Below are 442,145 nucleotides of genomic sequence, written 5' to 3'. Positions count from 1 at the left end.
AAAAGAGGAAGTGCATGTCCAACCACTGGACTTGTTAAAGAAATCTTTACATCCCTTGGGCAGCTTTAGATTTTTTTCCTTTTTTTGTCTATTTTTTCAAAAGTGGATTGACAGAGAAAGAACATAGAACTATGTAAATGATATTGTGAGTCTTACTGTGGTAGTGCAACTTGAAACGATATTGATGTACAGTATTTTTGAACTCTTGTTATTCCTTGTCTTACCTCTATTTTGTGGATTGGTCTAATCATACTCTAACTTTCAGAACTACAGTTCCGATAATGTCGGGTTCAGGACAGCCACAATTTGTAAGACATGACCAAAGTGTGAAGAGACAACAGGGGCTGTGTTGCGCAGATGTCTCCTGAAGTTAGCATGCTAGCAAGCTAACCCCAACCTGTCTCCTGATACCTGTAGTTTAGGATGGCAGCTATATGCTAGCTGTTAGCATAATAAATAAATTAAATAAACTCACAAAATATGAAGAAATGAGACACTCTTACTTTTATTTCCCTTACTTAACAGAAAAATACATCTGTACAACTTCTGAATTTACGTCCCTCTCTTTTTTTTTTTTTTACCAAACTTAAACAAGCTTAATTGCCTCATTAACTAGCTAAAACTGCTCAAACTTTACATAAACTAAATAAAATGCACCAACACGGTCTAAATTTGTCTTTCCACAATCCTCAATTTACAGAGCAAGATGTGAAATATTCCATCTCTATGCGCCATTTTCCCCAAGTGATCCAAGGCCCCAGGCTACAGCTGGGGCCACAGCTACTGAGCCATGAGCTAATTAGCTAACGGTGGCTAGCTACAGCCAAGGATAACTAGCAAAGACTGATGCTATATGTCATTTTAAAGCAATTTTAATGTCATCTGAGATATCACAAAACTAATCAGTTTTTGTCTTCGCTTTGCATTTATTTTTCTCCATCACAGATATAAAAAAAAAATACATCATGTAGGATTGCTTGCTAAACTTAACCCAGCCTTGTTTATGTGACAGATCAAAATAACAGGATATGAAGAAATCTCTCATCTCCAGTCATTAAAGAGACCAACATCGCTCACACTATCTGAAAAACTCAGCTGACGTTTGTGCTGACGGACGTCGGATGTTGTTTAATACTGTTACTCCTTATCTGCATCGTGTTCACATTATAGAGGCATGAGCAGGGAGAGAGGGAGGAGGCGAGTGGAAGGGGGGAGCAGATGTTTCTCCTCTGAGACTGGTTAATCCACTGTCTTCTTCCAGACAATCATGATAAGGTCATTAATGAATAAATTATACAAGGAATGAATTATTGATGGGAACGTGTTGGCAGTTGTGTGTACAGTATCCTTGAACATGGTGCACTATACCTCAAACTGCACAATTAATTAGAGAAATTAGTGAAGCGTGCGTTAAATGCTTCAGAAAGAGAAATCTGGCACTTCATTTCAGGAAGGTCGAAGTTTGGAGGATGTTCTTGATACATGAGGATGAGGATGATACGTATTTAACACTGCATCAGATAAAATGTTGTACCATGATATGTTTTCTCTTATACTCTCCCCACATTTGGCCAGTTTAATTATATTATAAAGTCATATTACTATTAGTATAAATGCTTTTGGTTGGAGTTTCACAGAAAAGACAAGAATCACAAAGCTTTACTGAACAATAAGGCATCTACTGCAGATGAAAGGTGACCATATTGAGAATAAATGATTAGTTACAGCACCAGATAGAGCCTTTCTCACAGCAGAAAGGTCAGACGTTTTAATTCATTACGGCATCAATGGCTGCTCCTCTCCTTTCAGATATACCCAGTGGACCTGCACACATAATATGAGGACCTGCAACAGGAACAGCTAATAGAGATACAGCCATTATTCATCTGTTTCTGAAAAGTCAATATGCCATGATAAAGGTTTGTTTGATTCCCTCTCAGGCTCATTGGCTCAGGTATCTCACCTGCAAACACTTGAGGTCGAAGTGACCGCAGTTTGTGCCTCTCATGTCTTCCTATTATATTTGAGTCACATTTGAGCGAAGCATCTTGATTTCCTGAAAAATGAATTACCCAGCGAGCTTTGAATAAAACCCAGAAGGTCGTTTTTACAACACGTGCTGCTGTTGTGAAGGACTTTTTTGATTGAAGACACGGTGAGAGTGGCCAGAGTGAACCAAAACAGTAAAGTTGTGGCTAAAGCTCCGTAAAGTAGCTGCAGATTCAACTCATGAGGTGTTTCTGCACAAATAAAGGATAAATGAATGTTGGTAACTTCATCTCCCTGTCATTCATAGTTTGTCCTTGTTCTTTTCCCTGTTGCCTTTGTGTTTTTCTATCAGCTTTAAGTCTTTTACAGATTCATCCCGCTCATTAGGACTCTGTTCACTACATGTGGTATCTGGCTGCACCTTCACCCATCTGTACAAACCCACAGTGTCCTGACAGCACGTTTAATCAACACCTGTGTGGGTGTGCCATGCGTTCGCAGAGACTTTAACTCTTTTCCCTTTAGTTAATGAATACATGTCTTCAGAAAAGTCAACATATTTTTCACACTGTTCAACAATACGAGCAGTTAAATACGATTGTATTCCCCTGGCTCTGAAGATATATAAAGATACATCACACTTTTATAATAAGTAAAATGTCCCGACTCTGTATGTTTTTGTTTTAAGGCCGTACCTTCAGATAGTAAATCCTGGGTGTTTTGTGAATCAGGCCATGCACGCCAAACTAACATGACAGATCTGATATGTTTGGAAAATCCTGAGACCTTGAGTGGAATTTAAAATAAAGTTCTGCTGGTTTGAACTCTGCTCGGCTGCATGATAATTGACTCATCAGGGGGGTCGAGGGTCCGTGTGGTTGAAAAGACTGAGCCGTACTAGATCATTGTCACGTACGCTGGACACAAAAATGGAGACGCTGCTAACAAGCAGATGTGTTGTCCGTTCTCTGGTGTACATATTTTCAGAGCTGGCCTTGCTAACTCAATAGCCTTGAGGTCCACATACTGTATGTGGGCTTTTCCATCAAACTGAAGTGTCTGTTTCATCTCAGCTGCGTTATTCATGGCCACCACCACAGTTCAGGAGCCATGTGCTCCAGCCCAGTTACAGAGTCGAGTCCTTGATCCCAGGTTGTGACCTCTGTCAAAGAGCTGGATCCTTCATTCCTGGTGACAGCTTTCAAGACCGAAGGGAGTGTTAACACAAACCAATGAAAATGGGGAACTCTGACATAGAATCATGTGTTTTAAAAATATTTGTGAGTGGAACATTTTGTTCTTGTCCTCTAGAAATCAAAAATCTCCCTAATCTTTCTCTGACAAAGACAAAGGAGGCTTGTTTAAACCTTCATTATTGCACTTCTGAGTGCAACCAGATGCTGGTTTGAAGAGATTCATAAGAGCGAAGATGGTCTAATCTTCTTAACCAGTGGAAGAGTGTGTAATCCTTAAATAACGCCGATGAGCATTACTGAGGTTATGAGATTTCAGCAGGATGACATTATTTTCTTATGGGCTCTTTCCCTCCGACTGATACATAGCCACTCTTTTTATCTGTAATAAGCTACTCTGTGGTGTCTTCTGAGGATTGTCCTCTGCAACTCCTGCAGAATTAGAGTCACTGAGTGAAAGCGACAGGGAATATGACCTGCTTGTTGAAAGTACTTGGTCCCAAGATTGCAGAGGATCTCAGTAAGAGAGCCACTAAGAAAATAATGTCATCCCTCGAAAATCTCAACCTCTTGTCTAATGCCCCTAGAGTGCGGACTCAAGGTCTTTCAGTCTATTTACAGCAAGGTTTCCAAGCAGAACATGAATTGTAAAGAGAAGGTCGCTGTTATTCGCTTCACCTCTTAGAGCTTTTTAATGTTTTGGCTGAACGGTGTATATTTTATTTCGACCATTAGCTCAGGGTCATACTTACTAGCTGACGTTACAAAACAACCAACAAAAGATCCATACCACGTAGGGTGGATGGCTAGCTGGCTAACCTTAGCTTAGCTTAGGTTAAAATTATTTTTTCTTTTCTTGCATTGCTCTTGGATAGTAGAAAGCAACTGTAACTTATACACCTTTGCTTTGTACTGTTACTGGGTTGTGACACTCCAAAAAATGTATCCACCGTTTTACAACTGCTTCTTTCACAATGTAAGCTTATGGGGAAAAGTCTTTTTGGGCCTCAGTGGCGTTGTAATTACACAGTTTGGCCATTATGAAAACTGGCTTCAAAGCCCGGGGCTCTTCCTGGGGGCTTGGTTAGCCCGATATCTGTAACTTAGCTATGCTGCATGGATCTGGCTTTGGTTGTTTCATAATGTTAACGGAGAATTTGCAAACAGTAAGCGAGCTAATTTAGGCAGCAGATAAAGTCAGGGAAGATCTCATTTTTTAGGTTACGTTTGAAATTGGCAATACAAAGAGATTAATACATGTAACTTGATTAATGCTCTTACACAGACATTAATGTCAAGAAACTAATGAAAGTGCACTGGGACCCCACTGGCTTCATGTATTGAAAGAAAATTAAACTCAATAACTTTTTGAGTTGGATGATTTTGTACTGTATAAGGGAAATGTTGCAGATAATAAGATGGCAGAACATATGACTGAAACTTACTTATTATAAATGATTACCTTGTTTTGAACCATCAAAATGACATGATCAGTATCTTTTATCTGAAAAAGAATTGTGAACAGAGAAAAACGATTCAGAAACCAACAAAGTTAACAACGGAAAGGCATTTGATTCCAGCTAATTTAGCTCATTAGTCTTTGAATCAGTAAATGTTGGCGGAAAAACATTTGATTGTCTACTGAAGTAATATGAAATTGATTAATAATGAAACACATGAAGAGACAACAAGCTGCTGTGTTGAGCTAGCTCTGCAATCAGCTTTTTCCATCGCCTATCTCTATGACTCTCTCTCTCTCTCTCTCTCTCTCTCTCTCTCTCTCACACACACACACACACACACACACACACACACACATCTTGATGATGACTCACGACCGTCTATGAAAACAGGAAGTTAATATCTGTTTTCTATCTGTGTGAGGTCAGCCCGTTGCACATAAACAAGGTTGCTTTTCACTTGTCCTTAATAGGAAAGCAGAATATACTAAGTCAAATGTATTACATCCGCCAAGAAGGTGATGTTCTCATCCATGTTCGTTTGTTGGTTGGTTTGTCAGCGCGGTTACACAAAAACTACTGAATGGATTTTCATGAAACTTTGGAGGATGGGGGATGGGTCTCAGCCCAGAATAGATCCCATTACCTCTTGGTGCGGATCCGGATAAAAAGGACGGATCCAGGAAATGTTTCCATTGTAATCATTTAAGTCTTCATGAAACAGAAGTCAGAGAAGTCATATTTAAATGTCTCCTATAAAAACGGTGTTTATAGTAGCCAATGGTGTTAGTGCTGAACATGACTTACGCTCCCCGCCATGCAGCTAGATGTCAAAGAAGTCGATTTGCACAACAGTGCGCTCCCAGGGATTCAGCCTTTTGTCTGATTATTGGAGAGATAATCCAATCGCTGATCAAATGAATTCATTCAATAGTGATATTTTTTTCTCTGATGCAAGAGTAATCTACAAAGTAACTAGTAACTAAAGTTAACAAATAAATGTAGAGGAGTAAAAAGTACAATATTTGTTGCCAAAATGTAGCGGAGTGACAGTATGAAGCAGCAGAAAATGGTACCTCAAAATTATACTGAAGCAGAGTACTTGAGTAGATATACTTAGTTACATTCCATCACCTGATTAGGTGATTAGAGGACTAAGATGGTTTTCTTGCCAGGTTTGGCTCCTGGCAACCCGAGGTCGAACGTTAGTCAGCTAATTGCAGCGCTAACGTGAGCTGCATGACTAAACAAGCAATCGCTAATATGTCTGAAGGCAGCTTAACTCCATAAACCACCCCAGTACTGGATTCCAGCCGGAATGGATTGGACAGTCGGTCTGTCCCGACACCAGCTGTGTTCGTTTGGAGCCCGGTACAGTTAGCTGCTGTTAGTGGTAACTTTAGCCAAAGGTAAAGCCATCTGTTTATCAGGAAACGCCATAAATCACAGAGGGCTCAGCCAGATCAGATGAAGGAAAACCAGAAAACTTTTTCTTAATAAAATATGATCCAGTTTTACCCAGATCAGCAAATAAAGTTAGAAAATTGTGTTTTGGTACAGTAATCAGTGAAGCCCACCCCCCAGAAAAGGTCAGCTTCAGCGGCGTCTTTCTGAAATGAAATCTCGGTTATGTGATTGGTTGAACGAGGTTGGTTCAATCTTATGTAAGCACACGTGATGTTTAGTTTTACAGGAAGAAGACATGATTGGGTTTTTATCACGAGAAAAACACAAAGAAATTGATTCTGTGTAATTTTTGGGACATATATTGTTAAATAGGTGCAACGTGTCCCTGTGGATGTGATCTAAATTTGCTGAAAAGGCATTTTTCATTTCAGCTTGAATTTTAAATTGTTTCTCTTTTTTATTCTTCCACATCACAATGGAGATTGTGATTCCATCTGTATTGTTTTGTTGTCCTAATGGTTGTCTGTTACAGATCGTTGATCATAAATTACGACCAACAGTTATGGGTGGTTTAAATGTTGGAGTGATACAGGGCTATCCAGTCTGATATTGAATTAGGCTTGATTAAATTAAAGGAGACTGTTTAGCCTCGGTGGAGGCGGAGATGCGCTCTACTGAGTGCCATTCTCGTTTTGCTATTTTCACACTTATTATTATACTTACTGTAAAGGCCTCGATTGAATTATCAGTCGTTTAAATGGTAACAGCAGATCGTAGATACTTGTCAAACCAACTCTCACCACAACCACTACACAGGAAAAAAAATTGCCAAGAAAACAAACAGCATTTTCTCCAATATGCACTGATCAGACCCTTTCTGACAGACGTCACCTCGGCTGCTCTCTCTTTGTCCCGATCCCCTCTGAAGCTCCAGCACTCTGATCATCAGCCCACACAGGACACTGGCTCTACTTCTGCACATCTCTACAAAGGTCCACCAGACCAGGGAGGTAAATGACTGCCTGCCTGCCTGCCTGCGTACTGCACCTCTGCTGGAGGTGAGGGAGGGGAGAAGAAAGACGAGGTCGAGGAGAGATGAGAGAGAGAGAGTGAGTGAGGGAAGAAAAGCAAAGAAGAACAATGTTAGGGCTTTTTTCCCCAATCTCCAACCAGATCCCGGTTAAGACCACTCTTTCTGCTAAAGAAGTCTTTTGTGAAATCATGACAAAGCTGCAGAAGCAGGCCTTTGTCGGGAAACAAAGACGAGTGTGTTTGTGTGCCTGCCATTGTACTTGTGTGTGTGTGAGTGTGTGTGTGTGTGTGTGTGCACATCAGAGAGTAAGATAGCATGTGTTAGTTTGAGAAATTACTTCTCTGAGTGTGAGGGAAGTGTGTAACAGATGCAGGCGTTGTGTGTGAGTGTGCGTTTGACAGAGTGTGTGTGTCTGCTTCATTTCCTTTGTGCTGAAGATTGGGTTGGGAAAAAAAAAAACAGAGATGGCCTCTGCTCATCTGGAAAATTCTCTAATGATCTCACGCGCACGCAACCACGTGCGTTAAAATGTGAAACGCACACTCACACACAAACGCACAGCCAGAAAATGTCACTCCCGTGTCGCCCTCGCCTTGTCCCCTCTGTCAACGGTCATCATCTCAAAGAAAATGAGGAGCGAAACGTGGCTGCTGTTACTGTCTATTTGAAAACACACTCAGACAGACACACACACGGACAAACATGCACAGACAGAGTGACGAATCAGCCTCTATAGCCACCTTGCTAATGGAAATCCTACCCAGCAGATGTGCCCTGTTGGAAGAACACATGGAGTGTGAAACAGGCTTATGTATGCACACAGGTAGTGAACCAGTAACCACAATCTGAGCAGCCCCCAGAGGATACTGTAGGTGTGTGTGTGGCTGGACCTTTGAGTCGGTGCTCAAAGAGACTCAATGAGAGCATGACATCAAAAAATTGGAGAGAGAAACATCTTGACACAGTTAAGCATGCAGGACACTGCCGCATCATCCAGACTGAATTCATACAGCAGACACTGTAGTTGAATATATACAGCAACCATTTGCATACATACTGTATGTGCGTGTGTGCCACTGGCTCTCAGCCTGAAGGCTTCTACGCCTAGTGTGCCCTCCTTTTTCCTGCCATACATAGAGCATAATTTTAGGGCAATTATTCTACTTTAAGGCCTGTAGGAAATAGAAATGGCTCTTTGTGAAACAGAATGAGGAGTATAAAGAAGAGAGGTAGGGGTGCGAATCACAGAGTACGTTACAATATAATTCACAACACGTTGTCCGTGATAACGATAGTATACAGTGAATTTATGGTAATCCTCACACTGCTACACAATGATACAGCACAATATCTCTCTAACTAAAGAATACAAAATACCCAGAAAAAGACAAATTGCAGGAATTGACCTTATCCACACGGCGGCCATTGTCAGGGTGGGAAACTTGAATGTCTGGATAATGTTATTGTTATGTTATTGTTGCAAATTGTACAAACGTAGGTAATCTGACAAATTGTTATCATTTTACAGGTTTCCAGTTAATCAGCAACTGAAAAGACAGTGGATAGTGAAAATCTGGAGGCCATATTTCAAAGTAAAACCACATATCTGAGAACCCATTAGCTTCCATTAGACAACAGCTAACACATTTATTTAAACCTGGATGTGAAACACACAGGGTGTAATCAAACGGTAATGTTAGCTAGGAAGTTGTTGAATGCTAATGTTAGCTAACTGTTATCGAATATGTTGTTTTATCTTGTATGTATGTGTATTATCTAAGTATGACCTGATGTCCTGATGTTTTTATTATCTGTCATCTTTTCAGTTGCTGATCAATCAGAAAGTGGTAAAATGATAATAATTTGTAAAACTTTGTACATTGCAACCAGGAACACAGCAGCATAACATTATCATAGCATTCAAGTTTCCCACTCTGAGTGTGACGTCCCCAATATATCAATATAAACTCAACTATGTTATTTTAATAATATTATTAACACACAATTAAAGCACTTGTGCCTCTATAGCCCTCAGTGGAACAGGATGCAGGTAGGCCTGCGGTACATGTGTGGGAATCTGAGTCTGTCGTTGTTGGCTGACCTCTAGTAATTAATTCAAAAGATATGTTCGACTTTTTTTTCTTCTTCTCCCATTGAATGCAGTAAAAGCACTTTTATAATCGTTACTACTCATCATTTTCTCTGCTCTGAATTACAGGTCGCTCTTTAGGTTAGCTACTGGTTAGCTGACATTTGCTAGCAAGCCACATTCACTAGTGTTGTGAGTGGTAAATGTAGTTTTCCTTAGCTGGCAGGGTGGTGGAGTGTTCTTAGCAGGGCTGCAGCACTACTTTTGTTTTGTCATGTAGTTCTCCCCTCCGAAGTGGAGTATTGCTGTCATGATAATTTGTCCCACCCCTAGAGGTGAAGTAAGGTTTGAAAAGTGAAAGAGGGGGACAGGCAAGGAGACTGGAGAAGGAGGCCGTGAGACAACTGTAGACGAAGAGACGAGTGTCAAGAGAATAATTGTGTGACGCTTAATGAGGAAACAAAGATACCTCAGGTACAAGGGACAGAGATAAGTGGGACAGATGGATGGTTTCTGAATATATAAACAGCCTCCGTCTGGAAGCCAGACTCCCTAAACCTGCTTCATCTGACTCTAAGTTGACCCCTTAACTGCACCCACAACATGCCCACCGGTATTTATTGCCACAGCATTCAGTATTTTCCACATTTAAATATCATTAAATATTAAAAACACACAAAACAAAACAAAAAAACACCCAGTTGTGTAGGTGCTGCTGTGCTCTGTATGAACCCATGCATGGATGGCTCCATGTTATTCAGCTTCAGCACCCTAACCAGAGAAGTCCCCGAGTGCGCATGCGCGGCTAGAGCGCGCTGCCGCAGACAGGGGGCGTCAACATGGCGCTGTCTTCTCGACGACTGCACTGACTGCAAGCTGCCAATGAGAGAGAGAGAGACAGGCAGAGACACAGGGAGAGAGAGAGAGAACAGCGTAGGCTATCATTCTGTCAAACCTCCATCCTTTTCGCCAGCCTTATGAATCCCTACACGTTTTCAGGAGGATAGGGTGATTTCTGAGGATTTAGTGTGTTTTTTTTTACAGCACCGCTCTCCCTTGTTTTTTTTCTTCCTGCGCAGTGGATGGTTTTTGTGCGGCAACAGACGCAGCTTGTAGAGCAGGTGTGAGAGACAGCGGCGACCGCTCCTCTCCTCCCTGTTTCCGAGGGGAAATGTCGAGCGAGAAGCCGGTTTCAGCACCACCGGGCTCTGCTTCTTCGCTCGCGGACACAGACCGAGACTCCCAACCGCCGCCGGGCTCCTCCGCGCAGCAGCAGCCGCCGCAGCAGCAGCAGGTCGCCGCGGGCGCTGGCTCCGGCGCCACCGGGGAAAGGATGGTGTCTTCAGCCGGCTCTATGGTCCTCCCGGCCGGGGTGATCAACCCCGCTGTCCCGATCAGGAATATCCAGATGAAATTCGCCGTGCTGGTGGGCCTGATCCAGGTCGGGGAGGTTAGCAACCGGGACATCGTGGAGACGGTGCTGAACCTGGTGAGTGGAGGATAAAGCAGTGTTAGAAAACAGAAAGGCAGCCATAGAGCAACAGCACAATCACAGACCTAACCCGCTATGTTTTATTTACGATGCCTCACTCTCCCGTGGTTGTGTGGCTTTCAGAGGATGATGTCATTTGTTTGTTCGGAGGATGTATGTGGGCTTTTTGCTTCCCTGCAGATGGAAAGCAGCACACATGAGGCTGTGTGTTGGGGGAATGAGATAAAGCTGTATTATTGTAAAGCCCGAGAGGAGCCTGAATGAAGCATGTGACCCCACCGAGGCATGGAGGGTATAATCACCAGCCATTGTTGACTAAATGACCCGTTTGCGGTGCAACAACGGAGAGACGTTTGCAGTCATAACTATGGTGGCCGGAGGAGGAGGGGGGGGGGAGTGTATGCAGGCTATTCTCCTGACCCCGATGTGTACCCTGAAGTGATGCATAGGCAGGTTGTAGCTACCAAACCGCGGATGGTCATGAATGTTGCGCACAAACACCCAAAGACCCAACCGGATTTAAAAATCGGTTTCCTAAAAAGCGAAATCGCGCAGGTGTGCACCTCTTTCGAGATCCGAAACAAAATCATCCCAACACGGACAAAGGCCGACTAGCATTATGCTACCCATCGACATATGTGTGTGCATGAGAATGGCTCAAAATTATGCACAGGCCTATTGTTGGAGGCAGGGCCCTGCATCCTGTGCGCAGAGGAGTGATGTATAGGTAGCTGTGACACGGTTAGTGCTTTATATTGCTGCTCTTCACAAAGCGATTATTTTATTTATGGATCAGATATAGGTTGCCTGCCCCCTCCTCCCAGCTTTACCCCTCCATCCGAGGGTTGTGTCGGCGATGCTGGGCCTACCCTACACATCAGAGGATTTAATCCAGCTGGGGGCTTTTTGACATGACTGGTGTTTCCTCGTTACGAAACAGATGAGCGAAATGTACAGCGAGACGTGGGTCTGGGGGACTAATGCGTTAGGAGGATATAGGACGTGTGTGTTGCTGGATGCTGCCAGGCTGTTTTCCCTCCTCCATGCATCAGACGATGGCGTGTGCTGCATGATATTACATATCTGCCATGAAAAGGGGGGCTGTGATCATTATTCATTTGCCACTGAGGAAGAATAATGTAGACATAATTTATAACCTGATTCCAGTGCAGTGCTTTCTGGAGGTTGACTATTTCAGGGTTTTCATGTAGCCAGTGGCCTATTTACTCTCTGGATGCTTGGAGCAGGACAGCCTACAGCTGGGCTAAACCATTTTCCTCTCAGTCAGACTGGTGAGCCGTCCCGATTCAGGTCGCCTCTCATCTCCCTATTGATTATTGGTACTACAAGGAAGAACTGGGGGGCTTTGCTCCTTTGCTTCTTTGCTTTCCTCACTGCCACCTTGTCTCCTTCCCTTACAACGCTGCACAGGCTGATAACCATACATCCTGTTCCCTGGCCTCCTCCTTCACTCTGGAGGGGCTGAGAGGAGTGATGCTGCCTGCATAGACTGGCCTGGCAGGGCAACGCCATGCATTTAAAAGCAGGTGGAGAGGAGGAGGAGGAGGAGGAGGAGGAGAGGGGGGTTGAGGGAGGGTGGGGGAGGAGAAGAGAGAGAGTGGAGGAGGAGGAGGATGAGGTGGTAGGATGCTGCAGTGGCTATGTGCTCAGAAATCACCAGCTGATGCAGCGGAAGAGGGAAGAGGACTCTGGATTGGTCCACATCAGATCAGTGAAAGCTCATCAGAGCGTTCAACTGAAATGTACTCTATTTTACATAAATACCTGCATTTAGGCCCCACTCTTTATTTATATTAACACACAAAGGCCTGCCACCCCTGACAAATTACAGCAGTATGTGTTAGCCATACAAAGCTTTACTTGCTAAATCCTGAATTGAACAATCAGTTCTGGTTGCGAAGCTGCCAATAGCTAAGCCTGTTAGGGAATTCTGTTGCCCAGCTCCTTAATTAAAAGAGTTGAAACAAAGAGGTGTGGAGGCAGGAACCTCAGTGGTCATGCTGCTGGTACAATGAGTCCACTGTGACCCAAAAGCTGATCCATTATTCCAGTCAATGTGGGAGACCACAGCGGCCACATTCTCCGTCCGCCGTGGCCGTATTGATCAGATCCCACTGCGGCCTGGGTGGACAGATGGCTTGTCTGCTGGATCAGATATGTTCCCCTTTTCTATACATAGAGATGCTGGCCCTGTGGCGAGTGATGAACTGTAGTGTCTCTGGAAAGAAAAGGAGAGAGAAGACAATAAAAATCAACTTGGACCAGAGTGCTGGCTGCACTGATGCTGATACAGAGACAAACAACAGAGCGGAATCAGTTTATCAGCACTGCTGCCTGTGTAGCAAGGATCATAACAGGCTTGCTGTTGTTTATAATAATGTAATAATATTGATTTTGAATGGAAGTGTACCTGCAGATATAGTACACGCAGTGCTCACATATAGAAACATGTACATTGTGTGTGTGTGTACGCGCGCGTGTGTGTGGGCTGCTGGCGGCGAGGTACTCAGCTATTATCATCAACAAGGCATCACAGTTGTCAAGGCAACACTGCTCTTTGACTGCCTGCCTCCAGACGCTCGACCACCTGGTGTTTCTATCCACTTCCGGACTTCTGTCACAGCACTCTGCCACAGCATCTCCCTCGCTCTCTCGCTCTCTTTCTTTGCCCTTTCTGTCTCTCTCCTTTTATGTGCTAATATTTTTACAGTTTGAGGAACTCTGGACCGAACCGCAACAGCAAGCTAGAAAGAATTGGATAACTGAGACGCACCAGCGCGGCTACATTTTAGAGGGAACCTGGAGTAATGGAGGGATGAGCACCACTGTTCCCAAAAGATATTCACAGATTGAACACAGATTTATCAGCCAAACATCGGTAATGGCTGATATTCACCTTGGTAACTGCGATTGGCTTATCGCAAATAAGATGACATGCACCAATGGCAGTGGGCGATGTTTATCTGTTGTGTCCCATCAATTCTGCGCTGGCACATTCATGAGCTACTGGCTCGTGACATCCCTGCCAACAGTTTGAAAGGCTATGTAAGTAGTGACAGCTTTAATGATTGATGATAGTTTTTTCCCCTATATGAATGACTTGAATGATGATTTCTTTGCTTCCCTGGCCAGAAAAGTGGGAATAAATAACAACAAAAATAAAATAAACAACAACCAAAATCTAGAGATCATCTTATGAAGTGAACACACCAGCAGAGATGCATGTAAACAAGTCAATAGTCCTTCCTACATTATTACATGAGTAGTCAGTACTTATGAGTCACACCACACCCATTCATTTTGATCTTAACTACACACCTGTGAGGTTTCATGACTGTATCGTGCATGGTTGTGACACAGTCTCTCCACAGACAGACGGATAAACCTGGCAAAATACTCAAAACTGCTTCCGTGTTAGTTCCGGCTACAAAATGTGTCTCCAGGAACACATTTTGTCATTATGACACACACACACACACAGACTCATAGGGTGAAAACATCACCAGCTGACACTGTCGCAGCTAGTAAACATCCGCTATTGACCAAATGGTTACTTTAAACACTGGTATCAGCCCAGAATTACACAATCGGTGCATCCCTATCATGTAGTTTATTTGATGATGGTAGTCGGAAGCATATCATCCAAAATCTCTTCTATCGAAGGTGTTGGCTGTGAAGATCATGTAGCACATGATTCATGTACTCATCAAACCGTATGGTTAGTCCACCATGGAGAAAGCTGCATTTGTCGTGTTTCTCTTCTCATTTATTCAATTTTTTCCACCTGTCTGTATGTTGGACTATATGGATGTAGGGGTTGAGATAAATCTGAGGGTTCATGAGATGATAAACGAAACAGGAGAGGGGAAAAACACCTATTTTTTCAGATATTCCACTAATATGTGCACCTTTTTCTTGAAAATTACAGAGTAGTTAAACATTTTAGGATGAAACTGGGTCATTCGTATGTGGGCATTGGTCAAAAGGGTTTGGACCACTGCTACAGATGACACATTACAAGACAGAATAGTTCCAGATGTTGTGATGGACCCAGTTACTGGTTGTGTCATCCCTTAAGAGGACTTCACTTTGTCTTCACTCCATTGGTTGGTCTGTAGGTTGAAACCTCAAATGTTTCTAGTAAATGGTCGGCCACTTCCACCCCAGGCTGTGAATGTTTGCTTAGACGTGTTGTGATGTTGGAGGCCAGGTGAGGAGAAATGTTTGTCGGCAGTAGAAAGAGGGTTGACATGTGATCTGTCTATCTGAACTGTACTGCCATATCTCTTCTTTATTTGCAATAGTGAAAGGTACATTTCAAATGCATCTGCAGGCGGTGCTGTCAGTCTTGCCTGAGCACAGCACCAGCTGTGCTTATTTATAGACAGCTTTATCTAGTTGTAATGCTTTTTTTGGGATCAAAACGTTGTGTTTGTCGGGCACAGAAAAATATCTGTGACACTCACTCTGGCTCGCTTTTGGTCTCCGTGCCTGCTCGTTGCTTTTTTATTCTCTCTTTCACCTTCCTACCTGGTCGGATGCAATATCTTCTGGCAGTGTCAGTCCCCACCTGAGTCCCTTTAGCGGTCCCATTGAGTCTCTGTTAGCAAACGTCTCATTATTCTTGTCCACACACTCCACAATCACCAAGGTCACCTGATACCACAGCCAGCAGTGCCAGAGTCAGCTCAACAGAATGAGTCTGTAACACACACAAAAATCCACCTAAAACATCATTAAGATGTTCATATGTTGACAGTCAGACACACAGCGAGACAATCGTTTGCACGCATGCAGCAGCAACCCACTGATGTTTCTCCCTTCTGAAGTATAAAACAAATGGTAAAAGTCAGATGAAGCTGAGGAAAAGGAAGGAAGGAAAGATGCGTCAGAAAAGATTTGTTTTGTCACGTGTTTAACACTGCTTGACCCTCTGTCTGGAGTGCAGTGACACTGGCGTGCTGATTTATACGGCGCGCATTTCCAAAGGAATAGGTCACCCGATCTCCAAACATATTATATGACATGCCCCGAGGTGGTTTGAAACTGCAGGAACAAAATTCAGTTTAATTTCACTGTTTTCCAAGTTTGCCCCGTAGCTGCGCACTCAGGGCAGAGGCTAACTGTTTCCCTGCAGCACTGTAATCTGCTTGCATGCCTGTGTGGGGGAATAACAATGCGTCATCGTGTGCTTGCACAGCCATGCGGATGACTCTCATAACAATGCCAGTGAGTGCAGAAAATCATCTTTATGTGGATTTCGGCATAAATACAATAGAAATTAAAAGTTTCTTTTTAGTTTTTTTATCCAGCTATGGGACATTCAGCACAGTTTCTGTTCTACTGTAGCTACAGCCCACAGTTAAAGGTGCAATATACAGCATCACTATTGTATTGTCAAATAAATTGTGGTGATGACTTTGTGTTTTTGCCATCGTCTAATGAGACCACGGTCAAGACGGCAGGCTCTGTGTCCCACTGAAACTGTGACCACTTCTCCAGTAACTCCCATTATGCAAAAAGGGTGTTGCTTGTGTCTGCATCATGTTCTTGTGTTGCTTTTCATTCATTTTGATGAAAATATCAATACTGTGAGTTTTTTGTCTTTATCTCTCCTTGTGTTGGAGCTGCAGTGGCCTTCTTCCTGGTTTTTGTCCAGGCAGTGTGACCTATTGTTGTAAAGTAAGTGTTTGGAGGCCAGTGGAGGTTGCCATTGAGCTCGGCAGTGGTCTTATCAGTCCATATATGATTATTATTGGAGTAGTATTACCATTGTAACATTGTAATTTAAACGTCGCTCATCCCCCTACCTCCTGACCACACCGACGTTGGGGTGCACCCTCCCCTTAGACACTCAGACAGGCTCCACAATTAACACCTGCAAAGCTCCAAATGCAGGTTGATTTTCCATTTAGTGAGTAAAATCTCTAATTACTGAAAATATTAGTTACTGGATGTAACTCTGTAAGTACCTTCGTAACCCTCTAACATGCTTTGTTGTTTGAGTCTACACCTAAATTATTGTACCTTCATATGAGCAGCTTTAAAGAAGGTACAGGGGATACAACTCACATTCTCACATTCAGCTTTTGTTTAAATAATCATTTGATTTTTAAAATGTCAGAAAATTCGTAAAAATTACTAGGGCTCTGCGATATATATCAGACAGGTAAATTACTGGCCCAATATTGGGAAATTTATATTATCAGCTTTTTATCATATCAGTAAAAGTCTGGCTGATAAATAGGGAAGACAGTTTGAAGCCAAATTGCTTTCATTGACTAAACCAGAGCAGCATTTACAAACTTTGATAGAGTAGGTTGCTGTTTGCACCTCGAAAGTTGGTTTATGATGATAAAGAAGAAGAAGAGGAGAAAGAGGAAGAATATAGAATATTAAATCATCCCTCTTTGCTCATTACATCTTAGCCTTTCTTCCTCTCAGATGTGCATAAACTACAAGTTAGGAAATTATTTTTAAAATACAAAAATGCAAAATGATCTGCGATGAGAAGCAGGTTAATATTGGTTGTTGGTATCAGCTGAAAAAAAAAATCCATATTGTGCATCCATAAGAATTACTCATCGCAATTATCTAAAATCTTATGTGAAATCTTCAAATGTTTTTTGAAGTAAGAAATTACTGAAACAATTAAAAGTAGTTGAATAGTCAATTCTGTTGATCAACTTATGGATTAACCGACTAGTTGTTTGTACTCTAAATGTCACACTACCTGAATTCTGGATACATTTCTGTACACTGCTGCTGTATCCTGTCTTCATGAAGAGGAGGGAACATTAGCCTCAGGCTAACACTGCAGCAAAGAGAAGAAAAGTGCCTGGTGAAACCCTGAAATCTCAACATGAAAACAGAAGAGAAGATGCACATTTTGTTTAGCGTTCACCAAGTGTTTTGCCGGCCTCTGTGAGACGATGTTGGGGGTTATTTTTGGGAAAGATTAACAGCCATACTGCTGCAGAGAAGCTTAGTCAGGGGCTACAGCCAGTGAGAAACGTTAGGTAACGGTGACAACTGTGCTGGTGCTGACCAAAGGAACAAAACAACAAGTCCAAATGTTATTATATGTGGTGAGGTGCTGCTTTAACCGCATGAACACACACATGCTTACGTGCTGTGGAAGAGGTGGAGGACAGAGGGTGTGGCTTCCACTGCAAGGTCATGAATGACTCTGCGATCTATCACACAGCTGGGTTGTCTTGACCCCTGCATGAGCCAGGGAGAGAGAGAGAGAGAGAGAGAGACGCAGAGAGCGTGAGAGAGAGGAGGAAAAAGATGATGTGGGGGAGGATTCTCATCTATACTGTAGAAAACAGTGACAGAGGGAGAAGGATGGGAAGCTGAAGGGAGAGAAATGAAGAGGAGAGTTTCAGAGGATGAAATGGAAAAGTCTGATTGTCCTTCAGGTGCTCTTTTCTTCTGGAGTATAACATAGGTCCAGCTGTACGACGTTCTGTGGGGGTCTGATGAGTTCCGGCCCCCCTGCGGAGCCTCATCACGCTCTGTGTATCACTGCTTCCTCGTCTCCTCTGCTCCTGGTGATGGAGGAGTGAAATACAGCAGGATTGCCATGGACATGAGTGAACGGGAGAGCCTGCAACACTTTTTGTATAAAGCAGGGAGCCTGTTAGAGATACCTTGACATTTTGAGTTTTAATTGGCCATTTTTCATCATCAGTCACTTGTCACATTGCGGGATTAGCCTCTGCTGGCTTGTTAGCATGGTTACTGTTCTGCTGTGAAAATCGGGGCTGCAGTTACAGCTTTCATGCTCCGTGGCATGCTGGACAAATCTAGAAACCATTTCCACGGCCCACAAATATGTGGGGAAAGAAAATTAACTCATTAAAAGTCGAAATGTCAAAGGTCTTAATCGTTGAAAGTGAGATTTCCTTGTCTGTTTTGATTAGAGTGCACGGTGTGTACCCAGAAACAGTTTCTTTAAATCCACAGTTTGTAATTTCTACCACTAGGGGTCTCTCAATCAAAACAAAACAAAAAAACATACGTAGCGTGAGATCATGGGAGTAGTTTTCGTCATTGTTGAACAACCACCATTGCCCGAGGAAAATCTGTTAACATGACTCAGGCAGGAGTGTTCATGGACGATGTAATGTTTTTAAATTTAATTCAGGTTTTGTTTGGCTATGCCACCGACTTCCTTCCTAACTTTTGACAAATTGAAACGCACCGTTAGTCATTTTTAGACATTTTTTAATCCAGAAAAGTTAAATATATCTTTAAAGGAGCCGTCAGGACTTCTGTAAAGTTGTGATGTCACAGATACAGTCATCGTCCCAGCACAGCCATGGTTGCAAAAACCTTGACAGAGCTGGTGTAGGAACATGGTGCTTGCTCAAGTCTGTGAGAGCTGACCAACCAGAGCAGACTGGGTTTTTCAGGAGGCGGGCCTTAAAAAGACAGACGCTAAAACGGAGCGTTCAGACAGAGGGAGAATAATGGTGCTGCAGCAATGGGCTGTCTGAGAAAAAAATATTTTTTTATACATTAAAGTATGTAAACATTTTGTACTAGACACCTGAAATAGTAGTATGGACCTCGAAATGAGCATAATATGGGACCTTTAATGAAATGAATCTTTTTAAGGTGCAATGCTGATTCTTCCTGGTTTCATCATAATTTCTTTCATATAATTATAACCCGATTTCTGCTTAATTCTTGCCCGTCTGCTTTGTATGTCTGTGAAAGTATGAGGCGTTAAGCATCCAGGCTAAACCGCTCACCTCTCCGTGTCTTAGAGCGCCTCAATTCTGCTCCACTTCTCTAAATTCCTCCTCATCCTTCGTTGGCTGCTATTTCCAGATGCTGGGATTTTGCAGAGGATAATCCGTGTCAGATTTTGGGCGAGGGCACCTTTTGGGAATGGGGAGAACACAGACAAAAAAATGTCCCATCCTTGCTTAACGACACCTTTTGTTACTTCTCTGCCGCTTCCTCTATCTTCTTCATTCTTTATCTGCTCTAAGCACATCCATCTTGTCCCTAACCCTCCGGTGTAATCTTGTCCCTCGCTCCCTGACTCCCTGGTCGGGTGAGGCGGCTGGTGGATGATGTGGATGATCCCTATTGTGTGGAGGTAATGGAGCTGTCTGCTGTGCCTTTCCTCTCTGGTTCCTTAACTTACTCACTCCAGTCATCTTTGCCACATTTCGAGCTTAGAAAGCCCGGAGGGAGACTATTTGCTGTTAACCATATGCCTGCCATCCCTTCTTATCTACTGTAGCTCTGCTTTTGTAAGTGTGGATGTAGAATTGAAGAGAAGGATGGAGGGAGATGACGGAGAGAACTTAGGCTCATTGAGAAAAGGAGACATGTGTGGAGAAGATGAGTGGGGATTCAGGATTCTTGACTCTTCTTTTTTGATAGAAGAGTATTATACAGCAGTAATTGCTTTTTGAAGCCCCAGGTTGTCATATGAATATACTATATTGTATTCTTGACCACTGTGACATGCGAACAGTATTACAGGGTCTTTTCTAACAGTGCTGTAACATTTCAGTTTGTCATCAGACGCCAGAAAGCATTTATAGATAAATTGCATTGATCTGCTACAGGAGTAGGTAATCTCAATTAAACATGAATATCATATTAAAGCATGAGCTCAGTGCCAACTATTGAACTATACGTTTAATCACAATTAATCAAACATTCACATCCCTCGCTATATTCTTTTGTCTTTTTTTTGAATATTTTTTTAATTTCAGTTCATTTTTTTTCATTTTCAGATTTATTTTAGCCATTTTACAGACCACAATACATCAAAGAAGCTCCTGTCTCTTTAAGCCCCCCCCCCCGAATACCCAATCTGCTCTGATTGGTCAGCTCACACACGCCTGACCCAGCACTGCTAACACCAACAGAGCAGCTGTTCTAAGTTAATTCTTACTAGCCAAACTAGCCGCGAGGCATTAATTATGCAAATGTGTGACATGGTGATGTAGTGTGATGTCACAAAGTCACAGAATTAAAGGCGAGAATACTGACGAGGCGTTTCAGGAGCAGTGTTTTCTGTGGGAGAGAGGAGTTTCTGTTGGTGTGGACTTTTTTAACTTTCAAGATCTTTTACAAGCACAAGAACCGATATAAAACACTGAAGGAAGGAAAAAAACAAAAACCTAATATGTATCCTTTAATTATTGATTTATCTGCCAACTATTTTCATATTAATCAATTACTCATTTAGTCTAGAAAATTTGAAATTATCATCACAATTTGTTTTTGTTTGATTTGATCAATGGATTACGAAAACACTTGGAATTTAACTGTCTTTCGATCAAGTAATTGATTAATCGACTAATCACTGCAGCTCAAATATACTCCTGAAATGCCAAATTTTCTAAGACTGTAAGAGATCTTTTCAAGAGAACTACAACTGTTCATTTCCAAAGGCCGTCAATGAGGAGAGGGGAATCAGATGTTCCATGTCAGTGCTATGCATTTCCTGGCCACAGGTAAAGCAATTTCCATAAATTTAATTTTGGAATTAGTTGAAGATCCGCTGACTCTTGTGAAATTCATCAGGATCTAATGGGAAGGTCACTCCTGTGAGGTGTCACAGAAGAGGAATTCAGCTTCGGATTAATGTCATTTCTGTGGGGTGAGGTACAGCTGATGGAGGAAATTATAGTGAACCATTCTGTCCCAGCCGGGCATGAACAGGAGCTGACAAACCGTCTTGACATAAATCTGACCAGAGCTGTTCATCAACTGTCAATTTGAGATCTGATTTCCATCTCTGTCTGCATCTGTGCAAACCTGGCAGGGCTTTCATCTTCAGTCACACGGCTCTCATTATCAATCTTACTGAAACTAGTGTTTAATTAACTTGTAATGCTCATTGGTTTAGGTTTGAGTCATTTACATTTTAATTGAATAGGGTGAAAATGTTCTAATATGCGTCACCATGAAACTTTCCCAGTATATTACACACATTAAGACGATTTTTTTAATTCATGTTTTCTGAAATTTTATGTTTAAATATGCAAGCAAGGCATTTTATAATATGTGCTGTGGTGGGTACATTTCCAGAACAGAAATCTAAACTTGAATAAACACCTACATTTGTATTTTGGATGTTTTCCTCCAACTAGTCTGAAAGAAGACATTTAAGACATTCAAAATAGCCTCTAGCATTCTGTTGGATAACACCGTTAAGGTCCTTTGGTGTTGAGGACTGATCAGAATATATTTAAGAGAAAGTGAAGATATAGATGGGGTTCAAAGAGTTTTTGATCATGCTGCGGATGAACCAGAATTCCTGTCATAAAAAAAATAAGATGAAACAGAACATTTTCACATGTTGTTTTAACCTGGAACTTTTTATTATTTATGTGTTTTTGTCTTATTTCTCCAGGGTTTATATGTCCAAAATGCATGAGGACATATTTCTAGATTGTTCTTTGAAACAAAACCTAAAATACTGAGCCCTATTAATAATTTACTTTCGAAAATGATGAAAGAAATCAAACAAAAATGTGACTAGAGCCCAAAGAAATTGCTTTGAACTGTCAAAATACTCATCTATAATGATATAATGATATGAACCAAATAAAAGTGTCTCTGTGAGTTTGTGGGACTGTAACCAGCTGGTCATAATTAGTTGTTTTATTTTTTTCACATACAGAAATGCATAACACATGAGGGGATTAAAAAATATTAAAAAGGGATGTTTTATACAAAGAATGATGAAGATTCTGAGCCTGTCTAGTTGTGTTATTATGTAATTGTGAGTTATTAAAGGTGCAATATGTAAGAACAGGTCACCTGGCGAATTCATACTTAAAACAAACAGTGGGCAGCATATAACCAGCGTAACCGCTAACTGCTGCTAACTGTAGCTGTTGTTAGCTAATTAGCTCAGTTAGCTGTGTGTCTAGTGGTCTATACAGGAAGCTCATAGCACCAGCAGATTGGTGATGTTTACAGGTCTTGGACGAGGATGGGACAGGGCTAGCTGGTTAGCATGCTAAATTCAGCAGTCAAAATAGTTATTTGTTCACTTTTTGTTGATCATTTATTTCGTTTTTAATGTTTTCAACTAAACTTATTGCACATTTAAAAATAATATCTAAAACTATAAGGTAAATCTGTAATCTTATAGCTCACTTTAAAAACAAAAAATAAAATATACAGCTTTGAAGAATATTGATGTCAAAAATAGTCAACACCTGCAAAATAAAAAAGAGAGGTGCACTTGGTACAATTAGTTTGGAAAAGGTTGCTAATCTAACAAACTGTTTCTGCAGCAGCAGCTTTTTGTACAGATGAAATGGAAAAGTACTCGCCCATATTACAGTATTTTAAATATAGATAAATTGTACTATAATATAATACTAATAACCATGTATTGTGTACAAAAACTCTTATTTTTCTAAGAATGACAAAAGATTTAGTGACCTGATTGCAGACAAGACCAACCTTTTCTCTCCAGGAGAGTTTGTCATCAATCAAAATACCTAAATAAAAACATGTTGATGAACTATGTAGTTTTTGGGAAGAATTTAAATCAGAAGATAGAAATCTTTATTGACTGATTTTCTTTTCTGCCTAAACACACTAAATAAACAAACTGTCTTTGTTTTCATAACTGAATAAACTGAATAAACAAACTGAACACAATTTCATACTGTTTTACTTTGTTTATATTTGGCGGACCCTGTCACATATAAACAGTGTTCTGCAGACCTTGCAGCTTGTTTATTCAGTTTTGGAAAAACATATTTTTTTCTGATTTTGTTTTATCACCTTTAAAATAACCTTAACCTGACCTTTCTGAGTTTCTGAATGACTTTTTAAAAAAAACAAACTACACAATGCACCGGCTTATTTGTAGAAGTTTGTGATTTTTTCTCGATAAATAAGTAAAACCATAAATGGGTTATTAGGGTGTTATGTAATTGATTTCCTGTTATTTCCCTCGTCTAGATGAATCATTTATTGCTGCACTAAAGACTATAGGAGGCTTGTTCTCTAAATTATTCTTGTTTTCATCCTCTATGCTCCTAGTTTCCACACCATTGTGTCTGGCTGGTTCATGCTATTGTGTCTGGCTCTTTTGTGTGTGTTTCTTTTTCTAAAACGTGTGCAGCGACGGGGGGGTTTGTGGGTTTGTGGGTGTCTATACAATCTTCATAGGGCATATTTGGATCAAAAACACTGTCGAAACACCGTCTTGTTGCCATGAGTGCATCTGTTTGCCTGCGCACGTGTGTGTGTCTCAGTCTGGCACCCCTACAATGCACTAATCTTCACATTATAACAAGCTGCATTGTTGGAATTACCAGGTGTTTGTGCGCTGGTGAGTGTGTGTTTGAGCCCCAACATCCCCCAGAGTTGATAAATGAGCATTCCTACAAACCCCCTCTGCTTTAGTCACCCACACCTTCATCTGCGCATTTTCTCCAGTAACACACACATGCACACTAAAAAAAAAAAAAATCACACACTGCTCCCTTCCTTCTTGTAGCCCACATCATTGCCTGGCAGGGGTGATTTTATATTCATGCTGGCCTACTTCGCCTTTCTCCCTTGGCTCCTCACATGCACATACGCACTCCTCACACACACACACACAAACACATCTGCTTCACTGTGAAGTATAGCTAACTGTGCAGCTATTCATCATGTATGCTGGATACTGCAGTGGCCGAAGGTTGGTTGATTATAGCAAAACTTTGTTGTGCGTTTGTGTGAGTGTAACTTCAGCGTCCAAGAGCTACTCCTGATGTTATTTTACACCATCTCCCTGCTTTGCTCCATACACCCCCTGCAGCATGAAAACACTGTCAGTAGTCGTAGCAAGTCATTTAACACCACATTAGACTGGTTAGTAGATCTGCACTGACTAACAAACCAAAACATTTTTCTACTTTAGTTTCTTCTGACTTCCATCTGCATTCTGCCCTGCCAACAGTGTATCAGGACTGCATGTTCTCCCCATGAAATAGACTTCACCAAGAGAATGCAGATGAGAGCCGCGATCCCTAAAGGATTTCATCTAATAAATCCAGTTCGGTAATGACAGAGAGCCGTAGACGAAGGGGGAGGTTTAAACAAGGATTTTGAAGCTTTCAGACGGGGATTTTTCATACGACAGCAGAGTGTGATGAGAGAAAAGGAGCTGGTAATATTTTGTACACTCCAAAGAGAACTAGTTAAACAGACAGACAGTGGCATAATATGCCCCTTTTATTGTGTTCCTGTTCTGTGGATGTGATACAGCCTGGATGGCACCACAGCTGCCTTGGTTTTAGCACACGTAATAAAGTCAGGTCTGTGTGCTCCGGTCCATGTCAGCGAGGGAAATAAGAACTGTATCCAAATCTACTGAGACGTTATTCAACAATAACAATCTGTACGAGAACTGGCTGTCATTTAGTACCTGCGTTTTGTGCTGGTACATAGTCTATAAAACTCTAAATGACTGCTGATTGGGACGTTAGATAACTGCTTACCAGAAGCAAGGAAAAACAAATGTGTTAACAAGTCATACACCTTTATCTCCACATAAATATCTAGATAAAGGGAAAATTCCACCCGAACAGCTCCATGTCCACAACAGCATGCAGAGCATTGCTAGAAATGAGGAAAGCACTAAAGGCTAACCTCATTATGCTAACATCCTCTCATAATGTCCTAATGCGAAGCAGGTGTAATGTTTCGAATGGGCCAGCTACACGACACACCGACTTCACTATATGACACACCAGCCTGAGATCTCTTCCTAACCATGACCAAGATGTTTGGTGCCTAAACCTAACCGTATGGAGGGTATATGATGTAGTCAGCGTGTCATGAAGCTACCTCCTTGATAATGTTGACCATGTTTACCATCTTTGTCTGCCGTGTAAGCATCCTACCATTTGGTAAACGCAAATTGTACCTGAGGCTGATGGAATTGGTATCGGTTTTGTACCTATTTGGTCATTTTGGTCAGTAAAATTGAATTTGGCCTCATGAGTTCTGATGATCCAGTAATTGTTGTGCACAAATGTGAACCTGCTTGTGGCATAAGAGCATACTTCAGAGGATCGTCAAAGTCAGTAGGCCACATCCTCTTGGCACCACAGTTAACTGTATCACAATTTTAATGGCTGTCAGTGTGATAGTTAAGATATTTCAGCCAGTACCAAAGCTGCTGTAAACTGTAAGCTGTTTTGAAAAACTTTAGTCAAGAAGGCCAGTTTTATATTGCTTTAAAGTGAAGAAATAAATTGAATACATCACATCTGAGGAACCCATTGGCTATTGTCTAATGACGATTTAGCCTCTGGGGGCGATTGCCAATGTTTTGGGGGCTTCCGGTATAGCCAGCAGATATCCAGATAATGGTTAATTGTCTATAGTCCGATTCGCAACTTGCGATTCAAGAATGGAGTCGGAGTTAAGACACTACTAATGTCTAAAAGTGTCTGCATATAGTTTCAGATAAATTAAATAAAAGCTAGTGAAAAGCTAAATGCTAAATATGTCCCTTTTGCTCTCCATGCGGAATGTTAAGATGCATTTGACCAGTCATGATGCAAACAAAATGATTGGTCAATACTACTCGGACTACAAAATGGACTACAAACGGAAACCAACTTCCGATACCAAAATCTTGTCCCTTGCCTCCAGATGCCATACATATGCAGATATCTGTTTATAGAGAATAAATCAAAATTCACATTTGTAAGTAGATTTTTCTTCTTTTTCTTTTTTTACCTGGATGATTGATGATATACTACTTTAGTAAGCGACTAAGACATTGCATTATATGAGTTTAGTTAGAAGTGGTGTGTTCATAGTTTTAAGTTTGAATGATTAGTGGGAGATAAGTTATTAATAAAATGTCACTGTCCACATATGTTATAGGTGATTATGAACAAAGCGACCCATCCCTAGAAGTTATCTGTGCTGGACTCATTACAGTATCAGGATTGATGCCCTGTAGCTTGGTGCCAGGTCTGGCCTCACCCCTCCTGTGAGCATTTTCACACTCGATGTAATTCTGGTGGTTAGAGGTTGAGGAAGAGGTTTTGCAGCCAACACCTGGCAATGTTGACTCGCTACATCACCCACCCGCTCCCTCCATCACACCGCTCCCGTCCTCGAACCTCACCCTGCCCCCCCCCCCCACCATTACATTCAGGCTCTGGTTCCAGGAGTTATTAGTTTGGAACAAAGCATCTGAATGCAGAGAGGCACCCTCTCATAATCAAGCTAATGTATGGATGCAAGGGGGTCTTGTGTTAGTTCATGTTACCGCAGGGGTCATATATGGAAATTTATGTTCATTCTCAGTTACACAATGGACTAAATTCGTGTTTGACTAATTTGCCATTGCTGTCATTGAACATGCACGTTAATTATTTGTATTTTTAACTGTATTCCAGTGCCTTTAGACATGACTGCGTTGCTTGCCTCAGGGATTGGATTTGCACGGGGGACTTTTTGCCCCCAGACTTAATATTTACGAGTTCTGAACTATCTGTATTTGTTTCTCAGAATTGACTCGCCCTCTTACCCCATCCCCGGACTTATTTCTTCTCATGATATTATTTTAGACTTTGCAAAAGCACATCAAGTACTTTTTTATAGACCTTAATCTTGCTATCCTTTTGAAACCAAATGTTTATTTTCTTTGCCAAGTGTTTGGCCTTCTCGAGGAAGAGTGTGAGCTCTCAAGGCTATGAGTGCATGCCGGCAATGGCCTGTGATATTTGAGAATGGATTCTTTGTTGATATGAACTTTTGATAGGAAATCGTGTGGTTTCTTTTTGTGTGTGTGAATTTTACATTTGACATCCTTATCTGAGCAGCCTGAGCAAGTACCTGGATAATATTCTGCACTTAAACTGTTTGTGTAGGTTTGTCATAATATTATACAATTGTAGTAATTTGTGTTATTTGGAAGTTTAACATTTCAATGGCCATCTGTACAGGAGTCCTGAGGGTCAAAACACAATGGTATCTCACAAAACAGAAGACACAACATTTCACAAAACACAACATTTCAGAAATGTAAAATGTTTTCCTTAACATTTCTGTTGTGTTTTCCAAAATGTTGTTATGTTTTGTGAAATGTTGTTGTGTTTTGACCCTCATGGCCACCATACATCTGACTAGCAGCAGCACTGGGCGATTTCACATTGATGACTTCACTAGCTCTGTTAGCCAATGAAAATGAAACATCCTGTGATCAGTGATCTGCTTTAAAGTCACCAATATTCCTCATGAATAATGGATATTTTTTGCAGATGTAAAGTATTTGAACCCTTACTTGAAATTGTCTTAATTCAGAGTTTTATACTTAATTATAGTTAAGCAGCTTAGTTTTAAAGTCTTACTTAGCTTACTCATATCTATGGGTTATCCATTAGAATCCATGAAAACATCCTCCAGGATGATGGCAATGTTTGTAAATTATTCCATCGTAATAGAAGCTGCGAGATAAAGTATTAATGCAGTAGATCCCCCAGAAGGCATGCAAATAAGGCAAACTTCTCAGTGTAAAAACAGAAGGAGCTGATGTGAAAAATATGGTTTATGTAAAAATGCAGCACTGGTCAAAATATGCAAAAGATTTGAATCTTAGTCGATCACCACAAATGCAATCTTCAAATGGTTCCCTTTCAAGGTTTTTACTTCCACAAAAACACAGGCTTCTGACAACTGCTACACTGTTACTGCTGTCTCTGCTGTACTTCAAACAACGCGAGCTTCAAACAGCTCGTCTCCACCACTGTCCAGTGTGGAGGACAAGTCTGAAGTAAAGCTGACGCACTGACAGGCCCGAAGCATTGGAAACACCTTGACAGAGAAGCAGTTGAAGTTTAGTGGTTGATTCTCTGGACCAAAATGTTCATTAAAACTGTGTTTAAAGTGTTTAAAATAATAACACGTTGAGAGGTGAGTGGAGCATTCTGGGTTTCTGAGTGTTTCCCTTTGTGCAGAATTTACAATATCTGGTTGTCTAACTTGAATTGTGATTATTTTGTGTGCACATTGTGTGTAAGTGTGTTCACTGTGTGTGGTCTTTTTGCACAACAACATACAGTACATCATGCTCCACTAACCTTTCCAACCCTACTTTGTATGTGTGTGCATGCGTGCGTGTGTCATTCCGACCCTGTCTTATGATGATGGATTACTGGGACTCATTGGAGCTGCTTGCTGCCTCTGTTATCCTCCATCAGCTGTGGCTCAATGGAACAGTACTCTCCATTGTTTTAGCGGATGGTGAACGCGTGCACAATTGTGTGTGTGTGTGTGTGTGTGTTTGTGTGTGAGTACTTACACACATGTATGCACACATCATATCTGCGGCTGTAGCACATACACTCAACCAAACCAAACAAACAGATTAGTGGTCCTGAATTGCCACCAGCCTGGCCTGAGTCAGGTCTGCGGGGCTTATCTGCTGACCTTAGAACTTAGCATCAGCTGGTCTACACCTGCCTCATCTCACAGGCACACACACATTGATGCATTCAATAAAAAGGCAGTTATTTTTACCCAGCAGACCATATTTTAATCCATTCACACACACTTGATACAGAAGACAGTTAATATTCTACGGTGTTCTTGCTCTGATCGACCATTCCTTGTAGGTGCACAGGTAGTAGGAGTTCATGGTGTCTTGTATCTCTCAGCTACCCTCTCTTTTCTTTATTTTCATCCCTGATAAGCCCACTGAGATGTGAGCAACACGCAGGATGCCCTGTAGGACTTCATTTCCTGTCAGCTCCTCTGAAACAAGGCAGGAGACGAGGCGCGAAGGCCTTGTTAACGTACCGTATCTCAGCCTTGAGTCCTTCCTTTCCGAAGCTCCCGTGACGTAACCTACAAGAATGCCCTCGTTACCGCCTGTCTCGAGGAAGACAATGAAAAGAGAGGAGAATTGAGTTGCCTCTTGTACTCGACAGCATCTGTTTTTTCCAAGTAGAAGAGGGCAAAGAAAGAAAAAAAAACTCGGAAAGACAACACCATAACACCCCCCTCCAACACCTCACCATTCAGCTCCTCTCTGCTCTTGTCTTGTGCCCTCTCAATCACCACCTCTCCTTGATGCTATTTTTTCTCTGCCTCTTTAATTCCTCTTATCGCTCTTTCTCTCTCTGTGCCTCGGCGCTTCAGATGTTTTCTTTTGCTTGCTCTCTTCTAGACCTCTTTGTCCCCTGGCAAGAGAAGTTCACTTTGTTCCTTTTCTATTAAACCATAAATGTTGAGTTCTTAACACATAACTCATAACAGCTTCAGGTCTGGTAAAGCCAAAGCGTTTTGAAGACATAGTGGAGGGGTTTTCTTGCTACCATCGCTTGTTTTTAGTCTATAAAGAGCATGGATCTTTGCTTGTCCAGTCGTTCATGCAGTGAAATATTAACACTTAGTCATCAAAGATCACAAAGTCTCTTTTTTTATTTTGTTGTCATACTTCAGTGGCAATTCTGGAGATTTTTTTGACTTAATGTGTAGGTGTGTGAAAAGGTTTTGCTTTGATGTTCAACAGATGAAGTCTGACTTTCTACAGTTTTCAGCGTCTCCACTGTTATCTGATCAATCATAGTGACTATCACTGCTCAAGCTGAAGTGTCTCATGCTTTGTATATTTATTGGATTTAAGCCTGCGAATTCCCTCCTATCATCTTCTTTTTCTTGGTAGGATCCAACTAACACTGGGTGACACTTGATGCACTGCAAAAACTCAATTGAAAAGACTATAGCTTGAATTTGTATTGTGTTTTATAAAGAAGAATGTAAATTTATTCATGAGAATGTGCGGTGGATTATTATTTTAGCCGGAAGGCATGATTCTTAGCAATTCTCCAACACTGCTAGTCTCAAGCATATACACTCTCATTAAATTGAAATGGTAAATTGCTTCTTTTACAGGGAGTATAGACATAGAATTTAAATTCAAATCTCCATCCCCCTCATGCTTTAAAAAAAGGCTTTTAATGGCAGAAATTCCAAATCCAGCTCACTACCAGACATTTCTTTTTACATTTCTCCTGACATTCAGCCAAATGGAAGGATACCTACGTTCCAAGTTCCCAAGTTCATATGTTCTGAGATACTATGTTCAAATGTCCTAAGTTACCAAGGTCTTATGTTCGAAAGTCTGAAGTTCCTATATTGCTATGCTCCAAGAGTTTCCATCGTCCTATGTTCCCCATGTCCTAAGTTCCTAAGGTCATATGTTCCCAGGATCCTATGTGCCCAGGCTTCTAAGTTACCAAGGTCCTATGTTCCCAGGGCCCCATGTTCCCCATGTCCTAAGTCCTATGTTCCAATATCCTATGTTCCCAGATTCATATATGCCCAGGCTGCTAAGTTCGCTAGGTCCTATGTTCCCCATGTCATAAATTCCCAAGGTCTAATGTTCCAATGTCCTATGTTCAAAGGTCCTAAGTTTTCTAAGGTCCAATGTCCCCCATGTTATATGTTCCTAAGGGCCTATGTTCCCATCGTCCAATATGCCCTGGCTTTTAAGTTTCCAAGGTCCTGTTTCCCATATCCTAAGTTCCCAAAGTCCTGTGCTCCCCATGTCCTATGTTCCCAAGGTCCTATGTTCAAAGGTCCTAAGTTCCCAGGGTCCTATGTGCCCAGGCTTCCAAGTTCCAAAGGTCATAAGTGTCCACAGTCCAAAGTTCAGATGGTCCAAGTTCCCAAGATCCCAACTTCCCTACTTCAGTGTTCTGTAAACACACAGTTACCCTCATTTTGTGTTCAAGTCTCATTTGACCATTTTCAAATTATTATCTTTTCTCATTGAACCAAGACTATAAGAAATCTACAGATAGGTGACAATTTAAACAAAAAAAAAACCCAACATAAATCTCCCTGTCTATAAGTGAAAAACACCATAAATTAGGATCTTTATGCAGATATTCTGATGCTGTTGGTAACTATGCAAATCCATCAACGTGTGCAATAACATGTGCATGTGTGTGAGAATATCACATTTGGTGTTCTGCAAGACAGAAAGAAAAAAATGTTTTATTTGTTGGCCAATAGCATGTGACAAGGCTTATTGCTAGATCCGTTACTAAGCCTCTTTGGCCAATCAGGTGGCAGACATTTTAAACTGCAGTTGGATGAAGTCAGAGTTGTGATCACTTGGCTGCGATCCTCAATCCATGTAATGTGTATGTGCATGTGTGTGTTTCTGACCTGGATTTTTTTTTCTCTGGGAATATCAGCCGTAAACAGTCGTGGTTCTGTCAGGCTGCGGTGCCTACAAACAGTGGAGCTCTCACAGCTTTGGATTTCATGTCAGAGTTGTATTTTGCTGTCACACACTTTCAGTCCTTGAAAACATTTGCAGCATTAATACAGCAATTAGTACAGTTGCAGTTTCGGCTGTTTGTCAATGAACTTTGCAGCCTTGGTGAAGGATTTCAAGCTTCTCTCTGTCAGTGTATCCAGAGAGAGCAGGAGCTGTCCATTGTGCTGAAAAAAGACTGCTGCTCTCCTTATCTGTCATTTCTCTCTCCAAGCAAACATTCACACCATTACTGCTGCTGCGCCTAAACTCTCTGGCCCGTTTGTGACGTCTGACCTCACTCTCTTGCTCCCACCTCCCTTTCTTCTCTTGATCTCTTCCTCTTTGCCATTGCTTCTTCTTCTCTGCTCTTTTTAAAGCTCCCTTGCCTCCCACTCCAGTAAACAGACTTTTGAAAAATTTGCTCACATGCCAATGAGATGGCGACTCATTATTATTGGATTATTTTGGGAAGATTCTTTGTATCCCCTTCCAGTTCTCTTGCTCTTCCTCCTTCTCCACTCCCCTCGGTGTGGACTCGAGGGGAGGATGCTGTCATTCATGTGAATCGCCGCTGCAGCTGTGTGAGTGTGTTGGTGACGAACTGAGTCAGAGTGTATGTGCCAATGACTAAGACCTACAAGGCTTTTTGCTATGAATTGTTTAAAAGGCTGTTGCCCTCTGAGTGCTGAGTGTGTGTGTATTTTGGCTGAGTTTGTCAATTGTGTGTGAGTGTTGGTGCGCACTTGTGTGTATGTGTGTACAGTATGTTTTAAGCTTGCACTCGACAAGCTTTGAGTCAGATGTTGGAGGCGGGAAAAGGCACAGTGAACTGGTCGGCAGTCAACTGGAGACTTTCTAGAGGCTTTCAGAAAGACAGATCTCAGTAGGTATTACTGTCTTTTCTCGCCCTCTCTCACTCCTCTTTTTATGCAGCGCTCCCCCTTTGGTTTCTGGCAGTGTTAATAGAAGCTGACAAGCCAATACATGGGAATGCTCAATAGCTTTGCTTTCCTTTGATGTACGTACAGAGGCACATTCATGGTTATTTTTGTGGAAAATGTGCCCAGGGTACAGCTCTTGGCAGTGAGAACACAAATGTCTGCATTTTAATCTAATGGAGGTGTAAAGTGTACACTTATTTGTTAAATTGGAGGCAGCGGTTGCTTGATTGGAATTCGTCACCTTCCCCACACAACTCCCTCGAAAGGATCAAACTGATTGGAAATGAGCCTGTTTATGCCCTTTGGTCCATGATGTTTATGCACACATGACTTCAGCATATGCCAAATTAAACCATGAAATGCTGCAGCCCTGCATCGCTCATTTTTCATACAGTGTGCATCATGGCTTATACATAAAATGTATTTTTAGCTCGTCATGTGGCTCCATTCTACATCAAATGTTTAATTTAGAATTTCCCTCAGATGCCTCACAATGTGCAAATCCATTCCTATTTAATTTTAAACTTCCCCAAGAGCTAAAAAATGCAAGAAGAAATGTATGATTGCTAACTCATAACTCACTGACTTTCAGATTTACTGTATTTTTCGATTATCTTCTATTTTATGCATTAATCCAAAACACAAATACGCATTGCATTTGCATGATAGTTGCTTGCAGTTATTCTCAATCCAAAATTTACTTATTAAAGGAACTGAACAAACAAAATTGTATGTGAAAAAAATGCAAATCCTGATCCAAGAGTACAGCAGAGACTGTAAGCACTCTAAACCAAACCTTAAACCTGGCTTATTTTCTCCCATTTCTTCTGTATTGGCTCTGTGATTGGATGGATCATGTGTGATAGAGAAGCGAGAGGGACAAGAACAGTGTTGATGTCAAAGAAGGAAGTGTGGTTGCTGCATAGAGCTGCTACATGTGGTTGACTTATCACCTTGTAATGAACTGCTATTTGCTCTCTCCGGGTGGGAAAATCCATTATGTGAATAGAAATGCAACGTGAATGCTGTGTGCCTTATTTTAGCATGTGTTGACTTTTGGAGGCCTCTCAAGGAGGTTTCTGACCTCGACGGTGTGGTGTAAGAGGAAAATTAAATGAGGTGCAATACAGACCCATCAGTCTCAGTCAAATCAGTGAGAGTGGTTTGATCAAGATCTGTCAGTTTCCCATGATCCATTAGCTTTTTCTTACACATGCAACCTAGGGCTAGGGCTATACCCAAGAGAGATAGTCATGCCAGCAGCTGTGTGAGGCTGAGCTAAATTCTGTTTTTTACAGTTTACAGATAACTATTCATCTTGTTTTAAACCAATTTCTGATAAAAAAAATAGTAGTTATTTATTTGCCCAATATTTTAATAGGGATTTTACTGTGCCACTGATAACTAACAAGTATCGACGACAATAAAGTGAAGTAACATCCTGTTGACCGGTGATCGGTTAGTGGTATCGGCTGGTACTGCTTCAAGTGATCGGTGATTGGCCCCAAGAATCCTGATTCGAGCACCCTTGATTTTGCATTATCTGTACATAATGTACAGTACAAGTACTTATACTGTCAGACACCGACACCAACACAGACACAGAGGCAGGCAGGTTGAATAACCAAAAACAAGCTTTAATGATAAGCTGATATCCAAAGTCCAAAATCAAAAAATGCAAATAACAAAAGGCAGGCAAAGGAAAGTCCAAGAAAAAAACTGAAGAGAAATTCAAAATTGAAGACGAACCAGAAGCCACAGCGAACAAAGCAGGAACACAGAGGACACACAAGGACCAGGAACACAAGAGACACAGGCGAACTAATGAAGGGAAAAGTAAAAACACAGACTTAAATACACAAGGGCTGATGAACAAATGAAACTCGAGTGCACACAGAAAAAGGGCTGTGGAAGGTAAAACATGACACGTGGATACAATTTCAACATAAAAGAAAATCCACTGAACTAAAACCTAGGACCATGACACTGACCGTGACTTACTGCAAATCTTTGCTCGTTGTCAGATTTTGCTAAATCAAATCACTTCCATGTCCCAGAGGAGACTCTCCTGCCTTCAAGAATCTGCATCATCGCTGTTGTCTTGTAGTGTGCCTGGCAGACTCAAGACATGTGCCTTTGTCACTAGATGTTAATGTTGTGACTCTGAGCAAGCTAGTTCACAGAACAGACTGAGATAGTGTTTGACAATGTAATGAGATTACACGTTCAACCACCTTGCAGTTCTGGCATTACATTATCGCCCCTCACCACGACCGCACATACACAAAAACCTGCCTTGCCTGTGCCGGCCTAAACTACCCTTATATCCCCAGTGTGGATTTACGTAATCATTGGTGTATTTTTGCAGTGTGTGTTGAAACATTGTTTTTTCCTCTGCATACATACTAAAGCTGCTCTGCTGTGATTTCTGCAGCATACTTGACTTCTCTCTGCTTTTGTGCCAGTGAAGTCTCAAGTGGAAGCCCTACACATGCAGAACAGCTCTTAGACAGTCCATACGCTCATGGTTGATAAGGTTTATTTTGCTGACTCGTGAGTGCACGTGTGTGTGTGTGATATTGTTGCACTGAATCAGGGTTTCATCAGTGGGGGCTGTGTCTCGTCCCATCTGCCATCTGTGCACACGCTGGTACAAAGGCCCATGGGAAATGCAGTCCGGGGGGCTCCCCCCCTCCTTCCTCTGTGTCTGGAGGCTGCAGTCAGTCAACATGTCATTGTTGATCACAATCACAGAGGGAGAGACACACACACTGCCATTTTCAAGTTGCAACTCCTCCTTTCACATTAACATTCACAGTGGTTCTCCAGAGTTAACCCAGGGCTCTAACTAATCCTTTTCTGTTATTATCCATTCATCTAATGAGGGTTTTTTGGCAATTGTTCTATTAATCATTTGGTTTATGAAATGTTAAAAGATAATAATCCATTATGAAGTCCAAGAGCTTCAGATTGCTCATTTTGTGCAACCAGGTTTTTAAAAATGAAGAAGAATACGTGGATTAAAAAAGGTGATATCTCTGGCTCTGCAGTATCAATTTTAATAATTTGTTTTTAAACTTTTCACAACCTGGCGCCTACATTACCCACAGTGCTTTTAGCCACTGAGTGACATAACTGGAGGCAATTTATCAGATAACATGCAGCTCCCTCTGGAGCCACAAATGGCTTTATACTACTCTATCACATGTGCATTAGTATTCCCCAAGACCAGTAAGCACACTTTACGGTGTTAAAATCGGTGGCGTTACCCTTTAAGGAGCTGTAAAGCCTGATTTGACATATTTAAAATGCTTGTTTGTCTGATCATCAGTCTGGAAGCCAAAGATATTAAGATTAGGTCCATGTGACGCAATGAAAAGTAGCAAATCCTCACTTATAAGAGGCTGGACCCAGGAAATGTTTGGCCGCTTTTGCAGAACAAATGACCTAAAATCTTCTGTGGATCGACCGAACGATTAATCGGCTTCTCGTTTCAGTGCCTCAATGTCTCTCACGAACACAGATATCGCCATTATTTATATTCATATCTTTGCTCTAAATATCCTGGTCGCCCAGATCCTCGACTTAAAACCTCAAGATTATGAGAAGTTTATCCCGAATCTGAATCTGAGCCAGTGATAAAATTAACCGCTGCTCTTATCAATGCTGTTTACGAAAAAAAAAATGAGGTCACGCAGGAAACAGAATGTGGATTATTGAGTGTTTAGTGGCCAGTTTAGTCCCAGTGTAATCCATATCTTTTTAGAGATTTGCTCTGGTCATCATCGGAGCACTAAACCCTCCACTGCACATTGTAAGGCTCTGGGCAATAAAATCGCTCTGCCGTCCTGATAAGAAAGCACAATAGCATTCAGCCGCCCTCATTTTCCTTTTTCGCTCCATCTCTCCTGTTCGCTCTCTCAAACACACACACACTTCCCCTCAACGCTGTTTTCACTTGTGCCCAATCTGCTTCCTCCTGCCCCTTTTTCTGCAGTCCACACCGTTCATTCTCTTGTTTGCCTTTCTCCCTTTCGTCTCCATTTTTCCCCCCCTTCGCTCTCCTTCAATTTTGCACTCCTGCGCTCCGTCGAGCCCTCTTGGCGAAGCGTTAAGTGTATAATCTGTGATCTCATGTCTAGATGGGCCTCTCGTCTCCTCGCTCGCCCGGCGCACAAAGGGACTGAATGGCCGCGGCTCCACTCAGGGGACACAAATGAGTAACGAGCCACACACACAAGCACACACCAAACCAAACAAACACACACACACATGCCCACACCTCTCCAGCACACTCCCAGGGGGCTTTGAAGTTGCATATTGATGATGCCAGCTCCAAAGGCTCAATTGAATGTGCAGAGGCAGAGGGGGTGGCTATTGACCGTCCACTCGCCCGTCTGACCTGTCATCTCTGACAGCCTTAATGAGCAACAGGTGCCTCTTTTTTGCCGGCTCTGCCCTTGAGAGTCATCCAATATTCAACAGTCAGTCACAGTAATCAGCCGGCGTAATGGCTCGTTTGATGTGCCATCGCAGCACTGCATAATGGACTGTGGTGGGTCTGTGAGAGATCGTTTTCAGTTAAATAATCATCATTTTAATGAATGTAGCACCTTTCAGAATACCGGTGAGAAAGTGGCGGTTTAAAGGCTAAAACGAATGAGAATAAAATCAGCAGAATATATAAAAGACGATAGATAACAAAATCATGGATAGGTAGAGCACCAATGATAAAACATGATTGGTAAAATGATCATTTTAGCATAGAGTGTCCGTCAATACAAGAATATTGTTAAAAAATAGGCCTATTATAAAGTGTCATTGTGAGAAAAGTACAGCTCAATCAAATTCCATTCACTTGCTTCTGTTTCAGGGTCCTTGATATGACTTTCTGGGACTTTTGAATAAAACTGAGCCATCGTTAATGTTTTTAGTAAAATCTGTGCTTTACCTAGGATACTTGAAAGGTTTTAAATGTTCTGTAATATGACAAGTTACCCTTTAAACACGTCCTTTCTCGTACAAACATACATAAATATTACAGATTATAATGTCTGGATGGTTGTATTTTGGCTGCATGGGATCGCCCCCAGGGAACTGAATGCTGATTTCCAACAGTCCGAATGAATTGCTGTACTTTTTCAGCCATACAGGATAAAGGAGACTGTCAGCAAACTAGGCCTGCATGATATGAGGAAAATCTGCAAGGTGCGATAACAATTGCGCTTGGAGGGTGTTAAATTCAGACCCTGTGGTGCAAGTAGATACAGTGTTTTTTTGTATTCTTCAGGTTTCAGGCAGTCTTTTGCGCATTTTCATATCGCGATGACAGTAATAAAAAATAAAGTATGTTTTATTGGTCTAAAATGCACAGTTAGTGTGACATTGAAAACCTCTTCCAGAAGAAGGTGAGAGCAACATCTTGCCTTTAAGGCAAGTCGTGCAACTCGGCAGCCATCTTGGCAAAGCCCATGGGCAGTTTTTTTGCATTCAAAAGACCAGGCAACTATCTGAATGAATGAGGAGACAGCCATAACTTCACTCTCAGTGGTCATCGGGATATAGAAACGAAATATATAGATTAACCAGTCAAATCTGATAAAAAATGCTTATAAAGTTTGGTTACTTGCTTCAAAATAAGGTTTAAAAAGCTTTTTTCCCACAGGTTGTATTTCTACTGCGTACTGTGACACTGTCTGCTCATCCTAGCAGAGCTCTTGAACAAATGTGAGAGTTTAATGTCTAATGGTTGAATCGCCGCACCTTCCTTGGTTATCATGTCATGAGGTTAATATCATCCTCTGAATATCACCCATGCCGAAGTAGAAGTCCGTCGACAGACACACCAAATCAGTTAAAACTGTTGTGAATCCTAACTGTGAGTTTGCACCAGTCCAACAACACGACTGGTTGATATGTTTCCCAGTTCAGCTGAGAGAAAGCTGATGTTTGGCTTTGGGGGGGGAGAGGTGGGATAAACGTTACTGTTCTGTTTTTCACTGTCAGCACTCTCATTGCGTTGTTTTTGGCCACAGCACACAGCTGTTTTCAGCGAAAAAGCTTTAAAAACCCGCTGTTTATTGTCTGCTTAGCACCGGAAAAAAAAGGAAAACTACTAGCTGGTGAACATAGTGGAGCATTTAGCTGCTATTGAGTCAGATATTTCCCGCAGGAGCTGGTAGAGACCAGAAAAGAGATAAAAGACAGTGAATACTGGAATTACATTCATCAGATGGACACAAACACAACTCCAGATGAATGCTAATGCTTCTCTAAGTCTGCTGGACGGAGTCTGGAACTGTTTACCATATCAACTTAGCCGATGATAGCTTGTTTTTGCAGCCAAAAATTCAGGATCAGCTACATTTGAGGTAGCCAACTCTCTTGAGCATAGCCAGACCTATCTTCATAGCGCTTGAGAAAGGTCTGGCTAGACCAATTCTCATTCTGGTATAGGGGGGAAAACAGTAGCTTCTTTGCATTTCTTTGACCCAATCACAATCGTCTTGGGCAGTGCTAAACCCGGGATGCAGCAGCAGCAGTGCCCTTGCCTGCAAAATAGAGTCAGCGGAACTGGTTTTGCACGTGGGAAGGTGAGCCCTGTGATTAAAATGGCTAAAACCCCACAAAAGACAGGGTAACAGCTGCTAGCCTTTTTAGGTTTGCACCGCTAACGACCAGGTTAGTGTTACAACAACTTGCTAGTTTCAGTGTGTAGGTTGCCAGCTTGAAGGTTGTTTGATTACAAGCAGATAGCGAAAGGAAGAGGCTAATATCGCCTGAAATTGGCGCCAAATAATAGGTTTTATATCAACAATCTACATCCGGTGAGTCAGAAGACATTTGAGTTGGCAGATAATTAAAAGCTCATATAATTCAAAATAAGCAGCTATATACAGTAGGTATTTTTTGAAGGCAATGACAAATGGTCTATTTGTATTTTGTCAGAATAACAGAATGTAGAATAGACCAATTTTCACAGCAGACATTGTGACTTGACGCAGGTGTTGCTAATAACATTAACGATGGCTCTGTTCTCTTCAAGTGTCCCAGTAAGCCGTGACAGTGAGCCAGCGTGCACGATGCCAGGCCCCTCAAACTGAAGCAGCTCAATGAAATTCAACCACCATTAATTTTATTATACGCACCTGTGTTTCTCCGACTGTGGCGTATCGAAATGTCTTCGCTGAAAAAGGCCCAGTGCCCTTGGAACAACTCAGGACTGTTTCTGAGCAGTGTGGCTGGCGAGAAAGGGTGAGACAGACAGAGGGATTGTTTGTTTTACCAACCTCTTATGAGAGCTGGTTTTGGCTGGTCGAGGTGCCTGCTCATATAAGCCCTTTGTGGTGTGAAGACGGATCTGGCACTGACCCCCCACCCTCCACAAACACCCACCTCCCCCGACACAGCCAGAGTGGTGCCAAGCTGAGTGCCAGCTTCCTCCAGGCTCTGAATGAGCAGAACTGCAAAGCTGGTCCGAATTAGAAATGTGGGAAGAGGGAGGAAAGGTAACGCGTAAGTGTGCAACGACAGAGCTGATACTTTACATGAAATATTCAAAAAATGACCCACAACTTTTATTATAACACAATTGGAGGGTGAAAAAGTGAGAACGAATGGTGTCTGGCAGACAGACAGACTCTAAAACCCATAAATACTCCACAATATGAGGAGATTAGTCATCAGTGATCAGTCCACTGAGAGATATTCTTACATTTCAGACTGCTACTGAAAGCATTTCAAGGTTAAACATATCACACTAAATGCTCTGAAGCAAGAAATGACGTTTTCTCTCTGCTCATAACACACGGGGAATATTAGATTTCAATATTGTGCAGACACACATTCAGATGCTTCAGCACTGAACAACATCCAGCCTCTGAATTACCTGTCAAACCGCCTGGAACATCGATGGTGGGAAAGAGGTTGTCACTTCCTTAGCAACCGCTTGACTCACCCGCTGGTTTTCTTGCTGCTTTTTTTTTTTTCTCTCCTTGCGAATGGAACATGAGTGCTGCACTTGGGGAGCAATCATTGTCATAATGCTGCCAAAACAAACGTCCTCGACCGGTTGCCAAGAAGACAGTGAGGTCAGTGCTCGCATTGCCTCGGAGGACGCAGGGGGTGGCACTGCCAAGCCCCTTTATCCTGAGGCGTGTGGCATAATGTGGGTCCCTGTTCATGTGTGTGCATCCTTTCACCGCCAGGGTACGTGTCGGGGTTGTAAAGGCCTCTTGTGCGTCCTCACTGATGTGCTTAGTCGCCCCTTTGTGAGAACTTCCCCGGTAGGGTGTGAACTGACATCGTGGACTCAGGGTGGGGGTGATGAGAGAGATCTGAGGTTACAAGTGTTTATGCAAAAGGAGCATGTTCCCTCATAAAACGAATTAGCAGCCTTTTGTCCGTGTGCACGGTGGCGACGATGATGGTGCTTAAGTGCGCTCGAGTGTGCTCCAAGCTGCTCGTGATCAACCTTGTTGCCATCGAAGCAGCATGTTTATTTATACATCAATTAAAAGCCCTTCTCGCGCTAATAACTGGTGTAGAAATGCTCAAGCATCTATCATTTTTATGGGAGCCACATGAAATGGAGAGCATATATTTGATGTTGAAGAATATTTCTGTTTGTCTGACTGGCCTCCTCTCTTCATGCCACCTGATGTCATTTGTCCAGGCCGGCTCTCCAGGCTCTTGGCAGTGTCGTCGAGGTTTTAGTCGCCTTTCCAGATGTTGCTTCTGGTGGAACACAGATAATAATTATCTGGGCACTTCCTTGTACCCCTCCTGCTCTCACCCTCCCTTTTTCTCTCTATTGTTGGTCACGAGACCCAATTTGTTGCTGTCGTTTGCATCACCCTTCTCATCTCGCTGTGATGTTCCGTACACGGGTGGGAAGCATGAGCGTAGAGGGATTATGCTCATGCTGCACATGTGTAGGTATGCCCACGGGGTGCATTTGTTTTTTTTTCGCGTTCAAGTTGCTGCGTATGTATGAGCGAGTTTCTACAAAGACTTTCTATGCTGTCTCCCTTTAAGCTTCCATTGCGTAGTATATCGAGCATCTTCAAACTGGCATTTATATAGATGTTGTAGGACGTGGTGGTCCCCAGCGAGCTCTATAATTGGGAACCTCAGAGGAGAGGGGAAAATTCGATGTGGGATGAATTAATTCTTCCTCCTTTTATTCCTTGCCTTGTTCAGGCGCCCTCCTCTAGTGCGTTCACAGAGTGCACTGGATCAATTCACTTCACAGGGAGAGAAAGAAGGACAGAGAAAGGGACGGAAGGAGAGTGAGAAAGGAGAGACGGTTAGTCCGTCAGAAGCAGGTCAGCGTGGATGTCGTACACTTGAATAGGAGGAGTTGTTTCAATGACAGATTCCCGAGCCTAAAACCTGATCAACCTCAAGGTGACATAAGTGAAACTTAAAGTAAGAAAGGAGACACAGCTAACAAGGCCTAACCCTTAATCTTAAACGTCTCACTGGGGCTGAAGTCTGTCGATGGGCCAACATGTAATAGATGTCGGTGGTGCTAATGATCGCTACAGCTAATGTTGCATTTCATGTCAATATTATACACGGCCACATCCGTCCATCTTGTCTGTTGTGGTGCTCCAGCATGCATCAGAGTTGGGGTCAGGTTTATTTCACTTAAATCCAAACATCTGGAGTTTCTATACAGCAAAACATGAGTAAGGTTTCCGTCCACATGTTGCACAATATTTAACCAAATTTTCATAAAACTGGCTAAATAGGAATGAATTTGCGATTCCATCCATTACAGTTATGTGAATATTTGGAGGGGAGCACAGTGTGATAAACAGCTGGTGGTGCTAATTGACAGAGCATTAAGCCATTGCAGTATAAATGTCTGCAGTGAGATGAGGTAATTAAAAGAGCTCGAGTCAAACCTCAAACAGTGGAAAACCATCTCTTAACGGTGATTGAAATAAGGCATTTATGTTCATCAGAAACAGCTAAAGTGCTACATTAGCTAACACTAGCTGCCCTAAGCTACTGGTCACACCAAAAAAACTCATAATTTGCCAGAAGAAGAATGTATTTCTTATTTGAGAACTTTCATAATCTCACTTTAACAGCATAATATGTGACATTTCTGCAGTAAAATGTCTTAAAACCAGATGTACCTATGCTGTATATTGGTTGAGTTGTGTACTGATATTATCCCAAATGTTTCCATCAATCCTCAAACCCAGTGAATTGTGTCATTTTATTCAAGTTAACACTGCGTCACCTGTCAGTGGCGTCATATAGCCTTTACCCCCGTAGTTGCTATAATGTCATGGGAAAGGCGGGAACGACAGATGTTACATCAGAGAGTGAGGAAAGAATCAGTGATCTAGCTAGTTGACAGACTAATATCCTGAATAAAAACTTTAAAACATGACCTCGTTTGTCAACATGATTTCTGCCTGAGTCACGTCGGATGGATTTTAATCGTCAGTGGTGGTTGTTTATTAATGAAGACAACAACTCCCATGATCCCACGCTACTTTTGATATTGTTTTGATAGAGAGACCCCTAATGTCAGAAATTACATACTATGCGTTTAATTTTCTAAAATACTTGTAGTACCTTGAATTAATATAATGAGATCAGTGTTATATCTATCTATCTTAATATCAATATTGAACAATATTGTCAGGATGACTGTTGATACTTTTACAAAATATTACCACAATGAGGTTTTTGATGAATTACATAATGTGGATATAATGACTAAGTGGGTCAAGGCAACTATTAGAACAAGTAGAACAATTGCGTCACTTTGCTGTAATGCAGCCTTTAAGACCAGGAACAGACAACACTTATACAATCATAATATAATGATATCCAAAATCTAAGACGATATATAGTGCCATATCGTGATAATGATAGAATATTGAATACTGGGCAGAGGAGGGCAATATCAACAATACAACTGTAAAATCGATTGAACATAATATTCTCCACTGAAGGCAATTACTAGCTTTTTTGAGAGTTTTCAACCTTTCCCAGTTTGCTCAACTGAAACAATTCAACAGAATGATGGAGAAAAGCCTTATGCAGACTCATTTTTAATTTTTGACTGATTGCACATGGACTCTGAGTTTATAGGGCTGGGTGACACAGTTAAAAAATGTATCACCGTGAAATGTTTCATTTCTGTTGATAGTGATAGCATTTGAGAATTTAGAGTGACCTAGACTTGAATTGAACAACTTTATTTTAAGTTTAACCTCCTGTCCCAGCTGTAGGTTGTTTCTTGATATGTAGCAGATGTAAGTTGTTACTGGTAACATGTTGAGTGGAAGGTGGGAAGCAGCTAATGGGATGAAATAATTTAGTTGTATTCCCAGTCTTGGTCAGGACGGTTTTCCTGCAGTTTCAACACAATGTTGTTCTGACATCAGCCAGACTTTAAAAAAAACATGTCACTCATAGCCCCCTCCATTATCAAGAGATAGGATGAGATGTTTTTGAGCCAGGCCATATTTGTTATGTGCTTTCATAGCAGTTCGGATATCTAAGTGAAACAACTGAATTTTCTTTTGAACAGAGTGTCATATATATATCACTATCCTTTTATCGCCCAGGCTGACCCGAGCCTGTCATTCACAGGCATGACACCTCTCTGATAGCAGTGTACGACACTGACTGTACTTTAGTCGTACATTCATTTCTTTCTCTCTGCCTGTGCAGAGACCACAGTCGCAGCCACCTTAATCCTTTTCTGCGTTTTCATTTCTGTCTTCAGTCTCTCGCTACCTTCTCATAACTTATCGCAGGTTCGTGTTCCATCGGATTTAATAACCTCCGTGGTGCTCTCTTAGCTTGTTGGTTGCCGTGGCGACCATTTCCTGGATAGTGTAGTGTGCTGAGGCTGAACTGCGTGGGGTATGCTTGTGCTCATGTGGTGCATGAGTGAGTGTGCGAGTGTGAGTGTGTGTGCGTGTGAGTCATAGCAATATGAAGCCTGTACTATCACAAGTAATAATAGTGCACCAGCCATTAAGAGACAGAACATTTGCACTCGATTTTAAAAAGTATGGTGTCCTCTGACTAATGCTCTCTGAGAGGACAGGGACTAAAATGTGTATTTATCAGTGTCTATGCATGCATCTGTGTGTGTTATGTGTGTGTCTGAGACAGTAGAGGGGGCCATTTTTATGCCTGCTGTACTTTGAGAGTGATTGTAGTTCAAAGAGGAGAGTGCTGCGCTCTTCACATTAGAGAGACAGCAGAGGAAGAGACGGCATTGTGTGCGCGTGTGTGCGCAGATGAAGGATGTTTGTTTGTTGCAGTATGTGCGGCCCCCGGCAGAAGAAATGCCTCCCTAACCACAATCAGCATCCATCAGAAGCCAGGCTTACCTCTCCTACAGACAAAAGGTTAAATGGTTCACTAAATCATTCTCTCTTTTTCTTCTCTCTCTCCTCACTCTGGCTTCATCGCCCCCTCCCCCCTTGTCCTCTCCCCCACATCCCAACACATCCACTTCCTGCCCTGTCCTGCCTCCCAAACTGTGCCCCTCCTCCCCCTCCTGTCCTCCTCTTCCTCCTCCTCCACCCTCTCCCTTACCCTCCTCCAGCTGGTGGGCGGCGAGTTTGACCTGGAGATGAACTTCATCATCCAGGAGGCGGAGAGCATTGGCTGCATGGTGGAGCTGCTGTCCCACTGCGAGGTGACGTGCCAGGCAGAGATCTGGAGTATGTTCACCGCCATCCTCCGCAAGAGCGTGCGAAACCTGCAGACCAGCACCGAGGTCGGCCTCATCCAGCAGGTGCTGCTCAAAATGAGCACAGTGGACGACATGATTGCAGGTAACTGAGTGTGAATGAGCATGTAGTTACGTACATACAGACAATGATGGACAATAGGTAGGGAGGAGTCATGAGTTGAAATTGGTATAAGGGACGTCTAAATTGCAGGGCCTACAAGTCTGTGTAAAACAATATTTATTTGGTACAGACTCTTTTTAAGAAACACAGAAAGAAGCGGTTCAGACCTGATATAAACATGCTTCTTGAGTGATCTGATCACATTTGGACAGCTATAAGTACAGGTGTGAACATCCCTGTGATGTATTGAGGACACGTTTGCGATCTGACAACAAGAAGCCACAACAACAGGCAGAATGGATTACACGTTATCTGATTTCCATGTGGTTCGTTGTAACGTAAATCACCTGTTTGGGCTCTCTTAAACTGCCAATGTTAGCAGCAGATGTTTTGAACACACTGTCTGTTTTAACGAAGTATTGAACCAGTAACCACAATATCCCCAGACGCCCGTAGAAAACAAGTGGTTTTGAGAATTGTTGAGTGAAAGTGGCTACAGCACATTATAAATCATTCATAGCTTAAAAGTTGTTTCTTTCCTTGTAAAAAGGCAGCAGTTTGTTGAGGCACCTCTGTACTAGCCTGTCTAAAGTGCATCTTACCTCCTAATTTCCAGCAGCTGTTTGAACACACGGTTTTAACTGGTTAATCATTTGTGCTACATTTATGAAAGAAACCATTTAATTGACGGTTAACATTTCAAATTTTACACCAGTATAGGCAACTTCTTTGACGCCTGCGGAGAAAGTCCCCAGACTCCCTTTGAAAATCGCTCAATTTTGTGAGTTGTTGAGTTATGAGAAACTCTGTCAAGAAAACATTTTTTAATATTTGGGCCTTCTTGTTAATTCGGCCAATGTTACAAAAGAAAGAAAAGTGTGAAAAGCGTCTCATCTGTTTGTCTCGGTGCTGTAAATGTTTATATAGATTGGATAAACGAGATCCAATCGCTTGAGACGGATGTTGAGACACATGTTATTGCCAGGCATTAACTGATGGACCTGGGGCTGCCCACTTATGATTGGATCCCTCAGGATGGATGTTAAAACTAGGTCTGAATTCCCTCAAAGACTCATTTTTACACTCACACCAGCACTGTGACATCCTCAGCATACTGTCTCATATCATTCTTTTATGGTGTTAAGTGAGTAAAAGGTGTGAGAATTTTTGTGCTGTACTGTGTGCGGCAATTAAGCTTTCCCTGCATGCTTGGCCTAGGTAGTGATTTTCTCAGTGCCTTTCAGAATCGCACAAAGAGCTCCTGTATTCGACAGTGGGTTGGATGTGTAGGTGGAAAAACAATTGTAATACCACAGAAAGGAAAGAGTCAGTGAAGCCACATGCCATGTTGAAAACACTGCATGTCTTCAGACTGCGAAGCTGCTTTTGTCTGTTTCAGTGGACATTTCTGACATTGAGCTCTATTGGAGCTGAACACATATTCTTTATTTTAGACTATTTGTTCTTGTGATTAAATAAAAGCTTTTATGTTGCATTTTATCTCAAAGCTCAGGTCCAACAGTTGAATATTTCCTTGACTGACCTCTGAATTTGTCTAACCACAGAAGTCATGTGTGTATGTATATTTGCCCTGCAGTCCAACATTCGTAACGGCAGTGGAGGCGGAGTAGTGACCTCAGTATGTTTGTGTGTGTGCTGCGGTTTGTACGGAGGGCTTGATTGCAAAACAACACATACAAAGCCGTCTCTTTTCATGATCAGATTGACCTTGACTTCCCTTTAATGATGCCTCAGGGTGGGTGTCCTGTCCTTCCCTCCCCCCAGTGTCCTCTCTGTCCTACCCACCGCCGCAGGATAATGTGCTTTATAACTTCTGTGACTTATTACTGCTCACCACAGCAGAGTACACGCTGCTTAAATCAATTTAATGCCAATTCTCACAGACTCCCTTTCATAACCACTATTCTAACACTTTTTACAAACTATTTAAAATGACCTACATGGATTGATCGTACCAAAAACAGAGCTTAGGGGTTTTGAATCTAGGACATTGTGTATTTTCCTCTCATACCAAGCACCTCAGTGAGCTAGCCTCCTGCTTTATTCCCTATCGCTTGGCTCTGGCTAATGAAATATTGTGGGAAGACTCTATTCATATCTGGCAGGCCTAATGGGAAAGAAGAGCCTTTGTAAGCAGATTGCCTCACTCTGAGAGGGCCTGCGCTGTACCTTTGCCATATCCTCACTGATCTGTCGTGGCTGTGTGAAGTGAAAGTCAATGAGGCAGGAAGGTCATTTCGACTACACGAATGTCTTTCAACACAATGTACTTTTTATTAAGTGCTAATATATTCAGAGGGAAATATTTTGAAGACTTGTTTATGTCAATTTTATGACAAACAAGTTCCTCCGCAGCATTAGTGAGGTGTTGAGAGGTTGTTATTGCTTGTTAAAAATGTGAGCAAATTAAAATGGACAGTTTGACATTTTTAGAAATCATATAGTTATATAGTTATATGAGACTATATGAATGTTAGATTTTAAATATCGTTAAATAGTGACATGTCAGAAAAGTGATCTCTGAACTTACCAGACTGTTAAACTTGTTCTAATAGTTGCTTTTACCAACCTAGTCATTATATCCACATTAGTGGTGATTAATAATCGTAAATCTCACCGTGTTAAAGCAAAATTATGTAGAAATCTGCATTTTGTGTGATCTGGTGCCCCCCACAGTGCAACACCACTGTCGTGAATACAAATCCCAGGTCTGTAACAGTTTGTCAGACGTAAAGTAGGTGCTACCTACAAACAAAACTCATTACGTCATAACAATTTTATGTGTTGAAAACTTGTATCAGAAACAAGTGACGGGGGGCGGAGTGGCTGAGACAGAGACACCATTCAGCCTGTTACAAGATACTGTAGCATCAACATGATTTTGAAGCTGTTACTTTAAGATAAAAAAAAAGTTACATAATGTTCCTTTAGTATTTTGTGAAAGTACCAATGATCATCTTATGTTAGCTTAGCATAAAGATCAGAAGCAGGGGGGAACAGTCACTGGCCTAGCCAAGAAATGTATTTTTTTATTTTTAGTGTTTTTGTACAAGGTGCTGGTAGGCAGATTTTACTTAGCCAGGCTAGCTGTTTCCTCCTGGTTCCAGCCCTTTTGCTAAGCTAAGCTAAGCTAATTGGGTGCTGGTGAAGCTTCATATTTAGCGGACAAACATGAGAGTGGTATATGTCAAAATCCGGATTTTTGAGTTTATTGAACAAAGAGTATAATAATAAATCATTACTGATTAACATTGCTCATGTACATGATGAATGAGCATGTCACTGCGAATTAGCTAATTAGGGAAATGATTACACGTCTCTTTGTTGAGCTATTAGCTGAGAGCGCTTTAAACTTTCTCAGTCTGTTTTTACTTGATGTAGATCAATACGTGACAATAAATTGCTTTGCTCTGCACACATTCACTTTATGAATCAATGCTGTGCGCCGCAAACTCCCTTGAGTTTCAAGGTTTTTGATTTTTTTGATTTTGTAAACAGTGGAGTAGCTCTGAGGACTTGAATGCAACACACTTGAATCTCTGTCTTGCGACCTCACCATATCTTATCAGAGAAGTGTCAGCAGAGGACCTTTCAAATGCCGACTCACTGACACCGACACACACACTTGGTCGCTTGCGCTCACTTTCTTCCTCCGTGTGTTTCCTCAGACCTCCTGGTGGACATGCTGGGGGTCATGGCCAGTTACAGCATCACAGTCAAGGAGCTGAAGCTGCTCTTCAGTATGCTGAGGGGAGACAACGGCATCTGGGTAAGTAAAACCTCTAAAGGAGGTGAACAGAGTTTTAAATTGTGTGTGTGCATCAGTGGGTGTTGTGATTGCAGTGATGTTTCTGCTTCACGGACACGTCTGTCAGTGCCTTGCAGGTTGTAAACAACAAAAACTGAAGATTGCGAAAAGTGGGACACAAATTATTAAATCATCATAATTATATGTTTTATGTATTTATCTCGTATTGACTGATATTTCACCAGAGCTGGGTTTAATGATTGGATTCATTAGTTATTTTGATTTACGATGCTATTGTTTACAGTTGTTGAATAAGAAGAAACATTTCACTTAAGATTAATGAGGTAGTGTCTAAATATATGATTATTGTGTCATTATAACCGTCTATATGTTTGACCCTAGTCTTGTTCTTGTTTTTAAAATCAAAAGAGGCTTAAAAAAGGAGATATTTAGCTTTTTCTAATATGCTATTATTCTACAATTAATAGCCCGAGAGGCTAAATTTATTTTGTAGCAGATTAATTATACAGCATGAGTTTGTTTATGTGTCATTACTCTGGATGTCACTTAATGGGATGGTTGTGCTAATAGAACAGAATAACAGAGGATGTGTCTATGTGTGTGTGTGTATCTATGTTTGAATTGATTTGTGCGTGTAAGTCAAGACAAGGGCAATTTAGCTTACGTTAAGCGTTTTTTTTTCTCTCTTGTAATCAACGTTATTAATTCAAAAGAGGTTTGACTCGCTGTGTTATTTTTGTTCGAGCAATAGAGCCACTGCGATAAAAAAAACAAAACAGCGACAGCCTAATCAGCTGTGAAGGTGAAACACTCATTTAAAGGCTGTGGATTCAGCATTGTTTTTCTCCAGGTGAATCCATTCAGCAACACCTCGCTATGTACTCACACTCTGTCCACGTTATGGATGGGAGGATGTCAGATTTTGTTGCAGATCGTAATAAAAACACTCAGGATAAGTTGCAGATTTCTTTTATTGGGGTGATTATGAAGCAGGATTATCATGAATATCTTCATGAGTGACTAGAAAACCTGTCTAGCTCTATAACATACAGTTCTATATAGGGTTGTAGTAATATGCCGGTTTCAAGGTGTACCACGGTTGAAATTAACAGTTATCGTACCATGCAATATTGAATTCTACTGTATTAGTAGATACAGTACTTAAGTACTTATTTTTAAAGTACATATAGTTTAGTTTATATCACGTTTTATGTCTGTCAGGACATACAAATAACAATAAAATATTTGTTAAACTCCAAAAATCCTTATTTTTTCTATAAAGTACAATATGAAACTTTCTCTACCTTTCTTTTGAACAACCAGCCAAGAAACTTTCTTGTTAGTACGTGCAGCAAACTGTGATAAACTTTTGTTATTGTCAGTGTGTGTAGGCAGACTGGTAAAGATTTTGTTTAGTATGTTTTCTCCTTCGCTAAAACATCAGCACGAACCTGCTTACTGACTGCTTCAGGCTGTCAGACTAACAAAAACAGAATTTTGCACAGTTTATTGTCAAATTTTGCCAATTCTGCTTAGAAAATGAGGGGAGAAATACACCATGCAGTTGCTAATTCATGCTTACTTTTAGAGCTCCGATGCCAAGTTTACTGTTGGTACGTGTTAATGAGATTAATTCAGAGTTGAGAGTCGGGAGTGCTTAGTACAAATTCCACTTACAGTGCTACTTGTTGTCATCGTCTTAACTGCTCCCTGTAGTTTGCTGATTGGCCCAGCTTCCCATCACAAAGACTGGATGCTTTAAAACCGAACTCTGGACTTTTAGGACGGTTTTTGTGAGGCTTAACCTTCCCTGCTCGCTGTAGCGCCAGAGATGACTGCGTGTGATACCTTGGCAGCTGCCGGCAGCCCTTCGCCATGTCAATATACCCTCGTCCCCTCTCGTCAATCTCCCCTCTACTCAGGCTCTGGGACAACCGCCATTAACAACCCCTGGTCACTGATCAGTGGTCCACAGCGAGGCCATCATCCATCCCTTCAGCCCTCTCCCCGAACCTCCTCTGTCCAATAACTATCACCACCTCATCCACCTCACCCCTATTTGCCTGTCTTTTCCAATTCCTCCTCCCCCCCAGCAGCCCTCTCCAGAGACAGATCGATTAAGGGTTGCCATGGTATTGATGAGGTGTTGTCGGGGGAGGGCGGAGGTGATTGAAGAGTTATCGATCCAGTGGGGTAGAGATGTGATGTCACACCATGTTTTTTTTTGATAGAGACTCTCCCCTGTGACTCTGATTGTCAGCATCTGTCACATAATAATGATCACTCTCTCCTCTCCTCTCCTCTCCTCTCCTCTCCTCTCCTCTCCTCTCCTCTCCTCTCCTCTCCTCTCCTCTCCTCTCCTCTCCAGCCAAGACATGCTATCAAGCTCTTGTCGGTGTTGAACCAGATGCCTCAGAGACATGGTCCTGATACTTTCTTCAACTTTCCAGGACGCAGTGCAGCGGTGAGTCGCACTAACATGCAAACACACAGAATAGGTTTAGATGCTCTAATGCTAAAAAAACATTTTACCCCCCCCCCCATGAATACCCAGTCTCCTCTGATTGGTCAGCTCACACACGCCTGACCCAGCACTGCTAACAACAACAAATGAATTCTTACGTGCCAAACTAGCTTTGTAGGCATTGAATTATGCAAATATATGACATGGTGATGTAGTGTGATGTCACAAAGTCACAGAACTAAAGGCCAGGTTACTGACGAGGCGTTTCAGGAGCAGTGCTTCCTGTGGGAGAGAGGAGCATCTATTTGTGCAGACTTTGATCTTTTTAACTTTCAAGATTTTTTACATGCGCAAGAACAAGAACACATTGAAGTACAGAAAAAAAAAACTAAAAAGCAGTATAGGTCTCCTTTAATTGGCACTTTGCTCCGTCAGTGCACAGAGCCGAGTGTTTAAAGGGAAGTAATGACTGAGCAAGTGACGTATTGATTCCTAAAAAACATTGACAAGAGATGATCTGATGTGTGTGTCCTCCCCCAGGCCATAGCGTTGCCGCCAATTGCCAAATGGCCTTACCAGAACGGATTCACTATCAACACGTGGTTCAGACAGGATCCACTCAACAACATCAATGTGGATAAAGACAAACCATACCTTTATTGGTAAGTAGGACGCCTTTTATCTGGTGTGTTACATAATGAAATTATATTCTTTGTAATGGGATTCTGGGGCTGAAAACATCATCACATCGTAAAACATGAAAGTACTTTTTTAAAATCCACTGTTCAACACTTCAGCACTCTCAGGATATCGGCCATGAATCTTTCATTTCTTTGCCCATTCTGTTGGCCTAATGACACATCCTCGATATTTTTGTGCCGGCGCAGTTACAGAGGAATTTAAAAGAAGAAAAGGAAGCAAGAACATCAGCGGCAAACATCGGATTTTTGTGTCAGTCCTTCAAGATCACAGAGGAACGGTTTTCTTAATAGACTCTCCATTTTCAACAGTCAAACAGAGAAGAAGAGACGCAGAAATGCCACCTTCTCTATTATGACAGTCGGCCTTAACACAGCACAGCTTTAAAATACTTTTACTGTTTATTGTAAGAAGTGAAAGTGACCGTCTCTCTTGTTTTTCCTCTACTGTTGATCCAAGCAAAGAAAAGCACACAGCTGAATAGAGCAGGTTCAGGCTCGTTCCTTCTGTGTGTCAAAAGGCATTTTGGTTCAAGAAAGAAGCGAGCTAACTGAAGTGAACATGAATGCTGAGAGTTGAAGGAGAGTACACTGTACTTAATGAGGAAGTATGAGAAAGCGCTCAATAGACTAAACAGGCTTTTGCTCAGGCCCAATAATATCCCACATTAGCTTTCAGCACAGTGCGAGCTAGAATATTGTATTCTCACATACAGGTAAGTTTTGTCTGCTGAGGAATTCTAGAGTTGTAACATTCAAAGGTTTTGTTTTTCAGGTGTTGGTTTAAAGGTTTATATTGATAATATTTTTATCTAGAGAAACCTTTTTCTTTTTTTAAATATTACATCTACAGAGCTTGTAGAAAGGCACAGAATAACAGTATCGCTTTTCCTTAACGATTGCGATTGTGAATCAGTAATTTCACAAAAATTGAATTGATATTCTATTTAAAGTTATATAAACTGAGGGAAAGTAACAAATCCTCACATTTGAGAGGCTCTAACCAGAAAATGTGCAGCGTTTGTGTTTAATAAATGACTTAAAGTTTCAATGTGTAAGATTTGACCACACAGGTCTGGTCTCGTAATACCACTTTGTACCTCAAGAGGCAATAGTCTGATAGTGTCCCATGTGTCTCATGTCAATAAAGCCCCTTTGAATTGAATTAAACAGTATAGCCCTCTCACAGTTTCAGCTAGGAGACGATAGTTAGCCACGTTTCACAAGCTAAAAAAATTAATAAACAAAATAAACTCACAAAATGTCAAGAATAGAAATATCTTGCAATATTCTTACAAGCGTACACCTTCTGAATTCAAGTTTTTCTCTTTTACCAAGGTTACACGAGATGAATTGCTTTGTTTCCTCAGGGTGAAACAAAATAAAACTCACCAAATACGTCTTTGTCCTTCCACTGACAACCACCTACTCTGGTGAGGTTCTCCTTGGGAATGTTTTGGTGTCCAGCTAGTTTCAATAAATCAGAGGTCTGCCTGCCGCAGACACACATGTGATCACATACAGTAGCTGAGTGCACCTTGTTAAAGGTAATACTTCAGCCTCTCTAAGAATTTCTGAACCAATCCCCTCTTTTCTGCAACTTCCTTCTGAGCAATAGATTCAGCATTACTTTAATTCAAGAGCGCTCCTCTGCTGAGTCACACCAGATGATAAACATTTAGCTCATTAGACTGAATGACAGGGACAGGAAGTTAATAGATAAACCGATAATGAATTAGAACATAACTTTAAATGTCAAGGCACGCCATTATGAGTGTGGTGCTGGTAGGATTCTGTCACCCGTCAGCGTGCAGCTTTGGACCTCGCTGGCCTCGACGTCAGTGTTGTAAGTGCACGCCGTTAGCCACTGTGAAGCTTCATTAGCTTTGACCTTTTATTTAATTGAACTCTTTTACTCTGCTGCTCGGCTTCTTCCCCCACCTCTCCACTCTGAAGAGAAAGGTTTTGCTAGTCTTCTACAGGAAGGATGACATACATTTGTATATTCTCCAGATACCATCGCAGAGATAAGTGTCAGGATGTAATCCTGTTTCCGTAGTAACCGTTTGTCAGGTTGTCATGGTAAGTGAGGAGTAAGAGAGGGGGGGAGCCCTCCTCTCCTCTGGCCCAGGTCTTATCATCCTCCCCCAGATGTGGCTGCTACTCCAGTCGCCTGTCTGATACAGGCCTCCACAGCTGCAGGAAGGCAGCACGCCGATAACACGCCGCACGCTCTCCTCAGGTGTACCAGGGAATCACTCGAGAGGGATTTATGTCTGCTTCCTGGCTCTGCTATGTGTGTGATCCTCGTGGGCCTATTTTAGATGTGAAATGTGTCTTGTTGTTTTGTGAAGAAGCTTAGCTGCGAGACTGGGCTTTACGTGGAGGTTATGAGTGCAGGAAAAGAAGCATTATGGGAGAAAAATGGAGGGGTAGGGGATTAGTAGTGTTTTTGCAAAAACCTGTGATCTGGGACCCCTGGTGCTGCTGCGAAGGAAATACTCTACTCACGCTTCTGAAAATCCTGATTTTGAAACAGAAATAGGCTTTAATAATCTCATGTGTAAGTGTGGAAGATATGAAAGCCCTGAGGGGCAAGTGAAGAAATGTTTTTTTCTAGGTGATCCATTTTCTAAGTCTGATCTAAATCGTTTTCTTTCCTGTGGTTATGACTTGAGAACTGGTGGGAAATTTTGAAAAAAAAAATGAAAAAAAGAAATCACATGTTTTGACTGATGGAAAAAAGAATTAAGAAACCTCACTGGCCCTTCAGGGCTTCCGTAGTACGGTGCTGAGCTTTTTGTACAATTGTGTCTGTATGTAGTTGACCTTTTGCAGTTACAGTAGTAGCTTGCAGAAACAAAAATCAAACCAGACAACATGGTTGGAATGAAATTTATTTGACAAATGTTTGCTTTTTTTTGTAGTTGTCAGTTTAAAAGTGTCATTCTTCAATGTAACTGATGTCTAATCTAATGTAACTCCATGTTGAACATGTAATTCAGTTACACAGAAACTGATGCCATACTGTCTCATGAGCACATGATTTCTCATGCTCAACAGAAACTTTATCATTGTTTTGTTTGTTTTTTTGTTTTGCCTTTGGGGCGCAGTAGATTTTTGACTTGACAAACTGAACTGAGCGTCACTCTGTCTGATTCTCCTGCAGTTTTCGCACCAGTAAAGGAATCGGTTACTCCGCTCACTTTGTGGGAAACTGTCTCATTGTGACATCGTTGAAGTCAAAAGGAAAAGGCTTTCAGCACTGTGTGAAATATGATTTCCAACCCCGCAAGGTAAGAAAACACACACACACACAGATGCAAATGAATAATTTTAAATGAGTGCAGAGTTTGGTACTCCAGTGCCACTTGTTAGATGAGAGAGCAGCAGGAGTGTGTCGCTGCTCTCCTTGTATCTACCCTCGCACTCACTCGGAGTGTTGATGAGGATAGATAAGGTCTGTCAATTAAGACCTGCACTGCCCCTTTACCGCGCTGTCAGCATTCTGCTATTGTCCTGCACGCAAACACACACACACCTTCGCATGCACACATAAACACACACGCATTCGCTTGATGAGATGGCCTTCCACGTTTTTTTGCTGACCCAGTTGAATCTCTGCGCTGCCTAACAAAGTTCCCAGTGGTTCCATTTGATCAATTTATAAGTGTGTGACCGTGTGCATGTGTTAATGTGTGTGTGCGTGTGTGCGTGCATGCATGTGTGGTATTGTCCACTCCCCAGCAGGTATGCATACACCAGCAAAAAATTCTAGCTTCCTCCCCTCCCCCGCCGTCTTCCCTCCAGGGAACCTGTGTGCATTGTCACCGGGGAAGATGCTTTCTAATCATCTCACACATACACACATGCACACTGTTAGCGGTATATAAAGGTGGGAAGAGAGTCTGGCGAATGAATGAGGTGAAGAGGTTGTAATCTTGTATGTTCGCCGACCCTTGTCCAGAGAGCTAATGCTGTTAGAAGGAAGACAAAACCAGACAAAACCATAATTTTTGTCGCTTTTTTTATCATTATTTACAGGAAGAATTACAGGTTGCCAACTAGATTTTTAATGTGCCATTCCCACCACCCCCTCCTCCTAATCGGAAAAAAACCTTGACACAAATATTTATTAATTGGTCGTAGAAAGAAAAATCTCCAATTAGTTATCGCACGGCAGGAGGCTTGTATTGAAAGTTTGGAAGTACAAAGGCGTAAAAACACATTCGGCTCACCTCAGGGTTCAACGAATCTTAGTCAAGTCAATAAATCCGGCCACCCACGGTGCGATGTAAAAGATAATATGCAAAGACATCATTAATAGGATAGATACCCGTAGGGGAGGCGATAACTGACAACACCTTTCAAACACAAATGGAATTCAAAGTGCTTCACAGAAGGTAAGGCAAATAATCAAAAGGAAAAAATCAATTAAAATACAGCTCTGTTTACTATAGACTGTGAAATCTGCTCTCTTTCTTCAGTTGGGTGTATTGCTGCACATGATTTTTTTTTATTTGTCGCCTCGTCTCTTTCTGAATGTGTTTTTTTGTTTCCAGTGGTACATGATCAGCATCGTCCACATCTACAACCGCTGGAGGAACTCTGAGATCCGCTGCTACGTCAACGGTCAGCTGGTGTCCTACGGCGACATGGCCTGGCACGTCAACACCAATGATGTAAGAGCCCCGACACAGACCTTTATGAAGATTTCAGAAAAACACACTCAAGAAACTGTGATGGAAGTATGGTGACGGTGATGGTGACTGAGTTTAACTGCTTCTTTTCTCTTGATATAAAAAAATGTTTTGTTGCTACCAGAAGTTTGAGAAGTCCAGTATGGGTCTGGCTCCGCTTACCCTTCCCCTCCTGCTGTGATATTGGCAAACGTTTGAGGTTTGCCCTCTGCATTCATCAGCTGGAGCAGAGTTGCCCTTGGGCCCCGTTCCAGCACAGCTCGCCCAAACTCCAACTTCAAACTTTTCCATTTAGCAGGGGACAGGTAGCCTGACCTCTCAGTGGCAGCACTGCACTTCTTTACTTTTTGGCTCTTGACATTGCTGCAATTACCAGGGGCTGGTGTTATTCTCTGTAAGAAATACCTTGGCCTAAACTATATTATAGTTCACTCGGCTCACCGAAACACTCGTAAGAAAAGAAGTACACTGTAAAAGAAGTGAAAGAACAGGTCTGAAAATGTGCCGATGCTATCAGGGTTTGTTTTGTCCCGAAGGCTGAAAGATAAAACTTATTTCATCACTTTGAAGAAGCAGAGGAGTAAAGATCTCAGAGTGATAAAGTGTATCAGAGGGATGGAGGAGATGAAAGGCAGGTGGACAGAAAGAATGTAATAGCAGGTGATGGCAGAAGTTGTAACGGATCGATTAGAAACGAGCAGCTATCAAAAGTTCATCTTTTTCTTTCTGCCATCTCCGTTCTTTGCTGCAGAACGCCATGAACTTATGACCACAGGTTGAAAGTGAATAATTAATTTACTCTTGAGATGTCTTAAAATGTGAAGATCAACAGACTTTAAACAAACATTTCCTCTCAAAGGTGTTAACATGTCATGAAACTGAAAAAAACACACAGTTGTGGCTGGCTTTCTTTAGTTTACGTGTCAAACAAAGAAGAATATATTGCTAGAAAGCTCTGAAAATGTGAAATATTTGAGTTGATGGCTAACTTTCTTTCGTCCTCTACCTTTTTTCAGAGCTATGACAAGTGTTTCCTGGGTTCATCAGAGACGGCGGACGCTAACAGGGTGTTTTGCGGTCAGCTGGGAGCCATTTACGTATTCAGTGAAGCTCTCAACCCAGCTCAGATCTTTGCCATTCACCAACTTGGCCCAGGATACAAGGTGAGACGGCGCCCACGTTCTACCCTATCTCCCGCTGTACTCTATATTCTCAGTACGCTTTGCATCAATGTCACGCACTGTTTGGCAGGCTGAATATCCCGGCAACCTGATGATTGCATTTACAATGTTATTTAATGCTGTCTTTGCCCGTTCACATTGTCAGCTAGAAGTAGCTGAGGCCATCGATCATTCTTGGGCTGTCAATCGTGGAATAGCTTGTACATTGGTGCCAGGGTGTCCTTGTGGTTGGTAGGTTGAGGGTTTTGTTGTCAGTTAATGTATACTGTATAAGTTTTGCATCATCTCCTGTCGTGCAGTCACGCAGGGGAAATGACTCTTAGATAACTAGGAGAACTGTTTAATTTAACTAGCATTTATCCATTATTTTTGGTTGGCTTTTTCAAGGGGTTATCCGTTAATATTTCACCATTTAAACAATATCTAATTTAACTTTATACCGACTGTTTGCTAACTGTTTTAACCATTTAGTCATTTCTTTTAGCTAAGTCTTACTTTAAGCTATTTCACCACTTATCTTAAAGCTAGCTAATTCACCTGTTTGTACACTCCTAGCTAACTATTTCAAACATTACCATCAGTCTTACTTTTAGATAGCCTATTTCACCAATTATCAAAAAGCTATCTATTTCACCTGTTTGTCTACTGTTAGCTAATGTTAACTAGTTCAACCATTGAGTCAGTACTGAAGCATTACTTTATGGCTAATTCACTGTTTGTGCACTTTCAGCTAACCATTCCAACCATTCTGACTTTTAGCTAACCATTACTTGTAGCCATTTCACCATTTGTCCATTATTTGTGGTTATCTATTTAAGTGTTTATCCGTTATATTTTAAAGCTTTATCCTTTAATTTTCAACAACTATTCTCATAGCCTACTTTTAGCTACCATTTATCCAATACTTTTAACTGCTGACTTCTTTGCTAGCTGTCTTGTTAACTTCAGTGTTCGTGGTGTTCAGGTGTTAGCTGACTTATATGGACATATTTTTTAAAAATCAAATCAAAATTGTTACTGTACAATCTGCCCACGTATCCTCTGGCAACATGTACCCCCTGGGGTACAAGTACCCCTGGCTGGGAATCGCTGGGCTGGAGTACATTACTAGATTCTTCCTTTCCTTTTTAGGATAACTGTACATTACAACATTTTGATGCTAAAAAGCAGCTATTCTTACATGTGTGAACTTCAGGCTAGTGGAGAGGAGGCGGAGGTAATCAAAGTGTAAAACTCACTGTCGCTTGACACTCATAACCTTGATGCAACAAGTTTTACTGTCCAAAAAGCAAGCTTTTGACAGGGGAGCTGTCTTCATCGAGGTAGTTGCAGGAATATTTGTCATTTTGAGTAATTCTGCTCCTGTCAGCCAGAACATCGCTGCTCTCAGTGTACGTTTCTAATTCAGTATTAAAAAAGTCACATATTCCAGAAGAGATGAGCAGTGAAGGGCATAGCTGCGAATACCACCACATTTTTTGAGAACTTGCTTGCTACATACACTTAAATGCTCAAACTTAAACTATTTTTTAAAGCTCACACACAAATTCTCTGGAGGGTTTAGAAACACATCCCTGCAAATGAAAGATAACACTATATAAAGTTACAACAGATAAAGCAGATTGAGAATAAAGGGGCACAATGAAAAGTAAATTACGACACTGTCGCTAAATACCTTCCGGGAAATCACAAATTGATGTCTGGACTTTGCAGTTTAAAGAATGGGTTTTGCCTTTAAACCCAGAGTCGTGATACAGAACTTTGCGTCCCGGTGGTAATAAAAAATATTCAAATGAGGCTTCACAATGTTGGGTGTCGAGCACAGATAACTCAAATCACCATATCTGTCTTTTGGCCTGGCTATCGGCGACAGCTAAGATGTCGCAACACCTTGCCAGCTGTCTGCGTCTTGTTTTGGCAGACTTGCGCGCCTCAGGCCACTTACAGCTTGTTTATGAAGGTGTCCAAAGCTGTCAAGATTTCCGCACCATGAGGCTGCACGGATATCTGAGGCTGCTGATGTTTTTTGCGAACAGCTGCTGGTATTTCAAGAGCTCCTTAGAAAAGGGTGTACTGTATACTGCATCGGAAATATGCTTTTGTTACCAAAATAAGGTCAAACTGATGGAGACAACGTCAGACAACACATGACCGACAACATGCAGAGTGCACGTTTGTAGATCGCGGGAGATCGAGCTTCGTCTCACACAGGAGCACTGACTCATACATGTCAGTTTCACGCCTTTGTCTTTCTATCATTATCACCCTCTCTCTCTCTCAACCTCTCCTTGTCACATCACGTAACATAAGGCACGTTTTAGACGAGAGTTCTCACTCCTAATGATCACATGCTCGGAGTTTTGCTGTTTCTCGGCCATGAATACTGATTCGGCGCTCTGTCACAGCCCACAGTTTCCTGGGGGTGATCAGTCAGATGATTGCCTCTCTGCATGCCGCAGAACGGGCTTCTCAGATGCCCAGAAGAGACCATTAAATGGCTCAGTTGTTTCAAAGCCGCTGGCCCCGGCGCCGGTATTGTGATGATGAGTTCACGGGTGTTTCGGTTGGCTAAAGGAGGACGCCACTGGGACTAGGCTTGTTTCACACAGCTTCCCCTCTTAATGTGAATATAGGCCTGTGCTCGCTCTCGTGGCTTCACACAGATGCCGCTGTGTAAAGATGACATGCTGCTCCTGGGGTTTTGCCTAATCGCTGGTGAACTGTATCTATACTGTACAGCGTATATGTGTGTAGCCTCGTGGTCTCATCCACTGTCAGTGCTACTGTTCAGTAATGAGCAGCAGAAAGCAGACAGACACTCTGCTCGCTCTGCTAAACAAGCCTTCAGCACAGTGAGGGTGTTCAAGGTCTTCTCGCTCGACGTGGCTCATGATGGCCGACACGCTGTGTGTACTGAATGTGTGTGTGTGTGCAGTTCAGCACTTCCATGCTCTCCTAATGACAGGAAGAAGATGGAACATAACATCTTGTTTTTCTGTGCGGAAAGAAAGCTCCAGTGTTTTTGTCTTTTTGTGTGTGTGTGTGTGTGTGTGTATGTGTCATTCACATGCTGTTGAGTGTGTGTCGCTGGTTGCACGACTCATCAGGAGTCCAGATGTCTCATTGCAGAGCACTGCCAACAATCTGGCCACAGTGTAATTAATGGACCATGTGAGTCTATCTGGACACCTGTATTGTCATGTCCCTGTGTGTGTCTGCATCTACATGTGTCTTGTGGGTTCATAATAAATTTAGCGAGGTTCTTTAAGTTTTGTGCATTTTAATATTAAACCTTAAAGGTGCACTACGTAGTTTTTTGGGAATCAGTTTTAATCAGATGAGAAAGATCTCCATTGACTGATTTTTTTAATGCCTGAAGACACTAAATAAACAAACTCTCTTTGTTTTCATGACTGAATAAACTGAATAAACAAACTGACCTTAAAGGACAATTTCATACTGTTTTAATTTGGCGGACCCTGCCACCTTTCTAGCTTCAAACCGTGTTTGTCCTCTGAGAACAGCTTGTTTATTCAGTTATGGAAAAAAGGAAATAAATATGTATGAGTTTGTATTATTACCTCATTAATATTGTAAATACTAAAATTCTGAGTTTCATTTAAAATGACATTGTGCCCCTTTAAGAGAATTATATTCCTTATAAACAGATTTGTTTTAAAGCCCCCTGAGGCAAAAAAAATAAAACTGACTTGACTTGACTTTTGCTGGGCTCAGTAATTGGTACACAATGATGTATGTCACTGAATTAACACCAAATATTGACGTCGTAAAAGCTAATTTTCTCTCACTTTGTTTAACGCTCTATGTCGATCTATGAGTGAGAACTGAAGGTGACTTGGCAGAGGTATGCGCTCTACTGAGTGCCATTCTAGTTAAGTATTTATTTATCTGATAACTAAACCAAAATAAGTTTTACAACATTTTAGTTGTATGTTGGAGAACTCATTCTGGAGGACTGCAAACTGTGTGGAGATGCACGGAGGCACGGATGTGTGTGTGTGTGTGTGTGTGTGTGTGTGTATGTGTGTGTTATCACTGCAGGCCAGTGTCGTATCTGCAGCTGTCAGGAGTGACTTGTCGCTTTCATTCTTCTGTGTGTGTGTGTGTAACCAGGTGAGGGACACACAAGTGTTTAAATCTTTACATATGTAAGAATTTGCTCTCTCCTCAGTTCTTGCGTGTTTCTCCCGCTGCCTGTCCGATGCCTCCGTGCATCCCTTAATACTTTAGAGAGTCAGCAAAGCTCTTTTACACCTTCAGCTACATGCTTCCAGCGTTTTGCACAGCAACATAAATACATATGCGCGAGTAGACACACACACACACACTTCATAAAAGCACCACAATAAATGGGCTTACACCGCATAAAATGTGCATCTTAATAAGCGTATTAATTTCACATTCAGGCTATTCAGTATTTTTTCCGTGCAGAGGGCCCACTAACCTTCAAAATAAACCAGAGAGCAATTTATTTGTGTTTGTGATTGATTATCCTTGCACATGGCTGCGGTATTCTCGGTTACTTTTAATGGATAAGCTGTTAAATATATAAGCTTTTTAACACTGGATCATCAGCTTTTGTATTTCACTAAACTATAAATGCTATAAAAACTATTAAAGTATAAACATGGGCAGGCTGTCATACTGTGTAATTACCATTAATTTCTGCCAGAAATAATGTTTTGCAAGCAAGAATGTGTGTGGAAATATGTGTGGATAGTGTGCCTCACATTCAGATAATATACAAGCAAGCTTTTTGTATCACAAGTGATTTAAAAGGGAGGAGAAAGTTAAGACTAACGCAGCGCTAGGAAACCACAGACTTGTGTTCAGCCCCTGGATGGAGATAAGGATGTTACACTGTGGAGGGGCCGTTTTCTTCAGACGCCTCCGTTGTGTAGTGCGCTCTTAACTTCACGGTGGAATTTTCTGCTGCATAGTTAAAACTGCTCAGGGCACATTTTCTACATCAGACATCAGATGAAAGGTTCAGAACAAGTCGGGCCTGCAGGTCTGTGAGCAGCCCGGGGCTTTCCTGTGCATTCAGGCTGAGCGAGGCACCTGGGGACCCAGCTGCTCGAAGGCGAGAGCGCCCCTTGCCTGGTGCTACTGCAAAAGGTGGCAGAGCATCCTGCTGGCCTTTCATCTGTGGGGCTTCATGAGTGTATCAACACAGCTGCAGGATATATGGACTCGCAGACCTGTGCAGACAGACAGATATAGACATTAGATGCAGACACACACACACACAAAGTGCAGCCTCCTACAATCTGCATTGACAAAACAGATTCATTTTTTCCTTAAGGTAGCAGAGAAGACTGTAATTGTCTGTTGAAACATGCTGAACAATTCTTTACAGTTCCTCCATCACAAATGTGTCAGATTTAAGGCAACATATCCATATTATTTCATTATGATATGAGACTCTATATGGATTTTGGAAATCGTTTTATCGTGATATGGCGTAAGTGTTGTCTTTTCCTGGTTTTAAAGGCTGCATTACAGTAAAGTGATGTCCTTTTCTGAAATTACCAGACTGTTCTACTTGTTCTAATATTTGCCTTTTCCCACATACTCATTATATCCACCAGGGGTAGACTGATTATTGACCCCTGCCGATTATCGGGCCGATATTCAGCATTTTCCGATTATCGGTAACTGTGATTTTTCTGTCAGATTGCCGGTAAAATAAACTAGTTTAAAAATGTGCTACTTTGGCTTCGATGCAGCATCCTCTCGCACAATGTCCCCCACACACAATATCTGATAGTAACACGTCACAATGAATAGCCTGTATACACTGAATAATCTGAATCTGCAAAGTAACTAGTAACCTCAAAAAGTATCTCAAAATTGGTACTCAGTAAAAGTACTTGAGTAAATTGTACCTAGGTTTATTTCATTAATGGTTGTTCGAAATTTTGACACAAAGAGTTTCAATTTTACTGCAAATGAGTATCAGTCCCAAATATTGGTTTTCAGTCTCCTTGATTTCTAATAATCGGTGTCGGTATCGGCCCCGAAAGAGCCAAATCAGTCGACCCCTAATATCCTCATTACTGATGATTATTTGTCAAAAATCTTTTAAAAGCACCAATAGTCATCCCTACAATATTGCCCAGTCCTAGTATTTATGAAGTGCTATTGAAGAGGTTTTAAAATACCGACATATATGATGTATCGGTTGGCCAATATTTTCTTGATGAGAAATGAGCCTATCACAGATAAATAGATCATGTTGTCCAAATATTCTTTTAAACTGTATAACTAATATCATGCCTCTGTTACACACTGTATCTTTGTCACAAGTGTTTGATAACCACATTTGAGGGATAAGTGCAACAAAAATTGTGTATATTGGTTGATCTATCAATATCGGGATTTTTTACTCCCTAATATCTGTATCCGCATCAGCTTTAAAAATTGGTCGGGCTCTACGTTAAAAATGTCAAAATATTATTAACTGTAGTGCCAGCACCACCCAGCCTTAGTCAGTTTGTATTTTGGCATCACTGTTTTTTGAATGGTAATTTCCTCTCAAGGATGAAAAATTATAAGAAAAAGTTTTGATTTTCAAGGTAAAAGCTTATTAACAAATACAACATAATACGCAGAAATTGAACAACATAAATTTATATGACTGTGTTCGTACTCTTTTGTGTGTTTTTCGTTGGTGTACGACAACGAGAGAAGATAAATTTGGAGCCCTGAGTGCCTTTCTCCCACACATCCGCTCGCCGGCTCCATCTCTTATTCTGGGCTAATTGAATTAGTGCCCGGGTTAGCACTGTGTTCATTAAGCTAATGCTGAGTTGTTTACACAAGGCTCATGCCGCAATTAAGCAGACTCCATTTTGGGTGTTGAGCTTGTACACGCAGACACACACTCACATTTTCTCAGTCACTTGTCTCCCTGATTCAACGTGTTTCTCACGCGACCTTTGATGTCTTCTTCTTCTCTCTTTCTCTCTCTCTCTATCTCCAGAGCACTTTCAAGTTCAAGTCAGAGAGCGACATCCACCTTGCCGAGCACCACAAGCAGGTGTTGTACGATGGCAAGCTGGCCAGCTCCATCTCCTTCACCTACAATGCCAAGGCGACGGATGCCCAGCTTTGCCTGGAGTCATCGCCCAGGGAAAACCCCTCCATCTTCGTCCACTCGCCACACGCACTTATGCTACAGGTCAGTGTGGTCAGATTCGTCAGAGCGGCTCTTCATCACTTCCAGACCTCTGCCTCTGCCACATCTCCTGATTAGTTCAGCAACTCATGTATGAATGATTGAAGCGAAATGAAAGGGCAGTTCAGCCTCATAATCAGGCTAGTTCATCACCCGGTGTCTCACAAACAACTCAGTTGCATTTGGGAAAAAATATAATATAATATATAATATAGGATAAGGACAGGTTAAAAAAAAAAATTACCAATGTCGCACAGTTCACAGTTTTGTATTTTTGGTGAGATTCAGCTGTTTATTAGTCTTTTTGAGGACATTCTTTTGTACTGCAAATATCTTTCCAAGTGTCCTCCATTCAAGGATGGTAAGACTGTGCTCTGCTAATGATTATTCTTCTTTGTATTTCTTCATAAAATGTACTCCTTTGCCTATTGTGAGAACAATGCACCAGCAATTCAGGCAGCAATTACATCACAAAGGCAGCGAGTGAATCAAATTGGATTAGTCATACAGTTATTTTAGTTATTTTAGTTTTTATGAGTTTAGTTTAGTCATTCATGACAGTATTAGGAAGCTTACACAGGTGCCATTTAAAGAGTTATAGAAATTAAGATTTGGCATTATATAATAATTGTTATTTTAAGATTATATAATTGTATTTTTTTCTCTCTGAAATCTGAATCTGTCGTGAAAATATCTTGTTTTTACATACATTATACCATTTACAAATCAGTAAGCTAACAGTTAACAGCAAAGAACAACATGTACATCCAATTTGAAATAAAGGGCTCAGTTGTATTTCTGACAAATGTGTTTTTTAGCTTCCATTAAAAACTGTGTTAATGTTGTATTTGAGACCAACAGTAGTCTGCATATAAGAGCTGTTAATATACCAGTGGCAGTGAGTTTGTATGATTTTATCTCTGTCTGTGTGTATTTACAGCAGAGTTTGTGTCTCTAACTGTCCATTTCCATCCCACAGGATGTAAAGGCCATCGTTACTCACTCCATCCACAGCGCCATACACTCTATAGGAGGCATCCAGGTCCTGTTCCCTCTCTTTGCTCAGCTGGACTACAAACAGCTCAATGATAGCAGCGTGGACACCACAGTCTGGTGAGCGGTCCACAAAGATAAATCCCGTCAGTAATGCAGTTTCAGTGATTTCTCATGCAGCGAATGGGCTCCAACATAAAAAGAATTGTGTGTTTTGTTTTGTTTTTAATATGCACTATTTACTGCAGCTGATCCTGGCATGGGCCCTGAAACAAAGGGGGGGAGAAGTGACAAAAAGAGACTTTAAGGGACATTAGATAAAGATGAATGTTATATGTGTGAAAGTAATCTTCAAACTTAAAGACCAACCTGAGATAATAATGCTGCAGGCTAGAAATAACTGATTATAGAGAGCAGGGTGTGTAAGTGTGAAAGGAGGAAGAGTTATGTGGTTGTCCCCGGAGCGATGAGCAGCTTTGTAGAGCGTCTGCGTTCTTCTCTCCCTAAGATTGTCCTGATACCACCCATCACATGAGCCCTAATGCAGTTACATTTCAGGCAGTATCTCCACATCATGTTAGCTGAAGTCAAGACTATTTGGAAGAGAATGATAACAAACAAAAATACAAGTGTTTATTAAAGATAAATGACAGAGACGGTGAAGCAAACCATGAGCAGATTTAGTGAATATCTAGAAAGATTTCCACGCAGCGTTACTGCAACATGTGTGTACGATGTGTGTGTTGCAGTGCGACTCTGCTGGCATTCCTGGTGGAGCTGTTGAAGAGCTCAGTGGCCATGCAGGAGCAGATGCTGGGAGGAAAAGGCTTCCTGGTGATTGGATATCTGCTGGAGAAGGTCAGTGAAAAGCCTCGACAATGACGAGCTTGTGTTTACATGTTCATGCACATGTTGTTGTTGGGTGAATCAGAAGAATAGCCTTGATTTTGTACCATGACCTCCACTGAGGTTCTCAAGGCTTTCAAGGCCTTCACTTTTCAAGTGTTTATTTAACTACACACCTATTTTATGCCTCTGTCATGGTTTATAGCTGTGGCCAGAGGCATTATGCTTTCAGGTTGTCTATCCATCTGTCCGTCCGTGCACGATATTTCTTCATATTTGTCACAAACATCCATTTGGACTTAAGGACCGGCTGATTAGAATTCGATGGCCAAAGGTCACTGTGACCTTAACTTCTGCCCCCTTCTCTTGAAGGCCATATCTCAGGAATGCATTAAGGGATTTTCCTCTAATTTGGGACAAAATGATTTGGTGATATTGGGCTACAGGTGATTGTTGTTGCAGCGTGTGAAGAGGCTCTGGGTCAGTTCTCTGTACTCCCCTGAAAAAACTGTCTCTACGTGAAGACAACGTGTTTCTCACTGGAAGTAATTTACTGGAAATGATTTCACCGAGGACTACATTAACATCTTCTTAAATTCCTTCGCTGCATAGGCTTTGTTATATATGTATATGTATAAGTGATTGTATATCTAGACAGACATGGATGTAAACTACAACATGACTGGTGCACGGAGACATAAACTCACAAGGTTGTAAATCTTGAAATATTGTGCATTATGTTTTAATAGCCATCAGACTTATGTTTATCTGCTGTACACTCAGTTGCCAATTTATTGGCTACAACTAATGTAGTCTAATACAACAGTCCTGCAATAAACCATTTCATGCTGGTGTTGATCCAACATGATAATTCAGATCATGATCATTTGTGCGTCTGTTGAACTGTATTTCCTCAAACAGACAGGTGCTTCCATTATTTTGTCCTTCCTATTTATACGAGGAAAGGGGATATAAGAAAAACAAATCACAGCACGGCACAAACTGCAGCCTCCAAAGTAATCATACAGTGGAATCAACACCTCTGTGCAACAACAACGACGTTTATTAATTTTGTATTTCTTCCGAAGCTGCCGCTGGAGCAGCATGCCACAAATGTGCGGAAAGGTTATGTGAAAGATGGAGAAAGAGGTCTAAGGAACTGCGTCACACATCTAGCTGCTGGTGTCAATCAATGACTTGAGCACCTGTTCACAAAGGCACCTCAGATTGTGCAGCACAACACATAATGCAGCAGATTATTTGTAGATCTTAATGAAACTAAACTCATTGCACTCTTGTGTCCTCTGCACGGCAAAATGTCAAACAGTAACTATGGCAACTAAGCATCTTGTGTAATGTATGGATGCAGGTATCATTTGTAACAGGTTAATGGAGCTAAGTCAAAACAGGGGTTTGCATGAACATTCAGTCTGTTTTAATCACAGCTTACATTTTCTTTCTTTTGTCCAGTCGTCACGTGTCCACATCACCAGAGCGGTACTTGAACAGTTCCTGTCTTTTGCGAAGTATCTGGATGGTTTACCTCATGGAGCGCCACTCCTGAAACAGCTCTGTGACCATGTCCTCTTCAACGCTGCCATCTGGATACACACCCCTGCCAAGGTCTGTTTATCTGTGTGTATCTACTGAATATGTGTGTGTGTGTGTGCGTGCGTGCATGTGTGCGTGTGTGTGTGTGTGTGGTTTCATGACCTTGCTGCAAAAAAACAGAGGATGATGGTCTGAGTAAGAGAATTAATGGGCTGATAGACTCCCAAACAGGTATGACAGAGAGAGGAAATAGCAAAAGAAAGGAAAAGAAAAGAAAGAAAGTTTTTTCCCCGAATGCAATTTGGACAAGCACGCAACATATAACAAAGAGGAAGGATGGACTGACATCTTCATGGCTGTTGCCCTTTACAATAACATCACAAAGGAGGTTGCAAGACGCAGAGGTAGGAGCTGGCACATCACGCAGGGAAAAGACAGAACATGCAAGCAAAGGAAACAGAGAGAAAAAGTGACATTTGAAAAGACCTGAGGGCTGGAGAGAGATGTGTAGTCCTTCTTCCTCTTACTCTGAACTAGATGTGAGTCTTCCTGGCGTTCCCGCAGGGCCAGTCAGCTCCAGCCTCCATTATTTTCAGAACTTCCTGACTCCCTGTCTTCTCCCCTCTGACCCTGAGATGTGATTGGCTCTTGGGTGTAGCAGCACCGCTTTTCAGGGCATGTTGGAGTTAAGATGTAAGAAATGCAGTTGAGCCGTTGCTGCTGCTGAGGAGAAAGTCAGAATCCAACACAGCATGAACATACCAACCTTAGCTGACTTGTGAAACAGTTCAAAGTGGCTCCATTATTCGATTTTTAACTGTAGTTGAGTGCCAATACAGAAAATTACAATAAATTAGCTTTACACATTCAGTAGGGCCATGGTGAGAAAAGGAGAGGCATAATAGATATACTGAGCAGCAACAAAAAGTGTTTTAATCCTTTAATCTTACGTTCACTCTGCCGTTCTGTCTCCCACTGAGCTTTATTATTTTCCACTTCTCAGGGTATTATTATCACCTTCATTATTGGCAAGAATAGCCTTGGTCACATTCAGGACTTAATGAAACACTTGAAGAAATCACATCCGAATCTCATCTCCCATCTCTCATAATGTCTCCCTCATGAATTCTCACTCAAAATAAAGAGCCTGTTTTCTTTACGAAGCACATAAACATGATCCCAGTCTACTGTTACAGCAATAATCTTCCACTGTTTTTAAAAATATGGCCACAGTATTCCTAATTTCATGTGGTAAACACCTTATTCTGTTTGGATATTCAGAACTAGGCCTTTTTCTGAAAGTAGCATTTTCCTATTAAGACATATGGGATATGAGGATATTAATCGAGTTTTAGCAGAATTTTTGATACAGTGCACTCAGAATATGCTTCTCAGTTGGGGTTTTTATCCCGGTTTGCGACACATGGTGTCCTCGTGGGTGCCTTCTACAAACCAACTAGCCAACAGGTTGCAAAGCTGGGGTAGAGATGCATGCCAAAAAGAACAACAGTATGAAAGACTTAGATATGAACAGGTTTTTGGATTTGCACAAATATCCCAATGCCTACCTTTTTACTAAGGGGCTTGAAGGAATTTAAGAGGGAGACTGACATCAGTGGCTGACGTGTTTGTAAGCTTTAAAAAAATCTTATTTTGACCTGGCTCCAGCTGTGCGATTTTGCCATATTTTGATGTAATAAACAGCATTTTAGGGCACGTTAAAGGGTAACTCCATTAAATTATACAAATCATTGTGCCACGATCAAGGAACTTCAGACTTGTCTCGAGCTGAAACCTGTTGTAAATCACATCAGATAAACACATGAGCTCAATGTGTGCAACAAAATGTAATAAAAACCATTTAAGTCAGCTGAGTGCACTCTCCATTCTCGATGATGAGCTATGTTGCGGTACACTCAGACCGTGGCGGCACTCAGCTAATTTCATCTGCTTAAACAGAGCTACCTCGTTAAGACTGGTCCTTGGCGTCATGGTCACTGTAATGAGCTCCGAGATTTGTGAGCAGCCGCTGCAGCAGACTTAAGTCTTTGTACCAACGATGGCAAGGATCCTTTAGAGGAATATTAAGAGAGGGAACAAGACGGGCACAGCAGGAGGCAGGGAAGGAGGGAAGAAGGAAATGAGCAATTGGAGAGCGCCCTGTTTAAATGTCAGGGCTGTGTAAGAAGCTCCTCAGATGCTTGACGGCTTCAGGCACAGAAAGATAAAAAATAACACAAAGCAGAAAACATCGGTGCTTTTGCTGGAGGGAAGTTTCCTATAATTCCCCTGTGGCTGCCTTTTCACAGTAAAACCTAATACACACAGATGACTTGTTTCTCGCCAGAAAGTGTATGACAGCTTGTATTTGTCCATCAACCTTTGTGTATGTGTTTATATCTACTGTATTATTGGATATGTGTGTATACAGGTCCAGCTATCCCTCTACACCTACCTGTCATCGGAGTTCATTGGCACCGCCACCATCTACACCACCATCCGCCGTGTGGGTACTGTCCTGCAGCTGATGCACACTCTGAAGTACTACTACTGGGCAATCAACCCGCTGGAGTGCAGCGGAATCACCCCCAAAGGTCTTGGTACGTTCACATGTGCACACAATTTGCACACAAAAGGCATGGTCGCTGTAAGAGGAGAGAACAAAAGATAAGGAACAGGAACAAGAACAATGACAGTCCCTTTCACACTCCTAATGAACCCCACTAGAGAGTTAAAGACACTATTCCTGACCTTGTTTATACTGTATATTACATACGTATATGGGCCTATAGTCTGTCTGCACAGTACTTGACATTCCCTCTCTACATTTCTGTCTCAAATTCTCCCACTTTGTACACAATCAATCCCTTCTTTTTTCTTCATCGTGCTAAATATGCTGTTATGGTTATCAAAATAGGACCCCAACGCAAGACACTAAGGCAGGCAGGAAGCAGAAACAAAGAATGAGCTTCAATAATGTAGAGCTGAAACCACAATAAATCAAAGGCAGGCAACAAAATTGACAAAAACAGGTTCGGGCAAATCAAAAAAACGAAAAAACACAAACTAGAATGAGGCTTGGGGAACACAGAAAACACGAGGAGCGAGCACAGAGACACCAGGAGCAAAACAGACGAACTGTCAACAAGTAAAGTTACGTGTGCACTGGTTGTCTATGTAGAAAGCTGTGCAATGCATTGTGGTAGCTGAGTATTGTGTTTCGAGAGACGAGCTGCTACTGTTACCAGCTCCTCATTTGCATAAAGTTGAATTCTGGCTACTTTATGCAAATCAGGGGCGTCTATCTCAACACAATGACTTTGGAAACTCTGAAAACTATAAAAACAAATTGTTGTCAAGTTAAAATGAAGACAGATCCTGCAACTGCTTTACTTATTTCTTGCCTAAAATGTCGCCAGACACACATTAGCTGCCCTGCTTTCATAATAAAAGAAAAAGTTTCCAAACAAGCTGCAAGTGGCGTTCATCCAATTGGGTGCAGCCAGTCGGTGTTTGCATGGTTGTCAGAGGGTGTAGCCTATTTTGTCCAAGCGTGCAAATCTGGTAAGTGTTGTGTGCCCTTGAGGGAAAACTTATTGGACTAAATATAGAAGGTGAACAGGAAAAAAAGTGGGAAAAAGACAAAGACAGGAAGTGTTAAGTAAAACGTGACACACGAGCATATAACCTACACAATAAAACAGGAAATTACTCAACCTAAAACCCAAACCATGACACATACTAAACAGTCTTTGTGATGCAACATTTTTACAGCATCCTCAAGTTATTTTATTGCATGGCGTTATGCCATTCATCTACACATGTAGTGGGGTAATGCAATACGTATTTACATTATCTGTCCAGCCGCCTGTCCATCCATCCATCTTCTATGACTTTATTAGGTCACAGGCAGCAGAAGCCTGTCACATTATGGTCAATGGAAAATTGACCTACATTTATATGGTGCTACAGATTCACACTTCACACTTGTATTCATTCACTGATAACAGAGGCTGCCATGCGAGGTGCTGACTTGTCAACCAAAGCGCCCCTTGATATTTCAATGCTCATCCATTCACACATACACTGACGCATCAATAGAACAGCCATTGGGGGCCATCGTGCTGCCGCAGCCTCAGACCGCTGACCTTGGATCAGTAAATGACCTCCTCTAACTCCTGAGTCACAGCTGCCAGACCTACCGCACAAAGACACAGTCAGTGTCACATTTACACCTGTGAGCAATTTAAGGTGTTGCCGGGTCAAACCCCTTCACACCTCTCTGATCTCAGAATTGAGGTGGCTGTGTCCGATTATTAACTTTCCGAAACTGACAATCCGACAATCATGCTGCCAAGTGTGGAGAGGTGAGAAAGCAAGCAGGGTTTGAACTTCTTTCTTGAGCTAGTTTTTTTCTCATTCATCATTCAACTATGCCTGGCCCTTTTTGTGTGTACAACTAAGTGCAGCTCTATGAATGCCTTTCAGTAGAGATTGCTCGAAAAGTGCTTGCCATTATTCTCAGTATGGCCGTAGGAAGCATGCCCCCCGCCCACTTAGAGAATAGTCTTCACCTGAACTGAGTGTCTTTGGACTATGGAGGGAAGGTAGTACTGTACATACAAACTCCCCCAAAAAGACCCACAGTAAGACTCTTTTATATGCAAAATGTTCATTTTTGCAGTTATATTCAGTCTAGTCTTCTGAAATGGGATTCCTGCGACGTTGTGTGTGATATCAGACCATACAAATAAACCTGGGTTGACTCAACTTGATACAAGGTTGCATTAAATCAGCTGCTCTCTTGAGGGTAGCTGCTGTCTCTCCATTAGTGCGATTGATAGATACGGTTACTAGATAGGGGCCTCCATTGATTAAAACATAGAGCGAAGGAGGTTTGCATATTTTAATGAGATTTTTCTTGGCAACAGTCACACTACGCCATACTGTTAATATCTTTCTGCTAAATCTACATTATTTCTGAGTCTACACATTAATCATCACTCTGACGCACTTGTTAAAGACTTCTTCCTTTTCCCCGATTGCTGTTAAAACAGCTGTTAAAAGTCTGTCTCCTGTGGAGCTCTGTCAGCTAACAAGTACATTTCATGCTTGTCATGAAGGCAGTTTATAGCCACCTGAGAAACATGAGATAATAATGAATTATGATACTGTCCTTCCACAGCAGTATGAAATATAAGTCATGACAAAAGTAGATGAGTTCCAACAGAAAATGATTAACTGTGATTGTTGTATTGTGTTTCATAACAGAAAGAACCTTTTCTTTGACAGCCATAGCATTTTTCATTGTTTTGATGAACTGTGACACTTTCTATTACCAATTTTCAACTTGATTTTTATTCAACCTTTATTCTGCAGGACCCCTAGTTAAATGCAGCAATTACTAATTGCTTTTAATTGTATGCAGTTGCCCAACGAGCAGTGATTACTTTGCGAAAAGATGAGCTTTTTAAGATGGGCTTAGAGGCTTAGCTCACAGCTGAAAACAACCTCATGAAAAACCCAAAGTAAACAACCAATGGGACTTGAATAGCTAACTGAAAGTGTAATTGCTTTGAATGGTTGTGCAGATTGGCAGAAACAGACACATGCATGTGTTTGGAGGTGTGATTGGGTAACTTTCCCTTCCCTTGTTCATGAGGCATGCTGAGCAGTTAATGTTTCTGTGTATTTGAGAGTGAATCAGACCTCTGCACAAAAAGAGAATGAATTATGCTTTCTTGTGGTAAAAAATGGTTTCTTCATTAGAATAACAGTGTTGCCTGTGTAATTATTTTTTTTCTATTTTGAATTGAAATGTTTGCACATCCTTTTGTGCTTCCCGTGAGATACAGTATATTTGGAAACAAAACTACAAAAGCGCACCGCAGAGTGACAAATCAGATTTTTATATATTTTCTTTTTTTGTAATTCAGCTGAGAACAGAGAGGTCAGAGCAGGCCTTTCACTTTAATCAACCTCTTCTTAAGCCCGGGACCCTCCACCGAGGATGAGTATGCATCCCCGCGTTGCTGTGGCAACAGACAGATGTGATTGGCAGATCCAAGGGAGCCGTTGGAATTTCTAATCAAGTGTCTGTCTGGCTTCCCTTTCTGTTTGGCGATATTGCTGTTTGACTGCTGGGATTTAGCCCAATAAAGAAGCACTGATAACGGTAGCAATTAGCCTCAGACACATACTAATGGCCGTTAAAAGCTATGGTTTGGAAGTCTGCATATGTGTCTACTTGACTATACTATAAGAGTGTGATATGCATTGATGGAATTAATTAGCATAGCAATGGGCAGATGTTTTGAACATACGATGGGCTTTGTGGGCAGGAATTTATTTAATTGTACAGTTTAAAGTAATGAGGTTGAATCCAAACAGCATCTTTTGTATGAGTATGTTTTTACCCTGAACCTGCTTTGAACATGGTTAAAAATATAAAGTTCCTCTCTGAGTTTTCCTCAGATTTTACGCTTTCAGGGCGACACAAAGGGAGAACCTGGTTTGTGCCTAATAACAACACCCCGAGCTCTTCGCACCAGTCAGGAATATTGCTTTTGAACCCAGCAGCTTAATTATAATAAGACCAAAACAGCGTCTAAATGGCTTCTATTGACTGAAACAAGAATGCGGCTTAAACAAATTAATGACATAAAAGTTCTGCCAGTTCTTAAAGCCTGTAAAACCTGACTGTAATATCATTTGATTGGTATCCAAAAGTAATTTTTAAGCGCAACAACAAATGAAAAAAACTGCAGATGTTCACAATATTTTTGAATCAAATAAACGTGTGTGTAGCTGTTCCGAGGCTCTAAAAGTCAAAACATACTCACGCACTAACAGACGCAGAATAAGTTCATTGAAATTAACTTCAATAAGTAAAAGATGATAACTAAAGCTGCCCCCTGAGAAGCAGTTCTGATGAAAATCAGCTTTGTTGAAATCCTATTAATAAGAGACCTGGTAGCACCTGGTGCATCCATGCTCTGGGTTGACAGAGAGTTGCTGCGTAACCATGATGGATGGTGAGTGTTGCCACTCCGCCGACATGTACCAGCTTGATGCGTAAGGATGATGGATCACAAGGGATCGCTACGGTGTCATGTTTTGGCTTCGTGCAGAGCAGGTGAACCGACTGAAACACGTACACACTCACATGATTGAAGGCCGGCAGAGCATGACGGAGATACGGAGGGAGAAGCCTTGTGTCTTCTTCCTTTCACACCCTCACTCTTTCATGTTTCTCTTAGGCCACTTCCGCTGGCTAAGCAGCTATGGGTCAGATATGGGTTAAGGTGCATTTCATTGAGCTCACAATAAACACTCCCTTTGTATCTCGCATTAAATAAGGCTGAATCCAAACGTCCTGACACAGCAAAGTGTGCAGTGGCAAATGCACACAAGCCGGACATCATAAATGTTTATTGTTGCCTCATAAAATTAAAAAACCTCTGTTGGGAATGTAGAGTGCTGATGAACACAGGTAGCCTGCAAGGTTTATTGTGTACTAACTGTTTTATCAAGTTATAAAGAACGAATAGGAAAGTGAGGGAGAAAAATTCATCTTGCATTTCTAAAAGGTGGGACTTATATCATTCTTGCTTTGATTTGAATCTATTCATCTTTTGGACTATTTGGCGCCATATTCCATTAGTCAGTTATTTGGCGGCCGTTTGGAGTCGATTCATCACATCCCTAAGCTTCTAGTGTATCTGGCGAATACATAAAACACCTCAATAATGGATGAAATATAATTTACAAGAGTAAAAAAATGCAATGCCAACATCTGAGTTGTCAGTTTTCTTCATAAACAAGTGCTGCTACGCCATAGTTTCAGATGTAATGAGCATTTTAAAGCCTGTTTAAGCTATATTTCAGAATGAACAAACACAGAAGTTGAAAACAGACTTGTGGCTCTTAAAGGAGATCTGTTATGCCTTTTTTTTATCCTTTCCTTCAGTGTGTTATATAGCTTCTTGTGCATTTAAAAGATCATGAAGGTTGAAAAGGATCAAAGTCTGCACTAACAGAAGCTCCTCTCTCCCACAGAAAACACTGCTCCTGAAACGCCTCGTCAGTAGTCCCACCTTTAATTCTGTGACTTTGTGACATCACACCACGTCACCATGTCATACATGTGAAACATTTACGCCTAGTGGCTAGTTTCTTGGCACTTTTGAATTGAATTGAATTGATTTACCACAGCTGCTCTGTTGATGTTAGCGGTGCTGGGTCAGGCATGTATGAGCTGACCAATCAGGAGACAGACTGGGTATTCTCAAAGAGCAGGAGCTAAAACAGAGCATCTGGTAGTAACCCAAAATAAAATTATGAACCTGAAAATGACCATTATATGTCTCCTGTTTGAAGGCAATTGAGGTCTGTGGAAGTTATGAATCACAGAAAAATGGAGTTAAGTGCTCCAAGACGTCACACCGTTTAGAAAGAGGCAATGACTTCACATGAGAAATTGCTCGTGTTATGCGTCAGATGCTTCTGTGTTTTTAGCTTGATTATTTCTTCACAGCAAAGCAATCAAACTGACGAGTGCCAGAGCTTTAAAGCAGATACAGTACAGTGGATTACAGCGCTTGTTTGGTTTGGATCATTCGGACCATCAATCAAATTTTTTGTAAATTGCCATGTCTTTGCTGTAATAAGTTGGATTAGTACAACTATAAAATATCCAGATTGCCAAAATGCCTCTGGAGTTAATGACAGTGATTTACAGTTCTATCATAGAGAGTGTGTGTGTGTGTGTGTGTGTATGTGTGTGTGTGTTAACATGTTTTTCTCTGCTCTCCAGGAAGCCTAATAAAAACCTGTTATCAGTAAACAGTAGGGCTCACTCAGACTGAGCTGCAGACATATTTAGCTGATCATTATCGTGCATAAAAATGGATTTTTAACAGGAAATTATTCTTTTGTTTGTGTGTTTTGTTTAGACGGACCACGACCATCCCAGAAGGAGATCATCTCGCTCAGAGCCTTCATGCTTCTCTTCCTCAAACAGCTCATACTGAAGGTACAGGATCCCTGGCGCGTGTGGAGAATCACATTATAGATCAGCAGACTGAAAGAAGCACTGTGGCTTTTGTGTTTGTGTGTGTGCTCATATTGATTTCCCGCGGTTACATTCGTGTGTCTGAGGTTGGTGCTGCTTCACGGTTAACAAGCATCAACAAAGAACAGGATTACTGAAGTCGTCTGAAGTTAATGAGATGTAAAAACAAACAAAGATCATGAGTGATTCAGTTAAAGGAGCATTTTGTGTGTTTCTTTCACAGGACCGGGGCGTTAAGGAGGATGAGCTGCAGAGTATCCTCAACTACCTATTGACCATGCATGAGGTAAATGCTTCCTGCAGTGCGAGCGGTTAAGTGGAGGCAAAAATGGTGGCAAAATGTGCGTTATGATTTGTGGGCTGGAGTTGGTCTACTTAAGTGAGCAAGAGTGTGAGTCAGCTTTGCCGCCGCAGCAGCATGAAAAACAGCGCAACAATGAACTGAACAGAATTTACTCTTCTGTAACAATTATATCTATTCTTGCTCTGAAATACCACCTGCTCCTCCGCAATCCCCTCCCCTCCTTCTCCACCCCTACACCTTTCTCTTTGTCCTCTTAACCTTCTGTTCTTCCATCCCAGCGGGCTTCCTCTCCCTCCTTCATTCACCTGTTGAACTTGCTTTCTTTTCTCTGCAGGATGAGAATATCCACGATGTGCTCCAGCTGTTGGTGGCTCTCATGTCTGAACACCCAGCATCCATGATCCCTGCGTTTGATCAGAGAAATGGAATAAGGTGATTGCTGCATACATATACACAGACGCACACATGAGAAGATATGATGCAAAAGCAGATCCGACACATATTATCTCACTTTATTAAATGTGATTTAAATCATTGTCTATCTGAACACATTTTTTTTTTTGCTGTTTATGTATTTTTGTTACATTACCAGAACAAATATACACCCAGTTCAATATTAATTACAATATATAGAGACATTAACTACTGAGTATTTTTAAACAAAAATAAGTTGTTTTTGTCCATGCGCTCATACACATGCTATACATGCATATACGTATACATGTATATACAAACACACACACACATACACACGTACGTATATACATATACATTCATTTCTTTCCCTTTTTTTCCATTTCCCCTGCTCCTACTCTCTGTTTTTACTCATTCAACTTTCATTGAAACTCAGAAATAAGAATAAGAAAGTTAAATATAAAATGGAAATGAAAAGTATAAATATTGAAAAGCCAAATTAGTAAAATAATAAAACCTAAAGAATAGATAAAGCAGTTACATTTCAAATGAATCAACTAAAAGAAGAATGCTGAAATAAAGTGAATTTATAAATGTAAATTGGGCTAAGGGTAAAAATAAGTGAAGCTTTAGATTGTTCTTTATGTTATTCCATGTTGCAGGTGCACAATGAGAAAAAAATGATTCTCCAAACTCAGTAAAAACAGCCGGCACATGAAACCAATCATTTGAGCATGTTTGATAATACAGAATTACACTCTCGGCCTGTATCTTTATTAGAGCCCAACCGATGGCTGTAGCTTTTTTTTTTTACAGCCAAGTACTTTACTTATTCACAATACATACTGTGAATAGATGATGCTACCTCATTTTATTTATCTTGCTTATTTATTTGTTTATTCATCTTGTTTTTAACTTTTCTTGTTTTCTTGTATTTTTATATTGCTGCTGGTCTCTGAGAGCTACCGAACAACATTTTGTACAAATATAGTGTGTCTTATATCTTTTATATATCAGAGTTTGTTGTTTCAGTGAACTGTGGTCATTTTAGACTGCAAATTTATTTTTTAAACTGTAAAATATCCTGCCTTCATTACACATCATTAATACAACAAAAATTTGTGGCATGATTTGTCTGATGAGAAATAAAAAACCTCAGTAAAACAATAAAATTGGTTTACTGTATGGTTTAGCCTTTGTTCAGTTAAAATACTGATGCTGTATACACAAAGGGTAATTTCAGCTTAGCAGTTTGTTTCTCAAAAATGGACTCCAACTGTGCTGCTTAGTCTCCAAGAGCACAACCACACATGGATGTTGCTGGTAAATGTTGTGTTACTCAGAGAACTGTTGTGTCTTACCATTTTTTTTTACCTTTATGCCCTCTGAGTTCCCTCCTTTGAAGAAAGACGCTGCAGTCAGCGCACATGTCTCGTTTTGAGCAGGTGTTTACTGAACTCCTTTTAACTTCCATGTTCGGTGTTTTAATCCCTTCATTGACGTGTAATCAGTTCGGCTGTGTGTTTGACATGTTACAGGGTGATCTGCAAGCTCCTGGCCTCAAAGAGCGAGAGTATCCGGGTCCAAGCCCTCAAAGTCCTAGGCTACTTCCTCAAGCACCTTGGTCACAAGTCAGTACCTCTTTGTCACTGTTTGTTCCTTTGTGTGGTGTCAGGAGCTCAGTAAAAATGGTGACTCACTGAAATAAGGGAGCACTTAAAGAACTTAATCTTCTTATTCCGTCACAAATAAAACTACTACAAATACTGCATCAGGTCACACTACCCCGAGTGTGAGAAAACACTCTGCAGTAAAAACTGAAAAACTACACCAGCCTCCAGTGAGCTTAGGAACGACTGTTTGTTTGTGTGTGCTCGCGAAGATAATGTCCTCATCATCAAGTCCAGGCGGAATAATCATTTCGACAGCGTGCACTGGCAGGGAGGTGGGACCTTGATGAGCAGCAATGAATGCTGGGGGATTTATTCGTCCCGTGTGACACCCACGCCTCTCGCAGCACGACACGGGAGCAGGCTGCCAAGCTGCACCTGAGCCCTCCACCTTCATACCTAACATCTGCTCAATGTGGGGCTGCCTCTTTAAGTTTACACATCACTACAATGCTTATGGAAATTTCATATGGATCCAAATTGTCATTGACTCACAACACAGCCAAGTGGTAACATTTTGAAGGACATTTCAAGATATTTTCAGAATGTTTTTTAATAATGCTTAGATAAATCAAACATAATCTATTTTCATTTGATTTACTGATTATCTGATGACTCATTGGCTTAAAAACAGGATAAAAAATAAGGGTTTGTGCTATTAGCCACTGACTCTGTTTTATGTCTTTATCGATCTCACAGATTAAAATGTCATGGTTTGGGTTCTTGGTTCAGTTATTTCCTGTTTTATTTTGTAGTTCTCGCCTCATGTGTCATGTTTTACTTTCTGCTTCCTTTCTTTGTGTTTCTTCCTGCCTTGGCTTCTAACTTTATTCTTTTTTTTTATTCCCTTATTTCTTGGATTTTCCCTTGCCTGCTTCATCTGTTTGTGCTTCCTTTTCTCACCAGCTTTGTGTGAACTTCCGTTTGCAACTTTCATTTTGGATTTTTGGGGATTTTGTGTTTGGACGTCAGCTCTGTTTTTGGAGCTCGCCTTTTGCTTTTACCAGCCAGCCTCCTCGTATCTTTTGTTTGGGTCCTTTTCTGTTGACCCTGACAAATAAAGCCGATGAGAGTCAATGTCATGTCTAAAAAAGAGCTGTTTTAAGATGTTAACTCATAAAAAACTACTTGCAATTTTCTCTTGGTTGTTGAGATAATCGTAATGAATTTTATTTCCTGCAGTATTATTATTAGAATTGTTGCTTTGCATGTGTACAGTATATGCATGTACAGTTTACATTTAGCCCCTTGTTCTCACATACTGATTGAAAGCAGAATGAATCAGGGCATCACTTAGTGAACAGAACGAGCTGTTGTGGATGAGGTTCTATCGATACAACAGTCCACCTGTCACAGTAGCAGAATGGTGAGGACCAAAGTGCAGAGAGAGGGAGATTGAAGACAAAAGTGAGCTTTAATGAAACTGGAAGTCCAATTACAAAAATATGAAATCCAAAAAATGAAATGCAAACAAGAAAGGCAGGCAAAGAAAAGTCCAAAAAGCAAAGGCAGGGAATCAAAACCCAGCAACAAAGCAACAACACAGGTGGGCACAAGTAGTACAGAGGACTGGGGGACAGGAGAGACGCGCAGGAAACACAGGGGCAAAACAGATCAACCAACAAAGAGAGAAAACACAAGCTTAAATACACAGGCGACAATTAACTGATGGAACACAGGTGAGGAGCAAAAAGTGGGAAAACAGAGGGGGGAAGTAGAAAGTGAGGATATAATTACCAAAAAAAATAGGAAATACAAAATGACGAATGACAAAAAATCCAAACGTGACACTTCCAACCTCCAACTGATGGAAGTCTTGAAGTTACTTCGACATCTGATTTAATGTTTTTTAATCTCAGTCATTGTGACATCTTATTATGGGCAAGATTTGTACACTTAATGCCTTAATTTCCATGTAAAATGTGCCTTCATACTCTCAGTAATATATTTTCTGTTCGCCCTTTTTTATTTAATTTGTTCAAATAGACAAGTGGGTTTGTCCAAAACAATTCACACTCTCTGTAAAATGTAATTATACTGTATTAAAAGGAAGTAAAATTGACTGATTGTCTAACTGACTGAAAAATTAATTAAAAACATGATGAGAGCTGAATTATTTGGTTAGAATTAAGATATTGTGCAAACTTTGCTGCTTTTCTCATTTCCAATGACCTGCTTATACTCAGGAATATGCTTTGAGCATTATTCATGTAATTCAGTTAAAAAAAAAATCACTCAAGTTAGTCAACCCTTATTTCTGAGCCTCTCAACTTAAAAGCCTCTTAGAGACACAATTTTCGCCCACCGGCAAGGTTAATAGCCAATCTTAATCATTTGCAGCCACATGAACGTTGCCCCAGCGACTCCTGCAGCGCTCCGTTAATGCCTCTTGTTAATTTCTCTTGTTGGTATTCGTCTCTTGTCCTCGCTGCTCCCGTCAAAGCTGACAGGGCCACATGGTGCCACCTGCCAATATCGGATCATCGTCAGGCCGGTGACAATCAATGTCAGTTCCGACTGTCATAAATTCTCTCATGAGTGGCAATCTGTCTGTGTGTGTATTTTCCTGCAGGAGGAAGGTGGAGATCATGCACACACACAGCCTGTTCACACTGCTGGGGGAGAGGCTGATGATGCACACCAACACCGTCTCCATCACCACCTACAACACTCTGTATGAGGTGAGTAATTGTTTGGCGGTCTTCGTGAAGGGATGCCCTTTCTGTCTGTTTTGAGTTGTGATCGTCGGGGCATTTAATCAGCGGCCATTCATCTTCTGTCTGTCTGTCTGTGCAGATTCTGACAGAGCAGGTCTGCACTCAGGTGGTTCACAAGCCCCACCCTGAGCCCGACTCCACCGTCAAGATCCAGAATCCCAGTAAGAACAAAAAAAACCCGCTGCAGCTTGAATAATCTGTCTGTCTCTCTATGTTCTTTGGTCTGCCAATAATGCAGTGTTGTTTTAATGCGAGTAAACAAACAACAAAGCCTGTTTTCAGACGCCGACACTGCTGCTGCCATCTCCCACTTATTGATCTACCTCGCACTCTCCTGTCCCTCACATTTATCGCTCTCTCTCCCTCCTCTGCCCATTCACTGATCTGTTTTTTTTCTCCCTTCCAGTGATTTTAAAGGTAGTGGCCACCCTGCTGAAGAACTCTTCTCCCAGTGCCGAGCTGATGGAAGTCAGGAGACTCTTTCTTTCCGACATGATAAAACTCTTCAGTAACAGCCGCGAAAACCGGCGGTAAGAGCACCTAAATGACCACACTTTCATTTACTCAACTACATGTCATTTGCTTCTTACAACTGTCGTGTTTTAAAATCAAGCGCGTGCAGCAGCCCAACTCACATGCATGGTTTGTGTTGTGTACCAGCTGCCTGCTGCAGTGCTCCGTGTGGCAGGACTGGATGTTCTCCCTCGGATACATCAACCCCAAGAACCCAGAGGAGCAGAAAATAACCGAGATGGTGTACAACATCTTTAGGATCCTGCTCTACCATGCTATCAAATACGAATGGGGAGGGTGGAGGGTCTGGGTTGATACCCTGTCCATCGCACACTCCAAGGTGAGAGCGGGATACACACTTGTCTTAATCATATTGTTAATAAATGGCTTGTGTACAGTATGTTGCACTTTACTGGTTTTAACTTTCTGTTTGGCGGTATGTTTCTCTCAGACTACTGGATCAATTGACAATGAAAGATTATAATTCATCCCATCTTTCTGCACTTACAACAATCATACATGAAGAAATTCATTAATGAAGAGATACAAATACCAATTTTCCCATCAGAAGGAGCCTTAATAGACTAGAATGCCATGCAGCCCATTTTTGCAATCAATTTTACTTTGAGAAGGGAAATTATGGATATCAGAAGATCTTGTCAAAGTAGAAGTACAAGTAGAAGTAGACAGGGAACGCTTATGGTGCTCAAAGCGCCAAAAGATACAACTTATTTTTTATTGTATTTCAGTGTTATCAGCATTTACACAATAATTACACTTGTGAGACAAACAAACAACAAAAAAACAGGAGGGTCAACTATGCCAGACAACACAGTCCTCTAAAACATCCTAGGTAGCATGTGTACAGGCACTGTGCTACTAGGTACACTTGAAAAACTTGACCGCAATGCCTCTTTCCAGAAATCATGATCCGGTTGCTCAAGATAATCCACAGAACTTGTTGTGAGCACTTTCATGCAGGAACTATTTTCTTCATTCCGAACTACACCTGCCAACTGTATCATGGCACAGAAGGAAGCATGCATCTACTCGTGGACGAAAGGCTATGTAACTAAGCTAACTAAGATTGCCAATCTTACAGCTCAGCCGAGGAGGACGCCAGTAATGTGCTGTCATGAGCATGAGCCTCTTGTCTATTAGTAGATGCACGCTTCCTTCTCCGTGCTGATATGGTTGGCGGGTTTGAAAGAAAATAGCTTATACATGAGACTGCTCACAACAAGGTCTGTGGGTTATTTTGAGTAACCGGGTCATGATTTCTGGAAAGAGTTTTTCAAATTTTTTTTGGTGGTTGGAGCACCGTGCCCCGCTGCCATCTAGCTTCGTTATTTTTGAAAGAAGGCAGAAATCTCTCCAAAATTCTTCAACTTACACCCAAACAAACCAGATGGATAAGTAGCACTACAGTGAAGAGGAAAAATATCTATTTTTGATTTTTAAGGTGAACTAAGAGCAATCACTTTATTTAAAATCCTTCGCACCAAAAATGAACACAAAGAAGTGATGTGATTCTAAAAGGCTTAAAAATCCTGAATTGATCGTAATTCTTTTTTCAGTGACCTGCGACGCCCAGATACAGCACCATGCTGACATATGACTCACATATTTCAATCGATACCATTTTCGATTCTGATCGCCTCTCTGCTCACTGGTGGAAGTTTAACTCACCCATTTTCTCATGGCAGTGATAAAGCGAGGGGACATTATGGATGAGGGTCTAATAGCCCCGTTAGGCTGGTGTCCCAGTTTTATCCATGTGGCATTTGGTATTGATGATCCATGAGCCCCATAAGGACTACCTAGTGAAGAAGTTCCTGATGTGAAGGTTAACTCTTGTCAGTGCTGTTGTTCTGATCACATCACTAATTAAAATCCCGGCCATCTGTCACAGGTAACCTACGAAGCCCATAAAGAGTACCTGGCGAAGATGTATGAAGAGTACCAGCGGCAGGAGGAGGAAAACATGAAGAAGGGGAAGAAAGGCTCAGTGTCCACCATCTCTGGGCTTTCTGCCACGCCCGCCCCTGTTGTCAACGGCAACCTGGAGATTGACGACAACTCGCAGACGCAGACACCTGAGAGCGAGGCCGAGTATAGCGAGGGCGCCGGCGGAGACTCGCGCAACCTCCTCGCTGAAGGCGCCGTGAAGAGACCCAACGGAGAGGCCCTGACGCCCGGGGAGCAGAACGCCGCTCCGGGGGTGAGGGTGGAGGTCCACGATCTGCTGGTAGATATTAAAGCAGAGAAGGTGGAGGCCACAGAAGTTAAGTTGGATGACTTGGACTTGTCTCCAGAAGGCCTTAGTGGAGGTGTAGGTGGTGGAGGTGGGGGTGGGATAGAGAACGGACCTCTGGTGGAGGTGGATTCTCTCCTGGACAGTGCTTACTGCACCGTAGTTCAAAACCTAAATGGGAATCTGGCGCCTAAAGATGACACGCCAGTCTCAGGGGTCGGGATGGGGTCAAGCCTCGGGCTTTCAGGAGTCACCCTGGAGGATGATGGAAACATGGGCCCGCTTATCACGTTGGCTGACGAGAAGGACAGCGTCCCGAGCAACAACGGATTTCTCTTCAGCAAGGTGGGATGTTTGCTGAAGATTATTAAAAATGTTCCCTTGCTGACCTAAAATATTGCACCACGATTCAGTCACAGTTACATCTCTAATACTTCTGAGACTTTCTCTTGTTGCTGCAGACTTCTCTGAATGTTCTTTTATGTTTTCATTACACCAAATTATCACTTCCAGGTTGACGAGAAGCTGCTTCCAGCTCTGGCAGCCACAGACCCCCTCGTGCTGCCGAGCCCAGACCAGCCCACTCCATCCGGCCCCGTCCCAGCTCACTCCACCACCAGCGCCAGTGATGACCTCAGCCTGCTGGCCCACATGACGAGCTGCGGCTCTGATTTAACACAGACCCAGAGCCACACTTCTGGGGAGCTTCCAGAGGACGGGCCCTTCAAGATCCAGAGCCCTCTCGCTGACATCAGCTCCATAGCTGAGGCTGAGAGCCAAACCCAGATCCAGGGAGCCTCGAGACCAGACTTCCCAGAGGGAGAGGGCACATCGGGGGCAGAGGGAGAGGCTGCAGGGCTAAAGACTGGAGGAGACACAGCCAGCACCACCTCTGATACAGAGAGGTCAGATGATGGGAAAGACAAGGACACAAAGAAGATCCAGACCACTGCGACCACTCAGGTGTGCTAATCGTGTACTTGTTGTACATACTGTAATGGTCTCATGCAGCTGCAATTCATACTGTATTTTAGAGAGAGAAATCATTTATTTTCCTATACTTCGTTATCAGAATTTATAAAGACACATGATAGTTAGCCAGTGGTGGAAGAAGTACTCATATATTTTACTTGTGAAAAGTATCAATACTACAGAGTAGAAAGACTCCTAAAGTCCTGCATTCAAAACCTTACTTGTGTAAAAGTACAAAAGTAACCACGTCAGAATATCCAGTACTTTAAGAACCAAAAGTGAAAGTATTCATTATGCAGAATGGTTCATTTCTTAATTAGACATGCATTCATGTTGTAGCTGAGCAGATTTTAATTACTTAATATATCACTGGGTTGCAAACAAATAATGAATCACCAATTATCAGTTTATTTTATTTATTTTATTTATTTATCCAGTGTATTTCTCAGGGTCAGTGCATATAAATGAACATTACTATAAACATTACAGAGAGACTAGTTTTCATCCGTAGTCCCTGGCGTTGGCAAACTAAAATCAACAAACAACTTCAAAATAACAATCACGATGTAAGGTTTGTCAGTTAAACTAAAATCAGGACAAAGACACGGGCAGCAATAAAAGCAGAGCGATTCACACTGCAGCGATGCAAAGACAAACAACACAACAACAAGCAAACACACACATGTCCAGCTTCACTCAAACAGACATATGCAAGGTCAGATAAGAGTTAAGACAAGCATGAGCAGACACTGATCTGAGAAACAACTCAACAGTAACACTTATTACACTAACACAGGGCAGTTGCACAGCGTGCAAGTTGTGTATTGACAGACATTTGCCAAATGATGAAGGTATCCAAACTAATGCTGATGATGTATGTTTTGTATTGATTGTCCTTCTCTGCAAAATAACGATCAACTAAAGCTTTCAAATAAATCTAGCGAAGTAAAAAGTCTGAGATGTAGTAGAATAGAAGTATGAAGTATCAAAAAATGGAAATACTCAAGCAAAGTAAAGTCTCAAGTACTTACTGTATAGTAAATGGTAAAATGTGCTTCTGAGATGCCCTGGCCTACAGATCTTGTTTTCCGAATGTAAGAAAACATGTTTGACATCAGTGGAGAAACTGCCTCGTACAAACACAGCCTGACCTGTCAGCCACTGACCTGACCTGGGGACAGTTTGTCTGAATAAACAAATCCCAGAGAGTTTTCTGTGGTCCCTCTAATGAAATTACATTTCAGAACTGTATGTATGCCAAGTTTCATATGACACTAGTACAAAATGTACTCTGCTGGCTGACCCAATCTCCCCCCTTTCCACCATGTTGCAGGCCCTGCACGGTCGCACTGCAGCCCAGCTGGAGCGGGACCTACGTGTAGATCTGGGTTTCAGGGGCATGCCCATGACCGAGGAGCAGCGCCGGCAGTTCAGCCCCGGCCCACGCACGACCATGTTCCGTATCCCAGAATTCAAGTGGTCTCCGATGCACCAGAGGCTGCTCACTGACCTGCTGTTCGCCCTGGAGACTGACGTGCACGTGTGGAGGAGGTGAGTCAGGGTGTTTGTGCGACTCTAGTTGATCATTTTTATACATTTAATTCTGATGATGAGACACACAACTCTCTACTTTGTATTTCTAATTGCCTCATCTTTTCTGCTATAAGCTGATACTAGATTAGACTGAAGATAATTGAAATGTGATTTCTCCGATATTAAATACTGTGTTTTTCCATCTTCATTCCAACTCTGATCTTCCATTTCAGCCACTCCACCAAATCAGTGATGGACTTTGTGAACAGCAACGAGAACATCATCTTCGTCCACAACACGATCCACCTCATTTCTCAGATGGTGGACAACATCATCATCGCCTGTGGAGGCATCCTGCCTCTTCTGTCTGCTGCCACCTCCCCTTCTGTAAGTGGCTCTACTCTGCCCCTCTGTGGTAGGAGGGAAACCTGCAGGTCAACAGCTGCTTTGTAGGCTTGTTGTAACACAGACTTTGATTTCCCCCTCATGCTCAGTGCAGCATTGATTTTGCATGATTGAATAGGTTTTTTTGAACCTATAAAATCATGATAGATCAAAAATGACATCATAATTCTTAATGTCTGAAGGTTATACTTGCAAAAGTTCTGTTTAGTTTGGCCTTGAATAAAAAAAAAAAATGGGTAAACTGATTAAAATTTCAAGAACATTTTCTGGATTCCTCTCATCTGTATCTCCATATATTTAACTGTCAATCTAACACTTCTTTGCACAGTATTTTAACCTTTATTTAATATTTGTTCTAATCCTTTTAATTAACACTCTATTTAATTTGATAGTTTGATGATCTATTTATTTTAATCATCTTCCTTTTTTTCTTTTCCTCTCTGTTTTGTGTATTCTGTGTATTTTCTTGTCTTTTCCGTCTCTGTTTTTGTCTGTTTTTTTGCATGTGCAGAGTTCTAAGAGTAGTGCCAACGCTGTAAGTTGCAGTTTCTTCCTCTCTTTCTATTCTACTAATCCTTTGTTCTGGTTTATTTACCATTGTGACTGACACTTAACCTTGCTTGTCTTGACATCCATAGTGTTTCTATTTGTTGTGCTCCTTTGCTGCTAATCAGTACTCCCCCTTATACTGTTTGTATCTACTGTGAGTATGCATTAATCTCTCTGCCACAGTGTATCTAGTTCGTACAGTTATTAGGACTAGATATATTGAACTAGATACACATTGTATAATATTCTAACACTTTCAGAATATTATACAAATAAGGGGGATTAAAATAGAGGTCAGGAGGAGGATTTACAAGAGAAATTAGAGTGAGAAGATACATTTAGTGGTGAAAATCGTATATTTTATGACAGTGAAAGCATGAGAGTTTTCCAAAAATCCTTGGGGGTTGCATCTGCTAAGCCTGTCCCATTTGTATCAACACTAAAGAAGGCAGGAGGAGCCGGACCCCAGAGGGGGTCAAAGGGAGAGGAGGTGACCCCTGTTCCTGGGGGAGGAGGCGCAGGGGGAGAGGTGCGTAAAGAGCCTGAGGCTCCCACCATCACCAGAAGAGCTAAGAGCACCAACCCAAGCCCTTCTGTCCTCACCTTGTGTGTCTGTTCTTCCCCCAAATGTCCGTGCTCACTCGCTCCGACGAGCCTTGCACTTTGTCGACTCTCCACAGCCCTGCACATCCTGCTTACTGAAGCAGAGACAACCCCTGCTATGCTGCCTGCAGATTTATTTTCAATACAGATAAACTGAAAATTTGTAAAGAAATACTCAGTTTTTTTGTGAACAAAAGGGGACTTTGTTAAATTTTCTACGAAATATATCACAGGCTAGCTGTACACTGCTACTGTTATTGCTAATAGGCCACACAGCTACTGTCACACTCCCACTGTTCCCATTACCTTTGTGTCATCAGGCTGTACCTCCTCTGTGTTGTGTAGAACACCTCATGTTGCCAGATCTCATCATATAAGTATGTATTTCACGTGACCAGCATGATACACAAAGGTTGCTTCTCCTGTTTGTTGGTACAACCAGCCATGACTGTTGCGGTCATGCTCATGTTATACACAGCTGCATACCTTTTTCATAGGTTACTTCTAGGGCTGGGCAATATATCAGTAATACTGTTTATTGTTATCATGATATGAGACTATATACCTTTTATTTTGGCTATATCATGACATGGCATAAGTGTTGTCTTTCCCTGGTTTTAAGGGCTATATTACAGTAAAGTCCTTTTCTAAACTTACCAGACTATTCTACTTGTTCTAGTATTAGTGGTATTATTATTTATCCAAAATCTCTCTTTGTTAATATTTTGTGAAAGTACCAATAGTTGCAATATTAATATTGAGGTATTGGGTCAAAAATGGTTGTGATATTGAATATAGTCTCCCAGTTCTGGCATTTATGAAGTTCTTTTTAGGAGATTTCAAAATATAACTATATAAATATATATAAATGTAAATATATAGCCAAAGAATATTGCAATATTATTTTATGGCCATATCGCCCAGCCCTAGTTACTTCTGTTGTTAAAAAAAATTAATAGAGCTGTATTTCTGGACCTTTCTAAAAACCAGTGAGAGGGCATCCAGTTCTTGTGTCCACATGCAAATTTTCACTGAATAACCTGCGAGCGTGTGTGTATTTTTCCCATCATTCCCAGACGGAGTTGGAGAACATCGAGGCGACACAGGGCATGTCCTCAGAGACGGCGGTGACCTTCCTGTCTCGCCTCATGGCCATGGTGGACGTACTGGTGTTTGCCAGCTCGCTCAACTTCAGCGAGATCGAAGCGGAGAAGAACATGTCGTCGGGCGGGTTGATGAGGCAGTGCCTCCGCCTGGGTGTGTGCTCGTTTGATGTATCCAGTCGTTTGCATTTTGACAGCTTTTGACAGCTTTTTTTCCCCCCAAAGATATACAAAGTCCAATGATATAAACCAGAGAAAAGCAGCAGTGTTTCACATTTAAACATAGGAATGCTGATGGAAACGAAGAATTTGCCATTTTTGCTGAATAAATGACTAAAAAAATTGTTGTAGGTTAACTTTCTGTCAATCATCCAGACGTGTGACTCATATTATGTAGTCAGAGTCTTAAGTAAGTCCCAAGTGGTTTTTTCCCAAGCAAGCAATGTCACATGTTGTGTCAAGTCGAGTCGTTAGTTATCCAAAAAACTGCAGTCTCACCTGTCTTTATAAGGAGAAAAGACAAGACGTCAGTACCCGTCTAGTACATCTACTCAAATTGCTATAATTAGAAGTATTTTTTCAAGTCTGTAATTTTACATAACTATGCATTACACCATTTAACCTGCAGTTACTTTTGAAATCATAACTTATTACTGAATTTGAATTAAAGCTGCTGTAAGCGTTAATTTCTTATTAAAATAAGTGATAAATATTCCAACGGTAATCACTGCTACTGTATATTGTGTTTGTAATTGAGTAATATATCAGTAATCTAACTGTACACGTACATAATTTCAGTACTGTTTCCACCACTGACAGTCGTCAATTGTTGCATCTTTTGATTTCTATTCCGTCTTTGCATTTGCAAACCTGCTTATCCTGTTCAGGCTTGCCAGTATATAACAGGGCTTTGTATAATTCATTTATATTGCATGTTCATATTTTGGTTATTGGTCTTGGAGGGACTGTACATACTCTTAAAACTAATCTGTGCATCTATAGTGAATAAAAGAAGCCCAAAAAACAGGCACCAATTAACAATATGCAGGATTTCTACCCACTTCAGCTTTCTTTTCATTTTTTTCTTCTTCTTTTAATCTATGTTAAAAGAAACAACACCCCTTTCAGTACATAATACTTACATGTTTTGATCTCCCTCTCTCTGTGTCCATCAGTATGCTGCGTGGCTGTGAGGAACTGCCTTGAGTGCAGACAGAGGCAGAGAGATCGGAGCTGCAAGTCCTCCTTAACCAGCAGCAAGTCACAGGACAGCCTCCATAGTGCCTCCACCACCAGCAAGGTACCACACACACACACAAACACACGCATGTGTCAAAAGCACATCCCGCAGACAACTCTCAAAATCTGACACAGAAACATGCATATGTATGACACAGCACATTTCTGCTTTCCATATATAGCAGGATCCAGACAGACTCCTGCAGGATGTAGACATCAATCGTCTTCGAGCTGTGGTTTTCAGAGATGTGGTAAGCATGTTTGTGTGTGTATATACAGTATGTAAATGGGCACAAGTGCAAAGAGTGTTTTTACTGAATTAATTCGTATGTTATTTTGCTGTAGGATGACAGTAAGCAGGCTCAGTTTCTGGCGCTGGCAGTCGTCTACTTTATCTCAGTCCTCATGGTGTCTAAGTACCGTGACATTTTGGAGCCCCAGCGGGAGATTGGCAGGTCCACCAGCCTATCAGGGAGAAGCATCCGCCATGAGATCAACTCTCCAACCAGTACAGGTGATTCTTGTTTTTCTCCTGTTGCAATATCCTCAATATGAGAGTGTAATCCTGGATGAGGCAGTGGTGAGTCATCATTGTAGCGCTGACATAGTGAATACAGGCCTCAGGCAAACAACAATACCTTTGTCAAGAATGTGAGATAATTAGAGGAAGAAGACAGACGAAGGAAGAAAGAAGGAATTAGTTGACAGGGAAATAAAAGCTTACAAGCATGAGGAAACATCTGAGAAAGATGATTGTAACAGACAATGTGTTGTGGAATTTCTTGCCGATGCTTTATACAAAAATAAATCATCCTTATGTTGTAGTTATATCACTGTTGATCATCCTAAAACCACACTGCATCCGTTGTTTTTCCCTCCAGAACACCCATCCTCAGCCTTCTCCGACCGCGATAAGCAGACCCCCACCCCAGTGGACGACTCTCCCCGAGCCGGCCTCCCCCACACAGACTCAGGCATTGGAGAGGAAGGCCACGTGGCCGGGTCCCTGAACGGCTCGGAGATGGGCCTGGGGCTCGGCCTCGGCCTGGTGGGGAGAGAGACAGACAGAGACAGAGACAGAGACATGGGAGGAGGTGGGGGAGGAGGCACAGATCTGTTGTGTAGCCTGTCGGACGTTAGAAGGTCACAGGAGAGTCTTCTGGATTCTCCCCACAACCCCGGCTCCACCTCCAACTCCAACCAAGGCCCACCTTCGTCTATCTCCAGCATCAGCCAAACAAACAAAGGCATCAATGTCAAGGTGGGTCGTTGTGACCCCCATCCCGACCTGGCTGCTTGTGACTACTAGTGATTGGATTACTTTCTAAATCCAGTTTGAAGTCTTTTAATACGTGAGAATGTATTTCTAGTCATAGAGAGAGGCCTGTGACCATAAAAATGTTATCAATTTATTGTACAGTATATATATCTCAGTTTTATTAACAATCACCTTAGTATATTTGGCCACCAGTTTAAGCATTTTATACTTTTTTTAATCCATCCTTGAGAATGACGCCATCCGCGATCAATTATTTAGTGAACTATCGACCCTCAGTCTTTCCCTCCCGTCTGCTGTCACTCTCACATTCTCTGCAGACAATTCCATCATCTGAGTCTTAAGAATTAAAAGTTAATTGCTCTTTAAAAGGATGTAATTACATTATTATGCTTTCATGTTACCATTGTATCATTGGTATATCGTCCAACAAAATAAAGTTATCATGACAGGCCTACAAAGAGACTCTACACTATTGAGGCCCTGTGAATCCTTGAGCACCTGGTTAACAACCACATCTGTATTGTTAGCTGTGAACGGGTCAAGATCTTTCCACATACGCTCCTTCTAGTGAGGTTGAATTAGGTCCTGTATCTTTAAAGCCTGCACACTTTTCTAACTCATTTACATTCATTCACTGCTGGAAAATGTGTTTTACAAACCCTACATAGAAAACAAAATGTATAATTTCATGGTCCCTTTTAAGAAGTTGAATAATAACCAAGAATTAGTCAAGCCCTTAAACGCCTCACAGCCTCAGCAGCTTGAGTGCTGCAGTCACCTGATGTTTTTTTTATACTCTGAAATGCAGGAGATCCTGAAGAGCCTTGTGGCGGCTCCTCTCGACGGTGGGGAGATGGGACAGGAGTCTGGGCCGACGCCCTATCACCCAGACCCTGCCCTGAAGACGCACCCGATGCTGCCCATGCAGTTCCACTCCTTCGACAGGTCAGTCCCAGTTAGTGTTTGACCTACAAGAGACAGAAAGACATAGACGGTGCAGCCTGACTCATCCATCAATTGAGATTTTTCTAGCTATTGCTGCAGAAGAGTACACTGCTATTTGTCATATATAACAAAGCTCTTTGGATGGTAACATTTACAGGATTTACAAGCAAACATAATGTGCTTCACTTGCCAGCAGTCACAATGTGTTTTTGTAGTTTGTTTTTTGGTAATTAAACTCCAATTATGCAGATAAGAGAAGCATAAAAATTGGAATTCAGCACAATGGCTTGTTTGCAGTTTCTTATATTTACTGTGCACCAAGTGATTGAGAAGTCAATATAAAAACCTAAAAGCTTTATTTGTTTTTAGTGCCACTGATACCATGATTATAAAACATTACGCAGTTTATAATATTTTTTCCCATTTTCGTCAAAAGTCTGATAGGGAAATAAATATGTTTGCTAAATTATAAACTTATTGGATGTGCCAGGACGTAAACAAAGTCTGAGCCGAGGCTATCTTCTCCAGACTCTTAACATGTAGACTCTCCGCTGAGTGATGACCTGCTTCTTTCTCGCGTGCATCACTTAGTCTCCTTGATCCTGCCCTGTGGCAGTCCTTGAGAGCTGAGTTATTGATTGAAGACGATATGCATAATGAATCATGGATGGCTCTATATCAATCCCCCAAGATGTCTTCCCGATGTATCAGTCTGTCTGACCCATGCAGACTGGCTTGATAAATCTGATCCATCCGCCCATAGAAATTAATGGCAAAAACATAACACAAAGAGTGTTTTCAAACAGTTTTTCTAAACAGTCACTGCTTTATTACTATGCTTTTGAGATCTGAACTCTCACCATCCCTTAATTTAACTTAGATCTTTGCATGTTGGCATTTTAGGCAATTAAATAAACTTCATTGTGCTTCATATTTATAACTATGCTTTAATGAGATGTCTTATAAAACGTTTTATTTACAGCTTAGAGTAATAATACCAGTCTTAAACCTTAACACCAGTTATAAACTGACCCATAGCCTTTGTGCATATACAGCGATAGTGTTGCAAAATGCAACATTTAACAGAGTTTCCCCAACTGACACCAAAAGGTTTAACAGCTGTAAAACACTTGAAGTTGCTCTTTGTATTGTTAGAGTCAACATGCTCGACTGAAGTCTACTGTACGTTCATCCTCTCAGATGTTCTCGCAGTGACCAACACACAGAGCCAAGATATCACTGAGGAGCGTTCAATAAAGAATCGTGTGTGTGTACACGTTTGTCTGATGCCTTTGTCTCCCATCTCTTACAGGAGCGTTGTGGTTCCTGTGAAAAAGCCGCCGCCTGGCAGTCTGTCAGTCAACACGGTGGGCACACCCACTACGAGTGGAGCAGCCACTGCCGGCAGCACACCCAACATCTTTGCTGCTGCGACAGCAACACCCAAGAGCATGATCAACACCACAGGTGAGAGATAGTACACTTTTAAAACCGTCTTCACACTTCACGCTAATAATTTCATTCCCAAACCGATTCCTTTGGATATTTTTGCCCTGATACATTTTAGCTCTGCATCTATTCAGTGTGTGTTTAAGGAGAGGCAGCAGACAGACACCTGCAGTATGACGAAGGTGTTGAAAGGCCTCCAGCGATTCAAAAGCTGCTCGATGAGGCAGGGCTGGATTTCTTCTCTTTTTACAGAAACTCTTTGATGCTTTCCTCTGCTGTCCTTTGACAGCCAGAACAAACTAGAATAGAAACAAACTGCACCAACAGAGCCTTTCATGATTACTTTTAGCCTGGTTCAAGGGCAGGAACCGGATCAATGCAGTAACGGAAAACACAGCGAGTGTATCAAGAAAGTTGAGTCGATTCCGCCTGTGCCGGACCATGCACCTTTCCCACAGCTCACATTTGATGCAGATGAAGAAATAAGCATGTATTTGACATTTTTTGACCCAGGAACGCTATTAAATAAGAACACATTGACAGTATAACAAGATAAGAATCAAATACACATCAGCTGACGTGCAAATCAGTGCTGTTTCTGTACTCAGCAGATCTATTGTAGCAGAGTGGATTTGTATTCAAGGCTCACACATATTGCACTGTATCATACATGCATAATGGACAAGGAAGGGATTTGTTCCCTGGAATGGATTCTGTATATTGATTGCAAAGCTATTTTCACAAACGGGGCCATTACCAGCAGACAAGCAGCAGCATGTCCAGTGAAATACTATCCAAATTGAATTTGGCCGCAGCAGATTGCGACATTAATACATTTCCTTTATTATTATCCCGCAAGCTAGTCTAGGTCACGCTTGATTCATGTTTCTGTAATGCATGTCTGATTTTTCATCACTCTGTCCTGCCGTCTAGGTGCCACAGACTCTGCCTCCTCGTCCTCCTCCTCTTCTTCGTCGTTTGTCAACGGCGCAACTAGTAAGAACCTGCCGGCGGTGCAGACGGTGGCACCCATGCCGGAGGACACAATGGAGAACATGAGGTCAGAGCTCTCAACATCACAAAGCTCTTTATCGCCTCGACCATTCACTCTCCTCCCGCTCTTTCTTTTTTTTCTCCCTCCTTTTGGCTTTTGTTTTCACGTTGATTTGTCTGTTTTTCTTGGGTGCCTGTCGTTTTTCCACTTCATTCCTGTCCCTCTTTCACTTCTCACGTAGGTCCTCATCGTTCCCAACAAATTCTCGCTAGACGTTCTCTCTCACTGTCATGATACTGATATTATATAGTAGGGTTAGATAAGTTTTCTCAGGAATTGGGAACATCTGGGGTGCACCTACATGCTTTTTGAGGCCTAGTTGACAATCTGACACTAGTCATTACAATTTTTTTTTTTATGTCAGCAGCAATATAAATGCAAATCAGTGTTCTGACATGTTAGAATGACCAACCACACTTGAAACTGATTTGACTGATTTGTCAAATAACGGTATTCATATGAAATGGCTTCAGCAGTACTAATAGCAGCATCTGAATTGCCAAAAGTCACGTCAGTATGCTGGCTGCTGTCAAAACAGTGTGTTCATTAGTTGAGAAGGGAAACATTCGGTTCACTGTTCACCGAAAATGTGCACGTTGCATGAGCGTTCTCTTTTAGCGTGTTTATGCACTGAAAAGGATACTGTTTCCGATATTGCTCTATGAAACTGATGTTAACTGATAATGTCAGGCTAGTAAGCTAGTAAAAGTACCTTATCCATGGTAACTGACACGCACAAATGCACGCATACCTCCCACACATCTCACTCACTCTACACGATGGTGCTCTTCATCCCTGACATGGCAACTGTGTTTTAATGTCACCCTTACGGTATAATGTAGAATATTACAATATCAACAGGATTCCAGAGTACGTATTTGAAAACATGTAAATAAAACTGTCATAAACCTAAATCTGTGTTTTAGTTGTGTTTCCATACTTTGTGTAGGCATCTGACAGTCACTAATAAGATATAAGATGACACTGTTAATAATTAGGACAAAGCATTACAGTAAGGCCTAATATATAAGTTTGTACTGTAACATTTCTTTCCATGCACTCTCTCTTTAGACATGTTAGGCCGTATGTTATGATCTGTGCAGTTGTGTGCTTCTAAATGTATGGAGTGGAGGCGTGCTTGCGTGTGCTCCTTAATCAGTGTGCGTGTCTGTGTGTTCGTATGTGTGTGTGTGGTTTGTATTGCAGTGCCTATTGTGAGGTGGCGCAGTGTGCGCTGCGCAGCGGTCAGACGCCCCCTGAGCTCAAGTCTTTTAGCTCTCTGGCAGGCTTCCAGGCAGCTCCCCGAGATGCAGGACAGTGTTTTAGGCAAGGAGATACTCTTCCTGTCCCCATGCACCCCCCCCACTCCTCCTCCTCCTTCCTCTCCTCCTCCTCTTCCTCCTCCTCCTCCTCCTCCTCTTCCTCTGCCCCACCTCCACCACACACCCTCTGCTATGCCCAGCCACTACTAAATGTTCCCAGAATGCCATGGGAGGAAGGACAGACATCTTTTTTGTTTCAGGCCAGCAGCTCATAACTTTATATTTACAATCACTTCCAGCATGGCCGTCTTCTCACACTAACCCAAAACCTCAAGATCAGACCTGAGTCCAACTGTGTTTGCAAATAACCTGTAGCAACAGTTTGCCTAAAGGGTAACTCCACCAGTTTTACACATCAAAGTGTGTTTACAGGTCTTGGGAAGTACTACTGCATATGTGAAAAAAAGAACTTTAAAGCCTTTTGTGGCTCCAGAGGAACGTCGTTATGTAGGCACCAGGTTTTGAAAACACTGTTGGACTCATTATGGACAGTTCAAAAGCAAACAATGAAAGTCAATACACCAGAACCAGAGATACAACGTTTCTTACTCCAGGCATTCTTCTTCCTTTTTCAAAACTTGGTGCCTACATTACCCACAATGCAACTTAGCCTCTGAGTGGCAGTTTATAATATTACATGCAGCTTCCTCTGGAGCCACAAAAGGATTTATACTACCTTTTTTTTTAACATATGTAGTAGTACTCTCCAAGACCTGTAAACACACTTTAATGTGTAAAATTGGTGGAGTTACCCTTTAAGTCAACTCAAATGTTTGTTTTAAATGTCACTCATCTGGTGCTCTAATCAAGTTAAAACGTTAAGGTTTGTAAACACTTGTTACACAGGTCTGTGTCAGAAATGACATGCATATAAGGCCAATAATATGCAATTCACTGCCATCATGGCTCCATACAGTAGTTTAGTCTGCTTTGCTGTTCTCTTCCTGCCTTTCTTTGTAGAAAAAATTTACTCTGCACATGATCTCACACACAATAATAATATGATATAAAAGTGAAGTCAAGATACAATATATACAATTTTCTCCAGTGCAGTTTGAAATAAGAGCAGTTTTTGGCAGGTTTAGCTTTTAATGCACTTCCAGCTTCACTCATCCCACAGTGCTAAGTTGATTAGCTCAACGATTAGTCTTAAAACCTTTCCTTAGCATTACTAACCCAGGCATAGTGCTCCCATACCAAACCATCACTACATCCTCTTTGATTCTGTAAGTTTTTTGTGTCTTCTGTGTCCATTTTTCTATTTCTTTCTCTTTACCGTCTCTTGGCTTGCCTTGCCTTCTCCTCCCCTGCGTCATTCGTCCTGTTGCCTCCCTTTTCCTCACCTATTGCTCCTCATTTCGCGCATGTTTTCCTTGCTCTCTTCCCCCTGAGAGTTTTACCCCACATGCACTTCTACCCTCATCTGTATGTTGCTTATTTTATCTTCTCTCCCACTCTTCTCCTTCATCTTCTCTCTCACTTATTTCCCGCCTCAGCATCACCACCAAGCTGGAGCGCGCTCTGGAGAAGGTGGCCCCCCTGCTGAGGGAGATCTTTGTGGACTTTGCCCCCTTCCTGTCCAGGACGCTGCTGGGTAGCCATGGGCAGGAACTGCTCATTGAAGGTACAGGTGCTGTACACGGCTCCTTTTTCTCTAACTGGCGTCTCTCTGTGGAGTCTCCCCATCACTGTCCCTCACCGCAATGTTTGTGTGCGAGAAGGACTGAGAGGAAATGCGTGAACGAGCGGGTGAATGAGTGAGTGTGTGCTGAGAGTGAGTGAGTGTCTTTGAGCTGGCTGCTTCACTCATTCGTCAAACAGGTATGAAGTCAGTATTTTGCACCATTTTCCGACAGCTAGCTAGATAATGTTTTTAATCAGATTATGTTCAGTTTGAGCGTTAATTGTGCTCCTATTCTAGATTGTACTAAATGTGATGCACTTTTCCCTCTGCCCACCTGCTTCCTGGCGTCCTGTTTTTGTGATCCACTGTCTCAATGTTGATTTCTCCCTCTCCTCACTTCCTGCTGCTTTCTCCCTCTCTCCCCCCTCCTCCTCCTCTCTCCTTACTCATCTTTTTCTCTCTGCTGTTTGTTCCTGTCTTCTCTGTGGCATGCTTTATATAAACTTGACTACACTGACTGTATACAATAGCAGAAAACACTGACACTACAGTGTCTTTTTTGATGATATTTTGGTGTCTTGCAGCGGTGTGTGTGTGTGTGTGTGTGTGTGTGTGTGTGTGTGTGTGTGTGTGTGTGTGTGTGTGTGTGTGTGTGTGTGTCAGAGAGAATGAAAGAGAGGCTCCTGACTGTGCTGTGTGTCTCTGTGCTGCAGGTCTGGTGTGTATGAAGTCGAGCACTTCAGTTGTGGAGCTTGTGATGCTGCTCTGTTCTCAGGTTGGTAACTCCTCACCTCTCTTCTCTGTCCTCACACATGAGATCCACATTGTCATCTCATTTCTAACCAGAGGTGGCAAAAGTACACACATTCTTTACTCACGGAGAAGTACAGATACTTGTGTAAAAAAAAGTACTGATTCAACTTCTTTCTAGCAGCCATTTCTGTGCAAAGCTAACTGAACCTCATGTCGTATTTATATAATTCAAAGACTATTAAACTCAAAGGTTGAATAAACCAGGATTTGTCCCAGCAGTCTATTAACACACCAGAAAGATAGTTGATTGTTGAGTCTCATTCCCAGGATAATGAAATACCGACATTTTGAGTTGGTAAAGCGTCCCAAGCACAGCAAAAATTGGGAAAATAAGAAAATCCAGGCAGAGGGCTGCAGATACGAGACACTAACACAGTTTCTCTCCCCCTTGCTACGTCTGCTGTGCGTGATATGCCCTGGATCAGTCTTGCGATGTTGGGAAGGCGCCGTACATGACGCAAAATAAAAAATCAGTGATAATTCCCCTCATGTGCATAAAAACTAAAGTAATAATCCTGTTTTGATAATGTAAGGAAAAAAGTAAAACGTTGGTAGTAAAAGTAAAAAGTAGCATATACCTGAAAAATCTACTTAAGTACAGCATTTGTACTTCATTACTTCCCACCTGTTTCTAACTCATTCTGAAAGTGTTTTTTCTTTTAGACCCTTAATAACTGCTGTAAAAGTGGCTTGCAGACAGGAAGCGATTGATCCGCCCTGTGAGGCAGGGTTGACCATGTCATGAGCGCATTGCGGATGTAATACAATCTCAACTTATATGCATCATCACACAATCAACATCAAGGACACAAAGATCATTTTTTACGTTAATCAGAGGCACGTAAACTTTTCTCGTCCTGGATTTACCTTTTAAAAATTAACTTAGATCATGAAGGCATCACAGCTCAATTCATTTAGACTGTTTCCGGTGTCTTTTCTCCAACTAAGATTCAAATCCAGTGTCTCTATTTTTCTGAATAACACTTAAAAGACAGAGTGACAACAATGAGGCACTTACCTCTACAGATGGAGAAGGTGACCAATCTTCTTTTTCTTCCATGTGATGAAGTTCCTCTCCCAGTTATTCCCTCTTTTTATTGGATTCTGTAGGAGTTCTTGTCCTTGAACGAACCCTTCAGCTCTTCCCTCCTGCTCTTCTTTATCTTCAACATTACCACCATGCTCCCTGCATTTTCTCTCCTTTTCTCTGCTCCATCTTTGCTCTCCTGCTCCATTTTAACTTGAGTGATCCAGTGGGCAACTGCTTTCATCTTCCACGGCTCTCCACACTGCCCTTTCCTCCCACCACTCCCTCGCCTCCCCCTCTGGCTGGCTGTTCGTCAGCATGTATAGTATTACCCGTGGCTCCGGCCTTGTCTGCCATTAGAGGCCCAGGAGAGAGAACCCTAGCCCAGATATCGATCCCCTGGATCGGGGGGGGGGGGGGGGGGGGGTGTAACAGGAGATGCTCCCACGTGTCCTTAACAGCCTTAAGAGCTAATGGAGCGCTGATAGTTTTGAGGCTTTCAGCAACACTCTCATGCTGCTCAGAAGTCTCCACTCTCGTATGCACAAACACATAAAACCCTCACATCCTCTTAGACGGATGCATCCACATTAGAAAGCTCTTTAGACGTTTCTCCATCCTTTTTTGAGCAGTTTTGTGGTAGTGTACCTTCACAGTGGTGATTAATAATAAAACTGAAGATTTCCTGTGTATTTTTCTTTCAAAATACGCTATTTTCCTCGCAATCTCAACCAGGGCTGACCGATGCAACTGTATATACTGGGCTACTGTTGTTTGTTGATTTATATGTAGAGTTGTTTTTCGGATCTCAATGCTTGCATTTATTAGTCATATTGAGGGCAGACTTTTTGAAAGCTAATGTGGATCCAATAAAGAATTTAAAAAAAAAATAATCTACTCTGAAACCAGAGAGATTTATGAGGGATTTTATGACTTAACTCTGGTAACCACACACAGTGTACATTAGCATATTGTGTTGCAAAGTGATTAGCAGGACTATATTATGTAAATATTGAATTTACAGCATTTTTGTGAGAAAGTACATTGATTTATTTTGGTATTTCATTCATAAGATTAGCCCAAAACAGACATTACAATCCGACTGTTTTATTTATTTTATCATTATCTATTAAAATCTCTTCAGACGATATGCATTAATTAATACATCACATTCATCATTTTTTCAATGTTTGTTTTTACTCTGAAACAAGTCAAAAATCATCCTAATAGTTGTTTTCTTTCGATGCATGTTATTTTGAAGGAGTTACATAAATGTCCGCTGCAGTGGACATCATGCATCAATGTTATAAAAAGTGATTCTTGAATAACTGTTAAATCTGTTATTCTTAGAAAACTGGACAGGTAAAATCAAAATGTTTTAGCTTTAATAGGAGGGACAAGAAATGTTAGAAATACTTTTAACCAGATTTTAATATTTTTTGTGTTATTCATAATTTTTCTGTGACTGAAAACACATCTGTCCTCTCTAGTGGACGTTATACATCTGTCACAGTTACACAGAAAGGACCCAAACGCAACACAGACAAAGACAGCGATGACCAAAGTCCAAAAATCCAACTAATTAAAGGGAAGGCAAAGGAAAACACTAAAGTAATACAAAAACTAAGGACAAACCAGAAAACCACAAGAAACAAACAGACCAGGGAACAGGCACAGGAGCACAGGAGACACGTGGACTGAAACAGTCAAAGCAACAAAGAGCGAGGGAACAACACAGGCTTAAATACAAACTAAACTAAGGAGGGGATGAGGTGCAGGTGGAGAGACACTGGGAACAGGGCAGTGCTAAAGTTGCTGATGTGAGACAGGTGTCGGGGGGGGGGGGGGGGGGGGTGAGCAGGAAGTTGGATAAACTGTAACTACATAATAAAACAAAATAATAAAAGGAATCAACAAACCAAAAAAACACAAACCATGACAGCATCAAAGCGTATAATCTAATGTTTGGAATATGAAGATAAAATTGATTAACACATAAAATAATGAGGCGGAAACAGGCAGAAGACACCCTTTGGTGTATTTTGTCCATGTGGAGTGGACAGATGTATTTTCAGTCACAAAAAATGTCCAAGAAAAATATTAGAAACATCTCTTATTTAGTTGAAAAATAGTTTCTTTTATCTGTCTGTTTTTTTCTGAGAATAAAAGGATTTAATCATTTTCCCAGAGGTACTGCATCTCCTCTTCCCTCCACCCTTTTGAATCTATGATGCCCCATCTCAAAATGATAATGAGATACAAAGAAAATAATCCACTGGAGTTGTAGACCAGAGTTTTGGGATCTGCCACCTGGTGATCGGGACATGGTACTGGTTAAAAATATCACACCACTGTAGTGGACACCTTGCATGAAAGGGTTAATCTATACCAGTATGAAAATGACACGTACAGTGATAGGTATAATCCATCACACACTCCCAACCACATTAACTGTGATGTGTCCTCTACACTCAGGAGTGGCAAAACTCCATTCAGAAGAACGCAGGACTGGCCTTCATTGAGCTCATCAACGAGGGAAGGTAATCCATCACACAGACTGATTATCACCCTCTGTGATTCACTCATTAACAGACACTGTTATCACTGCTTCACTACTAATGGCTGTGATAGAGCCCTAATGAGAACCTTGCCAGGATAAGTGCACGTTGCCATGTGTGTTCAGTTGGAGGTCGGATCATTAAAGTGCAATTAAGTTTACAGTTAATTTGGGCTGGTCTGTTCTCTCTCCCTGTAATCATGCTGTTTTATTTCACTCCAAACTGTTTATTGAACTTAAAGTACAATACAGAAAAGAAGAGGATGACATGCAATTACGCCTTTTTAAATATGAAGTTTACCATACATACAATAATATCATGGACAGAGGTGGAGGCGTTGATAATGTCTGTAATGTTTGTTGCTCTCTTCCACTTCCATGTTTCTCCTCCTCCACCAGACTTCTGTGCCACGCCATGAAGGATCATATTGTTCGCGTTGCCAACGAAGCAGAGTTCATCCTGAACAGACAGAGAGCGGAGGATGTGCACAAACACGCTGAGTTTGAGGTAAACACACAGAGCACCGCTAATGTATGTCGTGAAATGTGACACTGTCAAATCCTGCAGGTAAATTGATGTGAAGTGGCTAAAATGTAATGTTCTGCATTGTCAACAAATACCTGGATTATTTGTAAAATATCTACCTTCAGTTAATACATTTTAACTGATTTTAAACTGATTTTATGTTCTCATGTAGCTAGTTACTACATCGTTTTTCTGTCTTACTGCGAGTGGCAACCAGCGTCAGGGTGACATTACTACCACCCACTATGACAAAGTTAGAACAGAAAGAAGCAAAAGTGATTTAAGAAGTGCTGGATTATCATTTTTGATAATCCACACATGATTGTCAGCATCTTCTGGTGGATAAACTATGTAACGATGACATTTCTGTGCTGAAATTTCCTTCGACTTCAGCCGACATACATGCCAGCACCAATAATAGCAAAATATTATTTCAGTATATTTGTTCAAGTATTGTGCTTATGTACAATTTTGGAGTACTTGTACTTTAATTTTGTATTTTTATAACTTTACTTTTATTTACTTGAACACGATATTAGATATTAGTACTTATTACATCATGTGTGACTGCATAAGTAGATAACAATCGTTCATTCCACAATGTGATATTTGAACATCCTTTTCTAAAAACCAAAAGAGCTTTACATGTTTGTCTTATTTATCTTTAATATCTTACCAACAACTCAACAAACATACAGTACAGCTGCTGTTTCCTCATCTCCACCTTCTCATCGCCCCTTCGGTTTCTGTTTCTGCTCCCTGTTTTTCTCTTTACCTCCCGCTCTCCTCCAGTCTAACTGTGCCCAGTACGCTGCCGACCGGAGAGAGGAGGAGAAAATGTGCGATCACCTCATCAGTGCCGCTAAGCACAGAGATCATGTGACCGCTAACCAGCTGAAACAGAAGATCCTCAACATCCTGACCAATAAGCACGGAGCGTGGGGCACCATGTCACAGAGGTGAGCGGAAGATGCCGAGGAACTGTGTACAAGATTAGATTACACAGGACGTCATTCGATAGGAGCCACTGTGACACACTTCTTGCATGACATGAGAAAATTCTATCAGAATGAGTATTGATTATTAAGTCAGCTCTTTCCATTATGGTGCTCTATATCACTGTAACATATTGCATATAATGTTATTATGAATATATATGATATGTAGGATTCATTCAAGAATTAGAAGTCTTACTTAACATGAATTACTGTACATCTGCTCCATCACACACACACACAAACAATCCTGACATCATCCCCTTATTTAGCTCGCTGACATACAGCCATTAAATCAATGATTGCTTGTTATCCAGATCTGCCTCGAGGCTGGCAGCTACTGTGCAGACATGTGATTTAATCTGAGGACATGTGACACGTAACATCTGAAGCCCGTTTTCCTCATGTCACTGCTGATGAATTAAATTGAATACTGCGACGTGCATGCTGTTAATAGAAACCTCTTGCACTCAGATGAAAAACTAATTAAAGTTCAATTGCATCTGAAGTGCTCGGCCCCCCGGTGATATTTTTAACATTTGTTCACATTAGCATAATTCTTATTGTCAATCACAGCTGCCTGACTAAGCCTGACTGTTTCATCTGTTTTCTTCAGAGAACCTCTCGGCTGAAAAGGGTACACAGATCATTTTAATGTATTTTCTGTCAGCTTAAAGCCAGTTGTTGGTGTTTGCAGAATTGGAAAGGGTTGTTAAACTCACTCCTTTGATCAAAAGCTACCTTTCATCCCAATAAAGAGGAACCTTTTGACTTAGGAAAGTAGTTTTAGAACTTCTTAGCGTAAATGTCATCTGTAATTTCAACTTTCATTCACCTTTATCTTCACTGCTCCTGAAGGAAAGGTCCCAAAATGCACATGACTAAAATGACTATGTTTACTTACACACACCACGTTCAATTTATCGAACACAACAATATTTCGAATTACAGACAGGTCCTTATTATATAGTCTGGATTATGGATACCGATATGCCAGTATTATTCAGGATTTAGGAACTTCTTCTTTAGACATGCACACTGTGCTTTCAGAATATGTGTCTCAATTAGGCTTGGGCTGATATTAGATACAGTCTGATCAAATAACGCAATATTTTCCATCATATGCAATATTTTTCACAATATCGAACATTGAACAGCTGTTGCGGCATTTTGTGACTTTTATTTTGAAAAGAAAATGCGTGCAGAGCTGTCGTGGCAGTGGAGGCAACGTGCATTGATATTTAGGAGGTTACTGCAGGTTGATTGGCCTGATGTAGTGGCATGCACGCAGCGCTTTAACATACATACATTCTCTAAGAAGAGTGCCAGCTTGCCAAATTGGCATTTCAGGTTCAAGCTGGAGAAAATGTCGAGCCAAGGGATCTGAATGAGGCTACATGTCGTCTTTGTCGTGAGCAGGTGTTAACTAAACACAACACCACACATTTTGCAGTCTCACCTCAGAGTCCATCACATGCACCAAAGAAGAATCTGAGTATATGCAGCTGCATGTAAACTAGAGCCCAACCGATATTTTATTTTGGGGGGGGGGGTGATGCCGATACCAATATTGGGGACTAAACAGATTCTGATATCAATATATCTGTTATTCTAGTGGAATATTCATTTTTCTTTAACCAGGTGAACAGCTTAGTTTGTATGTTGTCTTTTCTGAAATTACTGCATAAAACCGAATATTTAATGCCAATGACTCCTCTTTGCTCCTCCCCTTTTTTGTCTCCAGCCAACTACACGACTTCTGGCGTCTAGACTACTGGGAGGACGACCTGAGGAGGAGACGGAGATTTGTGCGAAACGCCTTCGGATCCACTCACGCTGACGTGTCGCTCAAAGCTCTGGAGGACTACGGTCAGTGACGTGCACTAATGTTAAATTTGTATACTGGGTAAGAATCTGCTCGTTGCCTTTTGACACACACACACAACCCTCACATGCTCACTTCAAAACAAACAGGCACAGAGGAGGAGGAGGACGGGATGAAGTCGAAGAAGACTTTCCGTAGCCAATCGGTGGTCACCCAGAACCCCGAGGCGGAGTTAATGCTGGAGGGAGACGATGACGCTGTGAGCCTGCTGCAGGAAAAAGAGATTGATAACCTTGCAGGTAAGACACACACATAAAGACACACACACACACACGATGCTACAGTACATCTGAACAGTAAACTGTCTATGCCTCTTGTTTTTAGTACGTTTCCGTCCAAGACTTTTTACCTCCAAAGGCAAGTTGGAAGTTTTGCAGCAACACTAACCAGCTGATTTATTTGACTCAAGAAGATGATGTCATAATCTACTAAAAACTGATGCTGATGCAAATCAGACCTTATTTAATCCCGTGGATCCTGTTTGATTGACACACCTGATGGTGTAAAGGAGGCAAAGTAGAAGAAGAACAATGAACAATCAATCTGAACTAACATAAAATGACTCGATCACAGAATGTGTGCCATTTGATTTATCTGTTGTGTGTGATGATCGCTTGTAGCTGTTGTGTATCATGAGCCTCAGTCAGTGCCACAAATACCTAAAGAAGTAACCCTCCCTCCACCTTCAGGCCCGGTGGTTCTGAGCACTCCAGCTCAGTTGGTAGCTCCAGTGGTGGTGGCTCGAGGCACTCTGTCCATCACCACTACTGAGATCTACTTCGAGGTGGACGAGGAGGATCCCACATTCAAGAACACTGATGCTCAGGTAAAGACCAACTGTCTTTTTTTCATTATTGTTCAGTATAAGATTTCAACCACATTCTCTGGATAGGACAAATAGTTTTTGTTACATTTGTAAAGAGTCTGTCTTATGTAAAATGTTATTCTCAACAGGTTCTGGCCTACTCAGAGGGTCTGCACGGCAAATGGATGTTCAGTGAGATCCGAGCCGTCTTCTCCAGACGCTACCTGCTGCAGAATACTGGACTTGAGGTCTTCATGGCCAACAGAAGTACGTCTGCAGATTATTTATTATTTAACAACTGTTGGGAGAGTAACTTTTGAAATGTAATAGGTTACAGACTACTAGTTATTCTGTTAGATATTTGATAAGTAATGTAACTTATTACATCTGGGCAATATAGCTTATTTAAACATAAATATGTAGCCTACTGGATGGACACCAACAAAATGTATTTGAGCACGTAAATATCAGTCAAACAACCCAATAAAAATAGATTACAGTTACATTTATTTTTGTTTTCTAATTACATGTTTTTAGTTCTAGTTTCTAGTTTTTAGTTATTTCTAGTTTCCAGTAAGTCATGGTATACAAAAAAAGGACAGGGCACCAACATGTATAACACTGATACCAACAGTAGACTCAATAAAATTACTAATCTAAAACAGTCGAGACATCAGTCCCAGCGATAGCACAGTGCAGCTGATGTCAAGTAATGACTGAAATATTAATGAAACATTTCTCATTGCTATACAGTGTCCACAGTTTGTTACCAGTTCAACATGAGTTGTCATGGTGAGTGATTGACTTGTGGTCTATATGCTGACTATATCTTGTCTTTTGCTCTCTGCAGCGTCTGTGATGTTTAACTTCCCTGACCAGGCCACGGTCAAAAGGGTGGTCTACAGTCTCCCACGGGTGGGCGTAGGAACGAGTTACGGCCTGCCACAGGCCAGGTAGGTGCTGGTCCAACACACTTCTGGGTTTGAAAAGGATGGTGGTATGACAATATGCTTGAATGTGTGTGTGTGTGTCTGTGTTTCTTTGTGTATTTCAGGCGGATTTCCTTGGCAACCCCTCGTCAGCTCTTCAAGTCTTCCAACATGACTCAGCGCTGGCAGAGGAGAGAGATCTCCAATTTTGAGTACCTCATGTTCCTCAACACTATTGCAGGTAAAGTCCACTTTCAGTCACATTTCATGAGTCTGTTTTTGTGGCTCTCAGCCTCCAAATTAACTGTGGTCATTTGTGTTCAGACACACAACCATGTCTCATGTAGTTTGTAAACAAAACAATTGAATTAGTTCATGTTTTCCTGTATTTTCTCTCTTCCTACGGCGTGAAATGGACATTTTCTAGCTTATTTGCTGTGAAGATTTTACAAATACGACCTTATTTGGTTGTCCTCACAGTTCCCACCGTGCTGCATTGTTAAGAAATACCCATCACAGAATCCAGAAAATGCAGACTCGCCTCTTTCTTATTTATTTCTCTCCATGTGCATGAATAAAGAAGCCGGTGTATAAAAAGACTTTATTGAAGAGACTAGGTAAAGAACCTGAAGGATACAGCTTTGTCAGCTACAGCTCAGCTGCAGTTTGCATAATAACAGTCACCGGAGTGACCTGTAAATACATATATATTCATAAATATATGAATAATGCAGCACAGTGACAAAGGACAAAGAACAAAGTAATATGAATTCTATTTTAGTGTGTTTGTAAGTCCTATATGTGCGCGAAAATGTCAATTTATTTAAAGATAGACTATAATAAATCTAAATAAAACAAAGTCATATATATGTAAGCAATAAAACTGCAGAATAAGTTAAATGCTAGCCAGTGAAAATGTGTTTAAACTCTGAAGTAAAAGCTCAGTTTGTCAGCAGCTTGCTCTTTTCTGTCTCTGCTGGAGCGACTTTTAACACACTGACGTACAACCTCAGATGGTCTAATTGTAATGGTCTTTGTTTGCATCAGGAACTTAGTCTCATTGACTAAACGTTTGAGTGTGAGCCTGATTCATTAGGCGCAGGTTTTGAAGCTTGACAATTGGTTAATCAGTTTTTTAGATAAGCATATTATAGCATGTTTTAATCTGATAGTGTAAAACTTAAAGCAATGTAGTAATTCGCTGTAAGGCCAGTAAATATGTTGTGTCTCCATATTGTAGGCTGACACAGAAACACAGTTTGGGACTGTCTTTAGACAACTAATAATGTTGTATCTGTAAATCCTTTGTGATTTTCTCCAATCTGGTCCATCTTGTATCCCTGCAGGGAGGACCTATAACGATTTGAACCAGTACCCCATCTTCCCCTGGGTCTTGACCAACTACGACTCAGAGGAGCTCGATCTCACTCTACCTGGAAACTTCAGAGACCTCTCCAAGGTTAGAAACACAACACTTCATGCACGTTTCACAATCAACTGCGTGCGTGCTACTGAGAAGGCGGTATAAACCCAAAAATAAAGTGCAGCAGAGATGACGTCTTTTTGTGCAAAACACACCCGTTTCCTGAAGGGGGTTACTAAAGAATGCCATCTCCATCCTCTACTTCTACTTCTAATTCCTCTATTAAGCAGAAATAATGAGGATAAATTGAGTAAAACTATATTTATACATAAATGCTACACAGTGTATGACCTCTAGGGCTTTTATTGTGAAAGGTACAAAAACAGTAAGAGTTTGTCTGCAGTTGTGAGTGCAATAAAAGTTTGCCATATTGCTTCAGACTCATATTATAAGTACAGGTGCAACCTATATCCCTCAGCTACAGTATTTATGAACACGAAGATGTAGTTTTATAATCTTCTGTGACTAAATCAGCCCACAAATTCTGTATGAAGCATATTTGGATGTTCAACTTCCTCCAACTTCCTCCAACTTAATGATACTGACACATTTTGTTCAGTAAGATAATCTTGACAGATCAACGCTACTTTCATTGGGCGTGATGACGTTAAAGGTTCACTGACGACATCTGTAGTCTCGTTTAGCCACTTTTTTACACCTTTTTTAAGACAAATAAAAGCTTCAAATTACTTGAGTGGGGTGTTGACTGACGTATTTTAAAATGTTTTTAGCTTGTGCTAGCCGCAGACCTTATTTCAGGCATCTAACAAAAACCCTTTTGCAAAAGCCATTGACTCCAAGACCAGGAAACCAGAAGTGCAAAAATGCTAACTGATTTCTGGGTTTAAGGACTCCTGCTGCACTTTATGAATGGTTAACTACAGGTCAAGCAGTGTTACTCATATTTATTTGACAGATGTACGATACGCTCAGTCCGTCTGCATGTATCCATGACTTAAGCCGCATATTTCTCTCTGTTCTCCTCCAGCCAATCGGTGCACTAAATCCCAAGCGAGCAGCGTTTTACGCTGAGCGCTACGAGACGTGGGACGACGACAGCACATCTCCTCACCACTACACGACCCTTTACTCCACTGCTCATTCAACGCTGATGTGGATGCTCAGGATAGTAAGTACCTGCTCCACACACTTACAAACTTTAACCTTCAGCAGCCCTGTAAACACACGGCAGAGACTGAAGGCTTCCTTTCAAATGGATGTGTCTCTTCCTGTGCCTGTAGGAGCCCTTCACCACATTCTTCCTCAACGCTAACGATAGCAAGTTTGACCATCCGGAGAGAGCTTTCTCTGGCATCGGCTGCTCGTGGAGAAACTGCCAGAGGGACACGGCGGACGTCAAGGTAACAATCCTGATAACAATCCTGAGATCAGTCAGTACTGAGACATTTGAAGGTCTTTAAATGTACTTTAAGGCAGGCACACATTGTCTAAAAACATGGAAGGATTAAATATTAAGCAGATTTAGCTAAATTAATGATCATTTGCAATAAGTGATCATTTTGTTCAAATAAGCAATGTGTTTCTGTTGTGTCCATCAGGAGCTGATCCCAGAGTTCTACTACCTGCCTGAGATGTTCGTCAACAGTAACGAGTATGAGCTCGGAGTGCGTGAAGATGGCGTCCCCGTTTGCGACGTGGAGCTTCCTGTCTGGGCCAAGAAACCCGAAGACTTTGTCCGCATTAACCGGATGGTGAGAGAGAGACACAGACGGTCTTTTCTGAAATACTTAAAAACCACTGAACGTGTCCTTGACTCTCTTTACTTCTTCCTCTCTCTGCACCTGTGACTTTGACCAGGCGCTGGAGAGCGAGTTTGTGTCGTGCCAGCTGCACCAGTGGATTGATCTAATATTCGGCTACAAGCAGCGAGGGCCCGAAGCAGTCAGAGCGCTCAACGTGTTCGACTTCTTGTCCTACGAGGGTGCAGTCAACCTTGACAATCTAGATGCTGTGCAGCGTGAGGTTGGTTTCTATGACGACACATCGCTCTGGTTTGAGTCACAGATTGATTATTGCAGTGAAGAAATCTCCCACTCACGCGTTAATTGCATTACAACACTAGATATTTTAGATAGATGTTTTTTAATCCGAGGCATATTTAAGGAAAGTGAATTCATGCATATGTGGCTTCCTTGTTTTTACGTTGTTTCTGTGACCCTCCCCTTCCTCTCCCATGTTAACCCCATCTTTGTCTCCGCAGGTGATTGAGACCCAGATTCAGGCGTGTGGTCAGGTCCCCTCCCAGCTGCTTATCGAGCCACACCCACCTCGCTCCTCTGCCATGCACCTGGTGAGAACACCTCAGAAGACACATCTTACTTCACTTTTTAGTTTCATAGCAGTATTATCTGTTTAGTGAGAGGTTGTTATTAAGGAAATGTTCACTTTGGGAACAGGAAGCGTTTTTTCTAAGGTTGAAGGTTATTTTAAAGACATTCATTAAGACATTATGTGACACATTTGTGCATTCATTTTTCACATTTTTAAAGGTCCCATATTGTAGTGAGATTTCCTCTTTTTGGATGATAAGCAGGTCTAGGTGCTTCATAAATACTGTAAAAGTATCAAAACGCTTCAGAGAAAAGCAACTAGTCCATGATCGGAAAAACTTTTGCCGGTGCTTGCTCAGGCCTGGGAGCGCTGACCAATCACAGCAGACTGGGCTTTCTGCTTAAAGAGACAGACACTACAATGGAGCGTTCTAGAAAACCATCAGAATTCTTACACAGAGACAAACAAAACAATCATTTTGGACCCAACGAATGCTGTAAAATTATTGATTGTTTTTAAGGAAAAGAGATACTTAAGCTCTGTAGATGTATTGTTTTTTTAAAAAAAAAAGATTTGTCTACATAGAATTGTTCAATGTGACCTTTAAAGCATGTAAACATTTTCTAGTACACACCCAAAAAAAAGTGTCAGCCTGGAAATGAGCATAATATGGGACCTTTAACACATTTCAGCCTTAAACACCCATGAAGTCCATTGATATAAAAAACTGTATGGATTTTTCAGATATTACATACGAGTGTATGTAATGATGTTTTTCCAAAGCAAGTTCCTCCCTGGTTTTAGCCTCTCTGTCCTCCCTGCTACCCTCAGCAGCTCGAGGCCTCAGTGTCTCCACATCAGAGCCATCCATTTCAACCCAAACCTGTCAATCCTGAACCCCGACCAGCCAGTGCCTCCACCTCCTCTCCTCGGCCCAGAGCCACCCTCAGTGTGTGTACCTGCTCTGACCCTGTGCTCCCACTAATATACCTTTTCCCCTCCCTCCTCCTGTCCCATCTGTTCTGTCTCTCCCTCTACCTCCGTCTCCATTTCCCCCCCCACCCCTCCTCTCTCCCTCGACCTTCCCTCCTCGCTCTGCCCTTCTCTCCCTCGTTCTCTCTGTCCCTCTCTGTCTGTCTCACCAGTGTTTCCTTCCCCAGAGCCCTCTGATGTTTAAGGATCAGATGCAGCAGGACGTCATCATGGTCCTCAAGTTCCCCTCCAACTCCCCCGTCACTCACGTCGCAGCGAACACCCTCCCTCACCTCAGCATACCGGCAGCCGTCACCGTCACGTGTAGCCGGCTGTTTGCCGTCAACCGCTGGCACAACACAGTCGGTGAGTGTGTGTGTGTCATAGTGGTACCGTGAGTCGTTCATAAAAGAGATGAATTGATTAGTCGAGTAATGGACACCAAATGGCCTGCAAAATCTCAAGGCACACCTGTTTTCATATCCATGCAAAATACCCTCTATAACACGTTATCTAATCACTCTGTACACATTCATTTCTGGTCCCTGGAGGGTTTTTAAAGGATTTTGGATGGAATGAAAATATTTTCAGCAGCTATGTAATTAAACCTGCAGTGCTCCCCTTCTGGTGTTGACAGTAATTACACAAACACTGCTGATGTGCTCATCGAGCCATAGCTCTGACAAACCAATGTTTGCTAGTTGATGTTAGCCAAATACAGAGAGATTTATCTGGCGGTGACTGGCTTCAGGAGCATTGTAATACCCACACACTGCAGGTTAAGACTTTACTTATAGAAGCTTATAAACTCGATGAGATGTTAGTGGTAGTTATTGAGCTCATTGTTTTTGGTGTTGTTGTTTTGGATTATATCAGCGTTGACATTTATTTTGTCTACTCCCTGGATGTTGACATAGAAATATTTGTTAATTAAAGCCTCAATTAACCCCATTATTGCCCTCATTAGCACAGCAGGCCAGCCGTAATGAGGCTGGCTGGAATTAATAGTGCTAATGTTATTATGGAGGGTCATGAGGCAGCTTGTCTGACTTTTGCTATCGATTGAAACATCAAGCCTGCATCGAGCTTTCATCAGAGAGCAGTCAAACAGCGTGATTGTACTGTTTTATGATGTGTGTATGTACGTGTGTGTGTGACTGTCTGTAATGTTTGACCCCTCAGGCCTCCGTGGAGCTCCAGGATACTCGCTGGAACAAGCTCATCATCTACCGATTGAGATGGATCCTCTCATAGGTCAGTGCACAGAAATCTTCACTAAAGATAATAACTGGACATGAATGTGTGAGATAATGAGGGCAGCCAGGTCAGCAAGTGGGTCTGAAGTCAATATATCACATGATACACTAAGGGTTTATGTTCATGTATTGCATGAGACTGCAAAATCTGCCGAGTGATGAAGGTTAGAGTTCATCAGATAGCTCTTTGCCCTCATTAACCTGTTAACATCTCTGTGCTCCCATGTAGCAAACAACTCAGGCGTGAACAAGCGTCAGATCACTGACCTGGTGGACCAGAGCATCCAAATCAACACACACTGTTTTGTGGTTACCGCCGACAACCGCTACATCCTGGTCTGCGGCTTTTGGGACAAGAGCTTCCGTGTTTACTCCACTGAAACTGGTAGGTTGTGTGGTGGTAAGTCTTAGCTTTCAGGAGTTTCTTGCAATTTGTTATTCTGTCCTACTTTAAATGTGGATCATGGAAACTCATCGGAAAGCTCTTTTATACATATGCACCTGGGCGTAGAGTACATCGATGTATTGACTGCTCATTTAACCATTTAGTTTTAGAGAGCACACACTGACTTATCCATCCTCCTCCTTCATCTCCACAGGAAAGCTGACCCAGATAGTTTTTGGCCACTGGGATGTTGTGACGTGTCTGGCCAGGTCAGAGTCCTACATCGGAGGAGACTGCTACATCGTGTCGGGCTCCAGAGACGCCACTCTTCTTCTGTGGTACTGGAGTGGAAGACACCACATTATCGGGGACAACCCAAACAACAGTGAGTGCAAACAGCATGTGTGAATGAATGTTTACCTCCTGTGTCTCCACAGCTCCCTCAGGCGTGGGATGTTTCTAACCAGACTAACTTTGTTTCCTCTTTATCAGGTGACTACCCTGCTCCGAGGGCAGTACTGACAGGACATGACCACGAGGTGGTGTGTGTGTCTGTGTGTGCAGAGCTGGGATTGGTCATCAGTGGAGCTAAAGGTTTGTCTGTCTGTGCCTAAAAGAGATTTTACGTGTAGATTATTGAGATTATTTGCTAAGTAAATTAATGTCAGTAAATAAAACAAAATGTAAAAATCATTCCCACAAACTTTGTTCTCTGAATTCTTGCTTTGGTCTCGCTCCTCAGAGGGCCCGTGCCTGGTCCACACTATCACCGGGGACCTCCTCAGAGCCCTGGAGGGCCCAGAGCTGTGTCAGCGGCCCCGCCTCATCTCAGTGTCCAGCGAGGGCCACTGCATCATCTACTACGAGAGAGGCCGATTCTGCAACTTCAGCATAAACGGAAAACTGCTGGCACAAATGGAGGTCAACGACTCCACACGGGTGAGGCTGTAAACATACTGTCATTCTTTTTGTTTTATGTTTATGCATGAATACTTGCTTGTTTACTCTCAAGAAATCCAATGTACTGTTGTCCTACGCTCAGGAGCGTGTGGCCTCTGTTAACCTCTCTTTCTCCTCTTTTTCTCTCTCCAGGCAATCCTGTTGAGTAGCGACGGACAGAACCTGGTGACGGGAGGTGACAACGGGGTTGTTGAGGTGTGGCAGGCGTGTGACTTCAAACAGCTTTACATCTACCCAGGATGTGACGCAGGCATCCGTGCCATGGACCTCTCACATGACCAGAGGTGAAACAGACAGACTCTGATCATTATTTATCCATCTAGATCAATGTTTGTCAAACTGTTTACAACATGTACGGCCTCAGAAAATATTAAGCTCTCCAAGTAACACCGTTATGACTGACATCGAGCTGCTAACTGCTAACGTTTGCAGGTGCTATGAACGGTTCAGTAGCGCTGCTGTCATCAACTTCAGGGCTGCTTCAGATATTCTCCTCCTACAACACACCTGATGGTTCTCATTTTGAGCCACGTTTGTAGTTTCTTATTTATTTTTCCTTTTACCTCTGCTTACTATCATGCCATCACAGTTTGAGATTGGATGGTAATTAATCATGGATGATTTATGTGTGCGATACTCACATGAATGTGATTACGTAGCAGGCCGAAACTAAAATATTATAGGAAAGATGAACATTATTTTAAGGGTTTTCATTCCAAATTATGTAATATTTTATATAGTATTATATGTTTTTTAAATTAACTTATTTTGATTTAAAAAAATATTTCTGGGATTCCTCCGTGTACTACTAAAGGGAGTTCATACTAGAGTTTGAGAATAGTGGACCCAGATTGAGGCCGAGTCCACATACACAGGTATTTTTAAAAACACATTTTTTTCCTCCTCCAGTGCCAAAAAAAATCCCATCCACACCAGTGGTTTAAAAATGCAGGCTGTCAAGTGCACGCCAAAGCAACAGGTGGCGATATGACCTCTTCTGAAGGCCACATTGGCCAATCAGAAGCCTGAGTTTTCTAAAAGCTCTGTTTGCCTTCTCTTCAAAGTGCCCAAAAAATACAATTAAAACAGTCTTTCCAGAAATTATGACCCGGTTACTCAAGATAATCCACAGACCTTGTTGCAAATAGTTCACGTGGGGACTGTTTTCTTTCTGCACCCACCGACTGTATCAACGCACAGTAGGAAGTGTGGATCTACTCATGGACGAGAGGCTCTTGACAGCCCAGGATGTAAACATTAACAGTGTCCTCCTCAGCTGAGCTGTAACGTTAGCGTGATTAGCTAGCTAGGTTAGCTAGTGTCTCGTCCATACCTACATAACTTGGCATCCCCCAAGAAAACAATCTAGATGGGTAAATTGCACTACATGTTAGAGGAAAAATATGTATTTTGATGTTGGGATGAACTGCTCCTTTAAGGACTAATGTTGTTGGGGAAACTGGGTCACCTCAAAAGGGACAGCAGAGAATACAGAAGGATCATTAATGGGGAAGTTATTTATTCCCAAATGTCATATAATATCCCAGGGAAATATGCAGTGAATAATGAATGGAATAGTTTGATTTACAGATGTGACTCTCTGCCCTCAGGACTCTGATCACCGGCATGGCGTCTGGCAGCATCGTGGCGTTCAACATAGACTTCAACCGCTGGCACTACGAACACCAGAACAGGTACTGAGGTGGACAGCGTGAGGAAGAGGAGGATAGAGAGAGGAGAAAGGAACAAGAGGGAGAGGAGGTGATGCATTCTGCTGTGTATCTGCGACGCGGGGGAAACCACAGGTACCGAGGGGAAGGAATAACAAGTACCGGACCTTAGGCTGGTGAAGGTGACTTGATTTGAGGATGCGGCAGCGCTGGTGGAAACAACTTCCTCTGTGCACACGTGTATGTGTAACCACAGACACATATTACCCCGAAGATACACACCAAAACCTGCTAATAAAATAGACAGACTGCAGAATGGAGATAAAGAGCGAGTCAAGCAGACCTTGTAGAGGTCGATCATACCCGTACCACTCACAGGACTGGTTGCAGTTGCCGTTCCTGGTACGCTTAATGCTTCACAGACAAAGAACCTAAGTTTTGTTTTCCCTTAGATTTTTTCTTCTTTATCAGTTTTGTTCTCTACTGTTTGTTTGAGGGGAGTTCAGTTTGGGGATTATTTTGGACGGGCTATAAATTAAGACTCCTTCAATGTGTCTAACCTGATTAGAAAGCCCCACCCACTGTTCAGAAACCGGTGCTATTGGCTCGATCTTAAATTCACCCTTGATAAATTTGCCTGGGGTTATGATTTTATTTGATTTTATCCGGTTTTCTTTTCTTTTATAATGTTTTTTTCCTTTTACCTGCAGCAGGGTTAAATCGGATTTTTATGTAAATACGGCTCTGCCTCCGTCAGAGTCTACACGTGTTCTTTCACTATACAAACTGCGCTTATCACCTTTAATTTATTAATGACTTGCTGTATGTAAAATATTGTGTAATAATTATTATAATGTTGACAAGACTGATGGTAATAACGGCGGTGTCAAGGATGGTGATAATTTTGCCGGAGATGGTAACGATAAAGAGGTCTTACCAGTGCCACCAAGGATGACAAACCACAAGACTGACATGATTTCCTTTGTATATTTGGTGATTGTTTTGTCAAATATGTACATATAGTCTTGGTTCAGGCTTGGTGGAGACTTAATCAGCTGAATATGACTGAAAGCGCAAAGGAAACCTTCACTTACCCACATTTGTTGATTATTTAAAAAAAGAGAATCAAATCAATGTAAAAGTTTGTTTTGTATTTGCACTTTGCACCAATCACATATCATTATTTATTAGCTTGGTTCTTTCTGGTCGGCTGCCATTTTGTTTAGGTCCATTTTCCCGACGGGATTATTTGTGCATTGATGTTTGTATTTAAAAACGTTGAGCTCATGTGTGATTATTAGGTTTTACAACCTCACAGTTGTAAGCAATATCATGATTCTGTAGCTGATAGAGGTGGGGGAGGAGCGAGGAGAGGGGGTGAGATGTGAGATGTACTGTATGTGTGAAGCCATCTTGATCAAATGCGCACATGCACATACTCTATCGACAGGTTCAACTTACGTATCCAAAAAAAGGTTAAATATTTTTGGATCTATGAAACCCTAAAAACTATTGTATTCATGTTTTATTGCAAAGATGTAAAATATGACATGTGTGAGTTGAAAAAAAAAAAAATCATGATAAGAAAAATAAAATATGCAAAGAATTTGATGACTTGACTTTTCATTGGGCGCATTTTCTGTTTCGCTTAAGCTTTCTTTTTTGCTTCATGGCAGTAGAGCCGCAGAGGGAGTGAGACGTCAAGGTCGTCTTATTGTTGCATTCAATGAGACACAAGCTGAGAGAGAAATCTTCCCTCAAATGATTTCAAGAGACTCTTGAGTTAAAATGTTCTCTTGACACACTTGTTGAACTACCTGCTTTGCTGCGATTTTCTCATAGAGAGAATTATTAGTTTCAGAGTCCTGTTCTGCATATAATCCTACTTAAATCCACTAAAACAGCTGGAGCTCCCTTGTACTTGCATGCCACCAAAGTCCCCTGTGTGGAGCTTCGTCTGTTAAAATGTGCTTAAACTGAGCCTTTTATGGGTGTTAATTTGAATAATTGCACACCACAAGTTGCTGTAGATTTGCTCAGGTGCTCGAGTTAACAGGATATTATGCAGCAGACCTAGTAATCAAATACGGCTACAAAATAGGAATACCTTATGAGCATTAGAAAAAAGCAGCAGGTTCAATGTGCAAGAGGAGGAAATCATCAATCGACAGAAGTCAGATTTGCAGTCACAATACAGTAAATCAGTGTTCTTCAATCCTGCTCCTGGCGGCTCTCTGCTCCAACACACCTGATTCAGATGAATGGGTCGTCAGCTGGGCTTGATGACAAGCTGATCATGTGATTCAGGTGTGTTGGAGCAGAGAAACATCTAAAACGTGCAGGACAAGGCGCCACCAGGACCAGGGGTTGAAAATCACTGCAGTAAATCATACCAGGTAAGGTAAGGAATCAGTGTGAGTGTAGAGACACAGGCGACCCAAGTTGGAAAAGAAAGGAGTTTTAATCTTCACTGAACACTGTGTCTGTGTTTGCAAAATCAGCTCAAATTCAACTGGCAAAACAACAAAATCTGTACAGGTTTGATTTAACACCAGCAGACTAAAACAATGATTCTACTTTTTTTTGGTTAACTGGAAAGCAACGTGCATCTTTTGTGCTACATTAAACCAAAAGGTTCTGGACGTGATGAAATTTGATTGGTGTGCATACAGGTTCATCAACAGCTGAAATCTTGAACCCATTTTTTTTTTTTTTACTGGCAACAATGTCATTTTGAAGTGGATTGAAACTGTATTTGGAATTACAATTATTTTCTTTACAGGTCCTGTTTGTAAGAAAAGTTGATTTTTGACCATTCGTCAAATACTGATGCTTTGGGATGGAAGGTGACGAGTTGGAAATGAGACTCAAAAATCTACTTTTCTTCAAATAGGACCTTTTTTAAATGTGTGCTTTTACTTGTTTGGGTCCATCCACCTACATTCCCAAGGCAGTCATTTACAGAGTCTCTGTGACAGAGACAACCTTCACCTGATTACAAGAAACTGTACCATCAAATGATTTTCAAGCTGTTATTGTAAAGTGAAAAAGTTATATAATGTTGCTGTAATTCCTGGATTTGACTGCTTTTATCCTCCAATGTGTTTGGCTAAATGTACATAACAAACTCAAACAGTAAAGATCTACAATCTATAATCTAGTGTCTAGTTCTAACTCTGCCTAATAGAACAACGTTACAAAGAAGCTGGGACGTCGTGTAAATCAAAACAGAATGTGTTCCCGAGGAGTGATAGCCTTGATACAATTATGTTGAACCTCACCCCATCCTGGATGTGAATGACTGAGCTTTTCGAGGACCAGTTCACCCTTTCACCTGTTGAATGATCCAAACAGGTGTTGTTTCCCCTGTCCAGACTTCTTTGAAACATCTTGAAGGCATCAAATTCAAAATAATCACATATTTACACAAATCTATGAAGTTGATGCCGTAAAAAACACAAGATGTGTCGTCTTTGTGCTGTTTTCATTTGAGTCGGTGTCAAAAGATGATCAGCAAATAATCCCATTCTGTTTTATTTATGTTTTGCACAGCGTCCCATTTCTTTGGAATCAGGGTTGTACAGTAGATGCTGTGAGTAAACTTGGAGCAGAGCGAGGGTTTTCAAATATTATGTTCTGTGACTCCCTGTGCCAATTTTCATGATTTAAAGCTTTCCAGCAGACTCCAAACCAAAGAGTGTGGCTGATAGAGTACCATCACCTGAAAAGATTAACGTGAGAACAAAGAGGATTTGTGAAGAAGAACACAGGCAGATCTGACTCCTTGCAGTGCCATCACCACCGCTCTGTTATTGAATCTTGCGTTACAGAGATGAATGAGCCTCTTTCACATCATCCGTTCCGACTGTGCGCTGTATTTTTTGTTGCCACGTCAAAGAAGCTACATCGCTCACAGTATTAAAATAAAAAATGACGTCTTTTCCAAGCAGAGCCATCCGGCTGCTGCAGCTTTATCCCGGAGTACAGACACGGCTGACAGCTGCACGGAGCTCTCACGCTTCAGTCACTATGGAGACGGCGATCAGACGCCATGTGAGCCTGACAGGGAGGAGAGGGTAATCCTTTACGCTGGTAGACCTGTCTCTCAGGAGCAGAATTTCATCTTGTTGTTTTTGCCACTTCTGACCTGGTCTGTCAGAGGCTGACTTGCCTGTCAGCAGTGTAAGACACAACCCTCATTTCTTTCTCACCATTACATCCACAGCAAGGTGACTCGGGTAATCTCCTTTTTCCAGAGGAATCATGAAGAAATATTGTGCGAGTACAGTTTGTTGGAGTTACAGCATCCCAAAGCCTGACTGAACAGCCGAGGCAGAAGCATGCATATCTGTACAAAGTAAGGGTCTTTTAATAATATTGTAATTCAGAACTGGAATGAGACATGCTGGACGAAGCATCACACGAAAGCCGAAAGTCTATTTGTTCTACAATGAATATGACAAGTACAGCAAGAGATGAATGTTGAGGAAAGATAATAGCTCCTCATTGGACAGCAGTCACTCAGGTTCATTTGTTTTAACTGTTGAAAGAGGCCACAGAGTCTCCCTCACCCTTCAACACCTGTACATCACATTGTCTTTCTCAGTATAAGTGTGATGGCCTCACATCCCCCCCTCAGGTGGACAGCGAGGACATGGTGGACCTCTGAGACGAGATGCTGCAGATCTCCATGTTGGTGAAAGAGCTGCCTCCCTCGCTGCTGCAGTCGGGGACCGAGGAGGAGGAGGAGATGATGTTCTTCAGCCTGTGGAGGGAGATGATGAGCAGCGTCAGCAGGAACACCAGCAGGCCGAGGAAGAGCCACACGTAAACGTAGACGTTGCCCGGACGCCCAGGCGACGAGGCGGCCGCCGACGTCGAAGCAGAGGTCGGGGAGAAACGGAGGAAGGTCCCGTTGTCTACTGGAGGGAGCGCGGTGTCGTTATGGTCCACCAACAGGACGTCCATCCCCGACATCCTGGCTGATGTTTGGCGTAGATTTGCATGAGAGAGAAAAAGAAAGATGAGTGACTTGAGTTTATCTGGAAACTACAAAACTTCAACATCAATAATTCAAACGACCTGCAGGAGAAATTCTCTTTTGTCTGATGAAGCTCCCAGAGGTTCAGCTCGTCCCTCCAGGACGATTCAGACTGTCAGATCACTTGCTGACAAAAGAGCTTTCACCCACATCCTCAGCTTTGGCAGAGATTAAGAGGAAGACAGAGAGCAATTCTGCAAATTTGATTCAGGGCCAACAATTTACTTCAAGAGCCCTAGATGCAGAACAGACTTAATAATCATTTATTTTCGCCCCCTCGGCGCACCAGATGGGAGAGTTCAGGAAAATTAAGAACCTACAAATTGACTCAGAAATACAAAAGAAAATCTTTTTATTGCATTGCCCCAGATGGTTAACCTCGCATCTGGCATTAAACTGCAGAACACATTTCTGTTTAGGGCTGAGGAGATTATAAAAAGTAGTACATAACATGATTAAGGGTATTTCATAGACTGATGAATAAAGATGCACATTACACTATAAACAGAATATACTTGTGATCACTTAAAGTTAGTCTAAAGAGAAAATGTATGAGTTTTAAGGATGAATTTCTTGCCAATCACCAAATAACCCCATGGGCCCCGGTCCGTTGGGCTCATCAGCGTTATTAAAAGTCATTCACATGGCAAAGTCAGAGAGCTTGACAGATTCAGAGGGCCGCTCTGACCAGACTGTAATGAGGAGGAACAGCAGGGGGAGTGCTTGTCTCTTTGAATACCTGTCAGGCTTTTCGGCGCCTGCAGTCGCATATGCTCATAAATGAAGGCATCCTTATCTGATGAAATTAAAGTCCTCATAATCAGCTTTCACAAAGACAGCTGAGAGCCGGCCCTCCTCCACCGCATATTAAACTGCTAATAATCTTCCAGCGCAAATTACTGCATGACTGCAAGACGTGCCCGAGCATCGACAAGCGTTCGCGGTCCTGGTGAGAGACGGACTGGGGGCTGCTTTGTGTTCGGGTGATGCAGGCCTTGTGTCTTGACTTGATCTATGACAGCAGAGAAAGACACTTCAAAGGGAGGAATAACAGACCTTGACCAGGATGAAAGCTGGAGGTCAGCACATGGTCGTCGCCTCAGTGGTGTGTGCTCGTTTCTCTCTTATCCGCCTGCCCTCCTCTACTTCCTCTCCTTTTTATGGTAATGCATTTCACCATGGACCATATGTGTCCCAGGGCACATTAGGCTGCAGTCATGGGAGGCTATATTCGTTGTAGCCTACCTCCTCTGTGAGCCGTAATAACTACGTTATATTATATAAAGACTGGTTTAGAAAACACTACAATGTGCGTTAGAAGGCCCTCGTTTCAAAATTTGTAGTTGTGCAAATGTAGTCTGTAGCACTGTAGATATGTTCAGATCAATTTAAATACAGTATCAAAGTAGTAAAACTTTGATTTGGTTGGAAAGGTGTTTTCAGGCAGCGCTTGGGTATGTATGTGTGTTGGAACCAATGACAATTTGCAGATTGTACTGTACATGTTAGCGATTAGCAATTAGCTCAAGAAATTAACAATAAAGTGAAGGTGTTGTCATTAACAGTGGTTAAAATCACTGTTTTAACGTGATTAAAACAGTAAAATGTTGACACCTCCTTAACACTATAAACATTTGTTTGGGTTGTAAAGAAGCAAGGCTGGGATGTGTGTATGTGTTGTAGCCATTAGCGAATAGCAGACTATGTAGCTGTTAGCGATTAGCAATTAGCTTGAGCAATTAAATTTCAAAATCCCATGGACCCGGATCCGTTGTTAAATAAAGCCCAGGTAAATGTCTACTGAACACTATGAACACTTGTTTGGGTTAGAAAGAGCTAGGGACCGGGCCGCTAGCTGCACAGCTAACTGAGCTAACTACTGGCTAGCAGCTAGCTCTGGTGGTAAGCTGTCCAACCCTTATTTGTTAGGACAGATGGCCCATTCTTACACAGTAAAAGTCTTTCGCAGCACTGTTGAGGTGATATGTTACTCTCCCATATAATTAAATGTGTTGCACCAGTTTGGAGCCAGGATTTCATTGTGAGCCGCTAACGAACGTCAATGTCGGCACCGGTAACTTTTCTTGATCTCGTACTGAGTGAGGTAGCTTTTGAAGCTGAAGCAAGCCGCTCTGTCCCTTAACCCCCAGCTCATTCACTTCCTTTCATTCTCTTTCCCATTCTCTGCGTTTGTCTCTCTCTGGATGGCACATTTGACAAGAACCCTGCTCTCTTTAATTTACAGCCATCTGTACCTTTAGGGAGATACGGCATAATGAGAGGGGATGAGTTACGCAGCGCTCTCTTTCTGTGATTGCTCTCTTGCCCCGACTCTGTTTTCTTTCTAAAGGACTCCCAGTGGTCCTCCAGCCCAGCGAAAAAATGACTTTCCACTTTTGTTGACTTATATTGTCTCTTTGTCTGCAGAGACTTGTTGAGCTGAGGGATTAATATTCACTGCACATACAACGCTCTGCCCTCCTCCTCCTCTCCGTCTTCTATTTGTCTTTTCTATCTGGCTGTTTGTCGCCATTCTCACTCAATCAACGCTCATTTATTTAATTGCTGAGATAATGCGACACTAATGGATTTCATGTTTATTAGCAACATTTCCATGAGTGGGAAAAAAATCCACAGGTAATTTCTGCAGCTCCCAATCCCACCTCAATGTTTCTCTTTGTAATTTGTGCTCAAAATGCGTCAGTCATGAAGGTGACTCTGAACCCCTGCCTGCTCGCTCGCTCTACATCCCTCTGCTCGTGTTTCCTCTACTCTGCTGCCTCTTTCCTCATCTTATCCACTGTCCTGCTCCTGTCACTACCCTCCCACTCTTTCCTGCGCAGTATAGGTTGCTGTCGTTAATGATATGTTGTTTTGAAATCTGTGATGAAGCTTGTTCATTGTGAGCTGAAGAGGCTGATAATTGGGCTTAATGATGCTTTTTGTATCCAGGCAACAAGGTATGTTCGGTTCTTTTTTCAAGCTAATCTACTTTAAGAGGGCAGGCCACGCAGTCCCGCTGAGGCTGAAGAGGTCAGACGCACACACACCCGCCTACGTGCAATAAATACCCGTAGTTATTTTCTTTAGGAATAGCCAGAACTGTAATAGAGAGTACACCAAAGGCTAATTGGAAAAATGGTGTGCCTTTATTGAGGAAAATTAAAATGTTTAAAATGTCTTTTTTTTTTATGTGGTTGAGGTAGTAAGACAGAGATCTGAGTTTATTCTTGTCTCCATGTGAACAATCTTCTACATTGTACGTTTCCTTATGATCAACACATCCACATGGTTACTCTCTAGTTTGCCTCCATCAAGCTTTACCCAAAACCTTTGCCAACAAGTGTCACTGCCCTCTCTTATTGAAACTGTTAAGCCATTTTTCAAACATGTCCTCAACTACTGAATAGATCCACTGCCAATGCCTCCCAGAACAAATATAGAAACTAAGAGTAGAAGTGACGGGCGTACTGGACCTTTGTTGTACCGGACCTTCATAGTCCCAGATCTTCGTTGTACCAGACCTCCAGACCTTTGTAGTCCTGGATCTTTGTTGTACCGGACCTTCGTTGTACCAAATCTTTGTTGTACCGGACCCTCGTAGTATCGGGCCTCGGTAGTACTAGACCTTCATAGTACCGGCCCCTTCATAGTACCAGATCTTTGTTGTACCAGACCTTTGTCGTACCTAACTTTGGTTGTACTGGACCTTTTTCTATACCAGACATTCATAGTACCGGTGCTTTGTCGTACAGGACCTTTGCAGTACCGGACATTTGTTGTAACGGCCCTTCATAGTCCCGGCTCTCTGTTGTATTGGACCTTCGGAGTACTGGCCCTTTGTGTAGTACTGGACCTTTTGTCATAACAGACTTTAGTTGGACCTCTGTTGTCAAATGGTAAACATTGTGAAATGGTTCTGTATATTATTTGCTTTGAGTGACAGCTAGCCCTGAGCTAATCCCAGTCACTAATCTTGACCTCTCTACCATGTATGGTGTTGATGCCTTTTGAGAATTAATGCAAATATTGGACAAATAATATAGGTTGCTGCGTGGTTAATTGTACTAAAAGACAGGAGTGGAGGGACAGACGCTGGTGTTTTGGATTAACGAGCGACCCCGTTAACTGGCAGACAACTGCTGGAGCTGCTGAGCAGACAGCCCTGGGCAGAGCCCCGAGCTTCTTGAAAAAATAAACACATGAAGTCGGGGAGAGCATGGAGTTTATGTTTGAAACTTTCAGGATTAACAAGTAGATTTATCTTCAGTCTTGCTTTTCAGCTGGCTGCTGAAATCCACTGTAACAGTACTTATCTCTTATTTGACTACTTAACTTTACTATACTTAACTTCATGAAGTTACAGAAAGGAGATGGGGAGAAGATGAGACACTCAGTGTCTGATTTTGCTCACTATTTAACAGCTCATGAGGAGTTTGGGGTAACTCAGGTAACTCAAACTCATGCAAAAAGCGCAAGGAGCTTACAGCTGACCTTACAGTAGAGGTTATATCGCTACCTGTTGCTTTGGCGAACTTGACAGCATGCATTTTCATACCATAGGTGTGGACGGGATTTTTTTTTAAACAGGAGGAAGAAAAAGAATGTGTTTTAAAAATACCCTTGTTCGTGTGGACTAGGCCTTAGTAACCAGTTTGTATTTGGCTCGCCTCAGCTCCACCTCTTTGCCCATTTTCTATAAGCTGGAGTTAGGCAAAGTCGGGTTCTGCCAAGGTGGTGAAATCTGCAGTTGTTTAAAACAATAGCTGATATTGTAGCTTCCCACTGTTCTTTAAGGCTGAATAGACACCATGTACAGCTGCAACTTCCTCCTGTCATCCTCCATCTCACAGGAGCAAGGAGTCATGCTCAGCCTCAAACTTAATTGGGATGTCAGAGGCTCCTTCACTTCCCTCTGATGTTGGACAGGATGATAGAAGCTGCTGGTACCAGTCAGGGGCAAACACCTGACCGGTCCTCCAGAGTCGGCACCATTCCCTAAGATTGGACATCACCAGAGGCTCTTTGACTTGACTTACATCTCCTTCCTTCTTCAATAACTTAACACAGAAGCAGTTTCCTGTCCTCACTCCCAGTCAGGGCATGTGGAGTTCAGGCGTTTTGATACTGCAGCCTCCTTATTCTCCTGTTTCCTCCTGGGTCTCTGAGCCTGGAGCGTAGAAGTGCTCTCCCTCAGCTATGACTTTTCTCTGATTATGTATTTCAGCTTTTTCAATGGCAGCATTGCCCTCTCGGCTATGTCAAGAGCTTTTGATATATTCTCTACATCCTTGGCTATCTCAGCTGCACACTCCTAAGGCTGCCCAGAGCAAATTTCTCTTCTTGAGTTCCAAAGCATTCTCCACCTTTGCTTGTTTGGTCTTGACCTGAGCATATGTTTTGTCCTCCTCCAGTCTGTATCTATAGACATTGAGCCTTGACTCCCAAAGCTCCCCTTTGTCCTGATCAAACTCCATCCTGAGCTGCACAGTCTCCACACGTCACTCCTCAAACAATCTCCTCCTCTGCTGGTGGAGTTCGTTCAGCAAAACTCCTCCTGAGACATTGTGCCGTAAAGCTTCCTCTGCTCCACTTTCTCAATCTGTTTCTTACCCCCCCCACCCTCCTTCAATTTCTCATCATCGCCTTAATCTTCCTCACTGTCAGTGCCGTCAATGTATATTTGGCACAATTCGTCTCATAAAGCGTGTTCTGTCCACATAAATATCCTGCGCTCTTGTTGTCTACAGTGTCTTCGCACAGTCTTGTCACCTTATATGTACTTCTACAAAGTCTTTTGTATACTGTGGGTTTAAATACTGCCCGACATTTGTTCTGTTACCTCCGCCAAGGAGGTTATGTTTTGACCCGCGTCTGTTTGGTTGTTGTTTGGTTGGTTTGTCAGCAGGATTACAGAAAAACTACTGAACTGATTTCCACAAAACTTGGAAGGAGGATGGGTCTTGGCCCAGAAAAGACCTCATTAACCTTTTGGTGCGTACCGGATAAAGGGACAGAATTTTTCTCACTTTCTTTAATATTGTGAGATAAGTGAACAATGTAAGAGGGAATAATGCTTTGATCTTGATTTTTTTTTTTTTTTGTGAATCTGGTGTATTTAGGTGGCGGATCTAAATAAAATCCACATTTAGTGGATTTTAATGTTTTATTTGATATTGCATTAGGCTTGATTTTATTAAAGGGGACTGTTTGTGAACCTTGATGAAGTTATGCACTCTACTGAGTGCCGTTCTACTTTAAAAGAGACATAATTTTATTTTGGGTCACTACTAGAATGGGTTTACAAATATCCATCAGTTTTCTTGTCCTGTCCAGTCCGGCAGCACTGTCTCCTGTCTCTTGAAGGACCCCTCCTAATACCCAGTCTGCTCTCATTGGTCAGCTCACACAAGCCTGAGCCAGCATCCCTCCCCGTCTCTCCGGTCGGCTCTATCATGTTTTCACCTTCCGGTTAGCCTCACTTCTACTGTGAATATAGGCACAAGTTATGCAAATATGTGACAAGGCGACGTAGTGTGATGTCAAGAATTTGGAGAATTAAAGGCGGGACTACTAACGAGGCGTTTCAGGCACTTCAGGAGCAGTGTTTTCTGTGGGATAGAGGAGCGGCTGTAGGCGCGGACTTTGGGCTTTTTAATTTTCAGGACCTTTTACATGCACAAGAACTGGAAGGAAAGGAAAAAAACTGTAAAAGTATAATAGGTGTCCTTTAAATGATAGTCTTTGCTGCACACAGTTTAATGTTCTAAAGGTGCATAAATGTTATGAAAATATGTCAATAAAATCAAGAGTATAGTAATAACTGTTTGTTTTAAGAGATGAGGTTTTAGAGATTTGATGTTTGGTCGAGCTAAACCGCATTTAATCTATCCATGGATTTATTCAGAAGATCCAGGTCAGCCTGATTTTATGGCTTTGTTTGTAAAATGTATTATTTTTTTCATAAAGCTCTATTCAAAATTAACAATAACTAGTCCATTCACGGCCAAACATAGACAGCCTTGGACCTCTCTACTGTTTCTAATTAAAACCTTTGCGATCTCGTTCAGGGACAGAAAATACCCCTGGCCATTACTGGAATATTTACAGTCCATGCATGCAGCATATGCAAATATTTACCCAAGCCTTAACTTCCCAGAGAGACGCATTCTGTTGTGTGCTCCGTTCTGGTATTCGCTCCTCACTTCATGAATAATGGACACGAGCCACATGTGGCAAAATGTCATGGCATTTGGACATCTTTTGAATGTGTGTGTGTGTGTGTGTGTGTGTGTGTGTGTGTGTGTGTGTGTGTGTGTGTGTGTGTGTGTGTGTGTGTGTGTGTGTGTGTGTGTGTGCATACATTTTCCTCACTGTGTTCATAACACATGCCCGAACAGACGTGACGAGCTGAGCCAATGGCAGAAGTCATTCACATGCATACACATTTAAACACTACGCAAGACGAGCACACGTACAATTCCAGCTCCAACAAGAGATTGCCAGGAGATAAGAGCAGCCTGAATTTCAAATGTGCTAAATATCTCATATTCTGAGCCAGATCAGCTGAAAGCAGACCTGAGGCTCAACAGCGTGAATTCCAAATCTCCTCTGCAGCCCCAAATACCAAAGATAACCCTCATCGGGGTCATAGATATGCAGGAATGATGAAAGTATGAAGAAAGAGAAGTTTGCAATATGCGTCACAAGCTCTCAACCATTTTCCCAGTTTTTTCTTTTTTCATTTTTTTGGAGAGACCAAAAAAACCCTCTGCAGTTTGGATTGTTTCAACATTTACTTTAAAAGAAAAAAATACACATATAAATCCAAGTTCCTGTATGTATGCCAAGACTGCAAATTTAGATAAAGAGACGGAATTCAAATGAGTCTCCAAAACAATAAACTAATGTTTTTATTCATCGCCTTTACATTTGAATGACAAAATCTCACAGCGCACCTGAGAACACTCGAAGCTGCAGCAGGGGTCGAGCCCGCTGCCTGGTTGTCATCTCATTCTCTCAGATGTTCGGTGAGGATTTTCCAAAAAGCCAGATGGGGGCAAGTTCTCAAAGGTGCAACTGACAGGAAGGTGACCCGAGTTAAAACCTGAGCAGTAGTTATAATTATAAAAAAGGAAGTTTTGTGAGGTTTTTTGGTCAGTGGCCAGTGTAGATAATGAGCTCTTTTGCTTTGATGTCTGAGTGTGTGTGAGTGTGTGTGTGTGTGTGTGTGTGTGTGTGCGCCTTTCAGTTCATCCCTGTGGTGAAGTGTATTTTTACACCTCGTTCTCATATCTGTTAATTACTCCTGATACTTCTGAAAGCAGTTGCCAATAAATCCGATACTGTTTGTCTGCCTGCAGCTCGTGCCCACTCTGTGTCTGTGATGATGAACGGGGGTGAGTCATACATCATTTTTAAAACACAAACAACCCCTGCTCTTGTTCTCACTGCCCTGAAAGGACACTTTTTTTTACACCCTCCTCCCTTTTTTTCGGGTACAATTGCTTCACTCATCACTCTCTCCTTCCCTCTTTTTCTCAACCGCCACCCAGGAAGCCCCGCTTATTTCCCAAGTTGGTGAATGGCATGAATTCTTCCCCTCCCTACCTTTTATCCTTTCCGGCAAGTCTCAATTCTCTTCCTTCATTTTAGCACTTCATCTTCCCTCTCTGTAACTGTGTTTGTTCTCTCACTAGTGCTCTGCAGGCAGAGATAACGCACTGAATAAAGTTGCTGGCAACTAAAAAGAGAGATTTGAGGTCAGTAATAGCTCTTTGTATCCAGCAGGGATCCCCTCTCACAGATCAGATCCAAACCATCCCAGCTCTGTCTCTCTTAAAAACAATTTGAAAACAAGTCATTTAAATAAATACAAAATAAGCCTGAAGCATCAGCAGCACACATCTGAAATTGGTTGAAAAGGAAGGAATAGTTACAGACCTTTTTTGTGTGTGAGGCAGCTGTTCTTCCTCACCAGCGTTCACGTCATGCAGAAATCCATCCCGTTGTGTTTGGTCTTCCAGCCGAGCAAACCAGATCTGTTGCCCCCGAGATCTTCCCTCTGAGCCTGTCCGCTCTCTCTCTCTCTCTCTCTCTCTCTCTCTCTCTCTCTCCCCCCTCTCCCTCTATTCAGTGTGACACACACACTCAGACACACACCACGCAAGCACCACCACAGCTGGAGCAGACACAGTCAGATGTGGACTCTCTCTATGAATGGGCTCACATTCAAAGAGGAAACACATGCCACGCACAAGTTGTGTAACTGAGAGGCTGTGGCTGATGAATGACACTGATGTGGAGGCTTTGTTGGCTTGTACTTGAGAAGTGGTGAAGAGGAGAGGGTGTAGTGCTCACTCTAATCCCGTCCCCTCCCTCCGTCTCTGCCCTCCCACTTTTCTCTCTGCTGCTCATCACCTTTCAATAATGATCACATTAACAGTCAGGTCTATTCTCTCTCTTTTGTACTCTCATTTTCACTGGGCACATATTCCCCACAGCTAACAGGCTGCTCAATAGTGGGTTCGGACAGACAAATGGCTCGATCAATACAGTCAGACAAATGGTTTGATACACATGCAACCTTTTGTTCAGGTTGTCATCTCTGTGCTGTCAGCAGACTGCGTCAGTAGAAGGCATCCAGTGGAGAGCGATAACCCAGCTGCCGTCGCGCTGGCAGACAGAAATGCTCAGATGAGACCTCAGACGATTAGATGAATGAGAAAGTGCGGCCCGAGAAGAGACAAGCAGCCTTTAACACCACTCTGTTTTTTCTCAGCGCTGCTCTCCTCGCCTCTCTTCCTCTCCAAGCTTGTATTTCTCACCTCTCTCTCTCTTTCTCTCCCTCTGACTCCCCCTCTGAACATGATGTCTTGTAACAGCAGCTTAGCACATCTGTTCTTTAAAAGCACACAAATCAGAAAATGAACATTTGCACTTGAAACGAGCTTTTCTCCAAGATGCTTCCCATACTTTCTGGGAGGAATAAAAGCTGTCGAACTCAACAAAAGAGAGATGATTCTATTTTTAAATTCTAAACTGTTGTTGTGAGCAGAAGTCAACAGTAAGGACTCCTAATTAAAGGGTCAGTTCACCCAAATTATAGAAAAAAAAGACATTCTCACCCGCCTCCCCAACCTAACTCTTGAGAAACCCAGTTGTCAGAACACAATTTTGGCAGTTAATGTTTCTGCCAACCACTGTATATGTCATGTATATGTATATGTATCATATTGTTTTTATACAAAGCATGTCATATCATGTTCACATGACATACTTATGACAGGACTGTTATATCAGGGGGTGGAGGTGACAAGGCTGCTACGTTTCAACATTTGTAAGTGTGAAACCACTGGATATTTATATAATTTTCAGGTCAACTTACAGCCGTGATTGTGTGACAAAAAACTGATATTTTTGATGTGAAGTCAGGAAATCTCCAGTCGTGTTGGTGGCGACAAAAGCAGGTATTTTAAGCCATAACACGATCTTTTCCTAACCCTAACCAAGTGAGTTTTGTGCCTACGCCTAACCAGAGCATAAGCACAGCATTGCCACAACATGAAATAGAAGATTAATCCTAAAATAATGTGAAGTTGCAACATATCCATGGTTTACAACAACACACGTTGCTGACATTTATTGCCACATGGGTCAGGTATCTAACAATGCAGATAGTTTTGACAAGTTTTGACATTTAAATCTGCAATTCATGCCACTACCCAAATACAATGGAGCTGGAATTTATTTGTTCACATGCTGACGTGTGTTAATTATCTGTAAACACCAAGTACAGCCGAGCCTGATGGGAATGTCATTAGTTTTGCAGGTATTTGGTCATCTACCATCTTGACTTGATGATAGCGCTAGAAGAAACATCACCAAAGTTATTAGACTCCATCATCTGACAATCCATCAGGTAGGTGTTGAGATATTTCAGAATCAGAATCTCCTGTCAACTCTTTGTGTACTGACACAGAAATTGACATACAGCTAGAAACAAGGACAACAAAAAACAAAAAATAGCGACTGTTCTGGACCGTACTGTAAAATACAAGACAGTATACGATGGATATGTGCGTCAGAGGATCACCAAAATCACTGAATCGTGTCCTGGAAACCATAAACTTCTGTAAAACACCCCAAAAACAAACAAACAAAAAACTTTTCTTTGCAATCCATCCCATATTTGTCAAGATATTTCATTGGAACAAACTGGTGGACTCGCCGACAGACGGTCAACCAACAGACAAACAGGCCAACATTTCCTTCCATCCCTGGAGCCACGCCGCCAGCATGGCTAAAAAATTCAACAGTGCGATCTTGCAGGAACAGTGCTCATGTTAGTTTGGAGAATCCACAGAACACACTGTCGCTGCTTTTATAAAGACTATTTCTCTGGTAGAGAGGAGTTCAAGTTAAGAAAATGTTTTTATTAATTGGGTGAACACTCCAAATAAGTTTCCGTCGCTTTTGATCAAAAATAAATTTTGCACATGACCCTGAACTTCACACTCGAGCTTGTTAGCACCTTAATGGTATTCATGAAGATGTTAATTGTGAGGCAGATGACACCTGTCTCTGCTCTGTGAAGGGGAAAAAGGTGCCTCCTCTTCCACAGATGCCTCAGCCTGCCACCATCTGCCCGCTGACACCGGCACCAGAGGGGGAATGGCAGCGGCGGAGAACAGAGAGAGTTGAGATGAGAGGACGATGACTTTATTTCACATCCAAATCCAGCTTCAGCGAACATCACATGGCTGGTATGCATGTGTACTTCAGACAAAAATGTGACGGCTTATGTGAAAAGGCCTGGGATTCATCTGATGAGCATATATCCGTTTGTGAATATTTTCTTAATCTGAACGAGCCAAAAGGAGGGAAAAAGTGTTGATAAATATTTTAAATGAGATGCTCCAGGCTGGTTTACTGGTGTTGAGGGGGAAACCAAGGACAGAGGGACAGAACATTGCACATCATTTGATTATGCAATAATTATTCCTCCTGACCTCCACTCTGCTAATCACACTCTGCAAAACCATTCCTAAACCTATCACAGGGAATCCTTACACTCACACAATTCCTTCTTTTCCTAAAGCGGGAATGTGTTTGGCAAAACGAATCGTGTCCATGCGAGTACATGTGCTCGTCTCTGTGCTAACTCGAGCATCCTTGTGTGCATGGCCTGTGTGTGTTTGCGTGTGACAGAGAGAGGACTGAAGGATGGAGATAAGAGCTTTGGCCTCAGCAGGCTTTTGTCACTAATCCCAGAAGGCGTGGCCGCCAATTCCGTGTCATTCCCTGATATCCCAGCCCGTTCTGACTCCATGCCATCCCAGCGCTGTCCTTGCGAGGACACCACTCTCTGCACTGCATGATAATGAGGGGGAGACATGCAGCAACGAGGGGGGCTGTAAATGCATTTGGAGACTATTTTGGGTTTAAGTGAGTGTGTGTGTGTATGTTTGGGGATTTGACGAGCTCGTTCTGCTAAACTTCAAGCTAACAGACGGGAAAGTGTCAGGATATTAGTTGCAAATTTGTCAGTAGTTCAGTGTATTTCAGCTGCACTACCAGATATGCTTCACATCTCTCTGGTAATCTGAACCAATTTGAAAACTCCCCGCCGAGAGCGAGGATCACAAAAGTCAAATTCAAGACATGAGCGCAGGAGGGCGTCACTTGTCTTTGTCCTTGTTGCAGGAAAGAGTATCTATGCATCCCTAATCTTTGACAAGCTAAAGTTAAAGTCTAATATCTTTTGTGTCCGAGATATTCAGATCAAACTTCAGCCGATACACGTGCACCGACTCCATCTTTTCCTCTCATGGCAGTGTCGTGCCAGTCAAAATGAGCTGCACAGATCTGAGGCCACGGAGCTGAGAAAACATACTGAGGCATAACGGTGATACACACACACACACACACACACACACACACACAGGACAGCAGCCTGACAAGCGAGTACTTGTACAGAATAACAATGAGAGGAGATGGAAAGACGATATCGGCACCGTACCAAACACACCCTCCCACAAGTGGGAAAAAACTGGGCAACAACACCGATGTACAAGAACGCATGTTTGAGCAAGGAGCCCGTGAAGTGGCCTGAAACCTTTTGAAACCTCGTTCTGCTAAAACCTTTACCGCTAATAGTCTCAGGCAATTTTGCCCGAACCCTCTGAAGGGTGCACTCTAAATTCATGAAAGAGGAGAAGAAAGGAAAAAATGTCCTCAAAGTCAGATTCATTTGAATACATGAATAATTTAGCACAGCAAAAGATTTGGGGCCTCTTAAATTGCAAATATAAAAAAAATGCCCTTACTCTTCAGACATTCATAATTCATACGTAGCACGGCTCGGGCACGGAGAGACGGCGAGATATCCGATGCACCAGTTAGCATCAGAAGGTATAGACTAGAGGATACAAGGACAAAAGCAACACTTTGTCTGGCAGCATAATTACAGTCAGGTTATGAATTTGTACATTTCAGTCAGCCGTCCTCTGATTCGCTCAATAGTTAATGAATCGACGAAAAACGGCAGCGGACCCCAAAAAGTAAACAATTAAACTTTCATCAAAGGTTTTGTCGCATCATTATGGCTGTTCCCATATGCTGTGATATTCTATAAAGAGTTACCCGCTGGTTATGCATTGGTTAAACAGTGTGTGTGTGTGTGTGTGTGTGTGTGTGTGTGTGTGTGTGTGTGTGTGTTGTGGTATCCCGGTTAAAGCAGCATAATCATCCCACCGTCATAACAAGACAATAAGAGCTCTCAGTCTTGGTGTAACACCCCCTTTCCTCTCTCAGAGCTCATTTTCTTTTCATGCCCCTGGCTCATTACTGTGATGGGCCTTTTAATGGGGAAGATTGGCATCAAATTTCCACATCATATTCCTCAACAAAAGCCCCTTTGATCCACATTAGGATGATTAAATTAGGCAGTATTATAGCACGAAGAGTGGGCGACAAATGTGACCTTCAGACATTGAGAAATATAGATATTTTTAACTACTCCTCATATTTGATGTGGTTTGCTGGTGTTGTATCGGGGGAGTTTTGAGACTCTTCCCCTCCACATATTAAATGATTTTGCAGTTCTCTTCACTGAGGCCCCTGCAGTGTTTGGCACAGACGATTTGGCCTGTTCGGAGTTTTCTTAGTCTCATGTTGCTTTGAAAACTTTCATATAAGAACACTGACTGCCAGCCCTCTTAGAGAGCCAATAAATATTGCTAATTGGCCGTCAACCTAACATGACCTATCTTTGCAGCAGTTTTTGGAATTTTAACAACAATAACTGACGAGTTAAAGATGTTTTCCATTTTGCGTTATTTTTTCAAGAGATGTCAACCTATCAACATGTGAAAGACTGCGTGAAAACAGGCAGTAGTTGAAGTTCAAGAGATAAAAGTCGGGATATATCAGAGGACGTCACAATGCCTCTCCTGGCATCAGACGCTTAAAGGAACAGTTCACACAAAAATGAAAATTCAGTCATTACCTACAGTACTTACCCTCATGCTGATGGAAATTTGGATGAAGCTTGGCAGTCCATAAAACATTTCTGGAGCTTCACAGGAAAATGGCTTTGCAGCATTCTCCTAAACGACTGAAGTAGATGGGGACTTGTTTTAAAACGTGAAAACAATGTTTAAAAAAAAGTGAAAGTAAAAATAAAATGTAGCTCGTCCGATGTAATCAAAGTTTCAGAGTTCCCAAATTGATTTGTAAGACATTATTTACACCCTTGAGCCTGTGCACCCACTTCAGATGGGGTACACGCTATTAGCTTAGCAGCTACAGTACAGTGAAGATTTTGGCTTTAAAATGGGTGTTAACAACATCTTTTTAAATCATTTTGGTATCTTGGGGCTTCTGGAGACTTAGATTACTTCAGATGAGCTGTATGGGGCCATTCAAATTGTTTTCAGTTTTTTTCAGTCCCCATCTACTTCAGTTGTTTAGGAGAATGCTGCTGTTTTGCTCTGAAGCTCCAGAAATGTTGTCAGAACTTCAGAACTTCAAAACTTCATCCACCTTTCCATCGGCATGAGAGTGTATAGATAATGACAGAATGTTCATTTTTGGATGAACTGTTCCTTTAAGAGACTCAGTTCCTTTGAGAGACTATGTTTCTTAAATTCGACTGAATTGTGATCAGTTAATGAGCTTCTTGCTCTGCATAAGGTGACGGGAAAATCCATGTTCAACATGGATAAACCTCAGCAGATTAGGTCGCCTTTTCGTCTTTTTATCCGGTGAGTTAGAAGCCCGTTTTGGAACGAACACTGAGAACATTTTGTCTTGCTCAGGGTGAGAGACAATCTCAGCTGTGATCCCTCCCAACAGGGGTAACACCACTGGATGAGGGTGCAGCAGCTGAGAGATGAGACGCGCCCATCCTCATCTGGGAGGATTCTCCCCGGATGGCGCAGTATTTTAGAGGTGATGCTCAAACCCCCAGCCCATCTGGCCCGAGCCTGTCACCAGCAATACATCACGCTAATGAAATGGCAGCAGCCCAATGCTATCTGTCATAAGCAATCTGCATCTGCTTAGGGACTGAACGGAAATGAGGGAGAGGGATAAAAAGACAGAGGAAGACAGGGAGACTTTGTGTCCCCCGAGCAGGTGCAATGTTTTGGTGTTTTTGTGTGTAAGTATGTGTGTGTGTGTTTCCTCCTCTCAGCACGATGTGAACAGATATTGATTCTATTTCGAGAGGTGAAAATAGCCACAGCAGGCCACCATATCTCCCATCTCTACTGGACCAAATAGGTGAGGATATTTTATTGGTTCAGTGGTGGAACAAAGTTCCAATGCATCTTATCTGTCAGAGGCAATTACTCACTGTACCCTCTGTCTTTTCTCATCCTTCTTGTATTCTTCTTGCAACTCGTACTGATATCTATTTCAGCTCCACAGACTCAAATATTACATATAACTACAGACCCAATGAAAAAAATTCAAAAGCACTGAGTAAAATAACTTGCTTAGCTTTGATTTTATGATCTCCTGTCCAGATAGCAGCACATGTAATCTTCTAAAGATTGAATCCAAACGATTTATGCTATCGAGTCACGATGTTTGCCCTCTAAATAACTGATTCCAGGCAATATTGCCTAGCATGTCATTAAAAATAAATTTTCCTGCCCAAGGACCCCACTATTTGGAGATGTAGCAGATGGTATTGATGGACAGGGACATACCTACCTTCTTCAGATTCTATTTGCTGCCACTATCAAGTGTATTATGGCTCGACCCACATCCCCTTACTTGTAATTTGTAGAGGTCATATTATGCTTTTTGGGTTTTTGCCTTTCCAAGGAGGTAAAGTAAGACGCAACAAATTTTTAACATTGTTTTTTTCCTTTTTTAAAGCTGTTTACAGGACGCATAGCGATGAGGTAATGTCTGTATTTGTGGTATGTAGGATTGATAACTGTAATATGACGATGGTGCCCTGTTGTACCACCAGACTACAGAGCAGCATCTTTACTCAGGCTGTGAGACTCCCCAGTTCATCCTCAGCACTCCACTATAAAAAATAGTTTTAATTTCATGACTTATCCATTAAAGGGGCTCTATGCAGTTTTGAAGTAGAAATTCAAACTCAGAAATTTAGTATTAACAATATTAATTAGGAAATAATTACGGAAGCCCTAAAGGGCCATGCATTCATACATTTTATTTCCTCTGTTTTCCTGTGATAACGAGTTAATTTCATTTGTTTTCTCGAGATCTCGAGTTATTATCTCGAAATAACAACTGCCGTTTTCCCGAGATAACGGGATAATTTTCTCGAGATCTCGAGATAACGAAACTTTGTTTTCCCGAGATAACAATATAATTAATTTGAGATCTCGAGATAATGACTGTGATATGATAGGCCTGAGATTATGGAGACGCCGGGACCTCGTAGCTGGTCAGCTATGTAGTTAACGACGACATCAGGCTCACTTAGATTGCGCCGCCGATATAGCTGAAGGCCTGCTAACCGTAATCTAAAAAAAACATCTTTTTAGATTACGCACACTAATGTGTATATTATCTGTAATAGCAAGGCATAATGCTATTTCAGCCTGTGTCAGGCCTTGATTGAAAAGATATGTGACACGGTGATCGATATGCTCTTGCTCCTCTGACATTGCTACACTGAATGATGTTTCCTGCAATGATTTAATATACTACACTATCGTTTTGCTTTCTCAAGATCTCAAATTAATTATATTGTTATCTCGGGAAAACAAAGTTTCGTTATCTCGAGATCTCGAGAAAATTATCCCGTTATCTCGGGAAAACGGCAGTTGTTATTTCAAGATAATAACTCGAGATCTCGAGAAAACAAATGAAATTAACTCGTTATCACGGGAAAACGGAGGAAATAAAATGTATGAATGCATGGCCCTTTAGGGCTTCCATAATTATCTCGAGTTATTATCTCGAAATAACAACTGCCATCAAGGCCTGACACAGGCTGAAATAGCATTATGCCTTGCTATTACAGATAATATACACATTAGTGTGCGTAATCTAAAAAGACGGTTAGCAAGGCTTCAGCTATATCGGCAGCGCAATCTAAGTGAGCCTGATGTCGTCGTTAACTACATAGCTGACCAGCTACGAGGTCCCGGGCGTCTCCATAATCTCAGGCCTATCATATCACAGTCATTATCTCGAGATCTCAAATTAATTATATTGTTATCTCGGGAAAACAAAGTTTCGTTATCTCGAGAAAATTATCCCGTTATCTCGGGAAAACAAAGTTTCGTTATCTCGAGAAAATTATCCCGTTATCTCGGGAAAACGGCAGTTGTTATTTCGAGATAACAACTCGAGATCTCGAGAAAACAAATGAAATTAACTCGTTATCACGGGAAAACGGAGGAAATAAAATGTATGAATGCATGGCCCTTTAGGGCTTCCATAAATAATACAAACTCAGAAATATTTACCTTTTCCATAACTGAGTAAACAAGATGTTCTCAGAGGAAAATAAGGTCCAGAACACTGTTTGAAGCTGCAAAGGTGGCAGGGTCCGCCACATACAAACAAAGTAAAACAGAATGTAGGCTTAAAAGAAATCAGTTAATGAAGCTCTTTCTCTTCTGATCACAACTACACAGTGCACCTTTAACTGACTAACTACAGTATAATGATGAAATAGAATTAGACAATCTTCTCTCTGATGGTCTCAATTGCTTATGTAGGTCATATAGAGTGATCAGTATTGCATTGAGACTGTTTAATAAACAGTTAAAAGGAGTATTTCTAAGTCATACTCTCTCTTCTTAATATCATTGCGCTGTTAATGTAATAAGCATTATCACTGCAACTTTAACTGAGTGATTTTGTTGAGCAGTGATAAAATCTCAGAACAAAGGGTGTGTGTTTCAAGTGTCTAACGTGATAATGAAAAGAGATAAAGATGCTCCCCCTGTTGGGTCCGGAAAATGTCATCTATTAAAGTCATTAAACATGAAGTGTTCTGAGAGTTTCTGGGTTTCATTCTGAAAAAACAAAATGCTGCCAAATGTTGGAACCTGGCATTTCAAAGTTTTGCTCCTACCAGCCAACACTTTTCTGGCAGCAACTCGGATTAGTGCTTGATGAGAAAGTCTTTAGAGGGAAAACGTGGCCAGCTTTTTGATATTTGTTTTTCTGAAGATAAAGCATGTAGTGTTTGACCAGGGAGATTTCTTCAAGGACAGGTTGGAAAACAACATATTTACAGTAAGATGCAACTAAAATCAACTTAATTATCCCAAAAGAAAAAAGACATTTCATCATTCATCATTTGATTAGAGGTGAAACACACAGTAGTTGTCAAATATTACACAATTATAAATGCAGCAATTGCAAATGAGTCCTCCATTAAAGTCAGCGTCAGGACCATGTAGGTTTGAAGGTTCAAACAGCAGCCTTGTGACCAAAAGGTTGCAAATTGGAATCTTTAATCCCCTGTTGCTCCGCTGGAGCTCAGCAGCAGCATGACGAGCCTGTGGTAAGTGCTCCTGGGTCCTCCTAAATTCCCAAAGCTGGCTTTTTACTGCCTGAAGTCTTGCTGTGACCAAGATGTAATAATGATAATAATCATGATAACTATAATTATAATAATTTCAGGCATCTCTGCATGTAAACATCCACTCGGTTTTCACACATTAAAGATACATAGCACTTTGAGTAAAAGTCACTTTGGTGTTTTAATGAGCTGAATATTTCACTGCTTTGCACCATCTCCGTCCCTGAGGAGCCTGACTGAGCAAAGGCTCTGTGGTAATTTGTAAAATGAGATATAACAAGGTCACAGTGTCACAGGGTCGGTTATACATTTATCCAGACGTACTCCTCTTATATGACTTCTTGGGGTTGTAGCCTCGAGTTGTGGCTTTGCACCTACTCTGTCTACATAATCTAACATCTGCCTAAAATGTTAATTTCACATAACAACATGTCAAAAGTCTGTGTGATTTATTGCAGATGAAGAGCATCAGGCCTTTATTACTGAAGAGAAAGCCTGCCATCTGATGGACGACAATGAACTTGCACTAACTCTTCACTCATGTAGCTTTCTATACAGACTTTTTCTTCTTTTCAATAAGTATTTTTATTGTCCTCAAAAGACAAATGCTCTGATGTAACCCACACTTTGTTCAGTAGTCCGACCAAAGAGTGTAATCTCTACTGCGTTAACACTTACAGTGTGTGTCTGAGCACGTCCACAGGACAATACATCTCTGTGTTATCTATTGTGGATGTCGGTGTGTTATCCACTCTTGATCTTTGTTTTCTTCTGTCATCCTGTGCTGTCTGTACTTTGTAGCTATGGGATTAAAAAAACCATTGCCACTCCTCTGATGTGGGATGCAACCACGCGACAACAAAGGCAAAAACAGCAGCTAGCACGGTTAATAATGCAGTTCACAGTTTGACCGCAGCTGAGGCCGGATGGCTGTGTCCCCATTGTTACTCACCCTCAAACAACCTCTGTGATTTTTTTTTAGTGTATATAAAAAGAGGAGTACCAGGACAAAAGGGCAAGTTACCAACGTAAAGAGAAAATCCAGATTTGAGAGAAAATCCCAGTGACACACATGATGAACTGCTTTGCTGACATCAAGTACAAATCTTGGATCCAAATCCTGGAGCAGCTGCCAGTGATGGAGACAAACAGTGACCACGCTCGAGATTTGTGAAACAGACACGTCACAGATATAAACATATAACAAAAAGCAGCTGTTTTGCTGCTTGGGTTGACACAGTTTTGTACATCTGGAGATATGAGGCATTTCGAAACATCTTGATGAGAACCAGAAGCTTCACTTACAGATCCAACAAATTCCATTTTAATTATCCACATTTTGAAGACCATTTCCTGTCTTTCACACTGGTTTATTTATATATCACATATCCCAAATACAGCTTCCAGACAGACTATTTTATTATTGCACTATGTGTATAATTTTTAAAGCAACATTATGTAACTTTGTTTAACCTTATTTTAAACATACACAAATTTGGGGCACCAAATCGCACAAAATACCAATTTATATATAATGATGCTTAAACTATATTTTCCAAATAATTTAGGCACACAGACAGATCTCCTGTACTTTCACAAAATATCTGCACTGTAGTGTTCTCCACATGTTTCTTAACAACAAGCAGTTGAGTCAGAGTAGACTCTCTGTCACCACTGGACCAGCCCATGGCTTGTACTCAACACTTCTACTCTCTATCCTCTGAACATAATCCCATCTTGTCAGCACCTACTCCAACTGTGACGCTGCCATTCTTGTGGAACCTTTGTCATTTTATGACATGGTGACAACAGCTGTCTTCATCAGTGTGTCTAAAGGGACTCGCCATCCACACAATCCAAACGCACAGCTGATTTAAGCACATCCCACTGAGCAGAAACATATCCAAAAGACATCATTTCAATGTCTTTGACAGTGTTGAAAAGACATCCAGTGGAGTTTTTTAAGTCTTTTTTAGACGTCTTTTAATGTGTGACGTCCTTACAAGGTTCAAAATTAAAGTTTTTACAATGTAATTTTAGACATCTTTTCAACTTCAGTCACAGACGTCTAAAGAACTTCTTGTTGTTCAAAATTAATGTTTTAATGATGGCCAAATTTTACTCCGCGCAGCAAAAGGTACAGGATAGATTTGAACACCAAGCCTCAAACCTCATAGCCTGCAGGTTACAGTTTACCAGGTGAGCTATTCATCAGATTTATTGAGTACCATGTTTTGGTCATCCAACCTTCGTTAGGTAGGCTAATATTCCAAAGTTGGATGACCAAGATATGTTATTCATTAAAACTGATAAATAGCTTACCTGGCTTACTTGTTCTTGCAATCAAATCAGAGTGTCTTCCAACTGAAAAAATAGACTTTGATTTGATAATCAAAATAACCAAATATATCCAAATCTTTTTTTTTCTTCGAGTTTTTTTGTGATTGTTGCGGGCAAAAATCCTTGATTATGTGGCACATTTTCTTAAAAAATGCGATGGAATATGCGGGATATTTATGCAATTTTATGCGATGAAATTGCGGGAATTTGCAAAAATTGCGGGAACTTGCAAAAATTGCGGGAACTTGCAAAAACTGCTGTTTGATGAATAAGAAAAAAAAAAAGTGATTCCCCAACACTCTGTTACTAGGCTCACTAGGCTACTACCTTAATGTAAAGAGTCATTTCTAATGACTTCCTATGATAAGCAAGCATACTACATCACAGAAAGTGCTGGGGATAATTCAGTTCTCAGCTTTCCGATGACGTCACTTCATAACGTTCCCAAGGCAACAGGAAGAAAATGGCTGCTCTTGTGTGAAGTAAACGCAACATTTTTCAACTTTCTGCGAAGATATATGTGACTTTTTTGCAACGAAAATGCGGGGATTATGAAATCATGCAAGCCCCGCATATTTCGTGCATTTTGCGCGGAAATCGGCGATTTATGCGGCCAAAGTGCGGCGTCTTTGAAAAAATGCGGCCGCATAAATGCGCATAATCGCGTTTTTCTGGAGGGACTGCCACATACCGTTTGTCTTCTCCCTCAGTGTAAGCAGTGGACAGAAGGACACTGATTAATTTACATTTGTAGCTCAGGTCAGTGCAATGAGGGGATTCTTGACGTACGACGTCGCCAACTGTCAGCTGTCCCTGCGCGTAACTGGAGGAAACAGCTGATTCGTTCACAAGGCAACCTGCGGGAAAGAGACTAACGTCGGACATCCGTCAGCTGCTTTAGGTTTAGAGGTCGCTGTTCGCCTCAAAATAAGCAACAAATAAGAAAGTCAGTGGTTAATTTCTCTGTTTAGGTCTCTGGTGGAATGCAAAGCTTCTCTCCTGAACTTCCGTGTAACTTTAAACTACGCTGATCGTGATGATGGTGAGTTTCAGTCAGGAACAGATGAAAGTCTCTTTCAGATGTGAAAACTTAGAAACCATTGTTGATGTTGACATTGTTGACTAAGTGATGCACTTCGTTTGCAGCCGTGTTTTCTACCTTGTTTGTTTTAGTTTGTTGGATTAATGGACATTTTTCATTTCTTGTAACCATGGTAATGATGTTTCTGACATCTTCAGTGCGCCTGCGCGCAGGAGATATAGCTTTCAAACCTCAGACTTCACTGAAATATATTAAATGTTGACTGCTCGACTAAAAAGATATTTAAAGTTGGTTTTCCACATAACATTTAAAGGTGCACTCTGTAGTTTTGGGGAATACATTTTAATCTGAATAAACAAACTGACCTTAAAGGAGAACACAATTTCATACTGTTTTACTTTGTTTGTATTTGGCAGACCCTGCCACCTTTCTAGCCTCAATACGTCTGAGTTTGTATCATTACCTCATTAATATTGTAAATATTAAAATTCTGAGTTTGAATTTTCTTCTTCAAAACTACACAGTGCCCCTGTAACCCCATGTGAGACCACTGAGCGTTTTCTTGAAGTTTTTAGTAAAAGCTGATTTTGCAACGTCTTTTATTTCTTGTTTACAGATGAACCTCAGCACAAATGCCCACAGCAGCAGTCTCGCTGGCAAAGAAAACTTTCCATCTTCAAGCAAAACAGATGCACTGCAGGTCCAGCGGGCCAAGAAGCGCACGGTGCTCGGTGTGCTGTCAGAGAACGAGCAGCGTGGTCGACCCCTCAGCCAGGTGAGTGAGAGAGGGCCCAGTGGAGAGAATTCCACGTTGTGATTTTCAATTTCCCCTCATTTCCCCTCACAGTTAATGTCGCAATCATGTCGGCACATTTGTCTCCACAGGGGAGCCAATTTTCCAAACACAGTTCGATCTCAGACAGCTCCCGGCTCACCTTTCTGGGTTGTCCCTCCAGTTCCAGCTTCGATGTGTACGTCGAAGAGGCTTGTGAAGTCGTTCTCGCTGCCTCCGGTGAAGAAGTGGTCTCAGGCAACTATTACCTAGATGATGAAACTGCTGCCCTGCAAAATGAACATTTGAGACTCCTGCTGGAGCTGAGTTCAAGTGAGTTTTGCAAATAGAAAAACAGCTACCATTTTGTGTCCTGTTCCTCACACATCTGCTGCTCACCCTCGTAGGTTCGTGCCAGGATGCTTATATGAAGTCTCAGCCAGATGAATCCCTGATGTCAGAGGAGGTGCTGTGTGTCTCCCATTATGCAAAGGACATTCACCAGCACTTGAGGGAGAGTGAAGTGCGAAATTATCTGAACTATGAGCACTAATAAATTAATTAAGAAAATGAGCAACCGATTAATCGACAATGAAAATAATCACTAGTTGCAGTGTGTGTTTGCTCCTCAGTTCACTGGAAATACTTCATAATTCATTACCGGCTTTTGTTTCTGATGCCAGATGAGGTTCAGGCCGAGGCCAGGCTTTCTGGAGAATCATCCAGGGATCACAAACGGCATGCTTGTCATCCTGGTGGACTGGCTGGTGGAAGTCGTCCAGGAATACAAGCTTCGCTCGGAAACTCTGCACCTTGCTGTCAACTATTTGGACCGATTTCTCTCCTGCACAGCTTGTGTGAAGCGGGGCAAGCTGCAGCTGGTCGGCACAGCTGCATTACTGATTGCTGCGTAAGAATGTGTCTGTGTTTCTAAAGATCTGATACTTTTTCCAGCACTGTTAACAAACAGCAGGTTTTCACAGTAAATTCTACAGTAAACTACTGTAATTATGCTTTTACAAGGCATGAGGGTAATTATTTTGAATGTCTCACTAAACTGCTGTGAATTTGAATTTAAGTGACATTAGAAACAGTAGGAAAAAGTTAAAATGGTACATTAGTACATGGTTGGGTTGACACTACATTACTGTAATATTACAGTATTTTTTTTACTGTAATTCTGTACTTTTACAATAACTATAGATGCATATTACAGTATCATAATGTAATTTTGCATGGAAATACTGTATTTTCCCTGTAAAATTGTGCTTGGGTTACTGTAGAAACACAATATAGTCCTGTGATTTTCATCAATATTGCTATAAAGTAATTCCAGTATACTGTGAATTTTTTTGCAATTATTAACCAGTAATTTACTGTAAAACTACAGTAATAATCTTCACAGTGTGTCAAGTCCAAAACGTCGGAAGCCTGATGTCGCCTGATCTGTCCTCTTGTAGAAAATATGAGGAGATCTTCCCTCCAGACCTGAATGAGTTTGTGTTCACCACGGACAGCACCTACACCAAGAAGCAGTTAGTCCAGATGGAGCTCGTTTTACTGAGAGTGTTGGATTACAAGATGGCAGCCCCCACAACAAACCAGTTCCTTCACCTGTTCATGGCCATCCAGCCTGTGTCTGCCATCGCAGAGAACCTGGCCCTGGTGAGCAAAATCAATAACTCAAATGCCATCCAGACTATTGGTTTAGACCCACTGCCTTTGAACTCAGTTTTACATTTCCCTTTTTCATTTGGTGATGTGTTTATTTCTGCTTCCAGTATGTAGCAGAGTTAAGCCTGCTGGAAATTGAACCATTCCTACAGTACACCCCGTCTGTAGTGGCAGCTGGAGCCTACTGCCTTGCCACCTACACTGCAAGCAAGTCTCTCTGGGTAAGTTTGTTAAGATCGTTGTTTTAGAGTTCTTGAAGTCCCTTTTTAGCCAAAACATGACTCAATATGGCTCCTTTTTCATACTTTAGCCTGATTCTTTACACGCCTTTACTGGTTATACCATGGCTGAAATTGTGCCCTGCCTCACCGACCTCCACAAGCTTTATGTCAGCGCAGAGAGTCGCCCACAACAGGCCATCAGGGATAAGTACAAAAGCTCAAAGTAAGGTGTTCTTTACAGATTTCTTAAATATATATTAACAATTTTGTCAACAGCTCATGTAAACTGTAGTGTTAGAAAGTTTGAGATCTTTCATGTGTAGTTAGTAATGTGTCAGGTTTGTTCGAGCAACCAGGACATCTAAATGGATGTGTTCTATCTTTTCATTTACAGGTATTGTCGTGTGTCATTGATCGCCCCGCCTGCTTCTCTGCCTTTTGATGAATCACTGCTCCACCCGTTTTATGACGCTTCTGCCAGAGCTTGACTGGGAACAAAAACAAACATAGCTGACTCTACCACCAAGCCCAAACACACCATACCCTCAGGACAGATAATGATCTTGAGTAACTGATTTTTTTTTCTTATGGTTCATGTAAATATAATAAATCATTTTAAAATTTATGAGTGAAGAATTTTAAAACTTGCAGGTTTTAAAGCATAATGCTTCTAAAGCTGCTTGTAATTTATACGCTACTTTTATTTTGCTCTAATGTTGACTTTAAATGATGAATTACAGCATATTCAATATCTTTTACAGTGATCATAAAATATGTTTAGGGCTGCATAATGAATACAAAATATTACTGAATCATTTCAGATCTCCCTGTTTGCACTGTCCCTGAGATAAAATGTTATAGTGAATGGAAAATCAAATCTACACACTTAAAGTGTATTTTATTTAACTCAGCAAATAAACATAAATCAATATATAAGCAATAATACATAAGATAATGGTTGATATATTAAATTATATTTTGCAGGACATATTTGGTTATAAATTATATATATTTGTATGTTTGTATATATGTGTATATATATTACCTACATATTTTTTTATTTTTGTAAAAAAAAAGAAGTAAAAAGTATGTTCGAAATAAAGTTTTAAGAATCAAGCAAGCAAGCAAGCAATCAAATCCTTCAAAATAAAGGTTTTTATTTGAATTATTACTATTATAACGTATAGCCGTTGGGTTTTATTTTGAAAGTCTTCGTCGGAAGCCATTTGCGTCAGTCCGGGTGGTTTGACGTCGCGTTGAGCCGCTGAAGGAGCGTCAGGTTGAAGTAGAGGGAAGTTCAAGTCAACGTGTTTTGATGTGTGTACACATTTTCACGTCTATGGAAGAGAGGAAGAGCTGTCGACTGAATTGAGCTTTCACAACCACCTTTTTATTGTTCGTATTGTTTTATTTTTATTTTGTGGGGATATTAAAGTTCTTCTGTCAAGGTAAGACACATTCAACTTCTAACTTTATCATTTGTTGTCCAGTGGTAGTCTACATGTCTGAGAAGGTAACAGGTGACGTCGTTAGCTGTTTTAAACTCGTTGTTGAGACGAGGAACACTTGTGTGAACTGGTACTTTTAAATGTGAAACTAGAGAGTAACGTACATAAACGTACTTCTTGAGGTAGCTCACACGCAGGCTCGTTGTTTCAGGTAAAACCTGATGAGTCTGCTCGTAGCTCAGGTCATTAACAACCTGTGACAGCCGCCGACAACAATGACATGACAGAGATTTTTCTCACATCAGCTCATCTACTCTGTCGTTATACTCATGTACCTGTGTCAGTAAGGAATGCCACCAACTTTTCGTTTCCTTCTCACACCTGCTTTGTGTTTAATCATGTCGTTTTTAAAACTTTAATCCCTTCGGGCTCTCATCCAACTAACTGAAGTGTTTATAAAAAAAACTAGTCTGCTAATAACTCAATATTCAAGTGTATTAGAAGTTTTTCGTAAAGTTCTTATGTATAGATTAAAACAACAATAAACTCTCTCAATCATTCTTGTACAGTGATGAAATGTAACTAAATTTATTTACTTTTCTGCTACTCCATGCTTCTGCTCCACCACATTTTGTATTGTACCTTGGAGCAGGCTGTTAGTTACTTTGCAGATTACATGCTGCATCAGAGCCAGAGTAATGCATTTTAAAAGTCATTTATTTAATTGGCAATTAAATTAAAATAAACAAATGAAATAAAACACTGATTTTGTTAATTAGAAATCCGATAATCAGTCAACCCCAGTATACAATATATACAGTTACATATATTTAAGATTGACTTTTACATGTGCTTTTAAAACTTATTAAAATTACTTTTGATACTCAAATACATTCAGTATAATAGTATGTCTTTACTATTTATGTGTTGTAGACAAAAAGAAAACAAAAAAACAACAACCAATTAATCATTTTAAGCATTGCTTTGAATCACTGTATAACTTTTATTAGATTTGGAGATACAACTCTTGAGTTTCTCCTTTCTTTCCTTTTTAGTCTCTGTATCCCGTCCACTCCTCAGTATGGCTGAGCCTGCTGAGCTGCTGCTCATCAAGGACCAGTATGAGTTGGCGTTTCATTCTCTGAGCCGCGGGCTGGCTGCTGAAGAGGCTGGGAATAAAGAAAAGGCCCTGGAGTATTACAGGAAGGGTCGACAGCACCTTACCCAAGGAATGGAAGTCCCCACTGGGGGGGAGAGACAGCAGGGAGCGGTGTGGGACACGGCCAGGCAGTTTCAGCATAGGATGAGGGACACTCTGAAGACCGTCACCACCCACCTATCTGACCTGGAGACCTCTCAGCCCGCAACAGAATCTCAGAGGGGCCGCCTGTTGATGGATCTTCCTCCTAATCTTTATCCAGACCTGGCACCAAACAGTCAGCCTCCCGAAAGCTCTGTCCATCATCTCTACCCCAGCATACCTGCTACCACCCAGGACAAAACCCCAACCCCTACACCACCCCCTGCCAGGCCTCCTCCCCCTGCTGCTGTGAGCACACACACTGTCCCTGCAGCAGAAACTACAGCAATGGCTAACACAGGGGACCAGCCACCAGCATACACACCACAGCCAACAGTCGGCCACCGCAGCCTGGATTACGGTCCTACGACTGGAGCCAGAGGAGATGGAACCGAGCTGCTTTTCATCCCCTCGGGGGTGCAGATGTTTTTTGTGGCCCCGGGTGGACAGGTCAGCTCCCTGTCTCATCCAGGATACCTTCGCATCATAACATTTGACTCTCAGAACAAGGATGCCACTGCTGGAAGACCCTCTGCATTTCTACATGTAAGCATACAGTATGTTAAATTACACATCTGTATGTGTGTGGGTGTGGGTGTGGGTGTGGGTATTTTAGCAAAAACGGGTGTGTGCTCTGTAGGTGAGTAGGTGCGAACAGCAAGCTGCGTCAGTGAAACCACTAGACCAGTTGTATAACTGTGACTCATTATGTTGATGTATAGATTGTGTACTAGTCACATAGAAATGTTCTGCTAACAAATGATGGTGTTGTCTCTGTTATGTAATCTCATACGTGTATCAGTTGTCCACTTTGAGATTGACATAACATGCACATCTTATGATAAAAGGTGTTGAAACTGAGCTTTAAAAGTTTTTTTCTTTAAACGCCTTTTTTACTTTCCTAAACAGGGACTTCCCCGCCCCGTGCTCATTTGCACTGAATACTGAATTTGTTAAGTGGTTAAAGACATTTCAATTAGAGTTACAACTGATGATTATTTTCATTTGCGTTTAATATCAGATAATATTGAAAGACACCTGTCACAGTTTCTTAGTACCCAAGATAATGTCTACAAATGTCCAAAAAACAGACATTCTGTTGATAATGATATGAAACGGTGAAAAGCAGCAAATCCTCAAATTGTAGGAACAGAAATCAGTAAATATTGGGCATTTTAGCTTGAAAATGATGAATCAATTATCAAAATAGTTTCAGTCAAAAAACTATTTGAATGACTTATTATTTCAGCTATACTTCATCTGGTCTATAGCTAGACCAGATGCAAAACAGACATATTTTATAACAGACTAGAAATGTTTGAATATATTTGAGTAATGTGAATTTTAATATATTTGCAGTTTGAAGCAAAGATATTGAGCTCTCCCGTTGCAAATCTGTTGTATTTATGTTATGTAGTATTACTTTTCACTATGTCTCTATGCTATTAAATTGCCTAATCTCCATTTCGATAAATATAAAATAATGTGTTCTGGGACAACTACAAAGCGCGCATTATGCCGCGCTGCATATTGCACCACAACCCATGACTTGCTGCTCTCCTGTATTCTGGCCCTGCTTTGTTTCCCAACAAGACAATGGTCCCATTAACAGATGACTCTGCGCTTCTGTTGTGCCGCTGGTCAGTGCCCTGCGCCCTCACAGGGGTCATTCTGTCAGGCGGCATACCAGTGGCACCATGCAGCAGCATGTCTGTATCTGTCTGTATGGATGACTGAGCTGGGAGTGCTGTTGCCATGATGGGCTGTACTTGGTCAGGTGGTGCATGTCAAGGGGCAGCCACATGAATGCCAGGACCCAGGTTTCCCCTGCAGAATATTGCATTGTAACGGGATGATCAGTGTTATTCAAATCGCCTGTCAGGGGTTTTAATGTTCCCTGCAAGATGGAAAGTTTATGCAGCAGTCGTCCCTCCAAAACAGCCTTTCATTCGTGGCAATATCACCATCACTTCAACTTAAATAATGTGCAACACATGAACGTCTATGTTCAGTACAATTTATGTAACACAGTTACTCAACTTAAAATCTGAAAAACATACAAAGGAAAACAGCATCCCACATGTTGTAGAATACACACAGTACACCTGTACTTGTACTTTGACTTGACCAAATAATTGCTAAATTTGCTAAATGCATTGATTAATTGCGTTGAAAATGTTTGGGATGTTTAAAGAGAAAAAAGATTTGTGGAACTGAACCTCTTTGGTGAAGAAAGACAGTTGATGCGCTGTGACCTTAAGGCCTTCACCATCCAACTTATTTTGGTGTGTCTTTCTGTTTTCAAGGTGTGTGACTGGCTGTACCCGCTGACTACAGACACTCCAGTGCTATTGGCTAACTCTGGGATCTTCATGTTCCCTGACACCTTGGCAGAGACACCAGGGTCCTTTGTGGGCATAGTGCTGTCCTCTGAATTGCCTGCTGCACACCGAGAAACTTTTAAGGACCTCTTAACACAGCTCGCTGAGCTCAGGATCCAGGTCAGTCTTTACTGTCAGTCTGGAGCAAACACGACGTTGGGTGTGTATAAAAATCTGTTCCTTATGATGTAAGCAAGCCCTTCACACTTAACACATGATTGCTTCTGACGTACATTATGTGTCACTTTTCTCTTTTGACAATTCAGGAGGAACAAAATAGTTTTAATGTTGTGGGTAAAAACATTCTTAGACAGCTTAGTCATGGCTTACAGGAATGTAAGCTACCTGTTTGGGTGTATACACATTTTGAAAGCATCTTACTGTGTTCCCCTCCATGATAAATGTTGAATATATGTCTTAATGGATTCCTTGACAGGGTCCAGAGGGGGTTGGGTCAGAAATCATCAACCTGAGTGAGAAAATCCCCCTGGGTCCACCGAAAGAGCAAACTGGACTGACAGTGCTGACAGGAGAGAAGGAAAAACAACCACTTCCTGGATGGAGTGAGAAAGTGGCACAAGGAATCTTGTCAGGTGTGTTTGTTTGTATGAATCCCAATAAAGGAAATCAAAATATCACTACAGTGTTAGACACAGACTGTTTATACAGTAAATGTTGCTCTGTTCACAAAAATCCACACTAGAGGGCGTTGTTTAGCTTTGTAAAGTTTTCCAATCACATCTTCATTTACCTGTAGTATTTTGGAAACAAAGCAATGACATTGCCAATGTACATTAACCAACCTAAATATCTCTGTCTTTAGGAGCTGCTAAGTTTAGTGTAGAGTTTGTGAAAGGAGCAGAGGCCACCGGGAGGGCCATTCATAAAGGAGCAGCCAAGATCAGGGAACACATGACACCTGAGGAAACTCCCTCAGAGGTCAGCCCCCGTGTCACCAAAGGTCTGCACGTGGCTAAACAGGCCACAGGGGGCGCCGTGCGAGTCAGCCAGTTTTTGGGTAAGGACTTAAACAGTGTTGTAAAAAGTACCCAAAAGTCATACTTAAATAAAAGTAAAGATACTGTGTTCAAAAAATACTTCGGTAAGTACAAGTAAAAGTATGTTATACATATATTTACATGTCTGTACATCGTAAACTAAGGGTCGACCGACTATTGATTGGTCGATTATTGGATCACATATTCAGCATTTTTCTGATTATTGGAATAGGTGTTTTATTTTATTTTATTTTTTTATCCGATTGACGCTGAAATAAATTAATTTAGAAGTGCGCTGCTATGGCTCTGATGCAGCATACAATCTGCAAAGTCACTTGTAACTAAAATTATCAAAAAAATGTAGTGGAGTGAAAGTACAATATTTGTCTCCTAAATGTATTGACGTGGAAGTATAAAGTAACAAAAAATTTAGTTTAAGTACAAGTATGTCAAAATTGTACTTAAGCAGTATGAGTATATTTACTTGTTACATTACATCACTGGATAATATAGGAAGGACTTTAAATCATCCCACACAGGATATAATCATTCATACGAAAAGAACAAAGTCCAGAAATTAAGTTTCAGGAAACTCAGCCACAAGGAAGATGAAAAATATAAACTGCTTTTGGATGGTCAACAAATTTAATGCATAGCTGTAAAAAAAAAAACCTCTTAATTTTTTCTTTTTCCTGCAGTGCATTGCATTAGTCTATGTACCCCTGTGTATGCATCTACTATATAACTGTGTATATTTACAGTTAACGGAGTGAGTACGGTGGCAGGACACGTAGCAGAGAAGGTGGCACCTCATGTGAAGAAACATGGAGCTAAGCTGGTCCCAGAGTCTATGAAGAAGAGCAAAGATGGCGGCCCATCCAACCTTGATGGAGCCAAGTTTGTGGCAGCCAGCAGTGTACAAGGTGTGTACTAGTATACTGGAAATGTCAGGATCAAGCATAAAATTATAATAGAACTATCTAATCAGGCATGTTTTGGCATTTTAAGTATTTGCTTAAAGGTGCACTAGGCAACATTTTTAATTGTTTGCCTCTTTTATTGTTTTTATAAATGGAATCAAGGTCAACATACAAAAAACCTACAAAGCAAAATATTGACAAAAAATCTCAAAACTGTCAAAGTGAAAACGAAAAATATTTCTACATATAAAAATATATAATGCAAAATAAGTGATTGCATAAGTATTCACCACCTTCAAGTCAGTGTTTAGTAGATGCATCTTTGGCCTCAATCACAACACTGAGTCTGTGTTTTGTTGACACCCAGCCATACCTCAACAAAGACACCTAGTCCCCCTTTAAAGATTTGTAATCCAAGTATTTTTAGAGTTCTCAGCCATTATTTCATTTACATCCAAACCAGGTTTCTCTACAGTTTGGTCTAGTCTGGAGACGGGAGCAAAGCTTGTGGGCAAAAGTGTTACAAACGAGACTGTCCTGACAGTGACGCACAAGTAAGTTCTGACATTTCCTTTTTCTGCCTCTTTTATTTTCTGATCATTGTTATCTACTGTAGATCTTATTTCCAACCTTTTTTCTGAAGCAGTGGAACTGTTCTGGATGAGAAAAACCAGCCTTGCAGTTTCCTACTGTGCTACTTTCTTCTTGGTACATTGGGAAACTGATCTGATTTCACACCTTCTTCCTATCTATTTCAGATTTAGGGGCCTAGGGAATCTATTTAAGATCTCAAGAAACATATGACTGCACGGGGGAGGAAAGGCAAAGACTTGTGAACTAACAGCTGACCCTGCTCAACCCTTTCATGTACGCTCTTTTATTAACCCAGATAAAGTCAGAAAATAACCCTCAATAAGATATATAACAAATCTAACCACTAACACAGAGTTCTCTCACTTTAATTCGCTTATATGTTGAAATCGCGTGTCTGTCTGGGCTTGTCTACAGGTATGTTAACTACTGCTGCTTAATGTCTGCTTGTGTTGGGTGGTGCTGCTCTTGCTGTTCATACTATCTGTAGCCCCTTTAATGATTTGTTACTAATAAATCTGCTACAAAATGAAATGTGACTGTTTTTCTTGACCCTTTAGTGTGTTGATGTGAATGACAACATAAAATAATTCTGTACACACCCTCATTTATTTTCTTCACCGAATCCCTCTTCCCTAACTCCACCATATTATTCGTGGTGAAGGTATGGTGATGATGCAGGCCAAGCCACAGACACTGCTCTCAAGTCAGTGGTCAATGTTGGGGTCACCGCATACCACATTGACAATCTGGGCATTAAAGCCTTCCTGAAGACTGCAGGCAAGAAGACAGCCAAGGCCATAGTAAAAAGCCGGAGTGGACAGGCTGCAGAAGGTGAGGGGAAGGAGGAGCAGAAACTAGAACATCAAGCAGAGACAAATGTGAAGGAAGAGCAGAAGAAAGAGGAGGAAGAGCAGAAGAAAGAGGAGGAAGAGAAGAAGGAATAGGACGTTAATGTTTTGCCTGACAGAAAATATTTGAATAAGCTTTTAGGGAAAGTGCTATTTTATTTTATTTTATTTTATGTTTCTTATGCTACATGATTGTAAACCTTCCCCCAAAAAACCTACTTATTATTTTTTCATGGTGTTTTTTTTAGGCTTGTCATTGTATATTTGTGTATGAATATTCTGGTATGTTTTTGTGTATGATAAAACTTTCTGTATGTAGTAAAAGCTACTTGTATGTTGAGACCTGCATGAAAGTGGCAATAATAATGTAAAGCATGGTATGAATTGCACATTTTAAGTGTTATCGTTAGAGAAATGTTCTTATAATGACAAAAGCAAGCAAAATATATGCAAAATCTGATGTCTTTTGTTCACACACACACACACACACACACACACACACACACACACAAATGGATGTGCTGAGCTCGATTACATGTTGTTTTCACATTATAATTGAGACCCTGTGAGATAAATCAACCAGGCTTTACAGCCGTAAATGCTGGATGGTAAATTAAGTGGTCGGTTTACAAAGGAAGTCAATTTTCAGGCCTAATTACCCGCGTAATGAGCTTCATAAAATGGCTGCACGCAAAGCAATTTACTGTATGTGAAAAACACATCATTTAAGGGTTATTTATTCGTGTTGTGTCGTGTCAAACCGAGGAGGATGTTGTATGTTTATTTCTAAACCTCCCGCTAATCGGCGCCATTACGTCTGGTTGCCGCCTGAAGAACCCGGAAGTAGGCAGCGGTCTCCATGGAAACGCCGAGGGACAAACTTTGTGTTGAGTTTTTCAGAAACATGTCTGCGGATAGCGACTACAGCAAGTACGATCTGGCACGACTGCAGGCAGAACTCGAGCAGGAGAGAGAAATGAGGTAGGTTTGGTTAAAGTAAGTTTATTAAAGTTAACAAGGATGTTGTTTTCCACTGAAAAAATACATAACATAGCATCATTTGGCTTCTTGATTGTAGAGAAATGCTTGAAGAGTCAGTGTCTGACCTGCGGAGTACTATGTGTGAACTGCAGGAGAGACTGCACAGTGTTGATGGGGAAGGTAATGTAACTTTATGTGTTTTTTACAGTGTATAATAGCCTACATCTATAGTCATATAGGCCTACTGCTATCTGTCACCCTGAAGATGTTACCCAGCAAAGGTTTATCTCAGGCTAGCAGCTGATATAAACTGGTTTCTCATCACTGTTGTCTGTTTAATCTCATGTACCAGAAAATGAGTGGAAGACGAGGTATGAGACACAGATCGAACTAAATGGACAGTTGGAGAGACAGATGTCACTCATTCATGAGAGACTGGAGGACCTAAGAGGAAACCCCATGGGTGAGTTCACAGGCTAGTGCCAGCTCTGAATCAGTAAACTTAAATCAAGCCTTTCGATCAAGCAAGATGGAGGCTGACACATTTTCTAGCATGTAGGCTGTCATGGTGCTGCATCCTGGTCCTAGAGGAGGGGGTAACGTGTGCCACAATAGATGCACTGTAGAACACAGACCCCAATGTGAGAGGATATTGTCTTAAGGAAAAAGAATGATAGAAAAACATTTAAATAGATAAGATAAAACTTTATTGAGCCCTCACTGGGGAAGTTTACTTGTTACAGCAACTCAAGAGTCATAAGTCCTTTGCTCTGGACCCCCTACAATCCACTCAAGGACCCCTGTTGGCCAACAGACCCCAGTTTGAAAACCACTGTCCTAAACGGCACTGCATCAAGTGTTCTCCGCTTTAAGGGCACCCAAAGTGCGCTGCGCCACGTTTTCTTTACTGGAAGGGCACCCTAGAGAGCACTGCATATTTCTAGCACAGTGGGCCACCGTAGGGGACACTTTATCATGTTTTTCTACCATAGGGATGTCCAAGAGGGCGCTTTGGTTACATTTTTTTCTCAAGGAACTTACTACAAGGAAGGTTGCTTCATTCGAACGGCTGCTGTTTGACAACATGTACAGTATGCACCGCCCCTGAAGTGACTTAAAGTTAATCCTCACTTTCAACTCTATTAATGTGTAGTAGCAACTTTAGTGTAAAAAATGAAGAGGACAAAATCCTTTTGTGTTTTAATGCGTGCACACATAACGCTCACACACTCTCTCTTGTTTTTCACAGATCGATTGGCGTCCATCCGATCTTATGATGATATGCCAGTAGTGAGTGCAAACACATTCATTTTCTCGATGTGTTTCGTTGTGCTGCTGTTATTTAGTGAGTTTTTTCAACCAGCAGAGAGAGCCAGAGACACAGTGAGGAGAGGGAGAACAGACAGGACAGAGAGGATTGTACTGCCAGCTGCTCTCCATCCTCCAGTTGATGCAGGCTGAACAAACCAGAGTTTAATCACAGCACTGTAATCACGGGATTACAAACCATGGGAGAGTAATGCACACTAATTACAATGCTTTAACACACACACACACACACACACATGAATGCACACCATGCACTGAAATGTTGCAGAGTGCAGTCCAAATGTGTTTGCGTTTGTGTGCCTTAAGGCAGAACTAGCAGATGCTCATTAGTGTATCAGAGGAGTGACAGAAAGATTGCAGACTGAAGAGCTGTAGACAAACTGTGAGCGTGACAGTAAGCTAGACTGTGAGAAGAATATAGTTAGTTTGTGATTAGTGTAGTGAGTAAATATTTAGACCATGAGATTCTGAACATGTCAGAGTGTCGGCAGCTCCGGAGAAAGTAGCTTGACCTTTTCCCCGATACATTCTGTAGCATCAGTACGAGCACCGCTCCCACTTTTAATGACATGCGCTTTGGGATCACCCTTTGCTGTGAAGAAAAATGTCTCTGCTATGAAGAAGATTCACAGTCAGTGATCAGAATGGTTAAAATGAAAATGGGGTGGGAGATCTGGCCAATAATAATATCACAGTCTAGTTAATTGCAATCACGATCCACGATGTCAATTATCGGCACATTTCTCAGCCTTGAAATGCCGTGTACGCCTGTCGCTATAACTTCCAGGAGAGAACATGCCAGACATGACAACATGACATTAACAGATTTTCATCCGCAATGGTGGTTGTTTAACAATGAAGATTCCCATGATCCCACGTTATTTTGTTTTGTTTTGATTTAGAGACCCTTAGCAGCAAAAATTACATACCATGTGTTTAAGCCACAATTTTGCATGGAAAATAGTAACTATTTGGCACAGGCTAGTCATCCGCCATCAGAGCTACAGACCGATTTTAAAAAAAAACATTAGAATTGTGCTGAAAAACAATTTTTACCGTCTCAAAGTAAATGTAAACGGTTACAATCAAAAAGCTGTTTCTTTACTTTGTTATTATTTATTTTAAGTGTTAGTTAAAATATAGGCATCCAAAGTACTTTTACCTCCAAACTGTACGCAGCTGAAGTACTTCAGTACATTTATTTACAATTACATTTCATGTGTTGTCACATTGTCACATTTTGTTGACTGTTTAAAGCTTCATGTTCCTCTGAAAAGAAACTCTCTGTCCTGCCATGTGTTTAGCTCTGTTAGCTGTTAGCTCTTTTAGCCAAACACACGCCAGGTAAAAAATAGGCAGCGCCCCCCCATTGATAGTGAGTCTACTGCATCTTTTTGGATTTTAACACGTCATATTATTCTTATGTCTTACGCTATGCAGCCAGTCAATGATAGTAACTACAGTAACAACATGAGAAGTTGTGAGGGGACACTGTGGTCTGGAGCCCTGTCGAGCATGTTGCTAGCTAAAAATCACATTCATTTATCCAAGGAAGAACCACCTGAGGTCATTTGTGCAATCAGCATAGCCATCTAGTTTGCTACATCGCTCTTGGTTTATCACGTGGCATGGATCGGCTGATGATTGTTTAATTTTAGTTTTGGTGAGGTTTGGAAACAAAAGTATGAGGACATGGAATACTGCGATCTCTATAATTCACCTGAAAACTAAAAGGTTGTTCATGTCCTAAAATGGTCCAGTCACCCACCTGTAGTGTGTAAATAAACAGAATCAAAGCACACGCATTTATGCATTTGCCCAAATTCAAATGCACATGTTCATGTAACTGATTTTCATTAAAAAATAATATTATGCATAGATCATGCTGCGTCTTTAAAAACACTGATTACTCTGGGATTCATTAAAGCTGACTAGATTTGCTTGTTTTGGGAAACATCAAGAAGAAAGAAAGTGTCGCGAGTCTCACTGCTCTGCAAGAAATCTCGTGTAGTCTTCCCATGTAAGCTCAGCTGCTCTAATGTGTTTATCTGGTTATTGAATAATGTATGAGCCTAATCCATTGTTGTGCTCGTGTTTTCTGCATTAACTATTCTGTTATGGTTTGATCCTCGTAGAGTGTAACTCTCGTACAAATTGATCTGTAATTATACATCAGCAGCACAACACCTTTATACTTCAGGGCCTCTGTCTGTGTGCGTGTCGCTAATTAACGGAAATACTTGGCGGCAGGACACACTGAGACAGCGCCTGAAGCTCCTGACTGAGGAGAAGTCTGACCTGCAGAGCCAGCTGATGGACTGTCATCTCAGGATCGAACAGGAAGGAAAGGTGTGGATCTCGGCTGTTCGGTTCACAGAGCACATTCTGTGCAGAGGTTACGATGTCCGCTGGTCTAGTTTTAGAATTTCTAAGACAAGCTGCTTTAAAATTTTCAAGGAAATAAAATATTCTAGCTACAAATCACCTTCATTAGCAAAGGATTGAAAAAGATTTGTCTGAAAGGTTTGTTTTGCCTTCTTTATTTTTATGAACCACTGATGCAAACCCTTAACCTTCGTCCTTGTGCTGCTGCGACCAGGCCAACATGCTCTTAGTTTAGCGACTTGGTTCTTTGTTTATTGTTCTGCTCAGCAAACAGCGAGATATTAGTCGAATAAAGGTTTAACGTGCAGCATGTGCAGCCAGTAATCCACGTTCTAATCTGTTGCTCATTAACACTGAAGACCTCCTGAAATACGCTGCTAATACACAGTGCCAGCGAACACAGAACAAGCACTGCACCCACAAGCAGACTGATTATTACTGAGAGGGGAAAATGTCACAATATTGCCCTCCGTTTCTTTCAGGCATTTCATAAAACCAATGATGAGAGGCGGGCGTACCTTTCAGAAATTGCAAAGGTAAGCTTTTCCTTTCATTCATGTCAACAGTGGTGCTCGAGCTTCTCAAACCCACTGCCTGCTAATCATTGAATATTTATTACATGCCACAGTGAAGAATAGCTGTTGTGGTTAAGTGTGACAAAGGGACAACACAGTGTAGAGAGCAGAGTGATGCACTCTGAAGCGCTTCTCTTTCAGACCCAGTTATGATTTCTCATTCATCCTCTAGTGCTGTTCTACTTTGTTATATAATAGGTGAGCCTCTGATCAAGCAAAAATGTGAGTCAAGGACTTTCTGCCTTCTGCTGCAACAAATCCGCTTCCTGCAGGGCTGAAACGAACACAGCTGCAAGAAAACTCAACCACATTTCTCTCTCGAGACTTTACATTTGAATTAGCACGTGACAGCTTGTGACTGAATCCTGCCTGCTATGAACACTAAAGCACACGTCCATATGCACACAGTTAAACACAATGTTCACGTGTCCAGCTTTCATTTTTCTCATCAATTGTGTCCTCTGCCACAGCTTTCCTCCACCCTTGAAGGCCAAAGAAGACAGTACTCCACCCAGCCACAGAGGGCACCAGAGAGCAAGCAGAGGAGGTGAGTGAGGCACGCTGCCTCCAGGTGATGGACAAACTCATTTGAGTAATTGTGCAGTGAACAAACTATGACCTCAGACATGACTGCAGCTTTGAATTCATTCATTTTTGTAGTCTTTGAATACCAATTTGTTTTCGTTTTATTTGATTTATTGACAAGGGATCGTATACAATATTATATACGTATATATTTGAGGTATTTTACCTGAATTAGCAGAAGGCCAATTCAGTTCCCTCGTCTCAAAGTCAGTGATTTTTTTAAATCGGTTTTCGGTTAAATGCCTGAAATAAGTCTGTGGTTATCAAAGGCTTAAGATATTTACATGTTTTGTTCTGTGACATAAGATACATCATTAAACATGCCACAATATAATTATAAAGCGCTTACGCATCTTAAAAACAGCGGTTGCTAACAAGTGGCTTTACGAGACGACAGAAGTTGTCACGGACATTCAACGTCATCACACTGAACAGGAAGACTCATCTACTCACTAATCCAATGGCCGACTTTAACTTAACAAACTATTCTAACTTTAACTTTACAACTTGTAGATGTATCAATTTACAGAAAATGCGTATACACTAGTAATGGTGTAGTCAGACGCTTAGTGGTGGTGACGTTTAAGTCATGTGACCTCGCTCTAGTCTGTTTTTAGCCTAACGTTAGCTTTTTATTTATAGCGATTTAATTTACACTTTGAAAATCATAAAAGTGGTGTTCATCTGTGAAGACTATACTGCTGATCAAAACCTATAAGTATCATGAATAAAAGGTTTGCCACAGAGCTTATTTTCAGCCATATTACAAAATCCAATTAAAAAATCTCATAGGCTTTTTTAGGGAACCAGGACGATGCTAACTTTCAGGTTAGCTTACAAAAATACGTCATCGCTGCATAGAGAGCTGCATTGAGTGAAATGAAGTGCACAGAAGAGGACAGTTTACATGGAAGATATTGCGGGGGACCCTTTTTTTTTAACATTATATGCACAAGACCCAGAGAAATCAGTTTATAGACCTCCTTGACTCTTTGACCACATTTACTACATGACATACTGTAAGTAAGTATCATGTTGGAATTTCTGTAAAGGTGATTTGTATCGGTATCAGGCTTAGTAAGCAGTTAGTGTGCTAATTGCAGCTAATACAGTAATCATGCAGGACACATAACCTCAGAAGTAATCAATTGATTCATTTTAAGATGCATCTTCTCATTATGTTATAGTTGCAGGGTTTGAATTGACAAATCTGGTGTCATTTGAGCTCTCTGAAGCACTCAGATCGTCGTGTATCTGCTACATGGGTCTTGCTACGCTAATTATATTTTCTGATTGCATTAGAGGGAAGCAGGCCGGCAGGAAGGCAGAGGCTGACTCTACGAGAGGCAAAGAGAGAGAAGAAGATGGAGGAGGAGTGCGTGTGAAAGGAGGAGGTGGTGTCGGAGCAACAGCTGAGAGAAGAGAAGAGAAGAAATCGCAAAGGGGAAGCAGGTTACCCACCCTGAAGTACTACCTGAAACACAATCCCTAACCTCAGCCTGGTGTTATAGCCTGTTTTTTTATAAAGATGTTGCTCCATTGTACTTTCTATGTCCTTTCACCTTCCTGTGTCTTTGTTCACATTTCTTAACGGCTGGAAACAATTCACTTGGGATGTTTAATCAGTCTGGCATTAATATTTTTCGAATACGTTTCTTTGTTAGTTGCTAATGGTTCAATTTTTTGAATTTTTCAGGCACTGAGTGTTGTGAGGTCATCTCCTCATCTCCTCATGTGCCAGAAGCCTGCTGAGTCTGACATTTCTGGTGTCACTGCTATTTTCTTTCCAAAGCACCTCCTACGACTTGAATTACGTAAGCAGCACCACGTCCACAACTCGCTCCGTATGTGGTTCATCCACACAGCAACTAGTCACCCCCGTGCCACCCACTGACCGCCTTTCTGAGTGTAGGTGTAAGAAAACTGCATCCATATGAGATGCAGTAGTGAACAGAAAAGTGCCAGAAGCTTTTTCATTTGTGTTTGTGAAGAGGTGTGGAGGATGGGTTCGGTGGTTGTCAGCCTTAAAACAGTGAATTGAAACAATATCTCACAACACAGGACATGGTCTTATAGCATGAATTCATCTTTTTGTCTTGTCCCTTTAGCTTCATCCTTCTCGTTCACTGATTGGTCTCTAAGGGCTGTCACGTCATATTAATTAGCTCATGGATTTTGTCCTAAAACTAGGTTTTCAGACAAAGAGGTCACACGCAATGAGCAATTCATGAGAGAGAATTATGCAATACCTATCTACAGCGTTCGTGTCCAAGACCGGCACTGGCAGTGTGTTGTAGTGACAAGGGATCTGGCCCTTTAAGTAGAAGAGGGCAAAGATCGAGCCCTGATGCCAAGACGCATCGGACCAGCTGAAATGTCCTTGAGTAAGACACCCTGAGTTCTCAGCCACCTTCAGTTTGCTGTGAATAAAATGTCTTCACAGGAATTAATAGAAATATTCAGATATATGGGTTTGCAAGTACCTGATCTCAGTAATCCACCCAAAAAATTAACTTAGCTGTCCTATTGTGCTACCTTCTCAATGTGCTTAAAACAAGGCGGTAAATAATAAACTAATAAGCTTAAACTAATACCACACAAACAATTATATGTTTTCATGTTTTTATTGAACACATTCACAGTGCAGGGTGGAAAAAGTAAGTGAACCCTTGGATTTAATAACTGGTTGACCCTCCTTTGGCAGCAATAACCTCAACCAAACGTTTCCTGTAGTCCACGGTCAGGAGGAATTTTGGACCATTCCTCTTTACAAAACTGTTTCAGTTCAGCAATATTCTTGGGATGTCTGGTGTGAATCGCTCTCTTGAGGTCATGCCACAGCATCTCAATCGGGTTGAGGTCAGGACTCTGAGTGGGCCACTCCAGAAGGCGTATTTTCTTCTGTTGAAGCCATTCTGTTGTTGATTTACTTCTGTGCTTTGGGTCGTTGTCCTGTTGCATCACCCATCTTCTGTTGAGCTTCAATTGGTGGACAGATGGCCTTACGTTTTCCTGCAAAATGTCTTGATAAACTTGGGAATTCATTTTTCCGTCGATGATAGCAATCTGTCCAGGCCCTGAGGCAGCAAAGCAGCCCCAAACCATGATGCCCCCTCCACCATACTTCACAGTTGGGATGAGGTTTTGATGTTGGTGTGCTGTGCCTTTTTTTTCTCCACACATAGTGTTGTGTGTTCCTTCCAAACAACTCAGCTTTGGTTTCATCTGTCCACAGGATGTTTTGCCAGTAGTGCTGTGGAACATCCAAGTGCTCTTTTGCAAACTTCAAATGTGGAGCAATGTGTTTTTTTGGACAGCAGTGGCTTCCTCCGTGGTGTTCTCCCATGAACTCCATTCTTGTTAAGTGTTTTACATCTCAACAGAGATGTTAACATGTGCCAGAGATTTGTGTAAGTCTTTAGCTGACACTCTAGGATTCTTCTTCACCTCACTGAGCATTCTGCGCTGTGCTCTTGCAGTCATCTTTACAGGACAGCCACTTCTAGGGAGAGTAGCAACAGTGCTGAACTTTCTCCATTTATAGACAGTTTGTCTTACCGTGGACTGATGAACATCAAGGATTTTAGTGGTACTTTTGTAACCCTTTCCGGCTTCATGTAAGTCAACAATTCTTAATCGTAGGTCTTCTGAGAGCTCTTTTGTGCCAGGCATAGTTCACATCAGGCAATGCTTCTTGAGAATAGCAAACTCAAAACTGGTGTGTGTTTTTTATAGGGCAGGGCAGCTTTAGCCAACACCTCCAATCTCGTCTCATTGATTGTACTCCAGGTTGGCTGACTCCTGACTCCAATTAGCTCTTGGAGAAGTCATTAGCCTAGGGGTTCACATACTTTTTCCACCCTGCACTGTGAATGTTTACATGTTGTGTTCAATAAAAACATGAAAACATATAATTGTTTGTGTGGTATTAGTTTAAGCAGACTGTGTTTGTCTATTGTTGTGACTTAGATGAAGATCAGAACACATTTTATGACCAATTTATGCAGAAATCCAGGTAATTCCAAAGGGTTCACAAAGAGAAACAGAAACATGAAACTCAGACAAAATGATCATACTCAGGAAAATTAGACCCAATTAATAATAACTAAAAATAATGATGGAAATGAAATGCAGGGGATACGTAACATGTGGAAAATAAAACCCAATGAATAACAACGATAATGAAATAATAAAGTACATAGAGTGATAGAAATGAATGTAAAACATGAATGATGGATGTGAGGACGTATGATTCAATCCTTTAAGCTCTTTGTTTTAGTGTAATATAAACGTTCAGTACGTCAATTATCTCAGTCCAATCAATAAAAAACAAAAACCGTAGTTTGATGAGGTCGTGAAGTGGCGTGGGATCATGGGAGTTGTTTTCTTCATTGTTAAAGAGCCACCATTGCAGATGAAAGTGTATCTACGTGACTATGAGAGGCAGTGTTTCCCACATAGACTTTACTTGGGCTGGCCGCTCAGGTATATCTACAGCCGTCCAAGTATATTAGGTGACCCATTTTAACATTTTAGACTTTTTTGATGCCATTCGTGATGGATTAACAAGTGGACAAAACGTATTTTTAATGTTTGGTCTTGTTTGCACCGTTACCTTGAATAAAGTTATGGATTTCTCTGGGTTTGAACATTGTTGGGAGCATTTGGGAAAATCTTAGTACAACTCAACTAAATAGACAATAAAGTTCTTGTCGTTTTAGGCATTTTAATATATCTTTAAATATTCTGTCTCACATAGTCGTTATCGCTCCGTTCATTTAATACCAACTCATCAATCCAAATCCCAATGCTCTAATTTCCAGGTCCAGGAGACTTTTATTCGTGTTCGCTGGTATTGACTTTACTGTCTACAGTCATTGGTACAGCCCAGTGTGAAGTCTGTTTTAGTGTGTATTTTCCCTTTACAGGTCCACTCATATTTCTCATATGGCTGGCTGTGCAGTGACAGGTTGTTTGTCTTAGATTAATGACTTAATTTAAAGATAGCCATTGCCTGTTGCCTTATTGAAAGAGTGAGCACATTTACAGCTCTGCCTCTCCATTTCATGCACAAGCTCATATTAGCACAACTCACTGCATCCTGCCTGCCCATGAATCACACAGCGCAGAGTAACCAACCAGATGTCTTCAGCTGACAGGTGAACCATGGTAACAAATCACTACAGTATCTGTCAAAACACTTTGGATCGCACTGCTGCCGCGTGCCTACACTAACTCAGCTAGCTCTTCTCTCTTTACTCACCACGAGTATGCTGCAAACAGTCTAGTGTATGTCCAAAACAAGATGCAGCGATTACTGACAGAATGGAAATTATCTTTGTACAGCAGCATCTGTAATCATTCTGAGTGGGTGGGTTTTTTAATGGGCTGTGAAATTAAGATGGATTTAATTTTCGGAATTATTCCAGATGGGATTCGCCACAATGTGAATCACCAGCCCATCAATTCACTTCTTAATGAGCTCCTACTTTGTGTTTATTATCATTTACTTCATGGAAATGTGTTTTACTTTTGTCTTTTAGTGTCTTTTGTATTCAAAAAGTGGCACTGGGAGAAGGTGTCGGCATGAAAAACTAATCTCAATATTCTCTGTCATTTCTAAAGGATGGCAGATAATAAAACTGTCCAATCCACATTAAATGTGCTCTTTATGGTTTAGTTTACAAATAAAATAAAAAAGGACTCGCAAAGATGCTTTAAGAGCCTTAGTCACAAATGCCAAAATCCTCCATCTGTTTATATATGAGTCAATTGAATCTCAGGAAACTGCCGAGTCATGCTTCAGGAGTAAAGATGACCTCTATAAAGAACTGCACCCGTTTTATTGCTTGTACAATATTCCCAAGCCCGTATCATTCTGATGTTATTTAGGCCGGTCAGTGCAGTGCTGATACAAATGTGGATGCAAACAGTGAGTTGCATAAACTCATTTTTCCCTTGTTTACTTATTCAAATATACTGTATGTGGCCACTCACAAACATCAGATATGACTTGCAAATCCTTGGGCAATGAGAATGGAAATGAGACCACCGTCCTGCTTTAAAGTCCTTCACCGTGCCCTCCACCGTTCTTACGATGCTCTAAAGACACATCCATCCCCCACATGTGCTCTATTTTTAGATTAATTTGGACAGGAACACCTTGTCTGAACCTCAGTTTGTGACACACTTTGGGTCCTTGTCTGTGCGTCTCCCCAAAACAGAACAATCTGAGTTGGGGAAATTTGTTTTCTTGCTGTCACTGTGGCACATTCTGATGCGTTAATGTGCACGTAATCAAAGGAGCAGGTCTGTGCACAGAAGCAGCTGTAAAAAAACACAAACACATACTGTATTAGACCATTAAACTGTCTGATATATTCATGTAAATTCTGGATTACATTATCTGGACAGTATTATAATATATGACCTTTAAAAACAAACATTAAAGGTGCAATATGTAAGAACTTTAGTTCAAAACATTCAAAATTTAAAGGGGCACTATGTGGTTTTGGAGAAGAATTTCAAACTCTGTATTTTAATATTTACAATATTAATGAGGTAATAATAACAGCTCAGAAATATTTAATTTTTCCATGACTAAATAAAAAAGCTGTTCTGAGAGGAAAATAAGGTCCCCAGAACACTGTTTGAAGCTAGAAAGGTGGCAGGGTCCGCCACATATAAACAAAGTAAAACAGTATGAAATTGTGTTGTCCGTGTTGGTCAGTTTATTTATTCAGTTTATTCAGTCATGAAAACAAAGAGAGTTTGTTTATTTAGTTTGTTTAGGCATAAAAAAATCAGTTAATGAAGATCTTTCTCTTCTGATTAAATTTTCTTCCCCAAAACTACACAGAGCACCTTTAACTAAAATTAAGAGTATGAAGAAATAACAGTTTTGACCACATGTTAGAGACACCTAAGTCTTGTGTAACAGAGATATCTACTAAAGTTAGCATGCTAACCAGCTAGCCCTGAGCCACTTTGCACCCCAAGAAATGATAGAAAACAACATCAACACTCCCGTGATACTCCGAACTCCCAGTCCGAGCAGAATCAGCTAATACGAGTGCTAATTGCACAGCTAGCTGAACTAACAAGCTAACAGCAGCTACAGGCAGCAGTTAGCGATTAATATGCTGCCCCCTATTTGTTTGGAGTGTGAATTCAACACTGAGCCAATTCTTACATATTGCAGCTTTAAATTACTTTACATACCGAAAGCACTGACATGATCAGTCTTTAAAGGTGCAATACGTAAGAATTTTAGTTGTAAAAATTCAAAAAAATATAAAAAATGATCAACAAAACGTGAAGAAATAACAGTTCACATCATGACGTCTATATATTGAGTTGATATCTACTGAAGTTGGCAAACTAATCAGCTAGCACCAGCCTGTCAGCGTAAACACCGACACTGCTCTGGTGCTTTTAGCTCAGAGGCTGCACTGCTAACTGCATGGCTAACTGAGCTAACTAGCTAATGGCAGCTACAGCAATAACAGCATATAATTAGTAACTGAACTGAGCACCAGTTATTCTGGTGATATGCTGCCCCCCATTTGATTTGAGTATGAATTAGACAGGATGCCAATTCTTACATATTGCACCTTTAACCTGTTAAACCACTGCAAATACACTAACAAAAGCCAGAAGGACATTATTTTCAGAGACTGGGGCTGCAACTTTCACCATCACTGGCACAGATTAATGCTGGGTAACACACACACAGTCACATTCAGGCATATAGTTCATCAGGGAGTGGTGATGGAGCGGAATTGGGTGGTCTCCGGAGGGGAGGGATGTAGGTCAGTGGTCTTTATCTCTTCCACTGCTGGGAGAGAACATTTCCTGCTGCCACATACAAACAAACTTCAGTGCCTATAGGGGGAAACAAGCTTTTGATAATGAGACAGCAGCATCCTCTCCAGCCCTCAGTGCTCTTCCCCCGTGTTGCTGCTGCTAATTTAGCCTTCAAACAAGAAATAAATAAGGGAAACGGAGTAAGAATCATACTTGGATCACTGTGAAAGCTGCTCTGCATAGTTTGAATACTGCAGTTTAGGTTTTAGCTGCCTTGAGACCCCTGGTGTATAGGAGGGAGTGCGTTACTTAACATCCCACGTGCGAATATTCTCGTGGGTTAAAGATAATGCTGCTCTGAGCTTAAAGTCTCAAGGCTGTAATGTGTAGATTAACCCTTACACATGAAAATATAGACTATATTCCACATTCACAGACATGTAGCTATAAATCAGATGCGTTTGAATTGAAAATAGATCAATTAAAGTCTGAATTATGATTTTGGTGACGATAATGACCAGAGACATTTACAGAAATGTGTTTTTAGTGGTTGAAATGTTCAGAAATGAAAGAAAAATGTGATTTTTTCCCCCTTATTTCTGTTAATTAAGCATCACAGCATCACTCTTTCATTTTCAGCCCCCCTCTCAGCTAAAGCGTGTCTCCGGGGGCTGGATGGAGGGAGGGGGGCGTGCAGGACCAGCAGCATCCCACCCCCCCACCACCAGCAGCAGCAGCAGCAGCAGCACGGGTGAGAAGCGTGGGTCCACATCCTAATGAGGGGTGGGGGCGCTGAATGAAAATCACGACAGAGTGACGTGGAGGAGGAGGAGGAGGAGGAGGAGGAGGAGAGAGAATGGGAGGGGAAGCAGCTGCTGCCAAGTCCATTCCCAGTCCAGCTTCTCAACGCACACACACACACACACACACACACACTGGTGTTTGGTTATTGTTGCTGGTGGTGGTGGTGGAGCGCGTCAACCGGACAACAAAGGCACGCACAGTGGAGAGGGGGGCTCACTGCAGCCAGGACAGGCTCACAACACCATCCACTGTCAGCGACCAGCTCACTGAACTCTCTTTAATTTTTCTCCACATCTACTGGGATCTAAACCATCAGTCACTCTGGAGGTGACCGTCACAGAAGCGTTAATTGCTCGCGTGGGTAAGCCCTGTCAATTATCAACTCGTGTCTGAGTGCGTAATTCTTCAAACTGTCATGTGCGCCATTGTCTCCAGACACGTTTCTCATTGTTTGTTTACCATTCACGCCTCTGGATCTGAAGAGAAAGTATCAAAAACAAAACATACATCCCATGTTTTAATTATTAAGTGGTGTTATAGTGCATTTGTGTTATTGCGCAGCCACCCCCACCCCCCCCCCGTGAAGGCTGCTGTTGTGTGGAGCTTCTGAATATTTATCAAGAGGGGGATTAATAGGCTGTTATCGATTCGTGACTGGCGCTCTCTCTCCATCCATCTGCGCGTCACGGCGGCGCACTCTGACAGACAGTGTCGGGTCGTCATGAAGCATGCTGTCCGCTGCTCGGCTTAACAGCACTTAATCTGTCATTAGGGGTTTATTTTGAGACAGTACACCACCGAGAGAGAGACAGAGACGGAGACACCGGCTGGCTACTATTCTATCAGCCGTCCAAACCTCTCCTCGCTCGCTCTTCCTCTGCGCCTCTCCTTTTTTTTTTTGTTGTTTCTGTTGTCAAAACTTTTCACCGCATTCCTCCTCCTGTTTGCCTCCCTCCTGCAGACAGTACAGCCGTACTTGTGAGCCTCGGCAGCGAGATGGAGATGGAGCATTTCGACGAGCGGGACAAAGGTCAGAGACACGGCCGCTCCAGCGCCAGGATGAACGGGGTGCCGAGCCCGACGCACAGCGCCCACTGCAGCCTGTACCGGACCCGGACCCTGAAGACTCTGACCGCGGAGAAGAGGGCCAAGAAGGTCCGCTTCTACCGCAACGGAGACCGCTACTTCAACGGGATCGTGTACGCCATCTCCACGGACAGGTTCCGGACCTTCGACGCGCTGCTGGCGGACCTGACCCGCTCCCTGTCCGACAACGTCAACCTGCCCCAGGGCGTCCGGACCATCTACACCCTGGATGGCAACAAGAAGATCACTTGTATTGACCAGCTGGTAGAAGGTGGGTACACACAGCATTACGCTTAACTTAGAGGGCTAAACTTAAATGTGCTCACAGGACTGTTTCTAATCAACCTGGACTCAGCTGACCATCATCATCATTATCGTGATTAACCATCAATGTTAAGTCTATAAAATGTCCAAAGAAATGAGAAGAATGCTCAATACAGTCCAAATCAACAGTCCCAAACCCAAAGACTCTATCATGAACTAGGTACATGTTGCTATCATAAATGACAGAAAAGCTGAAAAATATTAACATTCAAGAAGCTGGAACAAGCAAATGTTTGACATTTTTGCCTGAACAATGACTGAAATGATTAATTATCTTCAGACTGGCTAATCGACCGGCTAACTAATCTAGTCGGACACCTTCCTGTTGTAACGAATTAAAGTAACAGACTTTAAAGAATGTAAAAATTACATTTACATTTACACGCCGGTTCAAAAAGAGACTCAACTACGTATTTTTATGGGCACTGTGCTACAAAAATGGCTAATCCTATTAAGCATACTGTAGATTATAGTATCTTGAGATTATAACACTTGTTTAATGGCCAGATGGTGATACAGACATGTGTTTCGGCTCAGATTAGCTCTCTCTTCTTCATCTGTTTTACTCTCTAAGAAGTGACATGGGATGAGCTTTAAGTTGGGCTTTCATTCGGTTGGGTTATTAGCTTGTAGGCTACATATGAAAAGGAGGAGGACAACAGTAACATTTTTTAGTTTTTAGTCTATTTATCAATGAGTAAACCTGCCTGCTGGTGCTAGAATAATAGTAACGTTGCCCAGAAAGTATCCTTCCTATGCTGCTCACTTCCTTTCTATCCCTCTCACCTCTTGTTTTTCTAAAGCTCATCTCATTTCTCCAAATGTTTCCGTCAGTGACCTTTCCTTTCCTTCCCTTTAACCCCAACAGGTGACAGCTATGTGTGCAGCTCCATCGAAGCTTACAAAAAGTTGGATTACACAAAAAACGTCAACCCCAACTGGTCGGTGAACGTCAAGGCCTCGGCGGCGGCCGCCCGCGGGCCTCCCTCCCTGGGCAGCGCCAAGGCCGGGGCCTCCGAGAGCCGCGAAATCAAGGACTTCATACGTCCGAAGCTGGTGACGGTGGTGCGGAGCGGAGTGAAGCCCCGCAAAGCCGTGAGGATCCTGCTGAACAAGAAAACGGCCCATTCCTACGAACAAGTCCTGACTGATATCACCGACGCCATCAAGCTGGACTCTGGAGTGGTGAAGAAGATCTACACGCTGGAGGGCAAACTGGTGAGAAATCCCCCCAAAGAATCATCCCGACATCATAGCAAAAGCATCACTTCAATGTCTTTTAATGGTTGTAGAGCAAAAGATTCCATTTTGTAAGCATTGATAGTGTTGTGGAGAGAAACAACACTTTTTTCGTGGTCTCAGAGGACATCAGACAGATCTTTCACTTGGTTTTATGATGGCTGATTGGATGGTGATGGAGCCCCTGGATACACGGGCCATGCATTCACACCATTTGGCCAATCAAATGAAGCCCCAGCTAGCTGTTAGCGATTGATGGCAAGTCGGTGACACTGCAAGGCTAGTTAGCACGTGACTAAGAAAGGAGAGAAGAGCTAATATGGGCACTTTAAAGGTGTTATTGATGAGTCAGCCACATGCTGCTATATCTGCCTCCTACGATTGCATTCACGTTACAACACTGCTGCTGTTCGAATCATCTGCCCCCTCAAGTGGTTGCCAGGTTGTGCACTAGGTAACGTTGCTAACACTAGCTATTGTTAGCTAGCAAACATCAATGTCGCTAACCAAGGATGTTACATTAAAATCTGGACACAGTGTTGGAGGCAGAGCCCTTTTCATTCCTATGAAAGCTGCTCAGTGGCACATGAAGCCAGAGTGGCTCGACTTCCCAGGTATTAAATTACCCGGATCTTCCGTGTTGCGAGGCTTCCGTAGACACCTCTGCCGACATAGCCGGCTAAATGGGGATAAAATAATTTAAACTTGTGGCTCTTCTATTTTTTCCAAAATTTCTTGGACAGTGGTTTAACTTCTGATAGTCAAACAAGTCATTTCGCGGGGGTTGTGATGCTCATAAGAAATTATCCACGGTTTTACAGACGCTTCTTTCACAATGTTAGCTTATGGAAAAAAGTATTTTTGGGCCCCAGTGCATCACGTGACGATGTAATTACACAGTTTGGCCACTATGACAGTTGGCTTCAAAGCCTGGGGGCTTGTTGCTAATGCTAACGTCGCTAAAGCTAAAAATGATTGTCTACATAAATATTTTATCAATATGACCTTGATATTTGATTATTTATTGCAAGTCATATCATCAATGTTATTGCACATTGCAGATTTTACTCATATAGAGATGATGTTTTGTTGCTGGACGTGAGTTGTACAGTTGAGTTAAACCAGAGCCTGAGGTAAGAGAGAGTTTCTTTTGCTGATTGGGACACTTTTCCTGAAGGTGGTTGTTTTGCATTCCTCGAAGAGAGAAAGTGTGGCTCAACAGGCTGATAGCAGAAGTGAAATGGCTAAATATTTTATGACCACACTCTCATTTTTCTTTCATGGGCCTTTTATGAATGAAGTGTCCCCGTGCACAGCCGGAGCTGCGACGAGGCAGAGCGACGCAGAGCCCGAAAGAGGTCGAGGGAAGGTAAAGATGAGAGAAATCTATGAATGGAGTCTGGGTTCCTCTCACCCACGCTGTAGTGAAGCAGCCAGAGCTGTGCCTCCGAACACGGAAATAAACCAGAGTCACAGCCCCCCTAGATAGTCCGCCCACCCCTTCGGCTCCCTCTCAAGGCTGTGGAGGTAGACGCTATAAAAAGAACAGGCCTTAAAGCGCATATTCTACACTACGGTGGTAAATGTATTGGGGGAATGGTGGTGAACTGAAGAGAGACAGATGACATCTCTGCCAGCGTGTCAGGGTGTCAGGATATATTTGTGACAGGTTTGAGCTCTCCGGTCTCTTCCTGTTTGTCTTCGTGTCATCCCTCATCATCATTCTGACTGTCTGTCTGTCTGCTGGCCTCTCTCTGCCTCTGTCCCGGTCACGTCGTAGCTTCAAGTTATTGAATGTAGCGACACATAACCACTTTTCCCTTGGCAGCAGCATCAGAATGACACCATTATTTTTGAAACAGATTGTGTTTGACGTCAAGGGCGTCCTGCCATTTTGTGTCGTACTGCAGAAATCATCTCCTAAATGGCCAATTTGTGACTCGTTCTCATGAATGTGCTCTTTGCCCTGTGGGCTTTTCATTCTTAATTGCCATCTTAGTGCTCTGTGTTACCATTTATCTCACTTCTAAAGATTAATCTTCGTGCGTTGGCTCTGGCATGTTGCAGCAGTCTATTTAATGATCCACTGTTAACCTAGTAGGAAGTCATTTCCAGATTTCCTGATCTGACCTGCTGCTAGATCCCAGCACCAGCCAATAAAATCCCAGGATCAGGTTTTCTTTGGGAAACCTCCTGCTGGGGATTAAATTCACGCTTTTGCACAATGCCCACTAACTCTGTGGTCGCCATTGCTTATGGAGATTACACAATAGATGCTGCTCTCACCTCTCTGAGTTTGGTATGGTTATGCTATTTTTAGACACTGTATTGATTGTGCCTGTAGGCATGGTAACACGCTCGCTGCCAAATTGGCTGGGCTGGGCTGAGTGCATCACTGTATGCGTGCGTGGGTTAATGCATGTGGGAGAGTTTGTGATTATTGTCAAGAAAAAGTGGAATATGAGGAAGGCCAGATGGGAAGTAACGATGAGCGAGCTGATTAGAAAGGAGTTGGTAGACTGGATCAGAGCACCTTCGCATAGAATTGAGTGTGTACTTCATGTATGAGAGGAAATCCTGGACAAGAGCTGAATAGGTGAAAGGTCTCAGAAAATACTAGAAAATCTTGTCGCAAATTTAAAACCCCTTATGAAATGTGGTTAATCCATGTGTACCATTACACACACACACACACACACACACAGAGGGAGAGATAATCAGGCTTAGTTTAACAGAAAATTAACCTAACAATCCTATAAAACTACATCCAGATAAACATCTGATTAAAAAAATGACAACCTGAATGAGTGAAGAGAGGAGGGGCTGCGTGTTAATGTCACTTCAATGTACAGTACTGAATATCAGGAGGTAATCACCTGAGTGCACACCAGGATAAGGTTACTGAAAGGGTTAAGCAGACTACTTGTGTGTGTCATGCGTGCATGTTCTTGTGTGTGTGGGTCGCTGCCACCAGCTGAGCCGTGTCAGTCACTGAGCCTGCAGCAGAAGTAGGTTTCTGGGCCTGGCTGCCAGTATAACGCTGAGTCCCAGCAGAGCGGCAGGGCCTAGAGAGAGAGAAAGCATCTGACAACCGGAGCTCAGGCTCTGTGCCTTCATTAACCCCAGTAATGAGGCCAGAGACAGTGGGGCAGGATGTATATGTACGTCCCCACAGCCCTACTCTTCTTCTTCTTCTTCTTCTCTTCTGCTCTTTTCTGCAATCGCTGTTCATTGATTTATTTTTAAAATTAATAATAACTATTTATTCTTTTGGTTTTTTGTTTTTTTTCAAAAGTTTTTTGAGAATTTGTGCCTCTTCATTTATGTGTGTGTTCATATGTATATATCTGTTTTACGTAATGCTTTCTATTAATGTCCTTGTAATAAGTGTTAGTTAATAGATAGTAAAGTGCTTACTAAGTCTTATAAGATGGTTATTAACATTATTATGTGTTAGTAAGACTATAAGTGTTAATAATAGCATCATAAAATCCTTTTATTGTTAGATCATTAGAAATGTATATGACCTTACAAGAAACCTATAAATAGTATATAAACTGGTTAAGTTTCTTAGAATTGTTCATAACTTTATAGATAGTATAGTTTGTATTAATTTTATAAAACTTCACTTTATAAAGATTAACACTTCTGTTATTATGCATTTATTACCAGTTAACTATGATTTTTCAGCTTCGGAATCTAAATTGAAAACAAATCCTAATTAAAGTTAGTAAGTTGGGAAAAACATCATTAATAAATGGTACATTTATAGTTAGTTAAACTTCAGTTAATAGTTATTTCACTGTTAACAAACAATGAAATGCCTTTTAAACCACTTATTAAGCATTTGTTGAGGTTTATATGCATCAGTTGCAATTTTATAATGGCCGTTCAATAATGTTTATAGATGATCAGTATTTATTAACAACTAACAAAGTATTGTAACTATCAGTTACAACATCACAATACACATTTACTTGAAGGGCTCTATATAACAAACATAAACAGCACAACACAGAGCCCCTTTAATACATGGTTTACATAACATTTCAGAACATTAATGTAGCGCGTCACCTCCTTTATTATTGTACAAAGGGACTCTTCAGTTCCCATCTGCAGTGTGTTTGCTATCAAACTGTGGTTGTGATGTCACAGCATTTCCTGTTTGTTGGTATTCTGGGAGAACAGATGATAATGAGATGGGTATGGAGAGCAGACGACGTGTGACAGGCTGCGTACAGGTCTGTGTGAGCATCTGATACGTGCCATTTATTCACTTTGCCCATGAGAGCTTACCCTGCTGTGATGGTTTTGGATATCTTTTATCCGTCTGTAACATGAGCAACTAAGTGGGAAAGAATATATCAGGTTCCTCCCCCACTGTGATATCGACTCTCTCACTGGCTCAGGTCTCCCTGTAGCTGATTGGTGGGTTTATTTTAGCTCCACCCCCTCTCCTTTTGAGTTACCACGACCCTTTTATTTCTCCGCAAGCTCTTCACCTTGGACACTTTCTATGATGATTTGATGTAGTTGCCTGGGAACCGGCTGTGATGTCATACAGTAGCATGGACGGATGGTGTAGCTGGGCCGGTCTGATCGAGAAGACAGACGAGTCATAAGTGGCTTAGGACACGGACATGGCTGGCCTATTAATACATCTAAGCTCTGTTTACACACACAGACACAGCACACACACACACACCGCTCGGACTGACCTCAGCTGCCGGCCTTGAGCCTCGCAAGACTACACGCACACTTAGGCACAGATAGTGACACACACTGGTTTTAATGGACTGATGTAGATTTCTGCTCATGCATCACTAGCCATTAACTGCAGGCAGTTATCAAGCAGAGCATGAAGCGATGCCACTTATTCATCTCTGAGGTTGGTCGCATTCAGTCTGGCTCATTAATGAGCTCTCTTCGTATGTAACTCATGGGCAAGAGGTACGACTCCCACAGTGAGCGTGTGCACTGGAATAATATAGATTTTTTTATTCATGAGCAGATATCTGCTGGCAAGCCCCAAAACTTTGGCCAGTCCAGGTGATGGGATCCGAGATTGCTTAATCACCATTGCAATCAATGCTACACAGGGAGGATTTCTTTAAGTAGGGGTCATGTCAGTTAACTGTCAAATATACACTATCATCATATCCTGTTGTGACTGGCGTTCTTGTTTTTAGCCATGTTAGCTGTGTGGCTCTGAGGACAGTGATGTTGTTCTGTCAGCTTGTCAGTTAGTTGGTCCACGATGGCATGAACGAATTTGGCGCAGACGTTCATGATCCCTGGAGGACGAATCCTACCAACTTCAGTGATCACCTGACTTTTGCTTTGACCACCAGCACGTCAACGTTTAATGTTTTCAGTGAAATATCTCGACAGCTTTTTCGAGAATTGCACTTTGTTTGGTTTTTGACGAAGAACTTGCTAAACTAATGACATTCCCATCAGTCTCATCTGTATCAGCAAATGTTAGCATGCTAACAATGGCAAACACGATACCGTCTTAAAGGAATAGTGTGTATAGTGAAGACCCCTCATCTCCCCTAACCTCACCAGTGGCCGCTAAAAACGCAAAAAATACAAAAAAATACTTAAAAGTCCTCTCTAGAGCCAGTGTGTGTCCATTCTGGGCTACTGTAGAAACACGGCGGTGCAACATGGCACAGGACCTGCCCCCTCTGTAGCTATAAGACACTGATGAAAACATTATTTTATACGTTATATTCTATTTCTGCCGCTAAGTCCTGCACACTCGACCTTTAACATCAGTACGTTAGCATTGTTAGCATGTCTTGCCCACCCCTCCCTTTTAAATATGGCCCTCATCATACTGTGGCATGGTTTCGTTCTCATTAAATGGCACTTGTTAAGCAGAGGTTACATGTAGGTGAAGAGTGTGGATGAGCCACTTGTTCACCATCTGCAGTGCAGCTCTCACTTCTCAAACCGCATTGTTGGCCTGTTCTTCTCCTTGTTGGCAAGGCTGAAGAGCTTTTAATATCCTTTTATCTTCTGTTTTTCTCTGCAGCCCTCCTTCGTCTCCCCACGTCTCCCGGTTTCTTTTCATATGCTTCCCACCCATTAATGCTTCTCTCTCCATATCAATTTTTATCCTCTTATATAATGTTTAGTTTTCTTCCTGTCAACAAATTATGCTGTCATGGCGTCGATCAGCCGCCCATGCTTCTGCTGATCTCCCTTCACTTTCCTCAGTCTGTCTGTCTCTCGCTGTCAATGGGCCATTGTTTTTACGGCTGTTTAGTCCTCATTTAATTAGCACACTCGGCATGCACCCCCAAATCCTAGAGCTGCAACATATGGCATCGCTCCCTCTTTCTGTCTCTGCCCCACTCCCTGTCTCTCCCTCTCTCCTCCCTCTGCCCACCTCCATTTATCATTTCTTTTCCTCAGTTTGCCTCTTTTTCTGAGTTTTGTCTCCTCCTCTCTCCTCGTTGGCCTGTATCCAGCTCTGCAGGGACTGTAGAGGGTGCTGCTGCGACGTCACTTAAAAATATTGCGTACCATGAAGTGCAGGGATTACGTTCAAAGCATTTAGCTGTTTGTTTGTTTTTTTCATCTTTATTTGACGGAGTGTACAGTGATGACGTCAATTTTTGTTCTGCAAAGGAGAAAAGTGAGATGCAAAGTCCATCTGCTCCTGCTGATCTGCTGAGTCACAGTTACTCAGCACAGCATCGTGTGTGTGTGACGAGGAGTGTGTGAAAGTGTGTCACGCACCTAGTAAATGGCGTATTTTCTACTGTAAAGTATATTTGACATTGATAATAAAAGGCTTTTAGAGCAATCCTCAGCAGTAATCCTGAGATTAAACCGCTGTTTTTGCATGTAAACAGGGGATTTACAACATGTTGTTTCAGATTGGTTTTCTTTCAGTTGACCTGTGTGTCTGTCTGCCAGCTGGGAGTGACTGAGGCACACTGGAGGTCTGTCTGTATTCAGAGGATCTGCTGCCAAATTAGAATCGATGGCAGACGTTTCCAGCAGCGGCAGACTGTTGAGAACCCCGTCACGCCACAACTTCATCACACAAACGCACACACTGCCTGACTCATGGGCTTCCTGACTCGCTCACTCTCTCAACCGAATCTGCATTTGAAAGACATTTGAGCTCCGTGCTGTTAGTCGCTTAAAGAGGCACTGACGTATCTCGACTGCCAGAGGTTTTGTGTAATCATGCCTCGCTGAGGGAGGCACTGAGAAGGCAGGTTGTAAACATTGGAAGGAACGATCTCCTCCAAGCCAGTTGGAAGGAGCATGTGTTGCGCTTTGCTCACAAAGGCCTTGATGATGTTGCACCAGCTTAAAATTAGAATTTAATGATGCAGTACAGATTCGTGCTGCTGTAGAGTTTACTGCCAATTACAGGTTTTTTCCGAGAATTTCTTGGTGTGTTTTCTGATTGCTGGACTATCATCAGAGCTAACACACCATTGTCATAAATAGCCCCTCCACAGTATGTATTTACCTTGTTTTGCACTTTCTTGCACTTTTTAAAAGATAATTCTTTTAGAGCATTTTCATTTTTATTGGACAGTGACAGTAAAGAAGTAGAGAGGAAATAGGTGTGAGAGAAAGCGAGAGTGGAGTATGACATGCAATAAAGGTCCCTGTCCAGAATTGAACCTTTCACGTTTCGGTTCAGAAGCATGTGCCACCCCAGTAGCTCGGTTGGTAGAGCGTGCCCACCTTGCTGCATGTCATTACCTCTTTCTCTCTCCTCCGTTTCCTGTCACTCTTCAGCTGTACTATCAAATAAAGCCACAAAAAATAACAACAAACAAAAGATATGACTTCATAGTCACTTAAGATTTAAATGCAATAAGATCTTGTTTGGCTTCCCTCGTTTTTTGCAGTTTAAGTATGCTGAAAGTTCTTTCTTCTCCACATTTCAGAGCTGACCTTTGCTGTACTGTTATTTGAGCTATATTAGTAATAAAAGATATAACAAGTAACAGTTTCTGCACTAAAATGGCTCAAAATGACTGGCCCCTTGTTATATATTTCGTTGAGTTGCGTATTTACATTATCCCAAATGTTTCCAACAATTTCCAGGCCCAGAAATCAGTCGTTTTATTCAAGGTAACGTTTCAGGCATTTAATTTCAAGAGAGAGTCGAGGCCCTCTCAGACACATTCAACAGCACCAATGCACTCTGGATAATAATAATGATAATACATTAAACTTAAATATGCATTCAGATGCCTTTAATTTATTTATTTGTCAACAGTCAGAAAATCAACCTTCCAACTTTTCTTGATAATTGATTACTCATTTCAGTAATTTCAATAACAAAACATTTGAAGGATAATCGGCAGCATAATGGATCATGAAGCTAATTGTTGGTTGCAGCCCTACGTCTTATATTGAGGTCATTTACCTAAACTAACAAACAAACGTGCTAACAAACTCCCTCACTCACCCTCCCTCTGCCGTCTCATACAGTATTAATAAGCTTCTCAATGCTCCCTCTAGTAACCCGTGTACGTACACGTTCAGCACACTCATAGTAGATTTGTATTCACACGCTCAAGCGTGCACACTCATCCTTGGAAATGGATTAAGGCCAACAGACTGAAGGGGGGGAGAGATCAATAAATAGGAGATGAAATAAACCAGTGAAGGTATGAGTTACTTGGGTTCGAGGAGAGAGAGAGAGAGAGTCAGAGAAAAGATGGAAAAATCAGATGTTGAGTTGCGACAAGAGAGATGAGGTTAAGATGAGGAGGATACCCTAAAAAGGCTTGGAAGAGGGGATGGAAGTTGATGCTGATGCCACGTGTGTCCCAGTTACATCCTTTTGGGAACAGCCCTGCTTTATTCCTTATTTTTCGATTCTGTTTCATGATTGCATAAAACTTATCTCCCTTCAGACTCATGAATGACAGGGAAAAGCACTAACAGTCTGAGAGAAATACAGCTCACAGATACACCAAAAGAAAGTTTGCGTTCCCCCCCAGCGGAGAGAGCAGAGGCTGTTGCATAAGTGGTTATGTAACAGAGCAGCCAGCCAGTCTGCTGCTGGTTTGAGGTGAACGCAGCAACACCGGTGCCAACTCAGCCCGCTGCAAAGTTTAATTGGCCTCAAGTCACCGCTGCTCTCTTTTCCTCTGGTTGCTTTCTAGCTCTTCCTGTCTTCCCTCGTTTTCCGGCTCTCTCAGTCATTTCCTGTCAGTCGCCTGATGAAACGGGTGCTGTGTGCTGCTGTTGGAGGCAGCGGGAGGTCATGTGAAGGCTCCCTCGGGGTGCATGTGGTTTAATCCCTCCCTCTCGCCTCTTTCAGATCGATTTCTGTCTACCTTTCCTCTTGTCAGTCGGCGTGGCTCTTTGCCTGTCTGCGTCTGCCCGAGAGGAGATTATTAAAATCCCCCCTGGAGAATAAGGAAATGCGTTTCGGCTGTTTCATTCTCAGAGTTAGAATGAGATTTTTTTTTCTGCAGATATATTAATATGCTATATATTCCTGACAGTCACGAGGGATTTGACCTTACGGTGCCTCCAGCACCAGCTGACAGCATATTTCGAGCACTGTACTGGGGTCAGCTTGGTCTTTGTGCTCTTAATTCGCCAATATGACTGTAATGAATATCTTTTGTAAAATGTAATCATTAGGGCTGCAAAGAACTCTAACATTCAATGACAACCAATCTGTTAATTATTTTCTTGATTAATCGAGGGGAATCAATACGACCCATGGGGAGATGGCACCCCATGTGAGTGGGCCTCCTGCGGACATGTTACATCATCAGAGGTCTTCACTCTGATTACTCGACGATGGTATAGATACCTTCGAAAAGGAAAACCCGTCTCTGTAGCAAATTATAAAAATAATATTGCTTAGTCTACAAAAATTGGACAAAAATCGACAGGATCAATCGATTATTCGTTTGGACTATAAAATGTGTGTGAAAAATGTCGATCGGCCCAAGATGCTGTCCTCAAATGTCTTGTTTTGTCCACAACGCAAACATTTCTGGCGTACTGTCACGGAGGAGTGAAGAAATTAAAATATTCACATTTAAGACGGTGGAATCAGTGAATGTTTACCTTTTCTTCTTAACGTGAAAACCGTCAACTCGACAAGGAAACAGACAACTGGATCATTTCCCCTTTCCTCAAAGTCCCAGCTACCAGCAACACAGGACGAAACATGAGTTTATTGATTCATTCAGTCTATAACAGAGAAGTAAGCGCAGATAGAAATGGTGCCAGGCTGCCAGCCTGGTGAGTAATTTATGGCTGACAACTAATGGATTAATCCTCGCAAGCAATAATAAATACAGGACAGTTCCATCGGACAGTAAACATACAGTATGTCAAACACTAGTAACTGTAGATATATCGACCTCACTGCTCATTTGTATGAAGCTACTGTCCTTCGCTGTTCCCCACAACATAAAACGTCCAGTTCTTTGCAAATGAATGTCAAACCTATAGAGTTATATTGATCCTGGTCCCACCCCTGGGCAACATGGATGTGATTTTGAAACAGGGATGAGATGTTGCAGCACCAGCAGACCGCTGTTGTGTCAGTCAGATTTCATTCCTTTGCTCCTTTTCCGTCCTCAGAGGCTCTGCATGTTTACAACCAACTCTTTGCCCTTTCTGCTCCTGTCTCCCCTTATCTTGTATCAATACGTCCATCTGTTACTCTGTCAATCAGTCCGCCTGTCCTACAGCATCCATCTGCCTGTCTGTTTGTCTATCTCTCCGTCTGTCTGTGGCAAATGTCTCAGAGCAGCGCGGCTGCAGCCCAGCTGCAGTAGATTCAGCACCGCGGACAGCTCCCCCGGGCTAATCTCCCCTGGCAGCGAGCAGCGACAGCACGTCCCCTTCAAAATGTGGTCTTTTCTCGAGGCAGGATAATGTTGACCTCACCACGTCCTCTGTGTAACCACTGTGAGTCTATTGTGGCGCAGGAGATTAGTGCTTGAGTCTTTTTTTCTCTCTTGTTTTTTTTTTTTCTGGCTATGTAGCCGTTGGATTGTTTAAGTCTCAGAAATACTTCTGTCTTATCAGAGAAAGACACACAATAGCTCAATTCAGTTATTATAAGTGTATTTTTTTCATTATCAGTGAGTATGTCAGTTATTTTTAGATAAATTGATTTGTTGTTTAGCCTATAAAATGTCCATCGCAAATTCCCAAAGCCAGTAGTGACGTCTTCAAATGTCCTGTTTTGTCAAACCAACAGTCCCAAACCCAAATATATTCAATCTAACATGATATAAATCAGAGATAAACAGCAAATCCTCATATTTGAGAGGCTAAAACCAGCTAAAAATGACATGCCACTTAATTGTCTGTTGATAAACTGATCTATTAATTTGTTTCAGCTTTAAATTAGCTCTCTATTGCTTATTGTCTGGAGGTAAACACACTTGCATGTGCCTTCCTTTCTTATCTCTGAGTGGCTGTCAGGAACTCCCACTAAGAAGCGAGGAGCTGACAGATGAGTCCTGAAATCTGACAGGAAGACAGAAATAGCTGATCTAAATGAGCAGAGTGAGCAGCGTTGTCACTGATCATTTGTTCCCAGCAGCTGATTCCCAGGAGCTGCTGACAGACTATCCGAAAGCAGAAAGTGAAGATTTTGCAGCACTAGGGGTGCACAGGAGGTGGCGCCTGTGTGTGTGGAGCTGTGTAATCCTTGAATACGTTTATGTACGGATGTGTGCCCACGTGTTAAGTGAGAAAAGATACGGTATGTGTTCATTTTCTTTCATTTACTGTCACAGCTTTTGGTCTCTTTCCACACGTTTCCCCCCCGTGTCCCCGAGCAGCCACAGCTCCACAGTCATCCCTCATGACAAACACCAAACAGAGATTTAAAATGTCTTAATCCGTCTGCCTCATGTGGTTTGAAGCCCCAGAGTGTTTCACATGTTGATTTTGGAGCTTTTATGTGGCAGAGAAAAGGTTCAGCGTCTTTTCGTGTGAGTCAAAAGCCGATACGTATTTCTTCCTCTGTTTGATCCTCGAATCCAGTTTTTGAGAGAAGTTGACCACTAGCTTGTGTATCACTGTCATGGTTTTAGTCATTTCCTGTTTTATTTTGTAATTATATCCTCCTGTGTCTTGTTGTCACGTTCTACTTCATGCTCACCAGTGTTCCCAGTGTCCTGTGTTCCTCCCAGGCGGGTGTTCCTGATTTGTTCCTTGTGGTTTCCTGGTTTGTCCTCAGTTTTTTATTGCTCTGTAGCATTTTTCCTTGGTCTTTCCTCAGCCTGTCTTCTGTTAGTGTTTTTTGGATTTTGGATTTCACATTGGACATGAGCTCATTAAAGCTCCCTTTTTGTTGTCTGCCTGCCTGCCTCTACTTCACTAGTGATGCTGTAGTTGAACTGTCATTGCGGGGAATGGCTTCTGAATCTCTCCTCATCATGTCGTTGTTAAACAGTGCCACCGTGTGGCGAAAGTGATTGCATGTTAGTTTGTGATCCACCTCTGCAGCGCTGTTGTGCAAACTCGCAGCACCCTATCTGACCAAAAGCAGCTGATTTCCTTAACGTGACTCGAATTTCACCTCGAGGAGGCAGAGGAAGAGAAGAAGAGCAAACAAGGGAAAGAAAGAAACGGACGCTGTAGGTGTCTGGTGTTTCAACACAAGGTGGCGTTGTGAGAACGTAAATGGATTTATTGAGAAACAGTCATTTGTTGCATAAGACATTTTCTGGAGGAGATGATGGACACATCTTTGGATACAGAGTAATATCTTTTTACACAAGCCTCTTTATGTAATACTTACTGTTGTTGTTACAGGATGGATACATCAATCAAATATCCTTCTCTCCTGTTTTGATCGCCATGATACAGTGGATGATAAACTGTCCTGTCAGTCATTCTGTGAGCGGACAACAAGGGAGGAGGATTTGGGGTTTGTCAGGCATGTGAGATGTGACATAACAGATACATCTGTCAACCCTCTGCCCTTCTACTGCAGCTCTGATTTCAGATTTTGTTTTGCTCTGAACCAAAATCCACTTGAATAAATAATCGATTATGGAGATTTAAACATCCTTTTTTTTCCACAAGCGCTTTGATCATCGTGACCCAGTCTTGTGGCCCCGGTTCTTACTTTAATAAAGTCGTGTGAAAGTTGATGGCAGGAATATGAAATCCCTCTGCTCCTCTCCTCATTGCCTTGTTTCGGTCCCTCTCCTCTCCTCTGTTTGTTTCTTCCTGTCCTTGTTTTAGCAGCACTGGTTGTTGTGTAACCGCGCTGGTTTCTCTGTGAGAGCCGAGCACCAGAGACATCAAAGCAGCTTGTTTTGTCGTTGGGCTCAGAGAAGGGCTCAGAGCAGCAGTCAGGAATAGATCTCCTCCTATACCGCTCGTTTCCCTCTGTCTGTCTGTTTGCTTCCTCTCTAACTCAGGGGATTTGGCGATCTCTTGACTGTTTTATGTTCTCATCTATTTTCACCTTTACCGGCTCCCTCCCGCTCCCCTCTCTCCCATCTCCATCACTCACCTGTCTTTCAGACAGCTCTTCTTCTTTCTCAGCATCATCTTTTCGACAGGAGTATCTCATTGTTAACCGGGCCATGTGCGGCTCGTATGTTCGTTTGTGTGTGGTTTTGTGTGAATGGCACAGTTCTGTCGAGTACCGTGCCCATAGTAGATAAAATATGAATGATGGTGCTCTCTATCACACTGTGCACATCGTATAGTCAGTGTGGCACGCACCAGCTATGCACCAATGCCTACAGGGCATCATCACCATGGCAACCATACTTTTTCACACCCCTCTCAAGGAGACGGTATGTGTTTGTGTGTTGCTCCATATATAGTTTACCCTCAGCTTAAAGGTGCCCTACATGAAGCCTGTCCCTGTTTTCCCCGTCTCTGTCCTCGTCACTCTCGATACATTCTGCACGTGTGTCCTCTCCTCCCTGTTTACCCAACATTTCTGGTGTGCTACAGTTTCTATCTCGGGATGAGCGGCTTGAAAAGGGCCTCATTCCAGCAACCTCCTCTCGGCTGACTCCAGCAGCGGCAGCAGCAGCAGCAGTCCTGGCCTGAGGACGAGGTCAGACTGCCTCAGAGCAGCAAACATACTTCCAGCTGCTCCCATCCGACAAAAAATCAGGAACAAAGCTTTCAAATGAGGACAAGCTTATAACTGGTGATATATATCCTGAAATGTAAAAATAAGAGTAATGGAATGATAACTTCTTTTTTAAACTGTCTGAAAACAGAGCCTGAGACCATGTTAAGGATGGAGCTCTATCACTGGTGAACCACGTGTGCTGGCGTGTTTCTCTTACTTCAAATGAGAAAACTACTTGGTTTAGTTTGAGGAAAAGATCATGATTTTGGTACATTAATTATGTAAGTTAAATCACGTACATAAGTACCAGCAAGCAAAGGACAGTGTAGGGAGGAGATGGGGATGAATGGATGGGTCAATCACAGGACCTTCACACAGGAGACCAGGGCTTGTTTCATCCGTGACATCAAGTCAATTTATCCAAAACCATGATTTCTTTCTCTTTTCCACATTTCTTAAATATCTAATACAATATGATATGATATGATATGATATATTATATAATAGCTAGCTCCTCATACCTAACAATAACAATAAATGTAACAGCTAGCCTGTAGTTGTAAGATACACGTAGTACTGAGTTACTATTCTCGTATAAAACTACCATACCTTCATACCTAAACAACAAATACGGTAGTTTCTCAGCACATCTCTGAACAATTATATTATTATTATCAGTTAATATAGTTTTGTCTTTAAAATATCTGAAAATAATAATTCCTTAGAGCCCAATGAGACATCTTCAATGGGTTCTGCAAGAGAGCCTGATTATGTGACAACAAATTCAAGCTGAGCCGAACACAGCCAGCAGCAGCGTTCGTCACAGTCTTTCAAGGCTTCACAACACACAACAGATACGATTGTTATGCAACAGCACGCAACTGAAAACCTGATGCAAGGATGAAAATAATGTGAAAATAAAGTACAATTAGAGGTGGAAGTGGGCACGGCCATCTATCAGCGCCGACACACTGGGGAAATGTTAACAGCACCGGCGTCTGTATCACAGCCATCTTGTTAGGAAGTGAAGCCGCTCGCCCCTGAAATAATCACCAACACACTATCAGGGGATCTCAGGGAACAAAGCAATATGCACTCTGTTATGAAACAGGAATAGCTCTACCTCACACACACATACGCACAAGTGTCCTTATGTGCCAGTGCTGAGACGTGTGTTTTCATGTGATGTGTGGCCAAACGTCTCACACACACACACACACACACACACACACACACACACACACACACACACACACACACACACACACCACACAGAAGCCGAGCCTTGATTTGAAAAGTTAACTGAAAACGATCCATACTCCACAGAGATTCTGTGACTGGGATTAAACTTATTTTTTGTCTTTTTTAGAGTCTGTGGGGGGTAAAGCAAGAGGACTCCCATCTCCACTAACTCACACATACACACACAATTTTTGTTGGGTGTTTTGTTGATAAGGCTGTTATATCAGCTGTGACTTTCTTTTGGGGTGTTGATTGGTGTCTAATAGGAATCTAAATGGATTCTTGGATGGTAATTGCCATGGAAATGCAATAACAGTAGCTTTGTGTTTATGCGTTAACTCCAGGCGGTGCTCGACACGCACGCAGCCCAAATTGTAATAGCTCTTAATAGGTTTTTGGTGGGAGATTCGTCATAGCGGATGAATGAACTGTTGTCTTCCCGTAACTCCCTCTCTGACTGTACCCTTGACTGTCGTGGAGTATAATTTGGGATATTGATTGCTCGGGATTGCGATGTGATGGTTGGCCTGTGGGGTGTAATTAAAGTTGTTTGAGTGAATCATGCAGAGTTGAGATCAGATATGGAATTAGCTGTCGACTAAATCAAATAGAAAATAATGAGTGGCAGCGTGTTTCCTGCCCTATTTGTCATAATAAACACCCCTGATGCAGAGCGAGGGCGAGTTTACAGACAGACCAAGTAACATCTGTCTTGTGCAGACTTTTTGAACAAGTCAGTGTGTTAATCAAAAAAACCCTTTCTTCTTTTAATGATCCAGCTCCTGTTGTGATGCATTCAGTGGCAGATTTTTTAAATCCGTCCCTGTCACCATGTATCTGGAGGATGGTATTATCTTCACAGTACGGAGTCTGTCAAAGAATGACAGTGACTCATCAGATATAAACTTTAACGCCAGCTCTCTACTTCTTCCCTCCGCCTCACACACACATCTCTCTGTAGCCTCGTGTAAGCACTTTCACATCTTAGTTTGTGACTTCAGTTAGTTCGGTTACTCATTACCATTCATAAGATGCCAGTCTTCAGGGAAGAGACCTGCTTGCTGCTCTGGATGTTCGCTGCACGTGCTGCAGCGGATTAGTGAGTCAGCAAGGCTTCTTTATAGGCGCTGATAGACTGATTATCTGCAGAATCAACTCAGCGCTGCGGCTCAGGGACGTGTCAGGCATGCGCACTGATACTCAGACGCCAGTGAGCATGCGAGCAAACAAAAACAAGCACGTACAAACAGACGTCTGGGGTGTTCCTTATCCTCCTCCTGGGGCTCAGTGCATGTGCGCACAGGAAGGGAAGGAAAGTTGGAAACGTGGGAAATTGTTCTAGGAAACTCTCTTTTCCATTAAAAAGTTGAGGCGACCCTGAAAAAGGCATTCAGCCCCTAACAGTAGAAACCTTGTCATTACATTTCTGTGAGTATCCAGTTGACCTGGATAATGAAGGATTCGGGAAAAATAATCACTGATCTCATCTCTTCCCTTCCAGGTGTCGTGTCTGCAAGACTTCTTCGGCGATGAGGACATTTTCGTGGCGTGTGGACCAGAGAAGTTCCGCTACCAAGACGACTTGATGCTGGATGAGAGCGGTGAGTCGATGAGCAGTCTTCCCTGCTGACACTCGATGTTCTGACTGTTCAGTGAGCCCCCTCGTCTGTTCCTCGCTAGCTTCCTTCCTTTCCTTCCTTGCGCCCAGCTGTGTTTTTGTGATTATTTACAAGTGTTTTTTTTGTGTGCTGTTTTCTAACGTTCAGCAATTTATCATTCAGTGCAATCAAATTATGACAGAATATGAGTTGTTGTGACACTTTATTCTAGTTATATTCTTAAAAAAAAAGGGTATCGTTTGTTTAATTTGATAGATTTTCATTTCAGTGAACGGAAGGAAATTTTGCTTATTTAAAAGTTATCCAACCAGGGCAAAAATGTAAACATCAGACTTCTCCAAAGATTCATCTAATCTATAGTATTCCATGTAACTGATTTCTGTGGCTGAATCCAACTAAGATTTACTACTTGCCACATGTTTATGATGTTAATTTAATTATTTAAATCTATATATTTATTTGTGCAGGCATGTAGCAAGCTGGCTGTTAACGATACTGCTAACGGTAAAAGCGCCGACGACTCTGAAAGTGTCGGGACATTTAAAGGTAATCTGGATACAGTGTTGGAGGAAGGGCCCCGTTCATTTTTCTAAATTAGCATTTTGTGTGATTTGGCGCCCCCCACAGTCTCCGAGTGCAACACCACTGTCGTAAACACAGATCTCAGGTCTGTAACAGTTTGTCAGACGTAACGTAGGTGCTAACTACAAACTAAATTCATTACATCATAACAATGTTATTAGTTGAAAACTTGTATGTTGAAGTAAACACGCTGTGATCCTACACTCTCACTGGGTAGTTACATAGTGCAGAAACAAGTGATGGGGGGCGGAGTGGCTGAGACAGAGACACCCTTCACCCTAATACAAGACACTGAACCATCAATATGATTCTGAAGCTGTTATTTTAAGGTAAAAACGTTACATAATGATGCTTTAAAATCACTACGACCTTGCTCCTCTGCGGCTTCACTAACTAGCAAACTGCAGGTATAGTCGTTAGCAGGTTGCGACCTCCTTGTTACAAGAGAAAAGGTCTGTGATGGAAGCCTCCCACTAATACTGTCGTCCCAGCCCTAACGACGAGGTACAACTCCCGAATAGACTTGCAGACTAAAACAAATTTGCTTGACTTTTCTCATCAAATAACAGTGTGGTTAGCTGTAAGGCTTCGGCCCTACGAATTTCACTACTAGCTAAGAATGAGATTATTCAACCTTCTTTCCACTTCCTGCTCAAGTTTCCACCATAATGTAATCTTTACGATGCTTGTGTGCAAGTAGTGTATTTTACATCCTCATCAATGCAGAAACTGGCTCCTCATTTTGTTCAATATACCTTCAAATTTGAACAGAACACATGGAAATGTGACTCACACTGGTGGACAAGTAAAAAAAGCTATATATATAGATATAACAATACACATTGTTATATCTATTATGTATTTCTCTTTTATGTATGCATTTACTGTGTTATAATGAATTATTTAGCTTCCTGTCACTTTATTTCTTCTCGTTTTTATTCAGGCATTTCATATCTTCCACACTCTCCTAGTTAACTCATAAAAAAAAATCAGTTTTCTTTCTTTCTTGTTTTCTGTCTTTCTCTGTGTTTTCCCCCATTCATCATATCTTTTCAGTTTCACTGCCCCCCTGTCTTCTCTTTATATGACACATCTCCCTGGTTCAGGTGACAGAGGACTGTGTAGGCTGTCAATTTCATTTCACTTATCGTCTCGCTGCTCCTCCATTCCTCTCCTCTCTCCTCTCGGAAGATCGGGTCCGCTGCACTTTCGAGCCATCGTCTAACCTATTACACCGCTGCTCCTCTTCTTCTTCCTCTCTGCCTGTCCCTCCGCGGCGGTCTGCTAAGGATACGTTCTGTCCTCACTTCACCCGTCCCTGTTCTCGCTGTCTGACTCCCTCTTCTGCATTGCTGTCTGAAGACTCCTGCCATTTAGCGCTCATCTGTATTCTCACCCTATCGTCGCTCTTCCTGTCTCCTACATGAATGAGTGTGCACTGGCTTTTGTTCAAAGGTTTATTCAATTCATTTGTTCCCCCTGTATCCCCTCAACCATTAAATAATACCCATCCCACCTGGGTCGCCAACCTCCTCCTCCTTCCCCCTTTTGTCTGTCTTTCTTCTTTTTCCTCTCTTTCTTCCCCACTACTCTCCTTTCATTTGCAAAATATAATATGGCTAGATGCTTCCATTATACAGTTTCTCTTTGGTAACCTCCTCTTGTCTTGAGAAATACTACAAAACAGCCTCCTACATGCAACAAGGCGTATCTGAAAATTCATTAGTTACCGATGAGCTGTTTGTCATAGTAACCAGCTATAAACAAAAAATGAAGCACCTCTTATGTTCTGCAAGATAATCTCAAATGATGTCACCCCCGTCTGCGTAGCCGCAGCAGTGTGTGCGGTATACATTTTGTTCTCTGCACATGTGTGAAGATGAACACCCTAAAGAGTGCGGTAAGCACTTCCACTGTTTCCCCTGCTGTTTGCGTCTGTGTGCCTTCTGGAGTGTTTGAGGGCGATTTAAAGTCTTTCAACTTAATGTCAGGATGAGTTATAATAAGGCCTTCTCATCTCAATGTGGCTGAAAAATGATCTTAATTCAGCGGAGAAGAGTGGTGTATCCTTTGTGGCACTTAGTTTTCCCATCATCAATTGCAATCAATTGCATGCTGGTCAGTTTTTTAAAGGGTTACTCCAGTTTTACACATTAAAGTGCGTTTACAGGTCTTAGGAGTACCACTGCATATGTGAAAAAAGTAGTATGAAGCCTTTTGTGTCTCCAGAGGATGCTGGCTAAGTTGCATTGTGGGTAATGTTGGCGCCATTGAAAAGCTAAGTCTGACATCAAAGAACGAGCTGTGACGAAGGCCAACTGTTGCATCGCCTCACGTCTTGACACCACTCTTGTTAACATAGCCACTTCTAATTGAGAATATTTCAGAAAAACATTCAAATGGCGCCGGCAAAGAGGCAGAGGAGAAGAAGAAGCTGTGCTAAATGGGTGAAATCATGGATGCAACTGATTCAAGGGACTTTCTCTTTCTTTTTCCGTTTCTGTTCCATGCCGGTTCTACTTGATGAATCGCCCAAAAAGCCGCCTACAAGGGCTGTCTAATGCCAACGATGCAGGACTAAAGCCTCCGGACACTCACCGACGGTCCCAACAACGTCGCCTTTAGACTAGCTGTGTGTTCATTTGCTGTCGGAATTATCAGAAAAATGTTTCACCGACTGGGAAAATCCATGTAATTGCCCACTCAAGTTGGAACAACTCGGAATGTCGGAGAAAATTTTGGTAAATAAGTAAAGAAAAAGTCAACATTAAATGGTTGAGGCTATAAAAATGTTTCCAAAGTCATATATTGTATAGTCATTGTATCGTTTCCTGTACTCTTTCATGTCACTCAAATACTGGAAACAGCTGTCAACATGTTGTTTAAATGAGTTGCGTATTTTTTTTGGCGTCCATGTTTCATGAATGACTTCCCAACTCGGGAAATGGGCCCATCAGAGGATCATGTGAATGCAGCATAAAATCTTGATGAGTAAAATGAGATGTCTGGAATTATGAGGTAATGTGATACAGTTGGAGACATCAGACGACCCTGCTCTACTGATTTTATTACAACGGATATGGAAGCCTTTAACAAAAACCAGATTTAATTAACTGCATGTAATTTTGGATAAATTAGCATAAAATTTGCATCAGACTAAGCTTTTCATCTGAATAAGCTAAATGCTGTGGCAATACTAATTTTGGCCGTGATCATTGATTTTTTAAAAAGATACTGTCTTTAAGTGTCTTTTCTTTCTTTAAATTAACTCTAAGTTTTCTTTATGTTGCAAAGAGGAAATTGATCATAACTTCTAACCCTCACTAAAGCGAAGCCTTCACCTGAACCCTAACCTAAATACTAAATCAGTTTTTCTCCCCATGTATATATGCATATGCACCATTTCTTCTCAGAGAACACAATATGACACCTCCTCGTGCCCTGGGAGACAGAGAGCAGGAGGCAAAGGGCAGAAATAGTCAGACGGGAAAGCAGAGCGACGAGCGAAACAGACGCGCCAGAGAGACAGTCGGAGTCAGAGCTGTAGACAGCTTCGCCTCCTCTCAGCATCACTATAATTATCGCCTCTGCCTCAGCTCTGGCACACTGTCATCATGTTAACACTCCACATTGTACATTAATCACTGGGCCACAACGACTGCCACACAAGCAAATAACACACATAAGCTCTTTCTACACACACACACACACGTGACAGAATGTGCATAATTTCTGCTTCCCCCTGGTCTAAAGTGGTAATGAGCTATAATGGGGCTGGGTTAATGAACAGAAGAGGAGCAAAGTTTTAGGGATGAAGGAGGCAGGGAGGGTGTGTGCGTACCATTACATGGCTCATTTACTGAGACCGTGTGTGTCTGTAAAATATCAGACCTCCGTGAGTCTTAGCTGTCACTCCGGAAACGGCACAATAATTGCGTTTGGAAAGCGAGCCCATTGAAGGTCAGAACTCATTTTTGCAGGGGACCTGAAGGTAAAACCAATTACAGCTGCATCGATACATTAGTGGCTTGGTGTTTTCTCGCGTAACCAAAGGTCAAAACCAATCAAAATATTAACAGTGGTTGGCCAGAAATCCTTGAAATTTGAATATCAGTCTAAAAAACACTGACATGTGTTTCAAAAGGCTCAGTTCTTATTGTGTTAGAGCTTTTGGAAAATGTGTGTGTGTTGCAAAATGCAATGTCACAGTGTCACACTCAGTTTTCAGCCTTTTGTGTGGTGAGAGTGTAGCAGCACTTCAGTTGCTTCCTCCCAGTCCAGTCAATCTGTGGTTTTGATCCAAATTCATGACGGAGTACGAAAGAGGGTATTGGGACCAATAAAACCTATGAAACATTGTCATTTCTCCTGGGTTGGGCCCTTTTTTCCGTGAGATTGACTGGACTATTATGGATTTTGGATTTTGACACTACCGAGATTTGACAACATGTAGACTCTTTCTCTGAAACATATCCACCTTATTCCTAGCCCTATGATAGCATGTGCAAATTATGGGCGCGGCTTCCAGCATTTTCCATGGTAACAGGACACTAACCTTCATTTTTTGCGACTTTATTGAGTTGATACTGCTAACACTATTGTCATTGCATAGCCCACTTAGCTAACAGGTGATATACTGGTAGTACCACCCATATTCGTTTCCCCAGGAAACTCCCGGATATCTTTTGGAGACCTATATATGAAAGAATTTATGATTTTGAACAGTGCCTGACATCTTCTGTCTGTCTTGTCTTTGTGTGCGCAGAGTGTCGCCTGGTGAAGTCGGTCAACTACGGGAAGATGTCTGGCTCTCTGATCCGTGGCTCCCCCAGGACCGTCGTCCAATCACGACGCAGCAAGTCCCCCGCATCCGGTAAGCCAGTAAAAAAGTTTCTTCCTCTTTTTTTTTTTTTGCTCCTCTGTTTATGCACTTTGACACAGCGCCATTGTCCCTTTAAGATGTCTGAGCGTGTGTCTGTGTGTTTGTGCATTAAGAGTGTGTGCAGTGTCTCAGACCTGATGGACACAGCTGGGAGTTGTTTTGTATCCTAATACTTCCTCTTGTGATTGCTTAGTATTTTCTAGCTCATTACTTAATCAGCGTCGCAGCAAATGAAAACAGTATGAATAAACACTGCAATGAAATCAGAGCTCTGCGGAGTGTCTGGCACTGTTTACCGTGTGCGTGTGTGCGTGTGTGTGAGAGAGAGAGAGAGCTGTGTCTAGTTGCATGCAGAATATGAATTCGAATGAGAATGATTTCACAAGGGAGTGGAGAAAAAGTGAAACAGGGATGAGAGAGGTAAAGAAGGGGGTGGGGAGCGGGAGCGAAGATGAGAGGGGAAGAAGAGGGTTGGTGACTCAATCTTGCAGCTCCCCACAAGCTCTTCACCTGACATACTAATGAAACGTAATGAAATGTGGTGAGAGCTCGCCCTGGTACCTGCTGCATCGTTTGCGCCTGATAATGAGCCTTCTATGAATGTCTCAAAACGAAATCCCCCTTTTGACGCACAAAAGTGTTCACAAGTAAAATTAACTAACAAGTGGATTGTAGTTTGCAGCTTTAACAAACATCAGCTCATTCTTGTCTCGTTTGCACGGTGTTAAACGCCCAGCTATGCAACAGCACACTTGAGTTTTCATCCTTTCTGGTATTATATTGTACATTTTCTATTTTATTTGAGACCTGTTGGGTCAGAGGGATGATTGGACGGCTGATGCAACATGCAGAAACTCCCCGACCAGAAGCCGTTCCACCTGCTGTTGAAGCAGACAGGCGTGCACAGACGCATTTAGCTGTTGTTGTTTATGTATTATTTACCTCAGAGCAGGCGTGTTGCACCGGAGAGCGGTTGTTTGTGTGTTTTTCGTCGAGCTGTGGAGGAAAAGGCGAGGCAGAGGGGAAAGGAAGAGAGAGAGAGAGAGAAAGCAGAGAAAGTTCTGGTTGCTGCAAACTTTGGGAAAAAGGTTATGAGAGTGAGTCATACGCTATCTGATCTCGTCTGGAGTGAAGGTGTATACTAATGTGTGTGTGTGTGTGTGTGTGTGTGTGAGAGAGAGAGAGAGAGAGAAAGAAAACAAGAGACTGAGACAGGAGGAAAAAAAACAGACTGACTCGTCTTGGTTGCCATGGAAACATGGCACAGTAGGAGCATGTAGCTACAGACACAATAGCCTGTGACAGCCATATAAGGCAGCGGCTTCCTGTGAAATGGCCTGCAGTGGAGAAGGGAGCGGACTGACGCTCAGCCCTCGCTGGAACCCCTGAGTCAGAGCGTCCCCGACGTTTTTCACTTCGGAGAAATGTTCCCCTTCTGGCGCTGCTTCTGCTACTTAACATCATCAAAATGTTCCCTGCTCGCTGGATTCACTCCCTAAAACATCATTAGTACGACCTGGAGAGTTTAGGGTGGAGCAGCAGGAGGAAATGAAACATAACTGACTGATGTGCTGTTTGACCCTGATGTTCACAGTCGATATTATCTTGTATTCAAGCTCACCATAACCCTCATCCCTTGACGACAATTTGTCTACAAATTATGCTAATAGGTAGTCAACACAGCTGATACTGCGCGCTGCACCACATGGCTTAAAGAGATGTGCACTCTGTTGTTATTCCACGTGTTCAGAAGAAGAGCTCATGTGCTGTCTCACCACTGATAATGACAAATTACAAGATAGGGATCAGATCCAGCAGAATATCTCGCACAAATTTGATTAGAGAGAAAGAAATGACATTTTCATAAATCCACTGTGTCATAATGGTTTTATGATTCAATGTGAGAAGGAGAACTTTATCTGTTATCAAGTTTAATAATTAAGAAGAAGTGATATGACAGTTGTCTTTTACCCGACCTTGAGTTTTTTGTTTACAGAATCAAATCAGACTATTCCAGATTAATAATTTATCAAGCACAAATGCCAAACAGTGATGATTTTATCTCCTCAAAAGTGAAGATTTGCTGCTTTTCTCAGTTTTTATAGAACTGTAAATTTAATATGTGCAGGTTTTGGACTGATGGACAAAACAAGTAATCTGAATATGTCGACGTTTGATCATGGTTGCACCAGCACATGATATGGTCACGCCGCTTTTTTTCATACTCATGTGTCACCAGTGTCTTTCTTCTTTTTTTTAACTTTATTAACAACACAGTAATATTGCATCATAAACTTTGCATCACTGGGTCCTCCTTGAGTATGCACATACACACCTCCACCTTGGTAAAGAAAGCTCAGACACAACTTGTCAAGGAGACTTTTGACGGCAAATTCCTGGGTCAAGCTCTTGTTAACTTTTACAGAGGAGGGATGGAAAGCATTCTGACTGGAAACATCTCAACCTGGCATGGTTCGTGCACGGCTCAGGACAGGAAGGCTCTGCAGCGGGTTATTAAAACCACCCAGAACATTTTCAGAGCGATCAGTGATATAGCTGAGGTGGGACTCACTCGCACCAGCCACAATCTGTTCACCCTGCTGCTGTCTGGCAAGAGATACAGAAGTATCTGCCGCTGTACCACCAGACTACAGAGCACAGAGTGTCCTCAGACTCCCCAATTCATCCTCCACACTCTACCACATATAATAGTTTTTGGTTTAGTGACTTATTATTTATTCATATAATTTATTTTGTGAGTAACATAAAAGGACTACAGCTAACACTGTCTTCGTTGTGCAACCCTGTGTTGTAGAATGACTAATAACTTACTTCTTGCATCTTTTTCTGACATAGAGGCTCAAATTACAGTCATGAAATATGATATGTCTTTCATCTTTATGTTGGCTAATGGCTAAAGTTAGTCTTGACCTTAATCTATGACACTCCAGTCTAATCTTCAGCTACAACAGTGCTATCTGGCTTGCATCTCTGTATAAGTGGTATTAAATATGATAATAATGTGAGGCTTTGAGCCCATTAACTCTGCAGAATAATGCATCCAGATGAAAGCTGATTAATAATTCAAAGTGTTACCTTATCACATCATACGCTGGTTATTTAATTGCAGCTACACTCCAAAACCTTTTAATCTGAGATCTTAGCAATGAAATAAAAAGAATGGACACCAGAAAGTCTATTTATTGATGTTTGGAAACCAGCTCTTTTTTATCATTTCTCATCCATTCTTACAGAGAGCACAACAAAGAAGGCCATTAATTTGAAACCACGCTGCAGGTCTTCGGGTGTTCTGAAAGCAGCCTTGAAGTCCCATATTCATTTTCCAGTCAGCCAACAGCGGCATTAATAACATTCCTTATCACATCTAATAATCTGGACCCAAAGAGCTGCACAGAGGAGATGTGAAGCATGAATTATGTGTGAGATAGTGAAAGAGAGAGGGACAGAGAGAGCACAACACATGTGCTGTCAAACACCACCTGGTGTCCCTCTGTCTTTGTGTGTGTGTGTGTCTGGCTGCTCCTCATTGTGTGTGTTTGAAGCTTAGACCTCGGCGCCAACGAGGAGAAGGAGAGTGTGTGAGGGATGGACAAACAGACTGGTGAGACAGACAGACAGACAGTTGCATAAAAAGAAGACAAACAGAGGATCTTATACTGTGAGATTGAATGTAACATTACATAACGTGTACAGTGCCTATAAAAAGTGGTCATGATGTAATGTTTCATGACGGTGGATCAAAGTTAGATTTAGTGCAACTTTGATCAACAAAAAAGATGTCTAAGTGAGAACGGATCTCTCAAAACTGATCAAATCATGATCATATCATAACATAAGTAGTCACCACTTTAATAAGACACATGTAAATCACTAACAGTGCAGCCAATTGATTATAGAAGTCGTGATTTATTAGGCGGGACAGGGGACACATTTCTTCACTCATCTAAACTCTTCATAATTGTGTCATAGGTGCTACAAAAAATAAAATAATGACATGAAAAGTGATATAATGCAAATTGTTGAATCCATAAACGGTATAAATGGTGAACGGAGCTTCTGGCTCGGAAAAGCAAAGCCATTTCCAAAGTGTCTGAAACCTGCTTTTTGACCAGCAAAACAACTACTGGCTTCCAAAACAAGTCTGATTGCATGTAAGCTTATGAGAAAATGACTTTAAAGTCTCCTTCAATACAGCGTGATGTTCATCTCGTAAATGAGGCTCCTATTTAGAGTGAAATGGATGATTTAGGGCGTGTAGCACAACTTGTCCTCGGGCTAATAGTCGGATCCAATTGAGGACAGAGGCGTAGCAATAGGTATTCTCACTAGCTCCATCTTTTCCAAATATTGGCACCTCCAGCTCCAAGAAAAACAAGATGGTGACAGCTGTAATGCCAAACTAGAGGTCGTACACGAACCGACGGGTGACACCATGTTGGGTTTACACTTTATTGAAATATTTCAACAAAAAACTAAGCAGTCACAGTCATTTGTTTTCTTGTGTTGTGCTGGGAGTACTCCTTCCCCTTTCCTGTATAATAGGGTTAGGCCATTCGATAATGGCATCGCCCATTGCTGATGGCTGACAGGCATCGACTACTGGACCGTGTGCCATTGTGACGTCGTGATTTAAACGGCGTGTAAACTGGCGTGTCCCCTCAGAGTTGCTGTGAGGCAGGAGCTGCTGTTGATCGTGACATGTGGGAGAGGAAATTAAAATAAGTTTGTTGCTGCTCGATGCACTAATGTTACGTCTCCATGTCTCCATGTCCTGTTCAATATTTCCTAATTAAACCTGCCCAGTCAGGAGAGCCCAAGACGCTCTGTGACATCGGTGGCAGATGTAGCTGATAGTGCGTTGCTCTCAACCATGCTGTTGTTATTCATGCTTTCTTAGCTTAGCTTCCTCAGTGTAGCTAGCCAAGTAACTGCGTTACATGCTTCTGAGGCTGAACACAGCTGAGTTATGGACACGTCATTCGGAGATACAGATACTTTTAAACCCGGCATGTGAGAGTTGATGTAATTCCCTTCGCTGGTGACGGCAGAAGGTTTTCTCACCCGAGTGAGATCAGAGCGACAGCAGTGACTACAGTAGTGTGATATTGAGCAAATCATGTCATGCCACCTTCTTGTGGACATTGTCATATGCCAGTTCACTGGACATCGCCCAACCCTACTGTATAATACAGATGTCTAAAATCCGATACTTGGTATATGTCCAAAATAGAGAAAAAAGGGTGTAAAATAAAACTTTTCTATTGCAAACTGTGGGCAAAACTCAAAAGCAGTGAGAAGCACTTGGAATGAAAAGGACTGTGAAAGTTTTTTTGTGCGATTTCTCTCTTCAGCTTTTTCTTTGTCAGACTAAACAAACACATTGTCTCGTCTCTTTCAAGAACACGAGCCTTCCGAGAAATATAATGGATCAATTGAGGAGTGCAGTAGTTACAAACAACTGATCGGACTGCTTCCCAGCACAGACAGAATATAACTCTCCCACCTTGTTCCCATTGAAACACATCAAAGCATAGAGACTTATGTCTCGTTGGCATGTTTGGTTGGTGAATCACACTGTTGTCTAATGTAGTCGATGAATCATAAGTCTTTATCTGATGCTTGCCTCTCATTACTAGGGGAAGACAAGGCAGGCTTATTTATATAGCACCATTCAGACACAAGGATTGTTTCGTGCATAAGAAACATTAAGATTAAGACGTGCAGTAATCAAATAACTTGGATATAAACGAGGAGCATACTCCAGCTGATTATAAGTTGTTGACTTTTTATGATCGACCTTTTAGGATTACTGATTAAATGTCAGTGTTACTTTGCAAATTCAAGATAATCTCACCTTGTTGGTGGAAATACCAGGTATCCACACTCGTATTGTGGAGGGTCTGATGCGGCGTTACACTCTCTCTTTTTTAAGTGTGTGCGTGTGGGCAGGTTGCTGCGTGTCAGCCTGACATTGTCATCACTCGAGCCCCTCTCTATGATGATCTCACAGCCCCAGCTGAGCGCCTATACACACACAGACCCAAAATAATGTGAGAAAACAATTTGCACTCAGACAGAGTTTCTCCCCCTGTCTCGCCATCTGCCCCTCCGCTCTCCTCTGATGCCTCATGTCAGCTAAAATTAACGGAGAACTGCAGATGGTGTCATCAAGCATCACTTCTGATACTTCAGGGTCTCACCTTTCTCTCGCTGTCATGAGCAAACGCCGCGTGACGGCAGAGGCTTTGCGGTGAAGTGTGCGGGGCGGCCGACCCACAGATAAATCCAGAGGATCAGCTGCCGGCTGTGACACTCTGAACTGTGAGTTCTGCAGCCTTCACCACTGTTCCTGCTTTAGAAATCATGGGTGAAGGGTACAAATATGCCTTCAGAAAAGAACAGAGTGTAACAAATAACAGAGGCTGCAAGAAAAACAGATGTATTGACATTTTGTACTAGAGGCAGGATAATGACATGCCTCCAGGCAGCATTGTGTTTATGAAACAGCATTGTATTGACACTCTTGTGTACTTTCAACAATCAGAAAGTTGTGGTGTTTGATTTTGCTTTGACTATTTTGTAGGCGCAATTATCCCAAAACATGTTTTTGTAGAGAAAGCTCTGATTTTGTGCGCCAGATTTCCCAGGATACATTGCGGCATGCACAAACGTCTTATGTTTATCAAGAGCCATATATGTTTGTCATTATACAGTTCATGTTCCATTCTAACCACACATGTATGATGAGGTGCGGTTCTTTAAAATAAAGGTGTGATGATGTACACACTCTTTCCCGACATGCAGAAGAAAAAGGAAATACCAGCACCCTGATTTTTTCCTTTGTCATTCTGATAACACTAAACAGAATCTCCTGGATATGTTTGTGTATTGACCCACTTAGCTTGTCATAGTTGTAGCTTTTGTTTTTGTTCACAGCTAATGTGTTGAGTGTGATGCTCGCCAGCAGCACTTTGTTTTCTCCCAGGAAAGGAGGCGCTGCAGCCAAACAATACAGTCCTGCTGGCACTGTCTGTGCATTGTTTTGCATATATTGACACCATGTTAAGTGTCATGACCATTAGGTGATTTGTTCGTTTTGAACACCCACCTCCCCCGTCTGTTAGAGAGTATTATAGCTCCTAAACGAAGCTGACAGAGCGGTGGGATTCAGAGAAGGAGAACAAAACTCAAAGGTCCAGAACACCATAATTTATAACTTGCTTTATGATTCAGTGCTATATACAATTTCTTATTCCCTGTGCCCTCAGTTCAGATTTAAGTGGGTATGTTTGCTCAACACATGCTTTGTCTGGTAGTGGCACTTCACATTGCATCTTTTTAATAATCACCATTGGACACTTGTGGTCCCCAGAAGATGCATTAAAATAACATTGGTCAACATGTTAAGTTGCCTAATGCTTTGGTTTGCAAAACTGATGACATTCCCATCAGCCTCAGATGTGCTTTGTGTTTAGCGCTACTGCTAATTAGCACAGCTGCGCCTTGTACATCCTCAGAGAGCTGCTAGCATGGCTGTAAACTCTTTTGTGTTGGTTTCTACTTTGGCTTGGATTGACTCATTCTGTCACTGTTACATCAACTGCATGTGAGCCTGAATAAAAATGAAAACATTAGAACAATTGGAGCTAATTTTAGCTGCATGTCTACTCGGTGTGTTTTTATAACACAATATGTAACCTGTGCATCATCCCACCGCTGGAGACAGGCAGACACATGAGGTGCTTCTCTGTATTCATAGCTGGCATTGTAGCTTCCTTGTGTAGTTTTGTGCAACCATTTAGTGTTGAACACAGCAGGTGTGAAAGAAGCTGAAACACGCCTTTTTTTTTTTTTTTTTTTGTTTTTTGGAGCTGCATTGCATTCTGGCATCTTCCTCTTCAACGGATCGTGACCAGCATACGTTACAGTCATCTCGCAGATGCTTTTGTCCAAAGCAACTTACACATTGTGCACATATTGGGAGTGAGTGAGGGTTCAACGTCTTGCTCATGGGTACTTTTTGACATGTGGAGAAGACTCGTCAGCCTTACAGTTGTAATGCCAGCTGGCTCGACCGCTATCTAGAGCTGAACAATTAATCTAAATGTTATCGTTTTCACAGTAAGGACAGGTGCTATACCCAAATCGCAGGAGGTGCACTATTTGATAAATGTAAAATGTGTCACAATTTGTGCCTAAAAACTATATTCTCTAGACATAAAAAACATGCTTTCAGCCCAAAATAACAATAATAATAATAATAGTAATAGTAATAATAATAAAAACTGTATCTGTATAGCACTTTATGAAACACACAGTGCTGCACATAAACAAATAAAGTGCACAAGTCAAAAACCCAGTGTACATCCATACCCCCAAAACATGCACCACTAATGCTTTTGTGGTGCACATTTCTCTGCCTTCAGTCAGCTGCGGCACTAAGAGAAGGCTGTTATGAAATTTCCGCACCGTTTGTTACTTGAGGATGTTTTGGACGAGGAACAAAAGAGTCTTCAGAGTCCATGTAGGACAGCCTGCCTGACCACCCAGTCCCCCTGAATGACTCTATCTGCACTCATCTCTACTCATTTCCTTATAAACGGCGCTCCACAATAAAACTACACAGGGTTTTTTCATCTCTCCCTCCCTCCCTCTCTCTCTGCCTCTCTCTGCCTCTCTCGCTCTCTCTCTCACTTGCTCTCTCTCTATCTCTCTCTATCTCTCTCTCTCTTCCCGGTGCGCGTCACAGTTGCGCAATCCTCCTCTCCTCCTCCTCCCTGTGTAGTACAGCGCTGCTCCGTCTCCATTCACCTCACTTTACTATCACACTCAGACGGAGAGCGTACACCGGTGCTGTCCTCCTTCTTCTCTTCGCCCCGCTCTTTGGATTATCACTGTGTTTTTTCATCATGCTGGAAGTGGAAGGTAGGAACCTGGAAACCATTTTATTCAGCCTTTAATTCAAACGATAAAAAGGCATTTTTTTCCCTCTCCTATCATTAACGTCGTAGTGTAAAAAAGCAGTGAGAGATGTCTTATAGCGTTCACGCTCACCGTTGTGTAACTGGGAGGAGTGTCTGTCCGTGTGCGTAACGCTGATGCTGACTTTCATCAATGAAAGATGTCCAGGAATCGCTCACACAAAAAGCCCCTGTCTTTAATTTCATCTTTTCGGGCGGGTTTGGAAAATTATGAATACTCGTCTAGTGCAGAGGCAGCCGGTGCTGTTTCAGTCTGCTGTGGGCTTTTTTACTCCTTTGTCTTGAATAATTCAGAAAGTTCTTTGATCTCGGCAGGGGAATAAACATTACAGAGTGAAGGTTGGACCACTTCCCTCCCGCAGGTTTCACTTGTCTCTGAAAATGTAATTACATGAAGAAGCAATAAGAAAAAGGGGCGGAAATGGCTGTTATTGATGATATTATGATGGAAAAAAGGCTGGAAAACTGCAGAAAATAATCATTTTGTTGATGTTTTTATTTTTTTCTATTAAAAAAAACTATGTAAGAGTCACATTAAATACCTGGAACTACCTTTAAAATCATAAAATTTGCTTTACAAGTTCAAGTTCAACCATCCAGATCATCTAAGCTGATTTCTTAAGCTCCTGATCAGCCTCCTGAAGGCACCAGGAGCTTCTCCCCCCCCCAAAAAATGATATATTACCTTCAGTTGGACTCACTGTTGACTCATTTTTTGAAAAAAAGTCCACACTTTCTGATTCCAGCTTCTGAAATGTGAATATTTTCAGTTTCCTTCACTCCTCTATGACAGCAAACTGAATATCTTTGGCTTGTGTTCAAAACAAGACATTTGAGGGCGTCATCTTGAGCTGATTGACAGTCACTGATTTTCACCATTTTATAGACCAAACAACTAATCCATTAATCAAGAAAATAGTCAACAAACTAGCCGACATTGAAAAGAATCATTATTTGCAGCCCTGATTTGTAGATCTGTGGGTCAGTTCTGGCAGTTTAGAGTTGACTCGAGGTGAGTCAGTGTGTTGTTGCCAAGAGACAATAAGCCATCTTTTTAGACAGACGGGCTGATGTGTTTTTCTGTGCAGGTTAATGACGCCGTGAGGCTGTTGTCGAGTCTGGCTTTTGCTCGACCGCACACAAGATCCGGGCGCAGCGTTGATTAATCCAATGTTCTTGTTTAATGAGGTGATGCTGCTGGCTTTCTGTGCTGTGCTGTGCTGCAGCTGGGGAAAGTAGACCGAGCTGAGGTCACAAGTGAAGGATCTGGTCGAAAAAAAATGAGGACAGTCTGGTGATGTATTGTGACTCCCAGCCTGGAACGTGCCGTGATGATTCGGTGCACATTTTGTTTTAAAGGGCTCGAGGGAGGGAACGAGGGAGAGTTGGAGCAACAGGATTTGTATTTTGGCTGGTGTGTAAAAAAAGAGCAGTGTTGACTTCGCTGCTCTTTTCCTCCCCCTCCTATCCTCCTCCTCCTCTGCCTCATTCATATGAATGGATGGATGCTGAGGGCGGAAGTGTGGGCCGCCGCTAGACACTCAAAAATATAACCGCTCTTATAGCATCATCTATTTCAACATGCCTCTCCGTCTCGGTCTCATCCTCCATGCTCCATTTTCTCCTTTTCTCCCCTCCAGTGAACGGGACGCCGGCCAGTCAGCTGTCCACTCCTCATTCGGGAAAATCTCCCAGCCCCTCCCCGACCAGCCCGGGCAGCATCAGCCAACGCCGGGTAAGACGAGAATGCACAAGCACACACGCACAAACACGCACAGTCAGCCATTACATTTAGCGATCTATAACACAATCCTTTTATGTTCTCAGGAAAAGGACAAAGCCGTGCCCGAGCATAGGCCGACCACATCTTAGAAACCACAACATCCCGACATCTTTAGTGTCTCAGAAGGGGGGCGTTGAGGCGTTGACCTTTGACCCTCGCGCAGTGCTGCTCTGCGATTCCAAGAATGGCAGGCTCATGTTAGGACCCTCTAATGTGACGACTCTAATCCAGTGTTAATAGTTTTCCAGGCCTCCTTTCATGATTTCATGATTTTCTGTCACGTCCCCACATATTCTGACCCGTAGTTCTTTGTTCCTCATGAAGAACTCGATCTGCCTTTGGTGGATAAACAATGAATGATGCTGCCGCTGACTTTTAAAGGTCTGTGAGTCAGTAATTTGTGCAATATCTGATCTTAAGACGAGACTGTCGGCTTTGAGAGCGGCCTGCTCCAAGCTTCAAGTCTGGTTTTATTCTGGAAAAAATTGGTTTGCATCCTCCCAATCCAGTGGCTGATCTAGGATCACTGTTTTTTTATATATATTTTTTGTGAAAAGACTTTAGAAACACATTTTATACTAGTAAATCTCATTATTTCAGCCATTGTTTCGTTTTGTCACGTATTCTGTCATTGGTCTGGGTTTCAAAAAATCCAAGTTCAAACATCTAAACTAAGAATCATCGTCTATTTTTCTGTAGCTAACGGGAGAAAAAGGATCTGAGATGCAAACACACTGTGTACACTGTAAAGCTGATAGTTAATATAGAGCAAACTGTGCAGAGAGGGAGCATGCAACTCAAACGGAAGAAGAAAAAAAACTCCACCTTCGAGAGTTCATATACAGGGTGTAGTGTGTGTGCATGACTGTTTGAGTGTGTGCGTTCAACATCAAAGTATTTGTTAATCCAGCCCTTGACAGTGATGATGGCGAGCTTTTAATATAAGCCTCAATCCTAATCAGGGCCTGTTTCCTCACAGCAGCTCTTTAATTTGCAGGGGCTCTATAAGCCTGCTGCTGATTTAGCTCCTTCTCGCTCGTAAACAAACGCTCGCACGCGCTCAGTTCGACTCGCTTTCACACACAGACGTAGCAAGTGTACACGAACCTGTCAAAGCTGCGTGTGTGCACCTGCCAGCAGCGGTGTAGCTATGATTTATTTGGTAATTATTGAGCTATTTATTGGCACAGGCGCGAAGGAATTTATCAGGACTAAAGGGCAAGAATGCTGGTTGGAGTTGACACAAATAAAATGGTTTGTGCATTATTTCTGTGCATGTATGAGTGACTCTGTATGCTAAAAGCAGCATCATAAAGAATTCATTTCTCAGGCTCAGAATAGCTTCAATCCCGATACATTTGTTGTGCCAGGGAACAATTGATGGACAGTGGAAATCTGGCCCTCAGGCTTCTGAATCCATCAGCGTTGAGGTTATATCGATGCGATATGAAGGTCGGGCAGAGCAGCAGGAGCAGATCAGATTTGGGTTGAAGCTGCTGAGAACAGAACAAGGTGCACCGGAGCTTCCACAATCATCTGTATAATGGAAGTGGGTCAGCGCAGATTTCAGTGTTGAAAGGGAAAGAGGTTGGCGAGTGCACACATTTACAAACTCTCTCTTCCTGCCTACTTCGCTCTGAATGAATACATGCGAGGCGTTTAAAGCAGACAATTACAGTGCTCAGTTTCTGCTGCTCTCTTCTCTCCCTCCCAGATAATTTCCACGGTGTCAGAGAGAGAGCCCCGAAAAAGTCGGGGGGGTGAAGGAGGGCTAACCAGATGTAATGAGGGAAAGGGAGGAAAATGTAACCACACTGCCTGTCTTTTTGCCTCCGTCCACTTTTCTCATCAAACATTAGCCTTCACAAATTAGATTTGCAGTGCAGCTCTGACCTCAGCGGCACCACAGTCCAACTCAAGTTTTACAGAGTTTTCACGAGTGTTTCTCGACGAGAGATTATTCTGCTCTTTGTGCCGGCTTACACTCTATGCTAAGCCTGCAACGGCTTGGCTCGGAGGAAGGGAGGAAGCCTCGCAGCCCATTATCTCTCCTCTCCACCCTGCAGCTCCACACTCTTCAGCTATATGACGATGTAATTCTCTCCTCCACTTCTTAACTGCTCTCCTCTCCGCCCTGTTAGAGATTCTCCCTCTGTCCCTTCCCTCTCTGACAGTTTCTAATTTCTCTGTCACCCCCACCCAGCTAGTCAGCCAGCTCCCCCATCCCCCCTCTCTCTTCCCCATATGAAAGGGTATTAACTTCACATGGAGTAAATTATATGCCATCATTTCCCTTGTAGATGAATTTCTAAGCGCTTTTGAGAAGTAGGCGCCAAGTTTCTGACACTATTTTTGCACATTTTCTCTCCGTCTATACCACCGCTGTGTGTATACGTGCATGAATAATCATAAATGTTGAGTACAGATGCACAAATCCTTTCATTGTTGTGCTTACAATGGCGAGCAGGTAATTTGCATAACCCATTTTAACCACATCATGACTGAAAAATGACCAGTTTCCTTTAAATGAGACCTGAATAAAAAAAAAAAAAAAAAACACCCGCGTCTAAAAAAGAAAGAGACCAAAAACTTTTGCAGATTTCAGCCAGTAAGAAATTGAAAGCTGAATCAGTTTCCCGAGCAACCACAGAGCCTCGCTGACCTACTACGAGTACTGCATTTAAATAGTTCACCTCGCTGGACCCTGCATTTAAACACTTCGAGGCACTTTGCTGCCTGATGTAGGTTGCTGGTACAGCTCAGACCATCATAACCTATTTCCCCAGGCAGAATATACAGACATGACATTGCACTGAGGCTTTTTCCTCTCCCCTTTCACACATGCCTGACTGCAAGCACACAGATCACTTACACGGTCATGTATGCTTCGGAATAAAACACTTTTATACATTAAATTTTCATTTCCATTTGTGCACCAGCAGTAGACGGTTAGCTTGATGCACGCATGCACATGTCTTCTATACATTAGGTGCACGCTACAGTGACCCATTTTTATGAACTGAAGCGTGACAGAATGGTCTACATTCATGAAGTCATCCATCCCCCTCTCCTCCTTTGCACTTCCAGTAGTCCCAACTAAGAGCACCCCAGCCTTCCATATTCAGTTGCTTTAATATTTTATATCAGACCTACTGCCTTTCCTGTCAGTACTCAATCTAAGGCACATACTGAGGAATCGAACACAGTGGCGGGGTCACAACTTTGTCTCTCAGTGTTTGTGGAAACACGGACATAAATCCTAAAAACATTTAATGCATAACATTTGATTTTTGCTGATATCTGGTATGTCGGTATTTTTCAACTCATTTTGGCTGATTGGAAAACACAATCTGATATTGTGTTAGTGTTGCTCCATAAACATCATAATTAATGTTGCTCCAGCACCGGTGTTGAAACTGACCAATCGTGTTATTGTAATGTCTTATCTTAATGACTCAGTGAAGGAGACCAAAAATACACAGGTGGGAGAAGTTATGCCTTCAAATGCGTATCTAACATTGTGAAAGCGTCTATTTTAACCCCAACCATGTTTTCCTAAACCTTACCAAGGAATTTGTTGCCAAAACCAAAGTCTTTTTTAGTTCCCAAAACCTAACCAAGTATTATTGTAGCAAAAATATTTTTAAAAAAGTATTTTAGTTCCCTTAACTGAACCCAGTATTTTTGTTGCCGAAACCTGAATCTTTTTGTTTCCTAAACTGAATCAAGTCTTTTTAGTTCCCTAAACCTAACCAAGTATTTTGTTTTAGTTCCCAAAAGCTAACCAAGTATTTTGTTGTTGTTCCCAAAACCTAACCAAGTATTGTTGTAGCAAAAATCCAAGTCTGTTAGTTCCCTTAACCAAACCCAGTATTTTTGTAGCTGAAGTCGAAATAATAAAACTAATTAGCCAGCGGTTCACCTCGACTCATAATTAAAGCATCATCTTATTGGCCCGATAAAGCCTTTGCTTTTCCGCGCATCCCGACTACAAAGCAGGACAGCACGTAGAGAGTAGTGACGACAGACAGAAAACAGAACAAACAGAAGGTCTTTGATACCAATACAGCAGCTGTGATACAGTCAGGTAGCTGTTGGTGTGTGTGAGAGTGTACGAGAGGAAGAAATTGGTAATTGTCGACCGTAGTATGTCACCTACATCCTCCTCTCACCATTGAGTCATTCACAATCCATTGAATTGCATGCTCCACCTCTTATTGTTACCGTCCATATTTTGTGTTGGGTGATTCATAATTAAATTATGTGTGTGTGTGTGTGTGTGTGTGTGTGAGAGAGAGAGAGAGAGAGAGAGTGTGACTGAGAGAGAGCAGACTGAAGGTGTTTATTATGAACTTGTTAATTATTGTCTCATCTCATCCATGTGAGTGTGTCGTTACTAAAAGTTGTATTTGTTATTTGGCTGTATTATATTTCTTATTTCATTGTTGTGTTGATGTCATTTAGACGGATTGTCCCTTTCTTTTGTTCCTGTACCTGCCACAAAGACTGGCTGCAGCACATGAGGAAACTAAAAGATGCAATTTTAAGTTTCTTGAACAGCTCAGATTGTTCACAAATGATTCCAATCAGCTGATATTTACATATCTTTCATACGTCAGAAAATCAGTCACGGCACAGTTTGCAGAAGGCCTCTGGATATTTATTTAAGCACTGCTATTTACAAACATGTAAGACATGTAAATATGGAAAATTGTCTGTGTTTTTTTCGCATTATATTTGATAACCTGGTCCATCATCCACTCGTTGTGATCTCGTCATGTTCGGCTGCCAGCTCTTTCTCGGCTCACTTGTTTCTGTTTGTATTTTCTTTGCTCGACGTACTCGTTTCCATTTATTGATGTCATCATTAAATTAATTTGTCATTTCATTTTCATTTTGTGTTTCCTCCTTCTTCTCGTGCTCCTCATTTGTGTTCATTAACATCATGTTCACCACACACAAACACAAACATTACCAGCAGATGCGGGATGAGTCATTTGAATGTACACGCTTATCTCCTTTGTTAAACTTGCGTCTGTATTCAACAGAGCAGAGAACAGATTACAACACAAACGCACTCCCGGAGGAACATTCGTCTCCCATGTCCCACTGCTTCTGTTCTGGATGGCTTGTGTATTTGTTGGGCGGGGCAGCCCACCCATTTTAAAATTTTCCCTGAAGCATTTAATCACGTTCTTGAGATTTCCCCGGGATTTGCTGTCCATAAGGATCGTGATTAGAAAACTTCCCTGTGTCCAACTGGCAGAGCTGAGACTCTGAATCCCCAAATGGTGTGGATCTCTTCAGATGAGAGTCAAGTAGATTATGTTTCCTCTCCGTCTAGACAACAAAATAAGAGCCAAGACATATTATCTCCTGTGTTCCTATGAAAGGCAGAGTGGGAACTTGGGACTAAATACAGTACCCTGCTTCCATCGTATCTTATTAGATTTCTGCAGCAGAGCAAACACCAATAAATCCTGCTTTTGCTGGATAATGCGTGACAGTGAATGTGACAAGAAATGCTGCTTGGAGGAGAGGTTTGGCTCTCTCAGACAGAGGGACGGAGAGAAAAAACAGGCCTAAGGAGGTGTTTCATAATCAGATTCAAACGTGGCTAGCATCACACGTGCGGTGGCATTTTTTTAAAGCTGAATGCTACAGTTGACGGCCTTCCTTTTCCACCAAGGCATAAATCACCATTTCTACTGCGTGCCTCAGAGATGACGCTCCACATTTAAGGTCAATCATGGACATCCTGTTTAATTCACATTTATGCGCTGATCAGTATTCAGCTGCTGAGTGTTGCCCTTGCGGGTTTGAGGAGCAGCGGCTGCAGCCATGATGTAAAAGGTTTGTCAGAGTGTTTTTTAGCGCTGTGAGTCATAGCCAGAGCAAAAGAGTAGAGATGTAGAGCTAGGAATAGTGTGTGCTGTGTTGTGCAACAGGGACAAAGCTGGACGGGCTAACAATAACAAGACAGCTGCTGCCAAATCTAATGATCAATACCAAGCGGACCAGACTCCATACATCTTTCTCTCCGTCTCACTCTGTCTGTCACTCCATCTGTCTCGTAGTTTTTCGCACAGGAAAGACAGACGCAATGTTCATAGAAGGTTGAGCCGGCCTCCCAGCCCGCAGACAGGAAATGGCCATATATAGGCTTCTGTCTCCACTCTGGATGTCTCATAAGCTGCCTCTCTCCTCTCCGCGAGCTGTTTCCACAGCAACAGTATTTTGTTTCCCTCGGTGGCAGGAAGAGAGAGATAGGAGTTCAAAATGAGAAAGCAGGGCTGGATGGGAGATAAGGGCAGGGGAAAGGGGAATATACGAGTCGGGGATGAGAAAATAAAAGAGCGGAAGAAGGGATGTTGTGCAGATAAAGCACAGGAGGGTCATCAGCTTTACAGGCATTAAGTGGGTTTTCTTGTTCCGGGATGAGTGCCCGACCAAAACAACATTACATAAACCAGAACGCAGTCTGACTCACAGCTACATTCACCTGGGTGGCTTTTAGGTCACAGCAGTAGAGATGAGTAAAAGAGCTGACAGCTACTCAGGCACAGATACAGCGCCGCTCCGCTCTGTAAATAGTTTTCAGATCTAATACGTTGGGTTGGCTTTTACTCTCTCTGCCAGGACAGAGAGCTCTCCAGGCTGCGTCTCAGTCTGAGGCCAGGGTGAACAACTGATAGCCAATGAAAAAATTCATGTTCTGGAACACTGTCGTCACTAGGCGTGGTCATAAAATCATATCGGTATATTTTTAGGCTATTTTGCACAATATGAATCTTGTTTTTCTGCTCAAAAGCACTTCATAAATGCTAGGATGTGGCGACATGATAAATATCACATTATATTTTGACCAAATGCCTCCATATTGATCTTGCCACAATATTGTAGGGGTGACTATAGTTACTTTCACAAGGAGATTTTTGGTAAATAATCATCAGTAATGTGGATTTAATGACTAAGTGGGTAAAGGCAAGTATTAGAACAAGTAGAACAGTCTGATAGATTCAGAAAATTACATCAGTTTCCTGTAATGCAGCCTTTAAAGGTGCACTATGTAGTTTTGGGAAAAAGTGTTAACCAGAACAAAAAAAACAGACAAAATAAACAAACTCAATTTGTTTTCACAACTGAATAAACTGAATAAAACTGACCTTAAAGGACAACACAATTTCATACTGTTTTACTTGTTTATATGTGGCGGACCCTGCCACCTTTCTAGTGTTCATTCGTTCATTAGCATCTGTGGCTCAAGTTAATAAATAATGATAAATAATACCGTTACTACAGTCTAATTTTGCTAGTTAGCTTTTCTTTCGTCTCGCAAATGCATCTTATCTGGATTCCAGAATTTGCAAAACAGCTTGGTGACCTCACTGAAAGGTGCAATATGTAAGAATTGGCCATCTTTGTAGTCATAAGAATAACCGTTACCTGCTGCTAACTGTAGCTGTTGTTAGCTAGTTAGCTCAGTTAGCAGTGCAGCAAGCAGTCCGGAGTGTTGATGTTTATACCACTAGCACAGGAGCTTTGGACCAGGATGGGCTGTTGCTAGCTGGTTAGCATGCTAACTTCAGTAGATATCTCTGCAACACAACATCTAGATATATAATAATTTTTTTTTTTCACATTCTGTTGATTTAGTACATTTTTGAATATTTTCAACTGGAAATCTTACGTATTGCACCTTAAATTTTGTTAAATTTTAACATGCTTTAATAATGCACTGCTAAAATTCCTCTCATGCCAGTGATTCCTGTGTTATTATCATAATAACAGTGGACGGCAACCATTAATCCAGCAACACGTTTTAGATCTCATCTCCTCCGAGGAGCCACGACTGATTGATTTGTGAATTATACTATGCGGTGTGAATTTGTCATGAGAGCGCGTCACAAATACTACACCTGCACTGAAATGAGACGTGAAAGAAAAAAATGTCTCATCAGCGAGACAACATTAGTCAGAGGTGGTCACCAGCAGGCTGCTGAGGCACTGCTCTGCAAGATTAACATGGGGATTGGCTCATGCATCACACACATAGTGCCGACCATTTACAGCTCAAACTGTGCTTGTTAATAATTCACATCGGCCAGCGGGCAATATTTTTTTTAGAGAAATTGTGATAGGGTCCACCTTCAGGTGCTGGCTACACCTTGGGTCTTTGAAATTGGGCTGCAACTAACGACTAAATTCACGTTTAATTGATTCTGATTCTTCATTTCCTATCATAAATGACAAAAAAGCACCAAATCCTTATATTTAACAAGCAAATGTTTGACATTTTTTGCTTAAAAAATGACTGAAACAAATAATCAATTATCAAAATAATTGTCAATTAATCTTCTTTTAACTAACTCAGTGATTAATCTGCTAGTCGTTGCAGCTCCAGCAAGTTCAAAACCCCTAAAACCACAAAGATATTTCAAGGATCGACTGTGAGGCAGGAGAGGGAATTGGAGCAGAGGGAAGACTAAGGCGAGGGAGACAGACAGTTAGATATTGAACACTTGAAAAATGTTCATCTTACAAATGAAGTGACTAGCCCTCCTGACAGGTGCCTGCAGAGACAAATGAAGCACAATCGAATTGTTCGGTTGTCGTAAAAGGATTGGAAGGCGAGGAGGAGGAGAGGAGGACGGGAAGATGGACAGGAGCAGCAGAAAAGACAGAAACACGAGAGGGGTAGATTCTCATTTACAGTCCCGACTAGATCCTCGCTCCCCGCCCTTGTTGCTTCCATGACAACCAGACAGAAGGTTAGGAGGTGGAGGGCGTAATGAGTTTTTGTCTTCAGATAGATGCAGACGCCGCATCTCAGCCACTCTCTCTTTTGCCTTAATGACCTCCTACTCACCAGCCAGATGAAAGGCAGCATTCATCCGACGTTATTAGTGTCATCAAAATCTGCGTTTCTGCGCTGTGTTAAAGGTAGTACAGGAGGTGCAATCAGATAGGAATTGCTTAACAGTTCTGCAAATGGAGAGAGCTTATTGGGATGCCAGTCGTCTTTCCCAATGTGGACACACACACCAGGTGCTTTGCTGAATAAGTAACCTGTATATATTCAGCTCAGTAGCTTAAGCAGATCTGTTCTGGCTCATTTTGTGAGCACACAGACATGCAAACACAAAGACAGACTTGAGGATGTTCTGAGGATGAGACGAGCCTCGCAATGTTCTTTTGTCTATTCTTGGACACTTGTTTCAGCTGGGACTGTCACAGAAGGGACTGTTTCATCACGCTTTGTTACAAACTATTCTGGGTTATAATGCAGATTTGAATAATTGTCTTCTCCCTGTTTTTTCTCGTCATCCTCTCATCAACCTCTCCCTCTCTGCAGGGGTCCCAGGGTTCTTCCGCCTCTCTGTCTTCCACTAAAGTCTCCAGCTCAGTGGAGGACGGGGATGGAGTTGTTACCGAAGGTGAGGAAAGTTAACGTTGCAAGACCGTCCCATCTGTCCGTCAGTGAGCGAAGGCGACGTGTTTGCAAATATCATGCGCGTCTGAATCACGTTCATGACCTTTGATGCCTCGCTCTCGCTCCCATCTCTCCTGTCTGTGCTCTGTTTCTGATTCGTTCGTCCTGTTCTCATCAGCTGGTTTTCTCGCAGCTTTCCCTTCCTCTGGTGTCTTTCTTCACTTCTCTCATCTATTAATGTATTATGTATTTGTAAATCCTTTCATTAATCTCATTGTTGGTCCTGTTTAATATCAATTAAATGGATTATGATTCATTACAGATGCTGTAAATGGTTTAAAAAGGCTTGTTAGGTCCTCTGTACATTAGAGTGAACAAGTGTAAACTGGTTTACATTATCGAGCCGTTCAGCTGCTCTAAACCTCGTGCTTCCTCCCTGCAGCTGAGGTTGTAGTCGACGAGGTTCCAGCTGTGCCGTCCTACATATCAGACCGCTACAAGGTGGGACGCACGTTGGGCGACGGGAACTTTGCGGTCGTCCGGGAATGTGTGGAACACTCCACAGGACGGGAGTACGCTCTGAAGATCATCAACAAGGGCAAATGCAGAGGCAAGGTAAGCTACAAACGAGGAATGACTCCTACTGTACAAGAGTATTCAAGTAGAAATACTTTTACTCATGTTTCTCTGTGTTGAAAACTGCTCAGGTACATGGATAAAAGTTGTTCCTTTAAAGAAGAAAACCAAGAAAAACAACCTTGTTTTAAGGAATAAGTTCACCCAAACATTAATAGTCATTATCTTCTCAACCTCGTGCCGATGGATGGTCAGCTGAAGTTTCGTAGTCCACAAAACATTTCTGCAGCTTCACAGCGAAACGGCGTTGCAGCATTCTCCTAAACAACTGAAGTAGATGGGAACTAAAACATAATATGGCTCCATACAGCTCGTACGGGATAATCCAAGTCTCTGAAAGTCCTAAAATCCCATATTGATTTGAAGAAGACATTATTTAAAGCCTTGTTTAACACAAAATGTTCACTGTAGCGGACGAGCTACAGCGTTAGCGTGCACTCTGTGTGACGCTGTTTTGCTGTGAACCTCCAGAAATGTTTTGCGGACAACGAAACTTCACCTGACTTTCTATCGACATGGGGGGGAGTAGATAATGAGTTAATTGTCATTTCTGGGTGAACTTATTCTTTAAGCTCTGTGCAACACATTGTGTCTTAGTATATAACAGAATCACATATTTTCACTCTGTTTTAATTGTTACTCCAGGAGCACATGATCCAGAACGAGGTGGCCATCCTCCGCCGGGTCAAACATCCAAATATCGTCCTGCTCATAGAGGAGGTGGACACTTACAACGAACTCTATCTGGTCATGGAGCTGGTCAAGGTGTGTTTGCATACTGTAATTACATGTTTATTTTAGTGTGTTAGTGCATCATCTGCTCTGCTTGTGGACAAACTGGAATATTTGGCCAAACTAAGATAATAGATTTATTCTTTATATACTGTGTTGGTGATCATTATCTCCAATTTAAGAGAGAGAAAGGAGCAGAGAGGCAGAAACAGTGACGGAGACGGACCGGGGAAGCAAATGATGAATCCAACCAGTCACAGTATGGGACCGAGAGAATCGGTCTGTGGCCCCGAGCGCTCGTGTGTTCACATTCTTTATTCCCCCCCGCTCCTTGAGTCGAGAAATGTTTGTGCATAATTCAGGAGCCAGAAATGTGATCCATCTGTTCGTGTTGTGGCGTAGAGTACTACAGAATATAGATGAGAGGCAATCTGTGGGAGAAACGCGTGCACGTTTGAGCGCATCCAAGGGGGGAGGATCGAGTGGAGGCTGCGGATGAATGAGGTGGAGAGAGTCGCTTTAAGGATGACAGGGACTGAGAGAGGGAGAGACAGATGGATGCATCGAGAGGGGATCGAAAGGGTAGGAGAGGGAGAGAGATGGTACAAATTATAGCCAAAAGTATGGCATTCACACATAGTTTGTGTCCGTTGGCCAGGTGCTGTTTCTGGGTGAGGTCCCTTTCAATTAATGGGAAACTGGCAACAGTTTTAGGGAGCAACATTTTGTGTTTCGGTCAGTGACAAAGCGAGGCCCAAAAAGATTTATTTTTTCCTAAGATAGTGTGGAAGAACTTAGCTGGCTTGTGAAGAAGCCTTAAATCCAGCCAGGTTTAAAACGCTTGTGAAAAGCCTCCAAAGAAGAACGGAGGATGTTCAACCCGATCGCCAGAATAAATTTTGGCAGTGTACGTTTCTGCAAATCAAAGATGAAGCTGAAACTTTATACTTCTTTATGATGCAACTTTATGTTACTTTAGGTTCAATTTTCAGTTTTATGTAGTGACAACGCTGTGCTTATGGTCTGGTCAGGTTTAGGCACAAAAACACTTGGGGTTAGGGTTAAGAAAAAATCATGCTTTGGCTCAAAAATAACCTGAATTGTTGACACAAACTGGCTGGAAATGTCCCAATGTTTTATCAAAAATATCCGGTTCTGTCGCCAAAAACATTGCTGGAAATACACCGATGACGAGTTCTGAAAAGTATGGATGTCTGATCCAAAATATACAGTTATTCCACCAAAAACATGGCTGGAAATGTGCTAATGTAGCATCGAAAAAGTCCGGTTCTGTCGCCAAAACATAGCTGGAAATATCCCAATGCCTCCATAAAATAGCCAGTGGTATCACTCAGGCTCGAAGAGTGATCTCTGGCCGATCTCTAACGCCGACCCCTTCCCCCTCACCTACCAACATGACAGTGAGCTCGAACGTATTTGTGGTTTGCAGATAACGAAAATGCCGGCATCTTATTCCCGGCCACTTGGCCGAAGATGTCGTCGCAGCACATTAGGGTTTATGCTTTCGCAATGATGTTCGACAATCAAATTTAAGTGTAACGCTCACATACTTTTGGCCATATAGTGAAGATAGAGAAGTGCAGATGCATTGGTTAGAGGCTGAGCTGTGGACTTAGACAGCTCTCGTGTTTAAATAACTGTTGCTGTGCAGGTCGGACCCTGACAGTGTGTCTAAGAGAGAGAGAGCGAGAGAGAGGGAGAGAGAGATTCAGCCCTATTTTAAGCTTCTGTTCCACTTAGTCCACTCAGGGAGAGAGACACAGAGAGGATAAGAGAGAGAGAGAGGTAAGACGTGGGTGAGATTCATACAGAGTGAAAAATATGAGAAACAGAGAAAAGAGGGAAAAGTTAGAATGGAAGGGGAAATATCAGGAAATCAACTCTCTGGCCGAGAAGTCTCAGCAGAAAAGATGAGCAACTGCGACACTTGGAAGTGAATCTGTCAGGTTCTGTGTGTGAAAACGGCAAACACAAACTCCCGTGACATGGTCCCTGATACTGACAACCGGCCTGTCCGTCCACTGTGATTTGTCCACAGGGTGGAGATCTGTTCGATGCCATCACCTCTGCCAACAGATACACGGAGAGAGACGCCAGCGGCATGCTCTACAATCTGGCCAATGCCATCAAATACCTCCACAGCCTCAACATAGTGCACAGAGACATCAAACCAGAAAACCTGCTGGTGAGTTCACACACAGGCTCTGCACGTGGTGGTGAGTTGGTCATATAACTTGCCGCAGTATATCCTCCCTCCTTTCTCAATGAACAGTGAAGTAATATCACTCACTCTGTAGATGAGATGACTCATCCCTGCTGCCCTCACACCTCCCGCACATTCCTTCTCCAGCCTCCCTCGTTTGTGCCTTCCCTCCCTCCTTCTCCCTTCTGTCGACCTCCTTGTCGTCTTCTCCTGCCTTTTCCCTCAACAGCTGTCGTTCATCCCCTCCTTTGCCCGCTTTCCACCACCCCGAGTCGCTCATTACGAGTGATGTTCGGGCCAGACTTTAGAAATGTTCTACTTTAAAGCTAGTTGTAGCCACATTCATCCCTACTGACATAAGATTGGGTCATAGCTTCTTTTTTTATGTCTCCACTTCTTGGCTTTAGAACAGTTTCAATTAAATAAGAAGTGCTGAGGCTGAGTGAGCCGCCCAGAGTGAAATGCTACACATCTGAGGGCTGGCTCTTTGTCACTCAGCTTCACAAAGTTGCCCTTTTCTTGATCTTTAAAGGTTAAATACACGTAGCAGGTGGATGCCCGACACTATGCTATGTTCTGAGAGGACTTTATGTAACTTTACAGTACATTTTTAAACCTTTAACTGACTTTTTTAGCCACTTGGGAGCACCACAACAAGCTAGCTTAGGACATGCTATCATATGTCCGAGCTAGCCTTATGAATCCAATACTTACTCTTCTTGTAGCTCCATTTTTGGTCTCCACCACCTCCTGAGCAACATATCTGGCTTTTTGGCCGCTGAATGAGTCTGTATGTGGTGTTTTTTTGTTTTTTTTTCTACCTGCCCAGGGATAACAGAAGCAAATTAGATGCAGGATAACTCAAGCTGCATGCTAGCTAACTGTGTTTACCAGCTTTTTGCTAACTTTGTCTGTCGTAGGTGTGTAGGTGGGTTTATTGAACCTTTTTCCTAAAAAAAACAGCAGTATGAAAGTGAGTGAAAGCAAAGTGGCGGGCCATAAATCCCAAACAGTGAGCTAAGAGATGCTGAAACGCTCCCTGGAGCTGAGGGGAACTGTGGGTTCAAAGCCACCATGTGTAGGATTTGAGCATTTCAAGACTTTGGTGTCCCCCAGTGGCACTTTAGGAGACAGCAATGCACACTGATACCCCCTAATGCCCCGCAGAAATTGACCTGGTGACGCTGAGACAGAAACAAATATTTTGAAAGATGCCACAGTCATTTAAAGAATATAAAAATGTACTGGAACACTGTGGATTACCATGAATGCAGCTGCAGAAAGAGGAGTCGTTATGCCTCACAGTCGGGATCATACTCATCTCATTGCAGCCATCCTACTTTTAACAGCATTTGTTCTTTATCCTTAGGTGTATGAGCATGCAGACGGCAGCAAAAGCCTGAAACTGGGAGACTTTGGTTTGGCAACTGTGGTGGACGGACCCCTCTACACTGTCTGCGGGACCCCGACATATGTAGCACCTGAAATCATTTCAGAAACAGGGTAAGAGCCTCTGAGCAGAACAGAGGTTACAAGAGAAGTGTTTTTCTTGAAATCTGGGAACAATATTGCACTGTTTTGCCGTAAAGTCGTAATATTTCTTTGTCTTGGTGCAGGTATGGCCTTAAGGTGGACATCTGGGCAGCTGGAGTCATCACCTACATCCTGCTGTGTGGTTTCCCACCCTTTAGAGGGTAAGAGAGCTGCTCCACCAAGTGAAATGTCACTTGTATTAACATTTTCTTGAGATAATAAGAGTTGTGTTTAAGACTCAAAAAAGTATTTACATTTTATTTGCAGGAGCAGTGATGATCAAGAAGTGCTTTTTGATCAGATACTAATGGGACAGCTAGAATTTCCTCTACCATACTGGGACAATGTGTCTGAGACAGCCAAGGTGAACATCTATATACAGTATCTGTTTGTTTGAGTGTGAACGGATCCAGATGTTTGGAGAATAAAAAATCACCAATATTTTTTTTTTGTGCTGCTGAAGGAGCTGATTCGATCCATGTTGGAGGTGGAGGTGGATCAGAGATACACTGCCCTCCAGGTGCTAGAGCATCCATGGGTCACTGTGAGTACAGCGTTAATTGAGCCCTTACAACGACGGCGTATAAGAAAAAAAGAAAATAGAGAGAGGGAATGAACACTGAATTTTTGTCCTCTCCTCCTTTGCTTGATACAGGATGAAGGTCTATGTGAGAACGATCATCAGCTGTCAGTAGCAGGGAAGATAAAGAAGCACTTCAACACCAGTCCCAAGGTCAGCGACACCACTGCAGGAGTGTCAGTCATTTCTGTAAGTCACTGCCACTAGAAACTACAGTGCCCATAGACCAACTGCTCTGATGGATAGTTAGCTTCATCTAAAGTTGTAGCTATCACACTAAGATGAATTGGTTTAGGCAAAGGTCTACAGTTAGACGTTCAGAGTGAAGTGTGTCCTTCTGTTTTCAAGTGAACTGGTGTTTGACTGTGCTGGTTTCTCTTTGTGTTCAGCTGGATGACAGCTTTTCTATGCAGAGATCTGGGTCGTTGGATTTCTACCAGCACCCGGCCATGTACTGGATAAGGTACGCCAGGTTTCCATAGAGACACGACCGGGTAGACGGTCAAAAAACCAGCGAGAAATGATTACAAACCAAAATAGTGTCTGAAATTGATGTCCTCCTCCTCCCTGCATGCAGCCCTGCTGACTGGCTGCTGCTGTGTTGCTTTGACAGCTTCATGCCGTCCCTGCTGCTTGTGCTTGGCTTTTTGCTCCTTTGCTTTCATCCCTTGTTCACTGTAAATGCATATCCTACACAGAATATGCATCGTTGTCGTCTGTCTTTAGCCCAAGCCTTGTCCTTGATGTGATGTCACTATATATCAGTGTCTCAGTGGACTTCTGGTGTGTGAATAAGGAACTGCAAGTTACCCCTGTGAATGTTTCTCCGTAATGTCTGTGTAAATGTACTAAAAGAACAATTTCCTTCATAGCAAAGTAAACAAACCGATGCTGCATATGTCACTTTTTGTTTAAACCATTTCTTTGTGAATGCTGCCTTCCAAAGAAACGACCCTGTCCCCCTGCCATCTGCAGTCATTTTCAGTGTTTTGTTGATTGATGTCATGCTCCCCGCCTGGCTGCCTCCCACTAACACCAGGCCTATTGAGCTCCCACTGCCAACTCCTGTTGTGTGACTTTATCCACATCTGATTTATGGAGGACCCAGAGTTGCATGCTTATAAAGGTTTATAGTTAAAAATTCACTGGGTGATATTTACAAGAATTGGACACTGACGAGAGAAAATCAATAACAGACTTGAATAAATTAATAACAAATGAATGCATACATAAGCACGACAATTGAATGTACTAATCCAGCATTAAAAAAAGACTGTAAATAAAATCAAATTGATGCAATTAATATATTTAGAGATAGATTCATTAATATTAAAATAATATTGTAACTCATTCATAGATTAATATAACAACATAGAAATTAGAATCTACTATAGTGGATTTTTATGAGCATGTTTTTTTCCATTTGGTTTTCTCTTCATTCATCTATCCGTTGTGATTATACTGAGGCTCCATGGGCCTTATTTTGGCAACATTTGGCTTACAAACCAGATCATCACAGTATAGAACTAACTGGCTATAGAGAGCCACAGGTTTTAAGGCATTGTGAGCCACCCTCACCCTCACACTTAATGTGATGAAACATAACGTAACAGTAATGTAACTCATCATAACGGAATGATATATAATGTACCTGGGCATAACATAACTCAGCATAACCTAACTAAGTGTAACATAACTAAGTGCAATGTAGTTCATCGTAACCTAACTCAAAGTAGCGCAACTCAACATAACGTAACTCAAAATAATGGAAGGGAAGGAATAGAAGCTACATGATGTAGCTTCACGTAACGTAAATCAACGTAATGAAACTTAATGTATCGTAACTCATCGTATCAGAACGGAATATAATGAAACTCAGCATAACAGAATGGAAGGAACTTAATGTAAGTTATCATAATGTAGCTTGATGTAATGTAAATCAACAGGAATATGGATGGTGAATGATTTAATTATAGTTTTGGCTTGTGTTAATCTACTGACTGTCCAATTAAACATCAATTAATAACTTCATGAACATGTGCAAGGCTCTCCTGGTCCTCCATATTCCATCATGCTCTCTGCTACTGGACCTATGTGTCAGACAATCTAACCGTAATGTTCCCGTCTCTCCCTGTTTCAGGCCACCTCTCTTGATAAGGAGGGGCAGGTTCTCAGACGAGGACGCCACCCGGATGTGAAGCCGCTGCCTTTGCAGATGATGCCAACGACGGTGACAACAATAACAACATCAACGACAAAAACACTATGGGCGGAGCCTCCCAGTAGCCTGCCCGTGGCCCCTCCCTCTCTGACCCCTGACGCTTGCTCTGACCCTTCCCCGAACCCCAGCCTCCCATCTGACTCTGATGACATCTCCATCAGCTCAGCCAGTAACACCTGCTCTCCCAGCTCGCCCTTCTAGAGGGGGGGCAGAGGGGGAGAAGGAGGAGGAAGCAGCGAGGAGGGAAAAATCCTCATCCAGCTCCTCCCTCTATATGGAGGAGGAGGAAGAGGAGCTTCCCCACAGCCTCTCATTTGGGGCCAGGGGTGAACTGTGGAGGGGGGAAAAAATCAGAGAGAACTTTTAGCTTTCCTGAATCCATCTTTCCAAATCCCGGTGGAGAGATCGATCTAAGGGTGGATAGAGTAAAAAAAAAAAAAAGAGTAGAGAGGTTGTGAAAGGACTATAAATGCAACAGAGATCGTGAGGAAGAGGAAAAAGGGGAAAAGACTTTTCATTTATTTCTTTTTAACGTTCTCTCATCTGAGCACATGTTACGGAGCTCAAGGAGCGCCAAAGGGGCGACAGCGCCGGTCACCCTTCAGTGATGATCTGGGCTCGACATGGAAACTTCCAAGTGGTGGAGCAGCTCGAAAAGGCAATATGAGAATATGGACCAACGTTCATGTTTTATTGAACCTTATTTATTCATTCTTTATTCACTGCATTTTTTTTATATGTATTTCCCTTTTTTCACAAAGGAGAACTCTGTGTTGACTTGTCCTTGGAGCTTGACGGAAAGGAAAAATAATGGAAATTGTGTAGAAGTAGAGCTCAGAAATGTTGAAGTAGGCTACCGCAGAACGGTGTTATTGTGCGAAGATGAGAGCCGAGGCGTGTAGAGAAGGAGTTTTCTTACAAATGTGTCTAAAACAGTGTTCATCGACAGAAGATAAGTGACAAAGACAGCACTTGTGCTCGAATTCTGTGCTCCTCACAGTTTTGGCGTTGCCTTCCTGTAATGTTGGATTGCAGTATTACAGTTTACATTTTACACAGACTGCTATTAAGACAACAATGGTGCATTTGATTCCACCTCGCAATTTTGTTAATCGCTTCATTCACGACATCTTGATACACAAAATTTCAGCAGCATTCGGGTGCTTGTGTAGCAGACTCAACATTTGAACAAATTTTCTCCTCGGTGCACACATTTCCACAATCATTCTGTATCGATATCATATTATTCTCCATCTTTTGTGATGCTCATGTACACATAGGAAGCCTTGTTTACATTTTTTCCAACACTAAAGACATATTTCATACACATATTCCAGCAGTAAAGAAAAGAATGATTGTCGCAGCCCAGGAGGTGGTATTTGTACACGATTTACAGTTTATGAGGGCTGCCTATTTGCACAAAGTACTGCAGTCTAGGTGCAGTCGAACAGGTCTGAGAGACAGTATGGAGGACGGAGAACCAGCAGCACTCTCGGAAAGACAGTGGAAGAGGATTTATTTCAGCTCTGTACAACCTCATTCATGGCTTCATTTGTTCAGATGAAAGCATGACAGACATACAGTAGCCTATTCTTATAATGAAAAAAAAAAAACAGTTTCGTGATGAAGTATTGTTTATATGTTATGTAAATAACATAATTTTATTTATTTTGATAGTTCACAATACAGTATATTTCTTTACTAGTAGTAAGTCTATGAGAACTGTAAAACAGTCATACACGTGTACCACAAAAAAAATAATCTAGAGGAGATCATCAGGTCGGAGTGAAGCAGAAGAAGACTATTCAGACCTGATGTTGTGGATCTACACAGACCAATCAGGAAGAAGGAAGTCTTTGCTTCCGGGTCAGACACTGGGAATGATGTCACTTCCTTAAAGGGATTTCCAGTACCTGATGTAAGATAAAAGCGAGGAGAAGCCAGATGAGTGACAGAAATGCAGAGCGATTTTCATTTTTTTAAAAGCGGATGATCTCCCTGCAGTCGTCACACTTGTCTGTAAGTTTCCTGTATTTACTCTCATCATCACACATAGACAGTAATGTGCCGCAAAAATTGACCGTATCAGTATGACTTTGTTGTGCTGTTGAAGTCCACACTCTCCAGCACATGTGGTTTACCAAAGTGCTCTCACAGCTGCACCACAGTGTTACAATCCGTTGCAATACCGATACCTGTACCTCTGTTCAACAATGGTCTATCAATAATAAAAGTACAAATAAAAAAATGTTTCAAAAAACAAATTGTCTGTGACGTCTGTAGAGCTTTAATGTGATAAAATGGGTTAAATTAGTGATATTAAAACTTCAGTTTAATGGATTTATTCCTGGTTAGATGCTTGATACAGTTTTTCAAATTAAGTGCACATCATCCCACTGAGACTTTTTTGGGTGCTGTTGTTAACTGTTATCTGCTGGGATGGCACTCAACTAGAGGGGTACTTGATGTTCTCATGAATCCCACAACAGTTGTGGCCAGAGGCGTGGGATCCAACATTTTCTGTACTCCACAGGCAGGGGCTCAGTGTGCAGGTGGTGTGATGGACTAAAGTGAGCTTCACAGTTTGGCTGTGGAAATTGATTACAGCGTCACCACAGTTACATAAGAAAACGATTAGATTATTAGATAAACAGTAAGAAAGTTAAGAATTAAGATGGATGTGTTAAAAACAGATAATTAAAATGTTCCTTCCCCCTGTGTCCTATATCCCCTTCCGAGGGAGAGTATATGCAGGTTTAATGAAAAAAGCATATAAGGAACTGAGTGCGTCATCCATTTCTGCCTGTTGCAGAGCAAATACTAGCTCCAGACAGCTGTCTCTGTCCTCCTCCTATGATCTCCACAGCCATGTTCCCAAAACCTTGACACTTTATATCTATTCTTACCTACAGGAACACTATACCAAGTGGAGACGAACACTTTCTGGTGACACTTTGGTACCTGTAAAGTATCTCTGCCTCCAGAAGAGCTGTCCATCTTTCTTTCAGCTCTCTCAGATGTTGCACTTTTGGAAACTCACACTGTCATTTTAGTGTCCTCTCAGCAAAGGCTGCTGGCAGTTTGATGAGCCGAAAGAACAAGCAGGCCCTTTGACCACGTCCTTAACAGCCAATTGGTATTGATTATTGGTTTGTAGTAGGAATAATTAAAACTCATCAATATCATGTAATATAATATGATATAAGAAGGGATGCGCAGTATAGATTTTTTCAGCATTGCAGCAGTTTGACATCATTAGCCTGACATCAGCATCATTCTTCTTCTTCTTCTTCTTCTTCTTCTTCTTCTTCTTCTTCTTCTTCTTCTTCTTCTCTGTTTTTATTGACAGATTGCAAAAATGTGTGGATACTGCACTTGTCAATGAAAGTAATATGGCTTCATATGATTAGCTCCATTTATCAGCTATAGTTTATACCAAATTTATACCGATATAACCGATACATTTCCAAATATTGGGCTTAAATTTATTGTGCATCACTAATTGTAATATAATATAATATAATATAACATAACATAATAATAATAATAATAATATCAAAATCAAGTCAAGTATGTGTACACAAACAAGGAATTTGACTCCGGTTAAGTTTGCTCTCAAAGTATAGGGAATAGTATAATAACCATTAAATCTAAATGGAAAAATAAATAATTGATGTAATCAGTAATATAATATAATATAATATAATATAATATGATCTAATGTAATATAATATAATATAATATAATATAATATAATATAATATAATATAATATGATCTAATGTAATATAATATAATATAATATAATATAATATAATATAATATAATATAATATAATATAACATAATATAACATCAGTCTAAAGGAGCACTTGTTATTTGGGCCACCAGGGGTCGTTCTAACACGTGGAAACAAAGCGGCGAAGAAGAACATCTCTGTTGTTGAAATACAGCGAAAGGCGACGCTGAAGTTGACATCCGAGTCACAGCTTCTTATTGCAATTTCCCAGTCCACCTTAAAAGCGGCATACCGCCTGTAGATGGCGTGGTTGAGTCATGTTCAAGTCAGTTCAAGGACTGAAAGTAATAAATATGGGGAGGATGAGATGAGAATAAATAACACAAAGAAACGGTAGTGATTTGGTTTACAATGGATCATTTTGGCTCTAGTATTTTTTTCTTACTGTCCTTGCTCGAGGGAAACTGATTTCCAGTCTCATTTCTATTCGTACCTCTGTTATACCTGCTCAGTATTAAAACGTCTCAAGAAACCAATACTCCAAAATGACACAGGGTTTGATAATCCTGACTAACTTTTATATATTCATACTGTCGCGTTTATCTCCTGCTCACCTAAAAACCTTTATTCTATTTGTGAAAATGCAACTAAAAAAGGCAAATTTTTGCATTTTCACAAATAGAATAAAGGTTTATAGGTGAACAGGAGATCAATGCTATAGTAAAAATAAATAAAAGTCAGGATTATCAAACCCTGTGTCTTTTTAACACTGAGCAGGTAGAACCACAGCAAATAGGCAGGAATAGAAATGAGGCTGAAAATCAGTTTACTATAAGCACGGACAGTAAGAGAAAATGCTAGAGCTACAATGATCAAAATGTATGCTTGTAAACAATTATAGAAAGTTTCATTGTTTTATTCTTTCCCCACTATTACTTTCAGTCCATGACCTGGCTTGAACATGACTGAACAGCGCCATCTACAGGCGGTATGCCACTTTTAAGGTGGACTGGGCAACTTCAACAACAAGCTGTGAATCGGACGTCAACTTCAGCCGTCGTGCGAAAGGCGAGCAGTGTCAGGCTAAACCAGACCCATGGAAGTATCACGTTAGCCGGCTGAAAATCCTCACACATGGTTTATTTGTGACACACAGCGTTCACAAAAAGAAAGAGACTAGGCGAATGTCCGCTGGTAGTTGCGTTAGCTAACTGAGCTTGCTTACGTGAGCTGACTGCTAACGGGATGCTAGTTAGCTAACCTAACTAGCTTGTCGCTGCTACACCGCGATCATGAGCGAAGATGACAACTCGGCATCGGCGAGCAAAGACAAAGACTCGACCCTCCTGCTCACTAAAGACGGGCAGAGGTACTACGTGAGTAAGAGCGGGGTGGTCGACAGCAGGAATGTGACGACGCCGCACGAACCGGAGCACAACGCCTCCTCCTACGACGCGGATGATCCGGACGAGGAGAGCGACGTCCTGGACACCTCGGATCCCAGAGACGGCGCCAATAGCCCGGAGGAGCTCAACGACGAGGAGACGTCGGAGGGCGACAACGCTCCCAAACAGTGCACCTATGAGGGATGCACGGAGACCTCGACGCAGGTGGCCAAGCAGAGGAAACCGTGGATGTGCAAAAAGCACCGCAACAAGATGTACAAAGACAAGTACAAGAAGAAGAAGAGTGACCAGGCCATGTCCAGTGGCAAACTTGATGTAAGATTAATCTTCATGGAGACTTGCCACAACCCTGTACAGCCCCTGTCTGCATGTGGATGACTGGGTGGAAAGGAATCTGGAGGGGTGTAACAAGGGCTGAACTTATTGGCTAATGTGGCTCCCTGCCCCTTCTTTCTCCAGACTTCACTGAACCACAAAACAAACACAACTCCCCCAGTTAATTGCGTGTTTATGCCTGTTTTTTTGTGTGTTAATCAGGAAAACTCAGAGGAGAGGCCGGTGTCTGTGAACAAACAGCGCCTGGGTGCCATGGGGGACCGGCCAGCCAGACCCTCCCTGATAGAGCAGGTCCTGAACCAGAAAAGACTGGTAAGTCATGATGCAGCTACATGTATTATTTGGTGGTGAAGTAGAAGAAAACACAACATAAATTGTCTTTTTAAGAGCCTCAACAAGGAGTAGTGGACCCATGCCATGCCAAGGAACCTAAAGAAGAAGGAAGTGTCATTATGTCACCGAATCACGCTTTGGGGCCACACTGTGATGACAGCTGTGTTGGAGTCAGTGAGAGTCAATGGGAGATGATGGAGAAACACACTTCAACCCAACATATCTACATCGTATGACTTCTGATGAAGTCATGCCTCCAGTAAATGAAAGACCACACTTCAGATGGAGGTTAACCGCTGATTTTTCTATCGACACGTTGTTCCTTTCCTCAAATGTATGTAGGAAAGGCTGCTGTTCAGGCTCTAATTGCAGTCTCATCAGCAGAAATCAGTCGACCTGCCTCCTTTAATCACAGAATTATAAGACCCGTCAGTCATTTGGGAGGGAATGAAGGGTTAACCTCCTCTCTGAAGTGTGTTCTTTTATTTTTTGGAGGCATTTCTTCATCAGAAGTCATACAAAGTGGAAATTTTGAGTTTTAGTGTGTTTCTCAATTCATCTCCCATTGACTTCAATACCGCCGACACCACAGTCTGGCCCCAAAGCAAGGTTCAGTGACGTAATGACCCTCCCTTCTTTCTTAGGTTCCTCGAGTCATGCCAGAAAAATACCTCCGACTTGTAAGAAATAGTGTGTCACCATTCTCCAAATCCAGGACTCCATTTGGACTATTGATTTTAGGTCGCTAGACTTCAACATCTGGATCTGTGAAGACATACATGACATTGCTTTTAAGCCCGGGCTGTCACTCACATTTTGCAAATTCCTCTTTAAAAAGATAGGAGTATTTCACAGCAACAGCTTGACTATATCCTGGAGGCTTTTGGTAGACTTAAGCAAGTTCGAATAATATTTTCCAAAAAAAAAGATTCCAGAGTTCAGCAAAAATACCACCCTTCAGAGATCCAGCAATAAACAATGAACTGAGATCTGTCCAGAGTAAACCCTCTTCCCAAACAATTCAATCAAGGATCTCTGGAAGTGTTATACGTGCTGTTCAGTTCTGCTGGGTTGAATTACGTGCATGCATCTGGAAAGTAACTTTTGTGTTGTGTCCTTCCACTCAGACTGGGAGGCATCAGTTTTTAAATTATAGAGAACTTGTCATTAAAAAAGCAGAAAAAGACAAGTAGGCTCTGTGCTATTTCAGTACTCTGAAATTTGAATGTGTGTGTGTCCTTCAGTCACTGCTGAGGAGTCCAGAGGTGATCAGCTTCCTGCAGCAGCAGCAGCAGCTCCTGGCTGCACAGGGCCGCAGCCAATCACAGCAGCAGTTCCAGGGCTGCTGACGCCAGTTGGTAGATGAGTTTGTGATGAATAAGAGAATCCTGAAGAAACACTGGTGCTTACTGCATAAATGGATGGCAACCGTACACTGTAAACATGAATTTCCCCAGCCAGCCAGACAGACAGACATGCTGCGGAAAGAATAACCTGGTAATCAAGGGATGTTTTTGAAAGTGCGGTGAGGCTGGTGGACTGAAGAAGGTTGAACAGATCTAAATCCCTCAAATGTGTGAATTCCTGAAGGAGCAGACTGACCATGAAATCAAACCATGCCTGGTGCTGTTTAGGAAATATAATGTCCTGAACAGAAGCCAACATTTATTTTCATGTATAGCCGATATGGGGGCGATACAGATATTAGGCAGTAAAAGGCTTCAGCTGCCAACTTTTGGCTGATAACGATTATTCTTAGATAGGCTACAATCGGTCGGGCCCCAGTTTACCTATTGTGAATTTAAATTATGGTTGCCCGCTCTGCCTGTAAGTTATTTTCCTTCATGTGGCAATAATGACAAATTATGATTGTCCTCAAAGCCTCTGTTTCATCCTCCTGTCTTTCCAGCAAGAACACCAGTTTCTTTGTGATACTTTTCTCCTAATAGACTAAAGGTCTTCTCTTTTTTCAAAGTTTTCTCTTCCTTAACATGTGTTGTCCCATGTGACAATCAGTTGTGTAGTGCATGTCTGCAGCCTCTTCTCAGTCCGGTGGGGCCTTCAGAACTTGTTTTTAACCCATTTTCTATCCCTGTATGAAGATAAAACAAATGTACGTTTGGTGGGATGAATATTGGTCATGCTAGCTGGTTGGTTTTGTGTCCGGACGAGGAAGTCACGTACTGTTTGTTGTTGCTGTGTTTTTAAGTTGAAGTGTGTATGCCCTGCTGTGAATATGAGAGTAAAATTCTGACATTAACATCGAGAAATATCTCAGACTGTGTGTGTTAATACTGAATGTGTAAGAGGAGGAAAAAATGTTTACACTTAAAGAAAAAAAAACTTTAATGGAACAAGTAGAAAGCAACCAGTACACAAAGTCAAACATTACATGGAAATACAGTACATACTACCATAATAACATTAACAACACATAAAACAAGTCTTTGAGTACCTATAAATATATCCCATTTTTTCTTGTCTTGGAGTGCAGATTAATGTCCCAAATGAAAATGTAGAGATAAATGCTTTATCTTGGATTATTTAACTACACAAGCTGTAAATTATCCACATACAACTCAGTCTTTCATGATGTGACACAGCTGTTTGTTTGAGATGTCATGAGCGGGACCGTAGGACAGAAAACCTGGACGCAGCAGAATATACAGAATCTACGACTACCTGTGTGAGCGCACACTCTCAAGTGTGTGTTTATGTTAGGACACCGAAGAAATGGGGTTGTGCGGGGAGCCCATCTGTGTGAGGACCTTGTCCAGCCACTGCAGGGGCCCGTGCAGATGTACCTCGATCCAGCAGGGGGTGCTGGTCACATCTTGACGGTGGTATTCGGCACCCCAGCCCTGAGGAGAGGAGACATAAATCTCAGCAGTTCAGTTAACGATTATAATGAATGGGTGCTAAGCAAACAAGTATAATCCCAGTTTGTGTGAGATCTGACTCAACAGCACGTCGAGGTCAAAATAAAAGCAACTGTGACTGGATATCCAACCAATCTGACACTACATGTCACATATTCCCAAATGTTTGATTTTAAAAGACAGCTCAGTACCTTTACAAAGCTCATGCGGATGGTACACATCTTGGTGAGCTCATAGACGACCTCAAAGCCGTGGTTGACGGACTGGGCGAGCAGCTGGGCAAACAGCTGGTTGTTAAAGATCTTGAGGCTGCAGCCGCTCGGGATCTTGCACACGGTCGTGGCGTGGAAGCCGTGCTGGAAGTTACAGTTGCGGCTCTGGACGAAGATGCTGCTGTCGCTCAGACACTCTGCGTACACCTCGCCGCCCACGTAGTACAGGTGTAAACCTGAGGAGGATGGAGAGGAAAATCAAATATAAGGTCAGGACCAAGTGAACCATAGACCATGTCACTCATGGTGGGAAGCAAACACGCTGGGATAATGTCATGTGCTGTGTGTCAGGTTGCAAGTCGTATGAAAGTTGGGAATCTGACGAGCTGTTATCATTTCACTGCTTCCAAATTGATCAGCGACTGAAAAGATGATGGATAGTGTAAATCTGGAGGGATAATGGGCCAGATTTCAAGGTAAAACAACATATTTGATATCCCGTTAGCGTTCAACCACTTCCTAGCCAACGTTACCATAAATGTGTCCAAGATGTGTGTTGTCATTTAGAATTATTTTGAGCATTTCCTATTGTATCATGTAACGAGTATCAAACAGTAATTTTAGCTAGGTAGTGATTAAATGCTAACATTCGCTGTTGTCTAATGGAAGCTAACAGATTATCACATATGTTGTTTTTTCTTGACATATGGCCAGATGTTCCTTCAAATTTTCATGGTGATCAATGAGGAAGCAGTGAAATGATCACATTTTGAGCTTCCTACCTAGTGATGTCAGAGGAAAACGGCCGCCGTGTGACTATGGTCCATTATTGACTAACAACTGTATTTTGTAAGTGAGGTCAGGCCCCACAGAATTTTTTTAGTTGGAGGTGGAAACATAAAATCTGTTGTGGAAACTGTTGAGACTTGTGGCTACACATTACAACATCAAAAGGTTTGATTTCACATACTAATCATGCCTTAATTGATACACAAATTAGATTTTCCTTTAAAACTAGAAAGAAAATCGCAAATATAACTAACAGTCATCCGATTGTTAAGAATGACGCGTGCTGTTGCCTCGTACATTTAAAAAAACGTCAGTGTATATGTGCTTAGTACAGCTAGTACTGTACTTTAAATGCCGAGTAGGAAATTATAAAATTGCACCGTGAACCACTGTGGTGCAGAAGCTTGAAATGTCACAACATGTCAAAAGAGCATAAAAACAGCTCTTTGTAAACCAAGAAGACAAGCATTGCAAACATATCATCAAAAAATATACATGTACAGTCAGCTCATTGTGTGCGAACAAAGGCTGTGTTCTTCGCATTTTCTGCCAGAGGGAAACATTTACGCTGCCTGAGTAGTGTCTGTCTATTGGGGACCAAGTACACTCAACCAAACCCCGAATGCATCCTCACTGTGCACGGCTTACTGTCACCCAGCAGCACTTGATGTTGGTCCAACAAAGGCAGTCTGTCTGTGTCCTTGTACCATGAGAAAAGATATCTGGCCTGACGGGTTGAATGCAGGAAGACGAGCAGAGTGTGAAACCTGGAGTGATTGCTTACTTTCAAGGCCCTATAAGGTCTTGCTCCTGATTATCTCTGATTTACAACACAGTGATACACACAGATGTTTTTATTCCTATTTATTTGATCTTGTTCATTTTATCGTCTTTACTTCCTCTGTGCTCATGTCCTTTGGCCTTATTCTCATTTTATCAATCAGCCTGCCTTGTCTGGCTTTATTCCCTTCTGTAAAGCACTTTGTAACATTACTAAGATGAGAGAAAATCCCCCCCTCAGTCCTTGTGTTCAGCCAGCCTACCTTTGCCTATGTGCCTGCGTGTGTGTTCAATGGTGGAGTTGCGGTTGACGTTGGACAGCAGGCCGAGGCAGAAGCGGTTCTTGTTGTTGGACGGGTCCGTGAAGCCGTCCACCAGGACGCTGCGGGATGACGCGTGGAAAGTCTCCCCGACCCGGTTGTTGAGCTCGTAGTAAGCTACTGAACACCAGTACTCTGGTTCCTCGTAACACACGGGCCGTAAATCTAAACAACAGACATGTGAGTCAAGTTATTTTATGTAATACTCAAGCAAGTCTCAAGTCATCTTCACCTGGGAGAGTCAAGTCAAGTCACAGGTTGTGTTTGACTATCTAAGGAGGTATGAGTACCACACATGAGTCAAGTCATTTGGTCCGAGCCTCAAAAGTCCAAAGTCATTTTTTCCATCATTAATTTTTTCATTAACCCATAATGAGGCTACTAAAAGGCTAAAATGTAATAATATCAGTTTGTATGGAATGTCTTTCTGTATTTATTAAAATCACTTGTATTTTAATACATTCATTTTCCCAGAACAGTATGTTAATATTCATTTTTGGGATGTATTCGATAAGAAAGTATTTTAGATTTGTAGCAAGATACTTCTGATGTATTTTGTCCCGTCAGTTAATACATTTTTAATCGGAAAAATTTTTAATCGGAAAAAACAAACAAACAAAACAAACTAAACTGAAAACATCAAATGAACACAGACGAGTCATTTGAGTCATCATGTCTCAGGTCCTGGTCGAGTTTCAAGTCATTTATTTTCTTGCCAAATCAAGTTGAAAGTAACTTGAGTTGACTCTAGAACAAGTAACAGATCACAGATTAAATATTTTACCCTGTTGTATATTTAATTTGAGTTATTTTGATACTGTTGTATAACCGGATATATTAAGGAAAAGATACCTTTGTACAAACAGTATAATATGCACTAATATTCAAGTCTACTTACTGTGTATTTCTGATTTGTTCGACTTACCTCTGTGCGGAGCTGAAAGTGTGAGTTTGAGGGTTTCTGTGGAGTTGCTGGGCTTCACGTCCTCTGGAGGGCTGCTCTCCATCATGCTGTACGGAGGTGGGGGAGTCTCAGCTGGATAAACATGTCGCAAATCACAGGAAGAGGGTGAAAGGGGGAAAATGACTTGAGTTTTGTGACTCTGATGCGTGCGACAGTATCGTCTGGCCGAATCTGATCCCTACCTGTGATGTGATACGGACTGCCGGGCTCTGCGGAGCTGTTGGGGGAGTTGGGGTAACTCTGTGAGGTGGGAGACTGGGCGAGGGAGGAGGAAGGGGAGGAGGAGAAGGAGGAGCAGGGCAGCGGAGGGAAGGAGTCTGGGTAGGTGGCGTTCTGGGGCATCAGGGGCTCGTTGTGCAGGGAGGCGTTCCTGAACTTTGCCAGCAGGCTGTGTTGAGGGTTGAACTCGCTGTGACGCGGGACCAGCACTGGTGGCAGCACTGAGAGCAGAGAAAGGAAGGAAGACGCTGTTAGAAAAGATCACATTACTGCTTTTGGCTCAGGAACACTGTATTGGATCACTGTCACAGAGCCCACAAAAGCTTCACTGTTATGATATTACAACTCAACAATGAGATTATTTTTACTGCACATTTAGAGGATGTCGTGTACCTGGAGTCTCCACGCGCCTGTAGTGGTACGGGTTGACGCAGATGTCCTTCTGCTTGGACCCGAAGGGGAACTCGCAGCACTCCAGGGCTTTCAGCTCGTGGTGGGACTGCAGGTCGGGCCAGCGCCACACCCTGCAGTAGATGACGTGGGGCAGACCCTTCCTGTGGGACACCTGCAGCCTCCCGTCCAGAGAGCGGGGAATCGTCACGCACTTGCCTGAAGGATTCAAGTAAAACAGCAGGAACAGTGTTTACACTTCTGTTGTTTGAAGCCTAATCAGGATGGCACATATTTGTTACCATGGTGATTAGACAGAAATCAGCACTTGTCGTCTCTAGAGCATGAAAAGTATCTCTAATACAATTACAGCCTTTTAAAATGGAAGTCGGCAGAATGTAAGAACGTACGGTGGCCCTGGAGTGCAAATCACAAAACAAAATAACAAAGGAAAATATGAAAGCAAACAACAAAACAACAGTAACAATAATGTGCAAATGGGGGCTTTCCTTCCCAATAAAAAGACAGACAGTGTGTCCATCCAATCAGCAACTTTCCTTGTCGATAGATGGTAGCTACCTCTTCTGGTTTGACGTTAATGTTGTTGTGTTTTCTGCTCCATGGTTGTGGTTTCTGTCTTGCTGTTGTTTTTTCTCTTTTGTTAATTTGATTTCCACATTGTTGTTGTGTTTTTCTATTTGCCGTTGTGATTTCAGTTCAAGGCCACCGTAAGAAAATCATCTAAAGCCTCTGAGTGCAACTACTAAGTACTGTATCTGAATATGAGTATAAAAAACAAATGCCGAGATAATCAGACTAGAATCATTTCACATTTAATTTTTTTATTAACACGTTTTTATCAAACTAGTGGTAGTGCAGGTTTCTGGGACATGTGCAAGAACACAATGACAAACGGCATCTGTTGCATCAAACCTGTGACCTCACAGGCAGTGATGGAATGTAACTAAGTAACTAAGTACAACTTTTAAGTGCTTGTTATTTACTTGATTATTTCCATTTTCTCATATAGAAATACTCTTTTACTTTATACTTCAGTTCCACTACATTTTGGAGGCACAATTGTATTTTTCACTCCACTACATTTGGCTCACGTGGTCACTTTATCTTTTATGATTTATTTCTGTATGTTGAATGATGCCAATGTAAAGCATTTTGTGACTTTTGTACGTGAAAAGCGCTGCACAAATACATTTTACTTAGCCAACTTCCTTATTTACATTGATGTGATAACTTTATTTACTAGATATACTTTATACTTTATATAGATTTATATATTGCATTAGAGCCATAGTAGGCACAGTAGGCAATTGGATAAAAAAACAAGTAATATACAGTATATACACACATGTAAAAATATGTATAATTCATTTTTATTTGTACTTCTGATACTTAAGTACATTTAATAACCCTTACCCTATCTAACTTTTACCAAAGTATTACTTTAACATATCTTTCCTTTATAGGTATAAAACATCCTCTTTACCACGAGAGTAGACCATTGCTTCACAATCTTTTTCACCTCTGACCCCCAAAATAAAGCAGTACATGAGTCCCCTCATCCTGTACTGCATAATGAGTCAACCAAAGAGTGATTTTCCCCTCAAAAATGGTTCAATTTGAATCATTTTAGAGGCCCATGGTAACTGTGACAAGCAAATCAGTATACATCAAACACATTTTAGTCAGAAATGTTACATTATTGTATGTTGCGGAAGCATATGTTGTCTTTTTTTCAAATCTGATATCAACATAACAGTTGATATATCCACATTTCCCCCTCAAATGTGGATATGAAAAGCTTAAAAATATGTAATGCATGAAAGATATTTTACATAATTAAATAACTCACTGCACTGTGTTCATTAAATCCAAAAACTTTTCACAATATTGACAACATAAATGCTAATACTGATATATCTGTGATAGGCCAATATCAGCCGATAATATTGGTCAGGCCCCCCCTGACCCCTCAGGTTTATCTCGTGACTCCCTGGATGAGTTCGGACCCACTAGACTACACAACCACTGACTGTTTGACACTGTGATACTCACTGGGCTGCCCGGGACAGCTGAGGGCTCTCTCCAGCTCCTCCATCGCCCCTTTCTTCTTCTTCAGTTTCTTCACTAGAGAGTCCACAGCCTTTTCCGCCCACTTCTCCTCCTCATCCCCTTGTTTCCAGCCGAGCAGGCGCTTCACCGCCGGGCTGGTGAAGGAGAATAGGGATGTAATGGAGGCAGAGGAGTTCATTATGAGATGGGTAAATGGGTGGCGAGATGAGCTGATGGGTGCTGTAAAAAGGGATTAAGGGCTCCCTCGAGGACAGCAAATCACAAGAAGCCAGGACAGAGGTAAGGATAAGAAGAGGTAGTGTGATGAGTCTGTGTAAACAGTTTTTTCTTGTGTTCCGCTGTTGCTTCCGAGCAGCGCTGGTGGAGGAGTTGGGCTCCCGCCAGAGCAGCGCAAACACCTAAATCCTCTCTCTGTGCTGGCACAGAAGGGATCCGGCAGCCTCCTGCAGGAAAGGTTATTCCTCGCTCAGTCAGAGATCCAGGTCAAGTTTCAATCATCTGGCAAGAGAAGTGAGAGACAGCATTAGGTGCTAATTTAACCGAAACAGATGCATGGTGGGAGAAAAAGTTCAGAAGGACATCAGGATTTAATGGTGAGTGGAATTCAACCACAGACACTATGGTGCTGTGGTGATAAGCTGGTGTGGAGTGAAAAAAAAAAAAAAAATCTACCCTCATATTTAGCAATCTGGGCATTAGAGGTGGAATTCCATGATAATGAGGCTGTATCAGCAGGAGGACACTGATACAGAGACCCAAACCGATCTCCCCACAAGCCTGAACAAGGTTATTATTCTCTGTGGGGAAAATGAAACATGCACCAAAAGTGTTTTTCAGAAAAGAGCAGGGGCAAGATGGCCAAAGCTCATTTCTAGATCCACCAACAATGAGGAATGTCCTTTCTGGCCTCTGTTTCTATGATCATGCCACTGACGCCCAGGAGCCATACTGTCTGGCCAGAACACATCACAGGACAGGAGGGAGGGAGGGAGGGAGGCAGACAGACAGAGGGAGAAAGAAAGAAAGAGAGAGGGAGCTCTCCCTGTTTTTGTGTTTCTCTCTCTCTGTCCATCTAGAAACTACTATTCCACTACATTTAGGCAGCCTCTTTCTGATAAATCACTCAAGCGGCTCTCTGATATTCATGTCTGACACTCAAAATTAACTTCATTATGGTGATCTATTGTTTTATCTCCTGCAGCAGAAGCAGAGCATCAGGTCTGACCCATGTGGTAGACAAGATATGTCCCAAGATCTCAGCTTATCTCATCCCTCCTGAACAGAACTCCGTAAGAGTTTCTTGTTAAATTAAGGGTTTTGGAATGATGTCAAAATAAATAACACGCAGGTTACAAGCAGCAGGGTGAATCAGCGTAACCACACCGTGTCCCATGCCGACAGTGGTTTTCCAGACAGCTGGGGTTTACAATGACAGCAAAAAAGCGCAACAAGCTCGATGCGGCATCAGGCTGCTGCTTTTATGGAGCCTGCATGGCGTCACCCAGTCTGCAGGCTCAGATAGGCTAATTACCTAATGCTTTATCACCAGGACACCCCTTCCCAAAAAAGTAAACACGCCAGCTTCCTTTTTACTACCGCTGCAAAGGAGGTCACGATGTCGCTCCAGGATCCTGGTTCTGCTCTAACAGCACACCTTTAAGGTCCAATGTGACATCAGAAGCTGCATGGCATCAGAACATTATGATCACAGTTTGACAGCATGTCAGTGTGAAGTTAGAAGTTCAGCCAGTCAGTGAAGTGCATGCAGTAGAAGAGAACTGCAGGGAGTGTGTTGTTGAATATTCTTACATTTACGCTCAGTAAACATATTGATTACTGATCAATACTCAGCTTTCACATTATATTAGCCAGCCATGTCAGTATACGATGCTATAACAGTGATTAATCCACAGGAAGTGGCCGGTAAACACATTATGACCAGTGTTTATCAACACTTATCTTAAATATTTAAATCCACAATAACATAAGACATACAAAGCTAAAGTCACTAATCACTCACAAATAAACACTGTGTTTGTGTTCTCACCTCTGTTGTGACAACAAGTGCACCGCAGTCCGTCCTGTGCGCGTGGAGGCTTCCCCGTCTGTAGAAGTTGAGGCCAGCACACACCGAGGCAGCGAAGGTGTGTGTCTCTGTGTGTGTGTGTGTGTGGATTGTGTCTGAGCGTGTGTTGACATTGAAGCGTCAAGTCAGGCTAGGTGGAAGCCGCATCCTGTTGCACGTTTCAAAATAAAAGCGTTGTTGACAGTGCATCCCCTGCGAAATTAAGTAGAGATCATGTCATAAGTTGTCATTTATAAAAGTTTGGTATGATATCAAATATTGAAAATATAGAGCACTAAAGAGAAAACAAGAGAGGTTTGTGGACGGCAAGATTTTTACTTTTGAAACTATATTATTACTCTTATTATTATTATAGAAAAAATCCTGTTTTTGTTAAATGGTGCAGTTGTTATCGATATCAAGAATAATTTACAATGTATTGATAAATAATTATAACTTTTTACAATTCATATTTTACACTACTCAAACTTAGTTAGGGATATTTGGATATGGGTGCATATATGCATGTGCATGGATGTGCAATTACAGTCAAATGAAAGGTGTCACATTATTTTTGGAGACCAAAAATATTCACAAAGCACAGAATAAAAATTCAGATGTGTCACAGAATAAACAACCAAGTGAAACACTAAAATATCCCAATATCCCTAACAAATTTTGAGTAGTGTATATTCTGCAATTATTTGGCATATTGCTATTTTCAGCACAGACTTAAAACTAAGTCTTACTTACTACTCCTTACTCCTTTTGCTATATGTATATCTATATATCTATATCTATATATGTATATATATATATATATATATATATATATATATATATATATGTATATATATATATATATATATATATATATATATATATATATATATATATATATATATATATATATATATATATATATATATATATATGTACACACAAACACACACACACACACACACATATGTATATATGTATAAATTAAATTAAATTAAATTAAATAATACATTTAAACTGTAACAAAAAACAACTATTTAAACAATCAAAACTGTAACAATAAAAATTCAGTTTCAATACTCGGTGGTTCAATACTTGGTGTCAGACAAATGTCTTAAATCCCTGCTTTTATTGTGAAGGAGCAGCCGCAGTATGTTCCGGCTGTGTCCCGGCAGTGAGCGGCCATCTTGACGCAGGTCTGCAGAGCCCGGAGCCTCCGCTCCTCCAGCAGCCCCAGCCGACTGAGCGCCACACAGCCTCGGCGGCGTCAGCCTGGCTGGAACCGCAGCGCCTGCCTGTAAGATCCCTCCGCCTTCCCCCCGCCTGGAACTTTCCCAGGATTTCAGATTCAGGCCCCGCAGCAGCATGCGTGTACGCGCGTGAGCGTGAGTGCGTGCGTCCCACCTGAGCCGCTGATGCCCGGTCTCCCTCCCTGCGCAGTGAGCGTGGCAGAGCTGGCTCTAACTAACGGAGAGCAGGGAGACAAACGATCACACCTGTTGTCATTTTCCAGGCTGACGTCCCTACAGGACAGCTGTCCTCACGCTGTTCTTCATGTGTTGTTGTGATGAGTGCAGCGATGATGGCAGTAACCATTTAATGACTTGTCCTTTGTCTTCACTCACAGCTGGTTTGTTTGTTTTACATTTGTTTGCCAATGGTGCGTAGAGGAACTCTGTTTAAATTTCTCCAAAATCAATAATTGTTTATCTTTTATACGCGTGTGTGAAGTTATACAGCAGATCCAAGTGGGATATAGTAAAATCTGCCATTAATGAACTCTTCGGCTATTATTACTTCATTGTGAAAGCGCGCGCACGCACGCACATCGCACCTGTAGCCTAAAAAATGCGACAGTAAAAATATGTGTAAAAAGGGAGAGGACTGGTGCCGTCCTCCACCACGAATACAAGCGTGTTTCCTAATCACGTTTTGTGGCTTTTCCCCCTCTGTGAATCGCAGTGCATTCATTATCTATTGTTTGGGGATCTTTTTCATTGCGGATGGACACGATCCTTCATTGGGAGTGCCGTGCCTGGTCCAGTTAATGACGCAAGCCCCGGCTGGCGACAGTGAGTCTACAAGTTTGACATTTTCAGTTTACAGCAACTGCTGCGGAACGTAACAATACTCCAGACACGAAGTGAAACCACTGGGGGGATTCATGTCGAAAACATCATGATTTTTTACCCTCCCCCCCCCAAAAAAAACATCCACCAGGTGCACCATCAGAATGCACCACTAATAGGTGTTGCTCTGTTAAAGCCAGTGATCTCCAAACCCTGGTCTGAGGGACCCCAAGGGAAGCCATGAGGAGTGTTTGTTGAGCACAAGAAAACAGCCAAATGATGACTGATATAAATGAACTGTTCACCTGTAAGAAATAAACACAGGGAGTCATGTGTAGCAATAAACGGCTTCTGCATATAAATCTCTTGCTCAACACCTTGTCACTGAAACCTGAGACGAGCAGCCACATTATGATTCACTGGCTCTGTGTCTTGTCTGGTAGCAGAGGGCAGACAGACAGGCAGGCAGGGCACAAACAGGATGCGCTCCCCGGGGCTCCGGGAGGCCTCAGAGACATCCGCATCAACCCCAGACCTCAGGCTTGCATAAGAAAACAGCACCATGAAGAAGTTAATTTACACGGACCGCAAACATGCTCGCTCTACTCATTCCAAGAAGATGTCCACAAGACGTTGCTAAGGGATGACTCCGGGGATGACTAACGTAATGCAGGGTTTACCACTCACTTTCATGTCAGGGAGAGGGCGAGCTCATGATAATGGAGCCCTCGATGTCACACAGATGATCCCAACCACCTCCATTTGAGGAACTTAGCTGGTAAATCTTCCTGCAGGCTGAGTATTTGATATTTTCCAGAGTCCACTTCTCTCTGAAGGATACCTGACAGAGACCCTGGTCCACAATTTGGGACTAAGATGAATCATCCTGTGTGTTAAGGAAGGGCAGCAAAATAATGAAGGACTTCAAGGAAGATGACATTTAGCAGGGTGAGGCTTTGTGTGAAGAGACAGGAAGCCGACTGACAGAAGATCATACGTTTCACATGCTGTAAAAATGTCAAACAGTACAAAAACTCTTGGGATTACGTTTGTCGCTGATGCAATATTATGAGCTTCATGGGAAATCGTTGATTCAGTCCTGCTTTTTTTAAATAAGTAACATTGCAAGAAACTGCTTTAAATTAAAGATTTGGTTTCTCTCTCTCAGCGCTAAACTGGTCCAGATCTCTCCAGTGAATATACAGGAAATCATTTCAGTTTCAACTCGTCTCTACATGCTTCCTGTCACGTTATGATTGATTCTGATTTATACAGCGATTTCTGGCTGTTCCCAAACATAGGTGGAAAACTCAGCTCTCAAACAGCCTCAGGGAAGCCAAATTGAACGCACACTTAAAAAAACACAACTTGTTTTCTCAAGCATTTCCTTGATTTTGTCTAAGTTTATATTTTGTGGTTTGTGCACTTCAACTCATTGTTGTGTAATGTCTTTTTAAATGCCCATGAATTCTCTCTTTTCTTCCTTCTGTTAAGCACTTTGTAACTTCTGCTTTCACAAGTGCTAATTAAAGCTTGTGTTAGACTAATCTGATGATCATTTTCTTGATTGATCGATTGACTGTTTGTTCTATAAAACATCAGAAACCAGTGAAAATGCTAAGTACAATTTCCTAAAGCTGAAGGTGACAACATCAAATGACTTGTTTTATCTGACCAGAATTTTAAAAAAATCTGTCATTTTACTCACGGGAACTATGGGTTTCATTTGATCACCTGTCGCTCTAACTTTTTTTTTTTCAGATGATCTGTTAGACGGAGAGGGGAACAAAGTCTGAGAACTTGACTTGACTAAACATAACGGGAATAAAACTTTAATACATTACCTCGTCCATGAACATTTCACGTTAGATATACTTTCATCGGCAGTGGTGGTAATTCAACAATACCGCCATCAACTCCCATGATCCCACGCGACTTCTCCACATCAAACGACGCCTTTGTTTTCATTGTTTTGGAGCTTACGTTAGTAGGTCATTAACAATGGTCAAATCATAAATCATTTGCATTTTTTTTTTATTTTGGTTCAAGTCATCCAGCCCATCAACCCATGGCCATTTTCCCCTCAGAAATACAATCCCTCCCTTTTGGAAATCTCACATACCAACATTCATTCTACTGTCAGAATCATGACGCAGATTCTGAGATCCTCCTCATTTCACTACAAGTCTTTCTCACTTACAGCTGATTGGCTCAAAATAAACATGAAGTAACTCAGTACACGGATCAGTCATACAGACGTTCTGTAAGCCAAGGCAAGTGTTTGTGTAACGGTGGCCATCACAAGCCGAAATCTGATTTTAGAAAAAAGAAGGCAGGACCGTGGAGAACTGGCAACTGTGTCATCACTCCACATCCGCTGACGTCTGGAGAGTAGAGGGATGTGATATACTGAACTCTGTTGTTGATTACAGTGAATGATGGACACGGTTGTTAATCCCACCTCATCCAGAGGTTTGACAGCCCTATCATAGGCTGTCTCTATGATGCCAGGGCTTGTCTGATTGGCTAGTCAGTCTTATTCGATGACTGCAACCTCCAGGCTCCTGTGAGGTAACGCATGCGAATGAAAACCAGGTCTCGTCCCATCTGCAGCCAGCTCCAGAACGGGACCAGCTTGGACCCTGGCAGAACAAACACACAGGCACATAACTCTTAAGAGACAGTTTTATAGGACAAATAACAGAAATATGATGGTTCCTTGACATTTACAGCTGATGCATGCTATGATTAATCAGAGTGGTTAATAGGTAGGCTTGGATAAGAAGTTAAAAGGATGCTTTATAAACCGAGTAAAGGATTGAAAGGAAACAGCACTTGCTCGGTCAAGCTGTCAAAACATATACAAATAAAATAATCAAGCAGACGAAAAAAAGAATACAATTGGAGAGAAAAAATCCCCACAAAGATGATCGCCTAGAAACACCTACAGTCTGCAATTATTAACTAAATGTTACAGTGAAAATAAGTAAATAACTCAGGGAAATAAAAAGAATATATAAACATAGCCAATCACAGACTTGTTAACACCTCCAACAGAGATATTTATAGAACTACAGATAAGTGTCACAGCGGGAGGACTCATGTCCACATATTCCATGAAAAACGCACCTTCTATTTCAGTCCAGTTGACGGCCACCTCTGCTATGGGGATTTTAAAACACTGGGCGATATACAGGAGCTCCACATCAAAGGCCCTGTGAGAGGAAAGATAAGCGTGCACAACACATGTTCAACAGGTGCATTCAAATTCAGGTTTTTATTGCCGTTTCAGAACACACAGCGGTCTAATCACAGTCACAATGGAGCTTTGTTTGGTACATCAGTACTCACCTAAATGTCCATACCATTTCAAACTGTCAAAATTTGTATGAAATGTCTGGTCAGATTTGTAGCATTATGTGCTGATTATTGATTAGATGGTTCCTCCCCCAAATTAATCATTTCCAGATGTTTTTTGTCTGCTTGCTGATAAAAAAAAAAAAAAGGTTTTAAAATGTGCCAATTATGCCTCTGATGTAGCCGTCTCTCTCTCTGTCTGTAGTCACCATCCATCGTCTCCGCCCACAACAATCTGATTGATTACACGTCGCAAGTAATAGCCTATCAGCACTTAATAGTCTGAATCAGGAAATTAACTAGTAACTAAAGTTGTAGTGGAGTAAGAAGTACAATGTATGGCTCCAGAATCATGTACAATGACAGTATGAAGTAGCAGAATAATGGAAATACTCAAGAATAGTACAAGTGCCGCAAAAATGGAACTAAGTACAGTACTTGCTACATTTCATCACTTTATATTATCATAAATTTTGACATTTTTACTGAAAATGTATTTCAGTTCCAAATATTGATTATCAGTTTCTTTGGTTCCTAATAATCAGTATCAGCCTAAAAAACAAACATTTGTTGTTCCCTACTTATGCAAGTCAGCCTTCTTTTGTGTCATAAAAAAACATGTTTATCTTCTTTACGTAAGGTGTTAAAAAAGTCACAATTTCAGTACTGCAACTGGTGTAAAAATTGAAGCAATAGAGCCTTTTTTTTTTAGAGCAGACATTTTGACTTCTCAAAGCAGGAAAGGCACAGGTGTGACCAATAATGTTAACAATGGCTCAGTGTCAGTGAGTGAGCATGTACACTACAACATAGCGTGCAGCCTGCATTCACTTTATAAATTCCACTTTTCCTGCTCTGACAAGTCAAAATGTCTGCCGTAAAAAGTGTCTATAGGCTACACAGCCATACAACGATCTTTGTCAAGCAACATTAAAGCCCCTGCACGCTCATCTTCTACTCACACAGGTGTTTTTACTCGTGTTGCCTGATTGGACCTCGTCTCAGGGCTGTGGAGGGGAGACTGATTGACACTGTCCTCCACTCTCCTGTTTGTCTTGACCACTCACCCAGTTGTCATTCTAATTGGTCCACAGAGTTTGGTGACGTCACATCACTGGATTTCAAGCATTCCTCTGCCTTGCTCCAACCTGATTTGCAGTCTGATTAGCCATATTAATTGAAAACACCTGTGTGGTTGCTTTTAGAAACTTTTTTAACTTGTTTGTTTGCTGGTTTTTGAAACTATCACTTTATTGACAGTATGATAACATCATACTCGCTTGAAAAATAAGCAGCAAAAATAGTAAATAAAAAATAACAGGTGTCTCATGATTCATTGTTAATAAAGACTACTGTTTCTTAGGATTCAGCACAAACACCTCAACAGGTTCACTCTTTTAACACAAAGACACAAAAAGCTGTTGTGCAACATCACACTCAGTAATCAGGTGTCCATGTTGGAGTGCGAGGACTTACCATCGCTCTACATGCAGACAGGAGAAGGTCTTGAGCGCAGCCTCTCGTGTGAAAAGCTTGAAGCCACACTGCGTGTCCTTGATCCCTCTCACGCAAAAGAACCACACCAGGAAGTGAAAGCCATACATGAGGAATGTGCGAAACATAGATCGCTGTGGCAGAGACATGACAGTGGTTATTTAGTGGTTACACAGTCATGGTATACAATAATCTGGTCTTCACGCAGACAAAACACAAAAGAAAGAAACATTTACCTCAGCTACAGACTCTTGCTCCAGGTGAGCTCTGGAACCACAGGAGATTGCCATGTTCTCCTAAATGTACAGACAGGATCTTTTAGGATGTGCCACTCACTACAGTAACAACCTTTTCTTGATACACATATGTGAAACAGAAAAAGTGAACAGCATCACACCGGTTTAGGGTTGAGGTCATTGAGTCCAGCCTCCACTTTGTCAATATCAGCAAACTTTGTGGCTCCATCGGCATCTGCCATCAGGATGACTTTCCCTCTGGAGCTCATAGTTCCCTTTAATTGCGACAAAAAAAACCAAATGTTAAATCACAAAATATGCTGTAATCAGACATACTGTAATTTCTCATCGATCATCTCACCATCCGCACAGCTCCTCCTTTCCCTCTGTTCTTCACTAGCTTTAGGACCCGGAGTTTATCTGCACCGTACTTCCGACTGTACCGCATAGCAACCTGGAAGGACATCACGACAAATCTCTGTTGGTATTGCTTTGAAATGTTTTGTAAGAAAAAACTGAAAAGTTTGCAAGATGTTCCCAACAAAACACTTTAGATTAGGGAACACATATTAACCATGAACTAATTTCTTATTAGCATGCATATTAGTAGCATATTGGCTGTTTTTTGCCATTATAAACCACTTACTAATGCCTTATTCTGCATGATCATATTCTGCAACTACTAGGCCATTAACTACTGTGAGAGTTTTCCCTCATTAACTTCCTAATCACTGCTTATTGATAGTGAGTTAGGGAGTTGTTGTAAACCACTTAATAAGAATAAGCTAATAAGAAACTAGTTCATGGTTAATATGTGTTCCCTAATCTTAAGTGTTACCAAAAATTTTAATAGATCACCTCTGTGGTTTTGTCTTTGCTGCCATCGTCAACCACAATGACCTCATAGGTAAAAGAAGGATGCTGTTTCTGCAGGGAGGAAACATGAGGAACAACATGAGGAACTGCTTTACAACAGGAACTTTTTAAGTTGAATGCTGCCACCTATTGGCCTTTTTGAGAATAACTGACTTAGACATGAGAGAAACAGGAAACACAAGACTCTTGTAATTGTGTCCCTTTTATCAAACTACAACAAAGTTCTGACTAAAATCTAATTTAAGCACTTACCTGTCTGTTTTCCAAGTACTCCATAGCTTCATCCAACATCACAGGCACTGTAATGAAACACAGTCACACACACAATTAAACAATTATAACCTGTGGGATTTAAACCAACCTGAAGTTAACAGAATGCTTTTCTAGTCAATTAATGGTGCCAATTCGTCACTTAACACAGAGTCAAGTTTTCTGGTTTTAAGCTGGAGGAATTTTGTAGCAGCGAATAAGAATTAGGCCCTTAAAACACAGAGTTGTGATGTACCCTATAAACATTCAACATGCATCCTGTGGATATGCAGTGTGATGCAGTTACATAACAATTTCCCAAATGGGTTAACATAGCTTTTACAGGCTGCTGTGCAATCAAGCAGATCTGAGCTCTGATGGGACATCAACAGGTCAAATCACATTCCTGACAGAAGTCTTGCTGTATCCCCCTTCCAACTCACTTCGGAGCTCCTCGTTATAGGCCGGGATCACCACAGAGAGCTCCCTGGAGTGAGGATCATGCAGGCTGGGGAAGAGCTCCTTCTCTCCTGTGGCGGTGAGGAAGTATTTCTCCTTCTCGTGGCGTGTCAGGTTCACCATGCCGGCAGTGACATGCGCTATTATGAGCACCTGAAAAAGGGAGAAATATGAGAATGGGACCCTTGTTACTGTTGCGATCAGGTGCATTTACACCATTTATTTTATACTTTAGAACATGTATGGTTTGTTATACCTACTTTAACTAGATATGTATGCTAGAACGTGATTCGATTCTGGCTAAGAAAGTCTTTCAGTGTTTTTATCCTGTGTTGTGCTTCAATTTTAAGCCTTACACCTTCCTTTTGTTACAAGATTTTAACATTTTGTTTGACTTCATTTGATTTCTATTTGTTGACTTTGCAGTTCTGAGTATTATGTTGGATTGAATCAGTGTTTCTGAATTTAGTTTTTCATCTTTTCTTTTTTGGACAACTGTGTTATGTATTTGTTGTTGTGGTAAAGAAACATATCAAATCAAATGTCTCTTTTTTTTACTAGATCAAAACTGAGCTAGACTTATATACTTTGGAGAGTTTGGTTTCCCACCTCTAGGCTGACACTTGCTGCTGTTTTGAAGCATTTCAGTGATGACTTCCACTGTATTAACAACACATTTTGAGCCCAGAATGATAAGGAAGTAGCTTAAATTCTGGGGAAGGTACAATATAAGTAAGAATCTAAAAAGTTCACAACTAGCCAAAGCATAATACATTGCTGGAGGACTTCTTATATGGCAACAGAAACCAGAAAAAGATAATCCAGTCACTGATCCAGCAGGGGGTGAAAAAAATCTGGACATTTTGACAGCTTTTGCTTCACATTACAGATATCAAACACTTGCTAAAACAAACAACAGCAGACTCCATATTATAACTACTTACCACAATGAAACCAAGAGCTGCCAGTGCCACCAAACCTTGAACTATTTCACAGAGGAAATCCATTTCCCATGAGTTACCCTGCAGCCACTGACAGACCACCGGTCCAGTGACTAGCTACAAAGCTAGCTAGCTCTCTCCTGGCTTTGCTTCGTGTCTTGTCGCCGGTCCTCAGACTTCCCAGGATAAACAAGAAAATACAAGCTTGTCAGACTGTTTCAAAGGTGGAGGCACTAAACAAGAGCCCTGTCCATTAACTTCCAATCACAACTGAACACAACTCCGACGCGGAAGTGACAACCTTCTTCTCGACACATCATCAGTTTGAGGCAAGAGAGCACCGAGCGGCGCTGCGACGGGCTGCAGTGCGCACCGCGCCCTCTAGTGGACGGGGGTGGTAATAACAGGAACAACTCAATGATCAGTTCATAACCAGTAAAAGAGAGGTTGGAAATGTGTTTAATTTTATTTTAATAAAGTATAATTAAGTGAGACAACTTGTTAAAACTTGAAAAATGATATATATATGTTATTTGTATACAGTATTGTTAATAGTAGTAATACTATATTATTACTATACTAATACTAATAGAAATGATTACTTTAGAAATAGTTATAATTACTTTCTTATTTCATTCATTTTTGTGTCTCGTATATTCTGCGTTTTCTTTAAGATAATTATGGGTAAAACAAACAAACAACAAACAATCAAACAATCAAACAGACAATAAACAAACAGACAATAAGCAGACATACAAAGCCTGATTTAATGATAATAAAATTAATAAGAATGAGAATAATGCATCTCTTTTCTGTAGTTGAATCTTAGCTCCACACATCATGTCAAACACATGTTCCACATGAATCCATAAAAGACAAATATGTCTTGTGTTTTATTTGCATTACAGTCACATCATCTGTTCGTGTGAAGGCAGTAGAATACAATTAGTACAAAATAATTTTTAATCAAATAGTCACACACAATATAACTCTTAAATGAATGTTTATACTGCCTGATATCATTTACAATGAAGGGTTGTAACCGTCGTATCGCATTCGCTTCCTGTCGTGCGTCCTCTTACCGGCTACCGTAGTACGTAGACCAAACCCACGTGGTAAATCAAAACATCATGGCGGCTGGTTTCAAGTAAGGCTGATAAGTGTAGCGAATATAGCGGATATTATACTTGTTATACGTTTTATTGCCAGCTATGAGCTAGTTTGTCATTAGGTCTGATAATTGGCTGATTTTAGGAAAGTAAATTTGAAACCTTTGACAGCGACCTGCTGAACTGTTGTGTCCTGACGATGTAGCCTGTTTACATGTCGCGTTCATTTGACTGCTGGTTACAGAAACATCTCACTGTCCTGTTGTCATTAAGTTACAGGAGAATAAGCACAGCGCCGCTGACTACCACTGAGTGTTAGTCTCAGACTGTAAACCAGTAACTCCTCATCTCTTCCTTGTTGTTCTCCTCCAGGACTGCTGAGCCTCTGGAGTACCACAGGAGCTTCCTGGTCAGTGATGACAAACATCAACTAATTGCCCACATTCACCTCATGGTTGAGAAAGTAATGAGTAATGATCTCCTGTTTATCATCATGTCATCTCTCATCAGAAAGAAAACTGTCGCCCTGATGGAAGGGAGCTGTCAGAGTTCAGAACCACAACCCTGAACATAGGTGAGACACGGCACTGATCCACACTTTATATGTATCATGATGCTCCTCTGTGGTCTACATGACGTCATCCTCTCTGTTCAGGGTCCATATCCACAGCAGACGGCTCGGCCCTGGTGAAGGTTGGAAACACAACAGTCATCTGTGGGATCAAAGCGGTAAGTGATCGGGAACACAGCCGGCAGATTCTGGACCGGGTTTAAAAATGTTCACTGATTTCTTGTGTTTGTTCGTTTGCAGGAGCTGACAAACCCGACAGTGGAGGCCCCTGGGAAAGGATACATCGGTAAGTACACTATGAAGGTCTCAAGTGTAGATTTAAGGCAAAGTACACCAGCAAGATATGTATTTTCCCCCCTTTCCGTTTGTTCTTATTATAATGTGATTTAACAGATCTTAAATGGGCACTGTGTAGTTTTGGAGAAGAAATCCAAACTCAGAATTTTAATATTTACAATATTAATGAGGTAATATTACTTCTAGTAATAATGAATAATAACAGTAAACTCAAATATTTATTTTTTCAATAACTGAATAAACAAGCTGTTCTCAGAGGAAAATAAGGTCCCCAGAGCACTGCTTGAAGCTAGAAAGGTGGCAGGGTCCGCCACATATAAACAGTGTGAAATTGTGTTGTCCTTTAAGGTCAGCAAAAAAGACTGCGCTCATGTTGATAAGATATGTATGAGACACTACTTATTTTTCTGAGCACGTCTGTTTTTATTGTGTTGTATCTACTTTAGTTTTCTTTATATCCATGGATATCATTCTAATTAGTTAAGTGTTTATCAATATATACAAGTGTTGTGTAAGGGTACTGCTTAATGTTGTCACTATGTATGTTTTTCTATGGTGATACAGCAGCTTAACAGACAAACACTGACTGACTGCAGTGCTCTCTCCATCCCTGTTTAGTGCCCAACGTGGACCTGCCTCCTCTGTGTTCCTCTCGCTTTCGGCCGGGTCCACCGAGCGAGCAGGCTCAGGCCGCCAGCCAGTTCATCGCTGATGTAATCGAAAGGTGCGATGGACTTTAATACACGTTGTTTCCATCTCACAGCAGCATCAGCTGTGTGTTAACTGTGTTGTATTTATGTGGGTGTTGCAGCTCTGAAGTGATACAAACGGAGGACCTGTGCATTGAAAGAGGAAAGGTAAGTCCAGAGTCGTGCTCGTACACTGATCCTGTTGGATTGTGATCGTTGAGGGTCACTGGTCCTGATTCTGCTGGTTCTGGTTGCAGCTCTGCTGGGTGCTCTACTGCGACCTGATGTGTCTCGACTACGACGGGAACCTGTTGGACACTTGTATCATTGCCCTGCTGGCTGCCCTGAAGAACAGTATGTAAAACCTCTCTGGTAGCAACAGAGCTCACTCTTACAGAAATGCAAATGAAAACCCTACAATTATGTTTTTGTAATAATATACTGTATTTTTTCTATAATAGATCAGTAGTCATTCCTTGCTTAATAGCGTTTTTTAATATATCTTTGTTTATTGCTGTATACCACTTTCAGTAAGCCAATTCTTTCTGCTCTCCACAAAGAAATCTAGTATATGAACTTCAGTTTCTCTGCTCCCCACAGCAAAACTCCCAGAGGTCACCATCAGCACAGAGACACCAGAGGTGAACTTAGAAAAGAGACGTGGGCTGCACATTCACAAACATCCAGTCAGCGCCTCTTTTTGCGTCTTCGATGAGTAAGTGAATGATCGTCCAGCCGGGATAAAAACTGTATTCTTGGCGACATGCATCTTTTGTAATCCTGACGTGTTCTCCGCGCAGCTCCATACTGATCGTAGACCCCACAGCTGAGGAGGAGAGTCTGTCGACCGCTCAGCTCACTGTGGTGACGGATGAGGAAGATCGACTCTGCACCATACACAAACCAGGTCAGACACACAGTCTGTAATGATTCGCCTCCCTGTTTGTGGCTTTAGACTCTGTGTGAGTCCAATTTCTCATTGATTTCACAAAGGAAAACTCATTAAGAACTCCCTATTGTCAGAAATACAGGGCTGAATAAGCCGATCTAGCTTCTAGTTTCTTGTTAAAGAATACAAAGGTTGTAATTTAGTTTTTATTGCTCCAGTTTATCTTGGCATTTGTTCTGCAATTCAGTAGTGTACTTAAGATTTTTAGCCTATATATGTAAAAATAAGCTTTTATCTTCACATTATTTCAGTGGAATTTATTCTCCACTGCTGCCTTCCCAAAGCCTGTCATTACGCCCCATCCCTTCCCGTCCATAACATGGTCAATCCTTAATTTTTATCATCACATTTACAGATCATTATTCATTGTTCTTTCTACCCTGCCTTTTTCCTCTGTTTCTTTTTCGTGACTCATTAGCCAACCTTTATAGAAACATTCCTCACACAATCTTACAAGTCAAAAACACAACACAAGCCAAACTCAGCCTCCCAGTTCAATGTAAGCCGTTGTTCTGTTCTCGTCTTAAAACCCTGTCTGTATGCTTTATTGCCCCAGGCCTTTTTGTTATATGTTATATTGCACCAATAAAAAAAATAATTTATTATCCACTTTAAATAATGAGTATTAATTTATTATAAGTATTGAAAGCCTTTTATAGACTGGATTCCCACGACTGTTTCTATCTGCGGCAAGTTATTTCCCCTTTTTGTTTTTCCACTTGCACCTTTAAACACAGCGTGATGCATTTGTTATTAAATCTGGTTGGGTTTGTTTGTTGTTTTGAGCCATTTAGGTTTTTTTTTTGTATTTTTTCTTTTTTAACTGTGGAAGATTCAGATACTTTCAGTCTTGAAAGTATTACAGAACAGACATGGGTCATTGAAAGTGCTTGAATTTATATATTGTGTGCAAGAATAGAAATTGAACTTCTCTTGATTTTAATGTTCCTAAATAGGCAACGTGCATGTGTAACACAGCACAGTTGAGAATTGTTCACATTGTCAAGCTGCTCTCTTTGATTGTTTTTTGTGAGTTTCTTAAACCCTGAAGATTCTTGTTGTAACAGTAATTAGTATTGATCCGTGTCTCAAACTGTGCTGTATCAGGTCCTTCAATTTGAGGGAATTGGGCCTGGAAAGTTCTTGCAAAATCCTTGAATTTCATGTTTAAGTAGGTGTGGAATAATAATAAAATATGCAAGTGGTTGGCAGATTTGCTTCACTCACTGACCAAACAATAATGGTAATCTATTGAGTGGCTGGTAAAATTTTAATTTTGGTAACCAGTTGGACAAATAAGTTAATTTTGCACTTGAATACAACTGATGTTTTACCTCAACTGAAACTTGAATCTTTTCCCCTCTGGCTCAGGTGGGACGTCGCTGTCGGGAGAGAAGCTGCAGGAGTGTATCAGCAGAGCAACAGCGCGACAGAGAGAGATCCAGAAACTCATTGATAAAGTCATACGTAGTGTAAAGACGGCACAATAAAGAGTCTCAGACGACGCTTTTTTTTATCTAAAAGCTGTATTTTCCACTGTCAATATATATTCTTTTTTTTAATAACAATAAAACTGCTGACAAAGACTGCTTAAAAAATTATTTCTCAGTGTCCAGAAATGTCTCACACACTCACACACACACTCGGTTGATGTCTCGTAAGAACACGCTCATGTCTCCTGAACTCATTAAAAGGAAATGCCTTTTCAAAATGTGCTGTACAAAAGCAGGTACACCGTCTTGCATGTTGATCTTGAGTCCCCCGGTTGAGCCCTGTGACGGAAAGAGAAGACTCCCGACAGACTGAGAGGTAGAGAGCTGCCCCCAGGCACTGCTCCGAGATCAGATTTGCATTTTCACATGTAACAGTTACTGTGGAGGATTTGGTGTCGATAAGCTCAGCTGGGATCCGTGCTTAAAGGGCAGTTTCTACCGGGTCAACCGAGCAGAGGCGGGCTCACGAGGGAATCCTCTGAGAATGTGCATTCATGATCCTCCTGGTCCACGGCAGGCCTTCCTGAAGGGGCGATCTGTCTACGAGAACCGTTTCTTTTTCTTGTTTCATCTCAAAAAATATCACTAAAGGTTCTTTACGTGTAGGGCTCCCTGTTCTAAAAACCCCCATCCTCGATGGCGGACACAGTTTTGGTTTCTCCAAAACCTCTGACAACCATTACATACAAATTTGTCAGCTAGAAAAAGACACACAGAAAGGACACAGAAAGTCTTTTTTTGTCCACAGTCTCCACAGTGAGGCAGACAAAGAGCACAGTATGGATCATTCACGTCCTTGTGTAGCTGGGGCGGGGGGGTGGGTGGGTGTGGTTCTTAGTGTGATTTCAGTCTGTCATGACTTTGGGAGGGGCTGTGGCATGCTCCTCTTCCTCTTACTTCTTGGTTGGCTGGCGGTATGCTGCTGTGGCACTCCCCCCTGAGGAGCTGCTGCTCCCATAGCCATTTGCTGCTGCTGCATTTGGTGCTGTAAGAATTGCAACTGTCCGGTGCAGAAGAGAGATGAGAAACAGAACATATCAGAGGGGATTTCAGTGTGAGAACAAGCAACATAATGCATGTTTTTGTCAGTGGATCTAAGATATGTGTAAGCGTCTGCAGCGAGGTTAATAAAAGTGTTGAGCAGACTAGCTAGAATCCAGATATAACTACAGAAGTGGCATGGGTTAGTGAAGCTGAACTTAAGCCTGGTACGACATACAAGAGGAGTGTGCGGAGAAACACAGGAGAGTGGTTAATGGGTTGCAGAGGGGAGGGCGGAGGAAGAGGAGGAGGAGGAAGAGGAGATACAGATTGAGGGCAGGTTGGGGTGTGTTGGGGAGTGAGGCAGGATACAGTCAAGCAGCACCAGTGGTGTTCTGGAGACAAATCATCGGCTGTGATCCTGGCACAAACACACATGCAGCTTAGCAACCGCGCTTTCTGCTCGGAGTAAGTCAGCAACTTCAACTGGGCACAACATTTTTTATCTCCTAACACCTCAGGATTCATGCTTACAGTGTGACAGCCTGTCATCTCTAATCTGTCATGATGCAGTCAGCAACAGTTCAACAGTGTGTAGCCTCTGACAATATTTCAGATTCTGTCACCAAACATGCCTCCCAGTTTCCACACGCTGTTAGTTGCTGCCATTGGAAGTGCCGCAAGCTCTGGTGTGTGTGTGGGGCTGCTGGGAGCACTGGGACTGCTGTGATCTTTGTCAGACAACATATTAACCAAACATACAACACAAGATGGAGTGAATGGTGTGGATCTACAACAGAGAAAAATATAATTCCACAAGTTTTTTTTGATGAAAATCAGACCTGGGATGATACAGTTTCAACTTCAACTGTTCATTACAAGTTTAAAAGAAGCATATGGAATATATATTCTCAGATATTATTTATGATAAATAATTAATCTGTACATGGACAGAACATGTATAACATTATGATGTCACAGTGAAGTTGACCTCTGTACTTTGGCCAAAAAATGTCATCACATCATAAAATGTCATCATGTATCCTTTTAGACATTTGTGTCAAATGATGTTGCAATTATCATATGAATTGGTGAAATGTTGGTTAACAATGACCTGCCCTTTGACTCTGACCACCAAAATCTAATGAGCTTATCCCGGAGTCAAAGTGGACGTTTGTGCCAGATTTAAAGAAACTGCCTCAAGGCCCTCTTAATATACAGCCTTCACAAGAATTGGACGGACGGACAACCCGAAAACATAATTACTCTGGCCAGGGCTATCGCTGACAAGGAGGCATAAAAACAGTAAAGATTAATATTTAAATATGTTTTCATTATCATCATCACTTGACTTCTTTCTGAACACTCCGTTTTAGTGCCTGTGTCTTTACGGCCCCTCTCTCCTGCTCTGATTGGTCAGTTCTCACAGGCCTGAGCAGGCTACCGTCTACCTTGTCTTTGTATCAGCTCTGGAGGTATTTTTGCAGCCGGGCTGTGCTGGGGGCATGGCTGGATAGTTGTGACATCAGATGCTTACGGAAGTCCTGACAACTTGTTTAATGGGAATACAGGCTTTGCATATTTCTCCGTGGACTGAACATTTTGATACTACATATGGCATATGTAGCATATATATATTTATTTTTTTATGAAAAGAGAGAGTTGCCATATGTAATAGTTTAAAGGTACAATATGTAAGACTTTTTATCTAAAACATTCAAAAATTTACTAAAGTTTTGATGTTAGGTCAAAGACTTCTATGTATGGTGTTGCAGAGATATCTACTGAAGTTTGCACGCTAACCAACTAGCCCCGGGCCTGAAACTCTTTCTTCCAGCAGTCCAAAGGTCCTGTGCCAGCGATGTAAACACCAACACTCTGGCTAGCTGCACAGCTAACTGGGCCAACAGGCTAACAGTGGCTACAGTTATAAACAGAATACTGTTAGCAGCAGTTACCTACTTGGTGATATGATGCCACTATTTGCTGAGGGTTCAGCAGGTGGCCATTCTTACATATTGCACCTTATATGCCTTTTTAAAAAAAAAAAAAAATACTCTCATATTTTAATTTATATAATTTTATTTTTGTACATACGCTTTCAGAATTTCAGACACTGATTCTGCAGTGTGACCCAGGTCTGATGGAAACACTAAACTTATGTGTGTAAAGAAGTTCCTATCTTTTTAAGACTTTAACACAGTGTATAATTGAGTTACTGTAGCACAACACACACCTGCCTGCTAGATAAAGGCGTGGAGAGTTGGCTAATTAAATCTAGTCTCAGTGACCTACAGACATGTATGTGTGTATATAGATGTTAAAGTTGCTGTATTACTTGGATCTGTGGCTGGTGCTGCTGCTGAAGCCTTGGAGAAGGCAGCGGGGGCCCAGACCCGTCCAGCCCACAGCCCAACTGGGACAGCACTACGGGGGGTAGGAGGAGGGAGAGAGGGAGCCCCAGAGGGAGAGATGTGACGGCCAGAGGGAGAGAAGCAGAAGAAGGAACGCAGTGAAGTATGAAGAGAAAAAAGGCACATGGAGGAAAAAGGGGGATATTGAGGAGTTTGAAGGGGAGGATGGAAGTGGAGTTTCAGCGCACAAGGAAAGACATGAGATGAAAGAAAGAGAAAGAGGGAAAGAGCACAGGTAAATGACCGTGTGCATGGGCATTTTAAAGTGGATTACGCGCAAATAGTATGAATGGGGTGGAAAGGTGTGAGTGAGCAGGACGGGTGGAGAAGGAGGACAGGAAGAAAGTGCAGGAGGGAAAGAAATAAGGGTGGGGGCAAAAAACAGAGGAGGAAAAATAAAAAAAAGAGAATGTAGCAGAGAAGAAGGGGAAGTTGAGTCTCTCCTGTCAGATGTTACATGCTCCACTGAGAGGAACAATGGCTAACTACAGTAAAATGATCATTTACAGAGAACTAATGTACAGTCATTACAATAATGAACACATTAGTAAATCTTCTCTTATTAGTACCAGTTAGTGGCATGGTGTCAATTTGTTTGGTTAATGGACTGAACAAAGAGAAATGTTTGAGAGAACTTTGTGTGGATTTAATGTGTATTTGTGTAGGTGTGTGTGTCTGTGTGTGTGTGTGTGTGTGTGTGTGGGAGGGTCATACCTGCTGCCTGTGGAGACATGAAGCCTCCGACTCCCAGGTTGATGACCGCTGTTTGCTGGTTCCCTAAACTTTGATCTGTCCCCTGGTCACCCTGCAAAGATAGTCGAAGGTAACACAAGACAGTGAGGTCATCACACACCTCACACCTGTTCACTGCCATCACAAAATGCTTGGGACTGTGAGTAGAAATGCTTAGCACATACTCAGAGGCACAAAGACAAGTAACACTATAAAAATTAAGCTTTTGGAAACCTCTTGGATGAGAGGTGAATCAGCTGTCAGTCCAGTTGGCTATGATACAGCACTTAGAATTACCATGACCTGGATGACTGAGAACCTTCATCAACAACACATAACACTGTCCTGACATAATGAGTTTTGCTTGTAGTCAGCGCCTACATTACGTCTGACAGATTGTTACAGACCTGGGGTTTGTATTCATGACAGTGGTGTTGCCCTCAGAAACTGTGGGCGTGCCAAATTGCACAAAATGCCAATTTCTACATAACGTTGCTTTCAAAAGGTGATTTGAAAAGATGATGCTTATTTTGCCAGTCTCATCTGAGTGTTCAGTCACTCGGCGGTTATGAGGTGTTTTTAACATTTACAGCTGCACTCTGGGCTTGCCTCCTGTTAGTGCTTGCTGATTTGTGAGCCTCAGCAGCGGTCATGGAGTGATATCACTGATTTTCCTGTAAGTCGAGGCTTTGACTGGGTCACCAGAGAAATGTTCAAATTAATTAAAAGTTAAATTTGCCAATACACTTTGGTCATTGACCATACACCCTTGCCCCACTATTTCTTTTTTTTTTTACAGCAATATCTTCCCTTTGGACTTCTGGCGACTCACTGGTCATAAACGATAAAGTGTTGTGAAGTCTGTAATGACTGTTGACTGACTTTGGTTCTGTCACAGTGGTCCTTATTTTGTATAACCTAATTAGGATAAGTTGGTCAGTTGTGTTGATAAGTTGGTATATAGACTCTTAGTGTTCTCTTCTGTTTCTCGGTGACAGATTGCTGTGCTTTTGTGACCTCTGAATACTTCAAAATGTGTTAAATTTGATTCCAGATGTACTTCTTGGATAGTTCATAGTTACGTTTTTGTTATTACATTATTAAACTCCAAAAACAGATTTAGTCCAGCATTATTTGTAATATTCCATTGTTGCTGCTCCAACTACTAAATGTACAAATCACCATCAAACTATATTAATATGGTTCTTGTGACTGTGTGTGTGTCTCACCGTCTCCCCCTGCTGTTGAGGGCTGGAAGTGGCCGACTGACTCTGCTGTGGGGAGAACTGAGACAGCTGCTGCTGCTGCAGAGAGTTAAAGATGAGAGGACCAGTGGGGATCTGGAGATGTAAAACACAAACCCACCAACAAACAAAAAGCAGGGGCGTAACAGACGAGGAGATGAGGATAAAGGAAGGGTTGGGGATGGAGAGACGGCAGGTGGGGGGGTGATGCACAAGGGGACAAGAGGAGAGGTTAACGGGAGCATTAACACAGCAATCAAACAACACAAGGTAACGAGACCATTGCCACCATAAGATAATCAGAAGTAGAACAAACTGATAAAGGGTAATCAGGAAAAGGACGTGTGAGGAATCTGAGCTGTGCAGCTGTTTCACACACAGCTCATTGCTATTCCAGGTGTGGTAACACAGGTGCAGGATCAGGACAAGTCGAACAAAGACGCAGTGCATGCTACTGACAGTGTTATACAGACTGACTGGTGCAGTCATACCTGTAGTAGGTTCAGTGGTCTCAACCCAGCACTGCTGTTCAGGCCAAAAGGACTCCCTGCAACACAAATCACACAGTTAGTCAGCAGACAGAATAATATGGACAGAGATTTTTCCTGTCTATACGAGTTTACGTATGTTTTTTATTAGAAAAACTGGATTTGAACTTACATTATTAAATTGCACCATTGCTGTGCACTGGAAACCTCTTGTGCTTTCCATTTCCATTACAAATTTATGTTCATTTTCTGCAAATGTCTTTTTTCCCCACTTATGACACCCAGCCAGTTCCTTTCTTTGAATTGCTTCTTCAAGGTTTCTCTTTAAATAATACGGCTCTTTGGAAGAGTTTTTCTTTAGGGAGGCTGAGCTGAGTCTGGAAATTTTGGGGTAAAAGAGCTAAAATAATGAAGACGTTAACAACTTGTCGGATTCCTGGAGCAGTCAATAAATTACGTGGTATCGGATCCATGCATATGCTCTTGTATCTCGCTATCAGAACAACTCTAATTAGGAGTTAGTCATCTGTCTCCACACTGTTCTGAACCAATTACAGTAATTGATATGGGGACGTGGCATTGAAATCTCTTACCAGTCTGTGCTGCTGACTGCATGGTGGGCATCAGTCCTCCAGGTGGCAGGATTCCACTCAGGTTAAGACCCGGACCCAGCATGGGGTTGGAGCCGCTCATCAAGGTCTGAGGACTGCTACACAGGTACAACAGTGCAGGGTGGTCAGGAAAAGCGACGGTGACCAGCAAGTGACAGTCTGGCATTACAGAAGATTCACTCTCTTACCACACAGAGCTGACCACGTTGATGAAATTGAGCCCGGCCGGGTTGGCCATGACCTGCGACGAGGTGGTTCCCGTGGTGATGGACGTGCCCATGGTGGGCAGGGGAATGGTCATGACTGGCAGGGGCTGGCTCAGGGCCAGCTGCTGCTGGGCAAAGGGCGTGAGGAGGGCAGGCTGTGACTGGCTCTGAACCATGGGCGGGTCTGAGGGGGTAGGGGTCACAGAGAGGGGAGCGGAGAGGGAGTCAGCGGGGTGCGGGGTCGAGCACGGCGTGTTGGTCGGTGTGGGCGTGGATGGCTTCGGAGTCCCCGATCCTAAAGTGCCAAAACGGACAAAACGATTCTTACTTTCAGCAGGTGATTAAGTTTTGTAAGGAAGAGCTTAATATAATGACAATTTATGCTCATCTGGGGCTTGATTAGGTGACTAAATGGCTAAATGGTAGAACACACAAGGCTAGAGGGAAATGTGCTCATATTGATGCAATGTGCCTGACATGTTCTGGATACATCCCTCTTTCCTTTTTATTAAGACCTGGAACCTTGTTCAGTTAATTATTCATACTATGCCAAAAAAATAAAAATAAAAACTGGAGATCTGGAAAACTTGAGGCTCGAGAAGAGCTGATGTAAGTTGTTCCAGTGCAACTCATTCCCACTACTGTGACTGATGAAAGCGAGCAGCCCAATAGTTAGTCAGACTCGGCTGTACTCACTCTGTGTGGAGCCCATAGGGGAGAGGGAGGCAGGCGACAGCAGGCCCACCTGGCTCAGCTCCATGGAGTGCTTCCTGTTCAGAGACTGGCTTTTGGCTGGAGGGGGCGTAGGACACTTGAGTAGACCACTGGTGGTTTGTGAACTGTATGGATTACCTAATTTACAAAAGAAAAAATACAGGGGTTGAGATTTTTACTGCAATCTTTTCATCATCAAAAACAGGCAGTATTATAGTGAAACAACAAAGGTCAGATATTAAAATACACAGTTTGCCCCTGGGTGGGATCCTTACCCTGTACCTGACCTCGGTATCACCCAGCAGTCTTAATGCTATCCATGAAAGGAAAAACCCACCTCTGACACTTATGACGCTGTTAGATTTAATTAAACTATGATGTTTGATGCAGTCCAGAAGTCTTTTTGTTTCCATTTATGGCTTGGTCGCACTCGTTTTCCACCAAACTGTCTTGTCTACTTTGGTTTGTAATGTTCTACAATCTCCAGAATTCCTTCAAACTAAGCCCACGAGACAGGGTGTGAATTTGGGCCCTTCAGTTCTGAAATATTAGACCATAGATGGCAACAGCAAGAGATTTCCTTTTACCCTTTTCCCCTATTTCTCTGTCTATTTTCTAAATACTGCTCTCAGAAATCCTGTAGGGCCACAACATGTTAGTGCTTCTTCTTTGTGAGGTGTACCTGAGGAGCTGCCGCCTGATCCTGAAGGCAGTTTGATAGGAGGAGGTCGGTGCTTCACCCCTTTTCCCAAAACAGACGTCTGGACCAGTGGAGAAATACCATCACCCTGCAGATGACATTTAGCACAGTTTGTTAGCCACCATGCGTCACAGCAACAAAGTTAATCTTTAACTCAGTGTGCTCATTACGCTTAATACACTTAACTCTAAAAATAAATGTGAATTTTATTAAGGAAATATCAAAAAAGGTTAAGATGAGGCCTCCCCAATCATTCAAAACATCTTTTCCTCCATCCATGCCAGGCAGTACTCACCTCATCTTTGCTGGGGGAGGGAGGCCCCTGTCCCACGCTGCCTGAGTTATGGGACATCTTGACCTGACACTTAACGTCTCTCTCATACACTCCTTTATACTGAGTAAGAAACCTATAAAACAGACATCACACAAAATGTATTCTCCATGCTCTCCAACTGCATAAATACTGTGTGTTTGACAGGATTGGCAACTCACCGGTCTGCATCGATCTTTGAGCCTATGAGGAAGCTGTGAATGACACAAAAGAGGCCGTGAATTCAGAGCAGCGTTTCAAATTAAGTTGTGGATGCTGAATTTGTCTCACAGATTGTCCTTACGGGGGATGTATGAGCTTTAGGTCTGTGCTGTCCTCCTCTGCTTTTGGTTCTTTAGCACAGTAGATCTTCCCATACACCAGCGGGTCTCCCATCGACTGGAAGATAGACACCTTGGTCCTCTGGGCTTGGCCCCCCACCTCACACTCAAATGTGTAGTCATCTACAACTTCCTGTGCAACAAAGTGAACAAAGACAGCTGAATGGGAGAGCATGCAGCATCGAGCTTAGTGGTGTCATGTTTTTGCCATACTGCTTAAAAGTCTTAGCATCCTTTACTGACTAACTTAATTTACCAACTTTGAAAAATACTTGTAAGATAAAGTGTGCAACAAAATTGTCCTATTCGGTGCCATCCATTGTCAAAATCAGAGGGGAGGATTTTATTACTTTCGTTTAGCTTTTCCTCGAGAAATTAGCATGTTTTTAAATGTATTTATCTATTTATGGTAAATTGTCTAATGACTTTTGTTTTTGGTAGTGAGAGAAATGTTATAGAACTGTGGCAGTACAAGTCTAAACGGACTGTTGGAAAAAGTGTTGCTAACGTGGATTCCGTGAACATTTTTTACTTTGTCCAATATCAAAGAAAACATCATGAGATGCAGTCAGAAAAGGAAGAGGATGATGAGGAAAATGGGCTGGCTAAATAAGCTTTCTAAGCTAGCTAATGTTACAAACCAGCGTAGAGGGAGGCCATAAATGTTTATATCTTCTCATCCATGAGTAGATGCAGCTTCCTTCTGCACCGTGATTCAGTTAGCTGGCAGAGGTCGGCAGAAAGAAAATAGTTCTAAAATGAAACTGCTCACAACAAGCTCTGTGGATTATCTTGCGTAATCGGGTTATAATTTCCGAAAAGAAACATTGCTGTTGAGTTTTTCCAATTTATTTTTTTAAGCTTTGAGCACCACAAACTGAGTGCCATCTAGTTCCGTTATATTTCAGAGAAGTCAGACATCTCTACGGCAGATATCTCTAAAACTATGCAACTCACACCAAAACAATCTAAATCGGGGCCTACCAGGAATCCTAGCACCATTTTGCATCTTAACAGTACAATACAATACGATACGATACAATACAATACAATACAATACAATAGGTGTTGGCCATTTACACATGGTCCACCATTAAGCTTCAGTTTTGGCCCTCCAAGGGGAAAAGTTTGGGCACCACTACAGGTAAGAGGAAAAATAAGTATTTATGATACGGGGGTGAACTGGCCTTGCCTTGAGACTTTGCCTGTGCACAGCACCACCTGTTTTACATTCTAGCACCCAGAAATAATTACCCTTTGTCTCACTGACTGGGATGAAGTACACTGGAAATATGCGAAAAAGAGTCCAGCACCATTTATAGACAGAAACAATGTCCCTGACACGGTCTACGTGCAGACAAGTATGGTCTCTTTTTTTTCCCCAAATAGCAGAAGCATGTGTAAATTTCAGAACTGTTCCACATCTAAGTGATTTTTGTGGTTCATCAAAAATGGCAGTGTGGTCATTTGCACAATGCAGGGAGGCAACAAGGTCCCATTTCATTGTTTTCTATGTAGGATTAAATAATTACACTAATAACAACGCCTGCCTGTTACTAAGAGCAAATAGTCATCATTGATCTGTATCATCGGAGTGTTAAGGCTCCTGTCACACTTACCTCAGGAGGCCAGATCACAGTAGTGGGCTGAGAGTCCTCCAACTGCAGAGACTTCTCCACCACAGCATACTTTTCCACCTGGAGCAACACACAAACAAGTCCATTCGTGGTGTTATGCCCTATAATATAACTGCCAGATTAGAGTTGAGTGGGTTTAAAGTGGTGCTGGCTCAAGTGTGTAAGTAACCGTGTTATAGAGGAGCAGTTGAGCTACTTACATCAATTTCCTTCGGTACGGTTAGTTGGCAGTTGCTCTGCTTCCACATGTCAACACACTGCAGGCGATGACAGCCGAGAAACAGCAGAGAAAAACAAAAAGCGGTTTGAGCAAAAAACGAATGAGAGAGAACTGTGACAGCATTCAGTGACCTATACTAAAGTGGGTTACGAGGTGTTTTTCTGAACAGTAGTAAACAATAAATGGAAAAGAGGCAGAAATGAAAAAACAGCTTGCTTTTACTTATTATTTTAACAAATGCCTGAGGGAAAATAGAGCACATTTTAACTTGGCTGAACACAATCGTGGGAAGCAAGTTTCAAGTTTCATTTCAGTGTGATTAATGTTTTTTAGATAGACAGGTGGGTGGACACACAGGCAAATCATTTTCTTTTTTCTTTTTTTTTATCAAATAGTAAAAAGCCTGTACTGGAGCACGACACTCGAGTATGATGGCAACTGTAGGATGACACATTCACAATTTCTGCAGGATCAAGGTAATTGATGAATTACTGCTATCACGAGGCAAACAAATGTGTGTTTACAATGAAAGCTAGTTTAGCTTGAGTCAGGTAAAGAGGACTGGATATCGAACCACAGCAGCCTACTTTTTGAGTGCTGGTTCTAGACAGATCCGTTCAGAAAACAGATGTTCACTCGAGATTCAGCAGCTTCTTCTTACTCAGTTTCACCCCGTGTTGGCGGTAAGAGGATGGTGAGCTCACCTCGATCTCAAATACAGAGATTTCACTGAGGGACCGTCAACAAATTACTGCTTGAATAATGTCTCCTTCAATATCTTCATGCTGAGTTTCCTGTTTGTGAAAATTAAGATTAAATAATTACACTAAATTGGTCTCCTGTGGCATGCCTGCTTTGATTGCTAATAAGTGATACATTTATCGTACATAAATATTTGAACTGAAAATAATTGCAGTTATTTCAATAGTTGCCCTGTCATGTGACACAGTGAGTCCAAACTGATACCACATTGTTTTATTACACTGGGCATATAAGACACGCCTCTTTTTAATGGACTGTAGTGCTCCTTCTATTTATATTAACATTTTTAGCTGCCATTTCATGTGACCCACCTGTTGGTATCTGTTCACTGATCACATTAGAAAGCTCTTTTACGTCATCATTTTTGTCTTCACTTTTCCATCAGGCTCTGTGCCCTTTTCTGTCCCTTCTTTTTGTCTACCCTCAAATTATTGAGCAGAAGTGGACTCCTGATTTGTCGCTGCGCAGGACACACGTTTAGTTTTTTTTTCATCTTATAAACTCATTGGTATGTTGACAATTTACGTTTCCGATCTTTGAGATCTTCAGGTCTATGACAGGAGCAGGTTTCCTCTCCTTCCTCCTCTGTAGGTAGTCGTAGAGTCGTAGCTGCGGTGGCATGGGCAGGTGGGACAGCTCCTGCTGCCTGTTCAGCGCAGCTCGAGAGTGCCTCTTGAAACACCTACAATGCAAAAAAAGAACTGTCTTGTAATGATCAAGGCTTTTGCTTCATTCACTGACTCATTCACGGTCACAAAGCTTTCATTTTTACATCTTAAGAAAAACATTCATAAATGTTTTTTTTCCCTGGCATGACTGAATTCAAAGTAAGCTGACTGAAGAGTGTTTGAGTGGATACAGTACCGTTTCATAGAGCGAGTGTTCATTTTCTGTTTGTTGTAGAGCAGGCGGTTGGCTGTGCAGGTGACAGAAATGGAGGGGTCCAGGCACAGAGGTTCAGCCGTGGCCAAAATCAACTGACTCTCCAGCTGTAATTTGTCGTCCTAAGGAAAGAAACACAGACGCTTCAGAAAACACCTGCGCAATGTGCTGCAGCTAAAAGGACTCAAGACACGCAGGAAAGGTTTGTCTACTATTATGGTCAAGTAAATTTGTATTAGCTGAAGCAATGTAGATGTATTTCACTGGAAAGAAATTAAAACTTGCTAAAAAACATCAAAATAATTAGAATTTGCTGCAAAAACAGTGCAGTATCTAAATATACAAGCTAGTAAACATGAAGCTTTACCTGTGTCCACTTGTGGTGGTCACTGGTCATGGCATGGACATCACAGATCAGAGTCTGCAGGGCAAAATGACCATAATTCCAGGTCAGTATCAGTCTTATGCAAATAGTATCAAGTATTTTTATTAGCTTGCATAAGAGAAGTTCTGCACTTATTGTACTGGTTTACCTGCATGGTTGGCCGCAGCAGGATGTATCTGCTCTGATAGGTGGGCATCTTGGTATTACCAGACTGCCTGTAGTCTCTCACCTCCACTATTACACAGCCACAGTGGAAGATATTCACCTGAGAAACATTGCAAATGGAGGATGTCAACCAACAGACGATACAAATAGGGAGATTACTAAGAAAGAAGCAACAAAATATAAATAGAAGTATAGTATTAATATAGTCCTGTTCCCTTTATACATTTAAGACATAAATGTGTAACATGACTGGCGCATGCGTTACTGTAACCTCACATTCAAATCACTTTTAACTTACAGTGATTTCAGACTTGTAGTTTGTTTGCTTTGCTCAGATTCAGGGACTAGTTTGATACAATTGTCCCGTGGTGTGTTTACATGTCAAAATTCAGAAGTGCTCCAAAGTTGTTAACAGATGCCATGTGAGAGCAAGCCGTTCTCTCACTTGTGAGAAATTTCTCAAAGAGATTTTCCTCAAACGCTTCCCCCTCTTCCTCTTTTTCTTCTTCATTATTAAGCATCAGAAGAGTTTGCCATTGAGGATGGGCTTTAATGTGTGCACACCAGCAATCAACTGCATGACAATTGTTCTTTAGATGGTGCAGCGGGTAAACTTGATTCGATTTTCTTTAATCATCAGAAAATGCATGAGCCGGTTTATTTGGATGGTGGGGTTGACTGGGTTCTGACTGGAAACAATCAACAAATTGCCAGATTACGAGTGGAAGCGAGCCGAGACCACCCTCTCTAGGCGATCTTGGCCCGCCTGTTTTGCCCTGCATCCAAGTGTGACTGCTGTGTTCGCATATGCTCAAATGAACTGGACCTCGGGGTGAAAAACGCTTCAGGTTTCAAAACAACTGCTCCAAACAAGCTGGATGGGAATACACCCTTACATTTACTCTTACTCTCTTTTTTTCCTCTCTTGTGGTATTTCCTGGAAGTCTTAAAAGCAGAATGTGTTTGTGGTAGCTTTATATATTCCTGAGTTATCTCTATATTTTATTTGTATATCCTCTTATAACTTCTATCATTAAGGATTTGTGTGTGTTTGACTCCAATCTCAATAAAATGTTAAAACAAATGAAAAAAAATTCAAAATCTTCTAAATGATTTATGCAAGCACGTACGTACTTCTGTACATGTACATATGTGCACACAAACCTGTGATTTCTCCAAGAGATCCACCAGAATTGGAGGCAACTCCTCAGCATCTAGGTACTCCAGTAGTTCTCCTTCTTCATATGGCAGACGGATGGTTTCAGAATCTAGGAAGCGACACAAAGGAGGAATGCCGCAGATGAGACTATTGTGGTACACAGTTTAGAACTGGTTCAGCTGGCATTTGCTTAATCATCTCCTCTTACCAGATCCATTTTTGCCCCTGAGCATTAAAGAATAGCCTTCATTCCCAGGGTACAAGTTGACCACCAGACATGACACGGACTCCTGAGACACCAGCTTCTCCAGTAGATTCACATTTCTCCTCAAATTCTTCAGAAAAACAACGAACAAATAAAGTGCGCGTAAGATACCGATCCTTCATATTAGCAACAGGAATCTCACATGGCTATAACAATGCCAACTCGATGTGAGAAAAATATGTTTGTACAGCTTTCCACCCACATTTACCTCAAGTTTAAGCTGTTAGTGGTTTAATATGCTCATCTAAAAGAAAACTGAACAGATGAGGAACATTTATTTGTATTTTATTTGCAAATTATTAAAAAGCAGAAGTGATTGCTTGTAAGACTTTGGTGGATGTGGACCTTATATTCTCACTGTTGATATGCAGTATTTACAATTTATGGTTTGGGCAAAGTCTAGGTTAATTTAACACCAATTTCACGCATGAATTTGACAGTATTACACAAATAACAAATACATCTAGACAATTTTAGTTGTCCATTGCAGTTTATGAACAATAAACAAAACAGGAGCTGAATTTCACACTATGTTCTGAACCCATTACTTATAAAAAAAAAAAAGACATGCACTGTTTCAAAACTGTTCAGATACCCTGTACATAGCATGTTTAGAAATCACTATCAGTTTTAATCCCCACAGATCTAACTCTTCCCACTCATTCCTACAGATTGGAGTGTTCTGCATTTATTGGGCACTGGTAATTATCCAGTCATAACTGAGAGTCAAGTTGCACAATAACACAAACCTTTAACTCTGGCTCTTTCTCACATTCCTCCATGTACAGCTCATAGAGCTTCTGATACAAACTCTTCCTCCCGCCGGATGAAATTCGTCTTTTGGCTGGTCGCTGTCGAGCACTTTCAACAATGTACTGAGTAACAGATGATACACTGTATTAATGCATGTATATATCGGGTGCATGGGGATACATGTGAGAACAAGCTATTAATTCATCTTCCTGCAACACATCAGATTGAAATGACAGCTTTTTACCTCGGCTCGATCCAATGCATATTCCAAAACTTGTTGCTTTAGGGAATCAGGGCAGAAAATGAGACAGATCAGTCACAATGGGAACTTCCAGATTAAGAGTGAATGGATCCAGCAGTGCAATTCCTAGTGAGGATTCTGGTTGGATGCTTTATCTTGTATAAAACTTCACTGTGAATATACACTACATATGCAGAGACACATGACCTCAGTGAGATTAAACTTACCATTGTGGTCCACCGCCAGCTGCAAGGCGAGTGACGGTAGACGATGCTGTCCTTTCTGCCCCACACTGTCACCTTCTTATAGTGACCATTCACACCCTGCACAGCAACACAGCAGACGAAACGTTACTGCGAGCAGCACGGGCCAAAGAAAACACAGATGACACATAAATGAACACAGATGCTCTCCGTGTGGCTGGCAGGTTATTGGGAGAAGCACCGATGCCAAATAGGCTGGCTGGCACTCAGTCAGATGCCACACACAAACAGCTAAGAAGACTGACGAGCCAAACAGTTTCATCCAAGTTGTTTCATCCTCTGCTCATATTTCAAACGCGCCTGCAAAGTAAATGAATGCACAGCGCGCCTCAGAGTCGATAAAACTGTGTAGCTCGGGTTAGTGAACTCCAGTGACTGTGAGCCCAGTGGAGAGAGTGGCTGAATAGCAACAAGCTCGTTGATGCCTGACCGTTGAGGCTAACACGGCTAGCGTTAGCATGCTAGCTTGTTCCTAGTGGGCAAGCTGTAAGTTACCAGCAACGCTAACGATGTTACGTCGTCTGAGACGCAAGGCGACAAAGCGACGTCAATCTCGGCGAGCAGGATGGACTTGCCTTCTGGATTGCATAGCGGTCGACTGTAGCTCCGATGCGAGAAAACGAAATGAAATTGAAATATCGGTGTCTTCATTGAAAAAAAGTCGGAGCAGCAGCCATTTTCTTCCAGTGTGACAACAACAGCTAAACTTCCGGTTTGGGCAGCGGTGGGCGGAGCCACGCTAAGTGCCTGCTTTACTACTGATGCTTGTTGATAGATGGCTGCTGGATGAAGACAACTTTCTGCACTGTGTCTGTAAAATAACAGGCTGGACTCTTCCTCAGGGAGGATGTTCACATTTCTACACTATGTTCAGCTCGTTTTCTGTTACTTCTTCTCAGCAACAGTTTGAAACTGCTTCTTAACTGAAGCAATTAGCCCACACAAATCAATATCTTTTACTGTTAGCATAAATTATGATAGCATTTGATGTTAGTAAAACAACAACAACAACAGCAACAACAACAACAACAACAAGGTAAGTAAACTAACACACACATTATAGTCCTTAGTAATGGAGAAGCAGTTGCAGATATGGGTTTACCGTGTGCTCATTTATTCATGCTAATTTCAATAAGTTGTTTGTGTAAATGTGCACAGTTAAAGCACAATATCACCTGAATCCTGATCCATTACCCAATCTTGTTGTGTCTTGAAGTATAGGCTTGGGCGATATCCAAAATGTTATATCACACAAGGCTATATCAAATATCGAGATAGATGATATTATCTATAATATATGATTACTGACAGAACTGTAACAATAACAGAATACCCTCCAATATTTGGTGCAGCCAGGCCGTCACTGGCTCCCTTCCCTCTAAACTCTAGAGCTAGGTCAGAAATAACACTGTAAAATACAGTTCTTCTCAGTTTCGTAATCACACAGCTGTTCGATATTCGATATTGTGAAAAATATTGCATAATATGCAATTATTTGATGGCAGATAACTTGATAATTGATGATATCCAACACCAGCCCAAGACTGTCTTGAAGAGATTCTGTGTGTCAGAATAATTTCATGGCATTTATTGACAAGATTACATGTTGCATATCACTAAATGAATGTCTAACCATATTACCACAGTATTCCAGCATAGGAAAAACAGTGCTCATTGTAGAAAGACTAGGTGGAAAAAGAGGAAGGGAAGAGCCCAGCAGCATTTTCTTTGCCCAGCACCATAGCGGAGTAATTGAGTCACGCTTCAAAACAACTAGAATTTCAATAGAATTAAAAAGATGTAAATATTCTGACAAAGACACATTTCTTAAAAGGCACAAAGATTATAAGAAGCATGCCTGAATACAAAAACCCAATGTGAATATGATTTAATAATTACATGTTTTGTAATGTTGTTATTTTGCTATTGTGTTCTCTTCTCTTTGGGTCGGTGTGGAAGCTGTTCTGTTCAGTATGTTTGACATGCGGCCTGGATTCACTGTTGACCGTAAACAGACTGCCTAAGGTAATGAACTGAGATTATAGAGTGGTTACTCCTGTTTAATATGCAAATAATTAGGGGGCTAATTGGATTGCTGATCCTGAATTAAAGAAAACAAATCAACAGCCTGAATTTTATAGCCTAGTAAAAAGAAAAATCCAAGACCAATCAGCTGGATCGTAATTGCTGCATAAACAATTCAGATATTACACTTTACCGACCAATAAATGACTAAATAAAATTAAAATTCTACAGCTTAATTTGACGAATATGTACAATTAGAAACATCAAGCCAATATTGTTGAACTCCAGGCTGTCAGAAATACTGTTGTCTTTAGTTTTGAAGTATCTAAGGGGTGACAATGAATGAAAAAAAATCGAGTAAAAACAGATTTAAGGACGTCAGAAGGAAGGTGGTAAATTACTGGAGGAGGGTAGAGAAGAAGCAACTTCAGCCCATGACATATACAACATATACATAGTGTTAGGCTGAAATCCCATAGATGTACAGTAGGGGGAAGAGCAGGATAGCAGATTCATTAGGCTGAATGCCACAGTGGAGCAGTCCAACAGAAGCAACCTTTCAGTAGATTCAGTAATTTTGTAAGAACTTTAAATTTCCATTCGCAAATATAGAGCCGAGAACAATGTGCGCAGGCAATGTGTACAACAGACGTTAACAGCAGTTTCTGAGGACATGGTAACATTACAGGATTTTCCATAAAGTTGTGTTTACAATATTCAGAGAGCAGACAGTGAGTCCACTTTACTGTTTTAGATGACGTAAAAGTCAAGATACAGTTTGACAGCTTTTCAACATTTACTGCTCACTACTTTAAACACTTGAGCTCGACCAAGTGCTCTGTCCTGAGCGGTGGTGGAATGCAACTATCTTCATTTAGTCAAGTAACGTTCTGAAGTACAAATTTGAATTACTTGTAGTTTACTCAAGTATTTCCTTTTCATGCCACTTTCTACTTCTACTCCTCTAAATTCTATTTCAATAAAAAAAATGTCCTCCGCTGCATTTAACTGACAGAAATAGTTAACAGTGGCATTACAAATTACAATTTGTGCATACAATAACAGACAGAGCTTATAAAATATGATGCTTGACTGTGGATTAAAGGTGCAATATGTATAAACAGGGGCAGCATATCAATGGAGTAACTGGTAACTGCCGCTAACTGTATTCTGTTCCATGACTGTAGCTAATGATAGCTTGTTAGCTCAGTTAGCGATGTAGCTACCTGGACTACTTGGGGAGTGTTGGTTTTTACACTGCTAGGCTAGCACAGGGTCTTTGCACAGCTGGGAGAAAGACGTGTTAAGGCCTGGAGCTAGCTGGTTAGCATGCTATTTCAGTAGATATCTCTGCTACACAATACATAGATGTCTTTTGAAATAACTTCAAAGCTGTTATGTCTTCATATTCTCTTGATAACTTTGGTTAGTTTTTTAATGTTTTAATCTAAAGTTCTTACATATTGCACTTTTAAACTACTCGACAGTATTTGCAAGTACAGCGGAAACAGTCGATTAATTGATAAGTCGTTTAACTAAATAACTGATTCACAGAACATTTCATGCCAACCATTTTGACGATGGTTTCAGTCATTTTTGTGCAAAACCATATAATTGTTCTAGCTCCACAAATGTGAGGATGTGATGCTTTTCCTTTTAATTATTTATTAATATAATCATTACTTTGAGGTTTGTACTTTGGGCTTCATCTAATTGTCAAGGCCTTTCTCCTTTTTCTCTCTCTACTTACAACCACTACTGCATTAAAATCATATTCTACATCAATGTACAAGTAATAACAATCGAATTATATAACATATAATAGTATAACAGTCACAGTGGACATTTTTCTGCATTGAGTATTTTACTTTAATACTTTAAGTACATTTCTCTGATTATACTCTCGCATATTTACTTAAGTAACATTTTTAATGCAATATTTGAAGAATAAAACATACAACTGTAAATGATGGTATTTTTTTAATCAAAAATGTCAGCAGAAAAGAAATAAGATGTTTTTCAAGCACATGAATTCCACAGAAAAGTTACATAAATGCATTGAAGCCATCATTGATTTAAGTGCTCGTGAGCAGCTTTATGTTTTTCTTCTGGCTGTCTGTCATTAAAAGTGTTCCTTCAACATCAACATCTCAGCTGTATAAGTGGTTCCTTTATGTGGAGCTGGGTGGGGCTCAGTTAGTTAGGACCAGTCCTCACCTGCTGTACACACACACACACACACACACACACACACACACACACACACACACACACACACACACACACACACACAGGCGGTAGTCCGCATAGGGTACATGACAGGGCTTGCATGGGGTCAGTCACATTTCACAATGAAAGCTTGTAGAGTCTTTCGTCTTGAGGGCTCAAATGTAGTTTGAATCCACATGCGTTGCTCATTAAAAACCAGATTGATCAGATTGCCTCAATATTGCAGCTTTCTCAAATCCCAGAACTTGCTTTATTAAGTGACTAATTGAGCAGAAATGAGGCATCGCTGGTTTTAATAGTCATATTAGTTGGACAGAGTTTGATGTGTATAAATGAGGAGAACAAGAGTGAAGAAAAAAAGTCACTTTCATATTGGCTAATGAGCATCGTCTCTGCCGCTTTATACTCTGACTGGTCTCCATCCAGGACATTACCAAAGATCCTGTAGTGTCGAACTGACATACACAATAATTCATGCTTTATCTCCCCATCAGTGAAGACTGTGCTTGGTTGGAACTTGGAATGAATAAGCATATAATACTGAACAGCTGGAGAGTTGGACACAACCGTAATGGAGAAAAGACAAAAGTATATGTGTGACTAAAGTGCATGGCAGTATTACCGAGAAACGTCTGTATTCAAAAATGTTCAATCTTCAATACTGGGTTTGAACCAATGCGATGGTCTCTTAGCTTTATAGTTTTAACAATAAGCAGAGTCAAATAAATGTGCCAAAGTTACTGGGGGCATGTTTATTATGAAGGCAGTATTATATTTTGATAATGACGATGACAATGAGGATTATGATTCCAAGCTGCTCTGTGAAAGTTGATCTCCTGCGAGGGAAATGTTTGGCAGGCTGTCACATGTTCAACAGGGAGGTGTGATGCATCCTTTGTGTTCTTGGGCTTCCTGTGGCTCCGGAGGTAGAGCAGGTGGTCCACTAATCACAGATCTGGTGGTTTAATCTGTGCACATATCAAAATATCCTTCAACACGACACTGAACTTCAAATTGCTCCTAATGCTATGAGCAGCACTCTGCATAGTAGCGTGCGACCACTGATGTGAATGAGAGGTAAATTGTAAAGCCCTCTGGAGATATATTAATGCATTAGGGGTGCACAATATATATTCACATCGCAATGTGCACACAAGCAATAGTCACATTGCAAGACACGCTATATCAAGTAAGGCACATTGACTCAAAGACGTCATAGTACAACTTTTTTGCTGCTTAATACGAAAGAAAAGCTTGCACGGTTTTCATTTTCCATTTTAATCTAGAAGAGAAGTCTGTGTAATATAACATAATTTGGTCCGATTGTAAGGGTTCGTGTATAGTGTACATGGGAGTTGATTGCTCCTGACATGCAGGCTCTGCATGTAGACAAACAAACAATCATAATCATTCTTGATCAATTTATCAAACAAAAAAACAGCCTGGTTTGGTTGTTTGATAAAAATAACTCCAATCATGTTTTCTGTTAAAAAATCCTGTATATTTTTACATCACAATATATATGTATATATATATATATATATATATATATATATATATATATATATATATGTATGTATATATATATATATATAATATTGCAGAATATAATATTGTGCAGTGATTTCTTTTCCAATTTAAATTCAACAGGCTTCATTGGCATGAATGTTTAAGTCACACTATTGCTAAGGTTAAATGACATTTTATTGCATGATTGCATTTTATGATGACTGAAAGATAAATCAATTTTAAAAACTTAGAGTTATCACTTTTAGTGCAGCGCTTGTTTCTCTTAGTTTATGACAATTACAATATATTTTGCAGCTAATACTGAACACTGACTCCCCCCCCCCCACATAGAAAGTGCATTATCTGAGGATCGGGAGATGATAAACCCAGGATAGAAATAGTTATTTTTTCAAAGAAAACCTGTCTCAGATCTTTATAATTTATTTCATGCCGGCCCAGTCGCCAGGATAAAATGCTGGCAGTTAACATTTCTGCAAACCACGGACACGTACATAGGCTTGTACCCTATTGACATTTCAACAAAGCGTGTCCTGTCACGTTCACATTGCATGTTTATGACCCGACATTCATGGGATGGTGGTGGACTGTAAGGCGAGAAGACTGCCAAGTCAGTGACTGCAGTACTGCATTTCAACATTTGTAATGTGGAACCACTGGATATTTTAAGGAATCTGGTATTTTTTAAGGGAAGTCAGGACATCTCCAGGTGTGTTTTTGGCAACAAATGGAAATTGAACCTAATCTAACGTAAAGTTGCAACATAAAGAAATCTAAAGTTTCAGGTCCTGGCACCAGGACTGCGACAGTTTACAGGAGTAAAAAGTTCTGTCTCAACCATTCGTATATGACAAAGAGAACTAAGCCTGTTCTGCATGTCACGGCTTGTTTCTATGGCCAGGCTGTGTCTACTTAGTCTGCACATCGTCAACCTTTTCCTTTTTTTTCGTTTAATGAATCACAGTGTTCAGGTCCTTTGCCACCATGATCTCTATGTTCAGGGTCAAGAACAGTTCTAATTTTAAAGCTGCACTATGTGTTTCAGAAGAGAAAGATCTTCATTGACAAACCAATTTAACAAACTCTTTTCATTTTCATGACTGAAAAAACAAACTGACGACACAGTTTCATGTTTTACTTTGTTTATATGTGGCGGACCCTGCCACCTTTCTAGCTTCAAACTGTGTTCTGGGGACCTTATTTTTCTCTCAGAACAGCCTGTTGATTCAGTTATGGAAAAAGTAAATATTTCTGAATTTGTATAATTACCTTATTAATATTGTAAATATCACAATTCTGAGTTTGAATATCTTCTCCAAAACTACATAGTGCCCCTTTAATGGCGATTTGTTAGTTTCATATATATAGTTGATTTCTTTTCTCTTTTGATTGTATTGAACCTCATTCCTTGACTGCAAGCATCATCCTCATCAACATCAACCGCTGTCCTTCTGATAGATTAAAAATGACAGTCCAATAATTACAAACACTTAACCTGATCCCTGCATTGCAGCCATGTGAAGAAACACACAGGATTTAAGGACTTAGGAAGCTTTTCTCCAAATTAGGAGCTGCAATCAATTATTTAACCCATCGAGTTTGCATTGCAGCAAGGTAGAGGTGGCAAGTGGCCCGGTGTTGATGCCTTACTGTCTGGGACATGTGTGTAAACAGCATTTTGATTGCAACGTGAATGGTTCTTTGTTTTCATAAGCCTATCCAGAGTCAAGACCTCAGGGGAACAGTATGTATGGGCACGTGAAGTTAGTACAATAAGTGTGTGCATTGTTTTGAAATGTAGCAGTCTCCACTCTGATCCGCTCTGGATTTTGTAAGTGTGCTTGACTGTCAAGTCGCCTAAATAGAATATTGCAAAAGTCACGTACAGTAAAAGTCATTAATATTCACTTGCCTTGAACTATTACATAACACAACATATATGTTGCTCTGGATTTGGGCATATCTCTTTCATTCACTTTAACTTTCTTCCTCTCTACATTTGTATTTGTAATACAGCTATACATCTGTTATACAGACCTATTCTCACTATTTACCCATGGAAATATTTTACTGGACTCGTAACTGAAAAGGTTGAGATGTGGCCCTTCATACTTCGGCACCTGCCAACATTTGCTCCTGATGAGTCATAACACCTGTGAACAAAATGCTCCTGAAGGGGAAAAAACCTAAATTGTTAATATCTGAGGTTATTAATGAGAAACAAACTTAGAGGGAAAATCAGATGACTTTCAACATTCCTGTCATGTGGTGGGCTTTTTATTCTAAGCTGCTGGAAGCTTTCAAATCCAAAAAGTGTTGAGGCATGATCGATCACCCACCACAAAAAAGCCTTTCACAATAACAGCCATGTTATTTTGTTTGTAGGTGCTTATCCAGATGTAGTCATTATTTAGCTGTGCCATGAGCTGTGGTCATGGTTTTCCAGTCCAGGATGAGCTTTGAGTGAAACCAACACACACGCACGCACGCACACACACACACACACACACTGGAGAAAGGGAGATGACAAATAAGGCCTTAGGATGTGCCAGGGGATCATATAGCGTATAGTGAGTTTGTGTGGCACAGACAAACTTGCACATCTACTGGGAATGGCAGAAACACACACTTCACACAGTGTTGACAAGCCGTTGGCATAATCCTGAATATATCACACCTACATCTACTCTTACCCTCCTTACCTCCACTCTTCAGTTTCTCCTTCATGCCTCTCACCTTGATGGACGTGGGAGCTGGAAACTGTGGGAGAAAAATACTTTTCCATCCCAGTCTGTTTTTTTTCTGTTGAGCAAAGAGATGAGGACTGCAGCTGTGTGAGAGTTTACAACATCAACCTCGGTGAAGAGATGTCATGATTTTCCAGATCCAAAACTTTCAAAAGCAGATTGTTAGATAAAATCTTTCTCTGGTGGATGTCACATTTCAAAGTCTTTGGCGCAAAAGTACGGGAACTAAACATTTACGGTGTGTTACCCCGTGTTACTGACAGTTTTATAACAAAATAATAAACATCTGCTCCAATCATAACTTAGAGATAATGAGATGGAAAGGAAACACTGAAGCAGTTTAAATCTAAAACAGATATTGCAAATTAATATTGAATAACTACTAACTATTTCTATTAATTGAATTTAAACACGCCAGTCAAAATTTGGCACTTCCCTCCGCCTCAATGAATGAGGAACGCTAGAGAGTAAATGAGTATAGGGAGTGGCGTCAGCGAGAACAAAGCAATGAATCACAGAAATAAAACGTTATTTTCTGATTGTTTCACAGCAGTTATGTTGGAAAACACAAAAAAAACCTCTGCGCAACCCTTCAGATTTTGTCAGAATGCAGCCAAAGTGGATGCTTCACCCGCAGAAGGTGAGCTTTTTATTTCTTCAGGTGCAGACACCACTGCATACGTTTAGTTGGTCATAAGTGATGTTTGAGAGGGATGAGTCCAGACACCGAAAATTCTGCATAGTATACCCTTAATCATCACACCTCTGGGAATTCACACACTTCAGTGACACTTTAAAAGTGAATCAATAGTAATTGTTGAGCATAAATGAACATCAGTCTTAAAAGTTTAACAGTGAAAGATTTAGATTTGGTCAGAAGCGTGGCCCTATGGAAAATAACAAAAAACAAACATTAGATGTATATTGTCACTTAATAACGTGGGAAAAGCTTCTTTGTGGTGTTGAGGGCCACTGCTCACTAGTTTATAGGGTCCAGTTGTGGTCCTGAGGGGATTATATCTGCTTGCCTGGCCTCTGCACACTATGAGCTTGTGACTCAGCTATTGTTCCAAACAATGAGCTATTCTGTCGTGTTGTACAGGATTACAGTGCTGAAGAAAAATCTCATGATTTCACATGGGAGAGGAGCAAAAGACCCACAGAGAGTTGGCCGGTAGCTACAGTGAGACAACTGGCTTTCTCTTCGTCTGGTTCAAACTCAGCCTATATGTTTTATTTGTGGTGAGGACAATAAAACAGCAGCATTTTTGTTTTAGTTCACTGTCTTACTTGAGTTTACAGTCAATATTTAGTGTGTAAGGGAATTCTTTCCCAGATATGGGAATATGTTTTAAATTCTGTATTCATGTGCAGTTGTTGACAACTCGTGTGTTGGTGAGACAGACGGGAGAAAGGAGTAGGTTGTCTAAAGGCTGTCTTCAATTATACAACTGAGCTTCAGTTCAAAAGCCTTCATTCCTGCGACATTTCTCTAAACACAGAAATTAATTCAGTTTTTCATGTTTTTCTTCAGCAGCAGCAGTCTGTCTCTCTGTGAGGTCGGAGCTGACCTCATCCATCACAAACAGGAAGCAGCGCAGAGAAGAGAGAGAGGTCAGGGAGAACATTTTTTTCTGGTCATTTGCTAAAGCTCGGTCTAACACTTCCCCTAAGGGCCCACAGGAATTCCCAACTTCTCGTCAATATGACTTTTGCTCAGGCTAAATTCTGGAGATTTGGACGAGGAAACATGTCACTGTCAAGGTTAAGTCCAGCTGAAATCACAGCTGGATGTATCTCGTGACCTGGATGGACTCTTCCATGTTTTTGACTGGAGTGTCAGGATAATGAACGTAAACATGTTGTTTTGAAGCCTTTGCTGAAACGACTGATGCCGTTGTTTTCATTCGCATCAGTTTTTGTGGTTTTGGCCATCATTCCTGTTGATAGTGATAGGATTGTACTTACTAAGTGCTGCAATATGGGAACATTGTGACATTGCTGAAACACAGTCAGACAATTATACAGGTTTAAAAAAAATCCAGGTTAGCAACATTTAGAGGAGTAAACTAATACCCCTTTCACACTGGCCAAAAAAACCCACGCACACCAACATCTGGCTTTTGTGTGCAATGCAAATGTATCTTATCAGGATTTACTCCCGGTTCAATTTGACACTACATTAGTCATGCGTATCTAACAATTCCAGCTCGGCTCGGCTGTATTGTGAACACAAGACCCATGGTGAACACGACAATTGACTCTCCTTTTCAGACACGATGCTATGATGTGTCTTGAAGTTAATGCCGCTGGCTTGTTAATATCTTTCCAAATGTCTCTGTCAAGCAGCACTTGAACATCTTTTAGTTGGCGCTGAGTTTGAAAGAGGTGACAAAGAAGCAAGATTATCAGCTCCGGAAAAAACAATGTGTCTATTTCAGAATATTGTTGATTCAGACTTTTTAAAACAAGTTAAACGTCTTCAGGATGTAGTCTGATTAGGTGTATGATCAGCTGCTTTCTGCCGTTCCCTGTTTTTCTGGTATGTCCGTGATGACACACAAGGGGAAAAGAAACAGAAAGGGAAGCTCGTCCACTGGCAATGTGAAAGGAGTTAATTGACGATTATTAGCCGTTTTACCCATGTTTAAAAAAACCTGCGTATACACGCTCATTTCAGAGCAAAAGTGGGATTGATGTCTGGGAGTGCAGTTATAGGTGTACAGTGTGAACAGGAGGGGGCTGGCCACACAGCTTTGGGAGGTTCCAAGTTTATACTTGTACTTACTGAGTGCTGAAATCTGGGAACTCTGCCACATTGCTGAATCACGAGTGATCAAACATACATACAGGTTAAAAAAAACAGGTTAGCAACATTTATTTGGAAGGGTAAATCAAGACCAACAGTATACGTCTGCCGTCCACAAAACTCAGCAACACTTTGACCTCTTTGGAATGTTGTTCCTTCTCCATGCGCCTTGGAAGTAGATGAACTTGTGCCAGAAAAAAGTTCAGATCAACTTCAACCAGGTCTGACTTTGACCAAGCATACCTATCACACATAGTATACAAGTGCAGTTAGGGATTTCAGATGACGTGTCTTTTCTAAAGAGTTTTGGATCATCTTACCGCTGATGTTTCTTGTCCCAGTGGACTACGTTGTATCGATGACGCTGTGTTCGCGGATCTCACAAATTGATATGATGAGTATGTTACCAATGAAGATAGAAAGGATGGCAAAAGCTCAAACCACCACCTGATTAAAGGACTCAGGTTAGGGTTAGGGTTATGTTGACTGTTATGTTGGTGTTGTATGTGTGTTTATGAGAGCCTTAGGGGGGATAATGAGAACAACCATATGGAGTTTAACTGAGAAATGCTTAAAATCATAAAGAGAAGGAAACTTGAATTTAAAGGTCCCATATTATGAAAAACACGTTTCTCTGGTCTCTACATATATAAACTGGTCCTCCCTGAGCCTACCAACTCCCAGAATGAGGAAAGCAAACGAGTCCTGCATGGTCTCTGCAGCCCACCCACTGGTAAAATGGGTCTCCTACAGGCTGTTTAGATTCAGCTCCTGTCATTACGTAACGACAGGAGTGATTTTCATAGGCTGGGCTCCTCTGCGCGAAAACACTCCCCCCTCTCCCTGGAGATATCCAAGAGGGGGGCGTTCATCCCCGTAGTGGGGAGTCTCTCATGTAATGCTGGACAACACACAAATTCCTGAGTGTTGGCTTATTAAGCTTATACAACCAGTTGAAAGACAGCATCTCGGCGGGCCATAGCGATACATCCAACGTAAACATTAGCGCATGCTACCGCTAGCGTAAGCGCCATCCTCTCCCTGAGAGGGGCGTGTAGCAGGCAAGGCAGGCGATGACAGACGGAGCTCATTAGCATTTAAAGGTGCAGGCACAGAAACAGCCTGCTCTCAGTAGAGCTCACTTGAGCGACTTTTAGACAGCTGAAATTCAGGACCACGGATGGGTTTGGGGCGATACATTTCGAATACAGTGTTTTTGGACCTCTGACAGCTGTGTGAAATGGATGAAAAACAGTATAATATGGGACCTTTAAGACCTGACTCTTTGGCAGCTGCCCCTCTTCCCTTGTAACAGCCTGGTAGCAGACTGTGTGTCTACATTTCATTACGTGACCTTTTGTGACTCTTTGGCATCCCCTGCGGCCTCATACTCCGGCTTCACGGTCTGTGCCAAACACGGGGTGATTTGCTCTCAGAGAAGTGGCACAAGAGCTGCTGGATGAGTGAGAGCGAACGTCAGCGTTGGACATCATCTCCAAACAGCAGGAGGGACCAAATGATATGCGGGGAAGGCGAGAACAGAGTGAGCAATGGGTAGCGACGTTCAAACAAACAAACACTGCTCAGTTTGAGGGTGTTAGCCTGATGTGGTTATTAGTTTTGGATGTATTTCCTCTAGCTTTCATAAACAACAGCCTTGATTGATTTACTGTGTAATGAGGTCGTCACTGGCTGAAACAGCAGGCGTTTGAATCTTCTTGTTTATTTCACTTTATATTTCTCTTTTGCAATTAAAGGAAATGCACAACTGTCTTACGGCACCACTGCATCATCCTGATGGTTCTAATTTCTTATGGACTCCCTTATTCGTGATTAGAGAGAAACAACAGGGAGTTCATAAACATCCTGTGAATATTTAAGAGAACATTATAGAAAGAAAAAAGAGAAGCAACAGGAAACATATGGCTGAAAACTTCTAACCTGGCACAACTGACTACGTCTTAATTACGGCAATTATCAAATCAACAAGTTGAAATTCCAGTTCCTCTAAATTCTTCTGAAAATAAGTCCAAGGGAAATGAGTGAACTTCCAGAGAAAAGGAGCTGCCCACATAGAGAGTTTCAGGAAATGATCAGATAAGTTTTTTTCCTCTGCTCTCATTACTGCTGCCGACACAGAGCTGAGGTGTTAATTGTTATAGTCAGGAGGGGACACGTGTGAGTATTCTGTCAGCTACGCTACAGTGCCGCCAGCTCTTTTCTCACAAGAGGTCCAGCTTAGTTTTAACTGACAGCGAGTTTGACACATGGACGTGCGAATGCGCACACAGCAAGAGCCACTGGTCATCCTTCTCTGGAAGTGCATGACTCAAAGGGACAAAAAGGGCAGACAACACACACACACACTCCTGTTTTTCCTCCTGGATAAGCAGCTGGATGGGTGTTTGGGTTGGAGCAGGGATTAACTGGCTTCTACCGTCGCCAGCAGCCAACTGGAAACCCACCACTGGGCTAAGGGTCACATGAATGCATTAATATCCATTCACAGTGAGAACACATGCACACACACAAAACACACGATGGCTGTTGCTGCGAAGAGTATTACACGTTATTGACGGACCAGTCCGACCGCTGACATGTTGGAAAGTATCAGTGATCAGATGACGGGTGAAGCTGGTGAAAGTGGCTCAGATAATCGACAACAACTTAGCTTCTGCAGATGTATTTTTTCAGTTAGACGACATGGGATGCAGCAAAATCACATTAAAGGATAAATTCAACCAAAAATGAAAATGGAGTCATTTTCTACTCACCCCCATGCCAATGGGAAGTCGGGGGAAGTTTCATAGTCCACAAAATGTTCCTGGAGCTTCACAGATGATGTTGCATCATTCTTCTAAACAACTGAAGTGGATAGGAACTAAAGAAAAAATCTCCAGAAGCCCCAAGGTGCCAAATTGAAAAGGCATTATTTACACTTTTTAAAGCCAAAATCTTCACCATAGCTGCTGAGCTAATAGCGTTAACGTGTAGCTTGAAGTCGGTGCATGATCTTGACCGCATGTCGAGGGTGTTAAATATTCTCTTTTCAAATCCATTTGGGTTCTTGTGGCTTCCAGAGACTTGGATTAGGCCAGACGAGCTGTATGGAGCCATTTTATGGGATTTTAAGTCCCCATCTGTTTCAGTTGTTCTGGAGAATGCTGTAACAGAACTTATGAACCTGTCGGACTTTCCATTGTCAGAGGAGGGAGAAGATAATGACTTTTTCATTTTTCAAACAAGACATAATCTCTTCAGAATCTCTCAAATGATGGATGACCCTACCAATTTTGTTAATGATTTGTTTTAGTTTGTAACATGGAAAAACATTTTTATACAGCTACATCACTTCACTGAGACATAGTCACATGCCTCAGTCCTCCAAAAACAAGAAAGCACAAGACTGAGAAAGAGAAAAAAGGAAGGCCACTCTGCTCTGTTCAGTTACACTGATGTAGGTGCATGATAATCACACTCAGTTGTGATTAAGTTACTGATCCATTATTACTATACTTTTATGAGTTAATTAAAAAAAATCTATAAAATGATGACTCATTATATGATAAACACGCAAAAGCAGATGAGGACACAAACAGCAACAGCTGCTTTGAAGCGTTGCTCCCTTCTGGTGACCATAAGGTTTCAGAGAACGGCTAATGTTTGCTTCTAATAATCTTTATTTGCTTCAGTGTCATGGACACAATAATAACACCACAAGTGAGAGATTAAACGAGTGGGAGTGGTGAGAGAAGAGCAAAACCTCTCGCTCATCATCACCTCTTTTTATGTAGTGCTTAAAAGATGTTTATGATTTCCATAACCTCACTGTAATAACTGCCTGAATGGGAAGTCAGTCTGATGAGTAATTTACAACACATGCTGTGGATGACTGATAGGAAATGAGGAAGACATCAAAGACATCAGAGGAAAATAATAATTCCTCTCAGTTTCCCAACAAATTAGTTTGGTATGAAAGGAGGATGAAAAACAAATTTAAATGGATTAATTTTTCTCTTATCAGGAGTCAAGAACTGAAAAAACTGAAACGCGACGTCAGGACATTTTCCAGCTGTGTCAGTAGCAACCAAACCAGATATTTTTGAAGAGAGGTTAAGACACTTTGCAGCTGAAAAGCAGGTCTTTTTAATGAGGCGTGTTAGTGGCAACCAAACCAGATATTTTTGAAGAGAGATCAAGACATAAGGTTTCAACAAATCCGTCGGTTTGCAGAAACGAACACTGCCAACATTTATTCTGCCGATTGTGTTGCTGATAACATTCTCCTTAATAAATGTATCCTGAGGTGATTCATAAAACAAATGACACCCAATTGACAAAGAAAGGTGCTTTAAATGCTGGAAATACAAGTCTAGGCAGTTGTTCACCTTTGGGGGAGGGAAAATTAATCTCATATTCTGTTCTGGCAACGTTGATATTTCAGCCTTAGAAGATCAAAACCATGAAATCCTAATGTGGAAAAAAGTTTTTGGAACGGGTCTGAAAGGTCTCAGAATTGAATTACTGCATGATGAACTGCAGCTAGACAGGTGTGCGATCTTTTGTCCTTCAAGGAACACATCATCAGGGAATGCCAGACTCAGCAAGTTATCACTGAGTCACTCCAAAGTGCTGACTCTCATTATAAGGTGCTGCTCCAGAGATGACTCAGGTTTGTTCTTCGCTTCCCTCGGGTCACCGTTCAGCAGATCTCTCTGCACGTCCCCTGTTCCTGAGGCTTTTATATGAGATCTAATTTATATTTTTATCTATTCGTGTAAATGCATACTGTAATTAGGTTGATGGTTTTAATTAGAAATCTTCCCCATAACTGATTGAATCTCTGTGTGGGCAAATGTGAGCCTTTGTGTCAACACATTGCAGCATTACACACACATGAAGCTGGAAACAGAGCCGTGTTGTGTGTGTGTGTGTGTGCTTGAGAGAGGACGAGAGGAAGCCAGGAATCATTTCAGACAGGAATGGCCTGATGGGACGACGCAGCATGAGGTCTTGGCCAAGGGAAACACACAGCGAGCCAACGGGTGAACGCATGTCGTGTATTTTCCGATGCAGTTACAAGTTTACTCCATTACCACTCTGCCCACTTTCCTGCTTCGATTGTCTGAGCGGATTAACTGGACATTCGGGGCACACGCTTGCAGAACAACTGCCTCGGATAAAAAAAAGGAAAAAAGGAAAGTGCTGTCATGTAACTGAAATGGCAACAAGTGCCAGACTGTTAGCTTCACAGGAGGTCCTGTAACGAGGGCCAGAAAGCTCAGATCGGTACCTTTTAAAGGTAGTTGGAAATCACCACGTTCAGAGCCGTACATGAAAGCTCTGGAGCCGTCCTCAAATTTAATCACAAAGCAATTCAGTTAAAACTGGAGATCCCCGTGCAGAACATGGGCCTTACATGCCTGCATGACGATATCATGGCACAAATTGTTGGCTTGTGTTTTTCTGAACGTCTTTCACATTTCAGTTCCTGCTGGCAAAAATGTCACGAGGTTGGCCAAAACACACACAGACGAAACGGCTCCAGAGTATGAGACACTGGTTCGGCCCGCTGGCTTCAGGCGCTCAGACTTACTTCAATTTATGTTTCGGCATTTGGCAGGGGGGAATTATTTTGATTTCTTTGTTTCAGCTGCGACAGGTTAGAAGAGTTGAAGAATTTATTGAAGTGCCCACTGAATTTGTAGCAGATGTTGCTCAGATTTTGATATAATTCCAGCCTCTGATGTTTCGACAATAAAGACTTGTTATGAGAGGGATTTAAAAACATCTCAAGGAAAGTAATGCTTCAGGAAACTTTTTGATTAGGAACATTTCTGAGAATAACATGTTAAATGTGTTGAGTCTTCATAGGCTAATTTACATTTTTAATGTCTTTTATAAATACAAGCGATTCCCAACGTTCCACAACCGAAATATCAGTATTTCTTTATGTGTTTTTGCCTGTCCAGGACTCTCAGATTTGTCTGCCTCCTTTTTTGTTAGATCCTTCCTGATCTGCCCTTTCCTCCCCTGTCCTGAAATCACGAGTTTCCATTGTTTGTGTAAAAGAAGTTGACACAGCCTTACAGTAAGTGACTCACAGTCACATAAACTTTTTTTTAACATCCTGTCTCAGCATGTCGAATAACAAGTCACAACTCTCTTTGTACTTTTTTCTCTACTTTCTGCCTCACAAAGTCACACATGGTGCAGAGAAAATAGAATCAGTATAAGAGACTGCAATGTGGAGACTATGTAGCATGAAATTCCTTTGTTTTTTACAGATTTCCAGAACCCAAGTAAGGTGAGCAGAGTGGGAAGTGAGGTTTTTTTTCTTTTGTTTTAACAGGACTTACCTCAATACTCTCCGCCTCCTGTGTCCTCACAGTGAAAACCACAGATCTGACTACTTGTAAGGTCTCATATTATGCTCATTTCAGGTTCATACTTTGATTTTGAGTGTCCACTACAAAATGTTGACATGTCACATTTGCCTCTATTTGCCCTCTGTCTGAATGTTCAGTTTTGGTGCCTGTTTCTCTAAGTTCCACCTCCTGAAAAGTCAAGATGTCCTGATTAGTCAGCTCTCACAAGCCTGAGCAGGCACCACCCATTGTGTTCCCGCATCAGCTCTTTATGTATTGCACCTAGACCTGTTTTATAGAAAATAGAAAAAGACATGGAAATCTCACTTTCTAACTCTTTCTTTACTGTCTCACTTGAATTTATTTTACATCCTTACGTAATTAAAGAACATTGGCTTCATTAGAAACATTTTAAAGATTTAATCCAATCGAGCCTAATCCAATATCCAAAGAAAACATATATTTTGTAGAAATTGGCATTTTGTGTGATTTGGCGCCCCCCAACAGTTTCTGAGTGCAACAACACCGTCATAAATACAAATCCCAGGTCTGTTACAGTTTGTCAGATGTAATGTAGGTGCTGACTACAAACAAAACTCATTACATCATAACAGTAACTTAGGTGTGAACACTATCTTGTAAAGAAAAAAAAGTAAACTAGTAACGCTGTGATCCTCCCCTCTCACTGAAGTTACACAGTGCAGAAACAAGTGATAGAGACAGAGACACCATTCACCCTGTTACAAGACACTGTAGCATCATCATGATTCTGAAGCTGTTATTTTTAAGGTGAAAGTTACATAATGTTGCTTTAAACAACAACAACAAAAATCTGCACATCAATCATTTGCATTAGCTAAAAACACATAATGGCTAAAGTTTCAATTTAACAAACAGCCTAAAATTTTATCACTCAGGCAACACAGAGGTGATGTTTGAGAAACACTGACCTATCAAACTTTATACTGCAGTGGAGCTTTATGACTTAGTGTTGGTGAACCAGGTCAAGGTTGAAGGTTGTATAAGGAGGACTCCACCACTACAAAGCTGGTAGGAACCTCACTGCCTGTCAAGCATCCAGACAGCTGGTGTTTTTTAATGTTTCCTCCGTCTGTCTGCCTGAGACATGTAGGTCAGATCTTGATATACAGCTGCCTGCGGCTGCTGGACGCCTGTCCCGTCCCGTCCCGCCCCATCCTCCCACCCAAACTTCATAACTCTCTGCTCTGTGAACTCACTGCCTCGACCCCCTCTTCATGACATTGTTGCTTTCATGTCCTGTCCAACAATACTGCTGACCTGCTGATTTACAGCTCCATGATGGGGATCAGATTAGGGTTGTAAAGCAGGTTTATACAGGATTGCATTATATTACAGTCACTGTGGTATATGCATATGTTATTATGGTATCTTGTGGCCAAATATGACAAATTTATATAAAGGGAAAAATTGCTTTAAACAAGTAGAAACAGGCCGAATGTTATTTGAGTTGGTATTTGAGGCTAGGATTTCTTTTTAAAATACACTACATTTAATCCCTGCATATGCCTGCAGCCTTGGCTGTCTTATGTAAACATTAACCCTAATACCCCTTATCAAATGCTAGACAAAAATGACACTATAAATGCCCGAGAGTTATTGTGGGTAAAAGTGCAGACAGTGGTGCAACCACGATATCAAAACCAGACTAAGTTTTACGTAACCATTAATAAATAAATCTCTCATTTTGTTTTGTAGATTCACATTATTGTTATCATTTGTGTTACTTCTCCGGGTGATGACAATGTGGAAGCCAAACTGCCGGTGAGTGATTGACATGTTTTTGGCATTAGTGTGCACTCTGACTCCTGTCATCACTATAGCACATTCCCCCTCAGAGAAAAGTGTTAAAATGATGGGATGCCTCTCATGCACGGCCTGTACACACAGGCTCACTGACTCAGCTCCCCGTTATTTGGAAGATGAGTGATTTTACCGCAGTAAATAATCAATTACCTTTAATCACTTGTGGGGGGAAAAAAACACAGAAACTGGAGGATGGAGAGAGCTTACAGTGAGATCATCTCGGTTATGAGTGAGCTGCAAGTGTGTATGAGCTGGTGCAACTGATGGTGGAAACAATGAATTTTATAACGACACTGACAAGTAAGCCACATTGGTCACATCATATAAGATATGCGATCTACTTCAAAAGGAATGTATTGGTACTGATTCAGATCAAGATATTAGATCAGTGCATCCTTAATGAACAATTGGTAGATAAAAGGAGAATAAAAGCGGCAGGCATGTGAATGGACTGAGGCAATGGGAACAACATAACAGAGGAATGACTTATGACTCCCTCTCTTCTGTTTCATCTTAAAAAGCCTGTGAGTAATAGCGGCAAGAGGACTGAGCAGACTCTCAGTTGGCCCACTCGGTCCTGGCCTGGTTTTCAGGAGTGACATGTTGCTCCCTTGTCTTGCATAACCTTGTGCAGTGGGAGAAGAAGAGAGTGACAGCAGGCATGCAAAAGCCCAAAGCACCCCTAGGAGACAAGAAGAAAAATGACACAAAGCTTTTTCTAATTGAAACTGAAAAGCGGGATGCTTTGGCACCGTTTTGTTGCATGAGCTTAGTTTATGTGGTGTTCCACTAATCCCCCCAAAGGAGAGATTTGTATTCTTGGTTGCTCCCTCCACCCTCCACAGAGATCAGGGTTAGATAGAGAACTGTGCTGGAAGGAGCTGTTATCTTGTTTGAGGACAGTTTGGCAAGAAGGTTACGCAAAGCCACACCGCTGGTCTGGATAAAACCCTTAACTCTCGCTGAGCCAAAGGTAGCACAGACGGATCAGCTCTAAATTTCAATTAGGAGCAAAAGTCATAGTTAAGATATGAGTGTTCCTTCTGTAAACCATCAGAAAGTAATGGTAATTTGGCAAGAAACCCATAACTGGCTCGAAAACAGTATGTACTGATGTATTGTGTTAATTTTCTCCAGAGCTCTGCAGGCTTCATAAGATTAGAATAAGCTGAAGTCAGGGCTTTTCAGGCAGCCTTACTCAGCACCTCACCCTGCATCTTTCCAGTTCGACACTTAATTGTTTCTCATCTGGTTTATATTGGTTTGCAATTTGCAAACAGTTTGGCTCGCTGCAGAGCGCAGCCAGTGTGACACCCTGTGTCGCGCTTGATGTTGCTCTTGTGGGGTGTAAAGATGAATTATAGGGAGTGATGAGGACTCTGCTGATAGTGACATTGAAATAATAAGACACAGCTTTGATTTGAGAAGCACACACTACCACATGCACACACTCCTCTACACTTGGATGGGGTAAGTCCCTCGTGTGTCAGAGATGATAGAAAGCCTCAGGTTCCCATCTCTGTCTTTCACTTCTTGCACTTTGTCATCTGAACTCTGTGACACTCCATCAGAATTCCACTTACTGTTGCCAAACAGAAATTTTTGTGTTTGAGAGGGGGCTGGCTCAGACATGAACGTAACCTGCAAGCGTCTGCATGTGTTTATGATGGTGAGCCTATCCCACTTGTTTCAAAGTCACACTTGGATAGCTGTGGTTGGCCCGTGTGAGGACCTCTGCTAACTTTGTGCAGGGTGCTCGCTGCACACTATTGCATGCTAGTTTGGTAACTAGTTTCATAACAGCGACGGCATTTTCATTAAAGAACAGAAACAGGAGAACAAATCCAGCTCCTAGCAATAAACAACCAAACAAAAACAAAATGAAGCATTCAATGAGGGCAATAAAAGTTGATCAATTACGCGAAAACAGAAGAGTTTCTGTTTTGTGTTGCGTGTGTGTGTGTGTGTCTCACAAATGTTGACTTTGTGTGTGGCACAGCGCTCACTACATCAAACAGTGGAAACATGCTGTAGTAATGAGAAGGCTCTGTTTGCACAGTAAATAAACCTGGAACCCCTCATATACACTTCTGCACTCACATGACCTCACTGGACAGAAATGTCACACTACCTGCAACAAAACCTGGTGTGACATGGATGGAGTATGATCTCAGGCATGTGTATATTTGCTTGTAAACTTTATAAATGGACTGTCATTTTCAGTGTTTGGTCAGAGGAGGTATGATGTTGGGGCTAACAAAGGGGTTGATATAACTGTGTGTTGCACTGGTTAAAGGTCATAAGATGTTTAAGAGGATGGAGAATAAACTGTGGTTTACCAATATGTAATCACAACACATTTTGCCAAAATAAATGTTGGCAGTGCATGTTTCTGCAAACCATGGATATGCTGAGACTTTACACTGGTTTAAACTGCTTATGTTAGGTTTAGGTAAAAAAAACAAAAAACACTTGATTAGGGTTTGTGAAAGATGCTTTGGCTAACCTGGTTCTGTTGCCACAAACACAGCTGTAAATTGTTCCGCAATTGCTAAAAGGGTTAGGGTTAAACATCTGGTTCTGCCACTACAAATACAGCTGGCAAATGTCCTGACATCTCGTCAAAGATATCCAGTGGTTTCAGGCTTACAAATGTTGAAACGCCATGTGGATATGACATATATTGGAGAAATGTTGAAACAATGTGCATGGAAGGTACCAATTGAATGTGTCCGTGGTTTGCAGTAACATATGCCAGCATTTTATTCTGGCACTTGGGCTGCTCATTCTGAAATGGTACTTTGTATTTCAACTTGGAATAATAACAAAAAATATTTTGTAGTAAAAAAAATGAAGTCATATTTTTCTGCTTACCTCTAATGGTGTTTATCCATGTCTATAGTTTGAAAAATGACATTTGAGAAGCTCAAGTTTCTTTCCACAAACAATGTTGTCGTTATTTTGTGTAATCCCCAGACCTCGGTGTCGACAGTGGTAGAAAGTTCCACTGAAAACTCTGTTGCATTTGGTTTGGTAAAAGAAATCTCATAACCATAGTAGATAAATCGAAATTGACATTCTCTACGTCAAGTGAGAAAATATTGTATGCTTTCCTCTGTGATTACAGTGCAGTGAACCTTTTAATCAACATTTAATACCCCCACTTAGTTTTACATGGTTGGAACGTTATAATGTATTTACTTAATCACCTCTAGGGTCTGTAAAGTTGTCCTTTATGGCTCATTTAAAAGTAATTTGTTAGCACAGTTAAATGAGAGCTGGTGTTTTGGTGCATATTGCACTAGATTTAAGTGTCGACACTGAGGAACATTACCTTTGATTAATCACCCAAACTGTATAAAGTTTAAGATGTGAATCATTTAAAAGTCATTTATCACTTTCCCCACTGAGGCGACTTTTATGTGGATATTCTTACCAGCCTTTGTATCACTGTGCTTTCAAACTGAACACTCAAAGGTGAAAGCTGAGAGTATAACATCAGACCTGGCCACATGCTTCGGTTGTTCTCCAGATGTAGACTTATGGTTCCCACTTCTGCTTCATCATTCAGAGTGACTCAATAATGATGCTAAGCGGGACCAAGTCTGCTCTGGGCCAGTCTGTTCTGGCCTTGTGTGCTATGGCCCTCTTGCGTTACATAACCACCCACAACTGCATCTGATCGTTGTCAGTCTTAAAAACAAACGCCAGGCTAGAGATTGCCTTTGACAACATGAAAGGGCATGGGGAAGGTAGTAAACGATTGCTCAACAGTCTCTCAAGAAAGTGAGGAAAAAGGAGTGGATTCCGGGATTTCAGGAAACCACAACAATGGAGTTTTCTTTTTAAAATCAGATTTGATGCCTGGATGCTGCTCAATTCAGCTGTTATTCAGCAGAGAATAGTGGTTCCCCCCCAGCTGGCCACAACTGAAACCACAAGTTTTGTTCAATGTGCTTTGCTTATTGTGACTTCACTTTGGTGTTTGAGCTTCACTGTGCAAAATTATATATTGCTGAGATTGGACACTAGAAGGCTTTTTTCACAACTGCAGAAGAGAAAAACGGGTCCAGTTCCTGGGATTTAGGGGTAGAAATGGAACACAATAATGATCATTCTGTTTTCATTAGTGTACGATTGGAACAACTAGGGATCATTGTGTATTTTGTTACCTTAGAATTATTAATTTATCGCTACAGAGGGAGTGGTTCCTCCTCCATGGAGTCCACCATGTTGCACTGCCGTGTTTCCATATCAACCCAAAACAGTCAACAGAAACACTGGTTTTAGATTGTTTGGCTCTTTCGTGTGTTTAGCAGTCACTCGAGGAGAGGGTGAGGTGAGGGGTATTCAGTTGGTTGCAATCTGCAGCCTCACAACTAGATGCCACTAAATCCTACACAATGGACCTTTAACTGATTTGGTGACATTACAAGTAGTCTGGAAGAAAATTATGGTCCAATATGCAACTTAGACAAACACTGACATTGGACTTTGCCGTTAAGTCGATGGAGTAGTTTAACAATTATAACATTTTCTAGCAATTTACATGTATGAATGACTTTTTTATTGGCCAAAGGTGAGAGGATTGTAAGGTGTATTTGTTTTAATGCTGCTGACTGTTGATTTCTTTGTAGAGGACTGGTTGGATTTTCCATGACAATCCAAAGGAAGTGAATTTATTCACATTCTCGAGTGCCTCGTCTCAGTGCCTCTCTCCGCTCCGCTAAACGAGAGCAACAGTGGTTAACGTTGGTTTAGAAATGGAGTCATGGAGTTTGGAGTTTAATTCTGTATCTACTGTGTCTTCTGTACCACTGGCAGCCAATCAAATAAAAAAGATAAGAACATTAATTAAATTTGGCTGTCCCTGTCACGGCTCCCTCTCATTGTTGACCTGTGGAAGGCACTGACATGAATTCTAACCAGCTGAAAACAACAAGCGTGGTCCTTTGTTTTTGTTCTGTGTATAATATGAATCAGAGCTTGAGTCACTCTTAAAACAACATTTTTTTCTTCTTTTTTAAAAAAAAAAAGATTCACTATCACATCATCTTTCCATCTGGTTTTTACCGTATGTGGTCCCTGTTCTGTCTCGCGGGTAGCTCCACTGCACAAGACAGTATCCAGCATTCACATGAAAAAATGAGGCTGTATCCTGTCAGAGGGAAACTATGAGTCAACCCTAAACATCACGTGTTGTTTCCGATCTGTTATGGAGACATCATCCATCAATCTGTCTGTCAACACGAACTCTACAGCTCCTCATTACATACGTGGAAATACACATATACTCAAACACTACTCATGTGTTAGGTGAATTCAAGTACAATATGTTTACACAGAAATGATGATGATTAATGCCTTCATAGTGTATTATTATGAAGCAGGCCTATGCTATTAGTAATTGATAGGTTGATAAGAGAGACACTAAGCAGTTCCTTCTCTGATAAATCTTTCATTCACACAATATAATCACTAATGTAAGATTATCAGGTCACATTCCTGTCAAGTGAAGGCACAGTGATGCCTCTCTATTGTTTTAAAATGTTGAATATTGGATATTGAGCATTTAATGTTTAAAGAAGTTTCACACTGTATAAAATATGAACAGAGCTTCAAAGTGAAGACAATGCGGAGGTGTCTTAAACCTGCATTCTTTCTAATGGCCAGCAGAGGCTGACTCCACTGGTTACAAAAAGAAATCCAATCGTATGTAAGCTTATGAGAAAATTAACCTCACTTGAAGTCTCACTTGATTTATTAACTCAGTAAACAGTTTCCTAATGAATGTATGTTCTCGATTGCTAGTTTCAAGTCTTTTTCAATACAGCATGATGTTCATTTTGTAAACTATGATCCCATTTAGAGTAAAATATAGGATAGGATGCCCCTATTTTAGGGCGTGGCTACCTTGTGATTGACAATTTGCTACTACGATGTGTCCTCGGGTTCTCAGTCAAACCCAATATCCATATCGTGCCCAGCTCTCATCCAAATATTGTCATTTCTGGCTCCAAAAACCTATGATGGCGACGACCATAATGCCAAATTCGAGGCTGCACAATGTGTGTACTTTTAGCCATATTTTGAGGTTAATTAATCAATTAAAAATCACCAAATTCGGAGAAAATAGTTTTTCACTATGAGGAAAAAACAAACAAAAAAAACCCAACTAACTTATTCTGCATCAAACATACTGAACATATTTACTGTATAATTATGATAATATTTTTCCAATTTGGAGAATCAATGAATTTGCAGCTTTGAGCTCTGACAGCTGAAGAATGAAGATTAATGAGTCAAAATCTTTTCATCATCGGTTTTAAAAACAAGCTAATCTATTTCAGGAAAGTAATAACATTTTTGAAACACATCGCCCTATTACACAAGCTGCACGTGGGATTTGTCAGCCTGCAGTGACTCATGAAAAACACACATGTGGCTCACATGTGTAACAATATCCTGATCACTGACCTGAAACCATCAGTGGGGTACGGTCAGTGACAGCTTGTGAGTTACGTCAGGTGAGCGTTGTAATGTACCTTGGATGCAGGGGCTGAAACAGTTAAATTCACACTTTGAATAGTAGGAAAATATGAATGATTTAAAAATAAATAAAGACACAGTGGTCATCTGTAATGTGCTCCATGTCTGCAACAATTGCTTTAATTCAGGCTGCATCACCGCCGTCCTCCCTCCACCGGAAAATACGCATGCACACCCTGTCAGTGTTTCTCCAAACACACAGTCTTGGAAATACGAATGTGTCTGTCATCGCAGCAGAGGTGGGGTGTGCAGTGTTATAGCCAGCAGCCAGCTGGCACCTCACCAGAGTTAGATTGACAGTAAAACAGTGCAGTGATGAAAAAAGGTGAAGATGATGAGTTAAAGAGCACCAGTGTGTACATTACACTGCTGAATACATAAGGCTGAGCATGAGGAAAGGGGTACTACTGGGTTATGGTTCAGGCCAGAGTGCAAGGTCTGGTTAGGGTTAGAGGAAATAAATTGTGGTCAAATTGTGGTCAAATGTTTGGTTGATTAAGACACTTTTGACTGTGGAAAGTAAAAAAAAATGAAGAAATGCTGTGCCCTTTTGGATGCTTCTGTGGTAGATCAAACACTGTTAAGTTCCTTCTTGGATGTTCTGTCCTTCCAGTGGAGAAAACATAATGCAGTGTACTAATGGCTGGCCTTAAAGGACAAGTTCACCCAAAAATTTAAATCCAGTCATTATCTACTCACAGCATTCTCCAAAACAACCAAAATAGATGGAGACTTGTTCTAAAACTTAAAAAAAAAAAACTTAAAATAAACGCACATCCAGCATCATCCAAGTCCGCAGAAGCCCAGAGATCCAAAATTGATATGAAAAGACATTATTTGCACATTTTTTTAAGCTGTAATCATGTCTGCAGTGGGTAAATAACGTATTTTCAAATCAATTTGGTTGTTTTGTTACGTTTTAAAACCAGTCCCCATCTACTTCGGTTGTTTAGGAGAATGCTGCAATGCTGTTTTGCTGTGAAGCTTCAGAAATGTTTTATGGAATTTCAAAGCTTCACTTGACTTGCCACCAGCATGAAGCTGAGTAGGTAATAATTTTCATTTTCACTTTGAAATGGCGAAAATGTGAAAACAAGATGCAGTACCATAAATGCTGTCCTGCGTGCTAAAAAACACGTTTGAACTGTTTCACCATAAATGCATCAAAAACTTTCTGCACACTGCTCCCCCACCACATGCAGCTGGTGCCCTTTTTATCATTTTCGCCCCTGCCCCTCAGAAAGCCTCTGTTCACCACTGTACCCCCTGAAATGAAAAACAGTTGTGTAAACCATATTTGAAGTGGGAATGCTGTGTAAAATCTAAATAAACAGAATTTGCTGAACCGTGGTAGTATCATGATTGGGTGTGCATTCACAAGCAAGGATGGGTCAAGGATCCCCACTTTGTGAAACACATGATTGTGTAAAGGATATTACCTCATGGGCTCATGAACTAACTGTTGTCAGTCCACACAGTTTTTACAGATGATTAAATGCTGTTTTTATTTAGCGTCACAACTTGTTTGGAATCAGGGTTGTACAAAGTATGAGAATCGGGTGAAAAGGACACTGAAACACGTGTTCATGTCGGCGCTGATTGTGGGTGTGGACGCAAGTCAACGCTGCTCTTCAGATTTTGCTGAGTGCCAGGTTTGGATGTTCAACGTGTGTCAGACATTTCAAACCAGCCCTCTGGAGAAAACCTTAAGAGCTGTCATCCCTGTATCCCTCGCTTTTAGAGCAACCCTGATCAGGGGGATTAATTGTGAATTCCTTACCTTTAAACCACTCAACAAGACTGTCAGGTGGACACGATGCTGGAAAAACTGAGACAGGGGATAAGTCACAAAAGACAGAACAAGGGGAGGGTTGTACATCATTGTGTGTGTGCATCTGTTTAATGACATCACTGGAGATGCCTGCTCGAATGGAGTTTCAATGTCTGTCTGCAGACAGAATAATATTCCAGAAACGGCAGATCAGAAGGATTTCATGCTTTTTTTAGTCTGTTGGCTGCAAGTTCAGGCTGACTGACCACACAAGTTAGCCTCGGTAATTTTATAAATGACTAAAAACCTCAACAAGTTCATGAACTGATGGAGGGCAGCGTGTAAAAACAATGAGTCCGTCTACTGTCTGGCTCACTCTAATATGGTGTTGTTGAAGACAAATGATAAATAGAGACAACTTGGTGATGAGAAAGAGCCGGAGGTCAAAACAGCCCCTGAGGTACTGTCACAGCTTTGAGAGAGCGATTGTAAAAAATTCCATTTAGAGGCTGGTGATTTGTCTGAAACAAAAGGACATTTATTGACAACAAAGAGAGAAGAGTGCTGCGGGAATAGGAAAAACTCTGCTCCCTCATTAGTAATGTTGATGCAAGAAGCTGAGTAAGAGTGTCTGAACTAAGTGTGGATAAGATAAAGTTGCAGTTCCTCAGTCTGGTCTGTGTCAAGGAAAAAGTCCAATGTGTCAGACAGCTAACTCCTGTGTCTCTAAGACTGAGTTTCTATTATACGTGATACTCTTCGTGCTATGTCACAGTATGTCTACATGCATTTATACATGTGGAATATGACTTTTTCTATTAGTTGTGGGCCTCTTATGTAAGAAGCTTTTATTGTGTTTCCCGAGCCGTACGGTGGGCTTCTAAAACAAACTGTGGGCCAGAACCGGAGATAAAAAGAAACGAGAGCTGGCTGTATGAGCCGCAGCTTGGATTTCATCGACTATGAGTAAATGGAAGTAGACATGATAGTCAAAATGGACCATTCTTTGCTTTTCTTCAGAAAAATAATAGTCACACATTGGACCATGTGTGGTTGAGATAAACACTGGCATGAATGAATGCATCAGTGCTTGCACACACACACACACACACACAGACACACACACACACACACACACACACACACACACACACACACACACACACACACACACAAAAGGAGGAAGGCATGGAGGTGTTTAATCATTTTTTACAAGCTCCTCTAACTGTTCTTTTCCATTAAGCGATCGTATCGTAACTGAAACTCACGAGGCAGATGTAAAAGTAGAAAAATGAATCGATATTGCAAATGATTTATTTTTTTCAAATATACTTTACTTGAAGTCTGAGCTGGAAAAGAAATGCTGCAGTCATGAACAGTCCAGCGAGGGAATCCAACTCTTTTGTCAATGTGAACTTCCTTGATTTGTCTTGCTGCTTTTAAACACAACATTTGTTCTGATAAGAGAAGAATAATATAGACTCCAGGTTTGATATCAGTGTTACGTTAGTCAAGAGTGACTCGATGGCCTGAATACAAGAAAAACAAAAACATGCAAAATATTAATAAAACAGCACTGGTTTCTGTTTTGTGTGCATGTGTGGTGTGGGAGGTTGTGTGGACCGTCTGGAAAATAATTTGGGAATGCATTATAGATATCTTTTTGCACATTCCATGTGACGCACTGGCTCTGTGATTACAGGGGCGTTATAATACTTTGAGAAGGGAGTCGAGACTCCTTTTGAGTGGGAGGCAAATATTTGGCTCTAGCTTGGGTCTGGAAAGGTAAAAGTCGTTTGACTGGTGTCCAGGCTTTGATACATTACAGTCGACACTGGGGGTGGGAGGAACAGGTCTGAGTTTGGGGCCTGGGGATGTAATTAAAGCTTAAACTGATCCTGAGTGGGATTTTAAAGGTGGGCATAAAGTGTAGTTCATGTTTCTCAGACTGCTCCTTTGTTAAACTACTCAACAGTTCATTGGTCCAGAGGATTTGCTCTCTTTGCATTTGGAGCTTTACAGTAATAAAAATAGGGTATTTACAGGTGTAGCATGAATAATATTTGGACCAAGTTCACCATCTTAGTTAGCATGTTAACATTTGCTGATGAGAACTAAACACAAAGTCGAGCTGAAGCTGAGTGGAATGGCGTTAGATTTTAAGGATTTTGGTCATAAACCAAAGTAGTGGCCGATTAAAACTGTGACCTGATGGTGGTACAAGATGAAAAGTCATGGGATCAGCAAAGTATTTCAGGTTAAGTTGAGAGGGTTTGAATTTGTATAGAGACTTGAGGGACCCCGGGGTGGCAGCAGCTGGCACTGAGATCAGGATGGGCAGTAGAGTTACTACAGGTGGCAGAGTCTCAGCTGAGGCAGAGGGAGCTACTGAGGAATGTGGCCCCAGGCAGAGCCAGTCTTGGTTATTTCCCCAGGACCCAAGTCTGTCAAGCCCTTTAAGCAGGGGTGGAAGAAGAAAGAGCAAGCCGGATGGTGGATCTGAGACAGCAAAGAACATTTCCTGCGAACCTTTTGAGCTGGGATGTCGGGGCTTTGCAAGGCTGGTCACTCAAACCAAACTTGGGCTTGTTGGGCTGACAAAGAAGAGGGCCACTAAGTTGGTGACGTGATGCTGTAGAAATAGCCACCAGGGAGGCCCCATGGTCAACTGCTGCTGGGATGCAAGCCCGGGACTGATCACCCCGGCTGGATCGCCTGGATTTGAGTTTTCTCAGTCAAAACCACAAGTGTCCACCTCATGTTGGTGCTGGAAAAAAGTCAGATGATCACCAAAGTTATTAGGATTCATGAAATGGGAAACAATGAATGTTTCTACCAAATGATTTGATCCATCCTGATCCATCCTGTAGATGTTGCACAGGATCATCATCTTTAGAAACAAATACATAATTTCATCGCATTACAGTACGTTTAAAAAGGGGGGAAAAAATGACAGATTGTGGTCGTGGTTAAATGTTTTAAATCTTTCACCTTCACTCTCCTTCTGATTCCTTTGACTCAGTCACTACTTACATAAACTGACCTATCTGAATAAGCCATTGGTTTATTTTCCTTTTAAAAACACTACAATTAGAGATATGTTTTGCTGCGTAATTTGTGGTAGCGGTGGCGGCGTTGGTGTGTGCGTTTGTGGTGGTGGCGTCATGAGTTGATTTCTCCACTGCTTACATCACACTGTGGCCTTCACCTTTTCACTGTTTATGGATATTTACAAAAGGCTCCCCAGTGTAAACGTGAAGCCGTAGGAAGTCACAGAGAACTTTGAACTAGGTGTGACTGTGTTCTGCACGAGGTCCTTGTTCCTAAACACAGGCCAGTGTCATGCAAAACACTTCTGACTATAACTTTTGATTTTGTAAACGGACCTGACCCTCTGGTTGCTCAACACACGCTCATACACAACATACATCATTTTACCCTGTGCGCAGTTTAACGGGGGCAAGCTTGGCTGTAAATGGTTGTTTATGAGGCTATAAATCTCTCTCATTGTGTATCTTACAAACAGTAAATAAAATACAACCAGTCTCTCTTTAGGCTGTGAGCACAGTAAACAGATATCAGGTTTCCCTCTTTGATAAGAGTGCATGCCCTCTCACATACTGTGGTCGAGCTCTGAACAGTCACAAAGTCCACAAGAAACACACTCAGAGAGCTTATTAAAGGCACATGCATAGAATTTTGGTATATTAGAGATGTGAGGACAACTTGATGAATGAAGTGCACAGCAATCAGTAGAGGTATAACAATCCAGCTTACTGTTGTGTGCAATGCATGATGCAAAGTCAATGGCTTGATCGGCTTCGACAGCTGGAGCGCTGCAGAGTTTCAAATTTGGCCTTTGGTATTCACTGAAAGGATAGAGTTTAGTGATTAAAGTGTTTCAACAAAGTGGAATTTTGAAGTTATTCCCATGAGGGATGACGCACTGCAGACATGCCCTTTCCTCTTCCCGTGTACGCTCTTTGTTAGCCAGCAAGTGTTGGTCACGGAGTTCAGTGTTGTCTGCGAAGATTATGGTGCAAAGAAACAACCCGCACAGAATGTTCTCTTTGAATTGGCTTGTGAGGACGGTTTGTCTGATCAATTCAAGGTTTTGTTGTTGTACAATGAGCTGTTGTTTGACTCCTACTACACCTGGTTATTCCATCACTGCAGGTTCACTGGCCCAAGTATTATTGGGTATTATTGGGTGGTATTATTACTATTTTGTGGCATTATTTAGTCATTTACATATTTTAATGTATAATGTATTTCTGTTCTGATATCTAGAGCAAACACAGAGACTGTAAAAACAATATCCACTGATTACATGCTGTTAATTCGCAACATAATGTGCATCATTTATTCATTTTCAGCCACTTATCCAGTTCTCAGTCACACTGGCAGCAGGCTAAACAAAGAAGTCTGCACATCCTTCTCCTAGACACTTCCTCAAGTCCTTCTTGGGGTATTATGATTTGGTCCTGGGCCAAATGTGATATATAATCCCTCCAGTGTGTCCTGGGCCTGCTCCAGTCAGTTCGACGTGCCAACGTGAGCTGTAAACCATGGACACGGGAAGTAGGAGTGCTCAGGGGCTCCAGCATCCTCCACAAAGAGGCCTTACGAAAACCATAAATTGATCAAAAAAAGTTTGATTGGATCTTACATCCCCACTCTATATGCAAATAAACATCCATTTTTACACAAAAAAAGAAACAAAGTAATATAATACATATGCCAAATTTACATGACAGACCAAATAATTAGGGTCAGCATTTCACAGAGCTATAAAGTTTCTCCTATCTCAACAACGCTCAAAATCAAGCAGTTTTATAAGGGAGTCTGGGGAATGTCTATCCCTCGTCCTCTCCTTGCTGTTGTCATAGCTGTTGCTGCTCTGACCTCTACTGTGTGGCGGTGTTCAAGTTTGCCGTCCGCTAAAAAAACTTCTCAAATTGTCGTAAATTGTTAATGACTCAAAAAACAAAAATGTTGCGCTCCATTTATTATGATGTCATTATGACTGACCTCTCAGCACCCCCAACTGTGACTGACTTCCGGCCTCCCTGGTGTAAACACAAACTACTGTCTTACTGCCTGTGGTTACTCATATGAACACTATTCTTTCACTGTGACTTCACACTCTGGTATTTTTCAACCAGGACCATATTGACCACATAGTCATGTTTTTGCGCCTATGTGACTAATAGGGGCAACAATTTTGAAATTGATCCAGTAATGTGCTGCTGCCAGCATCTGCAAAACGGCCTGCAGTATAATCCATGCCGTCACACTTCAAGTGTTCTATGAACTTTTTTGGACACATCCACATGGTGAATGAAATATAGGATTACCCTGTTTCTTGTTGTGAAAAACACCTAGGATAATATTATAATAAAATTGACTTGCTTAGGAAAGGTCAGATGTTCACAATGAAAAAAAAAACAAGATTCTATTTTTTTTTTTTAATTCTGGGAAATTCATCTATTCTCAGACAAAGCAAATGTAAAATTGGGACTTTAAATGAGCCATACTGAAACTTGAGGTTCTCAGTAATCAAAATGATTTATGGCACCAGCTGATTGCTGGAATATAATAGAAAATCTAAATACAGGACAGTCAGGCGCCCCTAAAATTGGGTCTTTGAGGGTTGAAGAATAAGATTATTTTTATTTAAAAATGCAGAAACAGCCACAGCCACCAGACTCCATTTGCAGAAACAGTAGTTTTATCGCCATAACACACACTTCATTCAAACTCGCCAAACAAAACAAAACTCACCAAAACCTTCTTGTCTTCCCACTGTTCCAACAATCACCAACTCTGGTTTGGTTGAAATAAATTCTTTGTCCACTACGTTAGAGAGGAGCGAGACTTATGACCAAGACATCAGAGAATCAGCGGGGGAAACGGTATGTAGAGCCAAAATATTTTCGCATCCAGCGCAGGGAATTAAGGGTTTATTTAACCAAACCAGTTCGTGATTGTTGGAAGAGTGGACGTACTTTGACTGTGTGCAGTTGCCGACAGCAATTACATTACAGCTGTGGTCTAGTCTGGACAAGTTTGAAAAAATTGTCTGGGTTTAAAAATGTCGGAGTTACCCTTTAACACTTAAGTCAGAGATCATGACTTCCAACAATTCCAACAACCCGCCTGCTGGAAGAACTACTGTCCAACTTTCCCCTCAGGAAAAATAAAGAAGGTGTTGGATTACAAGAATCACACATCAGAAATAAACATGAGTTAGATACACTCATTAATCATCCCAATCATCAAATCAATCATCATTACCGTGTGTGTGTGTGCATTTGAATGTGTGTGTGCGTGTGCATTCAAATGTCCTCTCCAGAGAGCTGACGGTGCTACAGCGATGTTCTCCATGTCAAGAAAAGATTGAGTGTTTTCAATGGAAAAGTAATCACCGTGTTCACACTGAGTGACTTCACATTTGTGTGCACATGTGCAGGGGTCAGTTGGGGTTTTCAGAGATAAAGATGGAGAAATAGAATGAAATCATCAGAGTTTTTGATCTCTCCCAGATGATTGAACTGACTCCACAGTGCAGAGAGTAGAGCAGCAGTTAACGTCGGTGAGAGCTGCTAAACTTTGGACTTTGTTGAGAAAGGAGGATTTGTAGCTCATGCTTGTACACATACTGTACATTGTAGACTCATCAGTCTGCCAGTGAGCCAAAAGCAACACAAATATTGCTTTGTTTCTGTTATGTCTACACTTTATAGACTGTACATGATGCAGCTGGCTCCATCACTGTGTGGGGTCTCATACTGTTGTTTGTGTAAATGACTTCATGGTTGATTGCATCACAGGTTGTCGACTGGGTGAGACTAGTTTGGTCCTCAGTCACTGTTCAGATGTTGAACAGGACAGGAAATCTGAGGTGCTGGTAGCAATTTGTGAAGGTAAATAAATGGAAGTTAGACGTTGGACACATCTGTTTGTTATTGGTGGAGATGAAGCTGTCCTGCTGTCTCATGCAATTTCCTTTGTTCTCTTTAATGGATTCTGTTTGGGATAATAAATAAAGAATAATAAATGAAGCATTATGGGAAGGTTCTCTGGCAATATATGCTGGAAATATGAAAAACAAAGATGATCAATGAAGTTCATTTTGTGATGGAAAGCTTGCCTGAGATTAAAGAGCAGATCAATAAGGCACGCTAATGTTTTTTGCATGTTTTAGAGTACAACAAATCACAGACTTCACTAGTTTACTCCCGGGCATTTTCCACATTGTATACAGGTTGTTAGATTGCTATTCCTGTCAGTACCGTCAATCAATTTGCACAGGTTTTGAACTTGCTTGCAAGGGGATCAATCGTACATTTAGTTGCTTTTATTTGACTTTTCTCAAAATTATCATTGTTGACATAATACAGTTGTAAGAAGAAACTGTTGCTGGCATGATTTAGAGTTTGCAGGAAAGATTTTCAAAAACAAGAGATGAACAAATACACTTCATCATACTCACAATCTCTGAGTGCCTGTTGTTTGTCTTCTGGAATTTATTCCTGACAACTCAGCTTTCCATTGGAATTGATTTTGACAGCTGAATTTCTTGCACTCTAAGCTCCCTTAAATGCACCAACAAGAAATCAAAAGAATCCCTGCTGGCAGTAAATTAAATTTAGTCAACCGAGTATATTTATTTTTGATTAAAGTGTACTTACGCCTTCATGATAGCTCTTGGGCAGCCCGCTCCTGTTTGCCAGATGTGAGCCACAAGCAGGTCATAGCATGGCCACATGTCAGCCAAAAGTGAATTGAATAAATTAATTTGGGCCAGTTCTGGTTTATTTGGTTTGCTCTTGGCTGACATGTGGCCATGCTGTGACTTGCTTGTGGCTCAGATCTGGCAAACAGTAATGGACCAGCCAAGTCCCATCAATCCATGCAGTTTGTGGGCTAGATGTACGTGTCTGATACAATTTTGCCATCAAGGATTTGACTTGAAATGGCAATAAAGTATTGAATCATGAATGTTGACTTCATCAAGGAGCCAGTGTTCATCGTGCTATGCATTTCACTAAACAACGAATTCATGGCATTTTCTAAATTTGCAGATGTCATGTAAGAAAATATTACATGAGAGGGAATGCTTTACCATCATTATAAATGTTTTAGATTTTACAACAGTTAATGACTAATAACTGGAAAACAATCAGTCACATCAGTAGTGTTGTATGTAACGAAACCTAGTTTACTACTCCAACATTTGTGCCCTTCCGCAATAATGATTTTAAATAATGCTGCTGGAGGCTGCAGGGACTGTGCGATAGTTTTTGGTATTGTGTAACTAGTGCAATATGTGTAATTAGTTATTATTTAGAATATGCTGCTTTATTGTTGTTTTGCTATTAGACAACTATACACTGGTATCGTATCATGTCATATTGTACGGTATAGTAAGTAGACGACCCTTCGTAATGACCTAGCAACAGACGATTTCTAGTCCCTGTTGAGTCAGCCGGCCAACTTGAGCTATCGTTAATGCTTTCCAAAGATCGTGGGATTTCCCAAACAGAATAAATATAAACACAAAATGTCCATGCTAGCTCAGTCTTCTTGTCCATGTACAGATTTAGCTTCTAACCTGCAAACCTCTCTTGTATTTTTAAGGTAGTAATGCTGTGTCATGGAAATGGCGTAGTAATGTTTTTAGTGATGAGCTCCGTGTGCTGTCGTGCTGATTTGATGATGTTCTAAACGTCTAGTTGACCAATCAAACTGCTTGTTTCGAACAACTTGTTGTACTGTATAATTTTGTGCTGCGCTGGGATAATCTCATGTGACTCCATAATAACTGAACAGATTTCTCCAATTGCCTCTATGAAGTGAGCCAGCGAGGTATAATTGAAGTAAGCACCTAAAACATGGAGAAGACAAATCAAAGGCTCAGCTGGAGCCTGTAATCAGCCTCATATTTTGTCTCGGTGAATGAATCTGTCCTTTAATTCAGGCTGTGTACAGGAAGCTCAGAAAATGAAAGGTCAATCTGCTTGTGTGTGTATCTGTATGAGCTCATATGGCTAACAAACTAACTCCTGTATGAGTAACCAAACCAAAGTCCACCTCCTGAAGAGAGTAGTTGTTCACAAGGGACAAAGAATTTGACATTTTTCCCGGGAAACGATCCATCACTGTAACACTGAGACTGCCTGTGCAGTACGTTTCCTCCTCGAGCAGGTTGGCACACGAGAGACAAACTTCATCAGGGTGTATCTCATCTCGCACTCGTGTTTGCTTTTTAAGGTTTTCATCTGTCAGCTGCAACGCACTGAGATCATCATCATCTCCACCCCAAGGAAACTTGAGTGGCTCTATTCCAAACACACACACAGAATGTCACCATAATGGGAGAGTCATTTGGCAAGTGCATACCTGCTCTCTCCATCTGAAAATGGAAAAAAAAAAGTGAACAGAGGAATGCGTGAGAGCTGAGAGCTCGTTCAACAGAGGTGACGTTGACCTAGGATCCACCTGTCTGACCAGATTGATGTGTCCAAATGCGTCCAACTTGGTGAGTATAAAATGGTGTTTTCCTCATAATAAAATCAATGGACAACAGTCCATCCAATCATGAATTATTTTTCATTTGCATCAATAAGACCTTCTGTCCATCTTGAAAAGATCAAACCAATATTCAGCCTTATTTTCGTCTCTTTAAGTTTTGTCTCCTTCAGTTACAGGGCGCCACACGATCCTCCATTTGTAACTCACTGTAGCTAGCAGCACGGCAGCTAATGTGGAAAAAGTCTCACCTGTGACCTGAACAGTCAACTCTAACTGCAGCTGTTACCCTTTATCTGACCTTGAAAGTTTATTTTCACTTAATTTGTTATATTTACCTTTACTTATTCTACGTCTAAAATGTTTTGCTTACAGGACTCACAAAACGAGATATATCGTTTTCCATGTTGCTACAAGAAACAGTAATAATCATGGCTTAAGCCTGACATTTTTGGCCAGTCTTGAATACTCCATGTGTTGGTATTAGCTTTGCCTTGAGCTTTTGGTTTTGACAAATGTACAGTGATAATTGATTAGCAGTAATCACAGCTTAAAATTAGTTGAAGCACCTTTTCCGCTTGTCGTTGCCAGTGAGTTTCCTCCCTCTCAGTTCTTTGGAATCAGGAAAGCTTGCATGCGCTTTAGCTCTAGTCAGATGGCATTCTGAAAATTTTGCTCTCCATCCTTTAAGTTCAGTATTCACAAAAACATTTTTGAGATGCATCATCATCCTGAAACTCAGATACAGAGTGAGTGAATGGAGGTGACTGGGTCACTGAATGAACACAGCGCAGGTGAGAAATTCCTCCTAATTTATTTGTGCATCTGCTCTTAAAATCAGAATGCTCCCCGGTAGGAGGCAGTTTTTCATTCGTCATGTTGTGGGGCTGTGGAGACCTCTCACAGATGCATGAGTCACACATCCCTGGGTTTCCACATGGTCATTATCCTGTCCAGAGCCCTGCTGACAAATGAAAATGGCTTTTGCAGACTGTAACAAAAAAAGCTAAACAAACCCTTCTGATACTGTAATGGCAGCTTTTATTTATTCAGACTTAAGCTGTTTCATAAGATATATGACATGGCATATTTCTGCAGGCATGGCTGAGTGGGTTCGTGCTTTAATTCTATTTTGATTATTTACATTAAACTGTTAATCATTTTAAGTAGTTACTTCATGTGAAGTCTGTCACGCCTACTGTGTAATTGTTTATGGTCTGGTGCACATGGTGTGTTTGCCTACCCTGCTGGAGGGAGAATTAACCTCAAAATAAAGGAAACACCTGGAAAAATAAGGAACAAACTGTAAAAGCTGAAGGGGAGTAGTTTCCTGTATTGTCTTCTCAGTGCCCTAGGAGGTAAGTTAAACACCAGTGTGCACAAAGTGATTCTGAGCTGTCATTTTATTCTCATAAAGCATGTGTTTTGTAATCGCAGAGGCATGGATTGGTTGGCGTGCATTTTATTGTTGGAACGCCCTGTGCAGCGGTGTCCCTGGACACAATAAACAAATCCTTCAATCGGCTCCAGGAAAAACAATAAATATTATTATGGGCGTGAAAATCCGATGCTACGTCTTTTCATGTCCTAGTCACAACATCTTTACACACATTAGCTCTTGCTGTATGGGAGACTCTGGAAGGCTGCCCGAAACCGTGTTTCCTCCAGTAACAAACCGCCAGCTGAGGGACTCCTTTGTTTTTAGTAAGCTGCATGGTGAAATTGATTTTCTATGGGGACTTTTCAAAAAGCCTGATGTAACTCAAACAAAGCAACTGCATTTACCTTCTCTTTTTTTTTATTAGAAACTTAAAGGTGCTTAAAGAAATGTTTCTTGGTGAAGCATTGCACATACCAGAATGCCATATGGACGCCTCACGTGGAGAGAATATTGTTAAAATATGATTTCCACCAGCCAAGTTGCTGCTTCAATTATTCCATGCTGTACTGAGTTCTCTCCCCAGATAGCTTAACAACCATTCACACCTGGGCTCACCTAGCCCTAGCAACCCACATGAAGGCTGGTTGGGTCAACGACCCACAAATGGCCCTAACGACTCTGAAACTCAGAGCTCATACGTGTCCTTAACGACTCTGTAAGGTCACTCCCACACAGAGTTTAGAAGCCTGCAGCTCCCCTCCAGTTAGTTATAACTGAAGAAGCCTCTTGGATGAGAGGTGAAACGTCTTCAAGAAACTGAAACACGTCCAGTTGTCTACGATACAGCACTTAGAATATCCATGTAGAGAGGGCTAGATTTCTAACCAGACCTCGACATATCTAGATAGCTAAGTTCCTTCCTTCAAACAATCTTCCTATCAAAAAAGCTTAAAATCAGAAACTACTTTGTATTCACTGTGCACCAAAGACAGATCTGTCTATGCAAGGCTGTTATGGGACATTATTGAGATTTACCTCTCACATATATTAAGCCAAACTCATTCACACACTGTACTGAAAAGCACACACACATGAAGACACACGCACACGCAAGTGAAATGCTTTCACACACAGCATAAACACTCAACACACAAAAAAGATCTCATAAAAACTAATGAAACCTCTAACACATAATGTGTTTCGTAAACAGTTAAATGCTCTTACATAATATTGTGTAATATAGTTCAAAAGGAAGGCAAAGACTCTGACAATTTCGGTCAGGAGAGGCTTTATAGAGGCCTTGATGATCCTTAATGAACTGTGAAGGGCAGCTGTAGGTCAGGAAGTAGAGCAAGTCCTCCAGTAATCGGAAGGCCGCTGGTTCTAATCCCCGACTCCCCCGGCTGCATGTCAAACTATCCTTGAGCAAGATACTGAACCCCAAATTGCTCCTAATTGGCACATTGAATGGCAGCCTCTGCCATCAGTGTATTAATGTGAGCACTTTGAGCGGTCGGTAGACTGGAAAAGTTCTATAGAAATACAAGGAACAGGAGGTCATATGAGAACAGTGCCTGGAGCAGCCTCGGGGGTACTGATTGGCTTACACAGCTGCCTTGAGTCAGATGTCCGTTCAGTTTGTTCACTGCTTGCACTGTGGCTGAGGTGGTCTCCTGTGTCCTTTGTTCCTGAGTGTGTTAAGGTGAATCGTTTGATCCAAGATAATGTGAGTATTCATTTGCATGTATACTTTCTTTAATTGTAGAAACAAACCACTCAACTTATCCTGAAAGAAGAAAGAGAATGGATGGACCTGGACATGTCTCCTTCTGTGATCATGTCAATGAAGTCTCTCAACCAAAAATGAACTCTATCTGCAATGCTACTGTCCTGTTTCCATGTAGGATAATGATAATTGGGATGTCATTACTCTACTAGGATCCTCCTATAGTTGCTTCACAACTTGCTGCATGAACATGAGAACAGAGAAAGATACACTGATGTGACCAACAATTTTGATACCCCAAACAACCTTTACTCGATTCATTATAACCGCCAGACAGATTTGTCACTGAGTGTCCGTTGGCATGACATGGCAGGATATTACACCTTGCTTTGGAGTCAGTTGAAAGACCCACACAGACACTGACAGACTCTGGGGGTTGAGCCTTTAAGGTATGCAGTTTTGTCAAATCAATCAGTCAATGGTAACGTCATATTTTTACGGTGAGGTTATGGTACTTTTATTCCAGTAAACATCTGACCTGGCCTCCGATCTGCACTGAACTGGCACAAATTGTAAGAAACAACCTCTGGTCAAAAACCGGGAGAAAATAGCGTCATGTTGAGCTAAAAGTGTCTTGGCTAATGCAGGAACCCCAGGAATTCATATTTTCTCCAGGTATTTATCAGCACTATTAGTTTGACATGTATTAAACTTAAGTGGATTAACCTTACATGACCCACTCTACAGATCTCATGATAGAGGTCACAGGTTCTTCTGAAGCAAATATTGTTGTGCACTCCCAGATACTACCAGCAGTTTAACAACAACACTCCAGCACAAACTGGACTGGTGGTGACTGTTTACAAATGCACCCCAAGTACTTTTACTTTTAGATGTTAATTACATCTACTGGTAATACTGGAGGAATGCAGGAATTTTACTTCTAATATAGTATTTACACAGTGAGGTATTAGGATTGAGTAAAGGGTATGAACACTTTCTCCACTACTGATATGAGGGCCTCCAGGTCATATAAGTTCAGTTCTGGGACCTTTATCTGGGAGTTTAACTAAATAAGCCTCCACATCAAAAACCTGGAGAAAATAACTACATGATGTGCTAAAAATATGATAACTTATACGTGTACTGTATCCAGGAAAACCATTCATAATTCTCAAGGTATTGCACTTAAAGAATTATGCACAAAACTTTAGTGGATTTATATTGCACAACCCACTCTAATAATCTTATGAAAGAGGTCACAGGTTCTTCTGATGCAAGCATTGTTCTTGGCTGACAGAGAGAAACACATTCACAAACCAGACTGTGCTCCTGAATACTACCAGCAGCACGACTAACTCAGCAAAAGCAAGAAAATAAAACTATTGTGACACGAAAAGAAATACATAATGACATGTTTATTATTTGCAGAACATTCATGGCTGCAACATAACTTCATGTGACACGTGTCACATGTAACTGATTTACCTGTGAAAGGACGCGATCACCTCTGAGCCTGGAGTTTGAACTCAAATATGGAAGGAATCCTTTAGATGGATCGTCAGTCTGCAGTCAATCAGGAGTATTATTTGCACCGCTGAGCATGGGTAAGTGAATTTTAGGAACATTGTCCTGTTGTGGCCAGTATCATACTGTATTTTCTTATCAGTGTGTAGAATTGTCCATGAGTTAAACTATAAATAAATATAGATGCAGATTCTCCGACACACGTTTGCTTTAAAAGCAGAAACTGTGTCATTAAAATGCCTGATACAAATCCATAAACTTGTTAAGCACATTTACGAGATGATTTGCTGACCTTAAGTTATCATCATGTTAAGTTATCTTGATGTTATTATCTCTCTCTCTCTCTTACATTTTAGGAACTATGCCATTGCATCGTGTGTGTGGAATATTTGTTTTCCTCAGTGCATGTCTTATTTCCTTCACACCACCTTGTGATGGAGGAAACATTCTGGTGTTCCCAGTGGACGGCAGCCACTGGGTCAATATGAAGATCCTGCTGGAAGAGCTTCATGCCAGGGGACACAGCATCACTGTGATAAGAGCCTCCACCAGCTGGTACATCCCAGAAAAGTCTCCTCTCTACACATCCCTTACTTTAGAAATGAATGAAGGTTTTGAGGACTTTTTTGAAGTGTACCTGCAGGAGCATATGAGGGTAGGTCATTTTGGATTATGTATCAGGCCACATTTGGGTCATTTAGTCATTCACATATGTTCTGTGATATGATATCACTTTTTCACCACATTTTTTCTAACCATTTTTTCAGGCGCAGAGAGAAGGGGCCTCAGCACTTACTTTCTTCAAACTCACCAAGGACTTCCTTTCTATGATTTCTACAGCCCATTCACTGTGGGCTGATAGCCTGGTTCAACTGTTCAATGACGAACAGACAATCAAAAGCTTAATGGATTCCCAATATGATCTTGTTCTGACCGACCCGGCCATAGCGCCAGGGGTTGTACTAGCCAAGTATCTCAAACTGCCCATAGTGCTCAACGTTCGCTGGATCACCAGCGGAGATGGCCACTTTGCGATAGCTCCCTCACCACTGTCTTACATCCCAGTTCCAGGATCGGGCTTAACAGACAAGATGAATTTCATCCAGAGGGTCAAGAACATGCTTTTCTACAGTATTATAGTGTTCCAGCAGAAATTCATGGTGGGGCCAAGCTATGATGGCATCTGTAATAAATATATCGAGGGTGGATGTGACATCATGTCGCTTCTACAGGAAGCAGACATCTGGCTGTTCAGGTCTGATTTTGTGTTTGATTTCCCTCGCCCCACGATGCCAAACGTCATCTATATAGGAGGGTTCCAGTGCAAACCAGCCCAACCTCTGCCAGCAGACCTGGAGGACTTTGTTCAGAGTGCTGGGGAGCACGGAGTGATCATCATGACTCTGGGAACTTTGGTTAACGCTTTGCCCAAAGTGGTTGCAGACGAAATTGCCAGCATCTTTGCCAAGATGCCTCAGAAGGTAACTCATGCTTTGTGATATAGTTTTGCAATGACAGGAAATGTTAAAACGGCTGAATGGTGAAGTTCAAAATTCTAGCAGAGTCTTACAGATATTCATGCAGGAATTAATCCATCACTAATTACAAGTGTTGTAGCCAGGACTACCTAAACTGAGACCAAGTCATGACCAAGATCTGAGTGTATCGAGACAAGACTTTAAGGGGTTGAGACAAAGATGAAACCGGTATCGGGTGGGGGTGGGGATGTGGATGGAGGGGGTAACAAAAATGACCAAAATGCATCCTTCTTGTTATCCTGCCATCCCTCTCCATTCCCCGAAGGTCAGTAATAGGCAGATGGCTGTCCGGGGTGGACACAGATGCCATCATATCCGGACCCAGACCTGTAACATTAAGTTAAGAGTATTCTGTGCCAGTGAGGGAGACAAGGCCGAGTAAAAATATGGTCAATCCAGAGATGAGATCAAGACCTTCGAGTCCAGTTTCAAGACCAAGACTGATCTCGACTACAACAGGCAACAACATTAAATATAGAATAAACATAAGCAGTATTAAAGTTTAAACAGACAAATTGATGAAAGACAAATTAACAAATCATTCCTTTAATGCATACATCTACTGAAAAAGGGATTCATAGCCCTGTTAATTCACATTGATTCTTTTCATTTTCCCATTAGGTGATTTGGAGGCACAAAGGAGAGCGTCCCTCTACTTTGGGCAACAACACCCTGATAGTGGACTGGATGCCACAGAAGGACCTCCTGGGCCACCCACAGACCAAAGTCTTTGTCGCTCACGGTGGGACCAATGGAGTCCAGGAGGCCATTTTCTACGGGGTCCCTGTGCTCGGCATACCCTTGTTTTTTGACCAGTATGACAACCTTCTCCGTCTGCAGGAGAGAGGAGCTGCGAAGATCATTCAGCTCGGTGACGTTAACGGCCGCAGTTTTGAGCAAGGTATCAACGAAGTGCTCCATCAGGACAGCTACAGACAGAACATGCAAAGACTGTCACGTTTGCACAGAGATCAGCCAATGGCACCCATGGACCATGCCATCTTCTGGGTGGAATATGTGATGCGCCATAAAGGGGCTCCTCACCTGCGTACAGAGGCCTATAAGATGGCCTGGTACTCATACTACTGTTTGGATGTACTGCTTCTATTACTGACTGCAGCGACTGTACTGCTGCTCTCTACTTTGGCCATGTTCAGGTTCCTGTGCTGCAGAAGTAGAAGAAAGACCAAAACCAAACAACACTGAGGTTAAATTTGTTTAGAAATCAGCTGCAATGAGTTCTATAAAGCATTGTGTTTGGACAAAAACATACATCTTAATGTATCTCATTTGTATCTCTGTTATTTATGAAGTAAAGTGACAGTCAGTCAATTGATTTTAGTTATATTGAATATATATATTGTGAAATAATTTAGCTCCCTTTCTGTTAAAATCAATTGTAAAATGTATTTTGACAGTTTAAGATTTCAGTTTTAAGACACTCACAAATCATTGGTGATAGTCTGATCTTCTGGTCAACATGATTCTGTAATTTCACATCCACTGTAATGATAAAGCATGGAGCCGTTGTCTGACTGCTCGATCCATTTCCATTGTAACAATATCTTGACCACCTTTAATCTTGATGGTGTTTGGCAACGTAATGTCCAGACAATCAACAAATGTTCTCAATTCTGTGACATATTTGCCACCATTTCATGACATTTTTGATTTAAGCAACCATAAATAAAAAATGTATTTAAAAGGAATTGCTATTGTTTCTTCTCACTCACACAATAGTGGATATTCTGCATGAAAATCTTCCTAACTACAGTAACTCACTTGAGAAACACAATAATTGATCTTGCCATCTATAATTTCTACCGTCAATTCACAAATATCTTGGACACACTACACACTACCAGCCGAAACCACTTGTGGTTGTCAAGCAAAACCAGTTTGCAGTGTAACAGTCTTGATCTTTAATCTTGATGGTGTTTTGTGGAAACCAATTCAGAGGTTACAAAACTAATAAAGTCCAGATAATTATAAGATTCTGAATTCTGTGACATATTTGCCATCATTTCATTTAATATTTCATCAAAGCAAACATAAATTAAATTTTATATATCTATATATATATTTAATTCCTCTCTCTCTTTCTGAACTACGGCTAAGAAACTAAACTAAGAATAATAAAAAAATAATCATTAGCTGGAACCCAATAGGAGATGGTAAAAACTTGAGCTCCACCTCAACCAATCAGCATCAGTGTTGATAAAGTAATTATATAATATACAACAGTATAAGACTCACAGGGGGCATTGGTATTTTGTGCGATTTGGCGCATCACACCGTTTCAGAGTGCAACATAGCTGTCATAAACACAGATTTCAGGTTTGTGTAATAATTTGTGAGATGTTATGTAACGTGCTAACTACAAAAGAATTCAGCATGTCATAACAATGTTCAGCTTGAAAACTTAAAGTAAACATGCATGCTCAGGCATTTTTGCCATGTGGCAGTCGACTTTTGCACAAGCAGTGCATACCAAGGACGTTATAATTATACCTGGACACAGCCTTGGAGGAGAAGTCCCATTCATTTCAATGAAGGCTGCTCAGTGGCGCGTGAAGCCAAAATGACTTGACTGTCTTCCGCATAAATTCTGCATTGTGTGGCCCAGAGGAGCGTGCGCACTAGAGACTTTGGCCGACCAAGCTGGCTAACTTCTGGTTTAGCGCCCTGCTAACTTGAATGGGGATAAAATAATTTAAGCGTGCGGCTGAAAAATATGTATCCACCGTTTTACAGACACTTCTTTCACAATGTTAGCTTATGGTAAAAAGTCTTTTTGGGCCCCAGTGCATCACGTGACGTTGTAGTTACATGGTTTGGCCACTAAGAATGTTGGCTTCAAAGCCTGGCGCTCTTCCTGGGGTCTTGTTGCATATAACTCAGAAAGGTAATGCCAAGCTAACATAACAGTAACGCCTGGCTTAGATGCTACTGGCTAAATCTCTGTTAGGATGGGCTGACTTGGCTTATGATAAAAAAAGTTGACAACTTTGCTAACACAGCCAAAAATCAAGCTAGTGCGACAACACAATACATGTCTTAGCAAGCCAGTTAATAGTACTTACTAGTCAAACAGCAACAGGACCAGCTCAGCAACTGAAAGCCAGTCTTAGATTTACTCTTTACTGGACTCAACCACTCTTTTTCTCAGCTTCCTCCGTCAATGTCCTCTTTGGTCTCTTCACCTCTGTCATGATGCCCTGCACCTAAAACCCCGGCGGTGCTCTGAGCAGAGTGAGCTACCAGGGCTTACTACGTCGCAGTTATAGATTGCTTTCAGGACACTCCGTAAATGACAGTGTTCAGGAAGAGCAGCCGCAGGACGTTTGATGGAAAACCAGAAGACATTTTCTCCATAATATAAGATCCAGTTACAACGAAATCAGAGACAGTTGGTGCTGTGTGGAATGTACTGCCGTAAAGCACTGCAGTCCTTCCTGCTCACCGGAGATATATACATCCACCCTATTACCAGTCAGTGTACCATCAAAATGATTTTGAAGCTGTTACTAGTTAAAATTTTTAATATTGATTAATCACCAGCAACATTAGCCAGTAAGGCCATATTTACCCCAAATTTGAGCATTTTATCGGTAACGTTAGCTCATCACATTAACATTTCAACACAACACATCAATGTTGAACTCAACTAACTTCACTGAGTTTAATTCTGACACCTGCAACCTAAGTTCAGCTGGAAGTTATTTTTGACATCAGCTGTGGTAAAACCAACCTCCCGGTCAAAAACCTGATGAAAATGATCTTACGAAAGAGGTCACAGGTTCTTCTGATGCAAGCCTTGCAGAGAGGGAAACACATTCACATAGCTACTCTGCATCTCCAGATACTACCAGCAGTCTAATAAGAACACAAAATAAATCAATACAATTATCATGACAAAGCAGAAATAGTTAATTATTAGCAACACATTCATGTAAGTGTCATGGCCTCCAGTGACCAGTATCTCATGTAACTCATTTACCCAGAGAAGGGCAGATCATCTCTGAACCTGGAGTTTGAACTCAAATATCTTTTAGATGGATTGTCAGTTTTCCAGCAGGTGGGATTACTATTGCCACTCCTGAGCATGGGTAAGTAATTTTAAGAGCGTTACAATTTTGTGGCTGGTTTTATACTACATTTCTTATCAGTGATGGAAATTTTATCAGCACATTTCATCTCTCATGAGATTTCTCATGTTATTATCTCTCTCTCTCTCTTACATTTTAGGAACTATGCCATTGCATCGTGCATGTGGAATATTTGTTTTCCTCAGTGCATGTCTGATTTCCTTCACACCACCTTGTGATGGAGGAAACATTCTGGTGTTCCCACTGGACGGCAGCCACTGGGTCAATATGAAGATCCTGCTGGAAGAGCTTCATGCCAGGGGACACAGCATCACTGTGATAAGAGCCTCCACCAGCTGGTACATCCCAGAAAAGTCTCCTCTCTACACATCCCTTACCTTCGAAGTGAGTGAAGGTTTTGAGGACGTTTTTGAAGCGTACCTGCAGGAGCAAATGAGGGTAGGTCATTTTGGATTATGTACTGGGCCACATTTAGGTCATTTAGTCATTCATTTGCTAAGACAACGTTTTCCTTAATTTTTCAGGCGCAGAGAGAGGGGGCCTCAGCACTTACTTTCTTCAAACTCACCAAGTACTTCCTTTCTATGATTTCTAAGATTCATTCAATGTGGTCTGATGCTGTGATTCAACTCTTAGATGATGAAAAGACCATAAAGAGCTTGATGGATTCCCAATATGATCTTGTTCTCACTGACCCAGGCATAGCACAAGGGGTTGTAATAGCCAAGTATCTCAAGATGCCCATAGTGCTCAACGTTCGCTGGATCACCAGCGGAGATGGCCACTTTGCGATAGCTCCCTCACCACTGTCTTACATCCCAGTTCCAGGATCGGGCTTAACAGACAAGATGAATTTCATCCAGAGGGTCAAGAACATGCTTTTCTACAGTATTATAGTGTTCCAGCAGAAATTCGTGGTGGGGCCAAGCTATGATGCCCTGTGTGATAAATATATTGAGGGTGGATGTGACATCATGTCGCTTCTACAGGAAGCAGACATCTGGCTGTTCAGGTCTGATTTTGTGTTTGATTTCCCTCGGCCCACGATGCCAAACGTCATCTACATAGGAGGGTTTCAGTGCAAACCAGCCCAACCTCTGCCAGCAGACCTGGAGGACTTTGTTCAGAGTGCTGGGGAGCACGGAGTGATCATCATGACTCTGGGAACTTTAGTTGATGCTTTACCCAAAGAGATTGCAGATGAAATTGCTAGCATCTTTGCCAAGATGCCTCAGAAGGTAACTCAGTGACATAGTTTTTGCAATGACAAGACTTTTTAAGAAGAGTAAATGGTGTACCCAATCGTCATAGTAAATGTTGGCAATGTACGTTTATGCAAACCATGGATATGTTGAAACTTTACGATTCTTTATGTTGAGACCTTACATTTCTTTTGGTCCAGTTTTCAATTTTATGTTGTGACAACACTGTAACAATGTTTGTTTTATGTTAAGGCTGGGCCACACAGTCTGTGTGAGCAGCGTGTCTCAAGCAGCACATCGTCTAGAGATCCAAAGTCCTGACTATATTTTCTGGATCACTTGCGTAGTTCTCAGAACAAAAACGATCTGTGGGCAGTCATATCAACATTATACCTTTGCTTTTAGCTTGTAGCTTTTCACTACAGTTTTAATATCTGTAGAATGTGTTAGACATTATTAATCATTGTGAAAATGTTGATATGATTCGTACAAACTTGAATGTATCTGTGGTTTGCAGAAATGTAAAATGCATTCTTTAGTAGTGCAAATAGTGGACTGCACGTAAACTTGCTTTCATTATAAAGTGCATTATTACTATTATTATAAGTTTACTGTTGTGTGGTAAGTGGCGACAGGCTGCAGCAATGGCAGCGTCATCATCTGCTGGCGAATAGATACACAGTAAATTTGCAATTTTGTTCATTTTCCCATTAGGTGATTTGGAGGCACAAAGGAGAGCGTCCCTCTACTTTGGGCAACAACACCCTGATAGTGGACTGGATGCCACAGAAGGACCTCCTGGGCCACCCACAGACCAAAGTCTTTGTCGCTCACGGTGGGACCAATGGAGTCCAGGAAGCCATTTACTACGGGGTCCCTGTGCTCGGCATACCCTTGTTTTTTGACCAGTATGACAACCTTCTCCGTCTGCAGGAGAGAGGAGCTGCGAAGATCATTCAGCTCGGTGACGTTAACGGCCGCAGTTTTGAGCAAGGTATCAACGAAGTGCTCCATCAGGACAGCTACAGACAGAACATGCAAAGACTGTCACGTTTGCACAGAGATCAGCCAATGGCACCCATGGACCAGGCCATCTTCTGGGTGGAATATGTGATGCGCCATAAAGGGGCTCCTCACCTGCGTACAGAGGCCTATAAGATGGCCTGGTACTCATACTACTGTTTGGATGTACTGCTTCTATTACTGACTGCAGCAACTGTACTGCTGCTCTCTACTTTGGCCATGTTCAGGTTCCTGTGCTGCAGAAATAGAAGAAAGACCAAAACCAAACAACACTGAGGTCAAATTTGTTTAGACATAAACTACATTAAGTTCTGTAAAGCACTGTATTGAGACAAAAACATAGATCTTAATGTATCTCATTTGGTATCCCTGTTATTAATGAAAAGACAAAACAGTCAATTGATTTAGCCATATTAAACATAGATATTGTAAAAGTAATATAGCCCCTTTTCGGTTTTAGTTTCAGATGTATTTGGACAATTTTGAAGATTAAATATGAAGGAATTTTACATTAAAAAGTCCAAAAAACATGTAGACCATTGTTATATAGTTTGTTGAGATGTGTTCAAAATCAGAGAAAGGCCCAAGTTTACTCAAGGTAACACAGGTTTTATTTGGTCACCCACTGGTACTTCTGTGATGGGGAAACCGGCGAACGAGACTAAAACTAAAATGAATAAAACTTTAAAACATTACCTCGTCTGTGAACAATTGTGCCCAAGTCAGGTCAGATAGATTTTAATCAGCAGTGGTGGCTGTACCATGATGCATTCACCACAAGCAGGCGATCAATTATGTATTCGGATTACTCACACTGTTTATCCACCCCAAACAGGCAGATTACATTACTGTGCGTTAGTCGCAAACAAACGTTAGTGAGCAAATACATGCACCATTTGAGCACTCACCAGACACCACGGTTCTCTCTCTTGTGTTCCCCTCTTCTCTCTGTAATGTTAAATTCATTAAGTAAAGTACATTTCCCCTCCAGCTCCAGTTGGCAGTCAACATTACAGTACATAAACACGCAACAATGGAGGTCACCACTGCATATCGCTGCCACATTCAGGGTGATACTTTTTAATCCCAAAAGTAAAAAAATATCCCTGAGCTTTGCTACCATCAGTAAACGGCTCCAGAGCTCTGCCTCTGAGCAACGGTTCCACCCGACCATCCACACAACGCTCCACAGTTGTCTTTTACTTTGTTTTGATACAGAGCCCCCTAGTGGTGGACGTTACATATTGCACATTTAAGATTTCATTTGTAAAATACCCACACATAATTTGTGATAGTCTGATCTTCTGGTAAACATGATTCTGTACGTTCACAGTCACTGTGATAATAAAGTATGGAGCCGTTGGCTCACAGCCCAGAAACTGAGCCATTTCTAATATAAAAAAAACAACCTGAGCTCTTTTCATCTTGAAGGTTTTTTTTGCTTAAAGCCAATTCAGATGTAACAAAACGGAAAAAGTTCAGATAATCAACATACTGTATGTTCTAAATTCTATTACTTATTTCCCTCAATTTTATTTAATTTTGATTCAAACGAACTTCTATAAATCTTTATCTAAAAGAAATTACCTTTGTTTTCTATCACTCTATATTATGGACGTAAATCCTTATAACGCACAGAACACAATACTGTAACTTGGTGCTTGCTGTCTGTAACTTTATCTCTGTTTCACAGATGTCTTGGCCTCATGCTCACATTCCAGCAGAAGCCCTTGTCAAATCCAAGGGTTGTAAAAGTAGTGCCCACCAGAGGACAAATCATACTGTAGTTTATTATCTATTCATGGAGATTTGATAATATTAAGAAACTAAAAACACTCTGGGAAACATATGTAGCAGGGATAGGTACAATAATGTGTTATTGTACGCACTTTATGTACAACAATGCAGTGTTTTCCTTGAGATAAACTTGAAGATTGACCATGTCCTGCTTGTTATTTTTTGTATTTATATCAATCCATATAAATGACATCATCTTCTAAACTAAAATCAATGCCAGTTAGAAGACAAACCTCAAAATGACTATGGAAAATCCTATAATTTTAGATAATAGATCACATTAAAACCATTTATCTTTCCTAAACAGTCAAGAAACAGATGTATGAAACAATCTGTGGCTAGAAAGAAAAGCTCTTTCTTTGATAAAGCATAAACTCATATGGTTTTGATTTACAAGATGAGTAAGGTTGTCTTAAATCCGACTACAAGCTAAATTACATTTCACTTACCATTCGTCGATGCGCCGCTTGAGACTTCTCAGCTTACTGATGAGGAAAGCAAATCTGTGACAATATTCCAAGTTACGGAGGGAGCGAGGTGATTTATGAGGCCCGGAAAAAATTAAGTTTAACATTTGAAACAAAAGAAGGACAATGAAAGCAGCAGGAGAGAGAAGAATTACGTATGTGTGTTGGTGTAATTACTGATAATTGCTAAAAACATTTTACCATATTTGGGCATTTTCTTACAAATAAAATGTGTTTTTGCTTCAATTATTGCCTTTAATGAGGGTGTGCTAACCATTCCATCGTTCAGTGTTTTGCTCACTGCAGTTCCTCTGTACAGATTTTGGGCTGTGTTGTAGATGGTGGAGGTAGATATGGGTCGAGGTAGGGACATGATTGGGTAACCTACAGACTACCGGTGTGGTAGGAAAAAACACACACATGTTTTTTTTGATTAAATGACAACGGAGCACACCGAGGATGTAGACAGTGGAGGGATGGATTGAGATGCAGAAGTAGTTTTAAGAGCTTTCATGGACGTTTATATTCTTTACTTTCCTCTGTAACTCATCACCATTATAATCCATTGTGACCAACATGAATTCAAGTTGACCACATCTGCTAATCTCTGACCCGAAAGAGTGTTTGGTACTCAGTTATGGTAAATTTGAAGTGGCCACGGTGATTTGAAAAAGGGTGAATGAGTTACAATTGAAGCTGAATGAGCCTTTATTGGTGTAAATTGCATTTTAATGATGTGGTGAAACAAGCCAAACCATTAAATGTTAATCAATCAGTTTTATTTAAACAAATACAAATCTAATTTGAATTGGACCAACAACATACCCAAGTAGACATTAATAGGCTTATTTTGTCTCACTGTTGAAATGCAGTTGTTGAATGCCTTTAGTGTATTGTGGAAACATTCCAGTTTTCCCTTTTCAAGTCAGGTACAGCACTTCCAAACTCTGTTTTATTGCAAAACTGTGTCCTGGCAGGTGAGCTGCATTGTCTTTATCATCTTAGAATAATAAACTCTAAAGGTCAAGGACAAAAGCTTGAAGTCAACATTTACTGCAACCCTATTCCCTGTGTGAAAATCCGTGTAGTTCTGAGTCTCACAACTTTTACGTGTCGCTCACCACATTATTTTTGCCCCGAGGGATCGCCTTGACTAGTCCAGACATGGGGTCAGACACCTTAACATCTGCTGCAGGAACAGCCAACAAGCACACATAAAGCAGGTGCTGTGCACGTCTCTGTCTCGTTCCTGGTATCAGCAACTGTAACAGAGAGCACGTGGCCTTCCTCCCTTTGTTTGATCCCTCCCTGGATCTGTTTTCAACTTTCCTGTCCTTCTCCCTCACACTCTGATTTTGCCCACCCTGTTTCCTTGGAAAATCCTTCCTGTGATCATTGTTGGCACAGGATGATGTCAGTGTGCATGTTCTGTGTTAGACACTAGTCAAGGCTGGGCTGTGAAAACAGGGAAACTTTGAGTGTCAGTGTACCTTCACCAATGAGTAGAATCTACACAATAATGGATAAATCCATTATAATGAAAGGATGAGAAAAACAATACAATGAAAGGTGCAGAAAAGTCTTTTTTAACATACATCACCTTTGGAAATGTACTTGCTGCTTACAACTGGATTTTCTGAATATGGAAACAGAGAATTACAGCAGATGTTTGACCTAAAAAGACTGCCTTCATTTGCTCATATTCTGGTCTGTATCAAACCTCAGATCTTTCAGAGTGAAAAACACTTGGGCCTAGACTGACACATTTATTTATTGAACCCACCCTAATGAGCTGTCCTGAAAATAATTTTCAATGTTAAGAAACCAAATTATTTGACTTGGCAGCATGTGTTACTACAATTCTAGAGATCACTTAGACGGAAATGAGAAAAACTCAAATGTTCATAAATCAGCAGATACTACGCAAACACTAGACTCTAATGCTGAAGTATGGCAAATCAAGCTTGTGTTTTTGTGTCTTTCCTCAAGCAACAAGTATGGACTTATGCACTTCTCCCAAAGGGCATATGCAAGGCATGACATCATTCTCTCCACAGACACACAGATCACATTAATTGCTCTCCCTATGGAGGAACTACTGGCCAGAAGCACAAATTCACTCAATCTGCACAGCAAATTCTGCTCTGCTTCGGCTGGGCGTTTGCATGTGTTGCTGTCTGTTGAGTCTTGGAAATTGCAGTCATACTGCAGCGATGTGAAATTCTTCCAGACCACATTAGCCAAGATCTGTTGGATCATATGGCTAAAACATGGTGGCACCCGCAGTGTTTGTGACTTTTTTCCAAATCTACTTGTGTCCTCGTCTTTCTTGTCTTCAGAGATTACAGCTACATGTTTGTTTTCAGCAGCACATTTATAATAATGAAATATTACACTGAAGATATATATATATATATTTTTTTTTTCAAATTCAATTCAGAGGGGGCTTTATTGGCATGAAAGTTTAACAACAATTTTGCCAAAGCATATGTCCAAACACTTGGACAGAACACAACAAATAACAACACAAACAGAGATATATGTTGTGATATTAAAGGAAACATATTGTGCTCATTTTCAGGTTTATCATTTTATTTTGGGTCACTACTAGAATAGCTTTACATGCTGTAATGCTCAAAACACATCCGTTTTCTCGTACAGTCCAGTCCTGCAGCACTGTAACCCCCTTCTGTCTGAAACACTCTGTTTTAGCTCCTGTCTCTTTAAGGTCCCCACTTCCGAAATACGCCGTCTCCTCTGATTGGTCAGCTTGCACATGCCTGAGCCAGCACCACCAACAGAAACAGAGCAGCTGTGCTTAATCAATTCTCCTGTGCCAAACCAGCAGCTAGGCATAAATTATGTAAATGTGTGACTGTGACATAGTGTGACGTCACAAAGTCACAAGATAAAGCAAGACTACTGATGAGGTGTTTCAGGAGCAGTGTTTTCTGTGGGAGAGAGGAGCTTCTGTTTGTGTGGATTTTGACCTTTTAAGCTATCAAGATCTTTTACATGTACAAGAATATATAGAAAACACTGAAGGAAAGGAACAACTGAGAAAACATACTAAGTCTCCTTTAGGACAGTGATTAAGTGTAAGGCAAAAAAGGGTCTAAAATATAAATACAATACAGCATGTGGGCACAGGGCATTCAATAAAAATGATATTTTGTATTCTCTCACAGATAAAATTGAGTTGATAGTGCAACATCGTGAAAACAGTTAACAGATGTTACATTCCTGAATGGATTTCGCGATCTGAGCCCTGTTTTTTTTTTTTTTTTTTCCTGTTTTCAATCATTCAGTAAATGTACATACAGCTATCACTCCCTATCATTCTCAGGCAAGTTCCTGATTTTAAAGGAGTGTCATTTTCTATGATTTCTTTGAGGATTTATGGATGCAGTGTATTTGCGATGTACCAATCTTTGCCCTCTCATTGAACATCAATTCCTTATGAATTTTTCAGTTTCTCTATAAATCTGAATTTAGTTTTAGACTATTATTCTGCTGCATGTTGAGACATTGTGTTATCATGTCAATACAGAATTTGACTTGCATGTGCATGTTAATATACATTTTGTCTGAACATGAGGATTAAAACATAGATTTTTTGGATCCTGTTGTCTCTGGTTTGTTATTAAGGAACAAATTATGAATTCCTCAGTACATCGATAATGAAGTGAATCCTGGATGGCACTTACCACTCGACTCTGCAGAGAATATCATCAGCCTCCATGAATTTCAGATCCATCGCTGTGGTCAGCTGGTTTTAATTTAGAGTTGGAGGACAGACACCAGAGCTGTCTGGCACTGAGCTTGTAGGGGAAGAGCGGGGTAAGCATTTGGGTCGAACCCTGGGAGGGAATACAGTGCAGTTTCAGAAGAGTTACATTTGTCCAAACTGTAATCAGCGAGGGAAGTATAGGTGGAGTACTGGAATCACTTACTGTATATTCATCAAGCACACAGTTTTAGACACACTTAAACATCTGAAAAAGAATGACAACCTACGGATCAACTGATTGACATAAATGTGACATAGACAAACACATGCAACCATGTAATCCAAGTTTTACTCAAGGAGAAGTCTCACTCTGAAACTTCACCTGAGGTCAGCTGTTACAGGAAGAAGGCGGTTGAAAAGACAGAGTAATTCTGAGTTTACCTGAAGGAAGTGCCAGCAACAATTTATTTCCAAAGTCACGGCTGAATAACTGATTTTGATGATGTAGATGAGGCAACAACTTTAACAAGCCAGAGCAAGACTTCTCCGTGAGAGGATCTTATTATTTAACAAAAAGGTCTATCGCCAGAGGAATCATTTCCTTAATGTTGTCAGAGACTTCGAATAACAACCTCAGCCTGCCAATGGCAAAAACAAGCATGTTTAGTGGATATAACTTTGATGGTTGCAGTTGCCCCAAAGGATTACCTTGCAGCCATTGCAGCAGTGCTGCGGCTGCCAGCTGAGGCTATCTACTGGAACAGTTCTAAATCCTTTGGTAAATGTGAATCATTTACACAACAAAACATGTAAACATGGGGTCCAGGGTTTAAAAAGACCAGAATTCCCCTTTAATTTAGCACATGTGCCAAACATGATGTAATATTTCAAATCAAGTGTTAAAAAACTGTTTTATTGGGTGGTGGATTGTTAAAAAACAAAACAAAACAAAACAAAACACTACAGAGGAAAACAATTTGCACCACATGGAGCAGCAAAAACTGGTCTTATTTTCCAACAAACATGGGCTCAATTATGTTGAAAAGTTAATGTTCAATTATAAGGGCTTCTCCTGCAGGCTGACAGGTACATGATTATTACAAGCAATTCACACACCATTTGAGAGCTGATTTCTCTTCTTTGTATGTTCAGCTCTTGTACTCTCACTATAAATCTGTGGAGGGCTGTGACTTCATACTTGGCCAACTGTCGTTTTTGGAACATGGTGGCAAGATCTAAATCATATCCAAGATTCTGGATCGAATTGGGTTTGGTGAGATTCATCCAACAGTTTTTTTTTTATTTGCTCATGACTGAGAGAAACAATAGGACCATACTGAACCAAGTGTGTGTGTTTGGAGAGGTTGGGAGGGCATTGATTTCAACACTTTGGCTCGTGAAGTGAGGACTGGAACACTGTTAATGTGATTTTGGTATAACACTGATGGGTGGAATGACTAACCTACTGTTTACTCAATATTTATCTTTTGTATTATATACAATATTTAAATATTTCTTCTGACATTTCAGTAGAAGATGTAATAGATATAAAGAATAAAGGTCAAATACCAAATAATGACAGCTACTGTCGACACAGCTGGTCAGCCCTTAGATTTATGGGCACTGACAGCCAGGTGTTTTTTGGCAGCCATAAATTGTTGTGTCATGTTATCAACATTAATATGAACTCAGCTCTTACACATCATAGCATCAATAAAGTGTCGTAGTGAGGTTTGACTTTTATTAGCTGCACTGCAGAGAACTAGAAGTAGTTAGCCCAGGTGGTAAAAATGGCACAGAGGATTCTGGAAACCTGGACACAGTGTATGCTGGCCATCTACACAAGAAGGCTAGCAATGTCAGTAGGGACCCATACCACCCAGGTCACAGTCTGTTTGTCTCCTTGCCAACACGGAAGAGCTATAGAGCCATCAAAGCCCGAAGTAACAGACTGAAGTACAGCTTCTTCCCCGGAGCTATAGCCTCCATCACCTCCCACGCTCCTTTAGCTGTTGAGGACTGAAGAATGTATTGTATTGTTTTTATCTTGTTGTCTATTCCTGCTGGTCTCTGATGGTTAACTTAATATAATTTTGTTGTATGCCTACAATGACAAATAAAGCGTCTTATCTATTTTTATTTTGGGGCTCTGAGCAGTTGCCAGGCAAGTTAAAGTATCTGGCCATTAAATAGTTTGGCACAAAACAACAATTTTCTAAAGTTTTGGTTTTGATAAGATTTAAAGAAATAAGATGAAAAAAAAGTGTTAAGTAGTGAACTTTAGGCAGATTTTGTTACCCGTAGACAGAGCCAGGCATTATCAGGCTTTTCCACTTTTTGTAATAAGCTAAACTAATAGAAGTTGGGTACACTATATTGATAAATTAACAGACTGTAACGGAGGGAAGACAGAAGTATGGTATCAATGTTCTCATCGATCTAACTCTGCCAGTACATTTGTCAAAGTGTTGAACTATTCCCAACTGAATAATGGCTCAGATAACACAATACAAATGTGATGTTGGACTTGAATCAGTGTTATATTGAATCCAGCAACATGGCTGACTGTTTCTGGATCAAATGATCCACCCAACAATGCAGATGACTTGTGTCTTAAAGAAATTTAGCTTTTTGCTGTTTTATTTATGGTGTTAGATTTTAATGAAGCTCAATTAAGTAACAGTAATGGTGAAAATATGTAATATATAATTATATATAATTTATCCTTTTTTTTGGAGAAAGATTTCCAGCAGCTGTACCACATTATCATCTGCATACGACTTAACACTGCAACATGAACGTAGAACAAAAATAAGTATCAAGTAGGATGAAATTAACTTCTGCTATTAATTGATGCTAGAGTATTTTTTTTAGATTCTCTTTTGTATATATGATCTTTTTTTTAATGGCTATGCTGCAGTAGTAAAACTGTCAGCCTTGCATAGACACTAGCGGGTCATGCCCAGAGGTCTGCAGAGGGTCTATGTCTAATGTTTGCTTAAAAATGGGTTGATGCTGTATGTAATTGATTCAAATGGTTCGACTCCATTTCTTTAATGTCACAACCCACACGTTGGCTAACAAAATAAGGGAGTCCGAAAGTGCAAATAAGAGCCAATGAAATATTACAAATGTAATCATCTGACCAAAAAATGAAGTGAGAGGGCTTGTTTTTTACTTGACCGCATCTGTGTGCTGAAACGTTGCATGCTTACATGCATCTGTCAGTGATGAAGCTTAAATCTAAAATGTGTTGACCAGTTAGCAGCATGTCAGTATTATTATTTTCTAGCATTATATGTGTTAAGGTGATTTTGTGTATGCTATACCTCAAAATTAAACATGGAAGTATCGTTATTGTTTTACCATTTGTCTGATTCTACTTCTAGAAGTACTGTGTTTCTTGACAGTGATGATAATGTGATTTGCAATTTCCTTTTGGCAAAGAAGAGGAAAAAATCCAGACATTCAGTCAGTCATACAGTCAGAAGACTCTGTGGTGGATTTGATTGAAGACTTAACTGTGAGTGATTATCTGATCATGTTGGGTCATGCTCATGATCTCATGATAATATGATCCACGGTTGGGTCCAAAAGAAATGAGGCACAGTAGTATCCTTTCACGGCTTCCAAATTGTTGGATGTGTGCCCCTGGTGTGTGTCACTCAAATTTTCAGAAACCATGTTGGAGATGTTTAACAGGCTGGACACACTGGATGTGTGTGCAGCGTAGCTGCATGGCATTACCTCTCGTTTTTCATTTCGGCATCCATGTTAACAGGTTAGACCGTTTACACTGGATGCACTTCTCACACAAGTGTCAAGCGAGGCTGCTGCTTTGCTTGATCTAGAGATTCGGAGTCTCACCTATTTCTACCATGACACGTGTGCAGTTCTCAGCAAAAAACGACCTGTAGACAGTCATATGGACATCATATCAGCATTTTACTGCAGTTTTAATGTCTGTATGTGTAGAATATGTCACAGACATGAGGAGAGTACACACAACAAGTGAGGAGCAGCTTCTTTCCTATGCAATCTCTTTCTTACACTTTCATTTTCTCTGCCTCGCCCCCCATTGTTTCCCCTCAAGCTTTCTCGCTCTTTCAGCGGGGTAAAGGTAAAATCACGTCATCATATTTATCGATAATTATCAAAGGCAAACTCCATGTAAACGGATAGGGCAGGCAGGAGCCGCAATGCTGCAGCAATGCAGCTGCCATGCAGTCTATGTGAACACAAACGCATGAGTGAGCAGCAGCAACTCAGTTACACAGCCGCCATGCAGTACGCGGTGAAATAAACATTCAGCGTTCAAGCAACAGCTCTGGTGAACATTGCTGCAGTCAGAATGCCAATTGCTTGCTCTCTCAGACTTGCAACTTCTGTGGTATTGTGTTGCACAATAAAACTGTGCATCTTTGAGGGGCCTTTTATTGTGACCAGTTCAAAGCACACCTGTGCACTAATCATGCTGTCAGGGGGACAATGGAGTGGTCACTGACACGGATTTTAACAGATTTCTGCTCAAAATTTGAGAGGAATAATAATAATAATAATGATCTAACTTTGCATTTAAAAGTCTTAAATCTTTTTACTTGAACTTGTGGGAAAACAAGTGTTGCGTGAGTGTAATTTCAAGCGAGTGTTCCAGGGGCGCACACTCCAGCATGTCTGTGTGAGCTCCTATACCCTTTGCTGCATGAACACAGCTCAGAAGCTAACATACAATCTTTTCCTCACCTTGTTATCAGCAATCTGTGACATTCAGCGTGCACTCCTTGTACAAACTTTAACTCCCCTCTGCTGCCGTCATCTCCCCTGTGCTGCCGCTGCCTGGATGCCGGACGAGCTGCCATGGATCATTTAAAAAATGTTGCAACAGGGCAACATTACCAGAATTATTTCATAATTTCTAGCTCATGGTCCCATGTTCGTTTTCTTCTTGGAAGGAAAATATGATATACTGCAGGAAAATATGACTCCAAAAGAAGCACACTCCAAAAGAAGCACACACAGTTACACGAAGCACATAGTGCATCGTGTAACTGTTATGTAATACCTCAAATATTGCATGGTTTTGTTTATGTTGTTTATATTCTGATCATGCAGACAGTCTTTGATCAGGAGATACAAAAGGCAAATGGACAGCTTTTAAGGAAATTCCTACTTTTGTCAGATCAAGTTCATGAGATTCATATGGCAGATGAGCTATGTGAGGACAAAGCAAGTGTAAATGTAAACCCTACACTACTCTGCTTGAGACACCCTCATGTTGTACATATGTGGTGATATTCTTAAAGGTGTGTGTAATAGAGGGAGGTCAGTGTTGATTAATTAGTAGCAAAATGATCTGAAAGAGAAAAGGAATAAACAAAAATATACTGCAATGTTTTTGTGGTTTGTGTATGTGTGTGTTAGACTCATAGTGTGGCCTTGGGTGTTAATGCATGTACATTAGTCAGAAAAACATGACCATAAATGGAAGCTAGTATACACTTAAAGAGGTCATATTATACTATGTAACAGGTGTTATATAAATATATATAGTTATATATATATATATATATTATAAAATATACACACTCCAGTCAGTCAGCATACAGTTGCTACTGCTGTAGTGGCATTATTTTAGATCACACTACCTTGCTCGGCATGACCCGCCCTACGCTGTCTCTGGTTGGCTACATCCTGCCCGTTGAGTAATGCGCATGTGCAACTCTCACCAAAGATTGAACAGAAGTGTGATGTCTCACTCTGTAGCTAAAACAGAGCGTTCAAGACACAGTGTGTAAAGGGATGCTGCAGCAACAGCAACTGAATAGACTGTGGACTGTTACGCTTTGTATAGGTGTTATCGATAACATTCATTCAGGTCACAGCATCGCTGTTGTTCAAATCATCTGCCCCCTCAACTGGTTGCCAGTGTTTTGCACTACCAAATATTGCTAATGTTGGCTAGCTAACGTTAACATTTCTACCACTGGCTAATGCTGGCTAACCTTAATATCCCCAACGCTAGCTAGCTTAGGGCAGTACAGTATATGCTGGGTGCATACTGTAGAACTCGTCCCTTTTTTTCCCCCATAAACTGGCAACAACCAAGACTATTGATGCTGACGAAAACACACATACCCTTGCCTTACTGTAATGAATATTAGTTATGTGTAAACATGAAAAACAAATGAAAGAAATCTGAATTCTGAGTCAATATGCACATTTTATTTACACATTTTTGCCATATTGTTTTTGAGGTAAAAAAAAAAAACAACAGAAAAATAGGAGGCCTGATTGCACAAGAATGTACACAAGTCAAGCTCACGTTCAACAGCATGAAACATTTTGTTTAAGGGGGAACAAAAAACAGTCACGGAAGCAGAAAAGAATGACTGAAATCTATATAAAAAGTCACTGTAATTTTTAATTACCATGTGATAATTTACAGAGGTACAGTACAGCATCTAAGTTAGCAAAACACTGTTTTTTTTTGTCATTGAAATGCATCCATCATACAGAATGCGAGCACCATAAAAGCATACAAAAATCTTCCCAAGCCATCTGTTTACAAAGTGACAAGAATAAAAAAAGAAATCCTTTTAAAAAAAGTATATCTCACCTTACACACCATCTACCCCGCAGCAAAAGTCCATATTTCCCTTTCACACTTACTCACATGAAGGGTATTCTAATTTCTTTGCTAGTACACATCATGCCTATCACATACAGTATGGTCCCGATGGTGTAGTAAACAATCATTCTTATTGGGGGAACAAAGAAATAGCTAGATTGATTGGATCTCTCCCTATTGGTCCACAGTTTTTCAATCCTCCAGCGCTCGACCAGGAGCTCTGGAGATGCATTCAGTCTCTGCGGTGAGCCCGAAGGTGTTTTCTCCCACTTGGATTCACTCCCTTGGCTTGTGGTGACGCCTGACCAGCCTTGTTCTCCTCCTCATTCCAGCTGTTGAAGAGGAGACAGAGTTAATGGAGGGTATTGGACGTGTGAGTGAATACAAAGACAAAAGAAAGCATGTCGAGGAAGTAAGATACGAGACCTGTGAAGAATAGGTGGAAGCACTTCAAGGTAGATAATGGAAAGAGGAAAAAATTGTACAAGTGAGAGGGGAAATCCAACAATGATATGATAGATAGGTGACGCTTGCTGCTCATATTTTCCAGCAGTGATTATGTGGTTTTTGGCAAACTCTTTTTTAGTCTGATCCAACATTGGTGTTGATGAGTGCGTCATTCTTACCTGGAGCTTTCCTGGCAGCAGCGAATCTACCTCCCTCTGCCAAACAAAGAGATGAGACAGTCAATCAATGCACTTGGGCACATGCAAGTACAACACAAAGTCTGTGCATGTCTGAAGTTACGAGAATTCACCTTTAATGATTTTGGTAATTCTCTCTGATTCCTCATCGATCAGATTTGGGTTCCCGTGGATGGTGGTGATCTTGGAGAAGTCTGGGCCTGAACGTTCAGAACAAAACCATTAGATCCGAAACACAGAACAACTCACGCCTCACAAAATGATGTAAAAGAATTACATCAGTTTTAAAGGTGCAATATATACAAATTTTAGTTTCATTTATGTTCAAAAATTTTAAAAATGATCAACAGAATGTGAAGAAATAACAGCTTTGACATCTTTGTTTTGTAGTGAAGAGATATCTGTATGCTAACCAGCTAGCCCCTAGCCAGTTTGAACCTCAAGAGGTACTGGTCGATAGCACACAACAACAAACACTCCCCTGGTGCTTCGAGCTCCCAGTTCTTGCAGAGTCAGTTTATATGACCGTTAGCTGCAAGGTTAACTGATCTTACTAGCCAATAGCATCTACTGTTAGCAGCTGTTAGCTGTCACTATGGTGAAATGCTGCCCCCTATTTGTTTGGAGTATGAATTTGACAGGTGGCCAATCTTACATATTGCACCTTTAAAAATGAATCACATTCTCTTTTCCACCTTGAAGTAACCACTTATCTTGTATATAAATAAAATAATATGAATAAAATACAGATACATGATTATTTCAGGGCGGAAATGACACAAACAAATGAAAGAAACCTGTTTGATATAGAGAGTTTGTGTATGGAGACCATACCCTCAATGATATAAGGTTCGTTCGCCGTGGTGTGTCCGGCTCCACCTTCAGACGGGCAGCGGAGAAGGGTGTTGAAAGTCACTTAACGACTTAGCAACTGTACTGACTGACAGATGAACAGACTGACAGGTACATACACCCAGTAAAACACCTCCTCCGCCACCGCCAACACAAAGTCAAGCACAGATGTGCAGTATTTATGAGCACATACACACACACACAAAAATGCACAGGGTGCAAAGTAAAGGTGTGCAGGGTGGGTGGGCGCTCAGCTCAGAAAAAGAGAGCAAATTCTTTTTCTTAGCCTGCTTTTAAGCTGAAAGCACCAGTGAAGCAGTTGTAGCACCCCTGAATGGCACATTATACTTTGCGCACTGCTCACACATCACAGCTGTATTAGGCAGAGAATGGGTAATAATGGGATTCCTGCCGGAGAAGAGCACTGACAGGGAGATGAATAATGGATAAGTGGTGAGGTGGACAGGCATCCAAATCATGGTACACCATGGGAAGTAGGAGAACATGTACAAAATCATGAGCTTTATCTTTATGTATCTATGTATGCCTAGACTAAAAATCAACCTCCCACCTCCATCTTTACTGAGCCTATACAAACATCATAAACCAAAAGGAGCTTGTGATGTTTTAAATGGTGGCTGGCCAAAGCTTGTCACAACCCTGAAATACAGAGTGTTTAACAGAGTGTTCTCTGTGTAAAACATATCTGGCTGTCCATTATTGAAGCATGTTATTACACATGATTTGTGATTCTCCTCCAGTGTTAGAGCCAGGAAGCAACATAACTGCTCCGGCTGTTAAACATTCATTGGCTCTGTTTTTATTAACTGGCCTGCTTCATGAGCCTTACTGTAAGGAGAATAAAGGTAAGTAGGACTGTTTCGAATAGGGAAATAGAGTTGTAAGTGTAGTCATACTTAAGTGTTGTTTTTTTTTAGGATGATTAAAAATATTGGGGGTTACATTCTTGTGTGTTTGGTCATGGTTCCCTCTAACTTTTGACCATTATGAATTAGCTGAACGGGTCCATTCACCAATAAAAGCTCAACTTGGGTAAATCTGACTTTGCCTATATTCATTGGCAGCCATTGCGGGGTCTGTTTTGTCTTTCTCGGGCAATAATTCAGCCATATACGTTGATGCCTTTAGTTGATGTGACCATAGCCTTTTTGCTTGCGAATAATGAAACTTTGGCCCCAGAAATATCGAGCAGGTTGATGTGATAGATCACCTGTGCTGTTTTAATCCTGTCAGATGTGCAATAGATGCTTAGTTTTAAAGGCCAATGCTGATCAAGAAGTGTAGAAACTGAAAAGACAGGCTCAAGCAGCAACAGAAACTCTGGCTGGGATTTAGCCAAACAAAGCAACGCTGGAGATAAACCATCTGGGTTTTTGGTTTGTTTTCTAACCACCAGTGGTAAGCCAAACTGCTAGCCTTTAAGATATAGCTGGGAACCAACAGCCAAAAAAAACAAAGTCCTTTTTTGATATTACATGATCATTAAACATGGGAAATTATTACATTTACCAATATACAAATTACCCATAAATGACACAAAAAAGTTGCCTTTAGGCTCAAAATGTTGCACACCATGAAAATGACGTGTCCGAGAACCTAATTGATGATCACCAAGGAAACATGAGATATAATGTGAAATGAAATTCACACACATATGAAGCTCAGTTAACTGTGGTCAACAGGACTGTGGATGCATTTGTTAAAAGAGCTGTTAGAAGATGCCATCATGCTCTCAGGGTTGAGAGAAACTGACCTGCAATCGGTTTTCTCTCCGCATCAACTCCACCTGCATGAAATCAAATGTTGTGTGTCATCAAATCTATGTGAAGTCCAGATTGTATCTTCTAACATATTATTTTCACTCACAATATGAATGAGCCTACCTTCGATAACTCTTGTGACTTTGGTAATGGAAGGCTGCCCTGCAATGACCCTGGTTACTTTGGTGAGGGAAGGATCTCCCGTGCTGACCCTGGTGGTTATGGAAGCATCTCCACCGATGACCCTAGTTACTTTGGTGAGGGAAGGATCTGTCTCGACAACCCTAGTTACTTTGGTGACGGACGGCTCTCCCTTGATGACCACCTCAGTGACTATTGGCTCTGTGTCGATGACTCTTGTTACCTTAGTGATAGTGGGTTCGTCCGTCTCGATGTACCTAGTCACCTTTAATTCAGGGCCTGTAGAGAATGAGAGGTACATGAGTATCCCATGAAACGGCTTTCAGAGTGCTGTTTGATTCAGCATATTTAAGTCTTTCCTGTAAAAAACAACAACAAAAAAAACCCAAAAAACAGCAAGCAAGGGACTTGTTGTAGATGTTATCTGGTGTTTACAGTAGCCAATAGTGCTGATTGAGTGTTCCCAAGTGTTCCCTCGACATGCAGCTAGCAGTCCTATTACTGACTGGGAGCTACCGATGAACACGGCTGGACTGAACACAGGCCGATGGAGGCCGGTTTGACGACAGGGAATACAGTACTGATGTAGTTTTCTTGCCAGGTTTGGCTCCCAGCACCCCAGGGCAGGGTCAGCTAGCTTCAGGCCTAACCGAGCTAACTATCAGATACATCTAGCAGCGTTGAGCAGTTATTTTAGCAACAAGTAAGCTTACCACAGGAAACTGTAAATCACCAAGATTTCAGGCAGAGCAGCCAGACGTCAGACAGAAAATACTGGACAGAAAATAACGGCGCATTTGTAAATCCAATACGGTGCTCTACACTAAAATGGGAGCTTGGCTATTCAAAGTGGTAGATTGTGCTCTTACTGTGTGATGTTCTTGTGTAAGAACTTGTCAATGGAAAGTAAGTTGACAGTGTAAGAGATGAGGAAACTATGACAATAAATTTAAGCAGTATAAGCAGGCTACAAGCTAGCAGTTAGCTAATGTTACACACACTAAAAGCTCAATCTTCTGCTCTTGGCGCTCTGCTGCTCCATCTCCTCAGAGTGTCTTTCTCTGAATAACCGAATGGTACATTTCATCAGCGCTCTGAATTTACAACTGGTTCAGTTTGTGACATAATGCGCTCAGAGTGACTACTTGCTACACATATTATACTAAGAGGCTAGTCCAGAATGAGTCTTCAACATGTTTAACTGTTTTCCGGAAAATGACTTACTCTAAAATACCATTAAAGGTGTAATTTGAATTCAAAGGTAGGTCAAAAACATAGCAGCATATCGCCAGAGTAACCAATGGCCTTTTTACTTTTGCTAGCTATCTTTGGCTGTAGCTAGCTACCGTTAGGCAACTAGCTCATGGCTCAGCTAGCCATGGAGCCAGTGGCTCTAGAAGTTTGTCTGGGCCGAGACGTTGGATCACAGGGGGAGTCACCAAGGTTAGTGGGACTCAGCCTCCTCACAGTGGACACAGTCGGACACCAGACTGGGACTGAACACAGCCTCTGAGACAGTATGGAGGTGATTTACACCTGCAGTCGGACATCGGCAGGTGAAAATGGTGTGCAGAGCTGGAATATTTTCACATCTTATTCTGTGAATTGAGGATTTATTTCAACCAACCTAGAGGTGATTGTGGAAAGACAAACCAAGACTGCTTTGGTGAGTTTTATTTACTTTATGTTGAGTTTGAATGAAGCGTGTTTTACAATAAGTTAATAAGGCAATTAAGCTCGTTATTAGTTAGTAATTAGAGAGAATTTAGATGGTGTAGCCTACTGTTGCATTTTTCTGTTTAGTAAGGAAAATAGGTGTAAGAATATTACCTTTCTTGATGTTTTGTGAGTTTATTTCATTTACTTATTAAACTAAGCTGCCAGTGTGCTGCTTTTACACCCCCTAGCTGAAACTACAGGGGTTATCAGACCACTTGAGGTACACAGTGGCATTACTAGACAGGATGGGCCGGGGCTAGCTTCAGTAGACATCTCTGCAGCACAATACATAGACGTCTTTGACATGTCAACTCTGTTGCTAATGTTATTTCTTTGAATGTTTCAAACTTAAATTTATATTTTATATATAATTTCTTACAAATCTTACAAATTATTGTGTTGTATTATTATTATTAGTGTATAGGTGACATTCAATGCAAGACAAATGTGATGAAATAAAACTTAGGCTGATGTGTGTAGAATATTAGCTCGCATCACTAACAAAAGAAAGGCTTTAATAACTGTTGCTCTTGAGCTCCATGGTCCAGTGAGCTGCTGCCTAAGAACAGATTTAATTTTCTGCTCAGTGTGTTGAGTTTGAGGCATCACATTACGTACACGTTTATATTCTTACGCCCAACGCTGACAAGTTTTGGCATAATCTTGTTTACCAATTTGAAAATTGTACAAAAGGCATAAAATTGACACATTACATTATCCTTTAACACTTTTGCCTCCAGTCAATGGACTCCCATCTGGGACCAGATAACCTCCTCAAAACCCTAAAACTCCTCTTTTGAATCAGCTTCAACAGAAACTTGAGCCAAGGACATTCTTTCACTTCTTTTATATTTTCTGCTTCTGAGCGATGATTTTTTAATATGACAGTATTTATATGAGCTATAAAGAGATGAAAGCTGACAGATGTGTGTTTGTATCAGAGGCTTTCTGATCTGAGGTCTCTTGATACGTAGCCTACTCCTGTAATCAGAGCCAGACTCATGTCTGTCTTTCAGACAAGTTATTAAGAGATTTTGGCTAGACATTTATGCTTAAAACTGTGGCTGCACTGCCAGGATCTATGACCCGAATGATTGATTATTCCACCTATTACCAAAATCGTAAAGATGATTTAATGATTTAATTTATCATTGTGTGTGTGAGCAAGAACAAGAGTTTGTATTCTGCATGGCTTTAAGATCACATGTGCAGTTTGTTATTTTCACACAGGTTTTATTTCTTCCTGTAGATCACAACTACAACTTCTTAAACTTTAAGCAGCGGCCATTTAATTCAAGACTCTTATACAGTAAATCAATATAAATAATCGTTTGTGTGCTTTAGCAAGATGAGCCAATCTTCCTATTAAGGCAATTTAATGTATTAATCATGTCCTAGGAGCCATTATGTGATTATCTGATGGTATCACAGAAAAGTTTCTGTACTTATAGAACTTCTACTGTAGCTACTCTCATGAAAACTATGAACACAATGCCAAAAACTGTAGAAAATAGAAATCATAATAGCTTTATCAAGTTTAATGTACTTCTACAGTCCATGTAATGCACCTAATTATCTTTGAAGAGTCAGACATCATCTCTCCTATGTTACCTAATACATCAAGGCTTGCTTCCATCTGTGTGGAAGTGCACTGGACCCAACTGAATGAACAACATCCAAGATTCCTCTATGGTCTCTGAACCTGATATGCTTTGACAGCTTAATTACCTCATCCCTAAAGGAGCTGATTAAATTTACCAAGAGACCCAAGAGGACTTAAGCAACAGTGAGAGTGGATAATCAGAGGAACAAAGCAGTGGTCTCAGTGGAGCGATGACATGTATGTAATACACATGTGGCTGCAGGTTTCACTTTAACAACAGATGTTAATTTTTGAAGAAAGGACGTGAATAGGTTTTAATGCCTTTCATAATAACCATTAATGTAACTTACACTGTTTGACAATGACAGATAGCAGTCTCACCTGTTTCAATGTAATGTGTAGTTGTGATGGTCCTCTCTGTGAAGTAACACAAGTAGTTTTAGTTGTCGGAGATGCAAAATATTCACGTCATACAGTGACAGTGGCAACACGGACACTTACTGAGGAAGGTGAGTGGGATCTCAGTGTATGTGAATCCAGAAACAAACTAAAGAAAAGAGAGAATGAAAGGTATTAGACTAACAAAATAACAGAAAACCTTTCTCTTTAATCTGTCACACATGTGTATTTCCTCTTTCTCTTTACCTTTATCTGGATGTACCTAATCAGCTTCTTCAGGAGGACCAGGAGGTCCTGGCGGCCCACGGGAAGGTCTGTAAGTAATATAAATCATCAGAAGAACATAATGCATCCCAGCACACAGTGCACATTGCATGGATGTATAATAATGTGACCTATGGGTTTTCAAAATCAGTTTCTGTGGGCCTCCTCTGAGACAATGCTTGGATAAAGGCACCCTTTCAACCTTCACCGTAGTATATCTGCTTAGTATCGCTCAATTACTGGATGCCTATGGGATCTGATCCCATCGAAACTCAACACTTCAGTCAAGATAGCCTAATATTGCTGTTTGGCATAACTTCAGACTACATTAAATGTATGAAAGGTTCGCCCTAAGGTATTTAATTGTTTCTGACCCTGGTCAGAAGTGGGAAAAGCAGTAAAATTCCCCCAAATTACCGTATGTCTGAACTTTCTCTTTAACCACAAACAAGCTAAAAGTTAGGATCCAGGTTGCCTTAAAATTTTAAGTTGGCTGAATTGAATTGAAGACAAGTTGTGAAAATGTTGTCATGATTCAGAACAGATAAACTTTTCTTGTTATATAAATGTGATATCAACTCAGTTGTACTTAAATTCTTGTTTATGTGACTTCAGAATTCATGTCCTATAAAATTCTCTAGTTGCGAAATACAATTTTTTATTTACTTTCAACAGGAATTTTAAAGCTAAAACATATTTATGTATTTTTCAGTATGTAGCTTATCTCACTTAGTTATGCTATTCTACCACTGTAAACAACAGCTGTAGCTGCTCTTATTGAAGCTGATTTTCCTTGATTTATATCTTTTGAAGCATAACAGTGTGAGGGGATATAGCCTTAATTAAATATAAACCTTTATCATGGTGACCATTAGACACACACACAGCAAGTTATCACGCTTTCTTTAAACTATGAAAAAGAAGGGTCTCAGGGGAGTTTTAACTCTCAAGCAATGCATGCTGGGAAGTATGCTTATGTGCTTTTCATATATCTTTAGAAACTTATTTTAATGATTGATTGTACTCTGTACAGTACATTCATCTTATCTCAACTCATCATTTCAAGACAAAAGACTAAATTAGAAGATCGCTTATACAATCAAGATAAGTTTAATCGACATGATTCTGTATGTTTGAGGCCTCTGATATCGACCACTCTCACCTGCAGGATAGAGAACATTCTTCACCACGTGGATCACACCATTTGTTGCCATCAGGTCACTGTTTGGCACATCCACAGAGTTGACATTGATTGAGTTGTTTACCTGGAAAAAACAGAGAAAACTATATTTTTCAAGGGTATAAATACTCTGAATTTATGAGTTACGTCAACTAGTGCCTTTAAAAAATGTACCCAGCCATACATTTTCTGACACATCTAAATGAAGCTTTTACATGTGTTGAAAAATTATTTGACATGTGAGGTCTTGAGGTGAGGTCAGACTTAATAGGATTCACAGGCAGCGTGCTCCATTGTTGGAAGTGAGATCTGGGGATTTCCATTCATGATTAATTTCCTGCAATGTAATTTCCCCCATGGAGGTGACTGATGGTCCACATGCTGACGAAGTAAGGGACTGATTTTCTTTCTCCTCTGCTTCTTCTCTCACCAACTCACTCACTACATTAAGCCAAATCATTCACATTTCAGCCTCAAACAAGTTTTTATAACCCAAACCACACATTCCCATGAATCACTGTTGCCTCTCTTTTTCTTTTTGGTACTGATCGAGTCCTGAATCTCCCACTGTCCTGTTGGTGAATTATGTCAAACATGCTTTCCTGTGTCCATTAAGGAAGTCCTGCAGGCCTGATATGAGCCATTTGCTGATAATAGCATGATAAGAGAGAGAGAGGCAGGGCAAAATTGAGGTAATGGGTGAAGTAATAATAAAGCCGACTAGTCAGACGAACAAGAGCAAGGCAGACAGGGGAAAATGGCTGGTGGAGGGCTTTAGAATGAGGAGATTAATACAGAGAGTGGGCGTTGATGGAAAAGACAGGAAGCCAGGTTCTATTACTTCTGGCCTTCCTCCAGGAGATTCAGCTTTGAGGTTATAGATTAGCACCGGCTCTTTGATGCTATTGTTCAGATGAGTACGTGGGGAAAGATTGGGTTTAAGACTCACAATGGAGGCTCTGAGGAGAAAATTAAAACTGTTTTTATGAGGTCATTTAAAGACGATGAACTTTAATATTGATGCCTCTTTATGACCTATGTGGCTATTTCTATTTGCTTATTCTTAATGCCCGTCCACTACTTCCAAAACAAAAGCACACACTAGCCAGATGAAGATCTTTATGAAACCAGGTGGGTGTGCTCATGCTGCTTTTGTCCACAGGGGCCGCCAGAATCAACACAAAAGAAAAGTTCTGTGTAGATGCTTTAAAACAGGGGTCGCCAACCTTTGTGAGTAATATGTATAGCTACTTGTTTTATAAAATCTTTCCAAATTATATACATTTGCTCAGTTTTCTGTTAAATAATGAATATTATACAACCAGGTGCAATTAAAAAGTTTGTATAAAATAACGCCATAAACAAGTCTTAGAGTGGCCACATCACAGTCTTTTTTTGAAGAAGGGATGTAATGCCAGAGAGTGTCTTTCTCTATTTCTCTGTCTACAGAGCATGTGTGATTGAAAGGAGATGGGAGGGATCGAGCCAGGGCAGATTTTCAATTGGTTGATTGATCGCATATGTCCTCATTCTCACAGACGGATACAAGAAAAATAAAGTATAAAATGTTAGAATGGGTCGCCAAATATTCTTGGGCCCGGCCAAGTAGAGTATATGTTATACATTTAAAAGGTTGCATGTTTTAGGAGCTTTAAAAGCTTGCACCTTATATAATACGAAGGTGCTCTTAAAAAAAAAAAAAATCAACCCCTGGATATTGTCTCCTCTGTTTCTTCCACAACTGGCACTTTCCTACATTTCAAAGACGCCAATTCTCAATCAAGAGTGGGCTGAAATTAAAATCTAGCTGCCAGGCACATAGTTTGTGAGGAATTATCATGGTTGCACAAACAAAACATTCTTGAGTTGTTGGATTTCATGTCCTGATGCATCTGCTGGTGCTGAGATAGTAGAACCATTCAGGAAATCAGACGTTCTCTTTCATTCTGCAGACAAAAACAGACACCGAAATGATGGTTGATTGCACGTACAGACAAAACTTGCAGGTTGTTGCCTTGGAGGGTTTTGAGCAGATTGGTGACTCCTCCCTCTAATCCTCCATTGATGAAGACGCCATTACTGAAGTGGTACAGCAGGATGACCCTCAGAGCATTCACGTCACCTGTCAGTGACAACACAAGGCCAACATGTTTTCATACTGTACTGGATATCTAGCTTTTTCCTCAAAAGTCTGATGCCCGGAAAGATGTGGATATGTGTTCATTTCGGTGGAGTACTCACTTTTGAGCAGATCAAAGTCCTCTCTAGTGAGGCCGTCGAAGGCATCGTCTGTTGGTGCAAAGATGGTGAAGGAGCCTTCCTGCTTCAGCAGATCAGTCAGGCCTGCTGTCTCAATGAGCGACAGGAAAATCCTACATTTATCCAAATGAATGAATAGAAGAAAAGGAAAACAAGACAGTCATCAGTTCACATCACCCACATAAGAGCAATGTTAAGGTTGAAATTTTACAGTTTTGGCTTCATGGAAAGGATAATATGAGGCACACCTCTGTTTGTTAAACATAATGATCAGTGACCTCACAAGTCCATTTTTAAATTTTCTTTAACAATTCTGCTGTCAGTTTCAGTTTTTCATCACGTTGAACGACTCTGTTTCAGACTGCACAAATAAGGAAACCAGGGAAAAAAGCGCAACTATAATAACGGCTATAACCACACATGAATCCTGTGCTGTGAGGAGAAACGATTATACGTCAGATTTGGAAATAAAACCCACCGTGTCGCTCATTTCAGACATGAGGATTATGGGTTTGGCAATATGATATGATGATTCAGACAGGGATTTGTGTGTGACCTGTGTGCATGTGTGGTCCCACTGATTCTCACATCTGCTTCCTCAGTTATTCATCACCAGCCTTCAACCGGTGCCAATATCTGGCATAGAGCCAGAAAATGTGAAATGTGTAGAGTCGGGTATTGCAGCTAACATTTCATTTTATTGTGATGTCAGTATTCTTAGACTACAACTCAATTTATCTCTTTTCCTGTGTTTAATCTGCTCCCCCTTTTTTTGTTCTTACGGTAAGTCTTGCTTGACCACTTATCCTCGTGTGATGTAAATTTCTCCATTGTGAGGTGAGTATGGCAAACTGAGTGCACGTCACTCATCTTTTCACACACATCAGATACATACATAATTGTATAATGTGGAAAATCACATACTAAGCTGCAGGAATATAATAAGAAAATGTATCAATCACATTGAGGAGAGACTATAAAACTTTTACTGCACAGCGGCCACCGTGGTCACAAACAGAAACCACAGGATACGCCACATTGAATCAAAGATGCTTTATAACGAAAGATGACTCATTACAAGCTGCACTAAGGGAAGGCAGTGTTTCCCACACATAGACTTCACTTGGCTGGGCCACCGAGGTATATTAATGGCCGCTCGAGTATATTTGGTGACCCATTTTAGCATATTTTAACATTCAGTTTTTTATCTGCCCGATTGAACGATGCCATCCGCGTCACTCAATCTGTGATTGTGATAGAACCTCCTCTATTCATTGTAGGCCTTCTTATGCCATTGTGTCGTACAAGCTAGTAAATGCACCTGGCTGTTGCGATGTCATTCGGTACAACGTTGGTTTCGATACATGTAGGCTACATAATTTACGACAAGCTTCCTCCACATGCTCAAGGTAGATAATAACTAGAGCAACATAACAGTATGTAATATAGGCACGCTATCTTTCTTCAGCGATTCTGCAGGAAGATAGTTGATTTTTGAGTGTCATTTCCAGGTTGTCAACTACCGACGTTGTCCATGACATACTTGACAAAGTAAGGATGAAGCTTCAAAACCCCTGAGTGTGTTGAATTGAGCCATGGTGTCTGTCTTTAATGTTACAAAGTGTTTCAAAGTCAGGAGAGCAAATATATGAAAAACAATAAGAAAACAATGAGTATATCTGATCTGATGTAAATGACAGATGACATAAAATAAAATGTAGCTCTTACTTGAACCGTCCATCAGCGATCAGTTGCTCGTACATTGTTTTCTCCGCAGGTTTGATGAGGGACTGCATGACATGGAGGGCACTACTGCTTCCCTCTTTGCTGCCACGCACCATGCATGAATTTTCTATACACACAGCCTAACAAAGAAGATAATTCAGAGAGAAGGGTTACAGATCTTAGAGTGAACGTACACATCTGGTAACTATTTCGCTTTGTGGAAGGGGGACTGCCACACCGTCCTATTTGATTACAATCAATCAAAAGAGGAATTCCTGTAAGGGAATTAAACCAGCTGTTTCTAATGTCAGAGCCACCAGAGCAGAAACACACTTCATCTGCCAAGAGCTGAACTAATTAGCTGTTTTATTGCAGTTGTTTACAGTTGAAATACAGCAAAATCATGTTAACACTCAAGCAAGGGGCCTCGTAATGACTTTCAGATTTCTACTATAGAAGCCGCCGCTGTCCATTGTCTTTCCATTACTTCTTATTTATGTTTTTTCCCCACTCCTCTCTGATGCTGTTTGACTCTCTGATGCAAAAACAGAAACACACACAAACATATAGTTCTTACAGTGCGGTAAATGAAGACTCGGAGCAGTTTGCCAGCCAACGTTTCCAGCAGCTGTCCATTGTAGAGCTCGCCTAGTGTGACTTTGAGCTTCAAGATGTGGTTTTCCAAAATGTATTTCAGGATGCTCTGGTCTGTTGACATCACTTCGTCTGACAAACACACAGAAAGGTTACAGATTAAAAATGTGCGCTTGAAAAAGTCCTCATAGTGAACAGTATAAAATGATTCAGCATCTTTTTGACCCGTGAAAGGCAATATTTAATTTTTCTTTACATCCTCTCCCGAGGTGGAGTCACTGTGCCAATCTAATCAACGAGAACTTGTTCAGAGATCTACTCACTAGTGAAGGCAGTGTTGACAGGAGCAAGGAGTGTGTACTCCGTCTTCGGACCCAATGCGGCAGCTAAGCCCAGTTCGGACACCATGTCGCTGAAAGTGCTCTGAGATTGTCCCATCAGCGCCATCCCATCCTTGGCTGATATGGATCAAATAAAGATGACATGTTGGTGATCACAGATGTCAAATAATTGGAACAAATGTTAGCATTCGGTGCTAGAGAAGTCGGATTTACCTGAGTCAGGGATGAGCACCTGGTCGATGAGGTGGATGACACCATTGGTGGCAACGATGTCCTTCCTCAGCACCATCTTGATGCCGTTGACTGTCAGACTGTCGCCATCGCAACCGATCTCAATGGTGCTGCCCTCTGCGGTCTCATACACCGACCCTGCCATGATTGCTTCTGAACACTGGACACTGTTCAGCAGGTGGTAGTTCACCAATGCTGAGTAGGTGGGTCGAAGTGCCAGAAAGATGAGAGGAGGAGAGGATTAGAAAAAAGTTGCTGATCAGATCAAACCTGTTTCCTGTAGTTATTTTTGTAATCCGGTGACACAATCCAAGGTTTACAGCTGCGATCATTACTCAGTACACATGCACACGGACAGACGTGCATATTGTTTCAGCTCTTTGAGAAATATTTAGGCACCTCTGTCAGCAGTAGGATATTGGATTACACCTCAGACTGAGTCCAACTGTCAAACTAAGCAGGCAAAAACTGGGCTGCAAAAGCAATGCAATGACAACATGAAAAACTTTTCCTAACCCACTAAAAATTAAATACAATCAGTGTCAGCCTGCAGGCCAAATGACTCTGTGGCCTCAGTAGAAACAAGGCACACAGCGCTCTATCATCTTTACTTTGGAGGCTATTCTAACACGGCTGGTCTAAGAGTTTGTTTGCCAAGTGTCTGAGAATTTATCTGAGGTTTTATTGTGTTCCCACAGGGAGCCACTCGCTGAGGAGTTTGCAAAAAACATGCTACTAGAGGTTCCTGGCAGGCCTGTGACTCAGCAAATAAGCAGATAAGCTGCCATTGTGGAGGCGTGAGTTTCCACACCACTTCCCTGTGAGCTTCATGGACATGCCTGTGTGTGTGTGTGTGTGTGTGTGTGTGTGTGTGTACTACTTCTACTTTATCTGATGAATAAGTTTAGACAAGTAGGAATTGACAGAAGGGGGTTGGAAGGTGTTCCAGTCGTTAGATATTTACCTGTAAATATGATTAATGTTCACCTCAGGCATTAAACACAAAGTACAGCTGAGGCTACTGCAGGGATTAAATATGTGCCTTTGGTTTATTTGTCCAAATTTCCCTGGTTGTATAAGTTGTAAAGTTAGAGAAAGAATTGTTTGCAACTAAAGACGGACTTGTGACGATTTTTAATGTCCCCGACAACCTCTGCCGTCTCATTTAGCCACTTGTTAGCAACCACCATTTTTGAGCCACGGGAAAAAAATGTGATTGTTGGAGCGAGAAACAGTCTTGGAATCCCCAAACTCATTGGGGTTCATCATCTGGGAAACATGAATGTCTGTATGAAATTTCATGCCAAATCCTTCCAACAGCTACAGATATTTCAGTCTGTAGCAAAGTTGTAAATTAACTGTCTGACCAGCCTGCATTGCCTTCCCATTTCAATCCAGCATGGGTAGAGACATATATTCTGTAGGTGCTCTAACCCTCTGAACACAAAATAAATAAAAGGACGGTATACTAATAGTTTATGTCATCATTAGTGTAACACAGGTACCTGCAATAACATTCTTGTCTTCCATGATGCGCTTCAGGTAGCCTGGGTTCAGTCTGTCAAAGGCTGCATTAGTGGGAGCAAACACAGTGAAGTGGCCAGGCTGGTCCAGCTTGTCCATTATACCAGAAGCCAACGCTGCAGCCTGGGTAACAAGACACATACAGTAAGTCAAATGTAATGTTGGCTTTGTAAGCCATTTTCAGAGATCAGCTTAGAGTGTTGTTTGTTTTACATACACTGAAGGAGGAGAGCTCATCATTGACATCCAGGACTTCCTTGATGGTGCTGCCCACAGCGCTGATGACCCGATCAATGACATGGACCACACCATTTGTGGCCACCTGGTTACCATGGATGATCCTGGCACAGTTCACTGTCACAATCTTCAAGGAGAGGAAATTATATATGAAGCCAAAACCATCATTTGGGTCAGAAGATTTTATAGACATACAGAGTCAATCATGCAATCTGTGCTTAAACTGACCCCATTGGAGTAGTGGTTGATGTAGAGCCCCAGGTCATTGTACATGGATGTGACGGACATATCGTTCTTCATGTCTTTGGTCAGAAGACGGTGGTTCACCATGTGGAAGTGAAGAGCGTTGTACAGCTCGATGTTCACATTGCCCACCAGTGCAGCACGTACATTCTGGGGGAAATCACAACCTTCGTTAATGGCCAGTAAGCGTGTTCATTTATATTCCCCTAGTGAAATGCCAAACCTCCAGTCTACTTACAGAGTCCAGCTGATCCCAGGCTTCATTGCTTGGTGCAAACATGGTGAAGGAGCCTTTGCCTTCAATTTCCCCTCTCAGTTTTGACATGTCAGCGTATTGCTGTGTGGTCGTAGCCTTTACAAGGCCCAGCGTACCATACACATGGTCAATGGGAGCCACTAGGGAGGAAAGCAAAGGAATTGTTCACACTCAGAAATGGACTAATCAATCCTTATTGTACATGGGATATCATAAGACTGTGGTTACCTGCAGGACATCCTCTCATGCCCTCAAGCTTCATGTACCCAGGACAGCACTCGTAAAGGACCACGCTTCCCAAAACGAAAAAAAAAGGAAGAACATTTTAGACCTCTGATCATGAAAAATATGAATTATTGTACAGAATCTAAAAAAGAATGATATCTATGGAGTCAGAGAGCAGTACATTATTATTAATTAATAGAACATAGCAAGATGCACCGTGTTGACATTTGAGACAGGAGGGCAAAGCGGGGAACTCACTCACTAAATAACAAATCCATAATTGAGCAAATCACATTTGAAAGTCAGAGCAGAGGAAATGACTGTAAAACATCCAAAAACAGCGAACGAGTCAAGGAGAATAAAACAAGACAAGAAAAACCCCATTAGCATGAAAGTGGTACATTAAACGCTTCCACAAGAAAACTGGCGGAGAGTGCACAACTCCCAGCAGGCCAATCACAGAGAAAAGCTGGACTGGACTCAGAAAAAAAGACCAGAGAGAGCCAGCTGATATTATTTCCAATATGTCGTGCAACAGCAATAAATACAGCACATACAGCTTTCTCTCTCTTTAAAATGAATAAAAAAAAGGTAAAGCAGCATTTCTACAGGCTGTCACATAAGTCAAATCCAACAGTCTCAGAAACATTATGGAAACACACGGCTACCACATTCCTGAGAAGATCAGAGCTTTACAGTATATATTTATATTCATCTGGATTCTGAAAGCATGCTAACATGAAAACCAGACATGGCTGTCTGCTGGCCTCCTGCACTTTGTCTCGGCCATTAATCTAATTCCCAAGGAAGTCTCCAAGAAAAATGAAATCTTGATATACAGTCCACGTCTTGTGCCCATGTAAAAGATTTACTTTTTGGGGTGGAAGGAACAGCTTATGAACATTTGTGAAAACACAGCTCGAAGAAGTAGAAACATCCTGGCAGGAGCTGAGAGGACCTGCTAACATGGAGGAACCGCAGCTGCATGTTCCTCGATTGGTCATGCTCAGTATGGTTAACAGGAGATCAGGTTGCACTTTATTGCAGTGTTGTGAATGACAGAATGAGGTGACAGAAGACTGACTGCAAGTTCTGTCAAGTTTAGGTTTAATGGAGGAATAAATGATGATTTTCAAGTGTAGTTGCACTGAAAACTAACCGCAGGTGGTAATCAAGGTATAAATGTACTTGGGACGCATCCTAAGCTCACACAAGTCTTCCAAGAAGCAAACACACAAGCAGTGAGTCAACATTGGACACTCAACAACGATCCACCAGAGAAACAGCCGCACAGTCCATGAAGGCTGGAACAAGTTTAATTGGGGTTTAACTCAAAGCACTTCATTGGGTTCCAGTTGGAGCTTTGAGCTGTTTGCTAACGAGGTTTGCTTTTAAATTTAAAGGTTTCCTGCTTTCTGTTTTCCCATGGAAACACCACGGCCCAATCCCATTTTCAAGTTTTACCTCTGCCCCTCGTTTTGGAGTGAACCCCTTGCCCCTCAGCACACAGTAACCGGGGGTTGACATGGTGTTATCACGATGCCATTTATCCGATGGAGGTAGAAAGACAGGGACACTCGTAATTCCGTTCACACACGCTATCAACCAAGTACTCAAATAAAAGAGCACCGCTTCATTACCTGGCCACTTAAGTTAGCGGAGCGGAGCTTAGTGGCTAACATTAGCAATCAGTCCTTACACCCTGCCAGTCTGCACTGATGTTAGAGGAGCCGTAGCATCTGCAGCTACTTCACTGCTGGACTTTATAAAGAATATATTTATGGAATATTACTTGTATATTGCAAGAGTCTAAATACATGTTTAATGTACTCATAACAAAGTAAATATATATTATATATAAATAATAAATAAGGTATACTTTAAATAAACTATTCAAGCATGTGTATTAGTACATACTGTATATACTTAAAGTTGTTCCACTTTTGCACATAAAAGTACACTGAATACACTTCGAATTGTGCTTTTCTACAATATAATTACAACTCAAATGTACTTAGTCTAAAATAAGTTTTTCCAAAATAGCAAATTTTAAGTTAACTAATCTTTAACATACTTGAAGTGTACTGATGATAAGTCTAGCTACAAGTATACTTAAGTATGCCAGGAATTAATATACTTAGTATATATACAAAAGTATATATACTATTAATATACTTAGTATATACTGCAACATTGAAATACGTCAGAATGCAGGACCGTCATGCACAAATCAGCAATAACAGTGCAATGTTTGCAAGCTAGCTAGTTAGCTACCTAGACATCAGCAAACTAGAAGCAATTTTTGTATGCTTGTTATAAAGAAAGGGATCATAATGCATTGAAACAACAGAGAGTTATTATGGTGTGCCTCTGAAAGATCTCCACTTTAAAAAAAAAACTTTTTTACCCCTCTATTACAACAAGAGGACACCCTACCTAGACATAAATGTGCAAAACAGAGGGGTAGGGCTAAGTGGTAGGGGCAAGGGATGTGGAATTGGGCCAATGTCTCTTACTAAATGAACCCTACTAGACTCACTTCCAAAACAAATAACTGTTTGCTTTCATTTCAGTAACGAACAGCACTGATGTGTTATGCAAGCGTAAATCCCTCCCTTCACAGCCATGCACACAAACAACACAAAGCGACATCACTCACTTTCTCCCTTCGACTCCCTAAAATGACTCACGTTTTTTGGCAAACCCCTCTCTTATCCACTTTAATCACCATTTAAGTGTTTATGGAAATATTGATAGTGAATGTTGAGAATTTGCTATTTTTGCGCACAGAACCAAGTCCCTTATAGTGCAGTCGTTCTCTGCCCTGACATTAATTGTTATAATGTAAAATACATAAATACCCATGCACAGCTGTCAGGAAAGTATGAAGTCATTGCTCCCCGGCTGCGCTCTGGAAGGATAATGGATGCAGTACAGACCAGGGAGAGAGCGAGCGGGCCAGCGCACTGCAAGCAGGCCTCTGGCAGTGTCACTGCATGAAACCAGCTCAATGTGGCTCCCAGATGAGCAGATGTGCAAATGCGGGGCATGAGCGCACACACACATACTGTACTCGCACAGAAACACTAGGTGGGGTTGTCTGGCATCGGACACATTACAGTTTTTCTTTTCCTGTTATGTAATCTACAATCAGTAGTCTCTCCTGTATCCTCATCAAGTACAAGTGGATTTCCTAAATACTGTGCCAGCATTTTCTCTTTTTCTACACACACTAATGGACTTACTGTATATTGCGATGTCATGGCTTCACCACTTCTCTGACAGTATTATGATTTAACTTCAAACTCCATTTGTCTTCTGCTCCCTGCATGCCTTGTCCGTCACCTACAGCATCACTTTGAAGAAAATTGCTTCCACTTGAACCTCCCGCAACATCACCTCAACAGATCTTTGTGGCAATTAAGGCATTAAGAAATCCCCGTGGTACCATTTAACTCCAGCGTAGATAATTAGAAGAACATGGCACACAAGCAGATTTCACATCAACATAATGTGTTCTGTGGAATGGTGGTTTCTAAGAGATTCAGTCCGGTTAGTGCTTAAGCTGCTGCGCCCTCAAAGCTTGTTAGAACAGCGCTTGTTCGTATACAAGCCTGCAGGGAAGCAGCCTGACTGTAGACTTAAACGACCTCTCCTAATCTCTCATCAACACCGAATCAAACTCAGACATAACCACAGCTGGGTGGATTTCCTTCACTGCTGCTGAACAATGTCCTCACTGAGACCACAGTCCGTCTGTTTTTGTCTGTTTCTCTTTTGTTTTCTTGGTGTTTTTATTATGTATAACTATGCAAATGATGTCATTTGCTGATTGTTTTACTGTAAGTCAGTCACTTGTTTCTTTAATGTGAATGTTTTTATGATGTTTGTTTGATTTTTTTTCTTTTTTACGCTAATGTCTTGGCCAGGACTCTCTTGTGAAAGAGATCTTGAATCTCAAATGGAATATTCCTGGTAAAATGGTGGTGATACGGTCCCACAAATGATAGAGGGTTTCTCTGTTTTCCTCCCATTTAGCTAAAATTCAAAACTGTGAGATAAAGATGGTTTCTGTTTGTTTGTCGGATGTTTCTGATTCCAAAAAGAAATTATATTTAATGTTTTTAATTGTTTATATTCATCCATTATCCAACATCTTTTGGCTAGCTTAAACCTTTTTATACCTAATCTTGGGCAGTAAGGGTCAGGGTTCGGTACGTTTTATCAAGTGAACAATTTAATGGGATTTTTGAAGGAGGTGTATCTTTATGAGTCCAAGAGACTAAGCCAATTAAACTTGTTTGTCACCAGAGAATCCCTCATAACCTCCCTGCTATGCCCCCTCATGTTACATTATCTTTTCTTTTTGTAAATTGCTGGGTGCCTCCTTGTAATGTCAGCTCAGTATAATCCAGCTGTACCGTGTCGGGAGAAAGTGACTCACTTCTGGATTCGATCACCCTTTTATCCGTTCTCTCTCTCATCTCTTTCCACGCTTATCCCACACAGCAGCAGGTGTCACAACAGAGAAGGTCTGTGTTCTTGTATGTGTATGGTGAGAAAGAGTGTGCAGGTTGTTTTTTCTCTAATCTCCTGCTGCACGCTTAAGTCGCCCACAAGGCAGCAGCTCCAGCTGAGCCTTACACTCCATCAACGCATCAGCGGCTGCATGTCACATTTGTACTTTGATATCATTCTGTATGAAAATAATAGTAAAAATGTGACCAAGAATCTAAAACTGTTCATGCATTCTACTATTTTGCTGGTACCCAACATTTTGGGTTAATAACATCCTCAAATGAGGCTGTTTTCAAATATTATTTTTACAGTTTATCACCAAATTCTGAAACAGTTATCACTCTCGATGTGAGACAGAAAACTCTCCTCTTAAACCAGCACTACTAAAGTCAAATCAGCAGCACCAATCAAGAACTCATCACCCTTTCCAAGAGCCCAAATTTGGTGAAGCCACAGCTGCAGTACTCTGCCCTCCGTTTCACCCAACTGCACACGAACGCTTAGAGCATGAAGACAGAACTTTCTCCTGAGCACCTCGAGCGTGTCAGAGGGGAAGTGAGGCATCATTCACTGTTGAGAGGAGTTTACAACATCAACAGGTCTACAATAGAGGAGCTGCGGGCTACAGTCTACACAGCGTGCCCAGACCTGAGAGGAGAGGAGGGGTGGATGAGGACAAAGAGCGATGGATTCATCGTATGTGTATGTTAGGATTCCATATGTAGGAAACTGAGAATGGGAAATCCATTGTATGTTGAGCTCTGTGGGAAACAAGAATGATGTCCTGCAGCCTCGCTCGTTCAAAATAGACACCTTTAAAATGTCTTTTTTTTTGAGAAGACAGTGAGACAGCTTGTGTTCAGGCGACTCCAGACAGAAGGCGCTTGAAGATCGAGGTCATACTGAGCTGACCTCTGACATATGAACCGTAATAAAGATAGGACGAAGTGAGGAGGTCAGTGCACGGGGTGAAATCCAACCACGTGTACAGAAACAGGCACCTGAAGTCACTGATTTTAATCTGACTTGTTAGAAAATGTGTGTGGAGGCTGGGGATCGTTTGCACTTGGGGAATCTTTGCTTAAGACTTACGCCTTCTTGCCGCAGATGGTGCCTTTGTACCAGTTCCTGCACGTGCTGAAGTACTTCTTATTGGTCCCCATGACCTGCTGCAGGGCGCACACATTGGGTCTGTAAGGAGGGGAGGAAGGGGTGGGTGATGAGGGAGTGATAGGGAATGTGAGAAGCAGAGGTGGAGGAGGAAAGGGCAGGTGAGGACAGTTGTGGGAGAGTATGAGGGGAGAAGAGGGGAGGGGAGACGAGATAACAAGGAGAGGGGAGGGTTTGGTAAGTGATGGTATGACAAAGGTAGAAGTGTGTGCAGGTAAAGAAAAACATCATTTATACATGCCACTGCTTATGCACAGTGTTTCTTAACAACGAAGACTTTTATTTTGAAAAAACAATAATTTGATGCTTTTTCTCTCATAGAGGTTAATTTCAGACAGAAATGTGAAGATGTTTAATCAATTTCAAAACACCAAACACATCAAGCGCTCATTATTTCGTGAGAGGAGTTCATGAACCTGAGAGACACTATTGAATTTTCCGTCATGGCTTGAATCGATATTTTCATCAATGGTGCCAACCCGGTTCTCAAATCCTGATCGAGCGCTCTGTGTGGTTAAAAACCACCTTGAAACATTGCACAGATATACAATCTAACATATACTGCACTTCACATCTGTACACATCTGTACACTTTTTACTGAACATGCAATTTATGTTCTCACGTCTGCAGAACATTTTTAAAAAAAGTTTTATTAAAATGTTAAAATCACAAGGCTGCTGCTGAATGAAAAATAAGAAATGTTCAGTAAAGTTTGCATGTGTCACCCATCTCTCCCCTCACACACTCTCCCCTCTCTCCATCCCCACGTCCCATCTCCTTACCCTTCCTTCCTGGCCCGTATGCGACTGTGGGTGACTATCTTGTCATAAGCTGAAGAATCCACGCTCCCTAAGGAGCAGAGTGCCACCAGCACTAAGGTCACCACCAGCAGCTGATGCATCCTGGGAGAGTTATCAGTCCACAAACACACACTCCTCTCGTCTTTTAAAAATGCACAGGCACACCCTCACACACCCCCCCAAAAAAATACACAGGAGATATGGGAGTGCGAGTGAGAGAGGGAGCTTTTATACCAACAAGTCTCTCTCTCCAGCACACACCCACTCTTTTTTCTTTTCTTTTTTTTAACTCCCTTGCTGTCTTTTCCATACCATTACGTCCTGGTCTCACCCGCACACACCCTTCCCTTCAGTCCAAATCCTGCCCCTAGCTCTGACTCGAGCTAATTGTCTCCCCCTCCTTCACATGAATTTCTCATGAATTTCTTTAACACCATCACATCCCAGAGCACCGAGGACTCCCTGCAGCTCAAACTTGACATCGCTCTACACTTTAAAAATGACATCTTGTCCTCCAGCCTGTCCTTTAAAAATATATTAGACTACTATATATTTAAGATTGTAGTGTTTCTGAGTGGGGAACATACAGTCCCCATCATAAATTCATGTAAAGGGATAAAGAGTTACAGGGACTTTGATTAAAAGCCACTCTATTTCATATTCACACCCAAGCACACACACACACACACACACACACACACACACACACACACACACACACACACACACACACACACACACACACACACACAGACAGACAGTAATCACACCTCTAATAAGTGTCCTTGGGGTATTTGGCAACACAATATGTGACTTAAACTGACAGAAATGCTTTAATAGGCCTGGAAATAAGGCTGTAAATCAAACTCAAAGAGCCGTGGTGATAAATCTGTGTGGATGATAGCTTTACACTTTACTTGACAGAAGCCTGAGTGTGTTTTTATCATCCATCCCCTGGGATACCGTTCTCCTCCTCATTACTTTTACGACACAGATTCATCATTTTCACCAGCCTCCCCTCCCCTGAACTCCCGTTTGTGCTCAGGCTCCACTTATTCCTTAATCATCCCCGCTGCCATGTTCATCGTTCATCAGCCCAACTCTTCCCCCGGTCCCGACGTCTCCCCACAGCTGTCTCCGTCTCACCGTGCAGAGGCCAGATCTGATACAGCTTCAAAGGGCAGAATCCATCATGAAACGTCGTCATGTACGGTCTTGACTTGTGAACAGGTATGCTCTTGGTGTGGAGACATGCAGGTCAGCACTGCCTTAGTAATCTTGATTTATCGAATTAAAGGAACAGTTCAACCAAAGATGAGAATTCAGTCATTATCTTCTCAGCCTCATGCAGATGGAAAGGCAGGGGAAGTTTTCATCGTCCACGAAACATTTCTGGAGCTTCACAGCAAAACAGTGTTGAAGCATTGGCCTAAAGAGCTGAAGCAGATGGGGACTTTTTTTAAAATGTTAAAAAAAAACAAATGAAAAAATGGCTCCATACAGCTTGTCTGGCGTGATCCAGGTCTCCAGAAGCCCAGATATCCTAAAATGATTCAAAAGACATTATTTGAAACCTTCAACGTGCCGTATAGCCCCTTTAGACGGGATGCACGCTCATGCTTTCAGCTTAGCAGCTACAGTGAAGATTTCAGGTTAAAAAGGGTGCAAATAATGTACGTCCAAATCAATTTGGGATCTCAGGGCTTCTTGAGACTTGGTCACGCAGAAAGAGCTGTACAGGGTTTATTTCATGTTTATTTTTCAGTTGCTTTTTAACATTTTAAAACAAGTCCCCATCTACTTCAGTTGTTCAGATGAATGCTGCAACAATCTTTTGCCGGACTAAGAAACTACGCCCAACTTTCCATCTACGTGGGGTGAGTGAATAGTGTAAGGATGTTTATTGTTGGATGAACTGTTTCTTTAAGAGCTACATATTAACAGTCTTACCATTTTAGAGAAAAAAGGGACGCACATACTCGCCCTAGCTTGCAGCGAACAGTAATTTAAACCTTACCAGCTATTCATTTATTTTACACCCCCTCTTTATTTACCCCCCCCCCTGCAAACACACAATACATGCGCGCGCACACACACACACACACACACACACACACACACACACACACACACACACACACACACACACACACAGACTCTACAGCACATGATTGATTATCACTGTTTGCCAGTAAAATGAGATTTTTTTTTTTTCATTTATGCTCTGTCTTCAATTACTTATTTATTGTTTATAATAAGAAACAGACAGCATCATCCCAGATTTCCATCCTCTAAGACAAACTTTTAAGAGGAATTTAAACCAGTGTCTTCTCCAAGCTGCAGGTGGTTATTCTGGATCTCAGCTCATGCAGAGGTATGTGCAGAGAGGAGGGGGAGAGCAGGAGCTACATCCTGTAATAACATCTCCCCCTAGTGGAAAGGACTTGTCAGTACAGTCATGTCTGAGGCCTCTGTACCGCAACTTGGATAAGACATATTTTTATGGCATTAACACGTGTCGTTTGGTCATATTTGTCTCACAAGGTCTAGTGAATATTTATCCGGGACGTAGATGGCACTCACTTTTCTTTCCTGAGCTGTAGGACACTTCTGTCTATGGATTAAAGTGTCAATGACTCACCTGGCCTGGCTAGTGTCTGCAAAATCTATTTAATTAAGAGGTATAATAAAATATATTACAGACTCTAGGGTGCAGAAGTTCTTCTTGTTGTTGTCTTTCATGTTCTACATTTTGAATTAAAGATGTCATGGTTGGCAGGATTCTAAATTTAAACATAGAAATTGATATGTGAACAACCCAACAACGGTTTGACTGATGGTCTATGGATTACACACACACACACACACACACACACACACACACACACACACACACACACACACACACACACACACACACACAGAGAAAGTGATTTAGGAAAATAAATAAAAACAGATATTTTTGAAAGTGAACACTTCATATAGATTGTTTTGTCCTTGGGGAATTATAAAGACCTTCATGTTTAAGTGTTGAAGGGAAGTCTGACAGTTCAGTTGAACAAGAAATGAATATTAACAAATTCGTAGCATTACATATTACTGATACGACTCAGATGGGAGAATACTGAGCAGATTTAAAACGCGTGTGAGCATTTATAGAAGCTGTTTGAACACTTTCTCTTCATGTGTGTCTGCGTCTCTGACAGACAGCCTGGCTCAGTGCAGTTTGGAGATCCATCACAAACCCGGGAGCATTTCAGTTCAGCCTTTTGATCGCACATGGAGCTCAGTTGCATCATCTTTTGAATATTTCATCTCTCTTTCACTTGCTTGATCACTTGTTCGCCGATGGAAATTACAGGCCACAGAGAAGAGCAAATGGGAAAGTGACAGAAAGAAGTTCAGAGAAAAGAAAAAAGATTCCCATCTGTGGGAGGACACACCGGGCAGTGGATGCAATTTGGCTTTCATACGTCTGTTTTCTTCTTCTCTGTACCATCTTTAAAAGGAGAAAAATGCATCTTCTCCCGTCACAGAGAGCCATTAAGCTGGTTTTGGCTATCTGGATTGAACAGCACGCTCACATGCAAGGACACTCATCTCTAATTTCACAGAGTTAGAAAGGTGTATTATAATGTCAGAACTTCAGTACACAATTAATTAAAAAAAACTCATGCTGCTTGTAGCACCAAAAGAGAGCTCAGTGGCAGTATTACCAGTTGCTGATACATGCTGGCAGATGACACACACACAGTTTCCTCTCACTGTGTGGGTTTTGTGTATTGCCTATTAGGACTAATGGAAGGATATTTCAGCTGTTAATGGAAGGATAGTTGTTGGAGCAGGAAAGAAAAAGCTTCCTGAAAGGATTTAGTAATTCGGTGCTTGGTCTAACTCCATTGATCTGCTCATTATAAAGCACTCACTTCTGGGATTCACACTTTCTAACAGTCCTTCCATTCGAAACAACAAGAGGGATGTTGAAGCTAAAACAAACAGGTTACTCATCAACTTTTTAAACTGGATATTTTATTCACTCATTTTTAAATGATAAAGAAACTTAAAACAATCTATAAATATATATAATATTTACAGCCTGACAGGTCTAAGCTGATGCTCTGCCCATGGAGAGTTGATAAAGAAAAGAGTTGTGATAACCTTGGACCTTTCCTCGTTATTCTGCCAAACCACAGGCTTATCTAGAGGCGCTGCACCATCCTCATCACAAATGTATGTGTTTTTAAATTGGAGTCTTACAGTGAATTGTGGTTAATAAATATTATGTAGTCTGTATAAAAAGATGATTTGTTTGACCATTATGTAGCTGCAACTGATGTTAATAAACCTCTACAAGTGCCTAATAAATGGTTTCATTGTTTGGTAACCACAAATTCAAGTTTATTACCTATAAACTAACCATTTATTAATGACGGTTATTATAAAGCGTTACCCACTTTAGATCAGGGCACACATAATAACCATAGTTGTTTATTAGCATGCATATAAAGGCTCTTTATTAGCCATTAAAAAGCACTTATGACCATATTCTGTAACTACTAGGCCATTAACTAAGAGTTTTCCTTCAATCACGTCCTAATTACTGCCTCTTTTATAGTAAGGCGGTTGTTGTACTACAGTCTTAATATGATTTGCTGGGTATGGGCCTCAGAGGGTGGGAGTACCACAAGGCATAAATTCCTAGGGGGCCCCTCCAGCCAGCGTTAATCACCACGATATTATAAATACTGTGACACCAATGAAAACATTTATAAAAACCAATGAAGAAATAGTTTTTTTTTTAATTTCCAATGTTCAAACTGGTGGAATTTTTAAATATAAATAACAATTTAAACCTAAATAACTTCAGCGTCGTCACATTGTTAGTAACCCACATTATAAGGCCAGTGATCATCAACAAACAAAGCACTGATTTTGAGGCAGCATCAGAGGACAGTAAAGGGCCTTTATGGGAGGTTTAAAAAAGTCTGTAGTTGTCAACAAAACACAAAACCACAAGTGTGTGTATCCAAACAAGTCTGAAGGAACTCTTTGTACCTCAAAATATGTTCCCACTGAGGTCATGCTCATAATTAATTCACAGTGGAACTTCTGAGTTAAGTCAATAAGTGCTTTATTATGACTAATAAAGAGCCAATATGCTACTAACATGCATGCAAATAAGCAACTAGTTAATGGTTAATAATTAAACCCAAATCCATAATCCTCCAAAGGGGCATACTTCAAAACATAACTGCAAAAACTCTTACCGAGTATATTTGTCTAATTTCTATCTCATTACACTTAATATCAGACACATCACCTAGAATATAGCATTTTAGTGAGACATAGGACAGATATTTTTACTTATGTAAAGCAACAAACACTTTGTTTTCATTACTCTTTAACTTATTTTTTAAATAATAAGTCACCACAATGTTTAAGCATTCTGTTCATGTCTGCATCTGCCTGCAATCTGCGTTGAACAACAAAAGAAAAAAGCCACATAGAGTGTGTTTTTAGATTTATTTTGGATCTCAGTTTAAATTTTTATAACATCATTCATTCAAACTAACATGACATCTAAAGGTACCAGTTAAAAACAGCAAATTAGTCCAAAATAACTAGATTATTTTCTGCAGGAGTGATAAAACATGAATAATATGTTACTCTTAATGGTTGATAGGCTGTGTCCATGTTGTATATCTCGCATTAGTCTTTGACAGACAATCTGCCGTGCTCTACCCTAGATAGTTACAAACTGTCGCCGTTATCCTCTTCAGCATGATGAGAATCACAATCCCAGGTTTTTGCATAGAAAAACATTGACTGAACTGTTCTGCTGTCGCACGATCAGAGCTGGACGCGTCTTTGAGATATCGTATGTCAGTATAAAGTGTGTAAAGTGCAGAAACGGACAGAGTAAGGCAGAGGGTCGGGTCTAAACAGAATGCATCTATTGCTCTAGTGAGATAAGGATGAAGAGAGTCAAGCAATGTGGAGATAAACAGGAAGGAAGAGAGGTAGAGAGAGATTGATGGAAGAGAGTGTGGTGTATGATGGGTAATTAGAAGGGCATGTGTTAGATAAGGGACACGGAGGGAGAGAGGAGGTTAAAAGGTTCCAGGAAATAATAACTACCTTTCAATTATCTGTCTGTGGGATGAGATAAGATGAAATGACTTTATCCTAAAATCTAAATCGTTGCGATGCTCACGCAGAGCTCCGTTTACCTTTGCTGCATCTCCACTGCTAATATAACAGCATCTAAACTCTGAAACCAAAGGCCTCCCTGAGTCTCCAAAGACCAAGTTTGATCGTCAGTTCAGTGGAAAAGCTCGAATCATCCTCACTTGAAGCTCACGTTGATTGTCAGTCTCTCCGTCCAGCATTACTTGGCCTGGAGTTATATTCATGTATCATCACTTCTTATGCTTCTTTGCTGGATGACCCTGACAAACATCCATCAGCTACTGAGTCACCACAGGGCAAACTCTCTTTGTCCTTCTCCTCAGATTCTTTTTTTCCGCCTTCATCCGAGCTGTTGTTGGCGTTCAAGACCTCGCTATTTTCATTTACTGCAGCGTCTTCCTCCCCCGCTCTCTCCAGGGGTCCTTTCCCGTCTTTACCTCTCGCCCTGTGCTCTTTGTCGTGCCCGTCTGCGTCTGACTCCCCCGCTTCCTCCGACAACGAGTACATCTGTCCCGCGCCTGATGCGTCCTCATTACCGCTCCTGTGGCGTTTCTGGAACAAACCAAAGTCAGTGATATCTTTGGGGAAATTTTTCCTCTGGCTTGACTTCTCGCCAGAGCTCTCATCAGAGACCGGGGACAAGAGTCCATTAGGTAGGCCGTTGGAGGCTTCGGGCGGCCTGGGTGAAGCTGTGGAGCTGCCCTGCTTGAGGATGGATGCGATGATCTTGAATCGGTTGAGTTTGGTCTTCGCCTGGCTGATCTGAGGGCAGGGAGGCACCTCGAGCGAGGAGCCGGAGTCCGCCGAGCTGCTGCTGGCCTTCGCCCCCGGGAGAGCAGGCTTCCCTGTCTTCATCATGCCCATCACCTCGTAACGAAAACTGGAGATATCTTGTTTCAGCTCCTGAGAGAATAAGGCAAAAAGGTGAATGCATTTATTCTAATAATTAGTCCCAGTTGTTTGTATCTGCAGAACACTCGATTCAATTTAAACTCAGTCAATACTAAGTGGATTAAGTGTAATGTATAATTTATGACACAGCAATTTCTTTTTCTAACAAAGCATATGAGAACATTTAAAATGGGTGATTTTGGCTCTTTTTTAAGGCAATAACGTATCTCGGAAAGTCCAAATAACAGCTGACAAATAAGCCGTGTGCATGGAAAATGTAATTATATGGTTCTGACTGATCACAATTCAATTGTCTTTAAACCTGCAGTAACTAATTTGTCTGACCACTTGAGGGTAGCAAATACAAGCTGTAATCACATCACTGGCTCATGCTACTATCACTTTTTAAGGGTGTTTTCACGCCTGTAGTTCGGTTCATCTGGTCCTGAAGAAGGGAAAACATGGTAAACTGTTGCACTTTAGGGCTGCTCTGACTTTTTTTCACAAACGGAACAAGAGTTGTTAACATTATGTTACACAGACTGGTAACTGCATGTTTTTTTTTTGTTTTTTTTTCTTAATTTCCTGTTTTATTTTGTAATGATATCCCTTGCCTCTTGTTGTTACCTTCTACTTCCTGCTCACCTGTGTTCCCAGTGTTCAGTTTCCCTCCTGTGTTCCTGTGCTCCTCTCCCCACCAACACCTGTCTCACATCATTCAGCTTTAGCACTGCCCTGTTCCCAGTGTCTCTCCACCTGCACCGCATCCCCTTGTTAGTTTAGTTTGTAATTAAGCCTGTGTTGTTCCCTCACTCTTTGTTGGTTCATCAGTCCTGTGTCTCCTGTGCTCATGTGCCTGTTCTCCGGTCCTCCTGTGGTCCCTGAGTTCCTGATTTATTCCTTGTGGTTTTCTGGTTTGTCCTTAGTTTTTCTAATACTTTGGTATTTTCCTTTGCCTGCCTTTTTGTTATAATATTGGCATTAAAGCTCACTTTTTGTCTCTCCACCTGCCTGCCTCTGTGTGTCTTGCGTTTGGGTCCCTTTTGGGTAGCTTTTCTATTAGCCCTAACAGTAACTTGATTGGAGATTGTCGTCCTGATCATCAGGACCCATGTGGGGAAATCAAATTTCAGTGATAGACAGAAGTTAATGTCACACTGTAATGATTCTGGTGTGTATATTTAAACTCTTTGGTCTCACAAAGAGCTCACGAAGAAATAACTAATTTAAAGTATTATGAGACTATATATATGAGCTGAAAAAGTACACTGAGGATGATACATGCATGAGAGTCTTCACAGCTTTTGAACTTTTGATCAGGGTAAATACACTGATGTGCATACGTGTTACAAATTAAGCTAATGCTTTGCATAAATGTATGCATGGCTTGCGAAGATCAATTATAAAAATAGCTTCCTGAAAAGATTTCACAACCAACAGATGCATTTATAGTATATTTTAGATGCACCATCACAGACTGAGACCACTGTTTCTTGGCAGTCTCGGCCCACTGGCTTTTTCCCACATGTGAGTGTGATAACTTGAATAAAGGCAAATGTGAATACACCCTAAGTTACTGTTGCCTATTTGCACATCCAGCAGTTTTGAATTAATTAGAATTCATTTGGAGTTGTTTGTGTCTGCATCTGTTGAGCAAACAGTCTAATTTCCCTCTCGTTGTAGCTCAGTTTTTGGTTTCTACCAACTCCTGAGGACAGTATCCGTCCCATTAGCTACTAAATGTGGCACCATAGTAACATTTGCCAGCTAGTTGCTAACTCTGGTTGTCATTTGGTGTTGTGCAGGTTGTGTACAAGTGGGTTTTTAGAGCTCCAGTAGGCATAGAAGCTCCTAACTGGTCTAATGAAACTTCTACCATCTCAGGATCTCCGGTATGGCCGTATAATGGCGTTTTGGATTGAAAGTGAGGAGTTTTTAGACGTATGAAAGCATATCAAAACACACGTGATCAGAGTTGGACGCTATTTTGTCACCATTTATGCATGAGAAACTGTGCTTTGGACCTTTTTTTTTACTGAAATGAATCTACTGGACTTTTGGGAATAAGAGAAGACAGGTTTTGTTGGAGATGCTTCATCAGTGACTTGGTTGGCATGAATCAAATCACAAGAATCTAAGCTTTCTAAAGAAATATAGATTGAGTGCCAACTTAGCGTAGTTGCTGAGCTGCCTACCTTGAAGTTCTCTTCAGTCAGGCCTTCCTCTGTCTTGGCATCTCTGATCATGGCTGCCACGTAACGTTTCACCAGGTTTCTCAGTACCTCCTACATCAGTGAAAAAAATGGCTTTGAATACATTTAAATCTTCTTGTATTGGATGAACGTGTTGCTTCCCAACACAGTGCAAATCTCAAACAATCAGTCAGGAAAAAGATGGCAAATATACACAAGAAACATTTCACGCAACATCTCCCATGAAAATTACTACAACAGCCACCTGCAGACAACGACAAATAGAAAACCCTCAACAGAGAATGGTGATGACAGCCCATTGAGTGTATCTGTTAGGCCTATTATATGTGACATCGTAAAAGCATTTTATTGACGGATTGAAAAGAAGAATATAGAAAGGTGCCAAACAGCAGAATGTGTGATCTGTCACTCACTCACACACACACACACACACACACACACACACACACACACACACACACACACACACACACACACACACACACACACACACATCAACTTCAGCTTGCTTTGAAAGAGATTACATTTACCTGATACTGATGGTTTAACCTCAGGTTCTCTGCTGCTCGCCTCTGCACAGACATCAGATGCCAGACAGGTTGAGTTACAGAAGAGAGAAAAAACATTTTTAGCTTTTCTCCACAGTAGCACTAGTTCGTATTAAACTTTGTTGTCCGTGGGTCTCACTGCATGTGGCCCCTGAGCCTTGTGGCAGAAAACAGACTCTGAAAGACTCTAAAATTAGTTTTTTATCATCTAAAGAAGTGGATTCTACTGTTTCGGAGTGAAAGTAATTATTATTTTAATTATTAATCAATCTGTTTTCCCAGTGGTGTTACCATGGCGGTGTTTTATTTCACCATCAGTAAGAAAAAAGATATTCAGTTTACTGTCATATAGATAGACTGAAGAAAAGCAGCAAATCCTGACATTTGAAAGCAAAGCACTTTGCTTTAACAATGACTGAAATGATGAATCGAGTGCAGTTAATTTTCCCGCTGATCGACTAATTGGTTCAGCTCTGGTACCATCACAAAATGACCAGACTCACAAACAAGAGCGACTAATGGCAGCTTTTAAGAAACCTAGACTATAAACTTAAATAAAATAGCACATGTTCAGAGTGGATTATGGATTTGCTGTGTAAAATTTTAGTACAAAAGTTTTCCCACCCGACTGTTTCTGAAGTTCCCTTGTCAAACAAACAGACCTGAAACTCATATAAATGTGTCTTTAAAGGGTAACTCAACCAACTTTACAAATTAGAGTGTTTACAGGTCTTGGGGAGCACTACTGCATATGTGGAAAAAGTACCAAAAAAGCCTTTGAGGCTCCAGAGTAATCTGATAACTGCTTCCAGTGATGTCACTCAGTGGCATTGTGGGTAATGTAGGCAGCAGGTTTTGAAAAGGAAGAAGAATTAGTGGCTCTTCTGTATCGATTGTTTCTAGACAGTCCATAATGAGTGCTACGCTAGACTGCTTTTAAAACCTGGCGTCAACATTACCCACAATGCATCTTAGCCACTGAGTGACATCAGTTCATCAATTTATCAGATTACATGCAGCTTCCTCTGGAGACACAAAAGGCTTTATGCTATTCTTTCTCACATATGCAGTAGTACTCCCAAAGACCTGTAAACAGGAGTTAACCTTTAAGTATTAACCAGTTCACTTACTCCGAGAGATCCAATAGTTTCAGCCCGCTTTGAGCTCATCCTCCTCTTGCACACCTGCTTCTTGATCCAACAGATGAGGTACCAGAACGACTTGGGGCTGGGGATGATGTTGAACGGAGCTGGCAGAGTGGCCCCTTCTTCAAAGTAACTCATCCACAGCTTTGTCCGGGCAAACTTCCACTCGATGTCAGCGTGATCCTGCAACCAAGATCAAGGCACATGAAACGCACTGCACGACACAAGCATCATTCACGCCACACGGTCATGTCTGCAGTATGTTTGATCTGTGCTCACAGCAATGTGCTGGTACGAGTTGTTCATCATGGCTATGAGCATGTTGAGGAGCACCACCAGTGAGATGATGTTGTAGGTGCCGAACATGGTGGCGCCGACAAACTCAGTGAACTGATGGTCTGCATCCACGTTGGTCACATACAGGCTGATCAGACCGAAGATTGACCAGAAGAGAGACTGTAGGGTCTCAAATAACCTGCGGCAGAAATACACGGGCAACATTTTATCAATTGAAGGGTTTTGCTTGAGAAAATTCAGCTTTAACATCAGTTTCTCTTGGCAACTGAAAACTTTTTAAGCGTTTTCACACTTTTTTGCAACCAGCAACAGCAAAATACACAGACTCACAGCTCTCTCTTTCTTTGTCACTCAATTTCACAACATCACACATCCACACTCCACATACAGGCAAGATGAAATTCATGTGAACTTACGTGGAGAAAGCGTTATTCTGCTCCACACAGCGGATGCCTTTGCATTTCCCCTTCTCGGCCTTGGTTTCGTAGTAAAAGTACAGCTGATTGAGCCCGTTAGCAAAGGCCAGCAGGACCTGGAGAAAGAGGGTAGAGTGTATCGATTCAATTATTGAAGTGAACCCATGTGTTCCTTCGAGGGATATCAGACCTGGTCCTAACGGGTGGGTAGCTCTAAACCTGTCAGTTCACACATGGCATTAACATGCTTCCCGACATGCGTCTTGAGTGACCACTTGTGATCAGATCTCACTTCCCCGCTCTATATACAATTAAATGCGTACGTACATCGATGGAACAAACAGATTGGGTGTTTTTTAGACTAATAAATAAATATCTTGTTTGATGTTTGCTGAATGAACAAGAAGGCCCAGACAGTTAAGAATTTGTTGTAGACAGCATTTTTATAAAGACTCAACTCAACAACTCATAAAATTGAGCGATTTTATAAGGGAGTCTGGGGACTGTGGACTGCCTGTATTGGTTTCTGTTTACTATTTGTAAAATGTGACATGTTTAACATGAATAAAATGTTGTCTGCTCTCTTGAATTAAGTGTAAATTATGAAATCAGTTCAAACAGCTGCTAAAAGCTGGGAGGTAAGACGCACTTTAGTCACAGAAGCAGGCATGCTGGTACAGCACTGACACTTTTTACAAAAAGATACAACTCAGTGTATTGCATTTAATGCCAAATTTCCAGGAAGGTATGAATGATTGAAAATTTGCCATTGCTGTTTCGCAAAGTTTGTTAAGTTTCTCCTAACTCAACAACTCTTAAAATCGCACCATTTGTAAGGGAGTCTGGATCTGAAATGTTCGTTTTTAGAGCTGTCCACCAATGATCGTATCGCTCAGGACACATGTTGATACCAAGTGTGAACAGCCTCTTTGTCATAGTTACTGTACCCTACTTTATACTATTGTATTCATGTCTATATTCCCGCTTTGTGTGTTTACCAGACAGTAGATGAAGAGGAACTTCAGGATGTCTAACAGCATTCTCCCCAGAGAGATCTGCAATGGCCCCAGATGAGAGTTGGCTGTGAACAGCGAGATGAGGCGCAGGGAACTGAAAATGTTTGCGATGGCAAACACTGCCTCAGCTACTAGAGTCGGGTGCCACATCTCCCATTGGTTCCTGGGTTTACTACCGCTGTACTGAAGAGGACAAATAATGGTGGACAGATAAAGTGAGACGTCGGGTACACACTACATCGGTCTATTCTTCTGCCGTTCATAAATTATTGGTTACCTTGGTGTAGGCTACAATCTTGAGGGAGATGGTGGCCAGGTACAGAGAGTTCATGACAAAGTCCATCAGGTTCCACCAGTCGTGGACGTAGTCCTGAAAACCACCATCCCACATTTGTTTGATCTCTGCCCAGATGAATCCTGGAAATACAGAGAATGTTTGATCATCTGTTCAAAAATAGACTTAGAAATGGACACAGGGAATACTTGTTTCTGATGAGCTGTCAGGTGTAAGCCAGAACAGTACAGAGTTATTTCAGGTATCCAGGGTTGTGAACATGAAAGCCCAATTAATTTCTGCACTGATAAATTTAGGTGAGTGGGAGTTTGAGCACTCTACATCGGATGGGCATGAAACTCCCCTGACTGAGTCACCAGTGCCAAAGATCAGAAACTGTATTACAAAATATCTGGTTACTATATTAACAAGACTAAGAGTCTGCAGCTCTGTGGCGCTGTATCTAGGCACAGTGGTGCCAGGGGTGTCCCTAGTCCTGATCCTGTTTGTCAGATTCATGGACAGGATGTCAAGGTGCAGCCGTCTTGAGGAGAGTGTCCGTTTCGGGAACCTCAGATTTGCCTTCCCTCTCTTATGTTCAGGTCAAAACCCTAACCCCGGGAACATAGGGCCCTTTGTCATGTGCCCATTAAGTACTGATATGATATCTCCATCCCTGTAGCCACACTGGTAGTGTTTATAGACCTGAGGAGAGTAATCAGCTATGACTCCCAAGCAGCATAAAATGACTGCACACCAACTTTACAAAACAGGTGATGAGTCGAACAAAGTAGCCACAGTGTTATTTTAGTACACCAGGACACCCACCTACAGGCCCTCAGTCCTCACCCCTTTTACTCACCCAGCACCCAGGGCAGGATCATCCATTCCACAGTGGTCGGTGCAGGTCCCTGCCTGTCTTGCTCAGTCGTGACAATGTGCTGAGAAGCGAGGAGCAGCAGGAACAGAAAGGTCAGGTAGGACGCCGTGTGGCAGATGAACTTGATGAAGGGCTTGCGGATGAAGAGGCCGTAGCGACTCTTTGGAGCGATGAGGTAGCAGAGAGCAAACGCGGGGTAGAGGAGGCCGATGAAGACGCAGGTGAAGAACTTCCCAGCCCATTGGCGGCGTCTCCAGCCGGGGAACTCGTCATACCAGCGGGATGCCAAAAGCTGCTGGCAGTTTGGCTGAGCTACAAACTTAAAAAGAAATGAAAGAAGGGAGGGGAGAGTTATACTCTTCATCTGTCTGATCTACAGAGAGGACTTCACTAATCTAATGTACGATTGCAGCATCGTAAGCCTTAGGCTGTTTTTACACTGAGCATGATGCCCAAGTGACCACATGCCAGAATTAGCACCTGCAGCAAGTTCTAGTTTGGAGCACACAAACGTGGGAGGAGGATGTGTTGGTGGTGTCAGAATGTGAAGGCTCATCATCAACACGCGTTTAGACAGTAATCAGACGGTCAATTTCACTTTCATCAATGCAAAATATCAAAACTTAGCCAAAATTTCACTTGAATCTTATGTGAATTTAAAGAAAACACTATAAAATCACTGTTAAATGTAATAAAACGAAACACTTTGCAAAACCTTTATCGGTAAACACAGTTTGTTTGCATGATTGCATTCTGTTTTTATTTCTGTTTCACACAGCGTCCCATTTTTTTGGAATTTGGGTAGTATCATGATTTTATATTAATGGGATTTATTTAGTTATTATAAATAAAAATGACTGTATGGTCAGTAAAAAGGAATTTACATCTTCTCAGGGGATCGTGTTTTTTAGATGACTGTTTTGCATTTCTTGTTAATTTTCCTGACAAGTTAAAACAGCACTCCTTCCTGAGAAATCTGAATATGATTTGAGCTTCATCTAAAGCAGACCACATCTAATCCACGACGGGAAAATGCTTCAAAGTCAGCATGCGGGAAATATTTCTGTCCTGTTTTCTGTTGTCTGACACATTTGATGTTTGTGTTTCTGTGGGATCAATACCGTATGTGATGTGTGTGTAGTTGATGCCATGTTCCTCTCTGAGTAACTGAGTGCAGGTGTCAGATCAGCAAGGCCAAAACATCGATGGATCAAAACTGCAGCTGTGCCGTGGAACCGCCTCAGCCAAACAGACTGAAGCATCAGTAGCATCTGGTAATAATCTAGAGATATCTGGGAGACATTCTCATTTAATAAAAAATAAATAAATACCGCATTGTACAAATGAGTTGAACGGCACGGGCACACATGCGAGCGCAAACACACGTACTGAGCATACACTCAGTGTAAAATACCCCGTTGAGCCTCGATGACAGAGTCAAAGTGTAAAGCGGCCCGGTTAGGTGCCAATTCACCAACTCTGCAGTCTGGTTTCCATGGGAACCAGAGATCCCTCCTGCGTTGGGGTCTCGAGTAGAATGGCTCATATTTCCATACTTCAACTACAGCACCGCCACAAAACTTGAGAGGAAGTGCAGAGAGGGAATACAGGAGGGGGTGAATATGATGGATGAGTAGAGAAGCAGAGGGACTGTGGACAGACAAAGAGAGCATTAGGAGGATACTGAAGTGATCAATGATACAACTTCAACTCTTTGTGTTATCCACAACAGAAAGAATAAAGAGGGAAAGGAAAAATGAAAAAAGCCTCTCTGCCGATCTTCTCTTCTCATATGACTCCTTTGAGTATGAACCTTGTTATAGACAAAATGGCTAACCTCATTACGCTGCAACTGAAGGTCTGAAGCGGACCCGCGGGTGCAGGCTAAGTCTTGTAATGAACTGCTTTAGCCCAGAAAATAATAAAATAAAACTGAGTAATTGTTTTAAATTCTGCAGCAGCAGGATTGTTGTGTCTTTTTTAAAGAAAGCTTTGATCATCTGCTCACAGCTGTTCTGTCGCAGGTATTTTGACACTCCATCCCCAAACAAAGAGTTCGTTTTTAGCTCGCATCTTTCACCGCTTGTCAGAACATTATTGCTAATTAATAACAGTAAACAAGAGGTACTTGTGCTGCCTGATGTCTCGCCTTAATCAGGATGATATATTAAACGCTGACAGACATGCTAATGAGGTCACAAATTAAGCTAATTAATGTTATAATTAGGCATTGTACTCATGCCAGCATTTGCCTCAGCATGAGTTGTAATTATAACGTAACCCTCCTGTTCACACTATCTTATTTAAGAGAAAGACAGCGTAGATAAGCAATTAACCTACAGTACCTTCTTATACAGTCTTATACATGGGCCTCATTGGCAGTAGAATAGATAATTAATTTATCATTTATTTCCTGTGTTTATGCTGCGGTGGTATTTTGAATCCCCTTGACTTTAAGGTCCGTTGATTAAGCCACCTTCCTACACAAAAACTTCTGCTCCTATTCTTTTTTCCTGGGCGATGAGAGTCCAAACATGCCCAACACTTCTGCTATTTCACCCACCCTGCATCTGTCACTATCACTTCCAAACCTCAGCTGGAGTGAAGTGTCATATTTGCCCCTAAGTGGCTTGTTCACATAACTCAAAAAGGATCCATCTCCACCCTCCCCACCTCTCTCTACTGTCAACTGTCCAAAAGTGGCAGAAAAGTGCAAGTCAGTAAGTGTGTGAGGGAACAAGTGAGGGTGCTTTCTAGCTCTTTGATGACGGCGTCCCCCGCAGCTTCACCGACATTAAAGGTCTGCCCGAACTCTTCTCTCCCACTTTCACAGAGGCACGTTGACAGGCAGGCAACGTGCTTGTTGCTGGTTGTTTTAGCTGCTTTTTGCTTTGGAGTTGAAATACAGGACTCTCATCACACGAACAATTTTAAATCTATGTTCAGTTTGAAAAATAAATCGGAATAAATTTTAGGAAATTCACGAGATTTATCGAGATCTCTAAACTTGATTCTTCAATCTGCGTTCGTCCTGTTGTACCTGTATCTGTTCTGTACGGTTCCAGGGCGGCATTCCGAAGGGCCGCCATTCCGAACGTTCACTTTCATGTTTCGGAGTGCCGGCCCTTAATTATTTTTGAAAAAAGGGCGCCATTCCGAACCTGAAACCCTAACCCTAACCCTAACCCGGTCGGAATGATGGACCGTCGGAATGGCGGTCCTTCAGAATGGGGGTCGCCCCCCGTTCTGTACTGGCTAGCTAGCTCGCTGTTATGGACAAGAGAAGACGTTTATTTGATATCCAGTTTTAGATCAGTTGGAGGCACTAATCGCATCACTGGAGCAGAGGCTACCGTGTTCTTTGTTAGCTAATACATGGTCAGGGAAAATGAAAGCTAACAGGGTAATGTCAGTGTAAGCTTCTCCAACAGATGGAAGTAAATGTTAGCTACTCCAACAGGCTAAAATGGGTGTTCAACGTGCTAGCATCAGTGTTAGGTTTTCCAATGGACTAATTGTGTTAACTTTAACAGTTGGCCTACTGTTTGAGTAGTGTACCTTCCAGTCATTTCAGCGTTCATATTGTTCCCATCTTCATCCTTCATACAGACCTGACAACACTAAGCTGAGGAAAAACTTCAGTTGGGACGGTTCTGTAATGGCTTAATTCATATAAGATAAGAGAATCTCCCTCCTAAATACAGTAAGTTAACATCTTAACTGAGTTAAAAAAGGATGTCAGACTTAGGAAGCTTCTGCCATGAGGTTCATACGAAGTCCATAACTTTGAAAGAGAATATTTCAAATATTTTTCAAAGGGAGAAAAAGGCCTGATAGTAAACAAATATCCCCAAATCTTCTGCACAATCTGGACACTCGAACACGGAAAGTGTTTCCATTCTTGAGTGTGTAAGAGTTTTTATGCCATCATTTTTTTTACAAGTTTACATCTGCGAGGATACTAAAACCTCTCCATGACAGGAACTATCAGATGACTGACAGAATTTCTGAATCAATCCACACACTATCTGTCTGCCTGTCACCTTAAATGCATCGGATCTGGTCTCTCCCTTATAAAACCAGGGTGTTGATGGACTTCACATGACACCGCCAAAACAGCCCGAACATGAAAGCTGCTTCTAAAAATATCCACTTTGAAAATGTGTCCCAGTCAGAGTATGTGTGCATTCAGCTGCGGTAACAATCAGATTTCATAAAGCAGCAGTAGTGAGATTATTTCACCTGCGCTGAAATACAACTAAACTTGTGTGAGTATTTTTCAAACCGCAGTGGGAACGAGCAGTGTTATCTCTTTCTCTTGTTTATAGAGAACGATCGTTTGAAGGCTGAACATTGCTCAACAAATCGTGATATCTGTTGCGCTGAATTGCTGAAACAACTGCATGCTAATGGTCCATCACTACATAACACATATTCCTGTCAGTGCAATTTCATCTCCATTTAATGGAGACATTAAATGGAGATGAAAATGAACAGTGAAACAGTGAATTGCAGTTTTTATGGGATATCACAAGGGGGCAACGTCAAACTACAGCATGCACCATTTAGGTTTCTCTGGGAATTTCAAATATTTTTTCATATATTTTTTAATTTATTTTTGCTCTCACTGTGAATCCTCACCTATATCTTTGCAAGTATACCAGTACAAATGAGAGTAATCCACTGTTGAAACCCCCAGGGAGGTAAAGGGGATAATCTCCACTTAAATGCGTTTGTGTTACTGATCATATTTATCTGATTTGGCCTCCTGCTGCCTCAGAGCGCAGGCTGCTCTGTTAGCTCAGCTCTTTAGACTAAAGGCCTGTGGAGATTTCTCTTCACACCGTTATAAATTGCCATCCTAAACCCTGCGAGCACAGCGGCAGCAAAGCCCAAAAACACACACAGATTCCAGGATAAATACAAAAAAAACGTAACAAGCGATTGCAAACACACATAAGAGGGTTAAAGAGGAGAACTGTCCTTTACTTTGTTCAGTTTAGGGTCAAAAACATGAGTCACTGCAACACTCATCAACAGCCAGGACTATAAAAAAAATATCACACATTCTGGCTGAATGTCGGGCCAATTATAAGAGCCTGAGTGTTTGTCTGAAAGAGATGAGTGGTGATCACAGCCCAGACAAAAAGCCCTAAACACAGTGAATGCTCCCTGCGAAAAACAGCCAAATGAGCCATTGCAGTCCAACTGAGTGTCCACTTAACCCTTGATGCCTCACAAGGGGCAAAACCCTGTCTGGCTTAAAGATCATCTCTCGCAGGCACGAAAGCAAAAGCTATAAATACGTCGGTGTGTGTGTGTGTGTGTGTGTGTGTGTGTGTGTGTGTGTGCACATTTACTCTGTAAAGATGTCATCTTCCTGCAGCGTTGTTATATTGCCAGTTTTACAGCCAGCTTAACTATTCCCATTACAGATTGAGTATATAGCCAATATTGTTAATGATGTGTACTTCACACCTTTTATTTCCTTTCTCTGAACCAATGAAAGAAAACAGGTCTGAGTAATCCCACAAAATGTTTCACCTAATGGCTCAGTACCTGCTGTTACTGTTGCGTGGCTGAATTTATATAAAATCCAGTTTAACAACGCTACTTTTGCAAGATTGCTATATTCTTGCCACATAACAGCATCACTACATTTTGTGGCAATTAAACATTTCAGATTTAATAATCAATGCATGAACATTTTAGATTGAGGAATCGATGTATAGACTGATTCTCTGTGCCTTAGTTGTGATGGAGTAATTTAAGCGTCAGCTGCCAGTCACTGTCTCGCATAACATTAAAAGGCCGCTGATCAATACCTGACCGTGTGACTGATGAGGTCAGCCTTGTCATGAGGTCTGCAGAGAACGCTACACTCGGGTCTTCTCTCCATGCTGCATGTGTTTAAGAGATCTGATTCATCACACCGAGTCTGTAAATTCTTCAGAAAATCAGCAACTCTCAAACTTCAACAAGGAGAATCTGCACTATACTATTCTCCACGAAAATCCCTAAATAAAATCAATTGTCTGTAAGTGATATCAAAACAAGCGGAGCAAAATCTCCCAATGCAAAGATTTTTGCTTCCAATAAAAATAAACATATCGCTGGGATTGGTTTTAGAAATGAGGGTTTGAGTTTGCTTCACTGGAATGAAGAAAGATGTAACTCGATTTTAGAAAACACTTGAAACTAATTTGGAAACACGCTGAGATGCAGCGGGCTAAGATGAAAAATGATTTACAATCGTTTCAGGACAAACCTTTTATAAGAAGGAGACTTTTTACCTTGAATGCACTCCAGCACTGTTTAACACACACACACACACACACACACACACACACACACACACACACACACACACACCACCACTGAACGAGCATTTCCAGCAGAATAACTTTACCTTGAAACGACTGCTAGCTGGAGGATGTTTATCATTTGAAAAGGGCAGCTGGGTGGACTGTTACCCACATCATGAGACGCCGTCCTCCATCAAAGTCCCAGCGCAATCGAAGGGTGTTATTGATAGGGTGCGGGAGAAGGGCATATTGGAACATCTCCCGGATAATTAAAACACTCCTGGGGAGAGGAGATGCGTGGAGGAAAGGCAGCGGGAGTGGATGTTTGTTCACAGTGTGCGATGACAGATTTACTGCCAACCGCTGAGAGACGGGGTACGTTGACAGGGGACCGTCCATCATCATGTCCACCTGTGCCACTTGCAGTACTCCCAATTGTCCTTTCGTGACTCAACAAACTCATCTGCCAACCCGCGTCTGGACGCACAACAACTGGATGGATGACGGAGAGAACGGCTGCTTCATAAATCGAGACGCCTCCAAAAGTGCATCTGCTCTGACAGCCGGGGAGAGCTCCCAGCAAGAGACAGCTGAATGAATTATAAGTCGCTCCTGGGAGTAATGTGTCTGCTTCCTCGTCATTTTGCTTCACCTTTATATTCAGCGAAACTATTCTGCAAGGTAATATCTGTTTAACCCTATTCTTGTTGCCTGAGGAAGCCGTCAGCCTCCCCATAACTTGGCAACGCCATTAAATCCAGGCCTCCAGAAAAACATAGCTCATGCATGAATTAGATGATTATCGGGTAAAGCTTTTCTATCTTCCACAGCACTTAGCTTTACAGAGGTATAGATCCTGGCTTTTCTCACTCCCAACACGTCAAATGCAGCAGCGTGGTTAGTGGCCCTATGCGTCAAAGATCGACACTGTAGGTACCTTATCTTGCATCACGAGTTAAAGCTCCTCTCTACTGCAGTAGTATAAAGAGCGAGAGAGTCCGGTTGGTTGGGATGGTAGCGGAAGTTACGTCACTGACATGAACTAGTTATTTTATCCCAAAGTACGATCTTTTCCTAACCCTAACCAAGTAGATTTTTCCTGGGCCCGAACAAAGTGTTTTTTTCTGCCCAAACCTAACCAAGCAGTTTACTTTAAGCCTAAACCTACCCCAATTGTTTTTTGCCTGAACCTAACAAAGTAGTTTTTTTGCCTAAACCTAACCAATAATTTATTTTGTCTAACACCAACCAAGTAGTTTTTGTTTTTTTCTCAACAGCAGCGGTTTGACAATAACATATTAAATTCCAAAAGTCATACTATGTATGCCTACTGTTTGTCAGCACGCTTTATTTTGAAAGTCTAACTGGACAATCTATATTACGTATTGTTGGGTACCTGATCACAGAGCCTTTATTTTTAAAAGTTCAACCAGATTTTGCATATAACGTGTTTGTGTTAACTTGACGCAGAGCCCTTCACATGGAAAACTGACACTAGATCGGTAGGGAGAGCGTCATAGTTTGAAACTTAAGGGCACTTACGTAAGTGAGAACCTAAATGTCAGTTAGGCTTTGGGGCATTAAAAACCAAAGTTTAAGTGAAAAAATGCCACATATTTACACTCTCTTATATAGCAGCAGCACACCTTTAATGATATACTGTAAAGGAATTACAACGCACCTTTTAATTAGCTTTTTTCCCCATACTAATTACTCCTGGCTCTACCCACTGAGAAAACATTCACCATGAAACAAAAACATTAAATCAATGAACCATAAAGGAAATATGCCTGTAGAGTTATCAGGTGTGAGCCACTTTCCTCATAATTATTCATATGTGTTTAAAATGCAGTTCAGGTCCGACAAAGTTCCTGAATAAAAAATAATTTACTCACTAGTTTCAGGAAACTGGACCGTGAAAAGTAATCAACACTTCATTACCAGCTGTTATCCAGTGCATTAAAACATTAAAAACAGATGTGAATGTCCTGCATTAAACATCACAGAGCATGCATGTTTAACTGGCTGCACTGCATGTAGAAACTCCAGCAACAGGTGTTTTCAGTGGCAGAATGACTGACTTGACTTGAACACCATTTTGTGTAATTATCTACATGTTTCAAGAAAATCAAAACCCTACATCTAGAGCCGCAGTCGCGGTTTCATTATGACATCAAGTATTACGATGCAGCTGCAGTGCTTTGGTAATGGGATTCAAGCTTTGCCTATCTATCATCTGTTTGAGCTGCCAAATTGAAAACAGATAAAATCCGATCCAAACCAGCGTCTGGCACCATCAACAAAGAACCTGATGCTAATCTAACATCATTACACCGGCTCATGTTGGCTGCCAATGACACCTGTGAGAAGACGTTGGCTCGGTGCAGCATTAACTCAAGGCTTGGCTGTCTTCCCCCGGCAACATACAGTGAATGTTGCCTGGGGCATGTGGCACTGATACCGACAACAAGCTGTACAGTAGATAAAGCGGTGAACAGTACTGGACAGAAAGAAAAAGAAATAGGAGAGGGAAATCTAGGGAAAGCATGATGACAAGATGTGACTTCCTCTATATTACAGAACCCAAACTGTGATATTGAACTCATATCTTGCTCGCGCAACTCTGCTGAGGTGAAGGGGGGGCAGGTGCACAAGACTGAGCGATGGTGTGTTTGTGAGAGATCATTTTGGTGATAGCCAACAGGATGATATTCCCCTCCTTCCCATCACGGCAGCCTCCAAAATACAGAACCAAGACATAACTGTTTCTGTTCCATTGCTTTTTTGTTGTTTGTCCTTTAGAGACTACTTTATTCTTCTGTTTAAAATGGCAGAGTGAGCATCTAATTAACTCCAGAGCTCACACTGCCTTCTCGTCTCACGGCTTTTCCCACCTGATCCACTCAAAAGAATTTAGATCAGACTTAAATCATGAGCTGAATGGGTAAAAGTGAACGCAAGGCTGATGAATGACGATTAGGTCTCAAGCTTACCTCTTTTTGGTGGTACTTGATAGCCAGTTTGAGTCTTGCCAGGTCGTTGTTCCCCTCCTCGTCCAATAAGTTGATGTCGTCCCGGTAGTTGAGGATCATCTCCAGCTCTCTGGAGCTTCTCGTCTGGTCCAGGAGGTCCTTGGCAAACTGCTTACACTGCTGGGACAGCTCCTCGTACTCTGATTTGAATTCATTCTCCACCTTAAAATGAGTGCACGCAGAATACAGATCAACACCACGAGTCATGCAAGAACCTGGCAGCTGACATGTAAGTCAACATATCCGGGAACATATGAAGAGAGAGGTCTAGAAAGTGGTGTTTGCCTCTAGGCATTTTGTGTTATGAAGCTGCTGAACTTTAGGTTTTAAAATAATTAAACTTTATATATTGTGAATTATAGCATGCATGGTTCCTGTTTTTTTCTACATTTTTATAGCTGACCCTTGTGTATTTTACACCCTTTTCACCAAATGACATTTACCAAGACCAATTTATATTAACACTTGGCTAATAAATAGACACTGAATGTCACACAATGGTATCATGAAAGGGCACGCAGATGTTAATTAAAGCAACATTCAGCGCTTTAAAATCATTTCCCACGTTTCATTAGCTGGCTCTCTTGTCCTCACCTTGCTGAGCTCCTGCAGCTCCCAGCTGAGCCTGAACGCAGTGAGGAAGGGGTCCTCGCTGGAGAGTGCAATTAGGGAGGGACTCGACAGCGCTTTGTAGATGTTGAGGCGTGAGCGAGAGTGCCGCAGGCTGTCCACGTCTGAACTAGACACACACTCCACACAGTTGCAGCGCACCTGCAACATCAAACAAAGCATGGACGCATTTTAATGAGGCTTCCCGGTGCCTCGTAATGGGTCACTTTTCTGTCTACTGTAGCAACGCAAGCACTGTCAGCACTGTCATGTCTGGGTATGATGTTTTCATACGTTAAAGGCCAAATCAGTTGAATTTTTCACCTTGTAAAATGTGCACATTTACACACTGTATTGAAGCTTTTCACTTACAGTTAATACACTGATTATAATATAAAAAGCACAAATGTTTACAAACATTAATCAAGTAAACAAACATTTAACAGCAGCAGAAAACATTAAAGGTGATATATGTTAGACTTTTAGTTTAAAATGTTAAAAAATGAACAAAGTTGAAGTTAGCATGCTAACAAACTAGCCCCACGCCACACTGGAGTCAGCTAATGTGACTTACTAGCTAACAGCAGCTCTTGTTAGCAGTAGTTAGCTGTTACTCTGGTGATATGCTGCCCCCCATTTCTTTGGAATAGAAATTTTACATATTGCACCTTTAATAAATTCAGATTTAGTTGGTAATTATTTGATTATATTTTTAAAAAATACAATCCATGTCAACTACTATATATGTGACATTGTGTAGCTTGGTATCATATGAATTGATTCTATTGATGTGGCTGATACACGACTTTCATAACCCCACTGGATAACGTCAAAAGTGCAACTTGAATCAAGACTTTCGTTTTACCCCTGAATGGTTGTTGACATGTTGAGGAAATGGGGGATTCACGCTGATAATAACCATAAACACTAATGCAATTCATACCACAAACACATTTAGTTTACCCACCTCATGTGGCTGCGGCATAGACACGCCTTTCTGCACCAGGAGCTTGATAATTTCATAGTTGTTGGTGTGTGCAGCGAGGATGATGGGAGTGATGTCAGGGGTGAAGTCGGAGAACTGCTTGTCCAATAAGATAGGAGGAACCTTTCAGGGGAGAGGAGAGAATAAAAGCTTTAATGACATGGAATGGAGTTCACAAAGCCCACCAAGTCATCTATTTAGACCTCAGGGTCTTTTTTCCTTTCTGTCAGGTTTAACTGACACCCTCAGTTCACTTTAGAAGTAATTGGTTTGGTTAAACACAGAGCTTGAAAGACCCTCTGCCCACCTCAGAGTGCAGTTCGAAGGTCTATCCAGTGAAATTAAATGAAATAAGCAGGATCAAAAAACAGCTGTCTGAGCTTTTGGCAGCTGCAGTAAAAAAATGTTAAAATACCATCAAGAATTTATGCCCTTGGTCAAAGTCGCAGATTCCATCCATAGCAAGAGTACAGTAAAGGATATAGACCACAGTGTAGTGAAAAGCATCAGTCTTTCACACATTTCAGAGGGAATCATTATTCTCAGAAAGAAACTCATTCCACCTATCCCTCTTATCACCCTCTCCAGCTAAGCCCTTTTGCTATTCCCATGTCATTCAGTGCAAATGCACGGCTGCAGAGCAGTAGCCGAAAGCTGGCCCACTTCACCTCTTTTAAATGAAGGCTTATTATCTGATTTCCGTGTTGAGGGAGAAAGGGAATAGAGAGAGAGAGAGAGAAAAGATAGTCGGGGTATGGTTGGAGGATAAACCTGCGATAGGTGGCTGCAAACAGAAGATGTATGAGAATAAGAATGAGGAGCTTGTGTTCTGGTGAGAGAGATTCACCAAGATGAATGTTAAAGTCATTTCAAGTTTAAAGGCTAATAACAGATGTACAAAATGTGTTCTACTAGTCATCTTGTCCATTTATACAAACACACTAAAATATTAAATCAATGTAAAGATTTAAATATGGGATTTAAATGTAGCTGTATGCCAAATCATGAATCTGAATCATAGCTACAGGGACGTCTGCTACACTGCCAGGCTATTTAGATTTAGCAGAGCTGTTTTTTTCCCCCTCCATTGTTATATTGAGCTGCTATTTCTGTGGTTTATCGATTGACCAAGATGTTGGAGCATCAGAACAGATTTTTTTTCAAACAAAGGAAACAGGTAAGTAGGAAAAGCGTTGGCTGTCTCACCGGCTGTCTCAAGTCACTGCCGTTTGGTTTTTACCTCAATGAAACACACCTTCGGCTTAAGTAAACGTATGGATTTATCTGGGTTTGAACATTGTTGGAAAAAACTACACAACTCAAAGGCATATCCTTTTTCAGACATTTTAATACAAAATTATTACATATTATATCTTCAACTTAAAACCAAAAATGCTGATCAAATGGGGTTGCTAGAGGGAAAGTCAGGGTATCACTGTGGACACATTTCTGTCTGGACCAAAGTGGTGGACTGACTGACCAACCATCAGACGGACTGACATCTCCATCCATAGAGGTAGGACGACACTTTTTGCTGGTTTGCTGATATATTCATAAATTACAAAGTTATAAGAGACAATAGATGTGAATGCACATTAAAGAAAAGATGTGAGATTTACTGCCCTATGGGGTTGTGTTAGAAATGTTCCACCTCAAAGTCGTCTATTATGAGTAGAAACAGAAATAGCATCTTTGAAACTCCGCTCTCTGAGGAACGGCATATGAAGAATCGTTATGCGTGGGATTTCAGGATTTCGTCATCCTACTGCACCGAAAAAGTCATTTTTATCATGTGGACATCAATTACTCGTGCAGTTTACTCTCTCAGCAGTCACAATTGCAGCAGCAACTCCAAAGAGTGGCGTGGAGCCACGTCTGAGAGTTGTCATATTTCGCAGAGGAGGGTGATCTAATAAGCTATATACTCCGCTCTCCATGTGGGAGGAGGAGGGACATCAAATAATCGACATCAAACAGCCCTGGCCTGTGCCCAAGCACAGAGCAGGAGGAGCGCAGGGTGCTAGATGTGCAGTTATGATAATAGCGGCGAAAAGGAGCGAAAATTATAGCCCACTTGTCCGCGTAATGCACATGTGTTACTCATATCAGAATGAGGCACTCACCATCAGCATATTGATGAGAAATGCAACATTAGCATCCGTGTGGTTCTGCTTCCACCGCGCTCCTTTTTTCTAGCCTCCCCACTGCTTCTCACCTGTCATCCTACAACATCACATATGCTGTTTGGAAAAAGCTGGTATAAAATGGGACGCTGAGCTGTTTTGTTTTTGAATGACGCTGCAGAAAATAAGCTCAAGTCTTTGTGGACTGAAGCAAGATCACGCTTACTTTACATAGCGCTTTGTGTTATATGTAGGCGGAGGAGGGATCCCCTTATGTAACTATGTTTATGTACGAATGAAGCAGGTTGCACAGACCGATGGAAAAACAATGAGGACAGAAAAGACTGACAGAAAAAGAACAAACAGCAAAGCAGAGGCGCCCGAAGGCCCTTTTAATTGAGAAACGCTGTGAGCTCGGGTGTTTGTGCCTCCGACAGATGCATATCTGTACTCAGAGGATAATACATGAATCTGTTTAAAAAGCCAACATCCAATGGGCTCCTCAGCAGAAAACAAATAAGCTGCAACACTTGCAAATGATTGCGAACAAATCATTCAGACAGCCGGCAAAATAGAAAGACAAATACAAACAATTCCAGCAAAGCATAAAATTAATCTCGTCATTAATAAACCTCGCGAAAGATAAGATGCACTTTTCCCAGACAGGCTTTTAATATAATCAATGATCTTCTCCTGGGTCAATTTGGTAGAGCTACAAGTGCTTTATTTCCACAACCTAGTCATGCGATGGGAAGAGGCACAATCTTACGAGGGCATGAAGGTGAAGAGGAAATGTGGAAGCTGATAGATGTCACAGCTGAGGGGTTCCAACTGGAAATTGCCGGCCTCTGTATCTCAGTCCCTTCCGCATCCATTTAGCAAACGGGCCTGAGCTTTCTTTTGTTTCCTCACTTAATTTTCATTTCACTTTATTTTATTGAAGCCAAACAGGCAGGACACAACAGGGCACCAGCATCTCCCCTTTAGGTGATAGATGAAGACAAAAAACATCTGCTCCGTTGTGGTTTATGGTGCATTACTGCTGATAGGAAGAGGGGAAGAAGAAAAGCATGTTTGAGCGCGTGTGCCGTACATGTGTGGCAGGAACAAGCAAAAGAAAACTCTTCTTGAGTGGAGAGTAATCAGTTGCAAAGGGGCATCAATTTGAAATTAATTTAACTGCGTTTCTTTTCGATTACAGTAATTAAATCTCTAAGAGGCAGTTCTTATCGACTAGAGGAAGAGGTTTATTTATGAGCAGCAGTGTTTTACAATGGCGAACTAATCTAAATCCTAAGATTAAAAAAAAAAAGACACTAAATGTACATCATATTTTCTCTCCAAACATGCTCATTAAATCTCGTTCTGTAAAACCTGTTCCTTTTTCCCAACGACAGATAAAAGCTTATGAAGTCGGCTTTTTGAAGTGTCAGCTTTTGTTGTTGCCAACAATACTGGGTCAATTATTTTGGATGGTATAAAAAGCTCCAGGCAGCAGCGTGCAGCAGTGTGCAGCTTATGAACCACACAATGAACACCAGTATTTTAGTGGCTGATGCTGCACTCAACCATTCATTAAGATCCAAAGTTCCTCCTGTGATTGGACACGAGGGCCGCTGTGCCAATGGCCTCATTGATCAGCTCTCGAGGGTTTGAAACAAATCTCTGCTGTGAGCTTTTTTTTGTGTGAGTCGTGGATGTGTACATTCGTGCAATGTCATATTCTGTTGAGTAAAATATGGTTATTATAGCTCTTACAAATAAAACTGCCGCAGGTGGAAGAGAAATAGGATTAGTGTGTTTTATATACTCCAAAAATAGAAATATATTGATGCTGAAAATACCAACACCATCATATAGTTTGGTTGCATATTAAAAGGGGGGCATGTCCTTTGGAGAGAATGTAAACACCACCAATCCTAGTTTCTCCCCCCCCACAGCCTCCCCCCTCACCGCTGGTGCACCGACACACACCTACCTCATGATTAAAGCACTTTTATTTTGAAAACTCGCTCCACTCCCATCAGTCCCAGACCACTCACCTGCATGCCGCCGCTCGGCTTCTTGTGATTCAGCAGCAGCTCCACAGCTCCCACCACTTCCTTGCGGATTGCGTGCAGCAGGGCATCGCCGACGTAGACGTTGAAGCTCAGCAACAGTTCGATGATTTCCAGGTTCTCGTTCTCGATGGCAATCAGCAGAGCCGTGCGGCCGAGGGGGTCGATGCAGTTGATGTTGATCTTGAAGTAGATCTCTGCCTCCTGAGAAATGAATACAGATGTAATCGGGGTCAGGGTTTGGTTCAGCAGCTACTTTGGTACTTGGTTTAAAAGAAAGTCATTGATTAGATGAAGAATACTCAGTGAAAACATATTGATTTTTCAAGGGAAATGTAAACTCTGTGTTTGTTTGTTTTTTGGGGCTTGTTTCTCAAGTGTAGTTGCTTCTTTGGGCTTGCTGCCATGTCTCCTGTCTCTCCTTTCTAAAATAAAGAGACATTTTCTAGCTTGTTGCAGGAGCTGTCTACACCCCTGTTCCCTCAGCCCGTCCCATTTCCCCATACACAATAAATATGGACGACATTTCGAATCAAAATAGCGCTATTTATGGTGTTTTTATTAGCTTCTTGGCTGACAATGCCAGGGACAAAGTGGGCGAAATGTGGGAAGAAATATAACAAAGACTGGGAAAAGGGGACTGGATTCGACCTCAAGTGGGCGACGAAGTTACTCTGCAGATATTGTAAAATATGTGCGCATCATGCAGATCGTCTTCAGCATGCCGGTTAACATGGGTTGGGTGATAATGTGGCACCTGATATAGTAAATATATTATAAAGACATTATTGACATCCCTAGTAATGGGTTGTATTACTTTGAACTTTGTAACTGTTAAGTGTAATAGATTACTGTTAGGGAGGACTGCAAGTTAAAAAAAATATATATATATATTTTGCTAAAAAAATTGCTATGTGACAGTTCCTCTGTTTTGTTTTGTGTATTTTGACATAATTTGGGGCATCCCAGGCTCTGTGAGATGACCAAACAGCTGGTCTCTAGCAATAGTAAGGGTCCACTAAAGGTCTGACACTCGTCGAGGTAAACAAAGGCCCCAGATGTGATTGGTAATGAGTTGAGGATAATTATGGCTGCACGTTACCCATAAATCTCCCAATCATTTCTAAATCACTCCAATTACATTAAGGCTTCAATATCCATCCATTCATCCGTCCATAATTTAGAGTTTCATTGACTGTATGCGTTCATCCATATACTAATCGAATCATCCATTCGTCCATGCACTTATTCATACACACACACCTCCAGAGCCTGTTTGACACTGGCGTAGTCCCCCTTCTCCACAGCTCCGAGGTAGGCCTTCTCCAAAGGCGACAGCTCCGACTCGGCCCGCACTATTCTCAGCGGGATGCGGTCCCGGTATGAGGAGCTGTCAGTCCGTCGGTAGTATAGTTGTGACATCTCCCCGGGCTTCAGCTTACCAGCACCCTGCTAAGTCTGCTACAGCTGCTGCCAGGCTCGGGGAGTTCACACTAGAAGGGACAGGAGGAAAGGTGTTACAGGGAGGAGACACCTGCTGTTGTTGGTTTTGACTTTCACGAGAAAGAAAAGATGACAAAGAGAGGACGGGGACAGGAGTGAGAGGAACACTCAGGAAGAGAGACGTGAAGCAGGAAGTTAGCATTTATCACCCAGAGATAAGCTTTCAAAGACGCCTGCAACTTCAGTGGAAAGATTTTCACACGTTATAAATTGAATTTAAGCCTGCCGAAACTTGTTTACTGCCTCAAGTTGTAACTGACACAGCATTAATATCACTCAAGCTGTATTTTTTGGTGTGAGAGACGTCTTTTAGTGAAAATGGAGGATTTATGTTTTTGATCTCCAAGTGCTTTGCAGAATTGCATAAATACCGAAAGATACCGAATCTGAGCAGAGACATTTCTCACGTCACTACTTTGATATCTCCGTTGTGATATACAGCATCCGGCTTGAAGTGTCACACCTGAGATGATGGAAATGAGTTACTAATAGCTTTAGTCAGTGTCATTAGCGATGCTTGCTAATTGATCGAGAGCAGCTGATTAGCGGTTGCCTGGTGACAAGAAAATGACGCTTCCAGCTATTTTAGCTGTGCGGCTTCATAGAAACAAGTCGCCACAGTGACACAGTGACACTGAACAGTGATCACCTCCTGACATGGCAACAGTCAAGATCTCTGGTTCTCTGGAATCTGGTGGTGGCATGATGATAAATACTGAACATGTTTCTGTGACAGTTTCATCATAAAAATGAGGTAACTCTTTCTCTGGATGTGGGTCTCCACACAGTGTGCAACCATCATTATGAACTCATTCTACAATCATCATTACGTTTAAACAATCTGTTAGATCTAATCATCTATTATCAATGTCAGTGGTTGTGTTAAAGGGTAACTCCACCAATTTTACACATTATAGTCTGTTTACATGTCTTTTGGAGTTCTACTGCACATGTGAAAAAAGTAGTATAAAGCCTTTTGTGGCTGCAGAGAAAGCTGCGTGTATTCTGATTATTGCCACCAGTGATGTCACTCATTGGTTGAGTTGCATTTTGGGTAATGTAGGCACCAGGTTTTGAAAAGGAAGAAGCATATGTGGAATAAAAAAAAAAATACAATATCTCTGTCTAAAACTCATAACTGTCCATCATGAGTCCAACAGTGTCATAGGAGTGAAATGCTATACCAGTGGACTGCTTTTCAAAACCTAGCACCTACATTACCCACAATGCGTTGAGTTTCATCACTGGAGGCAATTTATCCAATTACATGCAGCTTCCTCTGGAGCCACAAAAGGCTTTACACTACTTTTTTCACATATGCAGTAGCATTCATCAAGACCTGAAAACATACTTTAATGTGTAAAATTGGTGGAGTTAACCTTTAACAATAAGTTGCCACTGAACAGCTGTTCAAAAAGTCAATTTAAACACAAGGGGAATACAAAAAACAGGGGGTCATGGATAAATAAATGCCCAAGACGAAGTGGAAAAGGTTACATGTTATGTAAAAGCAACAGGAGTTCAGTCAGCTGCCCCCTCCTCCAGGAAACCCATTACTTTCTCTACGTGACTGTATTCAATGAATAATGAGTGGATTAACAGACTCACAGCAGCCCAATTAGTTTATAAGAACTAGAGGCAAAACACATCTCTTTTATAAATATGTGTAAAACTGTTGTTGCTGTGCTCTGTGTCCTAAAACAGCACATTTAAAGGAACAGTTCAACATTTTCAGAAGAGGCTTATCCGCTCTCTTGCTTAGTCAGATGGGATGATCGATGCAGCTATGTGAAGCCAGAGGCATCAGGGGTTATTTTAGCTTAGCTTAGTGTGATTACTGGAAATAGTGGGGAACAGCGAACCTGGCTCTGTCCACAGGTGAGAAAAATCTGCCTGCCAGCATCTCGACAGCTCACTAATTAACACATCATATTTTGTCTGTTAAATTTGTTGAAAAACTGAAGTGTAAACACGACACATTCACAAATTTTTGGCAGGCGCAATAACTTCTTGGAGTCTCCGTTGGTAGCCTGGCAACCTCATGGTGATGACATGACTTCAGGGAGTTACTCCGAACCAAGAAATAGTCCGATACATAAGCCCGTCGAAAACCATAACATGTTGTTTTGATACCATTTGTAAACAAACAGAGTATAACATGTTTATTTGTGAGCTTTACAACCGGATTAGATGTCTCCCCCGTCTCTAGTCTTAGCGCTGAGATAAGCTAAGCTAAGCTACCAGCTGCTGATGGTAACTTCATCTTTAGTGTAATGATATGACAGGTATCACTCAATTGTCTCATCTAACTCTCAGCAGGAAAGTAAAAGAAAAAAGGCCAACTGTTCCTTTAATTGAGTTAACACATTTCATGTTGATGCCGTTTCATCTTGAGGTCTGAGCAGCTTTTTTCAGAGGCAGCTGGCAAAGCAATAATGTGGTTTTGACCCAGCAACCATAAAGTCTCCACAGCCTAATGTGCAGAAGAAGCGGACTGAAATAAAAGTTTATAACACCAGAGAGTAGAATATTAACAAAACAACATGTAACTCACTGTCGGCTGGTGTTTCCAAGCAACATTTTTTTTCACATCGTGTCACCTGTCATCTTCTCTTACAGGTGCCAGAGATGCTCTGTGCCCTCAATTTTCCCTCCATGAGAGAAAACTTCAAATAATCATCATGAAAAGAAAGATATGCTCCATTTAGAGCGTTAACTGGGGAGCTCTTTTGTTCGCCGCTCTTCACACCTCATTTGAGATCCTGGGCATTAGTTTGATATTGCTACGGCTCTGTGTGGAACAATTTCGTTTTAAAAAGGCAAAAATACCTCTGAAACGGCCACATGGGGACCCTGCAGTCGCCAGCAGTCACTGAATCACTCCAATCTTGAGACGGTAGAGTGAAAATCACGCGCTGTGCAGAGAGAGTGCATGCACTGAAGACTTACTGTAGTAAAGTAGATATTGGTGCCAATTTGGAGCTGATTTATGAATTGATTTAATAATTACATTGGCATATCTTAAAGGAGCACTATGTAGTTTTGGAGAAGAAATTCAAACAGATTTTTTTCCCATAACTGGATAAACAAGCTGCTCTCGGAGGAAAATAAGGTCCCCAGAACACTGTTTGAAGCTAGAAAGGTGGCAGGGTCCGCCACAAATAAACAGTATGAAATTGTATTGTCCTTGAAGGTTTGTTTATTCAGTTTATTCAGTCATGAAAACATGTTTAGGCATAAAAAGAAAAAAATCAGTCAATGAAAATCTTTCTCTTCTGATTAAAATGTCTTCCCCAAAACCACGTAGTGCACCTTTAAACAACATTATCCCACTTCTCAGCAGCAGATTCCAAATTAAAAGCATCAAATTAACAAAATTATGATATAAAAATATTTTGATATTAACTTCAGCTCAACACAAAACAACACATTTGTATGTTCATTGCAATCAGTTGTGCTCTCTATTCTCTTTCTCACTGTAATATGTGAAATATTCATGTCTCATACCAGGTGACACGGATGATGTTACTTCAGCCAGGTACATATTTTTCTCCACTCCTATAAAGCTGGTGTGTCATTCTGCAGTAATGCAGCCTTTTCCAGTTACAAAAAGTAACTACTGATTGTTCAATAACTGTTGATCGCTCCAACATGCAGCATCTATAAAACAAGGCTACAAGCAGAAACACCAGCACAACAGATTGTGTGGATGGCCTGCTGATATCTGTGCGTGCTATTATTGAAACACACACTCAGCCTTCTGTGCAGAGGGCTCTTTCTTCTAGTAATCACAGTTTCCTGGGAATCAATATTTAGAAATAGAAAACCCGAGCTGTTGTGTTGCAGCACCATCAAGTGCAGTTGCAGGAATATGCTGTCTTAAAAAAACCTTTTACTCTCAAAAGTTGCATTGATTAGACCGCACAGCTCTCCAGCAGATCATGCAGCCCATGTAGAAAAGACCTGTCATGTGTTTACAGTGACTGTAAAATTGTCAGCAGTCACTAATTAACCACAACAGGTCTGTGTAGATTGGCACGCTGCATGTGGCCGAGCGGCGCCTGCAAACACTCACAGGTGACATGTGGACATTTTTATTTCTGTGTTTGTGCCAGAGAAAGCCTCGAGGGATAACAGGGAGTAGCGTGGGTAAAAATAGGAGAGGACTCTTCTCTGTGGCTGCTGGGGTCCTTCATCAGTAACAAGCTGAGGGACCCTGAAGGCGCACAGTCACATCTTTAATCTTTACAGCCAAAATGCGCATTTAACGAGCGGATAACTAACCTGTGGGATGTTGGGCATTGGAACTTCGCTCGTGGAGATCAATGTTCCTCCTTTGGAAAATTCTCCCGACACCACATGAGAAGCTGAAAACGCACGCGTAAAAGCTTAAAATCAACTTCTTGAATTCAGCATCCCTCAAACGTGAAAAACTGCGGTGTGGATCTGCGTGGAGCTTGTTAACGTGTGGTTGCCTTGTGCTGGCGGTCCGTCTTTCTCTTGTTTTGTTTTTTTAGTCTAGTCTGCATTCTCTCCTCTCATGTTTGGAGACTTAGTAGTACTCCCACTGTACATCCAGACTCGCTCCGCTCTGATCACGACTCCCATTCGGTCTTATTTGGGGGGGAAGAAAAAACGCAGAGCGGCGCACACCGCAGTCAGCTCACCGCGCAACAAATCCTGGAGACGAAAACACGCAAAAGCGAAGTTTCCGACGCGTCCAGTTTCTCTCCAGGGTGTGTTTTCACCGATGTGCTTCTCCACTCGACTTATCCACCTGTTGGGGGGTTAGACTGGGCACAAAGCAGCGCCTCCAGAAATAAACGTGGAGCGGCCAGATGCCTGGCAGGCGGTCTGCAGGGCGCTGCTGCAGACTGGTCGTGCGCACTTGGAGACGCATTGAGCACTGTGGCACCGCATGAGGGGGAAAAAAACACAAACAAGCAACTCAGCCAGACAGACAGCCTCTATTAAAACAAGGAAAGATCACACTTAACAAACTTACATAATTCTTGTTTCCCAAGCGTGTGCCAGACACAGATATAGGGCGGATTATTCTGAGAGCATCTTGGGCTTATTGATTTGCACTGAAAACCAGTGACATTATCTATTCTGCCTACAGCTCAGATGTAAAAGCATTAAAGGCTACATACACACGACATAGTATGACAGATATGATGAGTAAATGCATTATATTCTGTTTATTCGATGGTCTGTAATCTCCATGTAACATCCACAGATGTAAGTGTAGGTTTTGTGACAGCAATAACATTGTAAGTGGTAAAATTACACACCATGAGGCTGCACATTGAGCCTTCAGTGTGTCAGAAGTTTGTAACACATGAATAAAGGTGATGTAGACCTTTTATCACAAACTTTTTCAGGCAGAACAGTTCCAGACAACTACTATTAAAGGAACAACATGTCACTGTCAGCTGTTTCTAAGCAACGTTTTTTCTTACAGGTGCCACTTGAAGCACAAATGCTTTCGATGCGCTGTAAGAACTTAAAATAATCATCAGGAGAAGAAAGATTTCCTCCATTTAGAACTTTTCTTACTGAGAGCTCCTTTTGATCGCCGCGCTTCACACCTCATTTGAGATCCTTGGTATTAGTTTGATATTGCTACGGCTCTGTGTGGAACAATTTCGCTTTAAAGCAAAAATACCTCTGAAGCGGCCACATGGGGATCCTGCAGTCACATTAGGAAATGTAGATCGTCTGAGACAACTTGGCACTAAGAGTGCTGATATGTCTCCCGTTCATTTTATAAACTATGAGTGTCACACTGCATGTTCTCCTTGGGTTTGATAGGACTCATCCTGGGATTGGGTGTTGATTTAAAGTATTGACTTTCTGCAAACCACACATATGTTGAAATGTTATATGCATCAACGTGTGTCATATCACATTCACATTACTTATATAAGCTGACATTCGTGTTGAGAGGTGAAGCGGGTGATGGTGACATTACAGCTGGGCGAGACGGGTGCCAAGCCAGAGACCACTGTTCGAGACAGAGTTTCAGCATTAGTAAGTGCGAAACCACTGGGTATCTTTGATGAGACATGGGACATTTTCCAGCTGTGTTTTTGGCAACAGAAGCCAAAACTGTTATGTTTTTTTGCTAAAGAGCCCAAATAGAGGAGACTGAGGCAAACAAAATACAGGTAACAAGAGGCAGGTGATAAAAGGCTGCCAACAAAAAGGCAGCCACAGGAGAATCGAAGAAAAATACAAAAACTTAGGACAAAGCAGAAAGCCACAGGGAATAACGACACAGGAAGGCAGACGTACCAACGAAGAGTGAAGAAAAAACACTGACTTAAAAACACAGAAGCTGTGAAACTTCTTACCTACAGTAACCAGGGCATAAGCACGGAAAGTCACAAAATAAAACTGAAAACTGAACCTTAAGAAACGTAAAGCTGCAACATAAAGAAAAGTCAAGTTTCAACAAATCTGTTTGCAGAAACGTACAGTACATTGCAGAAATTTCCCACATTCGGCCGAATGTCTCCCTAATATCTGACTTTTATTTGATGGAAAACAACAGAAACAACAACAACACAGGACAGGACAGGAAAAATAGTGATAATATACTGCAGAATATTCACAAGGAGTGTGTAGTGATTTTATAATAAAAATAAATGTCTTATACTGTCAATGAAAATACATGAATGATAATATAGATGATGCCGTAATTCTGTCAAACCTTTTGCAGTGTATTATTTAAACAGTTAAGACTCATTTCTTAGACAAATAATTATCACCATATTCATGAATATGGATAGCCCCTCCCGTCCATTCTGACTCCTTCATCAGTGGGCTGCTCACGCTGCACATAAAAGTCAAGTTATATATCAGGTTGCCCACTAATTTCTCCCAACAGCTTATCAGCTCACTGATCATAGTTCAAACACAACTTCCAGCTCTCTCTCTCTGCCTGACTTGCAGGCCTGTTGATGCTGTAAATTCTTCCTAATAGTGTGTAATGCTGTTGAAACTCCTCTGACATGTTTATAGTCTCATGGCCAGACTCATTCTTTGTGGCTGTCTGTGGATATGTTTGTGTGCGAGTTTATGTTGGAAGGTCCTGTCCCACCGGTGAAAGGTGGCTGGGGATAGATTCCTGGATGTGGAGAGCCTCTGATCATCAGAGCCAGCTTCTGTCAGGATGGAGACACTGAGACATTTGTTTGCGTAGATTGGACAGAACATGGATTAGTCGGCTTGTACCAATTAGTGTGTGTCTTATTTCTAAAAGCACATAATCAGGACTGTGTTGAAGTCATATGTACAGTAAGTTGTCACTTTTTGTATGATGCATGCTGATAAATACTGTAGGACACTTTAAACACTCATCACTTTAGTCATTCTAGAGAAAATTACAGAACCTCTCCTTCTCTTCCTGCACTTTTGGCTTCCTCTTAAGGATTTTCTTAATTAAAAATAATTTACAGTTTCATGTCCCCGGTGCTGCTAATTTTCTTTGATGTGCTCTATAGAGTCAAATTAAATGGCTGCACCCGTGGGATAACAGGGTTGCCTGAAACTCAGCCTGAAAATCCCACATGGAGGCTTCTCTCGGGTATATGGCAACTCTCTGAATCAGCTTTATTGGCTAAGAAGCGTATGTTTACACATGCAAGGAATTTGACTCTGTTGCTCCTGAAGTTACACACAGTGCCAAGAATAATCTTCAGGAAGACAGAAATATACAGGAAGATAAACACAAGGACAACAAAGCTGAACAAAGTTTAGGTAAAAGCAACATTTCACCAAATAGGCCATGAGTAGGTGAAAAAAAAATGAATGTGTACATAAATATATATACGTATAAAAAGCAACAATGAATGAAATGTCTGCAATAAATACTGAATGGGTAATGTAATATATATTACTTTATATACTGTACATGAAGTAGGTGGATATGTACAGTATGTAATATGCATACATGTCTATAAACAATATATGCAGTGTGCTTAGATTTATATGTACTAGTGATAATGATACATACATGTTAAAAAACAAAACAGTGTGCATCTAAACTGTTAAAGCAGCTAAGGAACTTTCATTATTTGTTAATTCTGGCGGCCCCTGTAGCCAAAAGCAGTAAGAGCACCACTGTCTCTTGTTGTAAAGACCTTAATCAGGCAACATATTTTTTAACACAGCTCTTTGCAGGATTCATGGCGATGAGGTAATACTTTGTTTTAGTGCCCTGCTGCACCACCAAACCTCCTCAGCTCGCCACTGTAGAAAATAGTTTGAATTTTATGACTCATGCAACCTGGATAACTCCTAATCCGACCCTGCGACAGGCGTTAACATTAAATACAATACCCATATTCTATATAAAAGGACAGTCTTTTCACTGAAGGTCTTGTTTGCTTATGTAGGCCATACAGAGGCATCAAAATTAAATGTTCCCTGTTGTACTTATGTAAATGTATTATTATAATTAATTGTAATATTCCCCTTTAAGGCTCAATAACTACATCTGTTTATCCAATGAAACTGATAAAGGAACACACATTCTCACAGACACGCAAAGCAGCAATGAACTGATCATGACAAGAAGGTTGAAAATTGAATTAGATTTAAATAAATATGACATATTAGTAATGTCTCTCACCATTCTGTACCAGTAACACAGACATGATACTCACAGTCAATCAAAGATATAATATGTTAGATTTCCACATTAACATTTCTAAACAGTAACTAGAACTTTGTTACATACTTTGTTGAGTTTTTTACTTTCAACATTGTTCAAACTCAGAGAAATCAAGTGTGTTTTATTTGGCTGCCTGTTGCTATAACTTCCAGGGAAACATCAGATAATACATCAGAGAAAGAAGTTGGCGACGTAACTCAACACAACGTGAATTTCTTTTAAAACATTACTTCATCCGTGGACATTTCTTCCTGAGTCACACATAGATTTTAATCAGCAATGGTGGTTGTTTAACAATGAAGACTACAACTCTCATGATAAACTACCTATGTCAGAAATTATAAACTGTGCGTACACTGCAATATCAACAATCTCGGAATCCATCAGTTATCCTCTGCTGACAATTTAGCCCCGGCCAATTTTTTTTTAGGAGCATCTGGATAACAAATATCCAGACAAAGACTTCCTGTTCTGTGGGCTGATCATTGTTCACAGTCTGATTTACAACTTGAGACTGGGAGTTAAGAGAGACAACTTAAAAAGCTAATAAAATGCTAAATCTTCACCACATGAAAGCCAGTTCCAGAGATTTCACTTCTTTTGCTCTCCACGTGGACTGTACCTGCATGCCACCACAGCCCGCTCCAACATGAACTGTATATTACTCAGACTACAATGTACAATGGACTACAAATGGAAACCAAAAACGGTTCCAAAATCTTGTCCCTTGCCTCTTCATTCATGTGCAGTTATTTGTTTGCAGAGATTAACACGTCAATAACTCTCTGCCGGCTCTTTTCTTTGCCATATGCTGATGAGCACATTTTCAAACAAAAGCTGAAGCAGATTCAGGAGCATGTAGAGCGCATTTAAATAATCTCCTTTACAGTGTACAGCAAGAGTGTGTGTGGCTGACAGGTCAGAAATCAGAAGATATTATTGAGTCTATAAATAGTCGAGAAGCTAATTCTTCTCCCATAAAAGGGCCTTTAAAGGGGACTGATTGGAGCGGATATTTAAACAACATCCAATGTGATGTGGAGGGGGAAGCAAAACAGTAGACTCCACTCGCCTCACTTACACTGATTTATTCACTTTTTAAAAAGCTTCTTCATGACAGCATAGACCTTTTGTCATAATGAGGGAAGCACTGGTTGAAAGTTTGCATGCAGGGGAAGCACAGCACGACCTCTGCTGTGGGGTGGTGTGGAAGCAGGGGGGCTTCTGTTCTATTTCACTTAGTTGCCTGGTGGTGAAATCCGCTTATCATAAAGTGTTGTTTCCCTCGTTATTAATAATGTTACAGCATATTGCAGGGTGAGCATTAAGACAGTGTTATTGCAGTGCTTGTTGATAAGACTATTTCACAAACTATTCTGTTGCTGCAGCACATTCAGAGCTTTCGGGGTGTTGCTTCAGTCCTCTCAGCTGCTTCATTGTGGCACCATGGAGATGGGAAGCAGGGGTGCTGCTGATGGGGCTGCAGCACGCCCTAAAAGTAAAAGGCATTATAAAAACCGGCATTTGATTCGTATAAAAACTTCCTTTGATCATGAAGCCTGACGTTGCTTGACAATTCTCTCATTAATCTGTCAAGTGTATGAACTAGACTGCAGACTGGAGTCTGTGTTAACCGTGACAAACAGGCAGATCTGCGTTAAATGCACATGAAAAGAAATGTCCTTTACATGTAACATTTGCTGAATTTACAAGAAGGACCAAATAATTAAGGATTTGTCATAGAAAGCATTACACAAAGTTTATAAAGTGTCTCCTAACTCAACAGCTCACAAAATGTAAAGATTTTATAAAGGAGTCTGGTGAATTGCTCTCCCTGTCCATCCAATGCTTTGACCTTTAGTATGTTCGTTTTCACGTATACTGTCTGCTGTGTTCAAATTGTTGTACATTTTTGTTGATAACTAATCAAATTTAAAGAATACAAAAAACATGAACGTTGCGCATCGTCATTATACCGACTGATATCTTAGCATTCCAAACAAGACTGACTTCCAGCTGTGTAGCACTTTTCACACAAAATGCATATTTTTTGCAGATGCTTATTAATGAACAAGCAGCGAGCGGCCTTGCAGTTAAGGGTTGCATGAGCTTTAACAGATGGTGCTGTTCTCATCAAGGTAAGAGGAGACTCAAGAGAATGTGCAGCAGGCTGTTTCTGCAACTACAAAGCAGACAGGCACCCACTCCGTCTGTGAAATGTAACATGCCCGCTATTCGAATTCGAGCATCCAGTTGGCAGTGACATCTCCCTCTGCAGCCTCCCCTCTGTCCGTCTGCCTCCTCTGTCTTCCCCCTTTTTTCTTGTTCCTATCTCTCCCACACACTGTCTCACACCGCCGCAGGTTAAACCCACTTTTGTTAAAAGCTCAACAAAGAGTTGGACTGCTCTCCGTTACAGAGGTATTTTTGTGTGTGTTCCCTGAAATCTAAACTTGTGCTCTAACCCAGAGTTTCTCTTTTATCTCCATGGAAACGCAGCACCGTCCTCATCCTGTCCCACGCTTCTGAGAATAATCAGTCACCCTTTCATGAAGTTACACCATGCCATGTATAGAATCATTTTTTGAAAAAGGCGGTGCCCCCTGTCAACATCGTGATTATATAAGTTGCAGGTTTTCATAACCCCCTCTTTTCTTCAGGGCGCATCTGTGGGAGTCGAGCAGTATTTTGTATCTGTGGCTCTTGGGTGTTTCCTGAGGTCATCTCAGCTGTTTAAATCCCCATTACTCTCATGCTCTGTGCCATGCTGCTGGGTAATTAAAAATGATCTGTCTCTGTCTTCCCTGGAGATGTACTGAGGCTGATTCTGCCACCCTGTCTCCCCGTCACACAGCTCATATTTGTTAGAGCAAGGAAAAGTGAGCATAAAGAGGAAGAACAATACCTCAGCTATGCACAGTGAAGGGCAATCATTTACTTTTATATGTCTGTGTTTTATTTCCTATCACTTCCTTTTTGTTAAAAAAAATGTCATTGTTTTGTGTCAACCCAACTGTCAGAATAAATGTTTGAAATATACATTTCTGGGAACCATGGATATGCTGAAACTTTACTTTTCTTTATGTTGCAACTCTATGGTTCTCTGTGTTCAGTTTTCACTGCTCATTGTCTGGTTTAGGGCAAAAAAATCCCCACTTGGTTAGGGTTAGGAAAAGATCATGTTACCTGGTTCTGTTGCAACAAACACAGCTAGAAAATGTCCCGACCCGAACAGTGTTCTCTCACTTGACGGCCGACTTGTCAGCTCATATAGATGTAATTGGAACGTGATGTGACACATGATGTAGAAATATAGATGTGAAACATAAGAAACGTAGAAATTTGAATATATATATGTTTGCAGAAATGTGAAATGCCAATCGTTTTATTCTGGCGACAGGGCTGTGTTTACAGAGCAGGGTTACTGAACACTCCCAATATATAACTAATTTGCTTTGCCAGATTTCTGTGGTGTGAAATGTAATTTCTGTCAAGATTTGTTTTTTTCAACTATCCAGTTAATGTTCCAACCTTGTAGTATACTGCACAGAAGCTGCAGGGAGTAAGACATGATGGATGGTTGGGCTAATAAACCATGTGTATCAAAATAGGACCCAAATGCAGACACACAAAGGCAGACAGGTTGAAAACAGAAAGCAAACTTTAATGAGCTGATGTCCAATGTGAAATCCAAAGCAAGTAACAAAAGACAGCTGACAGAAAGTCCAAGAGAAACACAAAACCTAGGACAAACCAGAAAACCACAAGAAAGAAATGAGAAACACAAGGAACACAGGAGGGGAACAGAACACTGGGAACACAGATGAGCAGGAAGTAGACAGTGACAACAAGACACAAAAGGATAAAACAAGAAATAAAACGAGAAATTCCTAACCAAAAACCGAAACCATGACACAGGTGACAGGGATTCGTGGTCCAGGTATGGTAGTGTTGTATCCAAAATCACTGTACGAGGTCAGGCAATGATTATCGCTTCACTGACTGTTGCGCTGTTGATGTTTTACATATTTTAGAAAACATATTTTCCCTCATCTTTGCCAATTTGCCTTATAAGCATTAAAACGTTGATAGTGGTTTAGCTCCTAGAGGGGAAACAAATGACAAATTCTGACAGGCTGCTGATAACAACCATAATCTGGGCAGCACTTAATAAGTACATGTTACCGGAGAGCAGACATTTTTTTAAAAATTGTATGGAAATGCACTGTTGGCATTGTAACGCATATGACAATAAATCCATTGAATCCTTGAACTTGTCATCATTTTCTTTCATTTAATGTGAAAACACTTAAACTCAGAGCTTCAGGTACATATCCTGAGAGCGATGGACAGTTATTCCTGGATATAAATACAGTACAGTGAGAATAAATTCTCGTGACCTATAAAGAGTCCCTTGTACTGCTGAAACACCGTCTTTCCTGGGAGTTCTACTACAGTTTATGAGTGATGCCACGGACCAGTAAACAGCTCTTCCTAAGAATCCAGCAGCAGCAGAAATGGCTCATGCTGCCCGGCTATCATTCTCCAGACCCCAGAGAGAATAAACAGATTGTCTCAGAGTACACACAAGTCCTCTGTAAGTACATCCTGAAGCTCTGCGCTACTGTGCAAGATGTTCACCAACGTTGACCCTTATGAAAGAGCGGCTCTGACTCCGCTGCAGTGATCCGTCAAGGACAAGGCAGTTATCTGCAGTTATCTCCGGCTTATGTAACAATAAATGCAGCGGTATGCTTTACCCCTCACTTGTATGAAAGCACAAAATGTTCCCAGAGCGCTGTAAGATTTCTTTTCGATTTGTTTTGCAATGAGACCACCGCTGAAGAGTTTTATTCGGGTCATTAAACTACAGATAGACGAGGGGCATTCAGACAGTCTGCTTGTTAATGTTGCACATTCAAAGATATGTATTATGAATCCATTAAAGGAAATAAACAATGATCCTTTCCTGCTCTTTTCTGTTCTATAGCTACCATGCTATTACCATCAGGACTCAATTGAAAGTAGATGCCCTTTAAATTTCACCAGTTTTCACAACATCATAATACATCTAGGTGCCCACTTTCCTCTTCACTTTTCACCCTCAGCTGTACATTTACTTGCTGATAAATTGAATGTCTACAGTCTGCTTTTAAAGATACTTTGCAGGAGAAAAACTGGCTGTATTTTAGCCTTAATTAAACTTACATTTGCAAAAGCGAACCGCTTTTCAAGCCTTTCCCAGATGACACTGACATAACTTAAGGACGGTGAATAATAAAAGAGCAGTCTTTAATCTGGAGAGATGTTTTGACATACCTTCACACGCCGGAGTGCATCAATTCACATCTACAAGAGGGTGCTGCCAGGACAGGACTGTTTGAGTATGACAGAGTGTTTGTTCATTTCATCCTCACCTGAAGTTTCCGAAAGGCTGTAGCACTCCAGCTGGGGCACACACCTACTCTTCAGAGAACATGATATCTACAGTGTGAGTGTATTTTGTATTAGTTAACGAAGGAATAGGTCAAAAACTTCAGCCAAAACGGGACAAAATGCCCTCTCTTCACTATAAATATGTGCAGGCCGGTGCCCCTCTAACAGCCTGAGTCTGCCACTGCATATGACACTCACTTGACTGGTTAAACCAAGCAGAGGTTCCTTAGGATACTTGCAATGGAAGAGGTTGTATAAGCCAGACAATTTTTGCTTTTTCATTGTGCAGGATTTGATTTATGGTTGGTCCCACTTTTCATTATCTCTGCTTTTAATAAGAAATCCAGTTATATGCCCCGTAGTCCCTCAAAACCCTTCCAATGATCCTGTAAGAGACTGTCCTGCCAAGAAACAAAGAAAACAGCATAACTCTTTAGCAAGTTCCTTCGCTTACGTTCTTGTGACAAAGCCCTACAGCTGCTGATGTAGTAATAATGACCGCCGCAAACGAGGAAGTCAGGTCACGTTATAGTAGAGCAGCATAGGGGAGGAGGTTGGGGCGCACAGACAAATGATGCATTTTGTCACTTAATTTGGAGCACTTGTACTGTAAACACTGCTGAGCACCAATTAAAGTGCAGAGATCCATCTACTATACAAGCCTGCAGTGAATTAGGTGTCCCTCAGTTTCACTACATTCAGAAAACTCTTCGCTCCGTCTGCTGCTCAGAGTCTGCTGTCTAAATGATGGACTGGGCAGATAGTTCAGGCAGCACTGAGGAGCTGGTATTTCTACTTTGTCGCCCTGTATTCTTCAGCGCAGTCTCCAACACATCACTGATTACTCAGCGTAGCTTCTGAATATAGAAAATAAAAAGAAGCGTTACTCCGGTTTATTGCACTTGCCTGATGTTGGGGGATTTGCTACTGACAGAGTTTTAAAAAAATGGTTGCAACAGAGAGGAGACAAACTGACTTTTAGCTCACAGAATGGGTCAAGATTAAAAAATGGTGAAATCCTCAGGCAACAGTAAACATCCAGCAGCTTTTAAGACAGATTAAATGATACAGGGCTGCATGTTTTCACATGGTCAGTAGTACACCTCATTAAAAATTCAGTTTTTCCACATTTATTATTGACTTCAGTTACTGTGTCAGAATAAATGATATGCAGGGGTGGACTGTGAAAACAATTCAGGCCAGGAAGCTAGCCTCAGTTCAGGCCAGTCTGCACATTTCACAACACCAAGTGTTTTGTTGAACATTTCTTTTACATTTAGTTTAATAAAACATCCAAAGTAGTGTCCAAGTATCCAAAGTGTCTTAGTCCATTGCACTTCCATAACAAAGGGAACAAGAATGAATATTCATATAGATCATTTTTGTGCACATCTGGAGTGATTGTTTTGCAGCTGACATTTCCTCTTAGGGCAGTGACTGGACTTATTTCAGGGGCCAGTGGCCATATAATAATGTTAACAGTTAACGTTTCTGCAAACCACAGACGATCCAAGGTTGACACCTGTAGCATGTTCACATTAAATGCTTATTAGCCGACTTCCGCAGATCATACCGGTGTCCAGTTCTGAGTGACTGTAGCTACAGTGTTTCCTCTTTCATTTACACATTTGGTTTAGCATTTTTAACACTGCAGGCAAATCAGCTTGCCCGACAAATCAGCTTGCCCGACCATCAGAGATCTGTTCAGTCAGTCCAGGTCTCTTGATATGTACAGGCACAATCCACTGCTGGAAAAGCTTTCAGACGGAGTCAGTGTTTGGGTTATTGTGAAAAACAGGAATTGACAGCAACTTTATATCTCTGGTGGCACTAATCTCTGCTATTGGCCTGAGCTTTTGTCTGGTTTGCTATCATATCAGAGCTGCAGCATCAGCATTCAACCGATTTAGCATGGCAGCCTGTGTGACCACAAGGGCGATGTAATCATCCCAACCATCTGATAAGTATCAGCCAAACGCTCCTCTTCTCTGGCCACTTTTTCAGTATTTTTTGTTGCAATCCGAGCTGCACAATAATTGATGGTTTTAAGATTTAAAAAGTGACATTTCAAGTAGACACTGCCCTGTAGATGTAATACCATAACACAGTATTAAGAAGTCAGTATTTATTGTTCATTACGTTGAAAGATCAGGCTGTATTGTATTTATTTCCAACTTCACTTTTAATTTAGTCTTTTGTCTGATCCTGTAATCAATGGTCATTTGTACTCAGTGAACAGTCCGTGAAGGGTCCCGCCCAAGGATACTTTGAACAGATACATGGCCACTGACACAAATTAGCCTCTGCCTGTATCAAATCCCCATTAGACCTAATTTACTGGGCTTCCTTCCTCCTTCTTTCAAGTCGTCAGTTTCTAGTGGTGGGTCTATCATGTGTCTCCAGCACTGGGGAACCACTGCACAATGCACCACAAGAGAAACCGCTGAAGGGCAGATAATGAAGCTAAGGAACCAATATGCCTTCACTTGAATCAAGCTTCTCCAATGCACTTTCAGGAGTAGCTTTTTTAATTGTTGAGATACAAGCATGACAACTGCACCAGTCACGTTTTTGATGTTGTTTAGTTAAATAACACCACCGCTGCAGGTGCACTGTCTAATCTCATCCGCTGTTGATTTCCCCCCGAACCTCAAGCATGTAAGTAATGCAAATCAGTGGGTCTGGAGGCTTTTAAAGCACAGATCTGTAATTATCTGTCAGCGTCATCCCTTTAATTGACAGGCAAGCAGTGCCAAATCTCTTCAAGATTCAAGGACAAACTGTAAGACAAGAAAATATACTTTTATAGGGTTTTTTTGTTTAAGAGTGAACAACACCAGAATTCAGAAGATCGGGATTTACAGTAAGTGCTTGAAACCAGAGGACAAGGAGAGGTGGACTCTGTGTTTACGTCATTGATGCTAACACACAGTCAGAGTTGATGAACAGTGTTTACCTGATGTCGAACTTTTAACACGAAGAAGCTGACGATATTATCATCACCATCTTGTTGCTGCAGTTTGTATTCATCCTGACACAAATTTAAAAAATGCACTACATGTTTATGCATGTATGTGTTGAAATAACTATATATATGTTCTCTGTGTGTGTGTAGCATGAAGGAGTTCACAAGATTTCATTTCAATATGCAACACTGTGTTGTAGGACGACAAATAAATCACCTTGAACCTTGAAAATGATCGACAGAATGTGAAGAAATAACAGTTTTGACGTTGTGTGGATGATGTCTTTGGATTGTGTTGGAGAGATATCTACTGAAGTTAACATGCTAACCAGCTAGCCCCAAGCCAGGTTGTACTTCAAGAGGAAATAGGTCGATATTAAACAACACCAACACTCCCTTGGTGCTCTGAGCTCCCAGTCCAGGCAGAGGAAGCTAATATGACTGCTAGCTGCACGCTTAACTGAGCTTACCAGCTAATAGCAGCTTCAGTTGGCAGCAGTTAGCATTTACTCATGTGATATTCTGCCCCCGGTTTGTTTGGAGAATGAATTCAACAGTTGTCCAATCCTGCATGTTGCACCTTTAAGTAATATTTGCTGTATTTTGGTCAAACCGTGTGCTATTGTTTTGTTATCGTTGCATGTTGATAATGGGCTTGAGTCACATAAATAAATAAAATTAAATCAAATTAAAAATAAATGGAAGGGAACCGATAAGAGATCTGAATGGGAAAAGTGGAAAAAAAAAACATCTTGTAGAATGCAGAAAAACATCTCAGAGGAACTCTCAAACTTTGCGAGTTGACTATTATAAATCACCATCAGAACGTTATAATTCAAAATTAGCTGCAGAAGCACAGTGGTCGCCCGCAGAGTGTAAATGTCGGGATCTTTGCAAATGTAATGAGCATGTTGTTTGAAAACACTTCAAACAATTGTTCTGAGTGTGATTTGTCAGCATGTGTTCAGACAGAATGTAAAAATGAGGGGAGAAATAACTGGCACAACTCCTGTTGCTAAGGCTACTGTTGTCCCTCGAGATGAAGCTTACTGTGACAGTGTGTGTGTGTGTGTGTGTGGGGCTGTGGGGTTATGCCTGTATATATGCTCTCAGCGTCAGTGTGTGCGCGTTTGATTTCGTGACAGATTCTCTCACTTCAGTGAATTAATGTGTGAGCTTCTGTGCCCCAAGGGAACTGGTGGAGAGCCAGGTGTTGCCCCCTGTCTGACCCTCTCTATCAATGGGGAAGAGCAGATGAAGAGTCTAAAGGCCTCTTTTTTTGGTAGCAGTGCTCCTGAACGATATCAGGGAGGTACCCAGACATGATGAAAGCAGAGGGATTTGAGTTAACTGCTCCGCTTGAGTCTCTCTATATTGTACACCACCTTTACACGAACAGTTTGATGAGGAGATTTTGGTTTTTGTGTTGCATGCTCTGTGCAATTTGTCACCACCCTCTAACTAACACCAGAACTATTGATTTTTGTGATTGCTCTCTTCCCACCATCCTTTCAGCTTGTCGGACTCTGATTTTAAGACAACACATCGCTCTATTTTTTAACATCCTTCATTTTCAAGTCACGTGACACTGATTTATTCCAGTCCCACGCCCCGAAGACCAAACAAAGCAGGTTATTTAAGTGGACAATGTTGTTTAAGTGCATTCTTTTGATTTGACTTGGTTGGCAGTCAGCTGTCGATCACAAGGTTTGTTGTATTAGAGTGGAAATAGAGTCTGTAGTCTGTATTCCTCCAACACATGGAGCATTTCAAAAAAACAATTTCAACGTTTGAGCATTTTCAGCTGATTATTCTCAGTAACTGCATATTGCATGGGGAAAAGGTATACAGCAACCCACAAAACTGGCTAAGGTTCAGAAGATTAGCATGGTTACACACTACAGGAAACCAATCTACTGAAACAACTGCTGTTTGATTTGCATCGCGAGGTGTGAAATCTGCAAACTTGCTTATTTCTGTTGTCATTTTCAGCCGTGACTGAGTTTTATAGACATATAATATAAAAGGATGATCCGACCTGTCTGATGTTTCTGCTGTGCATATTTCATGTACACCGTTGAAATGACATAATGAAAAATGCAAACAATTTGTATGCAAGCTAGTGCGCAGTGCTGGGGGTTTCTGTCTGGTGGTGGTGCTAGAGGGATAATTAATGGATCACCTAAGGGATGACAGTTCAGCCAAGGATATCTGTACCAAACTTGGAAATTCATCCAATAGTTGTGGAGACATTTCACTCAAAACCACGAGGGTTGGGGCTGCAAGAAAAGGGATTAGGTAGTCAAAGTCATTAGAAAACATTGTATGTTTGCAAAATGTTATGGCGATCCATCCAGTGGTTATTTACATGTAGATAGGTGAAATTTGAACCTGCTGGTGGCATCATATGAGGGGATTACCAGTGTTAGAAGACTGGATAAGACAGGACCATACATGTCCGTAAGCAATTTCTTGGGAATCCATCAAACTGTTGTTAAGTTATTTCAGTCTGGACCAAAGAGCCAAAGCAAACACGGCTCATCAGGATCGAGCTCGTTGAAGACATTTATTTCAAAAACAAAGATAAAGTCTTTCCTTCCCTTTTCCAGTCTGGAGTTTGCAAATAAAAAATTCCTGCACAACATTTGGAAGGAGACTCTTGAACAGCTCATATTTTGTTGTTTTGCTCACCAGGTATTTCCCAGCATTGCTTTTGCAGCTGCTTTACTTGTTTACTTTGAAAAAAAAAAAAAAAAGGTACCAAAGCTATTTTTAATGCTGGAGTCAGCAGCCACGACTGAGTGAGGGGGAAGAAACTGTGCTCGGAGAAAATGGGGAAATAAATCAGTTTATTCAAATGACTAAGTTTTCAAACTGCTCTTAATTGCATTTTACAACAAAAATGCAATCACTGGTGTTTACACAGTGCTGGTGTTTGCCCAGATTTCTGTCTCTCTGACTGGCTAACACACACAATCAGGTTTGCTGTTGAGATATTCTCACACTAGATCAATAAAAGGCTTTGAACTATCCCTGCAAGTCAGGGGGTTCAGAACAGGCTGACAAACTAACAAATCCTAGGTTACACCGACGCTTTGCTTTCTGAGACGCAATTTCTCTTGTTTTTGCAAAGACAGTGTTCCTGGAGTCGCTGCCAAAATGTTCCCGTAATTGATGTTGCAGAGAGCTCCTGCTGCACATGGAGCTCATGAAAGCTCCGTTCAAGAAGCAAAACAGTGCCCTAGTTGCTTTGAATTGTGGTGCTTCTGATTTTAGGTGCTCAACTTTTCCAAACTTTTCAAGCAGGGAGGTAATTGGGCAATAGTGAAATATTCATGTCTGAGTTGGTTACTTGATTTCATTAAATAATATATTTGAATGAACGTAGAATACCTTCCTGACACACTCATTTTTGAATCATAAAAGGGATTTTTGAAGTGGGGTTGTGTGAGGTACTTATCCATAGTCAGTGTATCACTGACGGTAGATGGCGGTTGGCACGCCCCCAGTTTGAGGAAGCAAACGGGCACTGTATGGATCCAACAATGAAATCTGGATACAGTGTCAGAGGAGGAGCCTCGTTCATTCTTAAGAAAGCTGCTCATTGGCACATGAAGCCAAATAAGTTGACCTATCCGGATATAGAATTACCCGGATAATCTAACTTCTGCTGCACGGCTACCTTTTAGTTTATCCCCTCGGCAAACATGAACATTGATAAAAAGATTTAATCGTGCGGATCTTCTAGATTTACAAAATGTTATTGGACCAAATGGCTCAAATTATTATATCGGGAAAAGTAATTTCCTGGCGGGTTGCTCAGAGTGATGTGCATTTTGGGGTCACTTGACGTTATAATTACACAAAGCCTGGCGCTCGTCCTGGGGGCTGGGAGCCCTGGTGTAAGGACGCCAGGCAATGTACTGCTGTAGACAGGGTCAGCAGCACATTATAAAGGCTTGTCAAAAAAATTGACATCAGTTTAAGTTTACGCAAGGTTGAGAGTATTTTCACCACTTGACCTTGTCATCAGACAGCCCTTTTATTTGGAACTATTTTTCTTAACCTTATAACCTCTGAATGCCTATGCATGCCACGCACTGTACTGCAGAACAGCTGTTTGGGTCTGAAGAGACACATTTGAGAAACGGTTAATGATTTTAAACAGAGGCTTAACATTAACTTATGCAGGGCGCTGGTGAGCAGTAGCAACTTTTCTTTGTTTTGATTTATACCACAAAATCCATATATTCCACATTTTAGTAACATCTCTGCATTATTTTTTTATAGTACTACATATGAAGTGAAAGGACTGAAGATATGTGAAGAAGAACCAAAGAGCCAAAAAAATAAAAACAACAACAAGAAAATAACAAAACAAACAAACAATAAATACACAACAAAAAACCTTAACAGGTACATTAAAAAAGCTAAAGGGACATTTAGATTTTCTATATTTTCATTACTTTATGTCTTTATGTTTGACATGGCTGATATCCATGGTGGCCATGTATCCAAAAAGTCTCCATTTTCAGCTGTGACCTTCTTCATGATGTACACCTCATTCAACTTTTGCTGCCACAGTTTTATATTTGGGGGGTGTGACTGCAAACACTGGACTGTAATAGGTCTTTTGTCAATAAGAGTAAGGGTCCTTAACAAATACATTTTCTATTTCACCATTTGCCTCTCTGGAGGACAAATAATTTTGGGTCGAGATTCAATTTTATATTCAAGATTACTTCTATCTCCTTTAATGACTTACATAACTTTTATATACCTTTCATAACTATAACTTTTTAGACCAACCCCAGTCAAAATAGGTTTAAAACACACAATACCGAACTGCCAATACGGCAGATTCACAACTTTGTGTTCTCATATCCACCGTTTAGAAGACGCGATGAGCAAAAACAAATCCGGTAAAGATCAGGCTGCTGAAGCCTGATGCTAATCTTTGCTTTTGAGTCTGGACAAGATTCCTTTCAAACCTCTCTCAGATACCTGTGAAAGCAGAATACTTGTCCTCTATAAGTGGTGTCTGCACACATGGCTCGTAAATATGATACACTGGCTTGAATTTAGATTTGCTTCCCCTGTGCAGGTCCAATGAGGACATACTTTGTTGTTGTTTGGATGCTGCTGACACCTGAACTCCTCTCCAAGGGATAATATATTGAGGACTGACTTGAAAAGAATTAATGCGGTGAAGGTCAGATGACAAGTACCTCAAGTTTATACTGAAGGTACTCCCCCTTCATTAGTAGTGCTGCCACAGGGTTGGTACATAAATCCACTCGCAGTCAGCAGGGATGATGTACTGTAAGACATCTCATCATTTCAGACAACCGTTTAGAAAACACTTGAGCTAGACTTGTTTTTTTGTTGACTTCTGTTCTTGTTGTTTAAGCAAAGTATTGATTTCCAAAGGAGTAGGACTGATTGTTCCATTTGCTTGAAAATTGCGGCCATACTTGATTGTCGCTCTGTCGATGAATGGAAATGTCACCCGCTGCGATCCCGTGTAGGAAGGCTGTCAGCTGGCGTGGCGATACCACAAATTTGTGTAAACATATCAAAGTTAATCAAATCAATCAAAAGGGCACACGCGCTGGAGTGTTTGTTCACTCGGCTTTTTCAGCCTTAGCTTTAACAATACATGAAGCTGTTCTGGTGCTCTGGAGTAATTTGATTGTGGATGTGATTGTGATCTGTCCATCATGCACACCCGTCCCTCACACACATTAACTTTAAGCTATCTCCAGTCATGCTTGCAGTAATGCTTTGGGAGGCTCATGGTAATTACCCTCATCGACCTCTGCAGCTATCAGAGTCATGGGTTATCAGACGAAGGATCCAATCGCAATGCAAATAAAGGTAAGTTGAGCTGACTGATGTAAGTCATGTCTCATGTTTCATTTCTTCTCCCACTTGCCTTGGGTGAAAAAAGCGGGGAAATCCAATTATTAGCTCAAACTGCATTGATTGTGTCCTCTCCTAATAGGGTATTAGGCAAAGCCACAGGGAAAGGGCAGGCAGTGTCTACCTCAAAAATAATAGCCTGCTGAGAGGAAGTGAAAGAACAACAGATCACCAGCGAGGGCTTTGTCATCTAATCAAACAGACATTCTGTATCCTCCAATGCCCCACTGAACCTTTGATTATCATTCGACATTTGAACCAGTTGAGCGATTATACCTACCACGTGTGAGACAAATCAAATACACCATGTGTGCACAATACAGTAAATCAAACATTTACTGTCAGCCACAAGCAACAAAAAAGCATAAATGAGTCCTAAAGGATGTTTGGTGACATGTGCCGCATGTGAAGATAACAAGCCCTGCGTTGACCACCCACATCAAACACATAGCCCACATAGAAATCAAATGCACATGAATGAGGTACTGCCAGCAACACGTGTGTTGGGTATTAATCAGTTCATCATGGCTGCATGCTATGTATGCTTCTGTGTGATCGTGGACAGAGGGCGAGAGAGAGAGAAGATACAGTGAGGGGCTGCAGTAAGGAGGAGATATGTGTGTCCACATATCAGCGACGGAAAAAGAACAAGAGGGGCAGCTGAATATGGATGTCATCTGTTAAATGAAAGATACCAATTCGGCTACAAAATAAATTACATAAACCTTGGTGCATAGAAATTCCTTTTCACAGGACCTCTTAGTTGCGACAGAGCAGGGACCCCTAGTATATATATTGTATAAAATCTATTGAAAATATTAAACAGAGCCGACAATAATGTGTAGGTTAAACTATAGGGGTAAAACAATACATCGATCTGGATCAATATATCAATTCAATGATCAATTATCCAATAGCATAAATTCATATCGCCGCCATCGTTAAGATACATCTTTATTTTGAAATTCCGAGGGCACGTTTGTGTCACCGTTTCCGTCCATGCGCAACTCCTTTCTAAACCGTGCTTTCTTTTTCTTAAAAAGGATCGTTTTCCATTTTAATGTCTGGAACCATTGATTAAATAGCTCCACTGAACTGTTCAGTAATAAAATTGTCAAATCATATTTTAGCTGCTTTTTGTGAATTAATATAAATGTAACCGATTGTGTACGATATCATCTATTGATCGCAGGCCTCTCTATTGAATCGAATGAAAATCATATCGTGGCAGACTTTGTGTATCGGTAAATATTGTATCATTATCCTAAGAAGCGATATAATATCGTATCATGATGAAACTTGCGATTTACACCCCTAGTACACTATAGCGCATGCATGAACAAGTCAGCAGCAGTTGTAGCATGGTGAATGCTAGCCGCATTAGCCTCACCTTCTGCAATTCTGCAAGCCTCACCTATGATTGGAATCAAGGGTAGAATAGCATCAATGTTGGGTAAATTAAATGTTTTTTTTTTTACAGTTACGCCCTGCCCTGGTGGTCACAGACCAGACGTGTACAGTCTGTAATACAGGCAATCCTCAATAATACATATACAATGACTGTCCTGTGTGTGTAATATTATCATCGGTGTGTTTGATTTGACTCACTTAGCATACTCACTGCATGCTGCATTGAATCAGTGGCTAATTAAGGTACCTGCAACCTTTTTTTTTTGCTTATGCTCTGTCAGGCACGATAATGCTAATCTTAGCCATAGTCATCCTTAATTTTACGGTACTGTTCAGCACCTGCTAGATTTAACCCAGGTGTGACTTCACCTCTAACACCTGCTGACACTCTGTCAGTGAGCATATACAGTGCAGAACATTTCCAACACGTATCTTTATCTGAGTGCAGAGTATCAACTCTCTGGAGCTCTGCTCTCCTGTGGCAGCAAACACAGCAACAGCTTCTTCTACTTCTCTACTGCAGCTGCTGATTTGGCTCCTTTTCCTCCATTGCATTCTCTGACAGCTTAATGTGACATTTTCATGTGACCTTTGTTGTTTTTACTCTCTATTACAGGTCTGACTTGAAATGTAGCAAAGCACAAGACTTCAGGATATGTAAAATGACATTGGTACACTAACGAGGATAAACATACTTTGTTAATTCCACGCCATCTATGAACAGACTCATACTTTGTTTTGTAGGAAGCCTGCTGGCAGAAGTCCAGCTGGGACAGATATAACCATGCAGAATGCTATATTGTTAAATCTGACTCTCACTACACAGTTACAACGTTCTGTGTTTGAATCTTAGCCCACATTTTTTTTGTGCATCGTTTGTTTGTGTTGTCATGAGGGTTTTCTCCAAATGCTCTGGCTTCCTTCCACACCTAAAAACCCCATGTTAAGTATTAGGAATCAACCTGCCATAGCATTGACATCTGACACTGGTGATGTAAAATGGCTGCACACTTCTCTTAAATAGGTCTGATGGGGGCAAATCCAAATGATGAACTTCTTCCACCCGGAGCAATTAACTACAACTGCATTTAGATTACAGGGGTTTACACTTTGGCATTATAGTGCTGACAGACTTGTTTTTAGAGTAACATTTAGTGTTATGAGTTTCCCTATTACTGTAATGACTTAGGCGGCAAACGCTGCAGTTCCAGGCTAACAGTGCGGTAATACAAGTAAGTGAAAACAGCTCTGGGTCTGCAGGTCTGCACTGAAGTTGTGGGTCTGGGTCTGAAACCAATCATTAAAATCAATCACTGTCCATTTCTCTGTGTGGCTGGGAATCTGTCCACTTTGATATTGTTCTATAAAGTACCATAAAGGTTTATAGCCTTTCCTTTATAAGAAGAACATTTCAGTTTTTCACACTCAAGACACCTGTCTTGTGAAAACAGCTTGTAACACTTTACTGCTCTAAAGAATACAATGTCCTCGAAGGGGCACTATGTAGTTTTGGAGAAGAAATTCAAACTCTGATATTTAGAATATATATGAGGTATTTATACAAGCTTAGAAATAAAGCTGAATAAACTAGCTATTTTCAGAGGAAAATTAGCTAAACCACTGTTTGTTCAGTTAATTCATTCATGAAAACAATTGACGTTTGTTTGTTTGTTTGATTTATGTTTGTTTATTTAGTTTGTTTAGGCATAAAAAAAAATCTGTCCATAAAGATCTTTCTATTCTGATTAAAATGTCGTCCTCAAAACTACATTGCGCACCTTTAATAATTTTTTCCAACACTGCAGTATGAGGTGGAGACTTGGTGGGAAATGCAACAGGATACTCCAATAGCACATTCGACAAAAGGTAAATTGAGGTGACAAAACCTTTTAAATGGAGTGAAAATACCAAAAACCATTTCTGTGGTGTAGAAAGATAATCCTGAAATTACTCATATTCCCAACACAGAATCTACGTATCTTACAAACTTTTATGAGATTGTGTTGGGGATTAAGTGCCTTGCTTGACAGCACTTTCCTAATAACCTTCCTGACTTGAGCACTTTATAATACAAAGCTTATAATTGGTTACAGAGGAGGTTTACTCAACTTTACACAATTGCTGGTTACATAAGGGATAATAGAAAGAAAATTGGTTCAAAAATAATTAATCAAGACAGAGAACTGAATATAGAGGGAGCTCAGGAGTCCTTAGTGACTAGAATGTGAGCAGAAACCACATCCTCCCTAATAATGGTTCAACCTATTCCTGTAACTCATTTTCAATTTAACAATTCACAGGAGTCAAGGTTGAGCAAGACAGAGATACCAGCTGAGAATATTAGCATGCCCTGCTGGTTTTACTCCTTTCTTTCGCACCTCTTCGATAATGCTACTCTGCTTGTTCAGTGTGAGTTTAGGATTTATTCATTTAACTGCACAGCTGGGTTCCTCACGATTCATCCTGCATGGTTTTACTGTGTATTTAATACAGATGGGTACAAAACAACATGTTTAAAAAGTATAATCCAGCACCTCAGGAGGAGCTTGCTTTCTACAGCATCTCAGAGGACACCATCACCATGGAAATGACCAGTCTTTGAAAATAACAGAAATTATCACTGCACTGTGATTATAGGTGTAGAAGCACACCATTATTTACTGTCACTGTGTTTTCTCTTCAGAAGGGCTGTGGATGTATGAGTGATGAGTCAAAGAAAATAACATCAGTATTATATATATATTTTTATGAGCTGTGGATAGAATAAATCCCACAGCGCTTTACAAGAATAAACACAACATGAAAACAAGACAGATATAATGACCTATTATTTCATTCTTGTATAGCTTGTTTTGTTAGTATATTATAACATTAATTATACATGCATCCCCTCATTAATCATGAAGCATTGTATACTGCTAGTTTACGTCATCTCTGTGGCTATTAGGGGTGATTCTTTTCTTTTTCAGTTGCCGAGGGAACGATCACCAGATAATAGCAGCACTGACAACACAAGAACTTGCTCCAAATGTATTTGACTTAAGGACCGTCCTCACCAAAAACATTAACTATAACAGTAACTATAAATAGATCGTTTTAAAAATCGTCAACTCAAGTGGATGGTTCACACCACAACTATAATGACAGAGGGGAATTTTGGGGATAGTTTCAAACAAAATAATGTTGCAGAAGTGCTTATAATATTGGTTTCCAACTGTACCCGACCTCCTTCTTGTAGGCTAATTGATGGTATTTAGGAGACACTTTTTAAATGGTCCTCACTAGTAACTCAGTCTTGGATATTTATCCAACTTATTAAACATTTATATAATGTATATTAGGCTAATTACAAATTACATGTAAAATATGTATATAATGTGCTTATGATACCATAAGCTACTACTAATACTACTATTTGCCCTGTCAGTTCTGGAATACCAATCTTTGCTGGTTGATTTCAAATGCATCACTGCTGGTACACCAGTGTGGTAAAGTGGACAAGGTCTAAAGATTTAAAACCTATGCTGCGAAATACAGAGAGATTTATCTGCCAGTAATAGGCTCATTCAGCATTGTGCAAGGTTGGTTGGAAAGTTCTTGAATGTGATGGACGTTGATACGTCTACAGGTGTAAGTCTCTTCATGACAACTATAAGCAGTATCCTGAGTAGCCTGTCACTTACAGCGGACCATTATAGCAGTTTCATCCCTATCTTCAGGAAAGTTATCCATCCTGTCAGTGATGATAATTGTGAATGAATCAATAGCGTGAAAATCATCTGGTCTGATGGACATATACAGAAGAGTGTCGTCTGCATAACAATGCCGACTAATGATGGCAGATAATGGAAATTCACTGGAAATGATTAAGGGCAGACAATAGAGGAAAACGTGGAGCCTTTTTTTAAGGTTCAATTTTCAATCCATTGCTGCCATGAAGCTATATATTGATTTCAATTTGAGGGCTTTTGACACACAAGCGCTTCATGTAAGAGTCAGTGTTCACATTATTTGTTAAGTGTGTATTTCTGTAGCTACCACGCTTAGTTTGTGCAGCAACTGTGGCTTTTTCCAGGCACAGCATAAGAATATCCATTTTGGATGATTATGATTATGATGTTAATACTGTATGCCTTCACTTGATGGTTTCCAACCTCACTAAAGCAGAAAAGATATCATGCTGTGGAAGGCAACGAGCATGTCCGGTTGATGATGACACTTTTTCTAAAACAGTTTCAGTGTCAAGAAAGCTTTGTATTTACCCCAAACAGTTAATATTTACAACAAGCAGCAACAACAATAACACGCGGGTATATTGCTCAAATTGTGCCAACATGAAACAGTTATTTTTTTGCTGGGGGTGTGTAGACCATTACATCCATTTGTTTAAAACACTGACACTTTAATTATATTTAATGAAAACCTCTCTTGTTTGAATGATCTGACTGGATAATCATTTGTTTGCAAGTTGATTGCAGGGAAAGAGAGAGATCAACTGCTGGATGAGTTAGACTGAATTTTACACAAAAGGGGGTGTACACCGCGGTGTCAATTCACAGCTTATTTCAACATAAACCATCTATATGCTTTCAATGCAACAGGCCTATAGAGACAATCGTGTTGTTTTCTAGGTTCCACTACTCTTAATATGAAATACATTTGCAGTTGCATGAAATAAGACAGCGACAACCTCCGTTCCGTGACATGAGTGTCTTGGATACAGGGCTGGGTCAACGCAAAATGTCTTGTTGTGATTGGTCCAGACGTCACACATGATAGCGGCCTAATGAATGTTGTCTTTTCCTTCTTTAGAAAAGAAAACACTCTTTAGTCTTTATTGTGTATTTAAATGTTCATTTTATTAAAGGGGCTCTGTGGAAGTCTGAGCACAAGAAAGCCACGTTTGGAAAATGTGACCCGATTTTTTCACATCTTTGAGGTGTCTTTGAGCAAGGCACTGAGCTTCTTATTTATGCAGTGAAGGAGCTCAGTATCTAGCATGTGTGCATTTATGTGTGATGCCTCCATAGGTAAAGTGTGTAACCATGGGCGTAGGTTTCTATATAGATGGTCGTGACATGTCACAACCAATGTTCGAGGATTGCAAAATAGTCACTACCAATATTTGTCTGCTGCTGAGCCAGTAGTAACGTTAGTGAGTGGTAGTAGTGAGCATCTTCCAAACTGTGTCCGCTACTTGAAATGGATAAGAGGAAGAAACAGCTGAGAAACAGCGATTAAAAAGTTGAAGTCTCTGGAGGTGGAGGCTGCTAAATGTGCGAAGTTGACAGAGCTTTTTGGTGCCGGGACCAGTGACACCGACCCGCCAGCAGCCACAGGTGCTGCTGCGCCGGGAGACGAGGGAGGAGGACCTGACGATGATGAGCGAGTGGAGGCAGACAGGGTCAGTAACGTCAGCCTGGGGCTGGCTCGGCTAAATGTTTGAGACACGTCCAAAACAAAGTAAAAGACTTTTTACATTGAATGTGATGCGACCTCACTAACTGCATACTGATGAACGCAGCTGCCGCTAATGCTAACGTAGCTGCCGCTAATGCTAACGCAGCTGCTGCTAATGCTAACGCAGCTCCTCAGGGACTGAAGTCGTTATTTTCTAACTTTGACAATCTAACATGTGGCAGCACATCAGCCCAGAGTTAAAGGGCTGTGACTGTTGGTAGTTGTGGTTGATTTTGTTCAAATACGCCGAATTGTGATATTATGGGTTATTATTGTTCAGATGATTTAGCTAAGCTAGCTAACAGATGCTAACGTCAGCGGTCTCTTGTTGCCATAGCAACAGTAAACATTCACGTGGCCTGATGAGCTGTAAACAGAGATACAAAACACAAGTAAACCTATAGCAAATAATAAATTTAATTTGCAATATTTACCATTGAATTTATTGTAATCTTTCAATTCATTTATTGTTTACTGAGGTGATAACTATCTAATAGGTATAATTTGTGTGTAAATGTGTTACTTTTACTGTAGTTTTCAAATGGCTGTGTATAGTGTTAGTGTATAGTCTTGAGCATTTTCAGGTCACAAAGATCTGGCTTTTTTGCATTGGGAAACACTAGTAAAGTGTCCTAATGAAAACACGACAAAGCCATTTGACTACCTTGTTCATAAATGATGGTGTCAGGACTTTTTTTTATGACACACACACTTTCATTGATAGGAATACTTGGTTTTGAGGAATGACCTCTATTTTGAGCATGTGACATGCTTTTGCAGGTTATCAACAAGGTTTTGCAGTTTGTACTAATTGTTTTGAGAAATGCACCAACTGTTGTGCAAATGTAAGTAATGATGTGAGAAAAACTCCACCCCGTCTCTGGTTTTGGGTTCTTCCCGTTAGTCTCGTCCCACCCCTGGTCATAACATAACTTCTGTTGTGATTTGACACTATAATGAACAAAGATTGATTGGTTGATTGCTATAGCTGTCAGTTTTAGTCCTTGAGTTCATAGCTACGTGCTTTATTTGTTAACTGCTATCAAGGAATATGACTCTCCTTTGTAGTATGTGTGAGAAAGGACGCCACGAGATTTGTGGACTTCTTCGTGGTGTCCGCTGATAATATAGTGGGCTGGTCTGGACAGAAAATGCCAGAGCTGAATTTTTGTCCCAGTCCACCCCTGGTAATGTCACTACCAAAGCTGAGACCAAACCTACGCCCTTGTGTGTAACATTACAATCCACTCACACAGGCCAGCATTAAAAGTGATTCAAACATGTAAATCAAACTGTTACATAGTGCTTCTTTAATTGAAAATCAACGTTAAGAAAGGGGATATGTTCTCCAGGTCACTTAGGCTGGGCAGGTCTGGCTAATTCTACCTCTTTCTTCTTCTACTTGCTCCACGTCGTGATGGCTGCTCCCACAGAGTAAAACACATAATCCTCTTAGAGTAGAGCATGTTTCGTTCAGGGGTGACTGCTTGCAGGTTGGATATATATTTAGTTAGTGTTGTGAGGCATTAGTCGGTAACTAATTAGACATTGATTACTTAACTTAAAGATATTGCCTGTTGTCACAATGTGTGTATATGTCTTTAAAAGCAAACTGACTGAAGGGGGCATTGAGGTTTGACTGTTATTACCAATAATGCTCTGCACCAAGGTCAATCTATCTCTTTACTTGCCTCAAGGTGAGTACAGGGAGGAATCATGTATAAATGAACAACTAGCTAAAATGTCATTGAGACATATGATTACAGATCTTTCACATACCCTGAAATCAACAGTTTATCATGATGACCACTAACGTTAACTAAATAACGGTGATGTAAGAAATGTCTAATTAAGATGTGACAGTGATCTGATAATTGTGCACAGAAGCTGAACTGGAACTCGCAGCAGTGTCACTCAGAGCTGCTATTAACGGCAGGTTAATGGACTTGCCTGCAGTGAACGTGGGAACGGGTGAAGAGGGGACAAATGAAAGTAACAGTAAGAAGACAGCCGCTGAGTGAGGTCAGACTAAATGTCTACAAGGCTTTTAATTCTTCAGCTTTAAGAGCGAAAGAAAAAATCTTAAGCTCCCCGGGGGCTTAGCCGGTGAATGTCACAGCATTTAGCTACACATCCACACACATAGTCTTCAGCCCACATCCCCGTCTTTTTTATATACTGTCTGGGCTGTAAAGGGCAAGGTACGCAATCACAGAAACAATACAGAGAAAACAAACATTTATTTATAGTCCACTTTTTAATTTCTATTTGAATTATTTCACTTCATCTGTCACATTAGCATGTGGTGATGTTCCAGTTGTCTCAGTGGACTGAAGGTGTTGGAGTGCTCGTCGTGCTCACTGAACCATACGGGACCACTAAGAGCGATTAAGTGAGTAACATAATGGATTTCAGCAGATATAATATGTTAAAGCACACCAGGGTAATCGTCCTGTGTTCACAAGAAGTTAAGATTATTATAGTGAGATAGAGTAAAGGACGACCGTTAGATATTATTCAGCTGTCAGATGGAGATACAAAGAGAAGCAATCAGCTGAGAGAGAGAAGGAGAAATTAAATTGTTATCATCTGTAATTAAAGTGACCTCATAAATGAGAAAAGGTCGTCTGTCGTTGACGTAAGTAAAACATGAACTATCTCAATAAAACACGCAGGGAGATGTGCATTCACATCTTACATCAGAGTTCTGTTATAGATATAAAGAGAGGGAGAGATAGAGAAAGCCCACAGCTTTCTTAGATCCATTAAGGCTGAAAGCATTTCAATCAGAGGACTGAATAAAACCCCACAAGGGAATCTGTGCCCACAACAACAAACAGCCACAGCAAAAGCCACAGAAAAGCAGCATTAGGGCACTTTAAAAACGAAAATGATACTCATACCTTTTGTTTTTTTTTTCATTTTCTCATGAGGCGTTCACCCATTAATAGAAATCAGAGTGAACAGATGTTAAATGATCCTGTGTTATTGTTTCCGCGAGTCAGAATCGGCTGTTTATGCCTCCAGTTGAGTTCGACAGCACAGAATTTGACAGGTAGCCAAAGAGTCTGAAAAGAAACATAGAAAACCCAAAAATAAAAAGGACTGAAGTGTCCATCACAAAATCATATCCTCATTATTACCTGCAGTGAGGTCCAGAATAGACCCCATTAGTTTGTGGTGTGGATACAGATAAAGGGACAGAACCAGGATTTTCTTACTCCCTTTCTTTAACAATGTGTTACATTTTTGCTGACTTCTCACGTAACAACACATGGATCTTGATGAATAAAATCAGGCACATTTAGGTGGCAGGTATCTTTGAGTGAGTGCGGATGCAGATCCATGTACAAATCTGGGAATTAGCAGATTTAAATGTTTTATTTGATATTGGATTAGGTTTGATTAAAGGGGACTGTTGGGGTTTGACAGAGGTATGCACTCTCCGAGTGCCATTCTCCTGTTTTTGCACCTTACTTCTTCTGCTGTGTGATCCAAAATGTTACCAGTATGCATTACTCAAATATTGTGTGTGAAATTCAGATGAAGATATTTCATATGTTGGAGGATCTCTTGGCACATGGTATCAGACTCTCTGCGGGCTCTCTGAAGAATTTAATGTAACTTCAGGTCTTTACCCTCAGCTTGTTTGACTCTGCATATTTAAACACTAAATACTAACAATGGGCAAATCTCCAGCACTGTAACTTGGCATCAGCTGTATGAATTGACTATTTAGTCCCCTGGTTTGTGATTAATTGTGAACATTTCAGGCTGATACAGTAATGCAGTTTTAACACCAGCACTTTTGGCCGTGCCGCTTTTCCATCACCAGTTTTACTGCGCCGTCGATGGACCTGCTCCGGAGTAGGGCCAAGCCGGGCCCACCCCGCCTCGAAGCATCTCGCGACTGCAGCCAACCCCTACCGAGCACCCGTCTCCCCCTAAGATCAATACTCAACTCATGTCTTTGCAGGAAACCTGAGAGAAAGAAGTGTGTGTTCAGCTCGCAGTACTTTTGTAGCTTCTGACTGAATCTCTTTAGTTTCTCTCGTCCTGTTTGTACTTTCAAACATCTGCTGTGTTTTCCTGTTTTGTCATGTTCGCTGTTTCAGGAGTCATGTTTAGTTACTGCTGGTGAAAACACAACGTTTCCTGTAATGCTGCTTCATAATAAAAGCTTTTAAATGACTAAATAATGGGACGTGTTTGTAACTGAGTGAGCAGAGCCACTTTGTTAGCGGCGATTCTTCAATAGTACTGCGGGGATTGGGGACAAGGGCGTCATTGGTTTAAGACACACCTTCAAGCAGGCAGACCAGTTGTAGTGGAAATGCAAAATCCCGGCCGCGCCGTGCCGTGCTGCCTCGCCGAGTCAAACTGAGTAGAGCCAGACCAACAGATGGAATGGAAAAATGGCATAAGAGTGACAGTAATACTATTTCTGCATCATTTTGAAAATTGAATTATTCAGAAGTGATTTTCAAGCTTCTTTAAAGTTGCTCCATGAAATTATTGATTCACATGTTTCCACTATTGTACACATTTCTTTGACCACATCTCTTTTCATGGTCATGATAGTAATGCCTTGTTATTGACATTTCACTTTGTGAGCCTTGATGATTTCTCTCAGGCACTAAAGCCTCTCCGTGTGGCAAATGGCACAGCAGCATTAGTAGTCTCTCGTGCAGTATCTAATTGTCCCGGCCATGTTTCAAACTGGCTTTTAAATTCAGTTTGTGTATCAGCACAGACACACCCTGAGGCGCGACAATCTACAGTCAATGTAGCACAACATAACAAGCTTTGTTTCCTTGTCGGTACCAAATACTGACTGAAAACATGTGTCAGAACATCCACCTTTATGATTCATGGCTAAAATGAATCCCCACATTTTTTTACAAGGTGTGATGCTAATATTTTGCCCAGGAAGATGATGAAAACAAATGAGAAAAAGCCTTGGTGACTCAAATTGAGATTCACCGTTTACCAGGATGGTTATGCAGTACAGTCGTCTCTCAGAATAGATAATCAATAGGTTAACTGATGAATGTGGTGGAAGAAAGAGGCACCACAGGACCCTGACCTCTCTACGGTTCACCCAGAGCTTCTTTGTTGTGGTTTAATAGGTTGGCCTTGCTGTCTTCCTCACCTCCACGCTCTTAAAGAGCACAAACTGCCATCAATTCACACAGTCTCTTATCCAGAGATTCTGGTCAAAGTGTCATCCATCACTGGCTGCTTTCATCCTTTTTTATTTTTTTACTTCTACTAACATTTAATCAATATGGAGCCCTCTCATTTATCATCCTCAGGCGCTCATGCAACTGCCCAGAGGCTTTTGATAAAGCCGTCACTGTCTCTTTAGAGGATATCGTTCTATTTTGTATCATAATGACAAAAGTGAGCTACAGTACGAAGCAAATAAGACAGAAACGCTCACACGTATCTCTTTTGTTTTCTTAAAAAGGGTTACTTTTATTCTTACAAGGGTAAGCAATGATAAAGCTAAGTAAAAATGGCTTGTTTCCTCAGTATGGCATACTGTATTAGAAATGTTAGCATTAGCCAGCGTTAGCAATGTTAACGTTTTCTAGCTAGCGTTAGCAACTTAGCTTGGCCAACAAACTGGCAACCATTTGAAGAGGTGTTGTGGTGTGAATGCAACCGAAGGGGGAGATGGAATGAACATTTAGTGGCTGAGTGTTATAATAACATCTTTAAAATAGTTAAATGAGAGCACATTTAGAAATAAAAGTCATTTATAAAAGCAATACCTGGCAGTATTTTATACATGCTATAATAAGCTCACTATACTGTGGTGCAGCTCTTAATAAGAGACGTGGTCAGATCAGGAATCAGTGGGACTTTGCAGCGGAGTGAAAGATATCTGTGATATCAGTCGCCTGTGAAGTAAAGAGAGTGTTATTATGAAAAGGCATGTCTTTTCATCTACCAAAGACCAGCTGGTGTTAGAGTGTATGCTTGAACTATAAAAGGAAAGATTCAATAGAAGGAGATGAAGAGATAAAACGCAGTGTAAGAAGATTTTAAAGTTGGTACGCTCATGGATAAGGCTAAATTGGGGGAATAAGCTACTTGCTGGACACACTTGATCTCCCCTCCTGTGTTTTCTAACATCATTATGGCATTACAGTTGACTGGCTGTGTGTAACTTGAGCCCAACCACTTGGAAAACATCCACTCTTGGTCGGGATAAAACCTCCTGAGTAAGTAATGCCTCGAATTAGATTAGCTCTCCATCCTGCCGCCACATCTTTTAACTCCACACCGCAGAGGGCTATTGTTCGAGACAGCAGGAAATCAATGTCAACCATAAAATTTAACAGGAGATCACCAACGTTTTGTGCTACTTAATGTACGTGTGTGTGAGTGTGTGTGTGTGGGATATCACAGGAAACATCTCTCCACTCGCACTAATAATGGAGCTACGTCGTCCTTTCTGGTGAAAAGATACAGAGCAGCAGAAACCTTTGACTCTACAATGAACTGTCTAATCAGAAGATAATGTTTTATATTCATAAGATATCACAAGACTTCTCTGAGCCATAGCGCTTATCATCATCCCCTATGGCTATAATTGCTTTAGAAAAACCCATAATTTAAGATATACACTGGGGAGAAAGAGCCCAGGCCAAGAGGACACACTCAGCTGAGCCGGTCTGACAGTACATGCAGCATGGTGTCGGGAGAAGTGTCGAGCTGCCACTGGATTTAATTGGGTTTATTTCCTGTAGGAGAGAAAATGACCCTTTGCTTTTTGTGAGGATAAACTTAAACTTAAGAGTTTAGGGATAAACTCTCTCAACTGCGTAAGCAAAAACTCTGACGTTTCTTAGAGAATTGCATCGATACGAGCACAGTTTTGATTCGATTTTGAGCCATTACTTTCTATCAAGTCAGCATTGATTGACATCGGGATCATGGGATTTGTTGTCTTCGTTGCTAAATAACCACCATGGCAGAATAAAATCCACCCCCAGCAGTAAATGTTCACTGAAGAGGTCGTGTTTAAAAGTTTTATTCACTTTACATTTCGTTTCGCTCTCCAACTTCCTGCCTCACTCTCCAACGTATCATCTGATGTTTTTTCCAGAACTCGTAGCGACAGGTGACAAATGAAACACACCATTACCTTGAATAAACTCACAGATTTCTCTGGGATGGAACATTATTGAAAACATTAGGGACAGCGGTGGCTGGTCAATATAGGGCACTCTACTGAACTTGTATAACCTAACCCTAACCCCCACATGGAGAAGAAGCACATAGTGGTTTTCAGTTCTGGTCCTGGTCGGCCCCTACCCTGCATGCTTTCGATGTATCCCTGCCCCAACACACCTGAATCAAATGATCAGCTTGTCATCAAGCCCTGATAATGACTCATTCATTAGCATTAGGTGTGTTGGGAAGTCTCTAAACATGCAGGGTAGGGGGCCACCAGGACCAGGATTGAAAACGCTGTCATAGACCTTCAATGAATACGAATTTTAAAAGTATTTGATAATGTATATATTTTTTAATTGTATTTTTATGTTTATATTAGGGTAAATATTATAAAGTTAGTAATAAAGTATATAATCTGCAACAAAACAAAATGTAGATTAAAAATGTCCTATGTTATCTAAAATTAGTGGTAGGTGGATTTCAGCCCAGGTTGCAAGGATCTTTCTCCATAAATTATATATGCGTAGTGTTCTCCTCCTCAATACAAGAGATAAGAGGTTGATGTGGATTGACATGCCACCACCCAACAGGTGGCATCAGAGAGCGAGTGGCTCCTCGTGGGAGCTAGGTGTGACCGACTGGACATCAAGACAGAGGAAGACAATACGCTCTCTCTTTTTTAGTTTACCAAGAAGTTTTGGCTAACGCAGTGATGTCAGTGCACTATTTTAGTTTCCCTGCCTCCTTGTTCAGACATCATCAGAACCAATTTTTTTGAAAGAAAAGTTTGAAACTAGAAAGGTTTATTTCATTTCAACTTAGAAGGAAGTTTCTTTCATACTCACATTTGTGTTTATCTGACCCTGACTCTTAAAAAATTACATTTGAATATTATCAAATTGTTTTCATAATTGGATTGTCCTGAATGGTGAACGTTGAAATGTGCCGCAATGGAATTGCAAGGAGACGGCTGTGGCTGATGGCAGGCGTACACCACTGTGGATGCCGGATGAGTCCCTGGTTAACTTTAGGCAATAAGAGCAGTTTGGTTAAAAGTTAGGAAAAGACTGTGATATTGGTTAAAGATATTATGTCTCATGTCAGAACAGACCGGGATCTTTCCCTCACTTTAACATGAAGTGCTGCCAGTGCCTAAACATGACACATAAACATGTTGATGTGGATAGTGTATTGTAAGAATGACTAAAATAAGCTGTCATTGAACATTTCACTGATACTTTCAGTATCAACATTTTTGTGACCTGCCGGGTCATTAACATTTCCTCATTATCTTAGTAGAAATCATAATTTGTTTGCCAATAAGTTTCTATATAAACATATGTGCTGTTGCAAATTAGAAGTAGATGATAAGGACCTATTGAACCTTTCATTCATTATTGGTTATGAGATGTATATCATCATTTTATGCCCACCATATTGATTCAGTCACAAGCAGCTGTACAAAGGAAATAAAAGCAAAGTACTCTATTGTGAGAGTGCTGTTGCACATGGTGGATAATTTCCAGCAGCAAACATCCTTTACATTTGTAGTGTAATGTAAATATTGGACTAGAACCAACACACTTCATTGTAAGTGCAAACATTTGTTGAAAAGACCGTAGCTTAGGATGTCCTCAGCTCCTACTGTGGCATCCCATTGGTAAGGTGACCTTTAATAAAGTCTTTATTTGAAACGTCAACTGAGCTCAGTGGAAGACTGATGTTATTTGGTATTTTACTCAAGAGGGAGTCGACTTCTTGAAATGTCCTGTGCTGATAAATATTCAGCCGGTGACATTTTGGAGCTGATACCAGGCACCCAAAAATCCATCATATCAGGTGGCTGACTCCAAATGGCCAAACATTTCAGCACGGTCTACGGGGGAGTTAATGTAGATTTTATGGAGTAGTCTGCAAACAGATGTGCATTATAAAGGGAAAATAGCATCAATCTTTGAGGAGGAAAGGTTGTGGGTTGTTTTACAAACAGGTGTAATTTTCTTTCCTCTGAAGCGAGGTGTATATTTCTGAAGAAGCTAATTGAGCAGGTGGGAGCTCTATTAATCACATTTATCATCTAGGTCTCGGAGGTGAACAATGAAACCGTGCCACCTGTAATATTCCCGTCTGTTGTGTGCCACCGCTTGACCACATCAATGATAAATGACCTCACTCTGATATGCTGCTTAAATCTTTTAAAGCTTTTCTTCTGCATAAATTTCACACAGCTTGCTTTGCTGTCATTGCTGCTGATGGCAGAGTGGTTATAACATCCTAATTATCGTTATTAATTTCAATGGGCAACAGTCAGCAGACTGGTCTCAGATCATGACACACACATCTCTCATAGGCAGAATGAGCATGCTGAGAGTCCCATTTTACATTATAAACGGACCAAAATCTGAATAAACAATGTGTCCAAATGTCGGTGTCATAAAGCAGCACAGTCTTTTCAGTTCAGGTATTTGGAACCAGCATAATGGCAGATGATGGATGGTTTTCCGGTGGGACAGAGAATGAAAATCACTGCAATCACAGGGGGTATTGTTTTTCAACATCCTCTCTGACAGAAAGCTGAAAAAAGTGAATTTTATACGCTTTGTGTAGAGAGTGGGAGCGTGGTTATGGGCTGGCTGATCGCAAGTGTGTGTCTGTGTGCCACTTTTCATTTTCCATGCAGTATTTACAGCTTCATAGAGCACAAAGGGATGGATTTGCCTCACTCTGTTCCAGCTATGGTTGTTCACTAAACCCTGGAGTGCCCTTCTGTTTGGCTTGAGGGGGCAAGATGGGGATGCCTTGAGCTTTGTAGACTGCCCAGTCTATGTATCATCAACGCCTTTAGACAGTCTAAACACATTATTTAATCCCCCTGACAAACTGACTCACCGGACACGTAACCAATTCCAGTGGGTGAGAAGATGCGGCCTGATGTGGTTTCACAGCACAGAACCTCTGCACTGCCTTCAACCTACACTCTCTTGTTGCACAACATGAGTGGTAATGATTGTTGGCTCTGTTAAGACATGTTTAATTTCTGATATGAGATGTTATGGAAATTAAATGTCAAAGAATGTAAGTGAATCTTAAAATCAATCCTTAACCAGAACTATTTGTGTCCACATGTTTTTGCACATACAGTACCCAACTCATTTTTATTGTAAAAGCCTTTAACCAACACTCAACAGTGTCAAACACGTGGTGATTTATTTGCTTGGATAAGATCTGCAGCATACATTGTTTGCAACCTAAAAATCCAATTTAAGTGGGATACATACAGTCATATGTTCCATATGCATTCATTTCACACAGACAGAGCAGTGACTGTCCACATTCTTTCTAAACTTCACTCAGTATTTTCATGCCTGGAAGAATACATTTTGTTTCCAGTGAGGTATTATTGAGTTTGTAATGGTTTTGCTGCTCTAGAAACAAGATATTCAAAACATTCGATCACATACCTGTTCTGAATTTGCTCTTCTTTAAAGCAACATTATGCAGAAATATCGTAGTAGTAAATACAAATCCCAGGTCTGTAACAATTTGTCAGATGTAATGTAGGTGCTAACTACAAACAGAACTCATTAACTCATAACAATGTTATGTGTTGCAAACTTGTATGTTGAAGTGAACATGTATGTAACACTGTGATCCTACCCTCTCATTGAAGTTACACAGTGCAGAAACAAGTGATAGGAGGGCGGAGTGGCTGAGACAGAGACTACATTCACCCTGTTACAAGACACTGTACCATCAACATGATTTGAAAGCTGTTATTTTAAAACAGTAGTAGCAGAGTAGTAGTATTGCTAATATTCTAATGATGCTGATCTCTATGTAAATGTTAACTAACATCAACACAATTTGAAGCCATCTTCCCTCCCTTACTTTTCCCTCACAGCAGCCAGCTTGCACTAGAATCACAGACGTCTTAAAACAATTAAATGAAATGGGCTTCTGAGTGACCTTTAAATTCGGAGTGCAGCAAAAACAATTTATAGTTGCACTTTATTTTCTGAATGGCAGCTCTGATTAGTGCTAACTTCGATACCACACCTTGAAAAAGATTGATAAACGATGATATGTTCGATACCACAGGGAAAAAAAGACATAACACTGAGGGCATAAAATGTAAGATTTACATAAAAAAAGTGTGTGCTTGTGTTCTGTGTGTTAAGCACAACAGCACTTAAGGTAATTTACCTCTGATCATAGTCAGAAGAGTGGGAGGACGCAGGACACTGCAGCTGTGTGTGTCAACTTGCTGTCGGAGAGAAGAAAGAGTGAGAAAGCACAGATGGTATCAGGATCAATACTGTGGAAAATTACTATTCATATACAATTTGAATACTTCAAAATTCAGTATCAATATATTTTTTCAATATTTCAATTATTTTTGACAACAGTAGCTCTAATCAAGACTCAATGCAGTTCTTGTTTTGTCATTCTCTTATGATGTTATGTATATTAATAGACATTTGAGTCCAGCCCACAAAATGGGCTGAATACATATACAGTATCTTATTGACGTAATGTTCGCCTCTGTGAGGTAAAAATGTCAGTGCCTGCAGTTGTGCGATGGTGCATGTGGAAACAGAGTGTAAACTTACAGAGAGTAAATAACATTTCCTATAGATTTCTTTAGCTGACCTTCACACAGAGCAGTTATTTCTTCCAGGATGGGAAAATGTTACAAAACTGAGTGATGGTTCCTTGGTGATATACAGTGTGAGCAGTGAAAATATATAAGATGATATGACAGAAAAGTAGTTTACATGACACTTATGCTGAGTAATATTTATGTTTATGAGCTCTTTTCCACAGAGGTTTAGAGTACTGATGGTGCGCTCCATCATACAAAGTACATGTGTGTCTCCTTTAAGTGGTCACATTATATCCGACATTTTCAACTCATCCTGCATCACTTATTATGATGAGTTCGCAAATCCATCTTTCACTTCTCTCACTTCCTCTCATATTCTCTTTCATCTCCTGGGGTGACCGCTGAATATACTGTACGGTAAAATTATTCATCCTCAGACAAATGAGCCAAAACTTGTCTCCATGGTTACCAGGTGTGCTACGGATAATGTCAATAGCTGGCTGGTGTCTCATTTCTAAGCTGTCTTAATTGTGTGATACCTGCCTCCCTGTCTGTCTGTCTGCCTGTCCCTCTCTGCCTCCAATTACCTGCAGTACACAGGGTGCAGTGATGGGTGCACTGCGGTATCGACCAGGTCTGATCTCTCCATAGTGTACCCATGCGTTTCGGTTGTATGATGAGTTATTGCCTCGTGGAAACGGCGTCTCATGAAGGGAGTCTACCCATAAGAAGGATTGGTAGATGGTAAATGAGCTTTGTTCACAATCCATATGTGCTCTCTGCCTCTCTACGTACATTATCTACCGCAATATCCATTAACGTCCACTCCAACCCTGAGGCACACACATATACATACACTCCCTAATCTGTGGTTCCTCTCAAGTGATTGTTAGTCTTCCCACAGGGCATGCGACATATAGGAGCACGTTATATTGCGGTGCTCTTTATGTTTGAGCTTTTTGTGTGTTTGAAAAGGGACAAACACTGAACTCAGGCACTGTGACGATGTGAACAAAACTCGGTTGGCAAAAGCCTCAGGAGGCCCTAGGGTATTGGGGATCTTTTAAGCTTTTGTAAGGAAGCTTGGAAGAATCCAAACATGTTTAGACAGAAATATGACAAACAGGCAGGAGGAGAGGCACTGCAAAACATGCAGAATAGTGGATTAAAATGAACAGGTAAGAGCATTCAAAATACTGGATAGTACAAGTACACAAGTGATTCGCAAACCATTAGCATAACTGAATATTTACAAAGCGAGTTGGTGAGGAAAACAAGCAGCGTCCTCGAGGGTCATACACCATCACTGTGCTGAGCAGGCACCTGAAGACAAATTCATGATCAACAACTTACTGTAAGACGGCAGCCGCTTAGCCTTACAATCGGAAACTTGCTCATAATGTGACTGAACAGCTGCACACATTGCTCTTTTATCTCTATGAACACAATGTTGTGACTCATTGATCTAGATCTGGCAGCTAAAATTACATCATTTCCCATTGAGAATAAAACACCTCTTTTCTTTACGGGATGATAAAATGAATAACCCAATCCAACATTGATTTAACAAGTTTCGCACAGTCTGCCTGCACATCACTACTAAAGTGAAATAGGAACAATTTATCATCATCAAGGCCATATTATTGTAATAAGTGACTGTAGCTTTCAGTTCTTGAGTTTATTACTTTAATAAGCCAGCTGGGGGGACCAGAGGGCCAAGGTTTGGAGAATCATGTAATAATAACTGCTGCTATTGTGCAGAAGTTATGGAGGGAAGTGTTGTTTTTGTTTTAGAGCACTAACACTCAGAGCACTCATTTTATTTCTCATTTAAATAAAGGTAGCTCGTTGCTAGTGAGGAACATGCCATTTATAATTTATAATACCTCACAGATACAAATTGGTAAAACTGCATTCCAATAGATTCTATAGGGTCTGTGATTGTGCATCACTGAAGAGGAGCATGGGATTTACCTCCTCCGAAGACTCTCCCAAGATGAAACTGATACCCTTGTGCTGGATGAGCAGAAAAAAACACAAGCTAATATATGACGTCTAAAATTAAATTAGTTTAGGGAGGAAAAGGAACACTGTTGTTTACTGAGCTACTCCGCTCCTAGGAGAACTGTTGCCCAGAGTCAGAAATGGTTGGTTTATATTAGAGCCAAACAGATGCAGTGGTGAACCGCAGTGACAGCTTTGCTACAGGAATAGCACGTCTGCCATAAGTCTCATAACAACTGCAGGGTACTGGCACCTCCACTCCATGCAATATATACAACATGGCGCATGACAGTAGTTCTACCATTGACATTCATTCATACAGCCACATCTAGTCAGAATAAGTAGATAATTTTTTTATGCTCTGCTTGAAGCTAAGTTGCAATCCAATTAAAACTGCCTAAGATACAGTATCATGAACACCAAGAGCTTTTCATAAGAACCCGCCTTCAATTGGCATCCAGCTCTGAAGCAAACAAGTGGCCCAGTATATATAAATCTGCATAAATCTTATATGACAAAACATGTACATTACATAACACTCTGAACTGGAATGGCAATCAGAAGAGTGCCCCCTAAATATGTCAGATTGTTTTCATCATGCAATTTTTCCGTGAAAATTTTAAAAAGTCCTAGATCCATCCCGTTTTCAGGATTTTTTCAGAAACTGAAGATGGTGGTAGCTAACGAGTGATCCATCTGGCTTCCTTCTTATCTCTGTCGAGAGATATATCACTGTACCGATCAGGCAGGATGCCTTTCATCATGTGACACATTTCTGACCATGCTTAGTAGTTTTTTCAAAACCTCTGGCTATTGACACACGTGGGGAAGCACTCTGCTGCAAATTTAACTGTCAACCCTGAAACAAAAAAATTTCAATGAAAAACATTGGCGTAACCTTGCCTGGAACGTCAAGCACATGTTAATTTGGATGCCATATCCACTGTCCTCCACTCAGTCGACAGCTACATCAGAATGCTGATGATTTCGATTCTGCATTTCATACATTCTCACCCATGAAGCTGATTGGAAAACTTCACATTCTGTGCTTGAGTACCGCTGTCACACCTCCTCTACGTTAGTGCTCAACACCAGAGCCCCCCAGGGCTGTGTGCTCAGCCCCCTCCTGTTCACACAGTGCACCCATGACTGCACTCACAGACATCAAAACAACACCATGATTGGCTGAATTACAAACAACGATGGGAGTTCATATCCGGAGGAAATCAACAACCTTGCAGAGTGGTGCACAAGGTACAATCTCCTGCTCAACGTCAGCAAAACCAAGAAGGTGATTGTTGATTTTAGAAAAAAGGAGGCAAAGACTGAAATTGTAATCGAATAGCTCTGCAATAGGATCTGGTTAGACAAGGATTACTTGCTAAAGCCATGAAATGTCATAGGCCTTGACTGCGTTTGTGGCATGGATCTGAATGAGCAGCTGGGCATCGAAAGCACAAATTGTGGACTTTCAGGTTGTCAACAGAATGTGCGCGCATCCAAACAAAATACCATCATTCACAGTGCCAAAATGCAGCCTTCCACCATGTGCTGTGCAAATAACGCCCAATTTTCTCTGAGAGATCACATTTTCTATCGGGGACCAAAGGCGTTTGAAATACAAGCCCTCTGTGTGTATGTCTGCATACACACAGAGTGTGTGTGTGCCTATATGTGTGAGACAGGCTCATCCTCAGTCAGACCTCCATCACTTCAGAATAGCCCCTGCAGTTACCCAGGCCAGTCATCCATTAAGCCACTGATTGCTGAAGGAGGCCCTGGGTACACTCTGTGCTGACACCCCGGTGCCAGAAACAGCAGGCTGATCTTCACCAGCTTCACAGCCTGTGAACTGTTTGTCATGCACTCACCATCTCTCTCTCTTACTAATATGGTTACATTTCTGTCTGAGTATTTTATCATGCTTTTTCCTGCATTAGATCACGGCTTGGTGTGCACCCAGAGGACACACCAAACAAGAGAAAAGTATGAAAATGGATTGATGTTATGGCTGAACTAGAAGCATGACAGTTTAATCAAGGAGAAACCTCTGTTATGCAGAACGAATTATATCTCAACTCGAACCCTTCAAATGAGTTTTTATGTGTTTTGTGAATAAACCAATGGGGATTTGCTGTTATATTTGGAAATGCACTTAAAATAGAGCAAGCAGATAATGTAGAGTCAGTCAACTTAAAATCCCTGCCCCAGTGGTACAAGGCATTTAAAAGGCAGCACACTAATAACATCAGTGCTTTGCTCCTGTCATATGTTATTGTATATATTACATACATACATATTACTGTCAGGACAGCTAGGCTGACCTTTATGTTGTTGTTGTTCACAAATAAAAATCTCATCCATATGCAACATCCTCCTCCTCAACTGAATCAGATCTACAGCTCCTAAATCCTTCTCCTCTACCCCCTCTGAAATAAAACATCATGAGCTACATGTTACAATGAGGGACCCAACTGCTGATAAAAAAAGCAGCTCACAGCTGATACCTTTTGATTTGCTCATTACTTGGTTGCTACTCAGGCATTGCACATCTTATTATATACTTTATTTCAAAGTCTTACTCTGTCCTGTCCTATTTTAACGTGTACCTTAAAACCATATATTTTTCTATGAACTTTACTACATATCTGCTACTTGAGTTAAACTGATTGAGATATCTCTCTCTTGATAAGAGTGTCAGATATTTGCTATACAATGGTGGAATGTAACAAACTGCATTAATGTACTGTACTTAAGTAAAAAATTCAGGTGATCGCAATTTAATTTGATAGCAGTTTTTCCACGGTATGCATCTGTACAATTCAACGAAACTACATCTCAGAGGTATATCATAGTTTTTGCTCCACTACATTTTAGTTTAGAGAGCTTAAGTCACTAGTTACATTTCAAGATTACAATTTTCACACCATTCTTTTCCATTGAAAACCATGTATGTACAAATTGGGTGAATGTGAATTTTCCAGATAAACCGAAGGATTAAAGGGGAATTCCAGTATTTTTATACCTGTGCCCACTATTTACATGTAATGGAGTTAAAATGATTGATGCTTACCAAAAGTATGAGAGGTACAGTAAGTTATTGCAGTAGGACAGTTGAATCTTGAGTCATAGTTGGAGAGAGGGGTTTGGAGGTTACTTAGAGAAACGTCCAGCAAGAATTTATTTCCAAAGTCATGGCCGAATATTTAACTGATTAAAGGATTACATTGCAGCCATTGCAGCTCTGTTGCACCTGCCAGCTGAGGAGATCTACTGAACTGATTCCAAAACTTTTGGTGAGTATGAATCATTTGCGCACCAAAACATGTAAATATAGGGCATAGGTTCAAAAATACCAGAATTCCCCAGTAAGTGGTCCCTTAGGCATTCTAAAACATTGTCAAGAAGCTGAAAACAGGTTCTTTTTCTAAGTTCATGAAAAGTTGACTTTTTTAGAGAATCAATATATGATCTTATCTTACATTTTATAGTGAACGATGCATTGCTATGGATAAACAACGCAACAGTATATAAAGTCGTTAAAAAGCTCAACCTTAAATATTTAAAGCAGTAATGTATACTTCTATGTATTGTATATGTTCTATCTTGTGTTGTTTAAGGTAGTGTACTTGCTGCTCTGTGTTTTATTGTTTGCCTGCCCAGGGACAAAAGATGCAAATCAGCTGCAAGCTAACTCTGGTGCAATTACTTTTAATTGCACTGTGCCTGTAAAAATAAACAATAAAACTAAAAAAAAAATGACCTGCTTAAAGTGAAACTCTCGCCAAAATGCAACCTAGGCTTTTTTTGTGAAGGAACCCGAGTCAAACCTTTTGTGTAAAAGCATAATTACGACGAAAAACCCACTTTTAAGATTCACCGTATTTTCGTTTTCGGGTCAAAATCATTTACAAATGGTGTGCTAGGGGCAACTTTACGGTAGCATCAAAATCGCTATTTTTAAAACACTAAGAAGACTCAACACAACATGAAACTTTGCTCGTAGTATTACCAGGGTCTCTACACATGAACACGAGCATTGAGAACATTGTTTGTGTACACAGAGTTTACTAAAAAGAAGTTTTTTGAACAACTCACGCTAGCAGTAGCTTGCTCTTCTCGACTGGCAGGACGGTGGCGAGCGGAGCAAGCTACTGCTAGCGTGAGTTGTTCAAAAAACTTCTTTTTAGTAAACTCTGTGTACACAAACAATGTTCTCAATGCTCATGTTCATGTGTAGAGACCCTGGTGGTTTGACTCGGGTTCCTTCACAAAAAAAGCCTAGGTTGCATTTTGGCGAGAGTTACACTTTAAGTACTTAAGTAAGGTTTTGAATGCAGATTTTGTTCTTGTAGTGGAATATTTTTATTCCAGGTATTTCTACTTTTGCTTAAGTAAATGATCTGACTATTTCCACAGCTGACTATACATGTAAAATATTTTCACTTCTGTCCAGCAGCGGGGTCCGATGAGACATGTTGTTTCATGAGCAGGGTACAGCCATGGATCAGTTCATATTTTGATACACTTTTGGTGCTTTGTGCTATTTTAAGTCGCTGTTTCCACCAAAATGTTTTGATGTGCACTTTGCACGACTGTGCTGCAGGACTGACCCGGCCTTTCATCTCCGTTTCATCCTCTATATTCGCCGGAACAAAAGGAGCTCTGCTTTCATACGCTTCTAATTTTGTCTGTTAAATCAAATTCACCGAAGCAACGCTAGAACTGTCATTCACAGCTCTGAATTCACAATAAAGCAGATTACCTGTTGGAAGACATGGCATAAAGATGAGTTTCCCCTCTCTGGCTGTATCTATCTACTGCATCACATTATCTCTGACAGCGCTTCAGCTCAAGCTCTTCTCACCTGAAAAATCTGTAGTTCTGCCACATAACTCCTGTCAAGTAATACATTCCATGACAGGCTCTGATAAGTCCCTTCCCAACAATTTGGTACATTTGTGTCCTACATGAGCCATATTAACATTATATGTCAAACACAATAAGTGTGCATTAAATGTGCCTTGGTTGCACCGGTGCAGAAACACATTAGTGGCATAGCAGTACATACTGAAATAAGGGGCAACCAGAAATAGCAGACAGCAATCAAAATATATGATAGGCTGCACACATTACATATACATTCAGCATTCAATATCTGTGTGCATTCAAGCATGGGCGTGTAATAAGGCTGCAGCCAAGAGTAACAGGCGGTCGACTGAGCAGAATGACATCCGTGAAATTAATTATGACCACGACAGCATCATGAAAATAATTCCTCACGCTAATGAGTGGTAGAAATGCATGTGCTTATATGATTTGTGTGTGTGGTGTGTGTGTGATATTTGGAGTGTGTGACAGGACATTGGCCATCTGCAATGACTGGCTGGTGTTTTTTGTGGCAGAAGATGGAGAGATTTTAGTGCCAGACAGATTAGAGCTAAACACAGACACTTAGCCATAAAACGCTGTCACCAGTTCATCACCACAAAGGCTGGACTGAGAATCCATCTGACCATGAGCACATGACCACAAACATATTCATCTGTTAATACCCACTTCCCAAACATGTCATTCCTGTCCAATTCCTATTCCAATTTGACAAACTGGAGATCCACCAATACACAGTTAATTAGCCTGACACAGTTCTGTACACATATGACATCCATTTGTTTATCTGATATTGCTGCAGTTCACGCACATTTCCATGCTTGAACACATTTTTTTAATGTATTTTCTTCAAAGCAAAGAGGCGAGAATAAACAATTCTGCACGTCCTCTTTGTAACATTTTCAAATCCTGCTTATACATGTCCTGACTTATTGTAAATATGTGTTAAGATGGAGATTCGCCAAATCTCTGAGACAAATAGGATTTACTTACTCAATGACACGGTCGACTTACTGTTTTGTTTTCGTATAAGTTTTCGTATTTTTTCACCCTTTTCTTTGCTGCTGCAACAAACCTACATTTTTCCACAAAACACAATTACCCTTTTCGTCAGATCTGAGTCCTCCGCCCTTCACACATGACTGATGATGAGCTTGCATAATAATATGCATCACACATACGCGCTGCATTTTATCAAGTCAATCTGTTTCTTGAAGTAGAGAGTTTTAAATGTTTTAGACACAGACCTTTTTCTGCATCAGAATAATATTCCATAAATTGTCACAGTTTACACCAAAAGGGACCCAAACGCAAGACACTCACAGAGTCAGGCAGGTAAAGGGACAAAAAGCTAACTTAATGCTGGTAACCAAAGTCCGAGTCCAAAAAAGCCCACAGCAGGCAGAAATGGAAAGTCCAAGGAAAAAACTACAGGACAAATCAGAAAACCACAGGGAACAAATCAGGGACACAGCAACACACAAGGAACCGAGAACAGGCCCAGGAGCACAGGAGACACAGGATGATAACAGACGAACCAATGAAGAGTAAAGGCATGTGTCCACAGGATCCGCCATTTTCATGCGTCCCATTCATCGTCTATGTAGGAAACCATGCAATGCATTTTGGAGAAATTGTTGTTTTGAGAGATGGGGTTATCGCGATGCCCGCTCCTCATTTGTATAAGGTTGATTCTGGCTACTTCATGTAAACAGTGACGTGTGACGCAACTCCTCTCGACACTCCTGAATCACTATAAAAACTAAACATTGTTGAGAATGAAAACAAAGACAGGTTCTGCGAATGCATGGCTTATTTCTTGCCTAAAATGTCTTAAGAAACACATTTCACTGGCAAAGCTGAGAAGCGTCAGATGGCCTAGTGTGAACTGGCGCCCCTGTGGACACGTATCATTAAGAAAAGAAGGCAGGAAAACAGACAGGAAGAGAGGAAGTACAAAAATGAAACATGACACGTGAGGATATACTTTCAACATAAAACAGGAAACCACAAATCTAAAACCCAAACTGTGACATAACGACATACACACACACACACACACACACACACACACACACACACACACACACACACACACACACACACACAACACAAAGCCTTAATCACCAGAATAAAATGTTGGGCTGCTCAGTAATTCTCCATTCATCAAGCGAAACTTCAATGAAATATGTTGGATGACTGAAACGTCCTTGCACGTGGAAAGAGGGAGACTGATAATGGAAGGTGAGCTGTTAATCAATCTATTTTTCACTTTAAATGTCACTGACATCCTGCAGAGGAGACTGCCCTTTGCTTGTGCTTCCAAAGTTAATTGTTTAATTAAAAGTTAGATTCTACAGAGCAGATTAGGCAGGTTTTGGTTACCTTTATAACTGTGGCCAATAAACCATGCAGAACTTAGTTTTTTAATTAAACAAAGCTGTTTTAAACTCAAAAAGCTCCTTGCAGTATAACAAATGATACCCACTAAGCAGGTTAGCATTGATTTCAAAAGGCTAGCCACTCTGGAATTAATCTGGTCAAACGAGTCAGGTGGGGATAAAAACATTGGTGGTGCAACTCCCATTGATTTTCTTCATTTAACATAAATTGAAGGATCGTGTGTGTGTAGGCGAAATCCTGCAACCCTTGAGCTCATGGACGCCTTTCAAAACCCAGTGAAAAACTGGAAAACTTCACTTTGGCTTCACACTTACCTTGTTAGAGATGCCAACTATGCACATCCCAGACTGATTGTGGTTCAGTGTTCTCTGGCAGAAACACTGATTCTCCTGCTCTAAATATAGTTGGCTGTGTCTGAAAGTATGTGTGTGTGTGTGTGTGTGTGTGTGTGTGATGGCAGAAGAAAGGGATTGAGCGGTAATCATAGACACTCTAATTAGTGCTTAAGGCCTCATCTTCTGTAGTGTAGGCAGCTGAGGCACAAATAGACGTTACACACACAGACACACACGTACATGTTATAGTTTTTGAGGAATAACCATGATGGGTAGGCAGCTGCACAAACATCTAGTACTGGAGGGTTTATGGTTTAAAAGGTTGATAACGATAATGATCAATTTGTGGGTTTCCACTGCTTCTCCAAACCTCTGAGAGCTATCTGCCACAAATAATGGTCTTATTTTGTATTGATTCAACACTTGTCAATGCTTTGGGTTGCCCTCTCCAGAATTTAAGGAGGAGGAAGCCACCAGTAAAGCCACCTTAACGCCGTTATGCTCGACTGCAATGGGAGGCCGCTTTGACTGTCAGCAGCACAGCCGATTCAATCTTTGAGGAAGGACAAGGGTGACAGAAAAGCGGGTAAATGACAAATTGGATGCAGAGATGAACAGAGACAGGAGAGGAGAGTGATGCTAAATCTGGAAAGCTGTGGTGATGCATCGGTGAGGGAGAGGGGCTGAAAGGGAGGATGGTGGTAAAGGATAAAGCAAGTGGAAGATCATTTTTTAAATTTTTTTTGTACATAGAAAATGTTGGTGTAACATGTAATTTTCATTCATTCATCTATGTGAAGAACTGTCACAAGTATTATGAGAATTGATTCATCGTTTCAGTCGTTTTCAAGCAAAAATAAATACAAATTGCTCGTTGCAGCTTTTTCAAAGTAAGGAATTCCTGTTTTTGTTGGCATTTATCATAGAGAAATGATAAATGAAGAGTCTTTGGGTTTGGGGCTGTTGGTTGGACAAAAGAGGCAATTCGAAGATGTCACTCTGGGCCCTGGTAAAGCATTTTACACTATAAGAAAGAAACCACTCGGGCAGGATGCCTTTTCTCATGTGGTGCATTTCTGAGTACACTTAGTAGCTTTTCAAAACATTTGGCCATTGACAGTCACAAGTGGGGAAATGCACAATGGTAAATATATCTCTGTCAATCCTGAAACATAAAACTGGCTACGAAAATCTTTGGCACAACCTCGCCTGGACTGGCAGGTACTTGGTTATTTTGATGCCGTATTAACTTCTTCCATTCAGTCTTCACACACACCTTGAAAATAACGACAGCTACATCAGAATGATGATGACTTTTGATCAGCATTTAATACAATCTCGCCCATGATGCTGGAAAACTTCACATTCTGGGCTTGGGTATCACTCTGCAATTGGATATTGGACTTGCTCACAGACCCCAGACAGTTTAAATTGGCTGTCACACCTCCTTTATGCTAGTGTTCAGTAAAACTGGCTATGAAAATCTTGCCTGGACCGGCAAATACTTATACTCACTTTAATCATTACTCATCTTCAAAAGCAAAACCAATGTGTTTAGAGGTTTCCATATCCACTGTCCTCCACTCAGTCTTCACACACCACGAAAACAACAACATCTATATCAGACAGGAAGCAAACACAGGTGAAAACATAACCTTCTTAGTGAAGTTAAGAATCGTTAGTCGCAGCCCTAGTCACGTGGAAAGAATACTGTATGGTACCATGTGGTACTAAATTACTTGCTGAAAAAAAAAACTACAGGTACAACCTGTAGGGAAGTGATCATTATAATGTAACACATAATGCAAATCTGTCTGACATTCTGATTTGTTACCAGGACCACACACATTCGCACACATCATTCCAGATTTGCCACATTTCCCCCACCCTTCTTGACGCTGATTTCTGACTTCTGCCTTCTGTTTTCGTCTCTTTTCTGCCTTCTCCCCTCACGCTGCTCTTCAGTTTACGCTGCATGAGCTTCGCACTGTTCTCCATCTCCATCAGTCTTCTCGTTACTTTTATGTACCCATGCGTTCCTTCCTTCCGCACTGGTCGGGAGCTTTTCCTAACAACATCGATCCATTCTGAATGAAGGATGTGATTGAAACGGATGCTCGTCTGCTCTTGGCACTTGCCCTTTGATGTGCTCCTATCTTGACATCTACTCTCCTGCTACCTGAGCGCCAGTCTGTCAGGAGAAGTGAAATGCTGTTGACTGGAGATTACAAATATGCACTGCGCATGAGAAGGAGAGGTCATGCTGGGAGATAAGTTGTACATTGTAAACAGAGAATTGTCAGCCATTAAGGGGAATACATTAGATTATGAATGTAAAATGGTGTTTGAACTGAAATATTAAATGAATAAAAAGATGCTTTTACACCCATTTGGTTTGCATTTCCTAAACCCACAGTGCGTACACCTAACTAAATCATTCTGCCATGCATCATTAGATTTTGGAGACTGTGTCTGTGTGTTTGTGTGTATGTTTATCGAAGACTGTTTAAAAAATATATATATGTGTGGCCTATTACTTTCACTTGTGATATATTTTGTTTGGCTCAGTGTACACCATGATAATGACTTGTCTCCTGAAGAGCATCTGGGGAATGCATTAACAAGAAGGGAGGTTAAATAGCTCTATCAATAATATTAATAGCAGTAAGAGACTGTGCAGTGTGGTATATCTGGGAGTTATTCACTGTATACAAACAACATGCCCTGTAACTGTGTCACTGCAAAATGTCCCCCTCGAACACATTTTGGAAAAGCTGCTTTGGTGCTCTGCTTATCATGCCCTCTCCATGTTAACACAGCCCCGGCAACATATCCCTCCGCTGAAATTTAATTACAACTCACTGTGCTGGGGATTATGCAAAGTAAGTAAACATTAAGAGTGACACCCGGGTTGTCTCCTGAGGTCTCTTTGCACTAGTTCTCACAGATCATTATTCATCATCATGTTTCATAATAACCTCACCAAACATGGTCACCTGTTTCGTATGGATGAGCGTTGTTCGAAAGTGTTCCATGCCTGATTATCAGTGCCAATTTCAGAGCGTCTACTTTGTGGATACCTTCCAACAAAACTGAATGTTTTAACAAGATAAAGTCTCAAATATATTAGTCATATAAGATCTCTCCTTGTATAGAACATACAATGGGAACCAAATGTATGAGACCACTTGGTATCCCCCTCTTGTTTTAATGGCAGCATGTCAGCTGGCATGGACTCCACAAGTTTGTGCAAAACCTGATGACTCATGTTATCCCAGCACGATTTGACAGTGTTCCAAAGAGCCACTTCTGAATGTTTGGCTTCAGTCTTCAAGTGCCTCCATAAATGTTCAGTGGGGTTGAGGTCAGGTGGACTGT

At 41.3% G+C, this 442,145-nt stretch overlaps 15 protein-coding genes across 22 annotated transcripts; 9 read left to right on the top strand and 6 right to left on the bottom strand.

Moving 5' to 3' along the window:
* Positions 1 to 10,342: 10,342 nt before the first annotated feature.
* nbeaa (neurobeachin a) lies at positions 10,343 to 120,206 on the top strand. Of its 2 annotated transcripts, XM_073480100.1 has the most exons (62): positions 10,343 to 10,660; positions 45,504 to 45,735; positions 49,443 to 49,543; positions 51,912 to 52,007; positions 52,548 to 52,669; positions 55,875 to 56,001; positions 57,268 to 57,387; positions 58,422 to 58,568; positions 65,593 to 65,790; positions 66,767 to 66,900; positions 67,530 to 67,638; positions 69,097 to 69,249; positions 71,609 to 71,777; positions 78,132 to 78,211; positions 78,474 to 78,536; positions 78,889 to 78,986; positions 80,507 to 80,599; positions 83,211 to 83,319; positions 83,435 to 83,516; positions 83,762 to 83,885; positions 84,016 to 84,208; positions 85,781 to 86,467; positions 86,636 to 87,085; positions 88,428 to 88,645; positions 88,861 to 89,014; positions 89,544 to 89,567; positions 90,027 to 90,110; positions 91,261 to 91,441; positions 92,463 to 92,587; positions 92,709 to 92,777; positions 92,872 to 93,040; positions 93,408 to 93,787; positions 94,614 to 94,750; positions 96,063 to 96,217; positions 97,133 to 97,259; positions 98,460 to 98,579; positions 100,072 to 100,205; positions 100,913 to 100,974; positions 104,515 to 104,579; positions 104,996 to 105,104; positions 105,915 to 106,081; positions 107,862 to 107,986; positions 108,092 to 108,241; positions 108,327 to 108,359; positions 108,692 to 108,828; positions 108,957 to 109,074; positions 109,658 to 109,760; positions 109,862 to 109,977; positions 111,083 to 111,195; positions 112,148 to 112,288; positions 112,401 to 112,520; positions 112,719 to 112,871; positions 112,978 to 113,142; positions 113,381 to 113,470; positions 114,597 to 114,789; positions 115,606 to 115,677; positions 115,909 to 116,064; positions 116,279 to 116,449; positions 116,557 to 116,658; positions 116,807 to 117,003; positions 117,157 to 117,308; positions 118,635 to 120,206. In XM_073480100.1, exons 1-62 carry the CDS (start codon positions 10,343 to 10,345, stop codon positions 118,723 to 118,725), a joined length of 9,183 nt encoding a protein of 3,060 aa, XP_073336201.1. In that variant the 3' UTR covers positions 118,726 to 120,206. The 2 variants fall into 2 exon arrangements, with proteins under 2 accessions (XP_073336201.1, XP_073336200.1); XM_073480099.1 differs by lacking the exon at positions 108,327 to 108,359.
* Positions 120,207 to 123,300: 3,094 nt separating this feature from the next.
* On the bottom strand, positions 123,301 to 132,753 carry LOC141007472 (serine-rich and transmembrane domain-containing protein 1). The gene is made up of 2 exons (XM_073479836.1): positions 132,679 to 132,753; positions 123,301 to 123,676 (listed from the first exon to the last, which is right to left on the bottom strand). The coding sequence occupies exon 2, from the start codon at positions 123,669 to 123,671 to the stop codon at positions 123,330 to 123,332; it is 342 nt and encodes a 113-aa protein (XP_073335937.1). The 5' UTR covers positions 123,672 to 123,676; positions 132,679 to 132,753; the 3' UTR covers positions 123,301 to 123,329.
* Positions 132,754 to 146,001: 13,248 nt separating this feature from the next.
* ccna1 (cyclin A1) lies at positions 146,002 to 149,303 on the top strand. Its single transcript, XM_073479835.1, has 9 exons — positions 146,002 to 146,147; positions 146,764 to 146,922; positions 147,033 to 147,252; positions 147,327 to 147,442; positions 147,603 to 147,829; positions 148,380 to 148,584; positions 148,701 to 148,814; positions 148,904 to 149,037; positions 149,209 to 149,303. Exons 1-9 carry the CDS (start codon positions 146,142 to 146,144, stop codon positions 149,300 to 149,302), a joined length of 1,275 nt encoding a protein of 424 aa, XP_073335936.1. The 5' UTR covers positions 146,002 to 146,141; the 3' UTR covers position 149,303.
* Positions 149,304 to 150,148: 845 nt separating this feature from the next.
* Positions 150,149 to 157,654, top strand: sparta (spartin a). The gene is made up of 9 exons (XM_073479654.1): positions 150,149 to 150,262; positions 151,318 to 152,108; positions 153,869 to 154,063; positions 154,380 to 154,536; positions 154,767 to 154,961; positions 155,703 to 155,864; positions 156,325 to 156,415; positions 157,117 to 157,286; positions 157,623 to 157,654. Exons 2-9 carry the CDS (start codon positions 151,344 to 151,346, stop codon positions 157,652 to 157,654), a joined length of 1,767 nt encoding a protein of 588 aa, XP_073335755.1. The 5' UTR covers positions 150,149 to 150,262; positions 151,318 to 151,343.
* A 546-nt stretch (positions 157,655 to 158,200) lies between these two features.
* Positions 158,201 to 164,650, top strand: ccdc169 (coiled-coil domain containing 169). Its single transcript, XM_073479653.1, has 8 exons — positions 158,201 to 158,284; positions 158,382 to 158,464; positions 158,637 to 158,747; positions 159,534 to 159,574; positions 161,864 to 161,962; positions 162,481 to 162,534; positions 163,044 to 163,120; positions 164,461 to 164,650. Exons 1-8 carry the CDS (start codon positions 158,208 to 158,210, stop codon positions 164,648 to 164,650), a joined length of 732 nt encoding a protein of 243 aa, XP_073335754.1. The 5' UTR covers positions 158,201 to 158,207.
* Positions 164,651 to 164,993: 343 nt separating this feature from the next.
* On the top strand, positions 164,994 to 225,167 carry dclk1a (doublecortin-like kinase 1a). 4 transcript variants are annotated; one of them, XM_073479675.1, is made up of 17 exons: positions 164,994 to 165,002; positions 172,765 to 173,125; positions 174,047 to 174,396; positions 191,241 to 191,340; positions 196,706 to 196,813; positions 207,465 to 207,559; positions 216,963 to 217,044; positions 217,483 to 217,655; positions 218,322 to 218,441; positions 220,468 to 220,614; positions 222,002 to 222,135; positions 222,249 to 222,326; positions 222,433 to 222,529; positions 222,629 to 222,709; positions 222,821 to 222,934; positions 223,135 to 223,208; positions 224,886 to 224,943. In XM_073479675.1, the coding sequence occupies exons 2-17, from the start codon at positions 172,765 to 172,767 to the stop codon at positions 224,941 to 224,943; spliced, it is 2,172 nt and encodes a 723-aa protein (XP_073335776.1). In that variant the 5' UTR covers positions 164,994 to 165,002. The 4 variants fall into 4 exon arrangements, with proteins under 4 accessions (XP_073335776.1, XP_073335773.1, XP_073335774.1 ...); XM_073479672.1 differs by lacking the exons at positions 164,994 to 165,002; positions 223,135 to 223,208 and adding exons at positions 196,970 to 196,978; positions 225,032 to 225,167 and having other exon boundaries at positions 172,750 to 173,125; positions 216,963 to 217,053; positions 217,495 to 217,655; positions 224,886 to 224,956; XM_073479673.1 differs by lacking the exon at positions 164,994 to 165,002 and adding an exon at positions 197,878 to 197,886 and having other exon boundaries at positions 172,750 to 173,125.
* Positions 225,168 to 229,721: 4,554 nt separating this feature from the next.
* On the top strand, positions 229,722 to 233,048 carry rfxap (regulatory factor X-associated protein). The gene is made up of 3 exons (XM_073479329.1): positions 229,722 to 230,424; positions 230,647 to 230,757; positions 232,023 to 233,048. Exons 1-3 carry the CDS (start codon positions 229,996 to 229,998, stop codon positions 232,125 to 232,127), a joined length of 645 nt encoding a protein of 214 aa, XP_073335430.1. The 5' UTR covers positions 229,722 to 229,995; the 3' UTR covers positions 232,128 to 233,048.
* Positions 233,049 to 233,106: 58 nt separating this feature from the next.
* On the bottom strand, positions 233,107 to 242,167 carry smad9 (SMAD family member 9). Its single transcript, XM_073479328.1, has 8 exons — positions 241,470 to 242,167; positions 239,405 to 239,920; positions 237,335 to 237,550; positions 236,905 to 237,162; positions 236,684 to 236,794; positions 235,702 to 235,923; positions 233,849 to 234,105; positions 233,107 to 233,639 (listed from the first exon to the last, which is right to left on the bottom strand). The coding sequence occupies exons 2-8, from the start codon at positions 239,598 to 239,600 to the stop codon at positions 233,496 to 233,498; spliced, it is 1,404 nt and encodes a 467-aa protein (XP_073335429.1). The 5' UTR covers positions 239,601 to 239,920; positions 241,470 to 242,167; the 3' UTR covers positions 233,107 to 233,495.
* Positions 242,168 to 245,573: 3,406 nt separating this feature from the next.
* Positions 245,574 to 251,447, bottom strand: alg5 (ALG5 dolichyl-phosphate beta-glucosyltransferase). The gene is made up of 10 exons (XM_073479298.1): positions 251,172 to 251,447; positions 250,212 to 250,380; positions 249,772 to 249,818; positions 249,502 to 249,570; positions 249,005 to 249,097; positions 248,805 to 248,918; positions 248,644 to 248,703; positions 248,390 to 248,541; positions 246,686 to 246,771; positions 245,574 to 246,198 (listed from the first exon to the last, which is right to left on the bottom strand). The coding sequence occupies exons 1-10, from the start codon at positions 251,232 to 251,234 to the stop codon at positions 246,083 to 246,085; spliced, it is 969 nt and encodes a 322-aa protein (XP_073335399.1). The 5' UTR covers positions 251,235 to 251,447; the 3' UTR covers positions 245,574 to 246,082.
* Positions 251,448 to 252,258: 811 nt separating this feature from the next.
* exosc8 (exosome component 8) lies at positions 252,259 to 256,370 on the top strand. The gene is made up of 11 exons (XM_073479468.1): positions 252,259 to 252,315; positions 252,650 to 252,686; positions 252,788 to 252,851; positions 252,933 to 253,006; positions 253,089 to 253,134; positions 253,764 to 253,869; positions 253,957 to 254,002; positions 254,092 to 254,188; positions 254,435 to 254,549; positions 254,635 to 254,741; positions 256,155 to 256,370. The coding sequence occupies exons 1-11, from the start codon at positions 252,299 to 252,301 to the stop codon at positions 256,271 to 256,273; spliced, it is 828 nt and encodes a 275-aa protein (XP_073335569.1). The 5' UTR covers positions 252,259 to 252,298; the 3' UTR covers positions 256,274 to 256,370.
* Positions 256,317 to 272,467, bottom strand: supt20 (SPT20 homolog, SAGA complex component). Of its 2 annotated transcripts, XM_073479466.1 has the most exons (24): positions 272,325 to 272,421; positions 271,714 to 271,809; positions 271,490 to 271,525; positions 271,242 to 271,367; positions 270,436 to 270,562; positions 270,233 to 270,336; positions 269,052 to 269,168; positions 268,886 to 268,939; positions 268,501 to 268,640; positions 268,162 to 268,318; positions 266,855 to 266,911; positions 266,637 to 266,714; positions 264,981 to 265,150; positions 264,859 to 264,891; positions 264,662 to 264,773; positions 264,349 to 264,454; positions 263,649 to 263,804; positions 262,935 to 263,247; positions 262,729 to 262,844; positions 262,139 to 262,194; positions 261,633 to 261,743; positions 260,386 to 260,476; positions 259,596 to 259,684; positions 256,317 to 257,276 (listed from the first exon to the last, which is right to left on the bottom strand). In XM_073479466.1, exons 2-24 carry the CDS (start codon positions 271,714 to 271,716, stop codon positions 257,130 to 257,132), a joined length of 2,499 nt encoding a protein of 832 aa, XP_073335567.1. In that variant the 5' UTR covers positions 271,717 to 271,809; positions 272,325 to 272,421; the 3' UTR covers positions 256,317 to 257,129. The 2 variants fall into 2 exon arrangements, with proteins under 2 accessions (XP_073335567.1, XP_073335568.1); XM_073479467.1 differs by lacking the exon at positions 259,596 to 259,684 and having other exon boundaries at positions 272,325 to 272,467.
* Positions 272,468 to 313,538: 41,071 nt separating this feature from the next.
* Positions 313,539 to 317,034, top strand: LOC141007121 (UDP-glucuronosyltransferase 1-2-like). The gene is made up of 4 exons (XM_073479459.1): positions 313,539 to 313,867; positions 314,144 to 314,442; positions 314,555 to 315,268; positions 315,947 to 317,034. Exons 1-4 carry the CDS (start codon positions 313,864 to 313,866, stop codon positions 316,529 to 316,531), a joined length of 1,602 nt encoding a protein of 533 aa, XP_073335560.1. The 5' UTR covers positions 313,539 to 313,863; the 3' UTR covers positions 316,532 to 317,034.
* Positions 317,035 to 319,412: 2,378 nt separating this feature from the next.
* On the top strand, positions 319,413 to 322,354 carry LOC141007120 (UDP-glucuronosyltransferase 2C1-like). 2 transcript variants are annotated; one of them, XM_073479458.1, is made up of 4 exons: positions 319,413 to 319,434; positions 319,574 to 319,872; positions 319,959 to 320,672; positions 321,351 to 322,354. In XM_073479458.1, exons 1-4 carry the CDS (start codon positions 319,431 to 319,433, stop codon positions 321,933 to 321,935), a joined length of 1,602 nt encoding a protein of 533 aa, XP_073335559.1. In that variant the 5' UTR covers positions 319,413 to 319,430; the 3' UTR covers positions 321,936 to 322,354. The 2 variants fall into 2 exon arrangements, with proteins under 2 accessions (XP_073335559.1, XP_073335558.1); XM_073479457.1 differs by lacking the exon at positions 319,413 to 319,434 and having other exon boundaries at positions 319,525 to 319,872.
* An 11,499-nt stretch (positions 322,355 to 333,853) lies between these two features.
* Positions 333,854 to 357,256, bottom strand: LOC141007696 (periostin-like). 2 transcript variants are annotated; one of them, XM_073480080.1, is made up of 23 exons: positions 356,971 to 357,188; positions 356,110 to 356,208; positions 350,503 to 350,567; positions 350,257 to 350,414; positions 350,004 to 350,168; positions 349,756 to 349,902; positions 349,520 to 349,661; positions 347,997 to 348,209; positions 347,766 to 347,900; positions 347,426 to 347,574; positions 346,852 to 346,988; positions 345,106 to 345,236; positions 344,856 to 344,986; positions 342,847 to 342,949; positions 341,667 to 341,734; positions 341,523 to 341,568; positions 341,403 to 341,438; positions 337,682 to 337,978; positions 337,552 to 337,584; positions 335,760 to 335,804; positions 335,039 to 335,125; positions 334,908 to 334,943; positions 333,854 to 334,613 (listed from the first exon to the last, which is right to left on the bottom strand). In XM_073480080.1, exons 1-23 carry the CDS (start codon positions 357,087 to 357,089, stop codon positions 334,558 to 334,560), a joined length of 2,598 nt encoding a protein of 865 aa, XP_073336181.1. In that variant the 5' UTR covers positions 357,090 to 357,188; the 3' UTR covers positions 333,854 to 334,557. The 2 variants fall into 2 exon arrangements, with proteins under 2 accessions (XP_073336181.1, XP_073336182.1); XM_073480081.1 differs by lacking the exon at positions 335,760 to 335,804 and having other exon boundaries at positions 356,971 to 357,256.
* Positions 357,257 to 363,414: 6,158 nt separating this feature from the next.
* Positions 363,415 to 387,390, bottom strand: trpc4a (transient receptor potential cation channel, subfamily C, member 4a). Its single transcript, XM_073479651.1, has 14 exons — positions 387,232 to 387,390; positions 385,954 to 386,172; positions 381,771 to 381,911; positions 380,789 to 380,965; positions 380,156 to 380,356; positions 370,840 to 371,176; positions 369,981 to 370,120; positions 369,686 to 369,886; positions 368,688 to 368,803; positions 368,254 to 368,449; positions 367,960 to 368,157; positions 366,812 to 366,853; positions 366,264 to 366,353; positions 363,415 to 364,080 (listed from the first exon to the last, which is right to left on the bottom strand). Exons 1-14 carry the CDS (start codon positions 387,388 to 387,390, stop codon positions 363,415 to 363,417), a joined length of 2,883 nt encoding a protein of 960 aa, XP_073335752.1.
* Between the last annotated feature and the right edge of the window lie 54,755 nt (positions 387,391 to 442,145).

This window comes from Pagrus major, chromosome 13 (assembly GCF_040436345.1).
Source record: "Pagrus major chromosome 13, Pma_NU_1.0".
In the NCBI taxonomy this organism is placed as follows: domain Eukaryota; kingdom Metazoa; phylum Chordata; class Actinopteri; order Spariformes; family Sparidae; genus Pagrus; species Pagrus major.
Note: the sequence above shows the minus strand (reverse complement) of the source record. Positions and strands in the feature narration are given on the sequence as shown.

Coding starts and splice junctions, on each gene's coding strand:
- smad9 (XM_073479328.1), bottom strand. CDS start 239,600: ATGAACTCCTCTGCCTCCATTACATCCCTATTCTCCTTCACCAGCCCG. Junction 237,551..239,404: donor CAGCTGTCCCGGGCAGCCCA/GTGAGTATCACA, acceptor TGAATCCTTCAG/GCAAGTGCGTGACGATTCCC. Junction 234,106..235,701: donor ACGCAGGCACATAGGCAAAG/GTAGGCTGGCTG, acceptor CATCCTCCTCAG/GTTTACACCTGTACTACGTG.
- LOC141007472 (XM_073479836.1), bottom strand. CDS start 123,671: ATGTCGGGGATGGACGTCCTGTTGGTGGACCATAACGACACCGCGCTC.
- LOC141007121 (XM_073479459.1), top strand. Junction 314,443..314,554: donor ACCTGCAGGAGCATATGAGG/GTAGGTCATTTT, acceptor CCATTTTTTCAG/GCGCAGAGAGAAGGGGCCTC. Junction 315,269..315,946: donor TTGCCAAGATGCCTCAGAAG/GTAACTCATGCT, acceptor TTTTCCCATTAG/GTGATTTGGAGGCACAAAGG.
- ccdc169 (XM_073479653.1), top strand. CDS start 158,208: ATGTCTGCGGATAGCGACTACAGCAAGTACGATCTGGCACGACTGCAG. Junction 158,748..159,533: donor CCTAAGAGGAAACCCCATGG/GTGAGTTCACAG, acceptor TGTTTTTCACAG/ATCGATTGGCGTCCATCCGA. Junction 162,535..163,043: donor ACCTTTCAGAAATTGCAAAG/GTAAGCTTTTCC, acceptor CCTCTGCCACAG/CTTTCCTCCACCCTTGAAGG.
- nbeaa (XM_073480100.1), top strand. CDS start 10,343: ATGTCGAGCGAGAAGCCGGTTTCAGCACCACCGGGCTCTGCTTCTTCG. Junction 90,111..91,260: donor GAGGAGGCGCAGGGGGAGAG/GTGCGTAAAGAG, acceptor CATCATTCCCAG/ACGGAGTTGGAGAACATCGA. Junction 112,289..112,400: donor TGATGTGGATGCTCAGGATA/GTAAGTACCTGC, acceptor CTGTGCCTGTAG/GAGCCCTTCACCACATTCTT.
- LOC141007696 (XM_073480080.1), bottom strand. CDS start 357,089: ATGCATCAGCTGCTGGTGGTGACCTTAGTGCTGGTGGCACTCTGCTCC. Junction 347,575..347,765: donor TGTCAACACTGCCTTCACTA/GTGAGTAGATCT, acceptor TGTGTTTGTCAG/ACGAAGTGATGTCAACAGAC. Junction 335,805..337,551: donor GGAGAGAAAACCGATTGCAG/GTCAGTTTCTCT, acceptor GCCCGTCTGAAG/GTGGAGCCGGACACACCACG.
- alg5 (XM_073479298.1), bottom strand. CDS start 251,234: ATGGATTTCCTCTGTGAAATAGTTCAAGGTTTGGTGGCACTGGCAGCT. Junction 250,381..251,171: donor CAGCTCTTGGTTTCATTGTG/GTAAGTAGTTAT, acceptor TCCCTTTTTCAG/GTGCTCATAATAGCGCATGT. Junction 248,542..248,643: donor AGCAAGAGTCTGTAGCTGAG/GTAAATGTTTCT, acceptor TCTCTGCCACAG/CGATCTATGTTTCGCACATT.
- trpc4a (XM_073479651.1), bottom strand. CDS start 387,390: ATGTCACAACTATACTACCGACGGACTGACAGCTCCTCATACCGGGAC. Junction 380,966..381,770: donor CTATGCCGCAGCCACATGAG/GTGGGTAAACTA, acceptor TTGATGTTGCAG/GTGCGCTGCAACTGTGTGGA. Junction 370,121..370,839: donor GATCCTGCCCTGGGTGCTGG/GTGAGTAAAAGG, acceptor CTGTATTTCCAG/GATTCATCTGGGCAGAGATC.
- ccna1 (XM_073479835.1), top strand. Junction 147,830..148,379: donor GCTGCATTACTGATTGCTGC/GTAAGAATGTGT, acceptor GTCCTCTTGTAG/AAAATATGAGGAGATCTTCC. Junction 148,815..148,903: donor CTGCAAGCAAGTCTCTCTGG/GTAAGTTTGTTA, acceptor TTCATACTTTAG/CCTGATTCTTTACACGCCTT.
- dclk1a (XM_073479672.1), top strand. CDS start 172,765: ATGGAGATGGAGCATTTCGACGAGCGGGACAAAGGTCAGAGACACGGC. Junction 217,656..218,321: donor AGGGCAAATGCAGAGGCAAG/GTAAGCTACAAA, acceptor TTGTTACTCCAG/GAGCACATGATCCAGAACGA. Junction 222,710..222,820: donor TAGAGCATCCATGGGTCACT/GTGAGTACAGCG, acceptor TGCTTGATACAG/GATGAAGGTCTATGTGAGAA.
- supt20 (XM_073479466.1), bottom strand. Junction 261,744..262,138: donor GACCACTGAACCTACTACAG/GTATGACTGCAC, acceptor TTACATCTCCAG/ATCCCCACTGGTCCTCTCAT. Junction 260,477..261,632: donor CTCAACAGCAGGGGGAGACG/GTGAGACACACA, acceptor CTATCTTTGCAG/GGTGACCAGGGGACAGATCA.
- sparta (XM_073479654.1), top strand. CDS start 151,344: ATGGCTGAGCCTGCTGAGCTGCTGCTCATCAAGGACCAGTATGAGTTG. Junction 155,865..156,324: donor GGCAGCCAGCAGTGTACAAG/GTGTGTACTAGT, acceptor CATCCAAACCAG/GTTTCTCTACAGTTTGGTCT. Junction 157,287..157,622: donor GAGTGGACAGGCTGCAGAAG/GTGAGGGGAAGG, acceptor TTCTGTATGTAG/TAAAAGCTACTTGTATGTTG.
- LOC141007120 (XM_073479457.1), top strand. CDS start 319,528: ATGAGATTTCTCATGTTATTATCTCTCTCTCTCTCTTACATTTTAGGA. Junction 319,873..319,958: donor ACCTGCAGGAGCAAATGAGG/GTAGGTCATTTT, acceptor TTAATTTTTCAG/GCGCAGAGAGAGGGGGCCTC. Junction 320,673..321,350: donor TTGCCAAGATGCCTCAGAAG/GTAACTCAGTGA, acceptor TTTTCCCATTAG/GTGATTTGGAGGCACAAAGG.
- exosc8 (XM_073479468.1), top strand. Junction 253,135..253,763: donor CCCTGGGAAAGGATACATCG/GTAAGTACACTA, acceptor ATCCCTGTTTAG/TGCCCAACGTGGACCTGCCT. Junction 254,550..254,634: donor TCTTTTTGCGTCTTCGATGA/GTAAGTGAATGA, acceptor TTCTCCGCGCAG/CTCCATACTGATCGTAGACC.
- rfxap (XM_073479329.1), top strand. CDS start 229,996: ATGAGCGAAGATGACAACTCGGCATCGGCGAGCAAAGACAAAGACTCG. Junction 230,425..230,646: donor TGTCCAGTGGCAAACTTGAT/GTAAGATTAATC, acceptor TGTGTTAATCAG/GAAAACTCAGAGGAGAGGCC. Junction 230,758..232,022: donor TCCTGAACCAGAAAAGACTG/GTAAGTCATGAT, acceptor TGTGTCCTTCAG/TCACTGCTGAGGAGTCCAGA.